This window comes from Balaenoptera ricei, chromosome 3, assembly GCF_028023285.1.
Source record: "Balaenoptera ricei isolate mBalRic1 chromosome 3, mBalRic1.hap2, whole genome shotgun sequence".
NCBI lineage: Eukaryota > Metazoa > Chordata > Mammalia > Artiodactyla > Balaenopteridae > Balaenoptera > Balaenoptera ricei.
Window position 1 is genome coordinate 60540095 of NC_082641.1, and position 576716 is coordinate 61116810.

The 576716-nt window shown below is 41.4% G+C and overlaps 6 protein-coding genes across 7 annotated transcripts; 5 read left to right on the forward strand and 1 right to left on the reverse strand.

Annotated features, from left to right (window-relative positions):
- The first annotated feature begins 59126 nt into the window (after window positions 1-59126).
- Window positions 59127-355071, forward strand: IQGAP2 (IQ motif containing GTPase activating protein 2). Of its 2 annotated transcripts, XM_059916596.1 has the most exons (36): window positions 59127-59454; window positions 106133-106232; window positions 201880-202036; window positions 209703-209780; window positions 213239-213315; window positions 232328-232395; window positions 232724-232837; window positions 233443-233621; window positions 236586-236673; window positions 247852-248015; window positions 251012-251172; window positions 256528-256652; window positions 264259-264422; window positions 278027-278117; window positions 283441-283608; window positions 288716-288858; window positions 290706-290876; window positions 296951-297034; window positions 298161-298232; window positions 298898-298967; window positions 301424-301632; window positions 308761-308910; window positions 311907-312070; window positions 314256-314480; window positions 315795-315935; window positions 316287-316371; window positions 316797-317029; window positions 319509-319641; window positions 332558-332660; window positions 333188-333329; window positions 342995-343082; window positions 345010-345222; window positions 347018-347178; window positions 348756-348893; window positions 349961-350069; window positions 354123-355071. In XM_059916596.1, exons 1-36 carry the CDS (start codon window positions 59409-59411, stop codon window positions 354234-354236), a joined length of 4728 nt encoding a protein of 1575 aa, XP_059772579.1. In that variant the 5' UTR covers window positions 59127-59408; the 3' UTR covers window positions 354237-355071. The 2 variants fall into 2 exon arrangements, with proteins under 2 accessions (XP_059772579.1, XP_059772580.1); XM_059916597.1 differs by lacking the exons at window positions 59127-59454; window positions 106133-106232 and adding an exon at window positions 161472-161492.
- Window positions 267477-274542, reverse strand: F2RL2 (coagulation factor II thrombin receptor like 2). The gene is made up of 2 exons (XM_059916599.1): window positions 274304-274542; window positions 267477-270033 (listed from the first exon to the last, which is right to left on the reverse strand). Exons 1-2 carry the CDS (start codon window positions 274365-274367, stop codon window positions 268961-268963), a joined length of 1137 nt encoding a protein of 378 aa, XP_059772582.1. The 5' UTR covers window positions 274368-274542; the 3' UTR covers window positions 267477-268960.
- A 12354-nt stretch (window positions 355072-367425) lies between the features above and the next one.
- F2R (coagulation factor II thrombin receptor) lies at window positions 367426-387970 on the forward strand. Its single transcript, XM_059919361.1, has 2 exons — window positions 367426-367704; window positions 384665-387970. Exons 1-2 carry the CDS (start codon window positions 367617-367619, stop codon window positions 385858-385860), a joined length of 1284 nt encoding a protein of 427 aa, XP_059775344.1. The 5' UTR covers window positions 367426-367616; the 3' UTR covers window positions 385861-387970.
- A 67228-nt stretch (window positions 387971-455198) lies between these two features.
- Window positions 455199-467672, forward strand: F2RL1 (F2R like trypsin receptor 1). Its single transcript, XM_059919362.1, has 2 exons — window positions 455199-455409; window positions 465018-467672. The coding sequence occupies exons 1-2, from the start codon at window positions 455328-455330 to the stop codon at window positions 466127-466129; spliced, it is 1194 nt and encodes a 397-aa protein (XP_059775345.1). The 5' UTR covers window positions 455199-455327; the 3' UTR covers window positions 466130-467672.
- Window positions 467673-492366: 24694 nt separating this feature from the next.
- On the forward strand, window positions 492367-494605 carry S100Z (S100 calcium binding protein Z). The gene is given in 3 exon segments (XM_059919077.1): window positions 492367-492469; window positions 492472-492560; window positions 494429-494605. Coding segments are annotated over 3 exon segments (369 nt in total).
- A 39431-nt stretch (window positions 494606-534036) lies between these two features.
- On the forward strand, window positions 534037-546068 carry CRHBP (corticotropin releasing hormone binding protein). The gene is made up of 7 exons (XM_059919363.1): window positions 534037-534117; window positions 534478-534571; window positions 534843-535000; window positions 536442-536652; window positions 538375-538523; window positions 542119-542236; window positions 545896-546068. Exons 1-7 carry the CDS (start codon window positions 534037-534039, stop codon window positions 546051-546053), a joined length of 969 nt encoding a protein of 322 aa, XP_059775346.1. The 3' UTR covers window positions 546054-546068.
- The last annotated feature ends 30648 nt before the right edge of the window (window positions 546069-576716 follow it).

Genomic DNA, 576716 nt, shown 5'->3' on the forward strand with positions numbered 1-576716 from the left:
GAACTGCCACCACGCATCCCCTTCAGAATGACCTTTCTTGACCTTCTTGTCACTTCATCCAAACCTCCCAGGTGGCCCAAGAGGGATCTCTTCTAATCTCCTGGACAGTCTGTGGTCACAAACCTTCTTGGTCACCACCTTTTCCACTTTTCCTGCAGTTTCCCCGCCTCCTTCACGTTGTCCCCATCACCGTCATTTTCCGTGAGAGAGCTCAAGTTCTTCCCAAAGTATGTGGTGTGGCCTGTCCGGCTTGTTCTGGGGTCAGCAGGATTAAGATAGAGCCATGCGCTTAAACAGAAACTCCCAGTTCTATCAGTGCAGCAGGCTGTTGGCACACGGACGTGCAACCAGCAACTCATTTCACCTGCAGTAGAAAGAAAATGAGAGTATGTGCACAAATGAAAGCCTAGGAAACGCTCCCACTGGCTCCTGTATTTCCAGCTCCTTTTCTATCTAAAATTTCCTAATAGCTCTTTGGATCAATCCAGAATGCCCCCGAATCCTGTTATTATCACTGGTCCTCTCAGGAGGAAAAAATCCAGCTGCTCCAAACTGAAAGTCCTATACATTACACCCCCAGTAATGGGGCCTACCCTCCTGTCTTACCCTCCTCTCATTTAATCTCACTGCCTTGGAAGCCAAACCCAGCAGCTAGCGGTCATCTTACACCCAGAAGACCGATGCTGGGAGATAAGATAGATGGGTCCTCGCCCAAATTCCCCCACTAACCAGTAATGAGACCCAGAGGAGAATGTAGGTCATTGAACATCTCTGGTCCTCAGTTTTCCCATCTGTGGATTGGGACTAGTTTGCTACTGGGACTAGTCTAAGATTCTAGAGGATCGTCGTGAAAACAGCTTCATCTTACTATCTTCTTCTTATGCTAAGCTCTTCTTTACAAGCACCAAATAGGTTGAGTTTAGAAACTGAAAAATTAGGAAATAGGTAAACATGCAAGAGCTCAGGAAGTTGTTTGGGAAGCCCCTGTGGGATAGGCGAGAGCGTGGTTCCTGTGTTGTTTGTACTGCCAGCTTCTTAGGATCCGGAGCGTTATCTCCATTCACTGCTGGTTTGACAGTTCCTAGTGGCTGCCAAGGAAAGGGCCCCGCCCTGTAGGGATGCAGACGGTTAGGAGACTCTCTGATCACAGCCCTGTCACAAAGGCTGCATCCCATAGCTCTCCTGACTCTACTCCATTTTATTCTTGAAGCATGGCCTTATGCACACCTAGGCCTTCAGAAGCAGAGTTCTAAAGTGATTTCACCTGAGTTGGCAAATGCACCTTCACTTAAAAATCTCACCAAGCCTAAGCTCACGTTTGCACCAAACTGCGTAGCTGCTTTTCTGGATGTCTTGAGATATCAAGAGAGAGGTGGGAAAAGAAATGTAGTGACCAAAGGGAGAGTCCAAGATGTTGAGAAGGTTCCAATGAAGAGATATGGGCAGAATTGAGATTTTCTCAGCCCTGGGATCATTTCAAAAGCATTCCATGGGAATAGCTTCTGATCCCCTTTGCCAATCAAAACAGAATATGATATTCTCCATTTTTTTTCTGCTTAATATCAAAATGGCCTCTACCTATTTCTTCAGTAATGCACTTGACTTGTTCATGCATTAAAGGCTCTGAAGCTGGAAATGTCTGAATTTGGCCTTCACCTGGTATCATGGAAAGACAGTCGGTTGATTGTTAAGGGCGTGTTGGCTGTATGTTTGGTTTTTCATGAACCCCCATATCACGTTGAACTCAGTCAAGGTACAAACCTACAGAAACAACAGTCAAGTTGCCACAATGAAAAGAAACCTACACAGTAGGGCACTCTGAAATGGACTACATATTTCTTACAGTTTATGTTTCTGCCAAACAAAGTGTGTTTTGAGTAAAGCTTCTCTCACAATCCGTGACGTAGACGGAATTGTAAGTGTCTTCTAGGTGTGTTGCGTGTCCCTTCATTGTTTCAGGTGTGGGGTGACAGTTCTCCATGTGATGTTCTTATGCTCTAAATATTGACCATTCCTCCTATCATTGGTGTCTCACCAACCAGGCACAGCCATTGCCAGGGCTGACTTCAGTCTTGCTCAACCAAGACCTTGATCCAGTTTAGTAATCTCAGGATTTTGAGTGACAAGGATACAGTTCATGGGCCATAGTTTCAGGCTAACAGCACTGGGTGGGGGAAAGAGCTGGGCAGAACATCCCCTGATCTCTTGTCATCTCATGTCATCTCATCAATAAATATTTATTGAATAACTTGCATGTGCTAGGTTGAGGCGCTGTGCTGTGTGTAGGTCGTTAACCCTTTGCAGGACTTAAATAAGGGCAGGGAAACGGAGAATGAAAGAGAAAGCATCTATAATAGGGGGTCCTCATATTGATCCCCATTACCTGTTGTTACCCCCGCCCCATAAACACAAGGTGTTATTTTCCAAAATTTAAAAGAAATAAACATATATGTGGACTCTAAAAAAAAAAAAAAATGGTTCTGAGGAACCTAGGGGCAGGACAGGAATAAAGACGCAGAGGTAGAGAATGGACTTGAGGATACGGGGAGGGGGAAGGGTAAGCTGGGACGAAGTGAGAGACTGGCATGGACATATATACACTACCAAATGTAAAATAGATAGCTAGTGGGAAGCAGCTGCATAGCACAGGGAGATCAGCTCTGTGCTTTGTGACCACCTGGAGGGGTGGGGTAGGGAGGGTGGGAGGGAGACACAAGAGGGAGGAGATATGAGGATATCTGTATATGTATAGCTGATTCACTTTATTATACAGCAGAAATTAACACATCATTGTAAAGCAATTATACTCCAATAAAGATGTTAAAAAAAAAAAAAGAAAGAATAGCCTACCATGGGCAGAGCAGGAACTACTCAGAAATTGGGAATATCTTTGACAGAAGGAGAAAGCCCCTCAATTGCTTGGCCTTTGTTGGAGGGACTACTAACTAGTATGTATTTGGAAAATGAGAAAAACGGAGCCATACATGTGCTATTTCTTTAAATATCCTGGCGGGAAACCAAGCTAAGGTATTAAAGGAAAAGAATTAGCAGCCAAGATCACCCCATCTTTATAGAGGTGTTCATTTTATTTTTAATTGGAGTATAGCTGCTTTACACTGCTGTGTCAGTTTCAGCTGTACAGCAAAGTGAATGCATAAAATAGAGGTGTTCAGTTTTAAAGTCCCAGTTTCTTCTGGGGCATTCTTTTTATGGCCTGAAACTGGAGGCGGGGGCTGGGAAGTGTTCAGAGCAGGCAGCGCTGGAGTCCTCTCTGGAGCAGAGTCAGCAAATCCCCCAGCTGCCGCCATGCCATGTCCTCGGGGCCTCGGCTTCCCAGGGTGTTTCCTTTCTGTTTTTGAAGACCTGTGACGAAGTCAGCAGATAAGCCACCCAGAAAACAGGTTCTGACAGTCAGTGGCAGGCGCTTTTCAGATTTCAGTTTAAAACCAGTGCATGGTAAAGCGTCTCAAGGCTGCAAAAGACCTCTGGGTGCTGGGGGGCGTGAGGGGCAGAGCAGAGAGAAGGTGGTTGTCAGTGCCCCTCCGCCCTCCCCTCCCAGAGCCGCGACTTCCTTTCTGCCCCTGGCTTTGTCCTCCTTACCTCCAACTGGCAAAACACACTCACCTCCTTTCTCCCTTCTGCTCCTCCACCTCCTGTCCTCTTGTCTCCTCTTGACTCCAGCAGTGTACGGGGACAAGCTTGACAGGGCCCTTGGGACCAAGGAATGTGCTGACCGCACCTGCTGGGGAGGCCCAGGGGAGGGGGAATGGGGAGAAGGGGAGTGGGTGCAGGAGCTGTGAGCTCTAGACGGTTGGCTTTGACACAGCTCCCCGTGCTGGACGAGATTTCCAACTCCTTCCCGACTCCTGCGCATGATGGGATGGGCACCACTGGCCTGAGGTCTGAGCGAGGCCCATCTCTGAGGCAGAAGTCTTAGAGCTCCATGCTTGACTCCTGGAAGGCAAGGGGGCCCGCAGCGAGGTCCCGGAATTCACTGACCAGGGGCAGTAGACACACCTCTCCGTGCCTGCCCAGGGCCCTACTTGGTGCAGAAGGCCAGCAGGTGCCTTCCACTCAGATTTAACTGCTGAGGTTGCAGAGGTTGCCCGCTCTCTGCCTACGCTACCACCTCCGTGCTCACTTTGTGCCAAGAGTGCCCAGAACCAGGAGGAGGAGAAAGCAGCCCTCAGCCCTCTGTTCAGACCCGCACAGGGTTTAACACCGGCTAGTGGCCCGCCCTAGAAGCTGGGGTGCAGGGTCCTAAGCAGCTTTCAGGTGCCTGGAGAGCGACTGGCCGAGCAGCTCACAGGGGCCAAGTCGTCGAAAGCCAGGGATGGGCTAGAGCAGGTGCAAACCAGTTCCTCAGAGCCCATCATTTCAGGAATTTTGTGAGCCAAAAATGGTTGAGAAACAGCCATTCTAAAAAATTAAAATATGTGAAAGTACAATTAAAGTATATTTTAAAACAAAGGTAATAAATATTCTAAACTCATCACTTTCTAATTATTTTACTCCATTTTAGTATTATCTATGCCCTTGAGGTAATCGACACCTATTGTGTCTGTATGGGAGAAAAACCCCGTGATGCTGGGCTACTGGGCACTACTTCCCAACTGCAGGTCAGTGACATCACCTTTGTAGCTTGCAATCGGCCATGGTGGGAGTAGTCACACCACGGATATTGACAAACGCTACAAATCAGACTCCTCCTCCGAGACAGTGGCTCATCATGTGCCTACATGCCGCTCCCTAGAGCCCTGACCAGTACGTGGCCACCCGTTGCATAGACCCAGGCCACACCAAATTGAGTCCCATGGGTCTGCGGCTCAGCACTGCCCATAAACCCAAGGGAGGGAAAGACAGCAATTTCAATCTCCTGTGGTACACAGTGGGTTTCTTTTTGCGTTTGTACTGATTCAGAATAAGACCCACAGTGCAGAGAATCCACCACTCTCTACGAGTATTGTTTCTTCTGGGAGGATGTACAGCAAATTGACTATTATATGCTGTGCAAACAAAAATAAATTCGTTTGAAGTTACAAAGTGTCTCCCCTCTCACACCCTGGTAGGCGTTGAACAAGGAAACTCCTTCTTTGCCTTTGACATTCACCAGGCCTACCTAGATAGAACTGGACAGATTGGCTTAATCTCGTCTCCTCTGCTATTCTTATATGTTTATTGTACTGAGTCTATGTCCTAAATCAAACAAAAGAAAAAAGAAATGTTCTTTCTTGATATGTGCTTTCATACCGTCCAAAATGCGGTTCTGTATCCTTGTCCTGATCCAGGAACACATTGAATAGACCATACATCCTTCACTAATGTCTGCATACTGTAAATAAAGTCCTAGAAGAGTTTGTTCTTTCAGGTGAACCTCCATTTTGGACACATGTTAAACCAACAATCCACTCTCCTTTGCAATGAGATCTTGGCAGTGGTCCTCTCCTAGGTTTTGGCACTTGGGCGTTTTGTTTTGTCTTGTTTCTCTTCTGTTTTTACTGCTCTGTAAGCCCTCCTGCTATGAATATTCCCGTTACCCCAAGTGTACTGTATATATGTGCTGCATGTGTGAACCCCAATAAATTCTGTTTCAGGTTTCTAGAGTTTTTCTCTTAAGTACAGCTGGTCCTGTTGTGAACTCATCTTTCTGGTATGCCTCTGTGTGTCTGATTCCTGTATTGCCAAAATGTTTGACCAAGTGTGTTTTAACAAATGCCCGAGACAGCCATGCGTATCCTTGTGTGAGTGAGGGCATGCTCTATGTGGGATGACTCGTGTACAGCATAAATCTATCAGCCGTGGACATGTGTATACATTTATGTGCCAGACACCTACCATTCATGTAACAGCTGCAAAGATATTTATTGGACATCAGATTAATAAAAGAGCATTTTTGCTCCATTATATTCAAATAAAGGTTGCTGTGTGACTGACTTCCCTTGCAAACATGAATTGACCCTTAAAAAAATAAGTACTTTTGTTTAACGTCCTTGGGCATACGGAAAACCTGTTTCCCTTGATTCAGGCTTATTTGAATTGTTTCTGTGGGCTGGTGTCATGGGTATTGATGTACTGTTTGATTTCACAGGCATACTGTCCACTTGTTAAGCCAGGACCAATGGGAAGAAAGTGTTTGCTGGGGAGTTTGTGGCAGAGGAGATGCTGTGTTATTCTGCCCCAGAGCAGGAATGGCAAACTGATTTTCATCTAGCATATTGACTCCAACTGACTGGTAGTGTCTGCTTGGAACATTAGCTTGAGGGGCATGATGAGAAAAAGTGCTGTATTTTATAGCATTGGCATTGGAGGCAGAAACACAAACTGCCTGCCGTGGACTTGCTAATCCCCAAAGAATACTTTTGACGGCATTTAACAGAAGACCCAGCTTCAAATATCTTTACTAATAAAGGGAATTGTTATTTCCATAACAAAGGAGGTAGGACAATTCCAAGGTTGGTTATGGTACGGCTTGGCAACATCACTGAAGACCCAGGTTCTCTGCATCTTTTAGGTCAGCCATCCTCAGCATACTGGCTTTTGTCCTCTTGTGGGCATGAGGTGGTTCCAGCCATTCTAAACATCAGATTTTCACAGAAAAATCCAAGGCCCAGAAGGGAAACCATCCCCTCTTTATGATCCTTTCTAAGATCAAGGAGAACATTCTCAGAATCCTCCAGCAGATGTCCCCCTCTGTCTCATTGGTTGGATTTGCATCATTTGCCTACTCCTAAACTAATCACTAACAAGGGGGATATAATGACCATAACTGGCTTAGACTAATCAAGACTTACCTCCCCCCAGAGAGCTTGGAAGGAGCTCACTCTTCCCTAAAGCACATGACTGAACAAAACTGGGGTTCAGTGAGCAAGGGAGAAGGAAGGTTGCTGTTGAGTAGGCGAGCAGCAAGGCATGATCTCTAGAACCGAACTGTGCTATCCAACACTACAGCCACATATAGGTATTTATACTTAAAATGACTAAAATTAAATTAAGAATTCAGTTTCTCAGTCAGTCACACTTAGCCACATGTCAGGAGCTCAACGACCACAGGACTAGTGGCTGCCATATTGGACAGCGTGAATATAGAACGCTTAATTAAGGTTGTGCACTCACTCCCCTCTGCGGGCTATTCCTTCTCCTGGGCCCTGCTTGCGCCTCTCCCAAGTTCTCTCCCCCCAGGCTAGATCCTCTCTTTTTGCTCTAACAACTTTGTTTCCCCTTTTCCTTCCCCCAGCAGACTGGAAATCCCTAGCCCATCACCCCACACAGGTCTTCACCCTTTCTCCAGGCCCCTAGCCCACCTGATCTAGAACCTATTCAGTATTTAAGAAAAGTTGCCCTCCACCCCCCTTTCCTTTCTTTCCTGTTTCATGATAAGGAGATTATAGGAGGGGGAGAAGAAGACTCCAGAGGCTAAAAAGCCCTAGTGCTATCAGGGAAGATGGCAAGCCCAGGAACTCACCAGAAGACGTTGGGGTGCAGATGAGCTTGGCAAGGGTCACCGTGAGGTATCTGAGGGGAGCATCCACAGGCCTGGCCTGGACCAGTGGCTGCAAAATCCCCTATGTGAAATTCCTAGCAGTCAGTGTGTTAAAACAAGGCAACATCCATCGTGAAGGAGTATCTTTTCCTGCTTATTGAAGTCCGTTGCAGTGAAATCACCATCATTATCTGTGTCAATTTGCTAGGGCTGCCATAACAAAATACCACAGACTGGTGCAGGCTCACACAACATGAATTTATTTTCTCACAGTGTTTAAGGCTGAAAGCCTAAGATCAAGGTGTGGACAGGGTTGGTTTCTTCTGAGACCTCTCTCCTTGGTTTTAGATGGCTGTCTTTCTATGTCATCATATGGTCTTCTCTTGATACGTGTGTGTCTTAATTTCCTCTTCTAGTAAGGGCACCAGTCATATTGGATTAAGACTCACCCAAATAACCTCATTTTAACTTAGTTACCTCTTTAAAGACCTTATCTCCAAATGCAGTTGCATTCTGAGGGACCAGGGGTTAGGACTTCAACATATGAATTTCAGGGGGGACACAATTCAGCCCATAAAATTATCCCAAATGCAGTTGCATTCTGAGGTACTAGGGGTTAGGACTTTAACATATGAATTTCAAGGGGGTCACAATTCAGCCCATAACATTATCCCAAATGCTACTTATTTTATTGTGTGTGTGTGTAGAATTGTATTATATGTATATACGGGTACAGAATGTAATTGAATGCAGCTGTGGTCACAGGGGAGAGTAGCAGTGTGGATGTGTTCACTCTTTTGGGCGCGGTTCATTCAGAGGGGGACATAAAGACAGAGGTTGAGGAATAAACCTTGATCCCCACACTCATAAGCCAGAAAACAGCTAACTCTGAGGGACACCCAGGACGGGCGATGTCAGGCTGTTCTTAGACCAGTGACTCTTCACCTCCTTCAGCCTCTCTGCTTCTTAGAATTCCAAATGAGACCTTGCTCTCTCTGTACAATCATTTTCTCTAATCCCAGAGCCCATGGGCACATCCTTCCCGCCCCGCAGGGCAGCCTCTGAGCAAAGCACCCGCACTGTGGGCCTGTCCCTGGTGAAGCTTCCTTCAGCCTGTGCGCTGATTGGCTGCCAGAGGACACAGAAGGAGGAGCATTCCTGGAGCTGGGGTAGCCCACATCAGCCTATTATCACCACAGTCCCTTTGTTCAGCGGGAGAAGAGATGCATCGTCACCTCCTGTAATTTGCAGTCCGGACACCAGATGGAGAAGTGAAAATCATAAAGGAGGCGAGTTCCTGAAGGGAAGGCAAGCTCCAGCCCTGCAGCTGCTGCAACTCCCTGGGGCCAGAGTGAATGAGCTGGTGTGACCTGGAATGACAGAGGACACAGTACGCTTCAACCCTGACCCCAAGTGCACTGGCCGCCACCTGCCTTCAGTCATGTTTCTGTGTCCACTGCCCAAAAGCCCCTGGGGCGGCAGAACAGGCCACCTGTGCCACAGCCTCACTCTCACACCTGCTCACCTCTGCATCCTCACTCCTAAGGTGGCACCAGAATTCCCCTTGGGCCGAGATGTCCAAGGAAATCTCATCTGCAAATTCAGTTTGGGATGGGGCTGTACAGAAAGCTACTGCTCAGTGCAAAAGGCTAAGTGATTCGTAAGTTGCCCCCAGCCCTCTTTTGCTCAGTGTAAACATTGGACGAATCCCACTGCAAGCTGGTGGCCACCCTCTCTCAGGGACTTTGCTGTGCTGCTGCACCCTCTCCAGCCTCCGCGGCCTGCCTTGGAGGACACCTGCAGCCTCCCATCCCCATTACAGGATGCCTGTAGCACTTTCTAAAGTGCTGGCAGCTCAGACTTTTCCAGAAAAGAGGCCCCATTTCCCCATCCACGCTGAGGACTGGGGGACCTTCCTATGCTAAGAGCATGATGAGTTTGGGCAGAGTCAGTTCCAGGGTTGGGTTTGGGTCCTCTTTAAGAAAGATGATACCCAATTTTGAACAAAAAACTACCTACAAAAGTAACTGTCGAGAATGAGACAAACGCCCACAATTTACAAATTTTTAAAAACTGACAAATATCACAGACTGATATTCCAATTGAGACCTTGCTCTCTCTTTACAATCATTGATACATGAGTGTCTTAATCTCCTCTCCTAATAAGGGCACCAGTCATATTGGATTAGGACTCACCCAAATAACCTCATTTTAACTTAGTTACCTCTTTAAAGACCTTATCTCCAAATGCTTCAACCCTGACCCCAAGTGCACCGGCCGCCACCTGCCTTCAGTCATGTTTTTGAATGGCCTTAGCCAGGGCTCTGCCATTCATCCTGCTGAATCAGAGATGCTCCAGACACAAAATCCAGAAAAATAATATAACAGCTTGTATTAATTCACTGCCTGACACACCTCTCTAATTTTTGTCTGTATTTTTGGCTGCATTCTCTTTGATTGCCTCTTTATATGACAACAGTTTTGCAATATCATTACCTAGAGGGAATGGAAAGATAAAAATTAGTTTTGATTACTAATAGTTTTTCTCGAAAGTTTCATGTTTCTTCTCCATTTCTGCACACTTCCTGTGCTGAAGACACAGGCCACATTCATAGTCGCAATCCAATCTCTGCCAGTACGTTCGTGAGGCCAGGTGAGTGGGCGCAGGGGGCAGGAGTATTCCTGGAAGCCGTTCCTTCAGTGGGACAGCTAGGGATAACCACACAATCACAGAAGTGATTGCGAGCCAAGTCAGAGTAACCCACCATAACCTATATGGGAAACGAATCTGAAAAAGAATGAATACATGTATATGTATAACTGAATCACTATGCTGTACACTTGAAACTAACACAACAGTGTAAATCAACTCTACTCCAATAAAATTTAAAAAAAAAGAATAACCCACCAAACCCTAACTGAATATATCCCAACTCGAATTCCTCTCAGCCACATCCCCACGCTGCCTGGCTCTGCACCAAACCAGGGCAAGCTTGAGGGAGGGAAGACGAAGTGGAAGGAAATGGTAACTAAGGAAATAATCTATTATTTTGCAATTTATTTTTTTTGTTTTGCAAATTTTTAAAGAACATATGACCACGTGAACACATTGCTAGGGCCCTCCTATGCCTTGGAAGGGACCCATGCAAATGGGGGGCTCTGAGGCTGAAGCTTCATTAGCTTATGGTGAACACTCCTCTGAGTTTTGACATCACACAGATGTGGGTTTGAATCCGGACTCCGCCACTTAGCAGCTATGAGGGCACGGCGGAGGTTGGTCTTAGTGTTCATGCCACAGCTCTACATTAGAAATAATGAGAATTTGTATTTCACTGAGGTTTGTAAGTATTGAGAAAGTGTATATAAAAAGTAAGCTTTTTATGTACATTTGTGCTAAGGCAAAGCGCCTGGCACCTAAGTCCTCAGTAAATGGTACCACTATGATTAGCATGATTGGCTCAAATCTGATCTGGAGGCAGGCCTGCAATTCCCTTCACAGGACCCACCTGAGAGGCAGTGGTCCTGGAATCCAGACGCCCTGAGCAGGCTCAGATGGGGTGGAGTCCAGGCATTGCCTAACTCTCACAAGATTTCTCACAGGACACGCAACCTCTACCTTCCAGTGTCATCGACATGCATGGCAGGTACCTGGGTCTGTGGTGACCCTGGCAGCAACTCCAAGTGACTCACCCACGGTCCCCAAACCCAGCTCTGCTTTCGCTTCCCACAGAGGCAGCCTGCGCAGGGCCCTGCCTGAGTGTCCACATGCCCAGCTCCAGGGGCCGGTCTCTGGCAGCCAGGAAGGGAGGGACGCAGAAGCGGTGGGCCACACACCAGGATGCTGGGGCCACAGGGACTCCCGCAGCCCCTGAGTACCCAGAGTGGGGCTTGGCGGTCCTGGCACTACCCCACGACAGCCACCTCTTCCCCTCTTCGCCAGGGCTCTGCCATTCATCCTGCTGGAGCAGACATGCTCCAGACACAGGATGGCTGTCCACGTCTCTCCCAGGTGCAGCTGTGGTGAATCGTGCCCAGAGGAATCTTGCTTCCTTGGAACTCAGAAAAAAGACCAACGAGCAACTGTTCCCAGCAGACCAAGCTAACAGAACGGTGGTGGAGGAAAAGAATAATTGACAGGGAGGAATGCACAGAGGAAGGTGCCACAGGAAGCCAACGGCGACACATGTCGGGAGCCCAACACTGTGCCAGGCCCCACAGGGGACATTTTGGAGGAAGAAAAGGAAAGACAGCACCACCATCAGTTAGGAACTCGGTCTCTAGGCTCAGTGAGACCTGAGTTCAAATCCCAGCTCCTCCACTAGTAAGCTTTGTGGTCCAGGGCAAGCTCTTTAACCTCTCTGGGCCTCAATGCCTCATCTGTAATACAGGGATACTTACATTCCTGTTTGAAAAGATTGAAGGATATAATACAAGTGCTTAGTACACTCTCCTAATTCTGTCTTTTGGTGAACAGAAGTTCCTAATTTTTTTAAAACATCTTTATTAGAGTATAATTGCTTTACAGTGTTGTGTTAGTTGCTGCATTATAGCAAAGTGAATCATTTATATGTATACATATATCCCCATATCCCCCCCGCTCTTGCATCTCCCTCCCACCCTCCCTATCCCACCCCTCTAGGTGGTCACAAAGCACTGAGCTGATCTCCCTGTGCTATGCAGCTGCTTCCCACTAGCTATCTATTTTATATTTGGTAGTGTATATATGTCCATGCCACGCTCTCACTTCATCCCAGCTTACCCTTACCCTTCCCTGTGTCCTCAAGTCCATTCTCTACGTCTTCATCTTTATTCCTGTCCTGCCCCTAGGTTTTTCAGAACCTTTTTTTTTTTAGATTCCATATATATGTGTTAGCATACGGTATTTGTTTTTCTCTTTCTGACTTACTTTGCTCTGTATGACCGACTCTAGGTCCATCCACCTCACTACAAATAACTCAATTTCGTTTCTTTTTATGGCTGAGTAATATTCCATTGTATATATGTGCCACATCTTCTTTATCCATTCATCTGTCGATGGACATTGAGGTTGGTTCCATGTCCTGGCTATTGTAAATAGTGCTACAGTGAACATTGTGGTACATGACTCTTTTTGAATCATGGTTTTCTCACAATGTATGCCCAGTAGTGAGATTTATGGGTCGTATGGTAGTTCTATTTTTCGTTTTTTAAGGAATCTCCATACTGTTCTCCATAGTGGTTGTATCAATTTACATTCCCACCAACAGTGCAAGAGGGATCCCTTCTCTCCACACCCTCTCCAGCATTTATTGTTTGTAGAATTTTTTGTTGATGGCCCTTCTGACTGGTGTGAGGTGATACCTCATTGTAGTTTTGATTTGCATTTCTCTAATGATTAGTGATGTTGAGCATCTTTTCATGTGTTTGTTGTCAATCTGTATGTCTTCTTTGGAGAAATGTCTATTTAGGTCTTCTGCCCATTTTTCAATTGGGTTGTTTGTTTTTTTGATATTGAGCTTCATGGGCTGCTTGTATATTTTGGAGATTAATCCTCTGTCAGTTGCTTCATTTGCAAATATTTTCTCCCATTCTGAGGGTTGTCTTTTCGTCTTGTTTATGGTTTCCTTTGCTGTGCAAAAGCTTTAAAGTTTCATTAGGTCCCATTTGTTTATTTTTGTTTTTATTTCCTTTTCTCTAGGAGGTGGGTCAAAAAGGATCTTGCTGTGATTTATGTCATAGAGTGTTCTGCCTATGTTTTCCTCTAAGAGTTTTATAGTGTCTGGCCTTACATTTAGGTCTTTAATACACTTTGAGTTTATTTTTGTGTATGGTGTTAGGAAGTGTTCTAACTTCATTCTTTTACATGTAGCTGTCCAGTTTTCCCAGCACCACTTATTGAAGAGGCTGTCTTTTCTCCATTGTATATTCTTGCCTCCTTTATCAAAGATAAGGTGACCATATGTGCGTGGGTTTATCTCTGGGCTTTCTATCCTGTTCCATTGCTCTATATTTCTGTTTTTGTGCCAGTACCATACTGTCTTGATTACTGTAGCTTTGTAGTATAGTCTGAAGTCAGGGAGCCTGATTCCTCGAGCTCCGTTTTTCTTTTTCAAGATTGTTTTGGCTATTCGGGGTCTTTTGTGTTTCCATACAAATTGTGAAAATTTTTGTTCTAGTTCTGTGAAAAATGCCATTGGTAATTTGATAGGGATTGCATTGAATCTGTAGATTGACTTTGGGTAGTATAGTAATTTTCACAATGTTGATTCTTCCAATCCAAGAACATGGTATATCTCGCCATCTGTCTGTAACATCTTTAATTTCTTTCATCAGTGTCATATAGTTTTCTGCGCACAGGTCTTTTACCTCCTTAGGTAGGTTTATTCCTAGGTTGTTTTTTTTTTTTTTTTTGGTGCAGTGGTGAATGGGATTGTTTCCTTAATTTCTCTTTCTGATCTTTTGTTGTTAGTGTATAGGAATTCAAGAGATTTCTGTGCATTAATTTTGTATCCTGCTACTCTACCAAATACATTGATTAGATCTAGTAGTTTTCTGGTAGCATCCTTAGGATTATCTATGTATAGGATCATGTCATCTGCAAACAGTGACAGTTTTATTTCTTCTTTTCTGATTTGGATTCCTTTTATTTCTTTTTCTTCTCTGATTGCTGTGGCTAAAACGTCCAAAACTATGTTGAATAATAGTGGTGAGAGTGGGCAACCTTGTCTTGTTCCTGATCCTAGTGGAAATGGTTTCAGTTTTTCACCATTGAGAACAATGTTCGCTGTGGGTTTGTCATATATGGCCTGTATTATGTTGAGGTAAGTTCCCTCTATGCCTACTTTCTGGAGAGTTTTTATCATAAATGGGTGTTGAATTTTGTTGAAAGCTTTTGCTGCATCTATTGACATGATCATATGGTTTTTCTCCTTCAATTTGTTAATATGGTTTATCACATTGATTGATTTGCGTATACTGAGAATCCTTGCATTCCAGGGATAAACCCCACTTGACCATGGTGTATGATCCTTTTAATGTGCTGTTTGATTCTGTTTGCTAGTATTTTGTTGAGGATTTTTTCATCTATGTTCATCAGTGACATTAGCTTGTAGTTTTCTTTTTTTGTGACATCTTTGTCTGGTTTTGGTATCAGGGTGATGGTGGCCTCGTAGAATGAATTTGGGAGTGTTCCTCCCTCTGCTATATTTTGGAAGAGTTTGAGAAGGATAGGTGTTAGCTCTTCTCAAAAGGTTTGATAGAATTCGCCTGTGAAGCCATCTGGTCCTGGACTTTTGTTTGTTGGAAGATTTTTAATCACAGTTTCAATTTCAGTGCTTGTGATTGGTCTGTTTATATTTTCTATTTCTTCCTGGTTCTGTCTTGGAAGGTTGTGCTTTTCTAAGAATTTGTCCATTTCTTCCAGGTTGTCCATTTTATTGGCATATAGGTGCTTGCAGTAATCTCTCATGATCCTTTGTATTTCTGCAGTGTCAGTTGTTACTTCATTTTCATTTCTAATTCTATTGATTTGAGTCCCTTTTTTTCTTTTTTTTTTTTTTTTATTTTTACAAGAGATAAATCGACTGACACCAAGCATTGTACATGGATGACCACAACAAAAGCAACAATGATTGCAATTACCAAACATGAAACACACTCATACTATGTCATAGTATTGACATTCAGTCCAGTAATCCTCCACTGTAACAGCTCCTTTACTTTGCAGTGAAAATTGATTTGTATATTCTTTGCCTCTGAGTCCTTGTGGAATTTTTTTTTTTTTTTTAAATTCAGACAGAAAGTCACAAAAATTATACTCATCCTCATCAGTTCACTCAGTCCCATGTAATTAATTTTTTTTTTTCATCTTGATCTTTTGTTAGCACTTTTATGAGTTCATCAGTTTTTCATTAGAGTTCTGAAAATGCTTATTCATTCAGTTCAGCAGTACAGTCCGCTACCAGAAACCTGTACTTGTCAGAGTCTTTTCCATGTATTTCTTGAAGATGAAACCCTTTTATAGGAACATATTTGCAAAATCATCAGAGTACACCCAGAACTGTCTGTAAATGACAAAAGACTTAAAAATGACCACGGTTAAAGATTTGATGACAGTTCATAATAATGCAGTTGACAAGAAAATTAGTTATTTCTGAGATATACATTTTAAAGTAATAACTAGGATTATTACTTATAACATTATACCAGAATATATAAGATTTTTAGAAATTTCATGTAATGTCTGAAACATTTATATTAACATATTTCCATACATATTTCCATACAAGTACAAATATAAGATTTTTAGAAATTTCATGTAATGTCTGAAACATTTATATTAACATATTTCCATACATATTTCCATACAAATACAAATATGATTTTTAGAAATTTCATGTAATGTCTGAAACATTTATATTAACATATTTCCATACATATTTCCATACAAATACAAATATAAGATTTTTAGAAATTTCATGTAATGTCTGAAACATTTATATTAACATGTTTCCATACAAATAACCCAATGAAAGTTTAGTATTAGTTGTTTTGTTTGTTTTTTTATACTGCAGGTTCTTATTAGGCATCAGTTTTATACACATCAGTGTATACATGTCAATCCCAATCGCCCAATTCAGCACACCACCATCCCCACCCCACCGCAGTTTTCCCCCCTTGGTGTCCATATGTCCATTCTCTACATCTGTGTCTCAACTTCTGCCCTGCAAACTGGCTCATCTGTACCATTTTTCTAGGTTCCGCATACATGCATTAATATACGATATTTGTTTTTCTCTTTCTGACTTACTTCACTCTGTATGACAGTCTCTAGATCCATCCACGTCTCAACAAATGACTCAATTTCGTTCCTTTTTATGGCTGAGTAATATTCCATTGTATATATGTACCACAACTTCTTTATCCATTCGTCTGTTGATGGGCATTTAGGTTGCTTCCATGACCTGGCTATTGTAAATAGTGCTGCAATGAACATTCGGGTGCATGTGTCTTTTTGAATTACGGTTTTCTCTGGGTATATGCCCAGTAGTGGGATTGCTGGGTCATATGGTAATTCTATTTTTAGTTTTTTAAGGAACCTCCATATTGTTCTCCATAGTGGTTGTATCAATTTACATTCCCACCAACAGTGCAAGAGGGTTCCCTTTTCACCACACCCTCTCCAGCATTTGTTGTTTGTAGATTTTCTGATGATGCCCATTCTAACAGGAGTGAGGTGATACCTCATTGTAGTTTTGATTTGCATTTCTCTAATAATTAGTGATGTTGAGCATCTTTTCATGTGCTTCGTGGCCATCTGTATGTCTTCTTTGGAGAAATGTCTATTTAGGTCTTCTGCCCATTTTTGGATTGGGGTGTTTGTTTCTTTGATATTGAGCTGAATGAGCTGTTTATATATTTTGGAGATTAATCCTTTGTCCGTTGATTCATTTGCAAATATTTTCTCCCATTCTGAGGGTTGTCTTTTCGTCTTGTTTATGGTTTCCTTTGCTGTGCAAAAGCTTTGAAGTTTCATTAGGTCCCACTTGTTTATTTTTGTTTTTATTTCCATTACTCTAGGAGGTGGATCAAAAAAGATCTTGCTGTGATTTATGTCAAAGAGTGTTCTTCCTATGTTTTCCTCTAAGAGTTTTATAGTGTCCAGTCTTATATTTAGGTCTCTAATCCATTTTGAGTTTATTTTTGTGTATGGTGTTAGGGAGTATTCTAATTTCATTCTTTTACATGTAGCTGTCCAGTTTTCCCAGCACCACTTATTGAAGAGACTGCCTTTTCTCCATTGTATATCTTTGCCTCCTTTGTCATAGATTAGTTGACCATAGGTGCGTGGGTTAATCTCTGGGCTTTCTATCTTGTTCCATTGATCTATGTTTCTGTTTTTGTGCCAGTACCATATTGTCTTGATTACTGTAGCTTTGTAGTATAGTCTGAAGTCAGGGAGTCTGATTCCTCCAGCTCCATTTTTTTGCCTCAAGACTGTTTTGCCTATTCGGGGTCTTTTGTGTCTCCATACAAATTTTAAGATGATTTGTTCTAGCTCCGTAAAAAATGCCCTTGGTAATTTGATAGGGATTGCATTGAATCTGTAGATTGCTTTGGGTAGTATACTCATTTTCACAATGTTGATTCTTCCAATCCAAGAACATGGTATATCTCTCCATCTGTTGGTATCATCTTTAATTTCTTTCATCAGTGTCTTATAGTTTTCTGCATACAGGTCTTTTGTCTCCCTAGGTAGGTTTATTCCTAGGTATTTTATTCTTTTTGTTGCAATGGTAAATGGGAGTGTTTCCATAATTTCTCTTTCAGATTTTTCATCATTAGTGTATAGGAATGCAAGAGATTTCTGTGCATTAATTTTGTATCCTGCAACTTTACCATATTCATTAATTAGCTCTAGCAGTTTTCTGGTGGCAGTTTTAGGATTCTCTATGTATAGTATCATGTCATCCGCAAACAGTGACAGTTTTACTTCTTCTTTTCCAATTTGTATTCCTTTTATTTCTTTTTCTTCTCTGATTGCCGTGGCTAGGACTTCCAAAACTATGTTGAATAATAGTGGTGAGAGTGGACATCCTTGTCTCGTTCCTGATCTTAGAGGAAATGCTTTCAGTTTTTCACCATTGAGAATGATGTTTGCTGTGGGTTTGTCATATATGGCCTTTATTATGTTGAGGTAGGTTCCCTCTATGCCCACTTTCTGGAGAGTTTTTATCAGAAATGGGTGTTGAATTTTGTCAAAAGCTTTTTCTGCATCTATTGAGATGATCATATGGTTTTTATTCTTCAATTTGTTAATATGGTGTATCACATTGATTGATTTGCGTATATTGAAGAATCCTTGCATCCCTGGGATAAATCCCACTTGATCGTGGTGTATGATCCTTTTAATGTGTTGTTGGATTCTGTTTGCTAGTATTTTGTTGAGGATTTTTGCATCTATATTCATCAGTGATATTGGTCTGTAATTTTCTTTTTTTGTAGTATCTTTCTCTGGTTTTGGTATCAGGGTGATGGTGGCCTCATAGAATGAGTTTGGGAGTGTTCCTTCCTCTGCAATTTTTTGGAAGAGTTTGAGAAGGATGGGTGTTAGCTCTTCTCTAAATGTTTGATAGAATTCACCTGTGAAGCCATCTGGTCCTGGACTTTTGTTTGTTGGAAGATTTTTAATCACAGTTTCAATTTCATTACTTGTGATTGCTCTGTTCATATTTTCTGTTTCTTCCTGGTTCAGTCTTGGAAGGTTATACCTTTCTAAGAATTTGTCCATTTCTTCCAGGTTGTCCATTTTATTGGCATAAAGTTGCTTGTAGTAGTCTCTTAGGATGCTTTGTATTTCTGCAGTGTCTGTTGTAACTTCTCCTTTTTCATTTCTGATTTTATTGATTTGAGTCCTCTCCCTCTTTTTCTTGATGAGTCTGGCTAATGGCTTATCAATTTTGTTTATCTTCTCAAAGAACCAACTTTTAGTTTTATTGATCTTTGCTATTGTTTTCTTTGTTTCTATTTCATTTATTTCTGCTCTGATCTTTATGATTTCTTTCCTTCTGCTAACTTTGGGTTTTGTTTGTTCTTCTTTCTCTAGTTTCTTTAAGTGTAAGGTTAGATTGTTTACTTGAGCTTTTTCTTGTTTCTTTAGGTAGGCTTGTATAGCTATAAACTTCCCTCTTAGAACTGCTTTTGCTGCATCCCATAGGTTTTGGGTCGTCGTGTTTTCATTGTCATTTGTCTCTAGGTATTTTTTGATTTCCTCTTTGATTTCTTCAGTGATCTCTTGGTTATTTAGTAACGTATTGTTTAGCCTCCATGTGTTTGTCCTTTTTACGTTTTTTTCCCTGTAATTCATTTCTAATCTCATAGCGTTGTGGTCAGAAAAGATGCTTGATATGATTTCAATTTTCTTAAATTTACTGAGGCTTGATTTGTGACCCAAGATGTGATCTATCTTGGAGAATGTTCCGTGCGCACTTGAGAAGAATGTGTAATCTGCTGCTTTTGGATGGAATGTCCGATATATATCAATTAAATCTATCTGGTCTATTGTGTCATTTAAAGCTTCTGTTTCCTTATTTATTTTCATTTGGGATGATCTGTCCATTGGTGTAAGTGAGGTGTTAAAGTCCCCCACTATTATTGTGTTACTGTCGATTTCCTCTTTTATAGCTGTTAGCAGTTGCCTTATGTATTGAGGTGCTCCTATGTTGGGTGCATATATATTTATAATTGTTATATCTTCTTCTTGGATTGATCCCTGGATCATTATGTAGTGTCCTTCCTTGTCTCTTGTAACATTTTTTAATTTAAAGTCTATTTTATCTGATATGAGTATAGCTACTCCAGCTTTCTTTTGATTTCCATTTGCATGGAATATCTTTTTCCATCCCATCACTTTCAGTCTGTATGTGTCCCTAGGTCTAAAGTGGGTCTCTTGTAGACAGCATATATATGGGTCTTGTTTTTGTATCCATTCAGCCAGTCTATGTCTTTTGGTTGGGGCATTTAATCCATTCACGTTTAAGGTAATTATCGATATGTATGTTCCTATGACCATTTTCTTAATTGTTTTGGGTTTGTTTTTGTAGGTCCTTTTCTTCTCTTGTGTTTCCCACTTAGAGAAGTTCCTTTAGCATTTGTTGTAGAGCTGGTTTGGTGGTGCTGAATTCTCTTAGCTTTTGCTTGTCTGTAAAGCTTTTGATTTCTCCATCAAATCTAAATGAGATCCTTGCCGGGTAGAGTAATCTTGGTTGTAGGTTCTTCCCTTTCATCACTTTAAGTATATCATGCCACTCCCTTCTGGCTTGCAGAGTTTCTGCTGAGAAATCAGCTGTTAACCTTATGGGAGTTCCCTTGTATGTTATTTGTCATTTTTCCCTTGCTGCTTTCAATAATTTTTCTTTGTCTTTAATTTTTGCCACTTTGATTACTATGTGTCTCGGCGTGTTTCTCCTTGGGTTTATCCTGTATGGGACTCTCTGCGCTTCCTGGACTTGGGTGGCTATTTCCTTTCCCATGTTAGGGAAGTTTTCGACTATAATCTCTTCAAATATTTTCTCTGGTCCTTTCTCTCTCTCTTCTCCTTCTGGGACCCCTATAATGCGAATGTTGTTGCGTTTAATGTTGTCCCAGAGGTCTCTTAGGCTGTCTTCATTTCTTTTCATTCTTTTTTCTTTAGTCTGTTCCGCAGCAGTGAATTCCATCATTCTGTCTTCCAGGTCACTTATCCGTTCTTCTGCCTCAGTTATTCTGCTATTGATTCCTTCTAGTGTAGTTTTCATTTCAGTTATTGTATTGGTCATCTCTGTTTGTTTGTTCTTTAATTCTTCTAGGTCTTTGTTAATCATTTCTTGCATCTTCTCAATCTTTGCCTCCATTCTTATTCCAAGGTCCTGGATCATCTTCACTATCATTATTCTGAATTCTTTTTCTGGAAGGTTGCCTATCTCCACTTCATTTAGTTGTTTTTCTGGGGTTTTATCTTGTTCCTTCATCTGGTACATAGCCCTCTGCCTTTTCATCTTCTCTATCTTTCTGTAACTGTGGTTTTTGGTCCACAGGCTGCAGGATTATAGTTTTTCTTGCTTCTGTTGTCTGCCCTCTGGTGGTTGAGGCTATCTAAGAGGCTTGATGGGAGGCTCTGGTGGTGGGTAGAGCTGACTGTTGCTGTGGCGGTCAGAGCTCAGTAAAACCTTAATCCACTTGACTGTTGATGGGTGGGGCTGGGTTCCCTCCCTGTTGCTGTGGCGGTCAGAGCTCAGTAAAACCTTAATCCACTTGACTGTTGATGGGTGGGGCTGGGTTCCCTCCCTGTTGGCTGTTTTGCCTGAGGCAACCCAACACTGGAGCCTACCCGTGCTCTTTGGTGGGGTTAATGGCAGACTCTGGGACGGCTCACGCCAAGGAGAACTTCCCAGAACCTCTGCTGCCAGTGTCCTTATCCCCACGGTGAAACAGAGCCACCACTCGCCTCTGCAGGAGACCCCCCAACACCAGCAGGTAGGTCTGGTTCAGTCTCCCCCAGGCTCACTGCTCCTTCCCCTGGGTCCTGATGCACACATTACTTTGTGTGTGCCCTCCAAGAGTGGGGTCTCTGTTTCCCCCAGTCCCATCAAAGTCCTGCAATCCAATTCCCACTAGGCTTCAAAGTCTGATTCTCTAGGAATTCCTCCTCCCGTTGCCTGACCCCCAGGTTGGGAAGCCTGACGTGGGGCTCAGAACCTTTACTCCAGTGGGTGGACTTCTGTGGTATAAGTGTTCGCCAGTCTGTGAGTCACCCACCCAGCAGTTACGGGGTTTGATTTTACTCTGCTTGCGCCCCTCCTACTGTCTCACTGTGGCTTCTCCTCTGTCCTTGGACGTGGGGTATCCTCCTTGGTGAAGTCCAGGGTCTTCCTGTCAATGATGGTCCAGCAGTCAGTTGTGATTCTGGTGCTCTCGCAAGAGGGAGTGACAGCACGTCCTTCTACTCCGCCATCTTGGTTAATCTCCTCAGTCCCTTTTTTTCTTGATGAATCTGTCTAATGGTTTATCAATTTTTTTTATCTTCTCAAAAAAACAGCTTTTAGTTTTATTGATCTTTGCTATCATTACCTTCATTTCTTTTTCATTTATTTCTGATCTGATCTTTATGATTTCTTTCCTTCTGCTAACTTTGGGGGTTTTTTGTTCTTCTTTCTCGAATTGCTTTAGGTGTAAGGTTAGGTTGTTTATTTGAGATGTTTCTTGTTTCTTGAGGTAGGATTGTATTGCTATAAACTTCCCTCTTAGAACTGCTTTTGCAGCATCCCATAGGTTTTGGGTCATCGTGTTTTTATTGTCATTTGTTTGCAGCTATTTTTTGATTTCCTCTTTGATTTCTTCAGTGATCTCTTGGTTATTTAGTAGTGTATTGTTTAGCCTCCATGTGTTTGTATTTTTTACAGACTTTTTCCTGTAATTGATATCTAGTCTTATAGCACTGTGGTCAGAATAGTTACTTGATACGATTTCAATTTTCTTAAATTTACCAAGGCTTGATTTGTGACCCAAGATATGCTCTATCCTGGAGAATGTTCCATAAGCACTTGAGAAGAAAATATATTCTGTTGTTTTTGGATGGAATGTCCTATAAATATCAATGAAGTCCATCTTGTTTAATGTATCATTTAAAGCTTATGTTTCCTTATTTATTTTCATTTTGGATGATCTGTCCAGTGATGAAAGTGGGGTGTTAAAGTTCCCTACTATGATTGTGTTACTGTCAATTTCCCCTTTTATGGCTGTTAGCATTTGCCTTATGTATTGAGGTGCTCCTATGTTGGGTCAATAAATATTTACAATTGTTATATCTTCTTGGACTGATGCCTTGATGATTATGTAGTGTCCTTCTCTGTCTCTTGTAATAGTCTTTATTTTAAAGTCTATTTTGTCCGATATGAGAATTGTTACTCCAGCTTTCTTTTGATTTCCATTTGCATGGAATATCTTTTTCCATCCCCTCACTTTCAGTCTGTATGTGTCCTTAGGTCTAAAGTGGGTCTCTTGTAGGCAGCATATGTATGGGTCTGGTTTTTGTATCCATTCAACCTGTCTGTGTGTTTTGGTTGGAGCATTTAATCCATTTACATTTAAGGTAATTATCGATATCTTAATTGTTTTGGGTTTGTTTTTGTAAGTCTTTTCCTTCTCTTGTGTTTCCGGCCTAGAGAAGTTCCTTTAGCATTTGTTGTAAAGCTGGTTTGGTGATGCTGAATTCTCTTAACTTTTGCTATCTGTAAAGGTTTTAATTTCTCTGTCGAATCTGAATGAGATCCTTGCTGGGTAGAGTAATCTTGGTTGTAGGTTTTTCCTTTTCATCACTTTAAATATGTCCTGCCACTCTCTTCTGGCTTACAGAGTTTCTGCTGAAAAATCAGCTGTTAACCTTATGGGGATTCCCTTGTATGTTATTTGTTGCTTTTTCCTTGCTGCTTTTAATATTTTTTCTTTGTATTTAATTTTTGATAGTTTGATTAATATGTATCTCACCTTGTTTCTCTTTGGGTTTATCCTGTATGGTACTCTCTGTGCTTCCTGGACTTGATTATTTCCTTTCCCATGTTAGGGAAGTTTTTGACTATAATCTCTTCAAATATTTTCTCAGATCCTTTCTTTTTCTCTTCTTCTGGGACCCCTATAATTTGAATGTTGGTGCGTTTACTGTTGTCCCAGAGGTCTCTGAGACTGTCCTCAATTCTTTTCATTCTGTTTTCTTATTCTGCTCTGTGGTAGTTATTTCCACCATTTCATCTTCCAGCTCACTTATCCGTTCTTCTACCTCAGTTATTCTGCTACTGATTCATTCTAGAGTATTTTTAATTTCAGTAATTGTGTTGTTCATCACTGTTTGTGTCCTCTTTAGTTCTTCTAGATCCTTGTTAAATGTTTCTTGTATTTTCTCCATTCTGTTTCCGAGATTTTGGATCATCTTTACTATCATTACTCTGAATTCTTTTTCTGATCGGTTGCCTATTTTGTCTTCATTTATTTGGTCTTGTAGGTTTTTACCTTGCTTCTTCGTCTGTAACATATTTTTTGGTCGTTTTTTTTTTCTTCTTTTGATGCGTGGTGCTGTATTCCTGTCTTACTGGTTGTTTGGCCTGAGACATCCAGCACTGGAGTTTTCAGGCAGTTGGATAGAGCTGGGTCTTGGTGCTGAGACGAGGACCTCCAGGAGGCCTCACTCCGATGAATATTCCCTGGAGTCTGAGGTTCTCTGTTAGTCCAGTGGTTTGGGCTCAGAGCTCCCACCACAGGAGCTTGGGCCCAACCTCTGGCCTGGGAGCCAGGATCTCGCAAGCCGGTCACTGGGGGTTCCTCCTGTCCCCTTAGGTGTCCATGGTTCCCCACCGGCACCTGGTAGGTGCCCTAGTTGTGAGGAGACATGAATTCCGCGTTCTCCTAGTACGCCATCTTGACTCTGCCCATCAGGAGTTCCTATTTTTTTTTTTTTTTGGTTATGTTGGGTCTTTGTTGATGCACGCTGGGTTTCTTTAGTTGCATCAAGCGGGGGCTACCCTTCGTTGGGTGCGCGGGCTTCTCACTGCAGTGGCTTCAGTTATTGCAGAGCACAGGCTCTTGGCACGTGGGCTTAGTTGCTCCACAGTATGTGGGATCCTCCCAGACCAGGGCTCAAACCCATGTCCCCTGCATTGGCAGGCAGATTCTTAACCACTGTGCCACCAGGGAAGCCCAGAAGTTCCTAATTTTAATGTAGTCTAATTTATCAACCTTTCCATTTTAGGTTGGTGCTTTGAGAATCATATAAAAGAAATCTTTGTCTATCCCAAGGTCATGAAGATTTTCTCCTCACCTACATATTCTATTGTTTTTCATTTCACATTTAGATCTTTATTCAGCTAGAATTCATTTTTCTGTATCTTTAGTATTCATCAGAAGATCAAAAGACACCATTGAAGGAGTGAAAGGTCAATCCACAGAGAAGGTATTGGCAATTTGAATAACCAACAAAGGACTTCTATCCAGAATGGGTGAAGAACTCCTATAAGTCAATTTGGGAAAAAAATGTAACTCAAGAGAAAAGGAGCAAAGACTTAAACAGAAACTTCACAAAAGATGTCCGGAAGAACATGGCTATTTAACATATGAAAACAATCTCATGAGTCTTCAGGGACATGCAAATAAAACCATATCACAATACCACTAGATATCCCCCAGCCCCAGAATGGTTAAAATTTAAAAGGCTGATAATACCAAGTGTTGACAAGGAGTTCTCATTGAAGAACTGCTGGTGGGAAGGTAAATTGGTATGATCACTTGGGAAAAGTGTTTGGAAATGTCTGCTAAAGCTGAAGATATACATATCATATGGTATGGAATTCCTCTCCTTGGTATATGCCTGATAGAAATGTTTACATATGTGCACCAAAAGACATGTATAATAATGTTTGTAGCAACCAATGCCAAATTAGGGACAGGCTAGGGAAGTTCTCCAGAAAATCACCCTATACTCAGTCACTGATTATCACAATGATTATTCCCCCTCCCAGTCTTCTTCCTGGCATTCACACATCCTCCTGAACTCCCTATTTTCTGACTTCTCCCTATTTGCCAGCACTTTTATGATCTAAAGTGGATTTCACCCCAGTTTCCTAAACAAGTATAATTTTAAATGCCAAGGTCACTAAAGACAATTCAGAAAAGGCAACTTACTTTTAACTGGTTACAAAGAAAATTAATCTCTATGGGAGAGGGACATTCTCCTTTCTAAGACTTCCTTATAATACAATGGCTACCATTGGTTGAGCTCCATCTATGGTAGTTGGTGCTTTATGTACATTATTTTCATTAATTTTTTTCTTGGTAGCAAACTTTTATTGAAATCTTACATAACTCAAGTCTTATAAAAAGCCAAGATAATTGAAAATTGGATTCTCCTTCTAAAGCCCTCTCTCTAAAGGTTAAAAGTATAGATGCTGACATGAATGGACCTAGAGATTATCATACTAAGTGAAGTAAGCCAGACAGAGAGAGACAAATATCATATGATATTGCTTATATGTGGAATCTTAAAAAATGATACAAATGAACTTACTTACAAAACAGAAAGAGACTCACAGACATAGAAAACAAACTTATGGTTACCAAAGGGGAAAGGGGGGTGGGGGGAGAGATAAACTAAAAAGTTGGGATTAACATATACACACTACTATATATACAGTAAAATAGTTAACCAACAATGAACTACTGTATAGCACAGGAAACTATACTCAATATTTTTTAATAACTATAAGGGGAGAGAAAAGAATCTGAAAAGGAATTTTATATATATTATATATATATATATCTGAATCACTGTGCACCTGAAACTAACACAATATTGTAAATCAACTACACTTCAATAAAATAAATAAATAAATAATTTTTTAAAATAAATAAATAAAAGCATAGATGCTGGAGTCATTTTCTGGATCTATTTCCTGGCTCTGTCACTTCTAGCTGGATGACCTCAGCCAAATTGCTTAACTGCTCTCTGCCTCAGTTGTTTCATCAATAAAAAAGGATAGTAACTACCTCTTCGGATTGGAAGTTGATGTAAAGTACTTAACACAATGCCAGACATATACTAAGCTTTCAATAAACATGAGCAATGATTACCAAAGGTATGCATATTTTTAGCAGTTCAGTTTAAATTGTCAGAAAATGACTGAGTAGAAAAAAAATCTTTGAAAGTCTTGGCTCTTGACAAGAACATGTAGAAAGGGATGGATTTTTAGCCTTCATTTCAACCGCTGCATTTTTTTCTTCTTTACACACTATGAAGCAGTGTATCAGACATTCCAGAGCAATAACCCCAGGTACCCTGTTGAAGACTTGCTTTCACGTGTGAGAATAAGACAGCATTTCCATGCCCACCTGACAGAAATCACCTTCGTGTTGATGGTAGCCACTCGATAGCCTTTACTTCACACTGACATTCCAACACTAAGTTCCCATTTTGTGGAATGAAGGAGACATCATCCCCATGAGCTCTTTTGTGAGCTCCTTGTTTAAAATGATGCAAGAATTAAGCAACCACAAATCTGCATGTCGTGAGTGACCACTTCCCCCATCCCAGCCTCCATGGATGCCCTTCTCCTCTCTAACGGCCCTGCAGCTGCTGGAGGAAAGATACAGAGAGAGATTTCCCTCCTATCCACCACTGCTTACCTGACTGCTAGCCTTCATTCTCCAGAAGAAGCAAAGGACAGGAAAGGAAGAAAGAAGAGAAGGAAGAGTGGGGTTATGAAAATACAGGGAGCTTTTCAAGGAGGGGAAGTGAAACAGGCCCCCCTCCTTCTCCAGAGCAACACTTCTTGGGGCCCCAGATAATGTGCCGCTCCTGCTGAGATGCTAATGAAAACAGCAGCCAAGTTTCTTTTCATTTTCCAGTGTAAACCCCTTCATCCAGTGTGGCTTGAGAAATGACAGCTAGATGAGGTCCAGTGATGCCGAATTGCTGATTGTTTCAAGTCTGTTTATTAATTCACTAAAAAAATAGATACCGAGGAACTACTGTGCACTGGAAATCATTGTAAGCACCAATAGGAAATAAGACAGAGATAGTCCTCCCTGTCTTCAAGGAGCCTACATTGTAATGGGGAAAGTCCTCCATCACTGGACAGGAGCTACTTTAGATCGGGTGGTCAGGGAAGCCCTCTCTGAAGAGATGACCATTGACCTGAATGATGAGAACAAGTGTCAAAGCTCAGTGTGGACCAGATAGTGCTTTTCTTTGGAACTCTATCAGCCGGGCACCATGAAGAGACAACTACAAAATTAGATGCTGGGCTGCCTCAGGAAGGGTGTGGGAACTGTTGCAGCAAAGAGAACTTTCTGCTCTTCTATACCCTGCCACAGTGGAAACAGCAGCTTACGGTTCTAGCTGCCTCCATGGGAGCTGCTGTTTGTTGGTTTTCTGTCCCATTAGGTGAATCTCTGCAGAGCAGATGCTAAAACCACAGTAAAAAGCTCACTGTTGTCTCATAGCTCCAGTTACGGTGCCAACCAGACTGTGCCCCTGTGGACCCCACTTGCATATTTCTCAGCATGACACGATGAGCTCGGTTCCGGCGGGACAGCCCTGTCCCTTTCAGCGTCATGAAGAAGGGTTAGTACTTCACAGGTGGTAAACCTCAGCTTTAAAAAAATCTGACATGTAACCCAACAACAGAAAAAAATTAAAGATCCATTATGAGCCTTAGCAACTCCACCCAAAAAGAGAGCTGACTGAAAGATAGATTTTTTGTATCCCTCCAAATTCTCTTTTGGTCTTTGTTAATGTGTAGCAATACCTTTTCCATAATTTTGATGAACATAAATACACAGGTCTGTAGCTTGTTTTTTCCACTTTACATTTCCATATACATTTCCACTCAATATTGTTCCCGCGTGTCATTTAATAGCTTTATAGAATCCAAGCATGGTGAAATTCATTATTTGTTTATTTTTGCTTATTTTCATCCCGTTTTTGAGGATTAAGATTGTTTGAAATTTTTCACTGTATTATACAGGGCCCTGCTAAGGACATTTTGGTAGATTCGGACCTTTTTTTTCCCCCTTTTGCCTTGCAGAAACACTCCACAAAGTGAAGTGACCAAGTCACAGGTGTGAACAGGTTTATAGCACTTGTTAAATTTACTAGACAGCTCTCAGGAAAGACGGAGCCAATTTATGGCGCCAGCCGGTTAATGGGTGTGTGCCTCTTTTCTTAGATCTGCTTTTTAAAACTGGGCTTTATCAATATAAAGAGATAAAATCGTTGCAAATGATTTGAAGGAATTACTTTATTAAAAAAGAATTCTCAAAGCCTTTTTTTAACCACACTAGTAGGTATAGTTAACCCTGCTGCTCCAGCAACAGACTGCTGTTTGCACCTGCCTTGGGGCTTTGTCCTCACTCATCCTTCTGAGAAATGCTCTTTCCTGAAAAGTGCACAGCTTGCTTCCTTATTTCAGCCAGGTCTCTGCTCAGGTAGAATCTTAAGAGAGGACTTTCCCGTTCACTCCCCCTAAAATAGACCTCTGCCCCGCCCTGCCACTCTCTCTCCTCTTAATTTGCATGGCCCTCATTACTATCTGACATAATAGGTACCTTTTTGGCTCTTATAGATATCATCCGTGTCCCTCCACTAGAACATAACATTTCATGAGAACAAAGACTTGGTCTCTTTTATTTGCTTCTATATTCCCAGTGCCTAGAAGGTGCCTCGTACATAGTACATGTTTGATAACTCTTGTTGAATGAATGAGTGAACCAAGCATCTGATTACATTATCATGAACTGCTTGGCGTTCTGAAAATAAGTGCTGGAAACCTGTGCTAGGCTGATTGGTGGATCTTAAAAGTTTGCTGGTCATGTGTTCTTAACTTTACCGAAACCTGTAAGTCCTCTCCCTGCAAAAATGTACAGTGACAAAACAGTATGTAATTTCTGGGGATTTTGACATGCTGAAGCTCTTGGTGGGTCAGAAATCTCAACTTTAGAATGACTGCTCCAGGGACGACAGCGTAACCCAGAAACTGTAAGTGGGCAGCCCTGCAAACCAAGCTTGTTGAGTTTGGCCTGTACAAGATTGACTGGCACCAGATTTTTTTTTAAAGTTTGAATGAGTTGCCCCCAAATCAGAAAATAGAAAATTTCACAAAGGAAAAGCAATCCATATTTCTCAAGTCTCTTGAAAATTCAGAAGACCTGGCAGCACTTAGCTCACATCCCTCACTGAAGACAAGCAATAGCAGCAATACCTGGGAGGGGCCTGTCCTCTGCAGATCACCCCAGTCCCCACTGCTCCCTGGAGCTTCTCTGGCTTTGAAGCTGAGTGTTAGTGACCGTTGATCATTGGGCTTACATTGTTGTTTTTCTTAAACCTGAGTTCAGAGGAAAACAAAACAGACCTCTGCCTCTGTTTTTCTTAAGCCAAGGTCCACTTCACTTACTTGTGTTACATACCTAGCCACTGCAGGAATTTGAATTAAGACCCCTTATCTAACTTAACCATAATGCATACAGTCGAGCAAACTAGGCCCCAAAATGTTTAAGAGGTTTGCCCAAGAGTACATGGGGGCTTACCTGAACTCTGGCTTCCTAACTCAATGCTCTTTCTCAACTGAATGAAAAGCCAAGAAACGTATAGAGTCCACTGGAACCATGGACACATGCAAATCTATCAGAATTGCCCAAGCTTTTAAAGGTCATCTCTGTAGACCTGCCAGGTGCTCAAAGACATCCAAGCAATGCTTGACCTAGTGGATGAACGAGCAAATGAATGAATCAGTTTTCAAATTACATTTTAATCTGGGGAAATGTAAGCTTCATTTAAAAGCCACTTTCCATCATCATCATCACCTGGGAGACTGATGAATTGGGAGATTAGGATTGACATATATACACTAATATGTATAAAATGGATAACTAATAAGAACCTGCTGTATAAAAAAATAAATAAAATAAAATTCAAAAAAAATTTAAAAATTAAAATTAAAAAATAAAATAAATAAAAGCCACTTTCCACTAACAACTGAAGGCGTCATTTTATTTTTTGACCACTCATCTTTATTTTCAATGGAATAATTCTATTGTATGAAATACACAGCTCTGACCCACCACATGAGGTGGGAGCCCAGCAGACTGAGTAGGGATTAGACAGTCTCTGGAGGACAAAAATGTGTTTCATTACCCCAATGTGCTCATTTGATTTTAAACTGCAGGCTCCTTTAAATTCCCCAGAGCTCAAGTTTCAAGTCATCAAAACTCATGATTTGTCCCGATTCCAGGAGATAAGCCTCAGGTGACCTGAGCGGCTGGTGCTGGGAACTGCTGTAGAGGAAGCTGCGTTTCTTCTCTCTGCCTACTGACACGAACCAGGCTAGACGGGGGCCCCGATTCTCTTCTGAAAGTCCATTCTCCCTGTCTCCTCCTAGCATTGCCTCTCTTTCGGAAATTTTCCTCCATTAAGACCAGCAGCAATGTTGTGCCCTGTAGTAATAAATGAAAGTCACTTGACCTTTTTAGGAGAATCATTATCATTATTATAGCATAATTTAAAAAAGCATTTCCTCCTGAATATTTATATCACCTAGCCCCTGAGGTCCCTAACTGCCACTCCTAGTGGCCCCTATATTGGTTTTCTTCTTTTTTAGCGATAGATGTCCTACTTTTAGCTAGATACGTAGGCACAGAATTAATACCACATTTCCTAACTTCCCTTGTAGACAGAAGTAGCTGTATGTCTAAGTTCTAGCCAAGGGGATGTAAGTGGAAGTGTTGTGTATAATTTCCAGAAAGGTCAGGCTGATTGGAACGTTGACATGATGGCTGGCTCTCAAGCAGTCATTTCAGATCATGGGGTTGAAGCCAAATCGAGGATGGCATAGCGAGAGGATAGAAGTTACTTGACTTCCTAATGATGATAAAGTTTTCCGTCATTTTCAGCTGAGTATGATGCTAATTAAAGTGACTAAAAGTTGGTCAAGAAGACTGAAAGCCATTTTTGGTGAGTAGGCAGTTAATTATGTTTAATTAAAAATTGGTGCATAAAACCACTTTTCACCATTTCCAATGTGACACTCACTTCTGCATTATGGATATGTGAAAATAATCTTTCCCTTTCTTTTTTTTTATACATCTTTATTGGAGTATAATTGCTTGACAATGCTGTGTTAGCTTCTGTTGTACAACAAAGTGAATCAGCCATATGCATACATATATCCCCATATCCCCTCCCTCTTAAGCCTCCCTCCCATTTCCCTTTCTTTATATGTAAACAAACAAATGCTTAAAAATTTTTGTAGCAATTTTTCTTTTTTTTATTGAGGTATAATTGACATAGAACATTATATTAGTTTTAGGTGTGCAATATAATGATTCAATATTTGTATATATTGCAAAATGATCACCACAATAAGTTTAGTTAACATCTGTCACCATACATAGTTACAAGATATTTTTTCTTTTGATGAGAACTTTTAAGATCTACTCTCTTAGCAACTTTCAATTTGCAATACAGTATTGTTAACTATTGTCACCATGCTGTACATTACATCCTCATGAGTTATTTATTTCATAACTGGAAGTTTGTAACTTTTGACCCCCTTCACCCATTTCACCAACCCCCAACTCTGGTAACTACTAATCTGTTCTCTGTGTCTATGAGCTTACTTGTTTATTGTTTGCTTGTTTGGGGATTTTTTGTTTTAGATTCCACATATAAATGAGATCATATGGTATCTTTCTTTCTCTGTCTAACTTCACTTAGCATAATGCTGTCAAAGTCCATCCATGTTGTTGCAAATGGCAAGACTTACTCCTTTTTACGGCTGAATGATATTTCATTATATATATATTATGTATGGTCTAAGATTGAGGTCCAGTTCCATTCTTTTACATGTGGCTGTCCGGTTTCCCCAATACCATTTTCCCCCACTGTATATTTGTGGCTCATTTGTCATAAATTAATGTATCATATATGTGTGGATTTATTTCTGGGCTCTCTAGTCTATTCCATTGACCTATGCGTCTGTTTTTACCTATTGTTTTGATGAGTATACATTTGTAATATAGTTTGAAGTCAAGGAGCGTGAGGACTCTAGCTTTGATCTTTCTTCTCAAAATTGCTTTCACTATTTACGATCATTTGTAGTTGCATACAAACTTTAGGATTGTTTGTTCTATCTGTGAAAAATGCCATTGGGATTTTGATAGGGATTGCACTGAGGCTAGAGATTGCTTTGGGTGTATAGCAAATTTTAATACATGGTTAAAATATACATTCTTCATACTCTTTAAATAAAAAACCCTACCCTACTGAAGTGATTTGGAAGCTAAAACATGGCCCAAGGGGTCTTTGTTTACTTGTTATTTATTTTCTGATTTTTTGGTTTAACATGCTCTAGGAGTGATAGAGAACCACTATTTCTACACCTGTGGGCGGCAAGCTGCCACAGATTCATCATCTCTTATGCTTACTGTGAACATGTTAAGCTCTGATCCTGGCATTTTTCACTCCGGAATTCCAAAAGGGAAAGGTAGACCACTCTTCCACACAGGTGGTCATCACTGGGTAATGCTGATACCATATTCTTAAATGGTTTGACTAAATACATTGCTCTCCCTTCCAAAGTGAAAAGTTTTGAAGTACATTCCATCTGTCCCCCCTGTTTCTAAATTACCAGTTTCAGTTATACTCATGAAGTATTTAAGCTAAAAGAATCTCACAATATAATAACAAATGTAGATAATTAAAATACAGTGAAGCAAGGGAATTCCCTGGCAGTCCAGTGGTTAGGACTCGGCACTCTCACTGCCGTGGCCCAGGGTTCAGTCCCCGGTCAGGAAACTAAGATCCCACAAGCTGTGTGGCACAGCCAGAAAAAAAAAAAATGGTGACGCAAAACTAAAATGTTAGCAGACTTTTAGAATCTTTGCAAAGTTATTAAATCTAAATGAAAATGCTTTCTTTCTTACTTGACTCTTCATACTTACCTTCTATAAGAGTTAGGATACAAACAAAATTGCCAAAACAAAGAGACACAAAACTGTAGAGATTCAGATGAAGGAGAAGTGTATTCTCTCTCAAATGACAGTGCCGAGGAGGGTGGGTGGTCCAGGGTGGAATAGCCACTGGGCTTGGCACAGTCATGCCGGGACCCTGGTTCCTTTTACCTCCTTGCTCCATCCTCCCCAGACCCTAGGGTGTGGTCGCTGTCCACTCGGGAAGGCTGAATTCCCACACATCCAAGTTCTAGCTTGAGGGAGCGGAAAAGAAGAGAGCACATACCCAGTTCTTTTAATGGCAAAACTCAGAAGTAGCACATGGCACTTCCGTTCAGAACTACTGAACATGTACGGCACGAAAGGAGATTGTGAACGTGGTCTTTAGCTGGGAAGCCATGGTCTTACTAGGAAAGAAGAAGAAATGTGTTTAAGGGGAAAACCAGCAAGCTTCCACACCATCTAACTGGTTTTCTGCCTCCTACCTGGCCCATTCCAATCCAGTCTCTGCACTTTTCTAAAATGCAAGTCTGGTCATAACACTCCTGTATATCAGGTTCCTGGATAGCACTTGATGGCCTTCAGGAAAAAGTTCAAGTCCTTGGCTGAAAGCACAAGCTCCTTCATGGCTGGCCTCTGCCTACCAGCTTGGCCTTATTTTCTGCTCTTCCCTAACGTAAGGGCTGCCAGAGTTAGCAAATAAAAACATAGACACAAGTTAAATTTGCATGGCACATACTTATGCTCAAAAATAGTTTATTGTTTATCTGAAATTAAAGTTAACTGGGCGACCTGTGTTTTTATCTGGCAACCCTACACAACATTCAAAGTTACTTTAGTCATAATGAAAAGACCATGTGACTCCTTGAACAGGTCATGCCTTGTCAGCCCTATGTTTTTCCCCTGGCCTGAAAAGCCTTTCCCTGCTCCTTTTTTTTAATACAGTTATTTATTTATTTATTTATTTATTTATTTATTTATTTAGGTTGTGTTGGGTCTTCGTTGCTGTGCACGGGCTTTCTCTAGTTGTGGCGAGCGGGGGCTGCTCTTCGTTGCAGTGCGTGGGCTTCTCATTGTGGAGCACGGGCTCTAGGCACACAGGCTTCAGTAGTTGTGGCACGCAGGCTCAGTAGTTGTGGCACACAGGCTTAGTTGCTCCACGGCATGTGGGATCTTCCCGGAACAGGGCTCGAACCCGTGTCCCCTGCATTGGCAGGTGGATTCTTAACCACTGTGCCATCAGGGAAGTCCTTCCCTGCTCCTTTATCTGCTGAATTCCAGCTTATCCTTCGAACTCAGGTCAAGGGTTACCTTTTCATTGTCCTTGACTATCACCAGGCAGCCCCTAAAGTCTGATTTAGCTGCCCCTCCTCTGAGCTCTCGGGACACCAGGGCACGCCTCTAGAATAACACTTGTCACTCAGTTTATCATCATTAATGCTCTTGTCTGATTCTTCACCTCAACCACAAACCTCTTGAGAACAATTTCAACCTTAAAATTGTATACCGCCCCACAGTAGGCACTGTATGATATATATTTAATGAATGAACAAGGTAGCTCAGGGTAGCAAAAATGATCAGGGAAGTGGGAGACAGACCTGGGTTTGGGTGCTGAGTCTGTCTCCTAGCAGCTGTAAAATGAAGTCAATTGTAACTTCCTCTTAGGATTGTTCTAGAGACAACTGATATGTTGCCTGCACATAGTGGGTACTCAACAGTATGAATATCATTTTCTCCTCCAGCTGTTACTGACTGTTATTAGAGGGTGCAGGGCCGGTATTCACGGGAAACATCTATGTCAACATTGATGACCTTTCCAGCTCAGCAAGGAGAAGTGCTGATAAGACCCAAACATCAGGCCCAGGAGATGCTGCCTCTCAAAAAATAGGGAAGTGAATACCCACTTAGGGAAAGTGAGGGCTAGAATCCTTCAAACACAGCTTTCTTTTCTCCATATTGAGAAAATACATTATAGTTACTTAACCGCTGAGTTATTTTTAATACTAAAATCATGAATAAAAAGAAAACTAATAGGAAATGGGAAAGCCAGAAAAACTTTGATGCTAAGGCCATGACCTAATGATTGGTGTAAAAGTGAAAACTCAGCCAGCTGTTCCATATCATCTCCCACTTTGTAGAGTCCGGCTCTCCAGTGGTAAGAAGCAGGACCCAGGAGGTGGGTGAGGTTTGTTGTAGGGGGTCCATGGAGAGATGGGAAGATGGGACCCTCAACCACACAGCCAAGCCTCATGGAGATGGAATGTGCTTTGGGGTCCAGAAGACGTTCCACAACAGGCTTTAGGGCTTCCTACTCAAGGATTTCACCTTTATGTTCTCTCAGCAACTCTCTGTCTCTGTTTCTCCTGCTGCTGCTGCTACTGACCAATTTTGCCCAGTGCCTCATATTCAAATACCCCTTTTAAATAAGAATTCAAATTCTTATGGGTCTGCCCATCACCCTGTGGCATAGGCTTCCTCGGTTTCACAAAGCTTTTTTAACAGGCCATTTCATAGGCCACTGACCAGCTTATAGACAGGCTTCTCTGGGGTCAAGCACCCCCATCCCCTTGGACCAATGGAATTGGCCTGGATGATAGGCTATGTGGCCAACTTTTCTAAATGTACTGTGGACAATGAAAGACACTCAGAGTATGATCATTTGTCTATTTACTCTGAACTGGTAAAACCATTTGTCATGCAGAGTTGGGGGAAGAGAAGGTCATTTGACTGGTAAATGACAGATTCTAGAGGGTGTGAAGAGCAAAGCTTGTTCTGTTTCTCCTCAAATGTATTTAACGTCTTTCACTGGTTCCATCTTCCTCTCTTCAGTTCAGCCATACTGGACTTCTATTTTTTTTTTTTTACCCCAGTCTCTCTCTCCTCTGTCTTTCTGTCCGTCTCTGTCTCTCCCCTGAGCCTACAAATACATAGTTTCCTCCACGTGGAACCCTTTCTACACCGTCTTTAGTAGGCTAAAATACCTATTCATTCCTCAGTAAAGTTTCTTCAGACTCCCAGACTAGGTCCTGTTCCTCCTGTGATAAGCTCCAGTAGTACCTTGTACTTCTTCTTTCATAATATTCCTCATGTTTATCATGATTTGTTTACTATCTGTCTTTCCTGTTGACAGAAGCTCAATGAGGGCAGGAGTTTCTGTCTTGTCACTGCTGTTTCCTCAACAACTGGTCCAGCTCTTAACACTTAGTGGAACTTCATAAATATTCACAGACAAATGAGCTTTTGCTATCATGCCATCTGGACAGAATGTTTTTCATTTAAGAAAAAGATATGAACCCCGACAATCTCAATGTTGGGCAGAGCCAAAATAAAACGTTTTAGAGTTGCACTAGCAACTCTAGAAAAATTGGGCTTACAACGGGCAGGTGGGAAGCTTTCCACATATGTCCTTGGGAGATGGCACAGGACAGTAAATAGCAGGCAGGCAGGAGGGGAGGGGCCGGGGCCTGCGGTGGATCAGGTAACAGATGAGTGGGGGTGGGGGGCAGGGGTGACGCTCCGCCCACACACACACCATCCACCTCTGACACGCACCTCACCCCCAGCCTGCCTCACAGGAGCCGCTCCAAGGCCACTCTGGAACAGCAAACATGGGATTTTGTTTGCCGACTTGGCTGAGCAACAAGGCCTCTCCCTGACCTTCTCCCTGCACGGTCATAAAGGGAAAGGGCCCGTTTAATGTGGAATTGCCCAAGTTTCCCCTCCATATTGCCACGCTTTAGAGGCACCAGCTCGGCTGAGCATTGCTGCCTGGGATGGGCGAGGACACCCACCACAGCCCCACCTTGGCACTTTTACTCCAGTGCAGGTGCCTTCCATGGGGAGCGAAAGCCAGCCCAGACCAGTCACTGGGAGCCCCTGCCTGGGCGAGGGGCTAGGCTGGTCCTCAGGCACCTTTGTTGAAGGGACCCGGGACCTGGCCAGTTATCTTGGCTGGTAGAAAGTTGTTTTTAGGATGTGCAGAGAACAAAAGAAGAAGGACTCTGCACACAGCTGGGCTGTGAGGCCACCCAGGACATCATCTGGGATAGAAGAGCAGCTCTCGCCACCCCCAGCAGCTCCCCTATCTCACCCACGGTTTCCAGAGTACTTCTCTGAGATTATCAGGCTGGAGTTTCTCTACCGTGAAGATGACTCGCCTCTTCTCTATCTCCACTTCCATTACTTCTCTGCCTCAAGCTTCTGCTGCCTTTTCTCTGTGGCTCTTTTCTTTAGTCCCAGCCTACTGTCAGCTTCCCTCTCTGTGTCTCCTTAACAGTGGGGTCCGATGGGTTCAGCCTGTCACCATGGCTCTCATGCCAGACCCCCTCAAAGGCCATTGGCCAACCAATGGGAAGCTGCCCCTAGGTTAGGGACCAGTTCCTGGCTTAATCAATTATAACTGAGGCCACACATGCAGAATCACATGGCGTAAACCATTCATTCCTTGGACAAACAGGGTTCCCCTTCTATGCCGGGCTATGTCTTAGCCTGGAGACTCTAGCAATGAAATAAAAACAACACAAGCCTCTGTCTTCATGAACCACACATTTTATTGGAAGCTGGGAGGACTGATAAGAAACAAAAAGGATATGGTGATTAACGTGATGGAGAAATACAAAGCAAGATAGGGGTACACGGAGTGCCTGGAGCAGGGGTATGTGTGTTGATTTCAAATCAGAGGTTTGGGAAGGTCCACGTGAGAGAGTGACGTTTGTGTTATTAAGGACCCAAAGAAAATGAGAATTCCAAGAAGGAACCCGCGCAGGGCCCTGGCAGACATGACAAGCCTTCTGGAGACATGGCTGTGACACTTGGTATTGGCATGGTCAGCACCTAGAATCACAGGGAAGCCAGCCCTCTAGGACCTCACAGATGAGAGGGAGAAGCCTCCTTAAGGTACATAGTGCAATGTATGATGCTTGACTGAGTCCCAGAAGGACCAGAGCCCGGGGGGTATTTCAGAAGGGAACCCGAGTGCTGGCACTCGCTCTGTCTGCACCTGTCCCTGCTGTCCCAAAGCCTTACCAAGGGCGCAAGGATGCTGTGGACTTCCAATTAGGAATGCTCTAATTCAATGGGCCTTAACCTTTAGGGTGCATCAGAATCACCTGCAAGGCCTGTTAAAACATTCAGGTTGCAGGGCCCATCCCTAGTGGTTCTGACTCAGTAGGTTCAGGCGAGGGACCCAATGATTGCGTTTCTAACACTTTCCCAGGTGACCTGATGCTGCTGGTCCCAGGCTTTGAGCACCTCTGCTCTCAATTACACTCTTATTACTTGCTCTCAGCCCCGCCAATCTTGCCAATGGCCTGCCTCCTCTTCTATTTTTCCTTCAAAGCCCAGCTTAGAGCCACTTCCTGGAGGAAACTTTCCCTGACTTCCCAGCGCAAAGCCCTTGGTGCCCTCCTCTGAGTATTTTCCCCTTAGGTTTTCGTGGCTAATTACTGCACTCGCACCTTTTGGACTTAAGCACCTGAGGACAGCTTCTCCATTCCTACTACCGGGTACGTGTTCAACAAAACTTTCTAAAGTCCCGTCATGTTTTTCCCTGATGTTTATGAAAGGAAGGCTGTGCTGGGAAAGAATTCCAACTTGCCCCTGCCGCCCTGCCCAGGCTTCCCTCACCATCGAAACCCCATCTCACCCGAGCTCCCTCTTTCCCCTGAACTTCCTGGTTCCAGCCGGTCCAGGCCCGCTGTTGAAACGACATCGGGCCATCAAGGAAGTTGAAATTCTTTCTCTGACAAATGCAGTTTGAAGTTTTAAGAGGGCTGTTTTATTAAAAGACTCAAATACACACAATCAAGCACCAGAATGGCAAAGTACGCACAGCTTGGCCAGAGGGTTGGGATACTCAGTGAGTGACCTTGGGCAGATCACTGGGCCCTTCATGTGTCAAAGGAGGGAGCTGGATTAAATGATTTCTCGGGTCCTTTCCAGCTCTCAAATTCCGAGATTACAGAATCTGAGTTCGTCTGGATGTTAAGCAAAGATAGCCAGACTTCCAGCATGAGAGTGCCAAGTCTGGTGGGAAATTTGTCCTTCTTACAAGCTGTTTCCTAGTTTTATCTCTGCATGTGGAGTCATAGGAACTCCCTAAAGATTCCACGTGACAGACAGATCAAGGTAGGTGCAGGAGCAAACTGTGGAACTAAATTGTAACAGAGAAATGTACATAGACGAGGGTTTAAATCTTAGCATCACCACTGTGCGACTTTCAGACAATTCTTTAACTTCTCTGAGCCTCGGTTTCCTCACCTGTAAGATGGGAGCAAAAACAGTATCCACCTTATAGGATTACTATGGGAATTAAGAGAAAATAATTAACAGCAGGGTTTGCACAGAGGCTAGGTCAGCAGGTATTAGCTCTCCGGGGCTTCCTCTGGATTGTTTCAGTCCTTCTCTGCTGTCATGTTGGCCCCTAAATGGGGGAAACATTGTGTGTTCTAAACCCCAAGGTCCTTCTGATGAGCTTCTGGTTACTCCTCATGGCCTTGCTGGGTCACTCATTCATTCAACTTATATTTATTGAGCTTTCCCCAGGTGAGCTTTTCTTGAAAGGCAAGAAGAAGAATTGGCCCAGCTGGGTGGTGGAAGGGATGAAGATTCTGGGGAGAGAGGGAAACGAGTCTGGAGAAGCGAGCAGGATCGTATCACCAAAGGCCTGTGTCCCACAGTATGGACTGTAGTCTTAAACTCAGGACTTAGCCGAGGCACTGCAGGGTTTATGCAGGGGAATGGCAGGATAAGCTTTCTATTTGTAAAGATCACGCTGGCTGTTGTGGAGAGAACTGAGGAATGGAAGGTGGGGGAGGGTGGCGAAACTAGAAAAGTAGAGGACCATCCAGACAGCACTGCCCTGATCCCACATGATGATGGCTGAAGGTGGTGACAGAGGAGAGGTGCGGAGGATTTTGAGAGGTGTTCACAGTGTGCCATGTGCAGCATGGCAATGAATTGGATGACAAAGTGACAGAGAGGGAGGGATCAAAAATGATGCCTACATTTCTGGCCTGGGCGCCCAAATGGATGCTGTTGTCATTCCTGAGGTGGTGGACACAGGACAGAAGGGGCAGATTTGGGGTGGGGTGAGGGATGAAATCAGCTTTAGGAGATTTAGGGCATATGAAGCTGAGGGGAAGAACTGTTAAAGGTGGGGCTTACCTGACCCTATTCACAGATCACTGAGAAAGAACTACTAGAGGAAAAGGTTAAGGATGGGGAAGAAAAAGGGCCAGTGATCGGTGCTTCCGGAAAGCTCTGGAAGAGACCAAAAGGCATGCAACCTCGTGCATGGTGGGAGGATGAGCCTTAGACGGGAATGAGACCCACCTCAGCTCTTGGGATGGAAGGAAGGAGGCAGCCACAGGGGTGCTCCAGGCCCCTGGGGGTCCTGCTCTTCCCCTTGCCCAGTGGTCTCTGACCCGTTCAGTTGGTCCTCACTGTGTCCCTCAGCCAGCTCGTGAAGTAGTTCTATGAGTGGGACCAACAGTGCTCCATGAACCACCTTGAGCAAATAGGTGGCCTTGCATAAGTGACTCTCTGTGCTTCAGGTTTTCCGTCTGTAAAATGGAGCTGGACAACCTCAGAGGGTGGTCGTGAGGATTGCATGAAACTGTGTGTGAACGTGCTTGGGTGCTCAGAATAGCGCCCAGCCTATAGGATGCTCTTCACAATGGAAGCCGGTCCTCCCAGGCTCTGGATGTGTGCTGACAGACCCGGGGTTTACCTGGAATGTTCCAGGCATCCTCCTGGTCAGAGGCCGGCTTGCTGTTTCCTCCCCTCTCCCCTCTCCATTAAATTCCTATTTCCAATTTTTGGTTCATTTGCAAAATCAAAGATAACAAAGAAGCTGTGTGGTCTAGTGTGGGAATTCTCCAAGCTGCTCAGAACTTAAAAAAAATTCCTGGCCAATAATCAGAATCTCTGGGATTTAGGGATTTAGGGCCATGGAATTTGTATTTTGAACACTGGTCTGATGAAAAGAGCACAGAATCTGTAGTGAGTAAAACTAGATTTTACTCCTGGCTCTGCATTTAAGAGGGTGACCTTGGGCACCTCTCTGAGCTTTCGTTTCCTCCTCTATAAAATGAGAAAAGTAAAACCTGTTCATAGAGTTGCTATAAAGCTCATATAAGCTAGCATCAGGCAAAGCCCTCAGAGAGCAGTCCAGTGCTATGTGGGTGTGTATGATGGTCTCCTTGTCTGAACTGGGAGCTGCCAGCCCAGGTGCGATTTGATGACTGAGCCCTCAGAAGCCCCCAGGGAGATGGCTTCCCAGAATCTGCCACCATAACAGCTAGACATGACGAACAAGAACGTTCTAACACATATTATTAATTTCCCTACCATATATTATTAATAATGTTATTATTACTAATAATTGCTCCTGTTTGTTAAGCGCTCACGGCGTGCCACCCACCTGGCTAGGGTTTATCCACACGTTATCACATTTAATCCTCACCACCACCTTATGAGCTGGTACGGGTATTATCCCCCGTGTACAGTGAGAAAACAGATACCTAGACTGAAATTACTCACAGTAAAGGGTGGAACCACCGTTTGAATGTTAACCACCACCCTCACTAGCTCCCAGCTGAGTGCCTAATGGATGCTTCTCTGGCCCAGCACCTGTTCTAGCCCACCCCGCCCCAAAATAACTGAAACACGTGCATCCACTTCTCTCACGTACTTGACTTTTAAACAGAGGGATTTGGCTGGGGGCTGGGGGCTGGATTACTTTGCTTTTTTTGCATCATCTGATTCCCAGGAGCTTTCAGGAGAGGGACTGGGGCAGGAGGGTCTGACTACATGCCTCAGGCCACCCTTCACAGATGCCCCCGACACACACACACACACACACACACACACACACACACACACACACACACACACACACACAGCGTGGGGCCCATGTCTGCCTACGCAGCAGCGCCCCTTCAGCTTCCCGCCTCCAGCTGCAAGCCCTGCTCCTCAACCTCGGAGAACTTCCTGGAAATCAAACCCCCCCCCAGTGAGCAATGTCATCTTTCGTGGCTGCAAAATTTCTCAGTCCCCCGGCTTCACAGGGGAGCAAACTGGCTTGATGGTGGAGCTCATGGAGGAGAGAGTTGGGGACATGCCCAGTCACCCGGACTTTGTACAGTCCCGTTTTAAACCTGTCCACTTAAATCTCTTTTTACTGATAAGCCCATGCACTAAAGCAAGCCGCCCCAATGGCCTGCTTCCAGCAAAGCAGAAGGTGGGGGGGGAGCTGGGCTGCAGGGTGCAGTGGCCGCGGGGCGGCTGCCAGAGAAATGCTGCTCAACATTGACCCCAAGGTTTAACCCTCTCCACCCTGATGCCCAGGTGTGGCGGGAGCCGCTTGGCCTGCTCTGGAGAAAGAGCCCCTCAGCCAGAGCCAGGAGTCCTCTGTGATGGTTCTCTCCGGGCTCACCATGCTGGTGCATGCTGCCCCAGAAAATTCCCTTTATCCATGAAAAAAAAACTTATTTTTTTTTAAGTTGGAAAGAGAAGAACCAAATAAAGTTTTTACAAGGTAATTAGATATATTCAAATCGTGTAATAACCTATAACGGAAAAGAATCTGAAAAAGAACAGATACTTCTATGTATAACTGAATCACTTTGCTGTACGCCTGAAACATTGTAAATCAACTATACTTCAATTTTAAAAAAAAAGATTACTTCATTACTAAGTATGGAATTTATTTTATTTAGTTTATTCTTTGTAAAAATTTGGGCTACATATTAAAGGAAAAAGAATAAAATAAAAATAAAAGCAAAGTAATTAGAAAAGCCTCTTAGGGCAGGTAAATGTGCAATTTTCTTATACACAAATTAGGATGAGTTGTACAAAAGCAGGTTCATTTACACATATGTCCTCATACAGCTTGCTAAGAGCTTTGCCTGCACTATCTCCTGTGAAGTGGGTTTTGCTCGACAGATGATGGGGAAGGGACTTGCCCAGGGGCACAAGGCTATACTCGCTTAACTGCTTTTCCAGACTTGTGCTATCTTGGCAAATATGGGGAAGGCTTGTGACTCTGATAAGCATCTGCTTCTCCTGGGAAGTGTGCCTGAAAGGAATGCCTCAAAACAGTGGAAACTGTCTGCTTTCTTTACCTGAATTCATTTATTCACTCGTTCATTCAACAAGCATGAATTGAGTGTTTACACTATGTGTCAGCATGTTCTAGATGTTAGAAATAAGATGTAGCTCCTGTCAGGCCAAACACTAGACAGACATTGTGTAGAAGGTAAAACATTGTAAATGCCAGATTCAGCAAAACCTTCCCTGATGGATTTCATTTTCTCTTCGTCATAGAAACTCATAGCACTGGTTTTCGCTAAGAAATGTCCTTATTCCTACCATTTTCTGGCCTTGCTTGGCAAACATTTATTTTGTTATCAATCCTTTCCAAAACCCATGCCTTCTTAACCCAGGGAGACTACAAACTCTTTGAGAGCAGAGGTCCTGCACTTAGCCACTCAGTAAATAGGCTCTGATGTCATGCAAATCATTTCTGACACCTAGTAATTTCCCTATAGAATCAAAATGTTCACACTTGGACTTCCCTGGTGGCCCAGTGGTTAAGAATCCACCTGCCAGCGCAGGGGACACGGGTTCGATCCCTGGTCCGGGAAGATCCCGCATGCCGCGGAGCAACTAAGCCCGGCGTCACAACTACTGAGCCTGTGCTCTAGAGTCCACGAGCCACAACTCCTGAGCCCACGTTCCACAACTACTGAAGCCCGCGCACCCTAGAGCCCATGCTCTGCAACAAGAAGCCACTACAATGAGAAGTCTGTGCACCGCAACGAAGAGTAGCCCCCGCTCACTGCAACTAGAGAAAGTCAGCGCAGCAACGAGAACCCACCACAATGAGAAGCCTGTGCACCGCAACGAAGAGTAGCCCCCGCTCACTGCAACTAGAGAAAGTCAGCGCAGCAACGAAGACCCAACGCTGCCAAAAAAAAAAAAAAGAAGTTCACACTTAAGCAAATCATCAATTTTATTTTTAAGCATTGAGTTGTATGCTGTCAGTTCTCCTATCACTTGTTTTTTCTCCTGGATCTAAATCTGGACTGTGAATCCATGTGTGTGAGTGATAATAAATGATATAACTTGAAATTAAGCTCTTTAAGTCTCCTGCTCCTGTAGACCTAGGGGCATTACAGATGTTTGCCAGGGATGCATTAGCTTGAGGAACTTGCTTCCAAACTCTGCGTTCATTTTCTCTCCCTCACTTGCCTCCCTCACTTCCTTCTCTTGCAGTCTCCCACATCACAGTGGGATTTCTCCAAGCTCATACAGTGCCCTCTGGGCTGCGAACAAAGACTGGGGGACTCTGAGGGAGGTCACTGCCCCCTGTCTCTTGTTCCTGAGCGTTCCCAGGTCCCTGCCATGTTCTTGTTTAAACCCAAGACTTGTTAAGTACTTCCTAAAGCTAGACGTTTGGAGAAGGAGAAGGAAAGTCTGTCAGAACTAAACAAGCTGCCAGTCTGATGATCGGAGTACAGAACCAATCTAGGGCCAGCCACGGGGGGAGGGGGAAAGGCTGGGGCAAAACTGTAAATAAAGCAGCTCCCCTTCCTCGCTGGGCTGTGGGAGCCCCTGCCTGTCCTCACCTCGGCCACCCTCCAGCCTGGTGTGACCTTGGCACTGTACCTGCAGGCCAAGGAGGAGCTGTGTGTTTCCCTAAGCAGTGCCTGGCACTTTGCCAGGAGGCCCAGCACCCCACTGGCATCACAGGTGGCTCTGATGGCCTCAGTGGCCAATTCCCAGCCGAGGCAGACCTAGAGGGAGGGTCCTTGGCGAGAACCTCTGGAGATGGATATGGGGGTGGGGAGCCCTTCTCTCCTTTTCTGGGGGGATGTAACTGCTCCACCACCCTACCACCTAATTACAGCGTTCCAATCTTGGGTGGGTCCCACTCTCAAGAAAGGACAGCAAACCCCTAGGCTGACACGACAGGCAGCTCACCTGTACACAAATCTCTCCACCTGGCCTGTCCCCCAGCCTAAAATTCACACTACGTACTCTTTCCAGTAGGTCCAGGAAAAAAAAAAAAAACCATGAGAAAATGAACGAGTGCCGTTGGAGAGCGTAAGATTTAAGCGTTGCATTAATTGGCCTGTAAGACTGTCCAGTTTGCTGGTGCCACCTGGGAGCAGGCAGGGCTTTGAGAGACAGAGCAGGATAAGCAGGGTGGGTCTGAATGCAGACGTGGGTCAGGAGATGCTTCAGCACCAAGTACTCATGACACTGTGGTGGGAAGAAGGAAAGGGGAGGAAGACGGTGGTGAGGCCGGAACAAGCAGGGCAGTAGCTCTGGCTCAGCTGGGGGTTTGCGCCGCATGTAAAGAGGCAGTGGCTGACTGCTGCCAGCCCGCGGCTGCTGCATGGGAATATGGGCCCCACTTGGGGCCAGATTTTGGGGTTTTGAATTTTTTTTTTATGAGATGGGAGAAGCCGACTGGCTTTTTTATATGTCAGCAACTAATTTAATTATTTGTAAACACTCGTGGGCCTGTACAGTACAAGCTAAGTGAAATATCTGCGGGCCCCGTTTGGCTACCAGGGAAAAGTGAAGGAGGAGACTGCCCCGGGCCATATCTGCTTCCAGGGCAGCTAAAACCCCACTGCTTGCCGGCTCTGACACATATTATTTAACCAGCAGAAGGCCTTTCTTAATGATCAAACCCTTTCAAGCTGAGAGCCGCGCACTATTCTGTCAGCCTCTTTACACCTCAGATCCATAGCTTGACCTTGAAAACAATTCAATCCATTCTTTTCTCTTTTCCCTCTTTTTCCAGCTCAAACAAAACTAAACCAGAAACCTTCCCCAGGAAAGTTTCTCTGGAGAGGCAGCACTTAATTCTGGAGGAGACCTTTGCCTCCCAGTTAGTCAAGAATGTTCCAGGCGGATCCCCAAGCCAGCAGTGTTTTGAACTTGGACAAAAGCCCTGAATGAGCCTAGGCAAAGTATCTAGCCTATCTGATTTCCTTCTTTTGCTCATTAAGAAAAACTATTATACTGGGCGGGGCAAGGGGGGGTGTTGGGGGAAGTGGTATGCACAAAACCAAGAATGTCGGATCATTCATCTTCCAGAGGCCTTGTGCCTTCGTTTCCTCATCCATAATGTTAGTGGAACAGGCCTCAGGCACTGGCAGTGGATTGGCGGTGGTGAGGCCAAGGGTTCCTAACAGCCTCCTACTTAGAGCACTTTCCTCTGTGGAACTCAGGCAGGCCCTCTGGCAACAGGTGAAATGGGTAACATTGGAATTCCTCAAGCTTCATCCCACCTCCAGTTACCTGATGCCCTGTAGTTGAACTCTGGATGCCCAGGGACACTTGAGTAAAAAATCCTGGTATTTTACTACGTGATACAGCAAGGTATGTGTATATATACATAAAAAGCTAGAGAATATTATGGACATATGAACATCACTTATACCAAACTACATGAGGAATTTTTGCCCTTTTGTCTTTTTGTAAGGGTTCAGAATGTACTAACCCTTGACTTTACAGATCACATCCAGGACTTCATGCTGAATGTCATTAAGTGTTCAGTGTTTGGAACTCTCTGCTCATCCTGACTTGGAAGCAAGTTTATTTATTCAGCATAAAAGGAAGTATTTGAACTTACAGAGTGTGATTCTCTGAAACTTTTAAAAGCAGCGAGACTGGATAGACAACTTTTAGGACAATAAGACATATTTCTCTGTTCTGAATACCCCTTTGCTCTCTTAACTAGACAATTCTAGCTATATAGGAGCTCAACAATAAAAAGGACATGAATTTTAGCTAATATGGGTAATATATTTAGATGATAAAAATGAGCCTTTTCTTGCCTAAAATTCCTTTCTTCCTTCAGCTCTTTAGTTGTGTTTTTTGGGGGGGTTTTCTGTTTTGTTTTTTTGGTCACGTTGGGTCTTCGTTTGCTGCGCACGGGCTTTCTCTAGTTGCGGCGAGCGGGGTCTACTCTTCGCTGCGGTGCGCGGGCTTCTCATTGTGGTGGCTTCTCTTGTTGCGGAGCACAGGCTGTAGGCGTGCGGGCTCAGTAGTTGTGGCTCACGGGCTTAGTTGCTCCGCGGCATGTGGGATCTTCCCAGACCAGGGCTCGAACCCGTGTCCCCTGCACTGGCAGGCGGATTCTTAACCACTGCGCCACCAGGGAAGTCCCAGCTATTTAGTTTTGAACCATTCTTTTGTGAAACAAAACATGTAAACAACGTTTTTATGAATATCACAATTTTGCCTGGGTAGATAGATTAACTTTCCCCATCCCATTCTTAGTCCTTTGCCTGGGTTATTTAGACCTAGCTGGCCTTTTGGAATGACAGATTTGCATAAAAATTAGAGCGAGAGGCAAATGGAACTGTACTTTGCTGATGGTCACAGCATATGGTTTCTATTCCTTTCTATCCCTCCTCAATGTTTAGCATGGTATCCGCCACAAAGGACGTGTCAGAGAGATTGTCAAATATGCTGGAGAAATGAACGAGAGAAAAGTCTGGCAACTGCTTTAAGTACAGGATACATGAGAATTAGAATCAAACAACAGGCAAGCTGACAGGCTGTCTGTGAGCTGCACCCCCAGCTAGTCCAGCTCCGGGTGAGTCCTTCCTGCCTCTCACCCAAGTTTCATTTGCTGCATTAGGGCTCCTTTCACAGATACTCTTTCCAAGGCACAGTTTTGTCATGGTTCCCAACTCATTTTCCCCTCTCTAAGTGAATATCGGGCTCTCCTGCTCCTGTGCTAAGAAGCTGAATGATTCTCTTAAAGTTCCCATCCTGACATGTTTTCCCCAAAACAGGTAACCATGCTGATCGCTTCTCTTTGGATTCTCCCCTAATACTTACAGCTTTGCAGGAATCATTTAGAAGCTGTTAATGGACGAAGGACATCGCACAGTGAATTCCATCAAAGCTCTCTTCTTCTAAGCCAGTAAGTGCAAAGCAGTAAGAAGTAAGCCAGTAAGCATCACACTCTGCCCTGAGAGAGTGTTTTGTTGATGCTACACTCATCTCAATGCCTCCCATGATCCCTATGTTTTTAAATTTTATTTGTTTATTTATTTTTCCTATTCTGGGGCACAACCAATCATTCTTCTACTTTTATTTACGCAGCTTGCGTTTTTCCTGACCCCTCTCTTTTGCCCTGGTCCCTAGACATTGGAGCGATTAGAACGTTGTTGTTGTAACTTTTGCCCCCTATTGTAGTTCCTGGAGCTGGAGCCACTGCATGATGACCCGCTGTTACCACAAGGCTTTTCTCCAGCTGGATTCTCAACACCGGGTCCTGTCCACAATGGGCAGCTCTTAGGAAAGACAAATCCATAATTTTGCTTTGTTTCATGAGACTATTTCTGGCAGTTGAACTGGTTGGTTGGTTGGAATGAATGACCTTGCATTGAAAGCCAAGAGGCTCCACAGGGTTTTTCCTTCTCAGAGATGTCACGGTTGCCTCTCTCTCTCTCTGTCTCTGAATTCCATGCTAATATCATATATACTTCTGTGACGCTGCTGCTCTGAATGAGAGATATCGCAATGCAAGTACTTATTTTTTTATTTTATTTATTTATTTATTTATTTATTTATTTATTTATTTATGGCTGTGTTGGGTCTTCGTTTCTGCACGAGGGCTTTCTCCAGTTGCGGCAGGTGGGGGCCACTCTTCATCGCGGTGCGCCGGCCTCTCACTTTCGCGGCCTCTCTTGTTGCGGAGCACAGGCTCCAGACGCGCAGGCTCAGTAGTTGTGGCTCACGGGCCTAGTGGCTCCGCGGCATGTGGGATCTTCCCAGACCAGGGCTCGAACCCGTGTCCCCTGCATAGGCAGGCAGATTCTCAACCACTGCGCCACCAGGGAAGCCCACTTATTAATTTACATATAGGTCCTCTACCAAGGTTTAGCTCTCTGCTGAAACCAGGTGCCGTTTAAATGTATGGTCATTTGTCAAATATGGGATTTTACTTAACCTTCTCTTCACAATAGGGTTTGTTGGCATCAAAGACCCAGAGAGAGGCAAGAAATTGATTTTAGGACCCCAGTTCGAGGGAGGCAAGTGATGAGGATGCACCAAGAAATTAATTTTGGAGAGAATCGAGATTGAAGTTAATCATCCATTGATATGACACATGTATATTGGGTTCCTACTATGTGCAAAGCACTGGGTGTACAAGTAGTGAATAAAACTGGAGAGCTGTTAAACTAGAACAACAGATGATTTTTTTTTAAGAGCTCCAAGTCTTAGAGACCCAAAAAGTTTTTGAGGAAAGAATGAAAATTACCTAAAAATATTACTTTTATATATCTGCTCTTCTCTTTCCTTTTCCTTTTTTTTTTTTTTTTAATGTTTTAAAATAGAACTCTTATCACAGGCATCAGTGAAACCTGATAGAGGCATCATAGGAGAAGAATCAATGCCAGTGCCCTCCTGGTGTAGATTACAGAGGAGGAGGAGAGGGGAAGTGTGACCTCTTCCCTTTGTGGGCCCTTGGCCACTAAATCCTGGGGATTTTTTTAAGGGACTGAACAACTTAATCAAGGGAAGTCAACAAGAGTAAAATTCCAAAACCTAATTTTTGAGGCCAAATATTAATACTATAAAACTGACTAAGACCCTGCCACAGAATGAAAAAGTCATTTAGGTTTAAAAGTGTTATTTGTAAATTTGTTTACAAACCAATTAGTGTAAAAATCAGAAATAAAATCAAAATCAGCTAAGATTTTCTGGCCCATGGGAAGTTTATCATCCTAAGTACCTCTTTGGTAATCTTGAAATGGATTTGCATGTGAATTGGGGCTAGATTTTCAAAATTTTGGTCAAAGGTTTTGGTGCTTATTGAAAAGGACTCCTCACCTAATGGACAGATCCTCTATATAGCATTTACAGCTAAATGCAGCTAAATGCTTTCTTTCTTTTTTGCAAGAGCACCTCATATAATTTCAATGAAACATTATTTTAAGGCTCCAGTTTATACTAATTAACAGATTTTCTGAGAAGATATAAACTCCAGACATTCAGAAGAGTTTAATTCACCACATTTAAAAGACACTTGAAGTTAACATTATAGTTTGCAGAAGATAAATTCCTAACTCTGTCTATTTTGTTTAATTTTACTTCCTGGAATGTCCTCAGTTCTTTCTAGAGACTGCAGAATTCACTCTCAAAGTGAAAACAATTTAAATTCATTTTAAGATAATTTAAATAAACACTACTAGACAACGTGTAACACTTGGAGTGGGAAGAAGGGCTGAGGGTTTTGTGAAACCTCACAATAAACATTAAGGGTTTAAAATGACAGAACATTAAGCAGCATTTTTTGTAGTGACTGTCGTGCCTTCCCGCCCTCCCCCACTGGACCTTGTGGCTGATCAGCGGGAGGTTCCTGCCTTAAGTTTTAACAACACCATCCTTACTCTGCATATGTAGTCTTTGTTCATAGTTAATTCTCCCAAAACTACAGAAGATGTGATCTGGTAAAATAACAACTGTGACACTCCAACATGCTTCGATTACAGACATTTTAGGAAAATGAAAAGAAGGTGCAATGAACTGACTGTGTCCTTCCCCTCCAACACCCCAAATTCATTAGTTGGAGCCCAGTGTGATGGTTGACGATATTTGGAGGTGGGGCCTTTAGGAGGAAATTAGGGTTAGATTAGGTGGGGCTCTCATGATGGGATTAATGCCCTTATGAAAAGAAAAGAAAGCAAAACCACAGGAAATTTCTCTCTCTCCCCCCCCTCCTCTCCCCCTTCTCCCTCCCTCGCCCCATCCCTGCCTCTTCCTCCCCTTCCCAGCATGCATGCATCAAGGGAGGGCCACATGAGGACCTAATAAGAAGATGGCCATCTGTCAACCAGCAAGAGGGCCGTAGTCATCAGGAACCGAATCAGCTGGCACCTTGATCTTGAACTTCCCCAGCCTCCAGAACCGTGAGAAACAGATGTCTGTTGTTTAAACCTCCCAGTCTATGGTATTTTATTATAGCAGCCAGAGCTGACTGATTTCAGAAGCCTTCACAAGCCAGCTGGTTTTACTGACATGGCTTAGAAACTGTAGAGATCAAATGATAATCTTTATATGTAGTAGGCAGACCCTATTTGTTGATGTCATCACTTGCCCAGACCCAAATAGATTTCTACTGTGATTGTCTTCATTGAACACCTATTGTATGTTAGACAAAGGTCAAATTCCAACTCCATGAAAGCGCTCAATTTTTAGACTTTCAAAGTCTCTAGGAAGAAAATCCTAGCTTGGAATTAAACACATGAAAAATCAGCAGACTTTCAACAGCTATAACTTTCCACACTGCTATCTTCGACCCTCTGGGGTTACTTCTTTTATTTACTATCTGGGAACTAAAGTAGAAATCTGGGTACTCCAAGTGCTAACATTTTTTTTTTTTTTTTTTAGTCAAGAGAACAATAGAAACATAAATAGCAACTAAAGTAGCATTTGCTAAAGGCTCAAAGGAGCCTTTGATACAGGATATTTGATACAGGAATTTAGAGGAGGAAAAAATGAAGTTAAATTGCAAGGAGTAAAAAACCAGCGCAGGACTAGCCATTGACACAGCCCAGGTGAGAGATTGCCCGGGAGGGGAGTGGTAGTGGTGATGATGAGAACAAAGAAGAATGAAGAGACATTAACAAACAACAGAGATATTCACACGCACACACAAAAAACAACAAAAAACCAACCACCAAATCTTAGTGGCTGACTGGATGCTGAGGCATGATCCTGGAGGAATCCAAAAAGATTGAGATCGAAACCTCAAAAATCTAAGCGAGGGGCTTCCCTGGTGGCGCACTGGTTGAGAATCCGCCTGCCAATGCAGGGACACGGGTTTGATCCCTAGTCCAAGAAGATCCCACATGCCTCGGAGCAACTAAGGCCGTGCGCCACAACTACTGAGCCCGCGTGCCACAACTACTGAAGCTCGTGTGCCTAGGGCTTGTGCTCCGCAACAAGAGAAGCTCCGCAACAAGAGAAGCACCGCAACGAGAAGCCCGTGCACTACAACAAAGAGTAGCCCCGGCTCACCGCAACTAGAGAAAAGCCCGCATGCAGCAATGAAGACCCAATGCAGCCAAAAATAAATAAATAAAATAAATAAATTTATTTTTTAAAAAAGTCTAAGTGATTGGAAATGTTTGTATTAACAGAGTATGGCGGTCAGAGGAAAGATCCATTGGTAGATGGGAGAGATGTGGAATTGGTGGGTTCTGATTTTTTACCTGTTGAGTTTGAGGTGACAGTTGTATTTTTAGTATGACAAAAGGCAGGCACTGGTGATATTGCCTCCCTTGCTATGGTATTCCTTGGTTCTCTACTGGTTTTTACACTTGGCCTCAGGCTGACCAGATCCAGATGTGAAGTTAACTCTTAACAAGCTGAGTAACTGAGCTTTAGCAGCTGGTTGGCTACCCCCCCAAAAAAAGCTTTAAAATGGAGGGGGCCCCACCAAAATATTTAAGCAGTGCTTTGTGAAAGAGTGGCAATTTCTGTTTACACAACAGACCAGACCTAGGGGCAACCCTCCCCCTATTCATGAAGTGAAGAGCTATCCTTTGTTGAGTTTTAACAGGAGGGCCAGGAGTCACAAACCAGTCCCCAAATAGAGAAGCTGGTCATCAGGAAATGGGTCCCAGCAGCCCCTTAGGGGGCAGCTGAGTTTTGGGGTAGAAGCCACAATCCCTTCCCCAGATAGTAAGCATCTTTCTAGAAAGATCTGTATGTTTGCATATTCAGATTGCCACCATCAGTGTGTTTATCTCAGTGAGACTTTGTTTTGAAATAATGTAGATTTGCCTTAGTCAAGAAAATTAAATGAATCTGAATTTTAAAAACTGGTAAACCAACAAAAACATTACTTCCATTTGACTATACTAACAGAATCCTTGTTTCTTTTTAAAAATATTTTGAAAAGCATTCCAGAGAGAGAGAGATTTTAACGTTTTAATTAATTAATTAATTTTTTATTTATGGCTGCATCAGGTCTTCATTGCTGTGCACAGGCTTTCTCTAGTTGCGGCAAGCAGGGGCTACTCTTTGTTGCGGTGCGTGGGTTTCTCATTGCAGTGGCTTTTCTCGTTGCAGAGCATGGGCTCTAGGCTGGTGGGCTTCAGTAGTTGTGGCACACGGGCTCAGTAGTTGTGGCGCAAGGGCTTAGTTGCTCCGTGGCATGTGGGGTCTTCCTGGACCAGGGCTCGAACCCTTGTCCCCTGCATTGGCAGGCGAATTCTTAACCACTGCGCCACCAGGGAAGTCCCCAACTGCCGTTTCTGAGGTGCCATGAGCAAAAGCAGGGTACTGTGCATGATCCCGGCACGCGGCACCACCGAGGGGGTGGGCAGATCACCCAAGCCACCCTTTTCTGCCTGACCCACCAATCCTCCCCTACCCTCACCGCATTTAAAGGAACTAGACCACCTTCCTCAGGGAGCGAGCAAGGGCACCAGTTTGTCATTCTCGCTCTCTCCCGCTGCAGCACCAGTCCCAATAAAACCTTGCCTGAATTTCTCATATTGCCTCTTATAAATTTCTATTGATTAAATAATCCAAGAGCCCAGGTCAGTAACATAATGGGTGTCTTCATTTTCATTCTCTGATAGTCAAGCTTCTTTCAAAATATCCAAGCTCTCCAAGGTCAGCTAGAAGTTCATTTGCCTCTCATCTGCCAGTTAAGACAGAGTGTTCCAGAAGGGGGTATAGGAGTCAGGCAAAGAAAATTAAAGCTAGGATTAAGAGCTACTGCCAAAGACAGATCGATCTGAGATAAGATAAAGCATACTTGAAGTCATAGTTAATGGGAAATCATGAATAATTTTAAAAAATGGATTCAGGACAACTTTACAGATATGTGGTAGAGCCCTTAGCCCTTTCAGATCTTATCTGAAAACCAACAGGGAAATGCAGGGAATTATTAGTAAAACTATAATCAGAAATACTGCCTGGACGCAAACTGGACCCCCAGGTCCCTAGTTCTTTGTGATGTCAAATAGATGATGGTAATTTGGGGGCATTTATAGCAGTTCCTTTAGCATTCGCCTGGGAAAAGGGAACATGCATTTAGTAGAAGGTGACATGTTGAAATGTGCAGTTCAATTTATTAGCCTGAAACAGGAGATGGGGTTTTGTGCTGGGAGAAAAGTTTGGATTCAGGTAAACTCAGCACTGCCCTTTACTATACTACCTATGAGACTTTTTGAGTCGGTTTCTTCACTGTTAAATAAGAATAACCAGAAGTTCTTCACAGAGTTGTTACAGATTGAAAGTTGCAACTATTCCTAGTATAGTGCCTGGTATATACCTGTATTTAGTAAATTCGTGATTATAACAAAATAATTAAGCAGCTACTATATTCCAGGCATTGCTGCAAGTCCTGGCACACAGCAGTGACGAATTAGACCAAGTCCCAGCTCTCAGAAAGCTCATGTTCTAGAGGGAGATGACAAACAATAAACAAATAATCCAGTGTATGTTATGTTAGATGATAAATGCAATTGAGAAAGTTAATGCAGAGTAAAGGGGATAAAAAGTGAAGGGGGCCAGCTAGAATCAATGCTGCTTTCTCTTCCTCCTCATTTCCAGGCTACCCTGGGGATCATCTTCTCAGAGTCACTGAAGTTCTAACTTTCTTAAACTGTGAAATGGAAAAAATAATAATGGAACTGTGCATGGCTTTTTTAAAATAAAATTAAAGTTCAGTCTCTCCAAACTTTGATTTGTTTAGAACTTTAGAGCAAAGAGGAAAAGGCAAGATTGCCAAGAAGGCTTGACGATTTAACATTGACAAAATATTTGAAAGTTGTCCAAAACTATAGGCTTTAGTGAAGTGGAAAAGGACTTCACTGAAAAAAAAGTTTATGTATATAAAAACAAAAATATGTACCGTAGAAAAAGCAACGGGCAGAGACTCTCAGGAGACCTGGAATGTCGCTAAGGCTCTATTCTTCCTTAGCTGTGGTAATCATGCAACTTCTCTGTGCCTCTTTGTTTCCCGGGCCATAAAATGATGCATAGAGGCCACCAGTTCTACAGTTATCCTCTACCCTGACATTACTACCTGACTTTTGTTTTTGAGAACTGACACACTGACTGTTGCATTTATTTCTGTTCTGATTCTTTTTGTTTTTTTTTTAAGCTGATGTTGGACTGTAACGATTCCCTTTTTAGGTACAGAGGTCTCCTTTGCAATAAAATGCAGATCCCACTCCTGTTCAGCGTCACTCTTTTTCTGGGACAGGGAATGAGTTAGAAAATGTTAACAACCCAAAGTCTCCTAGGACTTTGAAAAAGGCTTTAATGATTTCTTTCCTCTCATTTCTTCATGCCTCACTTCTTCGGGTGATGCTTCGAAAGCACATTGGTCACTATTGTGGTAAAAATGTTAAAATGATCAATAACATGATATTATTGGAAAATGACCAAATCATTTCAAAGGTGAATGGAATGGCGCATGCCAAGATCTTTACTCAAACATACTTTTAGAACCCTGTTTGATGCTCTTGATATGAATAATCTGTTATTGTTATAAAAACAAAATTGTGTTTTGTCAAACACCTCATTTTAACTAGTTAGAAGGAGAGAGATAGACCTCTGAAAACAAACATTTTTAAAATAATACTGCTTTAAAAATTGTTTTACCAGGTCTAGTAGTTTTCCAGTGTCTTCTTTTGTTTTACATTAAACAAAAAACACTTCTTGCTTTATTAAAAAGACATTTTTCACTAGATGGTGTCAGTTTTTGTTAAAATATTCCTGCAAGCCCAGTCCGATGGCAAGGTAAGCTGGCCCATTGCCTTGTATTTATTTGAATCACCCTCCAGTGTCAAACCCTAAGAGAAAAATAGCCCAGAATTCTGCAGACAAGTTTCTTTTCTGAGATTCTGCAAAGAAGTGATCTGTGAGATAGTAGTTACCCAGTGAATGCAGACTGAAATCCCAAAGATTCATTTCAGCACTTGCAAAATAAATCAGGAGCATTTGCTTTTACAATTTCTTTTTAGCGTTAAGTTCTCCAAAGAAACATTAGCCATGACAGCTTTAAAACCTCCCCAGAGCCTTCAGAGAAGAGCTGACCAGCTGGAACATGAACTTAGAACTACTCTCCTGCAGACCACCTATTTTTGCTTTAACCTTCACTTTCTACCATTAACAGATATTTACTCTATTTATTACATTTGGTGATATCTATATGTGTCGATGGCACCAACTTGTTTGTATTAAAACTCCTCTTTATCACACTGGCGTCAATCAACCTCACTGAAGCTCTCCTTACTTCCCTCTTCTGCTTCTGCCAGAGCCCCTTCCACCAGGTATCAGCACCTCCCAGCTGCCCCACTCAAATCCATCCTATAACCTGCTGCAAGAGTCCCCTTCCCTACACTCCCTTGCATCATGCAGCTCCTGTACCCCAAACCTTTGAGCTCTCAAATGCTTCTGTGATAATATCCCATCCTCTTTGCCCACATTCAGTGTCCTCCATGATCTGATACCAGCTTCAAATCTCCCACCCTCAGCCAAACTCATGCCCCACCCCATTGTCCCTTGTCCTTGCCTGTCCTCCAGGAGTAGACATTCTCCTTCCAACTCTTCTTCAAGGTCTACCTCAAACTGTATGTTCAAACCCTATCACCTTCCTTGACCATTCCAGTTTACAGTGACTTTCCTAACACCTCTACATACATGACTACGCAGTTTTTCTTTTTTCTTTTTTTTTTTGTCTACACCGCGCAGCATGTGGGATCTTAGTTCCCTCACCAGGGATCAAACCCTGGCCCCTGCAGTGGAAGCTCCAGAGTCCTAACCACTGGACCACTAGGGAATTCCCTAGACTACCCACTTATTTGGGTCCTAAATCATACACTCATACTGAAAATTGATATGTGTGAGCCTTAATTGTAGTACCTAATACATGGAATCATCGAGGTGAAATGAACTTGAGATATCCGATTCAGCATGTCCGGAAACACAGGAAATTCCCCTTGAACATGCCCCTGTCTGGGTGAACACTGACTGACAGGGTGCTGTGCCTCAAAATGTGGCCATTTCACCTTTGAATTGCTCTTATAAAAAGAGGCATCTGCTTATTTATTTATTTTTGGCTGCATTGGGTCATTGTTGCTGCGTGCGGGCTTTCTCTAGTTGTGGCGAGCGGGGGCTGCTCTTTCTTGCAGTGTGTGAGCTTCTCATTGCTGTGGCTTCTCCTGTTGCAGAGCATGGGCTCTAAGGTGCACGAGCTTTAGTAGTTGTGGCACGTGAGCTCAGTAGCTGTGGCTCGCGGGCTCTAGAGCGCAGGCTCAGTAGTTGTGGCGCATGGGCTTAGCTGCTCCGCGGCATGTGGGACCTTCCCGGACCAGGGCTCAGAACCCCTTTCCCCTGCATTGGCAGGCAGATTCTTAACCACTGCGCCACCAGGGAAGCCCGAGGCATCTGCTTTTTAAGGGAGAAAAGCCCCACTGAGCCCATTCCAACCAGGGGAGTGGGATAGAACCTCCTTGCTCTCCCATCGGAAGACACTCCCCTGAGTCCAGCTGAGATCCCTCCTGCTTATTTTCTAACATTACAGGGCAGCTTGTTAGAAATGCAGATTCATGAGCCCCAGTCCAGACCCAACTGAACTGGAAACTCTGGGGGTGGGCCCCCAGAATCTGAGTTTCAACAAGTTTGAGGACTGCAGCTCCCATGTGAAATGGAAACCAGCTGGCCACCCTCTATCTTTGCAGACTTCAAAATGGTTAGTGTCACTATGCCGCCTTTTCTCCAACGAAATCATCTCTTATAACTCCAGTTATTTTATTTAGCCAGCCAATTATTTTATTTAGCAACCCACACATTCCACATTTGACAAGCAGGTGAGGACACGGGTTTAGAAGAGTCCCACATTCCTCCAGATCTTATCACTCTGAGGCACAAAGAGAAAAATAGCTCCAGGTGACTGCATGAAAACAAAACAAAACAACCCCCCCCCCCCAAAAATCTTTAAAAACTGCCACGTGTAGTTTAATTTCCTTAAAAGCTAAGCCGGAAAAGGTTTTTGTGGTGTGCGACCCCAGCTGGGCTGGGCGACAGTTCCGTACTTGGGGGAGGGGAGCGGGCCCAAGGTGATCCGAGGATGACTCGCAGTTGTGTTTTGAGTGGTTGCTCGGCGAGTGTTTATCTTGTCCCTCCAGCAAACACACACTCTCAGTTTCTGGTCATGAAAGGGGAACCCTGTATTTTGTAGACAAGGAGTCACAGAAGCAACGTTCGAGGGGAAAAAAGAAAAAAAAGAAAAAAAAAAAAAGTCAAGGCGCAATCTCCCCAGAGGAAAGGAACCGCGCTGTTTGTCCTTTTGTAACTGAGCAACACCCTGGGCGGCTGGGGCTGGCTGTGTCTTCTGCGGTTTTTCTTGCTCTTCTCCGCAGAGGTTCACTTCCACCCTCTAAACGCTCCACAAGTGAAAAAGCAGGCGGGGCGGCCGCGGGCCCCAGTGGCAGGGGATCCCGGCCCAGGGCCCGTGCAGCCCCTTCCTCCAGCCGCGGGGCCGGACAGGGGCGGGTCCAGGCGGCAGGGCGCTGCGCCCGGCGCGCGGTAGAGGTCGCTGCGCCGCGGCGCGCGCTCTCACCGCGGTGGATAACGGGGCCGGGCTGTAGGAGAAAGGAAACCTGCCTGGGAGGCGGCGGTGGCGGCCCGGAGCGAGCGAGGGAGGAGAGTTCACTTTTGCTCCGGTGTCAGCGCGCGGCGGCGGCAGCGGGCGCTGACGAGGGAGCACCGAGCGAGCGGGGCTCCCATCTCGGGGCGGCCAGGGGAGGGCCGCGAGAGGCCGGATACGAGCGCGCCGGCTGGGCGCGGAGCGGCGAGCCTGGCCAGCGAGGGGAGCCGCGGGGGGCGCGCCGCGTGCGGCCCCCCGGAACCGCGCAGGATGCCGCACGAGGAGCAGCCGTCCCGGCAGAGACCCCGCTACGGCTGTAAGTGCGCCGGGCGCGCGGGGTTCCGCCGGCCTTGGGGAGCTCTCTCCCTAAGGAAGGGTTGGAGAAACCGAGGGAGCGGGTGCGCGCCGCGGAGGAACCGGAGGGCAGCGGCCGGGTGGCTGGCAAAGTTGGGAGCTGGAGTTGCAAAGGCTAGTGAGCGGCGTCCTCCCGCTCTCCCCACAAATTCCTAATCCCCAGCTGGCACCCCAATCGTCTACCCCGCACACCCCACCGTGGCGCGAGGCAGAGCTGGGTCTGCACCCTGGGACACACCAAGTTGGGTGTTTAAGGGTATCAGGTGAGGAGCCCTCGGAGCTCCTGGACGCTGCCGGCTCGGGCCAGGGGGTGGCGTAAGGGACCCTTTTCTTCCAACTCAGAAGGGGAGGAAAGTTTGTTTGCTGTGGCTGCAGGTGGGCTCCGCAAGTAGTGTGCCCGCGCATTCTGCTAGTAGCAACGTCGGCTTTCCTGTAAGGGGTGGCGTCTCCTCCTACCCCGCTCCCTCGGGCTTCACCTGGGCCGCAAGAGCCAGTTTGGGCCCCACAGGTGCGAGTCCTTTCCTGCTGCAGCTGAAAGGGGCACCTCCCCAGTCCCCCCCCGTGCGGCGCGCGGGAGGATTGCAGCCGGGACAGGACGCGGCTCTGGGCTCCCCGGGATCCGGTTGGAGCCGCGTGACTTGAATGAGATAGTGTCGATTACCCAGCCAGGGTCTACCCTCGGAAAGAGGTTGCTTTGGCGGATCTTGAGTGGATAGAGCCAGATTAGAACCAACCACGTGGCTTCATGTGCAGAGTTCAGAGTCTTTACCAAACATGTGTCAGGAAGTATTTCCTTTAAAACAAACAGAAAGTTGGCACGCTCTCTCAACGGGGTTGGCCCTGTCAGTGATCCCTGTGGCGGATCACAGGTTAATCTTTTGCCCAGGCTGGCCTTGGTGGCAAGGGTACCAGGTTTGGGTTAAGATGGTGAACGCTGCTGCATGTTTGTGGTTCTGGCTGGTTGTGAGGGTCACAGGCTTGCCTAATAAAGGGGAGTGGTCAACGCGCTCACCCTCCCTTTCCTCCCCGCCAGTCTTGGAATGGAGCAGCAGAGATGAGAAGTTAGTTTTCCCAGGTGACCTTTTCTGTGTCAGCCAGTGAGGAGGCAGCCTGAGGAGTCAGCTGCAGCCTCTGTACTCTAGGGAAATGCATTTAACACTTAACCCAGCCCTGCCCTTTGCCGCCTTAGTTTGCACTTTGCCTAACCACACAGAGGGCAGAGTTCCTTGCGGTGGGATGTGCTCATCCAGAGTGGTGTCAACCATCTTCAGATTGGTGAAAGTCCTTCATGTGTCAGGCTCCCAGAATGTATGGTAGCTTCACTGTGTCAAATTATAAGATGGCCACAATGGGTAGAAACTAGGCGAGTATGAATTTTAAAATGCGTTTTGATATCACATTCTAAACCATGATCTGTTTGGCGTGTGTCATCCCTCACTAGTTCAGTGTGCTGGGCAAACTTGCAGTGCACGCGGTGCATTAATATGGCATTTCCATCTGTTTCCCTGCATGAGCGTCTTGTGATGGCGCTTGGTTTTCATTGAATGCACCTGTAGTTTTAGAGCGCTCTTAGAAGCGGCAGTCTAGGAGATTCAGATCCCACAAGCATGAAGAGCATTGCACATCGGCACATAGCCACTTTTTTTGGAAATTCTCGTCCAACTTTTCTCACGAGTCTGGTGTAATAGGTGATGTGCCATCTTGTTGGAAGTTATTTTGTGAGATGTTACTGTAGAACAAAGATGAAATATTAGCTCACTAATGTAATTCTGCAGAGAAGATATGGAGAAAGGAAAAGGGTGAAGCTGCTATACTAATTTAGACGTGAGTAGAATATTATATTACAACCAGAGTATCTTTCTACAGTCAAAACTAAATTTAATTGAAACTTATGCATAGGTGTGATTTGCAAAATCATTTTTGTGCTGTTGTAACAAACTGTGATATAGTTGCCAAAGGAGTTCTGAAAACATGTTGCCACCATGATCTGTCAAAAGTTTTGTTCCAGTTACTTGAGAGTTAAAAAGACCAGCGATAGCAAAGAGGGGCTTTGTGACTAGACTTAGATGATTTCACTCATCACTGATGATCCAGTCAGCATTTAAGTGGCTCCTGTGGGTCAGTAATCAATATGTCTGTGGCAGGAATTGTGGTTTTCTACCCTCTGCAAAACTTCTTTCCTTTCATGAGAAACGTTGTAAATGATAAGTGTTTCACTATTTGCTTCTCTTTAAAAGTGTAGCATAAGCCCAGCATGGGTGTGTTTATGTGTGTGTTGCAGGGGAAGGTTCTGGCTGATGCTCTGAGCTTTTGACTGATGCTCTGGTCTGCATGGTGAGATTTCTGAATCACCTGGTAACTGGTGTGTTTCGGTGGTCAACACAACTAAGCCTCTTATCCCTTTCCCAGTACTAGAAATTTAAGTTCTCAACTGTTAAACTCAGGTGTGTAAAACAGGATTGAATACATCTGTGTTCAGGGCAGCTTGGCTCTAACCGTCTATCAGTGCTTTCCTTTGAAAGCAGAGGGATGTATGCGGTGTTGCCCTGCAATGCTGTCTGTAAAAGACAAAAAGTCAAGTCCCTCCTACGTGCACTAATGTTTTGGTTGAGCTTTTCAAAAGGTTCTTTCAGGTCACCAGCTAAAGTGTTATTTTAGTATGCTTTTAACTTTAATTACACATGCCCTTAGCCCAAATGACTTGTTTGGGAGAGTTTAAGCTTGTAATATCCAGTTTGTTGGAGAGTTTAGTGTTGTTTAAGGTGTTAGCAGAACCCTTTTTTTCCTCTAGGGAACCATTGGTTTGCTTTTGCCCCTCATCTTCCCATTCCATAAGCTTTTCAGCAGCTCATTTTATTTAAAAGGCTAGTATACAGGCAGATCTAATGCTTACCAAGTCTTCATGGTAATCAAAAGAGAAACAAAGGCCACTCAGCTTCTGATCGGAGTCAGGTAAGTCCTACAGGTTAGGCACTTAAGCGTGGGGTGTGGAATTTAAGTTGGTGAATTTACCAAGTGCTTGTGTGTTTCATGTGCTGTTGTTATCACCTGCTTATTATGACCTCTGAGAGGGCCAGGGGTTTTCCCGAAGCTGAAACCCCTGATACTGTCTCAAAACCACACAGCTAGCTGGTGACAGAGGGAGTTTGGAAGCCAGTGCTGTCAGACCCTGAAGCCTTTTCTCACTGGCTGTTGCCATTTGCCCCTCTTGACTCATCAAAGGGGGCTTTGCCCCTCCTTTCTCTCTGTCTCAGGTGTTTGTCCTGATTTTATCAAACTGCAGAAACCTGTAGCCATTTGGATAGTGTGCTCTTTTAAAAGAAGATGGGTGGTATTCTCTCGAGTTTATTTTGCTTTTTTTCCTCTAAGGAAAAGTATCAAAGAATACATGGGCTTTTTATAGAGTACATCTAGGCTTCATTAGAACATTCTATGTGTATGTAGAAACATCCTGTCTCATTGTGAGGCACTGAAATGAAAGAAAGGCTTTTCCATAATATAGCTGCATGCTCCAATGATTCCAAATAGGGTAATTTGTAAAACACACATTATTACATATACTGGCCATGCCTTAAAGTCTAGGGTTGATGAGAAATCAAGCAGAAGTTTGCAGTGGGTTGACTGACCAGTGAGCCGAGGCTTTTTCACTTTAGTGTTCCATTTCGTTTTTCTCCCTTGAAAGGCAGAATGGCGTCAGTGAAGTGGCAAAAGCTTTGGTGTTGAGTAGATCCGAGTTTAAATCCTGACTTGGCCATTAACTGCCTGAGTAGCCTTGGGGTTTCCTCTTACACGTTGAAGGATGGTGTTTTCCATTCCTGTGACAGTGGCTGGTGTGGTTCCTGGCACATAGTGCTAAACACATTGTAGTGACGTCAATCAATTGAGCACCTAACATGTACAGCACATTGCGGATGAAGGAAAAATGACTGAGATGGTTACAGCTTTACAGCTTATAAGAGAATCTGGAAGATGAAGAGTAATGCCTATACTTTTACTAGTGTACTTCCAAGTTCTGTGGAAGTGAAGACACGAGAGTGACGGATTTGGGTGGGGAAATGGGAAGGCTTCATGAAGGTTGTGACCACGACCAGAGGGAAAACTGAAAGGCGTTCCCGTGTATTCGTTGCGTGGGTATTTTGGTGGGGCTGACGCTTAGGAGGTGTGGATGGGTGCCGTGGAAGGGAGGTGTAGCCAGAGGGGAATTTATCATGGAATCCTTTATTTGTAGGCAACAAAAGGCAGAGCTGTCCTAAGAGTAGCTTAATCTAGTCTCTCACTGAAGTATCTCGCTCTTTGATAGGTCTTTTTTTTTTTTTTTTTTAAACTTTTCATTACATTTTATTGGCAAGTGGCCTGATGAAGTGGGAAGGGTAGGTGTGCTTGGAATGCATGGGGTTGGAAAGAGCAGGAGGGTGGGTGAGGTTTGGGGATGTGTGCGTCAGGGGGTGCCCTCTCTCTCGTTGCTCAGAGGCCCCTTCACCATGCTTCTAGGTTGGGGAATTATTTTTACTGCCAGGTTGGTCAGATAGTTCCACTTGGGATAGGCTAGAAGTAAATCATGATGATGCTTCTGGAACTGGTGGCATCCAACGAATACAAAGAGAGGTAGGTCTGGACCCTCACCGGAGCCTAACAGACTCCAGCCAGGGAGACAGACAGCTAACTCCAAACCATTTCAGAACGTAAATTCTCTGAAAACAGGTTTTTAAAAAAAAAAAAAAAAAAAAAAAGGTGTAGTTACAGCAGGGCAAGGATCTTGACAACGAAATTATCTAGAGGGTAGGGTTTCTTCTCCCTCTTTTTTTCCTCTTACTCTCCATTACTTAATGGCAATTTTGACTAATCAAATTTCACTGGAGATTTAGGGCAGTCACAGGAGAACATCTCAGTTTGGTTGAAAGTGGCTAATGCCAAGTTTCCAGTTCATTAGCAGGCCCTCAGATCTGACTACACTCTCACTGGACTCTCCCTTAACTTTACAATCATGGGTTGTGCATGGCCCTTCTTTCCAAGGTGCCCAGAGGCGCTGACAGCTGTTTCTCCAGTCAGTGCAGTGGCTTTCCTGGAGCAGTTCCTGGAGCAGCAAGGGCTGTAGAGCATCACCTGGGAACCTGTTGGAAAGGCGAATTCCCTGCCCCACCCAGACCTCCTGAGTCAGGGCGGCGGCGGGGGTGGTGGGGGGGTGGTGGTGGTGTCCTACAAGGGCTTCTGATGCACTGCTCTAGTGCAAGGGTGAAAAAGCATTCCTAATACACAGATTACCCTCTCCACAGTGCTTGCAAGTTTTTGTCATGTAAGTAAAAACATGTGAGCACGTTACCAAATGCTTTATTTACAGTATGCCTTGTGTGTTTGATTTGAGCACACACATGCACGGCGTACAAACCCCGGCATTGATTTCTGTACAGGTTTGTGTTTATTTTATAGGATCTGTTTCGGTATGGCATTAAGGTTGCTTTTCTCCCTTCTGGGAAACAAATGTGATTTAGAAGATAAAGTGCCAAATCTCCACTAACTAGGGATTAAGTGACATCAACTCCCCAAGGATCTCTAGGGGGAGGTGGCGCTCTTTGGAGCCATTGGGAAGGCTGAGTGAGCTGGGGAACCTGTTTGTGGAATAAGGAAGGTCCCAATCCTGGCCATTCTGGACTTTAATCCTTGCAAGGCGGGGCCTGGACGGTAAGGGTTGAAAGTTGTCTCTTCCCTCCATTTTTTTTATCCAGGACAACTTAAAGTGTTCTTCATTCATTCACAACTTTGAGAGCAGTTGAGTATGTTAGCAGAGATACTATTTGATAGGAATTAGTGCACCTAGGTCATGCCCACATTACAGAAAACTACTGACCTGTTTAGTTTTCTATTGATTAAAGATAGGAGGACATTCCTCTGATTTTTTTGCTTAGGATCCCCAAAGAGGACTTTTAATTGTTCTGCTTTTTCCATTACTCCTGAATCTCTAAAGAAAGATGTTTTTATATCATTTTTTGCACATTAAGGCAGATTAGTTCCTGATAATTTTGGCTCACTTCTCATTTTATTGCCAATATGAACTCAATCTTATATAATGTTAAGGCAGATCCTTAGTCATCTTCATATAAATGGACTTGATTTGCATGTGATTGAAGCAACAGATGTTTGAAATTCGTAAGTAATGCTTAGGTTCAGTACCTAGCTGGTAACCTGAAACCCTGGTACCTAGAAGACACTCAGTCAATATTTGCTGTTGTGACAGATTTTGCTTAAAGTGTCAGCACTGCACTGTTGGTCTGAATGAGGAACTTGTTTCTATTATCTGTTAAATTAAAGATAATCTCAAGAGTTTGACTGCCAGGCAAATATTTAATGTTGAGTTAAATTTGCTTTTACCCTCTGTGGAACCTGGGCAAGTTATTTTAATTTCTCTATGCCTCCGTTTCCTCCCCTCTAAAGTGCAGATGGGAAAGTGCATGCTCAGAGGGTTAAATGATTCAGTGCACATTCAGAATGTGTCTCCATAGTGCCTGCACTTGACTGGTGGGGGAGGGGTGGCAGTAGTATTGCCCTCATCTCTGCTGCCCCTTGCCTGTCTCCCCACCTCCTTGCCCTCTTCTCACTTTAGCAGAAAGCGGATTTAAAATCTTGGTCCCATACACGTTTTTTTGGTTTTTTTAAATTGAGATATAATTGACATAAACATCCCATGCTTTCTTGAACGTATATACTCAACGGGAAAATAGTTATCTGTATGGAAGTGGAGTCAGTCTATCAGTTTGGGTGGAGATGAAATTCTTGTTCATGTATACTTAAAAAAAAAAAACAACTAACGTGTTCTTTTGCTGACTGTTAACAAATAAAGTTGGATGGTGGGTTGGATTTCTGCGCTGCATTGTTTTATCATCTTAAAAGTGGTTGCGGGATTGTCACTAGCATACCTGAGTGAGGAATTATTCTGCAGTTACTAAGCAACCTGTTGTCTCATTTCAGGGTTAAGTTGATCGTAGCTGCTGCTGCTGGTTTGAAAGCCCAAGGGTTCATGACAGTATCGAGATAGGAAGGAGCTGCTTGAAATAAGTGTTAATCTTCATGCCTAATTCAGATTGTGGGGTTTGGCTTCGATGAGTGGGTCCTCCGACCTTCTGGTCAACCTAGTACTGTGGGGATTTAGAAGGGGGTTGAGCAAGAGGAGGAGGAAGTGTGCTGGGTTCATTTGACATCCCTCAGGCCTTACTGCCTCTAGAAAGATAGTGAAACTTTAGGTTCATGGGCCAGTGAAGCTCAACTTAGAGGAATAATTGGGATATTGGAGCCATTGGATGTAGAGAATCTTGGCTGCTTCTTGTGTCCCCACGTTCAGATTACTCATTCATTCTGCTCTTCCCCCTTTCTTCTACCAGGGTTTTGTTTTGTTTTGTTTTGTTTTGTTTGTTCCAGCAAGTTTCATACAAATGTTTCCTATCGACCCTTCTACTCCTCATCTCCCCCAGAAGGGAGCATTGAGATCAGCCAGACTTGGCTGGTTCCTACCTGGGTCCCTGGGTATGTCGGTCACTTCCACATTCTTTGCCTCTGCCCTGGGCTGACCAGGCAGGCTTCCCAGGGTTGGGGTAAGAGGCCCGGCAAGATGTCAGTCACATCATCAGCCTCACGGAATATGAGTTCTCCGTTCACGCACCCCCTAAACTCTGCTCCCCCCATATCAAATCCAGAGCCTTGCTCGTATTGCACTCTTAGGAAGTTTTTCCGAGAAATGGTCATTACGTAGCTAACACAAATAGGCTCTCAGTTTCATTCTGTTTCTACTAATGATTTTTATTTTCCAAAGGAAAAAATACTCATTTAAAAAGAATGAGGCCTTCTTTCTAGATTAAAATTATCCAGTGCTTAAAATTACCTGAACTCTATACCATACTGCCTCAAGCCTTGTCCATTTTTATTTCCTTTATGCTTTTTTTAGGCCTCTTACCCCTCCCTCCCTCAGTTTTTTTTTTAAAGATTGAGTTGTAATATTTAAAGTCATAAAATTTAAAATATAAAATAAAATAAAGGGAATGTATAAAGATACAGTTATCTGTCCATGAGAACCAGGGATACATGAGTCCTTTCCTTGCTTTGGCACTGATTCTGGGGACAGTTTCAGAGCTTTCCTCCTGAGTTCTGCGATAGAATATATGCTGTTGTCAGTTTGAATTGGCCGACAGTTTGGAGGATTGTGCTTACGTATTATTCTTCAAAGTAGACTCTGGTTGTTAGCTTTGCACATTTGATTAGGTGAACTCTGAGAAAGAAATGGAACTTATAATGTGCTTCTATGTAGTAGTTTTGAAATCTCTGAAAATGTGTACCTTTGATCTGTTGAGTAGGACAGACAAAATCCAGCAACCAAACAGGGAAGATAGACTTAACCTATGTACTCATGAATATCTCTAGAAGGTTATGCAAACATCTTTTTAGAGGTTACCTTTGGGGAGAGAGACTGAGGGCAAGGGTGAGAATATTATTTGAATTGTTTTTACCACGTATTACCTTTCAAAAAATAAAGCAAATGTGTTTTGAAAAATATTGTAATACGTTGGGACTTCCCTGGTGGTGCAGTGGTTAAGAATCCGCCTGCCAATGCAGGGGACACGGGTTCGAGCCCTGGTCTGGGAAGATCCCACATGCCGCGGAGCAGCTAAGCCCATGCGCCACAACTACTGAGCCTGCGGTCTAGAGCCTGCGAGCCACAGCTACTGAGCGCGTGTGCCACAACTACTGAGCCCACTTGCCACAACTACTGAAGCCCATGCGCCTAGAGCCCATGCTCTGCAACAAATGAAGCCACCCCAACAAGAAGCCTGTGCACCACAATGAAGAGTAGCCCCCCGCTCACCTCAACTAGAGAAAGCCCACGCGCAGCAACAAAGACCCAATGCAGCTAAAAATAAATAAATAAATAATAAAAATAAATTTATTTAAAAAAAATTGTACTACATTGATGACTTTGAGAGTAACATGGATAAAATAGAACAGGAATAAAATCCATGAGGGTCACAACTGTGTCTTTTGGTCACTGCTGTATCCCCAGTGTCTGGCATATAAGTCATTCAACATGTCAGCAGTAGTTCTTTCTAGGTAATGAGATAATGGGTGAACTTAAAAAAAAGGTGTGTTTTCTTCTTCTCCAAATTTTCTACTATAAAAATGTTTTTGTTTTTGTTTTGTTTTTTCAGAAAAAGAAAAAAGACACTTTATTAATTTTATGTGCATAATACATTCTTTAGTTATTTTTTTTAAACATCTTTATTGGAGTATAATTGCTTTACAGTGGTGTGTTTCTGCTGTATAACAAAGTGAATCAGCTATACATATACACATATCCCCATATCTCCTCCCTTTTGCGTCTCCCTCCCACCCTCCCTATCCCACCCCTCTAGGTGGTCACAAAGCACCTAGCTGATCTCCCTGTGCTATTCGGCTGCTTGCCACTAGCTATCTGTTTTACATTTGGTAGTGTATATATGTCCATGCCACTCTCTCCCTTTGTCCCAGCTTACCCTTCCCCCTCCCCATATCCTCAAGTCCCTTCTCTAGTAGGTCTGTGTCTTTATTCCCGTCTAGCCCCTAGGTTCTTCAGAACTTTTTTTTTATATTCCATATATGTGTGTTAGCATACGGTATTTGTTTTTCTCTTTCTGACTTCTCTCTGTATGACAGACTCTAGGTCCATCCACCTCACTACAAATAACTCAATTTCGTTTCTTTTTATGGCTGAGTAATATTCCAGTGTATATATGTGCCACATCTTCTTTATCCATTCATCTGTTGATGGACACTTAGGTTGCTTCCATGTCCTGGCTATTGTAAACAGAGCTGCAATGAACATTTTGGTACATGACTGTTTTTGAATTATGGTTTTCTCAGAGTATATGCCCAGTAGTGGGATTGCTGGGTCGTATGGTAGTTCTATTTTTAGTTTTTTAAGGGACCTCCATACTGTTCTCCATAGTGGCTGTATCAATTTACCTTCCCACCAACAGTGCAAGAGGGTTCCCGTTTCTCCACACCCTCTCCAGCATTTATTGTTTGTAGATTTTTTGATGATGGCCATTCTGACCAGTGTGAGATGATATCTCATTGTAGTTTTGATTTGCATTTCTCTAATGATTAATGATGTTGAGCATTCTTTCATGTGTTTGTTGGCAATCTGTATATCTTTGGAGAAATGTCTATTTAGGTCTTCTGCCCATTTTTGGATTGGGTTGTTTGTTTTTTTGATACTGAGCTGCCTGAGCTGCTTGTAAATTTTGGAGATTAATCCTTTGTCAGTTGCTTCAGAAATGTTTTTATACTTAGAAAAATTAGAACAGTTACCCTTTGCTACTCGAGATACAAAGTTATTGTTAGCTATGAACTTTGCCTTGAAAAAATTAGAGTCTGAAAAACAGGTCTGTTATTATGGGAAGGATTCAGTGGAGATCTAATTTTCTAAGGTGTCTGTGTGTATGTGTGTGTGTGTGTGTACATGTGCACATGCTTATGTGAGAGACAGAGATTGAAAGGCTAAAGTGTTGAGAGGTCCATGATGCTCTAGTTGTTAAGCTGTTGTAGTTGGGATCGAGATGATGAGAGGTTGATGAAAACCATAAGGATAAGCAAGGTGAAGTAGGGAGCGGTGATAGGCAAAAATCCCAGATGGGCAGGAGCTAATCAAAGTTTTTAAAATTTGTGAAGGGAAGATGTGTGGGAAGCCGACTTGTATAAGGCAGTGAATGAAGAAATAGTGTTCACAGTGAAATAAAGGTGGTTGACATAAAAGGGGATTTTTCTCCTGGCTCAGGAGAACTCTCAAGAGCCTCACCGAGGTAGACCACTCATTATTTTTTTATTCAACAAGAGGTGCTGGATGCTTTGTGTATGATGGAAGTTACCCGGGGCTTGCAGACTAAATGCCTTCGGGTAAAGTGTGAGCAGAGCCTTATATAAAATGGATAAGAAGCTTCGGAGTGTCCCTCAGCTGGAGATGGCATTTGCTACCTTCACCACTCAAATTGGGAGGAAAACATTTGTGAACAGTGCACAGACAGAGCAAGGTGAGTCTTCCCCTTGGAAGCTGCCATCGTCCCCTGCATTATGTTGTAAAACTGAGGTAGCTGGAATGGAAGTATTGTCACCCTGGAGGGATGAGAGTCATGGGGCACTGTGATGGCAAGGGCGGTGTCTAGCATCTGAGGGCTTAGGTGGAGGTGCCACTTATTGTATGGCATGGGGTATGGCTTCTCTGAGCTTCCGTCTACACATCTGAGAAGTGGGTTTATGTTTACCTCAAAAGGGGTGTGAGGTACGGGAGATTGCTCTGAAAACTGTTCAAGTGTTATATATGGGGGGTGTGGGGTAATTTAGCTGCTTACGTGAATACCTCTTTCAGGTAGTCTTATTAGTGTTGAAAAGGGCTCATCACTCCATTGCCTACCTCAAAGGCAGTGCCACTTCAGTTTTATGACATAGGCTGTTTTTGGACCCATGTTTGAAATGAGGCTTTTTTTCCCCCCCCTTCCTTCTCCAGTTTGAAAAGCAAAATTTTTGCTTTGGGTCGCAATATGTTTGGGATATAAATTTTCTAAATCCTAGTGTATAATCTTTGGCCAGATCCTTCCTTATCTATCTGAACATTTGTCTTACTAGGCAGTGTAAATAATGAAAACATAAGGGAATAGTAGTTGCCTCAAAGTTGAAAAGACATTTCAAGAGTGTCTTTGAGACCTCTGCTATAGGAGAATGTTTCTTAAAGGGAAACTATTTTATGAGACACAGGAAATCTACAATGGGGGGGTGCGGATAAAGCTTGGGAGCCACTTGTTTCCTAGTCTGTTGATAGAGCTCATTTCTTTACAAAGTTGAAATGTTGTGGCTTATTTTTAAGAAAAGTAAGGGAAGGGTGTAAGGTAGGGCAGCTGGGATCATTTGGGACTGAAGAAATTTCCCAGGGCCGCTGGGTATCAACAGTGGGCCACCCTCTTAGGTTAATTGCACATCTTTGACTGTTATACACGCCGTAATATCACATCTTGGTTTAGAGCTCTTTTAATTCCTAGTTGTCAACCTGACTGCCCATTATAATCTCCAGGGGAGCTTCACAAAGAAAACACTGATTCCCTGGATCCCAGCCCCCAGATGTTCTGTTTATTTGTTTTGGGGTAGAGCTCTGGCATAAACATTTTTATTTTGTTTTATTTTGATTTTTTACTTAAAAAAATTTTGAGCCCTCAAAACCACAGAGAACGATACTTTGAATGTCCATGCCTTTCACTTAGCTTCACCAGCTGTTGACATCCTGCCGCACCGTTGCATCTGCAGAGACTCTGACAGCTTAGCCCTAAATACTTCACGCATCTCACAGGCCAACAACAAGGATATTCTCCTCCACAACCCCATCTTCCGAACCACTGGTACCATGCGTTCAAGTCTACCATCCACTTTTAAATTCTACACTAAGATTTTCCACAACTGTACCTTATAGCCATTATTTTGGATCCAGCGTCCAGTCAAGTTTCTCACATTGCCTTTGGCTGTTATGCCCCCCTCACTCTTGCCCAGGCTGGAACAGTGCTTCCACTCCCTTTTAATTCAATGACATTGAATCCCCTTAGAAGCCCAGGTGCATTTCCTGGCATGAAAGCCTCATGAGTGACGGTGTTTCCTCCCAGTGCATCACATCAGAAGTCCACCATGTCCAACGTGTTACTACCGGTGATGAATAGATATTTTTAAAAATCTCCATAGGAGATTCCAGTGTGCAGCCAAGGTTTGAAATTCATTGAATTAATTAAAACCCCTTTCTCTGTGTGTACATGTGTTGGTCGTAAAGTACAGAACATAAAGTTGACCATTTTAACCATTTTTAAGTGTAAGTACAGTAGCGTTAAGTGCGTTCACATTTTTGTGCAACCATCACCACCATCCATCTCCAGAACTTTTTCATCTTCTCACACTGACACTGTATCCATTCAACAATAACTCCCCATTCCCCCCTCCTCCCATTGCCTGCAACTCACCCTTCTTTGTCTTTCTCTGATTTTGACTACCCTAGATACATCATATGAGTGGAGTCATACAGTATTTGTCCTTTTGTGACTGGCTTGTTTCACTTAGCTCAGTGTCCTCAAGATTCATCCAAGTTGTACCATATATTAGAATTTCCTTCCATTTTAAGGCTGAATACTATTCTCTTGTACATACATACCATATTTTGTTTATTCGTCTGTTGATGGACAGCCTGGGTAGTTTCCCTTTTGGCTATTGCAAATAATACTGCTCTGAACATAGGTGTACAAGTATATACCTATGAACAAAAGTTTACTTCTTTTGCATGTATACCCAGAAATGGGATTGCTCGATTGTATGGTAATTCTATGTTTAATTTGGAGGGAATTGCCCCACATCCCTCCCTTTTCAATTAAGTGAATTGACGCCTCAGAAGAGTAAAATATCTTTGAGTTCAAGGGAGAACTCAGAATGCAGACCTCTGGCCTCCTGTTCAGATTACCACCCCAAGGGCATGTGTGGATCCATCTCTTCTTCATAGGGGATAAAGACCAATGTCTAGATGTGGCAAGATTTACTTCTTTGCAACCCCAGGTGGGATGCAGGACAAGGGTTAGCATGTAGCATTTCATTTACATTATGCATAACCTTTAAGAGAGTTTAACTTTTGGTTGATAATTTAAATAGTATTACTCCATAGACAAGAGGTTGCCTTTGGACTCTGTAAGTAGTGCAAAGGGAGGTAACTGGTTGCCTCTCTGGGGTGTATAGGATTTGTTTTTTATATATAAATTTATTTATTTTATTTATTTACTTTTGGCTGCATTGGGTCTTCGTTGCTGTGCGCAGGCTTTCTCTAGTTGTGGCGAGCCGGGTCTACTCTTTGTTGTGGTGCGCGGGCTTCTCATTGCGGTGGCTTCTCTTGTTGCGGAACACGGGCTCTAGGCACACAGGCTTCAGTAGTTGTGGCGCATGGGCTCAGCAGTTGTGGCTCGCGGGCTCTAGAGTGCAGGCTCAGTAGTTGTGGCACACGGGCTTAGTTGCTCCGTGGCATGTGGGATCTTCCTGGACCAGGGCTCAAACCCTTGTCCCCTGCATTGACAGGCAGATTCTTAACCACTGCGCCACCAGGGAAATCCCAGGTGTATAGGATTTTTTTTTTTTTTTTTGTGGCTGTGTTGGGTCTTTGTTTCTGTGCGAGGGCTTCCTCCAGCTGCGGCAAGCGGGGCCACTCTTCATCGCAGCGCGCGGGCCTCTCACCATCGCGGCCTCTCTTGTTGCGGAGCACAGGCTCCAGACAGGCAGGCTCAGCAGCCGTGGGCCCAGCCGCTCCGCAGCATGTGGGATCCTCCCAGACCAGGGCTCGAACCCACGTCCCCTGCACTAGCAGGCAGACTCTCAACCACTGCGCCACCAGGGAAGCCCCTAGGATTTTTAAAATAGAGTATTGTTTTCATTTGTTAAGCTGGCTCCTCCAAATACAGATAACTCTTAAAATCATGTGTTTGAACTGCTCAGGTCCACTTGTATGTTTTTCAATAGTAAATATTACAGTACTACATTATCCTCGGTTGGTTGAATCCATGGATACAGAGGGACCGCCTGTAAGTTACATATGGATTTTTGACTGCAGAGGGTCCTCTGACCCCCATGTTCAAGGATCAACTGTATTAGCTGTGTGACCTGGGGCAGAATCATAACTTCCCTGATTCATGCTGTTCAACTGTAAAATGGGGATGATAATAATAGTTAGAACTGAATGAATTAATCTACATAAAAATGCTGTGTCTAGTACCGAGAAGTCACCGAGTGCAAGCTATTAATATATCTCTCATCAATTTCAATGATGCTAGTTAGATAATTCCAATCATCCTTGGAAGTATTATTCGGAATGCTGATATTTTTTAAATGAGTTATTGAGTTGTACGAGACTTGGTGTCTCCATTTGGCTGTCTTGTGGCTGGCAGACAGAGGCTTCTAACATGGTGACTTTTACCCAGAGCTGAAGGTGGCAGGACCCTGTGAGAGCAAGGGCTCTAGAACACCTGTGGACTGAAAGTAAGGGGAAGCCATTTCCTAAGGGTGAGTGTTGGTCATTTTTATACACTGCTGGGGCCATGGAGTCCAGAGTAAGAAAGTGTGTTTGGAGGATTCTGGCTTCATTGTCCCTGGCTTAGGTGGAGCCAGGACTAGACGGCCTGCTGTTTTGGAAGGCTGGTCATCCTTCGGCTCCCTGGTTGGAAATGAGCTGAGCATTACAAGATCAGCAGTCTAGTTCCATGTCACCTGGTTGTTCTCTCTTAATGATTAGTTTGGAATGTGTGCTGAGTATCACTTGTGGAGTTCCTAGGATTATTTAACAAGAGGGTTAGGGTTAGGCTCTGCAGAAGAGCCTGGAAGTATTGAAACTGGGACAATCCTATTTCACTGGAAGATCCTGATCTTAACCCTGGTCTCTCGTTGCTGTGCACAGCCCTGGGAGAGACACCCCATGGTTTTTTGTGCCTGCTATGAGGGGACAGGACCACGAGAGGTGGGCATTGTGTACACAATTCTAAGAAGAAGGGACTGGTTTCTACCTTTTTCTGCCAGTTTAACCTCTGATGATGCTGATAATAACAAATATATAGTGCTTATAGGTGCCAGGCGTGGCTCTGAGCACTTTCTATGAATCACCCAGTTTAACCCTTATGACAACTTTCTGAGGTTGGTAATATTATCCCCATTTTATAGGTGGGAAAACTGAGGTACAGAGAGGTTAAGTAACTGCCCAAGGGCCCACAGCTAGTAAGTGGCAGCGTTAGGATTTGAACCCGGGCAGTGTGACTACAGACATTGTGCCTGCTGTACCTGTTGGATACAAGTTAAAAAGTCAGTTTTGTGTACTTGGTACTGTGTCTTCTGGGTAAAGCATTTTAGCCATTGTACTAGTTTCCTTTTGTAACAAATTAACATGAACTGTGTGGCTTAATATAAGAGACATTTATTCTCTCACATTCTCTAGGCCAGAAGTCCAAAATCAAGGTGTTGGCTGGGCTGCGCTCTCTCTGAAGACTCTGCTGGGAGGTCCTTCCCTGCCTCTTCCTAGCTTATGCTTGTTGCCGGTAGTCCTTAGCGTTCCTTGGCTTTTAGGTGTATCAGTCCAATATCTGCCTCCACGGTCACATGGTGTTATCCCTGGGTGTTTTTTCTTCTTATAAGTCATTGGGTTCGGGGCCACCCTAATCTATTGTGACTTCATTTTAATTTATTGCATCTGCAAAGACCCCATTTCCAAATAAGTTCACATTGTGAGATTCCGGGCAGACATGAATTTGGGGGGGATACTGTGCAATGCAGTAGAGCCATTAAATTTGGGCAAAGGAAGAATTTCAGACATGTGAATTTTTTAGCACAGTGACTTTAGCTAGTCATGAACAGTGATGTGTAGGGAATTCCCTGGCAGTCTAATGGTTAGGATTCACTGCTGTGGTCCCAGGTTCAATCCCTGGTCAGGGAACTAAGATCCCACAAGCATGGCGTGGCCAAAACAAAACAAAGCAAACAGAAAAGTAAACAAACAAAAAAACAGTGATGCGTATGGCCAGGGAGAGGCAGTGAGTTAGTGGGGTTGGCTAGTGCCTGCTGTCAAGTTCATGCTTGGTCATCACCAAAGCTGAGATATCAGCACGAAAACAGATGAAAGAAGGAAAAGTGTAGAAGCAGTGGAGATGAAAGAAAGGATTTGGAAGCATCAGAAGGCGGTGGTGCCTGGATGGGCACTACCTAGTCAGAGGAAGACAGCAGTAATCACAGCATTGTTTAGGAGCAAGCACCACATAATGGTAATTTAAATCCTCTCTCAGTGACTTAAAATCTATTCAGCGCATTCTGAATAAGAGAACTGGGAAGTGTGTGGTTCTTCTTAGAGATGTTTCTGTCAAGTTCACTTTGCGGTACATGCAGGTTTAGCCAACAGTTAAGCAGAAAATAGGCTCGTTTAGAAGTCCTTTGATCAGGCTGGATGGCTGAAACATACATTGTTTCCAACATAATTTTTATGGCAACAGGACTTTCTGCCATAAATCCATAACAAGTTTACAAATATCCACTTTCTGTTTTTTGCTCTGACTGATAAAAGGTCAGAAGTACAAATTTGGAGCTTATCTGTAGACTTCTTGAAGGGCTTACCCATTGTTTTTGGTGTGTTTATATCCCTCTGCCTTCATCGTTCTTGTCTGCTTTTATGTTTCCTTTACCTAATTTCATTTCTTTGTATTTATACATTCTCCCCCTGCCCCCCACATATCTTTGTTAACCTGCTCAAATACTCTTAGGAAGAAAGTGAGATGTAAGTGAAGTGTTCAATTGACAAATGAGCCCCTCGGGCTGGTCTCTGCTCTCAGAGAGCTGACCTTCTGATGGGCGAGATGTCACAGTGTCTCAGAGCCCTGGTTCTGTCACTTACTACCATACAGCTCTGGTTTCCCCTCCTGCAGAATGAAGGGATGAAGTAGTGGTACCTATCTGATGGCATCATGAGAACGAAATGGGATGCAAATGTAAAGCACTTAGCACGGTACCTGGCATGTAGAGAGTGCTCAGTGGGTGGAGAAAGGAGCATTCCAGAAGAGGAGATAGTGTGAACTGAAGCCCGGGATTGATATGCCTCAATCCCATGCTTGCAGGACTGATTAGAGGGAAGGAGAGCAGAGCGGATGGAGTGTCTTGACAGCCATGAAGGCAAGGATTCTTAGACACTGAAGAGGCACCGACAGTTGGACCGTTTTTGCTTCTTCCTCCTGAGCATTCCTTCTCATCTGCAGTGACTCCAAGCCCGTGCCTGCCTTGCTATTTCTTCCCCTGTATTTGATCCATCTGGAGCTTGTACTAGCTCAGGGCAAGCCTCTTGACTGATTCCAGCAGAATTCAAGGAGGGGTTTGAAACTCATAACCCTGGTGACCAAGACTATTTTGAGAGATGGATCCTTCATTAAAATTTTATTGCTTCAGTTTCCTTTTTCTTCTCCATCCTCTTTATTTACTACCTTCTGTTACAATAAACTTTTGAAGTCTGAATAGCAGACAGCTGTTAATGTTGCCATTGGAGAACCACAGAAAATTTAAACTAGTTTTGAATGATGTGGAGAAGTGCTTATAAAATAAAGTGATAAAGCAGGATACACTGTGGTGAATTTAGAACTTAACTCCTATGGGGGAAAGGATTGGAAGGAGATACATCACATTGTTAACAGTTGTTTTAAGTAGAACTGTGTTTCCTACTCTGTAGTTTTCACTTCTCTTAGAGAGACCTGTAATCATTAAAAATGGGGGGGACCCCACCCACGTTAGTTTTCACATTACTGCTTCTGTTTGTGAGATAAGAAGTTCTTCCCCATCTGGACTTCGCTGACTTGGGATAATATCGTCTGGTGTAGAAACTGTTGATGTGATGAAATGAATTGCCAGTGAATCAGCTTGCTGGCCTGGCTTTTCTGCTCTCTTTTTCCCAAGCCTATGGGCTTCATCCAACCATTTAGACCTTGTGGGTTAGTGTTTGTGTGCCACATGGAAGTAGGACTTTTTCGCATGTGCTGGTGTCAGGAGTTGGAGGATGGAATGAATTTGAATTGGAAGTTGTTGTGTAACTCGCTTCATGGGTCAGATTGAGAGCAGGTTTTCCCATGGTCCGTGCCAATAACCTCACTGTTGAGACCCTCGAGTCACAAGATGAGAGCGTGTGTGCCCAGTTCTGGGTTTCCCTTCATCGGCATCCAGTCATTTCAGTGGGCAGAATTTCGGTCAGCTGGCGCATCACCAGCAAGGGCCAAATTAGGCATAATTACACATGAGCTTAACTTTCAGGTCTGTGGCTTACTGTGCTCTGCAGAAGCATGCCAGGCCTGGAGCTTTGTTCTCCCTGGGAATAGCATGCCCAGAAGAAAGGTTACAGTATAATTCATCATCCAAACCTAGATACCTTTATGGGAGAAGAGGAATGCTAGTAATTATGCCAAGGCAACCATGTCAGCTGGGCCATTTCTGGGCACACGGGGACGTATGGTCCCCTGCCCAGTAGGATGGCTCTTTCTCTGTTCTGTGAAATGATCATCACTTTCCTAGACAGAGTCTTCACAGCAACCTTTGGAGGAGAGGGGAAGCCAAAACTGTTGGAGAGGATGCCGGGGCATTCTAGAAAAGGGGAAGCAGGGTGCCTTTTCAGGAAAGTTGAGCTAAAAATAGAGCCCTGCCATTCAGGGCTTGGGTGCTTCAAATGCTGGGGTCCGTGCCATTGTTTCTTTTCTTTGCATTCCTTGTGAGTCCCGGCTCCTTTTCCTCTGTGTTATAAAGGAACCAGTCTGTGTGCTGACTCGTCTGGGATGCAGCCCCTTTAATACACAGAGGAGCTGGGCCAGAAGATCACTAAGCCCCTTCCCGCTCTCACAGCCTGTGATTTTATAATAGGTGGTCTCAGGCCTGCGCTGCATGGGTAATGAGCAGGTGACAGGCACAGGGCCCGGCTCCTCGTCCCTGGCTGTCACCCACTCAGGCCAGCTCCTGTCGGAGGCAAGGGTGGAAAACCATTGAGTGAGGGGAGTACAGGCCTTTGAGTGGAGAGTGGGTTTCTTGGTGGGGTGAACAGTAGGTGATGGGGGCACTGAGAGGGAAGAGGAAACGACACTGTAGATAATTCGATAGGTCAGGGTTTCTCAGCCTCAGTACTTCCAGCATTTTTGACTGGATAATTCTTGGTTGTGGGAAGCTGTTCTGTGCATTGTAGGATGTTTAGTGGCATCCCCAACACACTGTATGCCAGGAGTGTTCCCAGTCACTTGTGACAGCCCCAAATGTCTCCAGACATTGCCAGATGTCCCCCATTGAGAATCATTACCATAGGTAAAGAAACAGAACTGTTTTATGGATGTTTCTTTTTGCGTTGCTGTGTTTTGTTCTGGCCAAGCTTCAACTTAAGCTTTTGTAATACCATTTACTGGCCCAATTAGTGTTTGTGATGATAGGTAGTGATTTAAATGAAATAGCCTCACTTTCATGCTCCCAGATTTGGCTCTGAAATAAAGTGAGCTGAGCTCTCCCCCCCCCCCCCGACCCCTTTCACGAGTTCATGAATAATGAGGTCTTTCTGCTGGAAATGGGATTATGCTTTTTTCCCACCATTTAAGACATTTTTTTTCCAAAATTTCTACCATGACTAGTGTAACAGGTTTTTATACTGACAAAAGCATTACGTTTTAAATGAGGGTTCTCTAGCTCAGCACTTCTCACACTTTCCTGTGCATATGCGTCATCTGAGGATGGAGTAAACTGGGGATTCAGGCGGGCCGGGCTGGACCTGAGATTCTGCAGTCTGACAAGCTGCCAGGTGATGCCCTCATGGCTGGTCTGCAGACCACACTTTGAGTAGTGAGGCTCTAATAAGCACCAACTCTTGACAGTTAAAGAAGAATTGGCAGATAGGTCCAGGAAGATGACAGAACACTCTGAGCAGGGGCAGCCTAAAGCTCTTGGCAATCTATTGTCGAGGGGCTGCCCACAGACCTTTCTGTGCAAGAGATGGGATTGCCTGAGCCCATCTGTAGCTTTACAGGCTATCAGCCAGCAGGAGGACCAAGGCGTGCAGCCTCTTACCTGATGCTGTAAGAAGCAATTTAACAGGACAGCCCAAGACAGATGGCTGCACCCCCTGAATCCGCGCTGGAGGGGCAAGCCAGATCCAGAAAGGCAGCAGGTGGGGCTGCGGTAGACTCTGAGCTCTTTGCTGGCTCCCTGAGTTTGGATTGAGCAGAGAGAGTCGCACAGGAGAACAGCCCCTCAGGAGGGCTTTGCCATAACTTCCCAGGTGCTCAGCTCTGCAGGGAGGACGAACAGCCAGGCACATGCTCTCCTAGCATGGGAGGCTCTCCTGGGGTATTGGGCGACGTGAAGTGCAATTGGTGCTGTTGGTGTTATCCTGAAACCATTGTTTCTGCAGGTCTGCTGGTACCAGGGAAGGCAGTGGGAGTGGGAGGTGTGGTATTGGACCTTGTGGGAAGTGAGTAAAGCATTTCAAACTGGTGATGCAAAGGAAGGTACAGAGCCCAGGCCACCCGCTGTTCTGTGTCAGGAGTGGGATTTGGCTATCAACCTGCAAGTACAGACCGTCTTTACATGGCTTATTAATCCAACTGACTTTAAAAAATTATAGAAGTAATAAATTATCCTAGCAAAAAATACCTGAAACGTAAAGAAAAAGGCAAAGTAATCTTTAATCTCATTACCAAATACAACCATTGTGAGAGCATTTAGACATTTTTCTTTCTAGTTTTTATTCCCCTTCTGTATCTGTATTTATTTTTTATTTGTTAAAATAAAAATTATGTTATTTGATGTGACATTAAAATCAGTTAACATTTCTGCTGAAGGGTGTTAAAGTAAATTTGTGCTATTCATAATTTTTTTAAACTAGAAGAATGCCAATCTATGAAAGTCTTTGTAGGAGAATTGAATTAAATGTGTTCTTATGCTCTCCGGAAGTCCAGAGATCCTGACTAAATCTTAAACCCCAAGTTTACTGGGGATTTGCATCTGAATATCTTTGCTCCAGTTGAATGAACAGTCTCTCTCTCTCTTTCTCTTTCTCTGTCTCCCTGCCTCCCTCCCCCCGCTCCCCGCACACACAATTTTAATTGTATAGCGTTTTTAACACATTTTTTAGTTATTTCACAGCATCGCCCTAGGAAGAGAGAGTAACTTTCTCTAGTTTATATGTGAGGACAGGAGAGTTACAGTGATTTAAAGAGTAATTCAAGGTCCTAGTCCAGACCTCAATGTCCTTGCACTTGTCTTTATAGCAAGCAGTAATAGAATAATAAGATTTGGGATGAGAGAAGGGTCACCCACCTGAGTTAGGCAGGCAGACCTACGTACACTGACATATTTATATAGTGCTCAATAAAAAATCACCCCAAAACTTTGTAGAATAAAACCACCACCATCTTATTATACTTACAGATTCTCTGAGCTGGGAATTCAGACAGGGAACAGTGGGGATGTCTTGTCTCAGCTCCATTTACTAGACCAATCAATGAACTTCAGTGAAAGTCTCAACCTTCTGGGGGCCAGAACCGTCTGGAAGTTTTTTCCTTCACATCTATGGTACCTGGGCTGGGATGACTCCAAGGCTGGACTCAGCACCTACAGGTAGACTCTCCTGGGAGTGGCTTGAGCTGCTCCCAGCATGGTGGCTGGCTTCCAAGAGGGAGGGTTCCGTGAGATGGAGAGGAAACTGCGTGGACTTGTATAACCCAGAGTTGGAAGTCGGAGAGCATCACTTCTGCCTGCCTCTACTGGTCAAAGCCGTTGCGAGCCTGCCCAGATTCAAGGGGATGGGACACAGATCCTACCTCTTATTTGAAGAAATCAGAATGTATAGCCAATTCAAAACCACATAAACTATTTAGCCAGCACTACACCATGACACTGATTTAATAGAAAATTGACTTCAGTAGGAGTCAGCAAATCTGTATGAAAAAATGGGTTCATTGTAAATGGGAAAAAAAAGGTAAACTGTGTATATTGTGAAGAATTAATGAAAATAAGTGAAGTGAGTAGAAAAATTGAAATTAACCTAAGTACCTGGCAATTGGGGAGTGGCTTAAATAAACTAAAAACTATTTATATTAGGAACACTGTGCAGCTTTTAAAAAGGACAAGGTAGCTCTCTATGGACTGACATGGGAATATGTCCATCTATTTAGTGAAAATTATTTACAGAAAAACATGTATTCAATGATCCATTGATATTTTAATATAACATATATATATGTAAAAATTTAGGAAACAATCTTATAGGAATTGCACCAAACTGTTAATGGGGGTTTCTAATGGGGATGAGAGTAGGACTTAGTTGGGTGTTAGCAGGAAGGAGAACTCACTTGTTACTCTCTATAATTCTATGATGTTTAAATTTTTAAATAAATATTCCTGTATTCTTAGGGGTTGCTATGTGAGGTTTTAACTTTTAAGCTATATGAAAGTTAATTTGGTAAACATCTGTAAGTTGGGAGAGGGAATTGCTTTCTTCCTGGGCCTGTTATTACATCTTACCTTCCTTGTATTGATGTTTTATTATCTGAACAGCTACAGCAGGTGTGGTATTTGCACAAGTGGGCACTAGTCTGCTTAGCATGCACTGTAGTTATTAGAGAGGTTTGAGAAAACCAGTCTTTTCGTTGTTGATTTGTTTTGCTTTGTTTCTTTTCTCTTGACTGAGAAGTCTCCATGGTTACTGCACAGTTCCTGAAATGTGTAGTGATTCCAAGTGACCTTTGTATAATGGTTTTAGTAGAAATTAAGAGTAGACATACTCACGTTGGGTTGAAACATTTAAGCTTCTATTATCTACCAAATGGAATTAACTATATTCATATAATCAAATTGGGGAAATTCAGTAGCGTTAGAAAAGATTTACGGCTTTAATGGGATTTAAGCCGATCTATATCTGAGCCAGTATTCTGAGATGGGTGTTTTCGGAGCATCACACACCTCTCAAGCTAATAGAACAAGGATGGAGAGCCAGGTCTGTGTTTGAAAGGGATAAGCCCTCTACTTATTTCCTGTGTTGTACAGCAACCCAGTCATACCTCAACAATGGTGTTATTTCAAATAGTATCATAATGAGAGCTAGTAAGAGTGACTTACCCTGTGCCAGTGACTGAGCTGTGCTCTGGCCTGGCGGTGAATTACGTGGCTCCTTCCTGCCCTTACGGCATTTACCACTGATAGAAACATCAAAGAAGTGATGAGGAGAGGATTGGCTCACAACAGCTTTGTGAGGGACGCTGGGCTGGGTGTTGATCCATCGTGCTCAGTACCCTGGGGAGCAGACTATTATGGCAGCCATGTAAGCTCCCTTACCCTCTGGCTTTGGGGAGATAAGTTAGGGTGTTTATTTGCTTTGCGCCCTCTCCTTCCCTAGGCTGTGCATTAGAGGTGGTGCTGGGTTCCTCTGCTGAAAGCCACAGTTCCTGTTGGGTGGCCCTCTCCTACTGCTGTTGTTGCAGCTAATTTCTTGCTACAATTGCTCCCTCCTTTTGCCCCTTCATACACAGGGGTGGTGTTGGCTCTCTGCTGTTGCTAGATCCCAGGTACCCTGCAATCCTTGCTAGTTTCCTGTAACTTGTTCATTCATGCCTTTGCAAATAATGTTTTATTAAACTCTTTTCAGCTACCTGTTTGAGTACCATGTCTTCCTTCCTGTAGCCTGACTAATTAGATAACATCCCACTTTGCAAATGAGGAAGTTGGAGCTTAGAGATTAGTGATGATCAGAAGCCAGTCTATTTTATGTCAAAGCCTGATTCTTTTTTTTTTTTTTAAATTTCTTCCAGCTTTTAATTAATTAATTATTTGTTTATTTATGGCTGTGTTGGGTCTTCGTTTCTGTGCGAGGGCTCTCTCCAGTTGTGGCAAGTGGGGGCCACTCTTCATCGCGGCGCGCGGGCCTCTCATTATCGTGGCCTCTCTTGTTGCGGAGCACAGGCTCCAGACGCGCAGGCTCAGTAATTGTGGCTCACGGGCCCAGTTACTCTGTGGCATGTGGGATCTTCCCAGACCAGGGCTCGAACCTGTGTCCCCTGCATTGGCAGGCAGATTCTCAACCACTGCGCCACCAGGGAAGCCCAAAGCCTGATTCTTAAACTCAGTGTTTTACTGTTTGCCTACAGTGACTAGGAGATTCTCATTGTCATCCTCAAATTGAGGAGAAACCTGAGGGGAAAAAAGTCTGTTAGATAAAACTATGGAGTTATGAGGTTAAAAATCTAACTCTTACACATTTAAATAAATGACATCTTTAGTTCATAGTTTCTCATTACTTTCCTTTGGAATTGCCATCAGCGTCATCTTCTCACTCAGGAAGGAAAAATAATTAATGGAAGTAATAAAACCTTCAATTTGCCATCTTATTTCGGTAGCTTGGCTCAAGTTGACTACCAGTTGTTTGCAAACATCTTTGAGGACCAAGTTTCAGGGTATTTCAAAGAAATATGTAGTTGAGTTGAAGGACATTCCTAAAGAGGCATCTAAAAATGTGCTCAGTAATGACAGCCAAGTTGTAATGAACATAGAGCTTCTCAGGTGGTTGTTTTGAAGGACAGAATATTGATTCTGTGTGTGATCCCTTGACTCACAAGTACCAGAACGTAATCATGTTACCTGAGTCTCATCTCGGTGTGTCCTGACTCCGTATTCATTTCCTTGACCTGCAGAGGACCTCGAGGCTGACTAGGATGACCAGGCTCAAGGGCAAGCCCCCCCTTATTGCCTTAAACCAGAGTTGTCTTTGAGGCAACACAGCCTAATGGTTAAGAGCTGGGTCCTCGAGCCAGACTCATTGGTGCCAATCCAAGTTCCACAAATGACCACTCTGTGCCTTGGTTTTCTCACTGATGAGTGGAAATGGTAGTACCTACCTCTCACAGCTCTTGTGAGGATTAAATTCTGTGAAGGGCTTAGGAGAATGTCTAGCACAATTATATGAGCTCAGTCATGGTTAGTATGTTTTTATCACCGTGATCATCATCGTCATCATCATCTTCAAAGTCTGGAACTTTCATTGATTTCTTCCTCCCTTTGTGTAATCATTCTTCTGTAGGTCTTGTCCGGCACATTTCAGTAAACTTGTTTTTTCCTGGAAAGAATACAGAAATTAATTCCCTGAAGTGCCTACTTTTGACAGGGCTGTGTCAAAGTCATGGAATATGAGAAAAAGACCCAAAGGAGGAAGAAGGGATTAAAAACCTGGTGGGAAAGGGAGCATGCTGGGAAGAGAAGGTACCACTCTAAGAGTGCCACTTCTTACAAAGCCAGTACTTGGGACCCGGTGGGTCTCAGATGCATGTTTGGGTTGGTTTCTACTGGTTCAGTTGTTAACTAACCAGGTACCCTTTGCCATTCAGTCACTACCTTTTGTGCCTCTGTGTCTTCACTTGCAAAGTGTGGTTAATACTTGTTGCTTCCCTACCTTCTGGTTAACTTTGTGGACTGAACTGTTTCAGACAGATGCACCGAACTGTTGCATCCCTCTTGCACCTCACTAAAAGAAAGCAAGAATGAGAATCCCCTGTGTGCCAGAAAGACAGAGGGCATTCAGAGCCTGAGTGTTGAGTAGGAGTTGCCTCAGGATGGTACACGTGGAGTGAAGTTCAGGCCTAGAAGGAGTAGGGAAATGGCACCCAGGTCTCCCTGCATTAACGCCAGGAATCCAGAAGAGCGGTTCTACCCATGAAATAGGGAGTAGAAAAACCCTACCCATTGGCTAGGGAATGGCCAGGGGAGGAAGGGAAGGAACTGGCAAAAAACTGGGCCCCAAAGCCTGCATTACTCATAGATGAGGTTGTTGAATTCTTATCTGTGTGATCTGAGCCCCTCCAGTTGAGCCATGAACACAAAGTCGTCTAAAGCCAGTGGAGAAGATTAAGGGAGCTATAAAAGGGATTGGACTATAAGGCTTTCCTTGATGATATATCTACTCTGTTTCTCAAATTTTATCTAGGGGCTGTTGTTAATTGTCTTCATCCCATCCTTCTGGTGAAAATAAAAACATATGGTATGATTTATTAGAAGAAGTCTTTCTTAACATCCAACAGTCTGACCTCACTTCCTTGAATGAAAATGGTATACCAGTAAAACTGGGTTATAACATTTATAGTCTTTGTCATAATACAGACCTATGGATTGACTTAACCCCCTGAATAGCTCTAGTAGTGAGTAAGTAAACTGTGTGCATGCTGTGTGTGTGTGTAATGGGGAGGGGAAGGAATGTGAATCCTTTCTCACACAAAGTAAACGGACCGAGTGGTGCAATTTTTGCATCACAGGGCAAGTCTGAGAACACACATGGCCACTCATGCTACCTTCACTTAAGATGAAGAGTTTTAACGTTGTGTGTAAACATCTCCCTACCCAAGTCACTACTGAACTGTAGCCCCTCTTTCTTCTTTCTCCTAAACTTAAAATCGTCTAACAATATGATTACAGGAATAAAGACCAAATTCATGCTACTTGAATCTAAAGAGACATACAACGGAAGATTAAATAAACCATGTCCTGGTTGAACTTTTTTTCTGGAAGGGACTGTACAATGAGAGTGTCACCATTTATAGTGAGAAAACATACACAAGTTAATAATTTCCAGAGTTTTAAATCATCTGCTCGTTATAGAACCTCATTTCAGTATAATAGTTATATGACTGGAAGCAAAGGTTTCTGTGGTAAATGAACTTTAAAGTTCAGCTTTGTCCTATTGTATATATACGAGGGGACAGAACCGTATGTGGAAGAGCATGGGTTCTAGAACCACACACCTGAATCTGGCTTGCCTGGCCCCAGGGCCTTGGGCAAGTCCCCAGCTCTCTGAGCCTTGTTTTCCTTCCATGTAAATTAGGTCATCTGTCTAGCAGAGTTGTTGAGAAGATCAGTAACTACATGTCAGGCCACTAGCACAAAGCCTGGTAAATCACTGCAGGACACAGTATTCCATATCTGAAATACACCCAGGGCTTTGTCATAGAGCAGGTGATCAGCTGTAGACTTGATGGCTGGAGGTTTAGCACTTTGACTGAGCAAACTCTAGTTTTATAAGATGGTTGTATAAAATTTTAATCCTTTCTTGACATGTTAAAAATTTTTTTTCACGTCACTTTGATGTTTTTTTCGCTTATATGTCGGTTTATCAAATATAGGTGTGGGATTGAATATAAAATTCACAAACATATAAACAAATGAGAAAGGAGGCTCTCTCTTAGAGTAGACGACCTCAAAATATTGATAGCAGGAATAATGGAGTTAGAAAATCCTCAACAGATGCTAACATTGGTGGAGAAAGTTTTATGAGGAAGGGATATTTATCAATACATAGTCACAAAGTGTCTCCCCCCAAATCACTTACTTATTACAAAGGAAAAAACAGTAAGTGTTTAGTGGAGAAACCTGGCATACATCATCTTCACCAAGTGATTGAAGGTAACATCACCCATATTGAGACAAACCAACATCACATGCCTCCTGATTTGAGGCTATGAAAAGCGTACAACTTGTTTTGCTGTGTGTTTAAGTGCAAAAGGTGCATAACCTGAATTGAATCATGAGGAAACATCAGATGAATCTAAACTGGTGGACATTCTACAGAATTAGTGGTCTGTAATCCCCCCAAACATGAGATCAACAAAGACAAGGGCTGATAACAGTTCCAGATTAAAGGAGGCTAGAGAGACATGGCAGCAAAACGCATGGGACAAAGAGAAAGCTGTAAAGGACATTATTGGGACAGGTGGTGAGACTTGAATATAGACTGGGGATTGGATAGTAGTGTATCAATATTAAATTTCCTGATTCGGATAAGTATACCAAGTTCATGTAATAGAATGCCCTTGTTCTTAAGAACTATACACAAAATTAAGTATACTGAGAAGGAAGGTAGAGAAGCTGTAGCCCTAGGCTAGAGGAGTTCACGTTTGACATGATGTCCTCAGCTCTCTGGTCTGCTTTACTCTTGTCCCACTGTGTTGTTGGGGGAGGTGTGCAGTATGCTGACAGTAAGGGAAAGGCATTTTCCTTGAGCAGAGGTGAAATACTGCGTACATTGTGAATGCCTCATCCTTCATTACCTTTGGATGGATGAGTAACAGTGTGTGAAGAACTGGTGGGGGGACTTCCCTGGTGGCACAGTGGTTAAGAATCCTCCTGCCAATGCAGGGGACACGGGTTCGAGCCCTGGTCCAGGAAGATCCCACATGCCACGGAGCAACTAAGCCCATGCGCCACAACTACTGAGCCTGTGCTCTAGAGCCCGCGAGCCACAACTACTGAACTTGCGTGCCACAGCCAACTGAAGCCCGGGCACCTAGAGCCCGTGCTCCACAACAAGAGAAGCCACCGCAATGAGAAGGCCACGCACCGCAAAGAAGAGGAGCCTCCGCTCGCCGCAACTAGAGAAAAGCCCGCGTGCAGCAATGAAGACCCAACACAGCCAAAAATAAATAAATAAATAAATTAAAAAAAAAAAAAAGAACTGGTGGGAACTCTAGGAGCAGTGTTTGAGACCTGGATGTGATTGTTATTGACCTTATTAATTTAAGTACTTTATTTAGATCTTTATTTATTTTTTAAACAACATCCAAGTGGATGGAATTAGGACAAGAGCATTTTAAATTTTTGAAAGTGTTTTTCTATAAATTAAGCTAATCTTAAGCCATTAATACTGTTAAGGAGAAGATAGATTTTAAAGTACTCCTATTGGACAGATAAGGAAGTAGAACCCAGAGAGGATTAAGTGACTTGCTCAAGGTGGTTTCTCCCAGACCTTGAACCTTCATCTGTATGACCTCCTGGAAGTGGGTTCTTTCATAGATCATCAGTTCTATGTACTTTCTAGAAATAAAAGAAAGTATAAGTACAAGAAATACAAGAAAGAAAACACCTCTTCTCTGCTATAGTTTAGCAGTAGTTCTTGTCTTGAAAAGAAAAGTAGACCAGAGAGATACCTTTTCTAATTTGAAATGCTTTGGTTCTATGAAACTGGTTGAAGAGGCTCAATTCGATTCAAGATCTGTTTCTGGTGAGCCCTCTAGATATTTCTGAATTCATCACTGTGAGGCCTAAGGGGTCCCGTGTCTTTAGGACTCTCCCAACGGTCTGTGACCAATAGGGTCTGCTCTTCTGTGCCTGTGTGAATTGATGGGTGAGTCCCCCGAGCCCAGCTGTCTGTCTTGCTGAGAAGCAGCCGAGCACTGCTTAAGGGTGAGGTGAGGGAGCTGGAATGCCAGCCTGTGTGTCTCAGCTCTGCTGCTTGCCAGCTGTGGACGCTGGGCAAGGATAATGATGATGACAATAATAATAACAGAACCCACCTCATAGGGCTGTGGATATTAAATGAGTTAACATTTGCAAAGAAGTGAGAACAGTGCCTGGCATATAGAAAGTGCCGTGTAAGCATTTGTTTTCAAATGTGATAAAATATACATAACGTAAATCTACCATTTTAACCATTTTTAAGTGTACAGTTCTGTTATTAAGCACATTCATATTGTTGTGCAGCCATTGCCACCACCCATCTCCAGACCTTTTTCAGCTTCCCAAACTGAATGGGAAGCTGAAACACTATCCCCATTCAACACTAGCTCTGCTTTCTACCCTCTCTGCAGCCCCTGACAATCACCGTTCCACTTCTCGTCTCTATGATTTTGGCACCTACTCTATCTACCTCTACTCTAGATACCTTGGCTCATGCCAAGTACTTATTAAGAACCAAAGGACTTTGGGGTTTACATGCTGGAGCATGTACAGAACAGGTTTGCTCAGTTTTATGTAGTAAATTGGCGTAAACCTACCTTCCAAGAGCACTATACAGCTTGAATGTAGAACAGACTTGGAGCATCCAGATGAGAACGAGATGTGGGAAACAAGATGGAATGAGAACGTTCTCGTTTCTCTTTGCCCAGCATTTTTTCCTCTTGACGTGCTTCCCTACTTCGTGAGCACAATGACAGTGGGTGCTGTGCGCACCGATGCGTTAAGGGGGTCAGGTCATGGTGGATTACAGCGAGGGGTGGTGATACGGGGCTTAGCCAGACTCCAGCGCCGCGGGAATAGCGGGTGGAGGGCCTTGGACGAGATGCTTCCTGGGAATGACGCCTCACAGCTGGTTCTCAAAGCCACCTGCACACGTGCAGCCAAGCGTGAGCTGAGCTGGCGTCGACGCGGGGAGCTGTCCCGGGAGGCCGTCCTGCTGCCTGAGCCCTTCGCGCTGTGACACCCGGCGCCCGCAGGGTACACGTGGCACATCTGCCTGGAATGCCAGTTTTACTAAGTTTGGAGGCGGGGACTCCTTATATTTTAATACTGAACCACAGATCCGATGTGGAGTAGATTGCAACATGAATGATTCTTTTTAAGAGTGAATCTGAAATTAGGCGATTCATGCTTATTGGGCTTTGAGCTGTGCCCCTACATACTTCTCTTCATCCCCAATTCTTTCTGTGTGTTTACTCTCTTCTGCATTTAGGGTTATTTTTTTACAGAAGAGCTCATTAAATATGCAGTGTGGGAAGCCTAGGTTTGTGTGGAGGTCAAGAGAGGGCTCAGAAGGGCAGGCTTGCCTCTCCTGCAAAGCTGTGCTCTCCACCTGTCAGCTGTGATCTGGGACACATGATTTAGCTGTCCCAAGTTTCCATTTCCACATCTGTAAAATCGGAATAATACCAGTGTCACAGGATCGCTGTGGGTTAAACACAGTAATACTAGTGCCGGGAAAAACTGTGTCGTGGAAGTACTCTGGTGGCCATGGAAATGTGGGTGTTTAGAAGCCAAAGCCTCACCAGCTGCTTCTGCCAGACCCTCTGCTTGTCCCTCTCCCAAGTCATTTGTGTAGCAAGGCTTCTATGTGCTGTGACTCTCAGGCTTCTTTCTTTTGTTTCTGGACCTCTTCTCTCTGCCCTTCATCCACTACCACCCCCCACCCCCGCTCCCCTTTCAGATGCCTCTTTTTCTTCCCAATGTGATATCAAGAGGGAGGGAAGGCTGGGTTAGGGGAGGGTCTGGAGCTGCCAAGACCATTCCAAAGGAGCCCACCTCGGAGGGCAAACAACCATGTGGTGTGCTGCTTAAGGCTCTGACACGTGGAGGCATCAGGATGGCAGTGGATGGAGCCCTAGGAGAGGGCATGGGGCAGCAAGGATTTTGAAGAGCAGATCTAGGGCTGTTTCTTTCTTTTTTTTTTTTTTAATTGAAGTATAGTTGATTTACAATGTTGTGTTAATTACTGCTGTACAGCAGAGTGATTCAGTTATACATATATATATATACACATTCTTTTCTTTAATATTCTTTTCCATTATGGTGTATCACAGGATATTGAATATAGCTCCCTGTGCTATACAGAAGGATCTTGTTGTGTATCCATTCTATATATAAGAGCCTACATCTGCTAACCCCTACCTCCCACTCCATCCCTCCCCCAACTCCCTCCCCCTTGGCAGCCACCAGTCTGTTCTCTATGTCTGTGATTCTGTTTCTGTTTCATAGATAGGTTCATTTGTGAAATATTTTAGATTCCACATATAAGTGATAGCATATGGTATTTGTCTTTCTCTGTCTGACTTACTTCACTTAGTATGATGATCTCTAGTTGCATCCATGTGGCTGCAAATGGCATTATTTCATTCTTTTTTTATGGCCGAGTAGTATTCCATTGTATATATGTACCACATCTTCTTCATCCATTCATCTGTCAATGGACATTTAGGTTGTTACCATGACTTGCCTATTGTGAATAGTGCTGCTGTGAACATAGGGGTGCATGTATCTTTTTGAATTATAGTTTTGTCTGGATATATGCCCAGGAGTGGGATTGCTGGAGCATATGGTAATTCTATTTTTAGTTTTCTGAGGAACCTCCATACTGTTTTCCACAGTGGCTGCACCAACTTACATTCCCACCAGTAGTGTAGGAGGGGTCCCTTTTCTCCACATAGGGCTGTTTCTTGAATCTCCATCCCTGCTTTCCATGGATGCAACTTTGCACATGTTCCAAGAAAAAACAAATCCTTGTTGACTCTGAATACTGATGAATGGTAAAATAAGGAACTTGGTTTGAGTATTTAAATTAATAGTAAGTACAGTAATTTATGTCCCTGGTTTAACAACTGATGCCAAATTCACTATATGTGGAACTACATAGGAGATTATGTGTGTTATCAGGTAGATGTGCCAGGTTAACTTTGTTGAAAGAGCTTTTATTAATAGAATCAAACTCTGCCCAGCTCCTTAATGATGAGCTATCATCTGATCTGCCCACTGTCATCACACCACCTGTACTCCTTTCAACTACATGGCTCAGAAACAGCTATACAACATCCTGGTTCCTCTCAACAAGTTCAGAGACTTGGAAGGGTGGGGCGGGGAGGAGTGGAGACTTGGAGGGCTGAGGAATGGGACAGGAGACAGAGCACAAAGGTGCATCTTGAAAGTGCACATGCAACTTCTTCATGCTTCTTGTCTTCTCTAGTTGCGTTTCCCACCCAACTTTCTCTCCCCTCGCTCAAAACCTGACTTCAAACTCAATCTAGAAAACTGGCTCTGAGTAATCCTATCATTGAATACTCTCTTCTCTTCCCCTTGGCTTTTCTGTTCTTTGTCCTGTCATTAGTTGGCCCTTTTTCCAAAGGTTTTCTAAAATTTTCTCCAATGTTAAATGTTTTCTGTTAGATCGTAAACTGTTAAGGGCACAGAATACTTTCTCCCGCCTCATCCCATCTCTTCCCTCCACCCCTGACGTGCGCTGTGACTATTTAACTGCTAGTTAGAGACTTTGCTACTTACCAAAAGAAACACATTCTGTTGTTGTTGTATTTATTGGTTTTAATTACAAGCCACTTGGAAGGCATTTTAGGACTCTGCATCTCCATAATTGTCTGCCAGCATTTTGCACCTAACAAATCAATTGTATGAATAAGTTTCCATCCTCACTTGGCTTCATAAACGTGGGTGTGTCTGCTGCACAAATGCTAGCAGGGCTCTCCTCTATGGAGTAGAAACAATGGCTTAATTCTGAAATTGTATTCAGATCTTCTAAGGAACTGGTGCCGATACCCAATTTGGCTTTCTCCTCTCATCTACATCGGACCAGTGGTGCAAGGGGATTTACATATAGTACCATGGTCCAGTCCCCAGGCAGAAAAGAAATGCCAGGGGAGATGAGTTATTCATCTGAGTCCGAAGCAGAAGAGCATGAATTATGTTTAAGGTGGTTGCTGTCCTGGCTTCTATATAAAGTTTTCTGAGCTTTGGACTAAAGAATTCTAATTTCTAAAAACTTTGGTGTTTTTCATTGTGTTTATAAATGCATCCATTTTTCTAAATTTGGGACCCTGTACTTTCCATGAGCAATAGTTCTGCGTGTTAGAACAAAAAGCACACAACTAGCCAAAACCAAAATGTTTTCAGCTTTGTTGCCCAAGTGGGGTAAATTCTTTCCCACAGGAGAGCCGTTCCCAGGGTACTTTATCCACTTTCCAAGGAGTTTACAAACTCACAGTTTGTATACATTCTCTTCAGCCTGCAAACTCGATGTTCGCTTCACCCACTCTTGCCAACTCAACTCCCTTCCCGCATCGGCCATTCCGGTTCCTCCTGCTGCCCCCTGTATTGTTGACCTAGAAGAATAAAAATATGTTTGCTCTAATATAATAGGGTACCTCCAAAAGTTCAGTAAAAACTAAACAGAAGCCAAGAGTTGGTTTTAAATACAAACCAGCTCTGTAATCTATGAGCTCTGGGACCTTGAGCAAAACACTTACCCCATTTTAGCCTTGGTCAAGTGGAGGTAATAATACTTGTCCATCTATCTGATGGGGCCGTGCCGTCATATGATCTAATTGATGTGCTAGCACTTTTTTTTTTTTTTTTAGTTTTAAATTATTTATTTATTTATTTTTGTCTGTGTTGGGTCTTCGTTTCTGTGCGAGAGCTTTCTCTAGTTGCGGCAAGCGGGGGCCACTCTTCATCGCGGTGCGCGGGCCTCTCACTATCGCGGCCTCTCTTGTTGTGGAGCACAGGCTTCAGACGCGCAGGCTCAGTAGTTGTGGCTCACGGGCCCAGCTGCTCCGCGGCATGTGGGATCTTCCCAGACCAGGGCTCGAACCCATGCCCCCTGCATTGGCAGGCAGATTCTCAACCACTGTGCCACCAGGGAAGCCCCGTGGTAGCACTTTATAAATGTCGATGAATTCTATGAGGCCAAAAGCTGGTTGAAGTCCTGCTCTTTGATGTTGGTGTCATCTGCAGCATTTTATGATTTCTCACAAATCCAGTATCCCACAAACTCTAAATGTGTGAGCTGACGCTGATTTTCACACTCTGTTTAAAAGCCAGAGACGCTTCTTGCTCATTAAAACTAGCCTAAACTGCTTTAGTCCAAAGTCAAATTGAAATGAATTCTGTAGCCATGACTATATTGCCAACATACCTCCATTTGCATAGTATGATCCATCGGAGAGCTGAATTTTTGGCATGCTTTAAAAATTGACTGTCCTGGGCTTCCCTGGTGGCTCAGTGGTTAAGAATCCGCCTGCCAATGCAGGGGACATGGGTTTGAGCCCTGGTCCGGGCAGATCCCACATGCCACGGAGCAACTAAGCCCATGCGCCACAACTACTGAGCCTGTGCTCTAGAGCCCACGTGCCGCAACTACTGAGCCCGCGTGCCACAACTACTGAAGCCTGTGCGCCTAGAGCCTGTGCTCTGCAACAAGAGAAGCCACCACAATGAGAAGACTGCACGCCGCAACGAAAGAGTAGCCCCCGCTCGCCGCAACTAGAGAAAGCCCGCGCACAGCAACGAAGACCCAATGCAGCCAAAAATAAATAAATAAATAAATAAATTTATAAAAAAAAAAAAAAATTTGACTGTCCTGAATCATGTGTTCATTCACACTTACTAACAAACAGCATATGCTTGCATTTATAGTACCCTTCTGTTCTACATCCTAGCCTTTGAGTCTGTTTTATAAAAGTCCTCTTCTAAATACACGTTTAAAGTCGGCTCCTCGTGTACCCCTACAATAGTGGGATGCCTCCATGTTGTTTCCTTGTTAATTACACAAACTTGTCTTTATGGAAATTGGCCCGGGGGTTGCCTTACTGGTGCAGAGCCATGTGCAGTTTCCACGTCCACCATCTGAAGTCACAAAATGAGTTGGCTGCTCTCTGTTGGCTTCCTTTTTCTTCCCCCATACCAGGCTCTTCTTCATCCTGTTCGTTCTGTTGCCAAATTGTGGTCTTGTAAAGGATACCCGTGTTTTTCTTCTAGTTCGGACTTGTAAGGTTTCATGTCACATAGGTCTGCCGCAGCTTTCTCTGTTCTCCAGCTTAGGTCCTCTTCTGTTCATTCCCTTTCACTTAGCTCTATCCCTACCTCTTCTCTCTCGTGAGCTTAGCACACCTTCCAACAGACTGTGGTGCCATGAATCATCTTCCTCTCCACTGTCTTTGAACTTCTGTGTGTGTATGTGTGCGTGTTTTACACAATAAAGCTGACCAAATATTCATCATAAATTTTAATGCCTGTGATTCTTTTCTAGAAGTTCAAATGGGTCAATTAGTTGCATGAAAGGTATCTTTCTCAATGAAACTGGCATTAAGGCTTATTCCTCATCATATTTTAAACATCTTTCTGTAACTGAACATAAAAACAAATTTAATCCTTTCTGATGTCTGATATAATTACAGTAGTACACATCAGTGGTATAGAGCAGCGGTCCCCAACCTTTTTGGCACCAGGGACCGGTTTCACGGAAGACAGTTTTTCCACGGATGGGGGGTAGAGGGGTGGGGGATGGTTCAGGTGGTAACGCGAGCGATGGGGAGCGATGGGGAGCGGCAGATGAAGCGTCGCTTGCTTGCCGGCTGCTCACCTCCTGCTGTGTGGCCTGGTTCCTAACAGGCCGCAGACCGGTACTGGTCCACAGCCCAGGAGTTGGGGACCCCTGGTATAGATATTTGGAAAATGTGTAAGAATCAAAGTTAAGGAAAAAACTCCAGAGCCCTCCTTTTGGAAACAAGTGCTTTAACATTTTAGCATTTCCTTTTAGGCTTTTTTCCCCTTGATTAGAGTACATATGATATAATCTTATATAATTATTATAGCAATATACACACACATATCTATATAAAATATGTATACGTGTGTGGAATTAAAATTGTGCTTTTTAAAATTTATATAGCTTCAAATACATTCAATTTGCAAATTATATGGGAGATAGATGCTAAAGCTGCTGAGTGAGGGAAAAATTGAGTATAATCAATTATCCTTGGAAAAACTAGCTGATTATCTGTTGTCTTTACTATACATGTTTATAAGTTTTATATCTTATAACTAATTTAATAATTGATTATATTAGGATTTATTAAATAATTAGAAATATATATGATTTTAAAATATTTTTTAAAAATAATCATACAGCAACTTCATGAGGGTAGGTGGCATTATTCCTATTTTTCAGATGAGGAAACTGAGTGTCTAGTTAACTTTTTTTAATATTTATTTATTTATTTGGCTGCATTGGGTCTTAGTTGCGGTGCGCGGGCTTCTCTCTTTCTCTCTAGTTGTGGCGTGCAGGCTTAGTAGTTGTGGTGCATAGGCTCCGGAGTGCGTGGGCTCAGTAGTTGGAGCTCACGGGCTCTCTAGTTGTGATGTGTAGGCTCTAGAGTGTGGGCTTAGTTGCCCCACAGCATGTGGGATCTTAGTTCCCCAACCAGGGATCGAACTGTGTGCCCTGCAATGGAAGGCAGATTCTTAACCACTGGCCCACCAGGGAAGTGCCTAGTCAACTTTTTCATAACTGAGTGTGGCAGTGTTATAGGCACCCAAAACCACTGCTCTTTTGTCTCAGCACCCCCTTCCCTTTTTTAAAAATCAGGTATCTTTGTCAGTTTAGGCAGAAATTCACCTTTGGGGGGAAAAGAGGAGTAGAATGGGGGAGGGTGCCTCAGATAAAACATGGTAAATTTTCTCAAATGTGTTCTCAGCACTTATTGACCATATGACTTTGCGTATGACGTGGTGTATCATGTAAGTAGCATCATTTAGTTTTTTGTTTTGATCTTGTTTCAACTCTTGCATTCCTGATACAGTCTAACTTGGCAGTACTGAATATTATCTTAATGATTTTTCCTTCGTTGGACTGCATTTGAGGTTTCTGCAGCTCTAAGAAATAAGCCTGTAATTTTACTGTGTATACTTCAAGGTAATAGCACTAATTGATGTGGTTTCCAGTAGGAAAAATAAAGTCACATAAATCTATCTGCTGATTAATGAGATATTGGTAATACCATTAATAACACCCTCAGAAGAGCCTAATAGCCGCTGGGCCAGTCATCAGACATTTACATGCAGGGAGGCAGCAGGACTTGGGGAGAGTAGAAAGATCTGAACTTTGGAATCAGAGTTCTTTCAGATCCCAAACCTGCCACTGAATTGTCGTTAAGATCTTAGAATTACCTAAACCTAAATGACCAAACCTCTCTGAGTTTTTTTCCCACCAGAAAAGGGGAGATTCAAATTCCTATCTTAAAGGGGTCTAAGCGATAGTATATGTAAAGTATCTGGCACGTAGTATGCGATCATTATGTGTTAATCCTTTCTGTCTGCTACTTTTCATGCACGTATCACAAAGTGCTCACGTGAATGAGAGAAAAACAACATAGGCGTCTGAAACGCAGAGAAGACTCACAACCAAGAGGCTGTTTTGTTTTCTTGCACTTACCTTTGAACTATTTGTGATTTATTATTTTTTTTCTCCTAATAGTCAAGGAAAAATTAGGCCAAGCTGCCCTGTTCTATTGTCTTCTAAGACTCCTAGCATTGTGGCAATACCCTCTGATATTCTGGGTTATTTGGAGTAGTTTGAGGGGACAGGGACAGGGTATTACCAGTGACTTGCTACTTCTTGAGAACAGCCCAGGAACTGTCACTACATAACCTGCTAAGTCTGTTTAACAGTTGTAAAATAGCATCATTCCCATGAAGTATTAAAGTTTAGGTAAACATCTATGTCCTTAAAATATTCATTATCTATAGAAAACAGGGAGAATCATTTTAGGACTGGTTGTAAATAATTTGGAGCAGTTTTGCACTGAGCATCTTAAGCACAGAAAGTTCATATCCAAGTGAGATGAGTTGAATTTCTTTCCCTTCCTTTAAAAATAGTAGAAGCTCATCCAGACTAAAGATTTTTATAATTCCTTCTGTAATTTTAACTGTTGGGGTTAAAAAGTCTTAAATTGGCCTTGGAAACTTGACACTCCATTCTTCCTTACTGAGATTTCTGTGGGGATGACAAAGTGTGTAGGAGCAAGCAGTGAGCAAATGGAATTTTCCCTGTGCCTACTTGGTAGCAAAAGAGATGGTTTTTGTCCCCAAAATGTTATTTTGCAATTATAATTGACTACAGAATCCCAAATCTGAGAATCATTGCTTTTAATTCTTCTCCCAAATTGAGCAAAGTTCCAGACAGACTCCTCCCTCCCATCCCAGACTTCAGGTTGGCCCACCTTTGTATATGGGCCTTAACATCTTCATGGTCTGCTTTGAGTTTCCAGATTATTAAAAAAAAAGACATTCTTGTTCACATTTGCACAGCGGCCCAAAATTAATTTTACCCCCATGTGTGAGATGTAGAAGTGAGGTCCTGTTCTGAAAAGGTGTCCTGGGTTTTGAGATCCAGCCTTGTTAGAAACAGGTGGCATCTTAGGCGCTCAAGTATGATCACATTCTTGGGGGGAGAAGTTTGGGACCTTTTGTATCAAAGTGAGATCAAAGAACTCTTTTTCATATGTGGATCTTAAAGCTATGTACATTTAAATCATGTTTGCAGAAAGGGATAAACTTTTCACAAAGCCCGAAATGTTTCTCGTTTTTGTGAGTAATTACGACAAAGAAGCTATTTAACTCTTCTGGGCCTTAATAACCTCACTGGAAAAAGGACATTGGTAGCCAATCAGAGACCCTAATGCTTGTAAGGAAGCTGCGTAGTTTGTTGGTTACCCTTCTTTCCCCACCTAGGAAATTCTCCTTCTAATGCTGAACTTGAAGATTTAGGGCTTTAGAGGAGGTGGCCACAGTCCCTTAGTGCCGTATGTAACCTGAATATCCTCTGAAGTTGTGTGTTGATTTATAACTCTGGAGAGTTCTTAGAAATGTATGATGGGGGAGAAGTTCCAGGAAAGGTGTGGAGGGCAGGCTTCAAATTCAGTTCTCCTTCCCTTGGGATCTGGACAGTATGGCTGTATTACCATCAGGGCTTGGAATTAGTTGGACTAAATTTAGGAAGGACATAGCATCTCTGCCTGTCAAGCACAAAGCTGAGCACGCCAATCAGCAGACTTTACTGAGCACCTGCTATTTACCTGGCACTTGGTAGGGATGTGGAGATGGATGAGCTGTGAGCCCATACACTCAGTGTCTTATCATTTCCATGGCTTGATGAAACCTTCAATGTCTTTAACAGGTGGAATGACAATCTCTATTGTTGTTTCATATTCTTTAGGGTGCCTGGGAATATGTTTCGGGTTGCTAAGGACTTCAACCCCAGATTTGCCTACTTTTCAAAAGAAAATTCAGTTTAGGGAAGTTTGATCATGTGGTCCTTTAAGGCTTAAGATTAAGTAGCTGCGAAATGCTTCAGGAAGCTGGTAGGAAGCCAGAATATATCACGGGTCAGTTTACTGAGTATCAGCTTACTGGAAATCTTGGACTTGGGGTTCTCTCATTTTTTTGTATCCTACCCCTGTAACCTGCCCCAGTTTTAGGGTTTCGGAATCAGTTCTCTTCCTTGGGGTATATATCTCTGGTAACCATAAGTTCTGAGAGGGAGGAGATACCCATTTAGATGTAAAGGCAGTCTGAACTCTTACAAGATGGTTCAGTACATGTTTGAATTGAATGACATACCTGAGGACATTCAGGGTTCCTTACAGAAATTTTGAGTTACACAAAACAACAGTGTGTCCATAAAATGCTAAACTGTGGCATGTTTCTATGAATTGATGATTCATATTATATTCTTAACCTGTTTTTTCTTAAATAATACCATTTTATAAAATGGAGATTCCCAACCCTGGTTTTGTGATTCTTGCCAACCTTCCCTCCAGTATACCCCTACTTATCTAAGCATCCTGTAATTATGCCAGTGTTTTAGTTGTTTAACTCTAATAAAAACTTCATGAGGGACTTAGTGTGTCAAACTTGTCACTTGTGTCCAGTCCCTAGAACAGACTGGCACAAAGCAGCCACTGTAATATTTGTTGAACAAATGAATAAATTTTAGTACAAAGGAGATGGTGGCCTTGGTGTCCTTGTGTGAAGGGAGCACACAAGAGTAGCTGAAGTGAACAAGTGACCACGCCAACTCCTTCATGAATAAGGTAGGTCTTGGGCTATTTTCCCGGTGGATTTTGTGGATGTCCTTTGAAAAATGATCTCCTTAGGTTCCTTCTGTCTCTAACCTTATAGTTCTATTTCAAAACCTTTTCTACAGACTCATTCTGTTCCTTAAACCTCTGAATAAACCCTATAATGCAATTTCCACAGAATGTGATTGCTTTACCATCTTTTAGCCAATGTCGGCTAACATAACAGAAAGTGTTTTGTGAGTTGCTAATACTTCAGGAAGTCGTTCTTCACAACGAACGTCCTCGTGTTTCTTAGGGTTCAAGGCAGCAAGTAAAGATGAACTTTAGAGGAAGTCTCAGTTAATCAATTTGCTTTAAAATAAAAGCAACTCTGGAGGCACTTCAGTGGTCTTCCCTTGGGCTTGGCAGTGACAAGCGCCTTCCGCAGCTCATTCAGATTCAGCAGCAGCATGGCACTGGGCAAAGAGCAGGGGCTGAGGTGCCGAGGGACCTCAGTTCCAGCCCTGGCTCTGCCATTGACCCAGCAGTAACTGTAGGCGGTCCCTTCCCCTTGCATGACCCCCTTCTCCTCAACTGTAAGAAAGAGTTCGTTCCTATCTTTCAGGGAGTTGATGAAAACCACACAATAACATGGGAAAGTGCTTCATAGGCGATAGAGTCATGCTTAAGTGTATTCTTTTATCGGCTCCGTGATGGCTTTTTAAATGGCAGTGTCATCCGTGCCAGTGGCTCTTATCAGAAGTTGCTACTTAGTAAATATTGAGTAACGCAGAAATATTTGCAGGCAACCTCTGCGGCCCAGAGGGATCTGCTTTTGTCATGGTTAAGACATTCTCACACTCGTAACCTCGGCTTACGCTTTGACAATAGGTTATGAAGGAAGGAAGGTGAGACTGAAGTGTGTTTGGTCGCAAGGGCAGTAGCCAGGTATGTGGTCCAGTGGGCTGGGTCAGGAGGGAAGGAAGGGATGTGTAAAAAGAAGCCCCATGAGGGCAAACATTTTTTGTTTTGTTCACTGCCCCGTCCCTGGTGCTTTGACTCATGCCCGGCTCATAGAATCTGTGAATTGAATCTGAGTCAGGTAAAGTCTATAGAATGGCGCTGCATTTGCTCCATCAATGACCACGCCCTTTATTCAGTGTAAATAGGCAAATAAAACTACCCCACGTAGATACTTTAAAGCCCATTTGTTACTCTTTCCTGATAAAAGATTATTTGTTCATCAGATATTTGAATGGAGCATGCAGCCTGTGCAGGGAAGTGTGCTACACACCGTGAGGACACACATATGTCTTCTAGGAGTTTACTGTTAAACGAAGCAGTATAGGAGGTACTGGTACCAAACGCAAGTTTGTGTGCCCCACCCACAGTGAGGCCGAACAAACCGAAACGTGGGAGTTTGGAGCAGAGAAAGGTTTATTGCAGGACCAAGCAAGGAGAACAGGTGGCTCGTGCTCACAACCCCCAAACTCTCTGATGGTTTTCAGGGAGAAGTTCTTATAGGCAGAATTTGTGGTGAGGGCTGCAGAGTGTGTGGCTTTCTTCTTCTTCTGGTGGTGAGGTAACAGGGCGGTGCTCTAGGAATCTTGTGCTCAGCCTGAAGTTACCATCCTCCACCTGGGTGGGAGCCTTAGTTCCTGTAGAAGAACTCAAAGATATATATATGTTTTTTAATTTATTTATTTTATTTTATTTTATTTATTTATTGTTTCTGGCTGCGTTGGGTCTCCATTGCTGCGTGCGGGCTCTCTCTAGTTGCGGCGAGCGGACGCTGCTCTTCGTTGCGGTGCGTGGGCTTCTCATTGTGGTGGCTTCTCTTGTTGCGGAGCACGGGCTCTAGGCATGCAGGCTTCAGTAGTTGTAGCATGCGGGCTCAGTAGTTGTGGCTCGCAGGCTCTAGAGCTCAGACTCAGTGAACTCAGAGATATTGTTATATATATTCCTTGAGGAGGAACCGGGACCCTACCCATCGCTGCACTAGAGTTTCTTGACTGCTCCTTCTTTGTTTATGCATTCCTTCCCTTCCCTGATTAGTAACTGTTTGAGTCTGTCCTTTGGTACTCAGGGAAGGTCTAGGAGGCTAAAATTTTTTTCCTGCAAACAAGAAACAGGGGACCTGGAAAGGATTTGTACCCGGGAGGCTCCCACAGAGCCCTGCCCGGTTTCAGTACCAGGAGAGAGGACAGTGTGAACAGGAATAGTCAGGGGAGACTTTGGGAAGGAAGTGGCCCTTGAGTTGAGCCTTAAAGATAGGTAGAGTGGCTTCCCTGGTGGCACAGTGGTTAAGAATCTGCCTGCCAATGCAGGGGACACGGATTCAAGCCCTGGTCCGGGAAGATCCCACATGCCACGGAGCAACTAAGCCCGCGAGCCACAACTACTGAGCCCGCATGCCACAACTACTGAAGCCTGCACGCCTAGAGCCCGTGCTCCGCAACAAGAGAGGCCACCGCAATGAGAAACCTGTGCACTGCAACGAAAAGTAGCCCCCGCTCGCTGCAATGAAGAGTAGCCCCCGCTCGCCGCAACTAGAGAAAGCCCGTGTGCAACCAATGCAGCCAAAAATAAATAAATTAACTAAATAAATAAATTTATTAAAAAAAAAAAAAGACAGGTAGAATTCCATCAGCTATGGCCAAAACATTGCAGTGGCGATTTAAAGCTTTGTGGGGAGAGTGTGTTTTAATTCAAACGTTAACTCAGATCTTCTCTTTGGACAGGGTGATGTCAGAGTTTGAGAGCCCCCAGCAGCTCTGGGCTGGTAGGATCCTGTGTGGCTTGTGGAGGCAGTTGGGGGGCAGAGGCCTGGGCGCCAGCGCTGCTGGTGCTTCCGCCTCCTTCTGGGTGGGCTGGTTGAGGCTGGAAGGAAGCAGCAGCCAAGAAGGAAGGTGGCAGTGAGAGTGACCCCACCTTTACCTCTGAGGAGGGCAAAATGACCAGGTGGATTCCGACTAAGAGTTTTCTATTGCTTTCAAGCTTTAACATGCTGGAGGTACCATAAAATGAAAATATCCTGTCAGAAATGGGAGGCAGTCTTTAGACTGAAATTAAAATGAGAAGGTGGTAGTCATGGGGGGTCCTGGGGATTAACTGTTAGGAACAATGGAGATGGAGGATTAGCTGATGCTATGCGGGCATGCCGGGAATCTTCTAAGAAAACCCAGGATGAGAAGATCATAATTTCCAAGTATATTCATGGCGGGATGATGGTTAGCTCACTTACTAAAGAGTCACTGAAAGATAATTGTTGAGCATATATTTGAGTGCCCTCTCCATGCAAGGAGCCACATAAAAGATGAAGCAAAAGAGTCGTTTCCTCTAAAGACTCCCCAGTCTGGAGAGGGAGATGTGAGCCAGTTACAGTGGGGGCTTCCACGGTGAGTGATGTAATAGAAATGTGGACCAAGGCGCTGAGGACTGGGGATGGATCCTGACTTCGAGATCCACAGAAGTTTGCTCAAGAAGATACAGAGGTGTCACACACAGGCGGGACAGTGGCTTTCTAGACAGACAGATGGTGGAGAGCAGAACTCAAACTTAAAAGGGAGTGGTTTGGGCCTGGAACGTGGTGCTGCCAGGAAGGGTGGTTGAACTGTAGGCTTCAGGTAGGGGAGGAGAGAGAACGTGTTCTCTTCCTGAACTTTGTTCTGTAAGAAGTGGGGATTCATTGAAGGTTTAGAGAGGAAGAATAGCATCAGTAGGACTGTATGTTAGAAAGATGCTTCTGGTGACAGTGAGGAGAATGGGTGGAGGAGGGGTGGCGACTGGGGGGCTGTTTGAGGGCTGTTGCAAGAGTCCAGGGGAGAGACGTCAAAGGCCTGGGATCTCCGAGTGGAGGTGCAGAGGAGGGTTGTTCGAGAGCTTCAGTACTTTTCCTAAATCTGAAAGCTCTCTTCTAAAGTTAAATCAGATTCAATTTGTTAAAAAAAAAAAAAAAAAAAAAAAAAAAAGATGCTTTTGACAAATACAAATCTTTGTTGAGCCCTCTTGGTGTTATTGGTGTGGGCTGAGGTCTCCCCGTTTTAAGGAATGGAGCCGCAAGGAAACTTGGGAATCGTCGGACGGAGCGGGAATAGGGAAAAGGATAGTGATCCGTGTGGAAACTCCTGCTCCTTTGGCCCTGCTTTTGTTGTGTACCAGCCTGTCCGAGCGCTCTTCCAGCCTCTCCTGCTGGTTCTTTTTCTTCCTCACCCGTAAACAAAGACATTTCCCAAAATTCTGTACTTGCTTTTTCCATCCCATCCAAATACTTCTAGCTCTAATGTTTCTGCTCTTCACTTGGGCAAATGGCCTCTCAGCCTGTTTGCTCAGAGGGTAAAGTGGGATAGATTATGCACCTGCCTCAGAGAGAGTTGTGAGACTTGAATGAAACACTGAATAGAAAACGCTGCCTAATCCTTGAAGGAAAGTAAGTGCTCAATAAATAAGCATCTAGTACGTATTTCCATGCTTACGGTATTCCGTCATGTTTTATATTGACGTAAATTTAATCTCCCCTTTCTTTTGAGTTCTTTGAGGGTTTGGTATTATTTTTCGATCTTAAGTGTCGAGCACTGTACTTGCCTAGTAAGAGTTCAAAATGTGATCTTACTTCCTTTTGTCTGCCGGATTGATATTTCAGATTCCTAATCAGTAGGGTGTGGGGTTGGCCTTTCCTAGGGATGGATGGGTGACCTTCACATCCTTTTCTCCTCTGTTTGGGACCAGGGGTCCCATTTATGGAACGGCTGACTGGAGCTGGCGGCTGGGGAACAAAAGAGCAGACACGGACGGTCCTGCCCCTCATGACCACAGCCTTGCTGCCTGCACACATTGTCTTCGTTAGATGAGTAATCTAACAGACGAGAAGCCACATTCATTTTACAACCATCAGAATGAAAGTTCAGGACTGAACAGGAAAAAGGGGTCCTTTTCACGAGAGAGGAGTGTTGTCGTGTAAATAGGCAGCTAAGAGTTGGCTGATGTGACTGTTGGCGGCTGTGGGGTACTGTTGAGCCCACAGGCAGAGGAAGTGCAGGCAGGAAACGGGGAAGCTGTGCTCTCTACAGAAAAGCAAGGCTGAAGCATGGCAGTTTATAAACTAGGCTTGTGTTGGAATAAAGGGTGTGGGCTTGGAGACTCTGCTCACTGGCTGTCTCCATGGCTTTTTTCTTTTGGATACCTGTTGACCAGGGAAAGTTAGCCTTGTAAAGACCAAGAGATAAACGAGGGAGGAATTTTAGTGACTTTGCCATCTGTAAAGTAGGATTTGGGTTGGATGAGAAACCTTAATTCCCTCTAGGAGTGTTAAAACACAAGTCCTTGTAGATTCTTTGTTCAACCCTGGAATTTCTAGGATGGTCCAAGCTGAGCCATTGGACCAATTCTACAAGCTTGTTGAGCAAAGTTGTTGCTGGTAGATGGTCCTCTAATTGACTTGAGGCTGTCTAAATCCTGTGGCATCATGTCTGTGAAATCTGATTGCTATTCTCCTTCTATTATTTAATATCAACTTATACTTCAGTATTGCATTTTCTGCTAGAAATAATATAATACTGTAAAATCCAACAGCAAATCTCTTTCTGCGCTTGATGTTTCAATACCCCCATCTCTCATTATTCAGTGTTGAGCTTCATATGCATTTTTCCAAGTTGGTTGTCTCATTATTTGATGAACACTGCCGTTAACAAGTCATGTGATGTTATCCTCTATTTCTAGCTATTGTGGACGATGAAAGACTCTCGGCAGAGGAGATGGATGAGAGGAGGCGGCAGAATATCGCGTATGAATATTTGTGCCACCTGGAGGAAGCCAAAAGGTAAGATTCAAACTTAGTCTATTTGTGCACCTTCTCTTGGAGATGAGCTTTGGGGTACTGTGTTTTTAATAACTCGTTTGCAGCCTTTTTGATAGTAAGGTAATGGGAGAAGAACCACTTGTGTTTTGTAAATGGCAGAACTGAGAAAAAGTTGCTACCACAGCCATGGTCAAGGCACTAGGGAGGCAACTGTTCCTTTTTCTTCCTCAGAGCCTCCTAGGAAATCTCTAGGCAAATTGCAGATTATTTCAGAATTTCTCATCTCTCTGGCACGGATGTGGGGAAGCAGCAGAGACTTAAATCAACTTCCTTTTCCTCCAGAGCTTCCTCATGTCTTTTCCCCAACACTACCCCAATGATTATAATTATTACTACTATTATTAATTAATGTATAATTATATATTCCTATATACCCAGTAGAAAAATAGCATTTCAGACTGAAGTCCATTGTTCACTAAGCTGGAGAGTAGGTTTATGACCTCAATCTCCTTTTTAACCCATGGGTGTGTGACCACTTAGGATATGTTGTCTCTAAAATCACACTGACTCTTTTAGACTTTTTAGATTACAAGTCAATGTTGGGTTCTCCAAGGAGAAAGTGAAGATAAAGTATTTGCACTTAGGCCTCGGTATCAGGGGAATCAGAACTTTGTCCTTTGCTGGGTGCATACTGCAGTGCCCATATGCCATGGGTTAGATTCTGATTTAATGCTTTGTGCTGTGATCAAGCAACAGTATTGTTTCATGGACAGATATGTTCCAGCTCTCTCATCTCTGTAGAAAATAAACATTGAGTTAATGGTCATTGGTGTTAATTATCTCTGATCACTGATTAATAGCTACCTACAGAGCTAGAAGAATGAGGTTTCTAATCACTGTTTTGTAGAAGAACATTCAGTGACACGTGCACTAATTTGGCCTCAAAATTGCTTAAAAGGGGGTTTTCCAAGGTTGTTTAATGTTTTAACAGAGCCTTGTAGCTCTAAGCTCTAAAGGCTCAGTTTTTAAGGTTATTTAATGTGTCTGGAAGTTGACAGGTTGCAAGTCACTGAAGACTCACTGTCAGTCTAAGATTATTAAAAACATGCTTTTAGCCAAATTGTGGCTAAAGTTAGATAGGGAGAGGGATTCACAGGCATTCAAAATAAACATGCTGGACTTCCCTGGTGGCGCAGTGGTTGGGAATCCACCTGCCAATGCAGGAGACACGGGTTCGAGCCCTGGTCCGGGAAGATCCCACATGCCGTGGAGCAACTAAGCCCGTGCACCACAACTACTGAGCCTGTGCTCTAGAGCCCACGAGCCACAACTACTGAGCCCACATGCCACAACTATTGAGCCCGCGCACCTAGACCCCGTGCTCCGCAAGAGAAACCACCACAATGAGAAGCCTGCGCACCGCAACGAAGAGTAGCCCCGTTCTCTGCAACTAGAGAAAGCCCACGCACAGCAACGAAGACCCAGTGCAGCCAAAAATAAATAAATAAGTTTATTAAAGAAAAATCAAAATAAACATGCTTTCAATGAAAAAGTTTAAAAAGAGTTAGTGGCAACTTCCTCCTGACACGCACTTTGCGTTCTAAGTTTTTGCCTCCTGGGTTCTACAAGTGAGGATCAGTGTCACACAGAGGGGAAGGGCTGTGAGTGGGAGTTAGTAGACTGAATTTCCTGGCCTTAGGTCCACCAATTCTGAGCTCTGTGACCTTGGACAGGTCATCTAACCTGTCAGAACTTCAGTTTTGTCTCCCCTGTAAGGGATGAAAAAGATGTTACCACTACCTGCCCTACTTACTTTATGGATTTTTTTTTGTTTTTTTTTTCCTAAAAATCAACTAAGAAAGTGTAAGTGTTCTGTGAAATGTAGTAGCAGTCAGGTGTATGGTGATAACATAAGCATACTTTTCTTCTGAATGTAGTATCAAGATAGCTTGGAAGCTTGTCATCAAAAATTCTGTAGTTAAATTTTGATTTCAAAAAGTCAACGTAATGGGCTTCCCTGGTGGTGCAGTGGTTAAGAATCTGCCTGCCAATGCAGGGGACATGGGTTCAAGCCCTGGTCCGGGAAGATCCCACATGCCGCAGAGCAGCTAAGCCCGCGTGCCACAACTACTGAAGCCCGCATGCTAGAGCCCGTGCTCTGCAACCAAGAGAAACGACTGCAGTGAGAAGCCCACGCACTGCCACGAAGAGTAGCCTTTGATCGCAGCAACTAGAGAAAGCCCGCGCACAGCAACGAAGACCCAATGCAGCCATAAATAAATAAATAAATTTATTTTTTTTAAAAAAGACATAGTTTAAAGAAAAAAAAAAGTCAACATAACAATTAGCCCAAGTTCTTTGAAGAAAGCTTCCTGAAGAATAGTTTTGTTGAAAGAATAGATACAATCATTTGTATCTTAAAATGGTTTTGTTAATCTAATTTACAGTTGTGTGAACCACAACTGTAAATCTCTTAGAAGAAAACACAGCAGTAAATCTTTGTGACCTTGGGTTAGGCAGTGTTTTTGAGACTTGACACCAAAAGCACAAGCCAAAAAAAGAAAACCAGATAAATTAGACATCATGATAATTAAACCTTTTTTATTCAAAGGGATGCCATCAAGAAATTGAAAAGGCAACTCATGGAATGGGGGAAAATATTTGCAAATCATTTATTTGATAAGAGACTTGTATTCAGAATATATAAAGAACTCTTACAACGCACCATAAAAAGTAAATAGCCTAATTTAAAAATTGGCAAAGTTTCTGAATAGACATTTTTCCAAATAAGATACACAAATGAACCATAAGAACAGGAGAGGATGCTTAACATCAGTCATTAGGGAAATGCAAATCAAAACCACAGTGAGATACCATTTCATGCTAGGATAGCTATAATCAAAAAGAATGACAATCACAAGTGTTTTTAAGGATGTAGAGTGATCAGAACCCTCGTACATTGCTGGTTGGATTGTAAAATGCTGGCGCTACTTTGTAAAACAGTCTGGTAGCTCCTCAAAAAATTAAAGACAGAGTTACTATATGATCCAACAATTCCACCACTAGGTATATCCCCAAGAAAATTGAAAACCTATGTCCACACAAAAACCTGCACACAAATGTTCATTGAAGTGTTATTCATTAGGGCAAAAAGTGGAAACAACTCAAATGTCCGTCTACTGATGAATGGATAAACAGTGTGTGATATATCCATATAATGAAACATTATTCAGCTATAAAAAAGTATTAGCACATCAGATTTAACAATGTATAAAAAGAACTATATAAATCACAACCAAGTGGAATTTATCCCAGGTTTGCAAGGCTGGTTCAACATTTGAAAATCAGTTAATGTGCTTCATCACATCAACAGTCTAAATAAGAAAAAATCATATGATTATATCATTAGATGCAGAAAAAGCATTTGACAAAATTCAATACCTATTCATGATAAAAATTCTTAGTAAAGTAGGAATATAGGGAAACATCCTGAACTTGAAAAAGACTATTTACAAAAACGCTACAGCTAACATCATACTTTCTGGTGAGAAACTTGAAACTTTCCCACTAAGATCAGGTACAAGCCAAAGGTATTCCCCTTCATCACTCCTTTTCAATATTATAATGGAAGTTTTAGCTAATGCAATAAAACAAGAAAGGGAAATAGAAGATATACAGATTGGAAAGGAAGATAAAATCTATCTTTATATGATCGACGATATAGAAAACCTGAAAGAATAAAAAAAAAAATCCTGGAACTAATAAGCAATTATAACATGCTTGCAGGATACAAGGTTAACATACAAGTCAATTGCTTTCTTATGTCCAGCAATGAACAAGTGGAATTTAAAAGTAAAATACATTACCATTTACATTAGCATCCCCCAAAATAAAATACTTAGGTATAAATTTAACAAAATGTATACAAGATCTATATGAGGAAAACCACAAAACTCTGATGAATGAAATCAAAGAACTAAATAAACAGATATTCCATATTCATGGATAGGAAGACTCAATATTGTCAAGATAGTTCTTCCCAGCCTGATCTATAGCCTCAATGCAATCCCAATCAAAATCCCAGAAAGTTATTTTGTGGATATCAACAACTGGATTTTAAAGTTTATATGGAGAAGCAAAAGACCTAGAATAGCCAACACAATATTGAAGGAGAACAAAGTTGGAGGAATGACACTACCCAACTTCAAACTTAATATAAAGCTACAGTAATCAAGACAGTGTGGTACTGGTGAAAAAATGGACAAATAGCTCTGTGGGACAGAATAGAGAGCATAGAAATAGACCCCTGTAGATACAGTCAGTTGAACTTTGACAAAGGAGCAAAGCAATACAGTGGAGCAAAGATGGTCTTTTCAACAAATGGTGCTGGAACAACTGGGCATCCACATGCGGACAATGAAATCTAGACACAGACTTTACACCCTTCACAAAAATTGACTCAAATGGATCAGATCAACATGTAAAATGCAAAACTATAAAACTCCCAGAGGCTAATGATGAAGGAGAAAACCCTAGATGAACTTGGGTATGGCAATGGCTTTATTTATTTATTTATTCATTCATTCATGCATGCATGCTGTACAGGGTCTTAGTTGTGATGTGTGATCTTTAGTTGTGGCATGCGAACTCTTAGTTGCAGCATGAATGTGGGATCTAGATCCCTGACCAGGGATCAAACCCTGGCCCCCTGCATTGGGAGCACGGAGTATTACCCACTGGACCACCAGGGAAGTCCCTGGCAATGGCTTTTAAGATATAGCACCAATGTCATGATCCATGAAAGAAAGAATTGGTGAGCTGGACTTCATTACATTTAAAAGTTTCTGCTTTGCAATAGACCATGTCAAGAGAATGAGAAGACAAGCCACAGACTGGGAGAAAGTATTTGCAAAAGACACACTGATAAAGGAATGTTATCCAAGATACATAAAGAACTCTTAAGACCCAACAGTCAGAAAACAACCTGATTAATATATGGGCCAAAGACCTTAACAGACACCTCACCAAAGAAGATATATAGATGGCAAATAAGCATAGGAAAAGATGCTCCACATCCTAGGTCATCAGGGAAATGCAAAATAAAACAACAACAAAACACCACTACACACCTACCAGAATGGCCAAAATCTGAACACTGACAACACCAAATGCTGACGAGGATGTGGAGCAACAGGACTCTCATTTGTTGCTTGTGGAAATGCAAAATTGTACAGTCACTTTGGGATATAGTTCTACAGTTTCTTACAAAACTAAACGCATTCTTACCATATGACCCAGCAATTGTGCTCCTTCTATTTACCCAGTGGAGTGAAGGCTGTGTCCACACAAAAAGCTACATATGGATGTTTACAGAAGCTTTTTTCATAACAGCCAAAACTTGGAAGCAATCAAGATGTCCTTCAGTAGATGAATGAATAAATGAACTTTGGTACATCCAGACAATGGAATATTATTCAGCACTAAAAAGAAATAAACTATCAGGCCATAAAAAGCCACAGAGGAATCTTTTTTTTTTTTTTTAAACTGTTCTTAAATTTATTTATTTATTTATTTTTGGCTGTGTTGGGTCTTCGTTTCTGTGCGAGGGCTTTCTTTGGTTGTGGCGAGCGGGGGCCGCTCTTCATCGCGGTGCACGGGCCTCTCACTGTTGCGGCCTCTCTTGTTGCAGAGCACAGGCTCCAGACGCGCAGGCTCAGTAGTTGTGGCTCATGGGCCCAGTTGCTCCGTGGCATGTGGGATCTTCCCAGACCAGGGCTCGAACCCGTGTCCCCTGCATTGGCAGGCAGATTCTCAACCACTGCGCCACCAGGGAAGCCCCACAGAGGAATCTTAAATGCACATTATGATGTGAAAAGAGCCTATCTGAAAAAGCTACATATTATATGATTCCAAGTATTTGGTATTCTGGAAAACGTAAAACTGTGGAGACAGTAAAAATATCAGTGGTTACAGGGAGAAGGATGAGTATAGAGGCACAGAGAATTTTTTAGGGCAGTAAGAATACTCTGTAAGATACCACAGTGATAGATAAATGTCATGATAACATTTGTCCAAACCCATAGAATATATAGAAATAAGAGTGAACTGTAATGTAACTGTGGACTTTGGGTGATTGATATGTCAATGTAGGTTCATCAATTAAAACAAATGTTCCACACTGGCGAGGGATGTTGATAATGGGAGAGTCTGTGCATGTCTTTGGGGACAGGGGACATATGGGAAACCTCAGTACCTTCCCCTCAATTTTGTTGTGAACCTAAAACTGCTCTAAAAAAAATAATCTTAAAAAACAAAGGATGACGTACTGATGTGTACTTACAACATGGGTGGACCTTGAAAATATGCTGAATGAAGGAAGCTAGACACAAAAGGCCACACATATTGTTATGATTCCATTTATATGAAATGCCCAGAATAGGCAAATCCATAGAGACAGAAAGTAGATTTGTGGTTGCCTAGGGCTGGTGGGATTGGGGGGCTGGGGAGTGATGCTAATGGCATGAGTTTCTTTTTGCTGGGACCAAAATCTTCTAAAATTGATTGTGGTGATGATTGCACAACTCTCTGAGTATACTAAAAACCACTGAATTGTACACTTGAAAGAGTCAGTTGTATATATGCCTCATTAAAGCTGTTATTAAAGAAAAGTTCCTTTGCTCAGCCTGGCTTGGAGAGATCCTTAGTAAAGCTGTTGAATATGATTAAATGGTGTTTAGGAGATAAAATGCATATAGAAGGTACTCCAAACATACATGAGATGTCTAAACACCATTTACCAATTTTTTTGTGAGCATCCTCCATGTGGAAACAGACACAATAGGGTCACTTTGGGAGATAGAGACCAAACAACTAATAATTCTGTGCTCAAAAAAGCTCACTGCTATGAGGTTAAAGCTTTTACTCATGAGTTTAAAATTCCTTCCTTCACTTTTCTTTGCTTTATTAATCTCTCTGTATGTGTGTGCATGGGTATCTCCCTGTATCTAACCCACCATCCTCCTAGATCTCTCTCGTGTATTCACCTCTCTATTCCACCATCAACCTACTGCAGACTTCCAACATCACTTGCTAGATTGCTATAGTGGTCTCTAACTGGTTTCCCCACAACTCTGGTTGCTTCAGTCCTTTATCAGATGAATCTTTTCAAAATTCTGATCGGTTCAAAATCTTCCAGTGGTTTCTCAATACTCAGGATAAAAACCAAACTGCTTTAGGGACTCAGGCTCTGCATAGTCCAGTCCTTACAGCCTCTCCAGTTTCATCATGTGCCCCATCCCCTATTGCTCTATCTTCCAGCTGCATTGACCCCTTTTCATTTTCATGTTTTCTCCTACACGGGATGTTTGCATGTGCTGCTTCCTTTTCCTTGTTATCGAGTGAGACTCTGTCTTCAGGTGGCAGCTCACTTTTTTCAGGGAATCCTTCTCTGACATCACCATCTGGGTCAGATACCCCAGTTATAAGGTATCTGTGACGTCGTGTCTCCCCCATATTGGAATGAATTACTTAATGCCCAGCATTGAATTTTTGTTACTAATGAGGATTGATTGTATTCTGTTTCCTGTATGTTTTAGTTCTCCTGGAGGTAACAAGTAGGATATGAATTAGATTCATGGTAGACAGGATTCTAGATGATTTGGTTAGACTGTCAGCCTGGAGGTCAAATTTGATATTTGTCTTGATGGAAGATTCTATATTATAGTCAGATGTGACCCACTGACCCACTGTCTAGTAATTGTAGACAACTTAATGCCACTACAGTAAACTAGAAGATACCCAGAAAAGAGTATAGAGTATTTTCCAATGAATGAAGAGAGGAAGAGGTAGCTTGTGAATTAAAATGACTGTGGCTGAAATTATTGCTCACAGTTTATAAAATGATGATGTCTGTGCATAGAGACTTCTTAATTAAGTCTCAAAACACTAATATTAATGACAATGAAGGAAAAATGAAAAACGCATATTTTTAGGGCATATCTCAAAAGAGAGATAACTGCTTTACAAAGTGGCTCTTCACCCTAGGAGGTGTGTTTCTCTACAGGCTAAAGGGTTTAGATGATGTCATGGAGAGCTAATCATAATGGTGGCAGGAGGCAGAGGATGTCTGGCATATGTATTCGTTATCCATGACTGTGTAACAAATTACTCTCAAACTTAGTGACTTAAGCGACAAATTTTTTCTGTTTGTTTTATTTTTCTTTGTTTTTATTTTATTTTTGTTAACATCTTTATTGGAGTATAATTGCTTTACAATGGTGTGTTAGTTTCTGCTGTATAACAGAGTGAATCAGCTGTACATATACATATAGCCCCATATCTCCTCCCTCTTGTGTCTCCCTCCAACCCTCCCTATCCCACCCCTCTAGGTGGTCACAAAGCACTGAGCCGATCTCCCTTCTGAGGGTCAGGAATCTGTGCAGAGAGCTTCCTGGGTCCCCTGGTTCTGGGTCTCTCACAAAGCTGCGGTCCTCTCGAGATTCAGGCAGGGCAGATCTGCTTCTGGAAGCTCACTTGGTGTTGGCAGCTAGACTTTGGGACTGAGGACCTAGTCCTCCTCGGCGGTTGGCCAGAGGCTTCCTTTGACATATGGGCCCTCCCTAGGGCACCTCACACCGTGGCAGCTGGCTTCCATCAGGGTGAGCGAGCCCGAGAGCAAGAAAGGGCACGTATGGCAGAAGCCAGTCTTGTTGTAGCCTGTTCTCAAAAATGACATCCCGTAGTTTGCTGTATTTTATTCATTAGAATCAAGTTACTAAATCTGTCTTGTGTTCAAGGGGAAAGGATTACACAAAGGGATGAATTCAAGAAGGTGAGGATCACTGAGAGCCACCTTAGAGGCTGCCTTCTACAGGGTGTGTGCATAGCCTTTTGAAATGGACCCCAGAAAGGGTCAGTTTGTGTGTGTTTGGGGGGTGAGGGGAATAGACTTTATTACTGTCAGAAACCAAGCCAGGAATTAGATGATGACTTGGTCTAAATGATGATGGTACTAAGGTTATTTATGCCTTGATGTTTTTGAATTGTGAGCCATTTTAAACTAAGTTGTTCCTTCCTCTACCATATTAAATAATACTAAATGGATTAAGTTTTCTTTTCAGGTAGGCCCTGAAAGCTAACTTGATAGCTTCTTTGCAGTGCGAATTTTGCTGAAATGGGGCAAACAAGTCTGCTATTTATATGGACTTTGAAAGTTCTTTCTGATGCCGGAAATCTCGCTGTTTAAATGAAAGGAGTTGCCTTTCCAAAAGAATTAATACTGCTGAGTAGATTTCATATTAATCTCTGCAAAATATATTTAAATAATGAAAATAAGTCTATTTTAAGAACTTAAGTTCTTCAGTTTTTTAGGACAACTGTGCAAAATTGAAGATAGTGGGTTCTCTTTGGGGATTGAGGAAGGAAATCCAGCTGGAGCTGTTATGAAGGTCAGGGAATGGGAGAGGGAATCTTGGCAAGAAATGGAGAGGGAGTTTGCAAATTGCAGTTGAGCAAGTAGTTATGAATGGGGTTGCTATTGTGTTTCCCAAGGAAAGTTCCTGAAATATAATATTCCTTTTTTAAGGAAAGAGAAAATACATACAAATCTTTTGCTCTGCTTACTTATTCTGTCTTACCTCTGAAAATAAACAAAGCGAAAAAGCCTTCCCTTGGTGATGGGCTTATTTAGAAATATTATCTTCAAAGAGCTCTTTATGTGAGCCAGGCTGTTCTTTGTATTAGCGAGTCTGGGACAGTTTTGTATGTGCCCTGGAAAGGAAACAAAACACGGGTGTGATTCCTTTTGTGTCAGTGCTTACAACTCAGATACCAAAAGGACACCTCATTGATTAGATCAAGCCTCAAGCTCTGGCCTTACCCAGTAGTGAGTTGGAGAATCAGCTTTGAAAGGAGAAATTTTACAAATGTTTAAGCAAGGGAGAGCCTGGAGTGTAGGATTGCTTAACTCTTGAGTATTTATGATTACATACTTTAAGAAAAAGAATCTATGGACTGGAGAATGCTTGAGAGAATCCTCTGGATTTCCTCCGCACTTTTGGACCTCACTGTCTTTATTCCTAAGGTTGCTGCCCATGGCTGTGTTCATAAGCAATGCTAATAGAAATTTGAAATTGGGGGGGAAATATCTTTCTTGGTAATCAACTTATTGAGAGACATGTTGCTGCTCTATACAGAACGTTAATGAAATTTTAAGGAATTCCTAACTGCATTTTCAAACCATAAATAGCTTTCATGTTGCTATGGTAATTCTTCATTTCCCCCTTCTTCCTTATTCTCTCCATGACTCTTGCCCTCGCTTCTGCCATCCAGGGGGACAAGATGAAGGGCGGGGTTGCTCCGTGCAGCTGCTGGCAGGCTGGTGGGGCAGGGGGCGCAGCTGAGTTGAGAGCAGGGGCCCTTCTCAGGGTCTGGCTCCTACGAGGGGAGGGCCTGCCGCTGAGGACTGGCCTGTTTGGGGCTGCCTTCTAACCGGCTGGCCTCGGGAGTCATAGGCCAGAGAGGCACAGGACCTTTTTGGCAGGCCAGGGCTCGACCCAGCAAGGCACATCCCAATGGTAAGGAGAGGGAGTAACCCGTGAGAAGAAGGTCATGGGGCATAGCCTGGGAGAGGGTGAGGCTCAACAGGCTGTCTCAGTGGAACCAGAGGAGACAGGGTACCAGGAGCCCTGCCTGCCAGGGTGCGGTGCTTGTGGCTGGAGCCTCAGGGGCTGCCATCCAGCTGGGCGGTGACCAGGGATTGTAGAGTGGCAGTGGGAGGCACAGACATTAAGGTTGTAAAGGGAGAAGCCATAGGGTTTGACAAGGGACTGGATTTAGGGAACAGAGGACGCTGGGTGGTCAAATGCCTTGGGGCAGATCTAGACTCAGTGGGATTATCAGCCAAGCCTGGGGTTGGGACACAGAGTTGGGAGACTTTTGTTTTTAATTTCACAGATTTTGCGTTCTAACCTTGGGTTTATGTTGGATAAGTGCCAGTCAGGTGTGATCTGACGGATGAAAGCATGACTTCTCAGAGCGCTGATATTTTTAAATACAAATAATCAATATGAATCTTTTCCAGCCAAGGAGAAGTTGAGCAACTGACATTTGATCCCAGAGTTCACATTTGTTTCTCAGGCTTTTTGAAGCTGGAGAGCTGGGCGGTGTTTGGAATTTTCCATGGTCTCAAACCTTCTTTACTACAGGGGTTATCACACTGATTGTCCAGTCACCAGGCGTGGTGCCCGGAGCAATCAACTTACACAGGGTTATCCCCATTTTATAGGTGGAGAAACTGAGTCCTGGAAAAACTTAAGTACTTTTTCTGAGGTCACAGTTAACTGGCGACATAAACTGTATTCCAGCTCAGTCTGTCTGACTTCAAAACCTGTGTGCTTAAAGACTAACACTGTCTGACTTCTTTATTTCTTCATGTGTTTTGATCATGTCTTAAGTTCAAAACCCTGGTTTGGGTGGTCTTGGTTTCTAGGTTCTATGTGGACTAGCTTTGTTCTCATTCTTTTTTTTTTTTTCATTTTTGGTCACGCCACACAGCATTGTTCTCATTCTTGATCAGTTCTCATTTCTTGAGTTTTGGTAGAATTAGCAAAATATAGCCATACGTTGTCTTTCTGTTTCTCTTTTTCTGTCTCTTTTTTTCCCTTTTCTGTTGCTTACTTGTTTGTTTTTGGTTTTGTTTTAACTGTGACTACTACTAATAGTTTGTTCTGGGAAGAATTTACCTTGTATTCTCCCTCCCTCCCTTTCTTCTCTCTGTCTCTTTTCTATCAGTCTTCTTAAAGTTTTAGTAGGAATTTGCACTTTTCAGTGATGTAGATTTTATTCTCTTCTCACTCAAGATAGTTTTGGTGCATCTTTCTTCTGGGTTGTGACTGGATTCTACATGCAACTCATCGCTTGTCTTTTTGGTTCTGCCACTGTTATGACTGGCTTGAAAGAATGCTTTGCTTTTTTGTTGATACATCAAAAGGTATAAAGAGCAAACACTGCTGAGGTCTCTTCCTTCCTGTATGAATCTCCCCACCAGATGCTGCCTCATGCTGTGATGCTTAAAAGTCATAGACCAGTGTCATCATTCAAGGCATAGAGGGACTCCAGGCAAGGCTGGCTGGTGGGGGAAAATATTGGGACAAGTTTGTTACACAGTGATTTTTCTCTTGTTTTGCATTTGTAGGACGGTCTTCCACTGGCTTTTTGGTCTGAACATTTTTGTTTTCCTCTAAGAGTGCAAATCCTTATTTTGTATATGGAGACATTGAGGCACAGAGAAGTTCATCAACTTCATTCAATGGTAGAGTTAGTGGCAGATTTGGGATTAGGATAAAGGTCTCCTGGCTGTTGACAACTCTTTTCTCCCATGATTCTAAGTCATGCTGATCAGAAAAAGTATTAGTAGAAAGCTCAGTGGTGAAAATACACAGAAATAAAAATGAATATTAAGCTTATTGTTTGGTAAATTCAGTTTGTTTGCTTTTAGTGAAACATTGAATTCTTAGGGTGGGGGAGTTAGCCATTTGTACATTTTTGTCATATATCTTTCATTTTTGCTAAGAAATTTGAACCCATGTAGGTGCTAGAATAAGAATTCAAGAATTCACAGTTCTTGTCATTTCCATACTCTCCTCATTCAGTCTTGCTTGGCTTAAATGTTCGTTGATTTTTTTTTTTTTTCTTCAAATAATTTGTACTATCCAGGTGTTCCTGTCTGGTATTTCACAGGGCAGAAGTTGAGGCAGCTCCATCATCTGAGTGAGAGGATGACTTTGGACAGTGATTCTCAAATTCAGTTACCACCTGCGTAAGGGTCACAGGGGTGCTTGTGTAAATGCAGGCTTCTGGGGTTTGCTCCAGACCCTGCAAATCCATCTCTAGGGCCCTGGAGTCTGCATTTTAACAAATCACTCAGGTAACCTATAATGGAAAAGAATCTGAAAAAGAATATATATACGTATATATGTATGTATATATAACTGAATCACTTTGCGGTACACCTGAAACATTGTAAATCAACTATCCTTCAATAAATAAATAAACAAACAAATAAAAATTCTCCACCACAGATTAAAAAACACAAATCACTCAGGTAAACGTTGATGCACACTGAGGTTTGAGAATTACACTGTCATCTCTGACTGATGCTGCCTCAGCAGCTCCAGCTTTCCCACCCCTGCTCAGATGAAAAGAACATGGGCATCTCTTCCTCTGTGATGAGATGGAAAGAGGAAGGGTATTGAGGGTAGTCATCTGCTGATATAAGAAGGATGGGAGAATGGAGGAATGAAAACAGCTGCTGTAGAGAAAGTGATCGTGCATCAGCCGGGGTTGGATAGAAAGCTTGGGCAGTTTTGAAGAGCCAACTAAAGTCCTCAGTTTTCCTCACAGAGCCAATCAGCATGTTCCTGTGAATTTTTCCAAGCTGAGAGAAGATGAACGGGGTAACTAGGCTCGGGGATTGGCATGTTGGTTCTGAGAAAGTCATAGAAACAGGGACCCCAGGGACTTCCTTGGTGGTCCAGTGGTTAGGACTCCGTGCTTCCGTTGCAGGGGGCATGGATTCGATCCCTGGTCAGGGAACTAAGATCCCGCATGCTACGAGGTATGGCCAAAAAAAAAAAAAAAAGAAGAAGAAAGAAAGAAACAGGGACCCCAGGGTGTTAATGTGAGCATCACTGACATTGGGTGGCCTTGAGGTCCCAATGCAACAAGGAGGCTTGTGAAGCCAGGATGGGTAAGATGGAGGGCAGTAGCAAGAGTCAAGGAACTAGCTCTGATGAGGGTGAAGGGCAGGACCTAAAAGAATAAGGAAGTGGAGAAGTAGATAAACAGAAAGCTACAGCCAGAGGTTTGGAAGCCTAGATCTTAAAGGTGGAGTATTTCTGGGTAGTGATAAGGTTCAAGGTGTGGTGGGGCTTGTGTGCAGTGTGAGTAGAATGGAGGTGAAATCTTTAGGTGGAGGAGGAAATCTCTGAACTGTGCTTTTGGGTGTTCCCAAGATCGTCCACCTTTTTTTTTTTTTTTTTAATTAATTAATTTGTTTTTATTTTTGGCTGTGTTGGGGTCTTCGTTGTGGTGCGTGGGCTTCTCATCGCGGTGGCTTCTCTTGCTGTGGAGCACGGGCTCTAGGCATGTAGGCTTCAGTAGTTGTGGCACATGGGCTCAGTAGTTGTGGCTCGCGGGCTCTAGAGCACAGGCTCAGTAGTTGTGGCGCACGGGCTTAGTTGCTCCGCGGCATGTGGGATCTTCCCAGACCAGGGCTCGAACCCGTGTCCCCTGCATTGGCAGGCGGATTCTTAACCACTGTGCCACCAGGGAAGCCCTCATCCACCTTCTTGAGGCCTCCAAACAGAGGTGGGCATGGGAGGTACACAGTGATTATGGCAAGAAAGGAAAGTCGTGGATCAGGATGGAGAAGAGTGACAAGGTTGGGGAATGAGACAGGAGTGAGGTGTGGGGAGAGATCTTGGAACGGAGGTGATAGGACATGGCCTGGAAGAAAGTTCAATGGGAGTGGTGATGAATGACCCTCCCTTCTTTGGTCCTGCGAGTTAAGGAAATTTGGGGAACCATCATCATCTGGGGTTTTACATCATGACCCCAGATACCCGTGTGAGATGATGTGCCGAAGTGTGCATGTCTGTCTAACTAAACAACAGAGATTCACAGAGCAACACTTAACCATTGGTATATACACCACACCCTGACATTTACTGTTCTGTTCTAATTCATTTTTTCAGAAAATGCTGATTGTGATCTACTGTGTTTGTCTCATGACACGAGCAGGGTTCACCCTGCAGCTGGACCAATGTGCTTACACTTATCTTGAGCCTGGTTTGGTAACTGTGAGGTGCTGTTTCCTGGGCATCTCTTGGATGAAGAACACTGATCTTCTTTGTGTAGATCACACTTACAGCTTATTGTATTAATATGATTTAGGGAGAAGCCAGGAAGTCATGTTTGATGAAGTCTTTCCTGCTTAAAACCTTTCCTGGCTCTGTAGTACCCATGGAGTCAATGGGTACCTCCTTAGGCTGGCTCAGTGGCCCACACTTGTCTGACCCTTTGGAGACCTTCCTGTGGTGAGTCATTCCCTCCTGGGTTTTGCCTTGGGTCCTTGCTCTGCTCCCATTGCACTCATTATGGTTGATGGTGACTTTTACCACCTGTTGTCCTTTGCTAGCCATCAGGGAGCTCCTTGAGGAAGATGTTCTTACTCTCAGTAGCCCTAGTGCTTTGTACAGGGCCTGGCACAGAGCGGGTGAGGTTGGTTTACCTGTGTGAATGATGTAGTCATCTCAGGAGTCCCACGTTGGGATTCTTATCCAGTGTGATTTGGCGTAGAGGAGCCTTGTGAGGGGTGCTGATTCTCTCCATTAAATAGCTTTTGCTGGTAATCGATGATTTTCACTTCTGCATTGTATGGGTCCCTTTGGGGAACACAGACTAGCTGACCTTCTTGGGCATTTTATCGTGGAGACGGTGGTCCCCAAACGGTGGCACTCATGTGCGATATACACTCTGTTATCCACAGATGTTCGGTGGTGCACGTGCCACACCTCTCACCGTTCTGGATTCTCTAGGACTGGGTGCCGCTCACCCTTCCCTTTCCATGGGGCAGTTTTTCTAGTGGCTGCTGTGCGCGTGAGATAATGGAATAGGAGTTTTAAAGGCCCTCTGTGTAGATAGAGCCACCCCCCCCCCCACTCCTAACAGTGCATTCTGCGCAGATGGATTGAAATAGGCTTTTTGTGGGTCAGCACTGCCTACAGTCTAAAACACACCAACAGGGCAGACTCGAGGCTGCATTAGCAAAGGTTCAGCAAACATAAATGGTAGGTACGGATGTTCAGGAGTCCAGCAGCCGTGTCACACAGTAACATAAATTCATTTACGTGCTGCGGAGCTGTGTATTGGTTTTGAGAAACTGATAGATGAAATAAGGACTAGATGGAGTGCTATTGTCTTGTTCCTGATGTGCCTCCCAGGCTGGGTATAGGCAGAACAAAGGGGAAGCAGGCTCAGTTGGGGCTGGAAGGGGGAGGGGTGCAGGAGTGGCAGGGTTTCTAGTAGCCACATTAAAACATCGACAGAAACAGGTGAAAGTAACTTTAATATATTTTATTTAACCCAAGTATATATAAAATATCATTTCAATATATTAATCAATGTACAACCAATAATGAAATATATTACTGTCTTTTTTTTTTTTTTTTCCCCACATCTCAATTCAGACTAGCTGCACATTACATGTTCAGTGGACACATGGCCTGGGGGCCACCGCATTGGACAGGACAGGCTCTATTCGCTTGGTGCTTTAGTCCACGGAGCTGGGGGCTCGGAAGGAACTTCTGACTATGCCAAGCGAAGATGAGCAAAGGTGCAGAGATGGGTTTTGTGTACACTGGAAGCAAAGTAAAGGTTTCAGAGGGTAGAAACGGAGAATTCACCAATGAAGCAGACTTGACATTTTTCTCCCTTAATTTCCTTCCCAAATTCACATTTATTTTTTTAATTGAAGTATAGTTGCTGTAAAATATAAGTTACAGGTGTACAATATAGTGATTCACAATTTTTAATGGTTATATTCCACTTATAGTTATTATAAAATATTGGCTACATTCCATGTGTTGTACAATATATCCTTGTAACTTATTTTATACATGATGGATGGTACTTCTTAATCCCCTACCCCTCTCTTGCCTCTCCCCCCTTCCCCATCCCCACTGGTGACCACTAGTTTGTTCTCTTTCGTTGTATTTTTTAGATTCCACATGTAAGTGAGATCATACAGTATTTGTCTTCCTCTGTCTGACTTATTTCACTCAGCATAATACCCTCCAAGTCCCTCCATGTCGTTGCAAACCCGTATTCACATTTAGAACAGAAACGGACTTGCTAAGATACTTCTAGGAATACTAAGTGGCGTGCAATGAATTCTCCTTTTTTTGTGTTTTTAGCCCCAGGGCACCTGCCTCACCTTTGCCCGGGGCGAGTGGATAATACCAAGGCACCTGTGGTGGGGAGAGGTTGTGGAGGGAGAAGGGTGATTTCAGCCTCTGCCTCTGATGGTCTCTTACTTTGTCCATGATGTTAAGATGGATGCTGATAAAGTGGTGATTGGAAAGTCACCTGTTGGTCAACAGGCCTCTCTGTGGGCAGCAAATCCATGGTACTTTTGTCCTGGTCTCTTACTTAATGAAGGACTTAATGATGGACTGTAACAAAATGGACCACCTTATTTTTAGACTCAAGAGTTAAATTAAGACCTGTCCACAGTGCTTAATATTACACGGGTGGTGATGGAGGGAGGAGGTGGAGAGTAAAACAAGCACGCGGAAGAAGGAAATAGGCCCAATATGGACACTTCAGTACCTGGGGCTAGAAACAAAGTCTCTACTGTTGCAAAGGCCAGGAAGGATGCTCTCTCTCTATCCAGGCCAACATTTTCTGAATTTTTTTTTTTAACAAGACAATTCATTGTATACAGCTGCAGAAGCAACAGAAAATGCAGTCTCTTAGCTGTCAGAGCAGCATTATCTAAATAAAATTAGCAGGCTCAATGTTTAATTTGGCCTTGACTGAAAGTCAGGTGTGGCGGTGACATGCTGACTTTGTTCTTCTCAGTGTATAAACCAGAGTTGATTGCTTTTCCCTAGTCCTGTTTCTCTTAGCATCTGAGTGACCTTGAGCCAAGCACAGTCTCAATGTCTCAGCCTCCTTATTTGTGAAATGGGTCCAGGATACTGGTCACACCTACATCATAGTGTTACGAAGGGAAAAGCAGGCTGAAAGTCAAGCACTGTATTGGTGTAAATTATGAAGTGTTGGAACATGGAACAAAATACTTCTTAAACACCACTGTTTATTACAAAAACATTTTCAGGAGTAGGAACAGCTGTGAATCAGGCATCCCAACTTAGTCAAAGAATGTGTGCCTTCAGCTGCTTTTTATTGATGTTGTTTGCACATTTATTTCCTGTCTAGCATAAATAGAGGTGGAGTAGGTTTATGTGGGGAAGAATGAATATGTCTGGACAGCCTCCCGGTGGAATCTTCCTTCTGTAAACAGTATTTTCAGTATTACATACAGGCCCCTCTTTTATATCAGAGAGAGACTAGGAAATTGCTTTTTAAACCTGTAAATGCACATCTGGTGAATGACACCTTTTCACAGTAAAGCATCCATTGAGGAAAATACTTTGACCAATGTTGGCAGAGCAAATCCAGTTTTTAAACATCATGCTTAGCAGAAATATCATCTCCTTCAGCTGGAAAAATAAGGTGGTTAGAAAGTGTTGAGCCTTTCACCTGCCACCTTGGGCAGGGCTGGGAGTTAGTTGCCATCTCTTATAGGTAACGGGCAGCAGAGAAACTGAACTTCTTCAGGTCAGGTGCATATGAAAGGCTGCATGTTTTCTCCTTGCCACCCGGAGCACTGCAGCAGGATGGTACCTCTTCTGAAATCAAGCTCATTTAGGCTCACCTCCGCTCGCCCACTCCCCTGTAGATCAATGATACGTGTGCACCTCTCTTCCCGGGCCCCGGCCTTAATATCCTGTCCCCTTATGCTTGTCCTAATGCCTCTTCTCTCCACCCCCGACCCCTACCCCACACCAGCCAAGCAGAATTGAGGGGTTGAGCAGAGGACTCCAGATAGATAGATAACTCCTTAGCCCCTCAGAGGCCCACCGGGAGGAGCCACAGGATGGGCAAGGATCAAGGGGAAAATAATAAAAGCTCTTCTATTCTCCTGAGAAACCTTCTGGAACTAGGTGTTGTGGTTATGTTATTAAAGTAACTGAGGGCTGCAGTGTGGGTAGAGGGGAGAAGCCTGCCTGACTCTGGGCTGTTAGGGGTGCAAGTTCTTTGAGGGCAGAGGCTGTCTCACTGGTCATGGTTACTTCTCCTGTCGCTCCATTGGACACCTGGTTTCCAGCAGGTTCTTGTCAAAGGTGTGGTGGTTAAAATGACTTCCAGCTCGGACTCCAGATGTTCTGTTGGTTACTTTCTTGGTTTGAAACCTAAGTTTAAGCTAAGCCTCAAAAGAAGCAAACTAAAACTTCAAACAACCCAAAATGGAGACTGTAATTTATTTCATGTGCTGTAAAGGCTTAAGGGGGTTGCTTCACCCAGGTGCCAACATTGTCCTTGGTTTATAGGAATAGTCCAGCTGCCATTACACATATGGGAGGGGCAGGTGTGAAGGTCGCTCTGGAAAGCCCCTCAGGCGGGGAGGGGTGTCTAGAGTGCTAAGTGGTCTCTGTCCATTTGTTTGATGCTTTCCTTCCCAGTTCTGAGCTCTGCACGTTCATTCCTTTCCAGAGTATTCCCCCGTGTCCGTGTACTGGTAGGCATCAGAAGATGGAGGGAATTCTCTTCTGCTCCACACTGTGAAGCAGTGGCTCAATGTGTCAGGCTTATAAAGTACTCTTAATTTTTAAAAACTGTTTTGATCTCTGCTTTCCCTTTAACATTCTAAGGTAGGGTGCTGACGGTCAAAGGGGCAAGAAAACCAAAGTAATTTTCAGAGCCCAGTTCAGAGCCCAGTTCTCCAGAGGATGATGTTTCCTACGTAAGTATCTTTTTGTAGAACATTTTGAGCCCTTTTGATATGTAAAGATTTATTAAGTAACATACACACGTAGACACGTACAGCAAAACCCTATCTGTAATGACTTTGAAATGCTTTTACGTTAGTGACAGGTTCTGATTCCCTGTGGGGTGGTAAGGAAAGACTCTTCTTTTTGCTACATTTTAGTTGCATTGGGGAGTAAGCAAATATTAGAGTTTTCCCTGTTTTTTAGTGAAAACTGCCTAGTATTAGCATTTGCATGGGTTCGTTCTTAAAGCCCTTAGCCGGGTCCTAGTGTTTGGGGTTTTTATAGAAATCAATTCTCTGGGTAGTACAAGCGCCCACTGGGGGTTGAACGTGTTTCTAGTCATAGGGGAAATGGGCAGAGTTGGGTGTCAGGGCAGCTCTGGGCGGATCCCTTTCCTCTTCAGCCAGGCGCCCCTTCTGTGCAGCCCTGGACGTGTCTCCGGTGAGACACTATCGGGTGTGTATACTATCGGGCACCTCCTGTTCTGTGCGGCTTCTGGATTGGGGCGTGCGGGAGGCTGATGTTTTCCAGCTGCGTTTTAGATATTTGACATAAAGTACCTTTTAACCTTGAATCGTAATTCTGAGCTTCTCACAGCCTAGCAGGACGATTGTCCGTGATTCTCCCAGGATATACACTTTTTCTGGTTTTAACCTCTGGTGATGTAGCATCTTTGTGACCATTTGGTCCTTAATATTTAGACTCACCTTTTTCTCCCCTTAAAAATCTAGCCAAGGCCAAATTAGTGAGGGTTGCTATGGCAACTTTGGAGCAGTTGAGAATGTGTACGAACGCAAAGACCGATATGCTTGAAGGGTACGTTGCTTTTAAATGTGGAGGAAGAATTAGCTTTGGAATAACGATCTTCAGCTGAATCTTCATGGGAAAAGTTGACACGGACTAAAAATACAAAAGGTCTGCAGTTTGAATAGCTTATCATGGGAATTTTTAGCCATCTTTTAAGTAAAATAAATCTCATGGTTACGACATGTTCGTCCAATACGGGGATAGTATCAATTTAGATTCTGCTCAGGTCCCTAAAACATGGATTTACAATTCTGCCCAATTTATCTCCCTCCCGCCGTAGGATTTTACCCATAAAAAGACTAGCTTACCTTAGTTATGTTTCAGGCTTATATCAAGATACTGCTTTATGTTGAGATAAACTCATATTTTGCCCCCTGAAACATCCATTTCAGCCCCTGTGGCTCAATTTTCAGAATATTAGATGCTTCCGTTTATCTTTGACTAACTATTGCTGAACACCTATCAAGTGATTAGGTGGAATTTTCCTGAATGAATATTTGCCAAATATCTGAAATTTTGATGGGTTACTGGTCTTGCAGCACAGAGAAGTATTACAATTCAGTTATTTTTGTTTTTAAACAGGCATTCCCTTAGTAGAATGAATGTTATCACAGCCTCAAAAGTGACAAACACCCATTTAAAAGAAGCTGATGATATATTTGAATATCATATAAAAGATGACTGAATTTAAACTTCCTCCAAAGTAATTTACTATTTGGCTAGTGTAACCACCATTACAAGCTGTTATAAGTGGTAACTGATCTGTTGCCTGCTGTTCGTTGTTTTTCCTTCTCATACCTGTCTTAAGCACATTTTCTCACTATCAGGCTAGTAATCATTTAACCTGGAAGCTGTCTGGAATATAAGATGTTTAATTTTTTAATTAGTCACCAGGTTTTATCTTACTGATAAAACACTGTTCCAGGCACCATGAATACAGAGGTGCTATTCTTATTTACCATGACTGGTATGTGTGTGTGTGTGTGTCTGTGTGTATGCATGTATTGGTATTTAGTATTGTCAGGTGGAAGGCGGGGCAGTTAGTCTGTCTCAAAGACAAAGGTTTAACTTTTTAATATCATTTATTAATTAGGGTGGTCTTTTATTTATATACATGTACGTAAATCTGAATGTGAGGATGTTGTACACGGGCCATCAAAGGGTTAGAATTGCTAGACTCCATCACGTGGCAGTTTCCCACCTCCCACTCCTCCACGCCCCACTCCAGCCGCCCACATGGCACTGCGTGTGGCACTCAGGCAAGTGGTGCTCTTTCTGTGCAGCGGGGTTGGAGAGTGGAGGACGGGATCTCTCCCTTCTGCAGCGTCAGAAAGAATCTCATCTTCTTAAAGTATACTCTATATACGATTGCAGACTAGTTAAAGGGAAATTAGGTGAAAATCTTGATTTCCTCCTCTTTGTGAGTTTTGTTGAGGTAAGCCAAGAGATAAGGAAGCAACTTAGAATGGGGATGGGGCAGTGAGGATATTTTTACAATAATGAACATTTTGCGGTTATATATGGTATGTACCTGTGATGGCTGGAAACCTTACAGCCGTCTTGGCTGGAAAATGTGTCCTTGATTCTGAGTCGCATCATGCTCATCTGAAAACTAGAGTATTGTTACTGAACAAGGGGACAAAGAGGTATTAGGTAGGCAGTTAGCTCTGCCCGACTGCGCTGTACCTGCAGGCAGATGCTGGGTGTTCTGCGTGTAGCACACGCAGCCCGTCTCACTGTGAACAGTTGACCAGATTATTTAAACGAAGGGAGGGTCGAAGGTGCTAAGTTAGCATGTAAAAGGAGGCCTAAACTAGTCTGAAGACTAACAAGAGCAGCGTGTTTTCATCGAAAAGTGTGTGTTTTTGAAATCTGACTAGTACTCGGTAGTTTAAAAATTAATGGCCAGTAAGGGTAGGGACATGCTTGGTGAGCCATTCACATAACTGAGAAAGAGACAAGCCAGTGAGATACTCATTAACCAACGCCCTTGCATGTTACAGTCGCCCTCACAGCTGGCTTCCTTATAATGGAAAAACAGAGCATGCCCAGACACTTGGATGTAATAACTGCTGGTTGTAAAGAGCTTTATGGTTCATTTAGTCCTCAGAGAACCCCGTGGGGTAATACAAGTGATTCTTCAGTTAGTTTATGTTCTTACAACAAAAGAGGAATCATCTAGCTCCCCAGCACTGGCTTATATGCCTGACTTTGTTCTCTGTTAAGGTATTACCAATCCAGCCTTCTCGTATGTCTGTCAAATATGTCAGTCAAAACAGTCATCAGCTGGAAATATAGACATGACTGTGCTATGCGATCCCTGAGCCTTCAACATTCACTTGGCTGCTGATCTGTGAAATAAGCATAAAATTTGCCTTCATGGAGATGTTGGGAAGGTAAAGAGAGAATTTAGGGAAGATGTGTGCTAGAGATGACAATAATTTACAACTATTTCTTAACTTCACTGTGTATCTTTGGGGTGAATTTTACTTTTAACTTGTTAAAAAAATTTTTTTGAATAATGTTGTAAATCATTGTAATGTTGTAAATAATGTTATAAACCAGTATAGGTGTACAGTAGGCTGAATAATGGCTCTCAAAGATATCAGGTCCTAATTCCTGGAACCTATACATGTCCTGTTATTCAGAAAAAGGGTCTTGGCTGTGACTAAACATGATTAAATTAAGGATGTTGAGACTAGAGGTTTTCCTGGATTATTTGGGTCAGCCCTAAATGCAATCACAAGTATTCTATAAGGGAGACAAAGAGGAGATGGCAGCCGTGCATGGAGGAAGGGACTCAGGTGATGTGGTCATAAGAATCTTGGTTACTCACAGTTCCCTTCTTTTCCGCAATCAAATGTATTGACTTGGAGCTCTCAGAAAGTTCAGGATTGTCCCTTGTGTATGAGGGCTGGGAATGGGGAACACCTGGGTTGGGGTTCTGGCAGGGGGGCACGTTTGCCAGTCACTGGGTCCATCTGTTCCCTACTCTGTCCTGTTGAGGAGGCTGCATCATGTGACTTCCTCGAGAACAGAAAACCTGAAGATGAACTGAAGCAGTGGTTTAGAAGACATGTTCAAACACTGCATCACATGGAACGTGTCCAGCACTTTCAAACTTCAGAATGATGGCGCCACACTGGGGAGTCCCGAGTCGAGAGGGGAGGAAGCTGTACCAGGAATTCAGGGCTCGGTGGAGTTACAAGGAGGCAGGAGCCCAGCCTCACATCATGGGTCACCCTTCTCTAGCCACACGCCCTTGAATGATGACCAAACCTCTAATCAGTTTCCTAACCGAGGCGGGGAATAATGCCCATGTCACAGAACTGCTGTGAGGACTGGAAATAACAATGGGTATAAAAACCGTGCTCACAGTTTGCACACGGTTTCCCCAGGGACTTGGTGTCTAATGCTTGTCAGTTCCTAATCCCACTTAAATTGTTACAAATGTGAGGGGAAAGGAAGGAGAAATTCTTGTGAGTAATGAGTTGACTCTTCAGTATCAAACTATCCATGAGGCTAGTCGCTGGTGTCTATCAATCACAGCTAAGGGCAATCCTTTACTCTTCTATAGACCGAGCATTCTTTTTAAGAATTAATGACTGATAACCTCTGGGGTGGGGGGAGGGAAGGGAGGGAATCTAAAGGAGTGCCTATCTCTTAAGATTGGCCTAAGGTGGTAGAGTAGGATCTAACTTAATAATCGCCCTACAAAGGAATCTCTGATTCTGAATCACAATAAACTAAAAGGTCAGCTTTCTGGAAGAAAATTTTGCTGGTCTGAAAACATTCCAATTTAGGGAAAGGGAAGAGAAACAGATTCAGTCATTCATCTTTCTGGGATTCATCCTATTTGTATAAAAGTCATTCTGGGGAACAGCGTGATAAGGTTTTACCTCCGTAAGGGAGGCGTGAAGGGACAAGGTACAGGTTGCCTTAGAGGAAGAGGTTGTAGGTTTGCCCTTTCCCTGTAGCACCAGACTAATCCATCAGCCTATATTAGTAAGATTAGCCATCTGTTAGCTTCAAAAGCAGAGGCAGAAGTCTCTGCTTCCAGATTCTCTTTTTTTCAATAAATTTATTCATTTATTTTTTTTTTTTTTTGGCTGTGTTGGGTCTTCGTTGCTGTGCGTGGGCTTTCTCTAGTTGCGGCGAGTGGGGGCTACTCTTCGTTGCAGTGCGCGGGCTGGCTTCTCATTGCGGTGGCTTCTCTTGTTGTGGAGCACGGGCTCTAGGCATGCGGGCTTCAGTAATTGCGGCACACAGGCTCAGTAGTTGTGGCTCGCAGGCTTCAGTAGTTGTGGCGCACGGGCTTAGCTGCTCTGCGGCATGTGGGATCTTCCCAGACCAGGGCTAGAACCCGTGTCCCCTGCATTGGCAGGCGGATTCTCAACCACTGTGCCACCAGGGAAGCCCCTCCAGATTCTCTTGGTGTGTGGGTTTGGGAAGGACAGCCGGGAACTACTAAATATCACATACCTCGCAAGTCCAGGCACTCAGCTAGGCTTTTACAGCCACTGTGACATCCAGTCCCAGCAGTCCTGTGACGTAGGCGTCATTCCGCACTTCAGTTAGGAACCGATGCTAAGAGGTTCTGTAATCGTTCAGGGTCACATGACTAGACAAGAGTGACCCCTGAGACGTGAGGCCGTGCTTCCATCTCCTTGCTCTTCCACGGTGTCCCAAGCTCCTTTACAGCTTGGGCCTGACTGATACAGCTTCATCCCCGCTCCATCTTTGCCTCTTAGTGGCAGACTTGCAAGAAACCCACGTCTGAACAGGTTGACCTCTGGATAAGCTGTGGTGGAGAAGAAAGGCCCCTTCGTTCCAAACATGATACACAGTCCTCCCTGGGAGTGGCACCTGCTTCTGTGTTTGCTGGTTTAAACTATACAGTTTTATCTACTAGCCCTCACTCTTGTTTTCTGCCACTTTCCAGGTCAAGAAGGAACTTTTAGTAGGAAAACGTCTTTTGCCAGTTGAGATGTCCTTTCACCTTTCTCTCTGGCCTCTTCCACGTACAATTTCTGAAAATAATACTCTGCCTTGAGAAAATTTGGTTGAGCCCGTTAGAGGTTGAATCAAGCTACTGTTTCCAGAAGGATTATTTCTCAGCCCTGTATCTCATGGCTCTTATCCCCCCGCCCCCCGCCGCTTCCATCCACACACACACACACTCCACAGACACACCACACATACACCCAACGCTCTGCCCCGCCACCTTCAAGACGAGTCACTGTGAAACGAGACTTGGTTAACCGGGCTGCAGGGACACTTCTTAGCTCTTCGCATCCCATGCGAAGGCAGCTCTGTTGGCATCCCACCTTGGTCTTTCAACTGTGCGCCTCAAACTTGAGCGGGCTTCTTGGAAGTAACAGTACACTCTAAGCAGTGTTTTTCACTGAAATGTAAATTCCCTTACACCCATTCTCTCTCTTGTAGAATTCCCAGGAAGAAAACAGGTTTTATGTTACAAGCGCTGAGGAGAAGAATTTTCTCCTCGCATCTCTCTTTTTAAACATATAACAAGATTGAAGATGATTGATTTAGGCAGCTCTGGTCCACTATAAAGTTTTGTATCTCTAACGACAATATAAATATTGTCAGGAATTTTACCGTTATGGGATTGTTAGTAATCTGAGGGAGGAAAGATGACTTTGTATCTGGCTTTAATTCCTGAGTTGATAAGTTACCATCACCCTGGAATGCCAGTTTTCTTTTCAGTATCCACCTGTGAACTACATGAAAACATCTATCAAATAGTGATTTAAATCGTAAAATAATGTAAATGCTGTGGGACTTAATGTCCTGCATTTGGAGTGCTTTTAGGGAGCATTAGGATTTGTAAGCACTGAGGTGGACATGGAGGGAATGAAAGGTTCAATAATAACTGTATAAGATGTCAGAGCACCACTCAAGTGACCGAAAATCTGGCCTCAAGCATAAAAAAGGCTGTAAGATAAAAGCTGTTTTGTTGTTGTTGTTATAATAGCCAACAGGCCCTGTATATATTTTATGTCCTTTTAAAACTTTCCTACTGAATACTACTTTATTCCTCTTCTGACTTTCAAACCGGCCATTCCATTTTAAAAATAGTATCGGATCTGTGCGGCAGAAAGTATATAAGATGCATAGATTACATTAAGAAGGCTCTGGGACCCAGGACTGAAGAGCCTTGGGCATTTTTCTTTAAACATGTGAGCTTAAAAGTATATTCCTTAGCAGCCCTGAAAGGAAAAAGTCCAGTAAAAGGAATATGACATTTAGAATACATAGCATTTGAGATTTTTATCTTTTACTTTTTCAGACGTTGGGTTTCTCCATTGGAAACTTTTGATGGCATTATCACCTATTTATGTAGTAGTGAGTATGGTGTGATGAGTATGTGCTTTAAAATGGTCTCACTTCCTTTACTTGCGCAAAGTTTGCCTTCTCTCCTGTGTGTTGTTCTTTCTGTGTAGCCTGTCATGTTTGTATAGACATGAAGAAGCCATTCCTGTTGTTTTGCTGCTTTCCTGAGTGGTCAGCACTGAATCTGTATGTGTGTTTTAATTGTTTGCTAAACCTCGAAAAGTTTTGTTAGATGGAATATAATGGGAGAGACTAGGGAAGATGAGGTTTTTTTTCATACTTCCTTTGAGAAAAAAATTGAAACAATACAGTTTCTGTGAGTTGTGTGAAATGTTAGTTTTCTAGAGCTTTTCATCTCTTTGACAGGGTGTGCGGGATCGTGTCTTACAATGTCTCTCATCTTTCCTTAACTTGGCCCTTTGTTTCCTGACAGGCACTTGAGCCTGGATGAGTCCGTCATTTATTCCATCCCTTTCCTACTCTCTCCACGCCTCCTACCTTCAGGCGAAGTGACCTAGCTCCTGGTGTTCTCTGCCTAACTTGTGTGCCTCTGAATGCACTCTTCCCTCTGCTTGGAATGTCCCTCCTCTGCCTCCTTGTAACACTAACTCTGACATGTCCCTTAGGACATTTGAGTTGGGCCCTGGCCTCCAGAAGTTCACCCTGGTTTTCCCTTCCCGCCTCCTCTTCGACCCCTAGCACACCCGATGCACTTCTGTCATCCTCCCTGCCCTGGGCAGTCACTGTCAGCTTGTCCCCCGCCATCCTTCCCCACTCCCGTGGCCCCGCAAACACACACACAACAGAGTCTGCAATACGACACAGCCCCGTTCATCCCCTTAGTAATAACCTCACAAGAGCAGGTTGTTGATAAATACCCACCGTGGGAATCTGTTGAGGCTGCGAAAAGGGATTCAGAGAAATCTGAAATGTGTTTGGGAGTCAGGCCTTTGCTGGGGGAAAGTTGCTGTGCTGTGAGCATCGGGCCTCTGAAGTCAGGGGTCAGGGTAGTGTGACCCTGGGAACTGTGTTCAGGCTTGCTCTCACCTGCCTGTGAGACTTGGGAGCGACTCCTGCCTTCTCTCTTGTCCCCAGAGGGCAGGGTGGGAGCAGTTACCTCCCGGCAGAGGTCTCAGTGTGAAAGGGTGGTACTGGGATATTGCCTTGGATGAATAAGACTTTTTTAAGCTGGGAGGTGGGGAGACGAGAGGGAGGTGCACTAAGAAAAGATTAGCATTGAGAAAGGGCAGGGTATTTGGGCAAAAGGTTGCAGCAGAGATTTCCTGTTCTGGAATTAGTAGTGGGAGGGAAGGTGGCAAGGTTTGCAAGAAGCCGGTTCTAGAGAGCCTTGACTGCTAGGCTGACACGTTTCCCGGTTATCCTGCAGCACAGAGGTGTGTGTGTGAAGGTTTTGGAGTTTGCAGTTTTAGTGATGAGAGGGGAGGGAGACTGTGGGCAGGGAAGGAGGCTCTTAAAATAGTCTAGGCAGGAGGCATCCCAGCCCAAGAAAACACCAGGCCCCTCTCCACTCAGTCCACAAAACTGAGTCCTGTGTGGAGGGCAATGGGGATTCAAAGGTAAGTAAAGTAGGGTCCCTTCACATGAAAAGGGTGTAAAAGCCAAACCATCTTATTTGTCACGTGGGTAGTGAGAAAATGGCAGCCTAAAGGAAAATGCATGGGTGGTGATAGGGTTTTAGTCAACTGACAGGAGCTGCAGGCAGGCTGTAGGGTGCTAAGATCACCAATGGCAGATTTGGCCTTTGTTCACTACGAAGTAAATAATACCCTCTGTGTGCTGCCCTAGTATCTTCTGCCAGAAGTCTTCCTGGTGGTATCAGCTGTGGTCCCTTTTAGCTGGTCTCTCCTCTTCTTCATCTCTTGCCCCCCCCCCCACCCCATACTATGTTCTCAACCTGGCAGCCAGGATGATCCTTTGCAATTACAAGTCAGATCCTGTTATTCTCTTCCCCCAAAACCCACAGTGGCTCCCATCTCACTCGGATAAAAGCCGAAGTCCTTACCGTTGTCCACGTGGCATCCCATCCATTACCTCTCTGGTCTCATCGCCGCCTACGCTGCTCATTCCCCTCTGGCCACGCTGGCCTCCTTGCCGCCTAGATGCTCCCCTTGAGGCCTTGCCCCTGCATGTCTCCAAGGCTAACCTCTCACCCTCTTGAAGTCTGCTCAGAGGTCACCTGACCACCCCCATTGAAAATTGCAGCCTATCCCCAAACCCCACCCTTGGCTCTCTCCATCCCCCTGACCCTACTCTTAGCTTCTTCTGTCCATGACACGAATTGCCTTCAAAAACGATACATCATTTATTATTATTTTTATTATTCATTGTTTCTTGTCAGACCCTTCCACCCTCTTCTCCCCCTGCCCCCCTTTAAAGGCAGGGATCTTCATCTGTTTTGTTAACTGATACATCACAAATGCTTAGAACAGTGCCTGGTACAAAGTAGAAGCTAGTAAATATTTGTTGAACGCATTGTGCTCTATCTGCTGTTACTCATAAGGCCTAGTTAACTTTCTTTTTCCTATTAAGTGGGTTTTGGCTATGGGGAGAAATAGTTGATGCTGTCACAGCCTAAATTCTCTAGATGTTTTACCCAATTTTTGTTTTTCTTCAAGTGACCCATTTTCTCTGAGATTTTTAGAGCAAAGTTTTATGAAATACCTACAATAATTAGAGAAGAAAATTTGAAAGCATCTTTTCAGATAAAAGAAATTTACTCCACAAAATCATGTAGTACCATAGAGGATTTGTAATCGGCAAGGCTGAAATGAACTTCACTAGAAAAATCCAGCAGTGCTAGCAAATAAGCTCCTCCATTCCTCTGGCTTACGTTCCCTGGTTGCATTTCAGTTATTCCTGACAACAGTGATGAGTTCTCCCTCATAACGTTTTAGGGAATATTTCAGTTACCCCTACAATTGTATATGCCCCTTAACCTTGATTTCATTACCTCTTTTTTTTTTTTTAACCTCTTAATACAGGAACTAAACACACACACACCCCCATACAAATGAAAAATAAATGTATGCTAGCATACATGATGGGGAAAGAATAATTGCATAAAAGGACCACAAGAGTTGTAGGGTTTTTGTTTTGTTTTGTTTTGGTCACCTAACCTGTTTTTCTCCTATGCACACACATATTGACACACTCATACATACTTACCCTCCTTCTCCATCAAAAAAAACCTGTTGAAGGAAATTCAAGAAATCATAATAGAGAACTTGGAGATGTGCAAAACTTTGGAAAGCTTTTAATTAGATAGTCTGACAGTTAACTTCCAAAGGTGAGTTGGGACCTCTTGAGATTTCCAGCTGGAAAGGTTCCATGAGGATGGTGAAAGTGGGGTTTTTTTCCCCCCATAAATTGGAGTGTTTCTTGTTTCTAAGTGCTGTTTTTATACCTTTTTATTGTATAACTCATTTCTCAATGGGATAATGTATATCCAGGAGCAAAGATTGGTTTTGGGGAGGTCAAAAAATCTTTTTATACATAAAGAACAGATATACACGCAGTATGTAAATAAATATGCAGTCTAGCTATGGTATTAAAATTTCATGGGATGGCAATGAGGAGGAAAAATCTATAAAACTTCTGGGGGTAGGTGCAGTAATGAAAATATGGTTGTTGTTACACTGGTCTAACCTGTCCTCAGAGGCACCAGCCTAGGGCCTGAATGGTCTGTTCTGGACTTCGTGCTTTTGCATGGGGAGAAAGAAAGTTGTTTTGATAGTTGAGTAGTGAGCTGTGTCCAAGGGCCTGAGTCTGTTAGGCGGAGCACACGCTGATCCAATTGATCTATCAGGCGCTTTATGGTTGAAGGGACAGAATTGCTCACGTTACCTTGGATCCTGGAGGACTGAGTAGAGGATTTGCTGCGGTCCCAGGGACTAGTAAGCAGGAGCAGAGTTGGGGATGTGAAAGGTATTGGAAATGTCTGGCATGAGTTACCTTCCCTAGAAGTAGCATGTTCTTTGTTTTTTACTCTAGGCCTTAATTCAGCTCCCTTTGATCTCTTATGATTCTTCCCCTTTTAGTCCCTTCTACTAACTCACCAGTGTTCTCCCCATTGCCATTTCAAAGTCCTGGGAGAGAGTCTAGACGACTAAATCCTGCATCCTCATTTGAGCAGAGCTGAAGGCAGCCCTAGAAAGGCAGCCCTGGGGCAGCTGCCGTGTCAGCCACTGTTAGGGAATCGAGGGGGTCACATATGATTCGGCCATAGCTGCCTGCGCCTGAGGAATTTCCTGAGGCCACTTCTCTGAGGGCTGTGGTGAGAATTCCCTGTGAACACAGCTTCTGGAGGCTGAGGTAGGCATCCTAAGGCTTCGCCTGCCTGATACTAGGCTTAAGTAACTGGCGTTGAGTGTTTAACCTAAGTGATCATCACTAAAGATTTTCCACTGGGGTTCCTTTCAGCATCTACTTGGACGTAATTTTAAAGCTTGTCTTCTGAAAGCTTGTCTAATGGCTTAACATCAAGAAAGGAAAACTTTTCCCAGACTTTCAGTCTCAGAGATGACACTGACTGCTCAAATGGTCTCTCTCGTGAGATTGATGGTTGTGTGAACCTTGAGGGAAGAGGCCATTGTCTTCACCTCTGTCTTTTCAGCACTTAGAACAGTGTCTGACACATGGGAATTTTTCAGTAAACCGCGTGACCTGTCAAGTGGTCTTGCACATGGAAGAGATGATTGGTAAATCTGAAAATTCAAACATCATCAAAGAGCAAATGCCATAAGCTTCATTTTATCTCAGGTCAGGAGAGTCCTTATCTTAAACTTTAGTTCTGCACCTTGATATTTATGGGGTTGCTTTTTAAGAATATGTTGTTGTTTTTTTTTAATTTTTGAGCATCAATTATGAAAGAAAAGATAGAGTGGAGGGAAAATTGCCACATATAAGACGAATATTAATCTCCTTAATATATAATATAAAGAGCCTTTTTCAAATAAGTAAAATAAGGAAAGAACATTCATTGGAGCATTCTTTTTGGCCTACTTTAATAGATATTTCACATTCTAAAGAAATAAGCAGGGCTTCCCTGGTGGCGCAGTGGCTGAGAATCTGCCTGCCAATGCAGGGGACATGGGTTCGAGCCCTGGTCTGGGAAGATCCCACATGCCGCCGAGCAACTGGGCCCGTGAACCACAACTACTGAGCCTGCGCGTCTGGAGCCTGTGCTCCGCAACAAGAGAGGCCGCGATAGTGAGAGACCCGCGCACCGCAATGAAGAGTGGCCCCCACTTGCCACAACTAGAGAAAGCCCTCGCACAGAAACGAAGACCCAACACAGCCAAAAATAAATAAATAAATAAATAAATAAATAAATAAAAGTTACTCTTAAAAAAAAAAATAAGCATATGAAACATTTTAAAATTCATTAATCAAAGAAAGGCAAATTATAAAAGCATCCTATTTTACCTGTCAGACTGACAAAAATGAAACCATTCATCACCACTGCTAGGGCTAAGGGAAACAGACAATCATACCTCTTATGTAGGAGTATAAATAATATATAATCTTTTGGGAGGATGTTTCAGCGACAGATATTTTTATGAGTCAGCAAATTCCTTCACAAGAATGTTTATTGCCACACTGTTTACAAAAGAGAAATTATAAGCAACCTGCATAACTTGGAATAAGTGACTGATTAAGTGTTGTAAACAGAAATGATGGATTTTTGGATTTTGGGCCATTAAAAATTAAGTTTGTGAAGTCTAATGATATTGTGTAACTGAAATAGAATCATACCAAATAATATCTTCAGCATATGTGTTGTATTCAGAAAAATGTGTATGAATTTTCTTAATTACATTTATTGCTGGATCAAAAGTTACAGTTCTTTATACTTTTCAAAATTTATTGAACTTTTATAAGTATCACTTCCATAATCGGAAAAAAATATTTAATAATACAAAGCATAGTATATGGAGGTGTTAGCAAGTCTTAGTTACTTAATAGAATATCTATCACTAAAATGCCTTACTGATGACTTTTCTTTTAAAGGTCCTTCCCAGTGATTAAACAAGGAAAAGCAGTTTGATAAAATGCCCTTAATGTTAACATACACTGTTTTACAGGTTATTAAAACTTAAACAAATAGAGGCAGCATGGAACATTAGAAGGAGCAAGGACTTCTCAGTTAGATGGTCCTGCGTTGGGATCATGGCCGTATAGCTGCGGGACCTTGGGTGTTGGACCTGACGTTTTCTCACCTATGAAATGAGTATCTTAACTGTCCCTGTCCTCCTAGGACTGCTGTGGGGAACAGTGAGGGTAGTGTGTATGAAGCACTTAGCACCGCGTGTGACTCAGTGCATGGGTGGCACTTGTTAGGAGGAGAAACCTCTCAGGAGGGGGATAGTGTTTCCTTCAAGAGAACCAAATTTGAAAACCACTAATTAGAAAGTGCTTACTCACCCTAGAAAGAATGACTATTATAATGGTGTATTAGTTTTCTATTACCTAAACTTAACGGCTTAAAATAACACTCATTTATCATCTAACAGTTTCTGTGGGTCGGAAGTCCAGCCATGGCTTAACTGGGTCCTTTACTTAGGGTTTCTGGAGGCTGCCATCAGGATGGTGACTGGGGCCGGGTTCTCATAGGGACGCTCAACTTAGGGAAGCATCTACTTCCCTGCTCATGCGGTTGTTGGCAGCATTCAGTCTCCTGGGGATGTGGGATTCATGGCAGCTTGCTTCTTTAAAGCCAGCAGAGGGGAGAGAAAGGAAGATAAGCACAAATATGCTAGCAAGATGCAGTCTTTTTTTTTTTTTTCTGGCTGCGTCGTGTCTTAGTTGCGCACACGGGATCTTCATTGAGGCATGCGGGATCTTTCGTTGTGGCACGCCAGCTCTTCACTGCAGCGCTCGGGCTTCTCTCTAGTTGTGGCGTGCAGGTTTTCTCTCTCTAGTTGTGGCATGTGGGCTCCAGAGCGCATGGGCTCTGTAGTTTGCAGCACACGGGCTCTCTCGTTGAGGTGCGCAAGCTCAGCAGTGGGGGCACGCGGGCTTAGTTGACCCGCGGCATGTGGCATCTTAGTTCCCCAGCCAGGGATCTAACCCGCATCCCCTGCATTGGAAGGCGGATTCTTTACCACTGGACCGCCAGGGAAGTCCCAAGATGCAGTCTTTTATAATGCAGTGTAATCACGGAGATGACAGTCTGTCACCTTTGCCACATTCTATTGGTTAGAAGCAAATCACAGATCCTGCTTGTGCTCATGGGGAGATTACGCTGAAGTATGAACACCATGAGGGGGGATCACGTGGAGGGGTCTGTTGGCTATGAATGGTATTCACATTCATGTGTGTTGTGTTTCAAACTCAGAAGCAAATGTACTAGTTTAGGAAATGGTTTGGTTCAGGAAAATATTGGCTTCTATCTTAATAACATTGATTGGAAAGCAAGATGAGGTTACACTGTGCTTGTTTAAGATGAACTGTTAAAGGCCAGTAGTGCTGCCTTCTGCAGTTTGGAGTTTGAGGACGTGGCCCTCTTCCTTGTAAACCTGGTTATCTGAGATCTTCCAACCTGGGAAGCTTTTCGGGGACTCAAGACTCACTATTTTGTAAGTAATGGGTAATGGAAATATCACTTCAAAGGGGATTTTTTTCATCTCTTCTAAAATGTAGTACTTCTTTCTTTTATTATTTGTGCAGTCTTCATAAGAAGTACTCATTGCAGTGAAAATAAACGTCGCTTTGTCTCACCCAGATTCATTGTTGAGCTTTAAAGTTTCGTTTGTTCTTAGATTGAAAAAAGCCATTTGTTTTGCTTTAACTTGGCATTTTCATATGAGAAGTGTGTCGCTCTGTTCCCTGCTGGGCCCCCCTCCTTATACTACCTCAGAGTTTCTATGATTAGTCAGCTCTCCTCTATATAGGAAAATGTCGATGAATAATGCTGAGAATTTTATGGGTATCATAAAAGCCCTAATGCCAGTGAGATTGCTGTTAGAGTTGAGTATACTCAAATGCAAGATTGTAATGTTTTGGAGGTACACTCGTAATCCAGAAGACAAGGAAGGGGTGATTGATCACACCCTTGACCAAGAGATAAGAAGCTCTGATGAATATCGGAACTTTTTTCTTGCTGTGAGCAGACATGCCAGCCCCCATATGACAGTACTTCTAGTGGCTGCAAGTTGGAGACTCTGGAATATTTTATAACTTGCACTTACTCAGCATCTCCTGAGTTGCTGACTGACCAACCTTAGCGAGGCATTGTTAAGTCATGGGCCATCTCACAGTGTGGAACCTCCTGTACGAGGAAAAACCAAACCTCCCAACTCTTACCAAAGAGACCGTGTAGTCCTGACCATACACATTCTGGTTGTACGTGGTGTACGTATTCGAATTCAGAACGGAGAGGTGCTTCAGCATTCTCTTGGGCCGGCTGTTTGCCAGAAGAACCATGGATTGGATAAACGGGTATCTATACATTCCCATTTCTCATAATGCCACATATTTGCGTAGTGCTTAATAACTTTTCGGAGTGTTTTCATATCTCTTCTTGATTGAATGAATGCATCCAAGTTGTGGAGATGAAGCAAATGGTAGATCCATTGGACAGATAAGGAAACTAAGGCCCAAGGACTTGATTTGCCAGGATGGTGTTACACACAGACAGACCCAAGGCCTCCTTGTTCCAAACCTCAGACACCTTTTATTAACCAACTGTGGTAAAGAGCACAGTCTGAATCCCAGCTCTTCCGCATTCTGACTTTGTAACCTTGGGCTATTACTAAACTTCAAAGCCTCCGTTTTCTCATGAAGGTAGGACCACCATCTCATAGGGTTTTTTTAGGGTTAAATGACAATTTATGCATAGTCCTGAAACCTAGTAAGCACTCAGTAAGTGGCAGTTATTGATATTTATGTTGGATTTGACACACTTCTCTTATTCTCACAATTTTGATGTTTGTTGGGCTTACCTGGTGTACCTCCTTCAAGCCCACTGGATCTGGGTATTTGAAATCAGTGAAAGAGAGAATGTTGGTGAACTCTGAAGGTTACACTGGGAGTTGCTTGATCTCTGGGGTCCTAGGTCATACCCCCAGACAGGAGAGTCGCTGTGATATGGGATGAGAAGCTCTGAAGGCAAGATGATGAGCAGAGAAGAGCAGAAAAAGAGGAGGGTGGCTTTTCTTTTTATTATGAGATTGAAATATAATGGATATAATAACATTAGCTTCAAGTGTACAACTTAGTGATTTCATATTTTTATACATTATACTCCATTTAAAGTTACCACAAAATGATGGCTATAGTCCCTGTGCTGTACAATATATCCTTGTTGCTTATCTCTTTTATACATAGTAGTCTTATACATATCTAGGGGGGTGGCTTTTGGGCAAACTCTCAGATTTGCTGTTTAGATATATTAGTAATTTGTTTAAAGAAAAATGGAGTAGGAATGGGTTTTAGTGTGGCATCAAAAAAAAGATGTGAATTCTGACCGTGTGCCAGGGAACTTAGATTCTAATTTGCCACTAGTATGGATAGCACAGTTATTATTGTGCTAACACAAGAAGACATCTCTTCTTACCCACTCTCAAAATCCATCTCATGACACTGACAAATATCCCACTGTGATGAAGGCCGTAGCCTTTTCTGTGTATGCAGAGGAACGTTTCTCTTGGAACTTAAGCATCTGGGCCCTCACCCTGGCCCTCTGTCTTTGAATCAGAGAGAAGCTTTACCCCTTGATTTCTAAGTAGATGTATTCTTAAACCACATTAAAAGCATCGTTGCCCTGTATCTGGATCTTCTCTTCTATTCCTCATTCAAAAACAAAACAACCTCTTTAAGAGGAAAGATCCCTTTCCCTTCTTGCATGAGATCTGAGACATGTTGCAGAAAATAAAATTCTCTTGAGCTCTTTTAAATTTTAATACCATAGTATGTTATCTGTCCTGTCTTTTAAAAGCATGGCATCACACATGTACGCATGCTCACTGGCATTTGACGAAAGGCTACAATTTCAAGATAAGACAGTATCAAGATATACAAAACAGTCTGCTTTCTAATGTAACTGAACTCATGGGCAAGTTGATTAAACTTTCTAAGTTACCTGTAAAATGGGAATAAGAAGAGCTGCCTCACAGAATTGTTACTGAAACATTAAGCTCATAGCAACAACTCAAATGTTAATTTCAAGAGCTGCCTCACAGAATTGTTACTGAGACATTAAGCTCATAGTAACAACTCAAATGTTAATTTCCTTAAAAAAAAAAGAAAAAAGAAAAAAAGCCAGGCGCCCTTTCTTTACTTTCTTCTGTTGCATGCCCCCGCTTCCTAAATGTGGACGGACAGCTTCTAATTAATTGAAGGTGACTGCAGATGCTGGTTAGAGCGGCTGCATTCGCTCACAGGTGAGCAGTGGCCTGAGAAATGAAATGCCTTCTTCAGGTAGCTCGACGGTGTCTCTAGCCGAGGACTTGTCAGTGTAGCGTTGTCATAACAAAACATTTTTTATTATAGAAAGCTTAGAAAATGTAGACATGCATACAAAAGAAAATAAATTTCATTTACAACCTTACCTTATAGAAATGATACATTTTGATGTCTTCACCTCCTCTCTTTTTTTAACTAGGTATTTTTGTGTGAAACACATCTTGCCCACAAAAGTACATAGAACATACATGCACAGCTTAAGGAATATTAAATATGTGGGTGCCCATCACCCAGTTGAAGAGTTAGAACACTGCCGGTAACTTTGAACCCCTCTGTGCCTGAATCTTGATTTATTTCATTTTCCAAAATCAAGTAAATTCTATTCGTGTAGTTTCATATTGTGTTCTTGTTCCTGCTTTATCGTAAGCATTTTCCTACGTTGTTATCATTTTAGGTTGCTTTCTTCCCTTTGGAGCTTAAAGTTATCAGAGATCATGGACTAGCCTTACCCTAATGATAATTGCTACTGGCTAATATATGCCAGGCACCCTGCCTTAAATATTCATCCTATTTAATTTTACAGCACCCTTTGAGCTGCCGTAGTTCCTCATTTTACTGATGGGGGAAACTGAGTTTCAGAATGTTTAAGTAAATCCCAAGGTAATATAATCAATGGAATTGAGCCCAAGTCTATTGCCAAGTTCCTTGCCATTTCCAACCCTGCCAGGCTGCCTTCTGGGCTCTGTATTGGAAGTGCAATGCACATTTTAAGGAACTGGTCATTAAGCGTAGTATTTCTGCCTGATTCTAAACAGGAATAACACAGATGAGTAGGCTCTAGATTTTAGATGGTGCGGTGCCACAAAAAAAAAAAATCGAAACCAGGGCAAACTTCAACAAGAAAGGTGGATAAAAGAGGAGAACTTCTTGATAATCTGAATGGTAGTACATGTAAAAGGTCTGCTTTTCTTTGGAGGTGCCTGTGGTGTTGGGTTGTCTGGTCATCCCCCCTCCTCCCATGCCCCCCCCCATGCTGCTGTGGAGCTTTTATGTGCTGAGTAGCCCTCCTGCTGCGTTTTCTCCAGTGTGTATCTGTAATTATGGTGCGACCTGTGAGGGAGCTGCTCTCCTCCTTTGCTTTGCCCATGGAGACATCGCCCTGTCAAGTCTCAAAGGATGAAATGGTTGCCATGGTTGATGTGGCAGCGACAGTGTCAAGCTCGAAGTCTCAAAGTCGCCTCGAAAGTCGGGCTGCTTCTGTGTAGAAAGAGCAGAGGCTCAATTTGGCAGAGATCCAGTTGCTCATTCTACTCTGTAGGTGCAGCCGCTGTGGCATCCTTGGTTGTATGCCGTGAACTCTTAAGACGTGTATAGAAATAGAACGTGAATAAAAGGCTGTGTGTGTGTAGGCAAAAAAGCATTTTTCCTGTAAATAACTTAGTTCTTAGCTTGGCAGTGTGGCTCTTGCTACATTTAGTGAGGCAGCTGTGGTTCAGCTCAACAAAGCGGTCATTTATGTAAACATCGCCTTCAGGTTTGCTACAGTGTCTTTTTGAGGTATGGAAATTCACTGCCTGGGACCAGTGAACAGCAAAACACTATTAGGATTTTTTCAAGTGGCCATTAATGCCGACAGCCACCATCACTTGCTGAGAGCAACAAAGAATTGGAGGAAGGCAGTCACCACTTGTATATATGTTTGAATTCTCACACTGTAGGTGTCCAACGTAAGTGATGCTGTAATCAGTTTTAGTTCAGTTAGTCATGCTTGAATTAAAACAGGCTTTTTCAAAACTTTGATTGAAACATAAAAATAGTTTATTAGGTCCTGACTTCCTGTCTAAGTAGGAAGTAATTTGTTTTATTTTAAAAAGTTGGAGAATTTCAGAACACTTTCTTAGGAGAGGTTACTCAAATAGGATAAGCCTAATGTGAAGTTCAGATAGACTTCTATTGTTTACCTTGTGAATTTTTTTTATTTTCTTATTTAAAAATTTTTCCTTAATTTTATTGTGGTACAGATTAACTTTTGATGCCATACCTTCCTATGTTGGCATGGAGTCTTAGTAAGCAAGGAGAGTCTCAAGGGTTGCTTTTTTTTCTAGCTAGACTGGTATTCTTTCATGGGGGGGGCAGGCATTGTTCTGTTGATTGGTGCCTGTTGGAGATAATTGCCTAGAATCTTGTGTCCCACAGGTGCGATTCAATTGCCGGGTTCTTTCTAAATGCCCTCCCAACGCTGCTGAATCCCTGAACGATTGGGGCTGGCACTGACTTTGGCAGTGGCCTTGACTTTTAGAGCATGGTGTGCTGACAGAGGAGCGTGCCTCACCAAAACAACGTCAGCATGATGTTCAGGCGTCAGGCTATGAGTGTGTTCCTCCCACTCCGTCCTCCCCATCCTTCCCTCCCCTCAACCTCCTGCCACTCTCTTCCGTTGGACAAGTCTTATCCTGGTGATGGGGGGCAGGCTCAGCTGAGTGCCTTCGAAGTGTGCAAGGGCAAGGGAACTAGTTACTGTATCTCTCCACTGCTTGGGTTACCCACTCCTGATGTCCTTTTTGCCATCCTAATCTTCGTTACTACTACTATTCTGCTGCCACTCTCCCCTCATTTGCATGCTACTCTGTGTAGTCAACATTTAAATGTTGAAATTCTCAAGCCTCAGTGCTAGGCTTGCCTCTTTCCTCAACCTGTACTTTCTCTTTGTGGTATAAATGGATGTGGGTGAGATTTCCTGATGACTCTCGAATGTAAATCTCCAGCCCAGGCCACTTCTCAGGCCCGGATCTGTCACTGAACAGTCCGCACTCTGGGCCTCCGGGTACTATTTCAAATGTTCGGATCGAAACTCATGGCTTTGTAACAGCCCCCAACTAAAACCTTCCAGCAACAAAATCACAGGTTTGGTCTCCTCCATGTCAGCTTCACATGAAAAATCACCGTCATCCACTCCACTGCACAGCCGGGAGTCCTCGCCTCTCTGTCTCTCACCCTTATCTCTTCAGTAGTGTCCACGTTCTATCAGTTCTGACTCGTAAATCTCTCTCCTTAATATGGCTCTAAAGACCCGTTGTGATCTGTTTCTTGCTCCCCCCTCACTCATCTCCAGCATGCCCTCCCCCCCCCCCTCCAGCCATACTGGTCTGGCTGTCCCTTGGGTGGACCCGGCCCACCTTAGAGACCTCACATAAGCCCCCAGTCGCTAAAGTGCCCTCTTCCTGGCTACTGCCCACCATCCTTCTGATTGCACGTTAAGGGCCGTGTCCTTAGAGGAACCTTCCCTTGACGCTCACGTGAGGCCCACCTCCATAGTGTGAGTTCTTAGGGTCTGCGTGGCTCCCTCAGAAGAGATTTAGTCCCGTAAGAATAGGGGCTGTGTCCTTGCTTAAGGCATATGCTCAGTGCCTAGAGCAGGGCCTGGCTAAAGGTAAGCACTAGACAAGTAGTACTCGGTTAGGGAATGAATGAATGCCCGCCACTGTGCCAAACAATTTACATACATCATCTCATTTTGTCCTCGAAACAGTGCTCAGATAGCTTAAGGAGCTTGCCAAGGCCTCTCTGGAAGCAAGGCACGGTGGGGGGTCACCCAAGTACAAGCTCTCTGTGCTCCCATCACTGGCTTTCTTGAGGAGGAAATGGTAGGTGCTGCTGTTAGATTTTATTAATAACAGATTTGTGATGATAAAAGGACAACGTAGCAGGGCTTTTTCTCATAGGGAAACTGAGGGGAGTGGGTTGAAGAGATGTGCTGATTTCCTTAGGGTAGTTTTTTGTTTTTTGTTTTTGTTTTTGTTTTTGTTTTTGTTTTGGCGGTGCTGCGCAGCTTGTGGGATCTTAGTTCCCTGACCAGGGATTGAACCTGGGCACCTGCAGTGAAAGCATCGAGTCCTAACCACTGGACCACCAGGGAATTCCCAGGGTAGTTTCTTTTTAAAAAAATTCCTCTTAAATAATAAGCTTGTGAAACTGTAGAATTGGATCAGCATATTTTGCTGTCAGACCTCTAAGTGACATTCCAAGTTCATCTTCAATTGCTTCCTGAGGTGGTCCGTCCTCCAGAGTCACACTGGTTTATTCCTGATCTCTGGACTTGTAACTTTTGGTCAAAGTGCTTTCAATTTCTTTCCTCTGTACCATTTTAGTTTTTAGCTTTTTAGACCCTGTGTAGTCACTCAAGAAATATTTATGGACCACCTGTTACGTTCCAAGCACTGTGCTGGGCCCAATTTTGTTCCCATCTCTTGTAAACATTTCCTCACCCTTGCTGCTCTGTTCAGCAACCCTCACACTTTTGCCAGGACCTGTCATTAGTTATGTAATGTGGTCTTGACTATGTGCAGATCCTTATTATTTAGTTAAACATGAAGTGAGCACAGCACAAGCAATGTACTAGGCGGGGAAGTTTAAGAATAGACACATTCAGTGCCTTGCAGTCTGTTTATACTACCAGCAACCAGGCAGGAGTGGGCAGATAACTAGTGTGAAGTCAGGAAGTATCCAAAGTTTTCTGTGATCTGCTAAAGTGCTACAGGTTTTTAGGTTCCTGGACACCTCTGAGGTGTTCATACATTCTTGGCCCTAAGGAAATAAACTAAGAGACCTAGTGTTTGGGCAGGAGGAAGGACTAGTTTATTTCCTCTTTCTCAGTCACTTTTTCACCTTACCCCTTATCTAAGTACATCTAATTGACTGCCGGTAAATTTCTTGTTCCCAACATGTGAAAGCATTTAGCACTTAGTGATTTAAAATTGCTACTATCTTTCCCCAGAAAGTAGTGGCAGGTATTTATCTCAAGCATGAAGTTAGTGGAAAAAACATTGGCCATCAAGCACACATCTATCTGCCCTGTTTGGATTTGACCCAGTAGTTAAGACCTCTGGATTCTACAATAGACACAAACAGTGGTCTCCAGAATGAAAAGTGAAGAGAAAATGTTAGAACATCTCTTTAAAATTTATTGCTTCTTAAAATTTTTTTAGACAAAAACATAGACAATATTTTAGAACTGATAAATGATTATAGCAAGGCTGTAGCATACAAGGTTAATATACAAAAGTCAATTGCTTTCCTTATATACCAGCAATGAACAAGTGGAATTTGAAATTAAAAACACAGTATCATTTACATTAGCATCCCCTAAAATGAAATACTTAGGTCTAAATCTAACAATATGTCCAAGATCTATACGAGGAAAACTACAAAACTCTGATGAACTAAATCAAAGAACTAAATAAATGGAGAGAGATTGCACGTTCATGAACAGGGAGACTCAGTATTGTCAAGATGTCAGTTCTTCCCAACGTGATCTACATAGAGTCAGTGCAATCCAAATCAAGTCCAAGAAAGTTATTTTGTGGGTATCGTCAGCCAAATTCTAAAGTTTATACGGAGAAGCAAAAGACCTAGAATAGCCATAACACAATATTGAAGGAGAACAAAGTTGGAGGACTGGCACTACCCAACTTCATACTTACTGTAAAGCTACAGTAATCAAGACAGTGTGGCATTGGTGAAAGAACAGACGGATAAATCAATGGAACCAGAACAGAGAGCCCAGAAATAGACCCCCATAAATATAGTCAACTGATCTCTGATAAAAGAGCAATGCAATACAATGGAGCAAACATGGTCTTTTCTATAAATGATGCTGGGACAACTGAACATCCACATGCAAAAAATGAATCTAGACACAGACCTTACACCCCTCACAAAAATTAACTCCAATGCATCACACTTATATGTAAAATGATAAAACCCCTAGAAAATAACAGGAAAAAATCTAGATGACCTTGGGTTTGGTGATGACATTTTAGATACAGCGCCAAAGGCATGATTCATGGAAAAAATGATAAGCTGGACTTCATTAAAATTAAAAGTTTCTACTCTGCGAAAGACAATGGCAAAAGAGTGAGAATACAAATCGTAGACTGGGGGAAAATGTTTGCAAAAGACATACCTGATAAATGACTGTCATCCAAAATATATAAAGAACTCTTTAGACCCAGCAATAAGAAAAAATGCCATAAACAGGCCAAAGACCTTAACAAACACCTCATCAAAGAAAATATATAGATAGCAAATAAAGATATGAACAGATATTCCACATTATATGTCATCAGGGAATTACAAATTAAAACAAGGAGATACCACTACACACCTATTAGAAGGTCCCAAATCGAGAACACCAACAACACCAAATGCTGGCAGGGATGTGGAGCAACAGGAACTCTCATTCATTGCTGGTGGGAAGTCAAAATGGTTCAGCCACTTTAGAAGACAGTTTGGCAGTTTCTTACAAAACTAAACGTACATTTACCATACAATCCAGCTGTTCCGCTCCTTGGTATATTTATCAAAAGGAGTTAACAGCTTATGTCTACACAAAAACTTTGACGCAGATATTTACAGAGCTTTATTCATAACTGCCAAGACTTGGAAGCAACCAAGATGTCAGTAGGGGAATGTGTAAATGAAGTGTAGTACTTCCAAACAATGGAATATTTTTTAATGCTGAAAAGAAATTAGCTATCAAGCTATGAAAAGACGTGGAAGAAAAAAAAAAAAAAGACATGGAAGAAACTTAAAACTTACATATTACTAAGTGAAAGAAACCAATCTGAAAAGGCTACATACTGTACGATTCCAACTATATGACATTCTGGTGAAGGCAAAATTCTGGAGGCACTAAAAAGATTAGTGTGATTGCCAGGGGTTAGGGCAGGTAAGGAGAGATGAACAGACGGAGCACAGAGGATTTTTAGGGCGGTGAAGATACTTTATATGATACTATAGTGGTGGGTACATGTCATTATACATTTATCCAGACCCATAGAATGTACAATACCTAGAATGAACCCTAATGTAAACTGTGGATTTTTGGTGATAGTGATGTGTCAACGTAAGGTTATTGATTGTAACAAATGTACCACTCTGGTGGGGGAATGTTTGTACTGGGGGAGACTGCACGTGTTGGCACAGGGCATATATATAGGAAATCTCTGTGCCTTCTGTGCTGCTCTAAAATTTCTTTCTTTTTTTTTTTTAATGAAGACAATATTAGTATACAGCGACAAGAGGAAACACTTATGTTGCTCTTTCTGTGTGTCAGGCACTGTTCTGAGCTCTTTACATATATTAGTTAATCCTAATAAAAACCTTATGATCTCCATTTTACAGATATGGAAACAGGTGGAGAGATGTTTAATTACTTGCTAAAGCAGCTGTGAAGCAGTAGGCTGTCAAACCCAGGGGCCAGAGCTGTGCTGTAAATCACTTTGCTAAGCTATAGTGTACATATATAATTTGTAAGTAAATGTACTAAGGATACTTTTACTAGTAAGAGTATATGATCAGGAAAGTTTAGAGACCATTGTTTGAGGAGGTCAGATGCAGAATGAATAGTGACCTTTCTTCATTGCTACTGACAAGCATCACCAAACAGTGGGGTTTGCCTGTGAACAGGATTTGGGAAGGGGGTAGGCTCTTCTTTTTTAGAGGAAGGGTCTTAACCATTATTGGATGATTAGGAGGTAAAGAGAGGTAGGGAGGAGAATGGAGGAAAAAACAGGTTCGATTATACATGTAAGATATTATCAAAATAAATCTTGGATGTGTCTGGTTTTTGAGAAATCACACAAAGGTCCAAACTGACCTGGAGAAGGAATGAAGGAAGAATGGCAAAGCACACAAGGGAAGGGGTACCCTTAGCACCAGTTTGTATTAGGATGGAAACAGGGCAGGGATTGAAGAAAGGGAAGACTGCATTTTGTGCCGATGCGGGGTGGACTTCAGAGTTCCTCCAAAAGCTACAGACCAAGTCCTAGAACTGAAGAAAGATCAAGTGGGATACATACAAATTCACAGGAAAGAAACTAAAAGCTTGATAGTTACATGGACAAAGAACAGGCCAGTTCACAGAAAATTAATAAGCTTCCAACATGCTTAGATCTACAAAATGGCATCAAACCAGTAAGATGCCTTTTGTACCTGTTAATTTAATAAAACAAAATACAAACACACAAACAGAAAGCCCCCACCTGCACCTCTGCTTTAAGTGTCCTGATCCCCTTGCAGTTGTGGGGAACTCTTCTGATAAACAGTTCAGTTGCGTGTGTATATATACACATGTGTATTTTAATATATATATAATATATGTAAAATGCCTTAATGTTTCTTTTTTTTTAAGTTGTTTTTTTTTTTTGATGTGGACCATTTTTTTTTAAGTCTTTATTGAATTTGTTACACTATTGCTTCTGTTTTATGTTCTGTTTTTTTGGCCGTGTGGCATGTGGGACCTTAGCTCCCTGACCAGGGATGGAACCAGCACCCCCTGCCTTGGAAGTCAAAGAGTTAACCACTGGACCGCCAAGGAAGTCCCAGTGTTTCTCTTTAAACTCTCTTTACACTCTTTTACAGAAAGCAATCTCAGATTGAATAAATGCCACATGCCTGGCTTAGTATCATTTATTATAGTGAAGGTTTAGAAATGATACAAATGTTGACCATATTTAAAATAGCCAGGCAGATGTTACAAATGATGCTTAGAAGGACTATATAATAACACCAGAAAATGTGTATGATTATAAGGTTGAGTGAGAAAAACAAGACACAATTACACCTTATCGACTACCTCTATTGTAGTACTTGTCACCTGGTGTTGAAATTCCTTGTTCTTACTTGACTGTCTTTCTACTTAGACTTGGGAATGCTCAGGGCAGAGATGGGCTAATTCATACTACAGTACGTGAGAATTGTATCTATAGTGCTTTGCCCATGTAGATACTCAATGCACAATAAATAATAAGCTTTCTCCCCATTAAGAGCTGCTAACAATTTTTCCTATCTTAAAATTATGGGAAACGGTATTTAGAGAGCTCCATTTTTACATTGAAGAGACTTAAATTATTCATTATGTATCTTTACCTGATTGAATGTTAAATGAAATCATTGATAAAAAATTTTTTCCCAATGTAGTGTTGGTAACTGTAATAAAGTGTCTGCCTTAAGTGAATGTATAGAGATGATTGGCATATGGTTCTTTTATAGAAATGCTTAGGGCAAGAGCGTAATACATTTCAGATCATCTCTAGGGTACTTTGGGGATGCATTCTTCTAATTCTCATTCCCATTGTCTGTCAGAGTTAGAAAGACAAATTATTTGAAGACAGAAATTTTAGTGGAACTTGACCATTAGCCAATAGATAAAATTTGCCATTATAGCAAAGGGTCTTGAATCCTATCCCGAGATAGTTGCTGGGATATCCACAACACAGAGAGCTTAAGACGGGTTCAAAGTATGGAACTCACACTTTGTACAAGGCTTTTAGATCATCAAACAGAAACTTACAAACCCCTAGGCAACCCTGGGGCTTCCAGGTTCCCCATCTCTCCTCCCTGCCGAGCAAACACATGCTAACCTTTCTGCTCTAGAAGCTAACCTTCCATTCCATGAAATCGAAATCTTTTAATTGCTTTCTTTATTGGTGACCTTTAAGAGATAACTTGGGCTTCTTGGTGTCAGTCTCTAAAGAAACCAAACTCTAAGGTGTGTGATATCATCTGTTGAATTAGGCAGGAAAAAAGCTCATTAGAACTGCAGTGAGACTTAGGCGCTTCTCAGATGTTATAACCTGGACTGAGGGTATGGTCATTCACAGATTTTTAGACTCACCAAGAATCTATAAATCATAATTTTCATTAAAAAATGTTTTTCCTAATGATTGCAGTGTTTTGCTTTTAATAGCTATTTACTATGTATATGAGTGTTATAAAATGTTACCTTTGAACTCTCATAGCCTTGGCTAGTTCTGATACTCCTTCATTGGTAGAAAATTTACAGAGATCATGAAACAATTAATAGTTACTGTTTATTGAGTGCTTCCTCTGTGTCAGGCACTGTGTTAAATATTTTAGATATATTATCTCAGTCCTTTTGGCAGTCTTTTGAGGAACATGGTATGGTTCCCAAAATATATTTTTAAGAACCCCTGAGTTACCAGAGATTAGCTTGCTCAAGGTCAGAGCAGAAAGGGAAAGCTCTGTTGCCCGGGTCTGTCTGCAATCAAAGCATCACTCTTAATAAGGATGATAGTCTGGAACAAGGTAAAATCTAGCATATTAAAACACTTAAATTGGTGGGTATGTGTAATGTGGGAATTCTAGGAATCCTTATAAAATAGATTTGTGATACTCAAGTTCACTTACTTTCCATCTTTCAAATAAGCCACAGAAGGATTATCTGCACAGTGGAAGTTAGTGGAAGCTGTTGAACCGGTTGGTGTCGAAAAAAGCTAAGCCTGAAAAGGCTGCATATTCCAGCTAGACGGCATTCTGGAAAAGGCAAAACTATGGAGACAGTGAGATCAGTGTTGCCAGGGGCTCGGGGGAGGGAAGGAGGATCTTTAGGGCAGTGAAACTATTCTGCATGATACTGTTAGTAGAGGATATATGTCATTAAGCATTTATCAAAACCCATAAAATGTACAACACCAAGAGTGAACCCTAGTGTAAACTATTGACTTTAGTTAATAACAGTGTCACAGTGTTGGCTTATCAAATGTAATAAACGTGACACTGTAAGGCAAAATGTTAATAATAGGGGAAACTAGGAAGTGGGGTGGGAAATCTCTGTACTGTTCCCTTAATTTTTCTGTAAACCTAAAACCACTCCCCAAAATAGTCTTCTTCTTATTTTTTTTTAAGCTAATCCTCAAGCCTTTCCCTCCAGTTTCAGGATTTTCTTCATTTTTAAAATGACTGACCTAAGTCCTAAACAATCAGTCATATTTAAAGTTCCACTGTCCCTCACCTGCCCCTGATCTTTTTGCTAGCTCTGAGGATGAGCTTTTCCATATATACTTTCTCTTTGTCCAACTGCCAGTCTGCTAGCTGCTTACATTTGGTCTACCCACTCTCAGCCTGCCCTACGTGCTGCCATCAGATGAATCTTCCTGAAACGTAGCCCTGACTGTATCCCTTCCCTAGCCGCAAACCTTTTTCTGTGCCCCTCTCCCACTTCAGTTTCCCCATCATCTGCATCAGGTGGCCTGTACGCCATGAAATCTTGTTAGAAGCCATTGTTCGTTTTTTGAAATCAACAGTGATCTCTATCAGCACGTTGTTTATAACGTTTTGTTGACATTTGTTCTAATGGTCTGGTACTAAACATTGTGTTGTACTTGCCTCTCTCCCCACCCAAATGGACCACATTATTTGATGGTAAAGACGATGTTTTGCTTCCACCATTGTTTGTGGGTCACTGTAGTGCTCTGAATGTAGTAGGCCCTGGAAGAATGCATTCAGCTGAATTCAGTGTATCTGTGTTCCCAGTCTCTTTATCCAGAGCCCCGCTCTTAGGTGAAATGAAAGAGAAACCCATTGCCCATTTGACAGGCAGTGTGATACACAGTGAAACAGCGGAGATGTTTCTGACATGAGAGTGTTGTATGTATTAAGTGTGTTAGATCACTGACACACTTATTTGGGGTTTATAGCCACTTCTTTGGCTGCCGTACTGTGTCTTAAATGAAGAGCTTCAATTGGCATTAATGATTTTTAACCAGTACATTTTGAACCAATCAAAAATCTACCCACATGCCTTTCCAAAAGAAATTCTTGTTCTATAATAAATGAGTGCCTTTGCTATCTTTCCTATTAGAAGATTGAAAATGATATTTAAACAATACTTTGATAACTGTTTGCATTCTTTGAGAATTGAGGAATCTTGTGACTATTTGCCAAGTAACTCTTCTAAAATTAAAAAAAGTTTTTTTTACCTTTTATGGCTTAAGTCCAGTAAGAGATTTTCAACTGAGTGAAAATGAATAGTCTATATCTCCTAGGTCTTTTTCTTTATCCCAAGCAAAAGGTCGTGTGAGCTAGAAAGACTTAGTAGCTCAGTTATTGCCTCAACATTTAAGAGTTCAGCTTGAAGAATATAGCTTGAGGGCAGAGGTGAGGAGATAAAGAAGTAGGCATTTATAGGACCAGACTTGTTTGTTATTTGCTTTCAGAGTTGTTTAAGCAAAACACATTTCAGCAAGCTGAATTTCAACTTGAGAGCTGTCCAGATGTTAGATGGCAGGACTCCAAAGAGTGAATGTGCTGTGCTTTTAGAAAAATAGAGCCTTTTTTTGTCTTGTTTTGTTTTCTTTTTTTAAAAATAAAGGTCAAGAGAGATATCAGCAAGAAAGTCAGAACAAGAATTGGATTTAGAGATAGAAGTGTTCTCATTGAGGAACAAGAGGGGGTAATCGTTTCAAAAAGAGATACCGTTTAATAATAGTAAGTAGGAAATGGGCTTAAGATTTTAGTTGACTGTTAATATAAATCAGTAATGCAATTTGGCTGCCCAAAAAGTTACTAAAATATTAGATTGTCTTAATATATGTTTTATTGTTTTGAGGAAAGATAGGGTTAGGTTGTTAGGGTTTCAGGTGCTACATACTTTTTAAGCTTTTGTATTTGTTTGACTTACAAAAATCATAACTTTGACAAAAAAGTAACTTAAGATATTTGTCTCCCTTCAAATTTCAGGTCTATATTGGATTATAGTTGAATTAAAAGTTATTTCTTAATTCTCTAGGATGATAGAAACATTAATTGTAGAAACGGTTATTAGGGGAAGGGAGGACATATGTGAGATGGAAAGTTGTCCAAAGCATTCTTAGTGCTTTAAAACAGAGCAGAAAATAGCCATAGAAGATGTTAAGTGAGTGTTTGACATCTGTGAATTAGATCTTAGAACATTTTCAAATGGACTTACTTTGCAAGTGGTAGTACTCTATAGAGAAGAAAATTATGTGGTCACTTTTGTTTGCCTGGTTGCTTTCCCAAGAAGAGTTGCTGTCTTACCTTGAAATTTTGTTTCCAGTGCCAGAAAACACTGTATTTTAAAATTAGGTAAAGATGCTTCCATTTGTAAATGCTTGTTTTTTTTCTTTAAAAGAAAAAAAAAAAAAAACATATAGAAGGCAAGATAGTGGCTCCCTTTTCTGTGAATGTGGGATTCCTGAGCAGCTGAAGAGAGAGGGAACAGTTGATAAGACAGCTGGTCAAGAAAGTGGTAGCCAAAGACCAAGTAATGGTGGTCAGTCATAATTTCAGTGGTCTGTTTAATCTACCAAGGAAGATAAAGTAAGTTTTTTCCCCTGAGGCAGGTTAATGCTTGAAGGATATGGGAAATACATTAGGGATCTCATATGCCTTTATTCCAGAGTAATTTTTATTTTATATATCGCTGGAAGCATCCACAGATATGTGTCATCCATAAGATGTGATTTCAGGGAGGTGGGTACACACTCACATATTCCTTTTGAACTTGCTCACTGTTGCCCCAAATTTAGTTCCCTCTAACTGGAGTCAACTCTTCATTTCTCTTTTTTTTTTTTTAATTTTATTTATTTATTTATTTTTGGCTGTGTTGGGTCTTGGTTGCTGCACGCGGGCTTTCTCTGGTTGAGGAGAGCGGGGGCTACTCTTCATTGTGGTGCGTGGGCTTCTCATTGCGGTGGCTTCTCTTGTTGTGGAGCACGGGCTCTAGGCACGCAGGCTTCAGTAGTTGTGGCACGTGGGCTCAGTAGTTGTGGCTCACAGGCTTAGTTGCTCCGCGGCATGTGGGATCTTCCCAGAGCAGGGTCCGAACCCGTGTCCCTTGCATTGGCAGGCGGATTCTTAACCACTGTGCCACCAGGGAAGTCCCAACTCTTCATTTCATAATTATTTGATACAAGATAAAACTTGCAAACAACAGTAATCAGTTTACTTGGATTTACTCGGTTATAAGGAGGACAACTTAAAGCAGAGGTTTTCATTTCTTTTTACTTCACTGGAGGCGTTGAGGATTGGGGAAGCGAGTTGGGTTGCAATAACCAGAAGTTAGATCTATCGTTTACTAAATTGTGTGATCGCAGAATTGTCCCTCATCTGGAAAGTGAGCTGTTGTAAGGGTTAAATTGGAAACCTATCTAAAGTTTCTAGTTTATAGTAGGAACTCACTAAAATGGTAGTGCTGCACAAGTGGAAGCAATGATATAAATAGAGTTTGGCATTTCGACTTGGACATACATTCACACAGGGTGATTTTGCCTGCTAATGCTTAGTAGTCATTGGACAGAGGTTATTTGGCCATCTTGAATTTGTCAGCTACCTATCAGAAACTATTGATGGAGTTGGGGGAACCACAGAAAAGATTCACTTAGAATATTTCCATCTGATTCTCAGTTTTTAGGAGAATAATGAAAGTTCTTTGGGAGAGTTTTTAAATTTTACCTTTGAATTTAGTTAACCAAAATGACATTTGGGTCCAGTGTTAATTTTAGTAGATTAAAATGATTGAATTTCAACTTCTTGGTTTACACGTTTAAAACTTTGTGAAGCAGGAAATTCCTGTTAGAAATTTAATATTTTAAAACTAGGATCTACTCACATACCAGAGGACATAAGATGAGTCTACTATCCCAAGAAACCCATTTATTATATCTTAAATTTACATATATTAAAATTCACTTTTTTGGTGTAAAGTTCTATAAGTTTTAACAATTGTATATGTTCGTGTAACCACCACCACAATAAGGATACAGAACAATTAGTTACATTACCCCAAAAGTCTCCATTGTGCTGCTTCTTTGGAATCAAACCCTCCCCCTACTCCTAACCATTGACAGCCACTGACTCATAGTTTTGCTTTTTCCAGGATACCACATGAATGAAATCATTAAGTAGTAACCTATGGAGACTGGCGTTTACTTTCTTTTAATTGGCATACTATATTTGAGATTCATTCATGTTGTTGTGTGTAATGATAGTTCATGCCTTTTTATTGCTGAGGAGTACTCCGTGGTAGGAAGGTACCACAATTTGGAGAACACGTGGGATATTTTTGGTTGTTGGTATTATGTATAGAGCTGCTATAAACATTCATGTACAGAGTTTTGTGTGAACATAGGTTTTTATTTCTCTAGTATTAGTATCTAGGAGTGGGATTGCTGGGTCATATGGAAAGCTTGTGGTTAACTTTGTAAGAAGCTGCCAAATAATTTTCCAGAGTGGCTGTCCCATTTTGCCTTCGCACCAGCAGTGTATAAGAATTCTAGTTATTCTCCATGTTCCTCAGCACTTGATCTTGTCAGTTTTTTGTTGTTTTGTTGTGCTTTTGTTTTAGCCATTCTAATGGGTGAGTGGTAGTGTATTGATGTGGTTAACAGTTCTGCATTTTCTGGATGCCTAATCTTATCAGGTGCTCTTTGGTGAAGTGTCTGCTCAAATCTTTTGCCCATATTAAAAATAAGGCTTCTTCTTGTTGAGTTTTGTGACTTCTTTATACATTTTGATACCAGTCATTTGTTGGATATATGATTAACAAAATTTTTTGAGTCGGTAACGTATCTTTTCACTCTCTTTAACAGAGTCATTCATAGAGTAAAAGTTTTTCATTTTGATGAAGTCCAGTTTATCAGTTTTTTTTTTCATTTTATGGTTTTGTCTTTTTGATGTCCTACCTAAAAACTCTTTTTTTAAAAATTTATGTATTTTATTTATTTATTATTTTTGGCTGTGTTGGGTCTTTGTTGCTGCGCACAGGCTTTCTCTAGTTGTGGCGAGCGGGGGCAGCTCTTCATTGCGGTGCGTGGGCTTCTCATTGCGGTGGCTTCTCTTGTTTCAGAGCACGGGCTCTAGGCATGCAGGCCTCAGTAGTTGTGGCATGTGGGCTCAGTAGTTGTGGCTCACGGGCTCTAGAGCACAGGCTCAGTAGTTGTGGCGCACGGGCTTAGTTGCTCCGCGGCATGTGGGATCTTCCCGGACCAGGGCTCGAACCCATGTCCCCTGCATTGGCAGGCAGATTCTTAACCACTGCGCCACCAGGGAAGCCCCCTAAAAACTCTTTGCTTAACCCAAGGTCACAAAGATTCTCTCTGTGTTTTTTTCCCTAATAGTTTTATACTTCGATGTTTTACATTTAGGTCTGTGATACATTTTGAGTTAATTTTTGCATAAGATATAAAGTACAGGTTGAAGCTCATCTGTTTTCTTATGGATTTCCAATTGTTCCAGCATCATTTGTTGAAAAGGCTACTCTTTACCCATTGAATTGCCTTTGTATGTTTGTCAAAACTCAGTTGATCACATTTGCATGCTTATATTCTGGACTATACTCAGTTCCATTGATCTGTGTGTCTCTCCTTTTGCCAATACTACAGTAAGTCTTGACATTGGGTAGTCTGAGTCCCCTAGCTTGCTTTTTTTTTTTCTTCCAAAATTGTTTTAGCTATTTGAACCCCTTTGCCTTTCCATATAAAGTTTATTATTGACTTGTCTATACCTCAAAAAAATTCTGGAATTTTGATTGGGATTGTGTTAGATCTATAGATCAATTTGAGAATTGACATCTTAACTATATTAAGTCTTCCAGTCTATGAACATGATAGGTCTCTCTCCATTTATCTAGGTCATCTTTGGGTTCTTTCATCAGTGTTTTGCAGTTCGTACCTATTTTTAAAGTAGAAGCATTCATTGATTCTGATGGCTTTTTTTTTTTTTAATTTATTTATTTAATTTATTTATTTTTAGCTGCATTGGGTCTTCGTTGCTGCGCAAGGGCCCTCTCTAGTTGTGGCGAGCGGGGGCCACCCCTGGCCGTGGTGTGCAGGCGTCTCATTGCGGTGGCCTCCCTTATTGCGGAGCACGGGCTCTAGGGTGCGCGGGCTCAGTAGTTGTGGTGCACGGGCCCAGCCGCTCCGCGGCATGTGGGATCCTCCCAGACCAGGGCTCGAACCCATGTCCCCTGCATTGGCAGGAGGACCCTCAACCACTGTGCCACCAGGGAAGCCCTGATGGCTTTTTTTTAAGGCATTTTTTATCTTTCTTACTAATAAAAAAAATTTTTTTTTTTAGTTTGATTTTCCTTTGCTGCAGTAGGAACACCAGGAAACTCAATCGTTATTCCAGATTTCCATCTTATTTAGTGCTGGACCTGGGCCCTTCATGATAGAATGTCCCCCTTGCCAGGGCAGAGACTGCGTGTACCATTCACATGGATCAAGCCTGCTTCTCATAAGTTACAGCAGAGCAGTGTTCTTGTGTCACTGTTTTCTGTTTCTCTCCTCTTCATTTAAAGTTACAGTTTCTATTTTTGGGGAAAAGCAGGCAAAATCTAATTTGTAATGGTTAGGACTAGTTGTCCACTTAAACAATAGAAAACTGAGTCATAAATTCTGTCTTCATAAAACTCCTCCATACTTTTGGAAAATGACTCATTTTTAGGCAGAGTCTGCCATAGATAGTTGCCAGAAAGTGATCTAACTTGGATAAGCTTGATGCTTTGTACAAGTTTCAGGGCCCCTTTAGAGAGAGCATTAAGAACTAGAGACCATGATATGCACGTCTGTGTGCCAGGGTTGTCAGTCCATCAACACAAGTCAATGGAGCATTAGGAATGTTCTAGTTCAGTTTTTCTCAAACATTGCTTCAGAATCACCTGGAGAGCTTATTAAAATACAGATTGTTGTGTCCCACCCCCAGAGTTTCTGATTCTGCTCTGGGATGGGCCAGAGAATTTAACATTTCTAACAAGTTCTAGGAGTTGCGAAGCCTGCTGGTTTGGAGACCGCTTTGAAAACCATTCCTCTGGTTTATCTGTCTGAGTCACTAAAAAGAATTGATAATTTAAAAAAATGCAGCCTACTGAATCTCCCTAAGATCTTACATGTTTACAATGAAATCGTTCTCCCATGTGATGACATGGATTTGTTCTCAGGCATCTTGGGTTATTAATGGGAACAGGAACTCCTCCACTTAGCTTCGTCTCTCACAGACACGGAGGGGAGAAAGAAGGCTGCGTCCTGTTGCATTTTGCTCTCTCCTTTTATCAACCCAGGTTGGGATAGAGCCCTAGAAATTTAACAACTTAATACCTTAAGATTCGGTCTCAGGTGCTCTTGCCTGTAGGAAGTATATGATGTTTGAATTTGTTTCTTTGACTTCGTCGAAGAATGTTATGCTAAATTTTGTAGGTTGGAAGCAAACTTAGTTTGGATATAGGGAGAAGAATTCAGCAGTATTCAAAGGAATTTGCAAGGTAAACCTGTGATTCATTCTAAAATGTTTATCATTGCCTGAAAGGTTGACTACTATGTGCCTTGATAGAGCATCGATAGTAGGGTAGAGTGGAAAGAGCAGTCATTAACCAAGGAAATCTGTGTTCCTATGTGCCTTAGACGTCAATAAACTGGCCTTGGATAAGTCGTTTAACTTATTTGAGTCTTTGGTCAGGAAACAGGAGTTTGGGGAGCAAGTGATCTTTTAAGTCCCTTTCTGGCCTTGAGATTTTATGTTTTTACTGTTTCTATTTACTTCCAACTAAAGAAATGATGCCTTTTTTTCTTGTACCACCATCCATTCCCATTATAAGTTGAATGCCTGTCTGAGAACTGTAATACCCTGATATAAAAAGGAGAGGAAATGTAATTAGCAAACTCATGAATTTCCTTTCAGTATTAATTTTCAAAGGAAGAGATTATTTGAACCATACTCTATGCTCTGTTCATTAGAGATCTTGCCATATCAAATTTTTGCTACCTGTGTTGAAATAGAGAATTTGCACATCTTTCTAAAAAGCATACACTTTTGTCTGCAGATGTCGAATAGACCAGGCACAGCTGAATGAGAGGTGAAACTGTAGCTTGCTGCAAGTATAATACATAGGGGAGTTTCTAATCACTTTCTGTCCAATCAGTTCTGCAATAATAGCTCAGCTTTCATCATGGAGCCCTGAATAGAATGGGAGAATCACCAGCAATCTATTCTGGAACCTACTTTTCTAAAGTGCTTTGAAGAGAAAAATGTTCATCCAGTAAGTAGTGAAGAGTTCCTGATTAGTAATTGCATTTCTTTTAATTGGCTTAAATTGGTATGATTAGGAGGAAACAAAGGTGGGGCAAAGACTCAGGATTTTAGAGACTTTGTTACATACATCCTGATTCAGATAGTTATACCTACAGTGGGCCTATTTACCTGCTTTTTGAGGCAAACAAGATTAGATAGATCCCGAGTGCCCTTTGCCCAGTGATTTTTATTTTTACCTATAGATTTAAGAAATCTTCAACTCAAGCAGGAACCTGCTCACCACACCATCTCTTTAGGAGTCTGTAAATTGGGGCACCTGCTCTGAGGTGGGTGTGAGCCTCGTTGGGCCATTTACTCTGGGGGGCGGGGGGTGGGGGAGAGAGGCTATAAGGCATAGGATAGCCCGCCTGCTCTCAGATTCACCTTGGAGTCCAGCAGAATTCTGGTCTTGATACTGTGGGGAATTAAATAGCCTTTGGAGTTGGATGAAACACAGCACCTTAGCTGAAAGCCTGACTCCCAGCCTGTACCCAACTTTGTTATTATCTATGCTATGTGTCCTAAACATTTTTTTTCAAAACTCACAAAGTTGGGCTAATTGGTAAAGCCATCTGACAGTCTCTTCATAACAAATCTAGAGCCCCTGCGAGCGCTCCTTGTTGGTGCCGTTCTCCAAAGGCATCCTGTTTTGGGGAATTGATTAATACCGATCCAATGACGTACAAACCACAACTCTGTGATTATGGAAAAGCAGAACTGAAGGCAGTGTTGACCAGTCAAGCCCACATGTCCGGGCAGAATGGAGGCCACCATTTCTCACTCTGCTTTTAACACAGAACCACAAAGAATCTCTTTGTTAAGAATCAGAAAACACAGTTAAACAAGCTAGAGGAAGAAATGATATCATGGCCCAGTTGAATCAACTAAGAAATATTTTTTTATTAAAGATTCTTTACCCTTGTAACCGTGGCATTCACATTCTTGTGCGTATTGAATGGAAGATTCATTTGAAAAGAAAGTTAACATAAATGGCCTCATTGAAGCGGTAGGGACAATTTTGCAATATAAGACTCACTATTAAAAGTGTGAGATATGTTATTCTTTCCTCCTCATCTTCTCAGGTCTATGGTAACATCAGGACAGTGATGCCCTGTGATTGCACACTAACCTATCACAAATGCATGCCTTGTGCAAACATAGTCAGCGAGGAAGCTCTCTTTTCCTCCGCCTTATTTCCATCGAGGAAACCCACGCCTGTCCATTATGTGTGTGAGTCTGGTGTGTTGTTTCGTGAGACTACCCTGAAGTCTGGATCTGGGGGAGAGCTGTGTCTTTCTTTGCATTTTCAAGTATGAGAGAGTGTTACCTGATCCTTAGAGAATCTTGGCGGCTGTCTAACAGCCGTCTCTGGATTCGTTTACTGTTGTTCCATAATACTGCTTTTTTTGGTTTTAACCAATTGTTCCATTGTTTGCTGATGGAAATGGTTTCATGCTGGCAGGTGATTGTTAGGCAGTTCTAGGATTTCTGATACATGGAGTACCTGTATCATTCTTCATGTCAGCAAAATAAGTTGGCTTTTGGCCCATCATACTTAAAGCTAATTTGGGACTAAAAATTTGGAGCCATGCAAATTTATAAATATTCATACTACTTAATAGGAGACAGTGCCTTAGTTGATTTAACGGTTGAATCTTCAGTGAAAGATTTTTTAAAAGAATTCTGTGTGGGAAACCATTTTAAGACTGTCTGGGAAAGGAGGGAACCAGGGGAGAAAAGAGAGTGAGGCAGGCAGGGTGGGAAAATGAAGAGAGATGTAGGCTCTGGGGTCAGAGCAGGGGTTCTTAGGGTTTCTGTATGCGAGGAGCTCCTTTAGCAGTCTGAGAAGTCTCTGGAACTCCTCTCAGAATTATGTTTTACTTGAGATACATAGGACTACAAAGGAAGCCAACTGTACTGAAAAACATTTATCAAAATATTTGAGAAAACAAATGTGTGATAGAAGAGTAGTATGTGCTTCTTTACTAATGCACAAAAAACTCTAGTGGTGGATCTAATGACGACTTGAATTTTTAAGTTGTGATGAGCATAAATAATATTTTGAAATTCACAGCAACTGTAAAGTGATATGAAAATATATTTATTGGTGACAAAGTCAAGTTCTGCCAGTAACTACTGTGGTTGGTTGCTTGTATTCATAATTGAAGGAAAATGCTAAATTTCAGGTAGAAGTGAATAAAAGTAAAATGTAATTCTTTTTCTGTCCCAGTCCCCAGATTGTGAGCCTGTGCTCAGATTAAGATCCCCCTGGTTAGAGGAACTTGGCTCCAGTATTAACTTGGCCATTTACTGGCTGTGTGACCTTGGCCAAGTTAACTTAACCTCACATAGTGTGTTTCCTCATCTGTAAAGGGTGGATAATACCTACTTTGTAGAGTCAGTGGTAGGCTTCAGAAGAGCGTGGCTAGCGCAGCTCCTTGTGGAAAGATGGTGACTTGAGGCATGACTAACTGGCTTTCTTTTAGCAGTTATATTATAAAATGAACTTGCTACACCTGCTGACAGGCTGGGGCAGACTTTCCACTAGGGAAGGAGGCTAGAAACACAGATGATATTAAGAGCAGAAAACTCCTTTTTTACCTTTAGATTTTCTCAAGGGTTCTTGACCCTTAAGGGGTGAGTTATGGTAAAAAGTGAAGGAGAGAAAGCATTATAAAATATTTGAGGGCTTCCCTGGTGGCGCAGTGGTTGAGAGTCTGCCTGCCGATGCAGGGGACACAGGTTCGAGCCCTGGTCTGGGAAGATCCCACATGCCGCGGAGCAGCTGGGCCTGTGAGCCACAATTACTGAGCCTGCGCGTCTGGAGCCTGTGCTCCGCAACAAGAGAGGCCGCGATAGTGAGAGGCCTGCGCACCGCGATGAAGAGTGGCCCCCGCTTGCCACAACTAGAGAAAGCCCTCGCACAGAAACGAAGACCCAACACAGCCATAAATAAATAAATAAATAAATAAATAAATAAATAAATAAATAAAATATTTGAGAAGGATTCTATTAGGAAATGTCCTCCTTGCCTTGTGATCCAAAGTCTTTGCTTACAAAGAAATAGCTTTTTGCTGGTTGTAAATATTTTAACTAGAAGTGGCCTTGCCACCCAGCCCATTTAGGCACCAGTAGGTCCCCTGATGACTGATTGGCTGAGGGTATGAGCATGTCTTGGCTGCTTCTAGAAAAGGGAGGTCTACTTCCTTCTTGGATCATACCTATACCTGCAGAGCCCCCCAAAGTCTGGTTACTCTATTAGATTCTGGTTTCATACATGAGGTATGGTCTAGTTTTATTACTTGAGGAGAAACTCAGAAGGGTGGAAACCCTGGTTTTGTATGACTGTTTTCTTAAGCAAACGTACCTCTAGGGCGCAAGGGTGAGTTCTTTTTCTGGCAGGCCACAAGCCGGTCTATGCACGGTCCCGGTGCCAGGCAAGCCTCCTTTTTCTCTGATGGCTTTAAAGGCAGGAGACCGTAGCGTTTGATCTCTCCCTTCAGCTGGGGCGTGAGGTCTGTGAGGCAAGGCCGTTTGAGTTTCCCTGTCCCTTGGGTAATACTAACACCCCATTTAATGTCTCCTTTTCATCAAAACCAGATTTGTCGTCTCACTTATTTCCCAGTGTCTGGCCAAGATAGTGATCTTTATGAAAACAAACTGGCAGTAACGCAAGCCAGATAAGAGGGAATAGCTTCGCCTCAGCAGAAGGAAGCGGTTAAAGGGAACAGATGGAGACAGTGTCTAAACGGCTTCGAGAAGGTGTGCGCTTGCTTGTCTCACAGGCGCATCTTGTCTCCCGAGGACTGTTGGGAACAGAAGAGCTGCAGGAACCCGAGGCCTTCCCTGTCCCCGCCAGGGACCCTCCATCCGCCCAGCCCTTCTGACCCTGGATGCCCGCAGTCGACCTCTCCTGCTCTTCTGTAACCTTCCTTATGCAGAAGCAGGAGTGAGGTATAACGAGCAAATACAGTTACCTTTACCTGGTATGTTGAGGAAAAACAAGGTTTGCAGTTTATAGACAATTAGCAAATACATTGTGCATAGAATACTAATTTTCAACATATAGTAATTTATTAAATCGCCAAGCTGAACACCCCAATTCTCATGTTAATCTCTGAAGGTATAAATAGGACTTTAGGAGGCCCCAGTGCATTGGCTATCGTGGTGGTCATTTATTAACACTAACCAGTTTCCTGACTGCATTATGGGTGGTTAGCATTCTGGGCAAGGGAAGGGAGGAAGCAGCTTATCTGTATTCACCACAGGTCATATCTTTTTTATTCTTGTCTTGTGTTACTCTAAACTTCAAAGTACCTGAGCTCATGCTTTATCATGTAGTAACTTGCTAACTCACCTCCTTGTCTCATGGTTTTCTTTCTCCTGACCCAAACCTGTCCAATCAGAAGGAAGATGGTATATTCCCCAAAGGCTGCTTTCATGATGTCATCCTCTTGTTTAAAAACCTTCCCGTTGCTTCCCTATCAAGTTTCAGCTTCTCTTGGCCATCAGGCCCTCAGGTGATGTCCTTTTCTCTTAGTCACCTTGTTCTCTGATCACCAGTGTAGATCGTTGTCCTCATTAAGGTGTTGTGTTTTTTTTTAGTGTCAGGTACCCCTTGTTCCTTTCTATCCTTTTCACTTGGGGGATTTTCTCTCAGCCAAATTCTGTCCATTCTCGCAGACGCAGTTCTTGGTTTTTTTCTTCCTTCCTGGAGCCATGAGATCTTGGCCCATACTGCTTCACCAGCATCCTTGCATCCCTCTCTCACTGCCTCTCCCGCACATTTGGGTTATTTGGTAGATTTGGTTTTATACTGGTCTTGTGTTTTTTCACATATGGCTTATTTTCCCAACAAGTTAAAGCTCCTCAACAGAGTGGACTCTGCGCTATTTAGTTTATATATTACAATTCCTAGCAAATCACCAGCACACAGTAAGTGTTCATTAAATATTTAGAAGGAGGCAAAAGGTGCCACAAGTTAGACATTTTTTTTTTTTTAAAGAAATTCACGTTCTTTTTTTTTTTTTTAACTTATTTATTTATTTATTTATGGCTGTGTTGGGTCTTCTTTTCTGTGCGAGGGCTTTCTCTAGTTGTGGCCAGCGGGGACCACTCTTCATCGCGGTGCGCGGGCCTCTCACTATCGCGGCCTCTCTTGTTGCGGAGCACAGGCTCCAGACGCGCAGGCTCAGTAATTGTGGCTCACGGGCCCAGTTGCTCCGTGGCATGTGGGATCTTCCCAGACCAGGGCTCGAACCCGTGTCCCCTGCATTGGCAGGCAGATTCTCAACCACTGCGCCACCAGGGAAGCCCCAAGTTAGACATTTTTGTAGCATGCGAACTGTTAGTTGTTAAGTGATAGAGCCTTGATGTGGTCACCAGCATTGTGTGTCTGTTTTACAGAAGCAGAAACTCAATTTTTCCCTACCTTACTCGGCGCTTAACCAGGCTCAGGGAACTGATTCATAAAAATCAAGCTCAAGTTATTGATTGCCCGTGTATTCATTCACAATGAGAAATCTAACTTCTGGGCCACTGGAGTGTCTGTGTCAGCTGCTCAGCACATCCTTTCCCTTGTGGCAAGGTTTCCAAAAGGTTGCTGTAGGGCCACGGATGATGCGTTTGAAGCAGCTCCAAGATCCTGGTGTGTGCTCTCTAGACTCAAGGGACACAGTGCCGTGTTCTTGCTTTTCAGTTTCCTGTCTTCCTATAAAAGACTCTTTGCTTTCAGGAATTGAAGGGCTGATCTGTAGACTTGGGAATAAAGCCTGGTCATGTGACGTTCTCAAGGCCAGATTTGATTTGCTGGAGAAGCAAAGGGAAGGTAATTTAGACACAAGCAAAAGCACCATCAAGAGGCTTTGGAACAGAATTGCCCAAGATGTAACTGGGGATGTGACCCGGTGAGACGCAAGGATCAGATGAACGGTATCACTGAGCTGAGAGTATGCGTGATTCTGAGAGCAAGGGAGAGGACAGTTCCGAGGTGGCAGATGGGAGTGTTGATTGATGCTGAGGGGAAATCGGAATGTTGAAAGCAAAGTATGACTGATGCCTGATTAGTTTCTTTATTTTGTTGTTCCTGAAGCTGATTTGGCTGATGATTTACATATGAATAAGGGTTGTTGTGAATAAAAAGTCTTCAAGCTAAATTAACTGAATAATTTCTACATGGGACTGTACAGTATACAGAATAATATGTATAGGTATAAAATGCTTATTTTTAAAAATTCTTATTTAATCCTTTTTTTTAAAAAATATTTATTTAGTTGCTCCAGGTCTTAGTTGTGGCTTTTGGGCTCCTTAGTTGCGGTATGCGAACTGTTAGTTACAACATGCATGTGAGATCTAGTTCCCTGACTGGGGATCGAACCTGGGCCCCCTGCATTGGGAGCGTGGCGTCTTAACCACTGTGCCACCAGGGAAGTCCCTAAAATGCTTATTTTTAAAGTATGATTTAATATGAAATTCATAATACTCTAAACCAGTAGAAGCTGTGAGGGATTAATTCCCAGGATACTGCTGATTGTCCTTTTATCATTGGTGAGTATTTTAACGAGCTGAGAACTATGTATTTATTAGGAGCTTCTTTGTTCCATGGACAATGTAAAGGGGTGTTCTGAAGTGGCATGAACCTGGGAAGTCTGGTTGAATAAACACTAATTAATGGGCTGATATAGAAGAGTTTGCCATCTCTGAGCAACTGATAATCACTCAAACGTACAAAAGGAGCTGAATGGTAGCTCTTTGCTACTATCAGCAATGATGTTTGCCTGGTGCACATGGGAGGATAAGAGGTCAACTGGTCTAGAACAGAGTCTGGCACACCTTTTCTGTAAAGTGTCAGATGGTTTTGAGGGCAATTGGGTCTCTGTTGAAATGACTCAACTCTGCCCTGTAGTGTGAAAGCAGTTGTGGACAATACGAAAACAAATGCACGTAGCAGGGTTCCAATCAAACTTTATTTATGGATACTGAAATTTGATTTTCATGTAAACTATGAAATACTGTTCTTTTTTTGAAGTTTTCCAACCATTTGAAAATATAAAAAATAGCCTTGACCCACGGGCTGTAATGTACCAGTATCTGGTGTATAACATAGGATATGGGTTAAGGAGAGAAATGATACAAAATACAGGCTGCTATAGGTTTGCAATAGGGTGAAAGGGAACTTCATCCACCCTTTTGGCAATTGATAGTCTTGAAAACAAAAGTCATTTTCAAAACCCATGATTTTCTTAGCTGGTTTCTTCAAAGTGATTATCAGCTTTGCTAAGGTGTTTGGTCTATAATCAAAGTACTGTTTTTCTCGGGGGATTTCACAGGCTGTGGTTTAGTACTAGGTTTCTCCTGTTTCAAAACAAACTGTGTATGTACACAAATATGTGTATTTGTGTGCATGCACACACCCACATTGGAGCACTCTTTACCTCAACAACTTCAAGTTCTTCTAATCTCCTTTTTCATTCACCACTCTTGGGGTTCTTCATTCTCCAGGTGTTAGTTTATTTCTGGATGTACATGTTAGTTTTCTTAGTTTTTCTGATGAAGTTCTGTTTCTTCTTATTCTCACTGCCAGAGGAAACCACAAAAAGGATTTCTTAAAATAAAATTAAGAAAACAATGTAACTTGAACTCGGATTCTTGTCTGCTTTGAAAAGGATCAGAGTTTGAGGTCCATGGTTGACATACAGATCCCAGGTGCAGAATTCGCTCAAATGGGAGCATGCGGTAGAGAAAGCCAAAGAATGACATCCGGACATTTACAGAAGAGCCCAAGGGTGTGCTTGTGTCCTGATAACCAGAACTATTGCTGACCCAGGGTTAGTAGATTAAGACTGACAGATGGACTTTATTCCTGGGAACAGTGTCTTTTTTTAAATGCATTTAATTATTCAAGGAATATATGAATATGTCCTCTGTCTTTTAAAATAATAAGGATAAATTGAATTTTCCATTTGACACTGCCCGCCTCATACTACTTCTCTCCCTAGAGGTAACCACTGTTATCAATTTTTGTGTCTTTCTAAACTATTTTGTATGTGTTTATGTACATAATTGTTCATAAACTGTTTCTTAATGTACTAAATCCATGTGGATTGTAATCAAAATTGCTTTTTCTTTAAACGTCTTGGAGAACACTGATGAGCATCTTTCTTTTGCCATGCTTTCCTTAGGATGGGGGTGGGAAGATGGCCAAGGGGACAGGAAAATCTTTATGTAGTGAGAGGGCCTCCATTCTGTACGCCTGGGTTAGAGCTGACTCTCTCATGGGGTGCTCTTCAAGGGCCCCATCCCTTCCTCCCTCTCAGCCCTGGGCGCCAGTGGTACCCCATCCAGTCCTGCCCCCTGAGGTTATGTTGCCCCTCCGGACAGCCCTAGAGGTCTGGACCGAAGACAAGCCCCAGACTGGCTCATTCTTGCCTGTGGTCCCCCCTCCCCTGGCCCATGGAAACATGTCACACTCTTTGCTCCGACAGACTCTGTGAGGATGAGCCAGTCCTAATGCAGGCACAACTTTCCTTCCTGCCCTGGCCACCAAGGCAGCCAGCCCTCATCTGTCATGTTCTAGGTGCCCTGGGTAGGAGTCAGATACCAGCTCCGCGTGCTCCCTTAACTGTGGATAGATGACTCCCATGAAACTCACCAGCTGGTCTCGTTGAAAACCCTCTTGTGAGGCCACGAGGTGATATTCCCACCCTCGTTCTAGTGGGCAGAGGGGGCTGAATGGGGGGTCTCACAGCAGCTCTTTCCAAAGAAACCCTCCCTCAGATCTCTCTCTGGGCTCTCATTATGGGAGAGAGACTCAAGTCTGTTTTTTTGTTATCTCCGTCTGGCACATTTTCCAGGGCGGACTGTTTGGTACCTCACTTTGCTATCTAATATTGCTAGTGTCTGGTGGTATAGTCAGAACTTCCAGTGTAGCATCCCGATTACATGGATCCGCCTCTTCCCTAGAGACGAGGGCCGTCGTTGGATCGTAGTGGTTGTGTGATAGGAGGCCGTCAAGTTGCTCACCAGCAGGGTCTCAGGTACCTGCCACACACTGGCCAACACTTCATTAAGTTGATCTTTAAATTTTTTGACAATATTTTTTTAAATATTTATTTATTTTGGCTGCGTTGGGTCTTAGTTGCGGCACATAGGATCTTTCATTGTGGCAGGCAGGCTCCAGAGCGTGCGGGCACAGTAGTGGCGACACGTGGGCTTCGTTGCCCCACGGCATGTGGGATCTTAGTTCCCCAACCAGGGATCGAACCCACATCCCCTGCATTAGAAGGTGGATTCTCAGCCACTGGACCACCAGGGAAGTCCCTGACAATATTTTTTTAAACTTTTTAAAAAATTGAAGTATAGTTGATTTACAATATTGTCTTAGTTTCAGGTGCACAGCAAAGTGATTCAGATATATATACATATATATATATATATATATATACACACATATATATTCTTTTTCAGATTCTTTTCCATTATATGTTATTACAAGATATTGAATATAGTTTCCTGTGCTATACAGTAGGTCCTTGTTGTTTATCTATTTTATATACAGTAGTGTGTATCTATTAATCCCAAACTCTTAATTTATCCCTCCCACCCCCCTTTTCCGCTTTGGTAACCGTAAGTTTGTTTTCTAAGTTTCTGACAATCTCATAAAGAAAAAAACCTATCTCACTATTTTAATCTTTTTCTTTACTAGGCAGCTCTTCTTATGTTTATTAGGCATTTTTATTCTTCTTTTCTATGAATTGCCTCTTAATATCCTTTGCTCAATTAAAAAACATGTCTTTTTTAAAAAAATTGATTGGTAGTTCTTTGTATTTTCAGAATACTAATCCTTTGTTGTTTGGCAAATATTTTCTCTAAGCCTGGCCTTGTCTTTTTTTTTTTTTTTTTTTAATTATTATTTATTTATTTATTTATTTTTTGCTGTGTTGGGTCTTCGTTTTTCTGTGTGAGGGCTTTCTCCAGTTGCGGCAAGTGGGGGCCACTCTTCATCACGGTGCGCGGGCCTCTCACTATCACGGCCTCTCTTGTTGCAGAGCGTAGGCTCAGTAGTTGTGGCTCACGGGCCTAGTTGCTCCGCGGCATGTGGGATCTTCCCAGACCAGGGCTCGAACCCGTGTCCCCTGCATCGGCAGGCAGATTCTCAACCACTGCGCCACCAGGGAAGCCCCCTGGCCTTGTCTTTTAACTTTGGGAAATTGGAGTACATCGAAGGCACCATAAATAATTTTCCTCTGGAAAACTTTTTTTTGTTGTGTCTGGCTTAAGAAGGCCTTCCTTCTCCAAAGTTATAAGCATAGTCCCCTATATATTCTTCTACAGAATGCTTTCATAGTTGAAATTTTTTAGTGTTAGAGCCTTAATCCATCTGGAATATTTTTTGAGCAGTAGGACTCGAACTTAATTTTTCTTCCCCCCAGATAGAGAGCCAGTTCCCTCAACACTCTTTTTGTGAAGAGCCAGCAGCATGTTCTGTGGCCATTGGATTAAGAGTCTTCAAAGAGCTAGTTAAAGACGATGGGGTGGGGGAGAATGACAGGTTCTTGCTAAACATCCTAAAGGTCAAAATCAGGTGGCTTTTCAGTCCAGAAGATACTACTTTTCTGGAAAAGCTCCTTGTAGCAGTAGACACCCAAGATCCTGTGACTAGTGTACTGTCGGAGCATTTAAATAAAGATAGAACTAAAATCTGAGAGCCTCTGGACATTTATAGCTCATGAGAAAAACTATTGCAGGCACCTTATTCATAATTGTCCATTTCTTTCTAAGCAAGGGCAGTTTTTATTTAAACGTGTCCTGTGTGAATCTTTTATCAGCTCTAATAGTTAAATTTCTTCAAAGAATGTATATTAGATATTCTTTTTTTTTTAAGTGAGCCCTTAATTCATCCCCATTAATACTTTTAAAAATTTTATGATTTTATTTTTTGGGGAGCGGTTTCAGGTTCACAGCAAAATTGACCAGAAGGCAGAGGTTTCCCATGTACCCCCTGCTCCCACAGATGCACAGCCTCCCTCCTTATCAACCCGCCCACCAGCATGGAACATTTGTTACAATGTGTGAACCTACACTGACTCATCATAATCCCCCAAAGTCCATAGTTTACACTACGATTCGTTCTTGGTGTTGCACATTTTATGGGTTTGGACAAGTATATAATGACATGTATCCATTATTATGAGTACAGAGTACTCCTATCGGAGTATCATACAGCATAGTCTCACTGCCTTTAAAAATCCTCTGTGCTGCACCCATTTGTGCCTCCCCTCACTCCCACCCCCAACCCCTGGCAACCACCAGTCTTTTTATTGTCTCCATAGTTTTGCCTTTTCCAGAATATCATATAGTTGGAAACATGCAGTATGTAGCCTTTTCAGATTGGCTTCCTTTCACTTTGTACTATGAATTTAAGGTTCCTCTATGCCTTCTCATGGCTTGAGAGCTCATGTCTTTTTAGCACTGAATAATATTCCACTTTCTAGATGTACCACAGACTGTTTATCCATTGACCTCCTGGAGGACATCTTGGTTGTTTCAGAGTTTTGGCAATTATGAATAAAGCTGCTATAAATTTCTGTGTTTAGGTTTTTGTGCAGACATAAGTTTTCAACTCCTTTGGGTATGTACCAAAGGGGTGCAGTTGCTGATTGTGTGGTAAGAGTATATTTAGTTTTGTCAGAAACTGCCAAATTGTCTCCCAAAGAGGCTGTACCGTTTTGCATTCCCACCAGGAAAGAATGAGAGTTCCTATTGCTCCACATCTTTGCTAGCATTTGTTGTTGTCAATGTTCTGGATTTTGGCCAGTCTAATACATGTGTAATGGTACTTACTGTTGGTTTAATGAGCATTTCCTTGATAACATGTGATGTGGAGCATCTTTTCATACGCTTATTTGCCATCTGTAAGTCTTCTTTGATGAGGTCCCATTAATACTTTTCAGTTTGTTTTCCCAAAACCCTTTGAAGTTGTTTGTGAACACTGTATGTAAGAGGTCAAGGGTGATCAAAAAGTTGCCTTTAAGGCTCAATTAACCTGATAGGAAGAACTTTAAAACTGACCTTCCCTAGATCTCCCCATCACTGTCCCTGGTTTCATAGTTACATTGAGGCTCATTGTCCTTGGCATTGGGGAAGTAGCCGAAAGCATAGTGTGAGTAAAAACCATATTTCCTAAGAATCCTAAGCCTTCATAAATTCCTCTTGTGTTTCTTTCACGGTATCAAAGCCAGTAATGATTGTTGGTTTGAATCCAGAATTTTTGCCTGGTTTTATCTAAATCCTTGGACATAGAGAGATTGAAATATTTGTCCCTAGGGCAGAGAGGACAGCAGGTGCAAAGGTTAGGAGAGGGAATGGAGAATGGAACATGCTAGAAGCTAGAAGAAGGCCTGGGAGGCAAGGAGTGGGGTGAAGCCAAGCAGCAGTCAGGGGCTGGAGCTCGGGGCCTTGTGGCCACGTGAAGGCTTTGGGCCTGGAGCTCAAGGCAGTGGATGCCACTGAAGGGTTTTCAGCATAGTGACAAGATCAAGCTTGTTCTAGACAAGATCTTTGGCTGTGTGGAGACGGAGTAGTGGTGGGCAAGAATGGACCCAGGGGAAAAAAAAAAAAAAAAAAGAACAGTTTAGGAAACTTTTGCAGTGATCCAGGTGAAGGATACTTGAATACTTTACCTTAATTGGGTTTGGAAGCATAAAAATATTGGCATCTTTGTTTTTTAAAGTAGAATAAAAGCCCTGTAAGCTACAAGTATGATATTAAAAAAAAAAAATTTTTTTTTTTTTTGGTTCAAATATCAGTGCCGTTAAAAAAAAAAAAAATCAGATTTGTGCAGGACCACTTATTTGGTTAGCAGGGCCTACCACAGAATGGTAATGTGGACCCCTTGTTCAAAAATTAAGAATTTCAAAATGGTGACAGAGAGCATTAAACCAAATGTAGGGCCCTTGTCTTTTGACTGTCCTGGGTCTGTGAGATAGTAAGGCTTGAGTCAGTGCCCAAGAAGCTCCTCTCCTGGCCTGTTCCAGTAAAAGGCTGGTGGCTCCTGTGGTATGGAAAGCAGGGCAAGCTTGTGTAGCTCAAAGTCCTTGTTATCCTAACTAGTGGTGACTGATAAACTGCAGAGTATTGGAAGACAAATGGATAAGTACTATGACTAGATGAGGTAAATAGGAAAGGTGGTAGAAACTAAGAATCTTTGTTTTATTATTTTTATTGGCTGTGGTTGATGAAGACATAACTAAGAAGAGTGAAAAATGCTAACTTTAAATCTGTTTCTTAGAACTATTTCTTACCAATGTATATCCCTTTAACTGGCTTTCTCTTTAATAGTTTTGGGGACCACTGGTTTGGGCAAAAAGTTTCCTGTCAAACTGTGGTTTTTAAAATCTTTTTGAAATTTTTTAATATTAGGAATTTGTGGGATACAGCTTCTAATGTCAATTTTAAACATTAGGACCCTTCTTCATTTATTACGTAAATTAATAAATGGTTTGAAAAACTAGCTAAACTTTTCATTAGAGGTATCAAATTTTTATAGTTCTTGAACTATGAAAATTGAAAGCATAATGCATATACATATATATACGTTTACCTGCTGATATCACAGAAGGAATAATAGTGGCTGTGGAATTTGATAATTTGAGATATTCTGAAATTGGGTGCTGTCATTTTTATGTGTATTCTGTTGACTTGCTGAGCTCTGTACTGGAGATATCTTGAGGGCAAAGTTTGAGAACACCTTTAAAGCATAGCTAGGAAAAAGAGCTTATGCTGACTCAACCAAGTCCCTTTCAGCAATTTTCAATGACTCAGAGCCCTGATATTCGCATAGTGATTCAATCAGCAAGGAGATTGGCTGCTGAGATAATTTGGTTCTGGGAAGTCCTCGGGTTAATGCCTTTAAAAGGTTAATAAAGGCCTTTCCTGAGTAGTGTACAGTGCAGTGGTTTCTAAGGACTTTGGATGATCTAAAATGCTACCTGTAGAGGTGGGTATTAAGGGGGGTATTAAAGTATTCTCTCAGAGAGTCCCATAAGGCCAGTTCTGGACAGTTGACATTAAACACTGCAAAATTCCAAAGTGCAGATAGCTTGGCAAGTTTGAGTTCTGGTGCATTCTATTCAGAACTAGGGTTTTTTTGTTTTTTTTTTTTTCAATAGTGCTTTTGTCTTTTTGCTAAAGGTCAGACTGCACTTGTCTAGTACTGGTGTTCCTTTGTGTGTGAGCGTTAGTAGGGAAGGGGGTGGACATATTGACTTAGTTTTTATATTTATAATAACCCATCACAGCATCAAATTTTATAGATTCAAAAATGTAAATTAAAATGTTTGCATTTTTAAACTGCTGGTGAGCTGCTACCAATGGGACGTTTGTAGCTCTCCTCTTAGTGGTTCATTTCATGCCTCTTGGTGCTTTGGTATAGTGGGGCAGAACTAGCGTGAGTCTGTTTAGCGTCAGGCTTAGTTAGAATCCTGGTCCCATCATTTGGACCATTGATGTAACGCTCAGATTAAGTAACCTCTGTAATACAGGGGTCCCACCACTGCCTGGCAGAGCTGGTGGGTAGAGTACCTGGCGTATCGCCTGCCACATAGTGGTGGTTGCATACACGTTAATTCACCTGGCACAACACCTAGGAGAAGGGGTAAGGTTGAGCGCATTGCCCTTCTCTTCCTAGGGCAGCAGGGGTCGGCAGAGGCCTTTAGTTGAAGCCCATTGCTTGGAGAGTGACAGCGAGGAGCCCACAGCTGCCTCGCGCCTGCCTCGAGCTGGAGTGCAGTCCTACTGTACTGTTTTTCAACTGCACACAGTGTACTTAGGGAGAGCTTATAATTCGTGTGTATTTAACCCTACTGTTAGCGTGGCTGGTCTCTTCAGGAGCCTCACTCAGTTCGTTGGGGGTAACAGCATGAAATGGCTTTAATTTTCTCCAGGCACTGCTTACACCTCTACTCTGTCAAATCCCCCTTCCCATCCCTGGATGATATGCTGGGCTTATGCTTTCATTCCTTAGTCTTTCTAAACCACCCAGGGGCTTCCCTGGCGGTCCAGTGGTTAAGACTCTGTGCTTCCAACTCAAGGGGGCACGGGTTCGATCGCTGGTCGGGGGAACTAGGATCCCACATGCCATGCGGTGTGGCCAAAAACAAACAAAACAAAACAACACCTAATCTCTCTCCTATCTGATTCTAGCTCCCTGCTCTCTTCTGAGCTCTGGTTCCTCCCTGTGACAGGGAACAGGGAGCAAGGGTCTGGCAGCTGTTGAGAAGGTGTGTCCCTCTGGTTCATTCTGGTGCAGGGAGTCTCTGCGTGGATCGCGCGTGGGGCTCTCTGGGTCTGTGCTTAGCTTCACCCCGGCCTCCTCTGCACAGGACCTGTCCAGAGGGGCGCAGGCTCTCCCTTTGTCATTGCTGGGTGTTCCTGCCCTGTTCGCACTCCCAGCTCCTCCTTAGAGCCAGGTGTCCTGCTGCCTGGCCCAGCAGCTGCCTGGCAGCCCTAGGGCTCCCGCCCTGCTAACCTCAACGCTCCTGCAGAAGGAACTGTGCGAACCACGAGGGTCCCCGCCCACGCAGTCCAGGTGTCTTATAGAACTGGAATGGAGAGGGCATATCCTACCTTGTTTCCTGGTGTTCTGCACCTGGATCCCTTTAAGCTCTGCTTGCGTGGGGCTCCTCTAGTCGGCCTCCCATCTTCCAGAATCTCTGTGCCTGTCTCTGTGTCTACGGGTGTCCCCTCAGTCCAGGTTATGGATGCCAAGTTCTCCCAACTCCCTAACATGCTCCGTTCTGCCGCAGTGCCAGCCCAGGGTGAGCCTGTGGGTTCTTCTGTAGCTCAGCAAGCAGCCAGACAAGGAACAGGTACCTTCGTCTCTCCTAGAGATTCTCTTAGAACCCCTCCCATCTTCCTAACTTGTAGGGGAAGCAGGTAGGAGCCTGCGCTAGAAACTTGCACTCCCCATCAATTATTCTTCCTTCCTTTGGGGGCTGGGTGGCAGGAAGGGCTGCGGTCAGCTAGTAGGACTGGTCCTGTGACCTCTCGGTAAGCAGCAGGGGGGCCATGTCTGTATATACATGTTCATGGCTTTCTAAGTAGGGTACTTCACCCCATTGTCCTCAGCTGTGGCCCTTGGCTGTAATTCTAAGAATAAGGGGGAAATCCCACTCAACTCTGTCTTTATATTAGTAATGTTCTCTTTCTGTAAATACCTGCCATCTAGTGCCTGGGATGTTCTTCCCATGCATCGTTTCCTGCAGAACCAGGTTAATGCTTCCTGGTGCTTGTGGAAGGTTTGAGTTGTAGGCTGAAATATATCTCACTTGAGGAAGGTGCTGTAGGGGGTCTCCATGGACATTGCTATGGTGTAAATGTTTCCAAAATTCATACGTTGAAATCCTAAGGCCGAGGTGATGGTATTAGGAGATGGCTTTGGGAGAGGATTAATTCACAAGAGTGGAGCCTTCATGAACAGGGGATTAGTGTTGTTACAAAAGAGACCCCACAAACGTCCCTGGCCCCTTCTGTCATGGGAGGACACGGCGAGAAGGTGCCGGCTATGATCCAGGAAGAGGATCCCCGCCCGACCATGCTGGTGCCCTGGTTTTGGACTTGCCAGCCTCCAGAACTGAGAGACACATCATTTTAATTAGCTAGAGGGGTAGGAAGTTCAAGGTTCTTCAGGTTTTCTTCAGGTTCATTCTACTGACTCCTTGCTAGCAACTGGGATATATAAAGGTATGTTCTGCTGAAGAGATTATTTGAATCGCTGCTGCTGCTTCACACTCACCTAACCAAGGGACCGTCAAAATAATCTGACAGTCTCACTTTAAACAGTAGAGCTGACACTTGGGGTGAATAAGCGCCTTCCTTGTATATTTGTTCAACACACACAAGAGAGAAAGGGGGAACCACCAGAGGTGTGTGAGTGAAATGGTGAGCCCTGTTTGGGGAAGATTAATCTGACGGCAGCATGTACGCTGGATCATCTGGGGAGCGGGTGCTGGAGGTATGGAGCCCCTAGATCAGAGGTCAAAGGGCCTGAATAGGGTAAGTGGCAGTATGAGTGGAGAGGAGAGATGGAGAGTTGATGGAAGCCCATAGCTGATTAGAATGGGAACAGGAGGGGCTGCTACCGTTTCGATCTGGGATCCATGAGAAGAGAGGGTATCATGCACAGAAATAGGGAGTTAGAGAAGACCAACTTGAGGGTGGGGAAGATCAGGGCCACCACTAGCCTATAATGTCTGTGTGAGAAGGAAAAGGCGTCCTCTCCTCCAGACACAGGGCCCGGCCAGTGGAGCACAGGCTGGTCCCCTGGGCCAGGATCCTTCGCTCAGTGTGGCACCTGCGCAACCATACGCCGTGGCCCTGTGGAAGATCCCCGAAGAGCAGTGAGATTCTGATACTCACAACCCTCCCTTAGGGCCGTAGGCGGGGCTGTAAGATCTAAGGGGTTGGTGGTTGGGAGTAGAGGGAGATGCTTGTCCCTGAATTGGTTGCTGAGAAAGCCAGCAGATAAGCAAGTCCCCTCCTCTTGACTGTCTTCTCTATGTATATTCCTATTATTCTTTCTTTTTTTTAAAAGTGTGGTAAAAAATATATATATGACAGAGAATTTACCGTTTTAACCATGTTGAAATGAACAGCTCAGTGGCATTAAGTCCATTTACAGTGAGGTACAACCATCACCACCATCCGCCTCCAGCACTGTTTTATCTCACAATCCTGAATCTCTACCCATTAAACCTGAACTCCCCATTCCTGCTCTGCGCAGCCCTGGCGGCCACCAGTCTTCTTTCTGTGTCTATGAATTTGAGTATTCTAGGTACCTCCTGTAAGTGGAAGGATACAGTATTTGTCCTTTTATGTTTGGTTTATCTCACTTAGCATAGTGTCTTCAAGGTTCATCCATGTTGTGGCTTATATCAGAATTGTATTTTTAAGGGGGAATAATAATCCCTTGTATGGATATATACCACATTTTATTTACTCATTTGTTGATGGACCCTTGAGTTATTTCTACCTTTGGGCTGTTGTGAAGGTTGCTGCTATGAACATTGGTAGACAAGTATCTGAGTTCCTGTTTTCCATTCTTTGGGGTATTAATCCAAAAGTGAAATTGTTGGATCATACATACTTCTGTTTAACATTTTGAGAAACCACAGAACTGGTTTCCACAGTGGCTGCACCATTTTACAGTCCCACCAGTAATACTTGAGGGTTTCACTTTATCTGTATCTTCACCAACATTCGTTATTTTCTGTGGGTTTTTTTTTAATTTTTTTTTTTTTAATGGCCACCCTAATGGGTGTGAGGTGATATAGCATTGTGGTTTTGAGTTGCATTTCCCTAATGCCCCTATTTTACTTTTATGCACTTCTTCTACTGTATTTTTATCATAAATTTAATCATTATGTAAACATAGTACCTTGCCTTCTTTTTTAATGTTCTACTTTTTTTTTTTTTAATATATTTATTTATTTATTTATTTTTGGCTGTGTTTGGTCTTCGTTTCTGTGCGAGGGCTTTCTCTAGTTGCGGCGAGCGGGGGCCACTCTTCATTGCGGTGCACAGGCTTCTCACTATCGCGGCCTCTCTTGTTGCGGAGCACAGGCTCCAGACGCACAGGCTCAGTAGTTGTGGCTCATGGGCCCAGTTGCTCCGCGGCGTGTGGGATCTTCCCAGACCGGGGCTCGAACCCGTGTCCCCTGCATTGGCAGGCAGATTCTCAACCACTGCGCCACCAGGGAAGCCCCTGATGTTCTACTTTTCAAGACCATGCTGAGAAAGAGCAGCTGTTAACCCTATAAATTCATGCCCAACCTTTACCCATCTGAAAGCATACTCACGGGGCCTATTTTCACTTCCCTTTGAAATGTTCCAAAAGTTTTAAGATGCGTTTCATTAGACATGCAGGGTTTATTTTTTAATTAGTTCTGAGCGTTTAAAAATCAAGAGCTCGTAAAAACCTGGATTTCCCACTTCTAAGGAAATCCTGCAGGTAGGGCGCCCGCGATCCAAGTTCCCACAAAGCAGAGTAGCTTTGGAGTAGCTCCAGCTTCCCCCAGCCAACTTTGCCCCTTGAGAGTACCTGCCTCATCCCTACAGGCATCTGTTTGCAAGCCCTGCTAGAGTGGATTTTCTGAGGCTAAAGTTAGCCTGGATTTATTCCAGTTTACGTTAATAATTTAGGTGATTAAAAGTGACTAATACTTCTGCTCTGACTAGCTACTTAATACCTCCACTGATGCTTTCTCTCTGGGTAAGTTCGGCGATCTCCTTGTTGTCTGTCCTTGCATGCCTCAAGCCCCGTGGGGATAAGTCCTGCCAACAGATTGGTCCCTATTAGTTAACTGTCACTTTACATTTGAGTGTTTCTTCTTAGCTGCAGCTATTTGAAATTGTGTTTCTGTGTGTGCAGAAGGCACACGCGCTTTCTTCTTCTGTGTGTTGCCACCTCATTCTGAGTTCCCACTTACTGTTCTTGCCCACTGGTGATCCTACCAAGAAATCTGCTTTTCACCTATGCAGGGGCTCGATTTATATTTGCGTGTGTGTGAGTGTGTAGTAGTAGTCTATGATATGCTAGAATTATGGCTCAAGACATAAACATAGTTTATGTCTGTGTTCTGGAAATACAGTTAGCAATGCCTTTAAATATTAGATTGTAAAGATGATACCCAGTCGGCTTCAGATACTGTGTCTCACAGATAATCGGTACTGGAAGGTGCTAGATGAGGCTGCCATGAGATGGAGGCATTGTGAAACCCAAGCCAGCCCCAGAACCCCCTCGCTGCATGATTTGTGATTGCACAGAGCTGGCTATACTGTCCGTCAAGCCACATTTCCTGAAACCTAAGAACGCCAGGGTGTAATAGTGTTCTCTTATAAACAGGTCCTGTTCCCTAAACCCTTCGTGTGACTCTCCTGGTGGTTTTCATCCTGTCTCTCTCTCTCTCTCTGTGTGGTCGCTAATGACTGCATTGAAGGTGAAACATTTAAGTGAACTTGGTGGTGGTAGAAGAAGAATATGTCTGGGTGCTTTAGGCTGACTTGCCTCCCAGCCGCCACTTTCTAAGTTCTTCCTCTGTGGCTCTCTTGGCCATTTGTCCAGGCAGCTGAGCTGGAAACCTTGTTGTTGGTCACTCAGTTTGTTCCTATGATTTGTGCTTCCCACCAGAGGGGGCAGACTGTGGTGTGTGTGCCTCCTGCTTTTCAGCCAGTTTCTTTTTGTGTCCATCACTCCTTTCCTGTCTGTCTACTTTTTCCTACATGGACATAATATTCAGCTATAGAGTTGGAGTTTTGATTTTCTTACTACATAGAATTTCATTTTTTGGCTTCTTCTTGCCCTTTCCCCCTAAAAGTTCCACTTGTCTGTTGCTTTTTCCCCAAGGTGGGTGGGACAAGATTGTTTATTATTCCTGTAGACTTGCATTTCCCCCCTCTGTAAGCGTTTGCCACAGAAAGAAGTTGTCTATTTCGGATGTCAGTTTTAATAGAGAACAATGATGAAATTGTTAGACGAGCAAAGTGGTACTTAATTATCTGTCTGGCAACCCTTACACTTCTCAAAGGCTTTCTTAGTGAGAACTCACTGTGGACAGCACTTAGGGTGCTCAGTTCCAGAACATGCTGTAGGGGTGGTTCCTGCAGGCGCTGCTTTCTGGCGGGTCCAAGGCAGTGCTGGCCTGGTGGACCCTCTCCTCCCACTTCCTGCTTCGAAGGCCACTCTGCCCCAGGTCGCCGCTGTTCTGACTCAGGCGCTAGCGAACAGTAAAGAAACTGACTTCTAAGAAAAGAATGTTAGTTGAAAACAACTTTTTAACATGCCTTGTTAAGGTGTAAGGATTCTGGAGCCCCAAGTCCTGCCTTTGGATCAAAGGGGCATCTATACTTCTTGGAGCCAAGAAATGTAGAGACTCAAGGGTGGGGACAATTTGACAGAGACAGCATTCCCCGGCTGCCTTTGGTCCTGAGAAGATATTCTGAGTGGCAGGGCTCTAATTAATTATTAAGCTACATATGAAATCAAGGAAGTACAGCGAGCACCCCAGGCAATGCTGCCACCTGCTGAGCTGCTTCGGGCTTAGCCGGGTCAACAGGATTTGGGAGGAAAGGTATCTAGCTCCGGGAAACTGGAATCGAGCTTAGAGAAGAGGGCTCGGTTGGCTTCTTACTGGTTCTGGTATAACTGGAACATTTTCTCCTTAAGCTTATTTTGTAATACGATATGTACAGAGTGAGCACTCTCTTAAGTAGGTGCTTTAAATTTTTTATTTGGTCAAATTAAAGGCAAAACCAGCAAATATAAAAGACAAAAACCACTAGAAAAATTATATCACAGAGCACCAACATCTCTAATATACAAAGGACTCCTAAAACCTGAGGGGCAGAAGGAACCACCTAGTAGATGAATGAGGAAAAGACATGAACAGAACAAAATTCTAAAGGTCCGAAAAGAGAGTACATAGTGGAAATTACATCCTTTTTCTACCGGGTTCTACTCTCCAGATGTAGCCACTCTTGCCGGTTTCTTTTGTAGTTTATAAGAGATCCTTTCTGAGTAGTTACATATGGTTATATTACTACATTTATAATTATACACGCATTTATTACTATACAATTGTTATACAATTTTGTAACAAAATTATTTGCACAATTGGCAACATGATTAAATCTTTTTCAGTAATGATTTCCTGCAGCCTTTTAATCTTGTTTTAAATAGAAGGAAAATTATAACCTGAGGTGGAAAAGAATGGCTGTCATATAAAGAAACTACTGTTTTGGAGCGTGGGACATGTCCTGGAGAGGAAATGTCTAGTAGCCTGAAATTGTAGCAGTGTATTCCAATATCTTCAAACTGTGACTGGCCCTGCTTGAGGACATCAGGTGCAAAGGTTGAGCCAATCACACTCTGCAGTGGTCTCACTGGTCACGGGGTGGCCACTGGTTTGTCCTGGGCCCCTACGAGTTACTTCCTTTTTTCCCTAGTTCCCTCCCTCCCATAGGCAACCATTCGAATATGTATAAAGTGCATCATTAAGGCCTGTATGTAGTCTTGTAATGTATCTCATCTTGTAGGTACCTATTTTTAATAAATGGAAATGCTATGGCAGTCTCCTTCTGTTTGAATTTTTTACCCTAGGCTCTGAAAGTTCCATCCTTGTTGGTAGATGTGCATCTGGTCTGTTGCTACCTATTCTTGTGTGGCACAACTGAGGTTTGGAAAATAGTTGAATTAATTGTGGTGACTTTTAGCCTGATTTTTCTTTTGTCTTAATTTTTAATACAAAAATTTCAAAAAAAATTAGGGAACCTTAAAATTCCACCAACCTAGTATATCAACTTTTCTAAATTTTTCATATGCAAACATAACCTGATATAGTTATAACAAAAAGCACATATTTTTGTATCATTGCTTGATTCACTTTACTACAGCAACATTCCCTCCCTTTTGCTAAGTTGTCATACATTTTACTGGCTACGTGTTTCACCTGTATTATGTACCATAACTTCACAATCTCTTCTGTGAAACAGTGTTTTAATTGCTTATTTTTTAATATCACTGCAATTAATACCCTCATGCATACAATTGGTCTTTTATTGTTGCTTTAGTTCTCTTATATTATTTAGCCATGATAGATTCGCAGTAGGGGATTATGGAGTCAAAGAGAAAAATTGTTCTACGACTTATGATGCAAGTTGCCGCATTCTGCCTCTCACTCTATTCCCAAGAATGAGTGCAAGTGTCTGTCTTCCATTTACAACATCCTTTTATTTTTAGAGTGTCATACTTAGAGCTGTTGCCATAGGAATTGATTTATCAAGTGCCACAGTGGTCAGCAGAGAAATAAGGAACTCCAGGTTTTCTGACTTGAGAACACGTTGGGGAGAGCACCATCTGCTACCTGTATTGCGCATCCTTTCTATCCCGCCATCCCTCCTGGCACCGAGCGCAGCCTTGCTTTGATCATCGGTCCTTCCTCTCTCTGTGGTCGGGATTGTCCATAGCCAGTTGGTGTGAAGCCCTGCTTCAGTATTGCCTGGGAAGTGTGTGAACTGTAAATACAGACACACATAGGAAAAGAATAGTACTTGAGATGCTTCTGCTAACTGCTCCTCATCCATTTCCACTGAAGGGCTGTGGAAAAGTGACTCGCTGCTTATAAAGATTGTGTACGGTGAGTGGGAGTGGAGAGGGGGAGGCATTTGCGAGAACATATGTTGGATTCTTTTCATTCTCCTCTTAGTGACGATGATTGATGGCATCTAGTGGGTCCCTGTTTGTCACTTCCTTGGTACAGCTGCTAGTGGGGGTGGGAGAAATCACTAAGGGCTGGGCAGAGGACACAGCTAGGGGAGGAAGGGGCTCTTGATAAGGTACTAAAATGACGTTTCTCACAGTTAAACTTACCAGTAGTGTCTTCTCCTGCTGTACTTGACTGCTACTAAGAGCTACTCTTTTTTGATCTTTTAGACTCTAGAAGAATCAGCCTTCATATCTCTGTCTTATTCCCCATTGCCAGAAAAGGGTTAACTTTGAGCACAAGATACCTGTAGTTTAAAGGGAATCGGAGAAGGAGGGAAATTCATCCTGGATGCTGTTTTGACCAATTATGTGTCTTATATCTTGAAATTTGACCTGGCTTTAGCTATGGAGTTCTCTTGGTGTTCTAAAATGTTCATTATTTAAATGATCCCCTATTGAATATTTGGTTAGGAAGTAGGAAAAGGCTGTAAAAAGGCGAGTTGAGGGTAGGGAGGAGTGTGGTAAATTAGCTAAGTTTACAGTGATCTTATTAAGCTTGTTGCTTGCATTTTCCTGCCTACGTTGAGGCAAAAAATGTCTAAAAGTGCAAGAACAGTGATTATTTTGTGGTTAGATCATGTGCACAATGCAACCAAACCCAGGAAGGAGAATCTGCTTCATCAAGTCTTCAGTTGTTTGTTAGGCCAGAATTTGTGTGGAAGCCTCCAATGAGTGTTGATTTGGCAGGAAACTCCTGCCCAGTCCTTCTGGTTCTTTCTTCTTTACTTTTCCTCTGCTCCCAGCTCATGGTTACCTTCCAAAATGGAAGGTGCTTTGCACTGCAAATGACCGTGACAGCCTCGTCTCCCCTGTAGCGAGTTCTAAGGAAGCCAGGTAGACAGAGTCCAACTTTTGAGTTCAGGTCTCCAAGGCACTCTGGTCCGCTGGTTTTACTGCAGGGTGTTGTACACCCCAGCGGTCTCCATCCAGCGGACTTTGCATCTTACACGTTCAGGTCAGCACAACCAGGCTGCTTAGGTGCTTAGGAAAGATGCTCTTTGGAGAACATGTGGTATCTGGTGGATCCTTTGGAACATTACACTTTAAACTGACGCTCACCTGCCTAACTCGTTTTTCTTCCTTTTGATCAACATCTGTTTCTTGAACACCCACTGCGCGCCGGGTACTTTTCTACCAGGTGACTCCACAGATGGTATCTGTTTTAGTTCTCATGACATCTCTGTGAGGTAGCTGGTGTTGTACCTAATCTTTGAAAAGGGGAAACTGTGGCCCAGGGAAATGGTTGCGCACTAAGGTAATCACGACTAATGAATTGCAGAACCAAGTTTGAAGCCAGATTTTGGAGAACCCAAAGTCCAGTGCACAGCTGCACCCCGCAGACACCTCTGAAAGTGACAGCAGCCTCTTCAGCCAGTCCCAAAAAAGATGTTCACCTTCATCTTGTATTATAGCACCTCGCTTTGGGAAAACAGAGTCTATGAAGATCTGAATTGGCTTGTTTTGGTTTTAGAGAAGGCTCCACTGTGAGTTTCCTCTTAAGAAGTGAACCTTCCTAGGCAGGTAGCTTAAGCCCTGTTCACCGAGTTCATCTTAGACCATTTGTCAGAGCAGAGAAGAGTGTGGCAGGCACGTGTGCTATGGAGGTGACAATCTGGATTGGAATCTCAGCCTACTAGCTGTGTAGCTGTGAGCAAGTTGCTTAACTCTCTGAGCCTCTTTCCCTCCCTGATAAACGGGAATCATACCGATCCCATCCGGTTAGTGTGAGAATACATTCATGTAAGTGCCAAGTGTCAGCTAAGTGCCGAGCAACGTGCCAATCACATGGGAGCTGCCGTCATTTGTGGTTGGCATTATCAGGATCGAGGGAGCTCCATTAGAGTGGAAACCTGGCTTGGGAACATGTATAAATATTTGTAGAGCCCCTACTAAATACCATTTAAACCCCTAACTTGTGTAAAGCAATAATAGAATGTGTGTGTGTGTTGACAGGGGCTGGTGGGGTGGTGGGGTGGTGGGAGCGGAGCGGTGGATGGCTTGGATTAGCCACGGGGATGTTGCAGACTGCCACGAGAAGAGAAGGCATGTTTGACATAGCAAAATGCTGGCTTAGTTGCAGCCCCATGGAAGTGTGCGTGGCAGACAAATAGTGCTGAAGGACAGATGGGAACAGTGACTTGTGTTGGCAGTTGGGCAGAGTGGTCCTGGGATATAGCACGGAGCAGTAAAAGCTATGATGTCTGCTTCTCAAGGTGTTTATTATGTGCCAGGCACTATTGTTGTGCTTTCTTCCATCAAGTCACAACAACGCTCTGAAGCAGAACTATGACTATCCCCAGCGTACAGATGAGGAAACTGAGACACAGACAAGTTAAGTCAGTTCCCCAAGGCACACAGCTGGTAAGTGGCAGAGCTTGGGTTCAATCTCAGGCTTCTGCCTCTAGAGTTTGTGCTTTGAACCATTGCACTATATGCCTCTCAAAAGACAGGCAAGGTCCTTGCTCTTATGGCGTTTACATTCTAAGTAGGTGAGTCTGTCAAACAAATAAATATGATAAAATCTGCCAGCTAGTAAGAAATACAATGAAGAGAAATAAAATTGGGTGAGGAGTTTTAGAGGATGATGGGGGTTGATGGTTTAGCTAGTGTATTATTTGCTTGGGCTGCCGTAACAAAATACCACAGACTGAGTAGCTTAAACAACGGTTTATTTTCTCGTGGTTCTGGAGGTCCAAGATCAAGGTGTCTGTGGAATTGGTTTCTTCTGAGGCTTCTCTCCTTGACTTGCCAATGGCTGCCTTCTTGCTGTGTCCTCGCTGGGTTTCCTTCTGTGTGTGCACAGCTCTGGTGTCTCTCTTTGTCCTAATCTCCTCTTCTTATACCAGTCATTGGATTAAGTCCTCTCCAAATGGCCTCATTTAAACTTAATCACCTCTTAAAGGCCCCTTCTCTGGATACAGTCACATTCTCTTGTTCTGTGTGGGTTAGGACTTCAACATATGAATTTGGAGGGGACACAGTTCTGACCACAACGTTCTGCTCCTTTTTCCCCCAAATTTCTGTCCTTCTCAGAGACAAAATGCATTCATCTACACCCCAGAAGCCCCAAAATCTTAACCCATTCTAGCATCAACTCTGAGTCCCAAGTCTCACCAAAGTATCTGAATCAGGTGTGGGTGAAACTTGAGATGCGATTCGTCCTGAGGCAAAAATTCCTCTCTGGCTGTGAAGCTATGCAACCCAGAAGTTTTGTGCTTCCAAATTACAAAGGAGGGACAGCCATACAATAGACATTCCCATTCTAAAAGTGAGAAATTAGAAGAAAGGGGGTGATGGATCCCAAGCGAGTCTAAAAAGTAGCGGGGCAAATTCTGATTTTAAGGCTCCAGAATAATCCGCTTGGTGGTCTGTCCTTTGGGCTCACCAGGCTGGTGGCCCTGCCTTCCAGACCCACAGGAACCCAGGAAGAGACAGACTTGCCCTTTAAGGAGGAGCCGGTCTGGGCCTGTGGTGGGAGTGGCAGCCCTCAATCTCTGAATCTCCTTGGGGTCATTCTTCCCTTATCCTGATGGATAACACAGCCAGAAAGCTCTATTGTCCCATCCCCTAGAATCCCAGAGGTCTGACAGCCTTCCTTCACTGTTGCCCTGTCTCAGTTCCCTTTAGTCTAAATGAGCATAACCCCATCCCTATTCCTGACTTTCGCTGAGATGGCTGATTACATCGGTGAGTCACATTCTTTATGCAGTCAGTGATTGTCCAGCTACACCCTCTGTGTTCCCTCCAGAACATGGTTTCTTATTTTTTGTGGTATTGATAGCCTGTGAATTTTCGAAATCTTCAAGTTCTGTTGTGTTTTTTTTGTTTTGGTGGTGGTGGTGTTTGTGTGTGTGTGTTTTGCTTAACAAGTTCTTCTTCAGTTTCTCTCTCTACTTTTGTATTTTACTGTCAGCAGCATGGGATGATCTAGGCTGCATTCTTGATTTGTTAACGTTTCATTTATTCATTAATGAGGATTCCTCCTTTATTTTCCAGGCCTTAAAGCCAGGTTGTTAACATGGTTAGAGGTATGTGAAAAAGATAAATATACTTAACATTTTCCTTAAGAGGGAATTTTATTGGTTATGTGTCTCAACCCATATGCTTTAAAAAAAATAAAAAATTTAGAGTGCCTTTTTGTCTTTTCCTGCTTCCACCCCTCATGACAAACTACCATTTCCCCGCCTATACCCATACCCCTGTCTTCATCAGTGTTCTTTTAATGTTTGTTACCACAAGACTCCATTTTGGCTCAAGTGCTTGGTGTAATCAGCAAACAGCCTCTTGCTTTCTATACACTGGAAAGAGACAGAAACTTTAGAACACACTGGATTTCATTATTTTCTATTATTGAAAATACATGTTTATGATAAAAAATTAAGTTACAAGAAAAGATGATGAACCTTACCCACCCACAGGGAAAACCACTGTTAATATTTTGCTATATGTTTCCAGTCTGTGTATATTTATTTAACTATATATAATTTTAGAAATAAAATTATCTTACTATACAATTTTGCATCCTCTACTTTTCTCTTAATTTACCCCCATTATTTTTCCATTTTCTTAAATATTCTATGAAAATATCTCAAGTGGCTGTATAATATTCTGTGCAATGGATAAGCATTCTTTTTAGATGCTTACATTGTTTACAGTTTTTGCATTGCACACAAGTCTTGGACCATAGCTGTATTTAGTAAGTTATATTCACAAAGTAAAATATCTGGGCTGTATTCTAAGTTTCCTGATGTTGTCTTTCAAGAAGCAGTATAATGAATTGGTTAATGTGCAGATTTCAGAGTGACATTTGGGTTCAGATTTAGGGGGGGCGTTCAAATTTTTTCCACTTATATATGATCTTGGGCAAGATATTTCATCTTTCTTGATATCTGACTCGGTTTTTTTTTTTTAAAAAGATGATAACTCTTTGGGTTATGGGAAGAATAAATAAAACGTTTTAAAGCTCCACGCCCTAAACTAATAGAATTGCAGTAATTATTTATTATTATATCTCCGATCGCTTTCCAGAAAGTTTGTACCAGTAGTTTACAACTGTTCACACATACTGGGGAGAAGATTGTATAGCTGAGAACCTACAGGCCGGATTCTAGACACCAGTGGAGGGCATAAAACATTGGAAGATTCCAGGGAGGTGTGACTTATGGCTCCTCTCATGCTCACCCTTGGTCCCTGGATACCAAAGGCTCCACGGCTCTACATTTTCCTGCTTAAACATTTCTTTTAAAGCATATATATTTCTGTAATCCCCACTTAGGTATTGACTATCCTGAATACCTTTAGCTTTTTGTTTTTTCCAGTATATGAATATTATTCCAGAAAAAAGTTTAAGTCAAAGTATTGTTAAAGCACTATTAAATATTTAACCCTTGAACCACTTGAACTAAGGTATCAGCCAAAAACCATAATACTGAACATATATTAGCTGTTGTCTCTCACTCCCCTCCCAACCAAATGATGAAGCTTATGACCAGCCTTTTGCCTAATGTGCACAGTAATGTTAAAAGTAAGTACAAGTTTTGGGTTTTTTTTCTTTTTCTCATTTATTTATGTATATATGTATGTATTTTTTTTGGCTGCATTGGGTCTTCGTTGCTGCGCGTGGGTTTTCTCTAGTTGCGGCAAGCACGGGCTTCTCTTCATTGTGGTACGTGGGCTTCTCATTGCGGTGGCTTCTCTTGGGGAGCACGAGCTCTAGGCACGTGGGCTTCAGTAGTTGTGGCACACAGGCTAAGTAGTTGTGGCTTGGGGGCTCTAGAGCGCAGGCTCAGTAGTTGTGGCGCACGGGCTTAGTTGCTCCACGGCGTGTGGGATCTTCCCGGACCAGGGATGGAACCCTTGTCCCCTGCATTGGCAGGCGGATTCTTAACCACCGTGCCCATGTTTTGGGTTTTAAATTTTTTATTTTATAGGCTTTATGCAATGTCTGCCTATCTAGAAATTTTAATACACGTACATATATATATATATTTTTTTGTATTTGTGTTTCTGTATATGCCAAGCCAGCTGTCTCTCCAGGTATATTCTAATATCAGTATGATACCTCCTAGGTAGATGATTAATTGGTCCAAACCTAAATAGAAGTACAGTAAATACCTGATTGGTGCCTGGAGTTAGGAAGAATTATGAAGAGCATATATTTAAGCAACAGTGTAGTCTGTGAAGTAATTAACAAATTTTTTTCAAAATTTCTTTCAAAATAATTTTCAAAAGTTAATCAGACATCTTACAGATTGTGCTACAAAGTTTGCAGACATTCTTATATCCATAAATGCCTCAGGCGGTTCCACTTATTTCTATTTTCCTTATCCTATGTTTAAGAAACATAGAGGAAGAAGGGTTAAAATAATGCATTAAATATCGTTTTCTAAGAAATAACTCACCAAAGAGATTCTTGGAAAAATTTGTTTAAAGAGAAGGGAGGGACTTCCCTGGTGTCGCAGTGGTTAGAAATCCGCCTGCCAGTGCAGGGGACACGGGTTCCATCCCTGGTTCGGGAAGATCTCACATGCCACAGAGCAACTAAGCCCATGTGCCACAACTACTGAGCCTGCGAGCCACAGCTACTGAGCCCACGTGCCACACCTACTGAAGCCTGCACACGTAGAGCCCTTACTCCGCAGCAAGAGAAGCCACCAAAATGAGAAGCCCGCGCACCGCAATGAAGAGTAGCCCCTGCTTGCTGCAACTAGAGAAAGCCTGCACGCAGCAACCAAGACCCAATGCAGCCAAAAATAAATAAATAAATTTATTTTAAAAAATACATAGATAGATAAATAGATAAAAAAGAAGGCAACCATGTGAGTGACATCTGGGCACCAGCCATCTGCTAGGTTCCATACTGGTGCTGTTTCATTTAATCCTCCATAACTCCTGAACTAGTGGCATCCTAACATCGGTGAGAATATGAGACTTACTGCCTAGGAAACTGAGGGACTTTGCCTGATTCACCATGTGGAACCAGGTCTGGAAAGTACTTGATGCTCAAAAATATTAATTGGATTAATTAATCTGTCAAGGTTACACATCTGGTGAGCGAATAGCCCAGATTCAAACTTGGGGACATGCTAATAATAATTGTGGTTAATGTTTGCCAGGCTCTTACTATGTGCCGGGCACAGTGCTAAATATATTATACAGATTCTCATTTACTCCTTACAAAAGCCCTCCAAGGGTAGATAGTTTAAGTATCTTTATTTTACAGAGAAATCACTGGTATTATGCTAGAACTAGGATTTGAACTCAGAAAGTGTGAGCCCAAATGCCATGATTTTAGTCACCAAATTGTACTGCTTTTATCAGTTACCTGTCATTTCATCAATATTACCAAGTGATTTGGGAAAAAGGAGTTCCATGGTCAAAAAAAATTGGGGGGAAACATTGCGTTAAAAAGTAAACTTGGTTCCTGACTTCAGGAATTCTCTGAGCTTTCAGGATGCTAATGCAACTTATGAATCCTCAAGAGAAGACATAGAATGCAACATTTTCTAAGTTCATTTGGCCCCCTTTCCCACCAGGACAGTATTAGCATCTCACTGAGCCAGTATTCTGTGGAACACAGTTCGTGAAATGCTTGCCAAATTCGACAGAGGGTTGCTGTATCATCTCCTTCCTAAAGAGGAGGATGAGAAAGAGGTCCTCAAAAGCCTGCTCCGTGCCTGTTAGGTCTTGGAGTCATATATTGCTTCTTTTCATGGTATTGTAAGTCTGTGTTTTAAAGAAAATAATTAGCATTATTTTAATATTTCACATCATTTTCTTATAGTGAACCAAACAAATTTTATATGAGAGAAGGATGGGGGCCCATGGATGCCTGCCTCAGTTGTGTAATATGTGTTTTTCTACATCCCTGTTCCCCTGAGCTAATTAGGCTGCTAGAATTGTGGTGACAGTTTTTTTGTTTTTGTTTTCTTAATTGAATATAGTTGATTTACAGTGTTTTAGGTGTATAGCAAAGTGATCCAGTTTTTTAATATGTGTGTGTGTGTATACTTTTTCAGATTCTTTTCCATTATAGATTACAAGATATTGAATATAGTTCCCCATGCTATATAGTAGGTCCTTGTTGTTTATTTTATGTATAGTAGCGTGTATCTATTAATCCCAAATTCCTAATTTATTCCCTCCCCTCCTCGTTGTGACAGTTTTGCCTCAGCCTCCAGTGAATGGAAAGGTTTACCGTGAGAACTTAATCTAATCCTGACTTCTGACATTTTACTTCTTATTGGCACAAAAGGTGACCAGTTACACTGTACACATAAAAATATCTGGTCGTGGGCTTCCCTGGTGGTGCAGTGGTTGAGAGTCCGCCTGCCAATGCAGGGGACACGGGTTCGAGCCCTGGTCTGGGAAGATCCCACATGCCGCGGAGCAACTAGGCCCGTGAGCCACAACTACTGAGCCTGCGCGTCTGGAGCCTGTGCTCCGCAACAAGAGAGGCCGCGATAGTGAGAGGCCCGCACACCGCGATGAAGAGTGGCCCCCGCTTGCCACAACTAGAGAAAGCCCTCGCCCAGAAACGAAGACCCAACACAGCCAAAAAAAAAAAAAAAAAAAAAAAAAAAAATCTGGTCGTTGTTTTTATTCTTTTGTAAAATATTTCATATGCTGATTTTCAAAATGTTTCAGGAGAGAAATTGACTTGTAGTACTTGAAAGTTCATGGATTAAGGCACTACATTAAAACAGGGTTTGTGCAGAAAAAACACACTTTCTGTTTCTAGGCCAGCAGCTCTACTTTGGGGACATTTATTTCATACAGTGCTGTATGATAGAGACCAAGATTTATAGTTGGAGATTTTCTGAATAACAACTCAGATAGCAAATGCCTCAGTGAAACAACTTTCCTGTGCTCTGCAAAGCAAAAAGTAGCACAATAGAATGGATGGTTTGTCTCCAGATTTCTGCGAGGTGGTATTTTGGGTTTTGGTTTTGTTTTGTTTTGTTTGTTTGTTTTCGGTTCTCTTGCAAGACAAAATGACATTAATTATTTTTCTTTTTGGCCTTAACCTAAAATTGGAAAAATTTTACCTTTCTCTCCCCTTCATCCTTCTCCCAGTATCCTCCCCTGCCACACATCCCTCCTCTCCCAGTCTCACTTGGAACGGACCTGGTACTTTTACACACAGAGCTACTTATGAAAACCATCTCAACTCAAAAAACAAAAAACAAAAAAAAACAAATTTGAAGACAGTCTGCTTGAATGATAGAAAGGAAATTCCTTTTACCTCCATTTTGTTGTGCCTGGTAAGTGATTCAGATCTTCCTTCTGCAGAGAGAAGAGAATGCAAGCAATACTAATACAAAAGAGTCCCGATTCCCGCCCCCCACCCCGCCCCCCCGAAAGGAAAATGAGGTTCTGCGACAACCTTGAAGATGCTCATAAGGAATGGCTTCACCTCTGGTTTGGGATGAGATGTTCACATATTGGTGTTGAGGTTCAGTACGAGCAACCAATGGAAGGAACAGGGAAGAAGCAGTAAATGCGAGGGCAGCAGGAGGAGACACAGGCCAATTCTGGTTTTCTGTGGGTTTTCAGGTCAAATTGAAGACAGTCTTTTTAACCAATGGTGCTGAGACAACTGGATGTCCCCATTCAAAAGAATGAATTTGGACGCTTACCTCTCACCAGTACAAAAAATTAACTCAAAATGGATAAAAGATATAAATATAAGAGTTGAAACTATGAGGCTCTTAGAAGAAAACATAGGTATTTGTGACCTTCAGTTAAGCAGTGGTTTCTTAAATATGACATCAAAGTACAAGGAAAAAAAGAATAGATAAATGGGGGACTTCCCTGGTGGTCCAGTGGTTAAGACTTCACCTTCCAATGTAGGGGGTGCAGGTTCGATCCCTGGTTGGGGAGCTAAGATCCCACATGCCTTGCAGCCAAAAAACCAAAACATAAAACAGAAGCAATATTGTAACAAATTCAATAAAGACTTTAAAAAAAAAAGAATAGATAAATGGGACTTCATCAAAATTACAACCTTTTTGTGCTTCAAAAGACACCATCAAGAAAGCAAAAAGATAACCCACAGAATGAAGAAATATTTTCAAATCATGTACCTGATAAGGGATTTGTATACCAACTATATAAAGAACTCTTATAACTCAATTATTTAAAAAAACCCAGCTAAAACATGGGCAATGGATTTGAAAAGACATTTCTCTAAATAAGATATGCAAATGGGCAATAAGCACATAAAAAGATACTCAATATCATTAGCCATCAGAGAAATGAAAATCAAAACCATAATGAGATGCCACTTTGCATCTGCTTAGGATGGCTATAATCAAAAAGACAGCTGAGTGTTGGCAAGGAGCTGGGGAAATTAGAATCCTCACACACTGCTGATGGGAATGTAAAATGTTGCAGCTGCTTTGGAAAAGTCTGGAAGTTCCAAAAAAGATGAAACATAGAGTTACCTTATGACCCAGCAATTCTACTCCTAGGTATATACACAAGAAAAAGCAGAACATATGTCCTTGCAAAAACTTACACACTAATGTTTACAGCAGCATTATTCACAGTAGCCAAATAGTGGGAAAAACCCAAATGTCCCTAAACTGATAAGTAAAATATGATATATATCTATACAGCAGAATATTATTCAGCAATGAAAAGGAACGCAGTGCTAATATATCCTACACGATAGATGAACCTTGAAAACATTATGGTAAGTGAAAGAAGCTAGTCACAGACGGCCATGTATTTTATGGTTCCATTTATATGAAATGTCCAGAATAAGCAGATCTATAAACAGAGAGTAGATTAGTGGGTTGGAAAATTGGGAGTAAATGGGGAATATTGTAAATGAGTTGTAGGGCTTCTTTTTGGAGTGATGAAAATGTTCTAAAATTGTTAAGTGATGGTCTCACAACCCTGTGACTATGGTAAAAGTCACTGCATTATACATCTTAAAAGAGTGTATGGTGTGTGAATTCTCTCTCAATAAAGCTGTTACTAAACACAACAAAATCATATAATTAGTGTCGTTCAGAACTCCATTTATAATTTTAGATTCTTGGACTAAAACTCAGCTCAGAGTTTTAAGTGACCTCTTCCAGGGCATCGAGCTAGTGATTGGAAATCCAGACTTCCTGAACATCAGGCCAGTTGTTTTCTGTATTGTGATTGTGACAAGAAGTTGGACCCCAACAGACCATAAAAATCACACTTAATGAATTTTATTGGTTTGGCTGGGTAACACTAGCTTTGTAACAGATAAGCCACTGAGGCTGAGGTTGGCAGTAGAAGTTTAATTCTTTTTCAGGTAAGATTCAGTAGCTTAAGGCGAGGATGAGGGGGTACAGGAGGCTCTGTACCACACAGATAACCCAGGTCCCTGGGTTACTCAGGGACCCAGGCTGACGGGAGATCTTCCATCTTCTCTTTCAAGGTCGCCCTGGGCTTTAGCATCCTGCTAGCAGACGGGGGGAGGGGAGAGTGGAGGCTTTTGAAACATAGATCCAAAGGATATTCAGCCCACGTGATGACTGGGTACTAGTTTAGAAGCTTGCATATCATGGTCCCTGCTTCCCTGTGAGGTAGTTTAATACCCTGAGAGCGGCGTTAGGGAGTCAGCCTAGCTGGTTATTCTGGGGCAGAGTTTACTGACTGTTTCAGAAGAATGGTCTTGCTATCATCAGTCAATCTTTATTGATCGTATACTGACTAATAATTGATAAGTTTCCAAGCTGTATATTATGAGGAGACCCTTTGAGGTCCTGCCTTGTCTTGCCAGAGTTCTCGAGGTGGTGACCCCATTTAGACAGACTCTAAGCTTCCCATACCCAGCACCCAGCTGCAACAGCACCCGCAAGACGCAGCCGAGGCTGTCTGTCACTTACAGTTGTGAGGTAGGTGACTGACAAAGAGGGAGTTCCAAGGGAATAAATGGAACCCTAGGACGTTTACTCAACTTTGACAGCGAATGTACTATGCTCTGACCTTACACTGAAGAGTGAAAGCGTCTGCATCTCCAAACCATGGGGCCTTTACTCCTACTCTGGAAGAAGCCTGGAGTGTCCTGTTACCACTTTTATTTTACACTAGGCTGTGAGGCTGCCTTCTTCTGTTTGAGTCTCAGAGTTAAAAATTGGAATTTGAGGGGCTTTTTAAAAAAAAATTTTATTGAAGCACAAATGATTTACAATGTTAATTTCTGCTGTGCAGCAAAGTGATTCAGTTATACATACACATATTCTTTTTCATATTCTTTTCCATTATGGTTTATCACAGGATATTGAATATCCTGTGCTATACAGTAGGACCTTGTGGTTTATTTATTCTGTATGTAATAGTTTGCATCTGCTAATCCCAGACTCCTAGTCCATCCCTCCCCCACGCCCCTCTACCTTGGGAACCACAAGCCTATTCTCTCTCATTTTTTAAAATAAATTTATTTATTTATTTTTATTTGTTTATTTTTAGCTGCATTGGGTCTCCGTTGCTGTGCACGGGCTTTCTCTAGTTGCGGCGAGCAGGAGCTACTCTTCGTTGCGGTGCACAGGCTTCTCATTGCAGTGTCTTCTCTTGCTGCGGAGCACGGGCTCTCAGCACATGGGCTTCAGTAGTTGGGACACGCAGGCTCAGTAGTTGCGGCTCACGGGCTCTAGAGCGCAGGCTCAGTAGTTGTGGCGCACGGGCTTCGTTGCTCCGCGGCATCACAAGCCTGTTTTCTATATCTGTGAGTCTGTTTCTGTTTTGTAGATAAGTTCATTTGTGTCATACTTTAGATTCCACATATAAGTGATATCATATGGTATTTGTCTTTCTCTTTCTGACTTACTTCAATTTAGTAAAAATTATAATCTCTAGGTCCACGCATGTTGCTGCAAATGGCATTATTTCATTATTTTTTATGGCCGAGTAATATTCCATTGTATATATGTACCACATACATATTCTTTATCCACTCATCTGTCGATGGACATTTAGGTTGCTTCCATGTCTTGGCTGTTGTAAATAGTGCTGCTATGAGCATAGGGGTACATGTATCTTTTTGAATTAAAGTTCTTTCCGGATATATACCCAGAAGTGGGATTGCTGGATGGTATGGCAACTCTATTTTTAGTTTTTTGAGGAACCTCCATACTGTTTTCCATAGCGGCTGCACCAGTTTACATTCCCACCCACAATGTAGGAGGGTTCCTAGAGGAGCTTTTTGATGTCTTTCAATTAGTAGCTCTATGGTCTTGGCTTTTCTGGGCCTCAGATTAGCATCTGCAAGTGGTGATCCTAATAGCACCTTTCCTTATGGGGTGGGCTCGAGGATTAAATGATAATCCCCATCAAGTATTAAATCCAGGTTCTAGAATAAAATAGTGCTAATAAACACTAGTTACCATTGATGGTAATAGCATTTTCTTTTGACTTTCAAGGTAGTGAAACATTGATGCCTAATGTTGCAAAAATGCTACATTTACAAGTCATTGGCAGTGTCCGAAAAGATGTTATGATGTAACTGTGATGCTTGGAAAACGTTTTTCATAAGCAGTCAGAATCTTTCATTTAATAACAATCTGTTGGGTACCCACTATCTGTAAATACATTTGCAGGACAAAGGGATTATGAAAAGGAGGAAGAGATGGCTTTTGCCTTTGAGTACTTCATGATGTCATATGCATTAGCAATGGCTACATTTTAAATAGGCTATAGTTAACCTAAGTTTTTAGAATAGTTAGTGTTTTCAGCTAACTACACATATATTCTAACACAGACAAAAATTAAGGTGATTATCTTTTTAAAAAGTAAGCCCAAGTCTAAAATATCACACTTCAGAGTTGTTTTTATTTTAGCTTCCTGCTCCTTGGTCCCAAATGTCAATTTATCTCCCCCACTCCTACTACAAATTGTCAATTTACCTCTCTCCCACCCTTCATACATCTACCCCCGATTACAGGATTGTTATAAAGTAGTTATATACTGTTGTGTTCAAAACAATTTTGTACATTTTTTCAAGATAATTATTTGAAAACAGGTTTGTTTTAATGTGAAGTAGCATAATGCTGTAATTTGTAGTTTATTTAGATTAGAAACTTGGTCTAGTGCAGTGGCTTTTAATTTGGCCAGATTTTTATCAAAAAGGCAACGTTGTTATTGATTTCTTACATTTTTAAAAATTCACCAAGACTTTGGTACTCTTACGTTCATTTGAAGCCCTTGTTTGTTATGTGAAAGCAAACTTGTCATCTCATTTTATCAGTTCCTTGTTCTCCCAGTTTCCCCAGTCCCCCTAGGATGTTAGACCTGGGAGAGACCTTAACATCCCATCCTTCTCATCTCCTGCCCCTTTAGCAGAGGAGAAAAATGAGGCCCAGAGAGGTTAGGGGGCATGCCTGGGGTCACACAGTGGATGTGGGGCTGAGTCCTCCCTCTGCAAGGGACCCCTCTCCCTGGCTGGGAATATTCTCTTTCCTTTGACCCCCTCCTGCACTTTCTAAGCTGTCACCGAGTCTTGTTACCGTTTCCTTGAAATGCCTCTTGTTTTCCTCCCTTCCCATTTCTTCCTGCCTCATCCAGTCCCTCAACTCCTCACAACGGGAAAGGCTGACGGAGTGCTTATCTTTGGGGCCTCCATCACACAAGATTACTTTTCTCTAATTACCACTGTCAGCCTGTCACTCCTCTGCTGCGAAGCTGCCAGGAGCTCCCTGCTTCCTGTGGCAACAGACGTCATCACTTCTCCTCTTACGCCAGCTCCTTCAGAACTTCACTTCACTGTGTGTGCTCAGCTTTATTCCTTTCTTCCCATGAACCCCAAAGGCCCAGAGTCTTCTCTGGGTTTGCTCCGTGAATCAGCCATGTTTCCTTTATGGCTTTAGTATGTCCTGCTCCCCAGCTCCGAAGCGCTTCCCCTGCCTTTCCAAATACTCCCCTTTTCTAGGCCAAATCCAGATCCCACCACCTTCTCATTGTTTTCCCTATTACTCCAGTGATAATCCAATGATCCCCTTTATTCCCCAACTTTTTCTTCTTATGCACTAACATGTAGCATTGGGCAGAATAGCCTCTCTTACATGGCTCTCTGGTTTTTCCCCACAATTGTGCTGCCTTCTCAATTATGTTTAATGCTCTTTGAAGGCAGGGCTTATGTTCATGTTTTTCTCATATACTCCACGTTTTACATCGCCTAAATAAGTGGTCGGTAAATACTCCTTGCTTATCAGGGACTCTTTGAGCTTTTAAAAGACATTGGCTAGAGCTGCAAGCCATTGAGACGTTTTACAGTGTTCACTGCTTGGATCAGGTTGTTAACACTGCAGAACAGCCCTCTCCCGACTGCCAAGTGTCGATGGGATCGGCGCTGTTGTTGTTAATGATCTTCTGGGGGGACTGGCTATATAGGTGTGGAGCTCACACGCATAGTTGGTGATTGGGCGGTGGGTTCGTGGCAGGGAGGTGAGAGCTTGCACCCCTGCCTCTTGGGTCTTACAGTAGGGAAGAGTTCTTCAAGAATGGGTAGGAAGCGCATTATTCTCTGAGCTCCACAGATTCTCAGCACACCAGTGTGAAATGGGAACTGGCCTGGCTCCCCTCCCACTGTGTGTTTTTGAGCCAGTAATGACCTTGGTGCTCTCTTTTCTACGATACTGGCACAATGTCCTAAGATTTAATCTCATCTTTTTCAGAATCCAGTAAATAGCTTCCCAAAAAAGGTAAGCATGCTGTAATAAGTTCCTGGTATTGGAAAAAGGAATGTGTCTTAGTTAAAGAAGACAGCGTCTGCTTTCTGAATTGCACTGTCCCTTTTCCATGCTTTCTACCTTTCCTGGTAGTCATTTCCAGACTGAGGCAACTGCAAATTTTACTGCACCTGGGACTACACTCTCCCCACAGCATAACCCCTACAAGAATGTCCTCCACTAAGGGCTCATAAACTTGGAACTGTTTTTTTCTGTAATGTCAGCAAGACTCATTCCACCCATACAAATACGGTCTGGCCTTTTTCCTCTTTGGCGCAAAAGAGAATTGGCAGAGACTCTGATAAAAAGTGAAGTTGACAAGCTCTGGCTTGGAAGTGAGTTCAGTGCCTCTGGGCTTGTCGTCCCCCTTGTTCCTGTGTGTTCTGAATTCTTGTCCCACCCAGAAAGTTCTCTCTTTCCATCTGTGACACCTAAAGATGTTTCACATCCTGCTCCCTTTGTTAATGTCTCCATCACAGGTAGTAAGATACTGCATCTCTTCATTTATAGAAAGTTACTGAACTGGAGTCACCTTAAGGTTTTTTTAATCCCTGTAGGTGGATGGAAGTCTGCTTAGTTGAAGAATTGCCACCAACCACTGAACTGGAAGAAGGGCTCCGGAACGGAGTTTACCTTGCAAAGTTAGCCAAGTTTTTTGCCCCCAAAATGGTATCGGAGAAAAAGATCTATGATGTGGAACAAACACGTTATAAGGTAACTGAGATCTAATTGGTTCTGGCCTCCAGCTCAAAGTGAAAGTTCAGTCTTTCCCTTCCTTTCCTTTCTTTTAGTGTTTCTATAAGGATTTTGTGGGAGATGGGGTGTGGGGAAAGGGGATGTCCTTGGTCTTTTAAGCCTGTTAATAATCATTCCTGAGGCAGCAGCAATTTTAAAATCAAAGCATTTTTCTATTTCTGGTCTGAGGCCGAGAGACCTCTGCTTTGTGGGGCTTCCCAACTCCCACCCCCATTATTCCTTCATGGAGGTCATTTTATTAGTGCTAGTGACTGTAAGAGTGGGGGGCCCTCTACCCCCTGCTTTTTTCACCATCAACACAGTTTATTACTCCCCTTGTTCTCATCAAGGAATAAAGTACCCAACTGGGACTTGAACTTATGGCCCTAAAGAGTTAGGCCCAAGGTGATTTAAAAAAAAAATTCTGATATTGAATAGTCAGGAACTCCTTTCCCTTTGGTGTTTAAAGCAAATTAAGACTACCCTTTTTATATGGAACTAGTTTTAAGAATTATTTCATGGCTAATCTGGGAAGGCATATGGGTGAGAAAACCAAACCAAAATAAATACCAATCTTGTATTAATGGAAAAAAATCTGATATTTTACAGATACATGTTTAAGTATTTTCAGGTAAAGTGATACATCTATGATTTGCTTCAAAATAACTGGGAGGAGGGTGGACAGATGATTCAAGACTGGCCATGAGTTCATAGTTGTTGAGATTAGATGAGGCATGCAAATGAGTTCATTATACTATTCTGTCCAATTTTTATGTTTGAAATTTTCCATTAAAAAGTAAAGGAGGAAAAAGTAAACACCAGCCTGAAAGACCCCTTCATTATATGTGTCTTCAAAAGGGAATTTTAAAATGTGTGCTGTTCCCTCCTGGAACATGTGATCCGTTCTCCACTTCGGGTCAGGGTTTCTAAAGCTTCTTTGAAACTTGATTCTTTATTTTCTTAATATATTGTATTTGGCTTTTTATATCAGTATTTTTTATCTGCAGATTTTCAAGTATCCTTAAAAGTTATTTCTCTTAAAATTTCAAGGGTAACATTAAGTATAGTTGAAAATGGAATGATTTTCCATTTATTGCATGTCACACTACCCTTCAGTTGTTATTGAGACAAAATTTATTTTTAAAATATGTATATTGAATTCAGAGCAAATGTTTGAGTAATGGTTTATGCTAACAGTAGACAAGATGAATTGACATCTTTTTTGACAACTCTCTTTTCATCATCTAGCCTAAAAGGGAATTGAGCAAAAGTTTCTGCCTTGAATAACGTTATGAATAAAAGTGTTTGCATATCTTAAAATAAGTTTGAGTTTATTAAGTCATGTGTTTATTAACTCTAGATGTTTTTCCCTAGAGGAAGTTTTTGGCCTTTTGGAAGACTTAAGTGAAACAAATGACTTAGCCAGCCAAAATTAAAGTTTTTTTTTTTTTTTGAGGAATACTTTAAAAGTTCAGAAAAGCACGGTAAAAAATAATTTGTATCCCCCTTGTCACAAAATAAATGAACATTTATCCACATTTTAGAGCACGATTTTTCTTTTATTTTCATTACTGTAATGGTAGTTACCAAGATCTAGGCCTATGAGTACTAACAGCCATGTAGATTTGATGATAGAGTGAAAGTGTAGTTGGCTCCAGGCCTCCCTGGAAAGGGATTGTGGGTATTTTGTTTTGATGTGTGGATAGTGAGAATCAGGCCAGAAAGACAGACCTTTAGTGAAGGTGAGACTCAGAGCAGCGGGTGGGCTAATTCTTCCCTCTCCTGGCACATTATACACCTTGAATATAGGTGTCTCTTCCCAGTTCAGCTGTGGACCCCCTCATGGCAACTTAAACAGGTACTGTTTCCTCCTGGCATCAGAGATCCTATTATTTGAATCAGTAGCAGCTTCTCTTTGGGATGGGGACGGGGAAGTGATTCCAATTTCTTGTTAAAAAATAAAATACCTGCGGCACCTAAGCAGATGGTGACATCCCTGAGCAGAACATCGTGACAGAGGGAAGTGTTCTGTGTTGCTGTCGCCTGTGCCGTCAGGCCCCCGCTGGGGTGCACAGAAGAAAGGATGCCAGGAGAGGCATGGGAAGAAGGGAGGTGGTGGATGGAGGGTGGTAGATGCCAGCTGTGACGTGGGAGAAACACGGGACGAATGGAAACTACCCCTCTGTTAATTCACTGGAGAAAAGAGGCTTTTCTAAAAAAAAAAAAAAAGAGGCTTTTCTTTTTCTCCTTTTATTAAATCCTTGAAAGTGTCCTTGAATGGGAATTGTCAGTGATTTGCCATATAATCATAAGTTTTTATTTTAAGGCCATTTCAGTTCTTCTACAGAAATGAAAGGAGACCAGTATTAGTGGGCAGGAGACTTAGCTTCCCGTTCCTGTGTTCTTCAGGTCTAAAGCCCGTCACGTGGTCCTTTCTAAGGAGCACTAAATCACGGGACTGCGGCAGAGACGTTGAAACACAAGGGAACACTTGCTAACCTAGGCCCATCTCTTGATGTGCCGCCTGGAAACCATGAGTTCAGTGAACCCGGGTGCTCGCTGCAGGGTCTACCTGGACCGCAGCCATTAAAATATGACCCACCTGTTGGGCAGGGTGTCCCCGAGGCAAAAGCTCTGTCCCAAATCTCAAGGCCTTAGTTGTGGCACTGATGATGGCTTTGAGCTAAGTAGATGGGAGCTTTCATGCTGCCCCATCCTCTTTGTCTGCCAGCTTATGTACAGCCTTGGCCCTTCATTAACTTAGGTTTAGAAAGATATGCTAGGTATTAGAGTTAAACCTTCCAATGATGAGTGTTCTTTCCCTGACCATTCCCACCACCCCCTTCCAGGTCTGAGTTGCGTGATCATGCCATGCACACGTGGACACACCACGGTGTGCTGTAATGATTATTTTGTCATGAAGGCAAGAACTGTGTGTGTCTCCTCTGTCATATCCTCAGTGAATGGTGCAGGTTCTGGCCCATAGGGTGTGCTAGGGAAATAGCTGTTGGGTGAAGGAACGAATGACAGTAGTTCATAGTAAGCCAAAGTGCTCCGTTTCTTGTCTTCTATGCTTTATTCAATACTTTATTCAATATTTACTGAAACTCTTCCTCTAAGGGTGATGCTCAAACTTCCTGTGGGACCCCCTGATGGGTGTGTGTAAAAACGTCAACTTTTGGGCCCCATCCCAGACTACTGAGTCAGGCAGAATCTTAGCCAGGGACCCAGGAAGCTGCATTCTTAATAATCACCCCAGGCAAGTTTTTTCTTACAGTCTACAAAGGTTTGAGAACCACTGCTCTAATAGGCAGACACACATTAATATAATACATTTTAATAAAGTTATACAGAAAGCAGATAAAATTGTCCTCAGATGGAAATACATAAAGGATAGGACTCAACTATCCATGCAGTACTTATTAGTACCTACCATGTGGCAGCCGCTGCTCCAGGCACCAAAGGCAGAGTGGACAGCAGGGCAGACATGATTTCATGGTCAGTTGGAGAGACAGACTGTGAGTAAAATAGACAGTTGTGAATTGTGATAAGTGTATGAAGGAAGAAATGAAAGCCAGAATTATTGACAGATAGCCATGGGCTTCTCTGAGGAGGCATTTACTCTGAGGCTGGAAGAATGAGAGGAAACTCGTCCGTGTGGAGAGTTAAGGGTAGGGAATGGGGAGGATGGTCCAGAGAGAAGGGACCCATTTGTGAGAAGCTCAAGGAAGAAAAGAGCTTGGCCAAGTTGAGTGGCTGAAAGGCTACGGTGAGGGCAGTGGTAAGAAATGAGACCAGGAGGGAAGCAGAGACAGATTACTCAGTGACACATGAAGGACCTAAGTACAATGAGTGACTTCATCCTAAGTACAGGGGGAAGCTGTTTCAGTGTTGGCAGAGACGTCATGGTACAGGATGTGCTTTAGAAAGATTTCTCTGCTGCTATGTGGAGAACACATTGGAGGGACGGTGGACGTGCAGGCAGAGTGCATGAGGGGATTACTCAGTCCAGGTGACAGGTGACAGGGGCCTGCAGAGACAAGAAGTGAGTGGATTCAAGAGGGAAAACAGAGGGTGAATCCTGGAAAGGGGCTGGAAGTGAGTGGAGGGCAGTGAAGAGAAGACGGCTGGGTAGATGGTGGGAGCCAACCAAGAAGAGTGTGGTCAGTTCCGAAGGGAGTTGGGCTGGTAAAGAAGCCGGGAAGGTTTCCATGGTGGGGCTTGAAGGATGAATGTTCCCAAGCCAACTAGGATGACCAAGAGAAAGAGGAGGAGGAGGTAGTAGGAGGGGGCATTCCTCGGAGAGGATTCAATCTGATAAGGCTCAAAGCCAAAGAACACTATCACTCTGGACAGTGCATTGACAGTTGCAGACGTACAATAAACGCGCATTGAACATTTAGGTGGGCCTTAGATAGGGAAAGCAGATACATAGTGGTCAGTAGTATGAGCTGTAGAACCAAAACACCTCAGAATTTGGCTTCACCACTAACTTTGCCTCTGTGAGCTTCAGTCTCCTCCGATGTAAAGTGGGAAAATAGTAACAATATCAACCCTGTTGAGAAATCGTGAAGAACAAACGTGATCTATGCAAGGCGCTTGGCCCAGTGCCTGCCTGATAGAGGTAAGCACACTGTAAGTGTTACACTGTAAGTGTTACAGGTGTTTGTTCTGAGGCTCCATGAGCAGTAAACTGATGAGAATATTTGGACTTGAAGTCAGGGAATTCTGCAAGCTAGTCTTGACCCAGAGCTCAACAAGTTAGGTCAACTCAAGTGTCTTAAATACTTAGGGCATCAGTTGCCTCATCTATAAAATGAGCAAATTAGAATAATTACTGGTTTTAAACTACCTCATAGTTCTAAAATGCTTTGATCCTAATATGTAAGAAGTTACCATCCAAAGAAGACTTACATAATACCTCATCTATTCCATTTAAACTGCAGTAATCTTTTGGGCTGGTGCTGTAGTAGCTCAGCAGTAGAAAATCAGCATATACTCTCTAGTCTAATACATGAAAGAAATTAGGTAGATGTACAGTAACAGCCCTTGGCCAAGTTATGACTGTAGACATACCACCTAGCCTAATATATTAATATTAGTGTAGAAAAAATGAAACTGGTGAAAAAATAGACAAGCTATAAATGGTTATAGTGGACTAAGCTTATTTTGAGCCTGTTTGGAAGATTGTTTTTGTTCTAATTGAAGTAAACCTGGTAGATTGAAGATGTTCATGCAGTTCGCTCACTGAAGCTTACTTCTTAAATATGCAGGCGTGGACCGTAGGGTTCTGGAGTCAGCATTCCTCAGGTGTTTAAAGCGGACGAAGGATTTAAAATCTATCATTCATCCACCGTAGAAATATGACTAAGATAACCCCCCTTTCCTTCAGTGCCTCTTACATGAAGCGCTAAATCTTTTTCTGACCTTACAGGTGAATAAAAGCTTCAAGCCCAGTCTTATAATTACAATAACTAACATTTATTGCATTTTAGGTGTACTTTGCAACTAAGTGTTCTATATATAGTCTCATTAAATCCTCAACCCAAAGAAGCATACCGTTCCCTTTTGTAGCTGAGGAACCAAGGTTCGAAGAGATTTGTAACTTTCCTGAGGTTACGTAGCTAATGAGACCACTAGATGGATGGGATGATTTTGTTATATAATTTGGATTGCTGAAGGCTCTCAGCCAAAGACTCTCAGAAACCAACACAAAATTATATTTATTTAAATACGATGTGCCAAGAAAAAATGCATACCCACGGAGCTATTAAGGAAGAGAAAATAGGAGCTTAGTGGAGATTTGAGCTTGTACTGAGTGATTCTACTAAAGATTTAGGGAAGCAAGGATCGTTGCAGTGTTGTCAGGAAGCGGGATCAGTTTGGTGTCTTGGTAATTTTTATCTAGGAGGTGAGAATATTGAATAGGGACCAGATTGTCATCAGTCAAGAAATAAGTCGCCCATCTTAGTTGGAAGAGGGCGATGTTTAGTTACTTTGTGGTGTTGAGGACCTCTGCCCTGACGTGATTGAGGATTATCTCCGCTTTGTCCCTCCACAGTCGCAGACTAGCCGTGTCTGAGGTCGCAGAGTGGCGGTGTCTGAGAAGTGTTTGTATTCTGCAAAAGTTGATGCGGAGTTACCCTCAGACACTACCACCCGGCTGTGAACTGTCTGCGTGCTCTCTCTCTCTCTTTATTCTTTTCCATCCTTCTTCTCTTTCCATACCCTTCCCCCTCCCTCTAGTTATTTCATAGTAATTAGCTAATCTCTTCCCTGTGAAGAATAATCCCCTGGTCATTATGTCCTGCCCTCTTCCCTGGGGAGTGTTAGCACAGGAAAGGTTTTCAGATCCACAGACACCTAGTCTTGAATCCCAGCTCAGCCCCTTAACAGCTGTTTGACTTTAGGCAAGTCACTTCATCTTTTTGGCCTAGATTTCCTCATCTCTAAAAAATGAGAATGATAACTACCTTGCAGGGTGTTTTGAAAATCAGAGATAATTTACGTAAAGTGCTTGACACACACAGTCCAATCTTAATAAATAGTGGCCACTATCAAAAGCACGCAAATATTTGTCAAATGTTAATTTGCTTATACTTTATAATTTCTTACAGCAACAAAAATACTTTCTGTTAAATCAATTATTAGATTGTAGAAGGTCACAAAAGATGGGAAGAGGTAGACTTTCTGAATGTGATGATCTACCACTGGGTGTTAGTTATGATGAAACTTGCTGTAGTTACTTCTTATTTTATTTGAAATGAAAATAAAATACATAACATTACGGAACACATTTAACTAATGAAATATATAAGATCATTTTAAAGCTCACAGTGGTTCATTGCCTGATAAAACTTCATGAGATAGCAACAAGAATACTTTATTTATGCAGAAAATAATGGCTGGCTGATTAAGACTGTAAGGAATGGAAAACATAGCCTATTTTTATTATATGAGTAGAAAAAGATCTTGTAAAATATTTCCAGTGAAAGTTTACTTCTTGTACAAGGCCAAGATTAGAATTAGATTATAGAAGGAATAAATACTAAAATTAGCTCTGAATCGTGGGGTGCTTTTTGTTTTCATCTTTGTATTTTTCTACATTTTTCAGGTTTTTTACAGAAATCGTACTACATTCGTGATCAGAAAAAATGGTTTGGCAGAGCCAGAAACCACCAAAAAAAGGCATTTAGTCTTCTAAAAATCCTTTTTTTCCTGAAGTTACAGTCTTCTCAGCTATGGTTGCCGCAGTCTGGACACGGTGTGTGTGTGTGTGTGTGTGTGTGTGTGTGCGCGCGCGCGCGCGCGCGTGCACACATGCTCATGTATGTGCACATGTGTCTCATAAGACATCCTAAGGCGTGCTAGACAGAAAATGGTCTTTGAGATTCTAGTTCAGAATTACCTCAAATTCTGGGAACTGGGACGGTCCATCCCAAATGGTTGGAGTGTTGCTGAGATAGTGTCATCTCCTTTATTGGATCTCTGGTTGTTTTATGTGAGCGTTCATAACACGATTCTAGGAGAAAGACAATTGAAAGCATCCTGCTAATGAAAAAGGTTATTACTTTTTTGACTCACTGTTTGTGCGTTCCCTTCTTTCCACTCCCCCTCCCCCAACCATCACCCATCCTCACGTTAGAAGTCGGGTCTTCATTTTCGACACACGGATAACACCGTCCAGTGGTTAAGAGCGATGGAGTCTATTGGTCTACCCAAGGTAAGCCTGAACTGGGAAGACAAAAGGGGTAATGCAAACACCTCACTGTGAAAAGGAATTTAGCAGACTGGGGTACGTTAATGCAGCAAATGTCCTTATTGCCTCAGAAATGAGATATGTGAGAACTAACAGAAATATGGAAAGGCCTATAAAAAGTAACATATGGCAAGAACTCAGATTGAGAGCAGCCAAGTGAAAGTGTGTATAAATTAAACAAGGTATAAAGCAGAAACTGACACACCATTGTAAAGCAATTATACTCTAATAAAGATGTTAAAAAATTAAAAAAAAGAATAAAAACACTTAATATAAAAATTAATTAATTAATTAATTTTAAAAAAATAAATTAAACAAGGTCAGAGCAGGCTTTGGCTGGTAGATAGTTGATTTAGAAGAGCCACCTCCCTTTTTTGTGTTGCTTTTTATACTTAAGATTCCAAGTCTCATTGTATCCGTACATATTGTATCACTATAAATCATCATTATAAATTTATTTTGATAAAGTATTATTATAAATCATAGTATCACTTTAAATTTTACTGGCTAGGGGGATTAGAGCTCTTACTCTTGAAATAGATCTCCCAAATAAAACTCATTCAGCAAATATTCAGAACTTGTTAAATTCAAAGAGCGGGCACCCTTACACCTGTGAGATATACAGACAAGTGGAGGAAATGAAGAAATAATTACATGTGATAGAAATTGTAGAGCTATTTCTTAAACTTCTTATTTTGAAATAATTTTAGAATCACAGGAAGTTGCAAAAATAGTTCGTCTTTGTGTAAACTTCATTCAGCTTCCCCTAATGATGACATCTCATAACTGTAGTACAGAATTAAATTGACATTGGTGTATTAATGTTAACTAGACTCCAGACTTTATTCAGTGTTCACCATTTTTATATGCATTCATTTGTGTGTGTGTGTGTGTGTGTGTGTGTGTGTAGTTCTATGCATGAATAGATTTGTGTGACCACCACCACAATCAAGATGCAGATACTGCAGAGAGGTTGGCCATTATATATAGCATCCCTTCCCCAGCCCTGTCTCCTGGCAGCCACTAATCTATTCTCCATCTCTGTAGTTTTGTCATTTTGAGAATGTTATAGAAATGGAACCATACAGTAGGTAACCTTTTGAGATTGACTTTTTTCACTAAGCATAATTCACTTGAGATCCATCAGGTTTCTATATGTACCAATAGTTCCCTTTTTTGAATTGCTTAATATGTACAGCTATTTTAAAGAAATGATTTAAGAGTGCTCCAACAAGGGTATCAGCTACTGACTTATTTAGACCTGTGTTGTTGTTCTTATTAGTAATCCAGGTTTGCAATTAAAAACACACCCCACAACAAAAACAAAGGACTCCTTCATGTAAATTATGAATGCTTTTTTTAAATACATTTGTGCTAATACCTGTTTTAACTCAGTTCCTTTTTTCTTGCTATAGTCAATGTTGATCTATTTTATTTTGCCATTTTTAATCAAACTACTTTCCCTTCTCCTAAAATGTTGAAAACTGAATAGTGTTCCTTTCTGGGCAATAGTTATAATACAGAGTTCATATTTATTTCTAAACTGCGATTTAGTAAGTATTAACAGGGTGTTGAGTGGTAAACAGATTAATAAAGACAGACATTCAAATGCAGTTTTTCTGTATGAGGCAGCATATGTTAGATGAGGATAATTTCATTATGATTTAAACCTTCTCAAATTGTGTGTATGTTGGACCACATTTATTTTGATTTTAAGCCAAACAAGTAATCCATGTAACAGAGTCTATTTTAACCCTGATGTTTATTATGAAGTCAGTGATACATTACATTTCAGGAAATGAGAGGCCAACAGTATACTGAATTGACTTTGATATATTAATTAACTCCTTCATTTATCAATATGAGCTGCCTACCCTGTGCTCAGTGTCACGTTACACACTGGGGTTACAATGTTGAAGAAAACGTTTCGGTAAACTATAAATTGATCCCATCTTCTTCTATAAATTGAAGAAGAAGACATATTCATAATGATTTTCCAGGAGAAATATCAATGTAAAAGGTTCTTGTTTAAAGAAGAGAGGGAGAGTTATAGTTGTCCTCTGCTTACATAGTAGAATTTTAAACCTAGTCATATTCTTCTGAATTGGGAATCCTCTTCTTATGGATACTTTAACAGCAAATGTATTAAAGGAAAGTTGGAAAGACCTTTGAATTTCATAAGCTACAGATATTTCTTTAAGCACTCAGTGACTGTACATTTGTAGCTCAAGAAGCTTTGCTTTTCTCTTTTCTTAGCTTTTTTCAATGTCCAGTAGAAAATTGTGCTTGAGTATCAAGTACTACCGTATGGTACATGATTTAATTTTAGTTTTTATGTCAAATTTTATAAAATATTTATTGAAAGCAAGTAATGCCAACAAGCTTATCTTAATCTCAGAAGCTTCAATCCTAATTACTCATTTTTGGTGCCCCATTCTGAAATCTGTTTCTTATTAGGCTTTTAGTTTCAAGCTCAAGAAGAGTATAAAGGTGTATTAAAAGTTTTAGAGTTCAGACTTCTCAGTCTACTAACTCCATACATAGATGGTTATCCAGAAGAAGCAATCAGGTGCTCAGAAAATGCAGGGATATTTATTGTAGTGACTTATAATAGGGACAAAATTGGGGGTAAAAAATTGTTCAACCCTGGAGAACTGGTTATAATTACGGTTCAAAAATGTCAAAGAATCATATGCATCTATTTAGAAATAATGTTCTTAGTAATGAAGGGAATGGAAAACAGTCATGTTCTATTAAGTGTTAAATAGGTTTATAATACATGCAGTTTGGTTTTTAAACACACATACATAAACATAAAAAATCAGAGACATACAGAAAAAAGACTGGAAGAAAATATACCAAAATGCTAATAGTGACAATCTGGAGGTGGGGTTATAGGTATTTTTCTTTCATACTTTATCTACTTTCCAGATTTTATTCAGCGAAAATGGATACTTTTCTTTTTTCTGCTTAAAGTAATACATGCATATGTGTGCATTGTATGTGTGTACACACATGTTTACAGAACTGTGTAGCCAAGTTCTTAACAATGTAATAAAATGTTTTCAAGAGGACACCCTTCTCTGGGCAGGCACAAGAGTGACTCTGATACAGAAAGCAAAGCCTACACAGGCTCATGCCTTGTGCAGTGAAACTGCTACCCAGCCCTGTGGACAAAGCCTTCTTGCAGTGGCTGACTGTGAATCCCCCACTCTCCTGAGCCACTAGGAGGCGCTGTCAGGCAGGGGACCAGATGCAGTGATTGGTCCGCATGAAGAACAAGATGAGGCACAACTGGAGTTTCCTCTTCATTTAAATAAATATAGAACAGCAAGGACAATCAGAGTAGGGTCATTTGGGAGAGTTGAAATAATTGTGAAAAGCAATACATAATAAACACATTTTTCCCTTTTGTTTTCCAGATATTTTACCCAGAAACAACAGATGTCTATGACCGGAAAAACATACCAAGAATGATATATTGCATTCACGCACTGAGGTGGGAAAAAAAAATACATTTGAAGTCTAGGAAGTAAATTTAAATAAAACCACAATTTCAGTTTTGAAAGAGAGCTCTTTTGTTTTTCAAGTTTTTTTAATAATCTGAACTTTTTTTAGATTGAGTTGTTCTAAATTTGCTGGTATAAAATTAAGGTAATTGTCACATAAAAACAATACTTGAACTTGAAAAATATTTTTCTGTTTTTTTAATCCATTTCAAAATAGAAAACCAGAAAATGAATGAAAGACCTGTGAGTATACTAAGGAGAAAATTTTAATTGAAATTTCTAGGACTCTGATAATAATGTGCTACCATATTCTTGAGTTATGATCTACTTTATAAATATAGCCAAAATACATCAAATGAACAGCTTTAATAGTCATACGTTTGGTTTTCATACTATTAAAATCATTAGCTTGGCTCAATTCTTAGCATAGATTAATAAAAATCACTATAAAAAAGTCTTTTGAACTTTCGTTCACTAGAACTTGTACTGTAAGGGTAAAGAAGAAACTTAGAAGTTGCTTTAAATTAGTCAAATCGCGATACATTCATTTTTTTAAAGCAATTCTTTGATATCTTAATTTTTTTAAATACTGAATTTCTACCGGTCACAGATTGTTTCTTACCTTATTGGCCTGGGAGCAATGTGATTTTTAGACGGTAACAAAAATGATTCTAAAAATCCAGTTTGTGGCTGTTGTCTTGTGTGTACACAGGTAATGGCTGGAAGGCTTCATGTCTAATTAAATTTTAAATTTCTTTTAGAACATCTGCCTTGTGTTTATATCACTAGAAGTCATTTTCCTGGCAGAGTCTTCAGCCTAGAGGTTTATATTAACGTCTTCCTGGCTTTCTTCCTCTCCAAAGGAGAAGATTTTTATAATAATTCATTACAATGCTGGCTTACTAAAGAATTTTGATTATGTCAAATAATTTGACTCTCCCACCCCGTCAGTCCTTATGAGATTTCTTTGGAAGATGACAGTTGCTTGAAATACAGACCAAATGTAGGTGTCTATTCTGTGATTTCTTTTTACTCTAGTAATTTAGGACAACCGGGAAAAAACTGCTTCTATGCCTGCCCCCTCATATGTGGCTAGTATATCATTATTCCAGCAGGTTTTCTAAAAGCTTTTTGTGCACAAGTGCTCATTTTGAGGAATATTATCAAATGTGTTGCCCAACATTCTTGGTCAAATGCTTTTCAGTGCCTAGAATCATCACTTAACACTTTGTGATCTGCTAAGCCAGCCATTAGTTAATCATTATGGTATCCATGCATCAGGGTGCTAATCTCCAAATCCACAGCCTGCTCATGGGTGTCTTCTGTAAGCTTAAATGGATTTCCTGCAGTGGACACCTGGGGTGTTAATGTAAGCAGCTTATAAAGAAATGGCGCGCTAAGTTCCTTTCTGGTGATGTCACTGTTGTGAAGAAGTTACAGAGAACAGCACCGAGGCTTACAAATGTATGCCTGCCATAGTTTTAACAATGGCTTGAACAGCTTGGTAAACAAAGAGAAGGCAACTTCTTGCTTTCTCCGACTGTTTTTCTCAGGTATTTAGTTACTCATCCTGGAAGTCTCCGTTACTGGAGCAGATTCCTGCCGAATGTTATTCACCAGATCTGACCTTAAGTAGGAATTTTAAAAGTAGGATCTCGAAAAGCAATATTCTCTTAATAAACGGCATCCTCCGGGAGACTCTCCTTCACTTTTCTCTGTTCTAAACTTACTGTATGGCTGCTCCTTGATAGGGAACGGAGAAGTCTCAGGTGTATCTAAAGTTTTTTCTATCAAAACGTTTTCCTGCTATGGTTTAGAATGCAGTCAGTTACTCAGACGAGGCTGATATTCTGTTCTGTTGGGCCAGACACATGTGGAAGCTGGGTAGCAGAGCCTTTCATAAGTACAGTGGGTTTGGCCTCACTGCATGATGAGAAGTGGTGCTGAAAATGAACAAAGACTTCTTCAGCCGTTATATCCTGGCTGCAGATACAGCAGTGTTGCTGGTGTAGAGAGCTGGCATTACCTGCCCGGGAATTAAGCAGGTCAGAAGTTCTGATTATAGATCAGGAGCCAGGCCGGAAGATCCTCTGCCTTCCCCTTGCCCCAACCTGTGGGCCTGACTTGATCTACAGAGTTCACGCCTCGCCCTGCCAGCTGGTCTTCTGTTCCCTGTCTTCTTTTTTTTTTTAACATCTTTATTGGAGTATAATTGCTTTACAATGGTGTGTTAGTGTTCCCTGTCTTCTTGATTTGGGCTTAACAACCTCATTAAGATGCCCTGGGTTCTTGCCCTTGCTTCCTGCTTGTGTCTACTTTTCCCTTTTCCTGCCTGCCTCACCTTTTCACTTGATTTCTAACCCCCGTGCCCAGGCCTGCCATTCATGACTCTCTCTGTCAGTTCAGCTGGGTGTTCTCAAGCCCAGACTCCAGCCCGTGTTAGCACAGCGGCCCCACTGGGAATCCTGAAGCTCTGCCTAATGTAGAGACTCACCTCAGTCATGAGTGGCCTCATGCTCTTTTCAAAGAAATGTTTATCATCTTCTCCTTATTTAAAATAAAAAGTATGTTCATTGTAGAAAACATTGGAAAATTTGAAACTGAGCCCCCCTGAAACCAAGTTCTTCTGGCAAGTTTATGATTAACCTCTCTATCTAAAACTTTATTCCCTTTCTTATCCTGCACCTGTTCCCCCTCAAGATTGAGGAGTCTCAAAGAAATGGATGGGTTAAATCTGAGCAGGACCCTCTGGGGCCTTCCTGGGTACAGAACCCCCCTCCATGTCCCCTGTCTCTTGTGGACAGAAAAAAAAAGACTTTAGTTTCCTAGGCCTTCCCCCAGTTCCAAAGAGCAGGCTCAAGTAGTAAATGATTAGGACACAGGACTCCTAGTTCCTCCTGAAGGGATATATATTTTGTGGCTTTATTTGGAATATTTAAAGCCTGCACAATAAAAGGAGCCACCTCACAGAGTGAGAGCCTTGCTAACGAGTTACTACTAATTTTTTTTCTGTCTGGAGGCCATGGAGAAGAACACTTTTTGCCTGTTATTTATTGCTCAATGTATTAAGCAACTGTTAAATGTTTAAACAGTATACAATTGAATTCCTTTAAATTATTAAATTTAGTAGATTGCTTTCTTTTTTAAAAGATTTTTTTTTTGATGTGGACCATTTTTTTAAAGTCTTTATTGAATTTGTTAACAATATTGCTTCTGTGTTATGTTTTTTGGATTTTTGGCCACGAGGCATGTGGGATCTTAGCTCCCTGACCAGGGATCGAACCTACACCCCCTGCATTGGAAGGCAAAGTCTTAACCACTGGACTGCCAGGAAAGTCCCAGTAGACTGCTTTTTTGAACACCTCAGATACCTTAAAACAGAAATAAAATGCCCAGATACATTATTACAAACTTACTACACTTAAACCTATCCTAAAAGATCCATACTACAAGTTTCACTCGTATTTTTGTTATTTATCCACTAATTTTTTTTTAAACAGGAAGTTTGCTAACCTCTCATTTTATTATTATTTTTATTTATTTAGTTTTGGCTGCGTCAGGTCTTAGTTGCGGCACGCAGGATCTTTCGTTGCGGCGCACGGGCTTCTCTCTAATTGTGGCACACAGGCTCAGTAGTTGCGGCACGTAGGCTAAGTTGCCCTGCAGCATGTGGGATCTCAGTTCCCCAACCAGGGGTCGAACCCACATCCCCTGCATTCTAAGGCAGATTCTTAACCACTGGACCACCAGGGAAGTCCCTCCACTAATTTTGACTCATCCTAGGGCTATAATATTTTGATACCTACCCAGAGTTCACATGGTTACCAGAAACAGGATACCTCTTCAGACCCACCCAGGTTACAGATCTGGTTTCTGACCAATCAATTGCCAGTCGGAACATGGTGCCAGTTTAGGTTCTTCTCCTAAGGTGAGTCCAGCCTTGGCCACCAGGCATCAGACTCAACTTGATTTGTGAAATCAGCCAGACCTTGTCATTTTTCTGTATATGGCTTTCGGGTAGGTTTTTATTTACCATCCAGTCTCCATCCCCTGTCACCCAGAAATGATTTACTTCCATGTCTTACTTGGCCAGTGTTACATAACCCATTGTCCTGTCATCATGATGTATTGGCCTGGTGTGTTAACATTATTAAAAGCTGATGCATGCCTTTTGAATATTTTCTTGAAATTAGTTGGGCATTCTAGAGGTTTCTCCCCCAGGAGATGAGGGATGGATTCTGCTTGATGCTCTCTGGGACCACTTGGCTGATAGCATCTGGGATCCTGTTTCTGGATCCTCTCTCTGCTTGGCTATTGAGGGTGACCATCAGTGGTGAACCCTCTTTTCAACTGACTATTTTTGTCACCACCTGTGCTCCTCAGTCTGTTTTTATCTTGGGACACTTCCGTGGTTTTCCCGACTGTTTGGCTTACTCAGAGTTCCTGGTCTTTATTCTTTCTTGTAGTATAAATAGTACAAAAACAAGCACATATTTATACACTATAGACAGACATAGAAAAAACAAAGCACCTGTATTTTAATGACACTTCCCAACTTATTAAAATCCATACAAATATTATGTGTGTCTTATTTTATCTCTGTATTACAACTTCCTTTTCGTATGCTTCACACCATTCTCCTTTGAACATCGTTTTGAACTCCAGGCCTTTCTCAGATCTAACCAAGGTTAGTGTCTTCTTTTTTGATGAACCAGATTGCTTCCGTTTTGTCCTGGGACCTCTTTCTGGTCAGCTCCTTGGTCCTTGTAGCTCTGTCCCTGACATTTCTTTGAAATATCCTTGCTTTGTGGTCACAAGAGGATGTTCCAATCCTGCCCTGATTATTCCTGCCTTAGGGTGTAGAATCAGCTACCCTTCAAGGATTCCTTTTAAAGTCATGTGTTCGTAACAGTTTTCCTAGCTTAACGGATGAGGGTTCTGGATTCTGCTTTCTTACTGAATAAAGTTTATTTGACGGTTAAGATTCTGCTGCACTGACAGCAACAAGGTAAAGGCATGCCTGCCTGCCCTCTGGGTAAGGGGTGGCTTTTCCTGCTGCAGATTATGTGGCTGCTGTCCGGCGGTCATGTTTTCAGATGCAGTGAAGATGCCCAAATAGCACACCTTCGAGGCTTGAATTTGTGAAAGTGGCTGTGGCAGCCCCACTTCCGGTTGGCCAACTGTTCCAAGTACCCTGACTGCTTTGTGAAGAAGGCCTCCTCTACCAGGTCTCCCACAAGGTCAGGTGGCTGCTTTGCTAACCAGGTTGCCTTTGAACCAGTTCCTCAGGTACAAAGTTAATGCATATATTTTCTTGTCTTATACCCCCTTCCCTTGGGACCCTTTTCCTGTTAAGAAACCAATTGATGCTTTATACCAGATTGCTTGCATCTTGGACAGAGAACATATTTGCCTTTATGAATAGCTTCCTAGAGATAGTTCCTTAACCCCAAGGACAGACTGTCATCCTGTGTTCTCAGGAGGGAGATCTAGCGGTGGCAGGATTTGGGATTAAGGTGAGGGAGGGCAGCTGCACCTGCCATATCTTTCAAAATTCTCTCCACTGTTTGTCCCATCTTCTCTCTCCCTCTTCCTATCCCAATTTAGTGTTATGGCTCTACCTTTCCATCCTACTAAATTCTAAGCTCTTTGAGGCTGTAAACCATGTCTTGTCACCTAACACAGCACATGCACCATTGATTCCAACTTGAAGTCTCTGGAGTTTGTGTTTTTAACCTTTCAGTTGGTTTAACTGAACTTATTTTTCTATGATAAGACTGCCTCAAGATTCCCTTCACTTTTTATTGAAAGTTAGGTATAGAATGCTGGATTTTGACATGATATTAATAGGGACACATGTGACTGTAAGATGGAAACATAATTTTGTTCTGTGGGTAAAACCATTTAAAACATGGAGTCAGTAAGGGGAAATAGTAAAAGATTCTTAGTGTTGAAAGTGGGGAAACCACTGTGATAGGTTATTAATAAGTGGTTTGTATGAAGACTTAAGTAACAGGATAATAGCAATAATAAAAACAAAGACTAACACTTACTGAGCTTTTAATTACATGCCTGGCACTGTTCCAAGTACTTTACAGGTATAATCTCATTTAATCCTCACGACATACCTTTTCTGTACACACTGCTATTAGTCTCATAACCACAGCAGCTGAGGCACAGAGAGGCTGGCCGAGGTCACACAGCTAGTGGCAGAGTTGGGATTCACACCCAGGCTGTGTGGCCCCAGAACCTGCACTGTTACTGAGGCAGCCAGTCATTGGCATCAAAAGGGAGTCCAGTATTTCCATTACTACTTAGAAAATGAAAAGAACAGTGGCATCAGACTTGAACTTCAGCACAGGTCTCTAAGCTGTTATATTTAGGATATTTATAAAGGAAGAATCCCAGAACTTCAGAACTGGAAGGACCTTGGGTTGTTGAGTCCAGATCCTTCATTTCACAGATGAGGGAACTGAAGGATTAGGTTATGTGACTTGCTCAGAGTCACACACTGAGATATTGCCAGTCTGTGGCCAGGATCCAGGGCTTGACTCCAGTTCCGTCTTCTTTCTGGTCAGCCGTGAGGCTTTAATTTACAAACATTCATCTCCCATGTTATAGCATAAAATGAACTACGTATGATGTGCTCCAGAAAAGTTGAAATGAATTCAGCCTCTGCCTTTTAAGTTTGTATTTTATTACTGTAGCACCTCTTAATGTATATATTGAAAGTAGTAGAAAAAACTGTAATAGGTTTGTGTGTGTGTGTGTGTGTGTGTGTGTGTGTGTGTGTGTTTACTTTCTTTATTGCTTCCCGTACTTGAACTGATATTATCAGTACAAATGGGAGCACATGGGCCAGTGAGGCTTTTGCTGCCTTGGGGCAACCCCTCTGTAACTGGCCTCTATCAGCAACACAAATGTACTGTACCTTTAGGGCGATAAAAAGCTAGCTATTTCACACCAAGTGCTTTCTTATACATGGAAAGCAATGGTGACATTAATTCCTCAGCTTCCTTTAGAATGCTGTCAGCTTCTTTGTGTTGCCTGTTAGGCACTAAAGCTGCTTAATAAATTCAGTGTTGAAGAGCTCCAAGAAATTGGTGATTGGGCAGGCTTCTTTTTTTTCTTTTAACGACTAAGATTCTGGATTTCCTATATACTTCAGGTAATGAATTCCCTCATTTGAATTTAAATGCTTGGGAAGGAGTGGGCTGCTATTGCTGATTCTTTTCATCATGGGAATACTGAATAAGTTCAGTTTCCTGAGTAAACATTTGCCCCTTAGACTAACTTGCTTGGAAGCACCTCCCACACAGATTCAGTATATAACTCCCACACTATGAAAAGTCATCTTTTCAAACTTCAACCTCAAAGATAAAGTAAATGTTGAAATCTTAAGCCAAATAAAAAATACACATTAACATTTAAAAAAACATTTTTGGTAAAAGTATGTAAAGGCAAATGAGATTTCTACCTGATCCTGACTAGCTTAGGAAAAGCTGATTTGAGATAAATCAAACTCGATTTTTCTATTCAAAAGGTAACTAACTTCTCAGCTCCACCTTGTGGTAACTTTTAGTTAAACCAGGATGTTTGCTTATTGTGAGATTTACATTATGCAGCATACAATTATACAGCACACAATGGAGAAGTAAAAAGTATAATCAGAAATAGTCTTCTAATTTCTTTAGTACCATAGGGGAACATTAACACTTTTGTTAGTGTAATTAATTTAGTTCATATTACCAACAAACCTATGTTTTGTGGAAGACTAAATACCTTTATTTTAGGGACAGCACAGTAGAGTAAAATATTTTTTGTACAGTAGATATTCCATAAATAGTAATTAAATGAATGACCGGGTAAACAAAGGAGATGCAGTGGAAACAGTTGTGTCAAGATATTTGAGCATGGTTGTCTTTCTTTTTACAAAACTGACATGAAATGACTAAAGTAGTAGGTTTTGTTTTTTGTTTTTGTTTTTTCACACACACACACTGTATTTTATTTTTACAAGAGATAAATAGACTGACACCAAGCATTGTACATGGATGACCACAACAAAAGCAACAATGATTGCAATTACCATACATGAAACACACTCATACTATGTCATAATATTGACATTCAGTGCAGTAATCCTCCACTGTAACAGCTCCTTTACTTTGCAGTGAAAATTTATTTGTATATTCTTTGCCTCTGAGTCCTTGTTGGATTTTTTTTTTTTTAATTCAGACAGAAAGTCACAAAAATTATACTCATCCTCATCAGTTCACTCAGTCCCATGTAATTAATTTTTATTTTCATCTTGATCTTTTGTTAGCACTTTTATGAGTTCATCAGTTTTTCATTAGAGTTCTGAAAATGCTTATTCATTCAGTTCAGCAGTACAGTCAGTTACCAGAAACCTGTACTTGTCAGAGTCTTTTCCATGAATTTCTTAAAGATGAAACCCTTTTATAGGAACATATTTGCAAAAGCATCAGAGTACACACAGAACTGTCTGTACATGACAAAAGACTTAAAAATGACCACAGTTAAAAATTTGATGAAAGTTCATAACAAGGCAGTTGACAAGAAAATTAGTTATTTCTGAGATATACATTTTAAGGTAATAACTAGGATTATGACTTATAACATTATACCAGAACATATAAGATTTTTAGAAATTTCATGTAATGTCTGAAACATTTATATTAACATATTTCCATACAAATAACCCAATGAAAGTTTAGTATTAGTTGTTTTGTTTGTTTGTTTTTTTATACTGCAGGTTCTTACTAGGCATCAATTTTATACACATCAGTGTATACATGTCAATCCCAATCGCCCAATTCAGCACACCACCATCCCCACCCCACCGCAGTTTTCCCCCCTTGGTGTCCATATGTCCATTCTCTAAATCTGTGTCTCAACCTCTGCCGTGCAAACCGGCTCATCTGTACCATTTTTCTAGGTTCCACATACATGCGTTAATATACGATATTTGTTTTTCTCTTTCTGACTTACTTCACTCTGTATGACAGTCTCTAGATCCATCCACGTCTCAACAAATGACTCAATTTCGTTCCTTTTTATGGCTGAGTAATATTCCATTGTATATATGTACCACATCTTCTTTATCCATTCGTCTGTTGATGGGCATTTAGGTTGCTTCCATGACCTGGCTATTGTAAATAGTGCTGCAATGAACATTCGGGTGCATGTGTCTTTTTGAATTACGGTTTTCTCTGGGTATATGCCCAGTAGTGGGATTGCTGGGTCATATGGTAATTCTATTTTTAGTTTTTTAAGGAACCTCCATATTGTTCTCCATAGTGGCTGTATCAATTTACATTCCCACCAACAGTGCAAGAGGGTTCCCTTTTCTCCACACCCTCTCCAGCATTTGTTGTTTGTAGATTTTCTGATGATGCCCATTCTAACTGGTGTGAGGTGATAACTCATTGTAGTTTTGATTTGCATTTCTCTAATAATTAGTGATGTTGAGCATCTTTTCATGTGCTTCGTGGCCGTCTATATGTCTTCTTTGGAGAAATGTCTATTTAGGTCTTCTGCCCATTTTTGGATTGGGGTGTTTGTTTCTTTAATATTGAGCTGAATGAGCTGTTTATATATTTTGGAGATTAATCCTTTGTCCGTTGATTCGTTTGCAAATATTTTCTCCCATTCTGAGGGTTGTCTTTTCGTCTTGTTTATGGTTTCCTTTGCTGTGCAAAAGCTTTGAAGTTTCATTAGGTCCCATTTGTTTATTTTTGTTTTTATTTCCATTACTCTAGGAGGTGGATCAAAAAATATCTTGCTGTGATTTATGTCAAAGAGTGTTCTTCCTATGTTTTCCTCTAAGAGTTTTTTAGTGTCCAGTCTTACATTTAGGTCTCAAATCCATTTTGAGTTTATTTTTGTGTATGGTGTTAGGGAGTATTCTAATTTCATTCTTTTACATGTAGCTGTCCAGTTTTCCCAGCACCACTTATTGAAGAGACTGTCTTTTCTCCATTGTATATCTTTGCCTCCTTTGTCATAGATTAGTTGACCATAGGTGCGTGGGTTAATCTCTGGGCTTTCTATCTTGTTCCATTGATCTATGTTTCTGTTTTTGTGCCAGTATCATATTGTCTTGATTACTGTAGCTTTGTAGTATAGTCTGAAGTCAGGGAGTCTGATTCCTCCAGCTCCGTTTTTTTCCCTCAAGACTGCTTTGGCTATTCGGGGTCTTTTGTGTCTCCATACAAATTTTAAGATGATTTGTTCTAGTTCTGTAAAAAATGCCATTGGTAATTTGATAGGGATCGCATTGAATCTGTAGATTGCTTTGGGTAGTATAGTCATTTTCACAATGTTGATTCTTCCAATCCAAGAACATGGTATATCTCTCCATCTGTTGGTATCATCTTTAATTTCTTTCATCAGTGTCTTATAGTTTTCTGCATACAGGTCTTTTGTCTCCCTAGGTAGGTTTATTCCTAGGTATTTTATTCTTTTTGTTGCAATGGTAAATGGGAGTGTTTCCATAATTTCTCTTTCAGATTTTTCATCATTAGTGTATAGGAATGCAAGAGATTTCTGTGCATTAATTTTGTATCGTGCAACTTTACCATATTCATTAATTAGCTCTAGCAGTTTTCTGGTGGCAGTTTTAGGATTCTCTATGTATAATATCATGTCATCCGCAAACAGTGACAGTTTTACTTCTTCTTTTCCAATTTGTATTCCTTTTATTTCTTTTTCTTCTCTGATTGCCGTGGCTAAGACTTCCAGAACTATGTTGAATAATAGTGGTGAGAGTGGACATCCTTGTCTCGTTCCTGATCTTAGAGGAAATGCTTTCAGTTTTTCACCATTGAGAATGATGTTTGCTGTGGGTTTGTCATATATGGCCTTTATTATGTTGAGGTAGGTTCCCTCTATGCCCACTTTCTGGAGAGGTTTTATCAGAAATGGGTGTTGAATTTTGTCAAAAGCTTTTTCTGCATCTATTGAGATGACCATATGGTTTTTATTCTTCAATTTGTTAATATGGTGTATCACATTGATTGATTTGCGTATATTGAAGAATCCTTGCATCCCTGGGATAAATCCCACTTGATCGTGGTGTATGATCCTTTTAATGTGTTGTTGGATTCTGTTTGCTAGTATTTTGTTGAGGATTTTTGCATCTATATTCATCAGTGATATCGGTCTGTAATTTTCTTTCTTTGTAGTGTCTTTGTCTGGTTTTGGTATCAGGGTGATGGTGGCCTCATAGAATGAGTTTGGGAGTGTTCCTTCCTCTGCAATTTTTTGGAAGAGTTTGAGAAGGATAGGTGTTAGCTCTTCTCTAAATGTTTGATAGAATTCACCTGTGAAGCCATCTGGTCCTGGACTTTTGTTTGTTGGAAGATTTTTAATCACAGTTTCAATTTCATTGCTTGTGATTGGCCTGTTCATATTTTCTGTTTCTTCCTGGTTCAGTCTTGGAAGGTTATACCTTTCTAAGAATTTGTCCATTTCTTCCAGGTTGTCCATTTTATTGGCATAGAGTTGCTTGTAGTAGTCTCTTAGGATGCTTTGTATTTCTGCAGTGTCTGTTGTAACTTCTCCTTTTTCATTTCTGATTTTATTGATTTGAGTCCTCTCCCTCTTTTTCTTGATGAGTCTGGCTAATGGCTTATCAATTTTGTTTATCTTCTCAAAGAACCAGCTTTTGGTTTTATTGATCTTTGCTATTGTTTTCTTTGTTTCTATTTCATTTATTTCTGCTCTGATCTTTATGATTTCTTTCCTTCTGCTAACTTTGGGTTTTGTTTGTTCTTCTTTCTCTAGTTTCTTTAGGTGTAAGGTTAGATTGTTTACTTGAGATTTTTCTTGTTTCTTTAGGTAGGCTTGTATAGCTATAAACTTCCCTCTTAGAACTGCTTTTGCTGCATCCCATAGGTTTTGGGTTGTCGTGTTTTCATTGTCATTTGTCTCTAGGTATTTTTTGATTTCTTCTTTGATTTCTTCAGTGATCTCTTGGTTATTTAGTAACGTTCAGTCTCCATGTGTTTGTCTTTTTTACGTTTTTTTCCCTGTAATTCATTTCTAATCTCATAGCATTGTGGTCAGAAAAGATGCTTGATATGATTTCAATTTTCTTAAATTTACTGAGGCTTGATTTGTGACCCAAGATGTGATCTATCCTGGAGAATGTTCCGTGCGCACTTGAGAAGAACGTGTAATCTGCTGTTTTTGGATGGAATGTCCTATAAATATCAATTAAATCTATCTGGTCTATTGTGTCATTTAAAGCTTCTGTTTCCTTATTTATTTTCATTTGGGATGATCTGTCCATTGGTGTAAGTGAGGTGTTAAAGTCCCCCACTATTATTGTGTTACTGTCGATTTCCTCTTTTATGGCTGTTAGCAGTTGCCTTATGTATTGAGGTGCTCCTATGTTGGGTGCATATATATTTATAATTGTTATATCTTCTTCTTGGATTGATCCCTTGATCATTATGTAGTGTCCTTCTTTGTCTCTTGTAACATTCTTTACTTTAAAGTCTATTTTATCTGATATGAGTATAGCTACTCCAGCTTTCTTTTGATTTCCATTTGCATGGAATATCTTTTTCCATCCCCTCACTTTCAGTCTGTATGTGTCCCTAGGTCTAAAGTGGGTCTCTTGTAGACAGCATATATATGGATCTTGTTTTTGTATTCATTCAGCAAGCCTGTGTCTTTTGGTTGGAGCATTTAATCCATTCACGTTTAAGGTAATTATCGATATGTATGTTCCTATGACCATTTTCTTAATTGTTTTGGGTTTGCTTTTGTAGGTCGTTTTCTTCTCTTGTGTTTCCCACTTAGAGAAGTTCCTTTAGCATTTGTTGTAGAGCTGGTTTGGTGGTGCTGAATTCTCTTAGCTTTTGCTTGTCTGTAAAGCAGTTTTAATTTCTCCATCAAATCTAAATGAGATCCTTGCCGGGTAGAGTAATCTTGGTTGTAGGTTCTTCCCTTTCATCACTTTAAGTATATCATGCCACTCCCTTCTGGCTTGTAGAGTTTCTGCTGAGAAATCAGCTGTTAACCTTATGGGAGTTCCCTTGTATGTTATTTGTCGTTTTTCCCTTGCTGCTTTCAATAATTTTTCTTTGTCTTTAATTTTCGCCATTTTGATTACTATGTGTCTCGGCGTGTTTCTCCTTGGGTTTATCCTGTATGGGACTCTCTGCGCTTCCTGGACTTGGGTGGCTATTTCCTTTCCCATGTTAGGGAAGTTTTCGACTATAATCTCTTCAAATATTTTCTCTGGCCCTTTCTCTCTCTCTTCTCCTTCTGGGACCCCTATAATGCGAATGTTGTTGCGTTTAATGTTGTCCCAGAGGTCTCTTAGGCTGTCTTCATTTCTTTTCATTCTTTTTTCTTTAGTCTGTTCCGCAGCAGTGAATTCCACCATTCTGTCTTCCAGGTCACTTATCCGTTCTTCTGCCTCAGTTATTCTGCTCTTGATTCCTTCTAGTGTAGTTTTCATTTCAGTTATTGTATTGGTCATCTCTGTTTGTTTGTTCTTTAATTCTTCTAGGTCTTTGTTAATCATTTCTTGCATCTTCTCAATCTTTGCCTCCATTCTTATTCCGAGGTCCTGGATCATCTTCACTATCATTATTCTGAATTCTTTTTCTGGAAGGTTGCCTATCTCCACTTCATTTAGTTGTTTTTCTGGGGTTTTTTCTTGTTCCTTCATCTGATATATAGCCCTCTGCCTTTTCATCTTGTCTATCTTTCTGTAACTGTGGGTTTTGGTCCACAGGCTGCAGGATTGTAGTTCTTCTTGCTTCTGCTGTCTGCCCTCTGGTGGTTGAGGCTATCTAAGAGGCTTGATGGGAGGCTCTGGTGGTGGGTAGAGCTGACTGTTGCTGTGGCGGACAGAGCTCCGTAACACTTTAATCCACTTGACTGTTGATGGGTGGGGCTGGGTTCCCTCCCTGTTGGTTGTTTTGCCTGAGGCAACCCAACACTGGAGCCTACCTGGCCTCTTTGATGGGGTTAATGGCAGACTCTGGGAGGGCTCACGCCAAGGAGCACTTCCCAGAACCTCCGCTGCCAGTGTCCTTGTCCCCACGGTGAAACAGAGCCACCTCCCGCCTCTGCAGGAGAACCCCAACACCAGCAGGTAGGTCTGGTTCAGTCTCCCCCAGGGTCACTGCTCCTTCCCCTGGGTCCCGATGCACACACTACTTTGTGTGTGCCCTCCAAGAGTGGGGTCTCTGTTTCCCCCAGTCCTGTCAAAGTTCTGCAATCAATTCCCACTAGGCTTCAAAGTCTGATTCTCTAGGAATTCCTCCTCCCGTTGCCGGACCCCCAGGTTGGGAAGCCTGACGTGGGGCTCAGAACCTTCACTCCAGTGGGTGGACTTCTGTGGTATAAGTGTTCGCCAGTCTGTGAGTCACCCACCCAGCAGTTATGGGATTTGATTTTACTCTGATTGCGCCCCTCCTACCGTCTCCCTGTGGCTTCTCCTCTGTCCTTGGACGTGGGGTATCCTCCTTGGTGAGTTCCAGTGTCTTCCTGTCGATGATTGTCCAGCAGCCAGTTGTGATTCTGGTGCTCTCACAAGAGGGAGTGAGAGCACGTCCTTCTACTCCGCCATCTTGTTTAATCCTGTTTTGTTTTTTAAATCATCTGCAGTAAAAAAGAATGCTATCCATTGATCAGAAAATTAGATAACTCCTGACAGAAAGCAAACAGACAGGTTTGGATTGACTGAGAAATAAGACAGAAGACCACAGCCCAGAAACCACTGAGCCATTGCAGCAGAGCTCAGAGCTGCTATGGGGTTTGCTCCAAGCAGAGATGGAAAAGGAGAGCCCCTAAGCCAGCATAATTGGGCTTAGACCCACTGAGCCTTCCCTAAGGCAGCAAGTATAGATGCTGGTGGCAGGGTAGCACACGAGTACGCAAGGTAGCTAATGACTGCAGGAAGACACAGGGAACCCCAGTCTAAGAAGACAAGACACCGGGCACCCTCTGGGCATCAGCCCCATTGTTCCCCTACCGTCTCCCTAAGGCTGGCTTCTGTCATGGGGACCTGCAATCAACAGTGACAAGCAACAAGTCTCAAACCTTAAGATGAGCCCCAAATTAGGAAATACCAGACATTTGAAGGAAACCAATGCTATGAAAGAGGAATTACATTCAACAAACAGAACCAACACCCAAGGAAGAAATGAAAATAGTAAAATATGTGCACTTAGTGAGTCATTCATTTTCTCTATTTAGCAAATATGCTTATACATAGCAAAATCAAAGATAAAACTAAGAAAGAGGAAAATTGGATGTAGATTAATTTAGAAAATAATAAAATTTAGTTATCTAAACTTTTGGTGCATAATATGAAAATTTTAAAATGCATCTAAAATTCTAGATTATCTCAACATTACATAGGTGGGGAAATAGAAGTAGAAATATATTAAGGATAGTAAGTATTCATTAGCTTAGGCTTTGATGCAAGAATAGAAGTTTAAAGTATGTTAAAACTAGCAGAATATTAATGCAATACACATCATAAATACACACATATATAAAATTTGTTAGAAGACATTTTATGGGTGTCTCCTAGTTAAATTTTACTGTGGCATTTTCAAAGTTTTTCCCATTGAATTATTTTTATTTATTTTTTGTCAGTTCAGGTGTTTTTTTTAATTTAGTTGTAAAAGGGAAGAAGAAACTACAAACTACAGGTACTGTGAAAGAATGGAAGTAATAAAATGATACATTTTTGATAATTTATGGATCTATTTTTATTTTTTCAAGTATGGCTTGATTTTATTTTCCTAGAATTCTTTTGTAGCTTTGCCATACCTGTCTGTTTAATTCTGTTGAATTTTGTCGTTCCTGTTACTAGAAAGGAACGTGTGACTAGCTTGACATTTTATTTGTTCCACATGACATGAGCTCCCTTTTACCTGGAATATTTTTCCCATGTGATAAATAGTGAATTGGTTCATAAAATATTATGGTTTTGGAAATGTCAGCGTACTAGTTTTAATTACAATGACTTGTTTGGCATGAACCTTCGGTAGTAAAGTCTTTAGCGGCTGTATAGTTTTATATCCTTGACAATCTCTAAAGACCTAGAATTTGAACTAAGGAATGGGGGCTTCCCTGGTGGCGCAGTGGTTAAGAATCTGCCTGCCAAGGCTAGGGGACATGGGTTCGAGCCCTGGTCCGGGAAGATCCCACATGCCGCAGAGCAGCTCAGCCCATTTGCCACAACTACTGAGCCTGTGCTCTAGAGCCCACGAGCCACAACTACTGAAGCCCGCACGCCTAGAGCCCATGCTCCGCAACAAGAGAAGCCACCACAATGAGAAGCCCGCGCACCGCAAAGAAGAGTGGCCCCCGCTTGTCACAACTAGAGAAAGCCTGCATGCAGCAACAAAGACCCAACGCAGCCAAAAATAAAATAAGTTTTTTAAAAAATAAAAAATAAAAATAAACTAAAGAATGTATCCTGTCTTTCTAGCTTTGAATGATGAATACATAATGTCTGTTTTATATTGAATGACTTTCAGAGTCTAATATGTTTTTCCCTCATGAATAAGATATGAATATCATATTGGAATTTAGTAGTAAAATTAAAATTACCATATATTTAAAATGTCATTTGTTCATTGTCCTTTGGCTGTGGTTTTGAGGGAAAAGAGGGGAAAACCAGAGAAAGGTAACTCTCCCCAGAAAACAATCTTGAAAATTCAAAAATTCATTAATATGCATTTCCTGGAAGAAATGGAAATGGCCAAATACGAGAATGAAAAATGCTTAACCTCACGATGAACAAAATGTAATGTAGACTTAAATGACATCTTTTGGCTACCGATAGGTAAGGTTTTCATTGATAGAGTCGGGTGCTGTTAAGGGGACAAAGAAAATGGCGTTTTCATGGATTGGTGGTAGAGTGGGGCCATGCCCATCACCTGGGTCTTAGGTTCAGTTAAACATTCAGACTCTCATGACTGCCTGCCTGCCTTATGTCACGTTGGTTAGCAGATGCTCAGAAGGATAGAGCCAGCCAGGAAATACAACCTGCCAGCAGGACAGCATCAAGTATTTGCTCTTCAGTGGGAGGCTTCCCAACACCCCATGTAGTTGTCCACACAGCCATCTAGAAGCTGTTCTCTTTGGTACCCCAAGTGATAACTTGGGTGCGAAGGAGTGAGAGTCATATTGGTAGTTGCAGAAGGCTCCCTGGCTGTAAGCCTCAGTCCCCAGGAGCCAGTATCTATTGCAACAGCTCCATAGCGTGGCTTCCAAGTTTCCTGCAAGAAGTGTGCCAGTTATAAGAGTCACTGGACTTAGGAACACCTGAAATGTATAAAGCCTATTTATGATTCCTTCTAGTCAAGATGCAATTTCCCAGTCAGGGGTTGTTTTTCTCCTAAGCCATGGTACCTGGTAGCATGGTTGTCAGTATACCTTTATTGCGTTCTTGGGGGAACAGAGCTAGAAAGTTAAACATCACCTTCTATTGCAGAAGGGAAAAGGATTTTGTTAATCCTTTACTCACAGAGAATAAATGAGTATAATCTCTTTCCAAGAACACAATTTGATAAAATATATTGAAAGCTTTGTGCATATATCCTTTCAATTTGACAATTTTGTTTATAGGGATTTATGTGATGAATAAGATATATGCACAAAGGTGTATCTATATATGTAGGTTCACTGCAACATTATTATAGTGGATAATTAATGACCATCTAAATGCTCAGCAATTGGTTAAGTAAATTATAGTACATTCATATTATAGAATACTATGAGTTTATGGAATAGATATTTCTAGAAACAACATTAAAAGGATTTATATCAAAATATTTAGTGTTTAACTCCAGGTGATGATTTTCTATGTGTTTTTTTAACCATGGATCACTAATTTTTAACTTTGGTCACATATTGCTTTTCTAAGTGATTATTTTTTACAGATGGTCAAAAAATTTAATTTCAGTGCATGCTGCTTACACTGATTAATCATTCGTTTTAAGAGTTTTCATTCCATTAAGAAGGCTTGATCTTGAACTTCTTTAATGAAATTTTATATTTTATAAACTAAGATCTATCTCACATCAACATCTGAAGTGAGTCTTGAAGTACTTCAAACCGTCAAAATCATTCTCCGTTCATTTTCCCATATATGTTATGTGTAATTCTAACTTCTTATTAAATCTCCTAAGTTATAAATCTGTCAGAACTGATATTAAGTAAATACAGAATTTTTTAGTTGGACTGTAGAATTAATCTTGGGGGCTGGGAAGGTGAAGACAAATATGGAGCAGAAATTATGGCTCAGTGATGAAAAGTCATATAACCATATATTTTCATCTTCTTTGGTAGAATTTAGATGTCAGACTCCAGCTTCTTTTGTCAAATTATGGGCAGGTTGGGGACCATCATTGCTTCCTATTGAATTTTTAAAAAATATGTACACTTTGCTCTGCATCTTCCATTTATTAATATATCCACATCGTGGTTTGTCTTTAACATCATTCCATCCACCAGTAGTCTTGCTACTCTATTTACTGGTTCAGAATGTATAAAACAAATGTTTCCTCAAGGGATATATGGTACTTGGAGGTGTATATAGGAATGAAAAGGAAAATATAATTTGAGCTATACTCTAAACAAAATAAAATCATGTGTTGATAATATCCAAAGAAATGTTTACTGTGTTAGTTACTTGCTGTTTTGTGTTAATTGTGTTCCTTTTTCTCCCTACAACTGGGTGATCAGGTTAGTTGGCCCTGTGGAAGTGCTGTGTACTACAGAGGACCAGTCTTTGGGACATTGACTGGGGTTCTAGTCTTGGTCCCACTAGGGACTGTGTTACCTCGGGACTCAGTTTCCTCATCTGTAAGATGAATGGATTAGATGAGATGATCTCTTCGGTGTTTCTCAACTAAAAAAGCCCTTAAGATTTATGTAATTTCTAGCTCTAAGATCTACATGATAAAGTTTCTGACAGTTTTATGGTTTCTCTTTCAGTTTGTATCTGTTCAAACTAGGAATTGCACCCCAGATCCCGGATTTGTTGGGCAAAGTAGACTTCACAGGTACTATTCCTTATCTTGATAATTTTTTACAATATGGTTATTAAGAAAATGTAGCAATATTTTTTTTTTCATTTCGGTATTATTGATTCCCTTTTTTTTTTCTCATATTGATCAGAGGAGAAAACTTGCTTATTATCTTGTTTATACTCTGTTGGGTTTCTGTTTCCCCACATTTGTGAAATGAGAAACCAAGGCTGGCTTCTTCCTAAGGTTCTTGTTTAGAACTGACCCCACGTTCTTGATGAAGACATTTCTTAACACAAATATATTCATTCCTGCCTCCATCTCTGTGGCTTTCATTGATTTTTTTGTTGTTGTTCTTTTTCAGAGGAGGAAATCAGTAATATGAGAAAGGAGCTTGAGAAATATGGAATACAGATGCCATCTTTCAGCAAAATAGGTGGTATTCTGGCTAATGAACTGTCCGTGGATGAAGCTGCATGTAAGTCTACTTAAAATTCAAACTTGCCAATGACTTGAGACTTACCTATTCTTGATCTTGGTTATAAGATTTTGGTTATAAGAAATAGGATATTTAGAAGATATTATAAGCATAATATTTAGAATATATTATAATATATTTTATTATATGTATTATAGATGGTTAATTTGAGCACATCAGAACATAACCAAGTAATTAACTTTGGACTCTAGACATCCACTTGTGTAATGTGATTTAAGACGTTACAGAAATGTCTTCATTCTCCAAAACGTTTCTCTGCTATGTCCTTAAATTTTAGTGGCAGGATACTCACTGCTGTGAGTCTTTCCGTGTCAACCCCATAGTACTTGATTCATTTTAGACATTCAGTGCAAGTCAAATAAATGAATAGGCCTTACATAACAGACACCAAGACAGGACCCAAGATAGATGGGCAGGTGGGGAGGTTGTCAGAGGGATGCTTTGTGATGTGTCTGAGGTCTCTTTGTTGAATGCTTTATTGGACCCCAAGAAAGAAAGTAAAACTGCTTAAGTTCTGCAGGGCCAGTACACCTGCCCATATTGTCTTTTGTTGATAAAGTTCTTTTTTTCTCTTTACTTTGCAGTGCATGCTGCAGTTATAGCCATTAATGAAGCTATTGAGAAAGGAATAACCGAGCAGACCATTATAACACTAAGAAACCCAAATGCAGTTTTGACTTTAGTGGATGACAACCTTGCACAGGAATATCAGAAGGAACTCTGGGAGGCCAAGAAGAGAAAAGAGGAAAATGCAAGGCTGAAGGTATTCAGTGAGATTCTGAGTGATCAATACAGTAATAAGCATAGTTATGCATTGCTAGTTTGAAAAAGCTGTAATGTTAAAAGGGATTTTATTTTTTTTATTTTATTTATTTTTGGCTGCGTTGGGTCTTCGTTGCTGCACGCGGGCTTTCTCTAGTTGTGACAAGTGGGGGCTACTCTTTGTTGCGGTGCGCGGGCTTCTCATTGCAGTGGCTTCTCTTGTTGCGGAGCGTGGGCTTCAGTAGTAGCAGCACACGAGCTCAGTAATTGCAGCATGCGGGCCCTAGAGCACGTGGGCTTCAGTAGTTGTGGCACACGGGCTCAGTAGTTGCGGCACACGGGCTCAGTATCTCCGCAGCATGTGGGATCTTCCCAGACCAGGGATCAAACCCACGTCCCCTGCATTGGCAGGTGGATTCTTAACCACTGTGCCAGCAGGGAACTCCCAGCAAGGGATATTTTTAAATTCGCTGGCTGTGGTCTCTCTAGCCACAGGCCATTGGTTTGGGTGAAATGTAAGGGTTAAAGAAGACCATGCACTCCATAAGGAAATTAGGTTTCTTTTTTTTTTTTTTTTTTTTTAACTTTTGGGTTTTATTTATTTACTTATTTATCTATTTATGGCTGTGTTGGGTCTTCGTTTCTGTGCGAGGGCTTTCTCCAGTTGCAGCAAGCGGGGGCCACTCCTCATCGCGGTGCGTGGGCCTCTCATTATCGCGGCCTCTCCCGTTGCGGAGCACAGGCTCCAGACGCGCAGGCTCAGTAATTGTGGCTCACGGACCCATTTGCTCCGCGGCCTGTGGGATCCTCCCAGACCAGGGCTCGAACCCGTGTCCCCTGCACTGGCAGGCAGACTCTCAACCACTGCGCCACCAGGGAAGCCCAGGTTTCTTTTTATGATGAATATTACAGGTCACAAGGATAGAAGGTGATGTTGAAAACTTACCTAGAAGGTGTAGAAGCAGCAGATAAAGATCTTCCCTTGTTGGGTATCACCAACCTTGTATTAGCCGACTTACCTTCAGATTTATTACTAGAGGCTAATAATTGGGTGTGGTGAAGTTTAGAGAAGATGTTTTTGAATCCACTTTCCTCATATTTTCCCCATAGTTTCCCCTCATATTTGAGGAAGTGGTTTCTCTCCTCGACAAGGCAGCCGGCTCCTGATCCTCACTTCATATATCTCACCTCCTGTCTTATTAAAAACTTTGGGGCTTCCCTGGTGGCGCAGTGGTTAAGAATCAGTCTGCCAACGCAGGGGACATGGGTTCCAGCCCTTGTCCGGGAAGATCCCACATGCCGCAGAGCAACTAAGCCCGTGTGCCACAACTACTGAGCCTGCGCTCTAGAGCCCGCAATCCACAACTACTGAAGCCCACGCACCTAGAGCCCGTGTTCTGCAACAAGAGAAGCCACCGCAATGAGAAGCACGTGCACAGCAACGAAGAGTAGCCCCCGCTCGCCGCAACTAGAGAAAGCCCACGCAGCAACGAAGACCCAACGCAGCCAAAAATAAAAAATAATAATAATTAAATAAATAAATTTATTAAAAAAAAAAAACTTTGCACTCCGAGATTCCACTTCCTCGCCAACTTTCCTCTCCTTCAACTCTTGCCATATCAGCTTCAGCTCTGTTACCCAAAGTAACCCGTTTATCCTAACCTTTTCTCAGTGGGTGGCTTCTGCCAGCATTGGCACACTTGCCTCACGCTGCCCCACCTGCCTTAGATTGCCTGCCCCCCTGCCTTCTATGCTTGTGGTTCTCTTCTGCATCTTTTAATGTCTCTGCCTATTCCTCCCTCCAAATATAGGGATTCTTCCAAGTCTGTCATTGAATCACTCCTCTCTCTGTTCTTCCTCCATTGAGCTCGTCCACTTGTTGAAGAAATCAGCCGTCAGCTTGCTACCAGGCCCCACTAAAGCTCCTCCAGATGCCTTCATCTCTGTGTCCCACTGGCTTTGCTCCCCACCACATTGGAAGGGTGCTCATCTTCACCCTGCCCTTCTCCTATGCATGCCTCTTGCTGACTTCCCTTTGGAATGACTCCCACATTGTTTCAGAACTCTTTTTATGTCCCCCATGCCCCATCCATCACTGTCTTCTGCTACCTTTTCTTGACAGGCTGACCTCCCTCACCTGCCTTCTAATTTCACCGCTCTTGCCTCGGCCCTACCCCTCCTGACTTTGTCTCAGGGCTGTCTCAACACCTTCCCCATGGGTCCCCCTGCTTCCTGTCATTCTCCAGGCCAACCCCTCTCAGAGCTAAGGTTGCAAAATTAATCTTTACCTACAGATCTGATGTCATCCCACCAGAAACCTCCCCTGATTCCCTACTGCAGGTACACGTCCTTCTGTTGGCCTTAAAAGGCTCCAGGATTCCCAACCTACCTCCCCATCTTTTTGGCTAACCCTGGACACATACTCTGTGCTATAGCCCGGCATGCCAAGCTTTCCCACCTTTGTGACCAAATCCTGTTGTCTACATCCTGCTCTCTCCTCTCCGCCTTGAATATTACTCTCTTCCTTCAGGCCCTCCTCAACTGTTGTCTCTTCTTAAAATTTTCTTTCCAACCAAGTATGTACTTCCCTAGAATATATTTTGTTCTGCTGTGTATATTTGTTATTTGTGTTCTTGATTTTGTTAGACTGAATCAGATGAAATTGCCAATAATCATCTGGTTTTGATCTACAAAAAAATGGCAATATCAAGTGGTCCAACCTAATGTTTTGCACATTAGACAATTAGGCTTTTACAGAGAGTCACTGGGTCTGTTGTTCATCTTTGTAACCCTTGCCGGCATAGCTAACCCTAGTACCCTGCACAGATCAGGCACTCTTAAATGCTTGTATTGAGTTCACATGAATATTAGCAAATGGTTTTTAGCACTCTTTAAGTTTTTACTTTTGAATATCGAGCTTTGGAAACATTTAACTTCAGGAATCAATGAAGCCTTTGTTTTGCAGAATAACTGTATTTCAGAAGAAGAAAGAGATGCATATGAAGAATTGCTGACACAAGCAGAAATCCAAGGCCATATAAATAAAGTCAACAGTGAGTAATGGATCATATGAAGGAAATGGATACTTCTAGAAGATGCAAATTTTCTTTATCCAAATCTCAGCAAAACTCTTAACTTGTATCCTTGTAAAAGTGCCTGATGTGATGAAAAATCCACTAAAAGTCAGTGTTGCTCTTAATTCTGGTGTATCATCTGCCAGTTTTCCATGGAGCTTTTCTGGCTGTCTTGTCCACAGTCCATGCAAAGTATCTCAAGCATCTTGAAGCTAGTTTGACTGTACCTTCCTGTTTCATCATAGGTACAACGTATGTCATATTTTGAACCTGTCCCTTATTGGGCTAATCTTAAAGGTTATTTAGTAAAGATTATGAGTTAAAGATTGTCATTCCTTGCCCATGATTATGGTATGGCATTCTATTGGAACCGTAAAAGCTATTATTGACACCTCTGCTCTTTATTACTTCCCAATCATTAGTCTGTAGTTTGTAAGAATTGTTTTCTTACCACTTTTGTAGCTTTGGTGCAAGTGAATAAGACTTGACAGGCCTATAAATCACATGATGGCAGGTTTGAATCCCACATCCCTGAGACTGTATGGAGTCACACAGGACAGTTCTCCTTGGTACCTAGTTGTGTGACTATAAAGAACAGAAAACTTGGGTAATTAAAATAAGTATATGCAAGTTTAGATACATTAATTTCTTTATTAGTCTTTTTCCTCTCTCTAATAAAATTTATTTTTACTTGAGGCAGTAAGGAATTCTCTTTGGCATTTATGTCCCCTAGGTCAACCTAAATAACCCATATATACCCACCCAAAAAACAAATACATCAAAGACCAGTTAGCCCATGTAATTTAATAAAACATCTGAAGCGTCTGCCAAGTTTAAATTTGGGGTGTCCACTAATTCCAGTAGTCCTAAACCCTCATCGTAACCTCCTAGATGAGCTTTGAATGAGCTTTATGGCTCTTACCACCTTCAAGGAAACGCACACCTATAGGTGTTACCCAGGAGTTCACTCCTAAGTTGCTGGTAGAGACATATTTTAAAGGCTTCAAACAGTGATCAAGGAGGCCCAGAGAAAATTGATAGAAAGGTCTAGGAGTTAACAACTGAGTGGGTTTGAGAATTTACCTCCATTTACGACTGTGGAGAGCGCTAGGATAACATTTTTTTAAGGGAACACCTTGACGTTTTGAGATGTGTGTTCCTATTCTTTTATTCTTATTAAATTTTGAACATGTTGGTGATGATACATGAAGCACAGTTTCAAGTTTCTCTTTCTGCTCTGTCTGAAAAGTGAGAATTTCATTATGCTTGGCAGAAATGAATTACAGGAAGAAACTAATATTGCCAGCAATACCTCTGAGGTTCATAAGCTTAGTGGGGAAATGGTTCCATAGCTTTGTGTCAGCCTTTGTTTTTGAAATGTTTATAACCACTAAAATAGATTTCTTTTTCATGTTAAATAAAATGCCTTATATAACTGTTTCAATACTCTACTAAATGACATAATTTCCTGACCACAAATTTGATGCCAAATAGACTATACTTTTTTCTTCCACTTTTAAGTAAGAGTCATGAGATGATCTGCCCTAATGCATAACCAGCTAAAATTATGAAGGGCATTGCAGTGTTTAATGACTTTACATGCTTAGAACATGATTATTCTGAAGGTTTTGATCTCTCCCCATTGGAAAATTTATGGTCCAGTAGTACTAAAAATAGTCTTGAAAAAAATCCTCTAAAGCATACTTTAGCCAGTGACATGACAACGAGAAATTGTATGCTTTAAAATATGTCAGTGTAACTACTTGACAAGCTTTTCCCCAACCATAGAGCTTATTATATTAAAATGTTAAGGTGTCCACACTTGTAGCAGCCATGGTAATGGCAGAAGTGAAAACTGCAATGGTAATATCATGAAATCTGTTGTCAGGGGCTTCAGGTTTGTTTGAACTGCAATCATTTAACTTTGGGGTTTGGTACATGCATTTCATTCATTACATATATTCTGTTAAGATTAGGGCTTGAAATTTTGTTAAATGCAGAGTGTAAAAGAGTGGTTAAGCTTACTTTATTTTTTTAGAAGAAATGGTTCCTTAAGAGTGTTTTAAAGGATATAATTTTTCTCGTGATATTTTACCATCCAGTTTTCCAAACTCATATAATAGAGTTTTCAAAGGTGAAGCAAGATCCTATTCAGAGTAATCAGAGACACAACTGCAAGGCCTTGGATAGCTTTAACAGAGCAGCAAACACGACAAACAACTGCTGACCTTCCATTCTGGAATTCTTTCATTTATTATACTAGTTCTAAGAATAGAAAAAAGTGTTTGGGTTCTTAGGGTCTTATTCTAACTTATTCTAAAAGTGTAAATTTTCTGGGGTGTGGCATGAAAGGTTGCATTAGTTGTATTTCCTGCTATTGAATGATGTGTCTCAGTAGAAAAGTTATTGAGCATAGCTCCTTGTGAATATAGTTAGAGAAGATAAATTGTCATCTGTTAAAAAGGGTTAGAATAATCTTAGCTGTAGTCTAGTCATGTATTAGGGAGACAGACTAATCCTTGAAAAGATCTACAAATGTATGGGTCTGTGTTATTTCTACTACCCTGAAGCCTTCTTTATAGGGCAAAATCCTGCTGGTTCTGTCCAGTTTGCTATTGCCTGGTGGCAGAGTTCATCACTCATTCTTCTATTTGGTCAGCAATTCCATTTCTGTTTTCTGGAAACTATGGTGAATTTACTGTTCCAATCACCCTGCATTTGGTCACTAAAATTTGGGTCTTTATAATCTGAAAATTATAACTGGTAGAGACGTCACAGAGCTTCTGGTTGGATCAGATGATGTAAGCCAAGGCATTTCTGTGATCAGGGCCTTTTTTTTTTTTAAGGTTGAATGATACGGTAGTCCCCCCCTTATCCACAGTTTCTTTTTTTGCAATTTCAGTTACCTGTAGTCAACTGAGGTGTGAAAATATTAAATGGAGAATTCCAGAAATAATTCATAACTTTTAAATTACATGCTGTTCTGAGTAGCATGATGAAATCTTGCACCATTCCACCTGGCATGTGAATCATCACTTTGTCCAGTATATCCTGCCCTTTAGTCACTTAGTAGCCATCTCAGTTACCAGATTGTCTGGTACCGTAGCGCTTGTGTTCAAGTCACCCTTATTTTACTTAATAATGGTCCAAAAGCTCAAGAGTAGTGGTGCTAGCAATTCAGATATGCCAAAGAGAAGCTGTAAAGTGCTTTCTTTAAGTGAAAAGGTGAAAGTTCTCGACTTAATAAAGAAAGAAAAAAATTGTATGGTAAAGTTGCTAAGATCTACAGTAAGAACGAATCTTCTGTGACATTGTGAAGAAGGAAAAAAATCTGTGCTAATTTTGCTGGTGGACCTTCAACTGTAAAAGTTAAGGCCACTGTGTATGATAAGTGCTTAGTTAAGATGGAAAAGGCATTAAATTTGTACAATAAAACATTTTGAGTAGGCAGGATCAAGATGGTGGATTAGGAAGGCCCTGAGCTCACTTCCTGCCAAGGACACACCAAGACTACAACAACATATAGAACAACTCTCTCTGAGAATGACCTGAGGACTAGCAGAACAGTTCTTATAAAATTAAGGATATAAAGGAAAAATGGATAAACAACAAGGTCTGACTGTATAACACAGGGAACTATATTCAGTATCCTGTAATAAACCATAATGGAAAAGAATATGAAAAAGAATATATATATGTATGTATACATAGATACATAGATATATAACTGAATCACTTTGCTGTACAGCAGAAACTAACCCAACATTGTAAGTCAATTATAGTTCAATATAATAAAAAATTTTTTTAAAGGATATAAGGGGAAAACCACATCAAGACAAGGAGGAGGGAAAGAGAAGTGATCTAGTCCATACCCATACCCCCAGTGTGTGACCCACAGATGGAAAGGAAGGTCACAAACATGGAGGTCCTCCCTAATGAGCAAGGGCTTCAAGCCCCACATTGGGCACTCCAGCCTTGGGGACCAGCACCGGGAAGATGAGCCTACTTATCTGCTTTTTGAAAACCAGTGGGGCTTACTACCAGGAGAGCCAGAGGGCTGTTGGAAACCCAGACGCCCTCTTAAAGGGTTCATGCACATACTTACTTGCTCTGAGTGCCAGCACAGAAACAGCATATTGAAAAGTGCCTGGTGCTCTGTCCAGCCTACCAAGGCTGCACCAGCATGCCCCCTAATCTAACTCTGGCTTCAACATATACTGACTGCATAGGAGCACTCCTACATAAGGGCACACCTTGAAGACCAGGAGAGATACCTGTTTTGCCTAATTCATAGAGACAAACACAGAAAGTCAAAGAAAATGAGGAAAATGTTCCAAATGAAAGAACAAGGTAAAACCTCCAGGGGTGGGAGAACCCTAATGAAGTGGACATAAGTAACTTTTATGATAAACAGTTCAAAGTAACAGTCATTAAAATGCTCACTGAACTTTGGAGAAAAATAGAGGAACACAGTGAAGCTTCAACAAAGAATTAGAAAATATAAAAAGAACCAATCAAAGCTGAAGAATATAATTACTGAAATGAAAAATAAATTAAAGGGAATCAACAGCAGATTATGTGATACAGAAGAACACATAAGCATCCTGGAAGACAGAATAGTGGAAATCACCCAATCAGAAATCCATAAGACAAAATTTTTAAAAATAGGAATCTTTTAGGGGACCTTTGGGACAACATCAAGTGTACTAACATTAGCATTATAGGGGTTTAGAAGAAGAGAAAGAAAGGGGCAATGTGTTTGATGAAATAATGGCTGAAAATTTCCATAACCTGGGAAAAGAAACATATCCAGGTCCAAGAAGCACAGAGAGTCCCAAACAAAATGAACCCAAAGAGATCCACACCAAAACATGTCATAATTAAAATGGCAAAATTTAAAGATAGAGAATTTTAAAGGCAACAAGGGAAAACAAAGAGTCACATTTGAGGGAACCCCCATGAGGCTATCAGCTGATACGTCAGCAGAAACTTTGCAGGCCAGAATGGAGTTGCATGATATATTTAAACTGCTGAAAGGAAAAACATAAACAAAAACAAAACAAACAAAACCTACAACCAAGAATACTGTACCAGGCAAAGTTATCCTTCAGAACTGAAGGAGAGAGAAAGAATTTCCCCAATAAGCAAAAACCAAAAGAGGTCATCACCACTAAACTCACAAGAAATGTTAAAGGATCTTCTTTAACAAAACAAACAAAAAACAAAACCAAACAAAAAACCCAGCAAAAACAAAACCAAAAAAAGGCAATAACAAGAAATAAGAAAATACATGAAGGGAAAAATCTCACTAGTAAAGGCAAATACATTTGACCCTTGAACAACACAGGTTTAAACTGTGTGGGTCCACTTATACATGAATTTTTTTTTCAATAAGTACATTCAGTACTACATGATCTGAGGTTGGTTGAATGCACAAATGTGGAACTGTGGATACAGAGGGCTGACTATGGGACTTGAGTGTCTGCAGATTTCTGTATCCACGGCAGGCCCTGGAACCTTCTCCCATGTATACCAAGGGACAACTGTATGTGGTAAAGGCAGTGGATCAACCACTTAAAAAGCTAGTTGAGGGTTAAAAGGCAAAAGTCATAAAATCAACTATAACTACAATAAGTTATTAAAGGATACACAAAAAGATGTAAAATATGACCTCAAAAACAAAATGTGGAGGGGGAGTAAAACATGTAGACCTTTTACAATGTATTTGAATTTAAATGACTAGAGCTAGAGATACGTTGAGATCTATATATATGTATGTATATAAACTTCATAGTAACCACAAACCAAAAAAAAAAAAAGATAAAGAAGAGAAAGGAACCCAAACATAACACTAAACAAAATCATCAAACCACAGACTTTAAAAGAAAAGAATAGAGAAGAACTACAAAAACCACCAGAAAACAAATAACAAAATGGCAATAAGTACATACCTATCTATAATCACTTTAAATGTAAATGAACTAAATGCCCCAATCAAAAGACATAAGGTGGCTGAATTGATTTAAAAAAAAAAATCCCCATCTCTTTGCTGCCTACAAGAGACTCACTTCAGAGATAAAGACAACAGAGACTGTAAGTGAAGGGTAGGAAAAAGATACTCCATGCAAATGGAAATGGAAAAAAAAGCAGGGGTAGCAATACACATATCAGACAAAATAGACTTTATTTATTTATTTTACATCTTTATTGGAGTATAATTGCTTTACACTGGTGTGTTAGTTTCTGCTTTATAACAAAGTGTATCAGCTATACATGTACACATATCCCCATATCTCTTCCCTTTTTTGTCTCCCTCCCTCCCTCCCACCCTCCCTATCCACACAGGGAGGGGGAAGGGTAATCTGGGACAAAGTGAGAGAGTGGCATGTACATATATACCCTGCCAAATGTAAAACAAAATAGACTTTAAAACAAAGATTATAACAAGAGATAAGGAAGGATGTTACATAATGATAAAGAGGTCAATCCAAGAGGAGGATGTAATATTTAAACATATATACATCTAACATAGGAGCATCTAAATATATAAAGCAAATATTAACAGACATAAAGAGAGAAATTGACAATAATACAATAATAGTAGGAAACTTTAACACCCTACATACATCAATGGACAGAACATCTAGACCAAAAATCAATAAGGAAACAGTGGCCTTAAATGACTCATTAGACCAGATGGACTTAATAGATACCTACAGAACATTCTATTCCAAAACTCCAGAATATGCATTCTTTTCAAGTGCCCAGGAAACATTCTCCAGGACAGATCACATGCTAGGCCACAAAGCAAGTCTCAGCAAATTTAAGAGGATAGAAATTATATAAAGCATCTTTTCTTACTGTAATGGTATAAAACTAGAAATCAATTCCAGGAAGAAAACTGGAAAAAACACAAACATGTGGAGACTAAACAACATGCTACTAAAAAAACCAATGGGTCAGTAAGGAAATCAAAAAATAGCTTGAGATGAATGAAAATAGAAATACAACTTGCCAAAATTATGGGTCATAGCAAAAGCAGATCTAAGAGGGAAGTATATAGGAATACAGGCCTATTTCAAGAAAGAAGAAAAATCTCAAATTAACAACCTAAGTTTACACCTAAAGGAATTAGAAAAAGAAGAATAAACAAAGCCCAAAGTTAGTAGAAGGAAAGAAATAACAACGATCGGAGTAGAAATAAATGAAATAGAGACCAAAACAAAACAAAAAGAACCCAGTAGAAAAGATCAGTGAAACTAAGAACTGTTTTTTTCAAAAGATAAACAAAATTAATAAACCCTTAGACTCAATCAAGAAAAAAAGAAGACCCAAATCAATAAAATTAGAAGTAAAAGAGAAGTTACAACTAATATTACAGATATACAAAGAATCATAAGAGAATACTACAAAGAATTATAAGCCAAAGTGGACAACCCAGAAGAAATGTATAAATTCCTAGAAACATAAAATCTTCCAAGACTGAATTAGGAAGAAAAAGAAAATCTGAACAGACTGATCACTAGTAATGCAATTGAGTCAGTAATTTAAAAAAAAACAAAAACAAAAACTCCAAACAAACAAAAGTCCAGGATCAGACAGCTTCACAGGTGAATTCTACTGAACATTTAAAGAAGAGTTAATACCTGTCCTTCTCAAATTATTCCAAAAAACTGAAGAGGAGGAAACACTACAAATTCATTCTATGAGGGCAGCATTACTCTGATACCAAAACCTGACAAAGACACTGCAAAAAAAGAGAAGATTACAGGTCAGTATTCCTGATGAACATAGATGCAAAAACCCTCAACAAAATATTAGCAAACTGAATTCATCAGTACATTAAAAGGATCATATATGATGATCAAGTGGAGTTTATTCCAGGGATGTGAGGATGGTTCAATATGCACAAACCGATCAACATGATATACCATATTAACAAAATGAAGGCTAAAAATCACATGATGATATGCAGAAAAAGCATTTGACAAAATCTCTCAACAAAATGGGTGGGGAGGGAACATACCTCAACCTAATAAAGGCCATTTACAACAAACCCACAGCTAACATCATACTCAGTGGCGACAAGCTGAAAGCTTTTCCTCTAAGATCAGGAATGAGACAAGGATGCCCATCTCACCACTTTTATTCAACATTGGTATTGGAAGCCCTAGCCACAACACCAGATAAGAAAAAGAAATAAAAGGCATCCAAATTGGAAGGGAAGAAGTAAAACTGTCACTATTTGCAGGTGAAATAATTCTGCATATATAATACTCTAAAGACTCCACCAAAAAACCATTAGAACTAATACACGAATTCAGTAAAGTTGCAGGATACAACATTAATATACAGAATCTGTTGCATTTCTATGCACTAATAATGAACCATCAGAAAGAGAAAACAAGAAAACAATTTACAGTTGTATCAAAAAAATCTAATACCTAGGAATAAGTTGAACCAAGGAGGTGAAAGACCTGTACTCTGTAAACTAGAAGACATTAATGAAAGAAATAATGCACAAATAAATGGGAATATATTTCATTTTCATGAATTGGAAGAATTAATATTGTTAAAATGTCCATTCTACCCAAAGCAATCTACAGATTCAATGCAATCCCTATCAGAATACCCGTGGCATTTTTCACTGAACTAGGAAAAATAATACTAAAGTTTGTATGGACCTACAAAAGACCCCAAATTGCCAAAGCAATCTTGAGAAAAACAACAAAGCTGTGTCATCCTCCCTGGCTTCAAACTCTACTACTATAATAATCAAAACAGTATGGTATTGACACAAAAACAGACACACAGATCAATGGGACAGAATAGAGAACCCAGAAATAAACCCATATACATACGGTCAATTAATCTATGACAAACGAGGCAAGAATATACAACAGAGAAAGACAGTGGTGTTGGGAAAACTGGACAGCTACATGTCAAAGGATGAAACCAGGCCATTTTCTCATGCCTTATACAAAAATAAATTCAAAATTGATTAAAACTTAAATGTAAGACCTGAAACCATGAAACTTCTAGAAGAAAACATAGGCAGTATGCTCTTTGATATTGGTCTTAGCAATATTTTTTTGGATCTATCCCCTGAGACAGGGGAAACAAAAGCAAAAATAAACAAATGGAACCATATCAAACTAAAAGCTTTGGCCCAGGAAGGGAAACCATTAACAAAACGAAATGGCATTCTACCGAATGGGAGAATATAGTTGCAAATGATATGACCAGTAAGAGGCTAATACCAAAATACATAACGAACTCATACAACTCAGTCTCAAAAAACAACAATCTAATTTAAAAATGGGCAGAGGACCTGAATAGGCATCTTTTCAGAGAAGACGTACAGATACCAACAGGTACATGAAAAGATACTCAACATTACTAATGAAAAGGGAAATGCAGATCAAAACCATGATCAGGGATCAACTCACATTTGTCAGAATGGCTATCATCAAAAAACAAGAAATAACAAATTGTGGTGAGGATGTGGAGAAAAGGGAACCCTGTGCACTGTTGGTAAATATAAATTGGCACAGCTGCTATGGAAAACAATATGGAGTTTCCTCAAAGAATTAAAAATGGAACCTACACAATTGCACTCCTGGATATTTATACAAAGAAAATGAAAACACTAATTCAAAAAGATACATATACCCAATGTTATTGTAGTATTATTTTAAATAGTCACGATATGGAAGCAACCTAAGTATCCATCAATAAATGAGTGGATAAAGATGTGGTGTATATATATACAATAGAATATTACTCAGCCATAAAAAAAAAAAGAATGAAATCTTGCCATTTGTGACAACATGGTGGACCTGGAGTGTCCACCACTTATGCTAAGTAAAATAAGTCATACTGAAAAAGACAAATACTATGTGTTTTCACGTATGTGTGGAATCTAAAAAACAAAACAAATGAATAAATCAAATGGAAACAAAATCATAGACACAGAGAACAAACTAGTTGTTGCCAGAAGGGAGCTGGATGGGATGGGAGAAATAGGTAAAGGGGATTAAGAGGTACAAACTACCAGTATAAAATAAAGAAGTCATAAGAATGTAATGTACAGCACAGGGACTATAGTTAATAATATTATAATAACTTTGTATGGTATATAATCTGTAAAAATATTGAATCACTATGTTGTACACCTATAAATAATATGATATTGTAAGTCAACTATACCTCAATAAAAAAAAGATATTTCGAGAGACCACTTAACGTTATTATAATTCTTTTTATTATTAGTTATTGTTGTTAAACTTTTTACTTTACCTAACTTATAAACTAAACTTTATCACAGGTGTGTATATACAGAAAAAAAACAGTACATAAAAGGTTTGGTACTATCCATGGTTTCAGGCATCCACTAGGGTTCTTAGAACCATACTAACACATGGGACTACCGTGCTAACACAGAATTATATAATCATATGAATTCTGGTTGTAATATTTTTTAAAACATATCTGAAATTATTTTTCCCTAAGAATCACACTTTACAGAACACAAGAGATGAGAGCATATTTGGAGAACTAATATTTGGAGAATATTTGGAGAACTAATAACCATTCCATATCAAGCAGCAGTGTGTCTGAGTGCCTCCTGTGGGTTTCCCATGGTGCTGATTCGGGGGGAGGATAGAGCCATAGGGCAAGTCCTTGCTTCTCTGGTCTTCACATGTCTTTAATCTCCTTGGGGAGGCAGTGCTTACACACAAAGAACCATAAAGGACAATGCCTGCAGGATGCACATGGCCCAGCTCTAAATACTGTGGCAATTCCCAAAGTGTGAAGTCCTCAGGAACTGAAGCACTGTGAAGGCTTCACGGGAGAGATGGTTCCAAAGCTGGTCCTGAAAGGAAGGATTTTGTAGGGAAGTCATGCTAGGCAGGAATAACCTCATAACTCCAGCTCTATCAATGCTGAGGTTCTTTTAGGGACTAGCTGCAAGGATTAGAGTGACTTCCAATTACAAGCTACCATTTCCAAGGCTTTGCTTACCATCCAACTACAGCTTTTCAGAGTTCATGGAAAGTAACTACTTAGGTTCTAATCCTTGGATATATGGGCTGGTTGGGTCAGGCTGCAGTGGGAAAGGCACAGGTTCTGACAGAATGTCACTCTGACCCTCAGGGCTCGCTGCAGTGGACCACATCAATGCTGTTATTCGGGAAGGTGACCCTGAGTACACACTGCTTGCACTGCAGAAACCAGAGGCCCAGCTGCCCACTGTTTATCCCTTTGCTGGTGCAATGTATCAGAACGAACTTTTCAACCTCCAGAAACAGAATGCCATGGTAAGTCAGAGGAGACTCCAGTTACGGAGATGTTAATTCTGAGTCCTAGCAACGAGGAGTGCTGTTGAGGAAAGGTGAGTGGGAGTAGTGTAGTGTCTTTAACTTGTACCAATCCCTGGTCTCATTGGCCTCCCTGTACCAATTCCACGGCCATCTTCCTCTTTAACTCCTGCTTTTCATCTCCTTAAAGAATCTGAGAGCATAGGTGGGAAATGCAGGCAGGGCTTTACACAAATACACGTTGAAAACTAGTTGTTCTCATTCTCTGTGTGATTTTTGAAGAACTTGGGATAAGTTAATAACTATATTGAAATATTTTTAAATATCTAATGTTTTTTGATACAGAAAAAAAAGCTCTGAATCTGCATTTCTAGAAATCTGCAACCAAGAACATTAGCACCATGGCTTTGATTTTTGTCAGTGTGTGCTCCTTGCAGTGCTAATAGTATTAAGCAGTAATAATCATATACGGTCACAGTAAATAAGAGCATATGCACTAGTACAGGATTAAGCCAAACAATGCAACAGAATGAACAGTACTAGAAGCAGCACCAAGAATTTCATATATGAAAGAGCTAATATTTCAAAGACATGGGGAAAAAAATGAAATCCTTAGAAGTATTTAACCATGTGGGAAAGAAAACATTACCTCACTACACATAACAGAATAAATTGCCGGTATGAAAGTTTAAGTGTAAAAAATAATTTAAAAATTAAAATTCTAAGGAAACATGGAAGGACAATGAATCTGAAAAGCAAAAACAGTACTGCTCCACCAAAAAAAACAAAAGAGGAGGAGGCCAAAAGCATAAACAGGCAATTCACAAGTATACCAAGATGTTTCACAGTATTATCTATAGTACTGAGAAGATACTACAGATATCTTCTATATCTATATAGAAGATAAACCACATTTAACTAATAACAGATTGCACACCCTACTGTTAAGTGGAAAAAATGAGATTGAAATATATAGCATTATCTTGTTTTTTATGATAAGAAAAGAAAAATAATTAAAAAACGAAAATCTCTATAAATGTTTGCATGAATTAAAAAGTAATAAAAGTAGGGGCTTCCTTGGTGGCTTAGTGGTTAAGAATCCACCTGCCAATGCAGGAACCCATTGAACACGGGTTCAATCCCTGGTCCAGGAAGATCCCACATGCCGCGGAGCAACTAAGCCCGTGTGCCGCAACTACTGAGCCTGCACTCTAGAGCTCATGAGCCACAACTACTGAGCCCACATGCTGCAACTACTGAAGCCTGTGCGCCTAGAGCCCATGCTCCACAATAGAGAAACCACCGCAATGAGAAGCCCACGCACTGCACAAAGAGTAGCCCCCGCTCACTGCAACTAGAGAAAGTGCACGCGTGGCAATGAAGACCCAATGCAGCCAAAACAATAAAAATTAAAAAAAAAAAAAGGTGGCATTCTTTATTTAAAAAAAATTAATAAAGTGTATGTCACTAAAGGGCTTGGGTAGTAAGGTTTGTTTTCTTATCCTTGCTTATTAAGACATGATTCTATAAATAGAAAGATACTAGAGTTGACCCTTAAACAACAGGGGTATGAACTGCGCATACCACTTATATGTGGATATTTTTCAATAGTAAGTACTATATTACCAAATGATACACAGTTAGTTGAATCCAGGGATGCAGTACCTCAGATATAGAGGGACAGGTATATGGAGGATTAATTATACGCAGATTTTGAACTGCGTGGAGGTCCAGCGCACCTAACCCCGGTGTTGCTCAGCGGTCAACTGTATTTTGTAATAAAAGAAAAATAAGTTATTTCCTTAAGCTGCATGTAGGTTCTCTTGATATTATTGTCCCTGTTTCTCTAGCTTTGAAACCCAAGGCTACTTACACTCTAGCACATTCATCCCTTTTTTCTTTATTTGTCCTTATCTTTTTGGCTGTGTACCACTTTAGATATTTGTGGTGAATCTCAAATGATTCCATTCTGCTCTTTACCTGTAATTTGATACCTTCCTTATATGTTAAACTCATAGTTAATGTAAGGTATTTGGATAAAATTTACATGTTCCCTATAAAAACCCTTCTTCCCATTTGCTTTGGAATGTAAAATTATGCTTTGTTAGTCTAAAATCAATTTGCTGAGAGATTTCTGTGGAGAATCAGCTATAATGCATTTTAATATAAACATTATATTATATATATGAAATATATTCTAAATGTAAAGATAGATATCAGGGTTTTTAAAAATTTGTTTTCATGCTCCATGTTCCTTCAGTATGATGGAAGAAATAACCCTTTTGAAGTTGGACCAAGTCAGTATAAAATGGTTAAAAGGAAGACAACATTGAAGGGGGAAAGTGTTCTGTAATCTGAGATGTACTTTTTAAGTAAGCCCAATCCTTACTTGCTTTTCATTAAGATTTACCTCACATTTCTTCAAATATCTAGACCTTAGAGTATATTTAAAAGTTTCTACCCATTTATAAAAACGTGACTTAGACTAACTTTTTTTGGAATTAGAATCAATATTCTTGACTTAAATACTTTGATTTACTTTTCTGGGGTTATCATCTTTAGGTGAAATTCTCACCTTTTCCTTATCCTTAGTTCAAACTGAAAATCATTAGCTATACTAATATCTTACCTTGCACTTGCAGGCAGTAACAATGTTATCTAATCTTTGGCTTCATTATTTGGTAAGATTGAGCCTGTTAGCAGCCAATATAATAGCTGCGAGTAGGAATCAGCTATGGCAATGCAGATGTTTGTGGAATCATAACTGAGGATTATAATTAACTCAGTGCCCAAAATGATCATCTCAGGAAAACCCAGAAGCCATTGACCTGTTCTTTAAAGCCAATGAAAGATAGGTGGCCAGGGAGCCCTCTTTGTCCTGGGTTCTCACAATCTTTGACTTTTCTTTATTCTTTGAAGTGTACATTCTGAACCCCCATCACATACACGGGCTGTGTAGATTTGGGGATCTTATGCTGCCATATGTTTTCCAACAGAACTACTTGGCCCATGAGGAGCTCTTGATTGCGGTGGAAATGCTATCTGCTGTAGCTTTACTAAACCAGGCCTTGGAGAGCAACGATCTTGTGTCTGTGCAGAATCAACTCAGAAGCCCAACAATGGGCTTCAACAATCTGGACGAGACATACGTGGAACGGTAAGGGAACATTTTCCAAAACTCCTTTCAATGCAGAAATATGTGTTTGGTAGATCTCACAAATGAAGGATTTGTTCCTTCCTGAAGCAATCCATATACCCATGTTTATTCTCTTGAAAGCTAGTCTACTTTGTTCTGAGAGTCCTTCTAATATTCAAATCCTTCTTCACAGTATTCCTTTTAGAGGAACCAAGAGTCTAAGGAGGATCATCCTGTGGCAGTTACTGACTGTCTTTGTCATTAGCAAAAATTATTTCATAGGCTAAAAATACATGTTGAAAGCATACCTTCCCTTGGGCTTCTTTTGGAAACGACAGAATGTAGAAGAGTTGGAAACAACTTTAATAATCATCCAGTCCAATTTTCTTGTTTTACTGATGAGGAAACTGGATCTGGATTTGTGGGCCCAGAGTAGGGCAGTTGGGCCCCAAACCCCATTCTTTTTTTTTTTTTTTTTTTTTAACATCTTTACTGGAGTATAATTGCTTTACAATATTGTGTTAGTTTCTGCTGTATAACAAAGTGAATCAGCTATATGTATACATATATCCCCATATCCTCTCCCTCTTGTGTCTCCCTCCCACCCTCCCCATCCCACCCCTCTAGGTGGTCACAAAGCACCGAGCTAATCTCCCTGTGCTATGCAGCTGCTTCCCACTAGCTATCTGTTTTACATTTGGTAGTGTATATGTGTCCATGCCACTCTCTCACTTCATCCCAGCTTACCCTTCCCCCTGCCCATGTCCTCAATTCCATTCTCTACATTCTTTTGATGATTAAACCAAAGGAATCCTGAGACCACAGTGGATCATGGCAGTGGGTAACGATCTGAACTTAGTGTCTTTTATTTCATGTTCCTGAAATAAACTACTAGATAGTATTGTTGATAGAATTATAAAACACTATAGCAGATCTAGAGAGAAAATTAAGGGGAGGGAATAAGGAGCCCATTAGAGATTAAGTAAGACAAAAGCCCAAGTTAAAATAAGTGAATTTCCAAAAATAAAAAAATTAAAAAAAAAAAAAAAGTGAATTTCCATCTTGGATTCTTGTGACCACCAGGGGGAGATGTCTGCATAGATCTTGACAAAAGCACTGTTGTCAAGATACTGGTTCTGGAACTGATGAAATAGGTAATTCTCTTGGGTCACGTACAGTTGTACAGGAAAAATTAAAAAGACTTGTTAGACTGTTTTTTAAATGGTGTTTAAAGTAGTAGAACAGTGGCTTTTCCTTGTTTTTAGTCATCTTGGAAAAACTGATGCTCTTACACTACTTAAATTTGACCACCTGTTCCTATAACCCCTCTGAGGTTATTTCCAAGGTAGTTTATTTCTACCTCCACTGTTTCTATTAATGGCACCATCCTCTCCTCCAAGCTTAGAAACTCGAGTTAACTTGAGTTTTCCTCTGACCCTCTGTGAGGCACCCTTGTGCTGGGAATAGCCTGCTCGCTTTTCTCCCTGACAGTAGCCAATATGTGTGCACAATACCTCTGCATAATGTTTCCATTTCCCAGCAACCACCTCATTTAGACGTTTTACCTTTGCTTTTGTAATAACCTCCAAATTGGTCTTACCCTGTCTTTTCTCTTCTCATTCATTCTTATGTAACTAGGCTTTGCTGCTCTCTCAGTGCTAGAGACGGTGGGAGTTGGTCACTCCCTTATGAAGCCTAATATTCTAATGAGGCTTGTTGATAAAATAATTATCAAGACACATATGGAGCATCCCTGGCCACTTTCCTCTAAATGACAGTACCCCCCCTCCCTCCAAATCACCCATTTTGATTTTCAAAAATCCTCTCTTCTCCCCATCCCAATTTACAAATAACCCATTAAGGAAATGGTCCCTAACCCCATTTGAGAACCAGTTTTATACCTGTGATTTTCAGCTGGGGCCACACATACTGCTTCAGAGTGCAAGTATTCTGTATGAAACACTTTTAAAATTTGTGTTTGTTTAAATAATCTTTAAAAAATTTCACTTAAGCACTTTCTGGGTCACCTGGGTGACCCAATACCGACATGAGATTCCAGGGCCCCCTTTGGTTCTTGTATTGAACATTCCAATGGCCCCAAGTGATTTTTCACAGCCTCAACACTTCAATTTCCATGTCAGCTTTTAACCCAGTTCTTGGAAGCCCAAGTTGGCCGGTGTTCAGGTTTAAGGAACACTGGGCCTCTCCCTTATGGTTGTACAACTTCTTCATAGTACACAGGTGCTGGGCAGGGGCCACCTGGATGAATTCTTACAAAGTCTCTACCAGTTTACCATGGCTTCTGCCCTTGGGGCTGTGTTTTCCCAGAAAGGTTCTTTTGTCCAATTCTCACAAGAGTGACATAGGGTTGGCATTGGGTCTAGGCATACACTGTTCCCAGATTAATTGTTCTAAAACGTAGCTCTGTTTATAATGCTCCTCTATTTGATTGTCCTCTGTTCTTATCTGAATTAACCCTCAGCGTGGTGTTCTGCCCTTTGCTCCAGCTACAACCCTCCTTGTATTTTACACTTCAGCCGAGATGGATCTGAACACACTCTGTTCATTCTGGCTTATCTGCTCCTATGCATGCTCCTCTCACCACCAGGAACGCGGTGCCTATCACCCATCTCTGCCTGGCACAGTAGTGGGGCTTCCAAGGCCTTCCTGCCATAGAGGATGCTTCCGTGAACTATTTGCATGCTTCTCCCACCCCAGCTAATGTCATCTGTTCTGAGAACTAGCACGATGTGGTTAAAGGAACATAACCTTGGAGCCAAAACTATCTAAGTTTGACTCTTGCTAGCTGGGCCCCTTTCTGTTCATCTATAAAGCACAAAAGCAAACACACACAACAAAAACACCTACTCTGCATCTGCAGAACAGTTCTGAGGATAAAGTGCTTGGTTCAGCGCCTGTCCCAGGCAAGATGCTCCACCACTAGGGGTTTCCTTCCACTTCTCCTTCCTTGGAACCCCGTTACTTCCACTCTTACGGACCGCCTCTAATTTTACGGCCTTTCCTATGCTCTGCTCTTACACCGTTTTGAGTTTTTTGTCATTTTATCTAATGGACTGAAAGCTCCTTGAAGTAAAGACTGCATCTTGTTCCTCCTAATCTCTCTATAGTGCCTGCCACAGGATTTGCAGATAGTTAGTGCTTAATAAGCATCTGCTGAACAAAACTGGAATCTTAATCTTCTCAAAGCTTCCCAAGTGTGTTAGAAAGGTAATCTTACTAGTCTATCCATAGCAGACACCGAAGAGAACTCTGAGAAAGGTGGGGAGGGAAAAGACATAGGCCTGTTCGGGTAAACTACTACAACATCCAAAGTTGATGCCTTTAGTGCTGGAGACTAATCCTTATATGGAAAGCCTATGGAACTATGTTGTGTTATTCATAAAATTTTTCCCTTTGGCTAGTCTTTGTTCATTTCTGAAGAAATGATAGGTGATTGTGGGTTTTGTTCTTTTTTCTGTGTTCATCCTTAAGCTTTTTCATTTTATTCCCATTGGGTCATCATTAAATGTCAGACGTGAAATGCCTGTAAGGATTTTGCACTTTCTTATAGAATGGTCCCCATCTATAAGGGATGCTAAAGAGTGCAAGTTGCCATTTATCCATATTGTCATTGTGGTCAGTATTATTTAGTATACGTTGCTACTAGTAAGTATAGAAGAGTATTTTCTTAGGTTTATAACTCTTGATAAGATGAAAATCTCACACAGGACACTGAAACAGTTTCAAGCCTGTGTTTGGTGATGCCTTGTTCAGGCACAGAGAATGAATCATCTCTCCCACTTCCTATTCTGAATGATGTTTTTCTCTCCCAAGCTACACTCAGTAGAAGACACCTCAGTGTCATCTTGGAGCATGCAGAACTTTGAGAAAATCTGTCACAATGAGAAAACAATTACAGACTCAATGTGATCTTACTTCTTTGAAGCTCTACTGTTAGCAAATCCGTAGGTTCTCTTCAGAAGTCATACTGCAGAGTGAATCAATATGTACATAGAGGATTGCTCTTTATTTCCCTGGTGTAAAGATGCACAAGCAAATTAAACTATTGAGTTTCTATACTTTGGGCTGGAATAGCTCACTCATGTTAGCTTATGGTTGTAACATTGGTTCTGTAGTTTTTAAATGGGAAAATTGATGATTGAGAAATGAAAGTTTCTTAGTAATATGTCAAGGTGGATCATCTTTTTTTCCTAAAATTTCTCAAGACAGGAAAAATAATCAGAGTGTTGACCAAACTCTATTTTCCAGAGGGCTGCACAGAGTGAGGAGGGTCAGGGATCAGAATGAGGGGTAAGGATGTAATGACAGTGAGTGGACACAGGACAGAGGTGGTGAAGAGCTGCTGTGAAGCCTGAGGAATGGACAGGTGAAGAGGAAACTAGGACGTTCTGGGTCAACTCATGCACCACCTCTTCAAGAAAACAGACAATGGGCTTCCCTGGTGGCGCAGTGGTTGAGAATCTGCCTGCCAATGCAGGGGACACGGGTTCGAGTCCTGGTCTGGGAAGATCCCACATGCCGCGGAGCAACAGGGCCCGTGAGCCACAACTACTGAGCCTGCACGTCTGGAGCCTGTGCTCCGCAACAAGAGAGGCCGCGATAGTGAGAGGCCCGTGCACCACGATGAAGAGTGGTCCCCGCTCGCCACAACTAGAGAAAGCCCTCGCACAGAAACGAAGACCCAACACAGCCAAAAATAAATAAATAAATAAATTTATTAAAAAGAAAACAGGCAGTGAAGATGTGTGTTATTCAGCAAGGTTTCTGGAACTGCATTTGCTTTTTATTTGATTTGTCACTGGAAGTATTAGGTCACAAGGTAACTCAGCTATGTTAGGGTTACAGTAAAAAAAAAAAAAGGCCACTCACGGCTTGGATTTGGGGAATGAACGAGAAAAAAAAAAAAAAAGGGACCCTTGATGGAAAGATTAGGAACCGTGGTAATTCCGAATTTTATCCCATAATACTCATCTGGAGACTAAGCAGAACCAAGACATACAAAGGGAAGGAAAAATAGTTACTAAAAAAAGCAAGTAATTTCACAGAGTTAAGAACGTTGAGGTTTTTTTGCTTGAGTTAAGTACAAGATTGGAACTTGAGGAACTTTCATTAAAAAGCATTTGTACCTTAAAGTATTTTTAAGGAAAAAAAACACCCTTAGTCTAAGTGACCTTGGTGTATGTTGAGAAAGCTGCACAAGACAATTTTACTTGCCTTTATCCTGTTTGTCTAACCTCATAACATCACATTGAGCCACATGTGTCAAACTTAAGATGCATGTCCAATTAAAGATGCATAACATGAACAAAGAATGAATGTCTCTGATTAGTATCATGCTTGTTTTCTCTTCTACAGTTACGCAAATGCACTACTCTCCATTAAACTGGAGGCCTTATCCCAAGGGCAAGATAGCTTAAGCTGGAATGAAATTCAGAATTGTATTGATATGGTTAATATTGAAATTCAAGAAGAAAATGACCGTAAGTATGGAACAGTTTCCTTCTCTAGTTATAGTGGGAGAATAAGGTAGCTGGACAGAACGGTCCTCTACATTAGGGCTGCCCTAGAGCCCTATGAGAGCACTCTCCCCTCACAAGTCTGTATGTATTTATATGTAAATGTTATTTTTGTACTACTGTCCCAACATGTTATAAACATTACAAAGCAAACATAAGACATAAAAGGATAGAATAAAGGTACATAAATACAAGTCCTAGTATTTTTCTATTTATTGGTACTTGAAAGATGACTGCTATAAATAACTCAGCTTTTTAAGCACTCAACTTTATTTTGACCTTTTATGTACATGGGCGTTTTTCTGAAATATGACACATGTTCCTGCCCTAAGAATAAATTGCAACACAGTCTAACTGTTGTTTTATGATCTCAAATCATGGTGATTTGCTGTGCTTCTAGAACTTAGGAGCTCTGAGCATGAAAGTGGACAATCCAAGAAGATGTGCGCTGAGACATGCTTTCTTGAATGTCAGCTTGCTTCCTTATCCTGCCTCTTACTTATAAAAACAGAGTGACGAATGGGGAGATCTGTAACTTAGGCAATGAGTATAATTGCTGCTTTGTGATCACACGACTTTCTGCTGCCTCTCTGCATTTTCTTTCAGTGAGGCATTTGGGGATCCCTGCCTCAGATGGCTGACACATCACCCACTTGGCTCTTTTCTGGCATGTTGGCTTGGGAGCTGGTAGTTCTTGCCAGATGTTAGTTATGAGGGAAGCACTAATTTAAGCAGACGTTCAACATCATCAGTTGGGGGGGGGCGTGGGGGACGACACTGGTGTGTGTGTCCTCTTACAAAGTTCAGGTCCCCAGCCTCCTGCCCTCCTGCCTTCCTCCTTGATCCTCCCCAGCTCCACACTCAGTCTCCAGTGATGGTTTGGGTGCTTTGGCTAATGCCACTCAGGGGTTGGCAAAACACAAAATCATGTTCCATCTTTGTTTTCTAACTTTTTCCTTATTCCTTGTGACAACATGCACAATCCAGGTTTGCTTTGGTGATTTATGTATGTCCTGCTTATACAGGTGAAGGTGCGTTAATTCTCAGTACTGAACAAGTGTAGTTTTACTCTCATTCTTGACATTGACAAGGGGGTGCGAGGAAGGACCTGCCACTTTTCGTCCCAGATTATCAGATAGAGCCTTTGCTTTTACCAGGAAAAGAAAAACAGTATCATGTGTATAACTTTGAAAGAAAGTGGTTTTTTGTAGGTGAATATTTTTAAGCAAAAATCTCTTTGGATTTGTATGGCATTTATCTAGGTAACTGTACTACTAAGTTGTTCTCCATGGGACATTTCACACGGCCATTATCACATTTCTTTTAAACATCTTGGCGTGAAGCGTATATGCCATAACCAGAATAGTAATTTTAGAGACTAATATTTCCTTTCTAGAATTTGGGGGACTTAATATAAAAGAGTTAACTTCTCTCTGTTTTGGTTTGTTGTTTTGTCAAAATGGGGTATTTTTGTTTAAAGTTCTTGAATTATTGAGTTTGATATCATGTGTTTAGGTAATTGCTTTAACAGCTAAATTAAAATAAATATACCATCGCAAGTAGGCCCGAATTGCACAATATAGAAATTAAATCATCTGGAAGAGCTGAGAACTTTTCATGGACATCTTGAAAGTGCATTACTCTCCCCATCCCACCCCTGCCACACACTCCAGAGTCTAATCCTATGTCTGAATTGTGGTGTGGATGAGGTATGTAGCTAATGGGAAATGATAAATGTGGAAGGTGAATTGAATGGAGAAGCTGCTAAATGCATTTCCTCAGATTTGGATGCTTTGCTGATTTCTTTCTTTTTTTTTTTTTTAATAAATTTATTTATTTATTTTTGGCTGTGTTGGGTCTTCGTTTCTGTGCGAGGGCTTTCTCTAGTTGTGGCAAACGGTGGCCACTCTTCATCGCGGTGCGCGGGCCTTTCAGTGTCATGGCCTCTCTTGTTGCGGGGCACAGGCTCCAGACGCGCAGGCTCAGTAGTTGTGGCTCACGGGCCCAGTTGCTCCGTGGCATGTGGGATCTTCCCAGACCAGGGCTCGAACCCGTGTCCCCTGCATTGGCAGGCAGATTCTCAACCACTGCGCCACCAGGGAAGCCTGCTTTGCTGATTTCTTAATGGAAAGTTTACTTTTCCCAGTTGAGCCTTAGAGGAGTATTATTTTAACCAGGTAACTTAGACAAGGAAGTTTTCTTCCTGTGAATTTTTGCTTTTTAAGTTTGGTAGGTACCATTCTTTGTCAGTTACCTCATCTGCTGTCTCAAATACAACACCTCTAAGGGAATGCCCACTCTCTCCTTGGACTAGAATGTTATAGTATCACATGATGATTTAAATCAGTGGGCCATGAACTGAGGCTCAGCAGTCTTTGCTCAAATGGGATTTTCTCTTTATTTTTAAACAGAGGAAGTGATGCAGATGGACCCAGGGGACTTATGGGAAGGTTTTTCAGCTCCTGTGAAGTCATTTACTATGACATCAGCAGCTTGTGTTCTTAGAAACACACCAAAAACTTAAGCAGGTGATTTCAATCAAGTCAGCTGGCATGCACTCATTCCCAGGTGATCAGCTGCTAGGAACACACATTCTCTTTCTTAGATGTAGTTCTGTAAAGATCATTTTTGGATGGGATGTTTAAAAGTATTTAGAACAGTTGACCCAAGGAGGTCAACCGACATAAGGGGTCAACTGTCATTTCCAGAGAATGATATAAGTATTCCATGCTCTCCAGTGTATAAATATTACGGGGTGAAATGATAATACCTTGTATGTGGGTAGTACTTAGACTTTCTCAAGTTCTTCCAATGTTTTGAGATAACCTGACTTGCATGTTAGAGAAGTATTTTTGCTGCTTCTTCCAACATATTGGAGTATTATAGTCTGAAATAATTTCTAGACATTTTAGATTGTCCCTTTTCTCCTACAGATTTTTTCATTCTTAGCAATGGTCTTTATGGGGTCATTCATTCAGGAGATACTTAGCTAAATATTTTACTTTAATTTGAATGTCAGATGAAGATACCTCTTAAAAATTAGAAGTATGTATTCTGTTTCATAGCATATCACATTTGTAGAGTGGCTTCTGATTGTTTTTGAAGAAAAATAACTGACAAAATGAGATAATGTTTGGCTTTAGGTGTGTTTATTTTCTAAGCTTACTGCTCATTAATGTTTAGTTTCTTCATTAATTCTTGTCCATGAGCACTCACTTGGGAAGCGGAAGCCCCCTGTTAGTATGTGAATGTATGTGTGTGTGTATGTGTACACATGTGTACATATATCCATGAATAATGCACCCATACATACATACACTATAGTATTTTATGACTAGATGATAGTTTATTTTTAAGAATAAGGCAGTATTGAGAAGTGACCTCCAAATAGATCCCTTGTACTAGACTTTCAGAAACTTTTCCAACTGCATGGCTTGGCTTCTGTGCTTCTCACTCCTGGACCTTACAGTCTATGTCCTAAGATCCTGTATGTAGTAGAGATAGTAGAAGGTTAAACTGGTGGATATGCTTATTCATCCTTTGGTGCATCCATGAATTAGGGTTCCAGATGTAATTTTACCAGCCCGCATTAGAGAATTTGTGACATTAATTAGCCACACTTGAACCTTAAAAATATCCCCAAACATGCATGACTTCGTTAATTTCTATGGAGCCGACCTACACTTGACAGCCACATGTGGCTATTTTAACTAATTAAAATTAAATAAAATGTAAAATGAAGTTGTTCAGTCATACTAGCCACATTTTTTTTTAACATCTTTATTGGAGTATAATTGCTTTACAATAGTGTGTTAGTTTCTGCTTTATAACAAAGTGAATCAGTTATACATATACATATATCCCCATATCTCTTCCCTCTTGCGTCTCCCTCCCTCCCACCCTCCCTATCCCACCCCTCTAGGTGGTCACAAAGCACCGAGCTGATCTCCCTGTGCTATGCGGCTGCTTCTCACTAGCTATCTATTTTACATTTGGTAATGTGTATATGTCCATGCCACTCTCTCACTTTGTCCCAGCTTACCCTTCCCCCTACCTGTGTCCTCAAGTCCATTCTCTGTCTGTGTTTTTATACCTGTCCTGCCCCTAGGTTCTTCAGAACCATTTTTTTTTTTTTTTTTTAGATTCCATATATATGTGTTAGCATATGGTATTTGTTTTTCTCTTTCTGACTTATTACTTCACTCTGTGTGACAGACTCTAGGTCCATCCACCTCGCTACAAATAACTCAATTTCATTTCTTTTTATGGCTGAGTAATATTCCATTGTATATATGTGCCACATCTTCTTTATCCATTCATCTGTCGATGGACACTTAGGTTGCTTCCATGTCCTGGCTATTGTAAAATAGAGCTGCAGTGAACATTGTGGTACATGACTCTTTCTGAATTATGGTTTTCTCAGGGTATATGCCCAGTAGTGGGATTGCTGGGTCGTATGGGAGTTCTATTTTTAGTTTTTTAAGGAACCTGCATACTGTTCTCCATAGTGGCTCATACTAGCCACATTTTAACTGCTCATTAGCTGCATGTGGCTACTGGCTACCATATTGGATGGCCCAGAACATTTTCATCATCACAGAACATTCCACTGGACAGCACTGGACTATACTGACCTTGAAAGTCACTCTGCTAACACTATAGGGAATTGTTTGGTTTTGAACTGTCTCTTTGGCATTCTTTACAGAGTGGTGAAGTAGAGTAAACCAAATAATAGAGTGTATATCCAAATCTCTTTGCACTTCCGTTTTCTTTTCTGTACATCTCTACATTAAATTCTTCCAGCTCTGCTATTCTATGGTTCCATCATCCAGTACTTTGGCATTATTATGTAAGTGAGGGTTACACTAGAAATGAGCATCTCTGCTGCTACTTGTATGTCAGATTATCTCCCCTTTTTATAACAGCTTTACTGGGATATAATTCATATACCATAAAATTCACCCTTTTATTGTGTTTTTATGGTAGTTTTTTATGTATTTAAAAAATTGTGCAGCCATCACTAGTATCTAAATTCAGAACATCTTCATCACCCCAAAAAGAAACTTTATACCCGTTAGCAGTCACTCCCTTTTCCCCCTCCCCCCATCCCCTGGCAACCACTCATCTACTTTTTTTCTATGGATTTTCCGATTCTGGATATTTCATATAAATAGAATCATGTAATATGGGGCCTTTTGTGTCTGGCTTCTTTCTCTTAGCATAATGTTTTCAAGGTTCATCCATGTTGTATCATGTATCATTATACTTCATATTCCTTTCTAGGTCAAGTAATATTCCATTCTAGGGATATACATTTGTTTATCCAGTCATCAGTCAATGGATATTTAGGTTGTTTCTACTTTTTAGCTGTTATAAATATTGCTTCTATAAAGATTCGAGTATAAGCTTTTGTGTGACTATATGGTTTCAGTTCTCTTGAGTATATACCTAGGAGTGGAACTGCTGGATCACATGGCAGTTGTATGTTTAATATGTTAAAGAACTGCCTGTTTACCAAGGTGACTACCATTTTCCATTCCCACCAACAACGTATGAGAGTTCCAGTTTCACCCCATCTTCACAGCACTTGTTATTGTCTTTTTTAATATAGCATCCTAGTGGTTATGAACTGGTATTTCGTTGTGATTTGGATTTGCATTTTCCTAATAACTAGTGATACTGAGCATCTTTTCATGTGCTTATTAACCATTTGTATATCTTCTTTAGAGAAATACCTGATCAAGTCCTTTACTTGTTTTAAATTTTTTTTCTCTTTCTGTTGAGTTGTTAAGAGTTCCTTATATAGTTATTATGCTTGTATATCAGGTATATAAGGTTTTTTATCAGATACAGGACTTGGAAGTATTTCCTCCCATTCTATAGATCGTCTTCACTTTTTTTGAGGGTGTCCTTGGAAACATAAAAGGTTTAATTTTTATTTATTTATTTATTTATTTTATTTATTTTTGGCTGCATTGGGTCTTTGTTGCTGCATGCGGGCTTTTCTCTAGTTGCAGCGAGCGGGGGCTACTCTTCGTTGTGGTGCACGGGCTTATGGCTGTGGCTTCTCTTGTTGCGGAGCATGGGCTCTAGGCACACGGCTTCAGTAGTTGTGTCACGCAGGCTCAGTAGTTGTGGCTCGCGGGCTCTAGAGCGCAGGTTCAGTAGTTGTGGTGCACGGGCTTAGTTGCTTCGTGGCATGTGAGATCTTCCTGGACCAGGGCTCGAACCCATGTCCCCTGCACTGGCAGGCAGATTCTTAACCACTGCACCACCAGAGAAGCCCAAAAGGTTTAATTTTTTATTGAAGTGTAGTTGATGTACGATATTGTATAAGTTACAGATGTTTAATACAGTGATTCACAATTTTTTTTTAAAGGTTATATTCTGTTTGTAGTTACGTTATGAGATTGGCTATATTGCCTATGTTGTACAATATATCCTTATAGTTTATTTTATACATAATAGTTTGTACCTCTTAAAGGTTTAATTTTTACAACATCCCATGTATTCGTTTCTTTTTTTTATTTATGTTTTTGGTGGTCACAGGTAAAAAGTATTGCCTAACACAAGACCACAAAGATTTACTCTTAAATTTCTTCTAAGAGATTAAAAAGTTATATTTTAAGCTTTTACGTCTAGGTTTATGATCCATATTGAGTTACTTTTTGTGTATGATGTGATGTAGGGAGTCCAACTTTATTCTTATGCAGTGGACATTCAGTTGTCTGTGCCATTTGTTATAAAGACTGTTATTTACCTGTTGCATTGTCTTGGCACCCTTGGTTAAAAATCAGTTGACTATACATGTAAAGGGTTATTTCTGAACTCTAAATTCTATTCCATTAATCTTTAAGTCTGTCTTTATGTCAGTACCATGCAGTATTAACTGTAGCTTTGTAGTAAATTTGAAATTGGGAAGAGTCCTCCAACTCTTTTCTTTTTTTCCAACATTGCATTGGTTATTTCTTGAACCCTTGCATTTCCATGTGAATTTTATAATCAGCTGGTCAATTTCTGTTTTGAAAAAAAAAGGCAGCTGGAATTTTGATAGGGGTTACACTGACTCTGTAGATCAATTTGAGTACTGCCATCTTATTAATATTAAGTCTTTTGATCCATGAACATGGGATGATTTTTCCCTTTATTTAGGTCTTTTTTTCCAACGGTGTTTCATAATTTTCAGTGTCTGTGTCTCATCCTTGTTTTGTTAAATTTATTCCTAAGTGTTTATTCTTTTTGTAATTGTAATGTATTTGTAATTGGAGTCTATTACGGAATTTTTCCTTAACTTCATTTTCAGATTGCACATTGCAAGTATAGAAAGATACAATTCATTTCTGTACATTGACCTACTATGTAAGCCTTAGCTGTACTTGTTTATTAGCTCTTGCAGTTTGTGTGTGTGTGTGTGTGTGTGTGTGTGTGTGTGTGTCTGTGTGTGTGTGTGTGTCTGTGTATGTGTGGTTTCTTCAGCCCCCGTTTCTAACTCAATCTTTGCTATAGGTCATTTGAGAAAACTGATAATGTACTATGACTTAAAAGGAAACTTTTTTTCTTCATTTTCTAGGAGTTGTAGCTGTAGGGTACATCAATGAAGCCATTGATGAAGGGGATCCTTTGAAAACCTTAGATAGTCTGCTGTTACCCACTGCTAGGATTAAAGATGTGGACCCAGACTCTGCCCAGCACTACCAGGATGTTTTATACCAGGCTAAAACACAGAAATTCGTGGTAAGTCTTAGTAGGTGTGTTTCTTTTAAATTTACAGACCAGGTTGGGGACAGAGGGGCAAGAGGGAGGATTTTTTTTACCCATTTTTCCTAAAGCTCATAATTTGCTTATCTATGTATGGATCAGATTACAAGTTAATAGGGCTGTTATTTTCCTGGTGTCAAACTAGCTCCAGAGCTGCTGACTGCTTCTACTCTTTCACTAAAAATGCACTTGTGGGTGAGTTCTTGTTCACAGTCCAAGTTATTGGATATTTACTGAGCACACACTGTATTCATGGTGCAGTATATAGCATCTGGTAGGGGAAAGGGGGATCCGAGGAACACATGATACCATTTGAATGTTCTGTCCTTATCCTCAGGATGCTTAGAAAGTTACTAAGACAGTGGGCATTCTCATATAGAATAGTTAAATAGCAGTAGAGGTGAGTATGTGGCAAAACGTCAAAACGAGGAATGCCCAGAGTGATTCAGAGATGGTTGGGATTTCTGTGAACTGGAGCCCTAAGGTAGGTTGGTGTGGAGATAGAACAGGAGCTGCTCCTGAAGGGTAAGGAAGAGTTGGTTTGGTGAGTGGGAAGCAGGATGATGCAGGCAGGTAATGGCAGGGCTAGATGGGTACCAGCTTGGTTTGTTCTAGGCACAGGAGGAAACTGACCTGGCCAGGTCCCACTGAAGAGCAGAGGGCTTTATCTGGCGGCAGAGCTTGTACCGTTGTTGTGAGACATCCCACAGATACTAGCCACTGTTGGAAGAACTGAGTGGAGAGGAAGACCTGTCACCTGATGCCACCTGGGACGTAACCACTTGTGGCTTGAATGCCAGGCCAGTGACTGGGAGAATGAGACTCCAACCTGGCCTCATGTCCCCAAACCCCTGGGGAGGAGAGTGGACCCTGTCAGCAAGGAGGACTGGGCCGCCCCCTGCTGTTTCCACTGATGTAGCTGTGGCTGTAGCACGTGACACAGCATTGAAAGCTAAAGGTATTAGCTTTGGAGACAGGCACCATTCACATCTTGGCTTTGCCACAAATTAGGTAGAGGTTTTAGTCAAGTCACCAAAAGTCTCTGTGCTTCGGTTTTCGCATGTGTAAAATGAGAATAATAGTACCTACCTTATAGGATTACGGTGAGGCTTAAATGATTACATAATATAATAAAGGAGTAATATATATTTATATTTTTACATATTAACATATAATTACATTGATTATAATGTGTGTATGTATAAGTGTAGAGCATTTGACGTGGAGCTTGTCACCCCAAAAAAGTGCTGAAATATTGTAGCTAGTATTTTTGTGGGCACTTCTGGCTGCCACACAGGTCAGTGGGTGGTGAGTGATGTCTTTGTCACAAGGTGTTTACTCGACACAGGTTTACTTTACTCTGTTCACAAGTTGGGATCTTCTGGGCGCAGGATAGAGAAAGACCTGGGTTTCTCTCTGCCAACAGCCACATGGGTGTTTGTCGTTAAGGTGAAACTAACTCCACAGACCTTTTATAGGCAAGCAGTGGAGGTCCCCTCCTGAGCGTCCCAATCTAAGGGCTCTAGGTGAAGATGGAATTCCACAGCACCTCTCCAGGGCACTCAGAAGCCTTGCTGGTGTCCATGCTGTGCCTCCTGTCTGTTGGGCATCCTTCCTAAGTGTGAAAGCAGTTCTTTAATAGTGTAATTAGAGCAGGGAATATGAGCCTAGGGATCTGAGTTAGAGCTCAGGCATTAAACCACTTTTGGCCTATAAAATTAGGAGCGTGAACTACACTGACAATAATTAAGGGATTAAAAACATTGCAGTAAGCAATGAGTCTGGTTTGGTTAAGTTGCCGATTTTAAACACAGATTCTCTTTCTCTGCCCATTAATTTTGAAACTTTGTTTTCTCAGCCCATTCTCTTTCCCTGGAAAAAAATCTGATTCTGTTATTTGGTGGGGTCTCTATTTGCTTTTTAACCTCTGCTGTTGTGATACCTGGAAATTTTCAGTTGTTTTTATGGGGCTGTTTCTGTGCTTTGCTTTCCAAAGGTCTAGCCTTGGAAAATAATAGAAGAAAATTACATTATTGGTATTGTCAATATAAAGTAAAGCTTGTGCCAAAGTATACAGCCATTAAAAGTCACGATGGATAACATCTTAATAGAATGCTCAGTTTTATCCAAGATTGAGGACAGTGGTGTAAGTTGGTGAGAATTCTTGGTCCTCGTTAACAGTCTTTCAAGTATAACCTTGTGTAGGCACCAAATTCCTTCCATCTCTTGAGAGGAAAGGCTGAGTAGTGGGCATGTTTGCATACACTTAACAGAGAGCACACTTTCTAGGTGTATTCACTAGAGGCAGTGAATTGTCAGCTATTTTTTGTTTTTTAATTTTTTTATTTTTTTAACATCTTTTTTGGAGTATAATTGCTTTACAATGGCATGTTAGTTTCTGCTGTATAACAAAGTGAATCAGCTATACATATACATATATCCCCATATCTCCTCCCTCTTGCGTCTCCCTCCCACCCTCCCTATCCCACCCCTCTAGGTGGTCACAAAGCACCAAGCTGATCTCCCTGTGCTATGTGGCTGCTTCCCACTAGCTATCTATTTTACACTTGGTAGTGTATATATGTCCGTGCCACTCTCTCACTTCGTCCCAGCTTACCCTTCCCCATCCCCGTGTTCTCAAGTCCATTCTCTACATGTGAGCTATTTTTAAATTGAAGGCTTTGCTTTAGAATTTTGGAAGGTATATGAATTATACACCCCCAAAGTTCTCTTTTCCTGCATGCATATTTACTGCATAAAAATTAAGTGTGCTTTTAACAGGTGAATAGTGTCGTATTTTTTCTATAGGTAAAACTGTGTTACAGTTTATGACTTTGTTTGCAGAAACCAGTTTCTTCCATTGAAGTTTTGGGCATCTTGAAACTTACTTGACTAGTTTTTCTTGCTTTGCTTTAGTGTTTATTTTTACTCTTCACATAACCACACAGATACTGTAAATGGCCTTCATGTGCATTTTTGCATTTTTTTAATCTGAGTCCAATGAAATAGGAAACTCTGCACACTCAAAAATAGGCATTTAAAATGTTTTTTTATTGTTTTGATAGGCACTACAAAGTATATGGTCAATGCACATTCCTACAGACTTGAAAATTCATCTCACAGTCCTTCATGCCCTTAACCACTGATATTCCACCTTCTGTCTAATCTCTAAACTAAGGGAAATATAGTCACTTCCCTACAGGAATGTACTGGGCATTTATAACAAAATTTCCCCATTTCCCCATTAAAAACTAGGTATAAGGACAAAAATAATGGAGTCATTATTTTAAATTTATAAATGACCTCATGAATATATCCTTAGCTTTCTTTCTTTCTTTTTTTTTTTTTTTAATATAGCCAACCAAAAATAATGTGCCATGTCATACGGAATACTTTGCCTTTTCAGTATGAATTTAATTGGCTTTCATGCTGTTTAGATGCTTTGGGATTTTATTCTTTCATTCATTCAGCCACATGATGTGCAAAGCATGGAGCCTGTCTCCACAGACCCTGGGAAGACTTGGGCCTGGCATTGCTACAAGAAGCTTAAGGAAGAGGACAGGCCCCTTCTCTACTACACATGGTGCTTAATAAGTGCTTATGGAATTAATATTTGTATATAAATGAGCCCTATATAAATGCCATAATAAAAATACCAAAAAATGCTTTGAAGGTTCAGGTGAGAAAAATGAACTCTGGCTAGAGAGTCAGGGAAGAATGGTCCTTTGAGGACTTTGAGTGTTGGGAAGAATTAAGGCAAACATATTAGAAATAGCTTCCCGGTTAGTGGCAGGGGCAAAGTGAGGAGAAGTCTAGATCACAGCAAAGCAAGAAGCTCAGCAGGTGCCTAGATCACATGCCAGGTTTTTTGGGAAATAAAGTTAGTGTTAGCCTGAATGCTAAGCTAAAGATTTATAATTCCAAAGCAGTGAATGGTCAATGGAGGTTTCTGAACTGGGGGTTTTGAGTGATGTATTCAAACTGGTATTTGAGGATGATTAATCTGGCAGTGGCCTGAGAAGTGGAGGATAGGCTGGCAGTGACGAACGGTTAGAAAGCAAAGGTGGGGCTAGGATAACGGACCCTACTGAGAGACATTACACACATAGAATCAGCTGATGAGGCAGTGACCAGCATGAGAACTGAAGGAGGCAGAAGAATTACAAATGACCCCAGACACTAAAACTGAGATCTTAGCTCCCCCCATGCTGCACCCTTGCCCCCCGTTCCATCCTCCTCCTCCAGATCATCTAGAATAGAAACCTCTTAGAAGTAGGGAAGATGGAGATTTAAAGAACTTGAAGTACCAGTCAGGCAGATAGAGATACCTTTTTCTCCTGAATTTTCATTCTTAAAATACTGATAGGGTTTTTTTTAAGTTACTGTTTATGTAATGTTTTATTTTGAAACACCATTTCTTAGGGCTCACAAATGGAGCTAGAGAATAGAGGTCCTTGCAGTATACATATGTTATCCCAAGAGTGTATGTTTTCACACATAGCTTTCCTTGTTCTCTAAGATGATTTCACCATTGTAAGGTAAGCCGTGGAGTGATCTGTGATTTTTGACATGAGAAAATAAAGGAATGGATCTAGGCAACTATTCAAGCTACCAAGGCACAAAGCTATGAGATAGATGAAGTATAAGCCATCGGCGTTGTTGTAGTAGTAGTTTGCGTGGTGAATAATGAGTATGATGTTGCTTGGAGCAAAGCAAATGGTAAAAATCACAAGAATGAGGAGACTCGCCTTAACATACCACAACCACCTACGATCTTTTGCATTAAGCGTCCAAATGATGGCTGTGTAGCAGTAGATGATGACCAGAAATGGAATTAAGAATCCAAAGAATGCCAAGGAGATGAAGTAGTAGAGTTGGAAGGGAGACGAGGACTCGCATGTGTTGTGGACATCATGGCAGGTGGTGATGTCCTGCTGGACAAGATAGTACTCCTGCTTCAGAATGAAAAATGGCAGCATATATAAGAAAACCGTTGTCCACACCAATCCACACGTTAGCAAGGCATAGGTGCGCTTGGGCAGTCCCCGGTAAGTGAAAGGATGGACAATGGCCAGGTAGCGGTTGATACTGATGCAGGCGAGGAGCAGAATGGAACAGTACATGTTGCCGTAGAAGATGACTGTGGTGGCCCGGCACATGACCTCTCCAAATACCCAGTTGTTCCCATTGAGATGGTATGCTATTCTAAAGGGCAGTGTAACGCAAAAAAGAAAGTCTGCAATGGCCAGGTTGGCGTAGAAGATGTTCATACGGATGGATCTGGTCCTGAAGAAGAGCATCCACAGGGTCACCACGTTGGCTGGCACACCTACTACAAACACCAGGATGTAGATGGCAGGTATCAGTCTGGTACTTAAAGAGCTGCTCAGGTACCTCATGGTAGCATTATTCACATGGAGATTTGAAACACTTTCTTCAGGGCACTTATTTTTTACAGTTGTGGTGGTTCCTGTCCAGCCTTCTATGGCAGAAAGGGGGAACTCTTCAAAAGAATTCGGGGGAGCTCCATGGAAGGTCTTAATGGGTAAGGTTGGCTTTGCCAAGTTGTCTGTATCACCTTCCATGCCTGTAATTGAAAAGAAATATTAACATATGATTTGTTGCTGAGTCATATCTGTGGTTCAGGAGACAATAAAACTAGATGTCTCATGCTACATAATTTCTGTAATGGTAGAATTTAGGGTCATTTTTATTTTAAAAAATCATTATAGATCAGGTAGTTAACAGGAATGCATTTAGTGTATATCATATGCCCCGGCAGCATGCTAACCCATGCAGGAACCCAAACTAGATGACAACTCCTTGTATGTAAGGAGTTTGTAATATTGATACTATAAGAGGAAACAAAAATAGCACCTCAGACCATTATAGGCTAACATCATATTGATTATAAACTGTATAGACTGTATAGATTATACACTCTTCAGACGAGAGTCAGTAGATTTAGATGTTTGAGCAAAGTGTCAAGGAAAAGATCAACATGAGCGAAGATGAGCAAGGTTCATAAAGAGGTGGAATTTAATAGAAGAATGAGATTCTGGTAGGTGATGAATGGGCAAAGGCGTTGTGTAGGCTGACATGGGATCTGGAAATATCAGATGAGTTGATTCAGCAAATGTTTATTGCATGTTTATATGCCAGTGATACCCAGTTTTAAATCAACGCCATCCCTGTCTTCAACTCTCAGACTAATGGAGAAGATGCACAAAAACACAGTCATATGCAAATAAGGTGCATCTGAGAGATGAAGTTGAAAGAGTAGGTTACAGCCAAATCTCTGAAGGGCCTGTAAACTGTACTAAGAAATCATGTGCGCATTCACAGATGCTGGAGTTGTACACAGACAAAATGATGAACAGAGGAATGGCCGTTGAGGTAGGCAGCATGATGGCTCCCCAAAGTTTCCATCTGCTAATGCCTAGAACCTGTAAATATGTTACCTTCTATGGCAAAAGGGCCTTTTGCAGATGTGCTTCAGGGTCTTGAGATGGAATGAGTATCCTGGATTGGTCAGTGGGCCAAATGTAATCATAAGACTCCTTATAACAGGAGGAGGAAAAGGGTCAAAGTTGGAGATACTGGAAAATGCTATGCTGCCGGCTTTGAAGGTCGAAGAAGGAGCCACGAGCCAAAGAATGCACATGCTTCTAGAGGCTGACCAGAGCAAGAAAACAGATTCTCCCCTGGAACCTCCTTGCTGACACCTCGATTTTAGGACCTGTGACCTTCAGAAATACAAAAAATCTGTGTTTTAAGCCACTAAGGTAGTGGAAATTTGTTACAGCAGCAATAGGAAACTAATATAATCATGATTTGATTTGTGTTTAAGATGACTTTGATGACAATGTAGAGAATAGGCTAAAAAGGTAAGAAATTAGAGGCAAGGGGGTCTGATTTGGAGGCTACTGTAGTCATTTTAAACTCAAGTTGGTGGGTTACAGAGCTAGAGCAATGGCATTGGAGAGGTAAAGATGAACACGTGAGACTCTATAACAGAGGCTCAGCGGGACTTGGCTCTGACTGGCTCTGGAAACGGTGCAGGAGAAGCAGGAAGCAGAAGTGACTGGGAGGTTTGTATTCTGGATGTCTTGGAGGAGAGATGGGTGGAACATGGGACGGGGCAGGGGACTGAGGGTGCAACACAGGGAGAAGCTAAGATCTTAGTTTTGAGTATTCCTGAGTTTGAATTGCTGGTGCAATATTAGAATGTAAAATGTCCCATGACAGGTTAGAAGACTTAAATGTGGAGTCCAAAATCTCAGGAGCCCAAATGAGAGTTATGGGTTTTTTTAGTCTGCGTGGAGACCATACTTTGATTTAGTGCTTGAATGCCCTAGGGAGAGATGTGAAAAGAAAGAACCCAAAGGCAGACTTGAGGGGAAATGCCAGATTTTAAGGGGAAAGGAGACAAAGGAAGAAAAATCAGAAGAGGAAATTGATAAAATGATTCCAGAAGTTGGAAATGAGAAAAAAGAAAAAGAGGATAGAAACAAATTACATACTATGAATATTTGGCTCTTACTGGCATGTTGATACTAATAATCGTAATTCATGAAAGAGTAATTTCAAAGACAAAATAAACCTTAACACTCAGACCTGCTTTTCACTGTGTAGTTTTCCGTAAGTTAATCCTTGACATGTAGAGAAAGTGGATTCTCTCACATTTCTAATGTTACCTTAGGATGAGCTTTTATGCTGAATATAAACCTAATACTTACATCGATTTAAAATGCCATTGCTCTGCCAGTTACCTCTTTTCACACGAGCTCTGAATTCCTGCATGTTGAATCCTTGAGGTTAGTATTTAGTAACCTGGCTCTCATTCAAAGCCAGTTTCTCTTCCTGCTTTCATCTCTACCAGTTCACTCCCCGGTGAAATTGAAGCCTCCCTCAGAACCTGGAGATGGCACAAACTGAATCTGGGGTGTAACGCAGAGGGAGAGTGTCGCTGAACAAGCAAGGATGAGGGGGTGGTCAGGTGTCCTTAAGGGAAGAAAGATTAGAGAAAAGGGGAGAGAAATCGGGGAAGTGGCATTCTTCTGTGCCAGTGTGTAGATGTGAACTTAGAAGGCATGTTGTGTGATACTCGAGTACAGCCGCTCAAATCCTGCTGCGCACTTTGGCATTTTGGAAAATCCTTGCATCTGACATCACCCACAGAGAAGTGCCTTTCCAGACAGGCACAAAGCTGAAAAATGTGGGCTGCAAAACATGCTATACGAGTTATGTCCCTTCAGGATCTGATAAGAGAGCTGTTGAAACCAGAGTGTTTGTCACTGTTCAGAAAATTCCAGCGATTGAGCAAGACATCATCATGCCTGAAAACATGCTAAACAGTGACTCTGTGAACAAGCCTTGATTCCATTTCCATGAGAATTCTGGCTCTTTTATTCCTTAGGGCCTAGTTTTCCTTAAGAAATAGTACTTGTTAAATTACATATATATTTTGTCATTTATTTGAGTTTTTTATGCAGGTTTATTTGGCATGATGTTTCTGAAATGTTTTTCAACCTGAGAAAAGGCCTTGGAGAGGGACTGATCCCCAAAGGGAACAGACTTCAGCCACTAAATAACGGGGTCGTCCTTCACATTTCTCCCCAACCCCTACTGACGAAAGCAAATTCACTGCCTTTCACTTTGTCACCTTTTCTTAAAAATAATTTTTTAAACTGAAGTATAGTTAATTTACAGTGTTGTGTTAGTTTTAAGTGTACAGCGAAGTGATTGTTTTATATACATAAAATATATATTTTATATATATTCTCTTTCAGATTCTTTTCCATTATAGGTTGTTATAAGATACTGAGTATAGTTCCCCATGCTATACAGTAGGTCCTTGTTGTTTACCTATATTATATATAGGAGTGTGTATATGTTAATCCCAAGCTCCTAATTGATCTCCCCCACTCCCCCGCTATCCCATTACTTTGTCACCTTTTAAATTCCCCCCTTTTCACGTCCACCAAACCCCACCAGCACCTTGAAGGAACCACCTCCCCAAACCCCTTTCTTTTGCTCTTCTGCTTCATTTTGGTTCATCCACTCCCGGAAAGAGCACTCAGTCATCTGTAAATCTCACACAAGCTACTGCTCTCTGCTGGTTCTCTCAGCGCTGTCCTTCAGCCACCTTAGTCATTCCAACTATCAGTGTAAGCAGCATTCCTTTATAGAGCCTTGGCTTTTTAAATTTTTATTCCGCGCCCCCCCCCCCATTGTCATTTCTTCCCTTCAGCTCTCCTGTTCCTAAAATGTTGGCTGGGGTAGGACCCCAACAGTAAGGGGGTTGTGGATACCCCTATCCAAAGTGATTACTTTTAGAGCAAGCAGGAGGTTACAGGCTAACATTGTATTGCGTGAAATAGGAAACACATATTTCTTTTGGGAAGCACAAATTCATTAGCATAACTGATTACTGAAAGCAGACCACTCCGTCTATCAGGGAGTATTCTCGTTTCCCCCATTTGTGGCTCACCAGGAGGTATAAACATAGGATTTTTAAAATCTCTTAAAAAAATGTTATCTTTGCCAAATCAGAGGAAATTCTTAGAAAATCAAAAACTTTTAAAGAAAACTGATTCTTGACTTAATTGTAGAGATCTAACATCTTGACTATGCCACAAAATTTTAAATATCAGCAGAGAACACTTAGTCTTTGACAAGATTGGAATAGTGAACAGACTATATCTCTTCACGTCCATGATTCCACCTTTTAATAACTAAGATCAAACTCTGCCTTTGGCAGTGCAATTTGTGTGAAATGTAAAAGAGATTAGATTCAGTTGACTCTTGGGACATGAACCAGCCTTCCCACTCTACCCCATAAGAAAAGAGCTTACCACTTTGACAGGAAGCAGGTGACAGAAGCAGTGTTCCAACAGCTACAAAGATGACAGCTTTCATCTTGATGATCTGAGCCCCGTTTCTCAAATGTTTAAAATTAGGGAGTATGGTTTCACTTTGGTTCCATGTGTTGGCACCAATTGGAAACCTGGTTCTCTCTGTAGAAGCGTGTTCTCTTGTGCTCTGCAGACAGGAAGCTTGCCAGGGTCCTCTGCAGGGAAAGGGTGTGACAGCACTCATGTTTCAGTGTGCATGACTCAGCCTGAGCCTCTGAGCATGTTACGTTATCCCCGGAGAAAGTCACTAACTCCTCCCTACCCTTCATAGTCCATTCTGGAGAGAAGCTGTAATTCCCACCCAGTGAATTTATGTGCATTGAATGAATGCCATTAAGAACAGTCCTTGACAGAAGTAAGCTGGAAACAGATGCTGAGCAGCAGTTAGATTTGAATCTGTCCCATATCTCATTTTTACCCAGTTTAAAAATGAAGTTCTAGAGTGTCATTTCTACTTAGTAATTGAGCTGTCAGAAATTATCCTTTCCTTTATCCTTTCAGCTATTTTAAATCTTAATTCTTAAACTCATTATGTAATTGTAAACTAAATGAATCATGGAAAGCAAACTTTTTTTTAAGAAGTTAAGATTGTTTTAAGCTCTTGATTACTTTGAAAATTCTCCTTCAGTGTCACATTAGTCTGAATTTGTCATCAATGCTTGGCCAAAACTTGGTTTCATTGTGTTTTGTTTTGCCACAGCTAAACATATTCTAAGCCATTCAATAATTCAATAGGGTCAGATAACTAGGAACCCCCGCCCAAAAACACTGTTTGATTAAACTAAAATCGTAATACAACATTAAAACACAGAGGACTGCCTTTATCCCATGGGTATTGGTGAGCAGGTTTACAGTAAGCTTTTTTTTCTTAACTGTGGTAAAATGTACATAACATAAAATTTACCATCTTAACACTTATGAAGTGTTCAACTCAGTAATGTTAAACACGTTCACATAGTTGTTTAACATGTAAGCTTGTATGTGTAGTTATATTCTGCAGGATATAATTTAATATGTAGTAAAAAAAAAAAAAACTGCATTATAACAAATTTTCCTATAATTAAGAAAACTTAAATGCTAAGCCAGACAACCCAATAGCCTGTTGACTATAAAAATGCAGCAAGAATCAGAAAATGCAAATTTCACAAGATTTAAGGTTAAGGAATAAGGTGGGAGGAAATGGATCTGTGTAAACTTTTCACATCTTGGTTGAATGTTATCACACCAAGAATTTTACAATCAAAAATCCGTGTTTAATACTTCAACCAAATAATATATGGTAGCACAAACTGAGATAGAATGCTATTTTATTGCAGAAATAATAACCAAAAACCACAAAATATTGAAGAGAAGTTACTTTTTTATTTAAAATTTTCTAGGAGTCATCTAAATTCAGGAATTTATTACTTGATTTTCAGATGGCCTACTTTCTGTTGACTTAAATAGTCTGTAACCCATATGTTGAACCTGGATGTTTAGCTGGAGGTAGAGTCACGGCCATCCTGTAAATGTCCTATTTCCAGTCTTCTTGTGAGCAGTTGTAAGGGAGACCTTACACTGGTAGGATTCAGTTTTTACTCTTGGTTTTACATTTAATTCTAGCAACCTTTACGTCAGTGGGTCATGATTTAAACTGTTGACTTAAATTCTTTTGATTTGCAAAGTCTCTCTTGGATTTAGCTTACAAAACTCATACTTTCAGCTTTGAAGTGGGATTGTAACTTCCTTCGCATCTGGGTAAAAGTTTGTACGGTACATCTTCTACACTAATAAGTTATGAAGGAATTTGGTAAATACCCTTCAAAAACAACCTGAGAAAGACAGAAATGAACTTGTATGGAGCTTAGTTTTTAGGCTATACCTTGGGGAGTGGTTGGGTTCTCTCTGGCTTAGAAGCAGAGAAAAAAATACTTTCTATTCCCGTCTCTTCATTCCTCTTCTAGTTTTCAACTTCCCATCTTGCTTCCTGTTTGAACCTTCCACATCCATTCTCCCAAAAAATGGAAACTCTTATTAGCTGATGGTTCCCATGTGGCAGATCTAGCTAAAGGTGATTATGGAAGCAGGAACCAAGCCTTCCTCAATGGTCTTCATTAGTCTGGAGGTTACAGGATGAAATAGCAGATATTTTGTCTCATTTTCAGAGCCCTTTCCACATATATCATCTCCTCTTAGCCTCTGCGGGAAATGGGGTTGAAGCCTGCCGAAGAAGCTGGTGAATGTTATTTCTCCTTCCTGCCCCCCATCCTTCTTGAGTCCTAAATGATGGAGCTGGTTCTCCATGGGTCCAGTGACCTACCTTCTCTTCATTCACGGTCTTGCTTCCGGCTCTAGTACATGACACTTACTCCTACAAATAGGCTAATGCTCCCACTTTTTAAAATGAAATGCCTCATCTTCTCTGAAAATATTTAATTTCTACTGCTAACAAAATTTACTTGTAATCTTAGACAAGTTTATATGAAACGCAGTTGCTGTCTGAAAGTCCTATTTAATTACATTATATCAGCACCACATTTGGAGTAAGATCATCAGAATCAACCCAAAAGTAAAAACTAGTAAAGATAACTCAATACCTTTTTATTGCTGCTACCACTTCCTTTCTGAAGCTATACTTAACTACTTGGTCTTTTCTCCCCCCTGCAACTCATCACTCCTAGTATAAATTAATCTCCTTGGCTATTTCTAGATTGTGTATCTACAGGTAATATTGCTCTGATCACATTGTATTATAATTATGTATTTTTTCTTTTCCATTATGGTTTATTACAGGATATTGAATATAGTTCCCTGTGCTATACAGTAGGACCTTGTTGTTTATCCAATAATTATAATTTTTTGATGCATCTGTCTCTCCTGCTAAACTGTTAGCTCCTTGAAGCCCATCACCATGTTTCTCTTTGGATATTTTTGTTCTTATATTTGTCCCTGTGTCTGATAAAATTCAAGTATCATTGTTTCCCACAAATTGAAAGTATTTCCATGGCACCCTGGGCCACCTTGGAAACCACAGTTACTGAGTGATTGGGGGAGAGAGTATTTGATTGACTAAGGTAGCCAGAGAAGGCTTTTTTGGAAGAGGTGCCATTTGAATTAAGGCCTGAATGATAAGACAAAACCAACAGCCGTGCAGCTGGGGTAGAATGATGTGATCTGAAGGAGGCTGGTGTGAAAGTCTGAAACAGTGAGTAGAGAAGAGTGAGGTAAAGCCAGAGGGGTCGGCAGGGCCAGATCATCAGATCCCCACAGTTCATGGGAAGGGAGTGTTGTTTCCTTCAAACTGCTGGGGAAAACCTTCTAAAGGAGTTTAAGTAGAGGAGTGGCGTGATGATCCATCCCTTTTGGAGAGATCATCTGGTTCTCTGTAGGGGACCACTGTGGTGAAAGGCAAACTTGGAAACAATGAAAGCAAGTAGGAGATCGAAGCAGCTGTCCAGTGAGAGATGAGGGGGGACTGGACTAAAGGGGTGGCCGTGGAGAAGGGAGAAGTGGTCCAGTTGGGAGTCTGTTTCATCAGTAGCTTGTACAGTTTGTGGCTGTGCTGGATAGTTGCTAAGTAAGAGTTTGTGAAGATTTTAATAAAGTGGCTCCTAAAAAGACGTTATTAATTCTGTTTCATCCTCATTCACTGTTCTTTCTTTTATTCTGTGACCATATCCTCAGGACCCTCAAAGTGCTTCTAAAATTCTTTGGCTGGATGAGATACAGCATGCGGTCAATGAGGCCAACAAGGACATGGACAAAGCAAAACAATGTAAGCCCTCACCTCCTTCTGCTGGCCAAACTTGCCTTGCTTGCGTCTGGTTATGCCCCTCAATTTTTATTTTAATTCCTAATTTTTTTAAAGTAGACCATTTTTAATATCTGAAAAGATATGGACTCTCTTACCAATTTTAATTCTTGAATGCATATTTATACAAAAATAAGATTGGTCGGTTGTACTGTTTTTAGCGGTTAGGTACTATCTCCAGCAAAATCTGAGATTGTTGCTGAACAAAATCCAGAAAGCAAAAAATAATTTCTCAACTCTTAAATTTGTAGTGTAATCAAGTCCTTTTTTATCTTGATCCTTAGAAAACTAGGCGGTTTCTGCTTATTAAATGCCTTCCATTGCAGTAGTCAGGGTTTTCAAAAAACAGAGCAACATATATTTTTTTTCTCTAGAAAAAACAGAATTACGTATATATATATATTCTGTTTCTCTGGAAAGTATGTAGTATGTGTGCTATCTACCTACCTATACACACACACACACATATATATATATATATATATATATATAGAAAGAAAGAGGGAGATTTATTTTAAGAAATAGCCTCATGCAATTGTGGAGAGGCTGGCAAGTCCAAAATCTGTAGGTCAGGCTGGTAGAGGCCAGGGGACAGCACTTAATCGCCAAAGACAAGTGGGTGTGGTTATTATAATGGACAGCTGAGTCGAAGCAGTAATTAGAAAAATGTGACTCACAGAGACCTGTAGAATTTGCTAATTGATCATGGTGTTCCTAGAAGTGAAATAGACAGAGAGTCTACTAAACTCTTACTTGATTTGCACAAGTGGAAGAAGAGTTCTAGGTCAGGTGAATGTAAGTATAACTTGAATCATAAAAAACAGAACGTCATGGTCCCTCCATTAGTTCCCAGACTTGAACCATTTACAGACCCAGAACCCCCTGAATGAAGGATGGGCTGGGTCCCCTTGGAAAAGGACCCTGCTACACTACCAACATGTTATACCCTACTGTGGTGGCTGTGCTGGGAGGAAAGGACATAATCAGACGTTTCAGAGATTACTGGACACTGACTCTGAACTGACACTAATTCCAGGAGACCTAAAATTTCACTGTGGTCCACCAGTCAGGGGAGGGGCTTGTGGAGGTCAGATCGTCACTGAGGTGTTGCTAAGGTCCGTCTTATAGTGGGTCTAGTGGGGCCTCAAACCCACCCTAGGATTATTTCCCCAGGTCCAAAATGCATAAATGGAGTAGGCATACTCAGCAATTGGCAGAACCCACATTAGCTCAAATGATAGTTGTCCTTTTTTTTAAGCATCTATTTTCACAGAAGAATAATAAGAAAATTCACATGACAATCTAAAATAGCTTCAAGATTGATATGCTAGGGACTTCCCTGGTGGTGTAGTGGTTAAGAATCTGCCTGCCAATGCAGGGGACACGGGTTAGAGCCCTGGTCCAGGAAGATCTCACATGCCACCAAGCAACTAAGCCCATGTGCCACAACTACTGAGCCTGCGCTCTAGGGCCCGTGAGCCACAACTACTGAGCCTGTGTGCCACAACTACTGAAGCCCATGTGCCTAGAGCCTGTGCTCTGCAACAAGAGAAGCCACCGCAATGAAGAGTTGCCCGTGCAGCAACGAAGACCCAACGCAGCCAAAAATACATAAGTAGATAAATAAATAAATAGATTTATTTTTTTAAAAAGATTGATATGCTAATACTCTACATATATAAATTACCTACATAAATTAAGATTCCTAAAGGTGCAGTTCATTAACCTCTCCATTCATGACATAATCAGAATCTATCCTGTTGTATCAAGTCATAGTCTTGCCCCAGAGATGTGCTTTTAAATGTCACAGGCATCTGTAAGGAACATCTGGTTTTTATTTCCTTAGCCTGGAAAAATATGTGTATTTCTCCAGCCTAATTTTTATACCCTTAGGATCTTTGAAGTCTTTCCATTCTAGCACTCTAATCCTTTTCTTTTTTTTTTTTTTTAATAAATCATCATTTGAGCTTCTTTTTTTTTTTTTTTTTTTAATTCCTGGTTGCGCTGTGTCTTCATTGCTTCCCCATGGGCTTTCTCTAGTTGTGGTGAGCGGGGACTACTCATCATTGCAGTGCGCGGGCTTCTCATTGTGGTGGCTTTTCTTGTTGCGGAGCATGGGCTCTAGGTGCGCAGGCTTCAGTAGTTGTGGCACGTGGGCTCAGTAGTTGTGGCTCGCGGGCTCTAGAGCACAGGCTCAGTAGCTGTGGCGCACGGACTTAGTTGCTCCGCGGCATGTGGGATCTTCCCAGACCAGGGATCGAACCCGTGTCCCCTGCATTGGCAGGCGTATTCTTAACCACTGTGCCACCAGGCAAGTCCCATCTAGCACTCTAATCCTTAAGAAAAAAAATAAAATTGAGTTGTGTACACAAGAGATTTAAATTTATATATAAGACTGAAGGCAGCCGTAGTTTGAAGAAACAGTTTTAAGAAATTAGATATCATACAGGCACTCAAATAGCCTAAAAAGGTTATGATTTTTCTCTTAAAGATCAAACCAGTTTAGAAGTTATTTTTATTCTGTGTTCTGCTTATATTTGGCCTGCGAATGTTAAGTTGATCCTCTTTAGACTCAACGTTTCTATTTACTATTAATATAAGAAATTTTCTCAAATGTGTGATTCTTTACTCCACACTTGCATATTTAAAATCCTTTCTTCTACTTCCGTCCTATCCCTTGAAAGAGTTGATACAGTGTCTTCTATGATATATAACAACAAATAGATGTTCTGAAGATAAAACCATCTATATTCTTATACTGAGTTGAGAATTTTCCAGTTTTATCAACAAGGAATTTAATCTTACTTTTAAAAGCATTCTTCATCCTTTGTATGAAGACTTAAAAACAGATTCTGATCACATGTTGCAATTATCAAACCCACTCCCAGATAATTGGATAAAAGAAAATGTGCTGGCCCATGTATTTTACCACAGGCAAGATTTAAAAGGGCGTAGTAACTCAAGACTCCTTCCTTTTGGCCCAATGTCCATTTTCACTGGAGCATCCTGCTTTCTTAAAGTAGGTTTTTCTCCATTTTTGACTCCTTAGAGCAATGTTTTTCAGCCTTTTTCCATTACTGCACCCTAAGGAATCTTTCTAGCCTTTTTTTTTTCCATGGTGCTCTTTACCATGACATTTTAATACCACAGATATATTGTCTACCTCTTTATGTGCCATATGTAGATCTGTGCTTTTATACATAAAAAGATTTTTTACTTTCTCCTCCTAAGAACCCACGTAAAGCAAACATATTTTTGGATCTCTTAGGAGATTTGGGGGAGGTTTTCTTCATTTGTTCCGTAGCAGAAACATACCTGACTTTCCGGATATCATTTATCTGTCATTCTCAACTATCGGGAACTTAATCACAACCCATAGATTAAGAAAAAACCAAGCAAAATAGCTGTCTCAAAGCCTGTGCACTACAACTGATTTTCTCATCTCAGTGGGGACCACCTGGATAGCTACTTTGAGCCTGTTTATTCTTATCTTCGGCATAAGGCTAATCTCTTGTATCTCTTCCCAGCTCAGAAGCCATGACCTACCAAGAAGTTAGGTGTTTGGGCTGCCCCATGCAGGCACTCAGACAGGAGCAAGAGGTGATAACTGACAGTGACGTTAGAGAAAAACTAAAAAGAAGAGGAATTTGAGGCCATTTGGTGCAGGAGCAAAGCAGCCCCAACACCTCCATAGTCCTTGAAGTTACCACTCACCGTATTACAGCACAGTTTAATTTTAATGACATGAAGGACTCTTCTGGCAGCTCTCGGCAAATGTTAAGCGCCTGATACGTCCCAGGGACTGTGGGTACAGTGACGAGCAGGATAGAAACTGTTCTGTTAGGGTTTTTCCCGGGGCTTTAGATTTTCGTGGCGCATGATTCTGTTAAGATGAACGTTGGCACCTAAAGGAGTCAGCTTCAGTTATCTGGAAGATTAACCCATGGACCCACTGCTTGCACATCAATACATACATTTGCAAGAAATGTATGCCTGCGTAATATCCCTCTTTTAAGGAAAACAGCATTTCACTGGGTTCGGTGAAGCTGTCGGATGTAATTCATGTGAGGATCCTTTGTCATTTCCTTGTTCTTTCCACATCTCTCAGACCACAGACGTCTCCAACACCAGTACTGCCTTCTTCTTGTTCTGCAAAGCTTTCCTGGAGAAGAGGAAAGGGGGGCAGCTCACCCATTCCCATTAACTTTATATGTGAAACAACCTACTGCTGTAGCTTTTGTTCAGCAACAACTGGAGTTGGCTGTGGGAGGTCTTTACTCTTCACGTGCTCCTTGAGATTTGCATGACGTGGACTCATGGCTGTCGAAAGTCAGACTCTGTTTTTCTTACCATGTCAGCCTTCACAGTTCTATGCACGTGTGAGCATAATTTGATGACAGCAATATACCGTTTAGTATTTGTATGGCAGAGTTTGACGTGTGTGTTTAAAAAGAAAGAAAGAAAAAAAAAATCCATCTCTATCCTCTCTTTTCATCAAGATGTTTTTTCATCTAGAAAGTGTTTAACCTGGTTTCTTCCATTTTTTTTTTGTTCTGCCTTGCTTCAGTGCATTTATAGGTTGTGAAGACAGTAGGTCCATTGGTTGGGCCAGAATATCCTCACCTGGAACTAAAATAGATGATAAAGGATTCACCGCGTTAACTTTCTTGAGGAAACCGAGAGTCCAGTGAGGTTTTATTTGTGGGGAGAGGCAGAAATGTGAAATGGGATAACATGCTTTCTAGGTCTAAATTGGTTCCATAATTAAGTTTCTGGACTCCACTGCACATATCCACCAGCTGTGCCTGTTGCCTTTCTAGAGCATTTGTTCAGGTTGCTAAGGACAATCTTAAAAGTATACTTGCACTATACCAGAGAATTTCAGGATTTCTGTGGCTTAGATAGCATTTCTAAAATAAATACATGTCTTCATAAAGCTAGTTCTCAAATACTGATTAATGACCTGCCTAAGGGCTGCATATCTACTGTCAATACGTGTCCCCCCCATTTCACAGATCACCACGGTGAGCAGAACGTAGTGCCTCGATATCACACAAGAGTAACCAGGAAATACTGCGATTTTTGATAAACAGTGCTCCTATGGGATTTTATTCCTCTTAACAACCTGAGCAGTTGGTGACTCTCTGGGGCATACGTAGTGCATACTCTCAAAGGGTAAACAGGTTTAATACCAATGCATTCCTAAAAGGTTGAATTATATCTTTGCACGCCTCTAGGGTGAGTAGAAGACAACGATTAACAGAAACATTTATTTTTCATTACCCAGGGGTTACACTGGTCGTTGATGTTAATCAGTTTTTGGAGAAGGAAAAGCAAAGTGATATTTTGTCTGTTTTGAAGTCTGCCGTTGGTAATACAAACGATGTAATGCCCGAATGTGCTGACAGGTACTATGACACCCTTGCGAAGGCAAAAGAGCAAAAATCTAAAAATGGTAAGCTTCTTCATCGTTTAGCACAAACTAAATTGGCATTTTGAATATGATGGTTTCTGTGGTATTGTGTTACCTTAATTTTAAGACAGATAATCGCTTTCAAATGAATGTTTCTGAAATGTTTATCATCTCTGGCAAAGGAAATTTTTTAGGTGTTGCTTTTCCTTTTTTGTCTCTTGGAAAACTGTGATTAACTTGATGGCTGTGTGTGGGTGCCATATACTTGAGAAAATACAGTATTAAAGGAGACTTTACAGAAGGTAGGGCAGATATAGGGTAGCCTCCTCAAAGACATCTCCTGCTTTCCTTTAAAAGAGTTATTGTCTTTCTCTCAAACCTTAATCCTTGTCCTTTTGCCCCAGAGTCCCCATGCTTCTAAAATGGAGTTCTGATAGTGTCTGTCATAATGAAAGAGTCATATCCAAGTGTATGGATCTTGGAAATAAATACTGGAATCGCTTCTCAAAAAAAAAAAGCAGACTGCTTCCTATAGATCTTGCTGTTGAGCCATCCCTGTAGTGGTACAAACTGATTTTTACACTAATATTTATCTCCATCCTTTTGAAACAAATGACACATTATTATACAATATTAAGTAGAAGTAAAAAGTAATTTTGAAAGTACAAAATAAGCAGCAAATTGGTCTCCAAGAGCCTTGGCATATATTTATGCCTGTTCAATCCAATGGCAGATCATGAAATATTAGCTGTGGAAACTGTGTTTTAGATCATGAGTTTAAGACTCATTTTTCAGATTTAGAAAATCACCTTGATGACATTTTGGACAGAGGGAGAAAATGACAAATCCAAGGAGATTAATTTTTGGCAGAGATAATCCATCATCTCTTTAGTAGATTTTTGTTGAGCACTTGCTGTGTCCTAGTGTCAAGGATAAAGGTGTCTCCTGACTCTTAGGCTGGTGTTTACTTGTACCACATCATGGGTCATGTACATAGTACTATTCATCTTTAGGAAACTGCTGTGACAATATATGGCCTTAGAAGTGGAACTTAAGGAAAAAAAAAATTTTTTTTTTTTTTAGTTCACTGGAAGTCTGTCCGAAAGTACCCTATGTACTTCATTGTAAATTAGTCTGATGTATTTCTAACTTGGGAATTCTACCCTCCAATTCTGCAAATTTTCTGTTAATGAAATGGAAACGGGACTACTGGCCATCCGCTCCTACTTGGCACCTGATCACCCTTGAGCCTCTCTCTGTTCCCTTCACAACTCTTCATCAGGAGTTACTGTAGTGCCCCTACCTCATCCTTTATGAGGAAAGAATTGTACAACTGTATTTATGCAGGGGTGAGTTCCTAGAGATGACCCATCATAATTTCAAAATCATCCTGGCCCAAACTTAGTTTTATCTTCTTTTCCCTAAACTTGCCTACTCCTCTTCCCAAGTGCCATGTCCTGGTCAGTGAAGAAAAAATGTCCCGAGGTAGCCAATTTAGAAACCTAGGAGATACCTTAGATTCATTTTTTTCTGGAAACAAAAAGAGAGTTGGGACTTTGTTAGAGATTGTGTTGAAGCTATAGATCAATTTGAAGCATATTGCCATCTTAACAATGTTAAGTCTTCTGATCCATGTACATGGTATGTCTTTGCTTTTAATTGGGTCTTTAATTCTTTCAACAATGTTTTGTAGTTTTCAATGTATAGGGCTTGCATTTCTTTAGTTGCATTTATTCCTACATATTTTATTATTTTTGATACCATTGTAAATGTTGTTTTCTTAATTTTACTTTGGGGTTGTTTATTGCTCACATATAGAAATATAATTGATTTTTTTATTGAGATATATCACATACCATAAAATTCACTCTTTTAAGGTGTGAAATTCAGAAGTTTTTAGTTAACACTAAAAACACCACCACTAGTTAATTTGCCTTTTAATAAAGGATATTTTTTCTTATAATAAACAAAGCCCCTTACCTATTACCCATTGCTCCCCACCCCCAACTTTCAGCCCCAGGCAATCGCTAATCTACTCTCTGTCTCTCTGATTTTGCCTCTTCTGGACATTTCATATAAATTAAATCATACTGTGTTTGGCTTCTTTCATGTAGCGTAATGTTTTCAAAGTTCAACCATGTTGTAGCATGTATCAGTTCTTCATTGTTTTTATGGCTGATAATATTCCATTGTATGAGTATGCCACATTTTGTTTATCCATTCATCAGTTGATAGAATTTAGATTTTTTTCCTCCAGTTTTAGCTATCCTGAATAATACTTCTGTGAACATTTGTATACAAACTTTTGTGTGGGCATATTTTCATAAAATTGATTTGTGTGTATTGATTTTGTATCCTGCAACCTTCCTGGACTCATTTATTCTAATAGTTTTTTAGTGGATTCTTGGGCTGCCACCTGTTGTTATAAATAAAGTTTTATTGTAATTCAGCCACACTCATTAATTTACATATCGTCTCTGGCTGCTTTCATGCTACAGTGGCAGAGTCAAGTAGTTGTATGAGAGACCTGTAGCACACAAGACTGAAAATATTTACTCTCTGGCCCTTTATAGAAAAAGATTGCCAACCCCTGTTCTAGGAGGAAGAGGAAAAACTTTCTAGCCAATTAAAGACTAACTTTCATTCCCAATAGAGCTGTGAACATTGTTTGGGGGAGTGAACAGGATGATTTATTCTTACTCTTTCACCTCTGATTCTAGGATGTCTGTTTTTTCCCACACAAGCGTTCACTCTTTGGTAGATCACTCAGCCTTATTGTTCAGTTTAGGTCTTATGATTTTGTCTGGAAGGCATCTAGAAAGTATGCTTCCTTATGGAATGCTCACCACCTCTTAACTCACGGGTATCTTTCTCTTGTATGGTTCCTCAGAGGCCCGTAATTAGTCTTTTCCCTAAGTAACAAACCAACTGCATTTCTCCTGTTCTGGAGATGCCCTCCTCAGCCTTTGATCTGACTCTAAACTCATACTTGATGTGAAAATGATAAAATTCTCTTTTTCTATTATCCACTGACATCCCAACTCAAATAACCCTTACAGTGCCAATGTGGTTGTCTTTTATTTATTTATTTATTTATTTAGTATTTTTATTTTTGACTGCGTTGGGTCTTCGTTGCTGAATGCGGGCTTTCTCTAGTTGCGGCGAGCAGGGGCTACTCTTCATTGCAGTGGTGCGTGGGCTTCTCATTGTGGTGGCTTCTCTTGTTGCAGAGCACAGGCTCTAGGCGTGCGGGCTTCAGTAGTTGTGGCACGGGGGCTCAGTAGTTGTGGCTCACAGCTTAGTTGCTCCGCAGCATGTGGGATCTTTCTGGACCAGGGCTCAAACCCGTGTCCCCTGCGTTGGCAGGCGGATTCTTAACCACTGTGCCACCAGGGAAGTCCCAATGTGGTTGGCTTTTAACCAACTAAGAACTTTTTACATCTCAATTCTTATGAAAATAAAACATACCCATTTTCACCATCTTTATTTGCTTTCTTTCCTTCCCACTGAGAGAGTTGCCTTAAAAAGGGTTTTCATTCTTCTGAAGGCACTTGTGAATCTGACAACTGTTGGTGATTGAAAATATAATGATTACTTGTGATCATCCTAATTTGACTATACAATATATTTTCTAGTAGACTAGCATTTCTAAACAGATAACAACTGCCTGACTTCCCATTTGAAGAGAGATGTATCTCTGTTCCTGGGCATTGACAGAACAGTTGAGGGGCATTAAAAACCAAGTAAAGAATCAACACACAAAACCAGATAAATAATCAACACACATTAAATCAACACGCCTTAAAGTTATCTCTGCTTAGATATTTGAATCCATTTAAATATTCTTTAAGGAAATTCAGTCAAATTTTGATTTACCTATAAAGGCAATTAGTCTAATGCTCACTTGGCAGCAGTTGGCTTAGCTTGGTCAGAAGTTTCTGTTTTTATTTTTATTGTTGTTTTTAGCTCTCTGATCTGGGACAAGAATCATAACCATTCAACAAAATAAATAGATTGCTAAATAGGAAGTATAGCCCATAAATTCGTGAGAAGATATTCTTCTTGGCCAATTTAAGCCATGACTGCCATAGTTTTGTTTTGTTTTTGTCTAGTATCCACCCCACGCCCCCGCCAAAAAATTAAGTTCTTTCAACATTTTTTTTCTGCTTTTGTGTGGTTGTGTAGAGCAAGATGAGTCAGAGGGACCAGGAATTTTCCTTTTCCCTGCTTAGTGACCTCAGAGGTTGTGTATGCCATTTTGTGCTTTGAATAAAGTTGTCTGCAAAGATGAGTCACTTCTGCTTTGGTTTAATGCAGATCATTAAATAATGGGTTCTCGGGACTTCCCTGGTGGTGCAGTGGTTTAAGAATCCGCCTGCCAGTGCAGGGGACACGGGTTGCATCCCTGGTCCGGGAAGATCCCACATGCTGCGGAGCAACTAAGCCCGTGCGCCACAACTACTGAGCCTGTGCTCTAGAGCTCAGGAGCCACAACTACTGAGCCTGCGAGCCACAACTACTGAAGCCCGCGCACCTGGAGCCCGTGCTCCACAACAAGAGAAGCCACTGCAATAAGAAGCCCATGCACCACAACAAAGAGTAGCCCCCGGTCACTGAAACTAGAGAAAACCCGCGTGCAGCAACGAAGACCCAGTGCAGCCAAAAATTAATTAATTAATTAAAAAATAATAATAATAATGGGTTCTCCTTAAATAATGGGTCACAGCCATTGTAGGTCACTCCTTTTCAAAGAAGTTGCTGGAAGCCTTTCTAAACAAAGACGATTCTTCCTCATCGGTCTCCCCTGTCTCCTTGTGGTGCTATTCACACCTACCTGGGGTATCCATCCTTGTTTGCTTTTCCTTCTTGTTGGCCATTTGCAACTCTTTTCATCCTCATGAAAAATTTGGTATGCAGAGCCAGCATTAGATATTACTCTCTCCTTCTTTTTCTTTGGCTTAGCAGGGAGCTGCCATTGAATACATAGAATTCATTCCATTTTAATGAGTCCTTGCTAATAATTTTAACACACTATCTGAATGTTTGGTGAAAAACATATTCATTCAATTAATTTACTTATTGAAGAAACTACATTAATGTTGAAAGTTTCCATGTTCCTCTCTGGAATTTAACAAACCTTTTTCTTTAGTGTCTACTGAAGGTTCGTGGCTCAAACTCAACCTGCAGGAGAAATATGATTACTACTACAACATCGATTCAAAAGAGAGTTCCTGGGTCACACCTGAATCCTGCTTGCTTAAAGAATCATGGCTCATGGGAAAAGAAATTGAGGTAGGAGGTTGGTGTTTGATGGGAAGGTGTACTATATAAAGATAAGTGTGATTGCTTTTCTACTTTTGAATCATGCAATTGATGGGAAGAACTAATTTATTTGAAGACTGGATATGGAGTAAAGTCTTCACGAACTACAGCTGGACGTGGCTGCATGGTTACTGACTTTTAGAATGTTTTCCGTGTGTCAGAGCAACACCAAACAGAACTAGGGAATAAAGCTCTTGCAGCTTCTTTAGGATGACAGATTATCCTAAGAAATCAATCTCCAGGTTTTCCTTGACACCAAAGCTCAGTTAATGGTAATTCCTTGGTTGTAAGTATTCAAAATGTCTTACTTCTTTCCCCCCAACCTCAACCTATAACAAAGATACATAGGTCTATTCAAGTGAGTAATGCTTCCCCAGGAGAAATACTCTTGAAGGAATGTTCACCAAGATTGCTTTGGACTTGAGACCAAAAGTTGGACCCGGAAGATGTGAAAATTGCTCTTTGATCCAGGCATTGTAGTGTGTTTAAAGAGAAAATACTTCTAATAATTGAGTTCCATCTTGAAAAAAATAGAACTCACAAAGGTAGATCTTATAGAACTGTTCACAGTCACCAGCATCAAAGATACTGCAGGGTAGCAGTATTGTGGACAGAATCACCGGTGCGGTATTTACCAAAACTCGGAGGAAAAACTGTGGCTTGGGGATGACAATGCCACAGAAATCCTGAATGACAAGAAGATAGTGAAAAATATATTTATTAACTAATTTCAAATGTGTAAAGTTCCTACAGTTTATAGGAAAATGGCATTGTGGAAATGAACTATTAGTGCTGCTTTGTTGAAAAATGAAATTATGGCCAGTATTTAAAAACCATATGCTCTCATTGAAAAGATATGTCAAACTGTGAAGAAGCAGCATTGAAGGGTTAAACTCAGAGCCAAAACTGCTCGTGTGGCATCCAAAGATGCCCTAGGTATAACTTTGTGAAGTGGAGTATCAGGATTAATAAAAAGTGGAGGGTCTTTGCTGTTAAAAAAAAAAAAAAAATTCTAGTCAATCAAATTACTGAATTTATTCAAGAATGTACATATGTCTTCTTAAAAGTATTTATGCATCTTTTATATGATTTCACTTTTAATTGTTTAAATTAACCATCACTGAGTCCAGTCACACTGGATAAGAGACATCCGCCATAGAAGCGAGTCCAGTCTTTGCTTGCGTCTCTCAAAGAACATAAAAGTAAACCCAGTTCATCATCCACATGAAGACTCCTCACAATCCCCCTTCTTCCTTTTTTTCTCATTCATCTAGGTTTCCCTGTCTGCCCGCAATAGCACTTATCTTTCCTCTCCCACCGCCTTTTCTTCAGCTCCAAGTCTTTTATTTTCTCCCAAGTTTATTTGAGTTTTCCCCTACTCATTGCAGGGATCTGCCTCCTCTGGCCTGGGCAAGAAAAGCCCAAGGACTTCATGGGCACTGCGGTCTTTCCCTCAGGAGAGGGAGGAGGTGATGCATGCTCTTACTGTAATCATCCTTGTCTCTTTTACACTCTGAGGAGATCAGGCCTCTTGCCTGGTCCCTGCCAGCATCATCTATACATCTCTACCTCCAAATCCTGAGACCATTCAACCTCATTCTCATACCATCTCAGCACAAAGTTCAGAGGATTCCAGAACCATATCACTAGAGAGAAGCTGAGCCAGTTCATCCCTCGGCTCTGGTCAGATCTTTTTTACACCAAGCCAGAAAGAGCTATGCAGATCATTTTCTGAAAGATAACATTTCCAGAAGCTGTTCTCTATGCTCCTTTCATCTGATGTGTGAAGTGTAACCATAAGAAATATCTCTTGCCAGGACATTATTGAGGAAGTCACAGCAGATTACATTCGTGAGAAGATGTGGTCTGCTACCGAAGATATGCTTCTGTGCTTTCAAGCCGCAACCTCAGGACCCCTCCTTAGGAAAGAGTATGAAGCTAGGAAATCATTTTTGTATGAACAAGAAGAGCATGTGACCAAAATACAGGTATGTGAGTCACCTACCACTTGTTACCGAAAACTGTCATTCCATGAAAATGTTTTATTTGATAATAGGACAGTCAACTACCAGCATTCTAATAAACAAATGTGACTGCAGGTTTTGTCCTTAATCAGTGCCTCTGAGTCTACTTTATTGAAGACTCCGAGATGGGAAGGATGTTGAATGATTTTTCACCTGTGGTCTTCTGGGAAGTATTCAGGACACTGTGAATAGTCAGAGTCAGGGGAATACCTGAGATCAGAGTTGAAATCCTGTTTCTCTAAAAAGGCGGATATTCTTGTGTCACCTACTGTCTGACCTCAGGTGCTTTTGAATTGGTTTCTTAGTGGTTAGTGGATGTTGAGTGGCGTCTGAGTTTCTATGCTCTTGTAGCCTGAAGAACAGAATAGCTCATGAAATAGATGTAGCATCTCTGAGGCTGTCTTCCCTCTTATATAATCTCCTTCTTCATTCAGGCCTGCAAGAGACATCCTCATTCCCGACCTTTTTCTTCTTAAGCTTGCATGACTTGTCCAAATGTTCTGGTTGGCAGGAGACGAACTTGCTAGATTTAGATGTTTCTATTCTGTGTTCCCCTAGCATCCTCTCTCAACGACCACGCTGGTTTCCAAAAGGCCATGTGTTTGTTCCTTTTTCTGCATCCAAAGTGATACTGTTATTGATGGACAGAGTTTGGTGGGTTTTTGCTTTGGCCGTAACTATTAAATTTCCAAAATTGAAAGGTTGTAAGTTGAAGGGCTTCTCTTTTGTGATCATTGGTGTACTGGTCTGCTTCCCCACCTAACTTTAATATTGTGCAGGGCAGAAGATGAGTTTTTAAAACTTTTGTATTCTTGTGTCTTGCATATGATAGGTGCTCAAATATCTGAGTTTGCTCAGAGCTTAAGATGTTAGAAGGCAGGAATGATTAATTTTTTAAAAGAAATTTCTTCTATAAACTTGATACTCAAGCTTCACTGGTGGCGCAGTGGTTAAGAACCCGCCTGCCGATGCAGGGGACACGGGTTCGAGCCCTGGTCTGGGAAGATCCCACATGCCGCAGAGCAGCTAAGCCCATGTGCCATAACTACTGAGCCTGCGCTCTAGAGCCCGCAAGCCACAACTACTGAGCCCGCAAGCCACAACTACTGAAGCCCATGCACCTAGAGCCCATGCTGTGCAACAAGAGAAGCCACCCCAGTGAGAAGCCCATGCACTGCAACAAAGAGTAGCCCCCGTTCGCTGCAACTAGAGAAAGCCAGTGCACAGCAATGGAGACCCAATGCAGCCAAAAATCAAATAAATAAAATAACTAAATTTAAAAAAAAAACAACTTGATACTCAAAGGATTTTTCTAGGTGCACCCCTAAGTTTTCCAGTTTATTCCTTCTTTAAATAAATGGTAGACAAAACACACAGGAAGTGAACAAAATCTTAAGTATAACATCATCTACACTGAGGCTGAGGCTCTACTTTTGCGCAAAATTCGAAGCGTGTTAGCCAGTGTGACACAATTTGGACCAACCTCAAGCTCTCCAGTCTGCCCAGAGCTGTGTTATAGTTGGAAGACACTCTAAAGAGCCCTCTAGTATAAAATCCGCCTGATATTAGGACCCAGGGCTAAAATCATGAGAGAGCTGGGGAAAAGACGGAAACAGTCACCTGGAGCCTTTCCTGCCCACCTCAGTGGAAGCAGCAGTACTGAAGAAGAAGCCATTACACTATGAAGTCACCCCGTGATGACTTCTTTCCCCCTGCTTCCGACAGTTTTCTAACAAGGAGGGCATGAGGTCTAAAGTCAGGCTGTAGCCTGGAGATGAATATGGTCTGACCCAGAAAACCAGAAGACCATTAACCAAAGGGCATCATGCTAATCTCATTTTTTGCCAAAGTGGCTGATTCATTCTAAGTTAGGGGAATGATGTCAAATCTGTGGAACAGCTCAAACTTCTTAGCTGGCTGCATCAACCCCAGACACAGTAGTCTCAACAAGTTCAGAGAGAAAGCTCCCAGGCTGAGGGGAACCACACCCCAGCTCCACCGTGCTACCACCGACAGTCTCCTCCCAAGAAACTAAATATGGAACAGAGAGTATATGTCATCAGTAGCCAATCCTTTGTCTCAAGTGCTTAGGGGACAAGTCAGAAGGTACCCAAGTAAACACAGAGGAAGGTAATGAGAATCTATTATAACCATATTATATTTGAACAGTAAGAAAGCCCTGATAAAATGGCCAACATTTAAGAAGAGAGCCAGAAAAAAATCTCAAACAAAAATGAAAATTTTATAGCAAAAAAAAAAGAAAAATGGATATAAGTTGTAAAACATAAATTAACATCTAAGGATTCTCATATTCCAGGAGACAGAAGAAATTTTTATACTGAAACTGCTTTATGCTTTTAAGAAATTTAGTAAGATGCATGGACTTAATGAAACAAGACAGCGTGATAAAATGAAAAGATAACGCATAGCTACAGAGAGGAAGAAAAATGACATCCTAGAATGTGAATGAACTTATAACTGCAGAATGTAGCGCAGACACTGAAAGTGATGGAAACACGTGGAGAACTTGAGAAAAATCACAGAAAAAGCTAAGAATAGATGACTTAAAATACATTTTCTCATCTGAAGATGATAATACCCATTTTATCGCAGGGTTGTAGGGATTAAATGGGATAATACACATAACAGACTTTGCCCAGTATGTAGCTATTAAGTGCTCAACAAGTGTTCGAAGTGATGAGGCGGGAGAGATGGTGACTCACAGGGCAGGTAGTGGGGATCCAACATCCAGGCGGTTGGATGGCCCAGGAAGAGATCAGAAAAATCAAGACAGGAAAAAAGAGTTAGCTACAATATTTTTTTCCTTGAACTGAAGAAAGCTGAAACGCCACTTTGTAGGAAAAAGCATAGTAGTGAAATACCAGAACTTAGCCCTGAGAATTACTAAATTATTGAACTTCAGGTCAGAGAGTGCCACAAGCATCGGGGCAAAGAAAAAGAAACAAGCTTCTCTGAAGCAAGTGCAGGTTGTCAGGAGCTGCGGCAGAATGTGGGGTCAGGAGGAAGGGGGTGACCTGATGGGACAGTCCTTCATTACATTGTTGGAATGTAACTGACTACTCTTGCAGGTTGCGGGATTGTACCTTTAAGCAGAGTGAGAAAAGAGGTGAATATTTAGGGTTTTCTTGGCTAACAGAGAGATCACAGAATTTGTGCTTCAGAAGTTGGTAATTTGAATATTACTATCCTGAGTGCCCAATTATCAAGCAAGGCAACCAATTTAGCAAGCCAGATTTTCTAGAGATTGACAATTAGAATCTATAAAACAGAGCAGTAACTTCTGAGGTCTAGGTATCTTGGGAAACTCCTTTGTTACAGCTGAATTGCACAGAAAATATATTTATGGTAACAAAAAACAAAACAAAAACATGGCTATTATAAACTTTCACGCAAGTTCTCATACCAATCAAGAGAGAGATTGATGTTTTTGTAAACGCCTTGTCTCTAATTGTTTATAAAAAGCTGCTTCTAAATGGCTTTATGGTTTAGAATTTTGTCTTCTTTTGCATTTTTATCAGTAGCTCCTTCCTCCCAACTTTATACTTATAATTGTTTTTAATAAAGAGCCTCTAATTAGAAGAGCCTGCTGTCTCTGGGCCTTGCACAGGAGTTGTGCTGTTAGCACAGAATGAGAAAAGCCAATCCTGAAGAAACTAAAACTTACAAACTAAAAAAGAAGAATGTTAAATTTTGACAAATAAAATAGGAAGCCAGTAGTACTCTGCTTCTATAGACCAAAACTTCAAAACCCAGCCAAGTTGCCTTGGTTTGGAAAGGTAACAATAAAAATATAAATGTAGATTCCAGAAAAATCTACATAATCATTAAAGAGATGAAGTACAAAATGAAATCTTCAGGAAAGTACTGTTGGTGAGCATTGAATCCTTAGGACATTAAAAACATAGTACAAAACGGACAAGTGGGTTCATTCCACTAATGCAAACATGCTTCAATATTAGATCTTCTGTTACTACAACAGATTCCTTATCCAGAATCTTTGGGAATCTGAGCTAATAGAGATTAATAGTGTTTCTGGAATTGAGATAATTCCAAAAAAGCAGAATGAGAAATTGAGCTAATCCCAGTATCTTGGTTGCCTTTCAATTTGGATCAAGGAATGGGGTGTATAATATTATTTGCACATTTGCACCTCTGTGCTTTAAAACAGTGTTAGCCACAAAAACACGAGTCACCATTGAGACCCATCGTGACAAATAAGTTACTAGTTAGATTGCCATTAGTATGAGTGCAATCACAGTTTATCACCATTTCCCTATTTGTCAATATTCTGTTCTCTACGTACTTTCGGTATTACAAACAATGCTGCAACAAAAATCCTTACATATTGTTTTCCTACACAGGTACTTATATTTCCTTAGGCTAGGTATATTGAAAATTAGAAACACTGGGTGAAACGCTAAATAATTTTAAATTTGATACTGCTAAATTCCCTCCAAAAAGGCTATATTCTTTTGTACTTTTCCCAACCCCTACTCCCCATCTATGTTTTTTTTCCCCTCACTGCTTGGCAATGAGTGATGTGACAACTTTCCCAAAATTTCTCAGACTGATATTCAAGGCTCCCTCAAGCTTAGAGCCATCTCACATTTTTTGTAGAGGTTCCCAATGTTTGTAGAATTGTGTTCTGTGGTTCCCTCTTTCAGCCAATTCAAGCTACCGTCTCTCTTCCAAGATCCCTCATAGTTTTTGACCCATATGCCTTCTTGTTTTCTAGCACTATGATGGATTGCTTTAAAAGCCTATTTGTAAGATGTTTCCATTGGTGGAAGCTGGATAAAGGGTACATGGAACTCAATGTATTACTGTTGCAGCTTCCTATGAGTCGATAATTATTTCAAAATTAAGTTTTTTTTAAAAGCATATTTATCATTTCTAGGGATTTAAATTGAGAGGGGAAGTTTGGAGCAAGTACTCAGTTGGGTACTTATTCCATCATGACTGTTTTGTTTTGAATCATTACCAAAAAGTACATTATTTTTTAAATGGCAATAAAATTCTGCATACCTTTTTAAAAAGAAAGAAGGAATGAGGTAGATTGATTTATGCAGATGTGAAAAGAAATTTATAAAAAATAACTGGAACAAACAAACAAAAAGCCACTTGATTTTGGGGAATTCCCTGGTGTCCCAGTGGTTAGAACTCGGCACTTTCATTGCCGTGGCCCGGGTTCAGTCCCTGGTCAGGGAGCTAAGATCCCGCAAGCTGCGCTGCGAGGCCAAAAAAAAACTTGATTTTTTTGTATTTGTCCTTTTTTAACACAGAACTTGTATTTCATTTCTAACCTGAAAAACAAAATCAGAGAATTGGAGTGAATTACAAAGATATGTTTCAATAAAAAGATTCTCAAAAATGAATTGGAATAAACTTTATAACAGCTATGGATTTATCATCCTAAAGATACCAGTTTGTGTCCACTTTTTGCAAATGTTTCCTGTAAAAGTTCTCTTTGATGGTGATAACCTTGTAAAGCTATGTTGATGAAGCCTCATTAAGCTTTATGTAAAAAATAGATGCAATAATAAAAGATCAATCACAGCACTCCTGTTTTCAGGGATCCAGAGTCATCTTCCTTTTCAGTCTGGATCACAGTGGCCCACTTGTTGGAGGAAAGCTAATTACTAGTCATTATTTTGAAGCATCTTATATTGTTACCAAATAATACCAGCACCCAATTGATCTGTTTGTATGTTTGAGGGCAATTCCATATTATTATCACTTCTCATCACCAAGGGCCTTGGTAAAATTAAACTTTCAAACCAGAAACTGGGCTTGCACCTGGTAATTCCTTTCCCAAACTTGGGGCAAGCCTCAGGTGTGAGCTGGTATGCTCTGCCCAGTTTAATGTCCACCCCTAGAGATGGTGTCCAGATGAGATTTGGAAGGGAGGATCCCTGACATTGTCCCAACTCAGTGTCTCCTGAGATGTACTCTGTCCTTGCACTTTCTAAAATAAACTGTTACATGTAAGTAATTCTGTAACTCATTATTTTCCACAGGCTTTTTGGAAGGGACATAAACAGCGGGCCTCATATATGCACAGGCGACAAATATTCATTGATAATATTCCTTCTGTTGTGAAGGTAAACACCCTTTCTTACCTTAGTGCTTGACTTAAACTTTTCCCTTCATTTTCATTTTGCTTCTAGAAGACAGACTATGTTTGAGCCTTGACATCAGAAGCAAGTCCTGGGTTTGAGTCATACCTCCACTACTCACTTAGCTGATCATCTTCAAGCAAGTCCATCAAAACACTCTATTGTCTCCAGTTCTTTATAATATATGCTCTTTCTCTAACAAGTCCAAATTGATTATTTAAATTCTGGAGGAAACCCAGCTTTATTTTATGTTCTTCTTATGGTCTTCGCTAATAATGTTTAGAATGCTCAAATTTAACAGTGCAAACCTTAGTTGTAAGGCAAATGCAAAGCCAATGACAAGAGAAAGTAGAGCTAAGTTAGGGCCTAACTTCCCACCAGCTTCCCACCGAGGCTGGTTGCTCTGAGCTTAGAGAAAGAACACGCATTGGAGTGCCCACTGTCTCAGAGCTGAAAACTAAAGAACTGTACGGCAGTGAACTTGTAGAAACTTGGAAATCCAGATGAGAGTCACAAGAGTGGGACTGGAGAGAGATGGGAATTAGATGAGATTTGTTAAGACTTTTTAAACTGTGAGGACAAAGAATGACATGTTCTAGACCCCTTGTGCATTACTAGCTCCTGAATGAAATGTCCTTTGCTTACCCTGGAACACATGCTTATTCGCTTAAAAAACCGTGGGTCACAGTTGGTCCCTCGTGAGACCTCTTGAAATGTTTTCCTGTAAAGACCTAAAGAATATTCGCTGCGTTTAAGAGATGTGGGAAGCAACCCTGAACTTAGTTTCTCATTTGATCCCCTGACCCGTGGCAACTCTCAGCAAAATGCCTTGCCCGCTTGGCTTTAATTTACTGAGATTAAAGCAAAATAGTACAAAGAGCTACATTACCTTCCCCACCATAACGTGTAACATGTTCTGAACCCCTAGGAGAAAAAGCAACGAAGGAAGTAGAAGAAGAAGATTAGGCTTTAGATGTTTATTAGTTGGTAGGCTGCTAATTTTTACTTTTTTATCAAATTATCTATCAATATTATTTTTAAAAGACTCCATAAAGAGATATGAAAGGTTATCTGGTAATTGCCTGGATTTCTCTTTTTAACTTATTTTTAGATTCAGTCCTGGTTCCGGATGGTAACAGCACGAAAGAATTACCTCTCACGACTGCAGTATTTCAGAGATCATGTAAGAGACACGCATGTGGATATTTATCCTGGCTGAGAATGAACTAAATGAATACTTTGTTGAATGTTAGCATTGAATGACTTTTATTAAATGGTGGAAATGAACACTAGGAGGAAAAAATAGGTTTTAGAACTCAATGCGATACTATTTGGAGGCTTCTTACATTTTTTTATTCAGAACTCGGGTTCAGAGTGAGACTTCACCATTCAGAACTGGAAAGGAAATGGGTGAGAGAAAACTGATGTGGGCTAGTAATGCCAGGGAGAAAAGATTCAACTTTCCAAAATGACTTATAAAGTGCTTATTACTGCTAACCGATTAATTTAAATAGATGCCCGCAGGAGGAATTTTTTTAGGATCTTTGAAGAATAGATATGTGAACATAGATTGGACCATCTAAATTTGGTGGTAAAATTCTTTTCCCTTTTTAAATCTCTTTATTTAAACAGTCCCTTTGCAATCTTGTTTATATTTTAGCTAACTTATCTGCCCCTTTCTTCAAAGAGAATGCAAAAATAAACATTGACTACACCACATCTAAATACTATCAGTTCTAAATAGTGTCCCTTTTGAAAACGCTGTCACTTCTTAAATAGTTCTAAATTCTAAAATAGTGGAGTAGATGGGACTCTGGGAGGTAGTGACTGGTCTTATTTTTTTCGCAGAACAATGAAATTGTGAAAATACAGTCTCTATTGAGAGCAAACAAAGCTAGAGATGACTACAAAACATTGGGTAAGTGGGAGCATTCTGAGACAAATTATCCCTTATTAACCAGGCAAGGACAAGTTATTTCCATCTGAGTCACTTCAGTGGCTGCCCCAGAAACAGAGGATGCCCGTTATTTCCAGTAGATTTTGACCATCTCAGACCCCAGGTTCTGAACCAGTACACAAAGGAAGATGTGATGACAGGAAGTGGACCCTTCTATCTAAATGGAGTGGGGTAAATGCAGTAGATGTGATTTCTTCTTCAAAAGGAATGGACTGCATGGGGTGGGGGGATAAATTAGGAGTTTGAGATTAACATATACACACTACTATATATAAAATAGATAATCAACAAGGACCTACCGTATAGCACAGGGAACTATATTCAGTATCTTATAATAACCTATAATGAAAAAGAATATTAAAAAAAATATATATATATATCTGAATCACTTCACTGTATGCCTGAAACTAACACAACATTGTAAATCAACTACACTTCAATTTTTAAAAAATGGAGTTGGCATAAATGCTGATTTTTTATATTAAATTTGAGCTAGAGGCAGGAATCTAATGCAAAAGAGCCAGAAGATAAGCTTAAATTTGAATACTGTTTAATTTATTGCCTGGCCTGTGATTTTTTTTCCTCTCATTTTTTTTCCTTTCAATAAGTCAGATCAGAACTGCTCTGGGCTTTGGCAAATAGGGTGGCTTTGTGGTAACTGAACTGTAAATTTTCATTTCTTTCTCAATTCAGCATCTTCATAAAACGAAGGCATTTTTTTAAGCTGAAAAACAGATCACTTTTATTAGTCTGTCATGATTCATTTTCACCCATTCCCTCCAGAAAGGCACTGAATGCATTCAGGTTTAAAAGTTGCTGGAACCGTAATGTGGCCACTTGTAAGTGCTGACTGTTAAGTTGTGTGGTTTCCTGAAATGAAAGTACCACAAAGTGGTATGAAGATATCATGAAGATGCCAAAAAGCCAGCTGTTGATAGAGGAGCTATTACATTTGAGCCATAATAATTAGTAAAGCTAAAATATTGATTTGTTTCTACCAGGCCTGTTAGCACATAAAATGATACACAAGTTCTTCAGAGCCAGGAGAGAGAACTTTAGACACAAATGCGGTGGCTTATGTTCTCTCAGCTACATGAATGAGCTCTGCTGTGTGGCTCAGGCTGTTTCTGAAATGGTCATGTCATCAGCAACATCTTTGCTGAAATAGAAGGAAAATAAATTCACATATGCTTCAGTGATCAGGAAGAAAAGGGTCCATGATCCAAGGTAACTTGGAATCTAGTGGAATATGAGGTATTATTATCCAGTAAATTCTGAGCCTGGAAGCAGAATTGGACCTCTAAAGCTTCCTAAGGCTTTTCTTTGACAAGTACCAATAAAGACCATCAGATGGGGAACAACAGTAATACAGATGACTCTAGATTTGGTTGCTCAGGATGAGTTCATGCTGTTAATTGTGTTGTTGGTTGAACTCTGTATTCCTTAAGTGTCAAAATACCACACAACTAAACAGAAGTATAAGGAAGCTTGAGTAGGGCCTTGGAAGTAAAAGAGAGGATGGTTATTGAGGCCGCCACAACTGGGCTGGGCTCTCTCAAGTCATCTTTTTGTTGCTGTGTCTAATCATTCAGCATTGAAGGTCCAGGTAGTTTCTTCTTAGAGTTTACCCAGAGTAGATCTCATCACACACCTTAAAAAAAATTTTTTTTTCCAAAGTCACAGTGCAAGAGAATTAAAGCACAATTAAGGTTCAAGGCACTAAGGGAAAGCCCTTGTAGAATTTATATAGATATTCCTCTCAACAACTGAGCCTGGTCTCCTAGGTGCTGAATGCCCTCCCTGGTCCATGCTGAAAGGACAGGGACCTAATTCAATTTCTAAAATTGCTTCATTTCTGCCAAGTAGAACATGTGTTCCAGTTGTCATTCTGTCGGCTCCTGTTAGACCTTACAGTTCGCCCTTGACTGACCTTTTCTAATTCACCTTTCACCTAATTCCTGCTCCTTCCCCAAGGTCTTTTGGGCTGAGGGAAAAAAAAACAAAAACTCTTTCTGCTTCCTGCAGCAAGAACAGAAATCTCTTATCTGGCTCAGCCACAAGCTCTCAGAGCCGGGGCAACTCATGTTAGCATTCTTTCCCAGGTTCCTCATCAATAAGACACTGATAGATAGAACTGTCTCCTCAGTGCGTGGTCCTGGGAACAGCCTGAGAGAGGGCTGATAAACGGGTGCTAGACGAGGAATTAGTGAGGCCCAACCTTATCAGTGGCGTGCATTTATTTATATGATCAGTTTCCTCGTCCAGATTTGACCTGAGGCAGGATGATTCACTCTGGAGACCAAGCACGTCCATCGCTCTATTTTTCTGTCAATGCTTTATTTAAAGTCCTGGTTTCTTTCCTACTGATGATCCGTTCAAGCATGCCCAGTTAAAGCACGCCTTTCCTTTCCTTGCAGTTGGCTCTGAAAACCCGCCGTTAACGGTAGTACGCAAATTTGTACACCTGTTGGACCAAAGTGACTTGGATTTCCAGGAGGCGCTGGAGGTAGCACGATTAAGGGAAGAAGTGGTGACCAAGATCAGAGGCAATCAACAGCTCGAGAAAGACCTGAACCTGATGGACATTAAGATTGGGCTCCTGGTGAAGAACAGGATCACACTGGAGGTCAGTGGGGTTTGTGGGACTCTTGGTTCCCAGAAGAGAGAAGACGCTCGTATATTTGCCCACAGCACTCTGGTCCAGCTAAGTTCCTTTGGAGTCCAGAAGGAGTGGCCCAAAGTTTATTTACCATTTTCATTACCACTTTATGGTCTTAGACCTGCAAAATTCTGTGCTCCCCTTTTATGACATTTGGTAAGACTTCTTTACCATTCTGAAAGGAAATTTATGTGAAATAAAACCAACTTACATATGTACCTTCATAGCAAGGCTAAGGCCTTTCTATAAATATAAAAGAGAAATTCAAAGAAATTAATTTATAGTAAAAAATACATATTTCAATATGAAAATACATGGGCCTGATGCCATTAGATGTGATAAAGTTACCAGAGACTTGGGCCTCTTCACAGAATAACCACAGATTGAGAGAGCTACAGATGAGACTGGTCAGGTGAGTGGTGGAACTGGCCATGAGTTCTTTTTTCCAAAGTGGAGAACAACTCTTTGTAATATGCCCTTGAACAGCAAAGTGTGGTCTCCCTCCACCCCCCACCACTTGACATGGAATTGCCGTCCTAGAAAATTAAGTTTATATTAAAATTGTGAGGATCTATGTTGTGCTTATATGTAAAGCGATTAGATTCTAGGCTCAAGCAATTACGCACAGAATTTTGACCTACGTGAATGACCAGCGGGACATTAAAAAATCCAGCCATGCGAGATGTGGACAGTTATTTACACAGGACCATCCTACAAACTGCAGGACAGCAGAGCATCTGTGTCCTCCCCAGGCCCCGCTCACTGGAAGCCAGTGGTGTCTCCAATCCATCAGCTGTTAGCCCTCCCCCACCCACATTTCCAAAATGACCCCATACAGAGTGGCATTTCCCTAATAATAGCCTCCAAATAAATAATGCTGTAGTTTTTTATCTGTGAGAAACCTGCCAGTGTCAAAGCTCCCCAAAACTATGTGAGAAGTGTCATTTTTACCCAAGAAAAGGAGATTCCAGGGTAAGACCTCTCTCCATGTCCCTGTTCCCATGCCACGTCAGTTTTCAGAAAACCAACAGGGCAAGGCAGGGGAAGTTGACCTTCTGGATGACCTGAGAAGGCTACAGTGGGTCAGAGGTAGAGAGCCAGCTTCTGGTGTGGTTCTGGAAAACTACCAGGTGAGCAGGCACGGGAGGCTACCAGCCAAATGGACATGGGAACGCCTCGCTCTTGTCTCCGGCCCTCACGGAGATGCCAGCAAAATAGTGCAGAGAAAATAAGGAAACGAGAGCAACTCGTAAGACAGGAAATGATCATCTTTTCTAAATATTAAGGGAAAAAAACTACAAATTTAAATGTTCTGTATTTAACTCTATTTTCATTGTTTTATCCAGAAAAACAATAGTACTTTAGTCTTTAAAAAAAATAATAATGTGTTTGTATTGTTTGACACATATGAAAACTTTTAAAGTATAATATATTCCAGAAGGTCCTTGAGAGAATGCCTTTTATAGCTTTACACTGCTGTTTTACCCTACTCCCATAAAGTTGTAAACAGGAAATGCCTTGCCTTTTAAAATAAGGCTTAGCTGCAAAAGAGTAGTAGAAATATGTAGCTTGTGGAAATACAAACGCGGCAGATTTTCAGATCTTTATGAGTGTTCAAGATTTTTTAAAGCATTACTAATTGTTAGCATTGTGAAACAAACTTAATTTTTCGACTTATATTTTCAAACACCAAATATTTATCAAACTCTGATTAGAAGTTAAACTAATGATTCTCAAGGATGTACTCTTTTGTCTTATCATTAATAGTAGCATTTTTGGTTTGATGATAAGAATAGTGCAGTTGAAGTTTTATTTACAGTAGTGAAATAATGGGGAACAACCCAAACCCGAAAACAACAAACAGAGGACAGTAGAACCAGTCTGACACGTATGTTACACAGCCACTAAAAATAACGTTTCTGAAGAATATTTAAGGGCAGGGGAAAGGGTTGCAATATAATGGAGAAGAAAATAGTACCTAAAACAGTATGATTTCATTTATTGTAAAAAATAGGTATACACTTAAGCTAAAAGAAAAAAATTAAGCTATTTTTCTTTGCATGGTAGAATTAACCATATATATATATATTTTTTAACATCTTTATTGGGGTAAAATCGCTTTACAATGTTGTGTCAGTTTCTGCTGTATAACAAAGTGAATCAGCTATATGTATACATATATCCCCATATTCCCTCCCTCTTGTATCTCCCTCCCACCCTCCCTATCCCACCCCTCTAGGTGGTCACAAAGCACGGAGCTAATCTCCCTGTGCTATGCACCTGCTTCCCACTAGCTAGCTATTTTGCATTTGGTAGCGTATATATTCCATGCCACTCTCTCACTTCGTCCCAGCTTACCCTTCCCCCTCCCTGTGTCCTCAAGTCCATTCTCTACATCTGCGTCTTTATTCCTGTCCTGCCCCTGGGTTCATCAGAACCTTTTTTTTTTTTTTTTTGATTCCATATATATGTGTTAGCATACGGTATTTGTTTTTCTCTTTCTGACTTACTTCACTCTGTATGACAGACTCTAGGTCCATCCACCTCACTACAAATAACTCAGTTTTGTTTCTTTTTATGGCTGAGTAATATTCCACTGTATATATGTGCCACATCTTCTTTATCCATTCATCTGCCGATGGACCCTTAGGTTGCTTCCATGTCCTGGTATAGTTTTTAATTTTTTTAACAATGAGCGTATGTTGAGAAAAAAGTTTAAAGGGAAGTGGCTTAGTTCTTACAGAGCAACTCTAGCTCTCTCTAGTAACCATGTGTCTTACAATTCTTTTAAAATTGGCGTTCCTTCTGGAAACCTTAGAAAGTCAGTGGGTGAGTGAGTGAAGTAGCTAATATTGGTTTTAAGCAAAAGAAGAGGTTTGGAAATGGAGACAGACGGCTGAAGTAGAAGTTTCTGGGAGGCATAGGGAGGAAGAAAGGTCTAGATTCAAACTAGCTTGAAGGAAAACCAAAGTAGAAATTGAAAGTAATCTTGAATTGCTAAAATTCCTATTGGTGGGTGTGTCGTATCATGTGAGTGCAGACTTGAAGGCCAGGGCTTTCTGTAACCCAGGATTGAAATTTATTGTATGGCTTAATTAAACTTCTTTGCTGCTTTATGAGCATATTTCCTTGGGTATGTTCCTTAACCTCTCTAAGCCTTGTTTTCTTCACTGGAAAATGTGCTAAGTGCCTTACGTGGATTGTTTTTATCTTCACAGAAGCTCAGTAAGATTGCTATCATTAAGCTCATTTTATAGATTTAAGGAAACTGAGTCTTAGGTTAACCTGAGCAAGGTCACAAAACTAACTGTGCTTTGCAGATACTCGTATTCTTATGACTCCAAAGCCCAAGCTGTTTGTCCTAGGCCACACCTTCTACAAAAGTGCATATACTCTAGCATATTACCTGCATGCGGATATCCTGTTACCAGGGGAAGGGAAAAGATGGTGGCAACTAAGGCAACATTGAGATGTGGGAATATTATGAACAAGTTAAATACCGTTGCTCCTTCGAACCAGTATTCCTCAAATGCTCAATATTTATTGATAAGAATAGAGGACATGAGATTTCTATTAATAAAAAGCCTATACCTCTCTTTGGAACCCCTGTCTGGGTTGGCCTTTGTCCCCTTCTTCAAGCTTTCCAAAGCAAACCTCCACTCACACCAGAGCTTTTGTGAGCCAGGTGTAATTTCACAGGGAAGACAGAAGAAGGGCTTATCCCACTGAAGCGTGCTGCTCTGTCCTTGGATCTCCAGCAGACAGATGTTCCCGTGGCACAGCTGCTGGCTCTCCTCTCCCCTCCCACTTCCCCTGCAGGGCTCAGCATTTGACTCTGCTCTTTCCCTTCCTCCAGTGCTCTTCCTGTGCTGTCTTCACCAAATCTGTTAATAATGCAAAGGAACTTGGTTCTGCCCTAGAGCTCGCTTACCACCCCACCCTCTGTTCTGTTCTGTATATGTCAAAAACATTACCCTAAAGATGAAGTCTGCAGCAAAATGAAGGAATAGTCTCCAGTTTCCAGAGCTGCTTCCATTGCAAGTAGTTGGGGGACATCGGGGATGAGGGAGGCCAGTGATGGGGAGGTTAAGTACCAAGATTTTTTTTCTTCCGTATATTTAAAATCAAGATAATCAATTTATTCCATGTATTTGGGGGAACTGAATCTCTACACATCACCAGTTATCTGAAGAGGAGAAACCTGGGTTAAATGGAACCGTAAGCCGGTTAGTCTAGTGATGTCTTAGGACTTCTTATAGATACAGGGTATCAGGCCACCGCCTGTCTAGACTTCTCCTGAACCTCCATCTGGAGGTAACTATGCTTCCTTTCTTCATCTTGAATGTGATTTATATATTTGTGAAATAAGGGGGGAAATGTCGCCTTCTTAAAATTTTTGTAGAAATGAAAGTCAAATTCCCCCTTTCCCCATATAAACAATTAGGGGAACAGAAGTAAAGGATTAAGTCAAGTTACCCCTCTCTAAGCTGAGAATGAAGAAAAATATAAAGTCATAGGCCTGGAAGGCAATGGACGTAACCACATAGAACTATCTAATCTCAAAGCTCCAAGGGTTGTTTTGGGTTTTTTTTTTTCCTACCTATGAGCTGACCCCAGCTATGGGAGAAGAGGGGTGCTGGGGGGTAAATAGATTTGGAGCTTGTCCTGTACAGTGGTTCTCATCCGCAGGGATAATTGGAAATGGGGACAGGCACATTTTTTGTTGTCAAAATGACAGGAGTCCCTACTGGCATTTGGTGGAGAAGGGCCCAGGATTCAAGATGGCCAGCAGTGCGCGCACAGCAAAGCATGGTAGTGCCTGCAGTGCCCAGGGCCCCCCTCGGGACTGGTGGTGGAGAATCCTGACACTGACTGCAAACGGAATCGTCATGTGGAGGCTGGGCTAAGAGCTCAGGGAAGCAGATGGAAAAAGTTGTAGGAAAAAACAATTTTCTTGCCACCTACACTCTGGGACAGCGACCCAGTGTTCAGTGGCAGAGGAGGCATTCTAGAGCTGTGGGTTTCATGTAAGTCACGTGCCATTAGTGAGTCATGAAATCAATTTAGTGTATCACTTCAGCAGATTTTAAAAATGGAATAGAATAAAAGCAAATTGAAACGATCGGAGTGTGCCCCAGTAGTAAGAATAAGCATCCTTTCGTATAGTATGTGTGGGTAAGTTTACCAATAAAAGACATAAAATGTATTTTTTACTGTGGGTCTCCGTAAAAATGTTTGGTAGATCCTTATCTAAACGACCTACTCTGGTTCGTGAGCCTTTAAGCCCCTGAAGGGGACACAGTAGCCTCAGTGACCTTTTGACAATGTTTCCAGCCACACATTTTCCACATTTCCCTGTAAATAGTTAAAGGAGCATGATTGGGAGGGAAAACCCTTAACTTTGTTAAATATTTAGAGGCTTCTCTTCGCTTCCATTTCTAATTTCTACATTGCATATTTTTTTGCAAGTGTTTCTATAGATTCAAAAGATATAATTCATTCTTTTAAAGGTTACAGTTTAGTAGTGTTTAGTATATTCCCAAAATTGTACAACTATCACTTCTGTCTGACTCTAGAACGTTTCATCACCCCAAAAAGAAACCCCAAAGAAAATGTTCTGGAATTAGATTGTGGTGACAGTTGCACAACCTTGTGACTAGACGGAACACCACTGAATTGTACTCTTTAAAGGGATGAATTGTATAGTAAATGAATAATACTTCAATTGAAAAAATACCCACATTCATTAACACTCATTACCTATTCACTCCAACCCCCAGCCACAGCAACCTTTAGTATACTTTCTATCTTGATAGATTTACCTGTTCTGGATATTTCATATTAATAGAGTCACACAATATGTCATCTGTTGTGACCAGCTTCTTTCACTTAGCATAGTGTTTTTAAAGTTCACCATGTTGTAGTAGCGTAAATCAGTACTTCATCCCTCTTTATTGATAAATAACATTCCATTGTGTGGATACACCACATTTTGTTTGCCCATTTATCAGTTGATGGACACTTGAGTTGTTCCCTCTTTTCAACTGTTACGAGTAATTCTGCTATGAGCATTCATGTACATGTTTTTCTGTGGACATATGTTTTCAGTTCTCTTCAGTATATACCTAACAGTGAAGTTGCTGGGTCACATGGTCACCTGTGTTTAACTTCTGAGGAACTGCCAAATAACTGTTAATGTTGAGCATCTCTTCATGTGCTTATTAGCCATTTGTAGGTGTTCTTTGGGAAAATGTCTGTTCACATCCTTTGCCCATATTTTAATTGGGTTATTTGTCTTTTTATTTTTGAGATGTAGGAGTTCTTTATAGTATATTGTGGATACAAGTCCCTTATCTGATAAATGATTTGAAAATATTTTCTCTCATTCTATGGGTTTTCTTTATTGATAATGTACTTTGAAGCACAGAGGTTTTAATTTTTATGAAGTCCACTTTATTTTTTTCTTTTGTTGCTAGTGCTTTTAGTGTCGTATGTAAAAAACCATTATCTACATGCACAAAGATGCATGTACAAGAAGGGCTCCCTACACACTCTGAAATAGTAATAAAATGTAAAGAAACTAACTGTCCATCAAAAAGGAATATGATTAAATAAATTATCACACACACACCCCTAAAAGAAACCATTGCTTAATCCAGGGTAATAAATATTTTTGCCTAGGTTTTCTTACAAGAGTTTTATAGCTTTAGCTCCTACATTTAGTTCTTTGATCTCTTTTGAGTTAATTTTTGTTTATGGGATGAGGTCTGACTTCTTTCTTTTGAACCTGGATATCCAGTTGTCCCAGCATCATTTTTTGGAAAGACTATCCTCTCCCTGTTGAATTGTCTTGGGACTTACATTACATCCTACCAACAAATGCGTACAGCTTTGGAGAACAAATATTACAAAAGCCAAATTCACCTGCAATTTGGATTTTCTTAATTTCTTTAACATTCTCTGTCAGTTTGTTTCTTCGTGAGGGAAACGTGGAAAATTAATCTTTCCAACTGTGTGTGTCTCAGGGTGTCTGAGAAGGAAGGAGGTAAACAGTACCAGCATAAAAAGTAGTAATTTCATAAAAATTTTTTCCAGGATGTAATTTCACACAGAACGAAACTGAATAAGAAAAAAGGTGGAGAAATGCAAATACTGAATAACACTGACAACCAAGGGATCAAAAGTTTGAGTAAGGAGAGAAGAAAGACACTGGAAACATATCAGCAGCTTTTTTATCTTTTACAGGTGAGAACAACTTCTTTCACTGTGAGTTTTGGGTAAATGCTATGTTCCCGTTGGTGTTTTACAGTAGATCTTGTCCCATGCTAAGGCTATAATAGTTTACATGTTCTGAGCACTATTAAGTACCAAGTGCTATTCTAGGTGCTTTATATACATTATCTCATTTTAATTCTTACTACAACCCTGGGAACCATCAAAAAATAATTTACTGATATTCCCGTATTACATGTGAGAAAACTGAGACACAGCCAGTAAACGGTAAAGCAGGGGTTTTGGGACCCTGGCAGTTTGACTTAAAACTGCAGTCACGCTCTTCATGACTACATTATACTGCAGTTATCGGCAGAAACAGTATAAATCTAATAATAGCATAAGCAGATGCTGTCAAACATGAAAAAATTAAAGTAACTGTATGAAAAACAGATCTGTACCAGAACCAGACTGCCCTTCTTTTGAGGAAGGAGCCAGAGAGTTTGGATTAGGGAAATGGGATTCCTTTTTTATTTCATTATTTCCATGGCATGACTGTGATCTAAGTGAACAGTAATTTTCCATTGCTTCAAGAGTGTGGGTGAGAACTAAGCTGAACTGGTTACGGCTGGACTCTGTCTGGTGGACTAGCTTTTTGTTTGTTTGACCATTGATCAACCTCATCCGCCCACCAGCACATACAATTAGTCCCAAAGGAAACAGTGAGCGATAGTGAGAGATAGCAATGAAGCCTCCCCTCGGCAGGTGTCCCTGGGGCCGCTGCTGGTGGCAGTGATTCCGTCAAGGCGTGGAGATGCTTGAATCTTTGTTTGAGGGCATTAGGTGCACAGAGAACACATTACCCAAAACAAATGAGGTGTGGCTAGCCTCGCTGAGAGAAGAGACTTTAATTTTGGTAGAGCTGAGAATTCTCTGCTTAGAGTGGATTGGAGAACAGGTGTAGTACTCCAGATGTCCACCATGTGGCAGCATAGAAGGAAAAATGTTAAAACAGAATTGTCCATGGAATCCAGTGCTTAACAGCTTCCTTTCCAGAAAGAAAGGGGGCTCGCACTAGGCAGGGAAGGTTTTTTGTCTGCTGAAATTAGGTTAATAGTCATCCACCAGTTAGAAATTTAATCTTAAGCATTTATCATTTTTTTAATTAATTTTTATTGGAGTACAGCTGCTTTACAATGTTGTGTTAGTTTCTACTGTACAGCAAAGTGAATCAGCTATACGTATACATATATCCCCTCTTTTTTGGATTTCCTTCCCATTTAGGTCACCACAGAGCATTGAGTAGAGTTCCGTGTGCTATACAGTAGGTTCTCACATTTATCATTTTTGACATCCATGAACTTCCAAGTGTATGAAGCTTCTTCAGGATTTAGTTTTCTATTGTTGGATTTTGATAGAATTTGTGTCATTTAGGAAAGTGAAAATTTAGTCGCTGGCCTAAGATTTGTATAGTTTACCCTGTTATGTAAGTGGAGGCTCATTAATGGGAAGGAGAAAAAGCGTAGGAGCGTGTTTAGAATAATTCCACAAGGTCTATTCCCTAAACGATCCAAAACTGATAGAACCAGAGCATGACCATTCAGTTGTACTGAGTGAAGTGTCAAAAAATCATTTATTTTTCCTTCACCTTTTCTCCTCTCTGCTTTGGAGACATTAACCCAAGACCAATGAGGAAGCTATAGAAAAGCAAACGGCGTGGATCCCTTTCGCCTTTGGAAATTCTTAGCCAAAGTAGCAGGTCAGCTAGTATAGGTTTTGCTATGGGCTTGTCTCTTCTGTATGAGCCTAAATTTAAAGTTTTTAGGTCATCTGAGAGGAATGAGGCTTCTTCGGCTTTAGAGTAATTTTCCTTCCTCAAAAGCCCATATGCTTAGTGTGGGAAAAGAATCACCCCAGAATGCTAAGAAAAAGGTTGTCCTGAGCTGCTTATTCATAAAATTTCAGCCAGTCATTATGAGCTTGAAAGAAAATCTAAGTGGTAAACTAAACTAGAATTAGGGTTTTCTTTAAAATTTTAAAGCCAAACTGCTTGAGACTCTTAGATAGTGATTTCCATGTATGGAAAATTTTCTTTTCTCATCGGAAGGAAGATGAAGAGTAGGACTATCAAATTTCTCTGTCATCTTAATATTATATTTTTTCTTCTAACCTCCATCTGGTTGGTGTAACTCCTTCAGAAAAACCACATTACCATGAAGACTGGTGCTACATCTCTTGAACTCCATCCTAAGCTGAGCTGCATGTCAATTTTTTTTTTATTCTTGTCCATCTTTAAATTTTTTTTTAATTTAAAGAGATTCTCTCTTCGGATACCAGGTCTATCAGCCACCCCCCTCTCTCTTCTCTTCTTTTTATCTTAGCCTTCTGGGGTGATTCTTTTCCCACACTAAGCATATGGGCTTCTTGTCAGGTTCTTCTGGCATTTCCCCCATGAACTATCCTGACCTTCACCCCTCTGTTCAGCCTCCCTGCCTCACTCCTACCTTCTCATGCTTTCTAAAACATCATGGCCATCCCACTGTCTCCACATGTAAACATATCCTTTTCTTTTTCTTTCTTGTCTCAGAATATGGGATGTGTTTCCTTCTATTCATTCATCAGTCCTTCTAGGACAGTCTATTTAGCTCAGCCCTTGGTCCCTTCTTGCCAGTCTCTTCGGATACCAGATCTATCAGCCACCTACCGCCTCCTGTGTTTCTACAATAAATATTACTTTGTGGCTCCAAATGATGTAGAGTGTACATAATACAATTATACTCCATTAAATATGTCATGATATAGTATATAAAATTTAAATCCTACCGTAACTTTCTAGTATAACTTCCTATAGTTTAGTCGTAGTATTATCTGCTACCTTTTAAAGTCTTAATATGTGCCAGATACTCTTCTATATGCTTTATACATAATAAGTCATTAAAGTGCAAGGAACTGGGGACTCCTCTCTGCTTTAATAATATATTAACATATAGTTTTGTGGGGGGGTGTTTCTTCTTCTCGCTTTCCTTCAGACAAATCCTTTGTACCTCGCTAAGCTGATTTTCCAGATGCCACAGAACAAGTCAACTAAATTTATGGATACTGTTATTTTCACCCTATACAATTATGCTTCCAATCAACGGGAAGAATATCTACTCCTCAAGCTTTTTAAAACTGCTCTGGAGGAAGAAATAAAGTATGTATATAAGTATATATCTAAAAATACCAATACCTTTTGTTAGTGGTGGCTATCTCTGATTTACTAAAATAATTTTAAAGTTATTCTTATAAGTTATTTATACATATTAAAATGTATCAAATTTCTTGAGAAATTGCCATATCATCATAGATATATTCAGGTACAGCTTTCTCCCAGCAGTGGTATCTTTTCTAATGCTAAATTCACTCTTGATTTTGCAAGTATACAAAGCTCTTTGAAAGTCAGTGAGGGCTTCCCTGGTGGCGCAGTGGTTAAGAATCCTCCTGCCAATGCAGGGGACACGGGTTCGAGCCCTAGTCCGGGAAGATCCTTCATACCGTGGAGCAACTACGCCCATGCACCACATCTACTGAGCCTGCGCTCTAGAGCCCGCATGCCACAACTCCTAAAGCCCATGCACCTCGTGCTCTGTGACAAGAGAGCCACTGCAATGAGAAGCCCGTGCACCGCAACGAAGAGTAGCCCCCGCTCACTGCAACTAGAGAAACCTCACGCGTAGCAACGAAGACCCAACGCAGCCAAAAATAAATAAATAAAATAAATAAATTTATATTTTAAAAAAAAGTCAGTGAGAAAACTTAATTAAAATTATGTGAGTAGTAAAGCCATAAACAGATGAGGATAATGATCTCTACTAAATAGTTTTTCCTTCTTACTGGAATTTAAGCTGCTGCTAATTTATTTTTTACTCAGTTAATGTAAAAAATGTGTAGGCAGCTATAATGAATGGGAGGGGGGGAACCCATGAGAAATGCCCTTAGCCAACTAGATGGATCTTAACTGTCTTCCTTACTTCTGGATCCCTTAAGCGATGCTAATCCTATAGATCTCTGAAGCTATTAGCCGGGCACCTCTGCCCTCACACTGTCTATAAGGCAGCATGAGAAATAGGATTCATGAGAAAATGCAATGCTATGCAGTAGAATAAGGTAAGTACTAAATGAATGATAAGCACAGTGTAACAGATCAGAGGGATGGAAAGAAAAGTGCCAATACAGTCAATCGATAAAGATTGTATGGAAGAGGAAGGAGTTGACCCAAAACCTTGAAGAATATCTATAGAGTTTTTATAAAAAGAAATGGAAAAGGGAAATAAGGCACTATGGTGATAGAAACAGTATGGGCCAAGGGGCAAGAAAGAAAGTAGATTAGTCTAGCCAAGAGGTGACTTAATTAGTGACCACCAGGAAAGGAAGGTTGGGCCAGATCATGGGAGACACTGAGTATAGGCCCAAGTGCTGAGGCTCTTTTTACTTTCAGGGAAGGTGTGCAAGGTTTTTGACGTGACCACATTGAGTTTTTAGAAGATTGATCTGCTAGCCATGTATGAACAGGATGAATTGGAGCTACACAGTTCAGGGAAATGGGGTGGGGTGGGGGGGCGTGCAAAGGAAAAAGGCACAGATTAGGTTTTCAACACTGAGTTTGAGTTTTAGGTGTAGAACATGTGGGTGAAATATCTCCAATATCCAGCAGAATATTGGAAATTCAAGGCTAACTCCCAGGAAAGAGACAGGGAGCATCCTAACTTGTATACCGTCACCCAGTATTATTATTAGTCTAGGTCCATTTTTAGTTCATTCCTGCCTTCTAGATTGGAATTAAAGCTGAGAAATTATTTTTAGATCCTTAAATTTCTTAAATAAGAAACACTCACCTTACAAATGATAGCTTCCTTTTATTTTTTTTAATAAAAATAAATAAACGGGGGATTCTGAGACCCACTTTATTAATGGACACTCAGTCTTCCAATAGCCCTGATAAATTAGAATCAGGACATGCATTGTAGATCCTGCTCTACAGGCCCTGTTACCACTGCAAACCTTTGGCCAAATAGGTCAGGCTTGTTGTCTAGTGATGGAGGCAGATAGAATGGTCATACTTAGAGAGAAAGCTTTGCCCTAACTTCCCACAAGTTTCAGACTCAGAGGTTGTATTACAAAAGACAGTATGTGGGCCATGTCCACCAAAAGTCTCCTTTGGCTCAGGTGTTCTCACCAAATAGAGACGGGAGATAGCTTCCTTTTAAATCACACCGTCTTTGATCTTCAGTGGAGAAAAATACAGCCCCCCGAAGCCCTTGCCCACCAGAGAGAATATACACTGTTTAAAACTCTATCCATAGAGGCAAACCATTTTGTTTGGTCTGGGCCTTTTTTAGATCAAAGGTGGACCAGGTCCAGGACATAGTTACTGGGAACCCTACAGTCATCAAGATGGTCGTCAGCTTCAACAGAGGTGCCCGTGGACAGAACACACTGCGCCAGCTCCTGGCTCCGGTGGTGAAAGAGATCATCGATGACAAGTCCCTGATCATCAACACAAGCCCCGTCGAGGTGTACAAGGCCTGGGTGAACCAACTAGAAACGCAGACTGGAGAAGTCAGGTAGCAAAGCCTGGGTGATGCTGGTTTTCAGTCGTGTTTTATGATCATTTTTATGCGTGTATTTATACATACTCTTAAACTCTGTTAAGCTCTGTTAAAGGAACAAAATTCACTGTGCAAAGTCAGTTTTCAATCTAAGATGTTGTTACCTCCCTTAACATACCCATGCAGGCCACATTCTTGGACTCCTGCTCATCTTAGTAGTACGTGGTATTTTCAGATTTTGGTACCAGTTGATTCCCAAAGCCACAATTTCTGTAGTTCTCTCCCTTCTTAGTAGTACATGGTATTTTCAGATTTCGGTAGCAGTTGATTCCCAAAGCCACAATTTCTGTAGTTCTCTCCCTTGGTTTTTCTTTGTTGTTTCTAAACCTAGGCCTAGACCTAGACATAGACCTCTTCACCTGATAATACCTACTTTTTTTTTTTTTTTTTTACAATTACCAAGTGAGTAACTTGAACATGCAAGCCTCAACAAGCCGGGTGGGATTGGCTTATTCTAGGTAGCGGTCTGTTGATCCAAGCAATCCCAGCTTTTAATTTCCTGCAAAAGGATGCCATGTGAAATCATTAAGATATGCATAGAGAATTACATGGGTGGTTGTCACAGCACTGTTTGTAATCACAAAAGTTGGGGAAGGTCAAAATATTTAGCTTTGGGGAATCTGTTAAATAAATGTTTATATAACATAATGGAGTAGTAAGTAACTATTTGGAATGGTGGTATATAAATATATTTGTTGCCTGGGTAAACTGTTCATAACGTAGTTCTCAGTTGTAGTTTGGTACAGTGACTCATTTTCTGTATCAAAAAAAATATGCATGTATATACACACACGTAGGATCTATATGGGATGTGTATAGACACGAACTGCATTACACCCGTATACACACATGCATAGCAGAGGACCAGAAAGTTATACACTAAAATAAGGAAAAGTAGTTGTCTCTGGGGTCAGTATTGTTTTCTTGTTGGCTTATATGCAAATTTTTCTGTAAAGAGTATACTGCTCTTTGTAATTTAAAAGAGAGAGGGGGAGAGAGAGAGAGAAAGTTAGCTGGGTCTACATTACCTGGGTCTGCCCGTTATTTTGCCGGAAGAGCCCAAATGGAGAGCCTGGAGTCACCCTGCTGTTCTGGTGGCAAAGGGTTCCATGTGGGTTCTCCCCTACCCCAAGCAAACATTTTATCATTGGAGTTGGTGGGCAAACTCTAGTTCACAATACAAAGCTTGATGGTAGAACCAACCTGGCAAGGATACACATGCTTGTACCTAAGCCCCCAATTAATCGGAAGCCCTCGTTGTGGTTTCAGCAACCTGCCTTACGATGTGACCACAGAACAAGCTCTGACATACCCAGAAGTGAAAAACAAACTGGAGGCATCCATCGAGAACCTGAGAAGTGTCACCGACAAAGTCCTGAATTCTATCATTTCTTCCCTTGATCTACTGCCGTAAGTTGTATATGTAGCAGCTTTAACTTTCTTCGCTAGAAGTTCTTGAAATACTATGTAAAATAAACCCCTGTAGTGAAGATAGGAGTTTTCCTCATATTGCATTTACTAGTTTAAAAGTTTGCCAACATTTGCACTTTAAATTCATAACTGTTCTCCAAAGAGGAAACAGTACAAAACAGCACTCAGGTACGATCATCCGTGGCAGTCCTGTGATTCTGTACCCATCTCATTTTGTGTTTAATTTTTAGGAAAACTGCTTGGCTTTAGTTGACTGGAACAATTGCTGTGTGTTTCTTCCTCACTTAGCCTTTTTCCATTATTTTCTTTTGTCATCTGTTTTCCACGTAGTTATGGATTGAGGTATATAGCCAAAGTACTGAAGAATTCGATCCGTGAGAAATTTCCCGATGCAACAGAAGATGAGCTATTAAAGGTAGATTTTCAAGGGTGATCTCACCATAGCTTCTCTTGGGGGTAGGAGCCAAAACTACCAACACACCATTTTGTAAAATTTTTCCGCTTATATGACTACTTATAATAAGCTACAAGTCTTCTATTCTAATGGCTCTCAAGATTATTGCTGTGAGGTTAATTGGGAGTTCTTATACATTATTGAAGCTCTTTATATTAGAGAATTTGGGGGGAGGGCAGTAGCATATTTTCACCAAAAATAATTTTGTTAACTATATTAGTAATGTGTGATTATATTCACTACCTTTACTTAGCTCCTTGTTAAGATTCAGATCGGAGAATGATTTGCTGTCTTGGGAAATGTCAGTTAATATTAACTTTTAAAAAACCCTCCAAACTCTTGAGTTTTCTCTCTCAAAAATAGTCTTTTCTTCTACGTCACTCCAGATCGTTGGAAATCTCCTGTACTATCGGTACATGAACCCAGCCATCGTCGCCCCAGACGGCTTTGATATCATCGACATGACAGCCGGAGGTCAGATAAATTCCGACCAGAGGAGAAACTTGGGATCAGTGGCCAAGGTCCTTCAGCATGCAGCCTCCAACAAGCTCTTTGAAGGAGAAAATGAGCATCTCTCATCTATGAACAATTATTTATCAGAGACGTATCAGGAGTTCAGGTGAGAGGTATCGTTACCTTTGGAGAAACTTGCAAGATGGTGGGCAAGAGGAATGTGTGTTCTGTGCCCAGAGCTGGGCTTGGGGGCAGGAACCTCAGGGGGCTGCCTGCATTTCTTGTACTGCTTGTTGCTGTGGAGAAAGAGGAGGGAGGCCGAGCAGGCCGGGTTACTTCTGTCTGGTGTTCCCCATCCCCCCACCACCCCCAGTGCCCCTGTTACATTGAGTCATCCCCATATGTATGATTTCTGCTATTGACAAAAAGAAATATTTAATCTTCTTGGTATGCTATAGGCTTGTAGTACTTAGAATTAAAGAAATCAAAATAGCTAACTTCTGCTTTTCTGAACTTAAAAAGAGGGTATCATTTTGTCCATTCAGGAAAAACGTGTCCATTCAGGAAAAACTTGCCTTATCTGCATCAAACAATAGTAGGAAACTGAGTATTTGGTTTGGGATGATTGGGAGAATCCAGCTTCTATGTTTGTTGAGGATTGTGTGTGAATATGTTCTGTTCTATTCTCGAACATCTCTTAAATATACGTGTAAGACTTAAGTCTATTGACTTTATAAGCTCTCCAAATTGTATCACTGATCATTCCACGGGGATTCGGGAGGAGGACTGAATCCAGCAGGAAGATTCACTCACCCTGAAGCTCTCTGAGGAAGCACGTTCATCTTGGCGTTCGCTTTCTCTTTTCTGCCATTCAGCCAGTCATACAAGTATGACATCTATGTGGCCTCTTTCACGCCTCACTTGGAAAATGATAATTTCCCATTCCTCAGTTTTCCTGTAGGTTAGTGATTTATCTGCTGACAAAGGTAGTTCATGATCATTAATCTCTTTCTGGAATTTGTGGCCTCTTGTGAGAAATTTTCCCCCAATCCTCTTACTATGGGAAGTCTTGATTTTCTCAAGCTGCTAATTTTAGTTCTCCTCACTGACTAAAAAAGTAACATCCATTTCTTGCGAATCCTTATCTGCTATTAGAACCTCTTTTTACTTCCTTTTTTCTCAGATTATTCCTACCAAACATCTATGTTTCCAACTCTTCTTCATTTAAAAGGAAATAAAACCAAAAGCCTCCCCTCATCTCTTAAATTCATCTATTTTTTTTTCTCCTCCACTCATATTAATCCTTTGTGTTCCTCAGCAACCATGAAAAATTATAACCAAAAAAGTGCAGGAAGACCAGTTGTCACGTGGGAGCATGGCTGCCTGCCATTTACCCTGCCCCGGCCTTGGGGTGGGAAGGCACAGGTCTTTCTGGTGTACAAGCCTTGGGTGCCCTTAGGAGATACACCAAGGATAATTTCAGGCATATGAAACATTTGCAAATTTATAGAATAAAATATCTACTCTACCTGTGCAAAGAATTCCTCCTAAACCATGATCGCAGCACACCTGGCTTTTCTCCATCTCTGTTGAAATTTGCTGCAGCTTAAAATAGCAGACTTTTTAGAGTCTGAGCCCTGGAGGAAGGGAGCCTTGTATGTATCTGTGTGTCTGGTCTTAACAGCCTTTCCAGCCAGCAACTGTTGTCTGGATCAACTAAGAGTAGAGTAGGCTTAACTTGAATTTTTGTCAAATTGGTAACAGAAACTCTGAAAGGGTGTTGAAATCCCCAGGAGTTTGTGCCAATTAAAGTAGCAAATTTGACTAATTGCTTTCTGGATTGTTTTCTCTACAAAGACTTGATTCTTAGATCAGGGAACATTAGTACTGACTTTTTTTGGGGGGAGGGGGCTGTGTTGGGTCTTCGTTTCTGTGCGAGGGCTTTCTCTAGTTGCGGTGAGCGGGGACCACTCTTCATCGCGGTGCGCGGGCCTCTCACTGTCGCGGCCTCTCTTGTTGCGGAGCACAGGCTCCAGACGCGCAGGCTCAGTAGTTGTGGCTCACGGACCTAGTTGCTCCGCAGCATGTGGGATCTTCCCAGACCAGGGCTCGAGCCCGTGTCCCCTGCATTGGCAGGCGGGTTCTCAACCACTGCGCCACCAGGGAAGTCCCAGTACTGACATTTTTGTGTAGATTTCAGGGGGCATTTTTAAAATCGTATTTTTTAAATGACCTGCCCATAATTTGATTACCTTGGGTCGGTCACAGGGCCTAAGGCCCTAAATGCTCTGTCTGTTCCTTTCTGAGGACCTGGGTCCAACATCCGGAAACATGGACTCGGCTTTGAGGTCCAGAGCCAGCCTTGGAAGGTGCTGGAACAGGTCCCCCGAGGTGTGCAGTAGAAAACAAAGCACTAGCCATCACTGAAGATTTCCTCACCATTTTGATAAAGCCATTTTATTAACAAATTTGACTCTGTCTTAAGACTTTTGGGTTTTTTTCCTTTTTTAGGAAATATTTCAAAGAAGCATGTAATGTCCCTGAACCAGAAGAAAAGTTTAAGATTTCCTCACCATGTTGATAAAGCCATTTTATTTACAAACTTGACTCTGTCCTAAGACTTTTGGTTTTTTTTCCTTTTTTAGGAAATATTTCAAAGAAGCATGTAATGTCCCTGAACCAGAAGAAAAGTTTAATATGGATAAATACACAGATGTGGTGACAGTCAGCAAACCAGTCATTTATATTTCAATTGAAGAAATCATCAGCACACATTCAGTAAGAGAGGCTGGAGGAGGGTCTTAGCAATGGACACGGGGTTCAAACGTCTGCTCTTGAAAATGTTTAGTTTCTACAGGGTGTTACTGTAAGCATGTGCTCCTACTCATGTTCTTAACCTAAAAAAAACTTGAATTATTTATTCCCTGACCCTTATACATTGACTAATCTCCTTTTCCCGAACAGGAAAAGTTTACTTTTGACATGATACATGTATTCCCTGACTCTTGTGCCTTAGGAAAACTCCTCTCCAGCAAGGAGAGTTTATTTCTTCCGTGATCCAGTTACGGTCAGGTGGTGAATGTGCAGTTTAAGCCCTGAGCCCCGGCAGCCCTGGTATTTTCTCCACCCACCAGGGCCACAATGCCTGGACCCCAGAGTCGGTCTCCCCCCCTTTTAAGAATTCTCTTCGCATTTCCAGTAATTTTCTGGGAAAATGAGAATGCTCCCTCTCTTCTAATGTTTGGACATAAAGAGGGAGGGGATAAACAGGCTGCTCCGGGTTGGGGAAAAGAAGACATACACCCCACACCCCAACAGTAGCCGCCTACAAAGAATCGCTTCTGTTGTTCTGGAAAACCCCATTTCTTAGAACCAGGCACTGTCAGTCTGCTATGTCATAATGTCTCCCTCTGGTTCACGTGCAGACATCACCACCATCAACCAGTAGCCTGTATTAGGTGCATTTTGAGGGCAGGGCAGTTTTCTCGGCATGGTGAGGTTCTTTGTTTGTTTGCTTAAGACCAAGTAGAGCTTATTTCCTGAACCAGCTAGGTTCTTAAAGCATAACCTTTTCAAGAACAGTTCTGGACATGACTACTCCAAGCTAAGTCCTGAAGACATGCGAGAAATCCGCCCAAGACCTCCAAAATCAGAACCTGCATTCTCACAAGACCCCGGGTGACACAGATACACACTGAAGCTCAAGAAGCCCTGGTTAAGGATGCACCCAGCTTCAAATGATACACACAACTGGCGGAAAGCACGACAAATACACACCTCTTAAAGGGCCACCCTCTCCCCCAACCAAACCAGATATACTAACAAGTGGCAAAATTGGCTGCTCAGAATTTCAGTCTTCATTTTTAAACTCTTCTAAGTAACTAAACCTTAAATATGGGTTAGAAAGAAAGATTGGATCTACTTTTGATTTCCCTCTTTCAGGGTTGGGACAGGGAACCTCCTTGACATATGCAACAAGCTCTCCATCAGTGTTTTGAGTGACCCTAAACAAAAGCAGATCTGAGTGACCAGCTGAGGGAGTGAGTGGGTTGATTAAATAAAGAGGCTCTACTTGTTTTCCCTATATATAAACACCCCAAATCACCAAGCAAACACATCCAGTATATGCACCACTTGCAAAAATAATTTTCTAACGAACAAGTAGACTCGTTCATATTTGAGCCACGACCCATTTATCTATTTTTTATGGCAAATTTTTCATCTCAAAAAAATGTCCACACGTTGGCTGCACATGTGCTGAGGGCAATAGCCACATGCAGGAAAAGTGAGAGATTCTTTCCCAAGGAGAGCTGAGAGACAATGTTACTGTATTAATTTAGACTGTTACTCTTCAAGGAGAAATAGTCTGTTCCTTTTGTTAACAAGAGTTGAAAACAGAATCCAATCCTGGGAAACATAACTTGTAACCAGTTTGGAATTCCATCACGTGTGATGTTGGAAGCAGATGTAATAACATGGGAGAAATGTAATTGCAGGGAAAGACTGTCCTTGTTTACTGTCTGTCTCAAGTGAGGAGGTGCCCACATGCAGACACAAGCACGGCAGCGGCACGACTTGCCACGCCTGTGGCCACGTACTTGTCTCTTGTTCTCTAAGGAACATGTAGAACATTAGCTCTTTAAGGAGACATTTTCCGGAAATTCTGATGTTCTGTCATTATCAGGATAAAGAGTAGAAGCTGGCTGCCTAAATCATCCCTTCCAGAGACAGCAGCCCATCAGCTGTCCCATCTCTTCAGAGAACTAGAACATAAATTTATCCATCTTGCTTATTTTGTTCTTGTCTCTGACTTACCTTACCCCAAAATATCCTGTGTACTACTTCCAGATTTCACTGTGTCTTTCTGTCATCTGTGTTATTTATATAACATCTTTCTTTCAATCTAACCATAGTAGAAAAACTAGCATGTCTTAACAATGGACAGAACTTTAAAAGTAGTTGAATAGAGTTGCTTCCTTGAAGCTATGCATCTGAGGCCCCCTCTCCCTTTCTTAAAAACCCAATTTGTAAGTATCAGGGAATGTTAGGGAAAATTCAGCATTAAACAAATAACTCTCTCCTTCACTAATCTTAAAGATTAAAAGAGAATGGAAAAGGAAGTAATCAAGGCAGTGTTGTACTGGCATAAGGATAGACATACCGGTCAATGAGATAGAACTGAGAGTCTAGAAATCTTCAAATCTGTGATCAATTTGTTCTTGACAAGGGACTAAAACAGTTCAGTGGGCAAAGAATAGTCTTTTCAACAAATGGTTCTGGGACAACTGGAAATCCATATGCCAAGAATGAAGTTGGACCCTTTCCTTTCACCCTATACAAAAATGAACTCGAAATGGATCAGAGACCTAAATATAAGAGCTAAAACTATAAAACTCTTAGAAGAAAACATAGGAGTAGATCTTTGTGACCTTGGATTAGGCAGTGGTTTCTTAGATATGACACCAAATGTACAAGCCACAAAAGAAAAAAAAACCAAAACAAAAAAACAGATAAATTGGACCTCCTCAAAGTTGGAAACTTTTGTGCTGTAAACATTGCCATCAAGAAAAGACAACCAGAGGGGGAGGAGAGAAGATGGCGGAAGAGTAAGACGCGGAGATCACCTTCCTTCCCACAGATACAGTAGAAATACATCTACACGTGGAACTGCTCCTACAGAACACCCACTGAACGCTGGCAGAAAACGTCAGACCTCCCAAAAGGCAAGAAACTCCCCCTGTACTTGGGTAGGGCAAAAGAAAAAAGAAATAACAGAGACAAAAGAATAGGGACGGCACCTGCACCAGTGGGAGGGAGCCGTGAAGGAGGAAAGATTTCCACGCACTAGGAAGCCCCTTCGCGGGCAGAGACTGCGGGTGGCAGAGGGGGGAAGCTTTGGAGCCACGGAGGAGAGCACAGCCACAGGGGTGCGGAGGGCAAAGCGGAGAGACTCCCGCACAGAGGCTTGGCGCCGAGCAGCGCTCACCAGCCCGAGAGGCTTGTCTGCTCACCCGCCGGGGCGGGCGGGGCTGGGAGCTGAGGCTCAGCTTGGGTCGGATCTCAGGGAGAGGACTGGGGTTGGCGGCGTGAACACAGCCTGAAGGGATTAGCGCACCACAGCTGGCTGGGAGGGAGACTGGGAAAAAGTCTGCAGCTGCCAAAGAGGCAAGAGACTTTTTCTTGCCTCTTTGTTTCACGGCGCGCAAGGAGAGGGGATTCAGAGCGCCGCCTAAACGAACTCCAGAGACTGGCGCGAGCCGCGGCTATCAGCGCGGACCCCAGAGACGGGCGTGAGACGCTGGGGCTGCTGCTGCCGCCTCCAAAAATCCTGTGTGCGAGCACAGGTCACTCTCCACACCGCCCCTCTTGGGAGCCTGTGCAGCCCGCCACTGCCAGGGTCCCGTGATCCAGGGACAACTTCCCCGGGAGAACGCACTGCGCGCCTCAGGCTGCTGCAACGTCACGCCGGCCTCTGCTGCCTGCAGGCTCGCCCCGCCTCCTCTGTACCCCTCCCTCCCCGCGGCCTGGGTGAGCCAGAGCCCCCGAAGCAGCTGCTCCTTTAACCCCGTCCTGTCTGGGCGGGGAACAGACGCCCTCAGGCGACCTACACGCAGAGGCGGGTCCAAATCCAAAGCTGATCTCCAGGAGCTGTGCGAACAGAGAAGAGAAGGGGAAATCTCTCCCAGCAGCCTCAGAAGCAGCGGATTAAAACTCCACAAACAACTTGATGTGCCTGCATCTGTTGAATACCTGAATAGACAACGAATCATCCCAAATTCAGGAGGTGGACTTTGGGAGCAGGATATATTAATTTTTCCCCTTTTCCTTTTTTTGTGAGTGTATATGTATATGCTTCTGGGTGAGATTTTGTCTGTATAGCTTTGCTTTGTAATAGCTTTATTTTACTTCACTATATTATAGCCTCTTTCTTTCTTTCTTTCTATTTTTTCTCCCTTTTACTCTGAGCCGTGTGGACGAAAGGCTCTTGGTGCTCCAGCCAGGCATCAGGGCCGTACCTCTGAGGTGGGAGAGCCAACTTCAGGACACTGGTCCACAAGAGACCTCCCAGCTCCACGTAATACCAAATGGCAAAAATCTCTCAGAGATCTCCATCTCAACATCAAGACCCAGCATCACTCAATGACCAGCAAGCTACAGTGCTGAACACCCTATGCCAAACAACTAGCAAGACAGGAACACAGCCCCATCCATTAGCAGAGAGGCTGCCTAAAATCATAATAAGGCCACAGACACCCCAAAATACACCACCAGACGTGGATGTGCCCACCAGAAAGACAAGATCCAGCCTCATCCACCAGAACTCAGGCACTGGTTCCCTCCACCAGGAAGCCTACACAACCCACTGAACCAACCTTAGCCACTGGGGACAGATACCAAAAACAACGGGAACTACGAACCTGCAGCCTGTGAAAAGGAGACCCCAAACACAGTAAGATAAGCAAAATGAGACGACAGAAAAACACACAGCAGATGAAGGAGCAGGGTCAAAACACACCAGACTTAACAAATGAAGAGGAAATAGGTAGTCTACCTGAAAAAGAATTCAGAATAATGATAGTAAGGATGATCCAAAATCTTGGAAATAGAATAGACAAAATGCAAGAAACATTTAACAAGGACGTAGAAGAACTAAAGAGGAACCAAGCAATGATGAAAAACACAATAAATGAAATTAAAAATACTCTAGATGGGATCAATAGCAGAATAACTGAGGCAGAAGAAAGGATAAGTGACCTGGAAGATAAAATGGTGGAAATAACTACTGCAGAGGAGGATAAAGAAAAAAGAATGAAAAGAACTGAGGACAGTCTCAGAGACCTCTGGGACAACATTAAACGCACCAACATTCGAATTATAGGGGTCCCAGAAGAAGAAGAGAAAAAGAAAGGGACTGAGAAAATATTTGAAGAGATTATAGTTGAAAACTTCCCTGATATGGGAAAGGAAATAGTTACTCAAGTCCTGGAAGCACAGAGAGTCCCATACAGGATAAACCCAAGGAGAAACATGCCAAGACACATATTAATCAAACTGTCAAAAATTAAATATAAGGAAAACATATTAAAGGCAGCAAGGGAAAAACAACAAATAACACACAAGGGAATCCCCATAAGATTAACATCTGATCTTTCAGCAGAAACTCTGCAAGCCAGAAGGGAGTGGCAGGATATACTTAAAGTGATGAAGGAGAAAAACCTACAACCAAGATTACTCTACCCAGCAAGGATCTCATTCAGATGTGATGGAGAAATTAAAACCTTTACAGACAAGCAAAAGCTGAGAGAGTTCAGCACCACCAAACCAGCTTTACAACAAATGCTAAAGGAACTTCTCTAGGCAAGAAACACAAGAGAAGGAAAACACCTACAATAACAAACCCAAAACATTTAAGAAAATGGGAATAGGAACATACATATCGATAATTACCTTGAATGTAAATGGATTAAATGCTCCCACCAAAAGACACAGGCTGGCTGAATGGATACAAAAACAAGACCCATATATATGCTGTCTACAAGAGACCCACTTCAGACCTAGAGACACATACAGACTGAAAGTGAGGGGATGGAAAAAGATATTCCATGCAAATGGAAATCAAAAGAAAGCTGGAGTAGCAATTCTCATATCAGACAGAATAGACTTTAAAATAAAGACTATTACAAGAGACAAAGAAGGACACTATATAATGATCAAGGGATCGATCCAAGAGGAAGGTATAACAATTGTAAATATTTATGCACCCAACATAGGAGCACCTCAATACATAAGGCAAATACTAACAGCCATAAAAGGGGAAATCGACAGCAACACAATAATAGTAGGGGACTTTAACACCCCACTTTCACCAATGGACAGATCATCCAAAATGAAAATAAATAAGGAAACACAAGCTTTAAATGATACATTAAACAAGATGGACTTAATTGATATTTATAGGACATTCCACCCAAAAACAACAGAATACACATTTTTCTCAAGTGCTCATGGAACATTCTCCAGGATAGATCATATCTTGGGTCACAAATCAAGCCTTGGTAAATTTAAGAAAATTGATATCGTATCAAGTATCTTTTCCGACCACAACGCTATGAGACTAGATATCAATTACAGGAAAAGATCTGTAAAAAATACAAACACGTGGAGGCTACACAATACACTATTTAATAACGAAGTGATCACTGAAGAAATCAAAGGGGAAATCAAAAAATACCTAGAAACAAATGACAATGGAGATACGACGACCCAAAACCTATGGGACGCAGCAAAAGCAGTGCTAAGAGGGAAGTTTATAGCAATACAAGCCTACCTCAAGAAACAGGAAACATCTCGAATAAACAACCTAACCTTGCACCTAAAGCAATTAGAGAAAGAAGAACAAAAAAACCCCAAAGCCAGCAGAAGGAAAGAAATCATAAAGATTTGGTCAGAAATAAATGAAAAAGAAATGAAGGAAACAATAGCAAAAATCAATGAAACTAAAAGCTGGTTCTTTGAGAAGATAAACAAAATTGATAAACCATTAGCCAGACTCATCAAGAGAAAAAGGGAGAAGACTCAAATCAATAGAATTAGAAATGAAAAAGGAGAAGTAACCACTGACACTGCAGAAATACAAAAGATCATGAGAGATTACTACAAGCAACTCTATGCCAATAAAATGGACAACCTGGAAGAAATGGACAGATTCTTAGACATGCACAAACTGCCGAGACTGAACCAGGAAGAAATAGAAAATATGAACAGACCAATCACAAGCACTGAAATTGAAACTGTGATTAAAAACCTTCCAACAAACAAAAGCCCAGGACCAGATGGCTTCACAGGCAAATTCTATCAAACATTTAGAGAAGAGCTAACACCTATCCTTCTCAAACTCTTCCAAACTATAGCAGAGGGAGGAACACTCCCAAACTCATTCTACGAGGCCACCATCACCCTGATACCAAAACCAGACAAAGATGTCACAAAGAAAGAAAACTACAGGCCAATATCACTGATGAACATAGATGCAAAACTCCTCAACAAAATACTAGCAAACAGAATCCAACAGCACATTAAAAGGATTTTACACCATGATCAAGTGGGGTTTATCCCAGGAATGCAAGGATTCTTAAACATACGCAAATCAATCAATGTGATACACCATATTAACAAATTGAAGGAGAAAAACCATATGATCATCTCAATAGATGCAGAGAAAGCTTTCGACAAAATTCAACACCCATTTATGATAAAAGCCCTGCAGAAAGTAGGCATAGAGGGAACTTTCCTCAACATAATAAAGGCCATATATGACAAACCCACAGCCAACATTGCCCTCAATGGTGAAAAACTGAAACCATTTCCACTAAGATCAGGAACAAGACAAGGTTGCCCACTCTCACCACTATTATTCCACATAGTTTTGGAAGTGTTAGCCACAGCAATCAGAGAAGACAAAGAAATAAAAGGAATCCAAATCGGAAAAGAAGAAGTAAAGCTGTCACTATTTGCAGATGACATGATACTATACATAGAGAATCCTAAAGATGCTACCAGAAAACTCCTAGAGCTAATCAATGAATTTGGTAAAGTAGCAGGATACAAAATTAATGCACAGAAATCTCTTGCATTTCTATACACTAATGACGAAAAATCTGAAAGTGAAATTAAGAAAACACTCCCGTTTACCACTGCAACAAAAAGAATAAAATATCTAGGAATGAACCTATCTAAGGAGACAAAAGACCTGTATGCAGAAAATTATAAAACACTGATGAAAGAAATTAAAGATGATACAAATAGATGGGAGAGATATACCATGTTCCTGGATTGGAAGAATCAACATTGTGAAAATGACTCTACTACCCAAAGCAATCTACAGATTCAATGCAATCCCTATCAAACTACCACTGGCATTTTTCACAGAACTAGAACAAAAAATTTCACAATTTGTATGGAAACACAAAAGACCCCGAATAGCCAAAGCAATCTTGAGAACGAAAAATGGAGCTGGGGGAATCAGGCTCCCTGACTTCAGACTATATTACAAAGCTTCAGTAATCAAGACAGTTTGGTACTGGCACAAAAACAGAAATATAGATCAATGGAACAGGATAGAAAGCCCAGAGATAAACCCCCACACATATGGTCACCTTATCTTTGATAAAGGAGGCAAGCATATACAGTGGAGAAAAGACAGCCTCTTCAATAAGTGGTGCTGGGAAAATTGGACAGCTACATGTAAAAGTATGAAATTAGAACACTCCCTGACACCATGCACAAAAATAAACTCAAAATGGATTAAAGACCTAAATGTAAGGCCAGACACTATAAAACTCTTAGAGGAAAACATAGGCAGAACACTCTATGACATACAGCAAGATTCTTTTTGACCCAGCTCCCAGAGAAATGGAAATAAGAACACAAATAAACAAATGGGACCTAATGAAACTTAAAAGCTTTTGCACAGCAAAGGAAACCATAAACAAGACCAAAAGACAACCATCAGAATGGGAGAAAATATTTGCAAATGAAGCAACTGACAAAGGATTAATCTCCAAGATTTACAAGCAGCTCATGCAGCTCAATAACAAAAAAACGAACAACCCAATCCAAAAATGGGCAGAAGACCTAAATAGACATTTCTCCAAAGAAGATATACAGATGGCCTACAGACACATGAAAGAATGCTCAACATCATTAATCATTAGAGAAATGCAAATCAAAACTACAATGAGATATCATCTCACACCGGTCAGAATGGCCATCATCAAAAAATCTAGAAACAATAAATGCTGGAGAGGGTGTGGAGGAAAGGGAACACTCTTGCACTGTTGGTGGGAATGTAAATTGATACAGCCACTATGGAGAACAGTATGGAGGTTCCTTAAAAAACTACAAATAGAACTACCATACGACCCAGCAATCCCACTACTGGGCATATACCCTGAGAAAACCATAGGTCAAAAAGAGTCATGTACCAAAATGTTCATTGCAGCTCTATTTACAATAGCCAGGACATGGAAGCAACCTAAATGTCCATCGACAGATGAATGGATAAAGAAGATGTGGCACATATATACAATGGAATATTACTCAGCCATAAAAAGAAATGAAATGGAGGTATTTGTAATGAGGTGGATGGAGTTAGAGTCTGTCATACAGAGTGAAGTAAGTCAGAAAGAGAAAAACAAATACAGTATGCTAACACATATATACGGAATCTAAGGGAAAAAAAAACCATGAAGAACCTAGTGGCAAGACGGGAATAAAGACACAGACCTACTAGAGAATGGACTTGAGGATATGGGGAGGGGGTGGGGTGAGATGTGACAGGGTGAGAGAGTGTCATGGACATATATACACTACCAAATGTAAAATAGATAGCTAGTGGGAAGCAGCCGCATAGCACAGGGAGATCAGCTCGGTGCTTTGTGACCACCTAGAGGGGTGGGATGGGGAGGGTGGGAGGGAGGGAGATGCAAGAGGGAAGAGATATGGGAACATATTGTATATGTATAACTGATTCACTTTGTTATAAAGCAGAAGCTAACACACCATTGTAAGGCAATTATACTTCAATAAAGATGTTTAAAAAAAAAAAAAAGAAAAGACAACCAAGGGAATGAGAGAAAATAATTGCAGATAATGTATCTGTTAAAGGACTTGGATCCAGAATACATAAAGAAAACCTACAACTCCATGGTGAGATAAATAATCTGATTTAAAAATGGACAACTGTACATCAAATGACACAATGAACACAGTGAAAAGGCAACCTACAGAATGGAAGAAATATTTGCAAATCATCATATACTGTATCTGATAAAGGGTTAATATCCAGAATATGTAAAGAATTCTCACAACTTGACAACAACAAAAAACAGCCCAATTTTAAAATGAGCTACACACCTGAAAAGACATTTCTCCAAAGAAGATATAGAAATGGCTGACAAGCACATGAAAAGATGCTCAACATCACTAATGACTAGGGAAATCCAAATCAAAACCACAATGATTTTGCCTCATTGTATAATAGAGACAGCCTATAAATCTATCATTTGGTTTGGAAAAAGAAAAAAATAAAAACACGAGATACCACCTTACACCCATTATGGCGGCTACTATAAAAACAAAAACAAAAACCAGAAAATGTGTTAGCAAAGATATAGAGAAGTTAGAACCCTTTTATACTATTAGTGGGAACGTTAAATGGTACAGCTGCTATGGAAAACAGTATGATAGTTTCTCAAAAAAATTAAAAACAGATTCAGTTCTGCGTATATACTCAATAAAAAGCAGAATCAAAGAGACATTTGTACCCTCCTGTTCATTGCAGCATTCATTGTACAGTAGCCGAAAGGTGGAAATAACCAAGTGTCCCTCGACAGATGAATGGATAAAGAAAATGTGGTACAGACATACAATGGAATATTATTCAGCCTTAAACAGGAAGGAAATTCTGATATGCTACAACATGGCTGATCCTTGAGGATCTTATGCCAAGTGAAATAAACCAGCTGCAGAAAGACAAATACTATATGATTCCACTTATATGAGGTACCCAGAGTAGTCAGATTCAGAGAGAAGAAAGTACAATGGTGGAATGAGGAGTTGTTGCAGAATGGATACAGAGTTTTAGTTTTGCCAAATGGAAGAGTTATATAGATTGGGTGCACAATAATGTTAATGTACTTAACACTACTGAACTATACACTTAAAAATGGTTAAGGTGGTACATTTTATGATGTGTATTTTACTACAATTAAAAATAAAAACATAAAAATAAAATTTTTAAATGGGCAAGCGATCTGAATAGAGATTTCTCCAAGGAAAATATACAATAGCCAATAAGCACATGAAAAGATGCTCATCATTATTAGTCATCAGGAAATGCAAATCAAAACCAAAATGAGATAACTTCACGCCCACTAGGATAGCTAGAATTAAAAAGTCAGGTAATAATAAATGTTGGCAAGGATGTAGAATGACTGAAACTCTCATATACTGCTGGTGGAGATGCAAAATGATCCAGCCACTTAGGAAATCAGTTTGGCAATTCCTAAATGTTAAACAGAGTTACTATGTGATGAAGCAATTCCTAGGTATGGGCTCAAGAAAAATGAAAACAGGTGCACACAAAAACTAGTCCATGAATGTTCACAGAAGCATATTCATAATAGCCAAAAACTGGAAACAAATGTCCATCAAAAGATGAATGAATGAAGCACGATATATCCATATAATGGAACATTTTTTCGGGGATAAAGAGGAACAAATGCATGCTACAACATGGATGGACCTTGAAACCATCATGCTCAGTGAGAGAAGTCAGTCACAAAAGGACACACATTGTATGAGTCCACTCATGTGAAGCATCCAGAACAGCTAAATCTATAGAGACAGAAAGTACATTAATGGTTTCCAGGAGGAAGGGGTAATATGGGAAGTGACTGCTAATGGGTACACAGTTTCTTTTAAGGTGATGAAAATATTCTGAAATTAGATAGTGGTGATGGTTACACAAGTCTTTGAATATACTAAAAACCATCGTTATCATAGGTTTTAAATGCGGGGATTTGATGGTGTGTTAATTGTATCTCAATAAAGCTGTTGAGAAAAAAGAGATTAAAAATGGAAAAGACTAATTTTATTATATGATTCAGTGTTTTGTAAGATAGTTACTCAAGACAACTAAAGTTAGATTTCCCATCACCAGGGATACCGGTCCCACACTTTGGAAACATTGTTTTAATTTAACTCTAAATGAAAACAAGAGCAGCTGTGTTTTCATAGCTGTGCCCCCAGAGTTACTATGTTTCCTCTAAGACCTGGCGAACACCCAGCAGTGTTACCCTTAATCCATTTTTGGAATTCTGAAAGGAAGAACCAGCTGGTACATCTAGGTCTCAGGCCAAAGAATCATATGGGCATTTCTGCCATCCCTACCCATGAAAGATCTTCAATGCCAGACAGATTAAAATAGCTAATAGTGGTGATTTGAAAAAATATATAGTGTTCGATTACCGAGTAATTTTTCTCTTAAGAGATATGGAAATGCCCTTACAGTTTGCTACCGTATTAGCCAAGAGACTTCTGTGTTGTTTTAGACTCTTTCCCCAACTTTGACTTTTTTTTCCTCTTTTTTATTGATGTGTCGTTGATTTACAATGCTGTGTTAGTTTCAGGTGTACAGAAAAGTGATTCAGACTACTATATATGTAGTCTTTCAGATTCTTTTCCCTTACAGGTTATTACAAAATATTGAGTATAGTTCCCCGTGCTGTACAGTAGGTCCTTGTTGGTTATCTATTTTATATATAGTAGTGTGTGTATGTTAATCCCAAACTCCTAATTTATCCCTCAACTTTGACTTTTGTATAAACATGGAGGGAGCACCGGGTTTAGGTGGAAGAAGGCTGCGTCTGAGCAGATCTTGCTGAAAGAGTGTTTATGAACACCTTTCACAAAACTACAGTTTCTCGATGAAGAGTGGGCACTTGCCTCTAAGGTAAAATGCAAGCTGTGTCTCTCTGTGGTCTCTAATTTTAATAAATGTCAGACTTGTATTTAAGATTCAAACAATATCAGAAGAAAGTTATCATGAAAAACTGGGAAGGGAACTATGTAAATATGGTAGCCATTGAGAATTGACTTTTATTTTTGTATATGTGTTGCTTTCTATATAAAGCTCCTGTTGGAACACCAGGATGCAATTGCCCCTGAAAAAAATGACTTACTGAATGAACTATTGGAATTGCTGGGAGAGGTGCCTAATGTGGAATCTTTTCTTGGTAAGGGCTTCTTCCCTCTGGTTTGTATTTGATTGGTTGGTTGGATGGTTGGTTGGTTTTCCTATCCTAGATCAAAAAATCTTTTTAATTTAACACTTAAGTTTATTTAAAGGATAACTACAGTAGCCCCTTCCTACATGAAGGATTCTGTAATTCTTAGTGTGCTAGATTATCAAACAATTTGATATTCTTGAAGCTCTAGATACATCAAAAAGGATTTGTCAACCATAAAGAAAGAAAAAGAGTGAAATTTATTAGACGTTCCTTGCTGTGTTCTCCAATGGTGTCTTTTATTAACAGTTCTCTCTTTTAGTAATTTTTTTCAAATTTTGAATATTGATGTCCCATGGTATTTTAATGTTTAATTCAGAGATTTTTTAAAGTGTATTGGAATGTGTTTTCTTCTGAGGACCATGATCTCCTGTTCAAGTACCGAGCCCATGTTTCCTACAGAACCTTTATCTTACGTTGTTGATGCCACTGTCACAATCAGTGAATTGGAAAAATAACAATATTTTATTCTACAGGGGAAGGAGCTGTTGACCCCAGTGACCCTGACAAGGTAAACACACTAAATCAACTTGCAAAGACTGAGATTTCCCTTTTCCTGACCAGCAAGTACGACATAGGGGATGGTGAAGCTGTAGATGGCCAAAGCCTCATGATCAAGTAAGTTTGGGGCTTAAAGAGCACATGTCTCCAATTATGCATCTTAAACCATGCAAATTCAAATTAGGCTAATTCCTCAAATAATCCATTTTAAAATATCTAAATATTGAAATACATTATGTTTATCCATCAAACATCTAACCAAAGAATAGTAGACTCTTTATAATTTAAGAGGGAACTAAATATCATGATACTTTCTTAAAGCCTATCTTGTTTTTTAGTTTTCCTTGTAGTAATTTGATTCCTTTCCTTTAAGAAATGATTAACTCAGTTGGTGAAAGGCCTCAGGTAGCTGAAAGGAAATATCTGTTTCAGTGGTCAAAAGAATAGTCAAGGAAATACCTTGAACCTAATTTATTTTCTGGTATAAAATGTTAACGTTGAGGGCTTCCCTGGTGGCGCAGTGGTTGAGAATCTGCCTGCCAATGCAGGGGACACAGGTTCGAGCCCTGGTCTGGGAAGATCCCACATGCCGCGGAGCAACTAGGCCCGTGAGCCACAACTACTGAGCCTGTGCGTCTGGAGCCTGTGCTCCGCAACAGGAGAGGCCACGGTAGTGAGAGGCCCGCGCACCACGATAAAGAGTGGCCCCCGCTCGCTGCAACTAGAGAAAGCCCTCGCACAGAAACGAAGACCCAACACAACCAAAAATAAAAATTAATTAATTAATTAAAAATTTTTTTAAATGTTAACGTAAAAGGTACACACGATAAGACATAATGTTATTATCTGATTTATTAGACACCTTGCCTATTAAACTAAGCCTGGATATCTTGACCAACTTTGACTTTATTTATACCCAATTTCTTGTCCTCAAAGATTTCAAACGAAGCTTTCACACTCTTAATTAATACTGTACTTTTTCCGTCAAGGCCTCGTGGACATTCCACGTCAGTCCTTTACATACAGGGTAAGAAAGAATGATCCATCACCATAAATCGAAACGCCATAAACCAAAGCCAGATGCTCACCAAACAATACAGTTTTGAAGAACTAATATAACCAAAAGGATTCGTATTAGCACATCAGAACAGTTGTACGTTGGGGTGAGGTGGAGAGTGGAAGTGGGAAATGGGGAGAAAAGGAAATAAATAAGTATTTAAATAATACTTCACACATGACTTCCAAGGTACAGGCCCTGAATTCTGAGGTTGTTTTCATTTGTGACAGGAGCTTTCTGTTCTGCCACTGACATGCTTTGGACAGTACTCACTTCTAGTTGATTTTTTCCAGATATTCAATCCCATGAAAATGGCAAAAAAAAAAAAAAAAAAAAAAACTTAGTGTGCTATGTTGCAATATGTACATATGTGCTTCTTCTACTAGGCTTGTTTATTTTGTGCTCCGATTATCTTTAAGGATCTGTTTGTTCACGTAGCCGAATATTTGAGTATCTACTCTGTGTCCATGGCACTGGGCTTGAGGCTGAGGACACAACGGTGAGCAAGCCGTTAAGGGTCCCTGCCTTCTGGGGGTCTGCAGTCTGATGGAGAACACAGCTCACCTGAGGGACCCAGGACAAGCTGCAGGACTCCTACACAAACTTGGCTTCATAAGAGTTGAGGGCAATTCCTTTAAACTACTGATGATGAAGTCAGATTGAACTTGCAGAGACAGCTCAGGACAGGGCAACAGAAAAAAGGGGGAAAACTGTGGAAGCTGCTCCCTGGGTTCCTCTGAGGATGTGCCAATTACAAAGGTAACTGGAAATACAGATCCTGTGGTTCCACCATGCAAATTAAATTAGGCCAGTTATCCTGTGATCTCATAAGCTTTGTCCTTTAGAAGTAAGAGGAAGAAATTTTTTCATAATTAATTTTGTCTGTTACTTGAACACCATTTTCTAAATGCAGTCAACTCAAATGAATGCATTAATGAATGAAGATCATGATTTGGGTAGTCTAAAATATCAAATAGTCTGAACATCGTGTATATTTATACTTATTGCTGAATCTGAGTTTCCATGGTTCTGTGAATTTTTGGAGTGCACATTTCAAAAGCAAAACCATGAAAGTCAGGTGTGTTGGGCAGCGATGCATCTTAGCCAGGAAGGCCTGGTGCATTGTCCTACTTGCCTTAGCCCTTGTGTGGCTCCCTCCCCACTGTGTGCTAGAAAAAAGTACTGTCTACTTCTTTAATCACCATTCCAAGTAGAGCCAGCCAGTGGTTTTATTTATTTATTTACTTACTCTTATATTTTGTGGTAAAATACACACAACATAAAATTTACCAATCTAACCTTTTAAAGTATACAATTCAGTGGCACTTAGTACATCCAGAATGTTGTGCAAGCATCACAACTATCTATTTCCAGAACATTGTTATCACCCCAAAAGTAACCCCATATCCATTAAGCAGTCATTCCCCAATGACCCTGGGGCATCTTTTCAGGCCCTGCTCCCCAGTCCTGGCAATCATTAATCTGCTTTCTGTCTCTATGAACTTGCCTATTCTGGAAATTTCATATAATGGAATCTTACAATATATGGCCTTTTGTGTCTGGCTTCTCTTATTCAGCATATTTTTGGCTGAATAACATTCCGTTGTATGGACATACCACATTTATCATGGACATTTGGGTTGTTGCTACCTTTTGGCTGTAGTGAATAGTACTACTGTAAACATTTATATACATCTTTTTATTTGAACACTGCTTTCAGTTCTTTTGGATATATACCTAGGAGTGGAATTGCTGCATCATATGGTAATTCTGTTTTGAGGAACTGCCAGACCTTTATTCCACAGTGGCTACACCATTTTATATTCCTACCAACAAAGTATGAGAGTTTCAATTTTTCCATAATTCACCAAAATGTATTTTCTGTTTTATTTTGTTGTTATAGCCATCCTAGTGGTATGAAGTAGTATCTCATTGTGGTTTTGATTTGCATTTCCCTAATGATTAATAATGTTTCCCTAATGATTAATAATTAATAATGTTTCCATGTGCTTGTCAGCCTATCTTCTTTGTAGAAATGTCTATTCAAGTCTTTTGCCCATTTTTTAGTTGGATTGTTTGTCTTTTTGTTGCAGAGTTGTAAGAGTTCTTTATATGTTCTGGATGGTAAACCCCTATCAGATATATGATTTGCAAATATTTTCACCCCTTCTGTGGGTTGTCTTTTTATTATTGAAGTATAGTTGATTTACAATGTTGTGTTAATTACTGCTCTACAGCAAAGTAATTCAGTTATATATATATACATTCTTCTTTTTAATATATTTTTTCCATTATGGTTTATCATAGGATATTGAATATAGTTCTTTATGCTATACAGTAGGACCTTGTTGTTTATCCATTCTATATATTAAAGCTTATATCTGCTCCCAACCTCCCACTCCATCCCTCCCCAACCCCCCCCCACACCCCCCCAGCAACCACCAGTCTGTTCTCTATGTCTGTGATTCTGTTTCTGTTTCATAGATAGGTTCATTTGTGTCATATTTTAGATTCCAAATATAAGTGATATCATATGGTATTTGTCTTTCTCTTTCTGACTTCTGTCACTTAGTATGATAATCTCTAGCTGTATCCATGTTGCTGCAAATGACATTATTTCAGGGCTGTCTTTTTATTCTCTTGGTAATATCCTTTTCTGTAGAAAAGTTTTTTAACTTAATGAAATGCAGTTTATCTATTTTTTGTTGTTGTTTCTTGTGCTTTTGGTGTCATGTATAAGAATTCATTGCTCAATCCAAGATCATGAGGATTTACTCCTGTGTTTTTTTCTAAGTGTTCTATAGTTTCAGCTTTTATATTTAGGTCTGTGATCCCTTTTGAGCTAATTTTTGTGTATGGTGGAAGGTTGGGGTCCAACGTTATTCTTTTGCATGTGGATGCCCAGTTTTCCACCACCATTTCTTAAAGACACTATTCTTTCTCCATTAGATGGTCTAGACACTCTTGTCAAAAGCCAATCTACCATACATGTATGGTTTTCTAGACTCTAAATTCTATTCCATTGATCTATATGCCTATCCTTATGCTAGTACCACACTGTATTTATCACTGTAGCTTTGTAGTAAGTTTTGAAATTGGGAAGTATGAGTCTTCCAAGTTGTTCTTTTTCAAGATTCTTTTGGCTACTTGGGGTTCCTTGCAATTCCATGTGAACTGTAGGATCAACTTTTCAATTTATATAGAAAAGGCTATTGGGCCAGTGTTTTAATAGATTCAATAATTTACTGCTTTCATAGGCCTCTGGGGTCTAGAAAGCCTTCCTCTGGGCATACTTCAAGATCCTGCTGTTAGCAGAGCCCTTCACTAAGCAGCCCAGTGGATCATCGTGGATAACGACTTGAAATGAAGACTGACCAAGTAGCCTTCCCCAAAAGTGGAATTTGGGTATTGCCCAAAACAGTCAGTAGAGTTCGCTCCATGATGTTAGGCTAGCCTTACCTCCAAATACATTATACCTTAAGTATATATTTCAAAATCTTGATACGAACAGATAATCATAAAATGTGTCATTGACAAGGAGCTTGGAGACCATCTAGTCTGAGTCTTTATCTCTGAGGTGAGGAAATTAAATTCTAAAATTATGGGAAGCAAGTAGATGGGCACTGACATGCTGTAAATTCATAGGCCATTGATATTCCATTGATAGACGCTTGGAAATACTGATTCAAAAACTCTTATGGGGATGACTTTCTTCCAAGCTAATAAAACAAATTCCTAACTCAAACATAAAATATAGTTCTTGAGACTCTTCATTAGAGAACCAAATTTAACTAGAATCAGACAGTGCTTTTCAGAAGTTACTAAGAAGTAGATGGTCATGGAATGCAGAGCTGTTGGGGGTAAAAATAACTGGCTTTTTCTCTATCAAAAAACTATTTTGCCTCCTTGTTAAATAGGTTGTGTTTTTAACTTTCAAAATGCCCCCCTTATTATTAATTACAAAATCACTAGCTTTCCAGTGATGAGTAATTCATCTTCATGAGGGTCCCTGAATAAGGCACAGTTAATCCTTATGCTTGTAAATTTAATTCCATGCTGGTTTCATAATTCTTAATAATTAGATGAGGATGAAGATGATAATAATGCCAAACACCTATGTAGTGCTTACCATGTACCAGGGACTGTCCTGTAGATATAGATATGGATATGAATATAGGTAATAACAGATAACAGCATGTATAATATAACAACATCTGTGGGTCATGTAATACTCTCAGCAACTCCAAGAGGTAGAGGTTATTACCTGGGTTTTATGTAAGAGGAAACTAGGCACAGAACAGACAAAAACCCTTTCCTGGTAGTATAGCTAGTAAGTGGGGCATAGGTTCAAATCCAGACAGTCTTAAATCTTTCCAGGCCTACACTCTTGATCACAAGCTTTTACAACTTGAGGGCAAGGTCACTGTCCTTTGCACTCTTAGGGATCATAGAATAAACAGTAAGAATGATAGCAGAGCAGTTATTGTATACCTGATGCTGGGGCATTGCTTCCCAGGCCACAGAGAAGGAATGACATAGAGTAAGGGACATGAAGGCACATGGTGGAATAGGAAGAAACATTCTATTTCTGTTTCCCTTCCATATCTTTATGGAATAGGGAGCCTCGGTTTGGGCTATTGCCATTTTGCTAAAACTACTAAGCATGGTGGTATTAAAAGGACAAATGAACAAAAAAGCCTGGTTGAGGAGTCCTAGGGAGACCTGGGATTACAGCCCCAATCTCACACATTAGCCATTGGACTCTGAGCAAATCACTTCCCCATTTGTTTCCTCATCCATCAAATGGAGAAGAGGGGAGATGATGGGAAAGGGAGGACTCTGGTGAGTAAATGAAGTCACACAGTGACACCTTATAAATTATAAAGAACTGTACAATTGAAAATCTCTCTCGGGCTTCCCTGATGGTGCAGTGGTTAAGAATCCGCCTGCCAATGCAGGGGACACCGGTTCGAGCCCTGGTCCGGGAAGATCCCACATGCCGTGGAGCAACTAAGCCCGTGCACCACAACTACTGAGCCTGCGCCCTAGAGCCCGTGAGCCACAACTACTGAAGCTCACGAGCCACAACTACTGAAGCCCGCACGCCTAGAGCCCGTGCTCTGCAACAAGAGAAGCCACTGCAATGAGAAGCCCACACGCCACAAAGAAGAGTAGCCCCCGCTCGCCGCAACTAGAGAAAGCCCGCACACAGCAATGAAGACCCAATGCAGCTAAAAATAATAAATAAACTAAAAAAAAAGAAAAGAAAATCTCTCTCATTATAACTTACGATTCAACTTATAGTATGTGATCCTTTTGGCCTTTATTAAGCTTGCTTTTCTATGAAAGTATGTGTGTAAGTAGAAGGCATTATAGATGGCTTTTATTCATACTTAGCTGCCTGAGTGCTTAAGTTGTCATCTCTTAAGAATTTTTTTCCTATCACATAATTCAGTTTAGGCATCCATCATCCCAGTTGCAAGATTTTCTTGCTTTTAGTCCAAGCTGGCATGAGCAGTAAATGGCTAAGGAGATATTCGAGGTCTGGTGATAAAAGTGTATAATCATGTTATTAGAATTTTAAACAATTGGAAATATTTTTTAGCTTCCACAAACACCAATTCCTTTTCAACCTTGGGCACATTGTAAAGCAGATGGCAGAGGGGGAGGCTCAGGAATGGTCCTGGTCAGAATGTGATAACAGACACCCTTTGAGTGTAATGGCCAAACCTGTGGGACCACACCAGTTTACAAGCACCAGGCGGTCTCATTCATTGACCACGGGATTTGAGCAGAGCTATGATGAAGAAACTCCCTGGTGTATTTCTTTTTTTCTTAACTCTCCTAATTCAGGGAGGATGGCAGAGTTTGACCAGCCTGTCTTACCTATTATATGAACAGCCATGGGGCCAAAACTTGAACCAGTTGAATTATGCTGGTCAGACCATATCTAGAATATTGTGTTTGCATTAGGGTGGGGAGGGGACATGTCTTAAAGTCATTGGCAAACTGAAATGTGAGCAGGACTGGAAACTCTCTTTAACTCCTATTGTGAAGAGGCTTCAGGAACTGAGGTGTTTCACTTGGAAAAAAGAGAAGAGGGGATGGAGACACAATTCTGGCACTCTCTGCAGGTTGATGAGGGGCTGATGATGAGGAAAGGGAATTCGACTTGTTTCCTGCAACTCTAGAAAATAGGATGTGACCTTCTATAACGATTGAACCTCTTAGGTCTTTGCTGACTCATTTGTAAAATCAGGGATTGGACTGTTGCCCAAGGTCCCCCTCGGTGCTGATGTCCTGTGACTCACTGGGTCCAGTGAGTGGACCGTACTGGAAGGCAGGCCTCTCAGAGTGGGCTTCCCATTTAAGAATGGGCTGTTCCAGTGCTGTGCTCGCCAAAAGAGATTTAATGTCAGCCACACAGTTACTTTTAAATTTTCTAGAAGACATTTTTAAAAGAAACAGGTGAAATTAATTCTAATATATTTATTTACCCCAATATATCCAAAATGTTGTCATTTCAATATGGAATCAGTGTAAAAAAATTGTTCATGATACATGGTACATTCCTTTTTTCATACTGAGCCTTCCAAATCTGGTGTGTGTTTTGCCCTTAATGCTTATCTCAGTTTGGACCAGCCATGTCTCAAGTGCCCACTGGCCACCTGCTGACCAGTGGATGCCATCTTGGGCAGCACAGCTTTAGTGACCATGTGAGTGCTGACCACATGTCAGACCCTAGGGAGAGGCTTTACATGCATCTTTCATTCAGTCCTGAGAGATTCCCATTATATAAATGAAAAAAAAAAAAAAAAACCCACCTACAGGGACTTTATAATTTGCACAAGTCCACACACCTAGTAAGCAACAGGAACCCTGATTCGACCTTAGATCTGTCTGACCCAGTGTTCTTAACCATTAGGCGTACCACAGGGCGAGGTACTGAATTCCCTGTCATGAAACTGGATGGTTATTTACATGTAAGATGTCTGGGGTAGAACTTTGGCAGTGGGTTCCAGTGGAGGCCTGACATAAAGTAGAATTTCAAGAGAAAGGCTTTGTGAGCAGTTTGTCCTCCAGCCACTCCTGAACAAATAAACATTCTTGGTCCCTAGCAGGGCATACTTGAGTGCCCTTGGTCATTTTGGTCATCAGATAGCGTCTCTAAAGAGTCGAGCTGGGAGTTTCCTGGAAGCATATATCGTCAGTCATTCCTAGAATATTAGTTCAAATAAGAGACAGTCACTGTATTTACATTTGTTAAAATCACCCAGAGCTTTTATTTTTAACTCGATGTTCCAGCTTAATGCATTTATAATGATGATTGGAGGAGGGAGTTGTGTGGGGCAGAAACGATAGCTACTTGGCTCTCTAAGCCTCAGGAACAGGGCCGTCTCCCACGTGGCTGTAATGAGCTGTGTGCCCACCTCTGACTCTTGGGGGAGCATTTCTCTGTGCATTCCCAGACAGCCTGTAAATCCCCAGCAGTGAAGGGTCATGGGCCAGAGGAAATGGTTGTGATCATTCTTCTCATACAGACTTGAAATAAATCAGAAAGGAGAAAAATAATGGTTACAGATGGTTTATTGGATTTTATCCTGTTTGCAAAAATAATATATCTGGAATTCTCTTTGAAAGTTTCCTCTTGTCCTTTGGGAGCAGTCGCCCCAATGCTTCAAAACATGAACGATGTTTTATTTTCATTTTCCGATTTTCATGCCGTGTGAACATTTTCTGCTGTAGTTGAGGAAGAAATTCATCATCCAGTGATACCATGTAATGCCTTGGAAAGAACTGAGGCTCAACGCAATGTGAAACTTCAGACATTGGTTAGACCTGTTTGTAATTTAAGGCAACTTCTGCTTATGTCCCTCCCCCTTTTTTTTTTTTTTGAAGGGACGCGATATCCAATAATGTTCCCACTTATGTAAAAGGGAGCACACTTGACCATTTGCCTTTTATGTTAAAATCTTTTTACATAGTTCCATAACCTGATCTTTAATTAGTAACGGGTGGCTGATTACCCTAAAGAACACATATGAAAAAATAGATGGTTTTAGCACTAACAGAGGGGTTCCAGCTCTTGTGACCGAGCAGCTCTTCAGTTCTCTCCCACCCGATGGGTTCGTCCCGCCCCCAGACCTGAGGCTCCCAAACACCCATCCTCCTGGCTGCTGTGTCATCCAGCAGCCAAAGCCTCCGCAGCCCACACAGGACTCGGGCTCCCACTGGCCTTCACAGTGTTTCATAACCTCCTCAGAGCAGGAAAGCTAACAGCTTCTCTGGCTCCTAAAGGCTTATGATGTTTTCAACAGGCTCAGAAGTTTAAATGTTACTAAAGTTAGGAAAGGGGGACCTTTCCTGCACCCTCCACAGTCACGGGCCAAATTATCCTTCCTTCTCATCAAAAAGTAGCCTCAGTCTAAAAAGAAGAACAGGTACTTAGATAAGGAATCTTATGACATATTTGTGCCCATGATACTGACACTATAATCTGACAACATCAAGCATATAAAACCCAGACTTTTGATTATCAAGCATTCACAAACTTTGGGGAGCCTTGAAGCAGACGTGGTGAAGTTCTGTGAGATGGTTTTATTTTAAGGGATTCTCTTTGAGGCTTCATCTCTGTAGGTGCTTGTTCACTCCCTTGGGAGACGCAGATTTTTGTGCATCAGGACTGCTGTCTGAAAGCCTGTCTCTCCTTTCTATATTTTGTAAGGACCAAAAAGCTGATCATTGATGTGATCCGGAACCAACCAGGGAGCACACTGTCAGAAATCTTAGAGACACCAGCAAGTACAAAACAGGTAATTGACCTTAGAGTGTAAAATAATAAGTACCTTTGATATGAGCTGATTTTGTTAACAAATCTTCGTGCCAAATGTTTACTGTTATCTCAGAGAAACTGTATCTGACACGGTTTGGAAGTAAGGAATTAAACCGAATTCAGCTATATATAAAATCCATGGAATATCAATGGAATGAAATAGAAAAATGCAGCACTGAATTTATGCTGAATAGTTTTGTCCTAGACTAGGAAGATAGTTCTGGGTCTTTCAAAGCCTCTGAATGTTCATTGTAAACCTTGAACAGTGAGTGTAGGAAACAAAGGAAAAGAAGAATGGACTACTTAAAAATGAAGACTGTATTCATTGCAGTGGATGGGCAGATAAGTCACTTAAGAGATCGTTCTGGTCGACAGGATATAGAAAAATACCTTTCATATTTTATGTTTTTGCTAACTTGAAGAAATGAAGAAATGTCCCACACATTAAAACTGTTTTCCAAATGCTTCGGAAGCAAACGTCTTGAGTCCATTAGGTCAGAGCACCATTATCCTGGTGTAAATAACTAAAGTTTATTAAACTTTAATAACAATCTTGCAATAATCTTTTTATCAGCATCCTTGAAAATGCATCATTATTTAGTTCATTCTGAATTAATGTCAATGATATTGCTTTAGTTTCAATAATTGCCACTCCCTAAACAAACGCTAACAAAATTATCTATTTAGTTACTCTTAGCTGGGCTACATGTAATTTCCTGAATCATTCTTAATTTAATTGGTTGCCAAGAAATCATTCTGTCACAGTTTTTAATAAAAGTATATATATATATATATATATATATATATATATATAATGTCAAGTTATCTGATGTTTGTTAATGTGTGAATATTTTTAAACAAGGTGGGTAGAATATTTTACTGAGATGAGAATTTTAATTCTTAATGAATATTTTATTTTTCCCCAAATGTAGCTTAGTCACTAAGAGTGCAGACTTCTGAGATCAAGTATAGCTCTGTAACTCCTAGCTCTGTAACTCTAGGCACTTAGAAATATTTCTATGCCTTGATTTCCTCAACTGCAAAAAGGGAATAATAATAATAGTACCCAATTCAGGAATAACTCAGTTAAAACATGTTAAGTGGGTAGAATAATATCTGATACATATTAAGTTCTCAACAATATTGGCTGCTACTGTTACTGTTTACTGCTGACCTGGTTTACTGTTACTGTGTCCATAAAGTTGATCTGTCATTTATATTCTTAGACTTTGTCTACAGTGTCAATCAGTTGTGTGGCACTGTGACATGGGAATCACCAGTCTCTTGTTATTACTGGTTTTTTGAACAAACTATCCAAACTGTCTTGATTCATTTATTTACTTATCATTTATTTGGAAACTTATTTTGTGCTAGAATACTCTTAATTTCCTTTGGTTCAAAGAAACCCTGCAGGTTTTTCAGAGTCGGAAGTTTGAGAATGATTCCCTTACCAGAACAAAGCCTTTACAGCTTATGAATCTCTGTAAATATGGCTGATGTTAGAGTTCAGGGTTCTCATGGCCACGTTTTAATGGATAATCTAGTTTTAGTTTCCTCATCTGGACTGTCCTATCCAAAACTGATATCTTTCCATCCAGAGAATTATAAAATATCAGTTATCCCTGATAATATGTCCATTACTAAGGTAACTTGTCATCTTAGCAATAAAGTAGCTATTTAGAATTTCGCTCAAAGTAGGCCTGCCACCACTGCTATGTTTCTCAGAAAAACAAAGTAATTCCTTCCCAAAGACCTACTTCAAAACCCATGAAGAACGTATTGTAATTCTGTCTCTGGACCTTGGCTCGAGGACCTCTTTCACTTTGATATTAACTTGCCTTGTACAGCTTCTGAATCTGAGATTAGGGCATCAGAGATAAATCAACATCTTGATATTCCCTTTCCAGGAGATAGATCATGCCGCAGACATGGTGAGCCGTGCAGTTTTAGATTCCAGGACTCCCGAAGACATGAAGCATAGCCAATCTATGGTTGAAGATGCACAGCTGCCCCTTGAGCAGAAGAAGAGGAAAATCCAGAGGAATCTTCGGACATTGGAACAGACTGGACATGTGTCATCCAAAAATAAATACCAAGACATTCTCAATGAGATTGCCAAGGTTGTTGGAAAGAGTATTCTTTCTCCTTTGCTTAGCAGACATGTGCTAATCATTGGTCACGCACATGCTGGGACTCTTGAGGTGACATGAGGAATTCATAGTTATATACATATGGTTGCTGTCCTCCGCAATATTACAGATTTTTTAAGGTTTCAGAGAAGTTGATGACTTTTCATAGAGAATAATCACAACTCCCCCAAGTCATTAGAAGAGTTGAAACACACCAGACATAAATGCTTAGGAAATGTACTAGACAAGTTTCATCTATTGCTTTAAACAATACCCACTAGTTTTAAAAGTGACACTTTTAGGAGAGTTCTCTCTTGAGTTGTTAGTTGTCATATAACCCAGTTGCCCATGGGACCTGCCACTGAGATGGTACCTCTGTGTCCCTGAGAATTTGCCTCTAAGCAGTTTAGCCTGAATGCAGTTCAGACTTCAAAGTTAGTTTCCGTTTTCTCCTCCCGTATTTTGACAGTTGAGAAACTTCCTGAGAAAAGGATATCAAATTAGTGCAAGGAAACATCACAGGAAAAGGCTAGATCTGTTTGCCAAGGATAAGGAAGTATATATTTTGGGTTAAAAAAAAAAAAATTTCATTCTTTTTATCCAAACATGCAAATTAAAATGGGTCTGGAGGTTAAGGACAGTTACATGATCAGAAAAAGAATAAATTTTCTTAACTTCTGGGAGGGAAATGCACTCAGCTTCATTCTTCCATGGAAAGTTATGGTCAGTTCTGGCAGTAGGCTTATTCCTCCCAGCCTGAGTGACTCAAGGGAAGTAACGTTTTTTTCTATAGCTCTGGGTTGGAAAATATGTCTCTTAGGGAATGTGTAGTAGAGAAATTGATGCTTTTGTCTTGGAAAAAGAAAAAAGCTATCATGAAGGCATCCCCCAAAAGATTCTACTTAATGAAGAATTTTTACTTAAGAAGGATGTGTTTGTCTGTCTTTGGATTCCTAGAGGAATGTTTTGTAAGTGTTCACAAAGGAAAAATAATATTAAACAGGCACCATTTTCTTAAATGAAACATTTTTTTAATTTACCAATTAGAATTACAAAAAAAAAGAATTGTGTGTCTGTAAGTTTAAATATAATGTATCTCTCGTAAGCTGTAATCAGCTTGGTCAACTTTATGTTCTAGGAACTCTATTTAAATCCAAGTAATAGTTATCCATGTTGAATTTTTTTCAATCAGTCTTGAGACCCCAGTTGTTTTTGCAAATCTTGAGAAATATTTTTCAGATTAAAAAGTGTATTGTTTTTTTAATTTCTAAAATCGGGGATTCCCTGGCAGTCCAGCGGCTAGGACTCTGCGCTTTCATTGCCGAGGGCCCAGGTTTGATCCCTGGTCGGGAAACAGATTCCCACAAGCCGCATGGGGCGGCCAAAAAAAAAGAAAATGAATGTAATGATGAAATGTAACCCTTTTCAGGGTAAAGTATTCTTCAAAGTAGAATGTTCAAAATATTCTGAAGAAGTTTCCTCCTGCTAAAGTCTTCCTTGTGCCCTTTTAAAAACACTATTTCTCCGTATACAATTAATCTAAAATTGCTTCTCTGCTTTTCCATCAACCTTAGCACCTCTCTTAAAATGAAATACAGACACTCCCAGTTCTAAAGTAAAAAGGGAACATTTTGGTGTTGAGGGTTTAAAATGAGGTGACTAAAAAAAACTACAACAGTCACAGATAGTGATTTAGTACTAGATATTCTTCCTGTTCCAAATGGGCAATATCATAAAGCAAACTCCTGCTTAAATCTCATACCATGGCCTTTCCTTGTTATTTTAGGATATTCGAAATCAAAGAATCCATCGTCAGCTTCGAAAAGCTGAATTGGAAAAACTTCAACAGACCCTGAATGCACTTAACAAGAAGGCAGCATTTTTTGAAGAGCAAATTAATTATTATGACACCTACATAAAGACTTGTTTAGACAACTTAAAAAGAAAGTAAGTTGAAATCATATATTCTTTTGTAATGTCATGATTTATATGGGGTATCCATTCTTTTACAATCCTGGGCTGTCGGGTTGGGTGTGGTAGCAAACTTTTGCTTTATTATATAACCAAAAACTAGAATCTCAATTTTATGATTTGCCACTGTGAGCTAAGAAGTCAGGAGTGAATTTAGAAACATGTTACTTCTCTACTAACATTGGCATTAAAGTAGTTTACCCTGTTGTGTTTCAAACAAGTAGCTTTAAACACTTGGGGAAGCACTTTCATTATTCCTTCTTTTTTAGTCAAAGGTGTGTTTTAAACACTATTATTAAAAAAAAAAAAAAAGCTACCCTTGGGGCTGTTAACAATAAACAGTTTTTGTATACTTGAAAATGTTAGGTAACGCCAGATATTTGCTATTGCACAGCACAGCTTAATGATTTTAAATTACTTACTGGTTCTTAAAAATTATTTACACAAAAGACAAAATTCATCAGTCCTCTATTACCCATTAGCATACATATCATAGGTTTTTTTGGTCACAATATAGCTACTTTTAATGAGTATTCTTTGCTCATAATTATTCTTATCACTAGACTAAGGTCAATACTAATCAAGTTTTAATTACCCATTTAAATACATAATTCAGTATTTTTATGTAACCCTTGTAGTCAAATTGACACTAGGAAATGGTGCTATATGGAAAAATCAATTGCATTAATCATAGATTTGATGAAGGAATATAACCAAATTTAAATCTCATTTATCTGTGCCCCACTAGTTCTGAATTTTAATTCATTTGCTTGCAGCCTGTAAATTACTTTTATGCTATTCCTGGGAGGAAAAAAGTTGGTAAAGCTGATATTTAGTAGAAATAAGCTTGTCAGGGGCTTTCTTTACGTATTTATTGCAACTACGACAAGGCATTTTACAACATCTGCAGTCAGGTGAGCTAGACTGGGATTCTCTCTTACATTGTGTGATCTTGAACCAGTCCAGTGATCTCTGAAGCCTCAATTTTCTCATCTTTAACAGGGAATTGGGAGTACCAGCCTTACAAGTGTTGTTGTGAGAGCTAAATGAAATGACACAGAAGAAAGGAATTTACTTCAGAATACTATGGCAAGGTTAATTTTGTAAATGTGAGGCAGTATTTAGAAAGCACTAGAAAACAGGGATGGCCACGTACTATTTGTTAAATAAATTAAAGCACTCCTAGTGATACCTTTCTTTAGGAGTGTGTACGCAGTTCATGTTATGGCACCTAAGCTGCTTGTGAAATGACTTAATCGAGCCACATGGTTCAATATGCCTGAGACAGCAAAGTACAAGTTTTATGAAACATATTAGTCTGTAATTCAAACCTGAGTCACCTCGAAAATAGCTTTTCCTTAAACAGTTCAGTAGTGAGATTGCACTGCACCGGGAAGGTTGTCGCCGACTATCACACAATATAAAGTTGCCCAGGTTCCATATAGTGGGGGCCAGGTGTGCACAGTGGTGTGCCCTCTGTGCTGGTTATTGCGCTGCCAGGAACATCTGAGTTTGCCATCTTCACGACGGATGGTCTGTTCTTATTTTGTCAGAAATACTCGGAGGTCAATTAAACTTGATGCAAAAGGAGAACCCAAAGGGACAAAGCGAGCGAAGCCGGTGAGGTACACCGCAGCAAAACTGCATGAGAAGGGTGTCCTCCTGGGCATAGACGATCTTCAGATAAACCAGTGAGTGGCACCCAGAATCTGCACAAAGCACACGCGCCCTCTAATCCCTCCCATCAAATCTGACTCCCACTTCAGTTTCCTGTGGCCTTTGAAGAAGGCTTCACTTGGTCCGTCAGGGCTTCCCCTTGCTTACAGATGACAGGAGAAAACACGTGTATTGTAATCTCTAGTCTTCCCATCAGGCCTGGAGCATCTGGTGCTGCTGGTCAGACTAAGTGCTGATCGAGTGGTTGTGCTTCCCGTGGCTCAGCCAGTGTGTTGGGATTTGCCAGCCTCGCCTCTCCCTCCAAAAGAACTGAGTCATAGCAGTGAGAAAGAAAAGCTGCCTTTTGGTCTTGCTCAATGAGAGTTGTTTACAATTGCAAAACGGTACCTCTCTGATGTGAAAGCCACGGACCGTGTGCTGATGCCTGGGTCAGAGCCACTCCAGCAGTGTGCTACTACTGTGTGTATTTGAGGTGGAGGAGAAACCCTCCTCCGAGCCCCACACCAGGCACTGATGGGTTCGCCATTTTAAAAGGACCGTAAGTCCTGTGCTCCCTCACTCCCTTTTCCGTTGGGGGAGGCCAGACTCACTGTGTGTCCTCCTCTGTAACTCCGGCTTCCTCCGGGGCCTGGCTTCTCTTCCATTTATCCCATCCAGCCTTCTCTTGACTGAGACCAACTCAGAGAAGATGCTTCTTCCCCTTTGAAGTTGCTGTAAAACTAATCATCTAAAATGCTCAACTGGCCTGTCAGCAGTATAAGTCAGCATTTATAGTTCTGTGAATCGCATATAATTTCAACTGTATATTATGCTCTTTAAGAGCAAGGACAATATTTTGCATTTCTCTTGTAACAAAGCACCTACTTCAGTGCTCCGTGGGCTGCAGATCTCAACACGAGCCGTCAAACCTATTTCCAGTGAGCCAAACTGGGGACTGATGGTGGGAGATTTGGGGTAACTTCCTTAGAATTTTCCCAGCAGGCTGTTCACTAGGAATGGTAACTTAGGAGTCCATTAATTTGTTTCAGCTTTAAGCGTATATTTGCAGTTCCACATGTGTGAATGGTCCTTTCTTCACTAGGTTTAAAAATGTTACATTTGATATCTCATCTACTGAAGATGTGGGCATCTTCGATGTCAGATCAAAATTCCTGGGTGTAGAGATGGAAAAGGTGCAGCTCAATATTCAGGTAAGCTGGGATTCCTGCAGATTGGGGTGAGTTTTATAGTGGGGGTCCTTCTTGGCTTCCCTGGCTTGCATTGTTTTTTGTTTTTTTTTTTAATTTTTTTTTTGGCTGCCTTGGGTCTTCATTGCTGCGCGCAGGCTTTCTCTAGTTGCGGTGAGCGGGGGCTACTCTTCGTTGCGGTGCGCGGGCTTCTCATTGCAGTGGCTTTTCTTGCTGCAGAGCACAGGCTTGAGGCGTGCAGGCTTCAGTAGTTGTGCCACGTGGGCTCAGTAGTTGTGGCTCGCGGGCTCTAGAGCACAGGCTCAGTAGCTGTGGCGCATGAGGTTAGGTGCTCCGCGGCATGTGGGATCTTCCCGGACCAGGGCTCGAACCCATGTCCCCTGCATTGGCAGGCGGATTCTTAACCACTGTGCCACCAGGGAAGCCCCTGGCTTGCATTCTTCATGACAACAATGAAATTTAACAGGAGACCAATGCCAGCCTTATCTGCCAGTATTACTTTAAGTGTTGATGATTTTTTTTAAAGCTATGATTTTCCAAATTATTGGAACTTAAACTGCTTTTAAATGGTAAACCATAGCAGTGAGTTTTTCTAAGCTATGTTTTCATTTTGAAGCTTAGAGAAAAGAATAATGTATGTAAAAGTATTCAGAGCTATCAAGTAAAGGTTGGAAAGTTTCCTTTTCTTAGGAAATTGCTTTTCTTCCTAAGATAGCGTATACCCAGGATTGGAACTTTCTGGATCTCATTTCTCCTTCTTCCCTTTCTCCTTCCTAGAATTATTTTTGCATCAGTTTCTTAAATTTCTTTGTCAACTATTTGGGATCACAAGAAAGAAAGACATTGTGCAAAACAGATATCTGTAAATAGAAAAATGGTGTTTGCAGTCAGAATTACTGCTATTTTCTCATAAGAACCACATTTAAGCCAAATATACTTGAGCAGAAACTGAGGAAACAGTTTATGTGCCACCAAAAAAAAAAGGAGGGAGGGTGCAAGTAAATGTTTATCTACTCCCAGCTTAATCCTTGCACAGAATCAATTTAGAGATGTGATTGAGTTTTTAAATGGAAATAACACCTATTTGCCTGGGCCCCAAACTACTTGTAAAACTGTTCCCAGGTATTCTGCATGTATCTACATGGAACATCATGATAAGCCACTGGGAATGGTGTAAGTTCCAGCCTCACTGCCTCCCTAGCCTGTGGCTGAGATCAGTGCAGTTACACCTCCAGCCCTAACCCATGGGATAAAATACCAGGGCCCTTCTTTTCTGTCTAGCATTCCTTATAAGCCTAAAAAAAAAATGAGAGCTAAATGGGTTTTATAAAGACACTGATATAATGCAGTAAATTAGAGTTCAGAGAGAAAATTGAAGATATTATATAATTATGAAAAGTATACTTAACGGTATTATTTTCTTGTTTATTTTAAATGTCACTAAATGTATCCATCTAAAAATTTAACTGAAAGTCTTGAGTTACTGTGTGGAATATTTAGATAAATATGGGAAGAGAAAACAGTGCTTGTGGTGATATGCCTTGGTTAGTGATTCTTCTGTAGCAAAGACATATCATGTGATTGCCAAGAAGGAAATGATCCAAGCCCAATAAACATCAACTGAACAACAGATGAATCACAAGTGACCAGGAGACACCTGTTTAGAGAGGCCTCAGGAATTCCACAGGACTTCCTTTTAACACTGTGCAAACACAAGCTTCACTTGCTCCTTTGTTAAAAGTTTCATAGTAGGATTAGCTGTTCACACCATTCATTTAGACACACAATTGTAAAATGTTACTCCTTAGCTGTATGCAGGTGGCTATTATGCTCCAGATTTTTTCAGTCATTGACATATCATCAGGACCAGCTACATAATTTGCAGGGCTCAGTGCAAAATGAAAATGCAGAGCCCCTTACTCGAAATTGGTGAGAATTTCAAGATGATGACAGCAGAGCATTAAACTAAGTGCAGGGCCCTTCTTCTAATCATGGGACCATGCACAGGTCGAATGCCCACAGAGCCAGCCCTGCATATAATAGCTGTCAGACATAAAGTCAGACTTATCTTTTCACACAATTTATGGCTTTCAGACAATTCTAATATGAAGCGAATTACCAGAGAGAAATGTGACGGCCAGGTCGTTAGTGTGAGTCAAGGACTTTGTTTCTAAGAGGACAAAAAGGGAGATTTCTTCTAACATTATGCTTCTAGGTTTTCTTCAGCCCACTCTTTCCTCAGTTCCTAAAGATGATATCCTAATTATATCCTGTAGCCATATACATAACAGGAAGGCGTGAGTTACGTGAAGATGTTCTGCTTCTATAAATAATGGCCAGTGTTTATGGAGGGCTGCAGTCTTGGTATTCTTCCTTTCCCAGATGAAGAACTGGGATTCAGAGAGCACGTTATGGAAGGGCCGCTGGAATCCAAACTCTTCATCTCTCTACACTACTGCCTCTCTCACAGGATTCCAGTTGTTCCTGACCAGACAAGAGTAGCTTACAAAGTGTTTGCAGATTTCTTGATCTCATATGCCCGATAACACGCCTATGGGGTTGGCAGTGTCAGCCCCAATTTACACACAAGGAAACAGAACCTCAGAGAAGTTATATGATGTTGCAAGGTTGTAAGATAGCAAACAGTGGAGATAAGACTAAAATCTGGTCTTTCAACCGCAAGTGCAATCAGAGTTCCTCTGTTCCCCATGGGGGGCCCAGCTAATTCCCCTCCATACATGATTCCTTCTCAATTTAACCATATTGGTTTCATTCTTTTCCAAGAGTTTTTGACAGATGTTGCCTTTCCTAAAGGAAAAGTGAATCTCCACTATGCTTTAATAGGCAAAACCACTCTTGATGAAAGAACTTCAATTCCCTATGGAATTTCCATCCCAGAAGCATATCTAAATAATGGAGGGGTTTAGTTGAGTGCAGTTGGAGATAATTGAGAAGGTGGAGCAGGAAGCTGGCAAGAGCCCAAGTTCTCTCAAAGAAGACTCCAACTTCTGCAGGTGGCCTTGCTTGTTACAGACACAAGGCATTATCATCGAGAAGCCAGAAATTTCCAGAGCTAGAAACAGGAAAATGAGACCTGGGTATGAGTCTAGGGCAGTTCAGGAATGATATCTTCTATCTGGCAAAGCCCCCCTGTCCTGTGTTATTGTAAAATGTTACTGCTTAGTCTCATGCATTTGGCTGGTGTGAGCCAGTTATTAATTTATAAACGAAGGAAATTTTATTAATTTTTCTTTGTTTATACAGCAGCAATGAAACAGAATGATAAACTTACTGGAGAATGAGGAACAGAATACAGGAACAGAAGTAGTCTAGATCAGAAGGAGTTGCTTTGTACAGTGGTCCCCAAATTTCAATCTTGCAGTTTTCCTCAGTAAATAGATCATTTCTCCGTATTTCTCTATATTTATTTATTTATAAAGTATACATGCTCTTGGTACTTCACTCAAAATCTACTTTTTAAAATACATAGAAAATGTACATGCTCAAGAAATGAGGAAAAAATAAAAAGAGGAGTTCTAATATTCTTTTTGCTCCTCAATGAACTGTCTCACTCCACTTTAGAAAACCCTGGCTCTTCTAAAGGATATACCTCATCTTGCAGTAACATTTGTGTCTTGAGTTTTTCAATTATAATTAAACTTTTAATTATATGTCTAATATTAACGGTAATGGTTTTCTCTCATAAAGTCCTTATCAATCTAAAAATCTGTTTTCTTTCATCGAGGTGAGTGATTCTCAAAGTATGGCACCCAGACCAACAGTATCATCATCCCTCGGGAACTTGTTAAAATGCAAGTCCTTGGGACCCACCCCAGAGATCCAGAATCAGAGATTCCTGGGGGTAGGGCCCAGCAATCTGTTTTAACTGGCCTGTGTTTTTAAACCAGGTGATTCTAATGCACACTGAAGTATAAGAATCCCCACCGAGGTCCTTAGGTCAACCGAATCTTATTGTTGTCAACAGTCTTCTAGAATGTGTTTTAAATGTGGGAAATGTCAAATTGGAGATGTGATTGGTGTTCCTTACAATTTCAGGATTTACTTCAGATGCAGTATGAAGGAGTAGCTGTGATGAAAATGTTTGATAAGGTTAAAGTGAATGTAAACCTTCTCATATACCTGCTGAACAAGAAATTCTATGGGAAGTGAAGTGCCTGAAGAAATCTCATGGATTCTGTATCACCTGGATTAGGAAATGAATCTGTTTAGTATTTTTGTTTTTAAACATGATTGAAATCACTGCTTATAAACGTGTGATTTTTTTTTTTAAAGACCAAAACTGTTCCGAAGAATGTACCCATGTGCCTTTTTGATAATCCGATTCTGCAGTAGAATGATACACAAAATGAATTAACGTAAACACTGCCACATTGTACTGTGGTGCAGGTACTCTGATTTAAAACTTTGGATATTCTGTGATTTGTTTTAAAGTAGGGAGAAAATAACATTAGCTGATTAGGGACAAATGTGTAAACCTATTTTCCTATAAAAAAATTTTTTAAATGTCCCATTTGAATACTGTAAGTCTTCATAGATTTTTTTTTGATCTGTGGAGAAATGGAACCTGAATTATTTGTAATGAATTATTTAGAGAGATACTTGGTTCTAAGCCCCACCTTCTGGGAGTTATCGATTTTAAAGAAAACTTTTGTGCAATTCAAAGTGAAGTTTTTATAAGTAATTGAAAGTGACAGTACAATAACACTTTCTGTATAAAAGTATATATTTTATGTGATTTATTCCTACTAAATGAAGTGCACTACTGCCTCATGGTAGAGACTCTTGGACCCAGAGCCTCTCAGTGACTAAGGAACAACGTGGATAGAGATCATAGGCCTCACCCCACCTCCACCTTTCACAATTTATTTGAATATTTCAATTGTGCCTCTCAATTTTTTGTAATGCAATAAAATCAGTATCTGGATGGTTTTTAAATGTATTCTTTGAAAATTGTTTTATGTAAAATAAATGTTACTGAATTACATTAATTTGACTTCTGTCTGAATAAATCCAAATCATTTAGTGGGTAGGAGAAGGTTCTTGGTGGGACTTTTGGGGAAAAGAGGTACAGTTGACCCTTGAAACAACACGGGTTTGATCTGTATGGGTCTACTTACACATGAATTTTTTTCAATAAATCACTGTAAAAAAAACATAAATTTCTTTTCCACATCTTTTTATTTTTGATATCTGGTATTAATAATATGTATAACATCTACAGTGTTTTATATAAGACAATATTAATGTAGGTACTGACAGATTTGTTTTATAAACAGATGACATAAACTTACAGTATTGATAAATACAGTGCAGTACTGTAAATGTATTCTCCTTATGATTTTCTTAATAACCTTTTCTTTTCTCTAGCTTATTGTAAGAATACAGTACGTAATACATATAACATACAAAATGTATGTTAATCAAGAGTTTATGTTATTGGTTAAGACTTTAGGTCAACAGTAGGCTATTAGTAGTTAAGTTTTAAGAGAGTCAAAAGTTACAATCAGGGCTTCCCTTGTGGCGCAGTGGTTAAGAATCCACCTGCCAGTGCAGGGGACACGGGTTCGAGCCCTGGTCCAGGAAGATCCCACATGCTGCGGAGCAACTAAGCCTGTGCTCTGCAGCAAGAGAAGCCACCACAATGAGAAGCCCACACACCGCAACGAAGAGTAGCCCCCGCTCACCGCAACTAGAGAAAGCCCGCGCACAGCAAGGAAGACCCAACACAGCCAAAAATAAATAAAAAATAAATTCTTAAAAAAAAAAAGTTATACTCAGATTTTTGACTGTGTGTGTGGGGTGGCACTTCTAACCCTCACATTGTTTAAGGGTCAACTGTAATACATCTACAGCTGTGCCATTTAGGGTATAGTTTATGGGGAGGAAAAGTAATTTTCCCTCTACCCTTCTAAGTTCTTGGCTGAGACCTACCCCCCCCCCAATAATAAAAGATAGATTAACAGGAGAAAAACAGAGGTTTAATAATGCATATACCTCCTATATACATGGGAGACACATAGGGACTATCTGCCTAACTATACCCTCACTTACTGTGCTTTGCCTGCTCCCCCAAATGGCCCAAGCCACCACCTTAAATACCATCTCCAGCTAAAGGCAAAAGATGATTGGGGGAGCAGTTAGGGGAGGTAATCAGGCAAAGCAGAGTAAATGAGGGTATAGTTATGCAGATTTAAGTCTCTGCCTTTTCCACTGATAAGAGTTTCTAGAGGTTTAGTCATTCTTCTCTTCCTTGTTCAGAGAAGGAAACACCCTTAACGAATGGAGATTTCCCTTGTAAATGTAAATGTCTTTTAAAAGAGTGTAACTTTACTTGGTTTTCAGAGCTTCTCCTATATCTGCTGTTTTTCAAAAATAACCAGCTCAAAGTAATCCTTCTACCAGAGAGGCATATCGTGGGGATGGCAAATTTTCCCCTTCAAGAGTGAGCTGCTGGGACCAAGAGATCCAAAACCCTGTGGCTGACACAAGGTAGAAGTTTGTTTTCTCAAAGGTAAGTGAGCAGTCCCACAAGTTACCAGGGATCCAAGCTGGCCAGTTGGCTCTGTCCTTGTCACTGATTCCTGGCTGGCAGGAAGGGGGAAAGAAGTCCGGGGCAAGTCGTTTTGTTTCAAGTTCCGTATGTTATTTCTGCTTACAGTACGTTGGCCAAAACTTAGTTACATGGGGCTTCCCTGTAACTAGAATCCATCTGCCAATGCAGGGGACACGGGTTTGAGCCCTGGTCCGGGAAGATCCCACATGCCGCGGAGCAACTAAGACCGTGCGCCACAACTGCTAAGCCTGCGCTCTAGAGCCCATGAGCCACAACTACTGAGCCCATGTGCCACAACTACTGAGCCCATGTGCCACAACTACTGAAGCCCGCACACCTAGAGGCCGTTCTCCACAACAAGAGAAGCCACTGCAATTAGAAGCCCATGCACCGCAAAGAAGAGTAGCCCCCGCTTGCCGCAACTAGAGAAAGCCCACACACGGCAACGAAGACCCAACACAGCCAAAAATAAAATACGTAAATTAAAAAAAAAAAAAAAACTTAGTTACATGGCCATGACTAGCTTCAAGAGAGGCTGGGAAGTAAACGTCCTAGCTAAGTCATGTGCCCAATTAAAACCCAGGGGTAGAGAGGGAGGTGGTTCTATTTGTAAAGAAAGGGAACAGTGATACCTGGGGACCAATCAGCTGTCTCTGCCACAACAGTAATCCAGACTCTCGAGCTGGACCCCCCTCACGCCAACACTTTGTATTCTGTTCATTCATTCAACAGGCTTTATTTTCGACGGAGTTTACCCAGTATTCAGAAACAGTTCGCTTATGCTCATTTGGCACACTAAACTTGAAGGTAAGCCTGACAGAATTTGGAAAATTCAAATTTGAAAGAGTAGAATCTGCTACTTTAATGATTGTTTCAGGCTATACAGATTTTTGACAGAGGTAATACCTTGGAACAATGTTGTCTCAGCAGTTTGTAGATGTGGTTTTTTTTTTTTTTTTTAATGCATTACCTTTACTACAGGCTTCTGTAAAAGGCATCAAATAAACATACAGTAAAGCTTCACCTTGAGAATAAACCTGCCTGTACCCTACAGCTAGCATTAGGTGAGGAATAGGAACTGGTAGGAGGTAGGAGTTAAGTTAAGCTTCCTTCTTCATGCTCTAGGGAAGACTTTTAGTGGAAATGTACAGGAGGAGCCAAAATTAGGGAAAGATGTTTGGAGGTAAAAGCCAAACTTTCACAGCCTCTCAAAAAGGGGCTTGTCTTAAATTACCTTTACTGATACTTTGTCTTTTTTGTGGATTCTATCTAGGGTCACTCTTTCAGACAGAAGAACTTCTTTAGTATGTAAGATGGCTTACAATAAATTGTCTCAGTTTTTGTTTATCTGGAAAAAAAAGGCGGGGGGGGGGGGTCTCATCTTAACTTACTCCAACACTGAGTGACATGCTTGAGTGTTTTTTTTTTTAAATAGGATTTTTTTTTTTTTTTGGCTGTGTTGGGTCTTCTGTGCGAGGGCTTTCTCGAGTTGCGGCAAGCGGGGGCCACTCTTCATCGCGGTGCGCGGGCCTCTCACTATCGTGGCCTCTCTTGTTGCGGAGCACAGGCTCCAAACGCGCAGGCTCAGTAGTTGTGGCTCACGGGCCTAGTTGCTCCGTGGCATGTGGGATCTTCCCAGACCAGGGCTCGAACCCGTGTCCCCTGCATTGGCAGGCAGACTCTCAACCACTGCGCCACCAGGGAAGCCCCTTGAGTGTTATTTTTTTTTTTTTTTTATAAATTTATTTATTTATTTATATTTATTTTTGGCTGTGTTGGATCTTCGTTTCTGTGCGAGGGCTTTCTCCAGTTGTGGGGAGCGGGGGCCACTCTTCATCGCGGTGCGCGGGCCTCTCACCGTCGCAGCCTCTCCCATTGCGAAGCACAGGCTTCAGATGCGCAGGCTCAGTAGTTGTGGCTCACGGGCCTAGTCACTCCGCGGCATATGGGATCTTCCCAGACCAGGGCTCGAACCCGTTCCCCCTGCATTGGCAGGCAGATTCTTAACCACTGCGCCACCAGGGAAGCCCTTGAGTGTTATTTTTATGGAGAAAGATCTTTCTATCATGCCAACATCCTCGAGGGAAGCTGTGAAATGTTTTCTCTCTGTTGACCCCCAAGATGAGGTTATTGTTGAAGATATTACCAACCGCTTTTTGTTTGAGATCTTTAAGGGACATGGATGAATGAGTGACCCAGAGAAGGAGGCAGGTAAGGAGAACAAGGAGCCACCGGAGGCATGGGTGCAACGATTGTTGGAGCCGAGGCCCGTGCCTCTCCCAGGAGGATGGAAGCAAGCCCCAGCTGGGGAACCGTTGTTCCTTACAACCCTGAGCCACTAGGACTGTTGACCAGTGTAGGGGAGGGAAAATAATCTTCCCTATACCCTCTGAGTTTTTTACTGAGACCCCCTGTAATAAAAGATTAACAAGAGAAAAACAAATAGTTGATTAACATGTATGCCTCATGTACACAGGGAGATACTCAGGAAAACTGAATAAAAATCCCCCAGATGGCCCAAGCTACCACCTTAAACACTATCTTCAACTAAAGACAAAGATGCTGAGGGGGTAGGTGGTGGGGCAATTCTCAGGAAGGTGAGAAGAGGAAATAAAGGCCCTGCAGATAAGACTCTGGAGGAAGTGATCTCTGATAACAGAGCTCTTCCTGGCAAGTCCCCTTTCTAATGTGAATTTCCCTTACAAAGGGTAACTTCAACCCTGTTCTCAGAGCTTCTCCTGTGTCTGCAGTTTCTCAATATAAGACTACGCCAAAGAGGCATATTTTGGGGTGGCATATTCTGCTACCGTTCACCAGCTTCCTCCCCAGGGCTCGTAGCTTTTCTTACTCATAGGAAGAAGGGAAAATAATGATTTTGCTTTTTAAAACACTTAGCAATTGAAACACTAACTTCATTTTTGCATAGCTGACTCCTGTATTTGGATGTATGTTTGATCATGTTTCCACTGTTACAAAAATGATTTTTGGTCTGGAACGCTGAGGGGGTCCATGCCTGCCCCGAACTCCACTTTTTAGCACCTGGAACTTAAAAAGGCAAAAAGGACTTAACAGGGCTCTAGCTACTCTCAAAGAATGTGCTCTAGTGATCTCCAAGAGAGGGCAAGCCTTTGCATACTTTAATATTCTGGAAGTTTGTGATGAAGAAAGAGACCAAATCAGTGAGATCACCGTCTGACATGACATACATTAAAAAAAAAAATTACAAGCCCAAAATGGACTCATTTTCGCTTCCCACCCCCATCGCAGCAAAGCAAGACTTGATTGCAGTTTCAACCCCGCCCAGAAATGTGACCTTTAAAACAGTCAATCTTAAATTTCTGGATCAACACTATTGAGCTAATCTGCATGATAAAGACCCCTGCAGTTCCCTTCCCCCAAAAGAAGATGGCCTGGCTTGAAACAAATCCTTTCTTTTCTTTTGCTTAGACCTTCTTTCCCCACCCTCCACCAGCCTATAAAAACCCCCTCAGTGTGCCTTTCTAGTTGTTACATGGGATGATGCCTGATTCTTGCATCTTTCAATAAAGCCAATTAGATCTTCAAATTTACTCAACTGAATTTTGATTTTTAACACACATCTCCCTTATGTCACTGAAAGACCAGAACCATGAGGTGTATGTTGGTGTATGTGCGTGTGGTCAGGCACTAATGAGAGGTGCTGTTCATGATGTAATTTTTACAACTTGGACTGTGGTTAAGTAGGGGTTTGTGGTACTCCTCAACATTCCAAGAGGCAAACCACAGAACTCTGAATGGTGGAAGTTGCCTCTATTTTGAGAAATTCTGGCGAGTACTGGGTGGTCTAACTGCTGATCAGCTTTTTGAAAAATCCATTGCCCCTATTACTGAAACCAGGACTTAGTAACAGGTTAAAATAGAGCCTTCTGAGTCATCCTCTAAGCTCCAGAGGACAGAGACTGTTACAGTCACTGCTGTATGTCCAGAGCCTGGCAGTGCCTTGAAAATGGTGGGGAGGTAGAAGCCCAGCATCGGGTCCTGCCAGGGGGTTGAGAAGGAGAGAGACCGCCACCACCTCTCAGGGGTCCCAGTATGGCTTTTGGCCCTTGTATAAATGGGACAGTTACTGATTATCTCAGTTTAACAGCGCATATGCTCTCTCCAAATAAAATAGCTCATACAGATTGTCTAGGTTGCCTCACTGTTGTTTCCTCAGAGTATAACATCTCTTAGCTAAAATATATTGGAAGGTGTGATGGTTAATTTTATGTGTCAACATGACCTGGCAAAGGGATGCCCAGATAGCTAATAAGATACTATTTCTGAGCATATCTGTGAGGGTATTTCCAGAGTAGATAAGCATTTGAATCTGCAGACTGAGTAAAGATTACCCTTACCAGCGTGGACAAGCATCCATCATCCAATCTGTTGAGGGCCCAAAAAGAACAAAAAGGTGCAGGCAGGGGGAATTCTCTTTCTCTCTTCTTGAGCTGGAACATCTGTCTTCTCCTACTCTGCGACATCAGAGCTCCTGGTTCTCACGCCTTCAGACTCTGGGACTTAACACCAGTAGCCCCCCAGTTCTCAGGCCTTCAGTCTCAGACTGGGAGCTATACCATCACTTCCCCTGGTTCTCAGGCCTTTGGACTCATTGAATTATACCACTGCTTTCCCGGTCACCAGCTTGCAGACAGCAGATCATGGTGGGACTTCTTGGCTTCCATAACCATGTGAGCCAGTTTCAATAGTAAATCTCCTCTTACATACGTCTCTATGTATCCTATTAGTTCTGTTTCTCCAGAGAATCCTCACTAATACAAAAGGGAAATGAACAGACATGAGAAGTGAAAGATATTGAGTTCACCTTATATAACTTGAACAAGTTTCTATTGTTTTCTTTTTAACAGATACTGAATTTGACCTCTTACTAGCACTCCAAACCACAGGGATAGTCTACCATTCTGTCCATGGTATACTTAGTGGAAATGCATTGTTGACCTATTATAAAAGATTAACTTTACTTCTAAACCCAAAATACCAATGCAGGTTTGTATCAACAAAAGGTGGAAACAGGACTTCCGTTGGTTAGCTTGTACCGTGATTACAGATCTACTGTTTGCTTTAAAAACAAATGTAGAGGGGCTTCCCTGGTGGCACAGTGGTTAAGAATCCGCTTGCCAGTGCAGGGGACACAGGTTCGAGCCCTGGCCTGGGAAGATCCCACATGCCACGGAGCAACTAAGCCTGTGCACCACAACTACTGAGCCTGTACTCTAGAGCCCGCGAGCCACAACTACTGAGCCCATACGCCTAGAGCCCGTGCTCTGAAACAAAGAGTATCCACCGCAATGAGAAGCCCACGCACCGCAACAAAGAGTAGTCCCCGCTCACCGCAACTAGAGAAAGCACAGCAACGAAGACCCAATGTGGCCAAAAAATAAATTTAAAAAATAAATAAATTTATTTTTTTAAAAACTATAGAGATATCCGAACAAAATCTGGAGAATCGCACACCTAATTTGAATACAACTTGATTTCATTTTGTAGAGGCCTGGATATCACCACTGTTAGCTTCCAAAAGGAAATTACTAAGGCAAGTTTTTGGGATATAGTGTTGTCCTCAGAGGGCTTCAAACAGGGGAGGAGTAACTGGAATAGCTGAAGCAGGTAAGTATCTAACGGGTTTAAACAAAACTGCTTTCATAGGATCTTGGGATTAAAACTTTCACCATTTGGATAGTACGTTTGTTTTAAAACACTACTAAATCCCAAAAACACTATGAGAGGATAGCTAGTGACTCATTTTGGTGCCAGACAAGTTCAAACAGGGGAAATGAAAACTGGGAACCAATATTAAGTGGTTCCAATATGAATGACGCTGCAATGATGAGATTTCATTTCCAAGGGATATTAACATGTTAGGTAGCCATCTCTGGTTGGGTCAATTTTCTACTCCAGGGAACCTGCATGTATTTGCTCTAAAACCAGCAACAAAAAGGTTTTGGTATGGGTAACATGGAACAAAAGAAGTAGAGAGATTGATATCTTCTTCAAGAAGCCCTAAAGAGCACACAAATATTACAGGAACTTTTGTAGAGAAAACAGAACATCACGAACAGACCATAACACAAAATGGGAAATTAATCACAAAAAAGCCAGTCAAAACTTCCAATAACTTACGGATGGAAGAAGATAGAATGAAGTTGACAAAATATTTAGGCCTGAATTACATATGTGAACATATCAAAACTCGCAAAATGTAGCCAAAGTGGTCATTTCAGGGAGAAGAAGTGAAAATTAAGCTAAGCAATCTGTTCAGAAGGTTAGGATAATTAAGAGCAAATCCAAAGAAAGTAGAAAGAAGGAAAATTTTAAAAGGCTGTGTGAAAATTAAGGACACTAAAATTAAGCAATAAAAGCATCAAAACAAAAAGATGGGCATTGAAAAATGGTCATTTCCAACCTTTGGCCAGATTCATCAAGGGGGAAAAAAAGCAAAAATAAGTTATATTAGGAATAAAAGTGAGGCCAAAACTACAGATAAAATAGATACCTTTAGAAGAATAAAATGTGGTTATATAATACAAGGAAATATCAATACTATAGTTTAGAAAATTTAGATATACAGGTATCAAACAGGTAAATCTAAAAAAATGCAAACTGCAAAAGTATTCTTAGAGTATGTTACTCTTCGTGTAAATATTTAAAACACACAAAACAATACTAAAAAAAAAAAAAAAAAAAATTGAGGGGAAACACATGTACTAAGCTAAAAGTACAAAAATGTGGATGAGAAAGTTACTCTTCCAGGCAGGTAAAAAGAGTGGAATCAGAAAAGGGAAATGAAAAAGCTTAAACAATTTTATATATATATATATATAATTTAATGCCACGGGTGTTATATTAGGCTCTGTAGTTTTCTATGCTTGAAATATTGTGTCATTTAAAGAAAAGCAATACAAACTATATGGAATCCAGTTCTTTTTCCCCCTCAAAGCAGTGGTTTTCAAAATGTGTCCCCAGCAGCCTCAGCATCAGCTGGGATCTGGTTAAAAATGCAAATTTTCAGTCCGTTTCCCAGACCCACTGAATCAGGAACTCCGGAAATGGAGCTTAGCACTGGGATTTAACAAGTCTTCCTGGTGATTCTCATCCATGCTAAAGTCTGAGAACCCTGTCTTAGAATATTGTTACTCAAAACTTTGGTCTGGAAACCCTCAGACATTACCATCACCTGAGGGTGCTTGTAAAAGTGTAGAATCTGATGTTATAGGTCTTGGATGGAACCCAGGAATCTGCACTTGTGCATGTTAAAAGTCAAAACCACTGGTTTTTTTTGTTTGTTTGTCTGTTTTATAACACCTTTATTAGAGTATAATTGCTTTACAATGGTGTGTTAGTTTCTGCTGTATAACAAAGTGAATCAGCTATACATATACCTATATCCGCAAAGCTCCTCCCTCTGTCTCCTTTCCACCCTCCCTATCCCACCCCTCTAGGTGATCACAAAGCACTGAGCTGATCTCCCTGTGCTATGCGGCTGCTTCCCACTAGCTATCTATTTTATATTTGATAGTATATTTAAGTCCATGCCACTCTTTCACTTTGTCCCAGCTTACCCTTCCCCCTCCCCGTGTCCTCAAGTCCCTTCTCTACGTCTGCGTCTTTATTCCTGTCCTGCCCCTAGGTTCTTCAGAAACTTTTTTTTTCCCGATTCCGTATATATGTGTTAGCATATGGTATTTATTTTTCTCTTTCTGACTTACTTCACTCTGTATGACAGTCTCTAGGTCCTTCCACCTCACTACAAATAACTCATATTTCATTTCTTTTTATGGCGGAGTAATATTCCATCGTATATATGTGCCACATCTTCTTTATCCATTCATCTGTCGATGGACACTTAGGCTGCTTCCATGTCCTGGCTATTGTAAATAGAGCTGCAATGAACATTGTGGTACATGACTCTTTTTGAATTATGGTTTTCTCAGGGTATATGCCCAGTAGTGGGATTGCTGGGTTGTATGGTAGTTCTAGTTTTAGTTTTTTAAGGCACCTCCATACTGTTCTCCATAGTGGCTGTATCAACTTACATTCCCACCAACAGTGCAAGAGGGTTCCCTTTTCTCCACACCCTCTCCAGCATTTATTGTTTGTAGATTTTTTGATGACGGCCATTCTGACCGGTGTGAGGTGATAACTCATTGTAGTTTTGATTTGCATTTCTCTAATGATTAGTGATGTTGAGCATCCTTTCATGTAAAACCACTGTTTTTGAAGGTAAATTCACTTTTTGGTGGCTGCTCAGCTAGCAATTCACAATCTTTAGAGAACACTAAAGTGAGGAAGAAATACCTCTTTCTGTTCCACTCTCCTCCTTTGTTCCGTGTATTGCAGCCCCACTCTAATGGATACTTTAGTTAATATGCACAAAGAATTTAAGCATTTCATTCTTTCAGCAGCCCTCTTTTTGTCACTAGAGGTACATTCTGTTCTAATAATGAAGCACAAAAAGAAAAATTCCTTTTAAACTTTACAGTTTTAGAAAATGGTTATAACATTTTCCAGCAATGAAACAGATAAAATTTAAAAGTATAGTCAGAAAAGTTCATGAAGAACCTAGTGGTAAGACAGGAATTAAGACACAGACCTACTAGAGAATGGATTTGAGGATATGGGGAGGGGGAAGGGTAAGCTGTGACAAAGTGAGAGAGTGGCATGGACATATATACACTATCAAATGTAAAATAGATAGTTAGTGGGAAGCAGCTGCATAGCACAGGGAGATCAGCTCGGTGCTTTGTGATCACCTAAAGGGGTGGGATAGGGAGGGTGGGAGGGACGGAGTTGCAAGAGGGAAGAGATATGGGAACATATGTATGTGTATAACTGATTCACTTTGTTATAAAGCAGAAACTAACACATCAATTGTAAAGCAATTATACTCCAATAAAGATGTTAAAAAAAAAAAGTATAGTCAGAGTATTCCATTCTTAAGGCTATACATACATATATACTTGCATGTGATTACAATTTCTTGAATGATGGACAGAAACTTTTAACAGTGGTCATCAAGCAGATGTGGCTCTTAGAAGGGAAGGCTGAAGATACTTTTACTTTTCATTTTATATCCTTGAACTGTTACAATATTTTGTCACGTGTATTAATTACTTTTATATTTTACCCTGTATTTGATTCTGAGATGGCCTTTCTTTGTGTTTAAACAATCCTGCAATTGAGATGCATCTTACAAGCAATGGTATGTCACAGTTTAATTGGCACCATTGTTTTTCTTGCTTGTGGTACATAAATCAAAATGACGTTTTGAAATCAGTGGCGTCTTAGGGTTGATAAAAAATAAATAGTATGTTGATAGAGAATGAAGAAATATCTAATTTTAATGATTCACATCTACTCTTGGATATGTTTTCCTCCGAGAATTGAATAAGCAATTTTTTAAAAAATAGCGTCAATGAATTGGGTTATTCGGTAATTTACTGAGCAACTTCTACGTACAACAAGACGCTGTGCTCTGAGGATGATAAGGGGAATACAGGGAAGAACGAGATGGTCTCTGCTGTATTTTCTCCACTGGTTTAAATGTCAGGGCGCTCCTTGGGGAATGATAACTGCGCGAAATTCCCTTTTTAAAAAGCTTAGAAACCTGACCAGTGACTCTCAATAGCAGTTTATCAGACCCAGGGTGCAGAACACACCCCGACATCTGGGAGGAGAAGGGGCTGCGGGTAAACTTTCCCAGAAACGGTCCGTTGAGGGGACCCATTTCCCTTTGCGGTCTGAAAGACGCGCTCACTAGATATGCTCTCTAAACAAAATAATCTGCGGGCTCCTCCCCGCGGAGCCTCAGCCGCGCTGTCCCCCAGGGGGCCCTCAGCCAGAGGCTCGAGTGTCCTCCCCCCCCTTGACTTGAATTTGGCCGAACTCCATTAAACTCGGGTCGTAGCGTCCGGAAAGTGTGAGTTACCTGGGCACTTCGCCCTCCGGGCATGCCGCTGGCAGGAGGCGCCCGAGTACTGCCCGGCGCGCGGGGAAAGCCCAGCCCGCCCGCCTTCTGGAAGAGGCCGCGCGGGTGGGTCCAGCGCGCAGCTCGGCTGAGAGCTCTGGATAGAGGGAGAAAGTTGCAGCCGTGCCCGAGTGCGAACGCGGAGAACCTGTTCTTGGTACCGGATGATCGTATCCACTCGCAGTCATTGTGTCGAAGAAATAAGTGCCCGACGTATGAAATATCTAAGTAGCGAAACAAAGGGAAACGAGTAAGAAACGTCAAGAATTCTATTGAAAGCTAAGAGCCCCTTCTCAGCGGGCAACCCTGTCTCTCTACAGTATAAACTTTTAAATCCCACTATCCCCAAATTACTAAAACACAAGTCACTTTCAAACTTGTAGCTGAACGCCGAATTTTCAAATGCGGCGCAGTGCTCGGCCTGAGGTCAGACCCGAGGGCAGGGAGGGGCGCATCCCTGATCGGAGGTTCTCTGCCAAAGTCTTTGCTCCCCGAGAGCAAAGGCTTCCACCAGACTGAGTTACTGGTAGCTTCGCGGGTCCAAGGCGAAGGCCAAGGAAACAACGTCTTAGTTGCGGGGCAGTGTCTAGCAGCCGGGGCGCGGGGCGGGCGGCGCACCGGGAGAGAGGGCCGGCTAGGTCGCCGAGCGCCGTGGGTGGCCCAGCGGCGGCAGAGGGACCGGCGGGCGGCGGCCGCGTCGAGGCGCACACTCGACGCCAGGGGGCGCCCTTTCCGACCCGGCGGCCGCGCGCCCCGCCCCCACCCGCGCCCGCGCCCAGCGCCCCTTGTCCTGCCGAGCAACCTCCTCCTGCCAAGCGTCTAGCGCTGTGTCTGCACGCCCCGGCCGCCCTCCGGGCTCTGCGCGAGGAGGGCGTGGGGGGACAGAGCGTGCGGCCCGAGCCTCCCGGCGGCGGGGCCCGTCTCCCGGAGCAGCGCCGCACCGACCGCGCCGAGCGCCCAGAGCCTCCGGACAATGGGGCCGCGGTGGCTGCTGCTCGCCGCCGCGGGGCTCAGTCTATGCGGCCCCTTGCTGTCGGCCCGCGCCCGAGGCCCCAAGCCGGGTGAGAGTTGCCCCCGGCATTCCCTCCCTGTCCCCACCCCCGGCCCCGCAGCCCGGGCCTCCTCGGGAATGGGGCGGGCGGGAGGAGGAGGGACACTGCTGCTCCGGGACTCAGTGGGTGCCCCTGACTGCGCCGGCTGCCACAGCAGCAGCTCCCCCGGGAGCCAGACGGGCGTTCGGGCTGAGATCGGAGTCTCAGCAACTCATATCCAGATGGGGTGCCCGTCCCACCCCCGCTGCGGGCTCAGCTGATGCCCCTTTGCACTGGGTTTTGGAGGATGCAGCCGGCCCCGCGGCAGGGTTTTGGATTTGGAGGAGGAGCGGGGTCGGATTTTCTTGGGGAAGCCTGAGGGACCTCGTTGCATTTGTTGTCACTTTGTGGCCTGTTTCTCCCAGGACCACCCCAAAAAGAAAGGGTTTCACGTTGCTCCACCAATAAACGTTCCGGGTTTTTCAAGATGCGGTCGAGAACCGCTCCCGCTGAAGTTTTGTCTTGTTGGAATTGTTTTTCTTGCACAGTTTGCAGGCCAGGAAAGTGGTGTAGAGAAAAGCTTAGTGCCTTGGCCCGCTTAGTAGAAAACTACAGGCCTTGTGTGCAGGAGGCGGTCGTGGTGCGGGATGTTGGGTGCTAACAGGATAGCCACGAGGCGGTGGCGGCGGTTGGGAGGCTTTGTTTGTTTGTTCTCTAGAACCCAGTCTTCCAAGCTTCCAAGTGAGTTGAGCAAAGAGATCCCCTCAGAATCCGGCTCCCTCAGACCCTATGGGATGAAACCATTTCAGTTTCTGATCTGCCGGGAGCAGGAGGTTGCTCACCTAGAATACATTCATTACTAATAGTGTGTATTTTTAAGTATCTGACTGCTTGAGCAAATAAATGTACTTTCCAACCTCTCGCTCTTAAAAAAGCAGGGCGGAGAAGTTGCTTTTAGCCTGTAAAAACCCTAGTTAAAAAGGGAGGGCGGAAATGTTTTTATTTCTTTGTAGCAATAGTACTTTGTAAGCTTTCAACCCCTTTTTTCACTTAGAAACAAATTCTAGCTGTTTTTCTTATTATCTGTGAAAGACTGTGTACTCTATTGTTTTCACACCAGAAGGAGTGTAGGCGTATGGAGATTAAGAGGTGACAGACACGGCATTTTCCCTGCTCTCCATGTTTGCTCAGGGTGAGTTTTGAGGTGATGCTTTTAGGAACACTAAGAGGCCCACATGGGAACCCAAAGATTTTGGGCCTGTGTTAGCTAGAGAAGTCAAGACTGCTGTTTCTGCCACACTTTTTGCTTTTTCGTCAACCCGAGTGGGGCGTGCTAGGATGCACAGATCTGGCATAGTTAGAAAGAGAACTGAATAACATTGGCCGATTTATCTACACTGGATTCTGGGACCACTTTGGGAGGGAGAGAAGAAAAGGAACGCATGTTAAGTATCATATTCTGAGAAAAAAAAATGTGCCATATTCTGGGTCAAACCCTGGGCCCGGAGGCATTTTCACTTCACATTATCTCATTTCACCCTCTCAAATGTTTATCCCCTTTTGCTGATTCTGAAATTAAGTCTCAGAGATGATGCACCCAAATTCCAAATAGAGGAGGGGGTCCTGGATGCAAGAAATAAGTGGGGCTTTGTCTTTGTAGTTTTAAATCACTAATAAAATCAACCAAAAATAGGTCTGCTTTTTATTATCACCGTGCATCCGCAATTCTAAACAATGTCTGTCTTAACCAGCTCTATGTGATGTGAGGAGCAGAGAGACCCCAGCTATAGGAAATGCCTCCAGGACTGGCCCTGCCCACCAGTGTGAGCTTTCTTGAAGCACGCTCGGGCTTTCTGTCCCCCCACTCATTTTGGCATTTCCTGCATTGTCACTTTGTGAGTATGTCATCTCCCAGGCTAAGATTATAAACCTCCGTTTATCCCTGTGGAGTCTAGAACAGATATTCACTCAGCAGATACTTGTTGAGAAATTCCTAAGTTCATTAACCAGTTTACATTCCTTTGTCCAGGCAATTTAAGTGAGATGCTTTCATCAAAGAGCGTCAGTGTTCTAGAGGTGATGTTCATAAATTCTATAAAGATCTGGAGAGTGAAAGGTACCAGAACAGCTGATGGTGACTGTGGCAGAGGGGGTTGGATGGGAGATTCTGTGTACTGCCTTCCTACCCACCGGGTCAAGCTCAATTCCCTAGCATAGAGGGAGGTGCCCCTTCCCTTGCAGGATGGGTCCCTAGCCTTGTCCAGCCTCCCTTATTTCAGAGCCTCCCCTATTACATAACCTGTTACATTACCTGTACTTCACCCGGCCCCCACCCTCTAGTTCAACCTCCAAGGTAGAACTTTCTCTGGCTTCTGTCCCCTGGCCACTCCCTCTGGCCAAAATGCCCTTCCCACACCCCACGTGTTCACATTTAATTAAGAACAACCACCTCATATCAAGAACCTACTACAGCCAACACCCTGCTTAGGTACATGACATATACTACCTTACTTATTTCTCTAGCCACCTTTTGAGTAGATGTCATCCCCATTCTACAGGTAAGGAAACTGAGGTTAAGTCACAAGTGCAATGAAGTAGAACTGGGATTTGATCACAGGCCTTTCTTTCCTAAGTGCAAGCTTTTCTACACAGGAAATTTAGCCAATATTTTATAATAATTGTAAATGGAAAGTAACCTTTAAAAATGGTATGAAAAAGTAAAAAGATTAAATTGTGACAAAAAAGAATTAAAGAAAAATAATTGCATAAAACAATATAAAATTGTACTATTGAGCATATGACCTAGAAATGTAATATATATTTGACAATAACAGTGCAAAAGAGGGGCATAGAATGAAGCTATGTTGGAGTTAGGAATTGACACTAGATGGCAATTTGAATCCTCAGAAAGAAATGAAGGGAATCAAAATGGGAAATAAGATTAGTATCAAAATAAACTCTATAAATGTAAAAATCAATTAATTAAAATTGAGGTGAAATCTACATAGCATAAAATTAACCATTTTTAAGTATACAATTTAGTGGTATTTAATACATTTACAATGTTGTACACCTACCACCTCTATCTAGTTCCAAAAATTTTCATCACCTCAAAAGGAAACCCGGTCCCCATCAAGCACTCAGCCCTCATCCTCCCTACCCCCAACCCCTGGCAGCTACCAATTTGCTTATTGTTTCTCTGGGTTTACCTCTTCTCCATATTCCATGTGAATGGAATCATACAATGTGTGGCCTTTTGTATCTGGGGAACTATATCCCCTTTACTATGGGATACTCACAAAAACCCCAGAAGCATCATTAGGAACCATGGCCTTGGTTTACTTTTGACTGTGATGCTAGTATCAAGGGCTCACAGTTTCAACATTGAGCATTTTCTGTTTGTTTCCCTATTTTGTGGTTTCTTTCATTCTGCCTTTCACCCTCTCATGCTTATGCCTAAAACTGTCAGAGTACATAACTCTCTAGATTGAGCTTCCCCAGACACTCTCTCCCACATTGACCTTGGGATAAGGCTTGGAAAAACCCACGAAGTTACGCCTCCTTTTCCTCCATCCCAAGGCATCTAATGATGTTTTGCCACTTAAAAGGCCATTACCAGCCTTTATACGTTTATTTCCTTTCAAAAGAACCTGCAGTTGGAAATAACAGGAATAATCTGAAATTTGCACTTCAAAACACATTTATTGAACTTTAGGAAAGGACATAATCTAATCTCATCTATTTATATTTCAAGTCTATGGTGTATTAGAAGTCAGGTATTATGGTATATTAAAGGGGTGTTTTCCAGTATTTTCTTTTTTGCTAACCAGCAGTAAGGACTGTAAGAAATACGCTTTACATGATGACACAGTTGCTGCCTATGTGTGCAATAAATATTCATGGGCAGTCATAGTGTATAGTGTATAGAAACAAAAGTTTTACCAACCAGTACTCACCTTTACCACATGCTATGCATTCCAATATTTTCTACACTATTCTATCTTTTAAAAATCTTGTTACAGTCCTGTAAATTGATTGCATAAGCACTGTCAATTCTCTGCCATCATTTAAAACCTAGTGCAGCAGGTGCAGTGCACTATTCTGCAGTTAGCAGAACTGAAGTACTTTTTGGCTTTACAAGAAGAGTTCTGCTTTCCAGGAAGTGCTGTTTATGATGGTTTCTATCATCTCTAGAACCTAATTTGTTTGAGTTCAGGTTTACAAACTGCAGTAGAACTTGGGTGGGGTTGGAGCGTGGTGACAGCTTGGTTCCGCAGAAACTGGTGATTATAAACATCATTTACTGTGAATTAGTTTTCCTTTCAGCTGGTCTTGGAGAGTAGAGAGTGGTGTTCCCAGGACACTGGGCTCAGGGCCTGTAACTTTGGGTGGAGAACAGGCGTGGAGGAAGGGGGAGAGCCAGGGAATCAGAGCCCTTCCCAGAGAGGCCTGCTAGTGTTCTGACCCCACGAGTCAGGCCCTGACCTTCAGGAGGGGACCCACACACTTCTTAGTGCCTGCAATGGCCTTGGGTGCACTGACATTGACATTTTCTGGTTGCCTTCACTTCCTGTAACCTCCGCTCTCCCAGCTTCCCCCGCCGGTTTGCTTTCCTATGCTCCCTGTGGAGTCCCTGCTCCAGAAGGTGGGATGGGAGGAGAGGCCACCTCAGATACTGGCGATCTCTTCTTCACTCTGCAGCCAGTGTTTACCTTATTTTACCTTTAATTCTGGCTTTTCCATAAGAGGTTTTTGTTCACTTACTTGCTCTTGCTCTGCTGCATCTGGGACAATATTTTAAAAATTTGTTTCTCTGTTTAGTCCTTGAACATCTCTTTACTACATCTGTCCTGTGAGGACTGGGTTGTTGGCATGTGGCTGGTGTGTCACCAAGGTCAGCAGGACTCCTGATTCCCAAGCAACAGCTGTGCACATCATCAACTGAACTTATACATTCACGTGGCCATGTCCTGCCTGCTATAGTTCAAAAGGGTGGGTAGATTCATTTGTTTGGTGAAATGCTTAGAGAAAAAAAAGTAGTACTCTTTTAGGAGTATGTCCTGAATTCACAACTTTTTTAACGAGACAGGGTAAGGTGATGTGATTCAAAGGGTATGAGCTTTAGAACCAGGCAGATCTGGGTTCAGATCCCAGCTCCTTCACTTCCTAGCTGCGTGACATTGGATTAGTTACTTAGCCTCTCTGTGCCTCCATGTTGGCCATAAAATGGGGGTTATAATGCTTATCTCGTAAAAATGTTACAGTTACATGAGGTAAGTTAAGCGAAGTACCTGACACATAGTAGGTGGTCGACACGTGTTAAGTGTTCTTCATACACCAACTCCTCCATATTTCAGAAAAACCTTGGAGGGGTTGGTATCAAATGAATTCTCTCAGTGTAAAACTATCTTCACACAAACATTCAAGAACTTTTTCCCCCTTAAATCTAAGACAAAAGAAAAACAAAAGCAAAAACTGTTGTCCTTAGTTTTTTTTGTTTGTTTGTTTGCTTTTTATCCCTCCAGTTGTTCTAGGTTCAATCTTTTTTCTTCTTTTTTTTAATTTTTGAATTTTATTTTATTTATTTTTTTATACAGCAGGTTCTTATTAGTCATCAATTTTATACACGTCAGTGTATATATGTCAATCCCAATCTCCCAATTCATCACACCACCACCCCCGCCACTTTCCCTACTTGGTGTCCATACGTTTGTTCTCTACATCTGTGTCTCAGTTTTGGCCCTGCAAACCAGTTCATCTGTACCATTTTTCTAGGTTCCACATATATGCGTTAATATACGATATTTGTTTTTCTCTTTCTGATTTACTTCACTCTGTATGACAGTCTCTGGATCTATCCACATCTCAACAAATGACCCAATTTCGTTCCTTTTTATGGCTGAGTAATATTCCATTGTATATATGTACCACTACTTCTTTATCCATTTGTCTGTCGATGGGCATTTAGGTTGCTTCCATGACCTGACTATTGTAAATAGTGCTGCAGTGAACATTGGGGTGCATGTGTCTTTTTGAATTGTGGTTTTCTCTGGGTATATGCCCAGCAGTGGGATTGCTGGATCATATGGTAATTCTATTTTTAGTTTTTTAAGGAACCTCCATACTGTTCTCCATAGTGGCTGTATCAATTTACATTCCCACCAACAGTGCAAGAGGGTTCCCTTTTCTCCCCACCCTCTCCAGCATTTCTTTGTAGATTTTCTGATGAAGCCCATTCTAACTGGTGTGAGGTGATACCTCACTGTAGTTTTGATTTGCATTTCTCTAATAGTTAGTGATGTTGAGCAGCTTTTCATGTGCCTCTTGGCCATCTGTATGTCTTCTTTGGAGAAATGTCTATTTAGGTCTTCTGCCCATTTTTGGATTGGGTTGTTTGTTTTTTTAATATTGAGCTGCATGAGCTGTTTATATATTTTGGAGATTAATCCTTTGTCCGTTGATTCGTTTGCAAATATTTTCTCCCATTCTGAGGGTTGTCTTTTCATCTTGTTTATGGTTTCCTTTGCTGTGCAAAAGCTTTGAAGTTTCATTAGGTCCCATTTGTTTATTTTTGTTTTTATTTCCATTACTCTAGGAGGTGGATCAGAAAAGATCTTGCTGTGATTTATGTCAAAGAGTGTTCTTCCTATGTTTTCCTCTAAGAGTTTTATAGTGTCCAGTCTTACATTTAGGTCTCTAATCCATTTTAAGTTTGTTTTCGTGTATGGTGTTAGGGAGTGTTCTAATTTCATTCTTTTACATGTAGCTGTCTAGTTTTCCCAGCACCACTTACTGAAGAGACTGTCTTTTCTCCATTGTATCCTTGCCTCCTTTGTCATAGATTAGTTGAGCATAGGTGCGTGGGTTTACCTCTGGGCTTTCTATCTTGTTCTGTTGATCTGTGTTTCTGTTTTTGTGCCAGTACCATATTGTCTTGATTACTGTAGCTTTGTAGTATAGTCTGAAGGCAGGGAGTCTGATTCCTCCAGCTCCGTTTTTTCCCCTCAAGACTGCTTTGGCTATTCGGGGGCTTTTGTGTCTCCATACAAATTTTAAGATTTTTTGTTCTAGTTCTGTAAAAAATGCCATTGGTAATTTGATGGGAATTGCATTGAATCTGTAGATTGCTTTGGGTAGTATAGTCATTTTCACAATGTTGATTCTTCCAATCCAAGAACATGGTATATCTCTCCATCTGTTTGTATCATCTTTAATTTCTTTCATCAGTGTCTTATAGTTTTCTGCATACAGGTCATTTGTCTCCCTAAGTAGGTTTATTCCTAGGTACTTTATTCTTTTTGTTGCAATGGTAAATGGGAGTGTTTCCTTAATTTCTCTTTCAGATTTTTCAACATTAGTGTATAGGAATGCAAAAGATTTCTGTGCATTAATTTTGTATCCTGCAACTTTACCAAATTCATTGATTAGCTCTAGTAGTTTTCTGGTGGCATCTTTAGGATTCTCTATGTATAGTATCATGTCATCTGCAAACAGTGACAGTTTTACTTCTTCTTTTCCAATTTGTATTCCTTTTATTTCTTTTTCTTCTCTGATTGCCGTGGCTAGGACTTCCAAAAGTATGTTGAATAATAGAGGTGAGAGTGGACATCCTTGTCTTGTTCCTGATCTTAGAGGAAATGCTTTCAGTTTTTCACCATTGAGAATGATGTTTGCTGTGGGTTTCTCATATATAGCCTTTATTATGTTGAGGTAGGTTCCCTCTATGCCCACTTTTTGGAGAGTTTCTATCATAAATGGGTGTTGAATTTTGTCAAAAGCTTTTTCTGCATCTATTGAGATCATCATATGGTTTTTATTCTTCAATTTGCTAATATGGTGTGTCACATTTATTTATTTGCGTATATTGAAGAATCCTTGCATCCCTGGGATAAATCCCACTTGATCATGATGTATGATCCTTTTAATGTATTGTTGGATTCTGTTTGCTAGTATTTTGTTGAGGATTTTTGCATCTATATTCATCAGTGATATTGGTCTGTAATTTTCTTTTTTTGTAGTACCTTTGTCTGGTTTTGGTATCAGAGTGATGGTGGCCTCATAGAATGAGTTTGGGAGTGTTCCTTCCTTTGCAATTTTCTGGAAGAGTTTGAGAAGGATGGGTGTTAGCTCTTCTCTAAATGTTTGATAGAATTCACCTGTGAAGCCATCTGTTCTTGGACTTTTGTTTGTTGGAAGATTTTTAATCACAGTTTCAATTTCATTCCTTGTGATTGGTCTGTTCATATTTTCTGCTTCTTCCTGGTTCAGTCTTGAAAGGTTATACCTTTCTAAGAATTTGTCCGTTTCCTCCAGGTTGTCCATTTTATTGGCATAGAGTTTCTTGTAGTAGTCTCTTAGGATGCTTTGTATTTCTGCGGTGTGTGTTGTAACTTCTCCTTTTATATTTCTAATTTTATTTTATTTTTAGTTTTTTATAAATTTATTTATTTATTTATTTTTGGCTGCGTTGGGTCTTCGTTGCTGCACACGGGCTTTCTCTTGTTGCGCTGAGCAGGGGCTACTCTTCGTTGTGGTGCGCGGGCTTCTTATTGCAGTGTCTTCTCTTGTCGCATACACAGGCTTTAGGTGCGCGGGCTTCAGTAGTTGTGGCACTCAGGCTCAGTAGTTGTGGCTCTCGGGGTCTAGAGCTCAGGCTCAGTTGTTACGGCGCATGGGCTTAGTTGCTCCGCGGCATGTGGGATCTTCCCGGACCAGGGCTCGAACCCGTGTCCCCTGCATTGGCAGGCAGATTCGTAACCCCTGTGCCACCAGGGAAGTCCTCATTTCTAATTTTATTGATTTGAGTCCTCTCCTTCTTTTTCTTGATGAGTCTGGCTAATGGTTTATCAATTTTGTTTATCTTTTCAAAGAACCAGCTTTTAGTTTTATTGATCTTTGCTATTGTTTTCTTTGTTTCTATTTCATTTATTTCTGCTCTGATCTTTATGATTTCTTTCCTTCTGCTAACTTTGGGTTTTGTTTGTTCTTCTTTCTCTAGTTCCTTTAGGTGTAAGTTTAGATTATTTGAGATTTTTCGTGTTTCTTGAGGTAGGCGTGTATAGCTATAAACTTCCCTCTTAGAACTGCTTTTGCTGCATCCCATAGGTTTTGGATCGTCATGTTTTCATTGTCATTTGTCTCTAGGTATTTTTTTATTTCCTCTTTGATTTCTTCAGTGATCTCTTGGTTATTTAGTAACGTATTGTTTAGCCTCCATGTGTTTTTGTTTTTTATGTTTTTTTCCCTGTAATTGATTTCTAATCTCATAGCATTGTGGTCAGTAAAGATGCTTGATATGATTTCAATTTTCTCCAATTTACTGAGGCTTGATTTGTGACCCAAGATGTGATCTATCCTGGAGAGTGTTCCGAGCGCACTTGAGAAGAAAGTGTAATCTGCTGTTTTCAGATGGAATGTCCTATAAATATCAATTAAATCTATCTGGTCTATTGTGTCATTTAAAGCTTCTGTTTCCTTATTTATTTTCATTTTGGATGATCTGTCCATTGGTGTAAGTGAGGTGTTAAAGTCCCCCACTATTATTGTGTTACTGTCGATTTCCTCTTTTATAGCTGTTAGCAGTTTCTTATGTATTGAGGTGCTCCTATGTCGGGTGCATATATATTTATAATTGTTATATCTTCTTCTTGGATTGATCCCTTGATCATTATGTAGTGTCCTTCCTTGTCTCTTGTAACAGTCTTTATTTTAAAGTCTATTTTATCTGATATGAGTATAGCTACTCCAGCTTTCTTTTGATTTCCATTTGCATAGAATATCTTTTTCCATCCCCTCATTTTCAGTCTGTATGTGTCCCTAGGTCTGAAGTGGGCCTCTTGTAGACAGTATATATATGGGTCTTGTTTTTGTATCCATTCAGCAAGCCTGTGTCTTTTGGTTGGAGCATTTAATCCATTCACGTTTAAGGTAGTTATTGATATGTATGTTCCTATGACCATTTTCTTAATTGTTTTGGGTTTGTTTTTGTAGGTTCTTTTCTCCTCTTGTGTTTCCCACTTAGAGAAGTTCCTTTAGCATTTGTTGTAGAGCTGGTTTGGTGGTGCTGAATTCTCTTAGGTTTTGCTTGTCTGTAAAGCTTTTGATTTCTCCATCGAATCTGAATGAGATCCTTGCCGGGTAGAGTAATCTTGGTTGTAGGTTCTTCCCTTTCATCACTTTAAGTGCATCATGCCACTCCCTTCTGGCTTGTAGAGTTTCTGCTGAGAAATCAGCTGTTAACCTTATGGGAGTTCCCTTGTATGTTATTTGTCATTTTCCCTTTGCTGCTTTTAGTAATTTTTCTTTGTCTTTAATTTTTGCCAATTTGATTATTATGTTTCTCGGCATGTTTCTCCTTGGGTTTATCCTGTATGGGACTCGCTGTGCTTCCTGGACTTGGGTGGCTATTTCCTTTCCCATGTTAGGGAAGTTTTTGACTATAATCTCTTCAAATATTTTCTCTGGCCCTTTCTCTCTCTCTTCTCCTTCTGGGACCCCTATAGTGCAAATGTTGTTGTGTTTAATGTTGTCCCAGAGGTCTCTTAGGCTGTCTTCATTTCTTTTCATTCTTTTTTCTTTAGTCTGTTCTGCAGCAGTGAATTCCACCATTCTGTCTTGCAGGTCACTTATCCGTTCTTCTGCCTCAGTTATTCTGCTATTGATTCCTTCTAGTGTAGTTTTCATTTCAGTTATTGTATTGTTCATCTCTGTTTGTTTGTTCTTTAATTCTTCTAGGGCTTTGTTAAACATTTCTTGCATCTTCTCGATCTTTGCCTCCCTTTTTCCGAGGTCCTGGATCATCTTCACTATCATTATTCTGAATTTTTTTTCTGGAAGTTTGCCTATGTCCACTTCATTTAGTTGTTTTTCTGGGGTTTTATCTTGTTCCTTCATCTGGTACATAGCCCTCTGCCTTTTCATCTTGTCTGTCTTTCTGTGAATGTGGTTTTTGTTCCACAGGCTGCAGGATTGTAGTTCTTCTTGCTTCTGCTGTCTGCCCTCTGGTGAATCTGTTGTCCTTAGTTTTTAGTGGCAAGTAAATGTGCATAAAATATTTGCTTTTCTTTTTCTTTTTCTTTTTTTTTTTTTTACTTTTCATTTTATATGGAAATTTTCAAACATACCAAAAGTGGACAGTGTAATTACCCCCTATGTGTTGTTTTATCGGTACTCTCACTTTCCTCCTCCCCAAATGGACAATTTTAAAGCAAATCCCAGACATTGTGTCATTTCATCCATAAATGCATCACTATATATCCTTAGAGATAAGAACTCTTTTCTTCACATAACCACAATACCATTATAACACCTAAAAAAATGGACTGTTTCTTAATATCATGTACTGTTCAGTCGGTGTTCACATTTTACTGATTGTCTCATAAATGCTTTTTACAGTTGGTTTACTTGAATCAGGATCAAATGAGGCCCACTGTTGCATTACGTAGATGTGTCTCTTAAATCTTTTAGTCTGTAATGGTTTTCCCTCTTCTCCTTTTTCAAGGCTGTTTGTCAGAGAAACAGGGTCATTCGTCTTCTAGACTTTTCTACATACTGGATCTGGCCAGCTGCATCTTGTAGTGGTGTTCAACATGCCCTTCTGTCCTCTGCATTTTCCGTAATGTGGTCCATCTGCAGGCTTAACCTGATCCAAGTTTGTTTTTCTGCAAGACTACCTGAGCAGTGGTGCTGTGTACACACCTGTTTCATCACCTCAAGATTGTCTCTCTTTTTGAGATTTTAAGGTTACTCAGTGGACTCAGGTGTTGTCAGATGATCCAGTTGTTAGAAAGTTCCCTATCACCTATCCTTTCACCTAACGTTTTTAGCAACAACTGATGATCATTGTACTAAATCTTATTTCACGAAGAGCTTTAAGATGCATTTCTAAATCTGTTACTGTTTCTGTGTTTATGAGCTGGAATTATTTTATAAAGTAGAACTTTTCCTCATTGACTCTTTGGTTTCCCTGAAATATTTTGTTTATAGAAAAGGCAAGACAAATGCTTGAATCTTGCCTTTATTTACCAATTTTCAGACTGGGTCCCCTCATTTCCTCCAAAAGTGACAAAAAAGGTTTTATTTTCCTTTGAGCATCATTATGAACTCATAGATCTTAACAAATATGACATGTTTCCAGTGTTTCCATTCATTTCCATCATTATTCTCTTAATGATTTTTGGCCAGTGGGGAGCTCTCTTTGGATCAACTTCAGAGTCTTTCTGACCTGACCCTAATGTTCTTTGAAGACGTTCAAGACTCCTCTTGTGTTTTTCCTCCCCCCAGATCTGGAACCTGCCATTTCTTTAAGGAACACTTCTTTTCATGGTGTGCGTTTGCATTTGAGACAGTGGAGTCTTCCTGTAACGTTGCTGTTTTCTGCTTGGAGTTAGTATGTTTCCATCATTTTTCTATCATCCTCTTTAGTTCTCTTTAGCCTGTAGTGTTGAGTCACTCGTGGAGAAATGCAGGGTACATCTCTCCTGCTGTGTGTGTGAATGTAGGCAAGGTCCTGGGACTTCTGCTTTCTTAATTCCCAAAAAGCATGAGCCCTATAGGCCAGTGCTCTGAGTCGGAACCAAGGCTGACATGTTGTGGGAGGATGAAATGGTATAACTTCCAGGATCACATGGGACCTTGAGAGAGCATCTGGTCACCACTCTGCTTCCAGGCCAGATCTCGTCAAAGTCAGAAAAAGCACTGTGCCTGACTAACTAATTTTTAACAATCTCCAGAGTTAGAGTCCACACTTAAGCTCGTTAGCAATACGCTATGTTCAACAACAAAATTACTCTAGAGCCATTTTAGAGAAACCTAAATTAAGTGAAACTTAGCAACAAGTATGAGAACCAATTTTAGGACCTGACTTAGTTGATTTTTTTTTTTTTTTTAAACCATAACTTAAGAATAAAAACACAGATGGGTTACAAGAGCTTTTCATACACTGACAGGCACTTTCTCCTTGACCTATGAGTTGGGCTAGGACTAAAGGAAAAGCAAGATACCCAAACTCAAATTTCAACCTAAGGGGCTTGAGCTAGTTGGATTTATGTAGTCACCTGGAATTGGTTTTGTTCTTTCTTTGATGTTGGTATATAGTTAAACAAACAAACAAAATTTGTTGACATCCTGTAATCCCATAAAAGCCAAAATATCAAACCTATGGTGGCAAGAATAGGTGATACCTTAGGTAATGATATTTAATCAAGGGATTATGCATTCTTCCTGGGCTCCAGCCTATAAAATGTCATGTTCCAGTGGGTATAATGTTTCTGTCATAAACACCATACTGCCCAAAAAGGCCTAGCCAGGGAAGAAATTTTTGAAAACAAATACTTATTCCCGAAGTACTAAATACAGAGTAAAGCCTAATGAGAGTTTAATTTTCAGACCAAGTGATGGCATCTAAGAGCTTAGTTATGAGTGTTCAGTAGTTTTCAAGAGGTGTCACTCCTCTAGGTCATGTCCTGATGCTCACGTGTGTGTGCACACACGCGTGCATGCACTTTTCTCCCTTCCATTTGTGGCAGGAGTCCTCAGTCTGGCCAGGTCCCCAAAGCTACAGCAGAGAGTCATGTTATTTTAAGGTTCCTGTGGGTCAGCGTTTTTGAAGACACATATCTTTGTGGCCTTAAAATGCCAGAACTCATTCATTCTTTTCTTCCGCTTCCCACACATTCTTGACCTCAAGGGTAGCCTCACTTCCCACAGGGGCTGTTGTACCAGGGTCAGGCCCCCATGTGACTGGATCAAGATGTACAGAGTGAATTAGATGCTTCAAAAGGGGAAGGAAGCGATACTTTGGGAAACGGTTGTGAATTTGAAGTTTGATTTACGGCTCTGAATACTGGGGCCCCGTACCTTACAGCCTCTTCGTGTCCCTCATCACACGGAAAAACCAAACACTGCTAAATGTTTAGGAAGGGAAGAGGAACAGATTCCATTTTAATTTAAAATGATTGAGAGTGAGCAAAAAGCAAACCACATTGAAGTGGTAGGGGAAGAAGAATAATTTCTTACACTGATTAATTTTTGAAGTTTACAAAGTGAACGTATATCCTATTTAACATGTGATGCCCCTGGCTGCCAGATTTGTAGGCCAGACAGGTATTGGGATCCGATTTTAATGATTCTGAGACTGAGTTCAGAGCAGTTAAGTGACTCCTGGTAGAGCCAGTATTAGAATGCAAATCTGTGATTAAAAGCCAACTTAAGGTCCATACCTACCACATGTGGGGCAGGGTAGTGCAGACTCAGAGTTAAATAGGAACAGTTGCCTACCCTTGGAGAACAATCTAGCTGTATATGTGTACTCAGAGGCTCATCACTGCAGATTTCTTTTTAATTAATTTTTATTGGAGTATAGCTGCTTTACAATGTTGTGTTAGTTTCTGCTGTACAGCAAAGTGAATCAGCTGTATGTATACATATATCCCCTCTGTTTTGGATTTCCTTCCCATTTAGGTCACCACAGAGCACTGAGTAGAATTCCCTGTGCTATACAGTAGGTTCTCATTAGTTATCTATTTTATACATAGTAGTGTATATATGTCAACCCCAATCTCCCAATTCATCCCATCCCCTCCTTCTCCCCTTGGTATTCATACATTTGTTCCTTATGTCTGTGAAAATGATACAGATCACTGCAGATTTTTCGTTCTTCCCCTGTGACAGATCTGCCAGATCACCCCTTTACCCTCAGGGGACCCACTCATGCTCTTGCTGAGGTCATCTGACCTCAAGCTTTCACTACCAGGCCCTGTTCTACTGTGTATCGGTTGGTGCTACTTTAGGTTTGCTTTTCATTTTGGAAATAGATGCCAATTTACTGTATTTTATTTTCTAGTTCTAGAATTTCCATTGGTTGGTTTCGTTGCTATTTTCTATTTTTTTCGTTCATTTCAATGAAATCTTTTTCTTCCCTTCATTGAGCATAGTTGCAACATACCCTTTAAAATCCTTATCTGCTAATTGCAACATCCGGGTCATCTTGAGATTGGTTTCCATTGATTGTCTTTTTCTCTTGAGACTGGGTCACACTTTGCTGATTCTCTTTATATCGAATGATTTTGAATTGTCTGCTGGACATTATCCTACTGTAAAGACTCAAGATTTTGTTTTATTTCTCCAAAGAATGTTGGTGTTTTTGCTTTAGCAGGCAGTTAATTTGGTTGAACTCAAACTGCAAACGTTTCCTCTTGAGCAAGAAGTTCAAATAGCACTTCCATTCTTTTAACACATTATTGACCCGGGGATTTTTGCAGAAACTAACACCTGTGGCCAAAATACATCTCCAGTCAGAAATGTGTTAACTCTAGCAGAGCTGCTTCACGTCTTCCCTGAGTGTGCAGGTTCTAGAGTCAACCCAAGCCTGGGGCAGAATTTCCACTGGAATTTGGTGCTCTCTCTATCTGTCTCTGACTTTTTCTTTTCTGGGATTCTCTCCTCACTTTCCAGTGATTGTAGTTGCCCTGAACTCTTTCCTCTGGTTCTTCAGGCAATAGAGACTACGGGTTTTCTATCTGAGTTTCAACCATCTTTTGTGGCACTGACTTTGGCCTTCTCTCAAGCTAAAAGCCACTGAAAACAATGAACCCACCGGTTGCCATCCTTTCTTTGAAGATCCACCCCCTCCCCTCCCTGACATGACCCTGTGAACCTAAATAACTTCAGGTCATTGATTTGGGGGAGGAAGGGGATCCAGAGTTTGTAATTTTTTGTAATTTTTGTCTAGGGTCTGGTAGGACCTTACAGAAGCAGAACTACCTCTTTTATTGCATTATGCCCCTCTGTGTAAGTTTTTGTTTGCAGGAAGGTTCCACTCCTGAAAAATAAAACCGAAAGCTTAAAAATCCGCTGTACTTACCCAATTTCCAGCCAGTTTTCATTCCTCTAACATCACTTCTGAGTAACGTGTGTATCCAGCCTTCGTGGCCAATGCCTCCAGGGATAGAAACCTCATCCTTTTCCCCCTGTGGTTTCTCTCCCCACTCCTCAGCTTGCCAAGGCCCAGCGAAGGCTCTCTGTCCGAGTCTCCTCAGTGACAGAATGTTAGCAAAGCTCCTGGGAAGGAAAAGCTGGTTGAGTTCCAGCAACTAAGTGCTGCATTTCTTTGGTGAACATTTCAAATGGATGTTTTTGGTGGAGGAGGGTGATAAAAGAAGGACGTTTGCAACTGACTTCTGGTTGATACTCAAAAGAGCCTGGTTGGCCTGGCATCTGCCTGCATGCATGTGGCATTTTGGAACTGAGCTGAGGAAGGCCACTGGCCTAGGACATCTGCTGCGTTGGCCCGCTAAGGAAGGAGACAGGAAGATGACGGTGTGGTAGATACCTTGTGGTTACATTAGTCGATAACCTGAGACTGTGGCTTGGACCCAAATATGAGGAGAGATTTGGGACATTCTACTGTGTAAACAAACTGAAGCTAGTAAAGGAAAGCTACTGTCACATGGATAACGGTCATGGAAATGGGTGCCCTCGGTCCTACTCAAGTTCACCTGTAGCTCCGTAACCTTTAAGATGTTCCCTCAACTTTCTATGTGGATTTTTCCACAAGGAAGAATGGATTTCAAGGGGTGGCCACAAGCTAAATGGAGAAAATGTATACATGCAGACATACGGATGAAAGAGAAGTCACATAGTCTGGGAGTGATTTGTTTATACAGACAGTGGCTCGTATAGAAAAGAAGTCACGGCTCTTTTCTTTCACATCACGTCCTCAGCCTTTCCTGATGTCTGCAGATCTCTGAAAGTGTATCGTTCACCTCATATCTCTGAGGAGCAGAGTTTGAAAAGGGTTTGCTGTGCCAGAACAAAATGTGGTACACTACTTTGAGTTAGCTAATTCCCTGATAAAGTCTGTGATCCCCTTGTGTATCACCTGCTCTCTACCACCCACTCTCCTAGGAAGAAAACAAAAAGCAAAAGTAAAGTGTACTCTCTCCTTGTCTCTTTTGCCTTTTTAATTCGTTTTAAAATTTTTACTTTTCAGAGTCAGAAGCAACAAATGATACTCTGGGTCCCCGGACATTTTTTCTCAGGAATCCCAATGATATATTTGAACCAATCCCACTGAAGGAGGATGAGGACCAAAATGAAAGTGAATTCACAGAAGACAGATTAAGCTCCGGCAATAGAAGCAGTCCTCCTCAAAAATTACCCCCCGTGTTCATCTCAAAAGATGCCTCAGGATATCTGACCAGCACCTGGTTGACTGTCTTTATCCCCTCCGTCTACACCGGCGTGTTCCTCGTAAGCCTTCCTCTAAACATCATGGCCATCATCGTGTTTATCTTGAAGATGAAGATCAAGAAGCCCGCCGTGGTGTACATGCTGCACCTGGCCATGGCAGACGTGCTCTTTGTGTCTGTGCTCCCGTTTAAGATCAGCTACTACTTTTCCGGAAGTGACTGGAGATTTGGGTCTGCCATGTGCCGCTTCATCACCGCGGCGTTCTACTGTAACATGTATGCCTCTATCATGCTCATGACGGTCATCAGCATTGACCGGTTCCTGGCTGTGGTATACCCCATGCAGTCGCTCTCCTGGCGTACTCTGGGGAGGGCTTCCTTTACCTGTCTGGCCATCTGGGCCATGGCCATCGCGGGGGTGGTACCTCTGCTCCTCAAGGAGCAGACCACGCAGGTCCCGGGGCTCAACATAACCACCTGTCACGATGTGCTCAACCAAACGCTGCTCGAAGGCTACTACTCATATTACTTCTCGGCCTTCTCTGCCGTCTTCTTTTTTGTGCCGTTGATCATTTCCACAGTCTGTTACGTGTCTATCATCCGATCTCTTAGCTCTTCCGCGGTTGCCAACCAGAGCAAGAAGTCCCGGGCTTTGTTCTTGTCAGCTGCTGTTTTCTGCATCTTCGTCCTTTGCTTTGGACCCACAAACGTCCTGCTGATTCTACATTACGCATTCCTTTCCCATAATTCCATGACAGAGGCTGCCTACTTTGCCTACCTCCTGTGTGTCTGTGTCAGCAGCATAAGCTGTTGCATTGACCCCTTGATTTACTACTATGCTTCCTCTGAGTGCCAGAGGTACCTCTACAGTATCTTATGCTGCAAAGAAAGTTCAGATCCCAGCAGCTATAACAGCAGCGGTCAGTTGATGGCAAGTAAAATGGACACCTGCTCTAGTAACCTGAATAGCAGCGTATACAAAAAGCTGTTAACTTAGGAAAAGGGACCGACAGTGAGTTAAAAAGAAAATGTTAAAAAAGCAAATAACCTGAGGATTCTACTTAGTCCCTGACAAAAAAGTATTTACTTTACCATCTAAAACAACAAATGTATGATTTACATGCCTCCTTATGAGAGCCATTAAGCATATATATTTGTTAGTTACAGGAAAAAAATAACAGGAATAGAAAACAATGTTATTACAAGAGAGTGTTACAACAAGAACTGAAATGTCACTTTTTTCATAAATTTACGTGATTTATTATAGATATATGTGTGTGTGTATATGCGTATTTATACACATATACTTGTATCATTTGCAGTGCAGTATAGAATAGGCACTTTGAAACCCTCTCTTTTTTTCACCAGAGATTATGGAAGTAAACTCTGATTCTCTGATTTCATATGCAAAGTTTAGGTTGGAGTTTAGCCCTGAACATCTGAAGAAGTCCATCAATAGGGAGGGATTCTACAGTTTGGACTTACACAGCTTTTGCCAATAAGTGTTTTGAAATTGTCCAACAGCAATGTTTAAGTTATTGAGGGATGAGACTTAGTACTATCTGTGTGTAGAGAAAGTTCTGCTGTTTTTCATGTTAAACGTATCAAAGTTTGAACTCTAAAAATTATTAAAACAGATAATATGGGTAGCATTTTTACTGTTTTACATGCCGTGTGTGTAAACTAAGAATGAGCAGAGGTCCCACCAGTGACCTGAGGTTGGCTTTCAAAGCACCCTGCCCCCAGATGAAGGACTCCAAGCATTAGGTACAAGACAGGGCCAGTTCAGAGAACAGAGGGACCAGGGCCACCATGTTTGCTGTCTCCTGCTGGGATTCCCTCAAGGACTGGCCGTGAGCTTATCATGTTTATTAGAAGTTGGTGAAGTAGGATGTGCTATCCCAAGAGATAATGAATATAAAAGACTGCCCATTTTAAGAGTGGAGAAAGAAGGCACGTTCACTTCTAGCAGTTATGCTGCAAGGACCATTCCCAGATGGAAACACCTATGTAGCAAACATGGACACCCATCGTGTGCTCTGAGCACCCTAATGGGTGCTGGGCAAATAGAGTTGAGTCAGACTGAAACCTGCTGTCAAGAATAACAAAGTGGGCCGATACACAGAGTGGGACGTGTGAAAGAAACACATCATTAGGTAAAGAAGTGCTTTTAGCCAGATGTCACCAAGCAAGTTCCACATAAGCCTGGCAGATAAAGAACTTTGAACATTTGGGTTACTTCTCCCTGTGGTTATAACTTGAGATAAACATAATATAGTACAGGAAGTGTGTTTTTAAAAATAACTCCTTCAGTAACAATATGAAATGTTTTATTACAATGTTATTCAAGCAAGATAAAAATTATAAATTCTGTACGTAATATGATCACCAACCTGACTGTGTATCAACATGAAAACAAAGTTTTACATAAAAGAGATTGAAAAAAATAAACCAAAATGTCAACTAAGGATTAAAAAATATTAAGTCCTTCAGTCTGTCTTAATTGGACTCTATTTACAAATGTTTTGTTCAATAAATTACTCAAATCAGATTTTTAAAACATTAATTATGTCAGTCGGATTAGAAATGGCAGAAGAAAATGGAATTGACTTTGAAATCCAGGAAAATTATTCTCTATTTTCCATTCACTTTTCTTAAGAGTTAATGAGATGATTTTACAAGCTATGATGAGTATCAAGTACAGAATATCCTCATGTATTTGAGAAAATAATTTGAAAAGTAGGTTGAATTATATCTTTCTTTCCTTATGAAAAAATGTTGGCATTTTAAACAAACAAAAAGAGTAGAAAGTTGTAAGGCAAGTACTTACCTATTTAAAAGAGCAAATTGTTTCCAAATGCCGTAGAATGATTTACATAAAAGTATGTCTTGAAAGTAGAAGCTAACATTGTTTTTATTAACTTAGTTACGATATTCATTTTATCCAACTTAGTGGAGATATACTGTCATTGATTATTCATTCTGTTTATCTTAAAATACCTCTGACTTAATAAGACTCATTACTGTATTATCAGTATGTACTTATAAAATATTACATCACTGTTTTTATGTTCTTTTTAAAAAAATGTATGTAACCTCTATTAATAAACCTGAAAGTTTGCTTGGTATCTGTTTGGAATAAGATTTTATTGTATCTTTGGAGCCTGTCAGGAAGGCCAGTCTAAGGATTTAGCTGAACAGCGGTTAATGAAGCGGTGATTTGCAGAGGCATGGCCAGGGCTAAGGGAACCAACAAGAGCTGGTGAAGCACCCCAGGGACTAGCAATTAGGGAAAGCTGTTACCACCCCAGGCCTAAAACGAGTGGAGGAGGGAATACACAGACCTCCTCTCCCCCCACCCTCTGATCTCTTGCTGGTGCCTCCCCATTGCTCCTGATTTTAACTTATCCCCAGAGGTCAAGGGAACCTGGATGATGGAGCCCATAAAGGTCAGCTTCCTGGGGTGCAGAGAATGAAACTCGAAGGAAAAAAAAAGCACAATCTCTACCAAAGGCATTGGGTGATTAGATTTCTGTGTCTTTTTTTAAATCCCTTCTTAGGAAAATTCAAGGTTATGTCACTGAGAACATGCTCAGATTCCTGGGTTATGAGCATTGTGGATAGAGTCTGCAGTTGGGTTTTTTTTTTGTTTTTTTTAAATTGGAGAGTAGTTGATTTACAATGTTGTGTTTGTTTCAGGTGTACAGCAAAGTGAATCAGTTATACATATACATATACCTACTATTTATTTATTTATTTATTTATTTATTTTTAAATTTTTTTTGACCACACTGTGCGGCATGGGGGATCCTTAGTTCCCCGACCAGGGCTCAAACCTGTGCCCACTGCAGTGGAAGCCCACAGTCTTAACCGCTGGACTGCCAGGGAAGTTCCTATCTTTTTTAGATTCTTTCCCCATATAGGCCATTACAGAGTATTGAGTAGAGTTCCCTGTGCTATACAGTAGGTCCTTATTAGTTACCTATTTTATATAGTAGTGTGTATATGACCATCCCAATCTCCCAATTCATCCCTCCTCACCCACGTCCTCTGGTGACCACACGTTTGTTTTCTATATCTCTGAGTCTGCAGTTCTTTCCTACTGAAGAGAGAAACAAATTAAATGTCAGAGGATACATATGTCGAAACTCAAGGAAGGGCCACCCTTGAGTGACAGTTCTTTGCCATCTAACACTACCTGGGGCAGAGGGAGGATGGGGAATTAAAAGCAAAGTTACAAGTACCTCTGAGAGCTGAAAATCAACCCAAAATTCTGATAATGCTCTTCTAAATTCATAGTCAGCAGAAAAGTTATTTCAACTGAACAAGAATTCCGTTAGCACACAGAATTTTTAAGTTAACACACAAGCTTAAGTTTCTGAGGCCTGGAGTCTACACAGTATTTCAGAAATGGATGTACTGAATGAAGTCAGCCCAGCTCATGACCACCAGAAAAATAGGATTCCCACTCTAACCAGAAAGTGACCTTTAAGCTCTTTTGTTGTTATTTTTCAAAATATGTTTGAAATCAAGAAACAAATTTTCTTAACACAAAAAAGCATGTTTTTTCCACCAAGTCAAAAATAGGATTTTAAAGGAAATGGAATTCTTGTCTGTTAAATACACACATGGAAAATTTGAAGTTATACTTTTGAATTTAAGAAATTAAGAGAAATGTTGGCATGTCCTTCAGGAAGTCTTGAGCTCTGAGAGCAAATGGAAAAACTTAAGCAACGTTTATGATGAAGCTTTTTTCCTGAGGCCTGGACCTTCCGCTAGTAGCTTCTCACCTAAGTGCCATAATGAAATTTACTGGGAAAGTCACCAACAGTAGTTTCCTGGCAGAACTGGCACGGCTGTGTGGCTGTTCCTTTCCAAATTGCTAGACCAAATGTGCATGGAGAATAATGAACCGCAGGATGAGCTGAGTCTGATTTGTGGAGAAGGTGCAGTTAAGGAAGCTGTGATCCGAGCAGAGACGAGAAATGCTCCAATTCCATGATCCCCAGAGTCCTTGAGACCCTTTCAGGAGATGCACGGGGTCAGAACTCTCTTAAGACTAAGATAGGGCTTCCCTGGTGGCGCAGTGGTTGAGCGTCAGCTTGCCAATGCAGGGGACGCGGGTTCGAGCCCTGCTCTGGGAGGATCCCACATGCCGCGGAGCAACTGGATCCGTGAGCCACAACTACTGAGCTCTGCGCGTCTGGAGCCTGTGCTCCGCTACAAGAGAGGCCGCGATAGTGAGAGGCCCGCGCACCGCGATGAAGAGCGGCCCCCGCTTGCCGCAACTAGAGAAAGCCCTTGCACAGAAACGAAGATCCAACACAGCTAAAAATAAATAAATAATAAAAATAAAGTAATTCCTTTAAAAAAAAAAAAAAAAAGACTTAAGATAGTGTTTTGGTCTGATTCTCTCACGAGTATACAACTGCGTTTTCCAGAGGCCGGGTGACATGTGGTAGCACAACAGATTGAATGCAGGAGCAGATATGAAAATCTGACTCTTCCATTTAGCCAGCCATTAAAGAGATTTGCCAAAATGAAAACCAAGGTAACTCTCTTCACGAAATCACTGTTTTGGGGGAAATTTTTCTTTGTGAAAAATATGGTATTTATGTTAACATGTAATGGATTTGTCATTATTTTTTAAATTATTTTTTATTTTTTTATTGAAGTATAATTGATTAACAATATGTTAGTTTCTGGTGTACAGCAAAGTGATTCAGTTATATTGATACATGTATTTATATTAATATATTCTTTTTCAGATTTTTTCTGTTAGAGGTTATTACAAGATATTGAATATAGTTTCTTGTGCTATACAGTAGGACCTTGTTATTTATTTTATGTATAATAGCTTGTATCTGCTAATCCCAAACTCCTAATTTATACCCCGCCAACTTCTTTCCCCTTTGGTAACCACAAGTTTGTTTTCTATGTCTGTGAGTCTGTTTCTGTTTTGTAAATAAGTTCATTTGTATCATTTTTTTTTAGATTTCACATGTAAGTGATATCATATATTTGTCTTTCTCTGTCCGACTTCACTTGGTCTGATAATCTCTAGGTTCATCCATGTTGCTGCAAATGGCATGATTTCATTCATTTTTATGGCTGAGTAATGGGTTTATTGTTATTTTTAACTGAAAGAAATATTTTCAAAAATTCTCCATTTTAATGTCTAATGTGGTCAATAGAAGCAGGGGTTTGCTGCTGAACCCAATCTCCAGAAAAGGAAACAAGGCTCTGATATGCAGCATTTGCCAATTTCCACGGTGTAAATATTGCCTCTGCTGCCAATTTCAAGCTTCTAATGGTTTAACAGTTGGCTTGAAAAATTCCTGAATATTGAATTCTCGTGAGCTGGTACAAGCTGACTCCAGCACACCACTGGATATAACCTGCATAAACAAAAACTCTTCGGGGTCCTCATAATTTTTAAGTGTATTAAGGTGTTCTCAATCATTTTTAAGTGTATTAAGGTCTCAAGAAAATTTGAGAACACTGGTCTTATGCAAGATTTCTCAACTTTGTCACCTTCAAGAAGACATGGAAACTGGTCATATTATAAAGCACAAAGAGGTAAGACGGTTGGTTCACAGCTACAGGCCACCATATTGGGTTTCTGGCAGCCTTACAGCTGAGGGGATCATTATCTTGGAGCAACAGAAGTTGATGTCAGGCAGCAGGTCCGGTGTGGCCTGGTGAATGGAAAGTTTTGCATGAGGCCTGGTTTCCAGCCAGCTGCTATGACCCACCTGTGGTGGCATCTCTATTAAGAGAGCAGCAAACGCCATGCTTCTTGTCATGGGAACGGCACATTGGTCTTCTGGAAACAGAAAACTAGACGTCAGATTCAGCAGTATCTTGAATTCAGATAACATAGTATGTTTCTACCCAGCTGGCTGGTCATCACGTCAGGAAATGATTCATGAACACTAGAGAGTTAGCTTTGAAAGCTGCATTTATAGTAGCCTGAAGATGTCGGGGTGGGTGGCAGAGCCAGGCAGGCTGTTTTGCTCATCTTAATAACCATAGAATTGGGCCATTTTAGTGTGCTGCTGTGCGACCCATGCTGGGGAGTGAGAACATGACTAAGGCGGGGATTGTCAATACTGAGATTCATTGAACAGCAGAACTTCAGTTGTTTTGTGTGTGTATGTGGTTTTTGTTGTTTTGTTTCTGTTTTTTGGCTGTGCAGCATGCGGGATCTTAGTTCCCAGACCAGGGATCGAACCCGTGCCCCCTGCAATGGAAGCACTGAGTCTTAACCATTGGACTGCCAGGGAAGCCCCAGATCTTTACTTTTTTTTTTTTTGGTCATGCCGTGGCATGCAGGATCTTAGTTCCCCAACCAGGGATTGAACCCACGCCCCCTGCAAAGGAAGTGCAGAGTCTTAACCACTGGACAACCAGGGAAGTCCCTGTTTTGTGTGTTTTTGATGTTTCATTTCTTATCATGAGATAACCTAGTTGTTCTTGGAACTGGCCAAAACAAAGTAAAAGAAAAAAATTTTTTTCAGTGTTTCTCTCTCCTCCAGGAGCTGATTTTGGGGTTTAAACATAAAATGTAATGGTTAAGAAGCATGGAATTTGAAGACCTCAAATTTTAGAGAGTTTATCAATTCTGCCTTGTTAGAAGGAACTTTTAGAAACTTTAAGTCAGTTCTCATCTCTGGCTGCACATAGAATCACGGGAGAACTTCTAAACAATTCTAATGCCCAGTCCCTGCTCTCTGAATCAGAATCTTTGGGGGCTGGGCCTGGACATCCATATTGTATTCAAGCCCTTTATGAGATTCTGTTGTGTACGCCAGAGTTGATACCACTGCTTTAAGAGTGCCTCTCAAATTTAACATGCATTCAGATTATCTGGGCGTCTTGATCGACTCCAGACTGATGCAGTAGGTCTAGGATGGGGCTGTGAGTCTAACAAGTTCCCAGGCCATGTTGACATTGCCAGTCCTTGGAACACTTGAAGTAGCAGGGCCCTGAGACATGACCCTGAGGCAAAACTGGGCCAGCTCAGAGGTCCAGACACTCAGAAAATTCAATTCTCATATCCTTAAAATCACTTGCTGGGGCAATTTTTAATGTAGCAGTAGGATAAGTGCTTAATCAGAATTTGCCTTAGGTGATATCTATCTTGATGTATATTTTCTCTCCTCGTGGGCTTTTTTCTAAGAGGAAAGATAGCTTAAAACTTTCTAATCTCATACATAAAACCAACTCATAAGAGGCTGGGCGTTTAGAGTGGCGACTCCCGACTCTCCTTTGTAAAGATAGTGCCCTGCAGATAGCAGCAGCGCCTGGCTACCAGAAAGCAGATGTGCATTTGTTTCTTATCTCTGGGTCTGGCTGAAAAATGGTGACCTCAGGGACATGCTAAGGGTGCTAGTCAGCATCAGGAGCTTCAGTCTTGATGGTGCTGGAATGAGCAGCTTTGGAAACCCTCAGGCAAATGAGTCAGCCCAAGAGTCATCCTGAGGGGAGTCGTGACTCTGTCACGAAAAACAAAGAAGAAAGGAAAAAACAAAGATTTAGGAAGCCAACTCTGAGAATGTATATTTGTGGCACATACAATAATCTGGGGTAAATTCTCCATTATAGAAGCCCTCTTACAAGTTGATAAAAAAAAAAAAAACTTAATGGTGAAAGAGGAACTATAATTTGTATGGGAAAAATGTTGGGTCTCAGCAATAATCAAATAGCTACAATTTAAAACAAGATAGCACTGGCACCTATCTAATTAGCAGTGATTTTTTTTTTTTCTATGATAGCCATAAACAGCCATAAAAGGAAGCATGGAAAGAAGGAAAATATAAATACCAGCAAGGGTAAGAGAATTCTGATGGACATGCTTTAGGAGAGCAATTTGACAAAATGTCATCACCCTTAAAATGTATACAACCTTGGACCCAGTTGTATGCTTCTGGGAAGCTATCCTTAAGAAATAATTATAAGTAACAAAAAAATAATAGACTTCTAGTTTTTAATAGCATCCTTATTTGCATATCAGTTAAAGGCTGGAAACCTTCTAGGTGCTGAACCCTGGAGGACTGCTTTCCCAAGACTATTACACCCATTTAAAATGACATGTACTAATTGTATATAATGGCACTGAGAAGTGCTTATAATACTTAATTTTTAAAAAGCAAGATGCAGTGGTGTACATGCAGTATGAAACCAGCACTATGGGAGGAAAAAACAGATTTATGTGAGATCTATTAGCAAAAGGTGATGACCAAACATTTAAACTTGTGTTTGGAGAGTTGGGCTACTTTTTTCCTTTTATGGATTTCCTCTTTCCTGAGTATGTACTACTTCTCTAACAAAAAAGCAATCCACATTAAAACAAAACAAAAATCAGATAATCAAACAAACAGAAAAACAAACCCAATACCACATTCTTTATTCTCTTCCCAACGTGCGAAAGTGTACAGAGCTTCCTCAACTATACTTTTCTTTCTTTCTTTTTTTTTATCTACTATAATTTTCGAGCAGACACTCTTGACCATCTCCTAGCCACAATTAGTATTTCACAGCTCAATATGTTATTCAAGCAGGAGATGAAAGTGATAGAAAATTCTATGATTCCACACCTACATTTGACATGTTCACAATTCTTCCATCCATACTTATCTTGAACCCTAGAATTCTCCAAAACTTGAAAACATAAAAATGTCTTTAGCCAGACTCTGAAGCCAGGAATGTCTTTATTTGTCCCCCAAAGCTACCAGAATGTTCAGTGCAGCATTTTGTTAACACACATAACCAGAGCTGGACTTTTTCCTCTGACAGACTTTATATTTACACCAAAAGGGCTGCTCATTTATTTTCCTCTGGAATTTATCTTTCCTCATCAAGTAGCAAAGATTATTTGCTCATAACAAAACAGATAACTTTATTTTGACTTATTTTGTTGCATAATTATGTTAGTCCTCTTATTCTTAAAATGAATTTATGTATGTAGCCCACATATTATTATTATTTGAACAATCTGATTAATTCTTCCATAAGCTCCCTTTAAACAATTGAGACTTTATTTATTTAACTTACTTCTGCTTTCCTTGACCCAAGTTGTTGGGTCCTGAATTTCACTTATTCCTTTTTTTTTAATAGCTATCGAATTAAATGATCACCTACTTAGGGAGAATGAATCAGGCACCCACAGGCTCATTATTTTTGTACAATGAAGGCAGCATGAGAACCACACAGTAGTGAATATGCTGAGTGTTTCTCAAAATGAAGTCCACGAAAATTATTTGAACTGCTTGTAATAATACAGATTTTTGGGCCCCCTCCCACACCTACAATCAGAATCTCTGTGATGAGACCTGGACCATTTACATTTTAAAGAAGAGGCAGGGTTGATCCTTATGCACAGCAGACTTTGAGAACCACAGAACTACTGGTTAAAAGAAATCTCTGACCTAGGATATTTTGTGGTCAGCAAGCAGGAAACCCCAGTGTAGCTGTTAAAATGCTAAAGATTTTCAGAATTATACTGTAGCTTATCACATCTATCTGCAGGGTTATTGGAATGTCAAGATTCTCTAGATATTTCCCCCTAGATAATTGGCTCTAAATATCTGACTGTATCCGTTAAAAGATTTAGCCTTACAAATACTTTTCCCTGTCATTAACTTTGCCTGTATGTACAGAAATGGGGGCCTCTTCCTGTAGAGATACTCAATGCTCTGTGTTCATGTAGGATTTTTAATGCATTTTTTTGAATAGGCAACACTCATGTAGTTCAAATTTCCAAAGAACAAGAGGAGGTCCAGGGAAAATTCCCCTCAAACCCCTGTCGTTTCCTCAGAGGTAACCACAGTTAACAGCTTCTTAAGTGTGGTGTTGGATATATTTACAAAATAATTTAGAAACCCATTCTCTGTTTTAGGGGGCAAAAGGAGAGTATACAGGAGGCCATTTTATATTTATTTAAAATTTATTTATTTATTTATTTTGGCTGCATTGGGTCTTCATTGCTGCGCACAGGCTTCCTCTAGTTGCAGCGAGCAGGGGCTACTCTTTGTTGTGGTGCGTGGGCTTCTCATTGCGGTGGCTTCTTTTGTTGCGGAGCACAGGTTCTAGGTGCACAGGCGTCAGTAGTTGTAGCACACGGGCTCAGTAGTTGCAGCACATGAGCCCTAGAGTGCGTGAGCTTCAGTAGTTGCGGCGCATGGGCTCAGTAGTTGTGGCTCGCAGGTTCTAGAGCACAGGCTCAGTAGTTATGGCGCACGGGCTTAGTTGCTCCGCGGCATGTGGGATCTTCCCAGACCAGGGATCGAACCCGTGTCCCCTGCATTGGCAGGAGGATTCTTAACCACTGCACCACCAGGGAAGTCCCAAGAGGCCATTTTATTTTTAAATTGTATCTGTGGGTTTTAAAAACTCCTGTTGATGTAGAGATATCTGTCAGGTACTGGTGCGTAACAAACCACACAAGACCCCAGAGGCACATAATAATAAACATTTATTGCTCATGCTCTGGGGTACTCAGATAGTTCTGCTGACATGTCTGGGCATCTCTTAGCTGATGTAGGAAGGCCTCGACTGGGTTGACTGGGATGAGTTAATGCGCTCCACTGTCTCTCACCTTCAAGCATGATGGTCCTGGCACATTCTCATGGCAATGTCGGAGGAGCAAGAGAACACAAAGAACATCTCGAGGTCTAGGATCGGAACTGGTACATCCACAGAATAGTCACATCCAAAGCAAGACACAAGGCCATCCTAGACTCAAGGGGATGGAGAAATATGCACTGCTTCTTTAGTGAGAGGAATTTCAGCATCACGTGGCAAAGGCGTAACTATAGGGAATGATGAAGAATAGAGGCCATCATTGTAATCTGCTGCACTGAATGTCCAAAAGCTCATTATAATAATGATCCTTAAAGAAATGGCTTAGTATCCAAGTACTGTACTTTTATAACAACATAGCCATGATTTCTGAGGATTTTCAGTTGTTTAAATGTTTTTAAATGTCAACAGAAGGATTATAAAAATATCTCAAAGGCCTGGGTCCTAGACTCAGCTCCATCAGCACGTGTCTTACCACTGTCATACATGAAATGAGGAAAAGATGAATACTGACCCTAGGGGAATGTTTAAGGAAACATGAAATATAACGCTTCAAGTCCTACCAAGGAAGAGTAGCATTTCAACTGAAGATATGCTCTTAAATACCTGACTTCCTCCAGTAAGGGTGCTGAGGTACCAACAAGCCACTTCAGGAAAAGCATGTGATTAAGTATGGTTTTTACCCTTCTGTGTCAACATGTTTTTTGAGATTATTTTCAGTGTTTCAGTACTGATTTTAATCTTTGGATTTTTAAAATCAGAGAAGTCATGCTTGCAAAGTGACCCTTAAGAAAGATTTATGAAGAAAATGTCAGGGGTGATACTGGTTTCTGCTTCCTATTTCACTTAATTTCAATTGCTGTTTTACTTACTTTAATAAATAAACTTTTTTTTCTTAAGATAAAACTGCCTCAGATGCTATCAGTAGCCTCATTCAGATGTAAAAAATATATATAACCTTTTAACTAGAATTTTCAAATACTTTAAATATGCATATGGAATTATTTAGACATTTAACATTTCTTGGCCTAACCACATTTAGTCCCACTGGTGGCATGTAGTAACCAGAAGAATGGAGCAGTTCTCTCTGATAAGAAAAGAGAGGTAGGACTTGGTGATACTTCATGACTAGGCTATAGTTCATGGAGTCTAGCTATGCACTTAACAGGTTGGAACCTGTTTTATAGGTGTGGAGATAAGATTTGGCCATATACTAGGACTTGATAGGACAGGTCTTTTCTTTATAAATTGTTGCCCACTGACATCAGGTTGCGGTTCCCAGCACTCTCCATATTCTGAGATACATACAAACTTACACAGATATGCTGTATACATCTTTCCTCTCCACTTTGTCCTTTCCCTTTATATTTGCCCCTGATGCGTATAGGCATAGTTTAGGATCCATCACTGGTGGCCCTCTGAACTCAGCCAGAGGACGTCAGAGAAATTTTCAGATGGAAAGAAGGTTGCCCTGACAAGGATATGCAGCAGCTGAAACTCTCCTACATTTTGCTGGTGGCAAATGTATATAAAATGGCACAATCTCTTTGGGAAAAAGTTTAGCAGTTTCTTAATAAAGTTAAACACGCCCCTACCTTATGACCTTGCAATCGTACTCCTAGGTATTTGCTCAAGAAAAATGAAAACATATTCCACACAAAGACTTAAACGAGAATGTTTATAATAGCTTCTTTCATAGCAGCCTTAAAACTGGAAACAACCCAGAGGTCTATCAATAGATGAATGGATAAACAAATTGTGATGTATCCATACAATGGGATACTACTTGGCAATAAGAAGGAACAAACTAGTGATATACTCACCAACATGGATGGATCTCAAACATGTTTTGCTGAATGAAAGAAGCCGAAAGAGAAGAGTATATATTGCATGATCCTATTTACATGGAATTCTAGAAAGTGAAACTAGCCTATAGTGACAGAAAGCAGATCAGAGGTCGCCTGGAGTTGGAAGTGGAGGGGAGAATTGACTGTAAAGGGTCAAGAGGGGGTGATAGAAATGTTATGCATTTTGATTGTGGCGGTGGTTACATGGATGGTTACATGGCTGTTACGTGGGTGTATATTTGTCAAAACCCACTGAACTGTGCATTTAATATGGGTGCCATCTATTGCACATAAATTACACTTCAGTAAAACGGATGTTTAAAAAAAGAAAGTCCTGACATCACTAATCATTAGGAAAACTTAAATCAAAACCACAGTGAGATATCACTTTACACCCATTAGAATAGCTATAATCGAAGAAGAGAAAATGTTATTTAAAATATCAAAATTAAAATGCAAGGATGTAGAGAAATTGAAACACTGTAGGAATGTATAGTGGCCATGGAAAACAGTATGGTGGTTCCTCAAAAAATGAAACACAGAATTACCATATGATCCAGCAATTCCACTCCTCAGTGAACTATAATACCCCAGAGAATTGAAAGCAGGGACTCAGATATTTGTACACCCATGTTCATGGCAGCATTATCCACAATAGCCAAAAGGTGGAAACAACAAAATGTCCACTGGTAGATGAACGGATAAACAAAATCATTCCATTGTATGAGTGGCATATACATACAATGGAATATTATTCAGCCTAAAAAAGGAATGAAATTCTGATACATGTTACAACATGGATGAACATTGAAAACATTATTCTAAGAGAAATAAGCCAGACATAAAGGACAAATACCATGTGATTCCACTTATATGAGGTACCTAGAGTAGTCAAATTCATAGAGACAAAAAGTAGAGCAGTGGTTGTCTGGGGCTGGGAGAAGGAGGTATGAAGACTTATTGTTTCATGGGTATTGAGTTTCAGTTTTGAAAGACGAAAAAGTTGTGTGGATGATTGGTGGTGATGGTTGCACAACAATGTGAATGCACTTAATGCCAATGAACTATACATTTAAAATGGTAGATTTTATGTTTTGTATATTTTACCTCAATAGGAAGAAAGGGAGGAAGGAAAAAAAAAGATGCCCCGACGAATAGTGCCTGTCCTGGGGCAGAACCGGGCCAATGCACAGCTGACTCTCAGACCCCACCACCTTTCCTCAAGACCACGCACTGAATTCTCAACAAACGTGTCTCATTTTGGAAACAATTTACTCTGCCAGGCAAATGAAAGGGACTTAGTGGAATGGCACCCGAAGGATGAGTTGGGGCTCTCCAGCTAGAGAAATGGAGCGAGAACAAATGCTCAGAGGTGGGATCACACTTCCTGTTCTCCGAGAACTCCAGTAGCCTGACGGTGCAAGAACAAAGGGCACACGGTGAGCAGTGAGGAGATAAAGTTGGACTATTAGGGTGGGGCCCAACAGGGATCTTGAGGCTTATACTAACAGTCGTTTGCCTTTATCTCAGGGCAGCAGTGAGCCTTTCAGTGACCCTGAGCAGAGAGTTGAGGTAGTGATCTGAGTTGAGAAAGATGGCGGAGGGGAGATGGGCTGGAGAGGACAAATCAGGAGCAGGGTCTGGGGGGGCCGAGTGTTAGGAGGTCCTGCTCTTCCAGAACTGCCCCCAGCCAACGAGACCTGAAGCTCTTGGTTTATCCCAGCCAACTGCAAACATTTTACACTGTATGCCATTTTGAGAAACATTAAGATCTCACACCCTTTGAACATCCCAGAAATTTCAATATAAATTCCCTTTGATGAAAAACAAATCAAAGCAATTCCTAATGAAGAATATCTCTTCAACTCTATCCTTTCCAGTCTCTGATAGACTGTCCTTCCTGCCTCCTTACTCCTATTCCCTAGTCAACTGGGAATCTTTATTCTACAGCAAACCTAAGAGGAAATGCCACTTAAAAGGTCACCTGGGCTGTGAGGGTCACTTTAGACACGTCTTGTTTGGACTAGAGCCTCCTTGGGCTCTCAGAACTGTCGCAGGCCCTGGCAAGCCCCCATGCTAGCAATGACTTCCATTCATTCTGGATATAAGGGCTGTCAGCTTAGGGAACGTACATACCTGACCAGCTGGGTTCTATCTGCTTTGAAGCTGCTCCTGCCTCTCTCCTCTCCATTGTTTCCCTAGTGTGCCCGCCCATGAGAATCACCTGGGGGGCGTGTGAAGCACGGAGAGCCCCCGGCATCACTCTGGAGATGCTGAATCAGGAATCAGAGCCGGCGTCTGGAAGCTGTCTGCTTAGCTCGCGCTCCAGGTGATTCTTAGGACCAGGCACGTTTGGGAAAGGCTGTGAAGATGGCCTGTTCTGCTGGCAACTGTGGCTGCCACCCTAAGAAGAGGTTCATAGCACAGCAGATGCCCGAGCCTCTCTCCGGGATGGTAACCAGGGTATTCACTCGGCTGCGTGTCCCTGAGACGGGACAGGTGGGCCCACCCAGGCTTCCGCAGCACTGAACCAGACCCAGGCCTAAAGGGCGCTCATCCCTGGCAGCTTCCTGCTGCCCATCTTCCCCTCCCCCCGGCCCGCCCCCCCCCCTCCCCCCGGGATGGGCAGCCAGCAGCTCAGCAGCAGGGGCCGCGGGGTTCTCATCTCCTTCCAGCTGACACCTGAAAGCCGGGATCCACAGAGCCAGGAGAAGAACACTCCGCACAGAGAAGGTTTGTGCAGGCTTTCTTTTAAACGCAGCTTGAGGTTTTTAGGGCAGTTTGCTAAGCCTTAGGACACACCTGAATGCTGTGGACCTAACTGTTTTTTTAAAAATATTGTTTGATTTGGGGGCTGTGAGAATTCAAAGGAAAATGCCTGGTTGTCCCTAAGTAGTCTATGAGCTGAACTGCTGGAAGAAAGAGGGAAGGAAAAAGGGAAGGGGAAGAAATACGTGTGTGTGTGTGTGTGTGAACGAATGTGAACACCCAGGGAAAAGGTGGGTGGTTTTTGTTTCTTTTTTTTAATTAATTAATTTATTTATTTTTGGCTATGTTGGGTCTTCGTTTCTGTGCGAGGGCTTTCTCTAGTTGTGGCGAGCGGGGGCCACTCTTAATCGCCGTGTGTGGGCCTCTCACTGTCGCGGCCTCTCTTGTTGCGGAGCACAGGCTCCAGACGCGCAGGCTCAGTAGTTGTGGCTCACGGGCTTAGTTGCTCTGTGGCATGTAGGATCTTCCCAGACCAGGGCCCGAACCCGTGTCCCCTGCATTGGCAGGCAGATTCTCAACCACTGCGCCACCAGGGAAGCCCCAAGGTGGGTGGTTTTTTGATGTAGACCTCATTTTTGAGCAATATTGGAACAGAAGTCTTGTTTCAAATACATGAACGCTCACATAATTGAAGCTTACCTTTCTATGTTAGTGTAGATTTTTCCGGAGGCAGATCCTGAGACAGGGTACAAGTACAAATGGTTTATCTGGCAAGTCCAGGGAGCACCTCTAGGGAGGTGGGGAAATGATGAGGATGAGACAGCAGCCACCGAAGGGCACGCTGTGAACCTAGTTACCACGGGGTGCCTGGAGCTGAAACCAGTGGGGAAACTCTGGGAGACTGTGTAAATGATCCTGCTTGAGGGGTAAGGGAGCTGATGTATTCATATACCAGCATCTGAGGGTTATTTGTTGAGCGCTGCTCCCAGGGTGGGGGGGGGGGGGTGTTTATTCCCTGTCACTTTTCGACTTCTGAGCAGGACCACATTCAGGAAAGTGGCCTTCTGGTTTCAGAAAAAATCCTCAGTGCAGATGTAGACAGTTGAAAGTCAGCCAGAAGAGGATAATGAATCAGTGAGCTTCAAGGAATGTGAGCAGGGCACTGACAACATCAGCTGCCTTGTATTAATCCCCAAACTCACTTTAGCCCTCCTGAAAATTTTTTTAAATTGAAGTATAGTTAATTTACAATGTTGCGTTAGTTTCAAGTGTATAGCAAAGCGATTCAGTTATATATATATAATGGATTTTTTCAGATTTTGTTTTTGTTTTTGTTTTTTGGCTGTGCTGTGTGGCTTGCGGAATCTTAGTTCCCCAGCCAGGGATTGAACCCAGGCCCTGGCAGTGAAAGCACAGAATCCTAACCACTGAACCACCAGGGAATTCCCAGATTCTTTTCCATTATAGGTTATTACAAGATATTGAATATAGTTCCCTGTGCTATCCAATAGGTCCTTGTTGTTTACCTATTTTCTATATAGTAGTGTGTATATGTTTTTAGAGTTAACTCTGAAAAGTAAGTGATGGGACTGTGGGCTCTGGGCGCGGACTCCACAGGCAGCCAGAAGAAGAATTCATTTAAATGAGACCTAGACTCTCACACTCTTTATTTATGTAAGAAATTTAAGTTTGCACACGGATCTCATTAGCACATGGGTCATTTGCCTATGGGTGAGTTAAAACCATGGACGTAAAAAAAAAAAAAAACCATGGACGTGAATGAGATTGCACTGGGGGAGAATGTAGAGCAAAAAGAGACAATATCAGGGCCAGAATTGGGGGTGGGGGGGACATTTGCATTTAAGGGCCAGTAGAAGAAAAAGGAGAATCCATAAAGGAGACCAATAGCCAGTGAGGAAGGCGGCAAACCAGAAGACACTGGTGTGATAAAGACTAGGGAGACAGGTTTCAAGGGAGGGTGTCAAGTGCTCTAAGGGCTCAGACAGGATGCCATCCAGGAAAAGGCAATGGATTGGGCCAGGGAACACGGGTTATGATGCCCCCAGGACCTATGAGAGCAGGGCATGCGAGGTAGGAATGGGGAGGTGAGGGTGGAGAAAAGGAGGTGACCCGTCTGAAAGGAAGGACAGGAGGTGCTGGAAAAAAGAGACAGAGTCTAATTTAGACTGTAATGTATTTTAGGACGAAAAAGCTCCCAACCAGTTTGTGAAAAGAAAAGGAATGAAGACCCAGGAAAGCAGGGAGCATTGAAGGAGTGAGGGAATAGCAGGGCTGCAGGAGGAAAGGTTAAGCCCTGAGGAAGTACAGAGGGGATCTGAGGAAGGAGTATCTGTCTGCTCCTGCCCTCCAATGAACCCGCCCACACAGGCCCGGCCCGGGAAGATGCCGCAGGCGTCCTGCTCTGCTTCCAGGAGTTTCTCTGGGCCTCCACCGCCTCTCTCCCCTTCCTGGTCTCCTCGCTCCTGGCTGTTCTGGTTTCCTGACTCTCCCAGGGCCCCATTTTGGCTCCAAGCCTCACAGCTTTCACCATCAGCTCAGCCACAAGGGTTCCTAACCTAACGTAGGGGTGGCTCTCCTGGTTTTTAGTTTTGTCGTTTCTCCTGGAAACTCCACCTTCACGCCACCGCGGAGTCTGCTTGTCACGTTCGTAAGTGGGCAGCACCCGAACGTCGCGGGCTCGGGCCTTTCCTCAGTCACGCTGCCGCCTGGCTCCTGCCCGGTGTGAGTGTGGGGCTGGGGCACATCTGCTCGGTGGTGACTTCCCCGTGAGGGCCCCTTCCTCAGTGGGACGGGAGGACCCTCCCGTAGTCGTGTATCTGTGAGAGGGACGGCGGCAGGCGAGGGGCCCGTGGAGAGCCTGGGGACCAGGCTTCCTTGACAAAGGGCCCCAAGCGCCCAGCTGGGGCTGGAAACGGTAATTAGGAGTTTTCTCCCAGTGCATTAAGAAGGAAACTCCAGCATGGGAATGTGGGGTAGGATGAAGTCCTGAGTGGGGATTAGCCAGGTCGGGGCCCTGGGTGGACTGGGTGTGAGGAAATGGAGGGGTTGATGAGAGCATAAGTGAGATGGCCACCACAGAGCGCAAGCAAGTTAGAGAAGGAGAAGAAGCAGGAGGGGCTGACAGGCCAGGAAGATGGGCAGGAAACAAGGGACGTGGGTGGGAAAGCGAGGTCAGAGAGCAGCTCTGATGAGAAAGCAGGAAGGAAAGAGCCAAACACCCGAGAATGTGAACAAAGAAGGCAAGCGTTCCAAATTCCAGAGGTGGAGCTGCTTGGGGACATGACAACGTGGCATCGTGGCCACAGGAGGGCGGGTGTTGAAGGGGAATTGAGGTAAAGGCCAAACAGCAGGGAAGAATCAACGAGCTGGGAGGCTCGGCAGGTTGTAGGTGCGCGTGGGAAGCGGTTAACGTTTTTCGCACACCCAGGAACCACACTTTGACGTTCACCTCCATCTTGACCAGTCCAGTGTTTTTGGGCAAGTCACTGAAGGTCATTGAGCCTTGACATCCTAATTTATAAAACAGGGAACATAATCCCGGCACTCACCACACTGTCTTGAGGATTAAAAGGAAAGATACCTGTAAAACACAGCACCTGGCAGACAGTAAGATACAATAAATATTGCTGTTAGTGCCCAATAGAATAAGAAACAGCAGTTAAAATTTTCTCCAAGGATATCTAAGAAAATTACAGTGGATATTTTTGGTCACCAGCCCAACATGCATTCTTCTTTTTTTTCTTCCTAACAGTTCTCTGATTTTTATCTTGTTTTATGAAGCTCTATCCACCCCACACAGCCTGTGTGTTTCAAGGAAGTCTGACCCCACCCCCAGCCCCTGGAGTGGGCCTGATAAGTCTAAAAGTCATTCAGTACCCTGGACCCTGAGGTTATTCAGGAATGGACACATGCCCTGATTTGGACCAATGACACACAAGGGGAGGTATTCAAAAAACTTCTGGGAAAGAAGTTTCCTGGATTTGAAAAAAGAAGAGGTGTCCTCTGTTCTTCCAGATGTTGCATTGAATAGTTATGAAGGCTGTACTTTGGTAGCTTTCTTCCGGTTTCATCTTTGAAAGACTAAATAGAGCTTCAGTCATGATTGTTTTCAAGCTTTAAAGAAGCACAATAAGAGGCCAAGGATTTCCAATATCCTGCTGCCCCACAAACCCAAGGATAGAGACAGGAGCTGTGTTGAATGACTACACAAACAGGTATTTCCATACATTTCAAACAAAAAAAGAAGGTGAAGTGTGAGGGCCAAGGTCGGATGTGGATTCAGTTTTGTGGGTGTCTGGAGGTGAACACCACCGTCCACCCCTGCTCTCTTCATTCTTCCCCAGCAGCAACTGAGCATAGCAGTGGTATTAATGAGTATCCACCAGATGGCAGGTGGTCAGCCTCTCCCAGAATCCTGCCTCTTTCAGGATAGAGGACTGACCTCAGAGATCAACTAGGGCAGAGTCCCCTTTAATAGGGAGTTTTGACAATTCAAGGCCACATATAACCAATCACTGACAGATACACCACCATGACAGGTCTGCTGGCTCTTGGCCAGTGTTGTTCGCTCTATTCCATGCTTGTCCTGTAAACAAAACTGGGCCCATGTTCAAAGAAGCTAACCCACCTTCCCATTGGCAGCAGGAGCTCCTCAGAATTGCTTTTTCAAAACCTTTTTTAAACTGGCATTTTAAAACTACACTTGCAACATTTTTAAAAAAAGTAAAATACAAAAATGTGAGCAAATAGAATAATCCTGGGCTTACATGTTTTTATGTTTTCAGATAATGCTTAGTGATTTGAATTTTTAGACCCCACTAGTAAGAAGACTACCTTCTGCCTATAGAACGAGATGACCACATAAATGCAGGTATGTGCATGCATAGGCACACTAAATTAAAGTGCTATCTATCTGCCTGAGGATCTCTGTAAAGGCCCATGATTGAGACCATGAGATGACTGGTGTCAGAATGACCTAGAAGTCGGCTGCATCTCACTCCAGTTCAGAGGCAAAGGGTTTAGGGTCAGATCAAGAACCACCCACTCAAGGATGTGATTTATTTCATCCTCCTCCTTGCTTCCACTAAGACTTAGTAAAACCACCTGGAAGGAAGGAAGAGAGGCAGGAAGGAAAGAAGGACAGAAGGAAGGGAGAGAGGAAGAGAGCAAGATAGCAACCTTTGTGAGCTGAGACTAAGCTCCTGACAGATGAGACCTGGGTCTGGAGGTTTTGTTTTATATAACACTTCACACGCTTTGCACTTGGTAAACTCCCAAGGTGTCTGTTCCTCTGGGAAGCAAATGACAAAGCCTCAAAAGAACCCAAGATCCGATCTCCTTTGTGACACCCCTGAAGAGCTCTACATCCCACTATTATGCAGCTTTTGTTGAAACTGATCACCAGGGCTTTTAGTCCCTCTCCACCTGATGTGTTTCAAGTTGCACATCTGACAGTCTCAGGCCAAGGGAAGATAGTGCTAACACAGAAAACTCTGCCAAGATTTATTTTTAAAACCATGAGTTTCTGTCCCACAAACTGCAAGTTACTCAAAAGGTCATCTGTTGTTCAAGGCCACTTGGCTTTCTCTAAACCACTTTGCAGATAACCTAACTTAGGAAAGAACCTCATACCTGGGGTCAGTTTCTTTTAGAGGACATTTACTTAACATTTGAATGAGCTGGCTTCCCTGGAGGGCCAGTGGTTTGACCTTGGCCTCTGGTCTGGCAGGAACTTATGGGTTGTTCAGGGTGTCTGACTAACCTCTGTCAGGTTCTCAGGAGGGGTGAACAGAGTCCTGGCTCTCCCTCTGTCTTCCTGCACCCCCTGCTGTTGAAAGCTACCAGCGTGTAGGTACCTTTCACACACACACACCGCCCCCCCCCCCCCCAGTTGAAATGACAGGAGGCAAAATTCTTGGCAAAAGATTCCCAACCGTGGAATTTGCAATTCTTGGCAAGTAGCCAGAATCTGGGTTTGTTCATTTTGTGGGTCTAGGGTGACAGGGAGATTGATGTTCACCTACTTGGTTTTCTTTCCTCATACAAAGGACCTTTCTAGAGTTGGTCTGGAGCCACACTGGGTGTGCGTGGAGGGGTGAGTCTTGCTTGAGGACTGCCGTAGTGAACACGAGCTTTCAAAATTGCCACTCATTCCATTATTGAGACCTGAGCAGTACCCAAGATGCCACCACACAAGTGACCAAAATACAAGAGTGACTGACTGTCCAAGGATCGGCTCATCCACTCACAGAGCAGAGCAGAATTCTCCAAAGGGAGAAAGACATGCATGTGACCCAGAGGTATTACAACCTGGGCACCGCAACCCATTTTCAGTTTTTCAGTTTTTTCACACTGAACCCAGCAAACTTTAGCAAAGCTGATATCACTTGTCTTCCTTGACCTGCATCTGATAGGGCTTTACCTTCCACTGACAAAGAGGAGTCTTTCCCCAAGACAAGTCAAAGAATTTCTTCATCACTCAGCACAATTTTTCCCCCTCTCTTGACAATGCAATGTTCACATTCTTAAAGAAGCAATGTGCTTTTCCATTTCACTTGAACCCCCTGTGGGTGTCGATCCTAATTTCCTTATGGGTGCCAGTCCCAATTAATTTATGGTGAGATTGCGAAGTGTTACAAGGGTCTGACTAACAAGGATAACAGAGGGTGGGGTTCCCTGCTGGGTCAGGGCAGGGCTGAGGCTGCACTGCTGCCTTTGAACTTGGGAACGGGACCAGTGTTGCCTCCATCACCAGGTAGCAGCACCAGGTGCAGAAGGGGTCCTCGCTGTTGTAGTGGTCATGCAGCTAAGCCTCTGGGACAACTCCCCTTCCTTTCCCCAACTCAGCTTCCTAAGGAAGAAAGGTCATCAACAGAAAACGTAGTGGATGTATAATTTATGTCCAATTTCACTGTGTTTATTTACTAATTAAATTAATATGACCTGATGACCCCACCCTACTTGGAGTGAGAAAGTCTGTCTTTCCTCCCCAGTCCCTCCCCTGGATAGGTCCAGGAATCTCAAGGGTGCCCACTCAGTCCTAAGGGGTCAACCCCAGTCACTGTCAATGCAAAGTCTGGTCTTCTACCAAGGGCCCCATTCCCCGTGGCTCTCCCTGCTCCCCGCTAAATGCACCCAGGGACAGGATCACGGGAGCTTCAAGCATCAGCTGCACACCATGCCCAGAACCACCCTCTACTTCCTGATCCCCTAAACAAGCTCCCTCAAGTACCAACCCAGCAATGGCTAATTCCTTGCTAAAAACATTTTAAAGGAAAAGAATAACAAGGTCTCTTCTATACACAAAATACGTTATACATATAGACCAGAGTTTCTAGAAAATCTTGAGGAAAGCATGCACCTAAAAGGTTGGCTGGAATTATTTTTATTATAATGATACTTTCACAAAAGTAAGTATAAATATCTCATGCTTATCCAATGATAAAAACAGAAGCACAAATTAAACACACAACTAAAATTAACAGCCAAATTCAATTTAACAGTATTGATGTAACATATCAGATGATGTGGATTTTTTTTAATTAATTAATTTATTTAATTTATTTATTTTGGCTGTGTTGGGTCTTTGTTGCTGCGTGCAGGCTTTCTCTAATTGCGGCAAGCGGGGGCTACTCTTCATTGCAGTGCGCGGGCTTCTCATTGCAGTGGCTTCTCTTGCTGCAGAGCACAGGCTCTAGGCGTGTGGGCTTCAGTAGCTGCAGCATGTGGGCTCAGTAGTTGTGGCTCCCGGGCTCTAGAGCACAGGCTCAGTAGTTGTGGTGCACGAGCTTAGTTGCTCCGTGGCATGTGGGATCTTCCCGGACCAGGGATTGAACACGTGTTCCCTGCACTGGCAGGCGGATTCTCAACTACTGCGCCACCAGGGAAGCCCCAGATGATGTGGATTTTAATTGAAACTAAAATTCCACTTTGAGTAGTAATTATAGTAATTGCTGACATCTTTTGAGCAAGTTCCTGGCCAAAGTACTTGAAATGACTTTGTTATTTAACCCCACAATAACTCCAGCAGACAGTACTACTATTATTCCCATATTACTGAGAAAGACAATGGGCCCAGAGAGGTTAATTTCCTGAGGAGATTCATGTAAGAGGGGGCAGAGTCAAGCTTTGAACCCAGGATGTCTGACCCAGGGCCTGTACTTTTGACAAACTCTAGTGTTCTGGGTATTGGCTGCCATGGTGCAGGTTCTTGTTTGAGCTCAGCCCATCTATACTGCCATGGGCCATGTGGTGAGTCTGTTCTCTCTCATGGTTCCAACATGCCCTCTGTTGGAACCATGTCAGAGCTTTCATTCATGCAGCTTGCCCTGGCATCATTCGGCATAATCTCATCATCTACACATTGAGTTCCCCTGGGATCTTCTCTCATTTACTCCAAAATCAGTTTGGAGCCTCAAATCAAAACACAGAGAGAGGGAGGACCTTCAAGATGGCAGAGGAGTAAGACCTGGAGATGACCTTCCTCCCCATAAATACATCAAAAATACATCTACATGTGGAACAACTCCTACAGAACACCTACTGAACACTGGCAGAAGACCTCAGACCTCCCAAAAGGCAAGAAACTACCCACGTACCTGGCCGTGTGGCTGACAGGGTCTTGGTGCTCCGGCCTGGTGTCAGGCCTGAGCATCTGAGGTGGGAGAGCCGAGTTCAGGACACTGGACCACCAGAGACCTCCCGGCCCCACATAATATCAATCGGCAAGAGCTCTCCCAGAGATCTCCATCTCAACGCTGAGACCCAGCTCCACTCAACGACCAGCAAGCTCCAGTGCTGGACACCCCATGCCAAACAACTAGCAAGACAAGAACACAACCCCACCCATTAGCAGAGAGGCTGCCTAAAATCATACTAAGTTCACAGACATCCCAAAACACACCACTGGACGCAGTCCTGCCCACCAGAAAGACAAGATCCAGCCTCATCCACCAGAACACAGGCACCTGTCCCCTCCACCAGGAAGCTTACACAACCCACTGAACCAACCTTACCCACTGGAGGCAGACACCAAAAACAATGGGAACTACAAACCTGCAGCCTGCAAAAAGGAGACCCCAATCACAGTAAGTTAAGCAAAATAAGAAGACAGAGAAATGCACAGCAGATGAAGGAGCAAAGTAAAAACCCACCAGACCAAACAAATGAAGAGGAAATAGAAAGTCTACCTGAAGAAGAATTCAGAGTAATGATAGTAAAGATGATCCAAAGTCTTGGAAATAGAATGGAGAAAATACAAGAAACGTTTAACAAGGACCTAGAAGAACTAAAGAGCAAACAAACAATGATGAACAGCACAATAAATGAAATTAAAAATTCTCTAGAAGGAATCAATAGCAGAATAACTGAGGCAGAAGAACGGATAAGTGACCTGGAAGATAAAATAGTGGAAATAACTACCGCAGAGCAGAATAAAGAAAAAGAATGAAAAGAATTGAGGACAGTCTCAGAGACCTCTGGGACAACATTAAGCGCACCAACATTCGAATTATAGGGGTCCCAGAAGAAGAAGAGAAAAAGAAAGGGACTGAGAAAATATTTGAAGAGATTATAGTTGAAAACGTCCCTAATATGGGAAAGGAAATATTCAGTCAAGTCCAGGAAGTGCCGAGTGTCCCATGCAGGATAAACCCAAGGAGAAACACACCAAGACATATTAATCAAACTATCAAAAATTAAATACAAAGAAAAAATATAAAAAGCAGCAAGGGAAAAGCAACAAATAACATACAAGGGACTCCCCATAAGGTTAACAGCTGATCTTTCAGCAGAAACTCTGCAAGCCAGAAGGCAGTGGCGAGACATACTTAAAGTGATGAAAGGGAAAACCCTACCGACAAGATTACTCTACCCAGCAAGGATCTCATTCAGATTCGACAGAGAAAACCCTTACAGACAAGCAAAAGCTGAGAGAATTCAGCACCACCAAACCAGCTTTGTAACAAATGCTAAAGGAACTTCTCTAGGCAAGAAACACAAGAGAATGAAAAGACCTACAAAAACAAACCCAAAACAATTAAGAAAATGGTAATAGGAACATACATATCGATAATTACCTTAAATATAAATGCATTAAATGTTCCAACCAAAAGACATAGGCTGGCCGAATGGATACAAATCAAGACCCGTATATATGCTGTTACAAGATACCCACTTCAGACCTAGGGACACATACAGACTGAAAGTGAGGGGATGGAAAAAGATATTCCATGCAAATGGAAATCAAAAGAAAGCTGGAGTAGCAATTCTCATATCAGACAAAATAGACTTTAAAATAAAGACTATAACAAGAGACAAAGAAGGACACAACAAAATGATCAAGGGATCAATCCAGGAAGAAGATATAACAATTGTAAATATTTATGCACCCAACATAGGAGCACCTCAATACATAAGGCAAATGCTAACAGCCATAAAAGGGGAAATCGACAGTAACACAATAATAGTAGGAGACTTTAACACCCCACTTTCACCAATGGACAGATCATCCAAAATGAAAATAAATAAGGAAACACAAGCTTTAAATGACACATTAGACAAGATGACTTATTTGATATTTATAGGACATTCCATCCAAAAACAACAGAATACACGTTCTTCTCAAGTGCTCATGGAACATTCTCCAGGATAGACCATATCTTGGGTCACAAATCAAGCCTAAGTAAATTTAAGAAAATTGAAATCGTGTCAAGTATCTTTTCTGACCACAACGCTATGAGACTAGATATCAATTACAGGAAAAAACCTGTAAAAAATACAAACACAGGGAGGCTAAACAATACACTACTAAATAACCAAGAGATCACTGAAGAAATCAAAGAGGAAATCAAAAAATACCTAGAAACAAATGACAATGAAAATACAACGACCCAACACCTATGGGATGAAGCAAAAGCGGTTCTAAGAGGGAAGTTTATAGCAATACAATCCTACCCTAAGAAACAAGAAACATCTCAAACAACCTAACCTTACACCTAAAGCAATTAGGGAAAGAAGAACAAAATAACCCCAAAGTTAGCAGAAGGAAAGAAATCATAAAGATCAGATCAGAAATAAATGAAAAAGAAATGAAGGAAACAATAGCAAAGATCAGTAAAACTAAAAGCTGGTTCTTTGACAAGATAAACAAAATTGATAAACCATTAGCCAGACTCATCAAGAAAAAAAGGGAGAAGACTCAAATCAATAGAATTAGAAATGAAAAAGGAGAAGTAACAACTGACACTGCAGAAATACAAAGGATCATGAGAGATTACTACAAGCAACTCTATGCCAATAAAATGGACAACCTGGAAGAAATGGACAAATTCTTAGAAAAGCACAACATTCTGAGACTGAACCAGGAAGAAATAGAAAATATAAAGAGACCAATCACAAGCCCTGAAATTGAGACTGTGATTAAAAATCTTCCAACAACCAAAGCCCAGGACCAGATGGCTTCACAGGTGAATTCTAGCAAACATTTAGAGAACAGCTAACACCTATCCTTCTCAAACTCTTCCAAAATATAGCAGAGGGAGGAACACTCCCAAACTCATTCTATGAGGCCACCATCACCCTGATACCAAAACCAGACAAAGATGACACACAAAAAAGAAAACTACAGACCAATATCACTGATGAACATAGTTGCAAAAATCCTCAACAAAATACTAGCAAACAGAATCCAACAGCACATTAAAAGGATTTTACACCATGATCAAGTGAGGTTTATCCCAGGAATGGAAGGATTCTTCAGTATATGCAAATCAATCAATGTGATACACCATATTAACAAACTGAAGGAGAAAAACCATATGATCATCTCAATAGATGCAGAAAAAGCTTTTGACAAAATTCAACACCCATTTATGATAAAAACCTTCCAGAAAGTAGGTATAGTAGGGATAGAGGGTATTCAACATAATAAAGGCCATATATGACAAACCCACAGCCAACATCATTCTCAATGGTGAAAAACTGAAACCATTTCCTCTAAGATCAGGAACAAGACAAGGTTTCCCACTCTCACTGCTATTATTCAACATAGTTTTGGAAGTTTTAGCCACAGCAATCAGAGAAGAAAAAGAAGTAAAAGGAATCCAAATCAGAAAAGAAGAAGTAAAACTGTCACTGTTTGCAGATGACATGTCACTATACATAGAGAATCCTGAAGATGCTACCAGAAAACTACTAGAGCTAATCAATTAATTTGGTAAAGTAGCAGGATACAAAATTAATGCACAGAAATCTCTTGCATTCCTATACACTAATGATGAAAAATCTGAAAGAGAAATTAAAGAAACACTCCCATTTACCATTGCAACAAAAAGAATAAAATACCTAGGAATAAACTGACCTAAGGAGACAAAAGACCTGTATGCAGAAAACTATAGGACACTGATGAAAGAAATTAAAGATGATACAAACAGATGGAGAGATATACCATGTTCTTGGATTGGAAGAATCAACATTGTGAAAATGACTATACTACCCAAAGCAATCTACAGATTCAGTGCAATGCCTATCAAACTACCAATGGCATTTTTCACAGAGCTAGAACAAAAAATTTCACAATTTGTATGGAAACACAAAGGGCCCCGAATAGCCAAAGCAATCTTGAGAAAGAAAAACTGAGCTGGAGGAATCAGGCTCCCTGACTTCAGACTATACTACAAAGCTACAGTAATCAAGACAGTATGGTACTGGCACAAAAACAGAAATACAGATCAATGGAACAGGATAGAAAACCCAGAGATATACCCACACACATATGGTCACCTTATCTTTGATAAAGGAGGCAAGAATATACAATGGAGGAAAGACAGCCTCTTCAATAAGTTGTGCTGGGAAAACAGACAGCTACATGTAAAAGAATGAAATTAGAACACTCCCTAGCACCATATACAGAAATAAACTCAAAATGGATTAAAGACCTAAATGTAAAGCCAGACACTATAAAATTCTTAGAGGAAAACCTAGGCAGAATACTCTATGACATAAATCACAGCAAGATCCTTTTTGACCCACCTCCTAGAGAAATGGAAATAAAAATAAACAAATGGGACCTAGTGAAACTTAAAAGCTTTTACACAGCAAAGGAAACCATAAACAAGACGAAAAAACAGCCCTCAGGATGGGAGAAAATATTTGCAAATGAAGCAACTGACAAAGGATTAATCTCCAAAATATACAAGCAGCTCAATATCAAAAAAACAACCCAATCCAAAAATGGGCAGAAGACCTAAATAGACATTTTTCCAAAGAAGATATACAGATTGCCAACAAACACATGAAAAGATGCTCAACATCACTAATCATTAGAGAAATGCAAATCAAAACTACAATGAGGTATTACCTGACACCAGTCAGAATGGCCATCATCAAAAAAATCTACAAATAAGAAATGCTGTAGAGGGTGTGGAGAAAAATGAACCCTCTTGCCCTGTTGGTGGGAATGTAAATTGATACAGCCACTATGGAGAACAGTATGGAGGTTCCTTAAAAAACTAAAAATAGAACTACCATATGACCCAGCAATCCCACTACTGGGCATATACCCTGAGAAAACCATAATTCAAAAAGAGTCATGTACTACAGTGTTCATTGCAGTACTATTTACAATACCCAGGACATGGAAGCAACCTAAGTGTCCATTGGCAGATGAATGGATAAAGAAGATGTGGCACATATATACAATGGAATATTACTCAGCCATAAAAAGAAACGAAATTGAGTTATTTGTAGTGAGGTGGATGGACCTAGAGTCTGTCATACAGAGTGAAGTAAGTCAGAAAGAGAAAAACAAATACCGTATGCTAACACATATATATGGAATCTTAAAAAAAAAAAAAAGTTTCTGAAGAACCTAGGGGCAGGACAGGAATAAAGACGCAGACGTAGAGAATGGACTTGAGGATACGGGGAGGGGGAAGGGTAATCTCGGAAGAAGTGAGAGAGTGGCATTGACACATATACACTACCAAATGTAAAACAGATAGTGGGAAGCAGCCGCATAGCACAGGGAGATCAGCTTGGTGCTTTGTGACCACCTAGAGGGGTGGAATAGGGAGGGTGTGAGGGAGACGCAAGAGGGAGGGGATTTGGAGATATATGTATATGTATAGCTGATTCACTTTGTTGTACAGCAGAAACTAACACAACATTGTAAAGCAATTATACTCCAGTAAAGATGTTAAAAAAAAAAAACAAAAAAACAGAAATGTGGGCCCAGTGGCCTTTGGGTCAAATTCAATTAATGTGGTCCTTCCAACCACCCTCAATATGCATGTATTATATTATTTTTAAAAGATTATTATCAATATGAAAACATGATATTCAGGTATTCTTACAGAAAAGTAATTCATCTGTGGACTTTGCTAATATTAAGGACATCAGACTACTATTATTCTGTACCTTTTATAATATCTGTAGTTCTTACACTATTATTTGTAGCTGTTACATGATGGCCAAAAATCATTGATCTCAAATAAGATTCCATGCCTAAATAATATGAAAATTCTAACAATCCTCAGTCCTTTCAAGAAAGGTAGTCTCTGTGAGAGACTAAACATTGCCATTTTTTTACAGTCATGATTGCCTTATTAAAACAGACTTTTGTTCAAACGAACAAATTATTAGAATTAAGGATAAAAGGGTCCTGTGATTTGTAAAGACTTTGCTAATTGGCATTATTTATTCCTCATGGCTTTGCACTTTATTGGTGGTAAATATAAATGCTTGTATCTGTTTTACTCTTGGAAATTATGAACTTATCAGGAATGGGAACAATGGTTTTTCTATAAAGAGTGCTGTTCCAGGAAGCTTATAGATTAATAAAGGCTTGTTCTGAGAAATAATCAGGGCTTATGGGAGAGCTGAAATAATCAGGGCTTATGACTTGTGGGAGGCACTCCCTCCTCGTATACTTCTTTTTCAGCCTTAATCATCAGTTAATGCTTCTGTAATTCTGAAATATCCAAAAGACCTAGTCAGGTTTGCAAAACTGCTGCATAAACATGGCGTCATTTGTTTCTGTGTATTTAGCAAAACAGAGTTGGACTTCCCTGGTGGCACAGTGGTTAAGAATCCACCTGCCAATGCAGAGGACACCGGTTCAATCCCTGGTCCAGGAAGATCCCACATGCCGCGGAGCAACTAAGCCCGTGCGCCACAACTACTGAGCCTGCGCTCTAGAGTCCACGAGCCGCAACTACTGAGCCTGCGTGTCACAACTACTGAAGCCTGAAAGCCTAGAGCCCATGCTCCACAACAAGAGAAGCCACTGCAATGAGAAGCCCATGCACCACAACGAAGAGTAGCCCCTGCTCGCCGCAACTAGACAAAGCCCGTGCACAGCAACAGACCCAATGCAACCAAAAATAAAATAATAAATAAATAAATTAATTTTTTAAAATATTAAAAATTAAGTCAAATAAAGACATTTTCAGAAGGCAGATTAAGTTTACTTGCTACCTACCCTTTCTTAAGAAGTCACTTGAGGATGTACTCCAGAAAAAGGGGAGTAATAGATAGGAAAATAGATAGGAGATACAAGCAGTGGAGGAACCAAGCCAGGATTAGAGATATGCAAATTCTTAAAGTCTTTGGGCTGCAAGAATACCATCAAGAAGAAAAGACTGAATTCCAAGCAATATATAAAACAAGAAGCTAAGGGAAAAAAACTCGTGGCAAAAACATGTTTTTTTCTTTCATAGAGATGCAGTTAGAAACTCCAAGAAAAAAAAATCTGCACAAGAGATTAATAATTCTAATATGAAGCAAACTAAATTGTAGCATGATCTTGAGCAATAATGGAGTATGCCTCAATGCTAGATATATTCTGTCATAGTGGCATAGGGAATATGCCATTGCATCTAGAGAGAAGGAAACAATCATTGCTTAAAGCAAAGAAACTTGGCTTTTCTGTGAACAATATATACATAGTCATAATAATATAATTGGTTTACTGATTCTCAGTTTTTAAATGCTACCTAACAGGGAGAACTTGATGATTATAGAACAGAATGAAAATGTGATTAGCGTTGATCATGTTAAAGCGAAGGTACATCTGGCAGAGTTTGGGAGGTGGAAGGATAAGGGAGAGAGTGGAGATGCTAATATTCTTATTCTACATTGCAGAGAGTCTAGAGTTTGATTCTTAAATGGATGGAATAAGAAATAGAAGTTAAAGTGTATTATTTAGAATTATAAAAATAACCAGTTAAAATCATTTGAAACAGTAATATGGCTATCAATGAAATTTGAGGAGAGGGAGAGGAAAGGTGAATTTAGTATAAGTGAATGAAATTCTAATCTCTCATTGTTAGAAATCAATAGAGACTTTCTAAAGTGAAGAATCAAGAAATAGAAGTTTATGGTGGTAACATCCAGAAAAACTAAGACCAGATATTTTTAAAAAGTGATCATCTCTGAGTAAAGATAGGAAAGAGGGAAAATAATTGCTTTTTCTTAAAACCTTTTCTAACTAGTGTTCGGGTTTTTTCCCTTTTAACTGTGTCCATGTATACTTTGATTTTCTTTGAAGTATAATTGACTTACAATATTATATTAGTTTCAGGTGTATTACATAATGATTTGGCATTTGTATACATTACAAAATGATCACCACGATAAGTCTAGTTACCATCTGTCACCATACAAAGTTATCACAATATTATTGACTGTATTCCCTATGATGTACGTTACATTCCCATGACTTATTTTATAACTGGAAGTTTGTACTTCATAATCTCCCTCACCTATTTCACTCATCCCTCCACCCACTTCCCCTCTGGAAACCACCAGTTTTGTTCTCTGTATCTATGAGTCTGTTTCTGTTTTATGTTTGTTTGTTTTGTTTTTTAGATTCCACATATAAGTGAAATCATACAGTATTTGTCTTTCTGTGTCTGACTTATTTCACTTAGCATAATACCCTCTAGGTCCATTCATGTTGTCACAAATGACAAGATTTCATTCTTTTTTAATGGCTGAGTAGTATTCCATTGTGTATATATACCACATTTTCATCCATTCACGTATGGATGGACACTTAGGTTACATCCATATCTTGGCTATTGTAAATAATGCTGAAATAAACATAGGGTTGTATATATCTTTTTAAATTAGTGTTTTTGTTTTCTTTAGAAAAATACCCAGAAGTGGAATTGCTAGATTATATGATAGTTCTATTTTTAACCTCCATACTGTTTCCATAGTGGCTGCACCAGTTTACATTCCCACCAACAGTCCACAAGGGATCCCTTTCTCCACATCCTCCTTAACACTTGTTATTTGCAGTCTTTTTTTTTTTTTTTTTAATTTATTTTTGGCTGCATTGGGTCTTTGTTGCTGCGCCCAGGCTTTCTCTAGTTGCAGTGAGTGGGGGCTACTCATCATTGTGGTGTGTGGGCTTCTCACTGTGGTGGCTTCTCTTGTTGCAGAGCATGGGCTCTAAGCTCTCGGGCTTCAGTATTTCTGGTTTGCAGGCTCAGTAGTTGTGGCTCACGGGCTCTAGAGTGCAGGTCAGTAGTTGTGGCGTGCGGGCTTAGTTGTTCCGTGGCATGTGGGATCTTCCTGTACCAGGGATCAGACCCATGTCCCCTACATTGGCAGGTGGATTCTCAACCACTGTGCCACCAAGGAGCCCTATTTGCAGTCTTTTTGATACTAACCATTGTGACAGATGTGAGGTGATATCTCATTGTGGTTTTGATTTGCATTTCCCTGATGATTAGTGATATTGAGTATTTTTTCCTGTGTTTGTTGGCCATCTATAGTCTTTTGGGAAAATGTCTATTCAGGTCCTCTGCCCATTTTTAAAATCAGGTTGTTTATTTTTTTGATGTTGATTTGTATATGCTCATGGTATATTTGGGGTATTAACCCCTTATCAGCCATATGATTTGCAAATATCTTCTGCAATTCTGTAAGTTGCCTTTCATTTTGTTGATAGTTTCCTTCATGGTGCAAAAGCCTTTTAATTGAATGTAGGCCCATTTGTTTATTTTTGCTTTTGTTTCCCTTACCTGAGGAGACATATCCAAAAAAATATTGCTAAGATTAATGTCAAAGAGCATACTGCCTATGTTTTCTTCTAGGAGTTTTATGGTTTCAGGCCTTACATTTAAGTCTTTAATCTATTTTGACTTTATTTTTTATTATGGTATGAGAAAGTAGTCCAGTTTGATTCTTTTGCATGCAGCATTCCAGTTTTCCCATCACCATTTATTAAAGAGGCTGTTTTTTCCCCATTATATAGTCTTGCTTCCTTTGTCATAGATTAATTGACCATATAAGCGTGGATATATTTCTGAGCTCTCTATTCTGTTCCATTGATCTGTGTGTCTGTGTGTGGCAGTATGGACTGCCAGTACCATTCTGATTTGATTATTGTAGCTTTGTAGTATAGTTTGAAATCAGGGTGCATGATACTTCCAGCTTTGTTTTTCTTTCTCAAGATTGTTTTGGCTATTCAGGTGTGTGTGTGTGTGTGTGTGTGTGTGTGTGTGTGTGTGTTTCCTTACAAATTTTAGAATTATTTATTCTAGTTCTGTGAAAAATGCCATTCGCATTTTGATAGGGATTGCATTCAATCTGTAGCTTGCCTTGGGGAGTATGGTCATTTTAACAATATTAATTCTTCGAATCCATGAGCACAGTATATCTTTCAATTTTTTAGTGTCATCTTCAATTTCTTTTATCACTGTCTTAGAGTTTTCTGAGTACATGTCTTTTAATTCCTCGGTTAGATTTATACCTAGGTATTTCATTTTTTTTTTTGATGCAATTGTAAATGAGATTGTTTTCTTAATTTCTCTGATAGTTCACTGTTAGTGTATAGCAATGCAACATATTTCTGCTTATTAATTTTGTATCCTACAACTTCATTAAATTTACATATTAATTCTAATAGTTTTTTGGTAACATCTTTAGGATTTTCTGTATTTAGTATCATGTCACCTGCCAGACTGACAGTTTTACTTCTTTTCCAGTTTTGATGCCTTTTGTTTCTTTTTCCTGTCTGATTGTTGTGGCTAAGACTTCCAGTACTATATTGAATAAATGTGGTGAGAGTGGGCATCCTTGTCTTCTTCCTGATCTTATAGGAAATCATTTCAGTTTTTCACCATTGAGTATGATGTTGGCTGTAGGTTTGTCATATATGACCTATCTTATGTTGAGGTATGTTCCCTATATATGCACTTTGTTGAGAATTATTATCATAAATGGATGTGGAATTTTGTCAGATGCTTTTTCTGCATCTATTGAGATGATCATATGATTTTTATTCTTCCGTTTGTTAATATGATGTATCACACTGGTTGATTTACAGATATTGAACCATTCTTGCATCCCTGGTATAAATCCCACTTGATGTTGGTGTATGATTCTTTTAATGTACTGTTGAATTTGGTTTGCTAATATTTTGTTGAGGGTTTTTGCATCTATGTTCATCAGTGATACTGGCCTATAATTTTGTGTGTTTTTGTGATATCTTTGGTTTTGATATCAGGGTGGTGCTGGCCTCATAGAATGCATTTTGAAGTGTTCTTCCTCTGCAATTTTTTGAATAGTTTGAGAAGGATAGGCGTTAACTCCTCTCTAAATGTTTGGTAGAATTTACCTTGAAGCCATCTGGTCCTGGACTTTTGTTCTTGGGAGATTTTTTGTTACTGATACAATTTCATTATTGGTAATTGGTCTTTTCATATTTTCTATATCTTCCTGATTAAGTCTTAGAAGATTGTGTGTTTCTAGGGATTTATTAATTTCTAGTAGGTTGTCCATTTTATAGGTGTATAATTGTTCATAGTAATCTCTTGTGATCCTTTGTATTTCTGTGATATCGGTTGTAACTTCTCCACTTCCATTTCTGATTTCATTACTTTGGGCCCTCTCTTTTTTTCTGGCTAAAAAAGAGATGAGTCTGGCTAAAGGTTTATCAATTTTCTTTATCTTTTCAAAGAACCAGCTTTTAGTTTCATTGATCTTTTCTATTTTTTTTTTTTAGTCTCTATTTCATTTCTTTCTTTTTTAAAAAATTTATTTATTTTATTTATTTATTTTTGGCTGCATTGGGTCTTTGTTACTGTGTGTGGGCTTCCTCTAGTTGCAGAGAGTGGGGGCTACTCTTCGTTGCGGTGTGCAGGCTTCTCATTGTGGAGGCTTCTCTTGTTGCGGAGCATGGGCCCTAGAGCGCAGGCTCAGTAGTTGTGGCACGTGGGCTCAGTAGTTGTGGTGCACGGGCTTAGTTGCTCCGCGGCATGTGGGATCTTCCCGGACCAGGGCTTGAACCCATGTCCCCTGCATTGGCAGGTGGATTCTTAACCACTGAGCCACCAGGGAAGCCCTATTTCATTTATTTCTGCTCTGATCTTTATTACTTCTTTTCTTCTCCTAATTTTGGGTTTTGATTGTTCTTTTTCTAGTTCCTTTAGATGTAAGATTAGATTGTTTATTTGAGATTTTTGTTGTTTCCTGAGGTAGACTTGTAGCGCTATAAACTTCCCTCTTAAAACTGCTTTTGCTGTGTCCCATAGGTTTTGGATCATTGTGTTTCCATTTTTGTTTGTCTCCAGGTATTTTTAAATTTCTTCTTTGATTCCCTCTGTGGCCCATTTTTTGTTTAGTAGCATATTGTTAGCATCCACTTGTTTGTGTTTTTTTGTAGTTATTTTTTTGTACAGTTGACCCTTGAATTCATGTATAATTTATAGTCAGTCCTCCATATCTGCAGTTCCTCTGCATCTGCAGATTCAACCAACCACAGATCGTGTAGCACAGTACTATATACTATTGAAAAATATCTATGTGTATAAGTGGATCATGCAGTTCAAACCTGCATTGTTCAAGGGTCAACTGTAGTTGATTTTTTAAATAATTTTTTTTGTGGGGGGCTGCATTGGGACTTAGTTGTGGCATGTGGCATCTTCATTGAGGCACAGGGGATCTTTCATTGAGGCACAGGCTCTTCATTGTGGCATGCGGGCTTCTCTCTATTTGTGGCATGCAGATTTTCTCTCTCTAGTTGTAGCGCACAGGCTTCAGGGTACGTGGGCTCTGTAGTTGTGGCACGCGGGCTCTCCCGTTGAGGCACGCAAGCTCAGTAGTTGTGGCACACAGGCTCTCCCGTTGAGGCACGCAAGCTCAGTAGTTGTGGCAGGCAGGCTTAGTTGCCCCGCTGCATGTGGGATCTTAGTACCCTGACCGGGGATTGAACCTGTGTCCCTTGCATCGGAAGGCAGATTCTTTACCACTGGACCACCAGGGAAGTCCCTGTAGTTGATTTTTAGTCTCATAACATTGTGGTTGAAAAAGATGCTTGATCTGATTTCAATCTTCTTAAATTTATTGAGACTTGTTTAGTGGCCTAGCATGTGACTTACCTTTACACTGGAGACAGTTGCATGTGCACTTGAAATGGGTGTGTATTCTCCTGCCTGTGAGTGGAATGTATGTGCACACACACAAACACACACACACACACACACACACTAAGTCCATTTGGTCTAGTGTGTCATTTAAGGCCAGTGTTTCCTTATTGATTTTCTGTCTGGATGTTCTGTCCATTGATATAAGTAGGGTGTTAAATTCTCCTACTATTATTGTGTTACTGTCAGTTTCTCCCTTTATGTTTGTTAATATTTGCTTTATATATTTAGATGTTCCTATGTTAGGTGCATAGGTATTTACAATTGTTATGTCTTCTTGTTGAATTGATCCCTTTATCCTTATGTAATGTCCTAATTTGTCTCTTATTACAGTCTTTGTTTTAAAGTCTATTTTGTCTGAAATAAGTATTGCTACCTCAGCTTTCTTTTTGTTTCCATTTGCATAGAATACCTTTTTCTATCCTCTCACTTTCAGGCTGTGTGTCTTAAGATCTGAAGTGAGTCTTTTGTAGGCAGCATATATATGGGTTTTATTTTTTTAATCCATTCAGCTGCTCTGTGGCTTTTGATTGGAGCATTTAGTCATTTACATTGAAAGTAATTATTGATAGGTATGTACTTATTGCCATTCTGTTAATCGTTTTTTGGGTTGCTTCTGTAGTTCTTTTTTGTTTCTTTCTTCTTCTTTTGCTCTCTTCCCTTTCAATTTGATGACCATCTTTAGTATTATGTTTTGATTCCTTTATCTTTTTTGTGTGTGTATCTATTATAGATTTTTGGTTTGTGGTTACCATGAGGCTTGTATAAAGCAATCTATGTATATACGTGATTATTTTAAGTTGATGGTCTTTTAAGTTAGAATACATTCTACCAGCCCTGCATTTTTACACCCCCCCAACATTTAATGTTTTTGACATTATATTTTATACCTCTTTGTTTTATGTATCCCTTAGCTACTTATTGTGGATATAGATGATTTTTATTACTTTTGTATTTTAAGCTTCCTACTGGCTTTATAAGTGGTCGATCTGTTACCTTTACTGTATGTTTGCCTTTACCAATGAGATTTTTCCTTTCATAATTTTTATATTTTTAGTTTTGAGTCTTTTCTTTTCCACTTGGAAAACTCCCTTTAACATTTTTTGTAAAGCTGTTTTAATGGTGCTGAACTCTTTTAGCTTTTGCTTGTCTATAAAACTCTTTATCTCGGCTTCCAATCTGAAGGATAGCTTTGCCAGGTAGAATATTCTTGGTAGTAGGTTTTTTCCTTTCATCACCATGAATATATGATGCCACTCACTCCCTTCTGGCCTGCAAAGTTCTGCTGAAAAGCCAACTGATAGCCTTATGGGAACTCCATTGTATGTAACTAGTTGCTTTGCTCTTCCTGCTTTTAATACTCTCTCTTTATCTTTAATTTTTGCCATTTTAATTATAATGTGTCTTGGTGTGTATCTCTTAGGGTTTTTCTTATTTGGGACTCTCTGTTTCCTGGGCCTGGATGTCTGTTTCCTTCCCCAGGTTAGGGAAATTTTCAGCTATTGCATCTCCAAATAATTTCTCTGCCCCTTTCTTTCTCTATTCTCCTTCTGCAGCACCTATAATGTGAATGTTAGTATGCTTGATGTTGTCCTAGAGGTCTCTTAAACTATCCTCATTTTTAAAAATTCTTTTTTCTCTCTTCTGTTCAGCTTGGGTAATTTCCACTACTCTATCTTCCAATTTGCTGATCCATTCCTCTGTATCATCTGATCTACTGTTGATTCCTTCTAGTGTATTTTTTATTTCAGTTATTGTATTCTTCACCTCTATTTGGTTCTTCTTTATATTTTCTAACTCTTGGTTAAAATTCCCACTGTGCTTCATCCATTCTTCTCTCGAATTCATTGAGCATCTTTATGACCATTACCCTGAGCTCTTTATCAGTTAGATTCCTTATTTCCACTTCACTTAGTTCTTCTGGGATTTTGTCTTGTTCCTTCCTTTGGAACATACACCTTTGTCTCCTCATTTTGCCAATTCTCTGTGTTGATTTTTATATATTAGGTAGGTTGGTTACATCTCCAGGAGATGTAACCACTTGGAGAAGTGGCTTTGTGTAAGAGACATCCTATGGGGCCCAGCACACTTTCCTCTGGTCACCAGAGTTAAATGCTCCAAGAGTGTCCCCTATGTGGTCTCTGTGGGCCCTTCTGTTATGGTGGGGCTGACTACAGTGGAGACACTGGTAGGTGGGGCTGGCTGTGTAGCCCTGACTCATGAGGTGGCTGCTCGCTCTTTGGTGGGTGGGGCTGGGTCCCAGGATGGCTGGCTTCATGGCCCAGGGAGTCCTGGGACTGGTACCAGCCCACTGGTGGGCAGGTAAGCCCCTGGCTCTAATAGGTTAGAGGGAGGACTCCAAAATACTGCTTGTCAGCACCAGTGTCCTCATGGTAGAACAAGCTCCCCAAAATTGCTGCCACCAGCATCTGTGTCCTCATGGCAAGTTCCTGTTGCCTTCTGCCTCTCTGGGAGGCTCTCTAAGATAAGCAAGTGTGCCTGACTCAGGGTCCTTTCAAACTACTGCCTTTGCACCGGGACTTGGAGTGTGTGAGATTTTGCACATGCCCTTTAAGAGCAAAGTTTCTGTTTTCTACACTCCTCTGGCTCTCCCATACATAAACCCTGATGGCGTTCAAAGCCAGGTGTTCTAGGGGCTCATCGTTTCAGTGCAGGACCTCCAGGCTGGGGAGCCCAATGTGGGGCTTAGACCCTTCACTCCTTGGAGAGAACCTCTGAAATCATGATTTTCCTCCTGTTTGTGGGTTGCCTACCTGGAGGTGTGGGTCTTGACTATGCTACATCTCTGCCCCTCCTACCCATCTTGTTGTGGCTCCTTCTTTTTACCTTTAGTTGTGGAAAATCTTTTCTGCTAGTCTTCAGGTTGCTCTCATAGATAGTTGCTCTGTAAATAGTTGTAATTTTTGTGTGCTCCTTGGGGGAGGTGAGCTCAGGGTCTTCCTACTCTACCATCTTGGCCACACCCCTCCCTACTTTGAAAATTTGTATATAATGGTTAAATTATGGCTAACTACTGGCAATTTGACTTTTATGTCCAACTTTGAAATTATTATGGTCATTGCCTTTAAGTATTTAGCTCAATAAATTATAGCTTTCTGCTTATTTGATTTCACAGCACAGTTATGAAAATCACCCAGAAAAAGTGATGCATAGCTTGTGTTGGCTCCTTAATGGAATAAAAATAAATTTTGCTTTGAATTCTTTATAACTTCCCATAAGGAAACTGGTGACATTGTGGGGTCCTGAGTGTACCCTGAAGTCACCCATGCACATGTGACACAGTGGGAGTTACCCAGACTCCTGGGCACCCACTCCCAGCTAGGGAAATCACCAGAGTTGGCAAAGAGCAGAATGAGCATGTGGGGCCCCCTACTGTCCTGCTGGCAAACTACAGCTTCCTGGGCTGCACTCCAAAGTGAAATTTTTAAAAAAGGCTCTAAGCGAAGGTAGTGGCTGGAGAAAGGAGACTCCACTTGGATCACCATGTGCATTTGTTTACATATTTTAATTAATAAATATGATTTCCAAAATTATTTATATAGCAATTTGGGTAAAATTTGAATGTGGACTGGATACTAAATGATATTTGAATATTATTGCTAATGTTCTAATAATGATACTGTGGTTATGTAGAGTGTCCTTATTTTAGGAGATGCATGCTGAAGTATTTAGGGGTGAAATATAATGTCTGCAACTAATTCTTAAATGGCTTTTTCTCTCATTCAGAGTTAAAGCCAAAGCCCTACAAGGCCATTTTCCCACTGAGATCCATTCTCACCTTCCATAATGATTGATTTGTGGTTGGGAAGTAGCTGCTCAGCCCAGGACTACACTTCCCAGACTCCTTGCAGTTATATGGCACACAGTACCCACTTCATAGTTTTAATAAGAGTGTTGGCTTGTTTGTTTTTCCAATCTAGCCACTAAAATTGTACCCCAGAGCCACTGTAAGTTGGTGCGAGGCTCTAATGTGGAGAGTGTCATTTGAAAAGTATTATTTTGTTTTTGTTACCTTTATCAGTTTTTTCCTGATTGTAAAAAATTCGAGAATTCTAAAAGAAGAAAATTAAAATGCCCATAATTCCATCAACCTGATTAAAAACATTAACATTTATATCCTTTCAGAGCTTTCCTTTTCATGTATGCATAGAAATACATACTACAAAAGCAGAGCATACAATGCAGTTCTCTAATTTGCATTAATATGTTGTGAGCACATATACATATTCATAACCATGCATCTTTAAGGAGTATTAATTTTTTAATTGTTTGAATATTGAAAACTCCTTGTTCCTAAGGGATGTCAGCACATGGATTCCACCTCCACTATCCAGGCCATATTAATATTGATTGTATGCTGGAGGGTAAAATAGAAAACAAAACAAAACCAAAATGACAAAGGCATAGAAGAGGGTAGTAACATTTTAACCAGAGAGAAGCTCCCCAAATGCAAGAAATCAGAAAAGTAAAGCAACCAGCATCATATTGCAAAATATTATGGAAAAGTAATGTAAAACCACCATGTGGCCTAGTAAAACAAAACCCAAACAAATAAAAACCCTGAAGCTGAAGATGTGGTTCCAAATCATCATCCAGCTCACTTCATGACTCTGTGTGTGACCTCGAGCACTTCAGATGTTTGGGACTCAGTCTCCTCATCTGTAAAGTAAGGAGTTGGACTAGATGTACCCTTAGGTCCCTCCAGCTCAAACCTTCCCTGATCCTAAGGAAACAGATCTTTTCTGACCTTGGAGGAAAGGTCAGAACACTGAATAGCACTTTACAGGGCTTTAACTGGACTGGCCGATGACCCACCCCTCTCTTGGTCTGTCGGCCACATAACAATGGAGCCCCTAGATGGGTCAATTTGGATGCCCAGCAGGTGCTTTGAAAAGCTACTGATTTAGGCTAAATTAGGAGGATGGGCAAGGAGTTGCCTTGGAGAAGCAAATAGGGGTGGCAGGTGGAACTGTAAATCATTCTCTCCTCTGGACTTCTTTTCTTTTTCCCTCTCCTTTCATGACTTCCCACCCTGGGAGCCATTTTCAGGGTGAGCAGAGGAATCTGTGGAATGTTCATTTGTTTCTATGACTTGCCACAAGCAGAATTTGTTTTTTAAACTTGAATATCTAACTCTCTCTTAAAACCCCAACTTAGTATAAAAGCTATGCTTCCCGCTATTTGCAATAGCCAAAAACTAGAAACTCAAATGCCCACTAAAAATAGGATGGAGAAATAACTGGTGGTATATCCACAAAATGGAATGGTATACGGCAGAGAGAAGGAAGGAGCTATAACTGCAAGTGACCACGTGGGGGAGTCTCCCAACAAAGCAAGGAGCAGAAGAAGCCAGAGACTATGATTCCACTTACACAAAATTCGGAAGTTAGAAACAGACAAAACGAATCATTCCTCCTAGAAGTTAGAACAGTTGTTACCCTTGTGGAGACCAATGACTGGAAGAGACCCTGGGGGTGGGGTCTTCCAAGGCTCCATGGTGTTCTCTTCTTGATTTGGACTCTGGTTATATGTGTAATCTCACTTCGTAAAAATTCATGACACTGCATATGTGCATTTTTTATAGGTAAATAACACGTCAACAATTTTACATACATTTAAAAAAATAAGTATATGTATACTTATATGTATACAGTTAAAGGGGGGACTCACTATGGGAAATAAAAAAGATGATTACTTCACAGAGACCTTTATAAAAGCTTTCCAAAGTTCAGAAACACACACACACAAGTGGGTGGGGAGAGGGAAATCTTGGTAGTAAAATAGATTAAAAGGTCCCCATTTGTGGAATGTGAGTATGATTTAAAAAAAAAAACAAAAAACAAACCACCCTCAACCCTCAGGAAAGTGGAAGGAAGCAGGTTTGAGGAGGAAGAGGAATTTGCAAGCAATAATGACTCACCCAAGAACACTGACAGTCCAGCAGTGTCCTTTGTCATCTGGACTCTGAACAGAGGTCTGTGAAATTACTCTACGGTGCAGGAGAGTGAGGGAGTGTGCCCTGGAACATTACTCCCTCAGATTGGTTTCTGCCCTGTGGTAGATCAACACTTATATCCCACATATACTCCCGGTTCCCACTTGAAAATGGTCCATATACCACTTGTGATTATTACTGTGATTCTAACATCGTTCAGATTGGGTGCTAGGTCCATATTGCCAAATCTTGTCAGAATCTAAAGCAGCAGTACTTTGACTATAATGTAAATCAGAAGCCTTTGGGGAACTTCTTAAAAACACAGATTTCTTTAAGCAACGATTCTGATTCAGTAGGTCACAGGTGAAACCCAAAATCTTCATTGTAACAAACCTCCCCTACCTGCCCTCCCCCATCTGCTGAAAGATTCTGGATTTTATCCTAGGCGGTGTGGTGATGGTTAATTTTATGTGTCAGCTCGACTGGGCCACAGAGCTCGAGATATTTGGTTAAACATTACTGAGGGTGTTTGTGGAAGAGTTTAACATTTGAATGGGTAGACTGAGTACAGGAGATTGCCCTCCCCAGTGTAAGTGGCCCTCATGCAATTCATTGAAGGCGTGAATACAACAAAAAGGCAGAGTAAGGCAGAATTCACTCCATGATTGTCTTCTAGCTGGGATATCAGTCTTCTCCTCTGGACCCAAAACTCAGATTAGAACTGATACCATCAGCTCTCCTGATTCTCAGCCCTTCAGACTCACTCAGACTGGAACTACACCATCAGCTTTTTTTTTTTTTTTTTTTTTTTTTTTGCCACACCACTTGTCTTGCAGTATCTTAGTCCCCGACCAGGGAATGAACCCGGGCCACAGCAGTGAAAGCACCAAGTCCTAACCACTGGACCGCCAGAGAATTCCCACCATCAGGTTTCTTGGGTTTTCAGTTTGTTGACTGCAGATCTTGGGACGTCTCAGCCTCCATGACTGTGTGAGCCATTTCCTTATTACATATCCTATTGGTTCTGTTTCTCTGGAGAACCCAGACCCATACAACTGTGAATTGTAAAGATTCCGGATCTCTGTTATGTTCCTCTGAGGTTCCGGATGTTTGGTTTAGCGGGCAGTTAACCTGGCTGAACTCAAGCTCCAGATTCTGTCTTCCTCATGGTGGCCAGCAGCTGAAATTCCTCTTCAATTTTTAAAATTTGTGCTTGACATACACTATCTTTTTTGTTACTCCTAACAAACTTTATGAAGTAAATATATTTTCCTCATTTAACCGACAAGGAAAGGAAAGCTCAGAGAATACTTGTTAAGTTGTAGAGCAGGAATTTAAACCCAATGCTCTTTCCAATGCTTTTGGATTTCGGCAAACAAGTTAAGTGTTCTACTTAGCTTTGCAGTCAATTAATGTCAATTGAAGAAACCAAAGAATAAAGGCCCTCCAGGTACTGGGCTCGAAGATTGCCACAGTGCAAGTGAATTACAGTCAAAGAGCCCTGGGTGATGGCGGCAGGACCTGGATACTTGGCTGTTTGGCATCAGTGGCCAGCTCCACAGGTAAGGTGTTTCCACCCAGGTATGCAGTAATGGCAACACAAACAACACTGTGATGCTTTAAATAAGGAAGCTCCGTAACCCCAGGATAGCACACCTGGCAGGTGACCTTGCACAAGATCACGTGGCCACTAATCGCCTACCTCATTCTAATGACCACGACAGAAAACAATCAAAGTGTTCTCCTCCCTGGAGCTGCAGAATCTCCATTGCAAACTAACCCAGCCCTTCCCTTCTCCACTATTTCTGATCTGGCTCTTTTCCACACTGCTTGAGGCACACAATGCCACTCTGATCACCTTCCTTCCTTTTCTGTTTTTTTTTTTAATGACAAAAGTAACACATTAATTTTATTAAAGACACAAAGGATACAAAAAGATAGAGGACAAATGTGAAAGTCCCTCATTCCTCCTCACCGCTCCCCCAGCACTTTATTCTTCTTGGTTCCCTTTCTGTACATATATCGACATGTAGGTAGATATGCATCTGTAGCTTGTTTTTTGGAAGGCATTTAATTGTATTCTATGCCTGGTTCTGCAATCTGCATTTGTCATTCACTGGAACGTAGTTCTCGATGTTGTAAATTTGCAGGGTCCTCTGATGTAGTCATACGTATGCATTTACATGTTGAAGTCCACATTTATATATACAAGTTATTTCCTTTAATAATTTATATTTTATACACAAATAATTATATATAATTTTCCCTTTATATTGTATTGACCTTTTAAAATTATATAAATAGGTAAGTTATTGATGAATTTCATTTCAGGATAGGAAAAAGGGCATTACAATATCTTTTAAAAAGGGTCATAATCCAATAGTTGAGAACTGTACACATTTCCTTCTTTTTAAATTCTGCCCAGTAATTCATAACATGAAGGCACTTTTTTTTTATCACACAGACATTTGGGTGTTTCCCAACAGTCCTGCCACGGACATCGCAGACCCTTACCCTCATTGCCTGCATTGTCCTCAAGTGAGAATCCTCCCCTTGAGTGCAAGAGCTGCCACGCTTTATAAAAAGAGAGCTTGGGAGCTGGCTGTTTCTAAGTCAGGGAGGGCGTGTGGTTACAAATAACAGAGACCAACTCGGGCTCACTTCAGCAGAAAAGGAATGCAGGGTGTTCAGTAGTAGCTCACAGAATGGATAGGACTGTGGGAGAACCGGGATGGAAAATTGAGCAGGACCCCCGGGAGGTGAAAGGCGGAGGGAGAACTCAGCCGGATCCTGCCGCAGCAGGAGGCCCGGAGGGAGACTGCTGCCCCTGGACGCTGGTGGGCGCCGCTCCTGACCCTTGACGCTGCTGCCCTGGAAATAATCTCCAGTTCTCCAGACATCCCTGTGCCGCACCCTCAAAAGTCAGAGCCCCGGAGTGAGAATAACTGATTGGATGAGGCTGTGTCATACCTCAGTGCCCTGGCTGCCAAGGAAGAAGAAAGGGGACTAGCTGGGCCTCCCACCATCCCACCCAGCTCGCAGGGTAGAGTACCTCCCACTGCCCCACATTTCCTTAGGAAGCAGGAACCCATGCCAGGAGGGCCACCGCGCCGCGGGAACGAATTAGCAAGCAAGGAAACACTGAACTGTCTTCTCCTTCCTCTAGATTTGCTCTTTCTTATCTTTCTCCACCAACCTTTTCACGTAGACACAAACTATTCTGTGCGTTGTGGGAAGCAGAGAACGGAAAGTGTGGTGGGGCTGAATAATGGCCCCCAAGGTATCAGATCTTAACCCCTGACACTTGTAAATGTTACTTTCTAAGGAAAAGGAGTCTGTGCAGATGTGATTAAGTTAATGTTCTTGCCATGGAGAAGTTATCCTGGGTTATCCAGGTGGGCCCTCAATGCCATCACAGGTGTCCTTACACAAGAGAGGCAAAGGGAGATGAGACTCATACAGAAGAGGAGCCGGCAATGTGACCACAGAGGCAGAGGCTGGAGTGATGAGGGCACAGATCAAGGAATACCACTGGCCACCAGGAGCTGGAGGAGACAAGGAACAGATTCTCTCCTAGAGCCTCCTCAGGGGGAACCATCCTGCCGACACCTTGCTTTCCAGCAAGGGGTACTGATTTCAGACTTCTGCCCTCCATAAGTGTGAGAGAATGTATTTCTGTTGTTTTAAGCCTCCGAGTTTGTGGTAATTTGTTACAGCAGCCACAGGAAACTCATACAGAATTTGAAGAAGATATGAAAGTGTTCGTATCTCTAAAACAAATATTCATATCTTTAAAAGAAAATGGAAGGAAAGGAGAGAGAAAAGAAAGAAAGGAGACGAAAAGAAAACGAAGGAAGGAAAGGAGAAAAGAAAGAAGGAAGGAAAGGAGGGAGGAAGGAAGGAAGGAAAAGAGAAAAAAGAAAAGGAAAGAAAAAGGCAAAAACCAAGCTAGGCAGTTGGTGAGCTAATGAATGCAGCAGCATTAGTCATCTATCACACAAAGGAGTGAAAGGCAAAGAAATTAATCCTGAAAACCATTTGCCTTTTGAAAATAAATTCAGGATTAGAATGGGACAGACTGAGTAACACAGGCAAAAGTAATACCTCTGCTAATCCATCTAAACAGGATATATAATCTCCTGACAAATACAGCAGGAGGTACTACAGGAAGTTTGTATTTCTCTCCTGCTGAGATAATTTTTTTAGGGATGCAAGCTAAATAAACTGGATGACTCAGGAAATGAATTTGTTTTCAGATAATTTCTTCCTAACGTAGCGATGATGTGACTATTAGTCATTCCAATAGCAGTTCCATATAGACAGCAAATAAGGTAGAACACAAAGTCTGCTCCACCCACAGCGATAACTCTGGTGGGAAAAAGTTCCCCATGAAGCCCACGGAACTGATGTGGAGCTGCTTTTTTGTCAGAGTGATGCTGTGAAAAACCCTGAAATTGGAGTGGATGGAACAGCTCTAGACATTTGCTTCCTGTTGTGTCTTGTTGCTGTTGTGAAATGGGGCACTAAGGTAAAGCAGACGTGCATCTGGGGAGAAAGGGTGCCAGGAGTGTGATGTCACTGGCAGCCAATCAGAAGCCCTGCTTTCAGCCTCGCAGGGACTTACAGGGCAACAGCACTCAAGCACTGAAAGGCCTTTGTCTCTAGTCAAGGTCAGCCTGGGTTGAGCTCCCTCTGCGTGCTCAGGTGGTGCTGGCAGGCCACTGCAGGGGGCAAAGGAGTTGGAAAAGACTCAGCCTGCTCCCCATCCAGATGTACAGATAAAACGTACCCAATTAAAGAGTGATGAGAATGAAACACACGAAAAAGTATTATACTGACCTGATACAGGGCTCAACCCCACATGCTTAAAAATCTGCAGATAGGAGGGACTTGCCTGGTGCCGCAGTGGTTAAGAATCTGCTTGCCAATGCAGGGGACATGGGTTCGAGCCCTGGTCTGGGAAGATCCCACATGCCGCGGAGCAACTAAGCCCGTGCGCCACAACTACCGAGCCTGCGCTCTAGAGCCCGTGAGCCACAACTACTGAGCCTGTGTGCCACAACTACTGAAGCCCATGCGCCTAGAGCCCAAGCTCTGCAACAAGAGAAGCCACCGCAATGAGAAGCCCGCGCACTGCAATGAAGAGTAGCCCCCGCTCACCACAACTAGAGAAAGCCCGCGTGCAGCAATGAAGATCCAACACAGCCAAATAAATAAATAAAGTAATTAATTTAAAAGAAAATCTGTGGTTAGGAATAAATATATTCTTTTCATGAGTTAGCATGTGGTTCCCAGGCTTTGAGAAAGGTGGCTTTAGACATGGGCTTGTTCTGCTGTGGGACTTGGCTGTTTAATCAGTGATTAAATCACCTATGTGCACAGCTTTGTGCTAAAAGCCCAGAGGAAATCCATAGGGTCCCTGATCCTAAAGGCCAGCTGGGAAAATTAGACAGCCAAGTGACATCAGTATGCAATGCAATAGAAGCAAATTATATCCTCCTGGCTGTTGCTGCTGTAGGAGTTCATTTATTTATTCAACTAATAGTTATTTTTATTTTTAAAAAATTTTTATATAATTTTTAAAGGTTACTTTCCATTTACAGTTATTACAAAATACTGGCTATATTCCCCGTGTTGTACAATACATCCTTGAGCCTATCTTACACCCAATAGTTTGTACCTTCCACTCCCCCACCCCTATATTGCCCCCCTCCCCTTCCCTCTCCCCACTGCTAACCACTAATTTTTTCTCTATATCTGAGTCTGCTGCTTTTTTTGTTAAACTCGATAGTTTGTTGTATTTTTTAGATTCCACATATAAGTGAAATCATACAGTATTTGTCTTTCTTTGTCTGACTTATTTCTCTTAGCATAATGCCCTCCAAGTCCATCCATGCTGCAAATGGCAAAATTTTGTTCTTTTTTATGGCTGAGTAGTATTCCATTGTATATGTATATACCACATGTTCTTTACCCATTCATCTGTTGATGGACACTTAGGTTGCTTCCATATCTTGGCTATTGTAAACAATGCTGCTATGAACACTGGGGTGCATTCAACTAATAGTTATTGAGTGCCTGTTTGGTGCCAAGCACTCTTCTGGGCACTGGGATACAGCAGTGAACAAACCAAACCCAGTCTCTGCCTCGTAGAGCTTACATCCTAATGTAGGGTTTAGAAAAGTCAGACACATTTGAGATACTACTAGACACCAAGGGGGAGATCAGATTTTTGAGGCTGGAGCTCAGGGGAGAGACCTGGGCCAGAGTTCAGAGAAGGGTGACCTCAGTGTGGGCTGGGAATGCTTCAGGGAGCAGGAAGCTTGCATGGGGCCTTGAAGGATAGTCAGAATTTGGAAGGGCCAAGAGGAACTGGAGAGAATTTTGGAAGCAGAACAAAGTGACTGAGAACACAGGAAGGCAGACACAGAGTGACTGAGTCGGGATGCGGGAGGCAGAGGTGGGAGAGGTGAGTTATTGGAGGAAAGAGGGGAGGGTCAGGCTGGGGAGGGCTGGAAGGTCAGGGAGAGTCTGGCTTTGTGGCACTGGCGTAGCACAGATGTGGACAGTGGGTGCAGGTGTGGACAGGGAGGAACCAAGTGACCCCAAGTTTCTGAAGCCACTTTGACTAGTTCTCCTCCAGCAGCCCCAGCCCCTCCCATTTCACCCACTGCCTTGTTTCCCCACTTCTCTGCTTTTCATCAGTTTCCTCTTTCTGATTCATTTTCTTCATCCCCATCAGTCTTCTTCCTCTTTCCCCTCCTTACATTCTTTGAGGTTCCTTTCCTGCCCCTTTTTATTGATTTGTTTATTTATTTTTAAACCACTTATAAAGCAATTCTTTTATTTTATTTTTTATTTTTGGCCACACCGCCCGGCATGCAGGATCTTAGTTACCCGACCAGGGATCGAACCCACACCCCCTGCAGTGGAAGTGTGGAGTCTTAACCACTGGACCATCAGGGAATTCCCCTTGCCCCTTTTATTTTATTCTTGCCTCCCTACATCCCATAATGAATGAGAAAAATCAGTAAAGCAAAGAAATCATCCTGACCAAGCAATGATGGGAGAGACTTCCCTGGTGGTGCAGTGGTTAAGAATACGCCTGCCAATGCAGGGGACACGGGTTCGAGCCCTGGTCCAGGAAGATCCTGCATACCGCAGAGCAACTAAGCCTGTCCACCACAACTACTGAACCTGCGCTCTAGAGCCCGCGAGCCACAGCTACGGAGCCCGCATGCCACAACTACCGAAGCCCACGCACATAGAGCCCGTGCTCCGCAACAAGAGAATCCACCTCAGTGAGAAGCCTGCGCGCCGCAACTAGAGAAAGTCTGCTGGCAGCAGCGAAGCCCCAGTGCAGCCAAAACTTAAAAAAAAAAAAAAAAAAAAATGATGGGAAAGGAAGGGGTTGGTTCAACCCTTGACAGAGAATTAGCTTTGTGTTAATTCTCTCAAACTGAATAGGATCTCCCAGGCCCCTGAGCTTGCCTTTGTGTGTGATGTAATCAGATCCTAAAACACAACCTCGGAAACAGCTGCTCTTTTCAAAACACGAAGAATATATGTTAAGACAATAGACCTGTGAACTTCATTATTAACTGTGCAGAGAGAGGAATGTGAGAGAAAAATGCATATGAATCAGTATACTGGTGCTTTTGAAGTTGCCTTAACAGTCTTATAAATTATATTCTTTGTGTGTACAGTTCAGATAAGTTTGATCTTGTATTATAATAGTGAAGGACTTAGTAGGAAATGCGTGTTTCCTCATGCTTTATTTATTTTTTTCCTCTAAAGGTAAAGCAAGCTCATTCAAATATACTTGGAAAATACAGAAAATAATAAGGAAGAAAATAACCATCAACTATTCCATCATTCAGAGATGATCAGAATGAATCCGTTTTTGCCACACAACAGCCAACTTCACAATCTAAACAGTCGACAGCAACAAACATTAATATTCTCTTTCCTGGGTCCAGTGAGGCTCTGGGCACTCAGCTGAGCTGCGCTGGGCTTGGGTTCAGGCTGAGTTGGTTTGAGTCTGATCACCTGCATGTGTCTCCTCATTTTCCTCAGACCAGCACCTACCAGGAGATACTTCTTTCCCCGTGGGAGATCACAAGAATGCAAGAGGGTAAGTAGAAAAACATGCTGCCTCTTGAGGTCTTCACTTGAAACTAGTGTAGTGGAACTGCCACTCACACTCCATAGGCCAGAGCAAGCCATGTGGCCGAGCCGTTGTGGATGGGGTAGAGAACGGCACCTTGCCTGCCCTAGAGCACCGTACGTTACACAGCAGGTAAGAGTGGAGATCTACGGTTATCATACTTGTGTATTTCCTTCCAGGCTTTTTTATGCATACTGTACATGGTTAAATAATTATATAAAAATAGTCTTATACCTTTTGCGTTCATTGCCTTTTCCCTGTATTCTCCTCAACTTCCTGTTTCAGGTTCATCTTCTTCATTCCCACCTGTCTTCTTCCTCTTTCCCATCTGCTTCCTCCTTCCCTTGCCCTGAAGCTTCCCTTCCTGGAACCGCCATATTTTATTCTCCCCCTGGGTCCCCTAGTGAATGGAAAAACAAACGAAAAAATCAAGGAACTGATTTATTTTTAATTTAGAAGGATAATGTAAGAAATCTGATAACTGAATTCAATAACATGCTGGCAAAATAGTAGAGATCTCGTAAATATCTGGTGTATAACAGGCAAGTAGAACTACATTCTTCTGGTGCCACATTTCAAGGTTAAGTGGGCAGTGGGCTTACCAGTGTTAGCGCTGTTGGTTGTTGGGTTTTCCTTATTTTGTGAGTTAATAGGTGAATTAATACTGTTCTACAAAGGTAGACCTGAGGGTAAATGCATAACAGTAACGTAAAGGCAAATTAGGAGAAAGCAATGATAGCAGCTTAGCAAAGCTGAGTCAACATCAATCAGATATTCTGCTGTTTTAGAAACAGTAATGATAGGGAATTCCCTGCTGGTCCAGTGGTTAAGACTCTGCGCTTCCACTGCTGGGGGCCCAGGTTCAATCCCTGGTTAGGGAACTAAGATCCTGAAAGCTGTGTGGCTTGGCCAAAAAAAAAAAAGAAAAGAAAAGAAATGATAGAAATGCTGTTACACTAGACAGCAATATATACATATATATCCAGAATAAATACATATAAAATAAATAAGTAGGCAGCACTAATAAAATCCCTCTCTTAACCACAGAAAGCAACCCGTCTGTCAAGTGGATTAGTTCTAAATATGTTAGTTCTAAAAAAAGAAGGCAGTCACTCCACCTCCAAGTCAGAAGGATAGTCATCTAGACAGCTGTTACATATGGGAGATGTTTAAAATCAAGATGTCACAGAGAAGACTGCACTTGCTAGTGCCCAGAGGTGGATAACATACAGATATGGGTGCCCTAGGCAAGTTACTTAACCAGTACTTTGAGCATCAATTTCTTCATCTATAAAATGAGGAGGTTGGATAAGGTCATTGGCTTATTGTCACTGAGCATACAGTGTAAAGCAATGTGCCTGAGTTGGGTGTGTCACAGAGAATGGGCAGGAGATAGTCCTGGACCTCATTCATTCATTCAGTTGGTCAGTCAGTCCCTTAATGCGTGGCTCTTGCTCAGTCACAGACATTGAGTATACAGCAGTGAACATAATATGTACATTCTCTGATCTGACAATCCCCATTCTGATGAAGAAGACAGCTAACCAGGCAATTATAAACCATTAAGATGCATGTTATAAGGTTAGTTTGAGAAATGCAAATAAAATAATAGCAATAGAAGTTTGGCTTTTTCTGGAGCCCCAGCTACCCCCTAACGGAGGAGTAGTTGGGGATGTCTGGGCACTCTCTCAGGGCAGGGGACACTCCTGGCACAAGGCAAGCTTCTGTCACCTGTGTGACACTCAAACAGGTCCCTTCTGTGGCCTGGAAGTGTTAAAACACATCCACTGGTGGCCTGGCCCTAAGACCTGCCCCAGAACTGGAGCAAATGAACAAAGAAGTGGTCATAAAAATAATCACATATTGAGCCCTTAACTGTGTGCCTGGCACTTAACATTTAATTCTTACCATAACCCTAGGAGGTGAGACTATTATCATCATCTTCACTCTGCAAATAAGGAAACAGAGGTTAAATAACTTACCCGAAGTAACACAGCTAGACAAAGGCAGAACCAGCATGGAGAGCCAAGGCCGAGCCTTTTTGTAGGCTTATGCCTTATGTAGCATTGTTTCTAATTAATCATTCCAGCTGATTAGGAAAAGAAGGCAGCTCTGGGCCAAAGGGTTCCTTTACACTCTCCCACACAACACACTCCCATCAGCCATGGTGACTTACAAATACCTAATTGTTTATGTAACCGTATATGAAATGCCTGCCTCTCTTCCCTAACCCTAGTCTGAGAAAATGACCTGCCAAGTAGTAAAAATGATACAGCTTTGGGAACCATGAATTAACTCGTAATTAGAACAACTTAATTCCTCTCTGTTCATTCTAGGCCTATTTGTTTATGATCGTTGCCTTCCAGGAACTTGAACTGTCATTTAAGAGAGAATTTACATATATGACAGAATTAGAAAATAAAACACAGTACCACATAAAGTAGTAAATCATATCAAAGGCTTAAACTATGAGATAATAACAGCTATTGTTCATTGATCATGATCTATGTGCTTGCTTTCTTTTTTCTTTTCTTCTGTGTGCTTTCATTAAATCTTCCCAACAGCCCTCTGAAGGAGGTTATTATTATCCCTATTTTATAGATGAGGGAACAGATGCTCAGATAGACAGTTATTGGGCCAAGGCCAGACAGCTAGTAAGTAGGAAACCTGGGATTGAACCAGGAAGTCTGACCCCAGCCCTTACACCCCACCGCATCACCACATGGCAGTGCTTTACGACCTCTCTCTCAAACCAACCCTCCATGCAGTGTATCTGCCAACAGGGGACAGATGTGCATTGCTTGGAATTATAAAGAAAGGCCTCATAAAGAAAATAGTATTTGATGAAACTTGTGCCAATAAATCAACCACAACTTACCTTTATCAACCATTGAGTACAGTATTAGAATGTTGTAAATAGACAATAAATACTTTTTGAGCTGAAATATTCTGCTTAACTAAGAGTTAGCTATCGAAGGATAGCTGTGTGTGTGTGTGTGTGTGTGTGTGTGTACGTGTGTGTGTGTGTGTGTGTGTGTAGAAATGAGAGGGTAGGGAATACTGGTTGGAGAGCATGGCATGAGCAAAGCTTTGCCAAGAATAAGCTCAGCCTGTCTCTGGGAAATTGTGAAAAAGCCAGCCTGTCAACAGTGGAGAGTTCATTTAGTCATTCAGCAAACATTTCTTGAGCACCTACAATATGCCAGGCACTGTGTTAGGTGTTAGGGGTACAAAGATAAGTCAGACACAACCCCAGCCTTCAAATGCTTCACAGTCTTGGTTGGGGGGAGGGGCTTGTTGGGGAGGAGACAGACAGGTCCAGCTGGGGCCACATAAGCTTATAAATGGCTTAAGAAGGGTCTGGTAAAGAGCCGAGGGTGCAAAGAGGGAGACCCGGTAGGGAAAGGGAGAGAGAAGTTGAGCAAGGATGGTCAGGCCCCTATAGGCAGAGACGAAGAGCGCAAGGGGCGGGGGGGGTAGGCGAGGGAGGGTAAGAAGATCCTTGGCTGTAATACCCTCTGGTCATTTCAGTGACCCCCTGAAGCCTGGCCGGACTCCTCTGTTGCACAAGCACACTCAGGCCATGAACAGATGCTTTCAGACAAGATCCTTTTGTAAGATTAACAGGGCAGCTGCTTTCTGTGTTTTCAGGCGACTTCCAGGAAACACTTATGTATACGCTTTTCTTTTATCTCCCAGTGATCTAGTTGTAGAAAGAAATAGGAAAACTAGTCATGGTCCTAACATTTCTGCATAAAGAAAGTTTTCTGCAACATCAGAATTCACTCCGTAAATCTTCTTGGAGCGTCTCCATGTGCCACACGGTGTCTGAGGTGCTGAGGATACAGCGGTGAACAAAATCCCTGACTTCATGGAGCTGACGTGCAAGTGGGGGCCACAGTCACAGCCCCAAACCAACACATAGATGTACAATATGTGAGGGCGTGACACGTGCAGGAAAAGAAAGCAGGGTAGGGGGCGGGGTGACATTGGGGAGGGCCATTGTGTGGAGGATGTCAGGGGAGGCCACACTGACAAAGTGACAGTGGATCAAAGACCTACAGCGGGTGAGGCGGTGAGTACATGGGTCAGTCATGGTGGGGGAAGAAGAAACCCAAGTGGGAGAGTGCGCAGTGTATTCCAGAAATAGCAAGGAGGCCCGTGTGGCTGGAGCCGACCAAGAGAGGGGAGAGGCCAGGAGCTAGACCCTGCAGGAGGGGCTTTCCTCTGCCTGAGATGGGAGCCTTGGAGAATTTGAACAAAGACAGTTCAGGGTCTGGTGTCCTTTGAAAGTACCACTCTGGCTTTTGAGTGGGAAATAGAATGCTGGAGACAGAGTGGCCAAAGGGAAACCAGTAGAAGACTATTGCGACAGCCCAGGTAAAAGAGGATGGGGATTTGGGCTAGGGTGGCAGCAAGCGGAAGTTGTGAGATGCAATCTTATTCTGGATATTTTGAAATCCAAAAGGATTTGTTGATGGATTGGATGAATAGTCAAGGATGATTTGAATTCTAAGGTTTTCGGCCAGAATAACTGGAGAGAATTATTAATTAAGATGGAGAAGATTTCTTGAGGTTAGAATTCGAAAGTTTGGTTTGGGACATATTAGTTTGAGATGCCTATCAGGAGATACAAGCCCTGAGTTCAGAAGAGAGGCCAGAGCTGGGGACCGTAGTTATTAAAGTGAGGATGGTAATTAAAGCCACGGGACTGGGTGAGATCACCAGGGCATTGAGGGCAGGTAGAAAAGAGGTGTGGTCCTCAGGGAAGGCCAGTGTATGGAGGAGGACCAGGGAGGGGAGGAGGGGAACCAGGAGAGAGTAGTATCTTGGAAGCCAGTTGCTGCTGAGAGAGGAGGAAGCTAAGGACTAGGGTCAGCCCTTGGATTTGGCAAAGGAAGGTCACTGGGGACCTAGACAGAAACCTGTTTAGATGGAGCAATGGGGATGGAAGGCTGGTGTTCCCATCAGGGTTCAAGGAAACACGTGGGAGGAGAGGACAAGGTAAGAGTGCATATCTCTTTTAAGGAATTTTGCGTAAAATGCAGCCAAGAATGGAATTGGAGAGGGATCAAGAAGGAAGACATTATTTCATAGTTTTAGGCAGTGGAAACAAATGAGAGGAAAAATTAACCATGCAGAGGAGAGGAGTGGGGATTGCTGGAGCGATGTGTCCTTAAGTTGTTGAGAGGGGATGGGACCCAGTTCATAGGTGCAGGGGTTGGTGTAGATGGGAGTGTGGGCAGTTCACCCATTGTCGGAAGAGGGAGGGCAGAGTACGTGGCAGGTAGATGCATTGGTGGAACGTGTGAATGTTCTCCTCTGATCACTTCTCTTTTCTTCCTGCTGTTTGCATGTAGTAATGGTGCTCTGTTTTCATCAATTCTAAGATGCAATTTTTTCATATTGTAGCTTCTATGAAATTGGAGTATATCTTAAACTCAATGGAGTGTTTCATTGTTGGTTTTTATTCTTTCTCGGCGCTACATACGATATAGATGACTTGGATTCAGTGAACCTCACTGACATCACTATACTTTGGTCCCCACTAGAGTTCTGCTTGGGGAGGGCCAAGCAGGGTCCCGCAAATGCTGATTGCCTTGTGAGTTGAGGGGGAGATGTCGACATTTTCAGGAAGAAACTTTGGGCTGGAGCTAGCTCTCTGTTACATTTGTGTGCAGCCCAAGCCTCTGCAGAAGGATCAGGTGCCTGGAGGGCAGGGGAAGGAGGCTGGCTCTCTGCCCACAAGCCACAGAGCTATCTGGGCTGCTGACTGTTTTCCCCAGGGGGGTGTGGGGGACCGAGGACACTTGGCCCACACCTGAACCTGGGCAGACACTCCTGACTCAGAGACCAAACGCTTCCTCCAGGCAAATAAGTTCTGGGCCCCACATCCTGTGCGGTGAAGACAAGGAGAAGTCCGGGGGTCTGAGAACAGGGAACTGTGTCACGGCATAGCTCCAGGGGTCACTTTGGTTTCGTTGACTGCTAGCAGCTGTGCCTTTTATTGCTTGCGTGGGTGGAGCCGGAGCTGCAGCCCTTCTTCTCTGTAGTGGGGAGTCTAGGAAGGGTTTGAGAGGGTCCCTTTATCCAGAGAGTTGACTGTTTACTATATGCTGCGCTAAGCACTGGATGTACAGTAAGCAAATCCAGACAGGGCCTTGCTCTCAGAGCATATATCTAGTCAGGGAGATGCATTAATAAAATAATGTCTATTTTGGGACTTGCCTGGTGGTCCAATGGTTAGGACTCCACGCTTCCACTGCGGGGGGGCATGGGTTCGATCCCTGGTCAGGAAACTAAGATCCTGCAAGCCACTAGGCATGGCCAAAATAATAATATAATAATAATAATAATATCTATTTTTAAAACGTTAAAGAAACTATGTGCCAGGACCTGTTCTAAGTATTCAGTAAAGATTAACTCCCATAGTTTGTACAGTAATGTAAGAACCCGGTGCTATTACTATTAGTCCTGCTTTACAGATAAGAAAAACTCAGGCACAGAGAGGTTAATTATCTTGCCCAAGGTCACACAGCTCAGAAGAGGTGAAGTCAAGATTCAAACCCAAGCAGTTTTGCCCAGAAGTCCTAGCTCTTAACCGGTGAGGCCCTGCTGCTTCTCAGTTATTTTATCTAGCTCAGTTATTCAGAAATAAAACTCCCTCTGGAAATGGAAATGAGGGATTTTAGCATCTGATAAACCAGCCTTGAGGCCTGTTTGGGGAGCCTGCTGGGCATGGAGCAGTAAGCAGTTTGTATCGGGCGCTTGTGGGATATCTTGAACTCTGGGCTTTCTCTTCCCGTCTTCCTCTCCCAGCTCCCTCCTCTGTTGCCTTCTCCACTTCCTCCCCGCACAGCATCTCAGATGCTTTCACACGGCTTTACTGTTGGGGGCCCCAGGTATGTTTTTTTCTTCCACCTGTGCAGCTGCAGTGTCATGGGCTGACTCAATCTGGCAGAGAACCCTGCCCAAGAGAGGCCCCAGTCTTTGTGGTGCTGTCTGGGAGGAGGGGCAGGGAGAAATGGGAAATCAGATTTTAAGAACAGAAGCAGTTCTAGGGGACTCCCCTGGCGGTCCAGTGGTTAAGACTTCGCCTTCCAATGCAGGGCGTGTGGGTTTGATCCCTGGTCAGGGAGCTAGGATCCCACATGCCTCGTGGCCAAAAAGCCAAAGCATAAAACAGAAGCAGTATTGCAACAAATTCAATAAAGACTTTAAAAATGGTCCACATCAAAAAAATCTTAAAAAAAAAAAAAAAGAATAGAAGCAGCTCTAGACCAAGACTTTGTCTACCCAGGGCAGTGGCATAGAGTCCTTGCAAAATCTTGTCTCTTCCATTGGCTAGTTCAAGGGGCTGCGAGATATTCAGGACTCGACACTATCACTATAAAATTGAATGTTCCTTCACACTTTACCAAAAGCCCTTTTACTGTCCCGATCTCCTCTGGCTCCAGCAGCAACCCCTGGAGGGAGGTATCCCCGGGAGGGAGGTATCCCCGGGGGGAGGGAGGTATCCCCCGGGGGGGGGGGAGGTATCCCCGGGGGGGGGGTATCCCCGGGAGGGAGGTATCCCCGGGGGGGGGGTATCCCCGGGAGGGAGGTATCCCCCGGGGGGGGGGAGGTATCCCCGGGAGGGAGGTATCCCCGGGGCGGGGGGAGGTATCCCCGGGAGGGAGGTATCCCCGGAGTGGGGGGGGAGGTATTCCCGGGCTAACAGCCAGCTCCCAAAAGGTCTTCAAAGCCACAGTTAGCTTGGCGGACGCTGAAACCCTAACTCCAAATGATGAGTCATTTGCATTTCTAAAGTGAGTTTCATTTCAAAATAACTGGGGCTGGTAGAGCTGGCGGGATGGAGCTGGGATTCTTTGTGCTTTAAACTCCATATTCGTTCACTCCATCTTTTTCCCTCTCAGAAGAGCAGGACAAGACAGTTGCACATTCAGTGCCTGGTTGCAATTCTTCGAGAACCAAACCCTGAATCCCTGGACACACCTACGTGCCATCCTTGGGCTCCAAAGCCAAAAATTGGCCTGATTTTTCCCCTAAGAAATAAACACCTAATTTCTAATTAGAGTGCAAAAAATTGAGGGAAGCTTGGGGAAACTCAAGCATGTAGTATTACTAGGGATGCCTCTGCTATCAGATTTTGAGTTTGGCATCTGTTTCTGAAACTGCTTCTGAAACATGCTATTTCTGACAAGAAGACAATACTAGTCTCTATTTTGTAAGATGGAGTGAGGGTTAAGTGAGGTAATAATTCAACATTTCCTATGACAGTAATTTTTTTCTTCCCCAAATTATTATGCTTCCTATTGAGTTGGCCAAAATGTTTGTTCAGGGTTTCCGTAAGATGTTATGGAAACACCCGAACGAACTTTTGGGCCAACCCAGTATATTGGGCCAAAGATAGAAGTAGCTAAGAACTTGGGAAGTTTTATAAATAGAATGACTTTGGGCTTTAGCTGGGATAGCAACTGGATTCAGCCCCTTCTTAGGGTCCAGGAGATAACTGGATTCTTGAAGTCAGGCTGACGTCAGAGCAATTAGGCTCCCCGCCCCCGTCCAGCACAGCAGGCTGAGAACAGCTCTAAAGGCTCTGTGGGTGCTCTGCTGGCGCTTCCTTCAGATGCTAATGAGAAGCTCACAAATGCTAAACAGTGGGACCAAACTAGTTTCTGCTGCCCGGAGCGCTGAGAATTATGGCCTCACTCTTCCCCAGATTTCCCAGGCCCTCCTCCCTCTACGTTCCCACCAGCTGTGCTTAAACTGCCAGGAAATAACTCTCTGGGCTCACAGGCTCTCTGGGCCTCTGTCCCCCCATTTGTCTTTCATAGCAAATGCAAACACCCCCGGCTCTCCAAACCCCTTCCTCTCCTCACCAGCTTCCCACAGGCCTTTGGGTCTCTGCAGTTTCGCCAGGGATCCCAGGCAAACAGCAGCTTCCTACCAGCCTCTACCAAGCATAGACACCTCCAGTCTGGCCCTGCTTGAGGGCTACAACTTCTTCTTAGCTGGAGCGGCTTGGCCCCTGGTGCCACCACAAGTTTTCACCGCCCCGATTGAGGGCACACGCTGGTCTCAGTTCCTTCTCCAACATCCCTGACTGGTTTTGTAGGTGCATCTATCTCGTGCGCCTGGTTACTTTGTGAAACTGTAAGATCCTGGGCCGTTAGGAAGTGGCTCTGAGGTCTCTTCCTCTCACCTGTATAGTCTGCCACATCTCCAGGACGAAGGTCTAATCCTGCTGGGTTGTAGAGGCAAGACCTTTAGTTGGCTAGGGATTATGGGATGATTTGTCTAAAAACAACATGATTTATTTAAGGTCAGGTATAATATGATCTTTCACTGTGGTTAGAGATAGCAACAGTAAGAATCCCCAGCATAGGTTTAGTGCTGTCATGGTTTCCAAAGGACTTTTATGCACATTTTCTTATTTCATTGTCACAAACACCCTGTGGGTTGAACAGCTATTTCATATAAGAGAAACCTGAGACTGAGAGGCCTCACTGTTTGCTTACTTTCTGTCCTGTAGCCAATAAGTACAAAGGACTTTGAGGCAAGTCTCCTACTGCAGCCAATATACTCATTATACTAAAGTAACTCTGCTAAAAAAAGATCTACATAGAATTTGTACAAATATTTACTGATTGTGTGCTTAGATTATGCTTTAGAATCACAGCTCCCCATCTCTTAGGTTCTTCTCACCTCCATGAAAAATCCTTTCCCCTGCTCTGCTCCTTGAGTAAATAAATATCAAAATCAGGGCAGGATGATCAGATTAGTAGAGATTTTTTAAAAAGTAACACTCACTGCCAGTGAAGATGTGAAGAGATGGACACAGATACACTGCTGATGGGACTATAAATTGGTACATTGCTTCTGAAGGGTAATTTGATAATAATCATTAAAAGCTTTTAAAATAAACAGAATTTTTAAAAAATAAATGTATTTATTTATTTATTTATTTTTGGCTGCATTGGGTCTTCGTTGCTGCATGCAGGCTTTCTCTAGTTGCGGCGAGCAGGGGCTACTCTTCGTTGTGGTGCGCGGGCTTCTCATTGCAGTGGCTTCCCTTGTTGCGGAGCACGGGCTCGAGGTGCGTGGGCTTCAGTAGTTACAGCATGCGGGCTCAGTGGTTGTGGCTCGCAGGCTCAGTAGTTGTGGCTCACGGGCTTAGTTGCTCCGTGGCATGTGGGATTTTCCCGGACCAGGGCTCGAACCCGTGTCCCCTGCGTTGGCAGGTGGATTCTTAAGCACTGTGCCACCAGGGAAGTCCCAGCAGAATTTTTTTGATGTAGGAAATCCACCCATCTATAAAAATATTTTGTCCTAAAAGAATAGTCTGAGACTGCAGGGAAAAAACGTATGTATCAGAATATGTTTATCTCTGTTATTTAAAACACAACAACAAAAACCTAAAATAATATGGGTAGTCTATAACAGGTTAAATAAGGATCTACTGAGAAGATGAAATATTCTACAGTAACCAAAAATGGTGCTATGGAAGAATATTTAAGACTTTGGGAAGATGTTCCTATGTTGTCAAGTGGGGAAAACTAAAAAAACAGTTAGGCAATGTAATCTTAATCTGGTTTTTAAAAAGATAGCTCTAACTAGAAAGACGTAGATCCAACTGTTAAGAGCAGTTATCTCTGGATCCTTCCTTCCTTCTTCTTCCCCTCCCTTCCTCCCTCCCTCCCTCCCTCTCCTCCCTTCCTTCTTTTTGTATTTTCCAGTCTTTTGTACAATAAACTTAATAAGTATGTGTTGCATGCGTAATCAGGAAAGAGAAGCATTTCTTCTTTAGATGAGGCTCCAGGAATGAGCCCCTGCGAGTGGCGGGTGGAGCTTGCGGTGGAGACTGGAAACAAAGAAGAGGGAACAGCTAACTAGTCTATGAGCAACCAAATCGGAAAACAACTATATTCTGGGACTGAATGTCTTTTTTTTCTTTTTTTGGTCACTTATCTAAAGAGGATAGTGTAAGAAGAAAAGTCAGCGGTTAGGCTTCTTTAAAACTGGGCTGGTGGTTTTCACTCCTCGTGATTAGACCAGGGGAGCTCTGGCTCCTTCCGACACTAAGAGCCTCTCTGGAGAGCAGCCGAGGTGGCAGGTGTGTCCTTGGCACTGCCCTCTGGTCCCACAATCAGCCTGGAGCCGCCCCACGCTGGACGCCCTCGCTCCCCACTCTCTCCACTCATCTCAGAAGCATTAGTTTACTTCAACTCATCAATTAGAGCTGGAGGGGCCTTTAGAAGCCCTCGGGCATGAGGAAGGGAGGCCCCCAGGGGTGCCCCACTCACCCAGCATCTCTCAGCTCAGCGGCAGTGAAACGGGGGTGTCTGGGGGATGGGAGACAAAGATTGGAACCATAATGCAGGTCTCTCAGCTTCCCAGAGGCTTGCCAGACCCAAAGGAATAATTTCAAATGATAGTATTTTTAGGCATTAGCCACCAACTACTGTTTAGGCTTATGATCTTCGGGTTTTGTTTTTTTTTTTAATTTTTAGATTTTTTAGTTTCTGCCATTCAAACAATTGGGGGAAATAACTTTAAGGAAAAATGTTACAAGGCTTTCAAACAGGGCTGCAGGTGGAGTTAGGCCATGCATCGCTGAGAAGAGTGTAAACAGAGAAAGGCGGCCCTACCTCACCTTTCTTAAAAGGGGTTACGCGAGATGGGGCAGAACTGGCATCCATACCTCACGAAGAGCTCGGTGATGGCGTCTGTGCCAGTGATTACTTAATGAAACAAGCACATGACAGGGCTGAGGCATGAGAGCCATGATTATGCCACATGGTGATTAAAAAGATGGGGACGGGTTGACTGGTGGGCTGAGATGCTCATGTCGGCGGCATTTGTGGTAGGAGTGACTCTCTCTTCTCCTCCCATTTTCTTCTCCCTGTTTCTTCCTCCTATGACTCCTACCTGATGTAGTCTTTTCTCTTGGCCCCAGCAAAGCCACCCTGTCAGTTTCAGTGATGTGAAGATAGGGCTGAGAAAGGATGGTTTAACCTTCAATGCCCTCAGGACCAAAGTCCAAGGGCTTCTTCATGGTAAACAGAAGCCCTTCCTAGGTGAGTCCTGCCTACTTTCTAGTTTTATCGCTGGCCACTTCCCTTCACACTCTCTTGCTTTCCACCACAGTGTTCCCCAAACATACCACACTTTCATAACGTGCTTTCTCTTGGGGGCCTGTCTCTACCCCATTACGCCTGGGATAACAGAAACTGTCTAGCTGTCCACTGAACTCCTTTTTTCCCCTTCCTTCTGGGCACGTAGTCTCCCTTGCAGCGAGCTGTGACCATGTGCCTGAGTTCTGGTCAATGGAATATAGAAATGATTGTGCGCCACTTTCAGGCCAGAGCTGTGGAAACTGTATATGCAGACTCCTTCCTGCTCTTTCCTTCTGTAGCGCCCTTGAAAGCCATGAGGTGAAGATGGCGGAGCCCCAAGTTGGGAGAAGCCTGGCTCATTTATCCCCACCTGGAGGAGAACCTTCCACCAAACTTAGACTTGGATTTGGCTTTGAGTAAGAAAGAAATATCTATTTCAGTGAAGCAACTAAGATTTGGAGATTTATCTGTTACAGCAGTTAGCCTCACCATAAATAATTCACCTGGAGAACTATTCATCCTTCAAAGCCCTCTTCAGATTCCCCCTCCTTCAGGAAGCCTTTTCTGATTCCCCCAGGTAAGAGTCATCCTTTCTCCGTGTGTGTGTAGCCCTTCAAAGATGCTTCACTCACCGACTCCTCCCCCTCAATACTTGACTTACGCATCTCTCTTCACATTTGACCAACAACGCAATGGAGGTAGAGATACGGACCTTTGTAATCCTAGCTTCTAGCAGAGTGAGTGAAAGATAGTAGGTGTACAATATGTAAGAATTAATTCATTCACAAGTATTTGTTGAGCTCGTTCTATGTACTAGGCATTGTTCTAGCACTGAGAACACAGCAGTGGACAAAACAGATAAAAATATCTGTCCTCTACATTTTATAGGTTGGCTTTTGCAGTGCTTTAGACATTTGCCTTTCTGCATTTTAAGAAAAGTGATTTAGGGCTTCCCTGGTGGCGCAGTGGTTAAGAATCCACCTACCAATGCAGGGAACACGAGTTCGAGCCCTGGTCCAGGAAGATCCCACATGCCGCGGAGCAACAAAGCCCGTGCGCCACAACTACTGAGCCTGCACGCTAGAGCCTGCGAGCCACAACTACTGAGCCCGCATGCCACGACTACTGAAGCCTGTGCACCTAGAGCCCGTGCTCTGCAACAAGAGAAGCCACCGCAATGAGAAGCCTGTGCACCGCAACGAAGAGTAGCCCCCGCTCGCTGCAACCAGAGGAAAGCCCACACGCAGGAACAAAGACCCAGTGCAGCCAAAAATAAAATAAATAAAATTTATTTAAAAAAAAAAACAACACAAGAAAACACACACACAGACACACACACACATAAAAAGAAAAGTGATTTAAACTGGGACTTAGATAAATAAAATTTATATTAAAAAAACCACACACACACACAAAGAAAAGTGATTTAAACTGGGACTTAGATAATAAATTAAATTTATATAAAAAAAACCACACACACATACACACACAAAGAAAAGTGATTTAAACTGGGACTTAGATAATAAATTAAATTTATATAAAAAAAACCACACACACACACAGAAAAGTGATTTAAACTGGGACTTAATAATAAAATTTATATTAAAAAAAACGCAAGAAAACACACACACACACAGAAAAGCGATTTAAACTGGGACTTAAAGAATAACATTTAAGACCTTATAGAGATAAGTATATCACAGGCAGTTGCCAGTGCTGGATACTGTTACTCTCTAAATACTTTAAAAAATGCCACAAAGTAAAAAACCAAAAAACTCTGTACTCATGGAGTTTACATTTCAGTGGGGGAACTAGATAATAAATAAATACATGTAGAATATCAATCTGGCAATCCATGCCATGGAGGAAAATAAAACATAGAGGGAGGATGGAGAGTATAGGATGGGAGTATAATTTTAAATAAGGTCTTCTTAGAAGGCCCCACTGGGAAGATAGCATTTTAGCAAAAACCTGAAGGAAGTGAAGACTGAAACTATGTAGGTGTTCAAGGGAAAAGCATTCCAGGCAAAGGTATGGCAAGGGTGTGTGTGTGGCAGGAGCAGAATGAGTGAGGGGGACAGAAAAGATGAAGTCAAGGGGGTTGTGTATGGGAGGTGGGGGAGGGCAGGATATGTAAGCCTTTGACAGGCTTTGGTTTCTATGCAGAGGGAAGTGGGGAGCTACTTCAGTATTTTAAGTGAGGAAGTGACCTGAACTGATGCACAGCTTAACAGGTTCAGTCTGACCGCTATGTTGAGAGAAGACTGTGTAGAGGCTTATGGGTAAAAGGAGAGAGACAAGTCACAAGGCTATTGCAATAATCTAGGCAAAAGATAATGGTAACTTGAACCAGGGTGGTATTTTGGATATATTTTCAAGGAAGGATTCGCTGATGGATCAGATGTGGAATATAAGAGAAAGAAGTCACAGATGACTCCAAGATTTTTGATCTGAGCAACTGGAGGGATGGAATTGCAATTTAAGGAGATGGGAAGACTATGAGAGGGGCAGGGCGGGTCAGAAATGTAGTTTTGAACTTATGCTTGATATGCCTACAGTCATGTCTAAGTGGAGGTGTTGAGTAGCTGAATGGATATGTTGTGTCTGGAAAGGAGAAATCTGGGATAGAAATATAAATTTGGAAGTTGTCAGCATAAATATGGTATTTAAAACCACAGGATTGGATTAGATGACCAAAGGAAATGAGTGTATATTGAAAAGCAGTCCAAGGACAAACCCACAGGCACCCTAGAATGTAGAATTGAGGATGGTAAATGAGAACCAGAAAAGAACCAACCCCTTCTGAGTTGCCAGGGAGACAGGAGGAGAATCAGGAGGAGAATCAGGACAAGAGTGGTCCAGGAAGCCAGCTGAACATAGCATTCAAGAAGGGAGAGAGGTCAATTATGCCAAATTCCACAGGCGGGTTGAGTAACATGAACACTGAGAATTGATCAAAGGATTTACCATGTGAAGGTCATTCCTAACCTTGTCCAGAGTGAGTAAATGAATGTAACATTTCCTCCATTTATATTTGACTGGGACCCAAGAGTGCAGGGACTAAGTCTTTGTTTCTCCAGGAAGAGTTTGATGAGTTTGATAAATGACTGTAGGAATGATTGAATGAAATGGCTTTTCCCTCAGGGTCTGGCCTCCCCCAGTTCCTACTTTATTTTCCTTAGAGCTGTAGAGGGTGAGAAACTGCACAAAGTTCCCAATTCCTGAAAGCCAGACTGTCTGGAATTGCCTGTGGTTATTTCTCTGTTCTGTTCCACAGAGCCATAAAACACCCCAAGCCCTTCAGGGCAAAGGAGTCAAAATCTAAAAAACAAATACTCTAGTCCCAAAGTCACAAGAAAACATCTACAAACTGACTCAAATGAATGTAGTCAGGCCACTGGGAGAAACTGCATTCTTGAGATCATTAACTCATGGCATTGTTCAATAAAATATTTTCTTGGAAATTTTGATGATTCAAGGCATAATTCCATAAAATACTAATAAAAATTCAAGTTGAAAACAGCTGGACGTTGATGCATTGTTCTCTGGAAAGAGGAAGATTGCCCCTTGGGGCAGTCATTCTATAGTTGCTACCATTTCTTATTTACTACATGTGAGGAACTGTGCTAAGAAGTACTTTATGGGCATTTAGCAAACTGAATCTTCATAACCAGCCTATAAGAAAGGTACTATTATCATCCCCAGATTATAGATGTAATAGTTACATATAACAGCTGATGAAATGGAGGCTTGGAAAGATTGAAGGGATGTCTTGGGATTGAGTATCTTCCCTATTGAAGGACCCTCAGGAGTGACCTGATCCCCATCAGGAGAACTGTCTCCTGGACAGGATGAGGAAGGCCCTGGTGCTGCTTCTAGAAGGCAACTTTCCCAGGGAGGAAAAGAGGACCCAGGGGTGTGGTTCTGGGACACAGCATCCTGAGAGCTGAGGTGCAGGTAGGGGGTGTAAAGAAGACTCCTGAGAGAAAGGAAGTAAACAAAAACACAATCACAATTTATTTTATCCTCAGGCACATCTCAACTAAAAAAATATCGACTCCATTTTTTTTCTTTTTCACACCACGAGGCTTGTGGGATCTTAGTTCCCTGACCAGGGATTGAACCTGGGCCCTCGGCAGTGAGAGCACGGAGTCCTAACCACTGGGCCACCAGGAAATTCCCTTGACTCCATTTTATAGGTAAGGAACTTAAAGCTTCGAGAGGGTAAGTAGTAATTTCTCCCAAGTCACACAGATGTTAGGAAGGGGGAAGGCCAGAATTTGCCCACAGGGTTATACAATTTCAAAGGCTATGCTCTTACCACATTTCCAAAAGAACTCCAGACATAGCAATGAGAGATTCTTAAGAGATGGGGCTACTGAAAGGCACCCGTTAAAAAGAATGATCTCATTCACTGGACAGCTTTCCCTGGCCCCTCTTGTCTGTGTGTGTTGGGAAGCAGTCCACTCCTGTTATTCAGGGAGCAATTATTCCATTCTCATGGCACATTCAAAGCAATTTGCTTCTCTTCCTTTTCAACCATTTATTTTCCTGCTCCTGTGAGCTCTGTCAGGGCAGAGGGAAGAGGCAGAATGCTAACCCTCCACTTATGTAAATTTGGGGAAATGTCTTATTGGGGATGGTTGAAACGACTGGCTAACATGACATTTTATACAATTTTGTCTGCCTGAATTATCTGGAACCCCCATTAGTTCGTTAATTGGTCCCATGGTAGGTTCACCAAGAGGTCACACACATGACACAGGGACTTTATCAGAGGTAAGCTCCATCCTAGAAACTCACAGGGCCAAGATGGTGGCCATTCAGTTTATGGCTGTTCAATAAATAATGATGGTCACTGGCAACTGACTCACCAAACTTCGGTCTTCAAGGAAGAATCATGGACTCCCAGGACTCAAGCCCCTCAAGAGGCTACCTGGACTCACCCAATCTGACCCCTGATCCTGGAAGGGAATTCCCTCTCCAACCTGCAGGACGGATGCCCTGGTCCTTTGCTGTAAGCCCTTCAGTGACGTGGCCCTTAACCTCACCAGGCAGCCCCCAGGACTGGGACCAGGGGGCCCTGTTTTTATTTATTTATTTATTTACGGCAGGGGGCTGTTTGTTTGTTTACGGCCATGTCTGGAGGCTTTCGGGGATCTTAGTTTCCCCACCGGGGATTGTACCTGGGCCACGGAAGTGAAAGAGCCGAGTCCTAACCATTGGACCACCAGGGAACTCCCCCAGCGAGCCCTGTTGAAAATCTCTTTCTACATTGAGCTGAAATCAGCCCCCCACTGTGGCTACTACCTAGTTCTGCTCTCTGGAGCTACTCAAAACATGTCTAATCCTCTTCTACATGCTAACTCTTCAAGTATCTCAGGACAGCTCTCACGTTTCTCTTCTCTGCTCCTCCACTACCCAAGAGTTTAAATGAATTACAGTACACTTTATCTTTTTGAAGCAAGTAAAAAGACATTACCAATATAATGAAGGACCTGTGCAGCGATCCCCAGTCTCACACTCCTTCTCCCCACACCCCCTCTTATATATTTCTGCATACATACATACATACAGGTGTACATACTGCTTATATATTTCTTTGGACTGTGGGATCCCAATGCAGAAAAGACGCTGGTGGGAGCATTTATAGCGCAGTGATTAATAGAAGAAAGCAGAAGTCACAGACTAAAGTTTTCTTGTGATGGACATTTGCAAACTGTGTCTACCAACTGTGTGACTGTGGGCAATTTATCCAACCTTTCTCAGTTCTATTTCCTCGTCTGTAAAATGGTAATAATAGTTATACTTATTACGCGGGTTGTTTTGGGATTAATCTAGACTGTGCTCCTAAATCATTTATACGCGGCACTTAAAGTAGCTGTTACAAATGTTTTCTCCCCCACCACCTCACAGACTGGGAAAGGGGCCTAGAAGGGGGTGAGAGTATTACTAGGGGTCACAGCTAGTTAACATCAGAGCGGAAACCTAAACCCAGACCCCTGATTACTCCGGTTGGCCGGGACCCCTTCCTGCTCCCCATCGCGTTCGCGGGTGTCCGCAGACGTCCATCCTGCCAATGCAGATTGGAAACTCACCCCTCATCCCACAGTGCCCACGACACGGGGAAGTCTCTACCAAGTACCGACGATAACTGCAGCGAGCTCGGGTCTGGGCTTTTTGCCATTTAGGAAAGGGGAGGGATAGGGATGGACAACGCTGGCTGCCTCCCTAGGAGTAATTAAGGGTTAAAGGTAGTTTTCGGCCTCGCGAGCTGAGCGTTCCAACCCTTTGCATTCCGATACAGCTCCTTAGCGGCTGGCGCACCTGGGGCGGCGGAGGCGGGGCCACAGCGTGCGGCGCGGCGGCCGGGGGCGGGGCCGGGACGCCCGGTCTTCGAACCGCAGAGCCGAGCGTTGCGTTCCGGCCCCGGGGCGTGGCCTCGCGCAGGTACGTCGAGCTTCTCGAGTTTCGCTGAAACTTTTCCAGCTCCGGGGAGGCGTGCGCAGAGGCTCCAATTAGGGGCAGGTGGGAGCGTGGCTTTCTCTCCTAGCGGCGAGTGGGACTCTGAGTTTCGAATCGGTGGCGGCGAATTCCCCGCCCGCCGGGTGTCGGGGCTGCTGGAAGGATGCGAAGCCTGAGCGCGGCGTGGCTGCTGGGGGGCGTCATCCTGCTGGGGACCTCTGCCTCCTGCAATCGCACCGTCCCAGGTGAGAAACTTGGCCAAGGAGGGCTCGTGCGGCTACGGAGCGGGGGTCCTGGGCACCATGGGCGGGTGGGGGAAGAGGGGCAGGTGCGCGAAGGGTGTTCTGCCGCCGCCGCCAACTCCTCCCGACATCCCGCAGCCTCCTCTCGGCGGCTTTGAAGGGAGATCCCTGCGCCCGGGGAGCAACCAGCTGGGACAAGCGGGAGAGGCTGAAGTCTACGGAGGGGAAAGGGAGGGAGCGGAGTGCTGGCTTCTACGGAGTACCCAGAGGGCTTAGCCTCGCGGGCCCGGGTGGGTTTCTTCGCAAACACGAAAGTCCTTAAGGAGCATTTCGCACACCCTTGAGACTCTTCCGGGCTGGTCCTGCGGGACCCGCGGAGTTAGCGAGTTGATGGCCCAGAGCGGGGTGGCGTGGGTGGGAGCCCGCGGCCTGGGAACTTTCTGCCTCGCTTTTTGCAGCCTCCTTCCACTTTTGGAGGCCACTCTTTGGGGTCGGCCCACGGCGTTCAAGACGCCCCCGGGGCCTGCAGCTCCTCTGGCACAGGGCACAGCCGGGGTGTGGAAGTCAGGGCCGGACCCTGCTGGGTTCTTGGGGTGACGAGCGCTCATCCCGAGGTTTAGGCCAGTTGGGCGGATTAATGAATGGAACTTCTTCGACCCTGCTTTACATTCGACCAAGTGACCTTACGGCCCTGCGTTTCCCCGCCCTTCGGTGCCATGCTGGCTGCCGCTCAGGTCTGTAGGCCGGAGGCTGCCCGCCCCAGGAAGGGAACAGCACGGGAGCCGTCCCTGGCGGCGCTCAGGTGCCAGTTTGTGCGCCGCAGCCGGGTTCCACGGGTGTGCTGCCCTGGATGTGCTCGAACTTGTTCGGCTGCGGGTGGAGCCGCCCGGGCTGAGCAGGCCTCCGAGGGCGTAGGCGCTGTTAAGCCTGGTGTGGCACTGCTGTGATGCTAAAGGACGCCCCGCTGTTTGGGGCAGCCAGGGTAGCCTTAAAAGGGAAGTTTTAATTTCCCTGCGAAATTTGCAGACCTGTTGTAAAAGGCAGGTTCTCACTTTTATCCTCTTCATAAAGACATTGTAAAAGAGCAAGTCACCGTGAATTTGAATTAGACGGAAGAATGTGATTCTTTTCCCTTTGGAGTTACAGCAAAGGGTATTTTGGTGGATACTTGAAAACTGCAGCCCTGGTACACATTATATTGACAGCACTACCGAATGTAAAATAGTTGGCTGGTGGGAAGCAGTCGCATAGCACAGGGAGATCGGCTCGGTGCTTTGCGATGACCTAGAGGGGTGGGATAGGGAGGATGGGAGGGAGGCTCAAGAGGTAGGGGATATGGGGACATGTGTATGCATATGGCCGATTCTCTTTGTTGTGCAACAGAAGCTAACACAGTATTGTGAAGCAATTATATTCCAATAAAGATGTATTAAAAATTAAAAAAAAAAACAAGAATAAAGGCATTTATTTATTTCCAGGAAGTACTGAAACTGTGATGCACGCATGTCCGTTTACCCTTATGTTTTAAACTTATAAACTTAAAATTTAGGAGCAAAGCTTAGTATGTGCAAACATTTTTTAAAAAAACTATGTGGATGTTGATGATTCATCTGTTTTATGATTCAAACGGTTCCTATAGGAAGCTTGCCCGAGTGTCTGGCTTGTTCTTGTTTACAAAGTGAGGGGCTGGAGCTGGGGGGATTCCTGAAGTATAAGGGGGACTTACTTTAACAACAACAAAAATCAAGTTACTTGTTAACCAGAGCTATTTAATATTGCACTTTTTTTTTTCCTCCACATACTTTTACTCCTTTGCAGGGTAACTGTCCTAAAGGGTCAGTTAAGTAACAGCGAGACTTTAGGTAGATGGAGCTTTCCTCACAACTTGAAGCTAGATTGATTTTGATTAAGAAAGAGGGCAGGGCTTCCCTGGTGGCGCAGTGGTTGAGAATCTGCCTGCCAATGCAGGGGACACGGGTTCGAGCCCTGGTCTGGGAAGATCCCACATGCCGCGGAGCAACTGGGCCAGTGAGCCACAATTACTGAGCCTGCGCGTCTGGAGCCTGTGCTCCGCAAGAAGAGAGGCCCGCGCACCGCGATGAAGAGTGGCCCCCGCTTGCCACAACTAGAGAAAGCCCTCGCACAGAAATGAAGACCCAACACAGACATAAATAAATAAAATAAAATAAAATAATTTTAAAAAAGGGCATCACCAGTGTTTCTGCCCGTTAGCACCTGTCTTTGCTTACCCCCTTCGGTTCGACCCTAAGGTGTGCCCCTCAGTTTGCAGCAGGACACATCCTAGGTTTGATTTTTCTTCCCCAAGGTTTTTCCCCAAAAGACTGCCTTATGAAAGGGAACTCAGCCTAGAGTGTAACCTTCTCCTTTTACAGATAAGGGCCACTGAATTGAGGAGTGAGGGGCAAGGAAAACTGTCCATCACGCCCCTGCTTTCTTTCTGATCACAACAGTAATCGATAGTTATTTCTGTAAATATGTTTCATCTGTCTCCCCACTAGATCACGTACTCCAGGAGGCCAGGGACCCCTAGCGGCACCTCCATCACCACGATCCAGCACAGTCTCATTCCCTAAAGGACCTCAGTAAATAGCAAATGAAGAATGAAGTGAAGGGACTTGCCCAGAGTGACCTGGCGGTTGATGGCAGTTCAGCATTTAAGTCAGCTTCTTTCAAGCGCTTACTTCTTTCCACCATGTCACGAACCTGAGAAGTCCCCTGTAATGCAGTCATTCCATTTTTCTTTTGGAGACTGAAACTTGTGTTCTTTTTGTAATTGGTTTTTAATTATACAAGCTGTATGTGATCACTGTAAAGGAAAAATGAGTCCAAAAAAGGGGTTGCACTAATTAAATCACCCTCAGTACCCAAAGCACTGCTAACATTTTGGTTTCTAGCCTTTCTCATGCTTTCATACATCCATGCATAAAATACATATTCACAGAGAAATTTTTTTTGTACAAGTATGTGTTTATATAAACATCAGTAGCATATCAGTAAATATAAAACATTTTTAATGACTCTAAAATGTTGTCAATGGATGTATCATAATTTTTAATTGGTCCTCTGTTGATAGACACATGGGCTATTTCCAGTGTTTTGTAATAAGAGAGAACACATAGAACATGAAGATGGGACTTTAAATTTGTGTTTGGTCGCCTTCCTGGCCTTGTAGTTACTAATTAACCGTGATAAGCAACGTTTTAGTGAAGTCTGTGTTTGTCTTTCTTATGGTTTTATTAGCTGGACAAGTGTTGAGAGGAAAACAGTTCATCCTGAAAGAACACAAGAAAGTTGACTAAAGTGTACCTAGAGAAGGGGTACCGAGCAACTGAAGCTTTTATTTTTTTTGATCTGTGCTCCCAAAGGTTGGAGCAAAAGAAGATTTGGGGTGAGGAGGATAGTAGGGGAAAGAACACAAGAGGAGAGTTTAAACAAAGTAGCTGCTCTGTACTTGCTTTGGTTGGGAGGGTGGGCAACAGGAGGACGCTTAATATAACAAAGAACAGGTAGCGTTTTAAAGTTAAAAGTTTTCCATGCATTTTTTCCCCCAAATTGTACAAATCAGAAGAGTTAAAAAGAAAGCGAAACATCCCCTGTTCTCTCCCCTCTTCACTCTCAATAGACTTCTCTATGCAGAAATATATGTATTTTGTAACAATAGAAGGATCATACTGTACATTCTGTCCTACAGTTATTTTTTTTTCTAACCTAGTAGATCTATTCATGGTCAGTATAAAAAAAATCTGTCCATACCTGTGTAGAGGGAATATTATTCATTGTATAAATGCCATAAATTATTGAACTAGCCTTTTTTGTTTTTCGATGGTCATTGAAACTAACATTTTTGTTTTACCATGGTAAACAATATTCTAGTAAATATTCTTGTACATAGTGTTTTTGTGCACTTTAGCTAGTATATGTGCAGGACAAATTCCTAGCAATAAACTGATGAGTCATAGGGCAAGCACACTGAAAATTTTGACGTTTTTGCCAAATTGCCCTCCAAATAGATTGTACCAATTTACACTCCTTTGAAAAAGTAATCCAAACAACATAGAGGGGTGTGAAGTAAAAAAAGTAAGCTTTCCCCTCCCCATCCATTTTACTCTATAGAGATGGCCATTGTTTATAGTTTAGTGGGTATTTTTCTAGACTTCAGATTTGCAAACAAATTATAATTTTGTTATATAGATGGAAGCATGTTATTCCCCCAGTTGCTTTTTTTCAATGGACATATTGTGACTATCTTTCCATTTCAATGCTTATTAAATAGTGTAGTGTCTGCTATTAATGCTAGGGACTGTGCTGAGGATATGGTTAAGTTAGGAGTGGTGGTTGATGAACGTTGCTTATTTCCTGTTTGTTTGTATTGGGGTGGGGGGATGCTGCCTTGAGCATCAGTGGGTGCGTATTCTTGTGTACTTGGGCAAGTATTGTTGATTACAGGTCCCAAATGGAGAATGCTTTTGTGTGTTTAAACTTTACATGTGTTTAAACTTCATATGTACATTTAATTTCATCTTCACTCTGTAAAATAGAAATGATTTTGTCTGGTAAACAGATGGGTTATAGAGTTGGAAGCTGGAATAGCATCAGTTCTAGACAAGTTCTGTGAGTTTGGGTGACTGGGATAGGATACTGTACAAGGTAAAAGTCTGTGCACTGTGCTGAAAGGGCTTCAGGGAACTTTGAGCAGCATCTTGACATTTACCAGTGTTAGAACTGACCAGTGTTATACCAAGCAGCAGGCTGGTTGTGTGCTCTGCCACTGGTACAATGAACATAGCTAATATGACTGGTATTTCAGATTGAGATCATTCAAGGTTGTATGTTGGAATATTCTCAGGAAATTTTTCTTTCTCTCTCTCTCTTTGAATCCTTCCCTAACTTTTTGTAGTATTTCTTGCTCTTCCCCCCCCTCCCCCTTTATTTTAGTATTCTTATTTAAAATAGATTTTTATCCCTCTTTACATGAACCTTCCTGACCTGGCATGTGTTTATTTTTATGGAAAACTTTAGACATTTGAAAGTAGAATATTACAGTGAATCCCAGGTACCCCTCACTCAGCTTTAATAATGATGCCCCAGCCTCCTTCCTGCCCTCCTTCCTGTGTTATTCTTTAACAGCTTTAAGATATAATTTGCAGACCATACAATTCACCTATTCCAAGTCTACAATTCCGTGCATTTTAGAATATTCACAGTTGTCTATCCATCACCACAATCAACTTTAGAATATTTTTATTACCCCATAAGAACATCCCACTCCCCCCCACCCCCCCGCTCTTAGGCATCATCCCCCAATTTGCCCCATTCCCCAGCTCCTGGCAACCACTAATCTACTTTTTGTCTGTGGATTTGCCTATTCAGGGCATTTATTATAAATGGAATCATACAATACATATTCCTTTGTGACTGACTTCTTTCAAAAGCATAATCTTTTCAAGGTTCATCTGTATTGTAGCGTGTATCAGTTCTTCATTTCCTTTTATTGCTAAATAATGTTCCATTGTATGCGTATACCACATTTCGTCTACCCATTCGTCAGTTGATGGACATTTTGTTATTTCTGCTTTGGGGCTTTTATGAATAATGCTGTTATGAACATTCCTGTATAAGTTTCTGTGTGAACACGTGTTTTCATTTGTCCTGGGTGTATACTTAGGAGTCGGAATTGATGGGTCATATGGCAACTCTATGGTGAGCCGTTTCAGGAACTGCCAAATTATTTTGCACAGTGACTACATCGCTTTACATTCCCACCAGCAGCATCTGAGGGTTCCCCTCCTCGTGTTATTTTGAAATAAATCCAGATGTAATTTCATCTTAAGATATTTCAGTATGTATTCATAAAAGATGGCAATTTCCTTTTCAAACATCACCACATAATAACCACTGACAAAAATTGTGTAATATAATCAAATAGTCAGTGTTCATATTTCTAATTGTTTCATAAGTGTCATAAATACTATATTAATAGTTTGTTTGAATCAGGATCCAAACAGGGTCCACACATTACATAAGGTTAATATTGTCTTGTAAGTCTTTTAATTTATGAGCCCTACCTCCACACCTCTTCTTGGTTTTTGCCTTGTAATTTATATTTTGAAGAAATGAGCTTCTTATCCTGCAGCAGTTTCCACAGCCTGGATTTTGCTAACAACATTCTTATGTTATTTAATATGTCCTAGTGTCCCCTTTATTTCTATTAATTTGGCAGTTGGATCCAGAGGCTTGTTCAGATGAGGGTTCATTCGTTCGTTTGTTTGTTGCAAGATTACTTAATAGGTACTTCTTCCCTGCGGAGGCAAATAACGTCTGGTTATCATTTTTGTGATGTGGGTAACTCCGGACAATCAATACTTAGATTTTCTTCCCTTTTATAAAGCAAGTTATGTAATTTTGTTTGTTTGTTTTGGTACCAAGGGAAAAAATTGAGTCTTTTTGTGGTAATTAGAAAATCTTGGTGGCTCCATTCTGCAGAAACACAGTCTGACTCATTGACTTGGTCTCTGGTGGGCTGTTTCTGGGGTGGGTGTCCCAGCTCTCTGAATGGAAGAATCCTCAGAACAGGGGTCCACTGTCCAGTCACCAGCTTTGCCCCACCTGCCTCTCCGGAGAGCCGGTAACCGCTTTTCAAACCAATGGAGAATTTATAGGATTCTCTTACACCTCTGAAAGTCTTCCAGAACATGTTAATATTAATACAAATAAATATATAAATTATTAGAGGAGGGGCTAGTTCAAAGGGGGGGGGGTTAAAATGGTAAAATTTTACATTTAAAATTTTCTGTTTGAGAACACACGTGTGGAATCCTCACAGGTTAGGTTGGTCTCAGTAGACTCCAGCGCGTAACCTCACGTCGGTCTCCGAGGCTCAGTGTGATATAGGGGTTAGAACCAGGGAGTCTAGAAACAGACTGCCTTGGGTTGAATCCTGACTTTCCTACCTAACAACTGTTCAGCCTTGGAAAGGTTACTCAATTTTTTCAAGCTTCAGTTTATGCATCTAGAAAATGCGGCTCTAATAATAGTACCTCCTCATAAGGTGTTGTGAAAGTGAAGTAAGCTAATACACGTAAAGTGTTGAAAGCAACGCTGGACGCACGATATGAGCCCTTATTAAGCGCGGGTGCTTGTTGGTATTAAGGTGGTTTTATTTTGCAGGGCTGTACTCCTGGAATCCCCTGCCGGCGTGTGTGGTTTGGGTACTAACTGGGCCAGACTAGAGCTCTAAAGACATGAGCTGGGCTCTTGATTCTTCTTCCTTTCCTTCATCGGTAGGGCTAGCTGAGCTTTTCAATCCACCCCAGGTGCTAGGTCCAGGGCTCTGCCAGGGACCATGGGGATAAGGAAATTAGGAATTAAGGATGAAGGAATTAGGACAGTCCTGGAATTAAACCTGTAATCTCACACAGCGACTCTTGCCATTTTGGCTCCTGGAGCGAGTTCCACAGACATTACCAGTCTATAAACATGTCGTTACTATTCTCTTGTGGTGTGTAAAATCGGTCACTCTGCTAAACTGGTTGTGAAAAACATGTAAGTGGGTCATGCAATCAATGTAGAAGGTGGTGACTGGATTTTATAAGAATGGAACAAAATACAGTAGAAAGTATTAGAGTGTACCCTGCACAATAAAGCTAATTATTTTGTGAAACTTTTTTTCCATTATGGATATATGTATCAGAACTGGGTTACCATATAGAATATGTTTCTTACTGTGGGTTATGGTCAAGCTTTGAAGAACACTGTAATACGTAGGAATATTATTTTATTTTTTAAATTTAAAAATAATTCATGCTCTTTTGAAAAAAGTATAAAAGAAATTGGAACAAGAGATGAGTTTCTCCTAAGTGTACTAACTTCCTGTGGCTGCCATAACAAATTGCCACACGCTGTTGTTTTCAGTTAGTAAGACCTTATTTTCTCACAGTTCTGGAGGTCAAGAGTCTGAAATAAAAGTGTGGGCACCTCTCAAGGCTCTAGGGGAGACTCCGTTCCATGCCTCCTCCAGCTACTGGTGGCTGTTGGTATTCCTTGGCATTACTTAGCTTGTTCCTTGGCTTTACTCCAATCTCCGCCTCCATTTTCACATTGCTTTCTCCTTTCTGTCTTCCTTCTCTCTCAAATCTCCCTCTGTCTTTCTCTTCTAAAGACAATTGTCATTGGACTTAGGACCCACCTGGGTAATCCAGGATGATCTTCCCATCTCAAGATCCTAATTGCATCTACAAAGACCTTTTTTCTAAATAAGGTGAGGATCACAGATTCTAGGGATTAGGACATGGACATCTCTTTTGGGGGGCTACCCACTCTGCTAAATGAAAAGTGAAGTATTGATCTCTACACCCTTTCATCCCACCCTAATCACGGTCACTTCTTAGTTGGGAAGCCTTAAGAGAAGTGAATAATCCTGCTGAACCTGGGTACAAAGGTAGGAGAGGAAAAAATGATGACTAAGCATACAAATTATCAGATAGACTTGTGAGTAGGTTGAACATCCTCCCTGGCATACTGTAGTGCCATGGTGAAGGACTGCTCTTCCCCAGAATTAAAGTCAGATCCTTCCATGTCCTCACATCGTCCCTCATGTTCATCTGCACGTCCGTGAGCAGTTCATTGGCATAGGCTGGCTATGCCATTGGTTTGTGATTTGTAAAGTTTAATTCATAATATGGGGGTGAGAGTGGAAATTGTTAAAGCTTGCCATGTTACTTGCTTAAAAGTCAGAATACAAATTTGTCTGAACAGAAATCATGCACCTATCTGTCCAGTGACCTTGAGGCCGGAAGGCTTGCCTGCCCTCTGGCCTCCATGGGAAGGTCTCCAGGAGGCCCACACAGAAGTGGGGGATCCCTGCCCACGGCTGAGGCTGTCCTTGTGTCTGGAGAGGGACTATCTCTGTGCTCCTGGGAATCTTGCCGTGTTGGACTTTGGGCTAGGGAGTGACAGGCCAGGCTGGATACTGTCTTGCGGCCCCAAGTGAGATAGATGGCCATGATGAGAACAGGTAGGAACTAATGAGTGTGGACAGTTTGTAAAAATAAATTGAAATACGAGATTCGCAGAAATCAATGAGATATTCGAGATTCATAGAAATCAATGTTATATTTTTTGAGATTCATAGAAATCAATGTTATATTCTACACATACTTCCCAACCCTCCCATAAAAAATACCTGCTGTAAAAAAAAAAAAAAAAAAAAGCAGCAAGCAAACAAATCCAGACCATAGAAATCTCAGTAATTCCATCACCCAAAGAAAGCGCCCATAAGTATTTTGTGTACTCCTCCTGTCTTTTTCCTTTCTCTTCTTTCACACAGCACAGGAAGCTTTCTTCACCTACACTGCTCTGGAGAAAGGCAGGGCTGCCATAACATGCTGTCCATGCCAGTTCTCTCTCAATCCCTTTCAGTTCATTCTGCTTCTGTTTCTCCTCAGCTGCTCTCCTCCTTTCCTCTTGTGCCCAAATTTTCAGGTAACTGTAGCACTTAACAGCACCATCTTGTCCGTGACCTTCGCACCAGCATTTCTGTGGAAACATTGATTTCTGTAATGACCCTTGTCTGCCTTGCCTTTCTTGCGCAGGATCCAGTAGACCCTCTAAAGGAAGAAGTCTCATTGGTTACGTTGATAACTCACCTCAGATCACTGGGAGAGGAGAAACAGTGGAACCAGTCTTTTCTGTGGATGAGTTTTCTGCCTCTGTCCTCACTGGAAAACTGACTACTGTCTTTCTTCCAATTGTCTACGTGATCGTATTTGCGGTTGGTTTGCCAAGTAATGGCATGGCCCTGTGGGTCTTTCTTTTCCGGACGAAGAAGAAGCACCCTGCTGTGATTTACATGGCCAACCTGGCCTTGGCGGACCTCCTCTCTGTTATCTGGTTCCCTTTGAAGATTGCCTATCACATCCATGGCAACAACTGGATTTACGGGGAATCTCTTTGCAAGGTACTCATTGGCTTTTTCTACGGCAACATGTACTGCTCCATCCTCTTCATGACCTGTCTCAGTGTGCAGAGGTACTGGGTCATCGTGAACCCCATGGTGTACCCCATGAAGAAGGCGAGCATTGCCATCAGTGTCTCCCTGGGAATATGGCTGCTGATTCTGCTGGTTACTATCCCCTTATACGTTGTGAAGCAGACCGTCTACATCCCAGCACTTAACATCACGACCTGTCATGATGTTTTGCCAAAGGAGGTGTTGGTGGGGGATATGTTCAATTATTTCCTCTCTCTGGCCATCGGAGTCTTTCTGTTCCCAGCCTTCCTTACGGCCTTTGCCTATGTGCTGATGATCCGGACCCTCCAATCTTCTGCCTTGGATAAAAACTCAGGAAAGAAGAGGCAGAGAGCCATCAAGCTCATCGTCACTGTCCTGGCCATGTATCTGATCTGCTTCACTCCTAGTAACCTTCTGCTCGTGGTGCATTACTTCCTGATTAAAAACCGGGGCCAGAGCCACGTCTATGCCCTGTACGTCGTAGCCCTCTGCCTCTCCACCCTCAACAGCTGCATTGACCCCTTTGTCTATTACTTCATTTCAGAAGACTTCAGGGGTCATGCAAAGAATGCTCTGCTTTGTCGGAACGTCCGTACTGTAAAGCAGATGCAAGTATCCCGCACATCAATTAAATTCTCTAGGAAATCCAGCTCTTACTCTTCAAGTTCAACCAGTGTTAAAACCTCCTATTGAGTTTTCCAGCTCCTCGGATGGAAGTTATGTAGGGGGATTTGGAACCTGATGAACATTATGGGGATGCTTCTGCTGTTTCCCTACCAAGCGGGTTTCACCACATACCATGTATATGCAACACCTCTCAGGATTGCTGGGAGCGGCCCTGTTTGCATAGGGAAAGTCCCCCAAATTAACATAGATGTCAGTTTCAGAATTCCTCTACTCAGGTGCTCCTGGAAACGGAACTGACAGAAGCAGACTTTTCAGAAGGTGGAGAAAAGACAGAAACCCAGTGATTTGCAAAGACTAGTCTTGGCGTGAAGACTAAGTTCTTAGCTAAAACTACATTTTACATCTGGGGTCAGTCACAACCATGTTAGGGCTTCAGGGCCCTCAGAGATGATTGGTGCAATTGACTGGCTTTAAGAATAAGGAAACTAAAGAGGTGAGGGAGCTGCCCAGAATCAGGTTTCCAACCAATGGCAATAAGTTAGGACTGGGCAGTTTTGAATGGTCAGTGGGGTTCTTGTACCACCTCATCAAAATCCTTGTGGATCTTGTTGAAAAATGCAGATTCATTATACTCAGGAATCAGAGCTCAGAGTCTGGGGACAGGGCCCAGGAACCTTCATTTTAACAAGATTTTCATGCACTCCAAACTTTGGGAACTATTGGTCTGGGTACTGCTTCCACTTGACAAGGGGCCATGGCAGTTTTTGAAAAGAGAAGCAAACAGAATGTTGTGTGTCTCTTTTATGTTCAGCTTATAATGAAGTCTGTTTGTTGACTTATTGGGACTTTCAATTATTTATCAATCCTTTGAGCTTTTGTGTGTATCATTATCACTTCAAGGAAAATACAGCAAGGATTTTAAATGTAGAAAAATAAATTTTGTGTAACTCTTTACTGACTTCAATGAAATCTTCAGGTTGTCTGAATAATAGATTGTTTTACAACTAGGAATAGTGTTTACCACTTAGTATTTTAAAAAATTATTGTTGGACTATTTATTGCTAGTTTTGTTGACTTGTTATCAAATATGAAATTATAAAGCCGTCACTGGGTTTGAACCACATCCGTTTGGAGAAGAACTTCTGAAATAGAAGTGATTTGCAATGTATTTAAAGAGGTACTTGACTCCAAGCTGACTTTATACAACTGGTGTATTTGTGACCTTTTAAAATAATTGTTTTATTGTATGATTGATTTATAAATAACACATGACTTATTTTTTACAACTTATCTCTGAATTATGTGGCTTTTGCTTTCATTTTTGTTTTCGAGGGAGGGAGTGAGAGAAGGGAAGCAAAGGCATCACTCTTCCAAGAAGAAATGAAAGTGATTCTCACATCTTATTTTTTACGTAAATAGGGCCATATTATACACATTGCTCTCTGATAATTGTTTTTCTTTTAACCACATTTTAGAATGCTTTCCACGTCTGCATCTATGAATTGACCTCCATTTTTAAAGGATACAGACTACTTAATATTTTGGATATATTGTGACGTTTTAGTCATTTAGTTATTTCCTACCTATGGCTCCTGAAATTGTTTCTCTCTCTCCCACTTTTTTTTTTTTTTTCCTCTTTTAAAACAGTGCTGGGCTTCCCTGGTGACGCAGTGGTTAAGAATCCGCCTGCCAGTGCAGGGGACACGGGTTCGAACCGTGGTCTGGGAAGATCCCACGTGCCGCAGAACAACTGAGCCCACGCGCCAGACCCCATGAGCCACAACTACTGAGCCCGCGTGCCATAACTACTGAAGCCCTCACACCTAGAGCCTGTGCTCCCCAACAAGAGAAGCCACCACAATGAGAAGCCTGCGCACCACATTGAAGAGTAGCCCTCGCTCACCGCAACTAGAGAAAGCCCGCGCACGGCAACAAAGACCCAATGCAGCCAAAAATAAAATAAATTAATTAATTAACTAGTAAAAAAAAAAAAACAGTGCCACATTGAACATCTGTGTGTAGACATCTTTGTGAGTATTTTTTTTTTTTTAAGTTATTTTAATTAATTAATTTATTTTTGGCTGCATTGTGTCTTCGTTCCTGCGTGCGGGCTTTCTCTAGTTGCGGCGAGTGGGGGCTACTCTTCGTTGCTCTGCCTGGGCTTCTCATTGCGGTGGCTTCTCTTGTTGCAGAGCACGGGCTCCAGGCGCACAGGCTTCAGCAGTTGTGGCTCGTGGGCTCTAGAGCGCAGGCTCAGTAGTTGTGGCTCACGGGCTTAGTTGCTCTGCGGCATGTGGGATCTTCCCGGACCAGGACTCGAACCCGTGTCCCCTGCATTGGCAGGCAGATTCTCAACCACTGCGCCACCAGGGAAGCCCTGTGAGTATTTCTGTAGGATGAGGTCCTGAAAGTAGAATGGCCAGGTCAAAAGTTATCGATGCCCATTTAAAATTTTGGTAACACTTGCCAAATGGCCTTCAGTAATTTGTACTTCTACCAAAAAGTATGTTTGCACCTATTTCCTGAAATGCTCATCCATCAATCTTTTGAAATGTTACCAATCTGATAGGAAAAAAATCTCACTGTTATTTTAGTTTGTATTGAAGCAGCACAGCTTAGTGGCTGCCAGGCAGGGCTGAGTTCTGACTCCATCATTTCTTTGTTTTGGTTAACTTAGGGAAGATACTTCTCTGTGCTTCAGTTTCCTCATTTGTAAAATGAGGATAATAGTATCTTATAGAGTTATTAGGATTAAATGTTTGGCACATATATGCTCATAAATTTTATGTAGCATTATTACTGTTACTCCCTAACTACTGATGTGATCTCATTTCTGATTTGCCCCCTTTCACTTCAGTGCCAGATACACCCTGCCTTCCTTGCTGGCTCTGCTTTCAGTCTCATAGCAGGCTGTCTCATAGTGGGGTTCCCGTTTTATAGGTGGGAAAGCCAAAGATGGTAGACACAGGATAAAAGGGAGAAGAAACAAATGGCTCTCAGGGGCCCTGCAGATGATCTGTGGGCTCATCCAATGGAAAACATTTTTTTGGTATTTGCTCTTTTTTTAAGTGATTTTTTAAAATTAATTAATTTTTTATTTATTTATTTTTGGCTGCGTTGGGTCTTTGTTGCCGTGCGCGGGCTTTCTCTAGTTGTGGTGAGCGGGGGCTACTCTTTGTTGCAGTACGCAGGCTTCTCATTGCGGTGGCTTCTCTTGTTGCGGAGCACGGGCTCTAGGTGCGCAGGCTTCAGTAGTTGTGGCACGTGGGCTCAGTAGTTGTGGCTCACGGGCTCTAGAGCCCAGGCTCAGTAGTTGTGGCGCACGGGCTTAGTTGCTCCGCAGCATGTGGGATCTTCCCAGACTAGGGATCGAACCCGTGTCCCCTGCACTGGCAGGCGGATTCTTAACCACTGCACCACCAGGGAAGTCCCTGCTATTTCTTAATTAGTCATTTTTATAATACATGCTGATGGTTAAAAAAATCAAACTGAATAAAAATATATAAAATAAAAAAATTTACTTCTTTGCTACTCATGCCCATTCTTATTTCTCAGAGGGAACTAATTTTTATAATTTATAGGAAATATATGTATTTTATATGTATGTTATATGTATGTTATACTCTTAAAATAAGAATGAATATGTATGTGTATGTAAATACATATATGTGCATGTATGTGTCAACTTCTAAATCAATTCATATGAATCTTCCTCATTATTTTCAGTGCCTAGGTAGTATTCCGTGCACGGGTGATCATAATTTAATCACTACCTATCGAAGAAGTATTTTTCTTGGTTCATTTTCACCAAGTCTGTGAATCTACATTAAGAAGTGTAAAAAAAAAAAAAGATTGGGGAAATAGAATCATGAGTGTTTGTTTGCTAAAGCAAATTCTTTTCCAATCATGTTTGTTTCTTTTGCCTTTGAGGAGTGGCTCACAAAGGTCTTGTTCTACCTGAATCAGGCCCCTGACGGGAGGGAGGAGGAACTCTGAACCTGAGCTTGGAAGTGCCCTGGATATTCTTGTCTTTGCTCTGTGCCCCCAGTCTTAGTGTGCTCTGATTTTTCTAAACTATCTGAATACTTGAATGTTGCACTCCTTTGGCTCCATTGACTAAAGGAGAGCTCTCTTAATTTGAAAGTGAATGTGGATTGTCCCACTGTGGGGGACACATGTTAAACTGGCTTGATTGAAGTTGTTTGGGCATTTCTCTGTATGTCATTTCTGTTGTTTGTAGCAGGACTTTCAGAGGTAATTAATTTCCCAGTTATCAAGATTTCATAAATCCTGGGGCTATAATCTCATCAGTATGCACAGTTTACTGATTACAACTTTGTTCCTGTAGCTTTAACCCTCTGGAGGCCCTTGGAGGACTGGAATGTATTACCAAATCAAAGGTACAGTTCATCATACTGTTCCCTGGTCTCATCGATTAAAATCATGGCTCTGCTGCAGAGCTTGGATGTTGTCTTAAAAAGCGAAGTTTCTGATTTCACACTAGTCAAAGGGATGTGTCTAGTCCATCCCCACTCCTAATTCTGAAGGGGAAAAAAACCAGACCCTGAGGGATCTGGTCCTCCATTTTATCCAAAGCCTTGGAATGTCACTGAGATGGTTGTTTAAATGTAAATAATTGGAGTCACTCAGGTCACACTTTGGAAATGTCTTTTTTTGAGGGAGAGTATGACGAATTCTGTGGTTTGGGTATGAGCTGCCTTTGCCTCTACCTGTTCGTCAATCTGTGGAATATTTCCCAGTGTCTGTCTTTATGGGTGAGAAATTAGGCACAACCAGTTCTGCACCGCCTCCTGCAGAAAACACAGCCCTAGCCTGTGGGCTCCACGAACTCTAGTTAAGCCATCAGCACCCAGCAAGTGTGAGTGGTTCATTCACTCATCCCACAATTATTGCAACATTGTTGCCTTATTAAATGCAAATAATTAAATCAGGATTCCCACATTAGCAACATTCTAACTGTAGGATTAATGTTCTTAGTGAAATTAATCAATATTAAAAAAAAAATTCCTCCAGTATTTGGGTTAATGGAAAGCCTTTAAAGAAGAGCCTATTCTAAAGCCAGGTCTTGAGAGTGGGAGAAAGTCAAGGAAAACAAAAGGACAAGAAGGCTTAGGAAGGGCCATTATTGTGGCTTCTCTCTTAATATTGTGATGCTTAAACCTTTCAAAAAATAAACCTAAAAATTATAAAAGTAATAAGTGGTTCTTGTAAATAAATCTGAGAATATAAGAGCATATACTGAAAAGTGGACCCATCCACGTCAGAACGTAGTTACTCCCTTTGTGCATCCTTTGAAGTATTTTTTATGCATGAATATGTATAAGTACCTATATGCTTCTTTTTAAAAGTAAAAGAGTTATACTATGTATGTTATTTATGCATAATCAATTTCCTCACAACTTAGTGGCTTAAAGTAACAATAAACATTTGCTAACTGGCGCAGTTTCTGTGGGTCATGAACTGAGGAGCAGTTTAGCCACGTGGTTCTTGCTTGGGATCTCACGAGGTTGCAGTCATCTGAAGGCTTGACTGGGGCTGGAGGATCCACTTCCAGTGTGGCTTCCTCACAGGGCTGGCACGTTGATGCTGGCTGGTGGCAGGAAGCCTTGGTTCCTCTCCATGAGGGCTTCTCCACAGGCCTGCTCAAGTGATCTCATAACACGAAGGTTGACCTCCCCCAAAATGAGTGATCCAGAGAACAAGGAGGACCTGCAATGACCTTTATTTAGAACCTAGCCTCAGAAGTCACACCATCATCTCCACCTTACTCTACTAGTCACACAGACTAACTCCAATTCACTTTGGGAGGGGGCTACACAAGAGCATAAATAGCAGGAGTCGAGGCTCACTGAGGACCATATTTGAGGCTGGCTACCACCCTGTCCCTGTATATGAACACATCTTGGACATTATTTCCATATCAGCATTTAGAGATTGACCTCATTATTTTATATTTTTTTATTTTAAGGATTTTTTAATTTTTAATTAATTTATTTAATGGCTGAGTTGGGTCTTTGTTGCTGCACGTGGGCTTTCTCTAGTTGCAGCGGGGGCTACTCTTCATTGTGGTGCGCGGGCTTCTCATTGCGGTGGCTTCTCTTGTTGCGGAGCACGGGCTCTAGGTGTGCGGGCTTCAGCAGTTGTGGCTCATGGGTTCTAGAGCGCAGGCTCAGTAGTTGTGGCGCACGGGCTTAATTGCTCCGCGGCATGTGGGATCTTCCCGGACCAGGGGTCAAACCCATGTCCCCTGCGTTGGCAGGCGGATTCTTAACCACTGTGCCACCAGGGAAGCCCCGACCTCATTATTTTAAATGGGTGTATCCATTTTATGGATATGCTATAAGGAATCCTTCAGCTTTTAGGTTGTTTCCAGTTTTTTGCTATACTTGTATTGCTATTCAGGCAATCTTTGGGTGAATATCTTTTTATATTTTTACATACTTGTTCATTCAGTATTCTTCCACCATGTACTATGTGCCAAGTCATGCTCAAGGCAGCGTGGGATATTGTGGAGAACAAAATAGACAAGATCCCTGTTCTCACTGAGTTGACTTTCTGATTGGGCAGAGACCAGAAATAAGAAAAATATCTACTAGTAGTAAATTCTAAGAAGGGGCAAATGCTAAGAATACTAGGGTTTCAGGGAAGGTTTCAAAGAAGGTGAAATTTAAGTTGCAATATAAAGGACAAGAAAGCCAGCCCTGGGAGGATCCCAAGCAAGGGCTTCATGGGAAGGGGTGAGGGGAATAAAAGTATGAGCAAATAGGTTGGAGAGACAGGCAGGTGCTGGGTAACTGAAGGGATTTGTAAGGGAGTAAGGAGCTTGACTTTCATTCTAGGTGGGATGCCATAGGATTGTCTTACTGATAGTCACTGGCTACCACAGGATATGGATTCTAGAAGGGCAAGAGGGAAGCAAGAACAATTAGGGAATTCCAGCAACGCAAGCAAGAGATGATGTCGGCTTGAATTCGGGTGATGATAGAGATAGAAGGGAACTAATTTGGGCTGCGTTTTGAAGGTAAAGTCAACAGATGTGAGGAAAAGAGAAATCTAGGAATCGAAGATCATACTTAGATTTTTTTCTCAGTGGATAATGATGAAATAATTAGGCGTGAGCAAGTTTGGAGTTTGAAAGTCAAGAGTTCTATTTTGGCCAGGACATCTTGAGTTTGAGATGCCTGTCAGACATCCAAGTAGAACCGTTGAGTAGGACATTTGGATATCTGAGTCTGGAATTTTCACTGATCAGGGTGAGAGATCCAGATTTGAGTCTTTGCCATATCACTAGCACTTTTAAAGTAAAGGACTTAGATATTCTAGGCAAGAGAATAGATGAAGAGAAGGGGGCCTGGGACAAAGGCCTTTGACACTTAAAGCTTTTCAAGCAGAAAAGGAGCCAGTAAAAGAGACTGAGAAGGACTGGCCACTGGAACAGAAAGTCAAGAGAATCTGTTCTGGGGGAAGCCGAGGGCATGAAGGAGAGAGGGGTCAATCACAGGAAATATTACTAGAGGTCAAGTGAGATAAGAACAGAGAAGTGACTATTGGATCTTATCACATGGAGAATGTTGGTGTCCTTGACAAGACCATCAATCTCTATGGTGTGGTGGGGAGAGGAAGCCAGAAGGTTCAAGAAAGAATGAGAAGTAAGGAAGTGAATGCAGTGATGACAGATAATCCCGACAATCCCGTACAGCAAGTTTAATTGCAAAAGGGAGCAGAGGAATGTGGGGCAAGAGAGGCACTGAGAGTGATTCTGTTATCTTTTTTTTTAAAAAAAACACTTTTTGGCCAGGCCACGTGGTGTGCAGGATCTTAGTTCCCTGACCAGGGATCGAACCTGCACCCCACTGAAGTGGAAGTGGAGAGATTTAACCACTGGGCCACCAGGGAAGTCCCTCTGTTATCTTTAGAATGTGGCGATGGGAGTGATCCAATAGAGAGCAGAGAGATACTGATGGTGGGAGAGACTTTGAATATACTGTATTTCTAGAAGGAGAATTCCTGGGTCAAAGGGTATGTATCATTTTGATCATGATTAATTGCCCTATTGAGATGGCATACCAGTTTACACACTTGTCAACAGTGTGTGAATGTCTTTGCCTCACACTGTTGTAAACACAGAGTTTTCACAGTCTTAAATATTTGCCTATCTAAACTTCACAAATTTTGAGTGTAATGGTCATGCAGAGCTATGAGCACCTTGGGAGAAATGAAACTGTGTCTTTCCTCCTTTATTTACTTTGGGCATATTCTTCTCCTGCCAATCTTCACCACTAAAGCAGTGCCACTTGAAAGGTGCTAGCTTTGGGGAAATTTGGTCCCATTTCTCTTTGTATTGTCTCTGAGAGGAAACCGAAAGTATTCTTCTGGGTGGGTTGCAGAAAACTCCTGTTCCATTTGGGACCTCCTTTGTTCTAGAAAGTCCTCTATCATTCTTTCACAGAGAATAGGAGGGCATGGCTGCAGCCCATCCACCTGGTACCTAATAGCTTGGAGTCTGAGCCCTGGGCCCTGGCCAGCTCACCTGCAGATGAGGGATTAATTCTCAGCATCGCCAGGTCTTGGCTGTCATCTGAGTACCTTACTCCAGCTTCAGCATGTAGCCTGGGGTGAATGACTTCAGTGCATAGAAGAGTTTAATTAGAGCTTCTATGTGGCACTGGCTAGACTTAATTACCTAATCCCGAGAGAGTAGTTTAGCCAAGATCTTGTGTTCTGAGCTCTTTCAGAAGCTACCTGGCCACTTGGAGGGGACCGTATCTAGTTCTTTTTTTTTTTTTTTTTTTTTTAAACAACTACTATACATGTAAGTGGGAGATGAGTCACATTTATTTTACCACATCTCTGATTTTTAATTTAATTTTTATTTATTTATTTATTTATGGCTGTGTTGGGTCTTCGTTTCTGTGTGAGGGCTTTCTCTAGTTGTGGCAAGCGGGGGCCACTCTTCGTCGCGGTGCGCAGGCCTCTCACTATCGAGGCCTCTCTTGTTGCGGAGCACAGGCTCCAGACGCGCAGGCTCAGTAACTGTGGCTCACGGGCCCAGTTGCTCCGCGGCATGTGGGATCTTCCCAGACCAGGGCTCGAACCCGTGTCCCCTGCATTGGCAGGCAGATTCTCAACCACTGCACCACCAGGGAAGCCCTGTATCTAGTTCTTATTGGTGACAGACAAATTTTCCCTCCAACTAAAGATTTTTGTAGATGGGAGGTTTTGTTTAAAATATAGCTGATTTATCAGAATTTATGGTTTAAAGAGAATTGCAGGGCAAGGAGGGAAATGATAATATTTATTCCAATGATAGTTTTAGTTTCTGTTAATTAAAACTAGAAGCTTTTTTTTTTTTTACTTTTTAAAAATTTAATAATTATGGAGAATTTTGTACCCACACAGAAGATGACTGAATTGTATAAGGAAGCTCTAGGTCCGTGTACCCATCACTCAGTCCCAACAACCATCAACCCTTCAATTCTGCCCCATTCAACACCGCCCCCTTTATTCCTAAGCAAGTCTCAGGAATCATATTATTTCACTTGTAAATGTTTCAGTGATTCTAAAAGAAAAGGAGTTTAAAAATCATACCTTAAAAATAAGCAATTCTTTAATATCAAATATTCTGTCAGTGTTCAAATTTCTACTTGTCTCAAATGTCATACTGGGTTTTTTTTTTAGTTAAAAAAAAAAAACCCCAGAATCCAAATAAAGGTCACACACTGCAATTGATTAATGTCTTTTAAGCCTCTTAATTTATCTTTTTTTTTGTTTTCCTTCTTGCAATTTATTTGTTGAAGAAAACAGGTTATTTCTTGGGAGATTTTCCCACAGTCTGAATTTTGCTAACTGCACTCCACTGGCAATTTAAAAAGCCTACTGCAGGAGAGAAAAGACTCTTTTGACCCAAGAACTCTGATTATACATCCGTTCATTTTGCACTTTATGGGAAGCAACGAGGAATACTAAAATCCTTATCACTTTGCTCTTCTATGTAGGGATCTTAATGTGCTCCTAAGGACAGGGAAGAGAGCAGGCCCCAGGCCACTGTCCACATTTGGCTGGCTGTGCCTGGGAATTCCACTCTGACAAGACCCATCATTAACTGACAGTGTGGACATTTCACATGTGCTTTCTGCTCCCACACATTCATTCTGGCCTCCCTAGAATGTCCATCATTCTTTAAATCTACAGTTTGGAGCTTTTAATTTTCTTTCTTCAGGTGGGCTGGAATAGTTATTTTAGAAAGAGAGATGTTTCAGTTTCCAGAGCCTATCCTGGAGTTTTTTCTTTCAAGATACTCTTGTGTGTGTTGGACCCTTTCCGACCTGTGTCTGCCCCTCTCTTTTCTTTTGAGTGGTGATTCTCTAGGCCAAGAGCGATCTTAGGCCCGGGGCTGATGGTCCAGGATGCCCCGTGCTGGCTGGTCTGAGGAGAAGCATGAATGGCTTCTGTGTCTTCTTGAGAGTGGTATTCAACTGGCATCTGGGAAGGCATGAGCAAAATTAAATAAAATCTCCTGAGCAGATCTAGGGAGGCCAAGCCACACCTTGAAGGTTCTTCTGGATCTTTCAGCTTGGACAGGAATATGACACCTGAGTGTCTCGAGGTGAGGTGGGAGTGAAGCAGGAGGCCAGGATGGTCACAGGAGCCAGAAGGAAACTAACTGTGCAGGGCAAGGGGCCCATCAGAAGCCCAGGGCTCTGAGCCACTATCAGCCCCTCCCTCGTTTTTCTCTCTCTCTCTCTCTTTTTCTTTCTCCTTGTGGCCAAGGTAACCAGGACACCTTTTACACAGGAAGCCCCATGGTAACCACCCTCTGACCTTTTTTTTGTCCTCCCCAACCCCTGCTTTATGGCCCAGAGCTCTCCTTCCTCGAACTTCAACCTCTAGAGTTAGAAACCAGAATCGTACACTTTTTTCTTTCTTTCTTTCTTTTTTTTTTTTTTTAACCTTAAAGCTGCCTTCTGGGGAGATGAGGTAAGGAGAATGTTCTTATCTTGATTTCAGGGGGTGGAGATGACAAGTTTCCTCCAGAGAGCTAATTCTGGAGCCCTGGGTGGGAATCACCCAGGTCTCAGGAAATCTTTGTGGCTGTGGAGTCCAGGCTCAGGATGTGGCAGGTATGTTGTTTGTTATCAGGAGAGAAAACAGGCAGAGCTGTTAATTTATGACTTAGAGCCCATAAATCTCTGAGTAAACAGAATGCGAAGGTTCTGAGTCTCCCACGAAACTGCTTGAGATAGACCCCCCCCCACCAGCGCCCCCCAGTGGTGAAGAGCAAGTACTCTGGAGCCAGATGAACTGGGTTCAAGTCCTCACTTCACCAACAGTGACTGAGAAAATTACTGATTTCTCAGTGCTTCAGCTTAATGGGCTGTAAGACAGGGCTAGTGATTCTTCATACGATTTCTGAGGATGAAATGAATGAATTCATTTAAACTGTCTAGAATGGTACTTGGCCAGAGTATGTGCTGACTAATATTAGCTACTATTATTTTCCTTTAATCCAGTTCCTGTGCAGGGACAGGGGAAAGCATGAGGTGATATGGGAACACTAGGAGGGCGTGAACATTCGAGGGAGCTGAGGGGTGTCAGGGAGGCTTCCTTGGAGGACTAGTGCCTGAGCTGGGTAACTGAGCATCCCAGGAGCAGCGTGTTATGTGTGGGGCAGATGGGGCAGGTGAGATGGGTAGGAGCTCCTCACAGAGCTTAGGCTTAACCTGGAAAGTGTGGGGACCCCCCATGAGGTTAAGGTAGGGAGAGGGTCAGGTGTGCCTCCCAGCAGCTGGTGGAGGCTGAGTTTGAAGAAAGGCAAAGTGGGTACAGGAGGTGAGTCTGGTCTCCTACAGTAATTCAGGCCAGAAATGGCAAGGGCCTGAATCTCCGTGCTAGGGTTGGAGAGGAGGGGATGGGGGACTCAGGAGGTAAAGCCTAACAGTGATTGAATGAGAGGAGGAGGGACCAGAAACAGCATGACACTCAGGTTTCTGGCTTATGCTATCAGGTGAATGGGGGTGTTGCTGCTGACTGAGACAGCAAACAAAGGAGGGGCTGTCTGGATCCTCCAGAGGAGGAATGAGGGGGTAAGGGAGTGAAAATGTTCAATTCAATCTGGTGTGACTAAGGCATTTGAGATGCCTATGTGCTGTCTAAGGGGAGATGTCCTGTAGTCAGTTTATTTATACTCTGCTGTGTCCCAGGTAGAATTTAAAGTGATATATAAGGATACATAAAGTAGAGGCAAATATTATAAATTAAGTAGAAGTGAAAGAAGAGAAACAAGAGTAGAATGTAAAACTGAGGAAGGAGGGAGGTTGATACAAAATACACAGCAGAAAGCAGAAGTCACAAGCTGACTGGATTCAGCTGACCTCTACTGTTTGTGTTGGCCTGCAGTCTAATGTTTCTCTGTTTATTTTTGGTTGGGCTTTTTGATTTTTGCTTTTTTGGAGTGTAGTCTTAAAATCCAGGAGTTCCCAAAAATTAGGATTTCTGGATTTGTCTAAAAATATTGGAAGTTCTGGGAGCTCTGAGCCGTATTCTAATGTGGCAACAATTATCTGCATCTAAGGAGCAGTCACAGTTTTTTTTTTTTTATTAGTTTTCTTTTTTTTTTGTCTTTTTGTTTTTTATACAGCAGGTTCTTATTAGTCATCCATTTTATACACATCAGTGTATACATGTCAATCCCAGTCTCCCAATTCAGCACACCACCATCCCCACCCCCACCCCCCCCGCGGTTTTCCCCCCTTGGTGTTCATACGTTTGTTCTCTACATCTGTGTCTCAACTTCTGCCCCGCAAACCGGCTCATCTGTACCATTTTTCTAGGTTCCACATACATGGGTTAATATACGATATTTGTTTTTCTCTCTCTGACTTACTTCACTCTGTATGACAGTCTCTAGATCCATCCACGTCTCAACAAATGACTCAATTTTGTCCCTTTTTATGGCTGAGTAATATTCCATTGTATATATGTACCACACCTTCTTTATCCATTCGTCTGTCGATGGGCATTTAGGTTGCTTCCATGACCTGGCTATTGTAAATAGTGCTGCAATGAACATTGGGGTGCATGTGTCTTTTTGAATTACAGTTTTCTCTGGGTATATGCCCAGTAGTGGGATTGCTGGGTCATATGGTAATTCTATTTTTAGCTTTTTAAGGAACCTCCGTACTGTTCTCCATAGTGGCTGTATCAATTTACATTCCTACCAACAGTGCAAGAAGGTTCCATTTTCTCCACACCCTCTCCAGCATTTATTGTTTGTAGATTTTTTGATAATAGCCATTCTGACTGGTGTGAGGTGATACCTCATTGTAGTTTTGATTTGCATTTCTCTAATGATTAATGATGTTGAGCATTCTTTCATGTGTTTGTTGGCAATCTGTATATCTTCTTTGGAGAAGTGTCTATTTAGGTCTTCTGCCCATTTTTGGATTGGGTTGTTTGTTTCTTTAATATTGAGCTGCATGAGCTGTTTATATATTTTGGAGATTAATCCTTTGTCCGTTGATTCATTTGCAAATATTTTCTCCCATTCTGAGGGTTGTCTTTTCATGTTGTTTATGGTTTCCTTTGCTGTGCAAAAGCTTTTAAGTTTCATTAGGTCCCATTTGTTTATTTTTGTTTTTATTTCCATTTCTCTAGGAGGTGGGTCAAAAAGGTTCTTGCTGTGATTTATGTCATAGAGTGTTCTGCCTATGTTTTCCGCTAAGAGTTTTATAGTGTCTGGCCTTACATTTAGGTCCTTAATCCATTTTGAGTATATTTTTGTGTATGGTGTTAGGGAGTGTTCTAGTTTCATTCTTTTACATGTAGCTGTCAAGTTTTCCCAGCACCACTTATTGAAGAGGCTGTCTTTTCTCCACTGTATATTCTTTCCTCCTTTATCAAAAATACGGTGACCATATGTGCGTGGGTTTATCTCTGGGCTTTCTATCCTGTTCCATTGATCTATATTTCTGTTTTTGTGCCAGTACTGCCTTGATTACTGTAGCTTTGTAGTATAGTCTGAAGTCAGGGAACCTGATTCCTCCAGCTCAGTTTTTCTTTCTCACGATTGCTTTGGCTATTCAGGGTCTTTTGTGTTTCCATACAAATTGTGAAATTTTTTGTTCTAGTTCTGTGAAAAATGCCATTGGTAGTTTGATAGGGATTGCATTGAATCTGTAGACTGCTTTGGGTAGTATAGTCATTTTCACAATGTTGATTCTTCCAATCCAAGAACATGGTATATCTCTCCATCTGTTTGTATCATCTTTAATTTCTTTCATCAGTGTCTTATAGTTTTTTGCATACAGGTCTTTTGTCTCCTTAGGTCGGTTTATTCCTAGATATTTTATTCTTTTTGTTGCAATGGTAAATGGGATTGTTTCCTTAATTTCACTTTCAGATTTTTATCATTAGTATATAGGGATGCAAGAGATTTCTGTGCATTAATTTTGTATCCTGCTACTCTACCAAATTCGTTGATTAGCTCTAGTAGTTTTTTGGTAGCATCTTCAGGATTCTCTATGTATAGTATCATGTCATCTGCAAACAATGACAGCTTTGCTTCTTCTTTTCTGATTTGGATTCCTTTTATTTCTTTTTCTTCTCTGATTGCTGTGGCTAAAACTTCCAAAACTATGTTGAATAATAGCAGTGAGAGTGGGCAACTTTGTCTTGAACCTGATCTTAGAGGAAATGGTTTCAGTTTTTCACCATTGAGAACGATGCTTGCTGTGGGTTTGTCATATATGGCCTTTATCATGTTGAGGTAGGTTCCCTCTATACCTACTTTCTGGAGGGTTTTTTTATCATAAATTGGTGTTGAATTTTGTTGAAAGCTTTTTCTGTATCTATTGAGATGATCATATGGTTTTTCTCCTTCAATTTGTTAATATGGTGTATCATATTGATTGATTTGTGTATATTGAAGAATCCTTGCATTCCTGGGATAAACCCCACTCGATCATGGTGTATGATCCTTTTAATGTGCTGTTGGATTCTGTTTGCTAGTATTTTGTTGAGGATTTTTGCATCTATGTTCATCAGTGATATTGGCCTGTAGTTTTCTTCCTTTGTGACATCTTTGTCTGGTTTTGGTAATAGGGTGATGGTGTGGATGGCCCACTTCTAAGGGGACTCATCACATGTCTGACAGGTTGGTCCTGGCTCTTGGTCAGTTCTTTGCCACATGGGTCTCTCCATAGGGCTTCTTGAGTATCCTCACAACATGGCAGCTGACTTCCCCCAGAGCCCATGATCCAAGAGCAAGTAAAGTGGAAACCATGGTGTCTTTTATGCCCTAGCCTTGTCAGTCACACACAATATCCTACTGGTAACACAGGTCTGCTCCATTCAGTGTGGGGAGAGTCTACACAAAGGTGTGAGTACCAGGAGACAAGGATCCTTGAAGGCTGGCTACCACTGAAACTTTGCAGAGAATGGGTATGGTTTTAGCTGACAAGGGAAGTATAATTGTTGGACTTGTTAATAGCTAGTCCTGACAATAAACATGAGCTAAGGTTCAGGCCTGTGGCATGGATGCATGCCACTTGCCCAAACACATTCTACCTGCTTGCTTTCAGTCTAGTCACCATGACTGCCTAAGGTTCAGACTGCCTTGTTTGGCGCAAGAATAAATTTGGGCAACTAACAAGCATTCATGTTTTCCTTCCTTGCCATCAGTATAAACAACTCAGTTTCACTTTCTATTTTCAGGGAAAGAATTTCCTTAGCTATCTTCTGTAATTTATCTCAGTGTTTAACAGCCTTCATGTTAGGGTTTTTTTTTTTTTTTTAATATTCTTTTAATATTGTTTAAGTTACTCTTCTTCAGTTGATTGCATCAGTGACAAAAAGCAAGTGGCAGCTTCTTCTCTAACAAAATTCCTCAATATACTCAATGCCATTAAGTTACTTATTTTCCTCTGGTGAGATAATTCCAGTTTGGTTAAACATTTTCTCATGCTGACAGGGATGGGGATTGTGTGTGTGTGTGTGGGTGTGGGTGTTGGTGTGGGCGTGCACTTTTTATTAAGGAAAATTTCAAGTGTATAGAAAATAGGAAAGTAGAATACTCTAAAGAACTTCCATGTACCCAGCACTCACCTTCAACAGTTCCCTGACTCATGGCCAATCTGGTTTAATGTCTTTTCTACCCACTTTTCACCATATCACCCACCTCCCACCCACTGGATTCTTTTGAGCAAATAGCAGAAATCTTCTCGTTTCAGCCAGGAAAATAGATGTTTGACTTGTGGAAAGGAAATGAACATTCAAACTCTTGTCTTTAGAATTCCTCTTCTTTTTGATGCTCAGCTTTAGTCTGTGGGTAAAAGGCAAGATAAATGCCTTTAATTCAGCGGAGAACTCAGGGGTGTAAGGACATCATTTAAGGGAGAGAGAAGGGAAATTCTCCTTTCTGTAATTGTTGGGGCAGAGACATCTGACTTTCCTGGTGGGAATGTGTGACCAAGTATCTAAACCTGTTTTTCTGGATAGCGAGGGTGAGGAGAGGAAGCGTGGCTCTCCTTGAAATGACCCCAGGGACCTCTGCTCTCACTTTATTGTCACCTTGTTTCCTGACGGATGGGAATCCCACACCAGCCCGCTCACACTCACTGTTGAACCTTAAACTAATTTTCGAATAAAGATTGTTTTAAAAGGAAAAGGAGCTTCAGAGCCATTTAGCCCAAGGTTGTCATATCCCTCCACTGCAGAAGGAGGCCCAGTTAGGTCATGTACCTCAGGTTTGGTTTAGTATTTAATAATCTGTAATGTATTTTTCAGTAATATTTTGAGTATTTGCCTTGAATTATATAATCTCTTACAGACTCTATCCAGCACTGGGTAAATACTTGCTACCTAATTGTGTGTGTGAAAAGGGCTTTATAAGCTGGAAAGTGCCTTAGGAAAGTCTGTGACTATTATAGCCAAGTCAGTATTTGAGTGGTTTGAATGCTTTGTCAACTCTGTGATTTTTAAAACACTTCATTTTTTTGTTATGAAAGTAAAGTATGGCTATTACTGAAGATTTAAAATTACCAAAACCAAGAATAACACAAGCAGAAAGAAAAAAAAACCTTAAAAAAAACCTGTTAACATTTTTGCATATTTCCTTTATCTTTTCTTATGCATGTATAAAAACATAACACGATAATTTTGAATCTAGAATTTTATATGCTAATTTTACAATTCAACACTTTACCTTTAAAGACTTGCCTAGGGACTTCCCTGGTGGTCCAGTGGGTAAGACTCCACACTCCCAATGCAGGGGGCCTGGGTTTGATCCCTGGTGGGGAAACTAGATCCCGCATGCTGCTGCAACTACAAGTTCTCTTGCCACAGCTAGAAAAAGATACCCTGCATGCCGCACCTAACACCTGGAGTAGCCAAAATAAATAAATAAAAAATATTAAAATAAAATGAAATAAAATAAAGACTTGCCTAATATGAAGATAGATTATAATTTTAAACACTGTATAATTACAATTGATGTTTTAATTGAAAAAGCAACTTAACAGCAACATTAAAATTTTTTAAAAATTTATTTTGTTGAAGTATAGTTGATTTACAATGCTGTGTTAGTTTCTGCTGTGCAGCAAAGTGATTCAGTTATACACATATATATATTTTTTCATATTCTTTTCTATTATGGTTTATTACAGAATATTGAATATATTTCCCTGGGCTATATAGGAGGACCTTGTTGTTTATTCATCCTATATATAATAGTTTGCATCTGCTAATCCAAAACTCCCAGTCCATCCCTCCCCCAGACCCCCTCTCCTTTGGCAACCACAAGTCTGTTCTCTATGTCTATGACTGTTTCTGTTTCGTAGATAAGTTCATTTGTGTCATATTTTAGATTCTACATATAAGTGATATCATATGGTACTTGTCTTTCTCTTTCTGACTTACTTCACTTAATATGATAATCTCTAGGTCCATCCATGTTGCTGCAAATGGCATTATTTCATTCTTTTTATGGCTGAGTAGTATTCCATTGTGTATATATACCACATCTTTAAAAAAAATTTTTATTTTATATTGGAGCATAGTTGATTAACAATGTTGTGTTAGTTTCAGGTGTACAGCAAAGTGATTCAGTTATACATATACATGTATCTATTCTTTTTCAAATTCTTTTCCCATTTAGGTTATTACAGAATATTGAGCAGCATTCCCTGTGCTATACAGTAGGTCCTTGTTGGTTATCTATTTTAAATATAGCAATGTGTACATGTCAACCCCAAATTCCCAATCTATCCCTCCTCCCCACCCTTCCCCCTGGTAACCATAAGTTCATTCTCTAAGTCTGTGAGTCTGTTTCTGTTTTGTAAATAAGCTCATTTGTATCAATTTTTTTTTTTTTTAGATTCCACATATAAGCGATATCATATGATATGTCTTTCTTTGTCTGACTTACTTCACTTAGTATGATAATCACCGGCTCCATCCATGTTGCTGCAAATGGCATTATTTCATTCTTTTTAATGGCTGAGTAATATTCCATTTTATATATGTACCTTATCTTCTTTATCCATTCATCTGTTGATGGACATTTAGGTTGTTTCCATGTCTTGGCTATTGTAAATAGTGCTGCTATGAACATAGGGGTGCATGTATCTCTTTGAATTGTAGTTTTGTCCATATGTATGCCTAGGAGTGGGATTGCTGTGTCATATGGCAAGTTTATTTTTAGTTTTTGAGGAACCTCCATATTGTTCTCCATAGTGGCTGCACCAATTTACATTTGCACCAACGGTGTAGAAGGGTTCCCTTTTCTCCACATCCTCTCCAGCATTTATTGTTTGTGGACTTTTTAATGAATGGCCATTCTGACGGGTGTGAAGTGGTACCTCACTGCAGTTTTGATTTGCATTTCTCTAATAATTAGCGATGTTGAGCATATTTCATGTGCCTATAGGCCATCTGGAGAAATGTCTGTTTAGGTCTTCTGCCCATTTTTTGATTGGGTTGTTTGTGTTTTTTTGTTATTGAGTTGTATGAGCTGCTTGTATACAGTAAGACCCCTACACACAAACGAGTTCTGTTTTGAGAGCACATTCGTAAGTTCAATTTGTTCGTTAAGTCCAACAAAGTTAGCCTAGGTACCCAACTAACACAATCGGCTATATAATACTGTACGATAATAAGTTTATAATACTTTTCACACAAATAGCACATAAAAAACAAACACAAAAAATAAAGAAAACATTTTTAATCTTACAGTTACAGTACCTTGAAAAGTACAGTAGTACAGTATAACAGCTGGCATACAGGGGCTGGCATCAAGTGAACAGGCAAGATGAGTTACTGACTGGAGGAGGGAGAGGAGGTGGGAGATGGTAGAGCCAAAGAATGGTCAGCAATAGAAGGAGGGCAAGCTGCAATTTCACTCACGCCTGATGTTGATGGCACAGGTTCTGGTTCCTTGCTGGATTCAATTCTATCTACCCTCTTGAAAAAAAAGATCCAGTGATGTCTGGGTAGTAGCTCTTTTTTTCTCATCATAGATGACATGATAGCACTGGATTGCATTCTGAATGGCTGCTGCAGTCTTCATATACATTCTACATTCGGGTTCTGTGCCTCAGAAACTAACAGTTCCTCCTCAAGTAAAGAAAATCCCTTGCCATTTCCTGCATCGTGAATCTCTTCAGTTCTTCAGTTACTTTTTCTTCCTCTTGTCACTCTACTCTCTCAATTATTTTCACTTTTGTTTCCATCATTGTCACTTGGTGCTTCTTAGCAGTACCAGCTACATCACTGCTGCTTTTACGCTTGCTCCAGACATCCAGGGCTTGAAATAAAGATACTGTACTACTGTACTCTATACAGTACTATACAGTAAAGTACATAAAAGCACAACCACTTGTAGAGGATGCATGCACGTGCCTATGTACGCCAGACACGTGAACTAACTTACGTGATTGGACATGCGAACGCATGTTTACATCTTTGAAAGTTCGCAACTTGAAGGTTTGTATGTAGGGGACTTACTGTATTTTGCAAATAAAGCCCTTGTCGGTCACATCATTTGCAAACATTTTCTCCCAGTCCGTAGGTTGTCTTCTCGTTTTGTTTATGGCTTCCTTTGCTGTGCAATAGCTTATAGGTTTGATTAGGTCCCATTTGTTTGTTTTTGCTCTTATTTCTGTTGCCTTGGGAGACTGACCTAGGAAAACATTGGTATGATTTATGTCAGAGAATATTTTGCCTATGATCTCTTCTAGGAGTTTTATGGTGTCATGTCTTATATTTTAAGCCATTTTGAGTTTATTTTGTGTATGAAGTGAGGGTGTGTTCTAACTTCATTGATTTACATGCAGCTGTCCAGCTTTCCCAACACCACTTGCTGAGACTGTTTTTCTCCATTGTATATTCTTGCCTCTTTTGTCAAAGATTAATTGACCATAGGTGTGTGGGTTTATTTCTGGGCTCTCTGTTCTGTTCCATTGATCCATAAGTCTGTTTTTCTCCATTGTATATTCTTGCCTCTCTTGTCAAAGATTAATTGACCATAGGTGTGAGGGTTTATTTCTGGGCTCTCTGTTCTGTTCCGTTGAGCCATATGTCTGTTTTTGTGCCAATACCATGCTGTTTTGATTACTGTAGCTTTGTAGTATTGTCTGAAGTCTGGGAGGGTTATGCTTCCTGCTTTGTTCTTTTCCTCAGGATTGCTTCGGCAATTCTGGGTCTTTTATGGTTCCATATAAATCATTTTAGGATTATTTGTTCTAGTTCTATGAAAAATGCCATGGTAATTTGACAGGGATTGCATTGAATCTGTAGGTTGCTTTGGGTAGTATGGCCGTTTTAACAATAATCTTCCAACCCAAGAGCATGGGATATCTTTCCATTTCTTTGAATCATCTTCAATTTCCTATATTAATGTTTTATAATTCTCAGCATGTGTCTTTCACCTCCTTGTTCATGTTTATTCCTAAGTATTTTATTTAATTATTTTTTGATGTGATTTTTAAAGGGATTGTTTTTTTACTTTTCCTTTGTGATATTTCATTGTTAGTGTAAAGAAATGCAACCGATTTCTGTATATACTCTTATATCCTGCTACCCTGCTTAATTCATTTATCAGTTCTAGTAGTTTTTGTGTGGAGTCTTTAGGGTTTTCTATATATAGTATCATGTCACCTGTATATAATGACAATTTTACCTCTTCCCTTCCAATTCAGATACGTTTTATTTCTTTTTCTTGTCTGATTGTTGTGGCTAGGACTTCCAATACTATGCTGAATAGAAGTGGCGAGAGTGGGCATCCTTGTCTTGTTCCAGATTTTAGGGGGAAGGCTTTCAGCTTTTCACCATTGAGTATTATGTTGGCTATGGGTTTGTCATAAATAGTTTTTATTATGTTGAGGTATGGTCCCTTTATACCCACTTTGGTAACAGCTTTTATCATGAATGGATGTTGAATTTTATCAAATGCTTTTCCTGCATCTATTGAGAAAGAATTTTTAAATCATCCATAATTCTATTAAATAACTATTAAAACTATTTTCATTTTCCTTCTTTCTATATGTACACAAATTTTCCATTGTAGCATACATATGATTTTTATTTTACTATTTTCACTTGTTTTGCTAAAAAAATTTTTTTGCATCCCTGTAGTCTTTTTTTCTTTTGCATTTCTGTAGTCTTTATAATTCTACTTTTAAATGGCTGCATGGTTTAATTTTTTTGTCAGACAAACATGGATTTGAATCTCAGTTTGCTATAATCTAGTTATGTGATTCTGGGAAAGTTTTTTCTTTCTTTTTTTGAAGTGCTTTATTGAGTTATAATTGACATACAATAAATTGCATGTATTTGAAATGCAAACTTTAAGTTCTGACATGTATACACCTGTAAAACCATCATCACAATCAAGATAATGAACATATTCATCATGCCCAAAAGATCTTCCTGCCCTTTTGTAATCTCTCCCTCTTACCCCATATAATTATTTTCGACTCGCCCATGTCATTGTTATGAAAGTGACAGAACATTTGAACCAGGTTACTTAAAAAGACAAAACTGGAAATGTTGGAAGGAGACAGCTTAACCTCCTGTATGACTCTGGCCTGGCCTCAGAGGCAGACCCTCCTAGGAATCTGTGGCAGGCTCAAGCACCTTTAGGGTGTCAGTCGTATCCCAGGTAATATTGATGGCTTATTTTTCACATATTTCCTTTTTTTCAGGCTCCATGGCCAAAGCCCCACTTTCCAGCAGCTCTGCTCTTTTTGCCTCCCACTTGTGGATTTTCAATAGCTCTTTTTTCTCTACAATAGTCCTTACTTTTAAACTCTCCCATATCTGATATTTCCATTTCTCTCATTCTTTGCATGCTATCCTGGATGTGAAGTTACAGCTTTTAGTCCTAAGGGTTATGACACACACTGGAAATTGAAAAGTAAAACTGTAATTAATGACTCATAGAGCAAGTAAGGTGCTGCTGGAGGACCCCTCTGGGCTATGAACAGGTATGTCTGCCCTGCCCGCCCTGGGATTTCCTGTCACCTGTAAATTTGTGTCACTGGCCTGACAGGGTCCTGTTGAGACTTTTGACATTATCTTTGTTTCTGAAAGTCTCCTGCAGGGCAGAGACTGGGGCTGGCTTACAACACAGACAAGTTCCTGAAGAAGGGCCATGCTCGATTTACTGTATCAAGCACACTCTGGGAATTAGAGGGCTTCCAGATGCAGTCCTGCAGCCTGACACCAAGGGGCAGCATATACCAAAGGAAACATCTAGCTCTGCTAAAGCCAAGCAGAAACAAAGCAGAAACCACCTTGCTTTTAAACCCCAAGAGCAAAGCACACAGAGGCCATATTCTCATCTCTCGAATCAGGTTACAGCATTACAGTTTTAAACATCTATTAAGAGTTTTACCTGCCAATTGAATTTTCCAAGAAGTTAATTTGTTGTTGAACATGATTTAAATATAATACTGCTGAGACCCACATACTCTGTAAGACTTACCCATTTTAGTGCATTTATAACTTCAGCAGCTTAACCTGAAAATAGTTCCAAATTCACACTCTTTCTATTCTTTTAAATGACTGTTGTCTGTCTGTCTCCTTTTCTTTCATGAAGCAAATTTTGTATGTGGAATAAAGGCAATCAAATAATTCTTTGGACCGTTAAACCAGACAAGGCTCAACTCTTTGGAGAGCTTAGTTTCCCTCTCTGAGGCATTCGTTCATTAATCCATCCATCAGCAAAGATTTCTGAGCATTTCCGTCATATGCTTGACCCTGTGCTAAATGCTGTGGAGTGCAAGGATGAACCAGATATCAATTCTGCCATCAGGGGACCCATTCAAAGTCTAGAGAGTGGGGAGTATGTGGGCAGACCAAAAAAAAAAAAAGTGACTACAAGAATGTGTGATAAGTGCAATGATAAAAAAGAAAAAGAGATGCTCTGGGGGACAAGTGAGAACAGAGGTGGGCACCTATCAGGGTGAAGGTTGGGGAGTGGGGAAGCTTGCAGGAAAACTTCCAAGAGGAGGTATTTGAACTGAGCCTTAAGGAATAGACAGAATTAGCATTCCAGGCAGTGGCCCAGAATAGCCAAGGCAGGGAAGAACGAGAGAGCACAACATTTTGGTCAGTTTGTAGGCAGGTCAGACCTTTGAATGCCCAGGTGTGTGGGTATTGATTTGTGTTTTGGATAAACTACTCTGACAGCAGAATGGAGCTCAGAATGGAGGAGAATAGTGAGTAGAGAGAGCAGTAAGGAAGCCACCACAGTAACAGAGACCCAAAATTACCAAGTCCTGAAGGTGGTGAGGAATGGAGAGAAATGGATAAGTTCAACTGATATTTAAAAATAGTGCCAGATGCCGGGTGATGGGAACAGCTGGATGACAGAGCTGGTCAATACAGCAGGAGGAGCAGGTGTGGGTGTGGAGAGGGCATGGGTTTTGCTTTGGTCCTAACCAAGTTTGAGAAGCTTGTGGGACACTCTGGTAGGAATGGGGTCCAGCAGGTGGTTGGATAATGGTTTTGGAGCTTAGTAGAGAACTCTGGGCCAAAAGATATGGTCTGGGGAGTGATTGAAATTATAGGAGTAGCTGAAATCGCCAACGTTTAGGAGTTGAAGAAAGTGCATTCAGAGATGGGGAGACTCAGGAAAGTGTGGTCACAAAGCTATAGGGGTATTCTTGGAGGGAAGACCCAACATAAAAAAGACGTCAGCATTCCCTGTGTTCTCTATACTTAACACAACCCCAATACAGATAGCAGTGAGATTTGCTAGGGCAAGGTTCTTCTCCTGTATTTACACAGGACCTGGCATAACATCAGTGCCTGACAAATATTTCGTGACTATACGTAGGGACATGCATCCAGTGGAATAATATGCAACTTCAGTGAAGAATGGGGTAGATCTACATGCTGATATAGTAAGATTCATATGAAGTTAAAAAAACGAGGGGCACACATGTTGATGCTGTTATGGATATATATATATATGTAATATATATAATTATATAAATGATAAACATATCTTTTTTTTCTGTAAGGATAATAATAGCTGATACATACAAAGCACTCAGTGTGTTCCTGGCACATATTTTAACTCATTTAATCTTTTCTGTTGGGTAGCTACTACTGTGATCCCGTTGATAACAGATTGGGAAACGAAGACACAGAGTGGAAGTGACTAGCCCAGGGTCACACAGGGGCAGAGGTGAGAGCTGGATCCAGGCCGTCCACACTTTCTACCACCGTGATTCTGCTTCTCACACAGGAAAATGTTAACCTAGAAGGACGAGGGTGGGGAATGGTGGAGAGAGAATTTTACTTTTACTTCATACTCTTGAGTATTTAAAATATTATTTTACCATGCACATTATACTCCTTTAATCATAAAAAAACTAATTTAAGAATAGTTTTGAGAATTGGGCTTTAGGTATAAGCTGAGAACATCCCTGGGGACCTCTCCGGAGGGTCCAGTAGGCTGCCTCGTGGTAAGATGGAGGAGGCGGGCTGGTCGAGGACACATCCCAACAGGCTTGTGGAAAGGAAATACAAAGGAGATACTGGTTTGCTTTCCATATAATTAAAGTTCAGCCCTGAGAGCACAGCCAGCATTTAAAGCACAGCGGCCAGTTTCTGGCTTTGGTTTTTCCAGTGACTTATTCTTTGTTAAGTTTCTCTCATTTAGAAATCCCCCGCTGTGGATTCCTACATGCATGGCTTCTACGGCTTCATTCCATGGATTTCAATTTTTTTAGTTCTTGACTAGGCAATACAGTCCTGTAACTGAAGAAGTTAAAATCAGTTTAAAAGGGGTAAATGAGAAATCTTACTCCCAACCGCTCTGTTTCCACCTTGGCCCTTACAGCTACTACTTTTTTTTTTTACTTTCTTTGGTAACCTTTCACTGATTCCTTAGACAAATTCAAGTATATATACGCATATATATTCTTAGCTTTATTTCTTTCCTACACCCCCAGGGTCGCTGCTTTGTTCCTTTTTAAATTGGCACGTGGAGGGCTTCCTCTTTTTTTTTTTTAACAGCTACACAATTCACTGTCCACTGGGGTAGTTTAACGAGTCTGCTCTGAGCATATTCCCTTGACCTTGCTGTTGGCTTTGCCGAGGAGTCTCCAAGTTTGAACCAGTGTTTCTTCTCTGTTCCTCTATTTTTAGAGTTCTTCCCAGTCATCAGCTTCCTAGCAACTGACTGCATTTGTACCCACACTCTCCGTAATGAGGGGTACCTGAAGGCTCCTCTTTCCCTCCTTGCCTTCTCCTCCAGGGCACACAGTGGGGGCCAGCCCTTCCCTGATGGCCCATGGGGCAGCAGCTCACACCTCTTCCTTCTCATGATTAAAAACAGACTCAGAGTTACTTCCACTTGAATCTCTTGTCACTGCCAAGTTTCATCTTCTTGGGAACAAACATGCTGGGGTGAAACCCCCGGGTATATATGCTTATAGTTTAATTGTAAACACCTGTTGACAGAGCCCTGCACTGGCTGAACAGGTATGTATTTCCTTCCTCTTTTTGTTTATTTTTAATCTGTGTTTATCATGACTCTGTATTTGTTGTCTGATTACTAACTTCCAAACACTTTGAACCGGCTCCATCGTTGGGGAGTGGGGATTAGGGAGGAGAAAAGCTCACCCACAATGATCTCTGCCCTAGATGGGCAGAATGCTTGGTTAATTGCCGATGATCATGGTTTAACAACCGTCACCTGGGGCGTGGGCTGACCCAGGGACGGCATCCGTTTTAATGAAGGCGTTGATGTTTCCCCACCCACTTATCCTTCACAAATGTTCTTTCCCTGGCTTTGGTGGCCTGCCCTCGTCCATTGTGCTGCCAACACGCCCACCCAGCTGGAGGTTGCCATGGACACCATGAAGATTAGAATCTTCCACGCTACTCCTGCAAGGAAGGGGACAGGTTCAAGATCAACAAGGGGGAGCTGAAAATGCTCCTGCAGCAAGACCTCACAGAATCCCTCTCGGTGAGTCTGGCTTTTCTCCCCACGCAGTCGAGGGTGGATGCGTTGCACGTTCAGAGATAGCCTCCATGTACACCAACTCCTGTGTCCTGCCACACACTGTATAATTCCTATCGAGATCCTAAATACAGGGAAGCAAACACTAGAGACCTTTGTTTTCTGTGTCTGTAGGCATGTGCGCTTTTCTGTAGTGCCTAGGGTTAGGGTTTCCAGTGTTGGAAATTATATTTGAGGCTTTTATCAATTATTCAATGTCGTAGTACAGCAAAGGTATAGCTAGTTATACTAGGAGTTATAGTTATAACTAGTGACGCAAGTTATACCCGGAGCTCTGTCCTGCTGTCTATAAATGAATAAATATTATGTTTGGGGCCAGAAATGAAGCCTGGGATACTTTATGATGTGATGGCAAATTTTCTAGTGAATAACAAATACCAGGTGAGTTTGTCAGCCAAGAGCAAGCTGATTGGGATTGACCGAAAGGGTGTGTCCGGCCAGTGACCAGTTGGGTAGCAAATAGATTTACATCTCAAAACAGCCAGGAGTTCAATAAAACCACACGTGAAACCTTACAATGGAGCGTTTAGAACCTGCTCTCAAGAAAATGCTTACTCTTGTGTTTTTGGAGTTGCCTTGAATTGATTTTAGCACGTGTAATAGCCTGGCATGATGTTATTCTGTCCAAAGCCTGTGTTAAGACGATAGTAATTATAATTATGACACTCTTTTATCCCCACCCTCTATGGGAAAAGCTTAAAGTAAAAATTTTTAACATACAATGCCTTTTTAGTAATTTTAAGAGTCCCTGAGAACATTTTTCTTTTGCAAATTCAGTTTGGCTACTGTATTACATAACATTTAGAATAAAAGACTCGGTAGGCCACACTTGGCACATTGATTTATTCAAGTGAAATTTATAATTGTTTTTGATTGAGTTGATTTTGATCAATTCAATTTAAATTTCCAACCATTTAATGGTTGGCAGCTAATGAGAGGACAATGGGGAGTTCTTGGAGGAAGTAAATTATACTTTTGGAAACATTTCTCATCAGCCTCTTATAATAGGAAAGGTAGGTGCTTCACCACCCCACCCTTTCTGAACCCTGATCTCCTCAATGGGCTCCTTGCTTTCCTCTCCACCTATAAAATGGAGTCATCCTTATAAGATCTACCCTTTATTGGGTGCCTCTGTTTTGTTTTGTGACACACAAAACAGGCTGCCAGCTAAAATATTATATGACCCATGCAATATTTGGGACATACTTATACTAAAAAAGTATTCATTGCTCATCTGAAATCCACAGTTAACTGGGCATCCTGAATTTTTATTTGCTAAATCTAACAACGTGGTGCTAAGCACTTATAAAAGCGTGTTGAAGTAACCCCCAAATTTGTGGGAGATATTTTTTTCCTCATTTGATAAATAAGGACATTTAAAAATGTTAAGTGATTTGCTCCAAGTCCCATTGTTGGTAAATGGCAGAGTCACTCACTATCCTTCTTTGGCTTCAAAGCTTCCTTCTTTTCATGTCCCCCTGATTTCCTCCCCAGGTCCTGGCCCTCAGCCTGTCCAGTAAATGCATTTTCATCAGCAGTGGCTCACTTTGATGTGCTGCTGTTTGCTCCTCTTGGTGTTTAGGTCTGAGGATTATATGACCGGGGGGCGGTGGGGGGGGGGGGAGGCGGCAGAAGCCCAGACTCATTTAGAATGTGTGCCTGGTTCAAACCTCCCTGCAAATAGGCTCTCAGAAATTGCTTTAGATGCTAAAAATGGAAATGCAAACTGTAATGTAGATAAAAGGAAAATACGATTTCAGTTGTCATTATGAACCTCAGAGCCTGGGAGTTAGAAATTTTCTTTTTCCTTTTAGTGTCAAAAGGATCTCGAGTTGGTTGATAAGATAATGCAGGACCTGGATGCCAATAAGGACAATGAAGTGGATTTTAATGAATTTGTGGTCACGGTGGCAGCTCTGACAGTTACTTGTAATGATTACTTTGTAGAACAATTGAAGAAGAAAGGAAAGACAAGTAGTAAGCTAATCTAAAGGCAGAAATATATCCACAGTTATTTACCGACTGTTCATCTATACCCTCCAGATCCATAGTCATAGTAATGCCATTTATAGCTATAATATACATATAATTAGTTGCTGGTATTAGTAAATGATGCATACCTTAATATATTGACTTTAAATAAATATTCCAAATCTTATATGTCCTTCTTGAAATTTTCCTATATTTTTTTTTAATTGAAGAGTAGTTGGTTTACAATGTTGTGTTAGCTTGAGGTGTACATCAAAGTGATTCAGTATCTATTCTTTTTCAGATATGTTTCCATTATAATTTATTACATGATATTGAATACATTGGGTTGGCCAAAAAGTTTGTTCAGGTTTTTCCGTATCATCCTACAGAAAAACCTGAACGAACTTTTTGGCCAACCCAATAGTTCCCTGTGCTATACAGTAGCTCCTTGTTGTTTATTTTACATATAGTAGTGTGTATCTATTCATCTCAAGTAATGATGTTATATACTTTTTTTGTCTGTCAAAGAGAGAGCATCACAAAAATTTAGCTCTTTCAAATGAGACTAGAACTCAGCAAATTTCTCAGACAGACGTTCATCATCCTTAAATTGTACTTTGAAATTATCCTATTAAAGAAATGAAGTGGCTCTTGCACCCTCCTGTGATTCTGCTTCAAGAAGAAGCTGTGAGGGTCTGTAAGCAGAAAGGCTGATAAGTGGAAGGAAGTGCTGGCTTTTGCAGTGAGTTAGCTCAGGGAAGGAGTGAGTCCAGGACTAGGTGCTCAAGCCAAGAGAGTGCGACCAGCAACCCTTGGGGGCTGGTGTAGAAATACCTCCTTGTCCCTGCGGTCAGGTGATTCTGAGGCAAGTGTCTTAACCCCATTTCCCAGGGCTTCCCCTGGGCTGAGCTTCTGTGGCCCCCGGGGGAGGAGGGCTTGGTCTCGCACCTGCTATGGGCTGCCTTCCCTTCCTGGTCTCGCTGTGAAGCCCCACCCATGTGTCCTGCATCTCTCAAACTACTTGTGTCAGGGTCTGCTTGGGGGAAACCCAAACTGTGACAGATCCTTTGCAGCGGTCCCCGACCTTTTTGGCACCAGGGACCGGTTTCGTGGAAGACAGGTTTTCCACGGTCAGACGGGACGCAGGTGGGGGCGGGTGGGGGGATGGTTCAGGCGGAAATGCGAGCTATGGGGGGCAGCAGGTGAAGCTTCCCTCGCTTGCCCGCTGCCCACCTCCTGCTGTGCGGACCAGTTCCTAGCAGGCCACGAACTGGTACCCGTCCGTGGCCTGGGGGTTGGGGACCCCTACTTTGGAGAATTTAAGAAAGGGAATGGTGTGATTATATTTATAATTTTAAGTGCTTATCCCAGCCACCGTGTGAAGAAAGGGCTAGAGAGAGGGCAAGCGTGGAAGAGGGTGACCTGCTAGGAGGCCGAATGCTGTGGTCTGAGGGAGAGACGATGGTATCTCCGGCTGGGGTCTGAGCAATGCAGGTGAAGAGAAGCAGTTGAATTTTCTGTCTTTTGGAGGTGGGAGTGATAGGACTTGCTGAGGGACTGGTAACGAAGTGTAGGAAAAGAGAGCAGTCCAGGACGATAGAACGGGTACTGCTATTGCCTATCTGAGTCCATTCTACCTTTCTTCCATATATCAGAGCCCTGATTTGTGCAGGGTAACAATGTGCTTAGCTAAAAAGGCATATTTCCCAGCTTCTCTTGTATCTGAGGTAGAGCTTGTAACACAGTTCTGGGCAATGAGAGATAAGCAGAAATCTACTAGGAATTTCTGGGAGTGTTTTGCTCTTTCCATATAGGCTCTGTGCCTTCCACCTTGTTAATTCCTTCCTTTTCTTTCCATTGGCATGTGAATGTGAGGCTGGAGGTGGGGCTGCCGTCTTGCAACCATGAGGAAGGTGAAGAAAAAAGACGGAAGGAGCTGGGACATTGTTGGCTTAGGGGGACCAGTGCACAGCTCTGGTCTGCCTGCCTCTGGTCCTCTTATTATATGAAAATAAACAAACAAAAAAACCCTGCTCTCTGGTTAAGCTGGATTCTGTTAACACGCAGCTGAATGCAATCCCTAACGTTTAGATTTTTGGTCAAGCAAATGATGCAATTTACTAAATGGGAAAGACTGGGGTACGAGGGGCTTTATGTGGGGACATTGAGGGGAATAGCTCTGTTTGAAATCTCTATTGAACATCCAAGTGGAGATATCATATGTGCAGTTGCATATATGATCTAGTCCAGAGCTCAGGGTAAACGGGACTGGAGATACAGATTTGGGAGTCATTAGCATCTAGATGGTATTAAGCCACAGGACTAGAGGAGCTCACTGAGGATGAGAATGTGGATAGAGAAGAAGAAAGGTCCAACAGTTAGCTTTCAGGAGGAAGAGGAGCCAGCAAATGATACACCAAAGGCATAGTCAGGGAGTAGAAGGAAAACCAGGTAAGCGCAGTATTTCAGAAGCCTAGGGGAGAAAGTCTCTGGAGAAGGAAAGAGGGTGAAATCCACTGAGAGGAGGAGTAAGTTGAGAACAGAGACCTGACCTTTAGATTTGCCAAGGTAGAGATCATCAGTAACATCAATGACCCTGACCAAAGTGATTCTGCTTACAGAGGTGCCTATCTCCCTATCTGGCTGATAGTAGGTGCTCAATAAATATTTAATAAACAAATAAAGGAATCTGCCAATTGTTGACTTTCTAGTGCTAAGACCTATCATTTTGTTCTTTAAATAGGACTTTTTTTGTTTGTTTCCCTTAAGCCCATTCTGAGCAGACAGGACAGAGAGAATTTAGAGGTCAGAACATTCTAGAGAAGTGTATACCCTTGGCATTTATTTACTCCTGTCAAAACGTTGGAAGAAAAAATGAGAAGAAAAAATTGAACACTTGTTTCAGAGATGTTTAGGCTCTTTTCTTACAAGCAGGCATATTACTTATGCAAGAGAAGGTCTGACTATTTCTCAGGGACCTTTAAACTTTTCATTTAATTTGGTCCAAAGTTTACATATTCAAAAATGGGCCACTAAATCATGAGAAGTAAATCCAAAAATTTCCTCATGTTCTATTCAAGGAAGGACATTCTCAACAGAGAGAAATAAATGGAAAAGCAATGTTCATTTCATGGTGTTTCTAAAAATTGATGAAAAGTTAGGAAAAGCAATTTATGTGTCAAAGTAGATTTCAAATGAGTAAGAATTACATGACGTACCAAAAGCTCTTTTCTAGTAAAGGAGAGGCTTTCTTTTGTGCGTGTGTGTTAGGTACTTACAATAAGTTTGTAGGAGGCAAAATTGATTGTTTCTTCTGCCAGAAGCATTGGCCTTGCATTTGCTGGAGCTTAAATCAGCTTTAAACAATATTCAAGGGTCATCTCTAAATTAGCACATTCTGATGTTTAACATTTTCTCAATGTGGTTATTGGAAGACAAGGCTTGTGGAAGACAATAGCCTACGTCTGCTTGGGGCCCTGCGCTTGAGATATGCCTGACAATACAAACAGCTAGAAAGCATTAAAGAAAAACAAAAACCTTAAGTTTTAGTTTTAAAAACAGATTTTGTTTTTCCTTAAGAATCATGGGGTTAAGGAAGGCTTTCCAGAGGCAAAGAAATGGGTCAAGGATATTAAAGAGAGAACTTGGACAAAGTCACACAGGTATGAAAGAACAGGACGTGTTGGAGGGAATGCTGTTGTTTGGGGCACCCTAGGGTATGGGGTGTGGGAGAGCAGGAAATGGGGCTGGAGCGGTAGACAGGGCTCAGAATCAGAAAGGGCCTTGGGTGTTAATGTGAGAAATTTGAAATTTATCCTGAATGTTATGAGAAACCATGTAGGATTTTATGTATTTTTTTTTCTTATTACTTAGAGCAGTTTTTATGTTTCTAAATGTCCCCCTAAAATATTTGAATCTCTAAAGCAGTGGTTTTGAACTCTAACTTCACATTACACTCACCCAAGGTATTGCATAAAAATATAGATGAATATAAGCTCCACCCCCACTAAGATTCTGATTCAATTGGTCTGGGAACAGGACCCAGGAATCAGCATTTTAAAAAGAGCACCAGGTGATTCTAAATGCAAACAGGGTTGAAAATCACTCCTTTTTATGGTGACTTGCTTAATCAAGTAATCAGATCAACTTCTGGCTGAGAAGTGTGTAGGATAGTGGCTGCTCCAACTTTAATGTGTGTGAACCATCTGGTGATCCGATTCTGCATCAGTAGGTCTGGGCTGGGGCCTGAGGTTCTGCATTTCTAAGAAACTCCTAGATGTTGACAGTGCTGATAGAAATGCTCTAGGCTCTAGGATGAAGAGGAAAGGGTCGGAACAAAAGTATGGAGGTGCTGTTTTGGAAGCAGGCACCTGTAGAATAGTTCTTGCTGGGGAATACTCTTTTTGGAAGAGTATAAGACAACACAAGGCATTAGGCACAGAGAGGGCTGGGGGAGAGGTGGAAGCAACCAGGAAGGAACATTCCCTAAGGCCCCAGGGGAGGGGGAGGAACAGTCTGCCACCGGACTGCCTTGTGTTGTTACTGAACACAAGTTCATGTGCCGAAGCACAGTGAGGCCAAACAGAAATGTCAGAATTTGGAGCAGAGAAAAGTTTATTGCAGGGCCAAACAAGGAGAATGGGTGGCTGGTGCTCTAAAAAAACCCGACCTCCTCCATGGTTTGGAGGACAAGCTTTTATAAGCAAAATTTGGAGTGAGGGCTGCAGGGTGTGTGACTTTCTTCTGATTGGTTGGTGGTGAGGTAACAGGGTGGTGCTCCGGGAATCTTGTGCTCAGCCTGAAGTCACCATCCTCTACCTGGGTGGGGGCCTTAGTTCTGCAGAAGAACTCAAAGATATTGTTACGTATATTCCTTGAGGAGGAACCAGGATCCTGCACTGTAGTTTCTTGATTTTTGCTACTTTGTTTTTGCATTCCTTCACTTCCCTGATTAGCCACTGTTTGAATCTGCTCTCCTACACCTCATACTCTAGGGTGCCCCAAACCACTGGCATTCTCCCCAACAGGTCCTGTTGCTTCATAACTTCTTATTCTGCAAATAAGAAATGGGGCAGGGGGGTGGACACAGAAAGGCTTTTGTATCCATGAGGGCCCCACAGGGTCCTGCTCAGATTCAAGGTCAAAGGTCTTGGACAAGTTATTTAACTTCTTTAAGCCTCATTTTTCTGGCATGTCTCAACTCTAGTGGCTCACCTATATCAGAATTGACAAGGAACACATTGATCATTGGGATCCCTAGGCCCCACCCCTGTCCAAATGAACAAGAAAGGAGGAAAGGGGTAGGTGAGCATTTGCATTGATAGCAAGCTCTCTCGATGGATATTATGTACCCTCAACTTGCAGAACTAGAACTCTGGTGGTTAAAATAAGATAGCAAGTGCCTGGAACATAATAAGTGCTCAATAAGTGGTAACCACGTGGGTGAAGACGGTGGTAATGGTGACACGTGAGCGCTTCTGGTCCAGCCTCGTTCTGCAGCTCATGGGTTTTATCCAACCTTCTCTCTCAAGTCGGTGCCTCCGGCTGCCTGCCACCAGAAGAGGCTACTGTTCCCCTTGAGTTGTCCCACTTTCTCAGAGTTTCTTTTCAAGAAACAGAACAGTATGCAGTCATTACACACGTGTTTTCAAAGACCATTGACTATAATGGAAAGTGCCTAGTATATAATATTAACTTTAAATAACAGTGTGTCTGATATGGTCCCAATTTGGTTTCAAAAAAGTGCTATAGCGTGAGTTTTTAAGATACTGCTTTGTTTCTACTTGCAATTTTTATTTTTCTTTATCCCAATCAAGAGGAGAAAGGCTTCCTTACAAAGGGAAGGCCTGGAAATCAAAAGTTGCCTGAAAACCACTTCCTTTTCTAATTTTTGTTTTCCAGAGCTTGAGCCATTAAGGTAATTATGTGAGAGGTCTCCAAGGAAAAAGTCAGGAGAAGGGGAATTATCCCAGAGGAAAGGATTTCCCCTGAGCTCTGGAAGAAAGAAGGCGGTTTCTGGTCCCCAGAGTAGTGCAGGCCTCAGCAATTGAATGGCCTCTCCCCGGAATCCTCTTCTACGATTCCCATCTCCTCATCTTCTTTGATATAGATCACCCACTGGAGGAGCACGATCACATAAGTGTGCACTCGGGGTTTCTACCATCACCTTTTGCAAGTTTTACATAGGTTTCTCCAACTTTCCTTTGGAATGTAGTGTCTATTATCTTGAGGCTTCAGCCAATATTCTAACATCCGGGTATATGTACCTAGAAAAGAGCCTGGAAGGAAACCTACCGAAATGTTCACCATGGATGGTGGCGTTATAGGCTATTTTGATGTTTTCTTTATACTTTTTTCTAATTTCTGATGTTTTAGCAATGAACAATAATCAGAAGAAAGTGATGTTATTTATTTTTATGAGAGGATTCCCACTACTCTAGCTTTACACGCTTTATTCCTCTCTTATGTGCCTCTTACCAACTAGAATGTCTTTTTGTCTGAGACCACTTCCTCAGCCCCGCTTTCCTTTTACAATGTCCTCTTTTGTATTGTCTTACTTGTCTTTCTAACCCTAGCACCTAGCATAGCACCAACATATCAGAGATTTAAGCACATGATCTTTGACATGAACCTATCTTGAGAGTGCCAAGGATTTTCTTTGTTCACATCATCACCATTATAAAGATTTTCACTGGACAGTTATAGCACTGACCAAATAACAGAGCCCCCTTGTTGACAGAGAGCAAATTATCATGTGCTGGACCCTGGAGTTCCACGGGGATAAGCAAGAAACAATCTTTTTTTTTTTATTTTTTTTTTTATTTTTTATTTTGGCTGTGTTGGGTCTTCGTTTCTGTGCAAGGGCTTTCTCTAGTTGTGGCAAGTGGGGGCCACTCTTCATCGCAGTGCGCGGGCCTCTCACTATTGTGGCCTCTCTTGTTGCGGAGCACAGGCTCCAGATGCGCAGGCTCAGTAGTTGTGGCTCACGGGCTTAGTTGCTCTGCGGCATGTGGGATCTTCCCAGACCATGGCTCGAACCCGTGTCTCCTGCATTAGCAGGCAGATTCTCAACCACTGCGCCACTGCGGAAGCCCAAAACAATCTTTTTAAAGGGGTTATTGACAAGCATCCCTGCTAGCAATTCCCAAGTGACAGAAATTTGGTCATCAAATATCACCTAGTATGAGCAAAGAACAGTTGAAAGTTAAGGCCCAAGAACATTTTAAAACCCCTGAAATCTACCTAAGCAGTTTCAATTTTAGAGGTGCTCTTTCCATACAACATTAACATATATAAGTGTACTGGTATTGGCCACAGATGCATCTGACATTTCATTCATTAGGTTGTATTGAAGATTTTTTTTTTTTCAGGGGAAGATAAATTAAAAACACACAAGAAACATCCCTGGATTTTTCCTTAAAAAAGAAAAAAAAGGCTGTTTTTTCCTCATACCGCCACCCCAACCACCACTACTCCCTCCCAGCTCCTGGATGCCACTGATCAGTTTTTTTGTTTCTAAAGTATTGCATTTTCCAGCAGGTCATATAAATGGAATCATGTAGTATATAGCCTTTGAGTCTGGCTTTTTTCACTTAGTGTAATACGTTTGAGATTCATCCCTGATTTTGTGTGTTTCCAATAGTTAATTCTTTTTATTGCTGAGCAGTATTTCATTGTATGAATCTACCATGATTTGTTTATTCATTCACCAACTGAAGGATATTTGGATTGTTTACAATTTTGAGTGACTGTGAATAAATCTGCCATAAATATTGGTGAACAGGTTTTTCTATGGACATAAATTTTCATTTTGCTTGTACCTAAGCATGGGATTCCTGGGTAGTATGGTATTACAAGATTTAAATTTTTAACCTTTCTAATAGGTATGAAGTGGTATCTCCTGTGGTTTTAATTTGCATTTCCTTAATAACTAATGATGTTGAACATTTTTTATATGTATATTTGCCATCTATATGTCTTCTCTGGTAAAGTATCTGTTCAAGTCTTTGGCCCATTAAAAAAGTTGGGTTGTTTATGTTTTTATTTATTTATTTATTTATTTATTTTAAAGATTTATTTATTATTTATTTTATTTATTTTTGGCTGTGTTGGGTCTTAGTTGCGGCACGCGGGATCTTCGTTGAGGCGTGTGGGATCTTTTATTGTGGCATGAGTGTTTTCTCTTCTCTAGTTGTGGCACACAGGCTCCAGGGTGTGTGGGCTCTGTAGTTGTGGCACGCGGGTTCCAGAGCACATGGGCTGTGTAGTTTGCAGCACACAGGCTCTAGTTTAGGCGCACGAGCTCTGTAGTTGTGGTACACGGGCTTAGTTGCCCCGCAACATGTGGGATCTTAGTTCCCTGACCAGGGATTGAACCCACGTCCCCTGCATTGCAAGGCGGATTCTTTATCACTGGACCACCAGGGAAGTCCCCTATGTTTTTGAGTTTTAAAAGTTCTTTTTTAATTTTAATTAAAAAAATTAAGGTATAATTTACATATAACATTATGTTAGTTTTAAGTGTATAGCATAATGATTTGGTATTTGTATGTATTGCAAAATGATCACCACAATAAGTCTAGTTAACATATATTACCATACATAGTTACACAAAATTTTTTTCTTGTGATGAGAACTTTTAAGGTTTATTGTCTTAGCAATTTTCAAATATACAATACAATACAATATTATTAACTATAGTCACTATGGCTTATTTATTTTATAACTGGAAGTTTTTACCTTTTGACCACCTTCACCCATTTTTATACTTCGGAAATATAAGACCTTTGTCAAATATGTGTTATGCAAATATTTTCTCCCTTTTCATTCTCTTGACATTGTCTTTCACAGAGCAGAAATTTTTAATTTTGAAGAAGTCAGATTTATCATTGTTTTTTTTTTATTTTTATTTTTGGCTGCATTAGATCTTCGTTGCTGTGCGAGGGCTTTCTCTAGTTGTGGCGAGCGGGGGCTACTCTTTGTTGTGGTGCATGGGCTTCTCATTGCGGTGGCTTCTCTTGTTGTGGAGCACAGGCTCTAGGTGCACAGGCTTCAGTAGTTGTGGCTCGCAGGTTCTAGAGCTCAGGCTCAGTAGTTGTGGCGCACGGGCTTAGTTGCTCCGTGGCATGTTGGATCTTCCCGGACCAGGGCTCGAACCTGTGTCCTCTGCATTGGCAAGCGGATTCTTAACCACTGCACCACCAGGGAAGCCCTATCATTGTTTTTTAATGGATCATGCTTTTGATATTGTATCAAAGAAGAGTTTGCATAAGCCAGTGGTTTTCAAATGGGAGACAACCCACCTATCCCGAATATTTGGCAATGCCTGAAGACGTTTTTGATTGTTATGACTGGGGGTGGGGGTGCTACTGGTGTCTAATGGAACCAAGGATGCTGCTAAACATCCTGCAATGCACAGAACAGCCCCTCACACAAGAATTATCCAATCCAAACTGTAAATAGTGCTAAGGCTGAGAAACCCTGGCTTAACTAAAGGTCAAAAAGATTTTGTTCTTTTACTTCTTTTTTATTTTTAAGAAATTTTTGTAATGTTAGATTCTACATTTAGGTTTATGACTCATTTTGTGTTAAGTTTTGTACATGGTGGAAGATATGGATTGAAGTTCTTTTTTATTTTTTGGCATGGATGTTCAATTATTTCAGTAATATTTGTTGAAAAGACAATCCTTTTCCCATTGAACTGCCTTTGATTACATATGCATGGGTCTATTTCTGGACTTTCTTCTGTTGCTCTATTGTTTATCTTTTCCCTAATACTATATGGTCTTGATAACTTGCTTTATAGTAAGTCTTGAAATGAGATGGTCTGAGTCTTATAATTTTATACTTCTTTTTCAAAATTGTTTTGCTATTCTATTTTATCTCATTCTTTTTGATAGCAGCTTTTAGAGGTGCGCTGAATACATATTTGAGTTGTCAAATGGCCAACCATTAAATTCAATATTTGGCCAAAGATGAGACTAAAGTTAAATGTTACCACCATAGAAAGAGAACTTCCAGTATAAAAGAAAAAATTCAAGCTTTTATTTTAAAATGTAATTATTATTATCACAACTTTATTATTAAAAGTTTTGATAGTCATATTTTACAAATTAGATATTTATTGTAGGGATAATAATTTCTGCACAGTTAGATTTGCTCTTGCAGTGAATAAACTACTGAGAGCAATCACTGAAAAAGCTATACTCAAAAAACTGTAGGTTAATCAAGATGGGAATCTAAAAAATATTCAAGTAACTCACAAAAAATATAGGAAGAAAAAAACCAGAGAAATTAAAAACACAGTGAACAAACAGAAAACAAAAAATAAAACGATAAACTTAAGCCCTAATATCAATAATTACATTAAATGTAAATGGTCTAAATGCGACAACAAAAACATAGAGATTAGCAGAATGGATTAAAAACATAGCCCAACTATACTGTCTACAAGAAACTAATTTCAAATGTAATGTTATAGATAGATTGAAGTAAGAGGACAGAAATGTTATATCAAACAAACATTAATAAAAGAAAGCAAGATTGGCTATGTTAATATCAGATAAAGTAGACTTCAGAGCAAACAAAATTACCAGAGATGGAGAGAGAAATTACATAATGATAAAAAAGTCAATCTATCATGAAGATGTAGCAATCCTAAATATACATGTACTAACAAGAATTACAAAATCTATGAAGTAAACACTCATAGAACTAAAAGGAGAAATAGACAAATTCACAGTTATAGTCGAAGACTTCAACACACCTCTCTCAAAAATCGATAGAAGAAGTAGACAGAAAATTAGCAAAGATATAGAAGAAATCAACACTACCATCAACCAACTGGATCTAATTGACATTTATAGAACACTCTGCTCATAAAGAGTACACAATACATTCTTTTCAAGTGCCAATGGAACATATACGAAGGCAGACCATATCCTGGGCCATTAAAAAAAAATTAAACACATTGAAATCCTGAGAAGGGTTCCCTGAGCACAATGGAAACAAACTAGAAATCCATCGCATAAAGATAACATAAAACTCTCCAAACACTGGGAAACGAATCAACATACTTCTAAATAATCTATGGGTCAAAGAGGAGGTCTTCAGGAAAATTAAAAATATACACTGAACTGAATGAAAATGAAAGTACAATGTATCAAATTTATAGGACACAAATAAAAAGTCCTGAAAGAGAAATTTATAGCACTAAACCCTTACATTAGAAAAGAGAAGCATCAAATCAATTTCTCACAATTTGTATAAATCTGTAATTATCTCAAAATAAAAAGTTTAATTATATATAAAATACACATATATGGGCTTCCCTGGTGGCGCAGTGGTTGAGAATCTGCCTGCTAATGCAGGGGACACGGGTTCGAGCCCTGGTCTGGGAAGATCCCACATGCCGTGGAGCAACTAGGCCTGTGAGCCACAACTACTGAGCCTGCACGTCTGGAGCCTGTGCTCCGCAACAAGAGAGGCCACGATAGTGAGAGGCCCGCGCACCGCGATGAAGAGTGGCTCCCGCTTGCCGCAGCTAGAGGAAGTCCTCACACAGAAACGAAGACCCAACACAGCCAAATAAATAAATAAATAATAATTAAAGGTGCTAATAATTAAAAAAAAAACACACATATAAATATATATTTACATACATACCTTCTTTATTGCACTTTATTGTGCTTCAAAGATATTGTGTTTTTGACAAATTGAAGGTTTGTGGCAACTGCATGGAGCAAGTCTATCAGCAGGACCATTTTTCCAACAGAATTTGCTCATTTCGTGTCCCTTTGTCACATTTTGGTAATTCTCGCAATATTTCAAACTCTCTCATTATTATTATATTTGTTATGGTGATCTGTGATCAGTGATTTTTTTTTTTTTTAATTAATTTATTTATTTGGTTGCACCGGGTCTTATTTATTTATTTATTTTTATATTTATTTTTGGCTGTGTTGGGTCTTCATTTCTGTGCGAGGGCTTTCTCCAGTTGCGGCAAGCGGGGGCCACTCTTCATCGCGGTGCGCGGGCCTCTTCACTATCGCGGCCTCTCTTGTTGCGGAGCACAGGCTCCAGACGCGCAGGCTCAGTAACTGTGGCTCATGGGCCCAGTTGCTCCGCGGCACGTGGGATCCTCCCAGACCAGGGCTCGAACCCGTGTCCCCCGCACTAGCAGGCAGACTCCCAACCACTGCACCACCAGGGAAGCCCGATCAGTGATCTTTGATGTTACTATTGTAATTACTTTGAGGCACCACAAACTATGCCTATATAAGATGGTGAACTTAATAAATGTTGTGTGTGTGCTGATTGCTCCACCAACTGGCCGTTCCCCTGTCCCTCTCCCTCTCCTTGGGCCTCCTTGTTCCCTGAGACACAACAGTATTGAAATTAGACCAATTAATAACCCTACAATGGCCTTAAGTGTTCAAGTAAAAGGAAGAGTGATACATCTCTCACTCTAAATCAAAAGCTAGAAACGCTAAGCTTAGTGAGAAAGCCTTGTCGAAAGCTGAGATATGCCAAAAGTTAGGCCTCCTGCACCAAACAGTTAGCCAAGTTGTGAATGCAAAGGATAAATTCTTGATGGAAGTTAAAAATGCTACTCCAGTGAACACACAGATGAAAAGAAAGTGAAACATCCTTATTGCTGATATGGAGAAAGTTTTAGTGGTCTGGATAGAAGATCAAACCAGCCTTAAGGAAACAATATTTCCTTAAGCCAAAGCCTAATTCAGAGCAAGGCCCTAAATCTCTTTGATTCTATGAAGGCTGAGAGAGGTGAGAAAGCTGCAGAAGAAAAGTTTGAAGCTAGCAGAGGTTGGTTCATGAGGTTTAAGGAAATAAGCTGTCTCTATAACACAGCTCAAGGTGAAGCAGCAAGTGTTGTAGAAGCTGCAGCATGTTATCCAAAAGATCTAGCTAACATCATTAATGAAGGTGGCTATGCTACATAACAGATTTTCAATGTAGACAAAATAACCTTCTACTGAAGAAGATGCCATTAGGACTTTCATAGCTAGAGAGAAGTCAATGCCTGGCTTTAAAGCTTCAAAGGATAGGCTGACTCTCTTGTTTGGGGCTAAGATGGCTCGTGATGTTAAATTGAAGCCAGTGCTCATTTACTATTTTGAAAATCCTAGGACCCTTAAGAGTTAGGCTGAATCTATTCTGCCTGTTCTCTAGAAATGGAACTAAGCCTGAATGACTGCACATCTGCTTACAACATGGTTTACTGATATTTTAAGACCATTGTTGAGATCTGCTGCTCAGAAAAAAGATTACTTTCAAAATATTACTGTTAACTGACAATGCACCTGGTCACCCAACAGCTCTGATGAAGATGTACAATGAGATTCATGTTGTTTTCATGCCTGCTAACACAACATCCATTCTGCAGCCAAAGAGTAATTTTGACCTTTAAGTCTTATTATTTAAGAAATACATGTCATAAGGCTATAGCTACCATAGACAGTGATTCCTCTGATGGATCTGGATAAAGTCCATTGAAAACCTTCTGAAAAGGATTCACTATTCTAGATGCCACTATGACCATTCATGATTCATGGGAAGAGGTCAAAATATCAACATTAATAGGAGTTGGAAGAAGTTGATTCAAACCCACATGGATGCCTTTGAGAGGTTCAAGACTTCAGTAGAGGAAGTCACTGCAGATATTGTGGAAATAGCAAGAGAACTAGAATTAGATGTGGAGCCTGAAGATGTGACTGAGTTGCTGCACTCTCATGAGAAAATTTTAAGAGATGAAGAGTTGCTTCTTATGGATGAGCAAAGAAAGTGGTTTCTTGAGATGGAATCTACTCCTGGTGAAGATGCTGTGAAGATTGTTGAAATGACAATAAAGGATTTAGAATAAAACATAAACTTAGTTGATAAAGCAGCTTCAGGGTTTGAGAGGACTGACTCCAGTGTTGAAAGAAGTTCTGCTGCGGGTAAAATGCTATCAAACAGCATCGCATGCTACAGAGAAATCGTTAGTGAAAGGAGGAGTCCATCAAGCTATGTGGCAAACTTCATGGCTGTCTTATTTAAGAAATGGCTACAGCCACCCCAACCTTCAGCAGTCGCCACCCTGATCAGTCATCAGCCACCAACATCAAGGCAAGATCCTCCACCAGCAAAAAGCTTATGATTTGCTGAAGGCTGAGATGATGGTTAGCATTTTTTAGCAATAGGTATTTTTCTGTCCAAGAATTTTATTTTATTTTATTAAATTTTTTTGGCCATGCTTCATGTCATGTGGGATCTCAGTTCCCCGAACAGGGATCGAACTCTGCACTGGAAGTGCAGAGTCTTAACCACTGGACTGCCAGGTAGGTCCCTGAATTTATTTTTAACAGCTGCCTTTTACAGAATTGAATATATTTTTTTATTATTTTTTATTATAGTTGATTTACAATGTTTCAAGTGTACAACAGTATTTTTAAAAATTTATTGAAGTATAGTTGATTTACAATGTTGTATTAATTTCTACTGTACAGCAAAGTGATTCAGTTATACATATATATACATTCTTTTTCATATCCTTTTCCATTGTGGTTTAATCACAGGGTATTGAATATAGTTCCCTGTGCTATACAGTAGGACCTTGTTGTTTATCCATTCTATATATAATAGTTTGCATCTGCTAATCCCAAACTCCCAATCTATCCCTCCCCCACTCCACCCACTCCTTGGCAGCCACAAGTCTGTTCTCTATGTCTGTGAGTCTGTTTCTGTTTCATAGATAAGTTTATTTGTATGATCTGGTCAGGGGCTCTGGAGCTGGGGAGAGAGATGCCAGAGAAAACTAAGCAGAAAGCTTAACACCCGAATTTGAGGAACAGGCTAAATGCCAGAGATGGAGAAAGGACAAAGTAGGTCCTAGGACAAGAGAAAGATGAGAAAGCAGAGAGGGGCTGGATGAGGGGGCTGGAGAGAGAGCAGGCTGACGAAACCAGACTGACATTCTCTTCACATCAAGGCAGTAGAGTAAGCTTTTCAAAATATAAAGGAAAAGATCCCCCCTGAAGAGATGCAAAGCTATCTGGTTTGTGCTTTTCCTTATAAATTTTCATAGTAAATACAAGGATTAGGTTTTCTCTCTCCCATCTTCTGTCTTTAATTTCCTGTTGTTGTTCCTCTGAATGTTTTATTATTGATTTCGTTGTCTGTGAGTTAAGACAGTATCTTTACCACTTAGTGGCTGGGACAACCACCTCATTCAGTCTGTTTGTGATTCTCTTAGGAGTGTATGGCTTTAAGACTTCTGCTGCTTCCTTCTTACACTAATAGTAGTAAGAGCAAGACAATAGGACCCAAAGCAAAGATGCTGACCCACAAGAAATGAAATGTGCAATTACGTGTCCTTTTTTCAGTGGAGTTTGAATCCCTCAGGTCTTTTCTGAAGTTCTGGGTGAGATGTATTCTAAAACCCAAGCTCCTCGTCCTGGCCTACAAAGCACTTGGGATTTGGCATTCTACCTACCTCTCCACCCTCAACTCACACCGTGTTCTCCAAAGCTTCAGCCCACTGGCCCCTTTCTGGAGTTCAAGTGTGCAATCAAGGGTGCCAAACTGTGCTCTCCCTCAGCCCCAGGTCCTCATGGAGTTGGCTCCTTCTCACCTTTCTCATCTCTGTTCAGATGTTGCCTCCTCAGGAGGGCCGTTCTGATCTCTTATCTAAAGGACCCCTCCCCCAATCATTCTTGGTTCTTTTTTCTTGTTTTATTTTCATTGAACTTCTAGTATTTGAAATTATCTGGTTTATGGGTTTGATCATTAAGTGTCTGCTATGGATTAAATGTTTGTGTCCTCTCAAAATTCATATGTTGAAGCCCTACTCTCATATCATGTGATGGTGTTTGGAGATGGGGTCTTTGGGAGGTAATTAGGTCATGAGGGTGGAGCCCTCATGAATGGGATTAGTGCCCTTGTAAGAATAAACAGGAGAGAGATGATCTCTCTTTCTCTGTGCTGTCTGAGGACACAGCAAGGTAGATGTCTGTAAACCAGAAAGAAGGCCCTCACCAGAACCCAGCCATGCTGGCACCCTGACCTCAGACTTCCAGCCTCCAGAACTGTGAGAAATAAACATCGGCTGTGTAGGCCCCCAGCCTATGGTACTTGTTATAGCCCAAATTGATTACAAGGGTCTCTCCTTACCGGCTCATGAGCCCCAGGAGAGCAGACCCAAGTAGGCCTTGTTTACTGTCTGGAATGTAGTAAATACTCAAAAATGATTTATTAAATGTACTGTGAATGGTGAAAAGTTCCAAGTCTCGAAAGGTCAGCCTGCCCCATCATTCCCTTTACATTTTGATCCTTCCTGGTAACAAACCAGGCCTCCACAACCTCTCTCAGACACAACCGGGCTGCCTGCAAAATCATTCACCTCAAAGGCTCGGGAAGCTAATGACCATCCCAATGGTGGCTTAGGTTCTTGAAGAAAACTGCTGGAAAACTATGAAAGAAAATCCAAAGAGCATTTTGGAGAAAGAAGACATGAGACAAGGATTTGAGTTTCAACATGTGAAATGACAGGCATAGAAAGGGGCAAATTGGGAGTTGAGGACTAACCTTCATTCAGGTCAGGCCTTATCCCCTTGACTTACCCAAGTGGTGGTAAGCTTCTCAACAAGCTTATAAAGTAAGATTTAGTATCCCCACTTTACAGGTGAGGAAACTGAGGCTCAAAATGGTAAAGCAAATTTCTCAGGATCAAATAGCTGATACATGGCAAAGCCAGGGTTCAAGCTGAGGTCAGGCTGACTCCAAGCCTGTTTGTGTGTGTGTGTGTGTGTATGTTTCCCATCCCACACCCCTGCCCTCTCTGCTCTGAGGACATGGGGGCCAGAGGGAGTGCTGACATTACATAGATGTTCAAAGACCCATGGAAACTGGATTGAAGAACACCTCCCATGCTCTCACCATCTATACTGGTTTCAAATATCCTTTAGAAGCACCATGAGTCAGAACTGCCTCCTCTGTTTTGAAACAAAGGGTCTAATCCACTGTCATTTTTACACAATAGGGACCTCTATAAATGATAGCTTTTTGGCCCTTCAACTGCAAAGGAAACGAGGACTATCACTGGGTCATCAATAATCTCCCTGTGCAGAGAAGGTGGACATACAAGCGGCAAAAAGATGCCTGAAATTTTAGAACTTGTTTCCCGAGTAATCTTTTACTTGGCAGAATTAAATGTAGGTGTTGTTGTGCTTGTGCCTTCTGAGCCCATTTTGAAAATGAGATAATGCATCTTCAGGGTGGGAGAATCCTTTGTCCCTCCTAACACATTTTACACAGTAATAACAGAGGCTTTATGGGGGAAGGGTGAGCCAGGAGGGGGAAGCTACTTAGAGCCTCTGCTTTCTTTCCAAATTACGCTGCAGATAGTAGCGAACTGTCAAAGCCACACACAGCTTCCACTTCCCCATCAAAATGATAGAAGATGATTTGCAGGTGGAAGCAGCTCGGGCTGCGCTGCAAACAAGGGCTCTTTTCAAATCCAGATGGAGCTCTGTAACCCTCTGCAAACTCCCAGCATCACTTACTGGGTTGGAAGTTGACGATTTGGCTGGCTCTTGTGTTTACTTCACTGTTAGAGTCTGAGCCACCGTAGGAGGAACTTACTATCAACCTTGTTGATGGATGTTGCAGAGAGAAAATTACGGGGGGTCAGATGTGGAATGAAAGCTTCTGGCTGAACAATGCTCCCAACACATAGAAAAAGGTTGGCTTTGAGTTATGTATCTATCCCAGACTTTTACATGGCAGAGAGAAGCAAGGTGCATGTTGTGCTTTTCTTTGCTGAAGAAAATTCACAAGTGAGGCTTTGACGTGTGTGTGTGTGTGTGTGTGTGTGTGTGTGTGTGTGTGTGTGTGTGTGTGTGTGAGCCCACCTCACCTGGAAACCTCATTACTAATTCCCCACCCCGCTGAAGGAAGGACGTGCGATTAATGATTAATGAGAGCTATCAGGAACAGATGAAAGGAAAGGAGACACGTGTCAACCTTTATGTGAAGAAGCAAATGGTAATAAAACCATCTTGGGCGTCAGCATCCTAAGATGCTCCTGGTACCCGCTGCTGGCCTGCTTTTCCTATAACATGGCAAGGCGTTTGTGGTAAAGACATCGTTCTACTACCCAGAGTAGGTTTATGTTTTTAAATCAGAAATCTGAGAGCTGGAAAAGACCCAGCGAGCTCCAAATCCAGTGTTTCCTAAACTCTGGGCAGAGCGGAGTCATCTGTGAGGCCCAGCCTGGACTCTTCCAGCACTGGCTGGGATCTCTCTGTTGAACAAACTCTCTGCTGGGTCTTGAGCTTGGGCACATCTGGGGACCTGACTAGTGCAAATCCGCATTTAACCAAGGAGGAAACTGAGGTCCACACAAGTGACACACCCGAGAGGGCCTCTGGGTACAGCAGAGCCAGGACTGAACTCAGCTGTGAAGCACATCAAAACCCAATCTAACTGAATTTCCATGGTGAGTAGGCACAAATCTTGCAGTGTGGGCCTCAGGGCCACAGAGTTGAAGATTTGGTTGTTTAGGGCAGGAGGCAATTTGGATCAACTGTCCTGTTCGTTCTGCACCAGGAGGCTCTTTACTGAGCTCCTGACACCCTAGAAAAGATACCATCACCTGGCTCTGAAGGCTCTGAAGGCTCTGAAAATGCCTGACTAGCATGTCACCTGGGGCTACTTAAACTTTACCTTTAGGTCATCATTCTGTGTAATACCTCGGGCTCTGTTCTATTGATCACTGGGTCTGACTCACCACTGATATTTTTGAGCAATTGACCATTACTTCAGGTAAACGGGGGATCCAGGGAAAAGGTGTTTGTGGTCCTGCAATTTCCTGGCATATTACCCATCTGGGAGATAGTTGAGGAGTCTACTGGGGAAGATACTTTTAAAATACAGCCTGGCAGACTTTTTGTGGAAATTGACACCTCAGTTAATTCGGGAGAAGTCCAGAAGAGTTAGGATGGGGTGAAGAACTTCCTTGCCTGAAGTTGGGGAGCCAGGGGAATGCTGAACAGGTCTGCACACTTTGCAAAAAAGCAAAGAAAGTCTGATCTAACCTTGAAGGGACCCCTTTGGGTCCACTCAATGATTATTTGTAATCTGTGATAGAGAAACTGTTGTAGACTGAGTTCTATTAATGTGTTTTCTGCCTAAGATGTTAATTTAAGGTAGAGACATTCATTCCTTTTTGTTGTTGTTGTTTAAACCTATGGTTTCTGCATTTATCCTAAATAGAGTCATAAAAGAATCCCCAAACTTATAAAACTCAATTGATGTTAACGTATTTTTGCGTATAGATACATGGCATTCGTTTTGAGGTGGAGTTGAGAGACTGTTCTGAAGTCAGAGTTTTAAAACATGTGGATTTGAAACCTATGAGCTTGCTAATTGTAAATAAAGAGTAAGGTAATAGAGCCCATCAAACCTCTAGTTTACCCAGTACTTTTGCTTCTTGCAGGGACAATGGCATTTCTTGAAGAGTGATTTGTGGGGGACTTGAAAAGCCCTCCAAACACACATTGATACCTTAAAGTCAGACAAAGTAATTCGTTCTCTTTATGGTTAAGTGCTGAGCCTGTCCTTGGCAATTCAATTAACTCCTGAGAGAGGGAACACACAGTCTGTAACAACACTGAGTCTATTTCTCCAGGCAGAAAAAAAGTGGAGGCAGGAAGTAAAGTTTGTTGAATTCTATTTTATACCTGGTAGAGATACAAAGCTTCTGGCATATGATCTCAGTTAATCCTCTCAACAACTCAAAAATTAGTAAGGATTATCACTACTTCACAGATTATCCCCAGGCACAGGGATGTGAATAAATTTCCCTGAGTTGCACAGGTAGAATCTGGAGTTGTCTTAGTCAGCTCAGGCTGCTATGACAAAATACCACAGACTGGGTGGCTTAAACAACAGACATTTATTTCTCACAGTTCTGGAGGATGGAAGTCCAAGATCAAGGTGACAGCAGATTGGGTTCCCCGTGTGGGCCTACTTCCTGGTTCCTAGACATCCGTCTTCCAACTGTGTCCTTACATGCCTGGGAGAGAGAGAGAGTTCTGGTCTCTCTTCCTCTTCTTATAAGAACACGAATCCCGTCATGGGGGCCCCATCCTCATGACCTCATCTAAACCTAATTATCTCCCAAAGGCCCCACCTCCCAATACCAACCCAGTGGGGGCTAGGGCTTCAACACATAAATTTGGAAGGAACATATTCAGTCCATAATAGGAGATGTCCTCACTTCCTGCCTCCTAATGAGCCTTGGCAGGGATTGGAGAAGTGCTATAAAAAGGACCAGATGGGTAGGGAATCTGAGAACACTGGGGTTACAATTAAGAGGCCACTGACTGTGGGAGCCTACTTCCCAGAGGCAAGTCTTGAGAATGAGATGAGGTCACTTATAGGGAAGAAAGAATGTTTCTTTTCCTCCTTTTTCTTTTGTACACCTAACTTGTAGTGTAGGGTAAAATTTGATGCCAGTATGTACATACTCACATTCACACATATCTATGGAGAGAGATACAAAGGAATAGAATAGGAGTAGAGTCTACAACAGTAGTTAATCCTGGAAGGTGAAATTGTAAGTTATTTTATCTTTTTTCATTTATCTGTAGTGTTTATTTTTCTAAAATAACCTGTTTATTATTTGTGTATATATAAAATTTATACCCCAAATCCTCCCAATATATCTTTTCACAATTTCAATTGTTTTTCAAAGGTCACTTGTGTTGCATCTGTGTATTTCAAAACAATAGGTTGTAAATTCAAGCATTTAATGTTAACTCTTGTTTTTCTCCCCACCAAATTGATATGAGATTTGGCGTTGTTGGTGGTTTGGTTTTTGTGCAAGACTGACTAGTTGTTTTGATATCCTATAGGCACAACCTAAGTGATATAATTTTTGTTCAGTTGGAAAATAAATGTTTTTCTGAGCTTTCCCCTAGGCTTTCAACAACATGAGATTTTGTGCACTTATAGTGACAGGACAGAAGTGAAAACCACTTACGAAATGGAAAACGTTAAGTTAGGAAAACTGAGCCCACTGGGCTGCCCACTCATCCACATCCCACAGAAGAATGACTTCATCATTACCTGTTTCAAAGAAAAGTTATTTATTTATTCATCAACGTTTTAAAAATAAAAATTAAATGAAACTAGACTTATTTTTTGCCAGTAGGGTTTGTGAAGAAAGATTAAAATAAAAAAACAGGAAAAGAAAAGCCTTTAATTATTTTTTGTAACATTTAAAACTTAAACAAAATGGCTTATTATCAGAGGGAGCTAAAACTAATTAGAAATCAAAATTATATTTGCTTCATCAATGTTAAAATAAATCCAAGGGAAAACAAAGAGGCACTTTTGTCTTTAAATTTAATTTTGTGTAACAATCTTAGTTCTTGCTGTTTGCAACTGTGGGAGTTTACTTTAAAAGAAAGTCTAAGCATGTATTTTGTAAAAAACCAACAATTTGCTAAGTTTTGTATAGACGTGAGATGACTCAAAGGGGAGGGAGGGAAGAGAGGGCCTCAGAACAGAGAGGTGAAGTGAGAGCAATCCCACTACTGGGCATATACCCTGAGAAAACCGTAATTCAAAAAGAGCCATGTACCACAATGTTCACTGCAGCACTATTTACAATAGCCAGGACACGGAAGCAACCTAAGTGTCCATTGACAGATGAATGGATAAAGAAGATGTGGCACATATATACAATGGAATATTACTCAGCCATAAAAAGAAACAAAATTGAGTTATTTGTAGTGAGGTGGATGGACCTAGAGACTGTCGTACAGAGTGAAGTAAGTCAAAAAGAGAAAAACACATACCGTATGCTAACACATATATATGGAATCTAAAATAAAAAAGAAAAAGGTCATGAAGAACCTAGGGGCAAGACGGGAATAAAGACACAGACCTACTAGAGAATGGACTTGAGGACCCGGGGAGGGGGAAGGGTAAGCTGGGACAAAGTGAGAGTGGCATGGACATATATACACTACCAAATATAAAATAGATAGCTAGTGGGAAGCAGCTGCATAGCACAGGGAGATAAGCTTGGTGCTTTGTGACCAGCTAGAAGGGTGGGTTAGGGAGGGTGGGAGGAAGACGAAAGGGGGAGGAGATATGGGGATATATGTATATGTATAACTGACTCACTTTGTTATAAAGCAGACACTAACACCATTGTAAAGCAATTTTACTCCAATAAAAATGTTATTAAAAAAAAAACAAAACAGCAGCTCAAGACCAGCACAGTTGGTGGGATGACTTAGAGAAGCCAGGCGAGGAGCCGGGTGGCAGTGGGGTTCTCAGGGCGAGGCTTCCCCTCTCCTATTCTCCGCTACGTTGCTGGGTAGCATTCTCACCTCCCCCAGGGATGGCTTGGAGGAGAATGTGGTTCTGGTGCTGTGTTTCCTTTGGCAAAGAGCAGGGAGACCCCTACAGGGTGTGAGACAGCCTCTTCCAGAAGCAGTTGGAGAACTGGGGCAGGTGGGGGTGGCCCCTGGACGGTTTGAACGCACCCCAGAGAACAGAGACGTCGCTGATCTGATCAAGCCTGGGCGGTACCTGATAAGCCTTGATATATAATGACCCCACCTCCCACCCCACTCAGCCCACTGTGTGACCTGTTGACGTGTATGGGAAGGAGCACTCAGGTGGTACCGCCCTCTGCTGAGCTTTTGCTACATGCCAGGCCCTGTATTAAGTAAGCACTGTTCATAACATTATCTCACTCGAGATTCACGACAACCTTAGGGAGCAGGAACGATTCGCCCTGTTTTTTAATAATACAACTCGTCAATTTATTTATTCTCATTCTCTTATGGCCACAACTTTCTTTTCATTGTGGTAAGATATACATAATGTGAAGTTTTTCATTTTTAAGTGTATAGTTTAGTATATTACATACATTCACATTGTTGTGCCACCATCCCCACCAACCATTTGCAGAACTTGTTCATCTTCCCAACCTGAAACTCTGAACTCATGAAACAAAAACTCCTCCCTCCCCATCCCCCCAGCCCCTGGCAACCACCATTCTACTTTCTGTCTCTATCATTTCCCTATTCTAGGAACCTCATATAAGTGGAATCATATAGTACTTGTCTTTTTGTGTCTGGTTTATTTCACTTAGCATAGTGTTTTCAAGTTTCATCCATGTTGTAGTATTCCTATTTAATTTTTAATTTAATTTTATTATTTATTATTATTTTTATTGAGATATCATCAACATAGCAGTGTAAATTTAAGGTGTACAACGTGTTAATCAGTATCCCCATTTTATAGACTGGGGAACAGAGACTTATATTAAATAACTTGCCCAGGGCCATAGGGGGAATAGGTGGCAGAGGAAGAATTCAAATCCGATGTCACACTCTGAGATCCACGCTCTTAACCATCTTTGACACAGGTGTTTCTCCAAATGCAGACCATAGACCACTACATCGGAATCACCTTGCACACTTAAAAAATGTAGCTTTCTGGCCACACCTCCACCCCAAGTCCTACAAAATGATAATCTTTGTATTTTTAATAAGCTCCTGAGTTGATTCTTATGTAAAACTAAAGTTTGAGAATTCCTTCATTCTTCCTTATTGAAAATAGAACTGAGAAACGATGATGGCAGAGAAAAAGAAGCCATAATAATGAACTCAAGGCTAGGTCATCTCACTAAAAGGGAGAAATAAGTAAACAAGACTCTCAGAGTTCTCAAAGCCTGCATATTCTGTGGGGTCTCCTGGAGTGATTTCCATTGTGTCCACCCATATCTGTTTCGTGGCCTTATGACTTATCCTTTCATGATGGAAAAAGATAAATCTCTTGTAGTTATGCCATATTTTTTATTCCCATTTTTATGGATCATGTCAACGTGTATTATGTATGAAAAACAAACCAGCTTATCATCAGTGCTGTGAAAATGTAGCATCCTGATGTGTGGCATAAGAAAAGGAAGATACCAATGATGAGTTGAGAGGCTAGCAAACCAAAGCATAATGTAGCCAAAAGAAACATCATGTTTAGTGTGGGACTGAAAACTCACCTTCAGAAAGAATTTCACCTTGAAATCTGGTGATGTGTGGAACAGATGTTTTAATTTACCTGAGATAATTTGCATAATCAATTTAACATGTGGCTTATCAAACCTGCCAAAGAGCAGGTGACAATATGGAATTAATATGATTACTAATTTGACACGTCATTGAGATTAATTTGACCTTTCTTGCTCTCAGAATACCCAGAGGTCTTTACAGACAGGAATAATGTGCTGTGAGCTGCCATGTGTAACAACCTGAAATCCACCACCCCAGTCTCAGAAATAAAACAACCACTTGGCTTAGTCTGGCCTCATGCTTCTACTCCTTTTCTTTCAAACTCTCTTCTAAGTTGAAAAGAAGGCAGTGAGTGAGTATTGTAGGAGGCATCAGAGTGTTCATGAAATGCAATTGATTTATCTTTCCTCCAGTACTATAAATGGTACTACCTTCTCCTTGGTCTGTTGATTTATCCTTGATCCCAGACTTAAAGAGATGTCACCTTTGAGAATCCATGGTGAGGATCCATTTAAGTCTTTAAGTCTAGAGAATCAAAATAAGGGATTAAGATTATGCATTGGTTTGATTACAGTAGTAAATTATTGGAAATAATAGAAATGTTCACCAATAGGGTATTGGTTAAATAAAATATCATGCCAGTTGAATGTATACAACCATTCAAATGATATGGGAAAAGTATATTGAATAACATAAAAACATGTTTGTGATATGACATCAGCAGATCATATCGTAAAATAGTATATGCGCTATAATTTTATTTTTTATAAGGAAAATTATGTATACATCTCTCTGGAAATATAAATACCAAAATGTTAATCATAGTTATATCTACATGGTAGGATTCAGGGTGATTTATGGGTTTTCCTTTTTATTTATCTATACTAAAACATTTTTTTTACCATGAACATAGATTTTGTGTGTAGTACAGAAAAAAAATTAATATTTTTTTTATAATTGGGAGGTGAGGATGGAAGATTGAACTTAGCATCCAATTTCACTGTCTCCCAAAACTCCATTAAGTTTCCTATAAAACACACACACTTTGGAAGCTGGAAGGCAGATATGATTACGGTAACTGGTTTGGCTAGAGAAGTCCTAATCTCAAAGCAAGCAGTGGGGAAAGCTATGGACCAACCTGCTTTATGCCTCAAAATCCTCCCAGGGATTGCTGCTGAGACTGAGTGTAGAGGGGATGGGTGGTGAGAGCACCAAGTAAGGAGCACTGGGAAAAGCCATTTGAGAGGCTGCTGAATCTCCAAATACAGTTTCTCATCATTTGTCATTCCTCAGCCCTAGAGCCTGTTATCCATCACCCTCACAGAAGTTTGGACATTTATAATCTGGAGAGGGTCTCTGTACTATGGACACCAGGTGGAAGTCTGAGCACCATACGAAAAACAGAACAAGAAGAGATCTTATACTCACCAAATTCTGAATGCAGAGCCCTTCCAGGTCTTTTCACTTGGCTCCAGAACACCAGCAACCAGATTCCTACCCTTCCAGATAAGAGATTGGAAAAGGCTTCTTTACAGGCTACATTTATGCTTGCTCCTCAAAATTTCAAAATTAAACAGTGTATCACTTAGGCTTACATATGTAGGTGATATCACCAAAAGAGAAGTAAGGGAATGAATACTCTTGCTCCCTGTGATTGGGAGGAAGGGGCTGCAACTGGGGTAGAATCCTCGTAGTTTTAATTTCTTAAACCAAGTGGTAGCAATATGGGTGGTAATACATTTTATTCTTCTTATTTAGACTCTCTATGTACATTTTATACATGCTTCTCTATGCATTACATATTTTACAATTCAAAAAAGTTGGTGCTACCCCAGAAGATAGTTCTAGGATGAAGACTAAGGGGGAGCAAAGCATGACCTCTTCCCTCCCTGTGTTTTTCCTCTTTCTTCTTTTCATTCCTATTTTGTTTCCTCTAATCCCCCATTTCCTCTTTCTAATTTTCTCTCATTCTACCTTAGATCTCACAGTCACACCACAACAGCCTTCCTCTGGGAACAAAGGTTTGTAGATATCTCTCAACAAAATGTAAAAGATATTACACATTTTTTCTCCATGATTTTTATTCCCTAATACTTTTAAAATTGAGGAACAACTTATATGTGATAAAACATACAGATCTTAACTGTACAATTTGATGAGTTTTGAGAAACATATACACCATGTAACTGCCATCCCAATCAAAATATAGAACATTTCCTTCCCTCCAAGAAACTTCCTCATGCCTGGTCAATCCCCCACCCCTAGAGACAAACACTACTCTGATTTCTATCACCATAAAATAGTTTTGCCTATATTAAACTTGATAGCATGTACTCTTGTTGTGTCTGGCTTTTTTTCCTCTACATAGTGTTTTTTAGATTCATCTATGTTGATACATGAATCAGCTTTTTAGCTTTTCTTTTTATTGCTGAGCACTTTTCTATTATATAAATATGCTACAATTTGCCTTTACAATTTTAAAAAATGTTGTCAGGTTTAAAAAATTTTAGTCCTTCAATGGATGTGAAGTGGTACCTCATTGTAGTTTTATTTCACATTTCCTGATGAGGAATGATGTCAAGCATCTTCCCACTCACTTACTGGTGACATAGATCTTCCTTTGTGAGGTGCCTATTCAAGTCATTTGACCGTTTTATAAATAGAATTGTTTTCTTTGTATTATTGGTTTGTCAGATATCTGAGTTAATACTTTATCCCATTCTGTGGCTTGTCTTTGCGTTTTCTTAATGGTATCTTTTTTTTTTTTTAAGATTTTTTTGATGTGGACCATCTTTAAAGTCTTTATTGAACTTGTTACAATATTGCTTCTGTTTTATGTTTTGGTTTTTTGGCCATGAGGCATGTGGGATCTTAGCTCCCAACCAGGGATCAAACCTGCACTCCCTGCATTGGAAGGCAAAATCTTAACCACTGGACTGCCAGGGAAGTCCCTTAATGGTATCTTTTTTTTTTTTAATTATTTTTTATTAATTAATTAATTTATTTATTTTTGGCTGTGTGGGTCTTTGTTTCTGTGCGAGGGCTTTCTCTAGTTGCGGCGAGCGGGGGCCACTCTTCATCACGGTGCATGGGCCTCTCACTATCGCGGCCTCTCTTGTTGCGGAGCACAGGCTCCAGACGCGCAGGCTCAGTAGTTGTGGTTCACGGGACTAGCTGCTCCGTGGCATGTGGGATCTTCCCAGACCAGGGCTCGAACCCGTGTCCCCTGCATTGGCAGGCAGATTCTCAACCGCTGCGCCACCAGGGAAGCCCTTAATGGTATCTTTTGATGAGCAGAAATGTTTAATTTTAATGAAGTTCAATTTATCAGTTTTTCTCTTATGGTTAGTGCTTTCTATAACCTAAGAAATATTTGCCTATCCCAAGGTCACAAGAATATTTTCCCATGTTTTCTTCTATATGCTTTAGGGTTTTAGCTTTCATGTCTATGTCTGTGATCCATCTCAAATTAATTTTTGTGTGTGGTGTGAGGTAGGGATCAAGTTAGTTGTTTTTTTTTTTTCCATATAGATATCCAGTTGTTCCAGCATCTCATGTCTTTAAACTGACAGAACGTGCCTTTATACCTTTCTTTGCTTATCATGCAAAAAGAATTCTAAATCAAACCTGAAATCTTGTGATACACATCTTTGTCTCCCACATCCTGCTGCCGCCCTAAAACATAGCCAATAACTTTTTTTTTAAACATCTTTATTGGAGTATAATTGCTTTACATTGTTGGATTAGTTTCTGCTGTATAACAAAGTGAATCAGCCATATGCACACACATATCCCCATATCCCCTCCCTCTCGCGTCTCCCTCCCACCCCCTCCATCCCACCCCTCTAGGTGGTCACAAAGCACCGTGTGCTTTGTGCATAGCCAATAACTTTAAGCACAAATTATTATGTCCCCCAGACACTTACAAATTATTTCCTTCTTTAGAATCATATATTTCAGATTTAGGGAGAAAAAAATTTTTATTTTAATTTTTTTGAAATTTATTTTTATTTATTTATTTTTGGCTGCATTGGGTCTTCATTGCTGTGCATGGGCTTTCTCTATTCACGGTGAGCACAGGCTACTCTTCATTGTGGTGTGTGGGCTTCTCATTGCAGTGGCTTCTCTTGTTGCGGAGCATGGGCTCTAGGTGAGCGGGCTTCAGTAGGTGTGGCTCGCAGACTCTAGAGCATAGGCTCAGTAGTTGTGGCGCACGGGCTTAGTTGCTCCGCGACAACTAATTTGCTCCTTGTCCAGGACCAGGGCTCGAACCTGTGTTCCCTGTATTGGCAGGCAGATTCTTAACCACTGAGCCACCAGGGAAGCCCCGAGAAAAAAGATTTTGTAAGGAAAAATCTTTTTAGTTTTTCTTTGACTCTGCCTTTCTAATGGTTAAGATATTGGGTTGGCCCAAAAGTTTGTTCGGGTTTTTCCATGAAATCTTATGGAAAAACCGAAACGAACTTTTGGGCCAACCCAATACAGAGAAAATCAACTGTTGAGTTTGATGCTGCAAATTTACATCTGTCATATAAAGGGTGAAATAATATGAAACAACATTGTGGTTTAACTCATTTTTTTCTATGTTTTCAAAATTGGTATCTGTCTCTTAAAAAATCAAGTTTACCTAAAACCAAAAGAATAAAGTTCCAAAAAGAAAAATTGGGGAAAATGTCAAATAATGCAGAGATGTCAAGGAACAATGGAAGTGACCTTTAGATGTAAAAATTAGGAGTGACCTAAATGAGGGGACTTTCTGCAGGATGGTGGAGGTGGAAACAAGAGGAGCAAGGGAAGCTGAGGGAAAAACAAGACTTAACAGGGATGAATAGAATTAAGAGGCAATTTTCTAAGAGACAGAAAGGAGGAACCAATAAATTTTGGAGATAAAATTTCTTTGGGTCTTGCCTGGCAAACATCAAATACATTCTGATGCTAGAAATCCCATATATGAATGCTTACTTTTTAAAAGAAATTTTATTTTATTATTAATAGATAATATTTTAAGAACATTTTTGGATTTACAGAAAAATTGAGCAGGTAGTACAGTTCCCATATATCCCACATACAGTTTCTTATATTACTTACATCTTACATTAGTATGGTACCTTTGTTACAATTAATGAACCAATTTTGATACATTATTATTAACCGAAGTCCATAGTTTATTCATATTTCCTTGGTTTTTGCTTAATGTCCTTTTTCTGTTCCTGGATCCCATCCAAGATACCACATTACATTGAACTGTCATTTCTCCTTAGGCTCCTCTTGGCTGTGACAGTTTCTCAGACTTTCCTTGTTTTTGATGACCTTAACAGTTATGAGGAGAACTGATCAGGTATATCAAAGGATGTTTGTCTATTGAAATTTGTCTGATGTTTTACTCATGATTAGACTGGGTTATGGGTTTATGAGAGGAAGATCACAGAGGTAAAGTGCCATTTTTATCACATCATATCAAGGGTACGTACTAGCAATGTGATTTATGAAATGACTCTTGATGTTGACCTTGAATTGGCTGAGGTAGTGTTTATCAGGTTTCTCCACTTTAAAGTTACTCTCCATCCATCTCCTTTCTACACTGTACTCTTTGGAAGGAAGTCACTATGCACCGCCCACACTTAAGGAGTGGGGAGTTATGCTCCCCCTCCTTGATGGCAGCCTATGGACATAAACTATTTGGAATGCTTCTGCATGGGAGATTCGTCCCTTCTTTCCATTTATTAATTTTTCAATCATTTATTTATATCAATATGGACTCAGGGAACTTTATTTTATACGCTAAGTTATAATCCAATAATACTTTATTTGTTCTGCTACTCAGATTGTTCCAGTTTTAGCCATTGAAAGCTCTTCCAGTTAACTCTGCATGTTTACTTTCTAACCTAAAGCTGTTTAGTGTTCAGTTCGGTTTTTATACCGTGAGATTTAAAAGCAGGAATGGGATCTACAGTATAATTATTACATTGGCAAAAACTGATTTCTTCTGGGCTTCCCTGGTGGCGCAGTGGTTGAGAGTCTGCCTGCCAATGCAGGGGACACAGGTTCGAGCTCTGGTCTGGGAGGATCCCACATGCCACGGAGCGGCTAGGCCCGTGAGCCACAATTGCTGAGCCTGCGCATCTGGAGCCTGTGCTCCGCAACGGGAGAGGCCACGATAGTGAGAGGCCCGCGCACTGCGATGAAGAGTGGCCCCCACTTGCCACAACTGGAGAAAGCCCTCGCACAGAAACGAGGACCCAACACAGCCATAAATAAATAAATAAATAAATAAATAAATAAATAAATAAATAAATAAAATTAAAAAAAAAAAAAACTGATTTCTTCAATATTAGATGGCCTCCTTCCCTTTAAATGCCTTAGAGGAATCTTGTTCTCTTTGCACATTAGTAATGATTAAAAATTGAAAATGTCAGCATTTTAGAGGGAGCAGTGTTTATTGATCTTTCATACTTAATTCCAACAGCCAGCTGATAAAGAGCAAGCTGGTTTCAGGGCTGAGGCACAGGGTTCAGTCTCTCCAAGGCTGGATCATCTACTGTCCAGCCACTAACTGAGCCCCACAAGCTGAGCTTGGCACCAGCCAGCTTGGTTTTACAGATGTTGACTCAGTCTAGAAGTAGCTGTCTGGGCACAAGGGCATGCCTTGAAGATAGTGATTCAGCTCAAGGGCTTCAAAGACAAAGGCTGTCACAGAGCTGGGACACTTGGGGATCCCAAGTCAAGGCCTCAAAAATGTATTGATAGATTATAAATGGAAAGGGCCTTGCTATAGACTGAATGTTAGTGTCCCTCCAAAATTCATATGTTGAAACCTAATCCCTAATGTGATGGTATTTGAAGATGGGGGCTTTGGGAGGTAATTAGGTCATGAGGATGGAACCCTCATAAGTGGGATTAGTGCCCTTACAAAAGAGACTGCAGAGAACTCCCTTGCCTCTTCCACCATGTGATGACAGAGGAAGAAGACAGCTGTCTATGAACCAGGAAGTAGGTCCCCACCAGACACTGAATCTGCCAGCACCTTGACCTTGGACTTCCAACCTCCAGAACCATGAGAAATACATTTCTGCTGTTTATAAGCTACCCAGTCTGTGGTATTCTATTATAGCAGCCAGAACAAACTAAGACAGGCTGGTATTGGTTATTTTTCCTGTATAACACATCACTCCCAAACTTAGTGACTGTAAACAACAGTCATTTATTATCTCTCATGGTTCCTATGTGTTGGGTATTTGGGAAATACTCAATGGGGTGGTTCTGGCTTGGAGTCTCTCCTGATTTGCAGTCAAATGGTGATTGAGAACTGGGGTTGCCTCGAGGGCTTCTTCAGCCACATGTCCGGGACCTGGGCTGGGATGATCAAAACCTCTGCGGACTAAAACAGCTGGGGCTCCCAGGTGTCTCCCTCTATCTCTGTGTGGTCTCTCCACATGGTCACTCCAGCATGGCAGCTTCATGGGAGCTGGACTTCTTACATGGTAGCTCAGGGCTACCCCAGGAGAGGGAGAGAACACATGCTGAAGGCATGCTGCCTTTTTCTAATTTAGCCTCAGAAATTTCATGGTCACTTTGCCAATTTATTAGAAGCATGTCACTAAGTTCGGGCCATATCCTCTCCCAGTCCTGTGGCCCAGGAAGCGGGGTGACAGCTCCTCCCTGCTATTAGTCCTGGGACACTGCACCCTGGTGATTTCCCCGCACGCTGACCACACCTTTGTACCGTCCTTGTATTAAACACTCCGCAAATTACCCCCTTGTGAGCCACCATCTGCTTCCTGCTCTGACATTGACAGTTACACCCATCTCCCTCTTAGAGGTGTGGTGATGACTTGCCCAAGTTCCCAGTCAGTGATCTGGGGCTTGGGATACCTAATCCAGAGCCGTTTTGTTTCCACCCTATAGCTACTGCACATGGAAACCGTAATAAAACCCCTGAAATCCTTGACTACCCCCACAGGGTGTTGTTGCTTATGTGGAGCTTCACAGTGCTGTGCTGAGCCTGAAGCAAAAGGAAGAATCACTAAGACCACTGGTGTCTTTATCTAAGACTTCGATATTTTGTTCATCCTGGGGTTTTTTTTGGCATCAGTTTTCCTTTTAAGTTTTACTGCATCATACTATTTATCATGATGATGAGATTTTGTGCCCCAGAGTGCCCTAGTTGCCCTGCCTGAGTCCCGGCCCTGTCCCCTTACTCCTCCCCACCTTTCTCATTGCCACTCCACACAGCTGGCTGTGGTCTTCAGAGCCGACTCCAGGAGCTGTTTCAGCCCTTCCTCCCTTCCCTTTCCTCAGGTTTCACATTACCTGGCTGATGTCATATCGTTGGATGTTGACAGCTAACATTTGAGTGGTGACAGTTCTTTAATTTGTAACTAAATGGGAAGAGAAGAAGCCCCTTTTGCCATTTGCTTTTAGGTACCAGCCAGGAGTGCCAGGAGTGCCAGGAATGCCAGGTGTGGGTGTGTGTGCGCTCTTGCTGAGGATAGAGATGGATGAGATGCAGAAGCAGATTTTCAGGAGCCTATCTTTAGGGTTGAAGACAGACATACTAAAAGTCATGACAAAATATGGTAAGGGCTTTCAGGCATATATATAAAACGTTATGAGTCTAGAACAGCTAAATCTGTTGCTCAGAGTGTGTGGAAGGAAGGACGCAGGGGAGGGAGGAAAAGAAGGGAGAGAGGGAGGGAGGAGGGAGGAAGGAAGGGTTGGCAGAGGGGAGGAGCAGGCTGGCCGCTGCCAGGGGTCCGATAAAAGTCAGCTAAGAAGGCACCTCAGATAGCTCACCACTGCGTTGCTTGCTTGAATTTTTCTTGATTGCTTTCCTTATTTAGAACCTCTGGTGTCACTCCACGTAACTGGCAGACTTTTCTCCTTTAGATCTATTCTAAGGCACTAAGAAATGAGCCTCTTTACACTTCCTTTGTCTTCCATCAGAGAAGAGGCTGATGTTATGTGCCCATGCGCGTCACCACTACCTAATGACAAACACACCAGTTCTGGACCTGGCTGTACTTTTCCCTTTGATGCAGGCAGTGAGGGATTACTAAATGGCATTTCATTATGATCTACTGGCTAGATGTTAGTCATGGCATATTTTAGAGTAAGCCCGAAGGGAGCTGAGATAACAATGTCACTCCAAAGTCAAGGATGCCGTTGCACAAACATGAGCAACCCCCAATCTCCTTCGCAGTTATTGATCTGCCAGCATCTTGCTTTGGCCTGTGCCATCTCACTTTCTGCTGCTAGTAATTTTAAAACCTAAAATAAAATTTTGGGGGTGAATGTCCAGGGTTGCTGTCTTTGAAGCAGGATTGATTACCTGGCTGGACAGAAAGAGATCTTTTTAGCCTAGACTTTGTTTCTGACCCATTGTGATAATCTGGGCACATCATTTAATCTCTCTTCTTTCCTCCCATCATCACTGTTTGTTTGGAAGTCTTGCCAAATCATTGCTTTCTTATTCCCAGTATCCCTAAGGCTTAACAGAGGACGTCATTCAATAATCCCTGATATGGAATCAAATATTATTCTCTTTGGGTAGTTCCTAATTATCTTATCTTCTGTTTCTGCTTTATAACTTCAACCTTCCTCTTTCCTCAATCTTCTCAATTTCTTTATTCTCTGCATTTCAATTTTTCTCTCTGTTGCAGCTAAGCCACTAATCCAGTATAATGCACCGTCTTTAATGGGACCCATTCCTAGCTAGTTTTTGAAATGCGGTTCTGTAGTATATTTCAACTTATTTCTCTCTTTGTCTAACTATGGCTTTTAAAGTCTGTTAATGTTCTAATATGAAGTCATTCATTGTAATGTAATAATAATATAAAAAACATATCCTACACATGCACTCTTATAAAATTATCATTAGAAGGAAAGCCCTAGTGATAAAGACATATAATATCATTGGTATAATTTAATAATATCTACACTTAAGGTTATCCATTCTGAAGGGCATATATTATAATATTTAATTCCTATACAGGCATACCTCGGAGATATTGGGGTTCAGTTCCAGACCACTGCAATAAAGTGAATATTGCAGTAAATTGAGTGATACAAATTTTTTGGTTTCCCAGTGCATATAAAAGTTATGTTTATACTATACTGTAGTTTATTAACTGTGCAGTAGCACTATGTCTAAAAAAAATGTACAGACCTTAGTTAAAAAATACTTTCTTGGGCTCCCCTGGTGGCGCAGTGGTTAAGAATCTGCCTGCCAATGCAGGGGACAGGGGTTTGAGCCCTGGTCGGGGAAGATCCCACATGCTGCGGAGCAACTAACCCGTGCGCCACCACTACTGAACCCGCGTGCCACAACTACTGAAGCCCGCGTGCCTAGAGCCCATGCTCCGCAACAACAGAGGCCACCTCAATGAGAAACCCGTGTACCACAATGAAGAGTAGCCCCCGCTCCCGCAACTAGAGAAAGCCAGCATGCAGCAACAAAGGCCCAACACAGCCAAAAGAAACAAAAAACAAAAAACTTTCTTGCTGAAAAAGGCTAATAATTGTCTGACAATGCAGGGTTGTCACAAACCTTTGATTTGTAAAAAATGCAATATCTGTGAAGTGCAATAAAGTGAAGTGCAATTAAATGAGGTATGCCTATAATAATTCCCAGTGTAGATCACCATTTTACAGGCGAGAAAACTTATGATCAAAGAAGTCATTGAACCAGGGTTTTTGTTTTTATTTTGTTTCTCTATTTTGAAGAGGCCTATTATTTTGTGAATCCAGCATTCCTTTTTTTTCTGGAAACAGCTTCTCCCTTCTCCATTCATATGGCTGTCATGAGAACAGTCATGTAATGACTGGATCCTATCCTCTGGCCTCTGAGCCTTTTCCCACTAAGTTTGTGGACTGGGGATTATGAGTACATTGGATCAGAGTATTTTTATTTGTCTAAGGGTAACTCGTAAAGCTAAGGCATTACTGGTGGCTGGTTTACCACCACAGAAGCTACAGATGTTGGGAGAAGGCAGCCTGAGACAGAGAGACTAGGAAATAGCTCCTGACTCCTGTTTTCTGCTCAAGCATTCTGCAAGCCATCGTGATAATAACTTCCCCTTCAGTTCCAGTTCGCTATCAGTCACTTGCAACCCCCAAAAGTCCTAACCTCTATTGACTGCTGGTCGTCTTAACCACATCAAAGGGAGATAATGGATTTGAGTTGAAAGTCACTGACATGTGAGAGTTTCATTCAAAGGCCAAGTTATGCTAGTTCCCCCAAGGAACTAGTTTAGTTTCTTCCTTCCTGATCTCAAACACATCAGAAAAAGAAAACTTATGTATTAAAAATAACTACGTTAAGAGAATGGGCTTAAGGACACTGGGAGGGGGAAGGGTAAGCTGGGACGAAGTGAGAGAGTGGCGTGGACATATATACACTACCAAATGTAAACTAGATAGCTAGTGGGAAGCAGCTGCATGGCACAGGGAGATCAGCTCAGTGCTTTGTGACCACCTAGAGGGATGGGATAGGGAGGGTGGGAGGAAGACGCAAGAGGGAGGAGATATGGGGATATATGTATATGTATAGCTGATTCACTTTGTTATACAGCAGAAACTAACACACCGTTGTAAAGCAATTATACTCCAATAAAGATGTTAAAAAAATATAAATAAATAAAAATAAAAAGGGTTTTGGGAGGCATACCTGATTAGGACATACTACAGAAATCATCTTCAGGAATATTTTACTGAAAGAAAAGTCCTTAAGGTTGTGAACGTCTAGAAAGATGAGTTGTATTTTTTTTTTTTAATTTATTGATTTTATTTATTTTTGGCTGTGTTGGGTCTTCGTTTCTGTGCGAGGGCTTTCTCTAGTTGCATCAAGCGGGGGCCACTCTTCATTGCGGTGCATGGGCCTCTCACTATCGCAGCCTCTCTTATTGCTGAGCACAGGCTCCAGATGCGCAGGCTCAGTAGTTGTGGCGCATGGGCTTAGTTGCTCTGCGGCATGTGGGATCTTCCTAGACCAGGGCTCAAACCCGTGTTCCCTGCATTGGCAGGCAGATTCTCAACCACTGCGCCACCAGGGAAGCCCCAATGAGTTGTATTGATGCTGTCCTTAACTAGTTACCCAGGGAGCTTGTGAGTAACCATTTGTTCCATGGACAGTTGGGAGTAAAGATATTTTATTAATCTGATTTCCAGTGTTAGGATTTCACGTTACTACAAAATTCTGTTGAGCTTAGGGAGCCTTTCTGCAGGTGTTATTAGCCTCATTTCGGACTGAAGAAAATTTGGCAGAACATCCTGAAATAAATCAGCAGCACTGCAAAGAAAAAGATCGGTAAGAATTTCTCTCCTAGGCTAACTCCCTCTTTTACCAGATACCGTGGGTTATCTAAATTAATCCAAATGATGACTCTCCCCCACAGAAGAAGGAAATTAAAACTTTAAATCAACCAAAAAAAAAAAAAAAGCTACGTTAAAATCATAGTCAAATTCATTCAAACAGCAAGTCATCTTGAAAGAAACGGAAAACTAGTTTTTTTTAGTGCCAATGTGGTGGGTCATGTGACCCTTTACTAAAAACTAGTTTTTGTTGGTGGTGGTTAACTACAATGGGCTATATTCAGTCATCTTTATTTCTTAAAGAGCTCAATCATATGTCCCATTTCCAACATTTCAACATACCACTCGGGAAAGGGAAAAGGAAGATCTTCTAGAGCAGGTGTTGCTAATGTTCTCTGTTCAAGTGATTAACAAAAGAAAAAGTGTGCTATTATATGTAGGGAATACTTAAGGGAATCTTAAGACTGACCCTAGAGTAGAAAGAGATTTGGGATTACATTGTCCCCTTTTTGCTTCAGACACCGCAGTGTGTAAGCCTTGGCAGACTCCACAAACTTGCACTTGGCTCTCATAATCACGTCATAGGCCCTGTGGGTGACAACAAAGTCCCTCTTTATGCTGCTTAGAAGTTGGCTATGTGCACCTCTTCAGTCTCAGCACAATTTTAAAATCCCACCCCTGCCATGTTCATGGATTGAATATGGCTCTGTATCATGTGGTCACCTTGACCTTCAGGCTTAACACAGTGACAATTTGCTCTGGGGCTTTGTGAAAGGAAAAATGTCTTACCTAATGAAAAGGATGTCTTAACCCTTCCTAACAATAATTTAAGATCTAAAATATACTGATCAGGGATTGTATTAACATCAGCATGGGAGAGGCTGTCTAGAAAAACATGGAGAAAAACTAAAATGTGTGCAGAGAATGGAGGTGAACATATGAATAATTTCCAACCAGCATGCTTGGGGACTCTGAGTTAACTCAGAATGTATTTCAAAATAATCAATTTGGTTAAACAAATATTAAGCTAATTGTTTGAATGACTAAATTGGTCCATGAAAATAATTTTTCTTCAGACAGAGACCTAGTTACCGTCCAGAAACTTTTTCTTCTGTCTAATCCAAATGGCTCTTCCATTGCTCTCACCCATTTTTAATACTTCTGCTCACAGAGAATGGCTACCTTCTTCTCTCTGTCCTCCAACTCCATCTTCTTGTTATTCCCCTATAGGTTCTAATTTTCATCCTTTAGTTACTCTTATTTAAACAAAACAAAACACAGTTTCCACTGACTTAGTAGATATTTGCCAAACTGGTGAAAATAACACATGAATATCCCCACCTAGGACTTGGTAGGAATGAAATTCTTTTTCTACCATAGTTTGTGGATTGTTTCGTAAAATAGGTTGTCACCCCTCTGTCATCGTGTTTCCCCTCATTTATCCCAGCTCTTTCTGGAGACAGGCCTGGCATGTGTGCAGTTGAGGTTAAGCCATTTGTTTTTCTCTTTTTTTTATTCCTCTCAGGTTTCTTTATACCGTCTCTAAAATTCAGACATCTAAAGAGTCCCAGGATGGGGAGAAGGACATAGTGGCTAGTGTTTATGACATTTGGGTGCCCTCTCCTCTCATGCTGTCTGTGGTCTGAGGACTGTTTACAAAGTTGGACTATGGTAGGAAGGCCTCCAGGTTAAACAATTAAGAGGCAGCTCCTTCAGAGCTCAGAATTGTCTTAAATATGAAAATATCAAGTTCTGACACCACTAGACAAATGGCTGCTTCATTCTGAGTATTTACACACTAAATATAGAACTATTTCCTTGAGTTAAAACCCTATATGATGGTCTTATTATTTGGAATAATTTTAATAGCAAAGAAAGCTATGGGTAGTAACCATGTTTTCTGTCAGGCAGAAGTAAAAACATGAATTTTTTTAGGATTTGTAGTGGCCTTGCTCAGCACAGAGATTGGAGAGGGGTGGGAAAACTGAAAGTGGAGATCTTCATATTTCCCACAGTTTTGGACATAAAGGAGGAGCAATTCTCTTCTCATCTAATCAGCAAAGATAAGGTTAACTTATTCCTGCATCTCTAAGTCATTTGTTTAGCCCTGTAAATTCGCTGATGAGCCATTTTAATAAAGCTTCTCAGCAGGTCCTTCTACCAGAGTATGAAAGTAATCCAGGTATTCGAAGGCGTGAAATGGAATGACTCCATCTCTCAGTGGTTCAGATGGATGTTAAGGTCATGGCCACGGTTAGCTGGCCCACGAGTGTGTCCATCTTATATACATTCAGGCTATGTGACAGAGCTCGGCTGAAATCCAGGAGTCCATGGACTCCAGAGTTAGCTTTCTATTAAGGAAAAGCTTACAAGAAACTGGACCAGGGTAAAGCAACGACCAAGGGACAGAAAGAAAGCTTGAATTACATGATTGCAATATTCTACAAAATCAGCTTCTCTTTGGAGCTGAAAATGCCTCAAGTTTCTTCCTGAGAGGCATGAGCGATTGCATGAATACTATGTTCTCTGACAATTTCCAACATGATTCCATTTAAGGTTATGTGACAAGTCTGTATGATAAGGTTGTGTGTGTCTGGGTATTTTATGCCTGTGTGTAACACTGTCACTTGGCTTTGCGAAACCAAAAACTCCCTGCATGTCCATGGGAGAGGATAATTCAGCATGTGGCAGGCCAAGTAAAATGCCATCCCTTATTCTCCATCCTTGCTTCATTCTTTCTCCCACACTTTAACTCACTAAGTTGTTAAGTGTCTGAAATCATTCTTGGTGAATAACGCTGGACCACTCAGAAAGTTTGCGGCTGAGAGCTGGACCCTCGTCATCACCAAGCACTTTGTCACTGAGACAGAGTAACCCATGGTTACTGAGCTCAGATCAGTTAAGGGGCAGAGAGCCTCCCCTCCTCACTGCTCTATAAAAGAGACCCAGCAAAGGGACCCTACCAGCTTCTAGCTCTCAGCCGGGGGGAGCGCGTGGAAAGCAAAGCCCAGACCTGCCGAGCAGAAAGCACCAGCTGCAGAGGCAAGGCCGGCATGGCTCCCACTTTCAAACTTCAGTGTCACTTCATTCTGATCTGTCTGATGGCTCTAAGAGGGGAGAGCCGGTACCTGGAGGTGAGCGATTACCCTGTTGACCCATCACACCTTCCTGTGGTGAGTGTCCAGCCTCGGGGGTGGGCAGGCTGCCTCCGCTCTCAGACGTGTTTTGGTTAGCTCTTTCTTCCGCATTTACTGTGCCCCCTCTCTCCTCTGGTTTCCCCTGGGTCTTCCTCCCTGCCTCTTCCTCCTTCCCTCTGGTCCCTGGGCATACCCTGGTCTGATGGGAAAGGTCTAAACCTTCCCGTCTTCTCCGGACCCGGGAGACGTTGACCCGGTCACTTTATTCTCTTTGCCGCGGGGCAGGGAGGGTGCCTTGCTTCTGGTCCCCTTTCCCCCTCCTTGAACTTTTGCGGACTGACTTATTTTCCTGGCCAGCTGCGGGAAGCTGTGGACCACGACCCTTTCCTACTCTTCAGCGCCAACCTGAAGCGGGAGCTGCCGGGGGAGCAGCTGTACCGCCGCGCTATGCGTGAGTCGGGGCTGCCTGGCCGGCTGGCGTCCGTCCGCGGGCAGCGGGGAGGTGGGGATTGTTGAGGACCGCGGGGGGCGCAGTCCGCATCGCTAAGGGTCAGTCCGAGGAGGCGCACTGGGGCGAGATGGGGTGACGCACGCGGAGCGCGGAAGCGGGGCGCAGCCGAGGCTGGGAGTCGGAGCGCGAGCGGAGAGGGGCTGCCCCGGGTGCCTCCGCAGTGGCTGCAACCTGGGACCCCCAACCCCGCTGCCCTCCCACCCCCCCCCAGGGTGCCTGGACATGCTGAGCCTCCAGGGCCAGTTCACCTTCACCGCCGACCGGCCGCAGCTGCACTGCGCCGCCTTCTTCATCGCAGAGCCCGAGGAGTTTATCACCATCCACTACGAGCTGGTCTCCATCGACTGTGAGAGCGGGGACTTCCTGAAGGTGAGGCGCCCCCGCCAGGCGCAGCCCCAGCCGCGGGGCAAGGGAGGGGTCATGGCCGGGACGCTGCGCCCTAGCGTGGAGAACCGGCGCCGCTCGTAATTAGATGCTTCGCTGGTGCAGGAGCGGGAGAGGCGCACTCCGGGACCCCCGCGCAGCGCGAACCTCGCCCCACTCCCCGAAGGCCGAGTGCCTTGGTCTTGCAGTGGTTTAAATTCATCCCTGTGCGTTCTCGGTCCCGGGCGCTTCCAAAGACTAGAACTCGTGGCGCGAACCACTGTGTTGCAATCTGGAGCAGATGAAAAGGGGTGCAAACCAACTAGTACGAGCCCTCGGGTCCACCGAACCCGCGGTCCTGATTAGAAGGCGACCTCACATGTCTGAGATCTGAGCCCGCCTTGCTCCTGCTGGTCCCTTTCTCTGTGGAGCTGTTTCAGGCTCCCAGAGGCTGTCTTCAATGCCTGGGTGACCTGATTTTGGAGCAGAAGGGCACTGGCTGCGGGGAAGGTTGCTGAGAAGGAATCTAGTCTGAGGCAGGTGGGAGGCGCGGATAAGTCCCCCAGCCTCATTAACATCCCCACTCCCAGTTCTCCATGAGTCTAACGGGTCAGCTTGGGATGGCTGCTGGACTTCTCCAGTCCAGTTAACATGAACATGATTAAAATCCCAAAGTGGAATTATTTTGGAACCTGTCAAACGCAATAGAAGAGAACTGATCTGGTGAAATAATTTGTAGCTGGTAATTTTACTAACGTGAACTAGGTTGGACTCATTAAATTGGAGACCTGTGGTGATTTTAAGAGTAAAGTCAATAAACTGACCGTTTGTCCAGCCAACTACAAACTTCAACAAGTGAAGGAAAAAATTCCTAACTTGTATACCAGCCATTATCGTCTAAGTGTTAAAGTAGTTCTTGATATTTTAATATGTGGTAAGAGTAAAAATATGAGGAAAATGGGTGTGTATAACCATTGGCAGGTAGGTAAAGTTGCTGCTCCAGTTTTTCCTCTTGCTATTTTTGAGAAATTTTGTTCATATTTTAATGAGGAAAGAGAAAAACTGAAACCCTAATTATGTTCCTGTGGAATTCTTCTGAAGGTAGGCTGTGTGGAAAATATGACCAACCCAAAAATGTATATCGTCTGTAGTTTCATTTACCAAGGTGGCTGAAATGATAAAGTATAAGAAAGTTTATTTGCTTTGGAAATGTTAGAGTTTATAAAGGGGAAAAAAGCAATAATTAATTAATAATGTGACTTGCAAACAACCCTCACAGTCAAAATATATACAAATAGAAAGCACGTGTGCAGGGGGGTATAGGCTGTCTATTCCTCACTTATGACTGAAGGCCCATGGCTGGATAACCTTTTCCCCCTTTTCAACACACCTGTGACTTCAGGAGTTGATGAAAGTGATCATCTTTGTCTGTATTTTTTGTTGGAAGGTATTTGATGGTTGGATTCTCAAGGGAGAGAAGTTCCCCAGTTCCCAGGATCACCCTCTCCCCATGACTGAGCGGTACACAGATTTCTGTGAGAGTGGTCTTAGCAGAAGGAGCGTCAGATCTTCCCAGAACGTGGCCATGATCTTCTTCCGGGTCCATGAACCAGGAAATGGGTTCACATTAACCATAAAGACAGATCCTAACCTCTTTCGTAAGTGGACTTCATGTCTTCTTAGTTGGAAGGCAGGACCTGGGGGGAGAGAGTGTCAGTTCTGCTTTTCAAAGGTAGCATCGTTGCACAGACTTAAGAAATTTGAAGTGAGGAAGGATTTGAATGGAAATTCTTTTGTAATTAGAAATGACCTAAAGGATATTTCCAACTCATTATTATGAAAATCAAATCAGTTTTTAATTTATTTACCAGGCTAGGTAAGATACTAATTTATGGTGGCTAGAATTCTATTTTTTCTCCAGTCTTATTCTGATCTCCTGAGCTACTACAATGTATTCAGTGACAAACTTTAATCCCTCCAAGTCATTCCATTGATCTGGATAAGCTTGAGGGATCAGATATGAAGTTGCAGTCTTACAGATATTTAGGTGAAGGCTGAAACACTGCATATCTAGGATGTGTAGACAGATTTCATGCCCTGAGCAGAGGGCTGGACCAGAGGACCTCAACATTGCCTTAGGAGTCTGAAACCATTGCTCTAATTTAGTTCATTTCTGGTGGATACACAAATAGATGCTATAAAGCTGAACAGCCCAGGCCTAAAACACATTATCTTAATCAGAATGAGTTCATTCATCTATTTATTATTTCTTCCCCATTAAGAGGAAGACGTTTATAAAAAATCAGGAAAACATATTCATTTTTGGTTGCATACAATAGTACAATAGTATTAATATTAACACTTCATGTGGTTGAAGAATGGGGCCTACCTAATCTGCCAAAAAATAATGTACTGACTGATCTCCCAAATTTTGTTTTTAAAAAACAAAAAAATTTTTTTGAAAGAAGCCCCCCAAAAAGGCTGTTTCCGAGGACTGGAGCAGAATAACACTAGAGGACACCATGAACTGTTTCTCCTATATCCTGTTTGGTTAGAAATCAGAAACCTTCTAGAATCATCAAGGAATTTCAGTTCTTTTTGAAATTAAGTGTAATTAAAAATATAAGGAGGAAGCAAAAGGTAGTTCTGACATAGTCTGATCAATCAGAAACTTTTGTCCCATAACTGGCCAAAAAAAGTACAAACTCTGATGCTTCTAGTTTCATAGCTAGAAGAATAAATTTATTGTAAGTCTAGTCTTGAGATACAAAACAAAATTTCAGAAAGTCTTGGGAGTAAATAAACATTTAAAATTTACCTATTAGTCAACTTATCACTTAACACCCAGGAAATATTTATCAGACATAAGCCTGCTTTGTATTTTTCTCAGCCTATTTTGTAACTAGTTTAATGTTTCTTCACTTTATTATCTCAAAAGTAACATATAGCTACAAGTTCAGTTAATAAAGGTTTCAGACAGACAGGGTTTGAGTTCTGGCCTTATCTTTAAGCCTTGATTCTTCCAGACTCCCAGCTTGAACTTGGACCCTAGTTAATGAAGTGTTCCTAGAACTTCTACCAGCTAGTATTGTTTGGTTGGTTATTAATTTATGTCTTGTGAGTGTTATAAACAAGGTGACCCCCTGAGATTACGATTAGAAGTCCCCTTGCAGCCAGGGCCTCCTGACAATGTCCATACATCACTGGTGCTTTTTATTCCCCAACTCCTTCCTTTCTCCAAATCGCCTTTGTGATAAGTACTCTCTTCTGGGCCACAAGCCCCTAAACCATGAATAGGAACTTAGAATAAGGATGAGATAAATTTCTATAAAAGCCCAGCATACCAAGCAGTGAAAATGTGATTTTGTTTTTCTACAAAGCCTGCAATGTCATCTCCCAGACCCCAAATGGAAGGTTTACTCTGGTCGTGCCACATAAGCATCGCAACTGCAGCTTCTCCATAATTTATCCTGTGGTGATCAAAATATCTGATCTCACCCTGGGACACTTAAATGGTCTGCAATTAAAGGTGAGTTGCTCATTTGCTTCCCAGTCACTTCCTAAGACCTCAGCTTTATCAGAGCAAAAGTAACTACACAGGGCAAACGTGGATGAACTGGTGTAGTATGTCCTTCTGTTCGGCGGTTAGATCTCACATGAGCCTGCCCTCGCTGCTTTAATAAACTCTTCTTCTATTTCCGTTATGCTGCAAGTTGCATACTCAGGTGCCTCTTCTGACTACTTGAATACTTTTCTTGTGATGTTAGAAAATGTTTTCAATTGGCAAAGTTGTGGCATATAATTACAATTGAACTCTCTTGTACTTGCCTCTTTTACAAAAATTCTCTCCTAGCAGAACCTAGTGTGAGTCATCTACACAGCTGTTTTTCTGATTATTGGAATTTTCTTTTGACATGAAGGAAGTATCTCATTGACAGACTGTGTTATGAAGGAATGCTAAGCGTAGCATAAAATACAAAACTGGATTTTTATATTGCAAAATACAGTAAAGTTTTGAAGCGTTTTTTTGCATTACATTTAATTCCATACATTTTACAACAAAACATTAGTTGAGCCTCCCCATCAACTTTTTCCCCCATGAACTTCTGTATGGATTTTATAATTAATGCTGAGCTTGACCACATTTATTTGCACTGGTAGCTTGTTTCCTTTGAGTCATCCTCATTTCCTTTTATGTTCTCATATGCCTAGGTTAAGACAGCTCATGCATTTGCTGGCATCAAAGATAGTCATAGTTCCTAATCAGAAAGATTTCAGTGAAAACCAAATAAATAGGACTAGGGCTGAGAAAAGCAGTAAATCCAATTTCCTTTAAGCCCTAAATTCATAGGTCAGTGCCTATTTTTTAAAGTTGAACCTTAGTGGAAGAATAATCCTTTGATAAAGGCCAGGATAAGTGGATGTCTTTGGCTTAGTCTTATAGGCTTGAGATTTTTTGTATGTCATTCTTGATGTTTAATATAGAAGATGGCAAGTGTGACAGATTGAGAGATCTGCACTTTAGTTATTCTTGGCTATGTGGAGTAATCTTGGTGCTTACCATTTAAAAAAATGTGAAGTCTGCAGTGTTCTAGGTATCTATTGCTTTACAAAATATTTTCTGAGTGCTTACCATGTGCAAGGAATTCTTCTAGATGCTGGAAATTAGCAATGAACAAAACAGGTCCTACTCACATGGAACCTGTATTCTAGTGGGATGAGACAGGCAAAAGTGTAATGTATTTCAAATAGTGGTGAGTGCCCTACAGAAAATGAAGCGGAGTGGTGGCTGGGGACAAGGGGGGTAGAGTGAGGGGCAGGCAGCTACTTGAGATGAGAAGGTCAGGAAAGAAATCTTTTGAGAAGGAGACATTTAAAGTGAGATTTCAGTGATAGGTAAGAAGGAGCCAGCAGCCACAGGAAGAGCTGGGAACAGAGCAACAGTAGTGCAGAGGCTCAGAGGCAGGAATGGGTTTGCTGAGTTCTAGAAATGGAAAGAAGGAAAAGTAGAGGGGGAGTGGTATCATACAGCATCAGGGAGACAGGCAGGGCCAGGGGGTGGAGAGCCCAGCGGGTCATATTAAAGAGTTTGAGTTTATTTTCAGTGCAGTGGGAAACCACCGAAGGGGTTCAGGCAGGAAAGTGACATAATCCATTTGCTTATGCTCAGGTGGGGTTAGAGTGATTGGGAATTGCTGGCCTCATGACCAAATTAATTGACAGAGTCCACGATGGGAAGGAGACATTACCTAAAGGTCATTCTGGCTTCCATGAATGATGATGAATGGGCTGTAGGGGCCAGGGTGGTGCAGCAGTGCACCTAAAAGGCCATTGTCATAGTCTAGGCAAGAGATGAGAGTGACTTGGTCCAGGGAGATAGAGCCTCAACAAAGAAATCTCGGGGGTCACTGCTGAGGAGTTGAACCCCAGAGGTCCCTACACAACTCAGCTTCTGCCGTTGTTTATAAGAACAGCTGAGAGGTTTGGAAAGAGGAGAGAAAAGTCACTGAACGCCAAAAAGTACGTGCTCCCAACCTCCTTGTTTCTTGGTTTTGTTCCCTTCATTTTAGCTTCCATTTCTTCCCAACTTCTTATTTCCCATTTCTCTCTCCTGAGCCTGCCTTTTCTCCTTCACCTCCTCCTGTGAAATTTGGAACCTATAGAACCAGGTGGAATGTTTAGTCTTAAGACATGTTCCCCCTGGACACCCTCTACTCAAGGGAAAGGCAATTACATTTTTTTCCCTTTACCTCTAAATGGCTTATTCAACTGTTCATACAAGAAAATGAGCCCTGTACACAGTGGGGCTAACTAACCCTCGATTTCATCATTGATGAAATTATGTGTAAAATACCTAAGCATAGAACCCAGCACAGAGTAGGTGCTTTAAATATATATGCCCATACCTGCTTCCTTTCATTAGTCAAAGAGTTGCTGTTGTATTATTTTCTATTGGTTGTTTAGTTCCAGTTGCATTTCAATATCTTCCAAATGTTGGACTGTGTGCGCTTATGTATGTGTGTGTTTTACATTCTCTGTTTTAGATTTTGGTCCCTATGTAGCATGGTCTGTCTGGTTAGCTTCTAAGCACCTTGCCACATTCCGCTAGATCTCTTGATGGGTATGTCTCAGTGAAGAAGAGGATCACAGGCAAAACTGGCTGTATAATTTGTGGGGGGACAGTACAAAATGAAAATACAGGGGCCTTATTTTTAAATTATTAGGAAATTCAAAATGGTGACAGCAGAGCATTAAGCCAAGCACTAGGCCTTGAAAGTGTGAGCCCTGTGGGCACGGGTGGCACGATCACAAGGCCAGCCCTGATCACGGGAAATGGGTGGCCCAAACTGTGACATTTGGGGCTGAGAGGGGGGTCTGCTTTGTTTGCATGGGAAAGTGAAGCACAGGAATTTCTGTGGATGACACAGTGTGGAAAAGATGAAGGGAAGCAGAAAAAGGTCGTTACAGTGCATCACAAAGTCTTAAGACTACATACTTATTTTGAGTAGCTTGAAATGTTTATTTTAGTTGGAAGGAGAAAGTTGATGGTAACTCTAGCTAATTAGAGCCCCAAATGAGGGGTCTCTTCTTTTTTTAATATTCTTTTAACTAGTCTAACTCCTTATCAGTAGAAAGGATAAAAATTGTCTCAATAGCAGAAAAAGTCTTTTATAAAGAAGAGGAAAATAGGTAAGTTGAAGAAAAAACTGATGTGGAAGCCCTATTTATAAAAATTCTGACTGCATGCATTAAGAAATTCAAATAATTCATTGTGTATGTCCAAATGATTTAAAAAGCAAAGCATTTTCAGATTCAATTTTCATATATTGTATATGGAGTTTACAGATTCCAATTTCATCATTCTAGTCCTTGAGCTTATAAAAAATGTTTTTTTAAATGCACATACATTTTTTAAAATGATTACTCAACGGATTTAGAAAAGCAATTCCTATGATTTTTTTTTTTCTTTAAAAAGTCTTACTTCCCAGAGTCCTGGATGTTAAATTAAATGGCAAAGCCAGCATGTCTACAGCTGACTGAATTCACCAACTTGCCATTGGTCAAATGGTTTGACTTCCATAATTGGTTTAAATACATCTTCCTCTGCTGCTTTACTCTCTTAGAAGTCCTCAGCAGGTTGTGTGGGAATAGGAGACTTTGTGGAGCTGCTGGGAGGAACTGGATTGGACCCTTCCAAGATGATGCCTTTAGCTGATCTCTGCTATCCTTTTCACGGCCCTGGTAAGATATTTCTTTGATTATTATTTATGTGCCTATTAAGATTGTTTCCTTAAATAAAATGCCTCAAATTTTTTATACATGGGAGGGCAAGTTCCACCAAAGAAACTTTGATTTTGCACATTGAGCAAGTGTGAGGCTTTTGCATTTGAGCCTAGGCACAGTATCAAGAATGCATGACCACAATATCTGACAGTGGGAGAAAAACTTATGAAGTAACAAGGTTGCGTGTTTAAGGTTTGCCCTAGGTACAACTATGAAAAAGACAAAGCTTTTTGGTTCTGTGCTCTGTCCACCTTCTTGAAGGTCCCTGCTTTCCTCCTCTCGAGACTAAAGATTTTACTGACTGAAAACCGTAGTTCAAATAGTGGATGTATTGTCAATTAGTCATAGTATAAAAATGAAGTAATATCTAAATAACTTTACCATACATATGTATATGTGTGTGTATTACTCATAGTAAATATTGACACATTAAAAGGTGATACGCTTTATTAGAAATTCTCAGAACTGCTGAATGTCCCCAACTTCTAGCAGCAAAACCAGCCTCTGAAAGACCACTGCAAAACAGAGGTAAATTCTGAGATCTAAAAATGGTCACGGGTAATAAAAGACCTGGTTCTCGCCAAACAGAATCAGGTCTTCTTTGTTATAGATCAGTGAAGCTTTTCCATTTGATTATGCTCGGGTGGGGTGAGGGAGGTGGGAATTGCTGACTAGTGACCAAATTAATTAACGAAATCCAAGGGGGAGGGAGAGAGTTACATAAAACATTTCTGTAAAGGTCACTCCTGTATCTGTACTTCTGATGCAGGAACCGGTGATTATCTTTTAAGAGACAAAAGTCAAACAGAAGAACAGTCTTTCATCCCTTACCATAGCCCCCTTCCTCTTTTGTAAGCACACATCACTAACCAACTAAATAATGAAGCTGCAAATCAGACAGCCTTTTGATCAGCTGTTACCAGTTTTAATTAAAGCCAGTTCTGCCAACCAGTATTTTCTCTCTCTGAGCTAATGCTGGGAACTTAATAAACAAAATCTCTCTGAAATAGAATTAATGTACACAGGTAAAGGAAAAGATTTCTAAAAACCCACTTTGCTAAAAGCTTGGGGGTTAGTTTATGCTAATTTACACCTGAGCCCTGGTTTAAACCAGTGCATCATGGCTTCTCTCCCTTTGTGTGTGCTCTCAGAGGCACTGGATCCTTCCAGGCTGATGGAGAGCACCTGTGAGGAGGTGCCTTTGAGCTGGGTAAAAAGATTAGATTAAGAACTGAAGCACAATCATGCCTTAAAATTTAGATAATTGAAGCCACGGTAATTTTGGTGCATGAATTATATGACTTGATTTCAAAGGGTGTTACTATGGCCAAAAAACCACTTTTGCCTGCATTATCTAGATAATTGAAACCAGTCTTAAGATAATGTGAAGGCTTGAATTATCTGACTCACTGGTTCATTTTAGACTTCACTTTTTTCTTTAATTCACCATGTTTTCATGAGCCCCTCTTAAGTCGTTCAGACAATGAAGAACTCTTAGGTATCCTGCCCTTTACAATGGATTGTATTAGGAATTATGTCAAATAATAAATGATATGCGCATTAACTAAAGGAAATAAGGCACGTTATGTGGATTAAAGTTCAGAGTAAGATCAGAAAAGAATGGCCTTGCAAACAATTTAAAGAAAATTAGGGACTTCCCTGGTGGCGCAGTGGTTAAGAATCCGCCTGCCAATGCGGGGGACACAGGTTCGAGCCCTGCTCCGGGAAGATCCCACATGCTGCGGAGCAACTAAGCTCGTGCACCACAACTACTGAGCCTGCACTCTAGAGCCAGTGAGCCACAACTTCTGAGCCCACGTGCCACAACTACTGAAGCCTGCATGCCTGGAGCCGTGCTCCACAACAAGAGAAGCCACCGCAATGAGGGGCCCGTTCACTGCAAGGAAGACCCAACACAGCCAAAAATAAATAAAAAATAAATGAGTTTATTTTTAAAAATTAAAAAAATCAACTTTGGACTTCTTCAACAGAAGCTTAGCCTAGACTCCCTGGTGCTTATATTAAAATAATTATAGGGTTTATATTTATTATGTCTCCAAATTGACTTTTACCTAAATAACTATCTGGCTGTTTTACTTCATTTAAACCCAGGTGCATGTTTGTGAAGTACCTGTTATACAAGGTTAATAACATTTCTCAGAATTTAGGCCTTATAGAGACAACGTGGGGAAGAAAAGATTGAGAAAATTAAAACAGCAGAAAGGATTACTGTAGGGCAGATAAATCTTGCCTCAGGAACCAGATTGAGGCTGAAGAAATAAAATAAAAGTAATTTTTAATAAAAATGCTGAGTTTCACAAGACAGAAACAGGTACAGAGAACAAACAGATGGTTGCCAGAAGGGAGGGGAGTGGGGAATGAAAAGAAAAAAAAAGGTAACTATGTGAGGTAATGAATGTTGATTAGCTTGATTATGGTGATCATTTCACAATGTATATTTATATAAAACCATCACGTTGTACACCTTAAATATATACAATTTCTGTCAACTATACCTTAATAAAGCTGAAAAAAAATTTTTGAAGAATGCCTTAAAAACACACACAGTTTCAGTGTATAACTGCTCAGGCACATCTGTACTAGAAGATACATAAATGTTGCCAGATGCTTATAAAAATAATGAATAAGATTGGATTTAAGAGAAGTAAGGATATCAAAAGCCGTTCCATATAAGAAGTACAGAAAAAAATTAGAGATAAAAAGTACAGGTGAACAATAGAACAAAAATGAGTATACTTAGTGTATGTCTAAACCATGCAAATGATATTTTTGTTTATATGTAAAACAGAATTATTACTGAGGCTCAGAAAATAATAAATAGGTGATATTTTTGGTCTACATAAATGTCCGGCAATACACTCCATCCTTCAGCCCTGCCCACTAAATGCCACTTGCCCCCCCAGATATAACCAAAAACTGCCTCTGCAAATTTCTAACCTGTCCCTAGAGGGCGGCACTGCCCCCACTGAGGACACAACTAGAGCAAAGGTGCAGCAGGTCGGATGCTTGCCTTCGTCTGCCTTCACCACCAAAGCTTTGCAGGTAGGAGAACGTAAAAAGCACAAGGAGATATCTTCTTACCTCTTTGCAGCCAGTTTTGTTTGACTAACAGTGTTCTTGCACATGAGGAGAAAGGCTGAGTTTAATTTCACTATTCTACAATTAATTATACAGTTGACCCTTGAACAACAGTGGTTTGAACTGCGGAGGCCCAATTATAGGCAGATTTTTTTTCAATAGTAGATACTACAGTACTACACGATCCTAGGTTGGTTGAACCCGAGAATGTGGAACCTCGGATCTGGAGGAACCGTGGATCTGGAGGGCAGACTATAAATTATACTCAGATTTTCGCCTGTGGGGAGGGTCCTCACCCCTAATGCCCCACGCACCCCACATGTCGTTCAAGGTCAGCTGTACATGATAAGAATGAGAACAAACACGTTTCACCTGATGGCAGATGTGTGGTTTGAGTACGTGAGAGGAAGCTACCTCCCCTTGCTTTCTTCGTGTTTAAATGATCTCGTGGACAGAAATGGTTTGACAGTGTCATTTCTAACCTGCTGGGAAACTTTTACTTTTTCCATGAATTATAGCCCAGATGAAAATTGGCTGTGACAACACGGTGTTGCGCATGGTCTCCAGCGGAAAACATGTAAATCGTGTGACTTTTGAATACCGCCAGCTGGAACCATACGAACTGGAAAACCCAAATGGAAACAGTATCCAGGAATTCTGTTTGTCTACTCTTTGAATAACCAAGCCAATGATTTCCATGCTGCTAGCTAAGGGAGTTTTTAATGGCTATTATATATGATTTTGATGACCAGCTAGTTAAGAACCTTTCATACCAGTCAGTATTCCCAACCTTGAGCACATATCACACACACTAATTTTTGTACCTTGCTTCTTTTTCGTTTGTAAGATATAAATGACCACATGGCAGAAAATAAGCCCTCCCCCCCACCCCAGTAGAAAACCAGTTTCCAGTTATTCTTTGATATGCTACCAACCTGAACTGGTAAGACAAGTGCAAAGAAATGTGCAATAAAAACTTGTATCTCAAGGGAAAATACTACAAAGAAATAAAAATGGTAGTGTTCTTATCAGTTTTATGACAGAAAATGCATGTCTGTGTGTACCAAAGTAGTTGTATCTGTCTATTTATTTTCTGCTTATTATTCTGTTTATAGTAGAGAATAGTTGTAGCTAGTATTATTTATTGATTTGTAACAACTTGTTTTTAACAAACATTTGTAGCATGTAAAACACTTTGCATCCGTAAATCCGAACATGAATAAACATATTCAGAATGTTGGCACCTCAACATCCTGCTTTGTTTTCCTGAGTAGTTCCTTCCCTTATTACCATCAGAAAATAATGTTCTCAGGTGGTACAGCACCAAATGCTGAACTAAATCATTTTAGACTTCTTAGAGCTCCAAGAACCCTGGGTCGTTAAGTAGGATTATTTAGGGCAGAAGGTAAAATTGCAGTGTTTGAACAAACAACACTAACCAATTGGTGGTGATAGGGAAGCAGGATGTGGGGATCCCTCTTCCACTGTCCTCCAAGAAAACTGAGAATACATGTTTTACATGTGTCTTTGTCACAGTAAAGAGTGTACTTTTCAACAAGGACAACAAAGGTCTTAAACTCTCATAGACACAATTTGCAGAAACCTGAGTACTTTTTTGGTACTGAAGGCAGTTTACTGTTGACTGAGCTTTGTCCACGTTTGGCTTGAGACCAAGCATGTGGTCTGTAAAAGGCACCTTGGGGTCAAAAATGAGGTCCTGAGGAACAAAGGAAATACTCCTAAGTGAATAGTCCTCTTTACTTTGAATTAATGGATGGAAGCTGCAAACTGTTCCATAATTAATGGCTTGATTCTGATTCCCCAAACATATTTAATATAATTTTATAATGGAATGTACTGGAACCCCATACACTGGGCTTGTTAACAAAATCTGAAAACCAAGCAGAAAGAAAAATAGTGACTGAAAGTGCTAAAAATACCCAGGATTGAGCACAAATTTTGTCTCAGTAGGTATTTTGGAATGAGTGGATACTTTAGCAAATGAATGAATAAATGCCTGAATGGATAGATGGATAAATGCTGGGATAAAGGCTGGGAAGAATGAATAAATGTCTGAACACATGGCTGTATAATTCCTGACTAGTTACATAAGATGCTGGATTTCTTATTTCATAGAAAATAAATTCTGTGTAGTTGAACCCTTTTATCTTTTTCATAGTCTCTCTAGCAACCAAAGAATTAATGCAGTCACATATCACAATCTGAAGTTTCTGGTTCTTAACCCTTATGATTCCCTTATGCTGGGTAGAGAAAATAAGTGGTCTGAGGTCAGGAGGCAAGTATTTTTACCATGGAAGTTAGGACAACTTGCTTTTCTTCCTAAGGGACATTTTTCAAGCTACTTAGCCCCTCTGCACTAAAATGGGTGGGACTCTGGTCCCTAAGGTTTCTTCTTATTCTGCAGTCATTTATTTGTGACATACGAAACTTCAAAGCTTGTTATTGCATATTAGTGTACATTCTTTGAGAGGAAGTGAACTGTCTGTGACTTATTCTTTGGAGATCCATGACTTAGTCTTCATTCCAAAAGGATAGGACAGCTTTCTGGAAACAAAATGGTAGATGAGATCTCTGGAGGGAAGTGCAAGAAAGTGTCTTTGCTGGCACCTCCTTTAAGCAAGCAAAATGTGATATGAAATTTTGGCCAAATTTGACTTTCTAAAAAAGTCAGTATGCATAGTAACTAAGGTGATCGATTCTAGCCAGACCTCTTTGAACCCCAGCTCTGCCACTTACTTGAGCAAGTCACTCTTAAGTCTGTATTGCTCAGTTTTTAATCTGTAAAATTGGAGTAATAAAGATTTTTGGCAAGATTAAGTGGTTAAATGTATTTAAAGCCCCAGAACTGTGTCTTGTATATGTCAGCTGTCACTTTTATTATTATTTCTCACTTGTAAGCAAATATGCTGTCCCAGGTCCTCCCTACTCTGAGAGGGGCATTTGCTTTATGCTCTGAAGGGTTTGTACTGATTCAGTTGTCCTGTTTCATCCCAGGACATTGTGAGGAAGATAGGGTTAGTTAGGGTTGTCTTCTGGGACCCAGAAGCAGAGTAAGGTTACTGGTAACATTTGAGGGTAGATCATGGCAGGGCTTAGCAGGTTCCCATAGGCCTCTCCTCCCAGCTGACCCCATCTGTAGTCTCTGAACTGCTCCAGGACCAATGCTGACCTCGGACAGGAAGAATTTGAACAGCTCTTGGCCACCATGCTGGTTATGAAGGAGTCACTTCACAAATGATCTGCCTTGACTGTCTACCCTTGTGCCCAGGCCCCATCTCTATAATATTCCTGGCTCTTGGTTATTTCATCCTAACTCTTACCTGACCCTAATCTTATCCTCCACTCCAAACCCCACATCTTCTAAATACTAAATGAGTGACTTGGCTCTACTACTGATCACTGAATTCCCAAATTCCTGCTGCTTCCGTGTCTGAAATTCTGAGTATGTTTGCTCATAGGTTTTATGTCACTGTGCCCATCCCATCCTCTGGACACTTTTCTATCTCCTCTAAGCCTGCCTCTTCTGCCACTGTCTTCCAGCCTATTATGTGTGGAATACATTGGTCTGCCTATGATATTGGACTTTCTCCCAGTATCTAAATCATCATGTCTTCTTCATCTCCAACCTCTTCCTGGCACTGCTGCTTTCAGTCAAGAGAATAAGGTAGAAATGCATTTTTTTCACCACAAGTTATACTTCTACCTCCTAAGTATGCAGCTAGACTACATTTTCCAACCTCCCTTACAGTTAGGTTTGGTTCTGTGACTGAATTTTGACTGAAGGAATGTGGGTAGAAATGATGCCCAACCCTCATATGATCCTCTGTACTTTCTTCCTCTTCCCCCATCTATTGGTAAGATACTGAGGTTCTAACAGAGGATTCCAAGTTCATATAAGGAGACAGAGCCATAGGATGCAAGGAGCCTGGATCCTGCTTTGTAGTTTTTTTTTTTCCTCAGGAAATACATTTGACATAGGACAAATTTTTGTGACAAAGATTCTTCCAGATCTCTCCCAACTTCAAACTTTCCTTTCTTGCTATTTTAATAGGGAGGCAACATTACCAGAGTTTGCCTGCAAGGTAGACTCTTCATGAAAGAAAAATAAAGATTTGATGGACAGGGTCTACTTGAAGGCAGTTCGCTTATGTGCTTTAACAAGACCTGATAGAGAGTTGTGGATACGAGCTCTTCTTATGGGGTAATCACATGAAATTATATCTGAGTACACTCATCTCTGTGCTGTGGAGTATTTCAGAAGAGAGAAACAATTTTGTATGTTCAAAGAAGCAGACTGAATGGTCTCAGTTTTAATAGGTCATTTGTAATAGATTACCATCTATTTTTCTCTTTGCATTTAAAAGTATTTTCTTCATGTGTTAAGACAAACTGTACAGAGAAAGAAAAAGCAGAGAGGCAAGAGAGAAAATATGGATAAGAGAAAGAAGGCTTGATTAGAGGGTTTGAAAATGTTGTGAAAATCAGGGTCTTCAAATTGGACTCTGGGTTTTGCTCTTGGTAACAACAGTGTACTCAATCCCTCTGTGCTGAAAAACTGAAAATGAGAAGTGTTTTGTGCTTTTAGGAGAAGACTTAATGTCAATACTAGGACATACAGCTGGATGAGTTAGACAGAACTGTGATTTTTGTAACCAGATGAGTTATCAGATATTGGGGTTTCCTAGTAAGAAGATGGACTCCCCTCTCCCAACTCCCCTCCTCTCTCCAGTTTTCTGAAGTATAAAAAATGTGTCCTGTGCTATTAATGATTCAGAGGTGATCAAGCCAGCCAAGCCAAGCAAAGTAGATGGCTGCCTATGTGGTGTGATTTGAGGGACAGTGAAAGACCCACTTGACAGAAAATAGCACCAAAATTCACACCCTCGTAATCCTTGTTCTTTTTTTCTTTAAGATGTATTTTTAATTAAGCAAGTAATTCATGAGTACTTTATTGCATCAAAACATTCAGACCATACAGAGGTAACTAGTTAATGAAGTGACTTCAAGTCAGTAATTAATTTGAGCATACAAGGTTTCGCTAATCATGGTAGGTGAGCTTTGAATAAAGGAGACTGTTGTGGGTGAAATCAAGAGTATGAGGTACTGAGAAGAAGATAGACTCAGAGGAATGTACCATTGAGGCTACTGGGAAGGCCAGCCAGGAACTGATGAAACCACCACCTTGCTGAGAGTTTGCAGCAAGAAAACTTGCAATGGAGTTGGCTGTTGTCAAAGATAAACTTTGTGGCACTTCCTCAGTTTTGCCTGCGACCAGCTCAGGAGACACTCTTGCCTGTGTAGCATGGATGGGACCAGAGATACAGCTTTAGAGACAAGATCTAGTCCTATGAATACAGGCATCACAATGGAGGGGGAGGAAACCAGACTTTGGAACCAGACACGGGGTTGAGTTCTGATTCAGCCACTAACCACCTGTGAGCCCTTGATTAGGTCCCATTTGTTTATTTTTGTTTTTATTTCTATTGCCTTGAGAGACTGACCTAAGAAAACACTGGTACGATTTATGTCAGAGTATGTTTTGCCTATGATCTCTTCTAGGAGTTTTATGGTGTCATGTCTTATTAAGTATTTAAGCCATTTTTGAATTTATTTTTATGTATGATGTGAGGGAGTGTTCTAACTTCATTGATTTATGTGCAGCTGTCCAGCTTTCTCAACCTACTTGCTGGCGAGACTGTCTTTTTCCCATTGTATAGTCTTGCCTCCTTTGTTGAAGATTAATTGACTGTAGGTGTGTGGGTTTATTTCTGGGCTCTCTATTCTGTTCCATTGATCCATATGTCTGTATGTCTGTTTTTGTGCCAATACCACACAGTTTTGATTACTGTAGCTTTGTAGTATTGTCTGAAATCTGGGAGGGTTATGCCTCCTGCTTTGTTCTTTTTCCTCAGGATTGCTTTGGCAGTTCTGGGTCTTTTATCATTCCCTATAAATTTTAAGATGATTTGTTTTAGTTCTGTGAAAAATGTCATGGGTAATTTGATAGGGATCGCATTAAATCTGTAGGTTGCTTTGGGTAGTATGGCCATCTTAACAATATTACTATTTCCAGTCCAAGAGCATGGAATATCTTTCCATTTCTTTGAATCATCTTTAATTTCCCTTTATTAATGTTTTATAGTTCTCAACATGTAAGTCTTTCACCTCTTTGGTCAGGTTTATTCCTAAGTTTTTATTTATTTATTTATTCTTTGGTACGATTTTAAAAGGTATTGTTTTGTTTACATTTTACATTCCCTTTCTGATATTTCATTGTTGGTGTAAAGAAATGCAATCGATTTCTGTATCTTAATCTTGTATCCTGCTACCTTGCTGAATTTATTTATCAACCACTAACCATCTGTGAGCCCTTGAGCAAGTCACCACACCTCTCTGAGCATCACCTCTCTCACATGCAAAGTATAAACAGGAGCACCTACTTTTTTAACGTGATAGTTTCCATGAAGTGCCAAACACTATTCTAGGTACATGGCAGATGCTATAAATATGTGTGTCCCTTTCCTGGAAAAGTTGTTTATTAGTCAAGGCTTTGGTAATATAACTTCATCTTAAATGCTGTAAAGAAGTGCTACTTAAAGGAACTAAGAGATGGTCCTTTTAAGTGAAAAGAATTTATTTGTAAAAAGAAAATAGCTGGTTGTTTTTGTAACATCAAATTGTTATTGATATATATTTTTTCCTTGAAATGACCTTACTGCTACAGTATTTACTCATCAGTTCATTGAAATGTGGTGGTCCATTTGCAAATTTCATAGTATCGTAGCACCACCTTGCCATCTGCTCAGTGAAAGCCAGTCTTCCACCCATCGTGTCCAGGCTTATTAACAAGAGCCTCTACAATTCTTCCCGCTCCTGGACTTGCTGGTGAAAAGCAACTTGCTTACATTGAGTGCCCCTTAAGGGACACTAAAATGCCAACCTCAGGGTAAAGGTAGGAAGGGGTGAGGCTGGTATAGCTTTCTGTAAAGCTACAGGATTAAAAACAAAACAAATAAACCAAAACCAAAAAACCCCCTATCTCTAAGATGGGCAGACGTTAAGAAAATGTTTGGCTTTATTCTTAATTCAAGTAATAATAAAAGGTAATATTTATTGAATACTTAATATGTTCCTTGCACTGTTCTACACACTTCCCATGAGTTAGGACATTTAAACCTATCTCCGTTTTATAGGTGGAGGGAGAAACTGAAGCAGAGAGAAGTAAAAGTGAGTCGTGTCAAATCTACTGAAAGCAGTAGAGCCAGGATGCAGACTCCAGTGATCTGACATTAGAGCGTGCCCACTTTACTATTGCACCACCCTGCTGGAGACTGTTACTAGAATAAAGTATGAAACACTGCTTTCACAGAGAGTTTCTGCCAGCATAACAGTGACATTGAAAACTTTTTGGTCCTTATTCCTCTTGAACACACCATTCAAAGTGACTTTAGGGCATTTGAGGATATTATAACAAATCAATCCCAATCCCAATTCCAATTCTCAGAATGGCTAAATGTGATGGCTAATTTTATGTGTCAACTTAGCTAGACCATGGTACCCCGTTATATATTTGGTTAAATGCTTGCCAGGATGTGGCTGTGAAGTTATTTTTTAGATGAGATTAACATTTAAATCAGTAAACTTTGAGTAAAGTAGATTATCCTCTGTAATATGGATGACCTCATCCAGTCAGTTGAAGTTCTTAAGAGAAAAAAGATGGAAGTCCCCTGAGGGAGGGGGAACATCCTATTGGTTCTGTTTCTCTGGAGAGCCCTAACACACTAAATACTACTTTTTTTCATTTATTTTATTTAAAAAAATTTTTATTTTATATTGGAGTATAGTTGATTTACAATGTTGTGTTAGTTTCAGGTGTACAACAAAGTTATTCAGTTATACATATACATATATCTATTCCTTTTCAGATTCTTTTCCCATATAGGTTATTACAGAATATTGAGTAGAGTTCCCTGTGTTATACAGTAGGTCCTTGTTGATTATGTGTTTTATATATAGTAGTGCGTATCTGTTAATCCCAACCTCCTAATTTATCCCTCCCCCTCACCTTTCCCCTTTGGTAACCATAAGTTTGTTTTCTAAGTCTGTGAGTCTGTTTCTGTTTTGTAAATAAGTTCATTTGCATAATTTTTTTTAGATTCCACATATAAGTGATATCATATGATATTTGTCTTTGTCTGACTTACTTCACTTAGTATGATTATCTCTAGGTCCATCCATGTTGCTGCAAATGGAAAATGGCATTATTTCATTCCTTTTTTATGGCTGAGTAGTATTCCATTGCATATATATATATATATATATATGTATGTATGTATGTATGTATGTATGTATCTACCAACCATATCTTCTTTATCCAGATGGACACTTAGGTTACTTCCACGTCTTGGCTATTATAAATAGTGCTACAATGAACATTGGGGTGCATGTATGTTTTCGAATTATGATTTTCTCTAAATTGTACTTTTTTTTTTCCTGAAAATCTTTCCCTTGTATCCAACCATAATGTACTGTAAGCAAAGCTATTGCTAAATCCCTGTTTACTAATGAAGGGTCTGAGGTGCTTATATCTTTTCTCTCTTACATAGTCCTCTCACAATCACACTGACTTCATATACAGGAGCACAAAAGGGCAAAGGAGTGGGTGCCAGCAGATTCATTAGCACCTTCCCCACATCACTTTGGTCTACTTACCTGAGAACCAGGTGTTGAAGGTGGCAAGGGCCAAAATAAAACACAGCTCTCACCCAAATAAACTATGTCTGAAAAGGAAGTCCAAAATAAAAATGGCTCCTGGATTTCATTGTCCCATTTTCAGGAGGAACTGTAGAAAGAACAGCCATCAGTTACACAGAAACTTAAGATTTTGACTACATAAATTCCAAGCAGTATTCTATTTATAACCATCACTAATTAAATGTTATCGCTTAACCTTCATGAGTAACAAAGGTTTTCCAGCTGATGTCAAATTTCAGGTGAAAGGCTTTTAGCCTCCTTCATTTTTTTCTCAATGAAACCAGTTTGGAAAACTCTTTCAAAGTGACGTCTTTAATTGGAAAGCACTCCCTTGTGCATGGATGAACAATGTGTTTCCTCATGTCACTGATAAAATGTGCTCTACCCAGGGCTGCAGAAATGTCTGGAATATAACTGTGTAAAGGGCAAGAGGAGAACATTATGGGGGGAAAAAGCTCAGAATATTCATTTTTTAAAAATATAATAAATTTTAAAAATGAAGAGTCAGTAAAGTATAAAGCTCAATGGATGGGTTCAAAAGATTGGGCAAGCTGAGAAAATCAGCTCTGAAAGAAGTTAAGAAGTGTGAAGGACAGAATAAGAGACACTGGTGTACATCTGAGAGGGCCACTGGATGGTAGGTAGGCATTTTGTTTCTCCTCATTATAAATGATGAAGTTTCTCAGATACTTTGCAGATTTTTTTTTGTTATTTTCTATAATTTTTTAATTGAAGTATAGTTGATTTACAATGTTGTGTTAATTTCTGCTGTACAGCAAAGTGATTCAGTTATACATATGCACACATTCTTTTTTTTATACTCTTTTCCATTATGGTTTATCATAGGGTGTTGAAAATAGTTCTCTGTGCTATACAGTAAGACCTTGTTGTTTATCCATTCTATATGTAAAAGCTTACATCTGCTAACCCCAACCTCCCACTCCATCCCTCCCCCAACTCCCTCCCCCTTGGCAGCCACAAGTAGGTTCTCTATGTCCGTGAGTCTGTTTCTGTTTTGTAGATAGGTTCATTTGCATCATATTTTAGATTCCACATATAAATGATATCATATCATATTTGTCTATCTCTTTCTGACTTACTTCACTTAGTATGATAATCTCTAGTTGCATCCATGTTGCTGCAAATGGCATTATTTTGTTCTTTTTTATGTCTGAGTAGTATTCCATTGTATATATGTGCCACATCTTCTTTATCCATTTATCTTTCAATAGACTTCAGGTTGTTTCCATGTCTTGGCTATTGTGAATAGTGCTGCTCTGAACATAAGGGTGCATGTATCTTTTTTGAATTATAGTTTTGTCTGGATATATGCCCAGGAGTGGGATTGATGAATCATATGGTAATTCTATTTTTACTTTTCTAAGGAACCTCTACACCATTTCCCATAGTGACTGCACCAACTTACATTCCCACCAACAGTGTACAAGGGTTCCCTTTTCCCCACACCCTCTCCAGCATTTGTTATTTACAAATAACAGACTTTATTAACAGACTTTATTAATGATGGCTATCATTAAAAAGTCTACAGACTTTTTAATGATGGCCATTCTAACCAGTGTGAGGTGGTACCTCATTGTAGTTTTAAGTTGCATTTCTCTAATAATTAGCAATGTTGAGCATCTTTTCATTTGCCTATTAGCCATCTGTATGTCTTCTTTGGAGAAATGTCTCTTTAGGCCTTCTGCCCATTTTTTGACTGGATTGTTTGTTTTTTTCTTGTTGAGTTGTATGAGCTATTTGTAAATTTTGGAAATTAAGCCCTTGTTGGTCACATCATTTGCAGATATTTTTTCCCATTCCATAGGTTGTCTTTTCCTTTTGTTTATGGTTTCCTTTGCTGTGCAAAAACTTGTAAGTTTGATTAGGTCCCATTTATTTGTTTTTGTTTTTATTTCTATTGCCTTGGGAGACTGACCTAAGAAAACATTGGTATGATTTATGTCAGAAAATGTTTTGCCTATGATCTCTTCTAGGAGGTTTATGGTATCTTGTCTTATATTTAATCTTTAAGGCATTTTGAGTTTATTTTTGTGTATGGTGTGAGGGTGTGTTCTAACTTCATTGATTTACATGCAGCTGTCCAACTTTCTCAGCACCACTTGCTGAAGAGACTGTCTTTTTCTCCATTGTATATTCTTGCCTCCTTTGTTGAAGATTAATTGACCATAGGTGTGTGGGTTTATTTCTGGGCTCTCTGTCCTGTTCCATTGACCCGTATGTCTGTTTTTGTGCCAATACCCCACTGTTTTGATTACTGTAGCTTTGTAGTATTGTCTGAAGTCTGGGAGGGTTATGCTTCCTGCTTTGTTCTTTTTCCTCAGGATTGCTTTGGCAGTTCTGGGTCTTTTATGGTTCCCTATAAATTTTAAGATGATTTGTTTTAGTTCTATGAAAAATGTCATGGGTAATTTGAAAGGGATTGCATTAAATCTGTAGGTTGCTTTGGGTACGATTGCCATTTTAACAATATTAATATTTCCAATCCAAGAGCATGGGATATCTTTCCATTTCTTTGAATCATCTTTAATTTCCCTTATTAATGTTTTATAGTTCTCAGCATATAAGTCTTTCACCTCCTTGGTCAGGTTTATTCCTAAGTTTGTTTTTTTTTCTGGTGCGATTTTAAAATGTATTGTTTTTTATGTTCCCTTTCTGCTATTTCACTGTTAGTGTAAAGAAATGCAACTGATTTCTGTATGTTAATCTTGTATCCTGCTACGTTGCTGAATTCATTTATCAGTTCTAGTAGTTTTTGTGTGGAGTCTTTAGAGTTTTCTATATATAGTATCATGCCAACTTCGTAGATTTTTAAAATAGTTCTGAAAATTACTATTTCAAAAAGTGATGTCATAAAGATGCTGTGAATAACTGATCACTTCTATTAATTAAATGAATGTAGGTGAACAAAGTAGTAATTCAGGGTAACCCCTCTGCCATGGACTGAATGTTTGTGATCTCCCCAAATTCATATGTTGAAATATGAATCCCCAGTGTGATGGTACTTTGAGGTAAGGCCTTTGGGAGATGATTGGGATTAATGCCCTCATAATAGAGGACCAAAGCCCCTTACCCTTTCTGCCATGTGAGGTTACAGATAAAAGATGGACATCTCATAAGTGGGACCTCACCAGACACTGAGTCTGCCAGTGCCATGATCTTGGACTTCCCAGACTATAGAACTGTGAGAAATAAACGTTTGCTATTTCTAAGCCACCTACTCTATGGTACTTTTGTTATAGCAGCCCAAACAGACTAAGTCACTCTCTCGGGCCTGATTCATCTGCTAATTCCTGTTGTAGTCATTTTGTTTTGTTTCGTTTTTTCTTAAGTAATCTGGTGAAGTACTTCAATTCCTCATTTTATTTCTTTATTATGTAGATTTTAATTTAACTGATTCTCACATTGTTGCACTAACACATTCTTTTAGTTCCAGAATTGATGTCATCTTTCTACAATAGTAAATCTAATATTTATTCAGTGTTTATTATCTACTACTGGCCATTGTGAAATGGTTTATATCTATTATCTAATTTAACCTGACAACAATCCAAAGAGGTAGGTAGTATTATTATCTTTATTTTACAAATTAAGGAACTGAGGAGGAAAGAGGTTAAGACACTTACCCAAGGTCATACAGCTACTCGTCCATAATGGAAAGAAATTCACATTCCTTGGTCAAGGTTAATTCTTGGTGGGACTTCCCTGGTGGTGCAGTGGTTAAGAATCTGCCTGCCAATGCAGGAGACACAGGTTCAAGCCCTGGTCCAGGAAGATCCCACATGCTGTGGAGCAACTAAGCCCATGTGCCACAATTACTGAGCCTGCGCTCTAGAGCCCGCAAGCCACAACTACTGAGCCCGTGTGCCACAACTACTGAAGCCCGTGTGCCACAGCTACTGAAGCCCACGCACCTAGAGTCCATGCTCCACAAGAGAAGCCACTCCAATGAGAAGCCCACGCACCACAAGGAAGAGTAGCCCATGCTCACCGCAACTAGAGAAAGCCCGTGCACAGCAATGAAGACCCAATGCAGCCAAAAAATAAAATTAATTAATTAATTTAAAAAATATTAATTCTTGGCAACAATGACTCATCTCGTTCCTAATTATCAATCATTTTTTAAAATACTATCTGTTTTACGGTCCCATCTCACCTCTTCCATTACGACCCATCCTGTTCTATCCTCCCTCGTCCCAAATAAAAAAGTCCAAAGTCTGGGAAAAAATATATAGATAATTCAATGGGTTTTTTTTATTATTATTATTATTTTTTTGGCCACACCACGCAGCATGTGGGATCTTAGTTCACCGACCAGGGATCGAACCCATGCCCCCTGCATTGGAAGGCAGGGTCTTAACCACTGTACCACCGGGGAAGTCCCAATGGGTTTGTTTTTATTATTTGCTTTTCAATGGAAGTACTGGGTCATTTCCTCATTTTTCATTTCATTACGTGTAAGATATGGCTTGTTGTATTTCATATGTCAGGAATGAAGTAAAGTCCTTCAAACGTGGTGTTCTGGCTATCCAAACATTTTCGTAATGATACTTATGTCAAGGTTTAGACAACGAATTCATTGCTGTGATGAATAGGAAGCAACGGCATGACCTTGTGTCCTGACTAAAAGAGACAAAGCTTGCTTTTGTCCTTTTCTTTGGCAATGTTTCCAGGCGGTATTTCTAGGCCAAAAGCCTCCTCCATTTGGTGCTTGTGGAACATGGCTCCTGATTCACATATTGCAGTCTCTGAGCTGACTGGGTGAGCTCAGAATCAGAGGGACAGGTCTCCTAATCTAGACAAGGTACCAGAGGAGCCTGGGGACAAAATACCTGGCACAGCCTGGAGATATTTTCTTATGATAAATTTAGCCTAAATTGCAAGCCTTATTCTTACTGCAGAAAACAGTGACTCTTTTCCACTTTTTTTGTGAAATCTTATCAGGCCACCAAGGCTAATGAAAAAATGTTGCTTCAAAAGAGAAACGCCTTGTACACAGCTGCTGGCTGTGTTATTATTTGAAGGGAAGTTAAATTTGGCAGTGCTTCTTAAACTATAACATGAATATGAATCTCCTGGGGATCAAAGGTCACATTCTGATTCTGGGGTGGGATCTGAGACTCTGAATTTCTAACCATCCCTGAGAGATGCTGATGTTACTGGCCCATCAATTATGAGGGTATAGGGACCTGTATGGGGGAAGGAGGCTACCTTTCAATATAGCTAGCCAATGGTTGGTTTATTTGTTTTTGCTTTTCTTGAGGCGTGTGCTAAATAATAAAATCTACCTCCCTTTTTTTCCACCTTGTCACTTGTGTTTGGAGAAACACAACGGAAGGAGCAAGCTGTAACTTGTGAACAGCAGACACATTAATAAAAGAAAGCTCCAGAGGGAGAACCCATGACCAGCTTGTTGCCATGACACCAGGTTAATGACACCGCGAGGGAAGAGTGATTCTCCCTGGAGCTGGTATCAAGTGACACCATCTTAATTACTCATGGAAAAGACTGCCCTGCTTCCAGCAAACAATTATTTCGTGATCGATACCCCTGTCTTGTTAAGGATGCTTTCTGACCATTTATAACCAAACATCTGATATACTTTCCCTGAGAGGGAGACCCACCCTCTCAGTTATCTCTACTCAGCAGCAGGCACAACCCAAACGACACACAAAAGCTTCTACATTTAGCTGTTCTGAATTGTTTGAAACTACTCATTATTTGTTCTGCTTCAGTGACTTTTGACTATAGATGGAAAAATAAGAAGGGCACACAACTTCCCTTTCAGCAATTTGTCTTATGCTTGTGGGTAAAGCCTCGCGTGGGAGAAGGGAGGAAGGTTGTCTTAGGGCCTCTCTGAGGCACCTTCCTGACCTCGGCTGCTGCCACTCTCCCCTCCTCGCACGCCTGTTCACTTCACTTTTGGTTGTGGCCCAGGGGACTCATGGACTCCTGTCCCATCTGATACCTGACGGGATATGTGTGAGGAGGGCGGTGCAGCTCTCACTTCCCCTCTTGCTTCTCTCTGTTACTTCACCATCACCACACTGATGTTACATAACATCACCACACTGAGCTGAATATTTTCCTGAGTGTAGCAGGTTGAATACTGTCCCCCCCGAATTCATGTCTACCAGGAACCTCAGAATGGGATCTTATTTGGAAATAGGGTTTTTGCAGATGTAATTAATTAAGACAAGGTCACATTAGGTTAGGATGAGCCCTAAATCCAATCACTGGTGTCCTTATAAGAGCAAAGGACACACAGGGAGAAGACCATGTGACAATGGAGACAGAGACTGGAGTGGTGCAGCCACAAGTCGAGGAGTTCCAAAGATTGCTGGCAACCAGCAGAAGCTAGGAAAAGACAAGGACGGATTCCCCTCCTAGAGCCTTCAGAGAGAGCATGGCCATATCAATACCTTGATTTCAGAGTTCTAGCCTCCAGAACTGTGAGAGAATAAATTTCTATTGTTTGAAGCCACCCAGTTTGTGATACTTGTTATGGCTGCCCTAGGCAACTAACACAATGAATGAGGGAAATTAAAGGAATTAAAAGGTATGCTGGAAAGAATTTAAAACTGTGGAAAATAGGACTTCTCCTACACTCTAAAGAAAAAATCTCTGAGAATTAAGGCCTTCATAGGGCTCCACCATTTCCCCACCTTACTCAAGGTTCAGGTCAGGGCTTTGTACGGGAGCATCTTCTCCAAACCTCCACAGTTCAACTCTCCCATCCAGCTCTTGCGAAATCTCATGCACTACCATTAGGGACTGGTTTCACTCTACGACTGATTTCCCTTCCCCCACAGTTTATGATAATAACCCCTAGCTGTGTTTTCTCCTAATTCTAAATTATCCAGCCCAGAAGCATACTATAGGGGAAGGGCTTCCAGCAGGACCGCCTAGAATGAGCAATGGTACATTAAATTTATTCAAGCGCTCCTTCCTGTAGAAGCTGTGGACCTGCCCCTGCTTTCTTTTGAGTGTTTAACGTGTAACTCTGCGACTGCAAATGTGTGTGTGTGCGTGTGTATGCGGGCACACACACATGCACACACACACCCCTCCCTAGGACACACACCCATTCTCAAATACAATACAATCCAGTGGAGGAAAGAAAGTTTTATAACTGCTTCATATTTAGCAAGGCCACCCCTGTCTGCAGCGGGGTTAGAACTTTATATGGTGGAACCATTACTATTACTGTGTAGATGGAGATAATGGGGGTGTTCCACCTTCAAGCAGAGGATAAAAATATAAGCCTCATCGGGCATTTTTGGCACTGAAAAAAGGGAGAGAAAATCCCTGTGGCCATTCTCTGTCTCTTAAAATCATAACATTTCCATTTTCTTTTAATTAAAACAACAAAACAACAACAACAGAAGAGAGTTCTGGCACAAAGAATGAAGCCAGCACCAACTATGGCTGATCATAAAATAAGAAAAAAAGGAATTGAATGGAACAGAAAAGAATGGAAAAGAAAGAAAAAGTTGACATCTGAGCTCTGGGCTGCAGAAATTGCATCTAAACAATAAAGAATGCCTAGTTGCTCACTCTCTTTCTCTCCCTCTCTCTCTCTTTGGAATTCTGACACTTTAGCTGGGTTTCCTTGCTTCCAAAAAAATGAATGGCTTCTGACAAGAGTGGTTTTTGGAAGAAAGACCTGCTATTGGTGTTGAGGAAGATTGATTCTCCTAATTTATAATCAGGGATTTTTTGTGTTTTGTTTGAGCTCAAAATTCATTCAAACAGACTTTCAGAGTTCTCAGTTGATTAAAGTGACTCAGAAAAAACAATCCTGAGTGTGTGTCTTTCTGCTGTGCTAATCTTAAACCACTTTAAAAACTTTTTCTTTATTAGCATAAATAATGCAGGTTGATTATTAACAGATAAGAAAAATAGGTGTGCAAAATAAAGGAAAATAAAAGCATATAACAGCATTGATGCAGGAATAACTATGATTATTATTACTAATATTGCTAATATTCTTCCAGGCTTTTTCTTTATTTGTTTTTTTTTTCTTAACCATATTTGCTTATTTATTTATTTATTTTTATTTTATGGCTGTGTTGGGTCTTCATTTCCGTGCGAGGGCTTTCTCTAGTTGCGGCAAGTGGGGGCCACTCTTCATCGCGGTGCGCGGGCCTCTCACTATCGTGGCCTCTCTTGTTGCGGAGCACAGGCTCCAGACGCACAGGCTCAGTAATTGTGGCTCACGGGCCTAGTTGCTCCGCGGCATGTGGGATCTTCCCAGACCAGGGCTCGAACCCGTGTCCCCTGCATTGGCAGGCAGATTCTCAACCACTGCGCCACCAGGGAAGCCCCAGGCTTTTTCTTTATTTACAAATACTATTAATATGTTAAAGATGGGATCACACTATATTTTTTGTTTTCTAATCTGCTTTTGTTCCTAAACTATATTTTGTAAATATCTCCCTTGTCAATAAGTGTGCTTCCATATTGATTTAGTCGACCCTGTAGTACATTTGTACAGTGTCAAGTGAGCTGGAACTATATTTCCCAGAATTTCCTTCCCCATATGGCCCTGGTTAGAGTTGGTCACAGGAGAAATTTATGTGAGTGGAAACTGAGGGATGGTGGAAAAGCAGCTACAGCCGTTTTGTTCCATTGAGAGGTGATCTGGGACCAGGTGCTGCTACAGGTCCCACAAACTGTCACCAATCTGCTGGTTCACTTGTTAGGGTAGAGTGACACATGGCCTTCAGCAACTTTGGCTCCTTTCGCGTCTGCGAGTCCTGAGACAGTTGTATGTGCAGCTCCGTGTTGAAGGGCAGGAACTTACCCTGCAGGTTATCTGCATCTTTAAGATTGAGAGACGGATGTGGTGTTCAGGTTGTCATCTTTGAATTTTGGATTATTCTCACAGGTTCCAGTTTGTCCACCCTTCTTTCTCAGGTTCTGGGTCTGGCAATTTGAAGCCCAACACCAGAAGCAGAAGCTGCAGCCTTATGTAGACTGCTTAGCCACCTCCCAGGTTGCCTGATGTCTAATCCCTACTGTGGTTCTGTTTCTCCTATCGAACAGTAATCAGTCCAGAATTTGGTACCAGATGTGAGGTGTCCTTGTTACCTATTGCTGTGTAACAAAACATCCCAATGTTTACTGGCTTAAAACAATAATGATAATCATATTGTTAACTCTCCTGGCTGTGGGTCGGGCGTTGGGGAAGCACCCAGTGGGGTGGGTCTGGTTTGGTTCTTGCTTTTAGATTTCTGCTAATAGTTTTCTCAAGGCCCTTCTGGTTCCACTCACAGCCCAGTCCCAAAGCCAATGCCACTTGCTTTAGGGTTTTGTTATGGCAGCATTCAATTTCCAGCCACTGAATTCTCTGTTTGTCTATCACTGGCTTAAAAATCACCCCAAAACAATAATAATCATCATATTATCTCCCACAGTTTCTGTGTGTATAGGATTTGGGAAGGACTCAGCTGCCAGGTTGCAGCTCAGCGTCTGCCTATGGCGGCAGTCAGAGGATAGCTGGAGCTAGAACAGCAGGGGGTGGAGCAGCTGGGGACTGGCCAGGCATCTCTCTCTTCACTCGTAGTCCCAGGGCCTCTCCCCGTGGACCCCTCACAGCATGGCAGCCTCAGGGCATTCTGTGGAGGCTGAAGACTTTAACAAGTAACCCTGTGAATAAGGCACACCTTTAATTACTTATTTTATTTTATCTTTTATTTTTATTTTTCTTGGCCGCGTGGCATGCGGGATCTTAGTTCCCTGACCAGAGATCAAACCTGTGCCCCCTGCATTGGAAGCACAGAGTCTTAAGCACAGAGGCTGCCTCAACTCCTTCCATAGTTTGTTTCCTCCAATTTTTTGTTTGCTGTCTTTCATAAGTCTCATTATTTTAATTTGCATCTCTTTAATTATTAATAAGGTTAAACCTTTAAAAGCTGCTTATTGGTCACATGCATTTTTTTTTTCCTTTTTGAATTGCCTGTTCATTTCTTTTGCCCATTTTTCTATTGCAGTGACTGTCTTCTTCTTAAAGGTTTTATTTTATTTATTTTCTTTAATATTTATTTATTTATTTAGCTGTGCCAGGTCTTCGTTGCGGCACGTGAGATCTTTAGATGGGGCATGCGGGATCTTTAGTTGCAGCATGCAGGATCTTTTTTTTTTTTTTTTAGTTGCCGCATGCGGGATCTAGTTCCCTGACCAGGGATTGAACTCAGGCCCCCTGCATTGGGAGTGTGGAGTCTTAACTGCTGGACTTCCAGGGAAGTCCCTTAAAGGTTTTAAAGAAAACTTTATATGAAAATGACACTAAATGTTTGCATTCATATTGCAAATATTATTCCTCCATACAGTTGTCATATTTTCCAAACTAAAAATTAGGATAAATGCTGTGTAAAAGAATGTTTACCTGATTTACAAATGTATGTATATAAAAAGATTTACCAAAATCTATAAAAATAAGTTATAATAATTTGTCTTTAAAGAAAATAATAAAAATTCCTGAAATAACTGTTCTGAAAACCCCTACCTATAAGATAATGGCTCTCAATCCTGGCTGCACATTAGAATCATTTGGGGAACTTTTAAAAGTACTGATGTCTGGTTCCTACCCACACCAAAGATTTCTCTGGAGATGCTGCAACCAGGGTTGGAAACCTCTGATGTATATCATCAGTCCTGTTGATCAAGGTAGACTTCTTGTGGGTAAAGATTCCCTCATGGAAAACTTGGAGCAGAGCATTGCATGTGAGCTTGCCTTCCTGGGCTTCTTTTGAACCAGCCCTCTTATCAAGAGGTTACAAAAAGTCCATTTGTTCATACGTGTCTCCTCCTCCCCTGCCACCACCAGCTGCCTGATATTCTGAGTATCATTGTCAGTCCTTCAGGGCTCTTCTCTTAAGAAGTAGGGTATTTGCATTTAGCTAAGTCATCATGTTGCTTGGAAGAGTAATACATAGGCTACCTAACTCCTTACAACCCAAAGTGGGCTTTAGACCAGCAGGCCCTTAGGTCCCACCCCAGGCCCAGTGAATCAGAATCTGCCTTTAAATCAAATTTTCAGATGACTCATAGGCACATTCAAGCTTGAGAAGGATGAATATACAGGGAATTGTCCACCAGGGTGTAAGCTTCAGGAGGACAGGGACCTTGTCTATCTTGTCACAGGGAGGACTTGCAGTAATATATGTTGAATTATGAATTTCATTATTAAAGGAAGCTAAACATGTTATATAATATGAGTCATATAATATGGGTCAACAGGACTTTCTTTGGGTGCCATAATGACAGGCAGAATCATATTCTGGATATATTTTGTTCAACATAGCATGATATTTATGTATGCTGTATTAGTATGATTTAGGTTGCTTGGCACACATGCTGCGTTTTAATAGGTATAGTAACTTATTACTGCTATTTGTATTTCTTTTAACATTCCATAAAAGACTCTCATGTAACTTATTTCATTTAATCTCTACGGTGTATAAGGACTCGACTCTATGAATCAGGAGAATATGGGTATCTCCACTTAGTACATGAGCAAACACAAGATTGAGAGGTTTGTAGAAGCCTTGATATTGAGTTAATACCAAACTAGAATTTGCACTCAAAACCCCAAAGTTCCTAGTCTACGGGCTAACCACTGAAGGCTTGTATTTAGAACTCAGCATTGTGTAATACTAATACTGCAGGAAGAACATGAAAAAAATTATAATAATGGGTAATGCAACTTTTTCATTTAAAGGCATTTCCCCTAGTTTTATACATTGCTACTTTTTGTTTTGAGTTAACTAATTAACATTTACAGTAAAACTCCCAAGTGAATATTGACAATACAAACCTTTAAAGATTTCCTGAAATAAAATTTAAAATAAAATCTTACTGGGTATTCATCAGAGAGCTAACATGAAATTGTTCTTCCTTTTACAGCTCTATATCTTTGTGAGCTTGGAAGAAGAACATATTCTATTTTATGGAACTGTCACTTTATTTTTTGCATCAGAAAATAAACCTTCATTTCTTTTAGATGTCATTCAGAATAATCTCTGATCCTGTAATTTACTTCTTAGTTCACCAGAGGATATTTGCAGCAAAGCGAACCTCAGAGATGGTTGTTTAGGATAATGTTATGACGTTAGAGGTGAAGTAGATAAGAGGCATTTGGAGGGAATTAATGAAAATGTGACAAACTCTTATAAATGATCCCTTCCTCACCTATTTTTATACAGGAATGTCATTAGATGCATTCAGCTATCTTGCTCAATAGACTTTATTGTTTAAACCCAACAGTGAGTGAGAACTGTTTCATAGTTGTCTTTACGTCCCTCAGAATTATGTACGTGACTGCTTTGCATTTGATATGATTTCCACAAAGTTGTTTAACTGAATCACTCAAGTGTATTGTGACACCCCATGTTTATATTCTCTAGATGAAGACCCCCCAGAAAACCTAAAGCAATAATGATAAACACTATACTGAATCCAGATTCTTTAAACTATCCTCAAATAGATTAAAATGGGGCATTATCAAACTGTAAATTTCACTTCTGCAAAGCCTGCCCTTAGAGTGAACACCATACATAACATTCCAGCACCATTTTTTCCCCTGGAGCTTTCCCCATCCCTCCCCTCTTGGTCTAAGTAGAAAGACAATAAATATGGACATGGTGAATGGGTCATGCACCACAGATCTGGATGTGTTTTATTCTGACAAATGTAAGCAAGGTTTTACCTGAAGAGACCTGGAGAGAAAAAACAATCGTTTCTATATACTGAGAACTTGTAGGTATAAGGTGCTGCCCTGAATTCTTTATATATAACAGGCTCTACTATCACTGCCTTCCATTTATAGTTAAAGGAAACTGTGACATGGAACTACTGAGTAGCCCTCCCAAGCTAGTGAGTGGCAGGGCTGGGATTGGAACTCAGGCTATCTGACTCCAAAGTCATTACTCTCTGTGCTACGCTGCCTCTTCAAAATGATGGTTAACCTTTCCTTTTCTTATTCAATGAATTAAGACCTCCCCTCTCATTAGAACTAATTTGTCCTGCATCCCATTCCCACTTCGCTGGATAAACTTATTAACAAAACCTATCATTAAAGCTCCACCCTAAAGTTATCATGGGAAGCAAAGAGTTTAAGGGATTCCAGTACCAATTAGCTTTCCCAAATAGCATATTTTGTTTAGCTGTGTCTCTGGAAGACCAAAGATTGATGCTAAATCACCATGATATTGGTGGGCCAAGATGTATCTGAACAAGTGGGATCCTCCGTGGGTGCCCAGGCAGATGGTTTCTCTTTTCTGGATCTCAGTGTCCCTGTCTGTATAACAGGGACTTTGGACTATGTGATGGTCAATGTTCCTTCCAGGCCTACACCACCTACCTCAGCTTATCACTGTTTCCTGAGCATGTGAGTGGGCACCTGACTCCCCAGGGCTCCATGATATACATCTGCAATTCTGGGCAGCTCTTGAAGCAAGTATGAAGGATAAAAATGCCAATAAAGCAAAACATACATGTAGTGACAAAGCCTGACACAATTGATGAAAAATAATGCAAAGAAACTTCATGAAACCCAAGCAAATAGATGAATGATGTAAGCATTTGTTTCTCCTCCTTGGTGGGACAAATGAAATGGGTATCAGTATGGTAGGACAAAGCCCATTGTAGCCCTTTGTCAATGACCTTGAGGAGTGCTGGCTTCTACTCTTTACCAGGGTATCAACATTTTCTATACAATAAATACCTGTAGAGCATCTCATATGTGTCAGGGACTGTTCTAGGCACTGAGGATCATGTATGTCTTAGTTCATTTGGGCTGCTAGAACAAAAATATCATAAACTTATATGTTTATAGCTTATAAACAATAGAACTCTATTTCTCACAGTTCTGGAGGCTGGAAATCCAAGATCAAAACAGTGGCAGATTCCGTGTCTGGTGAGGCCCCACTTCCTGGCTCATAGATGGCCTTTTTTTCACTATAACCTCACATGGAAGAAGGGGTGAGCTAGGTCTCTGGGGTCTCTTTTCTAAGGGCACTCATCCCGTTCATGAGGACTTTGCCCTTATAAGCTACTTACCTCCCAAAGGCCTCACCTCCTACTACTATCACCTTGGGGGTTAGGATTTCAACATATGAATTGGAGGGTGGAGAACACAAACATTCAGTCCACAGCAGTCTAATAAACAAAACTAAGATTGTTGTCCTCCTGGAGTTTATGTTAATTTTAGAAGGAGCTACCCTTTGTCCTTTTTGTTCAGATGCTTTTTGTTTTTTCAGTCCTCTTAGGGGTAAAATGTGGGAAGCCACACAGAATGAGGCAACGGAAGTATTACCAAAAAGTGGCCCCAATTTCCTGACCATCTAACGGCACTGGAGAAACCCGAGATGGGATGCGCCTGAGGTGAGGTCCTGAGACATATAACAGGTAAACTTCCGCAATGGTATGGCTCCATGTTCAACTTGAAAGCCTTTTCCCTCCTACAATGAAGTGGCCTAGAAATATGAATTTTTACAAAACAATGGTCTAAGATATCTTAAGTCCAAAACACCACTCACCTCAGAAGGTGCAGGCTGAGATTCCTCTTGGTTTTTCTCCTTCTGAAGTGATCGCACATCAGCTGCCTCCCTCCCCACCTGGGCTTCTAAGAGCCATTACATTCTTGCCCTGTCTTCCCCATCATGTCTTTTTTCCTTTCTGCTATTAAATGGAGCTGACTGTACTAGAATGTGCAGAGAATAAATAGGCCTCCAGACTTCCCAACTGCAGAGTGGTGGTCAACAGTGCAATGAAAAGGAAACCCTGGATGGCAATTGCTGTCCAGAAACACTGGCTGATTTTAACAGTTGTGGACCCTTCTCCTGCTACAGTGATGCTCTTGTGCCTATGTTTGTCAAGGACTACAGTGTTGTCCTTGGACCCTCTCTGGTCACATACTCCAGACCAGCAAGCTGGGGTCTGACTTCTTAAGTGTAGCTGAACTCGGGAGAAAACTGCTGGAGACTTTGATTATTCCAATTATTCTTTAAATAATTACTGTCCTCCATTTTTCTGAATATGCTGTCTTCCAGCCATCTGGAATGGGTCGCCCCTGCCTCTGAGTTTTGGCTGAGCTAACTCACTGCAACCACCAAGTGGGATGAGTTTGACTCCCTGGGGCCTTCGTCATCCTCTCCCAGCTGCTTTCCTACACAAGTGTGAGCCCTTTGGGCTTTGCCAGGGAAAGAGCTTCAAAGTGTGGTGCTTACCCAGTTCTAGGATGTACAAAATATGCATCCAACAACACTTCCCCTTGCCTGTCCCCACACCCTAGGGCAGGGGACGAAGGAGTTTGGGATGGAGGATTGGGCATAAGAAAGTTGTCTTCCTTTTAAAGCAACCGAGTGAAACAACTACTCAACCACCTGCAGGATATGACTCAATGCAGGAAACTGTGACACTTGCCTTCCGTGCTTCTCTCCTCAGAGCTGTCTGCTATTATCCAGGGCAATAAGCTGCACCTTATTTTCAAATCCCTCCTTTACCTTTACGTAAATTCATTGTCTCGGTTCTCATTCCTTAGGACTCCGCCTGTGTGACAGCAATGGGGAGCAGGTCTTAGGTGACCACCTATGAGTTTATCATGGGAGTGGGTGTCAGCAAAACAAACAAAGGATCTGTACTTCCTTATTCTGATTACTGTCAAATTAGGATTCTGAGATGTAGATGACTGCACAGCTGGGGGTCAGAGATGCCAAACATGTCCCTGAAGAGGCTGCTATTTATTAGATAGTCTGAAAGAATCTTGTTTGAGCTGTAAGGCCAGCCTCGATGTTTGCTTTTGAGAAAAAGAAACATCTGATATATTCAGGGAGTAAGGCGGATTTGTTATCCTAACATCATGCAGCTGGTAATAGGAATCATTTAAGCCAGTATCTCAGTCATCATTGGAAGGAGATTCTGAGGCTTCTCCATGCAATATTTTGAGTCAGTGAGTCTGAGGTGGGCCTGGGAGTACGCATTTTTCACAAGCTTCCCACCTCCCTTCCCCCTGACTCCAGGGAAGTGGAGAAAAATTTTTTTGTTGTTTGTGTGTTTGTTTATTGAAGTATAGTTGATTTACAATGTTGTATTAATTTCTACCGTACAGCAAAGTGATTCAGTTATACATATATATATTCTTTTTCATATTCTTTTCCTTTATGATTTATTACAGGCTATTGAATATAGTTCCCTGTGCTATACAGTAGGACCTTGTTGTTTATCCATTCTATATATAATAGTTTGCATCTGCTAATCCCAAACTCCCACTCCACTCCTCCCCCAACCTTCTCCCCCTTGGCAACCACAAGTCTGTTCTCTATGTCTGTGAGTCTGTTTCTGTTTCATAGATAAGTTCATTTGTGTCATATTTTAGATTCCACATATAAGTGATATCATATGGTATTTGTCTTTCTCTTTCTGACTTACTCAGCTTGGTATGATCATCTCTAGGTCCAAGAGAAAATGTTGACTTAAACCAGTGGTTATCAAACGGTAGCCTGCACCAGAATGATCCAAAAGGCTTGTTAAAACACCTCTACCCCCAGAGTTTCTGATTCGGGAGGTCCTGATGGGGCTTGAGAATCTGCACTTCTAACAAGTTCCCAGGTGACGTTGATGCTGCTGGTCCAGGGACCACATTTTGAGAAGCACTGATTTAAACAACCCAGTTTCTCTGTGCGGATCCTTTGCTTTGAAAACCCTTTTACTTCTCCGGTAGGTCGGTAGCTCGGTGGGAAGAGGCTCAGGTTGTGGGGTGTGGGTGTGGGTGTTGAACTGTTTGTGGTCCGGGAGGTGAGGAGTTGTACTGTATCCCAAAGATGCACTGTGCAGCAACTTCTGGACTTCATGGCCCTCTCGCCACAGCTCCCTCCCCTGAAGGCTTTGAACCAAGCAAAGCCTGCTGAAGTAGGAGCATAGCTGTTGTAGTTTGAGCATTTTCTGCCTATTTCCTTTATTCCACCGACCTCCATGGGGCTCACTCTTTGCTGCCTGTTACCAACATCATCATATTTGTGTTGCCTACAGTTGTCAGGTGCTCTCAACGGTATCTGATTTGCAATACAAGAAAAGATGGTTTAATGAAAGAGTTAGCTTTTAATGAGAGTCCTGACTTGCTGAAACCGCGATTGCATAATCCTGCTTGAAATCATAGCAGCAAATACATTTTAAAATTCTAAATATCCAAAACCTCCCATTATATTCAAGAATCTTTTAAACATTGGTTGCCTGAGGGAAGGGGAACTCTGTAGCTAAGGTGGGGAGGAACTTTTTCACCAAAAACTCTTTCACGGTTTGAATTCTGAACTTGAATGAACTCTTAAAAAGATAAAATCTCAAAAAACAACAAACCCAAAAACCCCCTCTAACATTGCACCGTAGCACTGACTGGAATAAACAACAGTAATCCAGCTCCATGTGTTTCTTTAAATTTTTCATTTATTTTTGAATATGGAGTCCATTCACATGGTTCAACATTTTAAAAATACATAAAAACAGATACAGTAAAAAAGTGTCCTCCCAATCTCACCACCCTTTTGACTGAATTCTTATCCTCCATCCTCATGGCTAACCACTTTTATTAGTTTCTAGTAGATTCCTTGTAGAATTGTTTTTTATGGAAATACAAATACATATATGTTTTTGTTTTTCTCCTTTTCACATTTTAATAATATGTCCTAGGGCTCCTTCCATATCAGATTAGACAACTTCCCATTATTTCTCTAGTCACAGAGCATCCGTATTTATTAGGATTCCATACTTTGTTTAGCCATAACAGTGGACATTTGGGTTGTTTCCAAACTTTTGTAATTATCTGTTCCTTCTTGCAACATTAAAAAAAATTGTTTTAAGTTGCTTCAGTCATCTAATTCATTTGCTGATGAATGTGAATGAGGTCTTCCCGTGCCAGCCACCGTCCTGGGTGTTCCTGGGGAGCCAGGTGAATGGGGTCCCTGGAATACCCCACCCAACACACTGTACTCATTTATCTCCTTTAGTCCCCACAAACACCTTAGGTGGTAGGTACTTCTTGTGTCTCCATTTCACAGATGAGAAAACTGAGGCTTAGAAAAGTCAAATAGCTTCTCTAAACTTCTCCATGCGTCTGGAAGATGGCCGAATTTGTATTTAAATCCTGTTTATCTGACTCCAGAGTGAGATCCTGGGATTTAATTAATTTAATGTTAATTAAAATCTTACAGTAGTTTTTTCCATTGGTATCTACACATTGTTTTTCCAGGAGAAAAGAAGCACTGATTCATTATGACTCTAATCTCTAAATGTTACTTAGGTTATAAATGTAACATTCTTCGCACGATCATTCAATTTTCTTAATTTCAAGAATAAGCAATGTCTTAATTCCATGGGGTGGGGACTGACTTGCTCCTCTTTGCTTCAGCTTCTTCTCAGCCAGCACCTGGCAGGACAGGCACTTAGTGGGTTACATGGTCTCTTTCTCTTTGATTACCTAAAAGTATTCATCTCCCTGCTGCCCCACAGTGGGAACTGTTTGTCCAGCACTTGGAGCACTTTAGAGGACAATGTTATGGGTGCATCTAACCATTTTTACTTTCAGAGACATTTTTGGAGAGTGGCAGTGTGATTTTTGTTTTCATTAACATTCTACTCACTCTGAATAGTGGTTGTATTTGGGTGGAGGAACAATGGTAGTGAGGTTTTCTCTGCGTACCTAAGTTTTCTTCAAAAATCTGTAGCCTTTTAAATAAAAGTTATTTTGCTAGTTTTTTAAATTTTAAAAGAATTGCATCGATATGGTCAGAACTCAATCAATATTGAAAAGCATAAAATAGGAAAAATTAAAGTTTCCTTTCTACCCACCCATCTAGTCAATCTGTGCCCATCCCCACCACTGCATTCCATTTCTCAGCCCATTGACAGTTTCTTGGGTATCCTTTCAGAAATGTTTTATGTGTATTCAGAATATATATGAAAAGCTGCAAAAATTCCAGCGATGGAATTTTAACCAATCAATCAGGAATTGCCTAATCAGCACTAGTTAGGTTCTCAGCTTGATAGACCCCTGCCATCCCCTAAGAGAGTACCCGTGCAACAACCAACCTGATTTTTTTGCCTAGTATAACTTCCTTGTTCCTGCTGCCTTCTGCCTGTAAAAGTCTTTCATTTTGTACAGCTCCTGGGAGCTCCTTTCTAGCTGTTAGATTGGATACTGCCCAATTCATGAATCATTGAATAAAGCCTATAAGATCTTTAAAACGTACTCAGTTGAATTGTGTTTTTTAACGGTGCTTTAAGAGGATCTATATGAAATTGGTACATGGGATGGATTGAAGTGGAGGAGAAATTCCTCCAAGGAGAGCAGTTAGCACGTTATTGCTGTAAACCCAAGTCAAGGGATAAGAACCTAGACTAAAACTATGGGAATGCAAAGAAAGGGATTAGAGAAAAAATTGGTGCTTTACATGGAAAAACAGGCTTTGCAGATGTGATTAAGGTTAAGGACTTTGAGATGGGAGAGTATCCTGGGTCATCCAGGTGAGCCCAATGTAATCAATGAGTCCTTAGAAACAGAGACGTTTTCCTGGCTGTGGAGCGAAGAAGACACAACTATGGCAGAATGGTCAGAGAGATGCAATCTTGCAATCTTGCAGGCTTTGAAGGTGGAGTAAGGGGGCTACAAGCCAAGGAATGTGGAATGCCTTTAGAAGCTGGAAAAGGCAAGGAAATAGACTGTACTCGTGGAGCTCCGGAAAGGAACAACCCTGTCGACACCTTTATTTTAGTCCAGTGAGACCCACGTTGGACTTCTAACCTACAGAACTGTAAGACAGTACAACTGTGTTTTTTTAGTTGCGATATAATTGACATACAACATTATATTCGTTTCAGGTGTACAACATAACGATTCAATATTCGTATATACTGTGAAATGATCACCACAATAAGTCTAGTTAACATCCATCACCAAGTAAGTAGAATGGACAGGTTTATTGTTAGTGATTGAAAAGGACTCAGCACTGTGGAATAAACCCTAGGTGTGCTGCATTCACAACTCTTAGCTGCTCTTTTGTTCATACCTCCATTCCATTTAGTTTCATTCCTTGGAACAGGAAAATTCAACCTTTAATAAATTGCTACAATTGCCATCCTACTCAGTATTATGCATATCAGAAAATGATCCCAGTCCTGATGTTTTACCACAAAATATGTATACATTTAGCATTGGCAAAATGATAAAGAGGATTATTGAACCTCTTAACTGAGGAGAGCAGGATAAGCAATAAAGCAAGCATAGGGTGAGACGAGGATGTGGTTACTGGATGTTCTTATAACATTGTTGATACTCTGACACACTCATCTGCTAATCCCTATAGCTATTTATTTGTAAGAGAACATTCATTATCACAATCCTTTGGACTCTGACAATTTTGGTAATCATCTATTCCATTTGCATCTTCTTTTTCACCATGCAGTTGAGCTCTATGACAGAGGAAAATTTGCAGCAGAGTCTGAAATCGAGCAGAAAAGGTTTGTCTCCATGTGAAACAATTGGATAAGCAGGGGAAAGAAAGCAGCATGTGTGCCACTAAGTAACAACTAGTCCACTGATGGAATGTCAGTGGTGTGATTTGGTGGCGAGATCCATGCCTCATCAACAGTCACTGGTCTTTCATTGTCACTGCCTCTTTCTCTTAGTCACTTCATCCCAGATGGAATCCCCAGAATGAAAAAGTTCATCTTCCTTCTTCCCCAAAGTTGGTGGCCATGCTCTCTTGTCCCTGAATTAGTCTTCCATGCATCTTTGCAGCTTGTTTGCTAGCCATCGCCCCACTGTTTATGATAAGCTGGGCATTTTGGCTCACGTGATGAGAAATATATTTCATCCATTAAGTGACAATACATCCATATATTTCCTGATGAATGCATAATGTCAGACATCTACAATACAAGAGCTCTTCTGTGATAAATTTACACCTAAAACTGTTGAGGAGTGAGAGCATAAAGTTGGTAGTTGATTTAAATAGAAGACAGGATTTAGCTCTGCTATTGGAGATCCTCAGCTTGGCTTGGGTGTGGTGCTGCGGCCACACTCCAAAGCATCTCCTGACAGGTGAACCGGTCACCTTCTCATTCTTCCTCTGTTTTGTGGTTGTCAATGTCTCGTCAGCAGTCGCTGCCTCCTGCCCCTGTTTACCCACAGAACCTTGTTTGTTCTTTTCCTGTATCTTTCATTCTGCCTCTGAGTTAATTTTGGTTGCTTATATGTGTGCTTCTACCACTACTAAAATTAAGTCTTTGACAGTAGAGAAGTAGTATACATATTTAAATCTCTCTCAGGACATAGCAATGATCTGTGTACACAGTAGAAAGATAATAAACACTTGCTGAGTGTTTTTTGAGTGAGTAATGGTGACTGAATTAAGTGTTGGTTTTCAGATTCCTAGAGTACCACCTACTTGTTGTTTTCATTTCTTTCTTTAAAGTTTTATTAACTAATATAAGCTAATTAAAAAACCTAGGAACTATACTCAAGTGAAAATAAAAAGGAAAATTACCCATTATCTCTCAACCATGTATAACACCCATATATATGATGCTGTTTATCTATCCAGGCTATTTTCTATACATATGTAAACATACATAGAAATGGGATCCTACTACATAATTCTTTTTAACTAAAAAACTAAGAAGTGGTATTTAAAACTAAAAATATGTAATCTAAATGCATTTAAATACAATCACTATATCCCTGTATTACCATTTGACAGCTGCAGAGCATTTCATGGTATGGATATACTTTGTAGTTATACATTTGTATTACTTCCCTATTTTTGTCTTCACAAAACCAGCTAAAATCTTGTTTCTTGACTTCCGCTGTCTTGTTAGCTTACGGCCCACCCATCAAAGAGACCCACAATGTCTTTGGTTTTTTGGTTTTTTTTTGTCTGTGTTGGGTCTTCGCTGCTGCACGCGGGCTTTCTCTAGTTGCAGCGAGCGGGGGCTACTCTTCGTTGTGGTGCGTGGGCTTATTGCAGTGGCTTCTCTTGTTGCGGAGCACGGGCTCTAGGCACGTGGGCTTCAGTAGTTGTGGCACGTGGGCTCTAGAGCGCAGGCTCAGTAGTTGTGGCGCACGGGCTTAGTTGCTCCGCGGCATGTGGGATCTTCCTGGATCAGAGAACGAACCTGTGTCCCCTGCATTGGCAGGCGGATTCTTATCCACTGAACCACCAGGGAAGCCTCACAATGTCTTATGTGGTTGCAGCAACCCTTAACTCCATCATGACCTGGGAGTATTTCTTGGTGGCTGGTTGCACAGGACCTTTTTTGTATCCTTAACAAAATTGTATGGGATACAATAAAGAAAACTGTACTTATTAAATCTGCTTCATTCTTTTGCTGTATAGATGAAAATGTATCTGAGAATATATTTAAAACTTTAAAATGACCAAGCACTTCCTATATCATTTGGTATTTGAGTAGAATTCATTGTCTATAGCAGTGTCTTCAAACTCCAGGTTAATTGTAAAGAAACACTAAACAGTGAACATCAGTAAAGAAA

Bases quoted from the DNA above. Each gene is read 5' to 3' on its own strand.
- F2RL1 (XM_059919362.1), top strand. From the start codon at position 455,328: ATGCGAAGCCTGAGCGCGGCGTGGCTGCTGGGGGGCGTCATCCTGCTG. The intron at 455,410-465,017 runs GTGAGAAACTTG...TTTCTTGCGCAG, and splicing joins CTGCAATCGCACCGTCCCAG to GATCCAGTAGACCCTCTAAA.
- CRHBP (XM_059919363.1), top strand. From the start codon at position 534,037: ATGGCTCCCACTTTCAAACTTCAGTGTCACTTCATTCTGATCTGTCTG. The intron at 536,653-538,374 runs GTAAGTGGACTT...TTTTCTACAAAG, and splicing joins GACAGATCCTAACCTCTTTC to CCTGCAATGTCATCTCCCAG. The intron at 538,524-542,118 runs GTGAGTTGCTCA...TTACTCTCTTAG, and splicing joins TAAATGGTCTGCAATTAAAG to AAGTCCTCAGCAGGTTGTGT.
- IQGAP2 (XM_059916596.1), top strand. From the start codon at position 59,409: ATGCCGCACGAGGAGCAGCCGTCCCGGCAGAGACCCCGCTACGGCT. The intron at 316,372-316,796 runs GTAGATTTTCAA...ACGTCACTCCAG, and splicing joins CAGAAGATGAGCTATTAAAG to ATCGTTGGAAATCTCCTGTA. The intron at 343,083-345,009 runs GTAATTGACCTT...TTCCCTTTCCAG, and splicing joins CACCAGCAAGTACAAAACAG to GAGATAGATCATGCCGCAGA.
- F2R (XM_059919361.1), top strand. From the start codon at position 367,617: ATGGGGCCGCGGTGGCTGCTGCTCGCCGCCGCGGGGCTCAGTCTATGC. The intron at 367,705-384,664 runs GTGAGAGTTGCC...TTTACTTTTCAG, and splicing joins CGCCCGAGGCCCCAAGCCGG to AGTCAGAAGCAACAAATGAT.
- F2RL2 (XM_059916599.1), bottom strand. From the start codon at position 274,367: ATGAAAGCTGTCATCTTTGTAGCTGTTGGAACACTGCTTCTGTCACCT. The intron at 270,034-274,303 runs GTAAGCTCTTTT...TTTCAATTACAG, and splicing joins ACCTGCTTCCTGTCAAAGTG to GCATGGAAGGTGATACAGAC.